The sequence below is a fragment of the Narcine bancroftii genome, chromosome 5 (assembly GCF_036971445.1).
Source record: "Narcine bancroftii isolate sNarBan1 chromosome 5, sNarBan1.hap1, whole genome shotgun sequence".
In the NCBI taxonomy this organism is placed as follows: domain Eukaryota; kingdom Metazoa; phylum Chordata; class Chondrichthyes; order Torpediniformes; family Narcinidae; genus Narcine; species Narcine bancroftii.
The window spans coordinates 29901479-30478194 of record NC_091473.1 but is presented as its reverse complement, the minus strand read 5'-3'; the positions used below and the strand labels follow the sequence as shown (position 1 = coordinate 30478194).

The following is a 576716-nucleotide window of genomic DNA, read 5'->3' as shown; positions in this document are numbered from 1 at the left end:
TTGTTATGAACAAGGACATTTGAACAGCTAAGAGATACGATTTGTCAAATAGAACTTTCTTCTGCTTTCTTCAATTAAGATCTTTTTTTTAAGAGATAGTTTAAGACCAGCCATGACCCTGCCAATGTGCAGTGACATGGAGGCTCTTCTTCGAAAGGGGATCACAAGTAAATTTGTATCTAAGATGTATTTCGTATTGCAGAGCAATAGCCCAAAACTGGGCTTGCACAAATCAAGGGAAAGGTGGGAGTCGGACTTGGAGAAAAGGATTCAAGAACGATATTGGTCAAAATTGTGCTCTGATAATATGACATCATTTATTAATCTCAGATATAGATTGATACAATACAAATTTATACAGCAATTATACTTTACACCGCAAAAATTACACATTTTTAAAAATCTGTTTTAGGTGTGGTATAGAGGTTCAACCTGGCTATGCATGAAAGTAAGATTCTTTTGGTATGACTCAGCAAAAATTTTGACAAAAATTGTAGAAGTGGATTTTCTACTGGAACCAGAACTGTATTTATTGAGCAATCTTATGGTTATTGGCAAAAAACTATCAAATACAGTTCGTGAGGATTGCACTAGGGGTAGCCAGGAAATATATTGGTGTTACATGGAAGTCCAACACCACCCCCCCACCCCCCCCCCCCCCACCGACTTAATATGGAAATGCAAAGTTGTGCCCCCATGGAAAAGAGAACTTAAACTCTTAGGAAGAAATATGATGTGTTTGTTAAAATATGGCAACCTTATTTGAATCATACTGGCTTAAGGATATAATTAACTTCCCCAAAAAGGTTTAAATAATAGGTTAATAGCGATGAATTCCTGAAGATCAAGATATGGACTAATTAATGAAGGCAGCCTCAAAACCCTCTTTTGGACAATTTTTTTTAATGTTAGCACTTGGGTTGGGGGGGTGGGGGGTGCAGTGAGATTTTGGCAATCATTGAGGCTCTGTAATTTTAAAATTCTATTTATATGATGTATGTAAAAATGTTCTGTTTGACCAGTAAACACAAAGCTGCCCTGATCACAATGTACATAAACACCTTCCACCTGGGATCATGTGACAGTCAGCAGTAATGATCCAACTAATTTCCTCTTCTCCTGAACTTGTCGGAAGTACCACATTGTCATCCCATCTGAAATCATCCATTTTAGCACAGAGTGAAAGCTGTTTCTTATATTTCTTATAATTTATTAGTATATCTAGCTCATTACCAGGACAGTATTTACCTGCACATTACATTTACTACTTAACCATGAGTGCAGCTCAGTAAAGAAAATGTTGTTCAACATCTCACATAACCAATTGAAGAATATTGGGAAAACAATAATGGAAAAGATGAATGTTTAAAATTTATCCCAATTGCAAGCATTAACCCCTCCTTTGAAAAATTTACTTCTCCCCAGGCCAATCTTGCCAAAAAACTTTCATACCTCCATACCCTGAGAGAGAGAACAATGCAGAGTTTGGAAACTTCTGAAACAGAACATGGACAAGCCACACACCTGCAATAGAAATGGGTCAATAATAAAAGTAAAGAAAAATTATCTGAACAATGTACCCCATGTTAGAGACATGACGGAAAAGTGTACCTGTACCAGCAAAGGTTCAAAATATTTGAAAAGAGAATAGAAAGAAGATTTGGTGATTGAAATACGCTTTCCTGCAAAAAGATAGCATTAGAATCTACAGTGCCCTCCATAATGTTTGGAACAGACACATTTTTTTCCCTTAATTTTCCCCGTACTCCACACTCTTAAATTTGAAATCAAACAATTCACATGATTAAAGTGCACATTCCAGATTTTATGAAAGTTTATTTGTAAACATTTTGATTTGCCCATGTAGAAATTACAGCACTTTTTAAACATAGCCCCCACCACCATTTCAGGGCACCATAATGTTTGGGAAGTTTGGCTTCACAAGTGTTTATGATTATTCAGATATGTTTAATTGTTTCATCAGTGCAGGTATAAGAGAGCGAAGTGTGCTTCAAAGCTTTTGATCAGCTTTGGACTCTGTAGTTGCAATTTTTCAACATGATGACCAGAGTTGTGCCAATGAAGACATTGAAGACAAGAGACATTGCCCAAACTTTAGGATTAGAAAAATCAATTATTTGGAACATCATTAAGAAGAAAAAGCATACTGATGAGTTCAGTAATCGCAAAGGGACTGATATTCCAAGGAAGATCTCCACTGCTGATGACAGAAGAATTCTCATCATAAAGAAGAAAAATCCCTAAACATCTGTCCGAAAGATCAGAAACACGAAATACGGAGGATACACTAGTTAGCCACAGAAGCAGGATGGCCAGATTACAGTTAGCCACAGAAGTAGGATGGCCAGATTACAGTTAGCCACAGAAACAGGATGGCCAGATTTCAGTTTGCCAAGAACTTTTTAAAAGGGCCTACAGAATTCTGGAAAAAGGTCTTATGAACAGATGAGACCAAGATGAACCTGTATCAAAGTGATGGCAAGAGCAAAGTGTGGAGGCCCAAGATCTAAAGCATACCACCTCATCTATGAAACATGTATGGCTACCAGTACCAATATGAATTCTGAGGTGTATAGAAACATCTAACTGCTCAAGTTCAAGCAAATGCCTCCAAACTCATTGGACAGTGTTTCATCGTACAGCAAGACAAAGATCCCAAACATACTGCTAAAGCAAAAAAGAAAGTTTTCAAAGATTAAAAACTGGAAAATTCTTGAATGGCCAAGTCAGTCATCTGATCTAAATCCAATTGAGCATGACTTCCATATGCTGAAGAAAAAATTTAACAGGACAAGCTCCCGAAACAAGCAGGAGCAGAAGGTGGCTGCAATAGAGGCCTGGCAGAGCATCACCAGAGAAGATACTCAGCACCTGGTGATGTCTATGAATAACAGACTTCAAGCAATCATTGAATGCAAGAGATTTGCAACAAAGTACTAAACATGACTACTTTAATATACACCTGAACGTGCCTTTGCTATGTCCCAACTATTATGGTGCTCTGAGGAGACAATGTATAAAAAAGTGCTGTCAATTCTACATGTTCAAAACCAAAATGTATACAAATAGCCTTGAATAAAATCTGGAATGTGCACTTTAATCACATGTGAATTGTTTGACTACAAATTTAAAACTGTGGAGCACAGGGGCAAATAGAGGAAAAAAGTGTCTTTGTTCCAAATATTACGGAGAGCACTGTATATCAACAATGATAATAATTTTCAGGTTCATGCTTGGAGATTTTATTGTATTTATTCAAGGTAACTAATGGAAAACATGAGCTCACCAGAAGCAGTTACACAATTAATAAAGGTAGATCAAAAACTACTAATATTGGGTGAAGATCACAAGGGAGCAAAAACAAGTCAAACTTAAAGATGAATAACAATGTTTTATGTGACACAATTGACATTTTTTAATGCAAAGGATATACTTTTACAGAACTGCTTGCTCGGCGCATTTTAGTCCCACAATGAAAGTTATCAAAGTAAAATGTGTTTCTGGTTTCTTCTGAAACTGAGAATAAGCAAGTTCTGATTTTTTTTTTTAAACCGGATTACGCACCAACATGCTCAATGTGAAATCACTTTGCAAAATAGGGATATTAAGTTTTCGCAATGATAAAGCTCCAGTGTTGCCAGGTAACACTGCAAAATATTACAATTAAAACAAAATTATTTTCCTTTTTACCAATAATGATACTATTGGTTCTTTTTGGATCCAACCCAAGAACAAACCCTACAAATCACAGATAAATAAGATGATTAATTAATTCTTTGTCTTCTTAAAAAAATCAAAACTACTTCTATTTCTTTGACATGCAGTTGCCAAGTTTTATTTTAAAATCAATTAATGACCATTCTGAAATTATTCAATTTGAATTTTAAATTTTCTACCACTATTTTAATAATAGCCAACAGCAAAAGTAAGTTGCTCACTTCCCACTTTCAACGCCCAAGTGGTATTTTTGGCACATTTCACTCCTGAATCTGATGCTGCCTTGATCCTGCCCTTCCAACCCTATAAAGGAACTTCCTATGATGTTGCACTACAAGTGTATTTCAAGCAGACATATATTACACAATACTTTCTCCTGAAAGGCTATGGCCTTAGCAATCAAGTTGCTTTTTTTTAAAAGAAAATGATCAAACCAGGGGGTGGGGACAGCATATCCTGCGTGAAACCGCATCCTGCACAGCATCACCACGATTCACTGTAAATAAATACTCTTGTAGCAGAGCTTCCGTCAACTGTCACTGCATTGACTGTAATCACCTTCAAGTCCAAACAGGAAAGTACAGAAAAGCAAGTGAGATGGGAGATACGGGGTTTAATTTGCTTTTCACTGCAGTTTTCATTTGTGGTGTGTTTCCGATTCTCTTGGCTGCCAGCTGCCTGGAATCACTCCTGGATCTGGGTCTTTCCTGTTAACCTTCATAACTTCTCTGTCATAACAGTATTATTATGGGTGAGCCCAGGAAAGTGTGCTCCTATCCAAATGTGGACTCGCCCCTTTATTGTTCTCAGCTGCCAAAAGAAAAATCTGCTGAATGCTTTATCATAAGAAAACTGCTCATGAGCAAACTTTTATAATACTGCAAACATTAACTCTCCACTGACACTCTAGACCTGTTCAATTCTGCAATTCAATCAAAACACAATCTGAAAATCCTCTTGTCATCCAGCTCTGCATTCATATGCTCAAGCCTTGTCTAAGGATAACTGCATCCAATCTTTCCCCCGAGCGGTGCTTATATTGTTTTATTACAGCTCAATGAGTGTAGTTAAAATTGCATGCAGCTGCTGACTACTGCGGTCTATCTATGTTATGCATGGACACAAGTATTGCCCACCGGGCTTAAAAAATCATTCAGTTACTGGCCTGACAAAAGATTATGTAGAGCTCTTTGGAAGGAAGAACATCTTGTATACTACAGCAGGAGCGGGTGATGTTAATGGATCAGCCCCTTTATAAAAGGATTGTGAAAGTCCTATCAAATGTCACTTGAGAATGCTAAATGTTAAACATGTGGCCATACCACATAAATGCAAAAATAAACCTCAAGACCTGTGCAGTCTAAAGCAGCTTTAGAGAAGGAGATGATGAGGTATATTAAGATTCAGAAAAGTCCTTGTCAGACTCTGCTTTCAGCTACAAATAATATGAAGTTTTAAAATGGAAAAGGAGATTCTAAATGTTTTTCTCTTTGACAAACATAGGAGATAAGTTTATTTTTGAAGTGATTATACCAAATATATATATTCAAAAGGCACTGACATTTTTATAAATACCAATGATGGATCATTCTTAGCCGACCCCTCAGCCAGCCCTAACCCTTCATCACCACCTCCTATTCCTACCAACCACTCCACCTGGCCAGAGTATTGCTTACACTCTAAATATGCACAAAAACTTATTTTGGAATATCATTTCTTGAGAGGAGATTAATGTGCAAGCAAGACATGCAGACGAGGCAGAATTTGCCTAAACAAGTACAATACAATCAATAAGTGTGCATCATTTCCCTATTCTATTTAATGAATCAGGTATGACACATTTAATTTTGTTCTCTACCAATTCTATAAACTCAACTATATGCAACATAAAGAAACCTGGTTAAATTTATCCACATTTTTTTGATAAGAGACAGGAAAAGTTATCGATGGATTTTTTTTCTTTTAAAAAAATGAGGGATTATAATACTCCTAAATGTCAGCTGTTTGCTCAACTAAATACTACTTATTTAAATACAAAATATTATCAATGCTTTCAGAATCTCTGGATTATTTGAAAGGGAATGCTGTAAACATGCCTTGACTTGGATTTCAGTTTAGAATTGCAAGAAGGTTTTACAGTTTTAACTCCACACAATATAACAGACACAATAATATTTGCCATGTGTGAAAGCTTTCATTATAGCGGGATTCCAATTATACAGTATATCGGTAATGCTCTCCATGCTGTGTCGCACCAGTATACTATGCCACCTATTCTATCAGCATTCACATTCTGCTGTTTAACTCAACCCAGTTAAAAACATGAGCTGCAAGTGGTCGTCAGCAATTGATCTTTCTGCTCATTCCACAATTCCCACCACAAATTACCTATGTATAATTATTTTGACACCATAATGAAAAGGAAATGAGATTTGGTCACTGAAGGTTTATCTAATAATACTATTCCTTGCTAGACTTCATAAGGCTGACAATCAAAAAGCCTTTGCCCGTTTCAACACAAAAACATTTGATAATTTTTTTTTTAAGAAGAAACATTATTTATTTCGACAGAGTTGCCATTATCAGGAGGCAATGATAGCTGAATAATGAAAATGAAATCAAGGAATTTTGGTATTTCAAAGCTTTAATTTTTCCTGCTCTCACTTATGACATTTTCTTCCCCTGGAGAGACAAGATAAAGTGCTGTCATAAATGGGTGAATCTCTTGTCAAATGACAGACTTGATTCACCATGGCAACCACAAATCAAGGTGCTGGTGTGAATTAAAGCTTTGCTTAAAAAGCTTTTTGTATTTAAAAATGAATTTCAATCAAACAGATATTGGGTTAAGGCTTACCTTCTTTGTAGTTATTGACTATAAAAACTGCTTTGCTCTTGGTCAGTATTTGTACATCTAGATTGTCGATAACTGTGACAAACGTACCATTAGATATACAGGTAGGTTATTTGTAATTTGGTTATACATGAGCTGTAATGAATATAGATGATCAGCACTTATAGCATAAATAAATTTTAGTTCCCCAAAAAGTATGGTTTTTTTTCCCCAGATTTACTGATATTTTATTTAAACTGACTCAATTGTGTAAAAGTTTAATTTCTTACATTTAATTCATAATGGATCCTATTTTTTGGGTTTTTTTTCCCCCAATTGAAATTAGTTGCTACGTTAAGGTGAATTAAGGTTTTATAGTACATTATTACCATTTGTTCAATTTAATTATTAATTTTGTTTACTATTATCATCTTAAGGTTTATTCTGTTTAATTTGAAAACGTATTAATGTAATATTGACCAGAATACTAAAATGTTTACATTTTCTTTTAAAACAGTTTAAAGTTTTCTCCCCATTCACAATTTTCAAAACCTGCATTGAAATGGCAATGTGAAATTATGTGAAGGGCCATGCAAACATATGAAACGCAGCGCAAAGCCAGCATTAATCTTCTGTACCAAAATTTTAAAATATACATATTCATTTTCACTTTATACAATACCATTGTGGCCTGTGAGTTAAGCTTAATAGAATAACAAGACAGAAGAACTAACATCTGTCTTGGTTTATACAATGTATCAGATATAGTGAGAGTAAGGGGCTTCTCACTGCATGCCTTCTAACAAGTATGAACCAATTAATTACCAGCATTCCATTTTATGTACATCTTTTTACTGGTACAGTTTTACAATGCTTATTCTACAGTTGTTTGTTCGTACCACCTGAGGTGGTTTTACACGCCAATTGCAACTGGCTTTTCAACTTATCCATTCAATACTTAACTGCAACCAATGCTGCTATCACGTATCCATCATATACCTCATCATTTCATTCCTTTTTCCATCAAACTATCTACCCAACTTATTTTGAAACAATGACTGACCCAATGCTTCAAACAAGTTGATAATGTATTCCTCGTGATGCTGTGTGCATAAGTTTCTGTTATCTTCTAATTATTCTGCATAATTCGACTTCTATACATACACATACAATATATGTGGATGTGCATGGATATATGTATATATTGGATTAGACTGTTTGGGATCATTATCAATGCTTTAAAATTTCTGCACACTGATGGGAAAAGATTAGCTAATAGATGGTGAATGTACTGTATACCCATACTCCTTGTTACAAGGACATCACAATGATGCTCATTTTCACTAGCCAAGGTGTCATTATTACCCATTCCACAAGTTGAAACATATTGTACATCTCCCATAATAACTAGCGAGCCTCCATATATGACAGCCCTTATCAGATCGTGACAATTTACTGCTTCTACACAATGAACCTTCCATCCTCTTCTGTTTTCCAGTTGGTTGGATCTGTTATTGTTTGGGTCAATTCATAATGATCACATTAAATGCTTCTCTTCCCACTGCCACACAATTAACTCTGAAGTCTCATCGAGATCTGTTTTCATTTTCTTCTAATTCTCATCCTTGCCACTCAGGTTTCAAGTTCAACATTTATGCTGAGGACTTCATCTGAAACTTGTCAGTATTTATCTGGCGAATAACAGCGCATGAGCATAAATTTCCTATGGGGAAGACTAAAACAGTTGTCTTTTGTCCTTCCCACAAATTCAGTTTCCTGACCACGATTCTCAAACCAGGAAATTGAGCGAGACCTTTTGCAACTATCGTATTGTGTTTGGCACATGACAAGATTGTCAATCTGTTTGAAAACAAAGAATGCCGATTTCCACCTTCACAACACTGCCCATTCCCACTCCTGCCTTGGATCATCAAAGCTATTGTTACCTTTATTTTATTTCACTACTTTTTGACCAGCTTCACACCATCTACCCAACTAAAATATTTCTCATTCAAATCTCAGTCATCTGTGTCTAAGTTGCCCAATATTGATTCGCCTATGACTATTACATCTTCTGACCTAGTATCTATCTCCTGCACTAACAACTTCTCATTTTAAAATCTTCATCCTTCTTTCAAATCTCTCCATGATCTCTACCAGCTTTACAGGCTTTCCAGATTTCAGCGTTTCTAATTCTCATTTTATGTCTTTCTGTTTAAATCTCTCCCCCAAAAAGCTATAGTTTCAGCTACCTTAGTCCCTAGGTCATGTTCCCTTTCTATTGATTTAAAACACTGTTTCTTTTCCAGGTTCTCATATTTTGAGGTATTAAAGAACAAGCTTTTGATCACTTATTCTAATATCTCATTACAAATACTCCTTTTAAACATTTGGAATGCCTCACTATGTTACATATTGTATAAGTTGTCTTCAAGTAATTGTTGTACAGCTACAAATGCCCTAAATTTGTTAGTGTTTATCGGGCAAAGGGGGGGGATAGCTGACTGTCCAAATAGGTGCCAGTGGCCAGAGATGAATCTACCAAAGTAAATTCACTATTTTTAAAATTTCAGATCTAAACTTCAATCATAAAAAATATATTCAGGAATTGCAAAAACAGTACATGGCATTCTCTATTTAGGGTCAAGTCAGTGCATTTGTAGTGTCATTAATACAAACCACATGTTGAGGAACTTGGGGGGACATCCGAGGCGCTCTAGTATTTGGCGCCTCACAGTTCAGCGGGCAGCAACCTCCTTTGAAGAAGACCGCAGAGCCCACCTTACTGACAAAAGACAAAGGAGGAAAAACCCAACACCCAGCCCCAACCAACCAATTTTCCCTTGCAACCGCTGCAACCATGCCTGCCTGTCCCGCATCGGACTTGTCTGTCACAAACGAGCCTGCAACAGACGTGGACATACCCCTCCATAAATCTTCGTCCGCGAAGCCAAGCCAAAGAAAGAATACAAACCACATAAAAAGCAGCAATACCACTCATACATGACCCCTATGAACAACACACGTGTTTTCAGTTTTTACATAGGATCCCACAGCAACAGGACTTAAATTTGCAGTCCTTCCCTACAAAGCTTTTATGTTGGCTGCATGTACACTGCAAGCTGGAATGTGCCAGATGGCTGACCAAAGCATACCTTTTATCAAACTGATGGACTTTTAGCAGGATTTGCTGTGTTTGCCTTGGTAAGTGTCCCTAGAGAACAGTGCATAGATCAGAGAGTCCTCAGTTACAGACTTTCTTCGCAAACTCTCTGTCTACAAAGAGGTGGGCAATTATTTCATCCTGATTGCCTCCCTCTCATGGGCAGGGTGCATTTGGAGTGAGATTCTAATTATGCAGGGACAATCTAAAATGGAAGAACAGTTACTTGGTGCTTTTTGGTGATGAGACATTCTGCTTATTTGTTTTGACTATCTATTCAAGAAACTATTTCACAGAATCTATTGTGTTCTCTCACGCAGGATCTGCACTGTCTGATGGACTTGTGGTCAAAGGTGTTTAAAGGAAAATTTTCACAAGGACAGGCAATGTGACAAAGCCCAACTGAAAGGGACACTGCACAACAGTAAGGTCAGTCCAGTCTCAGTTGTTGTTTGCGTACTTCAGTTCCAAGCCTGGCTGTTTCCCACTCTGGACGTAGGGCCCACATGCTATAGTACCTCCTGCCAAATGGCAGAAGGGAGAACAGTTTACATGCAGGATGCATGTAATATTTATTGCTTTCCGCCTGCATCGAGTGCAGTGATCTGCTATTTGGATAAAATTTAACGTATCATCAGTATAGTGTTGCAGCCCAATGTGAATCATATTTCATTTAACTGCACCTCCTTAATGTAAGGGTGGAATCACAAGTATTATTAAATGATGTACACTCATTCAGATCTGGTGATCTAGAATTTGAGCAACACCCGAGTGATTCAGTGGGTGTATGCAAAATGTATTGTGTATAACACATACATAATAGAATAAATTAGCTCCATTCCATATAGGTCAGTAACATCCCTGGACTAATTCTCACTGACTTAATCATTACAGTGGACAGGGCATTATATTTAACTTCAAGATCTTTAGGCTGAGGATGGGAAAAACAGTCCAGAATTCACATTCCTTTTCATTGTGCGCTGCCTTGTGACTAAAAACACCTAGGCAAGGACAAAACTTGCAAAGTCAGGAGGATACCATGCCACAATTAATCTGTTTTGACCACATCACTTTCATCATTCACATGTGAATGCTGGCTTGAAGCACCATTAAGTTACTGGTACTGTACTGCTAGAATTAATGGCACCAGAAAATTTTCAAAATTTGAAGACACAAATAATAAGAATCTACAAATCCAGCACCAAACCTGGTCTTTTAAGTAATGCGAGCAAAAGTTTGAAGGTTTTTTACCTCTATTCTCATAGAGTTTCTGTGTAATGAACTACATTTTATCAGGGTTAATACTAATGATATGAAAAATGCAATGCTAGTGAAGATCCCATTGTATGAACTTTAATCGATTGTCCACTGTCATAATTGGAGGAAGGTGTAGCAAAACAATACATCAGTGAACACAAGGGCAAGCAATTATACAGATTAGAGTGCAGGGAGGGGCAATAATTCCTGGATGCACCAAAGGTGTCCAAAATGCATTTGAATCTATCAGCAGAATGGGAGGAAAGTGTTGGGGAAAATGAAGTCATAGAAACCAATATTGTGGAGGCATGAAACCAATATTGACAGCTAGTGGCAAAGTCACAGAAGAATCTCTCCACTATTCAATGCTGCTATATGAAGTGCGTAAAAGAGAAAGGCACTTTGTGCACTTCCCAAAATATCCTCCCTGAGGACAACCCTGCAGCCTCCTGGCACGAGATGTCTCTTTGAGACAATGGTTATTGCAGTACACCAGGGTCCAGAAATGTCGATTGAGAAGGCAACATACTTCAGGAATTTGGCACAACAGGATTATCGGACAGCTACTTGGAATTTGGTTTCCCCTCCCCACTCTCCCCTCTCCAAATCACATTGAACGGTGCTGAGTGTAGTGTCAAGAACATTTGTTCATGAAGCCAACATTCATTAATTCAATACTGAACAAAGTCCACTGCTGAACAGGTCTTGCAAGTGCTAAAACATTTCCTTGTTTAACATCACAAGTAGAAGACAGAAATGAAATCAGAAATGGCATTCTAGGTTTGCAAAGAAGGAAAGGCCAAAGACATGGAGGGAGCTGTGGTCTGCCTGTCAAGTACAAATGCTCCTCTACTTATAATGGCTCGACTTATGGTTTTTTGAAGTTACGATGGTAGTGTTAGTGTGACTCTCATTTTTGGTTATTGCACAACAGATGATAGATACTTTGGCAAGTGCTAAATTTTACGATTAAAAACAATTTCTTCCTCCCCCCCCCCACTCCCCCACCCCCCGTGTGGAATAAATGGTATTCACAGTTAATTAAAATAAGCTTTGTTTTATATAAATTTGCCCAGCTGTAGGCTATAAGTGGTCTGAGCACTTTTAAGGTAGACTGGACTATGATGTTAGGTAGGTGCGGTATTCTTTTTCGACTTACGATTTTTCCACTTACGTAACCCCATTGAAAGTAGAGGAGCAGCTGTAGTGGGGCTAGAGTTAGGATCAGCTATTGGCAACAGGTAGTAACAGAGATGGGATGCTGCATTCATTCATTATTTGGCATGTGGAAAACTAATTGAAGCTGGAGAAAATCAGGGGTCAAGCATGTAGACTTCAATCGAAAAGAGATTGGGTAAGTCAGATAGTCTTCTCTACATTCAACTCTAAAGCTAAGGGAGTGGCAATTTTATTCTAGAAAAATTTACCAGTTAAAATTCGAAGTGTGACTACAGACCCAGCAGGAAGCTATGTGGTGGTAAATCGCTAGATATTTTCTGAGAACTGCACTTTATTAAATCTTCATGCACCTAATACAGCTGATCAAAAATTTATACGAGATACTTTTCTAAATTTAGTCTATGAAAATATTTTTACAGGTGATGATTTTAATTTTTGTTTGGAACCAATGCTCGATAGATCATCAGGAACTATAATTAAATCAAAGGTAGCTAAAACATTGTTATCTTTAATGAAAGATTTTAATCTAATTAATATATGGAAAAGGATCCATCCCAAGGATAGGGATTATTTGATACATACTGTAGAATTTACTTTTTTTTTGCTTTCTGGTCAGAATCAATCTAGAGTTGTGAATGTTAATTATAAAACAAGAATATTGTCTGATCATTCTCCAATGTTGACTGAATTGGAATTTGCTGAAAAACAAATAGGTAGAGATTAAATTCTTCATTATTGAAAAGACCAGGTTTTTTATATTTTTAAAAGACAACATACACAACTATTTTGTGATACTAATTTGTATTCAACAGAAGATGTTTATAATTTGGGATGCATTGAAAGCTTATTTAAGCTGACATATTATGAGTTATTCTACAAAACTTAAAAAGGAATATATAAAGGATTTAGATAAATTGGAAAAGGAAATAACATTATTGGAAAAGGAAATTTAAAAATCATCCTCTGAGGATAAATATGGTTTAGTTAATTTTTAAAAACTACAATACAATACAATGTTAACATACAGAACAGAGAAAATGATATTACAGTCTAAGCAGAAATATGAATTAGATGAATGATCACATAGTTTTAGCTTGGCAATTAAAAGCGAAACAAACTTCTAGAACAATTAATGCAATACAATAGAATAATAAGGAAGTAACATATAAACCACAAAAAAATTAATTATGTCTTTAAGGAATTTTATGAAAATTTATATACATCTGAATCATTACGTGAAGAGGAGGCTATGGATGAATATTTGTCACAATTGTTATTACCAAACTTAACTCAAGAAGGTGAGGATGATTGGGATAGTCCTTTCACTGAACAATAGGTTTATGATGCACTTAGTAGTTTACAAAACAATAAATCTCCAGGAGAGGATGGGTCCTCAGTAGAATTCATAAAGAATTTTTTAAAATATCAATTCCATTATTTATAAAAGTAGTAGAACAAGCTTTTGAACAACACAGTTTTCCAGAAACTTTTTCGATGATAATAATTACCATCATAACAAAAAAGGTAGAGTTGCATTAGAACAAGCCTCATATAGACCTATATCTTTATTGAATGTTGATTAAAAATGGTAGCAAGCGTATTAGCGAATAGAATTATTGAGGTTCTTCCTGAAAGGGTTTTGCCAAAAATAAACAAGCTTTGGAAAATATTGTATAATCCATTTAGCTCAAAAGAAAGAGGATTTGTGTTATAGTAGCTTTAGATGCAGAAAAAGCCTTTGATAGGTTTGAATGGGATTTTCTGTTTAAGGTTCTAAGTAAATTCAGTTTTTGTGTAAATTTTATAAATAGGCAGTATATGGAAATCCAAAAGCTATGGTATTAACAAATGGACAGATTTCTCAGTCTTTTATTTTAACTAGATCTAATAGACAAGGATGTCTTTTATCACCAGTTTTGTTTGCTCTAGCTATAGAACCACTTGCACAAAAAGTTTGAGATGATTGCCTGATGAAAGAATTTGAGATAAATCAGATTGAACATAAAATTGCTTTATTTGCTGATTTGTTGAGTTTATTTAACTCAACTGTAATTATCATTACCAAGAATTTATAGTCAGTTGTTGGAATATGGGAAAGTTTCAGGGTATAAAATAAATTGTGATAAAAGTGAAGTTATGATATTATGTATTTTAGTTATGGGATTAGATTAGGGTTTGGGGGAGCTGGGAGGGTTAGGAGAGGCTTTTAGTTACTAGTTTTAGTTAGTTTTTAGTTTTTTTATATTTTGTTTCTATACTTCAGCATATATTTGTTAATATTGTATTATGGTTACTTATCAACCTTATTATGATCTTATATATGTTGATTAAATAAAATATTTAAAAAAGCGTGTAGACTGCAGTTGTACTGGAGAATGTAAAAGGATCAGTTGCTCCTCTGAATTCAGGTCTGAAGCGAGCCTAGGTAAATTACTTAAAGGGGGGGCCTATCTTAGTCATGTTCTTTTGAGCATCTTCCCTCTACTTAATTGGTCTCTTTTACATTAAGAAAAAAAGATCATTCATAAGTATTAAAAGCTTGCTTCAACACAAATGGTATCTGGACAACTTTGCACATGGGCATGCCAATGAAAATTACAGATGTAGCATCCAGACATGTACATTTGGACTTCTCCATTCATTGAGTATCAGATACAAAGAGGATTCCAGAATGAAAAATCAAAGATTTAGTGCTCCAAGCTAAAAGTTCCTAGTTTTTATTTGACATTTTATTTTCCATAGAAATTGGAGTGAAAACTGCCTTAAAATATGGCACCATGCAATCCAATTTCTCAACAAATGTAATTTACCAGGTTGCTCTCTCATTTCTACAGTCATAATATGCTACCAACTGTTTTGTTCTACATTTAATATTTGCCTAAGCCAACACGCAAATTTAAAAGTTGGTTCATTATGTCATATTCAGCAGGTAGTGTATAACTGAGCATTGCCATGAACTCATCTTGCAAGAGTTTCACCCTTTAATTGCACGCCACTTTGTAGGATCCAGGTTGGCCTGCAATTCTCCTTTTACCAGATGCTACATCCGCACTCTCTCTCTCTCTCTCTCTCTCTCTCTCCCTCCCTCTCCCTCTCCCTCTGAGGGCTAATTGCTTTTTAATTCGTTAGGAGGATACTTTTCTGGTTCTGTGATCGCACACACAAGAACATTTCGGGAACAGTGAACTTCAGTCAATTGACCAAACTGTAGTTTTTTTTAAAAAAGATCAAATTATTTTTCTACTATTTAAATAAATAGATTGACAATGCCTCCTGATTTTCTGTATCGCATTAGATAAAAACCTAAAACAACTCCTTCGAGGAAAAGCTTACACCTAATTCCAGTTTTTCTACTACAACGTCAAAGTTATCACCAGATCCCACCAGAAACATCCAACATTTAAAACATGATTTGACTATAATTCTGTCACCAGAATTATGTTCCATGAACATAAATCATTGACTTTTACATTTGTCCAAATTACATCATTCTAACTTCTCAATGGGGGGGGGGGGGGGGGGTGGCATAGCACATTTAAGTGGGCCACAAACTGAGATCAATTTTAAAAAAAAATTATGTAGTTGATAGGAGAGAAGTACAGAAGATACCAAGTGAACTTGACTGCTTCACAGGGAAGGGGGCCCTTTGAAGCAGTGTCCTCAAGGGAGCCATAGCCAAAAGAAAATTTGAGAATGATTGATTTAGACTATTTACTGTTGGAGCACTCAGAAAAAAGAGACTCAATGCAGAAATCTACAAGCCAGTTAGCTTAATGTCTGTCATAAGGATATCAGAAGTTTTTTTTATTAAAGATGTTATAGCAAGGTACTTAGAAATTTTCAAGTTAATCAAGTAAAGTCAACATGGTATTGTGAGAAAGAAATCGTGTTTGACCAAATAATTGAAGTTTATTGAAGAAGCAATTTATGATGTAGATAAAGAAGAACCAATGGGTGTGCTATTCTTTGATTTGTAGAAGGTATTTGATAATGTGCTGCATTAAAGATGATAGCAGAAACAAAAGCTCCTGGTGTAGGAGGTAATATACTGGCCTGGATAGAAAGTTAGCTGGCTAACAAGAAACAGAGTGGGCATAAATGGATCTTTTACTGGTGTTGTACAGGGTTCAGTGCAATGGCCTCAACATATTACAATTTATTAATGTACAAATGAGGCAAAGATGTTCCTACTAAATTCATTGATGACATCAAGATGGGGACCAAAGCAAGTTGTGAAAGGATATGGGTTGTTGAAAAGGAATTTAAATAGGATTAAATTTTCCAAAGAACTGTCAGATTTTTAAACAAATATTTTAGTTTTGATTTTCAAAGACTCATAAATCCAAATAAATAATACATTTTTTCCAAAAATAATGTATATCATACAGTATTTTATTCCCTTACACCCTCCCCTCCCTCCCGTACCCTAATACAAAAAAATTATATAAATTAAGCAAATGCAAAGAACAAAATATCATTAAAGTAAAAAAAAAATTAATGGAATTTAAGAAGATCCTAAATAAACCTAAAATAAAAGGATAAGGAAGAAAATACCAGAGCACATGGCCTAGAATTATTATCAAGCAGCTCAAATGAGATTCCTTACTTCTCTTTTTGAAGGAGTATAAAAACCAGTGTGGGTTAAAATAGAACTGGAAAAAATAGGAGAGAGATTGGTAGAGGGTTTTTTAAATATATATAAATGGGACCCAAAAATTGGTGTTAAAGAAACACCATTGTTGAAACACTTGATTATTGTTTGGAATAAGATAAATGACAACAAAAGGAAGTGTATCAGCCAAGATGCCTTTGATTCAAAACCATTTTGTACCTTTTTCAAAGGACAATCAATTTTAAAATATCTGATTCAGTAAAGGGTATTAAAAATATTGAAGATTTTTATGAACAAGGCCAATTGATGTCATTTGAGCAACTAAGGAATAAATATGGAATATTTAGTAATTCTATTTTTTGTAATTTTCAACTGAGAGGATATTTAAGGGAAAGGTTAGGTGCAGAGATGTGGTTACCTATTTGTAGTGAGATGCAAACTCTTATTAGGAGAGGAAATACTAAGAAGTTTACTTCTGCAATATATCTTTTATTGCAAATAGGAACTATTAAACAAAGAGTGTGTAAATCTAAACAAAAATAGGAGTTAGATTTGAATATTACAATTGATGAGCAAAGATGGTCGGATCTCTATCGAGATTGTGTAAGAAATACTATTAATGTAAAACAGGGCTGCGTACTCGCTCCAGTTCTGTTTGGCATTTTCTTCTCTGCTCTTCTGTGCCGTGCCTTTCCAGAGGCTTCAGGCATAGCTCTGCACACAAGGAGCTCTGGAAAACTTTTTAATCTGTCACGGCTCCAGGTCAAAACCAAAATCAGAAGAGTTATGATTCGAGAACTGCTCTATGCAGATGATGCTGCCTTTGTAGCTCACTCCCAGCCAGAGCTGCAAGCATTGTGCGACACATTTGCATCTGCCTGCACTGAATTTGGTCTGAAAATCAGCCTGGGCTGATTTGGCCAACAAACCCAGGACATTCCATCAATTACCATCAATGGGTCAGTGCTCACCAGTGTAGAGAAATTCTGCTACTTGGGCTCCACCATGACCACAATGAGCTCACTCGATGCAGAACTGGACACACGCCTAGAAAAAGCATCCACTACCTTTGGATGCCTCCAGATGTGGGATAACTGCCACCTCTCCACCAAGTTGAAGATCCGAGTCTATGAGGCCTGCATGCTGAGAACTCTTCTCTATGTCTGTGAATCTTGGGTCACATACAGAATGCAAGAACACCGTCTTAACACATTCCATTTCCGCTGCCTCAGATCCATCTTTGACTACTCATGGCACGACAAAGTCACAAACGTCCAAGTCCTGGAGAAGGCTGGAAGTACAGTCCTCTACTCAATCATTCGCGCTCACTGCCTGCAGTGGACTGGCCAAATTGTCCATATGGAGGACGGTTGATTACCCAAAGATGCCTTCTACGATGGGCTATCAGATGTTCCCCGCCCCGTTGGCCGCCCACGTCTTCGCTACAAAGACGTAATCAAGCGCGATCTCCAGTCATTCCATGTCAACCATACTGACTGGGAGGGACTCGCAAAATATCACACTGCATGGCGTTCCACGATTTGCAGTGGCACATCACAATGTGCCAACAACTACAAAAGGTTCTGTGAGGGCAGAAGAGCTTCAAGGCACCATGTTCATCTTTGCCCGCAAAGGGATGGGCCATGATGAAGATATAGATTAGTTCGTTATAATTTTTTTTAACATCAGTTATACATGATGCCACAAAAATTGAATAGAATGAAATCATATTTACCAGATCAATGTTTTGGGTGTGGTGAAGAAATAGGTACTTTCTTGCATTCAATTTGGTTATGCCCCAAGGTAAGACCTTTTTGGGGGGATTTAGGGAACTTTTTAGAACAAGTTAAAAGCACTGTATTTCTACAAAATCCAGATTTATTCCTATTGGGGAATATAGAAGGGAGAAATTATTAATATATCAAATGAAATTTGTTAAAATAGGATTTGTAACGAAATGTATTGCAGTGATCTGGAAATCGGATTCATATTTAGGTATGGAAAGATGGAATTCAGAAATTCAAAGCTGTATCCCTTTAGAGAAAATTACATATAATTTGAGAAATAAATATGCTATATTTTTTGAAAATTTTGAGCCCATGTAACAAATTTTAGGTATATATTCATAGAAATATCCTTCCAGCCTCTTAAGTCTTGATGTTATCTTTATTTTTTTTCTTATATTATATTACTATTTTTTTTTTAAATATATTTTGCGGGGTGAGGAGTTGGGGAAGGAGAGCAGGGAGGGGTTTAATAACCATCATGTAATAAATGAAATTCTCTTAAATGTAAATATTTATTGTTCTGTATAATGGTTTATTAATTGCATGTATGGAAAATTTTTAAATAAAATATTCATAAAAAAGTATGTCACCTGCACCACGACCCACTTCACTGATCTCAAGCATTCCACTACTGGTACAGTTGTTGTGTTCAATTTGTCTAAAAGGAATGTAATTATATCTACACACCAATGTGTTGCAGATAGGGTTGCCACACCCTAATGAATGGAACATATTTCTTCCTCAAATTGTACATGATTTTTTTTCCAGGAAAATACAACTCTGCATTTCTGTATTCCATCATGTAATATTTAGCTGGGAGTCGGTCTTCCATGTGACCGACAAGGCAACTTTTACAAAGTGAATTTGGTATCTGGACAGTTTTAAACTCATATCCATAATATTTCCCAGAAGGTACAATTGCGGATCCTGTGGAAAATCCACCTTTGTAATTCTTTTTCAAAATGTCCCCCAGGTCTTCCCAGAAGGATCTAGAACTGACAGATTAATCATATGGTGGGGAAAATATGCAATTGTATATTTTGGCAGGAAATTAAAACACATTATCCAAACAGTGAATTAGTGCTAAACTCTAAGACCTATGTATCCTTGTACACGATTCATGAAAGGGCAGTATTCAGGTACAACAAGTAATTATTAAAGCTAACAGAATGCTATTATCATTAATTGCAAGGGGAATTGAATATGCAAAACCTTATAATTCAGTTAAATCGGGCAGTGGTGAGATTGCATATGGAATATTGTGTATTGAATAGGTCTCCCACCAGAAGGAATGCATTTAGAAGAATACAAGATTTTTACTGCACCAATATCTGGAAAGGGTATTGCCTTATGACAACAGGTTTGACAGGCTAGGCTTGTACCTCCTAAAGTTTTAGAAATTAAGAGGGACCTTGACTGAAACATGTCAGATCTTGCATCGTCTTGAAAGGGTGGATATGCAGAGGATGTTTTCTCTTTTAGTTAAATTTATGACAGGGTTTCAATGTTTCAATTTGAGGGAGAGGGAGAGGGATTTTTTTTCTTTCTCAGTGAGTGGTCAGTCTTTGGAACTTCCTCAAAGAGCAGTGTAAACAGTTATCTTTGAGTAGTTTTAAGGCAGAGGTATGTAGATTTTTAATAAACCATGTAATAAAAAGGTGACCACAGATTGATGGGAATGCAGATGCAAATTAATCATATCAGCAATAATCTTATTTAAAGGTGAAGCAGGCTTGAGGGATCATGGTCTTCTGTTCCTAATTAATGCCGTAGTGTGTAACATTTGCATTTGTGTGCAACATTTCTCAGGTGTTAATCTTCAGTTCCATTATCTGATAACGTACATTCTCTCTTCAGTTCTCAAACCATGCTGCATGTTCTAAGGCAAGGCAATTAACAAAAAAAAAGTAAGCTTTTCTCTTCAGGATGTAATCTCTGTCAACAATGTTAGCGTAGCGATTAGCACAGGATTCGAATCCAGCAGTGTCTATAAGGAGTTTGTTCATTCTCCCCACCAGCATGGTTTTCCTCAGTGTGCACTTGTTTCCTCCCATCATTCAAAACATACCATGGTTCTCGGTTATTTGGGTGTAATTGGGCCAGACAGGCTCGTGAGCCAAAGGGCCAGTTACCGTGCTGTATGTCTAAATTTAAATTTAACAAAAATGTGAAAAATGGAGGCTGCAAGCTATAATGGTAGAAAGCTGCACATTGAGATCATGCTAATTTATTTGGTTTAAATTTGGCAAATGTTGAACTTATAATTGACATATGGAAGTCATTTTTGATACTTCTGAATGGGATGATTCATCTACAATTACAAATATACAAATAACGATAGAGAGCTAAAAAGTTCCTAGTCTATCCAATCTGTCCTACACAACCCACACAATTATGTGGTGCCTTGTGTATCATAATAATAGTCTTAACTACACCTAAAACCATACAATTGTTATAAGTGTAAAATGACAGGTCAATTTGAAAGAAACAAAAATGTAGAAAATTGCATTTCTTCTCCTGTTGGTTCAAGAACTGTGCTCAAGATCACTCTGTGAGCAAATTTCACCAATCTCCTACATTTTGTTAGATATGCCCATCCACCTCAACCAGAAACAAGTCTGGCTTTAACCCAAAGCAATTCAGCAAACTACAGCCAGGGCTCACTACAACCAGATGAATAAAATTCACTGGGACAAGAACCTCTTCTTGACATCTAACCTGGTATTGCCCATTCACAGCTTACAATGACAACTTTGATCTCTCTACTTACCCATTGTTCCATTCAAATGGAGCATAATTCATTCCCTTTCTATTTTAAGTCTATGCCACAGCTACTTGTAGAGACACAACTCTGAGTTGATTTTTAGTAATCCAGAGCTCTTCAACCTTTCCAAAGATACAATAAGTCCCTCAATACAGTAAATCAAAACTGGGCAAAGTACTCATTGGCCCTGACTAAAGTCTGGTGCAGGTCTATATGATATGATTTATTCAATTATTTGACTTATGAACACCAGCAACATATTTGCTCGAAATGTGTTTTCAAAGTCTTGCTTCTGCAGCTTTAGGGTTGTATTGATTAGAGTATGCATGCCAGTCTTCCCCTATCTTTAATGCTTCACCTTGAAAGTTGCCACATTATATGCTAGTTGCCCTTCTGTTCCTGTTGGATTTACAAAAAGAGTAAACATTTGCTTTGAAAGAAATTAATGAACTATTAAGAAAATTGCAATGAAGTGCGATTCTGGAGAATATGATTTCAGTAAATAGTTACAAAAATAGCCACTATAATCCACCTGCATTAACGGGCCTTTTATATTTCTCAAGAGCTAATGAGCCACTTAACCAGAATTACTGCCAGAAAATTTGTTAATTGTGCCACTTGGAGTGTACAACTCTGATAAAAATTACAACAGAGAAAAAACTATTTTCCTAATCAGACCTCGTAGCTCCGAATTAGAAAATTTCAAGTGAATCTCAATTGAGGCAGCCCTCAGAATAAATGCGCAAAGGGTGGCACATAATTAATTGACCAGAAGTGAGATCCTTCTGGTGCTTACCTGTATATAAAGATCTCACAAAAAGCTAAAAAAAAAATGCTTGCTGACTCAGAGCAACATAGAAATGAGACACGAATACTGCTATTAAACAGCAGTATAAGACGTGTTTGGATAATGAACAATTCCATTCATTATAAAATGCTTCTTGAGAAGCCCATGAGCATACCACACTGTAAAGAGCATATAAATTTCAATGCATGCAATGACTGACAAAGAAATAAACTGCAAGCAAGAATCACCTATCACTGTGATTAACACCTCAGCCTCTGCCAGTATACACAACCATCTTTTTGTCCACACGCACTCTGCCTAACAGTTCATCACTAATAACATTTTGCAATGTTCACCTCTCCTCATAATATGCTAAATAAATGATATCCATAAGACACAGGTGAAGAATAGACTCTTCAGCCCACTGAGTCTACCTCACCATTCAATCATGAGCTGATCCATTTTCCTACTCAGCCCCACTGCCTGGCCTTCTCCCCATAACCTTCGATGCCCTGATTAACCAAGAACTTATCAATCACTCCCTTAAATATACCCATGACTTGGCCTCCACAACTGCCCCACCCTCTGGCGAAAGAAATTTATCCATATCTCTGTTCTGAGTGGCCACCCTTCAATCCTGAAGTTGTGACTCTACCACCATGGGGAGCAACCTTCCTACATCTACTCTGTCCATGCCTTTCCACATTCGAAATGCTTCAATGAGCTCTCCCCTCATTCTACTAAATTCCAATGAGTACAGGCCAGGAGGTGTTGTACGTTCCTCATATGATAACCCTTTCATTCACAGGATCATCCTTGTGAAGCTTCTCTGAACCCTCTCTGACATCAGCATTTCCTTTCTTAAATGAGGAACCCAAAACTGCTCACAATACTCCAAGCAAGGTCTCATCAGTGTCCTATAATACCTCAACATTACATCCCTACTCTTATATTCCATTCCTCTTGAAATGAATGTCAGCATTGCATTTGCCTTCTTCATCACCAACTCAACCTGCAAGTTTACCACAGAACATACTGCATGAGGGCTCCCAGGTCCCTTTGCATCTGGGAATGTTCTATCTTCTACCCATTTAGAAAATAGTCTGCCCATTTCTTTATTCTATATCCATCCATCTAACATATTCTCTCTTCCACCTTGGAGAAACCAACACAGAAAGCAAGGAGAAACAGGAGATGATAGCCTTTCTATTTCACAACTCATTCTGATGGAGCCTGAGGAGTTACAAACCCATGGTAACCCAATGTCTTTGGTTGTTAAAGATGGGGATCTGAGGGCCTGAAGCCATCTCACTTCTACAGAATTAAATGTCAGATAGTCATCATGCATTTAATAATCATTCACACAGACTTCATGTTGGCAGTTAATGCTTCTGTCTCACACCTCCTAAAGAACTAGGCTTGATGCTGACCTTGGGTGCTCTCTGTGCAGAGTGAGCATGTTTCAGTCCATGACCAAGTTTTCCAGTTTATCCCCAATTCCAAAGATATGCCAGGAGGTTAACAGTGATAATCCATTCCTTAATGTCATGAATGGCATATGTGGGAAAGTACTCATTGCACCATTACAGCAAGTGCAGCCGATCTCTGGGCAGGATGCTTCTGAAGCCTGAGGCACTGCATTGTTGTGAAGAAAATTACAAAAACGTAGTTACATTGAATTTCTAACATGATATCTGTTTAATATTGGTTTTATTTAGTGCTTTGTGTCAATATTACTTCTTTCCACTACATTCCCTTGCATTGTCAAGCTCAGCAGCAGATTACCATGCATGTATCTGCTACCAGTCACCTCATACAAATGACTTGACACTTTGTTGAATGAAATGATGCAGATCATCTTTGAAAGTGTCACTCGTCACTTCATAACCACCACCACTTTGTCCATCCTTACATCATTACCCAACACATCTGTTGGGAGCGAGGAATAAGTAATCTAGTCATCATTATTCATGTTGTGCCTGACCTACCACTATGGCTCCAAAGAAGTTTAGCTCTTTGCTGTTCCCTTCTGCAGATCTGCATCTCTGTGAAGACAAGGCTATTGCTGTTCCTGCCATCCATCAAACAACTTTCATGCAGCTAGTGTTCGCACTGTTGATACAGCTGGTTATCTTAGCTTTCATTTAATACACCACACAACACTAGCTGCAGATATGCAACTGACACAAATCAGAACTAAAAAGTGCAAATCTGGTTGCCATACCATCTCCATGCAGGTTAGGCTCTGAGCACAAATATTATAGTGTCCTGCAAGAAAGCAGCTGTAGTTTACTGAATATTTCCTTCATTCAATTGCCCCTTCATTTAACACTATATTCATGTCTTGCATTTTCTAGTTAGTTGCAGTAGGAGCCCAGGTAAACTGTAGACCTAGTTTTACAGTACCAAGACCATCTTATTGCTGTAATTGAACAACTGGCATACTCAAATTCACAACCTGTTTCTCCTGATGGGGTGCTCATGGTTGCCCAAAGTTAAATGTAGGTTCATGGAATGGAGCTAATCTTCTAGCCCATTCAAATTCTGTCAGATTTTTAATCACAATCCATCTCCCTGTCACAGGTCATTTTGCTTATTAAATGGCCCTCATCATCAAGCAAGAAGTTCACCTCCATCAGAATCTTAACAACAAGAACAATGATCATAAAGTTCTCCCAGTGGGAATGATCTTCAACCAAAAGGGCAACATATAAACTGGCAATAACACATTGCCAATAGTTTGTTCTCCATTGACTTTAAAGGAAAAACTCGCCAGTGTCTACAGCCACCAGCATCAACTTACTCATCCAAATTTCATTCCCATGACCACCCCCCGCGCACCCCCCCCCCCAACTTTGCAATCCTTAGTATATCATAAAATACAGGAGCACTTTTTAAATTGGGGCTAACAATGGACAAAGATGCTATTCAAGAGTCCCAGGTAATGAATAATAGAAACAAGATATTTCCAGAATTATAGCTTCACTTTGACAAACACAGAGTTAAGTTGCTTTTCATATGCAAAGTTTTGCACAAGGTACTCAAATTGGAATCATACAAACACAGTGAATCACAATTCAGCTGGAAATATTTTATGAACTTTTTTTTTCCTTCAGCCACATTTTCTTTTAAAGCATTCCATTTTGCTTATTTAATGACCTTGGTACAGGAGTCTGAATGTTTGAATGCTGGTCTACGCAATTAGAAAAAAAGCGAGCATTCAATTTAAAATGCTATCCATCAATGGATGGACAGCAAAGGGAGCCAATCAGCAAATCTTTCTCTACATTTGGCTGTTTAAAAACAGCAAAAGTATAAGATCATCCATTCTAGATTAAAACATTTTCAATATCAATAACTGATATTAATTCAATATGCAAGGCACAAATAAAAGCTTAACTGTTGTATCAGTTTGTTTTTTAGAAAAACAGGTCTATTATGCCAACTAATTGTTCAGATTTGGCATTTTCTTTCTGTCGTTTCTAGCTGCTATTTTTAAAAGTAAATCTTGTGAACTTAGGAACTAGAATGCAGTGTCTGAAAAGATAACAGAGGTAAATGCCATTGAAATTTCCAAAAAAATAAACAGAGATATCCTTGAAAAATATCAACCTCCAGAGGAGTGGAGAAATTATTAAATAGTTCTCTCAGGACCCAGCACAAAAAGGATGAATGATTTAATCTGAATGGAGTAAACCATAAACTTCAGGGAACTCTCAGTCATTCAGAACATAGTTATGCAGCTGATGCTTCCAAAAAGAAGGATGCCATGGATGACAATGTATGTACTGTGTTCCAACAAGGATTATATTTGCATCAGGACATGTGTATGACGGGAAGAAATATAAATGGCACTTTGGAATTCTACACATAGATCATGTGTGCATTTTACTAAACTTCAAATTATCCCCAAATGCTATACTGCCAAAACTAAGAAATTACATCCCACACCAAATAAGCTAATGTTGGCATATACAAGCACACATATGTACTTAGGCTGGAATAAACTCCCTGAATGAAATGGAATCAATGTACTCTGCAGATTTTCAGCTACTCTCAGAGATGATATCTACTAGTTTCCATCAATGTCAGATAAATATTATCCAAAGTTAATACAGGTAACTTCCAGATAATACATTTTCAGAAAACCACTCATATCGCACCTTTTCACAAGGGGATGCTGAATTGTCTATGCATGCACCAAGAAATGTGAAATAAAATTTACATACAAAATCTATGAGAGTTCATTTTTATTCTCTACCTTGCATGTTTTGGTAGTGGTTTTAGAAGTCCAGTACCCAAAGGATGAATTTCCATTTCCCAAACTTCTACTTATTTAGAATGTTTATGGCATAGAGGAATGCCATTCAGCTGATTCAATCCATGCCTACTCCTTGCAGGGCAATCTATCCCTCCATGTTTTCATCATAGCTTTCCAAATTATTTTCTTTCAAAGCTTATCCAATTCTCTTCCTGAATCACCCAGTTTACACCAGCCTGACAGGCAATGAGTCCAGATTGCAATGAGTCTCAACATAAACAACATTTTTTTTCATACAGCCATATGACTTTTTCCTATCACTTTGATCCAGTACCCCCATTTCCTTGACACACCTTTTGTCTCTCCTTCAACTAAACCATGAACAAAACACAGGAATGCAGAAGGCTGTAGAAGGCAGCATAAGTAGCCAAGTTCATCAAGGGACTTATCATCAAGAAGAAGGTCCATCAAGGACCTTCATTACCCTCGTCACAATCTCTTCTTGCTGTTACCTTCAGGAAGTAAGCACAGACTCCTGAAGACCAGTACCTCTAGTTTCAATTTAAAAAAACATTCCAACAGCTATCTTCCAAATTTTTTTCTTGCACTATGGAAACGGTGGATATTTATTATCTATTTTTTTTTAAATTTTTCCAATTTCATGTATATAATTGTAGCTATATTAAACAAAGTACCTGTTCAGCTGCAAGAAAGAGAAAATGTACAATGTGTATGACAATAAACTCATTATTCAAGAGCTTGTTCATCTCCACAATATCTTCTCTCAACTTCTTTGCTTCAAATAAAAAAGATAATCCCACCTTCAGTCCAATAAATCCCTCTCTGTGGAATATTTCTGCTCAATATTTTTCAGCATCCTCTCTATAGCATTCATATCCTTACTTACTTGAAACATAGAAAATAGATCCCTCAAGGCTGCTCCGCCATTTAATATTGTAGTTTCATATTCCAATTCAGAATCTTATTCTGACTTTCTCCTCCAACCCAACCCAATGAACCCTACAGCCAATCATCTAACTCTTACTTGAAAATACTTAATGATCGACTTAAGAGGTCAGGGTGTCTCTTATGTTAAATGGAAATAGTAAAAATATCTGCATCCCCTTCATCAATTTGGTGAAAATAAATTAGTGACGATTCCCAACTTAATAACTCAAACTTCCCAAAGTACCTGTATTTTTATTACCCTGATTTCCAAAAGTTTCTCCACCAACAATGTAGGGGTGTGACATGTTTCTCATTTCCAAGACTTCTGGTATTGTCTCAGTATCTGAGGGAATTTAATAACTAGTGTACTGAAAACTCTTCCTCAATCTCTATCCACACTTCAGCAACTTAGGATGCCTCAAAGATTTCTCATTTTCAAATAGCATTAATATTTCATACAGTGGACACCATCAGTAAACAGTAAAACCGAAACTAAGGTCCTGAATTTAAATAAAGGGAATTATGATGGCATGAGATGGGAGTTGAGTAAGATTGATTGGGTGGTGTTTATGGGGGAGGGAGGGGGGGGTTGACGGTGGATAGACAATGGAAAGCATTCAAAGATCTAATGGAAGAATTGCAGAAATCGTTTACACCGGTTTGGCATAAAAATAAACCAAAAAAGGTGACTCAACCATGGATAACAAGGGAAATTAGAGACAGCATTAGGTCCAAAGAGAGAGCATATCAATTGGCCCCAAAAAAGTAACAAATCCAAAGACTGGGAAAAGAGGAGAAAGGGATTAATCAAGAGGGCAAAAATAAATTACGAAAGTAAGCTTGCGGCAAACATAAAAACCAACTACAAAAGTTTTTATAGATATGTCAAGAGGAAAAGATTGGTGAAATCCAGAGTAGGTCCCTTGCAGTCAGAATCAGGGGAATATATAATGGGGAATAAGGAAATGGCAGACCAATTAAATTCTTACTTTAGTTCTGTTTTCACAATAGAGGATACAAATAACCTCCCAAGGATGTTGGGATAGAGGCTAATGCAAGGGAGAAGCTGAAAGAAATCAGTATCTCTAAGGACATGGTCTTGGCGAAATTGAAGGCCGATAAATCCAAAGGGCCTGATAATCTACATCCTAGGGTACTTAAAGAAGTGGACATTCAGATAGCAGATGCTTTAAAAATTATTTTCCAGAACTCGACAGACTCAGGATCAGTACCCATGGATTGGAGGGTAGCTAATGTTACCCCACTATTTAAAAAGGGGGGTAGAGAAAAAGCGGGGAATTATAGGCCGGTGAGCCTTACATCAGTAGTGGGCAAAATAATGGAATCCATTATTAAGGATGTAATAGCGGAGCATATGACTAGCAGAGAAGGGATCGGACAGAGTCATCATGGAGTTAAAAAAGGTAAATCGTGCTTGACAAATCTATTGGAATTCTTTGAGATGGTGACAGGTAAAATAGATGGGGGAGAGCCAGTGGATGTGGTGTACCTGGATATCCAAAAGGCCTTCGATAAGGTCCCACATAAATGACTGGCATGCAAAATCAAGGCTCATGGGATTGGGGGCAAGGTATTGATGTGGATTGAGAATTGGCTGGCAGATAGAAGACAGAGAGTTAGGATAAATGGCTTATTTTCTGAGTGGCAGGCGGTGACCAGTGGGGCGCCACAGGGATCTGTACTGGGTCGCCAGCTGTTCACAATTTACATTAATGATCTAGATGAGGGGATTGGATATAGTATCTCCAAATTTGCAGACGACACTAAGCTAGGAGGGGCTATGTGCACTGAAGAGGGGGTCAGGAAGCTCCATTGTGATTTGGATAAATTGGGAGACTGGGCAGATACATGGCAAATGTGGATAAATGTGAGGTTATCCACTTTGGTAATACAAACTGGAGGGCAGATTACTATTTGAACGGCAATAGATTTGGAGATGGGGAAGTGCAGAGAGACCTAGGGGTTCTTGTGCACGAGTCACTAAAGGCGAGCATGCAGGTACAGCAGGCAGTTAAAAAAGCAAATGGTATGTTGGTCTTCGTATCAAGAGGGTTTGAGTATAGGAATAAGGATACCTTAGTGCTGCTGTACAGAGCCTTGGTGAGACCACACCTGGAGCATTGTGCGCAGTTTTGGTCGCCTTGTCTGAGGAAGGATGCTCTTGCAATGGAGGGAGTGCAGAGGTGATTCACCAGGCTGATAACTGGAATGGCAGGAATAACTTATGAGGAAAGATTGTGCAATTTGGGATTGTACTCACTGGAGTTTAGAAGATTGAGGGGGATCTCATAGAGACATATAAAATTCTGGCAGGACTGGATAGAATGGATGCGGAAGGTATGTTTCCAATGGTGGGGGAGTCCAGAACCCGGGGCCATGGTTCGAGGATAATAGGCAAACCATTTAGAACTGAGATGAGGAGGAATTTCTTTTCCCAGAGGGTGGTGAATCTGTGGAATTCATTGCCACAGAGAGCAGTAGAGGCAGGTTCATTGAATATATTTAAGAGGGAATTAGATATATTTCTTCAGTATAAGGGAATTAGGGGTTACGGAGAGAAGGCAGGGACGGGATACTGAACTTTAAGATCAGCCATGATCTCACTGAATGGCAGAGCAGGCTCGAAGGGCCGAATGACCTACTCCTGCTCCTATCTTCTATGTTTCTATGATAATTAGAATAAAATGGTTGTGATTCATTGCAAAACAAATACAACATAATCCAGTATTAAAATTTAAATTTGTTGCCCTTATACTTGCTCTTCTGTTCAATGAAGTATTTATTTTTAAAAGTAGAACATCTTCAAATGATTCACATGGAAAGCAGGACAGAATACAAAAGATACATAATGCATTTCATCCAGATACTTCAGTGAAAATGCTTCCACTGACCAGGACTCTTGTTTTTCACCAATGAGTCTTAGCCAAATCCTCCACTAAGGTCCCAATATTATGCTGGCAGCAGCCCTGGGAGACACAAATTTCAACTGTCAGCAGATGAATAACAAGTACAGACAGCCTGCAAAATTGCCTTTACCCAAGAAGTAAAAGCCCATTCTTACTTTATATACACATTTTTAAATAGAACATTATTTGATAAGGAGTTTTGGACTGGGCTGTTAAAGTGAGTGAATATGGGGGAAATGTCTTAAAGACAAAAATTAAACAAATTGTGTCTGTCTTCATTGGAGTTTAGAAATCTAACAATTGAAACTTGAATATTGGGACCTTGTTGAAGTCTTTACTGAACTCCAAGGAAACCACATTTGCTGCACTGTCTTCAATACACTTTGTTAACTCCTCAAAAATAATCTGATTGCTCAGACAGAATTTGCCCTCAGGTAAGGCCTGAGGAAGTAATTGATGATACCCAACTAACTGTGTTAGCTGATAGCTAACAAAGGTTTCCTTACTTGGAGTTTTTTTAAAAATCTTATATATGAGGTTGTTTCTTGAAATATGCCTTTAACATGAACTGTTGCAATTTTGACAGTCAAAGCTGAGAAGCAAAACAATTTGTTGAGGAATGTATGCTCAATTTTATTAAATGCATTGGATAATAGTGGAAAAAATGTTAAGATTTTCCCACTCTTTTAATTATTTTTGTATCCAAGAAAATCCAAATTGTAAAACTATATACAAAATAATAAAGCAACAGAATTTTTTTTACATGACTATTAAATGAAATTCAAAGGAAACACTGGACAATTAAGATTTTGCTTCCTGAAGACTTTTAGGTGTAATTTATGGATTTTGGGCTGCTGATCACGAAAACCACCTTATAACATTCTTATCATATACCGTTTTTTTAGATATAACCTATCTTTTTGTGATTTCCAGTCATATTTTAAGTTTATTTCAAGCACTGAAAATTAATTTTCTTCATTTGCACTTGGACTTCCTCCTTGCTGATCTTGGCGACAAACCTGGTGAAAAGTTTCACCAGAGCATTGCAACCATGGGACGACATGGTAATGCTGTTAAAGCACCAGTGACTGGGAGTTTGTAAGGAGTTTGTACGCTGTCCCTGTGCTTTCGTGGGTGCTCCCCAGGGGTTCTGATTTCCTCACACCATTCAAAAACGTACCAGAGGTGTAGGTCAATTGGGTGTAATTAAGAAGCACAGGGTGATGGGACGGAATGGCCTGTTACTGTGCTGCATGTCTAAAAAATTAAATTTGAAATGTGCAGTATCAGGGCAACTGGAATCCATCAATGCTGACCAACTATTGTTGGACGCTAACAGAAGAGCCATCAGATGCTGACAATAAATTAAAATCAGCCACAAAACAGTTTTAGGTCAGTTCAACTAACGCAATATGTCAGCACCATTATGTGATTAAACATGCTCAATTCATAAAAGTTAATTTAATGTTTCTCCAGCGTGAAGTTATCTGTCATATTCCCCAATTTTTTTTCAGGAATGAAGCCTTTTGAAAAAAATTGTCCAGTGAAATCAATGAAAACATTATTGTCAAATCCAAAGCAAAAAAAAAAATTGCTGGAGGAATTAAGCCGGTGAGCAGAATCAGTGGGAGAGAAAGAACAGTCAATGTTTTGGGCCAGAAACCTTCATCAAGTCCCACTGATGCTGTTCAACCCAATGATTTCCACCAGCAGTTTGTTTTTTTTTACACTCCATATTCCAACACCTGTAGTCTCTCATGTGTCCGCTATTGTCAAACCCAAGGCAATTTTACCAGCCAGAGGAATAAATGAAAACCTGAAATGGAAATCATCATGTGCAAACTTCAACAATATCAGCATTGATTAGAACTAAATAGGGATACATGCCAGACTCTACTAACCCATATATGCATTTCTATAGGCCTTCCACATCACTAAGCAGAGTGACAAACACCTAGAAAAATTGAAGTAATAATCTGCGTCGTGAGATTTATGAATAGAAAGCAATAAAAACATTCTACATACTACTGAAGAGAAAGTCTAAAAGTACCTACAAATAGGTTAATTTAATATAGAGCAAAAATAACTCCTGTCACTAAAAATGTAACACTGTAACCAGAAAATTGTTCAAATTCTACAAATTAAAATTTTTGCAAAGGTCGAAAAACAAATTAAAATCTCATAAAAGAACCAAAAAATATAGGAATCAGAGTTTCATAATGAAGGATTAAAGGAACGTTGCTTACACTATTTCCACATTATTAAGGAAATTCATAAAAGTGCAATTTTACTATTTCCTTCAGGGCAATGTAATGGGCTATCTGAAAGAGCAAAACCAGAAATAATAACAGCCAATACCTTTTTACTATAATAAATGACCAATAAAATATTATACACATCAGCCAATCCCAATATTTTATCAGTGATTTTATTCAGTCAAATAAAGCACAACAAGTAAAGGAAATGCCATCTAGATGATCAAGTACTTAAAGCTCTTCTACAAAGCATGGGTGTTAGCAAGGTAAGTGAACAGTACAAATCCCATCTTCTTACCTACCTCATTGGTAACGTTTAGAAGGTAAAGGAAACAGAACATATCTCGGAAATGTAGGATGTAGCAAGCTGTTAAAAAAAAATCATCAAGAAATTTACCGATGCAAGATTTTAAATTCATGAAAATCAGGTAAGAAATTTGGACTTCTCTTCCATGAAAAAAGATAGATATAAAGTTATGCAGTTCACAAAGCTATCTGAAAACTAGTGCAATTAATTATTATGAGAAATTTGATGCATAAACTTTTGAATCTTGGCAAGCCTTGATGCAAAGTATTTTTTTCAACAAAATATTTAGTATTACATTTGGGGGGGGAGAAAATGTGTATTATATTAGAAAGGCTGTTAATTCAAAATAGTTTAAAAAATGCTAAGAATGTTCAAATTTGAATGATTGATCTTGGCACATCATTCAAACAAACTTACAACAACTTGAAAAATTATGAACATTGCATCAAATTATTCTGAAACGTTTTTTTTTTAAAGAATTTTGTGGTTTATTGCTCCTTATGTACAGATTTAAGGAGATCCACCATATTAGTTAAATCTCAGAAGTTTCTATTCCAGAAACTTTCAAACAATCCAAACCATGCACACATTATTTTATTTTAATAATGTCATATCAAATGATTATTGATGGAATCAGCCTTCTGGTTCAAAAAGGACACAATTATGTGAGAAAGGGCTTAATCAATATCATACATTTCTTGGGAAGTGTGCATGTTTCTGTGGAAACATCTCCCTGTTACATTAATGCTACTGGTAGCTGAGATTTTCTATCAGCCAAAAATTATTTCTCCCATTCTGTGGAGAGCAGCTGATAAAATAAACATGTGATTAATGGAGGCTTTAGATGGTGATAAAGGAATAATTTTCGATGATACATATTGAAAATGAAATAGATTGATCATATGGAGCAGATCATTTACAGCAAGGAACATGAAGATTTTTCAAAATAGTGTTAAGGAACAAATAAAATGGGAAAATATTTGACGGAGATGTATAAAATAATACAATGAATGTTAAATTATATTTATGCTCATTTTTTTAAAAAAGAGAAACAGAAAGATTTGGAAGAGATCTAAGACAAGAATCAAAAATTAGTTGGTGAATAACAAAAAAACAAATTTTGCAGATCAATCGATTCACAAGGAGAGAGTCACACACAGGTTGGGAAGAAGAGTTTGAAAAGGAATGTCAGCGGGCCTTAGCGCTTTCGCGAACCAATCGAATTGCGATTCATTAGCAGGAACAAATAAAGATAAAAGTAAGCACAAGCAGGGTTGCCATTATTGGAAGCAGCCTGTGAGGATCAGTGTTGAGGGGGTACCACAGGCAAGGTCAGATAGGATGTGGGAAATCTGGGATAGCACAAGTATCCCTAAATCCCTGATGACTACACCTGCAAGAAGTGCATCCAGCTGCAGTTCTTTACAGTCAGTGTTAAGGAACTGGAGCTGGATGAACTCTGGATCATTCAGGAAGCAGAGAGGGTGATAGACAGAAGCTATAAGGAGTCAGTCACATCCAAGATGGGAGACAGGAAACTAGGTGAAGGTAAGGAGAAAGAGAGGAATAGGTAGTCAGCATAGAACACCCCTGTGGCTGTTTCCATCAACAGTAAGTATACTGTTTGCATATTATCTACCAGGGACAAGTCATAATGGTCAGGTGTCTGGCACAGAGTCTGGCCCATCAACTCAGAAGGAAAGGGGAGAAGAGGAGAGCTATAGTGATTGGGGATTCTTATAGTTAGGGGAACAGATAAGAGGTTCCATACACAAGATTGAGACTTGTTGCCACCCAGGTGCTAGAGTCAGGACTCAGGGACACCTCAGATCAAGTCCATAGCATCTCAAGTGGGAGGGTGAGCAGCCAGATGTTGTGGTCCATGTTGGTACCAGAAGTTACTTTCAGGTGGCCAATTGCCCCCGCATGTAAAGCCACAAGTTTAGGCAATATGCAGCTGTTTTGAGGCCACCTGAATGCGCAGGAGGCACTCGAGGCAAGGTACGTAACCCTCCTCCGAGAGGGATAATCAGCTCAGCTCAGTGGCTCCCCCAGCCACCTGAATGCAGCTGGCTGAAAGCGGATGTTAAAGGGTCAGGCTGCTGATCACAGCTGACACTGGGCAGGAGCCGGAGTGTGCTCAGAGTCGCATCCTAAGCATCTGTGTCCTTCAGGTGGCCAGTGTTGCACTTTAAACACTGCCACCTGAACGACAATTTAAAGGGCCGTTTCTGCTTCTTCAGGCGGATTCTTAGCGAAGAATGCACCTGAAAAATCCTAATGACAGAGAGAAAAAGAGAGGAGGTCCTTAAGAAGGAATATATGGAGTTAGGAAGGAAGAGGAAAAGCAGGACCTCACGAGTGGTAATCTCCGGATCGCTGTCTGTCCTACACACCAGTGAGGGCAAGAACAGGAAGTGATGGCAGATGAATGTGCGGCTGAAGAGCTGGTGCAGCGGGCATGGGTTCAGATTCATGGATCATTGAAATCTCTTCTGGGAAAAGTATGATCTATCCAAAAAGAAGGGGTTGTACATAAACAGGAAGGGATCTAATATCCTTGTGGTCAAGTTTGCTAGAGGTGTTTGGGAGGATTTAAACTAATTTGACCAGGAAATGGGAACCAGAATCAGAGGGCAATGAATAAGGCAGAAAGTACATACGGAGATACACTGTGTAGCAAAATAGTGAGGAAAGATAGGTCGTCAAATAGGGAAAAATAGCAAGTGTAACATTCAGGATTTAACCGTGGGCATTTTGGAAACAAAATTGAAAAGGGTGATGAATACAGCACTGAAGACCTTGTATTTAAATGCCCACAGTATAAGAAATAAGGTTAATGATCAATTAACACAGCTGGAAGTTGGAAGGTATGACATTATGGCCATCACTGAGTCATGGCTGAAAGAAGACCACAGCTGGGAACTAAACAGTGAATCAGAAGGACAGAAAGGTGGGAAAAGCAAGTGAAGTAGTTCTGCAGGTAAAATATGGAATTAAATCTTTGGAGAGAAGAGACACTAGATTAGAAGACATAAAATCCCTGTGAGTAGAATTAAGAAACTGTAAGGGTAAAAACACCCTCATGGGAGTTGTATACAAGTCTCCAAACTGTAGCCAAGGATGTGGCATGCAAACTACAGAGGAAGATAGAGAATGCATTCAAAAAGGGCAATGTTGCAATAGTCATGGGGGATTTCAATATGCAGGTTGATTGGGAAAATATGTCGGTATTGGATCTCAAGAGAAAGAATTTATCAAATGCCTTTATATGGCTTCATAGAACAGCATGTGGCTGAGCCAATCAGGAAATGGCAATTCTGGATTGGGTTCTGCGTTGATAAAGGAGGTGAAGGTAAGGAAACCCTTAGGAGGCAGTGATCATAATAGGATAGAACCTGCCATACAGTTTGAGAGAAACTAAAATCAGAAGTGTCACTACATCAGTGGTGTAAAGGGGACAACAGAGGTATGAGGGAGAAAATGGCAAAATTTACTTGGAAAGGCACACCAGGAGTAAGGTCGATAGAACAGCAATGGCTAGAGTTTCTTTGAGAAAGAAAGAAGGTGCAGGACAGGTATATTTGGGAGTATAGGCCCTGCACCACCAAACAGAGGACAAATTAAGGGGCAGGGAGGGCACTTGCATGTTAAATGCAGTGCCCCGGGTTCCATAGGTCATGTGTGGTCGGCTGGCACATGCATGATGTTGGGGACATGTGACAGAGACGCTCGAAGTGCCAGTGGGCGCATGCATGATGGAGGGGGGGGAGGGCACACGAAGATTCATGACAGGTAAGCCTCCTCCATCACCATGCTGGACAGGGGAGTGGATGGTGTGGAGGCACTATTTTAAAATCGACTCTCCTCCCCCCCCCCCCCCACCGGTGTTATCAATCCCCTGGCATTTATCAATATCGGCCACTTTGGAGACCCTTAACCTATATCAATAACTTTTTTGAGAATGAAGTAGCAATTAAAGAAAAAGGAGAAAAATCAAAAAAGGCGTCGTTCAGTCACGAATAACTTTGTAATGTTTTCTTACCAAATTTTCACTTTAACCACAGAAGACTATGTAAATGTAAATACAATTAGGCTGTGTGTATAATATTGTAATTTAAAGATGTAATTTCAATTTTACTAGTTGTTTATCTCACTACTATTGCCATGACATTCAGTAATATACGGGAATTATGATTTACAAGTAACATTAGTACAAAAAACATTACTAAGGATTTTGTATGGTCTGGTATGAGAGGAGGTCCATGGTGGTGGGGGGAGGGGGGTGTGACAACCATGTGTTCCACACTGGGTGACACCAACCCTAGTGACACCTCTGCAAGAATCAATGGATTTTGGCATAATTCCAGGGTCTGGAAAATTGCAATTTTCACTCTGCTATTTAAAATAGGAAGGAGCCAGCAGGAAGAAAATTATAGAGTAGTTAGCCTAGCATCTGTGGTTGGGAAGCTGTTGGAGACAATTGCCAAGGATGCGGTTACTGAGTACCTGGAGATGCATAACAAGGTAGGCCAAAGACAGCATGGTTTCCTTATGGGAAAACATTGCCTGACAAACCTGTTGAATTTTTTTTAAGGAAATCACAAGCAGGCTAGACAAAGGAGATGTAGTAGATGTTATACATTTGGATTTTCAAAAGGTCTTTGACAAGATATTGCACACAAGATGCTGCTTAGCAAGATGAGAGTCCATGAAATTACTGGAAAGATACTAACATGTGTAGAGCATAGGCAGAAAACAAAGAATGGGAATAACGTTAACCTATTCTGATTAACTACCGGTTACCAGTGGTGTTCCCCAGGGGTCGTTGTTTGGGCAAATTAACTTTTTACATTTTGTGATAGTGATTTTAATTGTGGAATAAATGGTTTTGCAGCTAAGTTTGCAGATGAATCAAAGATAGGTGAAGGATCAGTTAGGGAGGAGGAAGCACAGAGACTTAGAAAGATTAGGAAAATGGGCAAAGAAGTGTCAAATGAAATAAAATGTTGGAAAGTGTATGGTCATGCACTTTGGTAAAAGGAATAAAAGGGCCGACTATGGAGAGAAAATTCAAAATACAAAAGTGCCAAGGGACTTGAAAGCCCACATGCAGGATATCCTAAAAGTTAACCTCCAGGTTGAGTCATAGAAACATAGAAACATAGAAGATAGGAGCAGGAGTAGGTCATTTGGCCCTTCAAGCCTGCTCCGCCATTCAACGAGATCATGGCTGATCTTAAAGTTCAGTACCCCGTCCCCGCCTTCTCTCCGTAACCTTTAATACCCTTATACTGAAGAAATAGATCTAATTCCCTCTTAAATATATTCAATGAACCTGCCTCTGCTGCCCTCTGTGGCAATGAATTCCACAATTCACCACCCTCTGGGTAAAGAAATTCCTCCTCATCTCGGTCCTAAATGGTTTGCCTATTATCCTCAAACCATGGCCCCAGGTTCTGGATTTTCCCATCATTGGAAACATCCCATCTGCATCCATTCTGTCCAGTCCTGCCAGAATTTTATATGTCTCTATGAAATTACCTCTCAATCTTCTAAACTCCAGCGAGTACAATCCCAATTTGCCCAATCTTTCCTCATAAGTCATTCCTGCCATTCCAGTTATCAGCCTGGTGAATAGCCTCTGCACTCCCTCCATTGCAAGAACATCCTTCCTTAGATAAGGTGGCCAAAACTGCACACAATACTCCAGGTGTGGTCTCACCAAGACCCTGTACAGCTGCAGTAAGGTATCCTTGTTCCTATACTCAAACCCTCTTGATATGAAGGCCAACATACCACTTGCCTTTTTAACCGCCTGCTGTACCTGCATGCTCGCCTTCAGAGACTGGAGTACAAGTACCCCTAGGTCTCTCTGCACTTCCCCATCTCTTAATCTATTGCCGTTCAAATAGTAATCTGCCCTCCAGTTTGTATTACCAAAGTGGATAACCTCACATTTATCCACATTGTAGTGCATTTGCCATGTATCTGCCCAGTCCCTCAATTTATCCAAATCACACTGGAGCTTCCTGACCCCCTCTTCCATGCACACAACCCCTCCTAGCTTAGTGTCATCTGCAAATTTGGAGATATTACATCCAATCCCCTCATCCAGATCATTAATGTAAATTGTGAACAGCTGGGGTCCCAGTACAGATCCCTGTGGTATCCCACTGGTCACCGCCTGCCACTCAGAAAACGAGCCATTTATCCCAACTCTCTGTCTTCTACCTGCCAGCCAGTTCTCAATCCACATCAATACTTTGCCCCCAATCCCATGAGCCTTGATTTTGGAAGCCAGTCATTTATGCGGGACCTTATCGAAGGCCTTTTGGAAGTCCAGGTACACCACATCCACTGGCTCTCCCCCATCTATTTTACCTGTCACCATCTCAAAGAATTCCAATAGATTTGTCAAGCACGATTTACCTTTTGTAAATCCATGTTGTCTCCGTCCAATCCCTTCTCTGATAGTCATATGCTCCGCTATTACATCCTTAATAATGGATTCCATCATTTTGCCCACTACTGATGTAAGGCTCACTGCTTTTTCTCTACCCCCCTTTTTAAATAGTGGGGTAACATTAGCTACCCTCCAATCCATGGGTACTGATTCTGAGTCTATCGAGTTCTGGAAAATAATTCTTAAAGCATTTGCTATCTGAATGGCCACTTCCTTGAGTACCCTAGGATGTAGATTATCAGGCCCTTGGGATTTATCTGCCTTCAATCCCATCAATTTCCCCAAGACCATGTCCTTAGAGATACTGATTTCTTTCAGTTCCTCCCTTGCATTAGTCTCTATGTTTCCCAACATCCTTGGGAGGTTATTTGTATCCTCTCTTGTAAAAACAGAACTAAAGTAAGAATTTAATTGGTCTGCCATTTCCTTATTCCCCAATATATATTCCCCTGATTCCGACTGCAAAGGACCTACTCTGGATTTCATCAATCTTTTCCTCTTGACATATTTATAAAAGCTTTTGCAGTCGGTTTTTATATTTGCCGCAAGCTTACTTTCGTAATTTATTTTTGTTCTCTTGATTAATCCCTTTGTCCTCCTTTGGTGCATCTTGAACTGCTCCCAGGCTTCGGTTGCGGTACTTTTTTTGGCCAATTGATATGCTCTCTCTTTGGACCCAATGCTGTCTCTAATTTCCCTTGTTATCCACGGTTGAGTCACCTTTTTTGGTTTATTTTTATGCCAAACCGGTATAAACGATTTTTGCAATTTCTCCATTAGATCTGTGAATGCTTTCCATTGTCTATCCACAGTCAACTCCCCCATAAACACCACCCAATCAATCTTACTCAACTCCCGTCTCATACCATCATAATTCCCTTTATTTAAATTCAGGACTTTAGTCTCGGTTTTAATTTCATCACTCTCCAAGTTGAGTGAGAATTCGATCATATTGTGATCGCTCCTACCCAAAGGGCCTCGCACAACAAGATTGCTGATTAGCCCCTTATCATTGCATAAGTGGTGAAGAAGGCAAATGTGATATTGACATTTATATCTCAAGGATAGGAAACAAGCAGGGATGTGATTTTGAGGCTTTCTTAGTCACTGGTGAGGCTTCACAGAGTGCAGGGTACAGTTTTGGGCTCATTTAAGAAAGGATGTGCTGGCATTGGAGAGGGTCAGAGAAAATTCACAAGAAGGATTCCTGGAATGAAGGGATTAGCATATGAGGAACATAGAACACTCTTGGACTGTACTCCTTGGAGTTAAGAAGAATGATGGGGACCTCATGGAAGCATTTCAAATGTTGAAAGGCCTGGACAGAGTAGATGAGGCAAAGTTGTTTCCCATGGACAAAGGGGCACAGAGATGCAGAGGAATTTCTTTAGCCAGAGAGTATTGCATCTCTGGAATCTGCTACCAAGGGCAGCCGTGGAGGCCAAATCATTGTGTTTATTTAAGGCAGAGATTGAGAGGTATCTGAATAGTCAAGGATATCAAAGGTTATGGGGAGGAGACAGGGGAGTGGGGCTGAATGGGAGAATGGATCAGCTCATGATGGAATGGTGAAGCAGATTCGATGAGCTGAATAGCTTTCTTCTGCTCCTATATCTTATGGTGTAAATGAGTGAATAGCACTGCACAATGGCTAATATTACTAGAAAAAGAAATAAGACATTCATTCATAATTCTCAATTATCAAACAATGCAATGCTATGGTTATTGAAGCAGGAATTGAGCATGAATTAAATATAGAATTGTTTGTAATCTTTTTAAAACTAAAGAATACAAGGATATAACTGTTTCAGTTAACAGTCACAAAGGATTAAATGGTCTTCTATTGCATCATATTTATATGATTTATCACAACAGTTATTTCCTAGTGTACAAGAATATTTCCACATTCTTGAAGTGACTGCCTATCAATAGTGCACTTGTAAATTCCAGGCACATGTGAAAAAGGTATTCAACCAAGATATCAAATTTTGTTCCAACAGAATTACTGTTGTGACACTGCAGCCATTGTCAAGAACTAAGCAAATCTGAGAAACATGGGGAAAGCATTGGGGTGAAGTTCAAATGTAACTATTTTTTAGCGAATTTCATTTTCCATTGCTGAAGATACAACAGTCTTCAATACATCCTTTGGTTTTTTTTCCTAAAACTGTAGCTGTAGGAAGAGGAAAACCAATGTCAATAATTGTTTCTCTATATTTACTAAGTCAACCAAGAAACCAAGCTGAGTCATTCAAATCCACTTAATGTTTATGAAAGTGAGAAGATTATTTCTCACAACTAGCCTTATAGTCATTCCACCTGCAGTCAAATGGATGAGAAGTACCACCAAGAAAATTTCTTTGTACCACAAGTTATATAATACATTCCACATTCTTATTTAAGTAAAACAATTTATTCAAATTTCACTTCAAAGTGCATGTACATTTGAGTGGATATTCTGATATCTTTACTCTGTATTAAATGGTCATGGATATCTTCTCAAATCTATTTGATTTATGCACTGGTTCCATATTCCGCATTATTCTTGCGGTAGGAAGAATAAATGATGATTTTTGTAAACCATATGAATTTTGTATAGTGGTTCCCCCCCCCCCCCCCCCCCCTTATCCGCGGTTTCACTTTCTGTGGTTTTAGTTGCCTGCGGTCATCCACGGACTGAAAATATTAAAATGAAAATTCGAGAAATAAACAATTCCTAAGTTTTAAATTGTGTGCTGTTCTGAGTAGCGTGATGAAATCTCACACTGTCCCATCTGGGATGTGAATCATCCATTTGCCCAGTGTATACACTACCTGCCCATTAGTCACTTAGTAGCCGTCTCGATTATCAGAGTGAGTGTTGCAGTATCACAGTGCTTGTGTTCAAGTAACTCTTTTTTTAAAAAAAATTCCACATTATTATTAGTTATTGTGGTTAATCTCTTATGGACATACTACCTATAGCTTGGAAACCAGTACAGCACACAATACTCCAAGTGCAGACTTATTAATGTCTTGTACTACTGTAACATGATGTCCCAAATCTTGTACTCATTGCCTTCTTAGCCATTCTATACCCCTTAGCTTCCAGTTGAGAAATGTTGCTCTCTTCAGACTTCAAACTGTTTTTTTAGTAAAGCTTTAAAGTCCTGAGCAATATGCTGTAACAATGTTAATTACAGAAATTTGGTGTTTTTCAATAATAAATGGCTTACCTTTCTAACTGCTGGTAAACAAATTTTGTGGTACATTTCTTGCAATTACCAATAATAGTTCATCCTTTCTCACAACAGCCAATCACAACATTTCTCCAGTGGAGAATATAAATATCCAATCATATAATTGCATTCATAATCAAAAGTAACTGGCAAATTAGATGCCTCATTCTCTACAAAGGCACATGTGGAGATTTTCATCTCCCCCATGCTTCATTATGTAACAACAGTGGATGAAGTGGCACTGAACTGTGCAGGTTAATAAACTGTTAAGCATCACCTTTAGTTTATACAACCGTAGACAAAACACCTGCCCCAACATAATTTACCAGCTTTACTAGGGAAAAGGGGTAAAACTATAAGCACTTTGAGAATGAATGCCAAGGGCCGGTCGGAAAACTGGGGAGAGAATAAACAATAAATAAAACAAAGGATTAAACAAACCAAACAAAAGCAGAAAAAAACATCTTGGCCATAAAGTCCTTGGAAGTCTCGAGCCTCGGTTAAAATGATTTGCATTATTTATTAAATATCCTTTGGAGTTTTTTTTTGGGGGGGGGAGGGAAGAGCAAGCACCCTGCCACTGAACTGTATGTAAGGACATGAAATCTTTCCATATTTTAGAATCCCTGCCTCAAACACATCTAATCATTGAATTTAAAATTGTTTGTAGAATCTATCTTCTTTCGTTCTTTTATTACTCATGAGTATGTGGTATATTGCTTGATATATCCAGAACATTCATTGAAGATGCTAAAAACAAATGGCAAATGATAATGAAGGTGGTGTTTGATCTTAGAGAAAAACTCAGGTCTGCAAAAAAATGTGAGCGTAATTGTCAATCTCTGAGCAGATGGATTAACTGTAGTTCCACTGATTATATAAACCTGCAGCTTTTAATGTCAGGTGAAATATTTTTCTCTCCGTTTAATATGGAAACAATTAATTCAGATAACAGAGAGAATCACTTGGCAGAATTTTTACAGACAAAAAAAATTCCCTTTTCAATGTGTCCCCTTCACCCAACAACCAGATATATAATCAGTAGAAATGAAACTACAATAGAAAAGAAAAAGATTTATAGCAATTGAATTGAAATTGTGTTGCAATAAAATTGAATGCTGTTGATCAAATTAGCACGGTATAAGCAATTCAAACAACTAGTGAACCAAACTGCACTGGCCTGAAATGCATTACCAAGTGCGTCTACTCACATCTTACCAGCACTGTTAAAATAAAATTGAGCCAAACAAACATGTTTTTTATTTGTATGTGGTGCAGAATCATCTGGTGCCTGTTAAATTCTTGCCAATAAAAAGCTTTGCTTTATTTCATTGCCATAAGTAGCTAAGCTGTTTTACTGCACTAAACTTGTGCAACTACTGTACCAGCACATTTCTTGGCACTTACTGTATAATGCATTTCAGGCTTTACTGGAATTCATACACAATTGGAAACATTTGGTTGGCCTTCCTGTTAGTGTGATCTCGCCTTTTACATGAAAGAACATTCAGTGGTATTCTTCTACAAATATTGGGAAGCCATCTGACATTCAGATTGTGAAAAGCTTAAGCTACTAGTGTGTGTGTGTGTGTGTGTGTGTGTGTGTGTGTGTGTGTGTGTGTGTGTGTGTGTGTGTGTGTGTGTGTGTGTTTATTATGTGCTGTCTGAGAAGAGTGTGTATGCGTGTATTATGTGCTGTCTGAGAGAGTATGTGTGTGTGTGTGTGTGTGTGTTTATTATGTGCTGTCTGAGAAGAGTGTGTATGCGTGTATTATGTGCTGTCTGAGAGAGTATGTGTGTGTGTTTATTATGTGCTGTCTGAGAAGAGTGTGTATGCGTGTATTATGTGCTGTCTGAGAGAGTGTGTGTGTGTGTGTGTGTGTGTGTTTATTATGTGCTGACTGAGTGTGTGTGTGTGAAACTTGACCTACAATCCCAATTTAATTCTGAAACTATTACCACCTGTTGTGCCACTATTAAAATTTCCCTGACTTATCCGACATCCCTCCGAAGCTGATAAAATTATCCATACATCAGAATTACTTTCTTTACACCCACTACCACTCAGCTACAAACTCACTGAGTAAAGGAAGTTTTTAAAGTTCTTTGAAATCCTAAACCTGAAGACTTGGAAATGCCATATCACAGACCAAAGATGCAAGGATCAAATCTATTGTGAAGTTTTAACCTAGTTTTGAAGATAAGATTCATAAGAATTAGGTTTGCAAATCCCAACATTTTATTAGTTCAAAGATCATATTCATTCAACATTAGCATCTCTGTCTTATGGCATCTAAAAAAAATGTCAGATTTGCTTTGATATTTTCAAACATGTCACATTTGATGACATTTCAGTGATATGGTACTCCAAATGCCAGAACTCAAGAATAACCAGGTAAACTACAAGGTTTTTCAAAAATCAATTTACATCTGCCTAGTACACTTCCACCTTGATAAGGCTTTTAGGCAGTTTATAGGTGAGGGGGGGATCAAAGAAATAATAAGAGTTTAAGTAGTGGCAACAAAAAGAGACTCCAAGCATGAGTTTTCAGAAGAAAAAAAGGTGCAGGACCAAGTATTTTAAAACATGATGGAGGGCAACAAAAAAAAAGAGGTGGTTTTGAGAGAGAACAAATGGAACAATTAATGATCAATATTCAGAGAATAAAGAAGATAAAGTTGCAGGGTGTGACTCCAGTAGGTTCAGGAAGATAAATACACATTTCAACTTAATCTTCTGGAGATCTGGGTATATCGAAGGTTGTGGAGGAAGAACGGACAGCTACTTTGGATTTTGTGTTAGAAAAAACTCAAGGCACAGGATGACTGGGTTTGAAATATGTCATGAAAAAGAGACAAAATTGGACAATGTTCAGGAGGTTTTTTTTCTTAAAATATAAAATGCTGCCAAAACATTTACTGACTTAAGCAAAGAGTGAGGGAATTTGATTGAACTGAAATTAACAGCACACAAGGCACTAGCTAGCAAGGTCTGACTGTGATGGGTTAAGTTTAAATTACAGCGAGAAGTAGAAAAAGACACCTCATCCAGGAGTTGCTAATGGGAAAATCTAATAGTATAACCACTGAAAAATTAAGTCAGTTCAGTGTGGTAAGTGTAGGCATTCACAAAAAATGTGGTGAATGGGAATAATACTGCCAAAGTACAGGGTGCCAATGGTGGTAAAAACAGCTAGGAGTTAGCTAATATAGAAGAAGGACCTTGAGAAGGTTGTCTGACCAGAAGGACCATGATAATATGTAGCGGAGGGTAATAGGTTGTTCCTGAAGCTGCTGAAGTCATGGAGACACAACAGGACTCAGTCACTGGTGTATCAAATACTAATGATGACTTGGTTAGAATTCTTCTGGTGCTTGGAGGGCATTAAAAAGCAGACTGTAGACAAATCTGAATAAGGATTAATGAGAGAAGCAAGTATCTGGATGGCAACAATGCATTTAAGGAGAAAGTACAGATTCGAAAGCAAGAGCACGACAAATAAAAGGCATTATTTTTCAGTATTAGAAGGGAGCCTTTCTTGTTTGTATATTTCTATTTGATGTTTTTTGTTTGCTTTGTATTTCTGGATCCAGAAATGTTTGGTTCTACTGTTACTTCAATTTTAATTTCCATGGAAATAAAATTTAACTAGTCTTTGTACTTGCAAAAAAAAACCACACAAGACTGAATATTTACCAAGATACTACAATATTTTTTAAATTTAAGTATGATGGTGCACTTCTCATATTTTCCAAACTCCAATCTTTATCACCAAATATATGATATCCCAGATATGGCTGTACAATAGTCTCTAAAATACAATGATAAACCATTTAGCACCAGCATAAATGTTAAGGAAAAAAAAACTGAAGGTATTTAGACAGCCAGAAACTGACTTGGGATAGTCAACATGGCTTTGTGCATGGAAGGTTGTGTTTAACCAAACTGATAGAGTTTTTCAAGGAGGTTACCAGGAAAGTTGATGAAGGGAAGGCTGTGGATGTTGGCTACATAGAATTTAGTAAGGCCGTTGAGAAGGTCCCACATTGTGAGGTAAGTGAGGACGGTTCAAACACTAGGTATTCATGGTGAAGAAGTAAACTGAATTTGGCAATGGCTGGATGGGAGAAGTCAGAGATGACTGCTTCTCAGACTGTGACCAATGGTGTGCATCAAGGATTGTTGCTGGGACCATTATTGTTTGTCATCTATATCAATGATCTGGATGATAATGTTGTCAATTGGATCAGCAGGTTTGCAAATGACACTAAGATTGGAGGTGTTGTGGACAGCGAAGAAGGTTTTCAAAGCCTGCAGAGGGATCTGGACCAGCTGAAAAATGGCAGACAGAATTTAATGCAGACAAGTTTGAGGAGTTGCATTTTGGAAGGACAAACCAAGAAAGGACATACACAATAAATGGTAGGGCAGTGAGGAGTGCAGTAAAACAGAGGGATCTGGGAATACAGATACATAATTCTCAGAAAGTAGTGTCACAGGTGCATAGGGTTGTAAAGAGAGCATATTAGTTTTCATAAATCAAAGTATTGAGTATAGAAGTTGGGATGTTATGATAAAGTAGGCAGAGAACATGAGGGTAAGGAGGCACATGGAATTAGTTAGATTGACACCATGATCAGTACAGACATGGTGGGCCAAAGGCCCTGTTCTTATGCAGACTGATCTGTATTTTATGTTTTCACGGTAGTTTTAGGAGGCTTCATTTAGTATCAACCATAGAATATTTCTGTTCTGTAAATCGTTTGTTGTTGATACTGGAAACGGTTTGATGTTGATACTGAAAATAAAATAAAATGGGACCCATATGACCACACCAACTAGTCACACTTTAATTTGTGGGAAATACAACTGAAAAATTGCAAAAAATAAAGGATATTTACTCCTTGTGCTTACATTAATTGTAGTCAATGAGAAAAATGTTGCTGCCAAGATTAGCAAGGCAAAGCACGATATATTTATCATGCCAAAAAGAGTACAGACGTACAAGCTAGCCAGTTAATGATTAATTAATTTATTCATATTATACAGAAAAGTAGTAAATTTCATGATTTGAGACTAAAATGCTTATCTGAAATTTATTAATATTAAATGGATTTACTTCTCAGAATTCATTTAAACCTGCATTATGTTACACTTGAGAGAATGCAAATGGCTTTATAGGTTAGCCGTAGTAACTGCCATCTTAAATTCAATTAGATTGAACCAGGATTTAAATGGGTTCGCCTTTTTATATGGATTTTTAAAAGAACACGTTAATTGCCATTCGAGAAAATGCATAAGTTAAAAATTAAATCAGATGACTCAGTTAAATATATATCATGCATCTTGTAATTTACGTTTATTATTGTTAAGATTACAGAATCATTCTACACTGACACTGCAAGTTTAGTCCAGAAACACTTTGAAATAGAGGTGCATGATTTAAATAATATATTGCTGAATTACCATTTCCAAATGTCATCATACTCAACTATTGCCAAAGCAGAAAGAATACAGTATAAATCTAATTTTGGGCATTAAAAAAAAATCATGATCCAGACTGGACACTATGAACTCTTTCGACATCTCTGTGTACTCTACCGTAGGCTTATTTGGACTGCAAGTTTTTGTCTTCAATCAGAGCTCTGAGTTAGTATAAAAAACTCATACCTCACTCAAGGCAAGAAATGTTTTAAATTACATTTGAGAATTAAAACTCCCAAATTCATAGTCTAAGGCTGCAGAGATCAGTGACACCTACTGTATTATATTGTTTACTTGGTCTCCCATTTTCAACAGGTTATTTTTCATTAATTAGAGATCTAGAGGATAATTTCTGGCCCATCAAAAGCATTAAACCCAAGAGATCATGTTGCATAATCCAGAAAAGCAGAAACAGACACCAAACCTCCCCCTTTGTGTTATTTCTATAAAACACAGCCAAGAGGCTCTCAATTTTCCAACATTTTTGCCCAAGTAAATTTTTTTACTTATTTAAGCACTTATTCTTTTACATTTTGTTGCTATTCCCCCCCAAATATTGTAAATTTTTTTACTTATTTAAGCACTTATTCTTTTACATTTTGTTGCTATTCCCCCCCAAATATTGTAAATTTTTTTACTTATTTAAGCACTTATTCTTTTACATTTTGTTGCTATTCCCCCCCAAATATTGTAAATTTTTTTACTTATTTAAGCACTTATTCTTTTACATTTTGTTGCTATTCCCCCCCAAATATTGTAAATTTTTTTACTTATTTAAGCACTTATTCTTTTACATTTTGTTGCTATTCCCCCCCAAATATTGTAAATTTTTTTACTTATTTAAGCACTTATTCTTTTACATTTTGTTGCTATTCCCCCCCAAATATTGTAATTTTTTAAACTTATTTAAGCACTTATTCTTTTACATTTTGTTGCTATTCCCCCCCAAATATTGTAATTTTTTTAACTTATTTAAGCACTTATTCTTTTACATTTTGTTGCTATTCCCCCCCAAATATTGTAAATTTTTTTACTTATTTAAGCACTTATTCTTTTACATTTTGTTGCTATTCCCCCCCAAATATTGTAATTTTTTTTACTTATTTAAGCACTTATTCTTTTACATTTTGTTGCTATTCCCCCCCAAATATTGTAATTTTTTTTACTTATTTAAGCACTTATTCTTTTACATTGTGTTGCTATTCCCCCCCAAATATTGTAATTTTTTTTACTTATTTAAGCACTTATTCTTTTACATTTTGTTGCTATTCCCCCCCAAATATTGTAAATGTTTTTACTTATTTAAGCACTTATTCTTTTACATTTTGTTGCTATTCCCCCCCAAATATTGTAAATTTTTTTACTTATTTAAGCAATTATTCTTTTACATTTTGTTGCTATTTCCCCCCCAAATATTGTAAATTTTTTTACTTATTTAAGCAATTATTCTTTTACATTTTGTTGCTATTCCCCCCCAAATATTGTAAATTTTTTTACTTATTTAAGCACTTATTCTTTTACATTTTGTTGCTATTCCCCCCCAAATATTGTAAATTTTTTTACTTATTTAAGCACTTATTCTTTTACATTTTGTTGCTATTCCCCCCCCAAATATTGTAAATTTTTTTACTTATTTAAGCAATTATTCTTTTACATTTTGTTGCTATTCCCCCCCAAATATTATAATTTTTTTTACTTATTTAAGCACTTATTCTTTTACATTTTGTTGCTATTCCCCCCCAAATATTGTAAATTTTTTTACTTATTTAAGCACTTATTCTTTTACATTTTGTTGCTATTCCCCCCCAAATATTGTAAATTTTTTTACTTATTTAAGCACTTATTCTTTTACATTTTGTTGCTATTCCCCCCCAAATATTGTAATTTTTTTTACTTATTTAAGCACTTATTCTTTTACATTTTGTTGCTATTCCCCCCCAAATATTGTAAATTTTTTTACTTATTTAAGCAATTATTCTTTTACATTTTGTTGCTATTCCCCCCCAAATATTGTAAATTTTTTTACTTATTTAAGCACTTATTCTTTTACATTTTGTTGCTATTCCCCCCCAAATATTGTAAATTTTTTTACTTATTTAAGCAATTATTCTTTTACATTTTGTTGCTATTCCCCCCCAAATATTGTAAATTTTTTTACTTATTTAAGCACTTATTCTTTTACATTTTGTTGCTATTCCCCCCCAAATATTGTAAATTTTTTTACTTATTTAAGCACTTATTCTTTTACATTTTGTTGCTATTCCCCCCCAAATATTGTAATTTTTTTTACTTATTTAAGCACTTATTCTTTTACATTTTGTTGCTATTCCCCCCCAAATATTGTAAATGTTTTTACTTATTTAAGCACTTATTCTTTTACATTTTGTTGCTATTCCCCCCCAAATATTGTAAATTTTTTTACTTATTTAAGCACTTATTCTTTTACATTTTGTTGCTATTCCCCCCCAAATATTGTAAATTTTTTTACTTATTTAAGCACTTATTCTTTTACATTTTGTTGCTATTTCCCCCCCCAAATATTGTAAATTTTTTTACTTATTTAAGCACTTATTCTTTTACATTTTGTTGCTATTCCCCCCCAAATATTGTAAATTTTTTTACTTATTTAAGCACTTATTCTTTTACATTTTGTTTCTATTCCCCCCCAAATATTGTAAATTTTTTTACTTATTTAAGCACTTATTCTTTTACATTTTGTTGCTATTCCCCCCCAAATATTGTAAATGTTTTTACTTATTTAAGCACTTATTCTTTTACATTTTGTTGCTATTCCCCCCCAAATATTGTAAATTTTTTTACTTATTTAAGCACTTATTTTTTTACATTTTGTTGCTATTCCCCCCCAAATATTGTAAATGTTTTTACTTATTTAAGCACTTATTCTTTTACATTTTGTTGCTATTCCCCCCCAAATATTGTTAACTGATGTATCCAGTTTTACTGCTGATTGCCATCGCATTCAAACTTATTTCAGTTACTCATCTCATCGTTCAGTTCAGGAATGTTCAAAATTATAACATAATGATGTGCGGTAACTGCTGATGAAGCAAATATTTCCTTCTTATACAAGTGGTTTTTGAGTTCTCAGCAGAGCCCCTACTAATCCAGTTTTGAATTTCAGGTAAATAATAACTAGTTTCTGGACAAGTACACTATATGTCCTATAATTTCTCCTGTCTATTTACCATATTTTGATAAACTTTGTTGGCCAATGGTTCTAATTAAACTAAAACACAAATGACAAGATGTTTATATACTCGCAGCCTTGCAGGTCCACTTCAAGTCAATAACAAGGTCTATCCACAAATGCAAATTTCAACTAACACAGTGTCATAGCAACTGCAGCGGATATATTCAAATGTTAATGCTTCACACTTGTACTCTGCACTGCCACATAAATTTAACTGAGAAATTTAGCTAACAGGTTTACAATTTTTACTAATGATGTTATTTTTGAACTGTGAAAACTTGTTCCATGTAGAAGCTTAAAAATAAGCGATAGTACCCCTTTCGCACTTGCAAGTGATCCCAGGAATTAACCGCCAATCGGCTTTTAATGCGTCTAGAGTGAAAGCAAAATCAGCGTCAGATGACATCTTTTCACGGCCATGATGGATTGATGGCCTTGACCCCTAGCGCAATCCCTGGCATCTGTAGACTCTGGCCTTGCAATCAGGCAAGTATGAAATGGGCAATTGCATTATAGGACTGAAATGACCCAAGTTTTTGCACGATTGCAGGAAAGTGAAGGAAGAAAAGATTAAAATGAAGGAAAAAAAGATTAAAATGAAGGTATAAACTTTGCCTTGGGAAGGTCACAGCGGGGAGAGAGAGAGAGAGAGAGGAAATAAATAGCAATAGCTAACAATTTTAAAACAGCGTGGGAAAGTTAGTAGCGCTATAGAGCCCAGTTTATAAAGACCATGGGAAAAAGCAATGGCGGACCTGACTTCCCAAAATGCCATGTGGCAGATAAACCCTTCCATGAATGCTCTGTGTATTTCTCTGCTGCAAGGCATTCTGGAATGGCAGATTCGTCATCGCTTTTCCCCATGGTATTTATAAATTGTATGCTGTATAAATTGTATGGGATAGTGCTACCAACTTTCCCACGCTGTATAAATGGTGCGCTATACAACCTTTCCCACGCTGTGTAAATTGTGTGATAGAGCACTACTAACTTTCCAACCCTGATTAAAAATTGTCTGCTATTGTTATTATTGCTTGCACTTTCCCACAGTCCCTTATAAAGGTTTATATAGGTTGGAGCAACAACCACAGGAGCTGATGGGCTCATACTGTGCTATACATAAAATGTTATTATGTTATAATTAGGCATGATTAATTTTGTTCAAATATAAGACCATAATACATTGATCAGGATTTAGGGGAGGCCCACCATCATGCATCATGACATCACCAGTAGAAGGTAGAATAGTCCTAACCCTAGGGTTGGCTCCTTCCTTGCAAGAGTGAAAGCATTCACTGTTCCAGTTAGGAGTGGTCAAGTGTGTAAAGCCAAACCCCCATTACTATCCCGGGACAATGAACAGCCAACTTAGTTGGGTGCAAGTGTGAAAATGACTTGAGAAAGGCCACTTCAAAAAAATGCTTTTAAGCTATAATATTAAATGGTTACAATCTGGCAGATTATTTCATTTAAACAGCAAGAAGCTGCTTGTTATTTTGGAAGTGAAAATCATGCGAGGAATTTTAATACGACTTCCAGTATTGCCCAAGATGAGAGAAAAGACCATGATGCCATCCACATGGTTGCCGTTTAAATTGGTACTTTACTGTAGCATTGTTGGGGAAAGCCCAGTGTCACTAGGCCTTTTCACTCCGCATTGTTAAATGGAGGCTCCCTGGAAATTTTCCCGGGAACCTTTGTGAAAAGGTTGGCCTGGGAATTTTAAACAAGTCCACAGTCCCACCTCGTAGGTAGGGCCGCGGCCCCAGGAAATTTTCCCGGACCACCTTCTCCCTGCAGTGTGAAGCAGGTAAGCCTTGTGGCATTAGCATTTGCGTGCTGCATCACATAGGCGATTAAAATTAAAAGCTACTTACCGCTTGATAACAGCGGGCTGCTTCAGCATGTCACAACGGCAGCATAATGTGGGATGAATGGCTGCCCTCATTAACCATAATCCCTCATGCAGCTGGATTTCCCAGAGAGGTTCCAGCTACATGAGGGATCATGGGAAACAAAGTTGGCCATTCATCCCACATTGTGCCACCGTCGTGATGTTCCGAAGCGTGGGGGGAGGGTGGGGGAGGGAATGACAGGACAGAGCAGGCAGACAATTGACGGACAGACAGACGGGGGGGGGGGGGGGAACACTTACTCTTACTCCTGTGAGTGCGTAACGAGTCATCGCCTGGTGGCGGGACTCCCCCTAAATTGCCAGGGATGTAAAATTCCCAGGAATTTGGACCACAGTGTGAAAGGCACAGAAGGTCTTGAATACCTGGGTATTTCTCCGGGACAAAGTAGGGTCACCGCTCACCTGCAGTGTGAAAACATCTACTAAGTGACTAACAGGTTGCTGAACAACTGGAGCAATAATGATTAATCTATTGAGCATGTTTATTAGTAAATATGGTACAATTTTTGCTCTTCAGTGATACCTTAGAGAGAAAAGAGGCAAAGAAGCAGCAAGCCGAACATTGAAAAGATCCAGAAAGGGGAAAAATTGGCTGTAATGCTGTACTGACAAAGCTCAAAATATGCCATCATTACCTCTAAATTAACACATTCCCATAATCCAACATAAATTTGTAAGAGGCCTCCAACAAAGGAATCACAATACATTCTTGTAGGCAATTAATCAATTCCAACAGCATGACACACTGTATTTTCAACATGATTCACTTAGAAGCTTCTCTGTCTGTGTTTGAAACACTATTTAAAGTTGAATTCTGCCTTCTTTGCAAAACTGGTGGAGTATTTGTTCAATTATTGTTCCTGCACTCCATAAGTCTGGTAGTGCTACATTATTTTTTATTTCAGTATTTGTTAATACAGTATATGCTTTTCTAACACTCAAGTAGCAATGAGTATTAAAAATAAAACAAATGTTAAATGACGAGGAGGAAACCCGCAACTATATTTGATCATCATTCATATGAAAACCTCTGGGTATGTCCTTCCTGTAGGTCAGTGCATTCAAAATTTCTGCACCTGTGCACTGCAGAGAATACTGAACATGCAGGAGGTCAGTTTCCAACTCAGGGACAGTCCTGGATCATCCTGAGCTGTGGGGCCACCTATACTTTACATCTGGCATATTTCATGCAACTCAATTTATTTGAAAAGAGTCAGCACTGTTTTGATTTGAAATAAGTGACAGAAAAAAAAATGCAGCTTTCTTTGATATGTTTTTTTTAAATTAGTTTACTAGTTTAATGTGATCTTCAGAGATATTTAGAAACAGTTGAAAAGACCTGGCAAGGCTCTCAAAGCAGCCAAGGACGGGAGCAGGACTTCACAAGGCACCACCCGAGGCCTGGTAAAACTGTTCATGCAGAAGCAACTCCTCAGGTTGGTTGGGAGTTGCATGTCCACACAAGGTATGTGCAACCATCACATTAATTTGACAGGAGGGACTTGAGGCTGTGGCTGCCTCAAATATGATTCTGGCCAATGTATCTCTTTTTCTAATCTTCATTTCAACCCTTTTCCTACTGCTTCTCTCTTCTTGCTTTTCATTACTTCTCTTTAGGTGATCATTAGTGTGTGGTGTAACATAAAAGGGGAAAAAAAAACATAGGTTGCAGAATAGATTTTCCATGGGACATTAGCAACAATATGGTACTCAGCAATTCCCTACCAGGTTTTCCATCATCACTTGTGCCTTATCCCATGTCATTGCTTCTACCTCGTGTTCTACTTCGCTTTCCCACTCATTACTTTACCAACTCACTCCAATTGTCACTTACTTCTTCCCTTTAAACCACTTGCTCAACCTTTGAATCCTCCCAACTCAACACTTCTTTCACCATTCTTCCTTCTGCTCCTTAACCAAATGTTTTCCTTCCCAATACCTTCATTTGGGCTTCCACCACTGCCCTCCCCCAAAAATGTACCACCTTTCAATTTTATTTTTTTTAAAGAAAAATTAAATCACCAAGAGGATTGTGACCAGGAGCTCTTCCTGCTTCATCCTCTAGTCCATACATGTGGTTTTCTCTTTTTCAGGAGTTAAAAATAAAAATGGTTGCATTTTGAAGTGTTTCTTAGACCTGTTGACAAATGTTGCCTGGTTATGTGCCTGTTAAATAACTTGGGATATTTTTTTCAGCTTTAAAGGCACCATTTCGACACTATTGATAGAAATTTGAGGAAAACTGGAACATGTCTACTAGATTATAGAGAAATAATTCAGGATTCTGTAACAAGGGATGGTATTTCTCATAGTTGAAAGAGAAGGTTTCGTGAGGAAAAAGTATGAAAATATTCAATATTTGGGTTAAATTTTGGGATTATTGTAAAATGTACCGCGCATTAATGATCAAAAATATATTTAGCGTAGCAGTTAGTCCAAAGCTCTTAGAGCACCAGTGACCTGGGTTTGAATCCAGCACTGTCTGCACATTCTCCCAGTGTCTGTGTGGGTTTCTTCCCACGTTTCAAAACATATAGGGTTGTAGTATAAATTGAACTTTTTGAGCAGCACCGACTCTGGAGTTGGCAGGTCCTGGTACCGTGCTGTATGTCTAAATTTTAAAAATCAAAATGAAAAACAGTATTGGATATAATTTCCACTTTTGCCATCTAGGTATTATATAGGTGAAGCAGTCTTATCAAAGTTGTTCAACTTAAATATCCATTCTACCTTTAGTGATTCCACTAGTAATATAGCAAAAGAAAAAAAACGTCAAAGATAATTTATTGCTGCACCATAGAAAGGCTCAGCACATCATCACTATTGAAGCATTAAAACATTGATTTACATTCATTTTCAGTGTTGTAATGCACCACCACATAACACTGTCTTTTGTGAAATGAGGAAAAATGAGAAAGTTCAGCAGCAGTGAGCCTGAAGCTATTCTTGATTCTTTTCCAAATAACTCTCCATTCAAAAAAACACATACAAACATCACGCATATCACTTAGAATTATTCCCTACCAGGCCATGTTAAAAAAAAACTGTATAAGGTGACATTGTACATTTAAAATAGTATCATCTATGTTGTCCCATACCAGGACTGGTCAAAATCTGCAAAACACTAACTTGATTTCCCAAGTGTGAAGCAGACAATAATGCAAATGCAATCTACCGTTGAAAGACACTGCAACACTACAATGTTCACAAAACAAACAGTAATCTGCCTGGAATCTTTGTTCCTTTAAGAAGCATTATGATGGAATATGGAGTTGCTAATGCAATAATGTAAAATACGCTCAGTGACATGGCTTTATTGCAACATACATAGTCAATGAAATAACCTTCACTGCTTCTCTAATTTCTCAAAAAAGGTAAATGCTATGCTTGAACTTATTATTAAGGTTAATGTTTTACTTTAGCTACATTACACGATAGAAAGCAGCAGACTGTTTAAAAATAGATTAAATACAGTTACAAACATACATTCACCTACACAGCCAAATCACCCATTGCCTGTTTATCCACATACGGATATTCCGACCATCCTCATTTTCAAAAATTAATTAATTCAACTTAAAGAAAATTGACATTCACCCGCGTTGTGTAAAATAACTTCACACAGTAAGTTCCCTCACAATTTCTACAAAGGTGCTTCATAGTTATTAGTTATTGTAGGAAATCATGAATTATAAGTAATGAATTCAGAATCAGGAAATCTGATTACTGCACTCAGTGAACTATTTGGGATTGTAGGGGAAACTAATTCTTACAAATCTCATCATCTCCAAACAAAATTACAGCTTGCATAACAAAAACAAATATCCTATCTATATAGGTACATGAGTAATTTATGTGCCATTCAAATAACCTATCACCATACACTTAACAGAGCAGGTGAGCCATTTCCTTGTTATAATGCTGTTTTCTCCACACTCTGACTTTCCCTCTTTCACAACATCACTGTCATGTGCAGTTTCCATGTCACCAACCTCTCTGCTTTGGCCAGTGCTGCTCAATAACTGACCGCCACAACTCTACAAGTGATTCTCAATCAAGTGCTTTCATGTCCTTTGGTGACTGTCTTCCTCATAATCTGCATAGAACTAGGAATGCAAACTATTCCTTTAAGGATATTTAATTTTGTTATCATATCCAAAGAGTCCTTAAGATTGTACTTTGGAGTTTTACAAATCATACTATCATCATGCCAGGCAGCACAAATGGGGGGGGGGGGGGGGGGGAAATCAAAGATCAGTGCTTAATTTTACATGCAATGCAAATGGTTTCTGTGATTCACAAAACATATTCTAACGAGGGGATCAAAGGAAATTCGACATCATAACAACATTTTTGTGCAATATATGCTGTAATATTCTTTAAACTCCTGTACCTTTTGTACTGTCAGCACACACTGTGCTTTTTCATTTCAATGACATCCATATAACAGCCCTACACAATTCTTTGGCTTGGCTTCGCGGACGAAGATTTATGGAGGGGGTAAAAAGTCCACGTCAGCTGCAGGCTCGTTTGTGGCTGACAAGTCCGATGCGGGACAGGCAGACACGATTGCAGCGGTTGCAGGGGAAAATTGGTTGGTTGGGGTTGGGTGTTGGGTTTTTCCTCCTTTGCCTTTTGTCAGTGAGGTGGGCTCTGCGGTCTTCTTCAAAGGAGGTTGCTGCCCGCCAAACTGTGAGGCGCCAAGATGCACGGTTTGAGGCGTTATCAGCCCACTGGCGGTGGTCAATGTGGCAGGCACCAAGAGATTTCTTTAGGCAGTCCTTGTACCTTTTCTTTGGTGCACCTCTGTCACGGTGGCCAGTGGAGAGCTCGCCATATAACACGATCTTGGGAAGGCGATGGTCCTCCATTCTGGAGACGTGACCCATCCAGCGCAAATTAATTTGTATACAACTTTCATAGAACTTTCCCAAGGCCAGTGAAGCAGACCTAAATTGAAGACTGCCACTGACCTCCAGTCATGCCTCTAAGGCAGTCATTTTACTTAAGATGAAAACTTTAAACAGTACCTATCTTCACTGATCATCTCTACATGAACATTTTCAACATGGGCCCTGCACATTTTAAAAAAGCCTTGTTTTCTTTTCTCTTAAATGTTGAACAGAGATCTTGGGATGGGGAAGTGGGGGGGGGGGGAGAACCAAAAAAATAGTTGAGAATGTTTTTTTTTTAAATATTTTATTTAAAAGTTTTTCAGGTTGAGAATGGTTCATCTACAGTACCACCTCAATGTTCAATGGCTTCTGCCTCACCTGCCAATGAATCACTTCCAATTATCTTCATGGTCAAGTCCTCCTCAGCAACCTTCTCACTGATGATATCCAGTAAAATTCACTAAACTTTCCTCCAGCCACCTTGTTCTTCTGTCTCAAGCAATTCAACCATTCCCTGCTGCACACACCAATCCTCAAAATAATTCTTCAGCAACCTCACTCTCTGCAAGGACATTACAGAATATCACAACTCAGGCAGCTGCACACAAAACTGCTGCAAGCCTTTCATGCAGCTTAATTTTAACCTATTGTTTAATGCACATTGCAAGTTAATGGTCAATCATTTTTTGATCGCTCTGAGTAATTCATCTGATGTTCACATAATTCACTTAGGAACATTTTTTTTTTCATTCATTCACTGGCATAAAGGTCAAAAATTGGCCTTACTCAGTGGCAGTACAAAAAAAGATAATAACTAAGTGCTATCTTATTTTATGCCCTATTCAAATTTCTTTAATAGACAAGAAATTCAAACAACTTTTAAAGCAGACGGCCAATTCATTATGGTGTACTTGCTGCTACTGTCAAAGGCAAATTCCAATCTCCCTGTACTGTCATCAGATGACTTTGAAATTGGTAGGTACTTGATTCATGGATATCTCATTTTGCAGTAGATTATGTCCAGTTATACCTAAAAGGAAACATTGACTATGCTTTTAGAATTAAATCATATTCAATATTTGAAGACAGTTTCAAGACATTTGACAGCACAGATGCCACTTAGACCACTACAGTGTAAATGCCACATTGGCTTTACTGAACTGTTAAGCCAACTACATTTTGTAAGGTTTCCTTCAAAGGGCAGCAAATTTTGCAGTATAATGGAATGTCAGTAATTAATTTCATGACTCTGAAGAAGGTTCGATCAACTACCACCTCTAATCGGCAGGAGGGAAGAGGAGATGATGGAATGTTTTAATGATTCCAATCTTGTTCATGTCTACCCTTCTAATTTTTATCAGTACATCTTGGGCACATTATTATATAAACACATGTTGAGTGACACCTGTTGTAATAAATTATCGATTGTTTTAGCTTGTTTGGAATATTTCAAAACCAAATATGACATAGAACGGATAACCACTGTAATGGGAAGTCTGCTGGAAGCATTCCATCATCTCCTCTTCCCTCCTGCTGATTAGAGGTGGTAGATGATAGAATCTTCCTCAGAGTCATGAAATTAATTACTAACATATTCCATTACTCCTACACAAATGTCATGCTAATTTCAATCAGCAACAAATTTGACAATAGTTTCACATTGGCGGCTGGCCAACAAAATTGAGGAGAAAAACTGAACCAATTATTGACTTGAACTGGGAAGAAGACCCAAGAGTAAAGGAAGTGAATGTTAAATGTTAAAATACATTTACAGATCATGCTACAACTGAGAAATTTTGGGAACTACAGGGGAGTTTAGGAATCTTAAGTGTCAGCTTTATGAAACACATGCCAGTTTAGTAAATAAGACAACTTTCTGGAAGGTCTCAACAGATTCTAACTTTGATGGGTTTAATTTTGTTTCGTGAAACTGCAATTGTAAACTATTTTAATAAAAATAAGTTACAAGAAAAAATGTTCAGAATATGCTCATAAAGACTGCTACAATTTATCACTTATGTCAACATCTGTAAAACTAGCCTTTAACAGTGATTGAGATTTTTTTTTTGGTTTTGTCATTTTTAGACCACTCTAGAAATAATAAGTGATTTGTGAACAAAGACCTTAGCTTAATGTGATGCAATAGTTCTATGCATCAAATGTATTATTCAAAGACTTCTCACATTTTTTTGTCGCTATGATATCCAACAAAGAAATCACCCTGCAAAAGTAAAATGATGTCCAGATCTCATGGTAAATTTTATGACCATTTTATATCTTTGTCTGGTGAAGCTACCATAAACTTGCTAGAATGCAGCCATAATTTGTATCCTATTTTGAGCTAAGTACAATGATGAAAACATTCCTCTCCCCCAATACCAATCTAAAATGTTCTCAATACGGTCATCTTAGGAGAGACACAAGTGAATGATGTTTCTGATATATAAATGCGAGTTAGCATTTAGCACCTAACTCTATTTGCATTCCTGAACATAAAGTAACTAAAATTCCCCACAAACTCCAAAAGCCAAACACACAGATTTTAAATTTTAATTGCATTCTCTGAAGAAGTAGTAAACAACCATTGAGCAGAAGCAGAGGAGACGACCTTATAGGTCGGTGACCATGGTAATGGACCAGCGAGGAGCTCAGTGGCTGTAGGACCCTACAGGATTATGACCACGGCTACAAACCAGCTAAGGACACAAGGTCTGAGGGAGCCAAACATGTTGCGGTTGATGCAGCCAGGGGACCCGCATGGCTGCGGGCTGCTGGACAGTGGCTCATGGGAATAAGGTATCAGAAGTGGGATTCGAGAGGGTGCGGAGGGCAAGAAGGAATCCCAAAGAGCCTCAAGCACTAAAGTCTTCTTTATCATATCAGAAGTTTGGACCTGAAGCTTAGGCTACCAATGAATCGAACAGGAGACTGTGTGGCTGCAGAAGAGCGAGAGGTGAATCCACGGATACTCAAAGGGACTCTCTTTGCTTCTCAATCTTCATGCCGTAAGGGGCGCTGGACAATGCTCATGGCAGCTCTTTACCTGCCTTATGCCAGGCAAAAGTTAAAGTATTTCATTTATGTTACATTTTAATGTATTATTGCGTGACAATAAAAGGAACTCTTAACCTTGTACTTGCAGGATTTATTTTTTTATTGCATGTCTTCAATATTTCTAACTTTGTTTTAATTAATGAGGTAAAGCCATTTTGGAGATCAAACATTTAAAAATTAAAGTTTTGAAATGATTTCCTGTTTAAAAATAGTTAATATTCTTGATGTCAGCATCTGCAAAAAAAGTTTCAGTGTACAGTGCAGTGAAATTCCCGGAATACTCATTTCTGTTAAAAATGTCAAACTATAAAGGGAGTGCTGTGGTGACACAAACTGCTTGGTTTGTTGCTCTACTGCACTATCTAGTGGATCATCCCACAGATCTTTCTTAGATGATTATTTACTCATTTAAGTTTACGCACGGGGATGGGGGGGGTGTAAAGTCAGATATTTCCCAACAAGAAAGTCAAATAAACCATACAGCTAGTTACTTTAGGCTCACAAGTTGTCCTTCCTTATCATGCCTTTGCCTCAGGAACAGACCATGTTGGAGTGCCATAATTCTCATAATTCTAGGCAAAATGTAATTTAAACTGGTGATATGCTGAACTGAAGGGTTAGAAAGAAAATGCCTTAACCTGTGTAGGACTTGCTCTCTTTTCTCTCTCTGACTGCATTGCTACAAAGAGAAGATGCTGCTGAGGGAGGGATGAGGAGGGTTGGAAGGAGGGAGGCACTGGAAGAAATCCATGCAGGTGGCTCCCAATGGTTGTTGGCAATTGAACTGAAGGATATTATATTTGGAGAATTCAGGATTATAGGATGGTCAATCCCAGCCTTGCTACTTACTATTTAACTTCATTCATATTGCTGCTTTTGGGTTTCAGTCGGTGGTGAAATTAACTTTGATTTCTTACAGGAATGATTTTGTACACGATTTTATTTCATTCATTTTTACCAAATGCTTTTGCCACTTCCTTGTCTGTATATTCTCCCATCCCACACTGGCTTACTTTCACCTCTGCTCTCCTTCCTCCCCATTCACGACATATATAGATTTTGGAGATAACCATTTCATTACCAATTTATTTTTTCAGTCCTTACCCCTTTATTTTCACCTCTGTCTCTTTCTGCTCAGATCAAAACAGAAGACACTGGTGTTCTGGTAAAACTATAAGTGCTTAAAGTAAGTGTTCAGGTGCATCAAATTGTAGCGGGAAGGCAAAAGAAAAGTTCCTTGTTACTACTGAATTAGCTTTCAGTAGAAGAGAAATCTTGTGGCTCCATAGGGCTGTGGTAACATCTCATTTGGAGTTTTGTGTACAGTATTAAATGGACAAACATTTGGAAATAGGAGCAGGAGTAGAACACTTGGCTCCTGAAGCCTCCCAGAAGGTTGTGAACTTGTGGAATTCTCTATGCTCGAGTGTTGTGTACGTAACAGAGAGCTAATAATTAAATAAAGTTGCGAAGGAGGTTGATATAATTCTTATTGTTATATGGATTGATAGATTTGTGGGGTGGAGCATGAACATGGTCCAAAGGAGTGAATGGCCTGCTCCTGTGATTATTTTTTCTGACTCTATGCCAGCCTAAAGTTCACAAATGAAGTCAATGAACCATCCCAAGAAGAACTGGTCCGCCTTGGGCCATATGATATGAACTGAACAATGGATGAAGAACTCCAAAATACAGTAAACGTAGTAGTATGCTCCCATCCATTGAAGACATGAATATGAGGCGCTGCCTCAAAAGGGCAGTCAACATCGTAAAGGACACCCATCATCCTGATCACAACCTCTTCTCGCTGCTACCCTCAGATAAAAGTTACAGAAGCCTGAAGACCAGCACCTCCACTTTAAAGAACAGTTTCTTTCCAAAGGCTATCAGGCTCATGAATCTCCCCTCGTTACACTAATTATGGTTTGTTCTGACACCACAAAAAAATCAACACTATTGCAACACAACTTAACTGTGAATAAGTTTATCTATCTTTTGCATTTATTGTCTTTTTTAATTGACTGTATTACCATAGTAATTGGTTTTGTTTAAATGAAGTGCCTGCTCAACAGCAGCAGTTAAGAATTTTGGTGCATATTTATATCGTGTATGTCAATAAATGTTAGCATCATTATTGGTTCTCTTGACGTTGCACCCCTCCAATATGACAGACACCCACTCCCATTGCATTACGCTTCTGCGGATGCCTGAACTGCTTCTATTTCTCACTCATGACCATTTTTTATGAATGAGTTTTTTATGACAGTGAACAGTGCTCTGTAACTTAACCGTGCAGAGTATCAACTAATCTGATCCTGTTGTTATGTGATTTACACTGCAATCTGTATCCTTACGAACTCTTCTTTCTTCATCAAACATATTTTATCTTGTTTATGTTCTATAGAGCAGCAATCAAGAGTGAAGATATGAGTAATCTAGTAATTAAGAATGAAAACATTGCATATTTTCATCCTCCTGTGCTACCTCAATCAATGGATTATATTTAACCCGAAACATCAGTCAGTTGTCTTTCTATTATAAATTCTCATCAAGGAGGAGAAAGTCTTTGAAAAGTCTTTATTTGATCCATCAAGCAAAGTTAGACCTTCCACTGAGCTGAGGTGCATCTTTGAGATTGCTGGTTTGTCCTCCTTCAGTTAAAAGTAACAATCAGTTACAAAATGTACATGTAACATTGGAAATGATGGACTAGAGCAGCCACTTATTGTGAGATCACGAGAAATATATTTTAATTGTCATTTGGAGAAGTTTTTTTCAATTCCAGAAAACCAGATCATCTTCCACCCTTCCCATATGCAGCCATTTATTATTCAGCTTACCTTTTCTCCCCTCGACAGATGACAAATTTCAATTCCATAAAAATCAAAACTTGGGTTCCGACTCTTTTGATAATGTTACCATTATAAATGACTCAAGCTGCAAGTTCTCAGTCAGGACACTGAAACAAAACAAAATCACAGGTTATTGATAAGACTCAGTGGGAAATATTTTGAAAACCACAACTTCCTTGTGATATATGTAACGAACTAAAAAAAAACGCAAGTAGTCTGAGGTGGGGGAAACACCTAAATCAGACCTAAAGAAATAAGTATTTACAATTTGGAATATGTGAAACATTTTTTTTCCCTGATGATAAAACTAAAACTTAAAATGCAAATAAACATGATGTGTGGGTGCCAAAAAAATATTACTTCTTTCATTTCCAAAATGTCATTCTACTCATCACTTATACATGAATTTAAACTTTAGGTTTGGACATCTATTCCAGACAGATGACTGACAATGAAAGAGAAAAGGTATTTTATTCAAATCTCTCATGTCGACCAAACTATAAATAACTAGAGCAACTGTCTGTAATCTGGAATTGCACATCATTCTGCAGTATGATTGTGCTCTGCGATGATGTACCTCACTGAAAATTAATCCTTTTGTGTATTCACTTGTCTGAATGCAGTAAACATGGACTATTTATCCATCTCTTCAAGCTTTCAATAAAACTTGATTCTATAGTTAATACAGTATATAAACAGGTCAGATCTACGGAGTTCATTCACAAAATTTAAATACTCTGCTAAATTAGTGTGAGCATTTCTCATACCACTTCTATTATTAAATTTAAAAATTTTAAATGTTAAATTTAAATTTAAATTTAGACATACAGCACGGTAACAGGTCCTTTCAGACCACCAACCGTGCCAGCCAATTACACCCAAATGACCTACAACTCCCAGTACGTTTCGGAGGGTGGTGGAAACCCATGCAGGCACAAGAAGGAACATACAGACTCCTTACAGACTATGTGGGATTCGAACCTCAGTCCCAGTCGCTGGTGCTGTTACAGTGTTGCACTAAATGCAATACTAACCATGCTGTATTAGCTGTAACTTCTTGATGGGCTCCACGCAGAGCTAAATTTACTCTATAATGTATCCTTACCAATAGTTATTTCTTCCTAAGCCTATTTTATCTTGTTTATTTTACTTCTCAAAATCATCCCGTTTTAAGGAATGGTAGAGGGAAGTTTCAATATCAATGCCACAGGTCCAAATAAAGGGTACATTTTAATTGTGATTTCCTATATAGTCTTACCACTGTGAAGTAGAAGTAACAGCTGCAATATGAAGTACATATTTTACCATTATTTGTTAATAAAACATGTTCAGCTGTTCATGGCTTTAACTTGACTTTGTTCCCCTGCGGTGCATGGGATCCTGCTGGTATGGCCAGACTGTGAAAACAAGCCTCAAATGACCAAGTGCAACGGCAACTTTCAAAGTAGGAACCAAACCAGACACAACAAACCACAGAACAGCCAACCCAAGTTATCATAATTTCTGTGGAATTCAACTGTGACACCACTTACTGAAAGCTAACTTTCCACGAGTGGCATGTTGCTACCAGGACATTTGGTTTAGAAAACATCAGATTAAGACATTACTGATGGTTCACCTGGATCTGCCTGAATTCAGCCAATTGCTTCACAGGGTTTACAATTCCACACAATACGTGAAAATACCTCTCAAGATCTATGAATTAATTTAGATCCCTAAGTGCCTACTTCAAGTCATTAAGAACCCAAATTAACTTTAGTTAACACACATTACAGTAACTTTAAGGATTTCTTCACTCTCAAACATCCATGCAACTGAAGCTAAATTTGACTTCTTAGTGTTAATATAAATTCTTTGTTTTTATCTAAAAAGGAGGTGGGTGGTTTTGTTATTCCACTTGCTGGTGCATTCTGGACAGCGCTGGGAAGATGGAGCAGTGAGAAAATGAATACGGGAAATATAATTAGAGTGATTAAACCAACATAATTTAAATCAATTTGTTTATGTGCTCATTTTACAAACTGATGTCTCAGCACTGCAGAGTTTACACTAATTAAAGACTATTGTTTCTTATTTTGCAAATTTTACACAAATTAATTGTAATTTCAAGATTAAATTCCTTCCAAATATGTAAACTAGCCTTCTTGGTAACCTTGATAGTGACCTAACCTGTACAAAGGTCACAGCCATAATTAGTCATAGAACCATTTTATACCACATCTGACTTTAATTCCCTGGCAACTTTAATTTCACATGTGTGCAAATCAGATCAGGGGTAAAAGAGATAATAGAGTCAAACCTACCCCATCTCTGCTAAGCAAACACAGTTCCAATTTAGCCTTTTTTAAACAAAAGGAAACATTTGCTTTTAAAGGTCCCTTTAAAATGAACAAATTCTTGCATTGGCAAAAAATTGCAAGTAAAAAGGTGAATTTCCTGATTGAACTTGTACTCCAAATTCCACTGCAACCTTCAAGGAAATCTTAGTTCTACAAAAATAACAGACATGGTTCATGACTATAATATCACAACTATAAAGCAAAGGCTGCTGCAAAAGAGAGATATTTTTGAACTTTGATTAGTTTGGCAAGTTGAAAAGAAAGGAGGAGCTAGTCTACGTAAGCATCAAATATGGATGCTCATAACAAGGGAAGTGGTTTATTACAGAAAGAAAACAATTTACTGTGCAAAGAAATGATGTAAGATTTTGGAAAAAAAACAGTGGAATCTACCTGGCAGAACTTAGTGCTAATATCTACAACATCTGACAATCTATCTAAATTTCTTTGGCATTTCATTGCCTGAGGCTTCATGCTTGCTGTTCCTCTTGGTTTGGTATCATGAATAACGTGGATAGCCAGTTGTCTGGATCGAGATAGCGATCTCCACAACAAGGTAAATGGCCAATTGAAACTCATAATGATGGAAAGCAGAAAATGCCAATCAAATTAGTAAAATTATCACATTTCCAGCAAGGTTTTATATCCCTTTTATTCCGAACGTTGCACAAAATAAAAATGGAACAAGGGCATAGATGCCAACAATTTGCCATGTCAATGACCTGTTGCTTGTGCAAAATTTTTCCTTGCATTTGAGTCTACGAACCCTACAGGCCACTCACCCTTACTTAATAAGAGACACCAGGCCAACTCTGACATAAGTTAGGAACATACTCATCTTCTATGCTGCAGTGGGAGAGTCCGGCATTTATCATCTGGCATACTTTTAGCATTTTCTCAGATATTCATTCACCCCACCCACTTCTCACCATCCCTACTACTTCAGATCCTAGGGTTCCAAGCATCTAACCTAATTGAACATGCAAAACTCACATCACCTCCTCCCCACCAACTGGATTCCCAATTTCCTAATCACCAGGGTTACCCCTCCACAACAAGCTCCTCTTTCTCATTAAGTGTTTCAATGTCATAGATGTAAATGATAGCTGCAAATGACTGATACTAATGAATATAGATAACCAGTTGGAGATGATGGAAATGAAACAACCCCACAAGAAGAAACAAATCTAGAGAATTGAAACTGAGAAGAGGCTAATGAAAGGCTGAAAACAAGAAAAGCAGACATTAGGGTTAAATTTCTTACATTTGCAGCCATATTCCTCCGAAATGTACCTTCAGCAAGGAGTCCTTCAAATGTCCTATCACAATATAACCAGCACTGACAGCTCCTGGGTTATATTGGCAAGGAACATCTGCATTCTGCTTCAATGGTGGGAGTTAGAAAGTTGAAGTGGGGGGAGAGGGGGGCGTGGGGGGGGGATGCTGCAGCAGTCCTCCTCCTGAGAAGAAGCAACTCAGAATACCTGTACTAACGACGATGTGCAGCAGCCTGAAAGGAAATAGGTTTCTAAGGGGGACTTGGACTTTCATTTTGAAAACTATGTTTCTTTACTGTTTGAGGATTCCCCAGCTCTTGCCTCGAAGATATGCCACACATGACACTTTACTGGGAAGGATTATTGTCAAGTGGGGAACAGCTGATTATTGATAAATGTAACTTTTGCATTCACATCTGGAAGTGGCATTTGACTGCAGGGCACGGACCCCAAATGTGAAATCATAGGGGCCTCTCACAAAAAGACCTCCCAGCAGAAATAAACAAGTTTATTCCATTAGAAAAAAATTACATACAATCTAAAAACAAGTATACATTATTTGAACAAATTTGGGAACCAGACATAAAATATGATAGAAAATGGCACCTCTCAAACCTCCATCTCTTAAAGTGACATGAATATAAACACAATAAGATTTAAATATGTAAAAGTGGACAATAAAACTTATTTGCTTTTTGTTGTTTTCTTTGTTTTATGTGTTTTATTATTTATTGGTTTTTGAAGAGGGGTGGGGAGGGGGAAAAAGGGGGGGAAAGGAAATGTCACTGTGTATATTTTAATGATGAACATTTGTAAATATTGTTATTGATATGATTCATGGTGGAATAAATTAAAAAAAAAATTAAAAACAAAAAGACCTGCCAGCAAGTTCTTTACCCAAGTGTAACTTCAATTCATGGATGCTTTTGCCCAAGTATTTTTAATCGTTGCTGATCTGAAAATGGAATCACTTCTCTTTTGCACAATTTCTTTTGCAATTTCCATCCTCAAATTATTATAAAACAAAATTAGAATGGAAGTTATTATGGTTATAAACTGGTGCAGATTAAGCAATGGCTAATGAACAGAAAACAGAGCGTTCAAATCAACAGGTCATTCTCAAGTTGGGAGGATATTAAAGACATAATATCTTTAAATAATACGTTTCAAACCTATCATCTGGTTTTGAATACCCCGACAACATTGATTTTAATCTAGGTACAGCAGGTGGCATTGTGTGATCTTTTTCTTTGTGAGGATGTGAGTCAGCTTGGCTTCTACCGCAAGGATTGCTTGTGATAGTTTCATCATTTTGACACAGGATCCAATGGAAAATTTCTGGAAATCTTCACAACAGGCTGTTCATCAGTGTGCTAGAGGCTTAATGCAGAGCCATACAGATTTTAAAAGTTCTACCAGATTTCAAAATCCTCTGAATCCACCTGGAAGTGTTTCTGAGTAAAACAACTTTATTGTTTCTAATTAGGGAGTGGAAAATTTTTCACATACTTCTTCCTAGTCTTCATATTTCTCCTGACAATAGCATTAGACTCAAAAATTGTGTCACTCAGTGGGTCAGGCAGCATATATAGAGGGATTTCATGAAGCGTCTTGATCGTAAACATTTAATTTAGTTCAGAGATACAGCACACTGCCACCCAAATACACCCAATCTTATACGTCTGTGGAAAGTAGGAGGAAATTGGAGAACCCAGAGGAAACGCTCGCAGATATGGGGAGAACATATCCTAAGTGATTGAAGCAGATTCGAACCCAGTGCACTGGCACTGTAATAGCGTTGTTCTAAGAACTACATTAATCATGCCACTCTAAATGGAAGTGACCCTCCACAGATACTGTCTGACCTACTACATCCTTCAAGCAACCCTTTTATTTTGCTTTAGCAGCTCAAAATATAGCAGTGAAAATGTATTTGTCCAGTTGTTTATTCATGAGTCAATCCCTTGCAGATATTATTGAAATACACTACACAGATATTCACAAAAATGCTGTCAAACTCTTTAGCCATTAATAAAACTAAGTTTTGTGCATATATGTAATTTCAACAAAACAATATACTTTAAATAATGGCAAATATATTCTTCCATTTGTCATGCTGCTTCAGTTTCTACCACAACCTGCTGTACCATAATCTGCAGCAAATGTTCCAATGCAATGCAAAATATTAAAGATTGCTTTAATCTCGATGAGAGTTCACAATCAACATGTCAATTCCATTCCTGGATGCCAAGAACTAATGCCAGACACCAACCAATGTCTTTAAAAATCTCATAACATAAAGATTGCCAAAACTATGTCAACAGCTTTCTGGGAGATCACCAGTGAGAATGGTTACTTCACAAATGACTGCAAGACCCATGCTGATGAATTTCTTTAATGATTTTAATGAAATTTTGGTTACAAATCAGCATCATGAAGTAGCAGCATAAACTTTGCTGAAGCTATTCTACTTTGATGTTTAGATGGAGGCTATATTCACCTTACTGAAAGTGAAGCTCTATGAAAGCATTGTTTATTGCCATACAATTGAACATAACTCCCCTCAAAACTACATCTTTTTCATCTGACAATTTTCACTCATGAACCTTCATGACAATGTTCAGATCAAGGTGGTGATGGAATATTCTCCATTGCCAGGATGAGTGCAGCTTCAACAACCCTCAAGAAACTCAAAACCATGCAGGACCTAGCAGCATGCTGGATAGACACTCCAACACCGAAGCACAGTAGTGACAGTTAATACCTTCTACAAGATGCACTGCAGCGACTCACCAACACTCCTTGGACTCCAAGCTCACAGAAACAACAAAAGCATGGGAAGATAGCCATCTGGAAGTGGTCCTCCCAATGACACAACATCCTGACTTGGAAATATAACAATGTTCCTTGACCATTATTAGGTCAATATCCTGGAACTAATTGGCTTGGCTTGTGGTGTCTACTGCAGAAAGGAGACCATGGTCTGTTGTTGAATGGGCAGAGGCAAACCCTTCAAGCAGAAGGCCAGTGACCACTGAGTAGCTGAGAGGGAAACCAAGGACAAGGGGAATAGGAGGAGCAGGTTAGATCGTCTAAAATCAGCAAAGGGTTGTTCAGAAACTGAAAGAGATATCACCCCGCTGTGTCTAGTTCATCCTTAAAGATAGTCAGAGAGATTGAAATGGTGAATTAATAACAACTTCTCACGCAATGTCAACAAGATCAAGGAACCGATTGTAGACTTCAGGAGAGGAAAACTAGAGATATATGATCCAGAAATCATTGGAAGAATCTGAGGTGGAGAGGGTCAACAACTTCAAATTCTTGGCTGCCACTTTCTCAGGTTTGAGTCCTGGATCCACCATATAAATAGTATTGTGAAGAAAGAACGACAACCCCTCAGGAGTCTACAGAGGTTGGTTATGTTTTCAAAACACTTGGCAAACTTCTGCAGATGTGTGGTGGAAAGTAGGCTGACTGGGTGCATCACGACATGATATGGGAGCACCAAGACTCTGAGCGGCAAAGCTCTCCCAACCATTGAGCATATCTATATGAAACATTGTCGTTGGGGAGCACCATCAATAACAAGGATCCTCATCATTCAGGCCATGATCTTTTCTTGTTGCTGCCAACAGGAAGGAGGTTCAGATGCCTCAGGACTCGTACCACCAGATTCAAGAATAATTACTACTGTGACAGATTATATTATATTTTATATTGTATATAGATATGTTTTAAAGGAGATAAATTGTGGCAGTTTTTTTTAGTTTAGGTCACATAACAAATGTGACTTCAAAACAGATCTCATTTAGAATGCTGGAGTTCTCCTCAAGCCAGACAGTTCATGCTCCGAATGCCTTTGCAAAAACTTTGAAGGATGCCTATAAGGACTTCACAAGTAGGTGTTAACTGGACATGCTATGGAGTAATGGATTATTGTTTTGGAAAACAACAGATGAACAACTCAGAAGATTAGGTCCAGAGCTGCAATCTGTCTGAGTGCACTTGGCTGTTCTAAGAGGGTCATGTGGTTTTCTCTGAGAGAGAGAGAGAGAGAGAGAGAGAGAGAGAGAGATAGAGAGAGAATTCATTTCTACAGTTCAGCAGCAGCTGGGACTGGAACAGGACAAGCTAGAAAGCTTGTGGAAAAACCCTATTTTGAAGACGGGTTGTGAGTTCTTATTTCAGCCTGGTCAAAGCCCTGGTGGTCGATACGAGGAGATGGCTGGCTGTATAACGTTTCACTTGAAATAAGGGAAACAGAAAAGGAACTCTGTGATGAGGTTCTGAAAACTCTGATGGAGCAAGTTTCTTCGGCAAGACACTAAAGTGGCTGATCAGAAGGGATCAGTTGTGGGTGTCCCACGAGCAACAAATCTCTCTCTGAAAACTGGCAAGAACCTTCCTGAGCAGTAACCATTTATCTTTCAAGCACCAAAGCCTGCTGAAATTCATAAATGTTAAACTCTGTGCATAGTATAAGAATTGCCTGATACCAGTGAACTTGGAGGAGTGAGAAGTGAGATTGGACTGTGAATCAAAGAACTTTTTTGAACATATATACAATACATACCTGTGCGCTTGGAATTAGAAGGGGGTTAAGTTAAGTTTATAGTAATAAGTTAAAGTTTGATCCTGTTTTCGGTTTAAAGATAAATTAAAAGCAACTTTTATTTAAGTAACCATTTGTCTTGGTGAATATCTATTGCTGCTGGGTTTCGGGGTCCTCTGGGCTCGTAACACTACCCTTCAGCTATCAGAGTCTTGAACAATAGGGGATAACTGTACTCATTTAGAGACTCATTTAAGAATTATGCTTGTTATTTATTACTGTATTTTATATCTGCATTTGCACAGTTTGTTTGCAGTTGATAGATCGTGATGACACAGCTTAAAATTACTGGCCTATAGATTTGCTATGCGTGGCTCACAGAAAAAGAATATCAGGGTTGTATCTCATGTCATGTATGTACTCTGATAATTAAATTTAACTTTGAACTTTGAAGATAATGCAGGTAAACAACCAAAAACTGGACAGTAGCCATAACTTCTTCCACTTATGAAGTTCTACTATGCCCATTATTTTTCGGTCAACCTATCAATCCAAACTGTAGTTACTTTGGGTAAAGAGCATTTTCACAAAATGTTAAAAATAGTCACTTTAAGCCCCCATCCCCCCCATACAGGGGTGTAGCCAGGTTGTAAAGTTAGGGGGAGCAAGCACATAAAAAAAGGTACCACAACATATACCAGATGGTGAGTCAGTGGATGAATGATGGGTCGCACTGATTTTTTTGGCAGCATCAGACTTCCTCCAGAACTGTAAGCTTTTTGAACTAAGTATGGGAATCTCTGAGTCTCACTGTGTCATGTTGTGCCAGTGGCCCTAAGCTTCTTGCTGACTTGTTATAGTTTGCTTTTTGTCTCCATTGCAGATGCTTTTGTTTCCTTCGACATCTCTGTTTTTGCTTGGGTCTGCAGAATTGGGAAGCATGGTGTGTAGTCTACGTCTCATCAGATGCTCAGCAGGTGACATGCCATGTTCAAGTGGTGAAGCTCTGTAACTAGAGTTAGATACAAATTTGAGCCACTATCTAATGCTTTCTTGAGCAATGTTTAACTATGTGAACTCCTTTCTCTGCTTTACTGTTTGACTGTGGATGCAGAGGACCTGAAGTCACATGTCGCAAAATCATACTCTTCTACAAGTTTCTGGAATTCTCTACAGCTGTAGGCATCGACCGTGGTCACTGTAGACAATTTGAGGAATTCCATGTCTTGCAAAGATTGATTTCATATATTTGATCACACATGCAGCAGATATATTAGGAAGCAACGCAAATCTGGATAGTTCGATAGATAATCAATAATGAGCAAGTAATTCTTTCCATCCATGTGGAACAGATCAGTCCCAACTTTCTGCCATGGTTTTACTGGTATGTCAGTTATTCACAGAAGTTCCTGTGACTGCTTGGATGATGTTTCAAACAGGACTCACAACTGGAACCATCCTGTCAATGTCAGAATTTATCCCAATAAACAGAAGTTCTGGCCCTCCTCTTGCATTTTTCAATTCCAAGGTCCCCTCATGCACCCTTTTCAGCATCTCTTGTTGCAGTGATTCTCCTCTGTCTGAGTAGAAGCCCATTGACAACACTCAGCTCAGCTCTGATATTGTAGTATGGCTGACATTCACCTTGAGGCATCCTTCATTCAAATTCTTGATGACCTTCTGTAGAACTGTGTCCTTTTCTGTTTCAGCTGTGATCTCCTTGGATTTCAAGTCAGATACAGGAAGAGATTCAGTGATCAAGTTCACGCGAAGATTCACATCTCTCTCTCCCTCTGTGGAACTGTCATTGTATGCTTCACAATGTGTCGTTGCCCTGGATAATGTATCAGCTAATGCAATAGGTTTCCCTGACGTGTACACCCTCTCGACTAGGCTTAAGTTTTCACCTGCTTTGTTTCCAAGCAATGATTCGTGTCTATCTGGGATTACTGCAAACCTGAGATGGCGCTCTTTATCTTTAGCTTTCACCTTGAGGTCACATGCACCTTTCGTGTCAATGTTCTGTCCATTGTGGGCTTTGAGCTGTACAGGATTTGCATGGATTTATGGCTTTATCTTCATTGCCCTGATGTCGCACTCTCAGATCAAATTGACCATTGCCCCTGTGACCAGCTTGAAAGGAATATTTGTTCCAGTTGCATGTAATAACAGTCCACTTGTCCTTCTCGACTCTGTTCATGCTTGGCTGTTCAATGTGTGTGGGTTTAAAATCTTTCTGCACTACCATGCCCACAAAGAGTGTATCACGGAGGGCACCTTCTTCTATAATGTGTACAGTGTGCATGCTTTCACTTCTGTTTTGTTTCCCTTTAGAAAATCAATACTTTGCATAGCAATTCTTCCCTCTGCACTTATTACAGACTTTTCCATAGGCGGGGGAATTGCTTTGGTGCATGTTGAGTGCCACATCATCTATACTTGAATGTCTCTCCATCTTTTTGTTGTTTCCTATGTCTCATTTTTTTTGTTTATGTCTGTGGACACACACTATGGCTATGCTTTTGTTTTCACTCATTTTTGCACTCTCACTAAACATTTTTTTCATGTGCTGCAGAGCTAATTCATTGGCGTGCCATATCATCATAACTCCAGCTAAGGTAAGCTCTGTCTCTCACAGAAACCTCTCTCTCACTTTCTTATCAATAATCCTGAACACAATTTGATCACGGATCATTGAATAAGTGCAGCCACCTGAAACTGTATGTTCTTGCTTTTAATTTCATGTCCATTAAAAGAAGTATCAAAGCTCTCTCCCTGCAGCTGCGTACATGAGCAAAACAAGTATCTCTTCAATGTTTCATTTATCTTTGGTGAAACAATGTTCATCAAACATCTCAATAACCTTATCAAACTTTTCCTGGTCTTCTGCCCCTGCAAAATAAATGTGTTGAAAACCTCTAGTGCTTGACGTCCCACCATGGTAAGTAGCAGTGCAATCTTCCATGCATCCAGTTTGCTATTTAGTCCAATGGCTTACAAGTACAGCAAGAATTGTTGTTTAAACAAACTCCACTCATGGTCAACATTTCCAGTTCAATTTACAGCATCAGGAATCGTTACACTTCCCATATCTCTGCTGTTTGTCAACTGATACACACTCCCAGTGTTTCTTCCACTCCTGGTACCATGCACACTTCTGATCCCACATGACGTTTCTTCCATTGTAATAAAGAAACTTGAGTTCTTCTAAAATAACTATATTTTATTAGCTATAGAACTCACTCAAGAACGTGTAGAGACATCCACCTTGAATCCACTGAGCTGCCACAAACTAGTCTCTGATTTCCTCTTGTGGTCAGGAGGATCAGTAACACTCTTCACTACAGATAAATGATGAACACAGAACTGCTTCCTTAAGTAATGGTCCCATTGCCAAAGTCACTTGCAAAATGTTACACAGTAGTGTAAAACAGATGTCCAACAAAACATGATACCCCACTGAATTTGCACAAGCTCACAATTATATAGACTTAGCCCTTTTCAACTACTTTTGAGGAAAAGGTGATGGAGCAGAAGTATAAAAAACAAGGCGGAGGAAGATGAAAAAATACACAAAATGCTAGAGAAACTCAGCAGGTCAAACAGTGCCTTTATGTAACAAAGATGAAGATACATCACCAACATTTTGGGCTTGAGCCCTTCATCAAGGTGTGGGGGAACCACGAAAGAAGTTTTCAATTAACTACAGTGTCAACAGAATCCTGTGTTTTACCCATAAAAAGGAGGATGTTCGACAGAAAGATCTGACTGACAGTATTATAATTTAAATAAAGAAAAGCCAGAATGGAATTCTTATTCCTCCTTCTACTATTTGATTATGGACTAGGAGAGATTGCTAAGCCTCTGAGGGTCAAGAACCTATCCTTCTTCTCCATGTTGACCAAGCCATAGAGATAGGCATCTGAAAATCAGGTGTCACCATCTGAATGTCTCTGAAGCCATGAATTGTGGTGACTTGATGCTGAACTCATTATAAATAAGATGGGAAAATAATTGTCCATGCATTATGCCTAGGATTAAACAGGCATGGGTAAAATAATTTATTCATCCTGATGCACATTGTTCAATGCTATTAATGCATCCCCTCAAAGATTAAGCTCATCCCTCAATTAGGTTCAGCACACTGTGTACCCATTTACTCTTCATGTTCTCTTCAAGGAAAATGTCACATGAACAATGTCAATAGCAGAAACTCAGCTGGGAAAATATAGGTCTCGTAACTAACCACTCTGGACATTATTTGGCTTTACCATCCCGATCTGTGTGATCTGTGTAACTACAATATATGCTTTCTCAGCACATTGGGATAATTGTCTTTTACATTTGATTTGCAATTTTTTTCTCATCCTCTTTAATGGAGAATGTCAGTGATTTTATTTGTCCTCACAAGTAACAAGTGCCTTCTAGTAGCTGATCCACAAGTCCATTCTTCATGTGTAAGACTACATAATGTCAGCAAGCTATTCATCCATGAAGCACAAAGTCTACTACATATCCAAATACATCTATCAGGAATCATCAGCCAATGGTTGGGTGTGGAAACCATGGTTGATTTATTTCTGTTCCACTCATCTAGATAATATCGTGTTGCCCTCTCATAACTTTACAGCCTTTATGTGAGATAAGCTGATAGGGAACTGAAAACTGAGTATTGTGGTTTAAAGGATTGCTTGTATCATTTAAGACATTATGCTGGAATTTTATTTGGGAGGAAGTTACTTCATAAAGTGTATTGCAAACTCAGAGCCTATTTCCTTCTGGGTTAGAAATCTCTTGGCCAGCATTTTTTTTTGTTGATGAAAAAGCACAATTCATTATTGTGCTCAGTTATGGTAAAATATTAACAAACATTTATGATTTTCAAATCTGTTTCATTATATATTTGCTGCGACTAGAAACCTACAGTCATGTCAACTATACCAATTAAAAACAAGCACAGTCCAATGTCAATGGTGCTGCTATTTATCTCTGTCCCTCCCTGATGCTATATTTTAATTTGTAATACATCTTGTCAAATGGGAAAGGGAGATGCAAAGTACAAAATAGTAAACCCAGACTTCTATACTACAAAATCCTATGTAAAACAAAAATACTGTTTGATCTCTAATTGCTACTGTGTCCCACTATATTGTACCCTGCGAAATTAAAATAAATACATTTTGCTTCATCATTAGTAAATGATGTTATCGTAAGTCTTTGCAGTTTTGTTCATAGAATACTACCATATGAAATTTTGATCTTTTATATCTCACTTCCCTACCAGTGGCATTGGTTCTTGGTGGATTATGACCCCACAGGCACTGCCAGGCCATGATTCATTGTAAATAAAAGAGAAAGACTGGAGTTGGTAGTTTATGTGCAGTTTTAATTGACTTGGTTGCAAATATTCCCAGAAAGTTGTAGCAAGAGAAGTTCAAAGGAAATGAGCAGCTTTATAAGAATAAACAGATTGTGTCAGATGGTGACTTTGAATGGATGGGCATGGTTATGTAAGAAACATTTTCTGAAGGGACAGCTGATGAGAAATCAATTCAGAGGCGAGTGGGGAAAGGAACTGAGGTAGAGATTAAACCATTGAAGATGAGACCAATGCAAAAGGGAAAAGGAGCAAGGGCAAAAAGGGAAGCAGAGGTTTTGGAGAGAATAATTATTTTTTTAAAAGGAGATGGAACACAGGGAGATAATTGAGAAAAAATTAACAATAGATGCAAAGGGAAAAGGGACACACCCATCATAATGGAAATTGGTTGGGGCACAAAATTGAAAGTCCAGTCATACACCCAAACTTTTGGCAAGTTTCAGTTAAAATTAGGATAACAATACATTAACATTGTAGATAACATGGGCATTTTTTTAAAGAGTAAATCAGATTTCATTTTTTCTTCCGTGGTGCTCCTGGATTTTAATCCGTGATTAAGTTGTCTGATTTTTCTTCATTGTTCTATGAAAGTTCCTTTAACCATTATTATATTTCCATATACCGGTAGTTTTGGAACAATATGAAGCAAGAAAACATGCAGCTGTAGTCTAACCATGCTGGCTATGAGAGCTAAACACACCAGATTCATCTTGTACCTTCGTAGTATAAAGGGACTGATAATCTTGCTGTCTGATAGAAACAGCAGGTTCCCAAGAATTTATCAACACTCCAGCAGGACTGCAGAAGTAGGTTCATGGTGGAGGACACTATGAAGTACCATTACAGTGGACCAGAATGTGGATTCCTGAGATTATTGCAATCTCCATCTTATTTCCTTTGACCACTGCTTTCTAAATTTATATCCCATCATAGAGCATAGAGCATGATAGTGTAGTACAGGTCCTTCAACCCTCCATGTTGTGCCAATATACAGTATATACTCCTATCAAAATATACTATATCTTTCCTACTTCGTAACCCTCTATTTTCCTTTCATCCATGTGCCTGTCTAAGAGTTTCTTAACTGCCCCTAATGTTTCAGCCTCCACCACCTCCCCTAACAAAGCATTCCAGGTACCAACAGCTCTCTGTGAAAAATCTTCCTTCTAATGTCTCCCCTAAACTTCCTTCCTTAGCTTTGTACATGTGTCCTCTGGTGTTTGCTATTCCTGTCCTGGGGAAAAGGCATTGGCCGGCCATCTTATGTATGCCTCTCAGAATCTTGTAGACTATTAAGTCTCCTCTCATCCTTCTGCACTCCAAAGAGAAAAGTCCTAGCTCTGTTGATCTTGCCTCATAAGACTTATTTTCCAATCCAGGCAAAATCTTGGTAAATCTCCCATGCACCCTCTTCATAGCTTCCACATCCTTCTGATATTGAGTTGATCGGAGTTGAACACATTACTCTGTGTGGTTTCACCAGAGGTTTGTAGATTTGCAACATGACCTCTCAACTCTTGAACTCAATCCCCCGATTAATGAAGCCCAGCCTCCCATAGGCCTTCTTAACTATCCTATCAACCTGCACAGCAACCTTAAGAGATGTATGAATTTGGACCCCAAAGTCTTTCTGTTCCTCCACACTGTTAAGTATCCAACCATTAACCCTATATTCAGTCATCTGGTTTGACCTTCCAAAATGCATCACCTCACACTTTTCCAGATTGAACTCCATTGGCCACTTTCCTGCCCACCTCTACATCCTGTCTATATCCTTTTGTAACATACAACAACCTTCAGCACTATACACAACTCCTCCAACCTTCATATCATCTGCAAATTTACTTAACCATCCTTCTGTTTCTTCATTTAGGTCATTTTAAAAAATTATAAAGAGCAGTGTCACTGAACAGATCCCTGCGGAAGTTCACTAGTCACTGACCTCTAGGCAGAATACTTTCCATCTATTACTAATGCAAACCAATTTTAATCCACACAGCCAAGGTTCTATGCCTCATGACTTTTTGTTGGGAGACCTTATCAAATGCCTTACTAAAATCCATATAGACCACATCTACTGCCCTACATTCATCAATTTATTTTGTTAATTCCTCAAAAAACTTAATTACATTTGTGAGGCACGACTTTCCCCTCACAAAGCCAAGCTGACCATCCCTGAGTAGACTGTACTTCTCCAAATGCTCATAGATCCCATCCTTAAAAATTCTCTCCAGCCCCTTTTTCACTGGTACCCTGTCACAGGAATTAACTGGAAATTTACCGGGACAGGGTCCAGAGGAAAAGGAACACTGTCCGAAAGTCTACCCCACTCATATTCCTGACATTTGCTGAGATTGGCGTGGTGATAATACCAATGGAAAAGGGACAGCAGAAATTCACCCTTTTCCAGTTGAAGGTAGAACACTCCAATCCCAGGGATGAGTTGTGTTCAGTGGAAAAGCAATTAGAGTCCCAGTTAAGGGTGGCCCAGTGGAAATGGCACAAAGGGCTTCCTATCTCGGGACATTGCACAGCCAATTAACTGGGATGCCAGTGGAAAGGGACTTTCAATAGTTTTCACCCCCTACCTCGAGACTCATGGTCTATAATTCCCAAGATTATCCCTATTACATTATTTTTAAAACAAGGGAACCACATTTGCCATTCTCCAATACTCCATAACCTCCCTGTGGCCAAAAACTCAAAGATCAAAGCCACTGTCCCTGCTCCCTTTTCCTTCACTTCCCACAGCAATCTGGGGTATATCGTGTCAGGCCCCAGGGACTTATTAACCTTAATGTTTTTAAGAAGATCCAAAACTTCTTCTTCCTTAATCATAACATTATCCAGTACACAAGCCTGTTCTATTCTGACCTCACCTTGATCAAGGTCCTTTTCTCTCGTAAATACTGAAACAAAGTATTCATTTAGGACCTTCCCCAACCTCCTCTGCCTCCAGGCACATGGCTCCTCCTTTATCCTTATGTGGCCCCTTCTTCATTCTCATCATCCTTCTGTTTTTCCACATATGAATAGAATGGCTTGGGGTTCTCCTTAATCCGACATGCCAAGGCCTTCTCATGCCCCCTTCCACCTCTACAAAATTCTTTCTTAATTTCAACCCTGACTACCATATAATGTTCATGAGCCTTTCCTGTTTCCTAAATCTAACGTATGATTCCTTTTTCCTATTAAAGACCCTCCTCAGCTGTTTTGTCAACCATAATTCTCTTTTCCTTCCATCTTTTCCCTATCTCAGGGGGACAAAGCTATCCTGGGCCTGGTGCAAGTGGTTCCTAAACATCCTGCACGTTATTTCTGTCCTTTCTCCCATGAACATCTGTTCTCAATTTATTCTCCCTGGTTGCTGTCTCATCCCATTCCGCCCTCCCTGAAACACTTTACCATTTTGTCTGCTTTTATCCTTGTCCATAGCTATGCTAAAGGTCAAGGAGTTGTGGTCACTCACATTGAAATGGTCTGCCACTGAGAGGCCTGCCACCTGTCCAGGTTCATTAGCCAGTATTAGATCCAGTGTTGCCTCTCCTCTAGTCAGCTGGCCCACATACTGTGTCAGGAAAACCTTGGACACATGAAAAATTCAGCCCCATCTATCCCACTTGCAGTCAGGAGGTGTCAGTCAATATTAGGGAACCTTACGTCTCCCCTAACAACAACCCTGTAATTTCTGCACCATTCTAAAATCTGCCTAGTTTACCTTCCCCCTCCAAAGAACCGGACTGTAGAATCTCAGAATGTTAATGACTACATGTGGTAGGAGGAAAGAGAAGAACACTAAAAAAAATCAAACCCAGACCCATCCAGTGATATGCCAAGACCAGCAGCAAGTTCATCAAAAAACAAGTACATTTTGTCAACAACTAAGAATGAAACATTTTATCATTAGGTCAGGTACATTTACAGTCATATCCTGGGAAAGTCTGCACTGTACTTATTCCCAAATGAAGAATGTTTCTTCAACTATCAGCCCCCATTCTAGGATGTGCCAAGCAAGCGAAGATGGGGGTGGGGTAGTGTGTTGCAAGCTTTAAGTATAAGCTAAGGGAAACTTCCTGGAATCCATTTTAAAAGAGTACAATGGTAAACAAGAATGTTATTCTGACCTTTGCTTCATTGCAATTGAGAAAAATATGATGGGCAATTAACAAAGTTTAAGTGATTCCATTGATTCATTGAACACCCTGCAAATGGATATTTACAAAGTTGCAAAATATTAAAGAAATGTTGATACAGATAATTTCAATGTTAAATGTTGACATATAAAAGTATTGCACAAAACCATCTCGTAGGAAGGAAGATTTGTGGATGGAATATTGTGGCATTATATGCAAATTACTGATGTTGAAATAGTTAAGGGAGCAATTATAACTCAGAAATATCTACAGATAACATTAGCGGACAGATGCTTAAAATATTAGAATGACATATATTTCTCCACCATTTAGAGGAAGTATTCATTTATTTACTTTAGATGGTTTAAGGTCTCTATTAAAATAGCAGACAGAAATGTCATACAGGTGCATCAAATATGTTTACAATAATATTTCCAGAGTAGCACAAGAAAACAGAGAAACACCATGAAAATACGTTAAGAAAACCTAAGAACTGAAATTTATAGGCATATATGACTGTAATGCCTTGATCCCATCACAGAAAAATCCAAGTGCCTTTCAAGTCAAACCAATAATCTCAAGATACAATTTGATGCTCCAAAAACACAACATATATAATAGAAATATGAGCAGACTTTCATGGACAGTTTCATCCATTTGAAGATTAACACCAGTTGATTCTGAAACCTGAAATTATTGTTGGAAATATTTTTAAATAAACAAAAATCGATTTGCCAATTAATTCATAATAAGAAATATTTAAAGTCGATGTCTTGTGAAAATTTCAGTATTCTAACCACAAATGGAAAATGACCCCAAATGGAAATAAACTGCTGTGCATTAAAGCCAAAATGATTGCATCACAGATGATTTTTAAAGGATTCCATAAAAACTCAACTTGATAACTGCATCATGTGTTTTCGCTCCTCTCAGACTGTGACAGTCCAAGTGATTTAAAATTGCTGTGTCCTTGACTGAGCTGGAAAAAAATGTAGAAGAAAACTGAGTTTGTCAGATTTGACTTCATCAAACCTATAGGGTTCTGACTGCTCATAGAAGATTCTACAAACCATCAATGGTTTAGTATATGCAATTAAACAATAAATTTATATGATGTGATTCTTCTACATTTAACATATATTTCATGCAGCTGAACCCCGCTGTTACTTTTATATTTTTATTTAGGGAATTATTTAATTGAGCATTCCACAGGTACCATTGTTTATTACTTAAACTATCTGCAGTAAACAGTAAGGAACCTCACATTTATCAATTAGTCAAGTTGTCCAGTTGTGACAATCTTTGTCCAAGTATGTTTTTGCAAAGTCATTGCAATGAACTACAATAGATCAATTTCAAAAGTTTTATTGGCGAGTAGTAAGAAAGGGATCGGAAATACAGTGTTCAAGTTGTAATACAGCTGTTTAAGATCACCACTGGGATATTGACATTTTTGACAATATTGACAATATATTGACATTTTTGCTGACTTGAAAGTTTATGGGTTTTTTTTAAGTTTCAAACTGACTCATATTTGAACCTTTATGATCAAGATAAGAATGTTCCTCAAAGTCCAAAGTTAAAATTTATTGTCTGAGTACATATATGACATCACACACAAGCCTTAGATCCTTTTTTCCTGCAGGAGAGGCAGAATTTCTAATTACCGGTAACTGTAAGTACTCAAGGAGAAAGAAATGTGTGCAAAATAGACAAATGTAAACAAACTGACTACAAATACATAAAATAAATATGCAGTAATAAATAATGAGCAAAGTAAGAGTAATTAAATGGATCTCTAGCCCCTTTTCCACTGGCATACCAGTTAATTAGCCATGCAATATCACAGATAGGAAGCCGGTTGTGCTGTTTCCACTGGGCTACCTTTAACTGGGACAGTGACTGCTCTTCCACTGAACACAACTCATCCCCAGGGATTGGAGAGTCTATCTTCAACTGGAAACAGGTGACTTTCTGCTGTCCTTTTTCCACCGGTTTAATCGGCACGTTGGTGTCAGTTGACGCTGGGATTATGTGTAGGGGTAGAGGTTGTCAATTCCCGGAGTGCTGACGATTTTCTTCTTTTATACTGGACCCTGTCCCAGTTAATTCCCCGTCAGTGGAAAAAATGGACTTCTGAATGAGTCAGTTGTAATGAAGATGCTGTTTAGGAAATATTGTGTGTTTTTACAGGTTTTGTAAAACTATAGTCAATATACAAAGTAACCAACCCCCAAATATTCAATGAGATATTGTTTAAATAATGCAATGAAGCCTGCAAAGAAACTGTTGTCATTCACTGTAGATTTGTTCATGCAGGGAAACTTACCAAGTGACCCCTTATTTTCAAATAGTTGTTCCATGTTCTCCCACTGAGAAGAAACATCATTTCCACATTCACCCTGCCATGATCCCTCCAAATTTTATGTTTCCATCAAGTTGCCTTTCACTCTTCTGAACTCCTGCCGGTACAAGACGAGCTTTTCCTCCTGAGACATCTCATCCACTCCTGAGGTATCAGCTTTGTAAACTTTCTCTGAACTCTTTGAATCCATTACCTTCCTTAAATAAGAAGGCAAATAATATGCATGGCCTCCTTACTTTTGCATTCAATTCCCTTTACAATAAATGATAACTTTCTGTTAGCTTTCCTAACTACCTATCTACTAGCCTTTTGCGAATAACCCAAATCCCACTGCATCTCAGTGCTCTGCCATCATTTAAATAATAAGCATCTTTTTAAAAAAAAATTATGTGCTAAATCAGTCAATCTATTACATAATGGACATATGTAAATAACCATTCTGACCATTTAACAGAGAAAATGACCAGAGTTCATTTATAATGTCTTAATAGATTTAGGATTTTTTTTATACCTTCTTAAGTACTATAATATTTCAGATCTATTATCAGAGATGATTGAACTAACTTTTAATTCAAAATTTTGATGAACAACTGGAGGCTTCCCAAAACCATTAATGAAAAAATATTATGCTGCATTTATTTGTGTGGACTACTTCACATGAGTAAAAACAAATCGTGCAAACTATTTAAAAAAAATTCTCAGCCCCACTGAAAGTATTCAGTGCTGTACATCTTACTCCAATCAAAAACATTTAATATTTTTCACAGATACTATCCGATAAGACCAGTGGAATTACTCAATAAAAACAGATGTTTTTTATGTTTCACAATCAAACTTACTTCAGAAATAACTACCAGAATTTTGGAGTTCCTTTTTAAATTCAACAGTTAATGGATCAGAAGTTTCCAATTTCCATGCTAAAAATGTCTTCAAGTTTTGTGACAAATAATACAAATGCCTTTTTAAAAAAAACAATGAAGTTTTCCTTAAAACAGTTTCACTTGAGAATTATTTTCCTGAAATGTTTTTTCAATCAAAACTTACAAAATGGTTCAAAAACAAGGCCTTTGTTGCTGCAAATTCTGCTTAAATGATTGGTAATATTGTATATATTCAAAATACTAACAGTAATGCAGGATCTTGCCATTCGCAAGCAAAGAATTCCTGGTCATTTCATTCTCCAAATGTTGGTAAATTGATCAAAGTAGCATTTATTGCCCATTCTTGGTTTGTCCTGATATTAACAGTCAACAGATGAGGGACTAGGCTTCCATTTTTATTTATTAATTTTTCAGGATTTGTGTCTCCCTCCCAATGCCAACTCCCTTTAACTGCCTCAGAGACAGTAATGGTAAGGTGTCTTCTTGAACCATTGCACTCTTCTGGAAAATGTCTCCCACAAATCTGCTTGTGAGGGAGTCCAGGACTAGGATCCAATGACCATCACAAAATTTACAAAGCAGAAGCCAATGGAACTGAGGATAGTTGGGCCTACAACAATGCTGCAGATGTTTCTCGGAACAATGTCCAGGCAATGAGATGATCAACTTTGACCAACGAAAAATATTATATCCACTGAAGCTTCTCTCCTTGATGTCCACTGACTTCAGTTTCTCTAAGGCTCCTTGATGTTACACACAGTCAACCACTGCCTTGATGTTAAGTGTTCACTCTCACATCGCCTTAGGAAATCAGTTCTATTAGCCAAGGCTACAATGAGATCTGGAGTTGACGGTTTCTGATAAAACCCAAATGGAATTTGTGAACAGATGAATGGCAAGTTTGACAGCAATAATGACATTTTACTGATAAAAGAGAATAATCTGATTGATAACTGCATTGGACTTGTCTTGTAGCTTGTAAACAGGACATACCTGAGCAATTTTTCATGTTGGTGAGCTCCCAGTATTGTAACTGTAATGGAATGGCTTAGTGTTTTATTTTGAATATTTTAGGGTTTTTTTTTCAAAAATTATACATAGTAACATTTTAAATATATAATAAACATTTTCTCACTAATACACCAAAAACAAAATAGTCCCTCCACCCCTCCTCCCCCTCCATACATACAGATCCGTTCACCGTCAGAGCTTACATACATTTTACGTATGTACAGTTGGGGAAACGTTTTTCTATACATATTTACTTTTATACCCTTTTTTGTTCCTTTTCATTACTGTATCCAGGTCCAGGAATGGCTGCCAGACCTTTAAAAAATGTGTCAATATTTATTCTTTATGTGATATTTTTCCCCATAGGTATACAATTGTTGGAGACACATATTTTTGCTACTGCCAGTGCTATTTTTATAAATGAGATTTAATATTTGGTCAATTTGTCGCTTATTTCCATGAAATTACCTAATAGGTATAGCTCCAGGTCACCCATGAAGGCCACTCCTGTTATCCTGGTTAATGTTTCTGCAATTTTTTGCCAAAATGGCCTCATTTTCGCAGATGACCATGTGGGATATAGAAAGGTTTCTGTCTCAATCCCACATTTAAAACACATCTCTGAAATTTTGGGTTTTGATCTGTGTAACTTTTGTGGGGTAAGATATAATTGGTGTAAAAATTATACTGAATCAGTCCACATCTTGCATTTATAATTGATGTCATGCTGTTCAATCTGGCCAGCTTCTTTCTGAAATCACCACACCCAAGCCTGACTCCTATCTTACCCTTGTCCTCATGGAATGGACTAGTTGAAGATGCAGCTAGCTATGGTGTACAGGTCCTTTAGAACAGAATCAACATCCAATACTCAGCCGTCCCTTGATATTACATGGATTTAATTGAATTTGGCTGAAGACTAGCTTTTGTGATGGCAAAGATCTCAATGGGAAATCCATTTGCATCATCCATTTATCATTGTTTACTTGATCATGATTGCAGTGTGGACCCTGTACCTTCCCCACCCCCTTAGCACCTGACATTTGTCTTACGTTTGGCAGAGCTTTGACAGGATTCATTGGTTCTAGGATCCAACAGCTCTGTCTACCTCACATATATTGTATGTACTACTTACAGAAGCAGGATTGATGCCCCAGCTTGATGGTAGAGTAAGAGATATTGCCAGGCTATGTGATCAAGAATTGCACTGGAGAACAAAAGTGAAAACAGAATAATATGTCCTGCTGATGGACTAGAGTTGCTCATTAATGTTGAGGTGCCAAGTTCTATGCAATCCAGAGTTTCTCCCATTTAGCGTGATAAAAGGACACTTGAGATGATGCACATTATCTCACAATGATGGTGAGATTTATCTCCCAAAAGGCAGCAGCAGGTCACTTGGTATTGTGGGCTGATGCATCCACTACATAGATTGGAGATGAAGAAATCAAATAGGTTTATCTAACCCCCCCTCCCCCCCCCCCCAACACTACCTCACCCCCTATTGATTCACTTAATTCCAGCTGCAGATGTCAGCTGGCAGGCATATTATGCAGGAGTCAGCCAACTTTCTCATTGCTGTTGATACAAGTCACTTTCAGTGATAATACCTTGCAGGCCTCCACTCAGAGTAATTCCAATGCTTTCCCCCCCCCCCCCCCCAAAATATACTCTTATTTCTCTGGCATTATCCTTGCATTTCTTCTCTGCATACTCTCCATTGTCTTTGTCCTTTTCTTAATATGGCGACTAGAGCTATAAACAGAGCTGCAAAATACAAGCTAACCAAAATTTTGATAGAGCTTCAGCAAACCTTAGTTTAATTTTAATTCTATCATTCCTGAAATAAACCCAATTGTTTTATTTATGGCCTTGTTAACCCCAGATTGTTTTTTAGTGCATTTGTATTCTGAGATCCCATTGTTTCTCTACCCCACTTGGACTTGCATCTGCATGGTAATAAGAGATTTTTTTTTCTTTCCTAAATACATCACCTTGCATGAACCAGCCCAAAATGCTTATGTCAAGAGCTTTCCCCCTATTCTTTTCTTTCCTTTCTGTTCACAGATCCATCCTTCCCACCTCGACCTCGAATACAGTTCCCTGCCCTTGGGGCTGTGCTCCTACCCCTGCATCTCTCACCCACCATTGCATTCAGGTGCCTGTCCACATTTTGTCCATACCTTCATGAAGGGCTCAACACAAAACATTCCTTATGTATCTTTATCTTTGCTAAATAAAGTATGTTGTTAGACGTACTGAGTTTCTCCAGCATTCCACCACGGACTTTTGTGATTTACTTCCATATGGTCTATTGACGAGAGCAGTGTAATGCCTATGCCATAAACACTCTGTGATTAGTAAGAGATTGCTTCAGGTGGTATGTGGGTGGAAAGAAAAAGGTTGAAAACCATTGTTTTAATCATACCTAATTGACACGTTATGTGCACTGTTTCATAACTCCAAAGGAAGTGGGCCAATGACAATGACAATTTTTCTCAAGCAAAATATTTCAGTAACAATTGTGTACAGAGCAGTGATTCTCAACCTTCCCTTCCGACCACCTTTACCAATCACAGAGCACTTAAGGCACAGGAATTGCTTTAGGTAGAATGAGAGTTTGGGGGCCAGGTTGAAAACCACTGGACAAGAGTAAAGCAAAAGAACAACTTTTGGTATGATTTCTTCTGGGGAAAGCATGACTTTTCACAAGACCAGGAATGAGGAGACACAAGAGATGGAAAAACTCATCAGGTGAATCAGCATACTGTATATTGAAGCAAGGGGAGAGTCGACATTTCAAGTCGGGTCCCTGCAACCAGGAACAATCCAGGTTTGTATGTTTTTAATCACTTTTATTGCAAAACAATTTCAGAGAGCATATACCATCAAAAGTCTCAATGGCAGTTTTGTGCTGAAGAACAGAAATATTTTTGAATTTTTCCATCTGGCTCCCTTAAAGTCTTGATGATGAATTACATCTTGTAATATATACTAAACTATTCCTGATCAACAGGATACAAGATTTAATCCATCTCTGCTGAGTTAGCTAGTCTCAGACATACAACAAAAACATTAATATTGTTTCTCACTCCCAAAGCTGTAGGAGGAAGTTGATGGACAGAGCTATGCATCTTTCAATTATCCTTTAATAGTATACTGGAGAGAGATAGCTAGTGTGAATCAGTTAGGTCCAGGGCCACTAGTTTACACTGATGAAGTCCAAGTCAGCTTTTAATCCATGAAATTCCAAAATATTGAGCAGTGTTTTGGGATCACATTCTGAAAGTACATCTGTTCATAATTAGGCATGGTGGTTTACAGTGACCAAATAAGTCAAATTCTATTTTTATTGCACGGGATTCCAAATATGAGAGTCTGGGATTTTTGCCAGTGTTCTGGGGTTTGACTTGCATAATTTTATCCATTTTCCCGTGTAAACTACAAAGCCATGGCCTTGGTTGAGATTTTTTGGTGATTGTTGCTACAGCTGAATAGTCTATTTACAACAATTATGGTCTTCTTTATAGGCATTCCCCCAGGGAAGAGGATGGCTTATTTCATGCCAATAAGAGAGGAGAAAAAGGATGAGTGTGACTTCTTTAACGTGGAATGCCAGTTGCAATCCAGCTATCCCACTTTCTGTTGAGATTTTTGTCAAAAGCATCAGAGAATGCTCTTGGAAATACATGACATGATTTACCTTACGGAGAGGTTGACGGCAGATATTATATGGGCGTCATCGGCAATGGCTCAACTATAGATCTTATCAACCAGAAAGATGGCATATCTAATTAGCAGCTCACCTCTACCAGTACTTTGAGTGCAACATCTTTATACTCTAGAGATTTGTTATCCTGGGCTTCATACTCTTAATTATTCTCACCCGTGCAGTGAAATGCCTGAACAGACAAGTGTAAGTACTCAATTTCCTTTGAGTGAGACTCAGAAGTCAACAACAAATCATGCTTTAGGCCACTTTAACTGAGGAGTTGAGAACTACAGGTGCTGATCAACAGTAATCCTGTATGTCACTATTTCTGGGAGAAGAAAGATTTCTTTTATTCTTCAGAAGGGATCCAGATATTCATGGTAACCTTCATCTCATCCATTTTTAAGATATTTAAAAGTATTTAATGTCCCAGCAGCTTGATTATTTTTATGACAAAAAAAATATTATTTCTAATTCCTTCTAACTCCAATTATCTAAAAATGTAGGAAATGAAGAAAATCCTATCAGTTTAAAATATCTATTCAATGAACAAGGACATCATTAATTTTACTAAGGATAAATATGTGTTAATAAATATTACACTCCCTGCTGATGTGTTTATCAGTTGCCCTAGCTAATTTGCTAGCTAAATGCAAAAAGAGCATTCCTAGCCTTCTACAAAAGAGCCTCGTATATTTTTGAATTGCTTTTCTCTTAGTTCTCTTTTATAGAATGCTCGTGAATGTCAGAATACGTTTCTCAAATTGAACCTTTGCTTTTCATTTTTTTCTTGCCTCATTATCAACAAGGTCCAAAAAATTCTTTCAATTATTTGGTCTAATACAAGTTCTTTAATCCCTCAAGATGTGTGTCAAATTAGAAAGACTAACAAATTATCTTGCAGATATATCTGCAAAATTTATTTGCATATTTATCTGAAGAATTTGAAAAAGAACACAAGCATTCAGGGAGAAAGAACTCAAATAGTTAACAGAAACTGATCAGGTTATAGTGGTTTCAGGTATGTCCTATTTTTGGTTTAATGGAATGTGATTATTTGCAGTTTCAAAAGCTAATGGCAAACTTCTAACTACATTTAGTATTCATAAAATGACAGCACAAAAGTGCTTTTGTACACCAAACATGGGCTCATCTTAAACAATTTATGAAAAATGTATGCCATATTCACATGCCAAATCTACAATAATATTTATGAGCTTACATACTAGACTCATAATTCTGAACATGGTTAGAATGTCAGTTTTTCTTAAAAATCATAGCAAATTTATCCAGTTTGCAAGAGGAATATGCAAATATGTAGAAAGTACCATAGACCCAAAATGAAACAAACCACAGAAAGTTCACATTATGAAGTTTATTCACAGTACGAAAGAAAAATATTCAAAGAAAATACAGGAAATTGAACTACATAACTTTTACTTCAAATAAGTAATATTCCATTCACGGTCAATGCAAATATTCTTTGCATACCAACGGTACACTGCCCCCCCCCCCCCCCCCAAAAAACCAAGTAATTTAATTTTTGTATTTTTTTAGGTTAAACCATAAAATTGTTGGGCCCTTTCTCACCTGTGTGATAATACTGAACAAAGCATACCAAGCACCATCAGCCACAGTTCTAATGTGTTCCTAAATTAAGCATCCTATCTACTCCATTGTTTTCAATCTTACACATATAGTAAAAGCAAGTCCTTCATAATTTCCCTGACATTCAAATCTTACTTAAAATCATAATGCATTTCTTATGTGGGTATAATAGCTTACACATTAAACTGCTAGAAAGAATGAGCTGAGCAGATAATGGGAAACATTTACTGAATCAGTCAATACAACAGTTATTCGTTCTTCTCATTTGATACTGAATTTTAAAACATATCTTTTATGTTTCAAAATTTCCACTTTTTGTAATTTATCAGCACAAACTATAAATAACACATTCACACACTTTTAAATGCTGAATCTTCAGAGACCCTGAATGATCTGAAGTTCACTGGTGTGCTATTACAATAGTGAATGAGAAAAGTGGTTATATGAGCAATTGGCTGAAATATATTGAAATATATAAAGCAAAAATTGTTTGAACCCAACTGCAGGTTAACTGGTTTTATATTTCAATCTGAAAATCATACGTGGAAAAAGCTGAAATATGAACAAGTCAAAAAAATTTAAAAACTCTACCAAAGAAAAATCTGTTAAGTGTTCCTCTAATCAAAGAATAGCAACATTCAGAAATGTGACATCAAAACACTCAGATAAAATGTGATACATTCAGAATTCTGCTCAAAATGGAATGCAAGTTTTAGATGCTTTATTAAAGTTTCAAAGTGAAAATTTGTATTCAGTAAAAACTGAGCATGATGCAATAGGTTCCTGTACAAATCTGTTAAATGTGGGGAATGACAAAGCATACTGGACCACTTGATCTCAGACCTCATTCTCCTTCCTTAAAAATCATTTCCACATTGCAGTTTCCATCAGACTGTTGCAGCAGATGTGGACTGTTAAACACCAAAGACGACACAGTTCACAACTTCCCTGAGACGGCTGCTAGCCGCATCTGTAGATGATGAGACGGGGAGTGCAGAAGTGTGGCAGGCACACAGGCAGCCTGAATAAAATATTGCTTTTCACTCTACCCTGCATAGAATCATTTTATGCAAACTTCTACTGCTAATCCACTGTGTCTCAGCCATTTAGAAGTAGCCTATCAAAGTAACTTCCTCAATGCAACTATGAGCTGCGTGCATGCATGGGGACAGAAAATGAGAGCATCCAGGAAGCAATGTGTTTGCACTGAGAAAGCAAGCTGTGGCAGTATTTCACAAACCACAACACCTCCACCAACTCCTCATTAACTGGGCTACATTCCAAATTCATTTGCAGCCCCTGGAGAAAGAAGCTTCTTGTATTTATTAAAATGACAAAACAGACAGTTTTATATATGCAAAAAAACCGAAACAACAGGCATCCCCCCCAATTGACCTACAACATGTAGTAGATGTTATGGCAGCACAGCGATTCCCTCACAGATTCTGTAAAAATTAGAGGCGTAAGAATACCATCTGGGTACCACTTATTTAAATTGGGCACTTTGCCTGCAGCAGGCTGGAATGGTAATGTAAAATAAACTGTGTCATTTACTCAACATTCACCTACTGCACCAAAGAAGAGGTACAAGGACTGCCTGAAGAAAGCTCTTGATGCCTGCCACATTGACCACCGCCAGTGGGCTGATACCGCCTCCAACCGCGCATCTTGGCGCCTCACAGTTCGGCGGGCAGCAACCTCCTTTGAAGAAGACCGCAGAGCCCACCTCACTGACAAAGGAGGAAAAACCCCAACCCACCAATTTTCCCCTGCAACCGTGCCTGCCTGTCCCGCATCGGTCTTGTCAGCCACCAACGAGCCTGAAGTTGACGTGGACTTTACCCCTCCATAAATCTTCGTCCATGAAGCCAAGCCAAAGAAAATAACCTTACTATTGTGCCTGTAAAGCACTAAAACACAATCAGTTTCATTATTTCTATTGTGTTATCCAAGTAACCTTTTGGAGGTTGAACATAAATAGCAATATAGCATGACAATGCAGTCATGGTAAAGTGATAGCAATGATTTCACTCTAATCACGTCACTCACTCATTTGTAAAAAGCACAGACGTCTTGCAGACCACTATGACTTAACATCCTTTTTTTTTAAAAAACCACTACCTATATTGAGGTGGGTTTCACTGGGCCTAACATTCTCTAGACTCGATAGAGCATCAAGTCAGAGGCCATCGTCGATATCTATGAAATCCTTTGTATCGAGCATTCATGCAACTGAACCACAGTGTGTAACATCCCTTATCATGACATGAATCATCAAATTCATTAAAAAATAACTGATTCTGGAGAGGTTATTTTTAGGTACAGAAAGAATACTTTTGTTCCCTTTTCCACCTCTGAATAAAATTTTATAAAAGTGCAAACAAGTCAGCAAAATATATTCATTCAACCTGATATATTTTGAGATTCACTTAGTCTGCACAACTTGAAAGAAGAGCACTGTCTTTCAGGTTGCTGCAGAGTGAATGATATACACAAGTATGACTGCCACATCTGCCAGGCACTGACACAGAGCTCTGTGTTCTAACAACACACAGTAGGTCGTGTCTGAATGATTGCAGTCTTTTGGTGACATTCTGGAGAAAGGGCACCAAAAAACCCTTCAAAGATTGTTCTTCTGACTTACATCCTATTACACTGTCAGTCCGACAGAACTAACCTCATATCCACTATAAAAATTTCTTGATATCGAGTATAAATTCTTGGTTTCAAAGTCACCACATTCAGGGCCAAGTTTCTTGCCAACAACAATTCAGAGGCAGTACTGTGTGAACTCTGAATGAATTTCACGCTGACAGTTACATCTAATGAACCTCCACCTTCAGGAATCGTCACACTGTTGGGACAGACTTGCAGAGCTATTATCTGTGCACATATGGTCACAATGTTCATACATTAATGAAGGTCAAAAGATTCTAACATTGGAGATTTCTAAAACATCTAAATGTCATCGTCATTGGAAGCACATTTCTGATACAATTGGGCAATTACAATCAGATGCGTATCATTGCATAGATGAATAAAGATTAGTAAATGTACTTTAAGAACAACCAGCCCGGGTAAAATGAGTTTTACTATGATTTGAAAATAAACATACACATAATAATTTCTTGATATGAAACTGGACAGCTATATATTGTAATAGTTAAGAAACACTTATTGGAAGCTTAAGCTCAATTTTTCCTGTTCAATAGATGTGTGGCACTGCCCAATTTAAGAAAAAAAACTAACTGAATTAACATAGAGCAGCAAAATGCAGCAAGTGATTTTATCAATAAATAAACCTCTCGACAGGTGGAGTGGCTTCAGAAACTGAGAAAGTGCTGGAGGTTGTGACCAAAGGCAGTGAAATGTAATCATGGAACAATATTTCCATTAAACAATTGAAGAATCAATCTTTTTCAGATGTTTGTGCAAACGTCATTGCAGGTGCCTCTCATCTTTTGAAATACTGCAGAGTCTCTTGAGTAGAGCCTGGAGTGGCTACCCCACCTGGCATCATCACCCAAGCCTCTAACCCTGGAACCTCTGACTCTACCTTACCTATCCAACTTCATCTGACCCTGAACACCACAGAAACTCCCCCAATCTGGTATTGACTCCCAAGTGACAGGGCCTGATTTTGGAATTCCAAAGAAAATCTCAATCTCCAACCATAATCCTTCTTCTCTCTTTGCCATTCCAATTTGTGTACAAAGTTTCTGAATAAGGGATGTTTCCAAATGAGACATAATTCAACTTATTGAGAATATTTCATTTTAACTTGCTTTTATTCCTCACACAGCAGGAATTGTATTATAAAACTTTCTGCAACTAGATTACAGGCAACAGTTCCAGAGATGTGGTAATAAATGGCTTACTATATAGTAATTCATATTTATTTCACAGGGGTTGGTAAGTGACCAAAGTAGGAACTAAAAAATTGAAGCCACATAACAAACAAAAAGCAAAATAAAACCTGTCTTTACTATTGTATATTCGATTGAACATCTGCACTTCATATTTAGTTACATATAAATTCATTTTAAGTCAGCATTGTATTGGATTAATTCATACCCACACATAGGATAAACACAGCAAACAAAAAGTCATTTGTGCCTTTAAATAAAGACAAACACCTGTAATGGCATGTCAAGTAATGGAAATTTACTCTTACAGAATTCACAAATTAGGACCCAAAAATCTGGGTAACAGAATGAAAATTTGTTCCTAATGAAATTTATGTGAAAGAAAAGATACAAAATTATTTTTTCATCGTATATTTCATGACACATGCACAAGATGACATGGACTTGAATTACAGAAAATTGTAATACAAATCATTTTCTATGAACCCAATCCCACCTCCATTGAGAAAATATTTTAATGTTTACTACATAAGTAAAAGTTGAGTCTGTTTCTGATATACCTAAAAGTTTTCTTAAGTACATCAGTAAGTCTTCAATAACAATATAGTTCAGTCTTTATCCAATACAATCATGACAAGCTAAGATTTATACTTCGTAATAATGTGAGAATTCTAACTTCAACTACCACTCCCTTCAAAAGAATCTATATAAGTTCTCCTCAGCTGGTGAAGTAAGAAAATGACTCAAAAATATTCATGCTCCAGCATCTCCCATCAATAAAAAAAGTGATATTGTATTAACTAAGGATCATGCAGGCAAAGCAACTGCTACTTGTCCATAGCAAAGAACTTAAATCTGCAATTGTTCCAGTTTGACTAAAGGTACATCTATAAATAAGCATGTCTTAACAGCAAAAGCTGTGTGTTCCATACTAGAACACCTTCATCTTCAGAATGTGACTGGTTTTGTATTAGTTACATTAAGATTATCTGCATTCTTGAGGAATAAACAAGCAAATTTGCTATGAGAGGCCCAAGCCTCCTCCACCTGAAACACCGCTTTAGGAAGACTTTAGCTTTTTTTTTATATACACAGAGGTCCCGCAATACTGCCGTAAAGAAGATCTGTCATTAAGCCAGCTTGGCTTGTTTACACTGAACCAAACAACGCCGTCATAATGTTGGGCCAGTGTATCATTTAACACAGCAAACCGGCATTCCAGGAGCAAAAGAGACAGGACTTGTGGCATCAAGTATGATATATATCAAGTTAAAGGCAAGACCGCAATGACCACCTTCTCTCTCCGTGCCCCCACCCCCCACCCCATTCCATGTTCATACCATTTACACAGAAGGTGTGGCACAATATTCCTGCATTGAAGTGTTTGTGTAAAAGGGGTTTACTTTTTGGAAACTAATCATTCATGCTATTTGTTTCAAATTGCCTTGTTTTTTTTTCCATTTAATTCCACTTTTTATCCCTTTAATATTTTATTATTATTTTACTTGAGTCTTGGAGAGATAATATTACATAAAACAACAGAATCATTAATTTTTTTCTTAATTCTTCACTGTGTGTCCACAACATTATTGTTTGGCTGTGTAGTAAAAACTTTATGGGAGTCAAGTCAGAGTAGAGATGACTGTTTGCTCATCAAGATTGGTGAAAATACAGCTGCAAATGACTGAGATTGATTTAAATGTACAATTTAGGTGCAATTATTTTATGCTGACTGCATTTGTTCTGCAGAAGGGTCCTATTTTTATTAGAAGTTCATGTAGTTTCTATTTACTGCTTTATTCACTTTAAGTAAATTGATTTTGCCAATGTCATGGATTGCTGTTAATCATATATCCCACCCCACCTCAAACTCATTAGCCCTTTTTCCACTGGAGTCCTGGTTAATTGGCTCTGCAGTGTCCCGGGATAGGAAACCATTGGTGCTGTTTCCACTAGGAAACCTTTAACCGGGACACTGACTGCTTTTACACTGAACACAACTCATCCCCGGGGATCGCAGTGTGTACCTTCGAATGGAATGGATGGAAGTTGTCCTTTTTCCACTGGTTTAATCAGCACGCACAAAAATAAAATTTAATGCAAGATAATATTCATAATAGTCCTCGTGCATCTTTACTTCAAAGGGCAGAAAGATTTCAAAAGTTGTAAAATTGATATTTAATAGCCCTTAACTAGAGCCATGAGTTTGCAATGTGGAGATTTTAGCATGCACACATCAAATGGCAACTGCATACTTTGTATCAGAAGTGACTTACAAACTCAGGTTTATTATCATGCCTTTATGAATATTTAACTTTGTAAAGATCAGCAGATCATTCTGTGAGGATGAAAACTCAGATATTACTGTAATTGTCAGGTATCACCTGAGCTCCTGAGGATACGAGGAAGAAAGATTATGCTCTTTCTCTTTCAAAGGGATGAGATATATAGCCAGAATTACTATGTATCTATGTAATTTTTACATGTGCCAATAAAATAAAAATTGAAAAAAGGGATGTAAATCTTTCAATTTTTGTATAAAATACTAGAATAAACTAAATTACATTAGTTATGTTTACTAATAATTGCAAGTAATTATTAAAACTGATAAATTGGAAAATCTCTGCAAGTACTGATCAAATAAAGAATGCAAGTAATTCTGAGCTTCCAGTAGTAGGAGCCAATTGTCTACTCAGTTCAGAGGTAGTATTTGGGCACATGGTTACGTTCAAAGATCTTTCATGGTTCCACAATACAAAATGTTAATATTGTGTGAAGAACTATAACCAACTCTTACTATAATGTCAGCATGTTTGATTAACATTTACAGCTCTGTTGATCCCATGTATGTACCAATGCAAAATACAGTAAAAAACCTTTGTATCCGGCATCTTATGTGGATTGCTAGATACTGGATAAGTGCATTTTCCAGTTGCTTGAGACTTAGTTTTACAGGACTTAACTAAAACGTGTATAGCTGCCTCATGATCCACTCATTTCTGCTCACCAGTAATTAGGGTTAGGGTCTAATACAACCTGCATCGACGTCTGTCTGGTTTACTTTCTGGAAGTGAAGACCAAATCAATTTAGGCACAAGTCGATCATTATAGGTGAAATATACTGTACAATATGATACCATGACACACATACATATTTACCTAAAACTCTATATTGTACATACAATTGTCTAAATACCATAGTTTAACAGCTTGGGTAATTTTCATTTAATTCTTCAAGATAGTAGTTACAGTTAGGTGAGACCATCCCAAATCACACGCTATATCATTTACAGTTTTACCACTTTCATTGCTTTATCACCTTTATCTTCTCTTCCAATCTGATGGCATGCTTTTCTTCTTTGATTCTGCCATAGGTTTGCTTTGGGGGCATTTTGGAGCGATGATGCACCTCAGATGCATCTGCCATTGGACGTTACTCAATTGGGCCTAAGTCAAGAAATGACTATACTTATACAGTGATGAATCTTAATTAAAAAAAAATCATTTGCTAAGCCAACCATTTGTAAAAGATTGGTGAACTAACGGCGAGGCATGGCAATTTTAAACGTCTGTATTTTTTGCCTATTATTTTATTCTTAGTTATTTTAATTTTATTTATTTTCCTTGTTTTTTTTTGCCCATTGCTTGGGGCTGCCAGTTGCTTGAATTCTGGATACCGGGGGCTTTACCATACAATTTAGAACAATAGTAGCATGTTTTAAGCATCTATGAAGTGATTTTGGTCAGTGGAGTATTTTCATGTGAACGGTGTCTTCAGAAATTCATTTTCCAATTTACATTGTAAATGGAATTTACCATTCCTTCCACTGAAGCCATCTCACCTGCAAACTGTTGCATAATGAATTTTCAAATAAGTTGCATTAACATCTGCTTAATCTCAAAAACAATTTTATGCCTTTGGCAAAGATTAGTGATTGCTCCATTAAAACTTAATTGCACAATAATTCACAATTAAAGTACACACAAAGTACCATAATCACCATGATCCCACCCCAACCCCACCATTAACAGGTGATACATTCATCACCATCTCCTCCTTTTGATACCTTCCAGTTCCAATATCCTTCCATTAATCCTAACTTTCCACCTTTCAGTAAATCCAAGTTATTTTATTGCAATTTGGTATTACAAGCCTCAGACAAGGTTATTTAAATGAATATTCCAACGCTAAGTGAATCGTAAATGGGTGAGTGACCAATAAACATAAATTAAATTGTCATTTCTACTCTCCAGAAAATTTAAAATTAAAAAAAAACAATTTACTGTGTGCATTCAAAAGTTTTGCATATCTAACTCTCACAATGTTACATCTCTGTGCAATTTACAATTATATTACTGTGATCAGTTGACAATTCCCTTCAACAGATACATCAATACTATTTTAAAGGCTTTTTTCCATTTTTTCAAATAGAACCTCAAATAATTGCATTCAGTATCCTGGTGACATATTATTAAATCTTGTGAATCTATCTATTTTTAGCAAATCCAAATGGGTGGACTCTCAGTATATATTTTGATTCAATAAAGGCATTTACAGGTAGGAAAAAAATCCCGTCAACTTGAAGTAGAAAATGTGGTGCATTCATGTTATATAATTCCATGGTTGCAACTAAGTGTGGCATTTCATTTGGTACAGAGTAATGCTATGTTTCATTATGTATATGTAATTAAATTTGTTGTTCCAGAACTCGATATACTATGTGACTGATGATCAGGGATGATACAATCTAAAATTGCCACTTGGTTTCATTATTTCTTTATCATAGTCCAAAACTCGTGTTGTCCCTTTTCTGTGGTTTAAACCTATTCTATACATTTGTTCTGGACAGATATCTATCAGATATTGTGCTGGCTGAATTAACAAACTAGGACTAGCAGTGAACCACAAGAGACATTGTGGCAAAACCCAATACATTACCCACATGCAAGCAGCATTTTTATTAAGCTGCGCTGTCCCACAAATTGACTTTTTCAAAGGAAACATCATAATAAAAGCAACCTGCCTGCAATCTGATTTCAAATACGAACTGTGCTTAAGTCATTTATGAGCTCTCTCCTGATCACTCAATGAATTCATCCAATGAGTCCTATAGACAGTAAGGACCCAAGCCCTCAGTCTGCACTATATTCATTTATCTCAACTGGATAATCATTGTGACGATTGGCCTCAGTGCCTCCAAGTTAGTGAGGAGAGAAACTGGTTACCATTAGCACCGATGAGGAATGAGTCCTGCTGAAAAGACCCACATTTACTTGAAAAGGGAGATGAAAAGTAGGTTGGGGTTAGTTTAAATATACACCCCCTGTTTCCCCCCCCCCCCCCCCACCAGTGGAAGATACTGCCAATACTCAGTCAAAGCTTCCACAATATTAATGACAAACAAGAACACAGCTGACCAGCCATTAGTGTCTTTAAAACAATACCCTAGCAAGCGAAAGAGGAGTAAACTGGAAAAGAAAATTTGCTCACTTTTTCTAAAACTGATTTAGTGTTTTAGAATGGAAAGTATATTTATTAAGTACATCACATTCTATTTTGCTGTAAGATTCAAAAGATCTAATAAAAGCAATTATTCACACATGTGGGATTCAAAATTTTGGGAAATTCCAAGTGCCGTGCAGAAGAACTTGCAAATTCTTTTAGAACCAAAGTCCCTTTCTCACTGCCACTGAATGTGGATTGAATCAGCCAATTGAGTGGGTCACCTGCCAGGGTGAATGCTCCCGACTGGGCAGGGGAGGGTGGGGTAAGGGGTGTTAAAATCAACCAGGTAGGGAGTTGTTCAGAGCCCAACCAAGTTGACTCGGAGTTGACTCAAATGCAATGCAGATGGGTAAGCTGCTCAACTAAGTATCATTAGTGACGTCAATCTGGCAGTCTTAATATCAGTGCAGTTATATTTTACAGGGCAGCCAGTGGGGCTAAGCGCGTGGCCGGTGGAGCTGTCACAGTGTGGCTGTCACAGGTTGACCAGAGTGGCTGTCAACGTGTGGCCGGTGGAGCTGTCAGCGTATACCTGTTCTTTAAATCATCTCAAGATTACTTATAATACCTAATACAATGTAAATGGTTGTTATACTCTATTGTTCAGGGAATAATGACAATTTAAAAAATCTGTACATGTTCAGTACATGGTTGCAGTAACTATAAAATTGGCTGCATTGTAGGACTAAGCTAAAATATGTGCAAATACCAAAGCTCTGTCATTCTGCTGATGGCCTGCAGACTGGCCGAGAAGGCCAATGAGACGTTATAAATTATCTGGATGGTTTCAGGCAAGGTTGTTCTTCTTTACCCATTATGATCACAGAATTAACATTAGTGCTCAGCCCGATGCCTCTCAGTTCCCAAGTTTGAACAGTCTAAAGCCCACTACAGTAGATTTTCACACGGTCTTTTATACATTGCGCACATATGTCTTATTTAACTGTGAACGTTTTTTTTCCCACGTATGCCCAGGACAAAATAGTGGGTCAGTTCAAATGTTCTAAAGTCCCAGAATAGCACAAAGTAAAAGAGCTATCAGGATTTGAAATTGAAAAGAAATTAAAACACTCTAGGACCAATATGTTTAGAAGCCATTTAGAACCCTTCGAAAGATTTATATCAAAGCTTTTCTGCCCTTCTGAAGTTCAATGTGAAAGTCTTAAACTGCAACACAAAAAAAATGTTTTAAGAATCAAGTCCCAATTTACAACTACTTAAAAAGTTTGGTTCAAAACCTTACACTAAAAAGAACTCTTTAAAATAGTTAAATGCATTGTTAGATTAACTATATCCATTTGTTCAATATTACTAACCTTTAAATTTTGCTCACAGCTGAAGAATCTTTTCAAGTAAAATGGTGTTCTTCAAATTACAAGCTTTTAGCAATTTTTCATATGGATATCTCCATTTTTATTCAGATGATAATTTATTCATTAAGTTAGTTGTGGCTTATGATATGTAAAGGTAAAATATTAAAAGCTCATGGTTCTGAACCAATGGATTTCTTCACCAGGCCAGAGCATTGTTTTACCTACTGCAATGTAAATGCGAATGTCGGACCAAGTGCGACAAAACATATACAGATTGTAAATATATTGTATGTAAGGTTTCTGCTTCAAAGCAGAGAGATAAAGATTCATTGGGGTGCAATAGTTTAACTACCTACATATCATATTTCAACTTCAAGACTAAATCTTACCTCTGTTCTTTTCTATAAGGGAGAATTTGTTTTTAAAACAAACACTTTCTCCTAATTAATAACAATTTAATGAAAAAAAGTGCTTTAAAATTCCAAAGAAGCAGGAATTTTCACAACAGGGGATTTGCAACAGTTACACTTACCAGGCTTCAATGATAATCAAGTTGATTACTACTTATTTTTAAAAGCAGATTCAAACTAAAAACAAATGTATTCCTTCAACTGACAAGGCTAGAATTAGACACTGGCAAATCTGACCCAAACCGTTGGTAGTTGAGAAGCAATATCATAGCTGTGAATAAAAGTATTGTAATGACACAAGTAATATCATCACAGAGGCTCACTACTTTGAGTTCCACCAACAAATTACTTTTTGAAAAGACTAATTTTGACTCCAAAATGCATGGATAATTTCACTTTCAAAAATCAGTGGTTTTATTTTGAATTCAGTGATGCTCTCTACTCTTCCGACTGCAAAGACTTCAGTCAATGAAGAGGCCAAGCATTGCTGGCAGATAGTCTAACTGCAAGAATTCTCATAACCATGTTTCAATTTTATTATGAATGCATCCCAGCATTCCAAAATACAATTCAAATTGTTCTAATTATACATGTTTTACTGGTGCCTTGGCAATTATTGCTGCTGTTAATTAATAACTAATTAAATTAATTTCCTTGTCATCTGTGCCCACACACAGATATCAATTTTACTTTCTTCACAGAATATAACTTGCTAGACATCAATTTCACATATTTGTGGAACTGCTAACAGATTTACCATGCTATCAATTTAAAGTGGTTATTTTTTTCTCTTCTAATTAAATATTGTACTTTATAAAGAGTAACAAATCAACCTCTGTTTTATTAAAACTCTGGATTTTAGTAAATTCAGAAGAACAAAGTGTTAACATTGTGAACCTACTTCAATAAACTATCCTTGATATGGTACAATTATGTCAAAGTTCCAGAACTCCTTAATGCTAGATCTCCGTACAGCTGTCAGTGTGCTTTATCAACGGTCTGTACAAAATTATGGAGCCTCTTTGAGAACTGAATATAAATGAAATTCATTCAGTTTTAAAATCTTTGTAGCAAAGATACTCATTGTTTACAGTGTATTTTAAGACTAATTGTCAATTACAGCTAATGACAAACCATAAAAATGTTATTGTTCTGTAGTACATTATTATAAAATTATCAAGTCTTGGAATATAAAGAGTGTATTTATAAACATTCCGTTCAAAACTTACTAAATAATAAAATAAATTTCTTTTCTTTATAAAATATTTTATTGAATTTAATATAAACATAATAATCTAGTAAATGCCATAAGCCATATCATATACATAATAAACATTGATAGCCATAATTTATTTCTAAACTTAATCTTATCCAAAACATTGTCCAGGATTGGATTGAATTAACAGTTGACACATTCTTCATAATATATCAAAGATAATATGGAAAAGAAGAAAAAGGATAATTCCCCATTAAGGGGAAAAAGTAAAAAGAAAACCCCTGAGACAAAAATATATTTTCACTTAACATCAGGCAAGTTATAAATAAAATTCCCTTATAAAAAAGAAAGGGAATTTATACTTCTCAGATATTATCTTTATCTTCTGTATTATGATCAATGTTTATAATTTTCTATTAAACTCACATTTTTTGAATATGTCTCAAAAGAAAAGGATTAAAAAAAGAAACAAAAACCCTTGCAATCAAACCTCTCCCTCTAAACAAGGTCAACTTAATAAATAAATAATATACATGCAAATCAAATGACAACCAGAAACCAGACAATGCATCTCAGGAGCATCTCAACACCTTAATTCTTTAAATTATGATACTAATCCATGAAGGGGTCCCATGTCTTATGAAAGTTAAACTTTACATTTTTAATATTATATCTGATTTCTTTTCCTAACTTAGGAAAGACATGATATCATTGGATATGAGTAGGTGGAATGTTGTCATTCCATTTCATCAAAATTGCCCATTTAGCTATCAGAGAGGTAAAAACTAAAATTCGCTTCTGAGATGAAGTCAATAATATGTCCTCTTCTTGTGAAAAACCAAATAAAGCAATTAGGGGGCATTGTTAATCTTAAAATAAATTTGAATCACAATTTTAAGTCAATAGAACATAAATAGAATTTTTCCCCTTAAGAATCTTTAACCCTTGATGTGTCTTTGATTTTGTTTGGTTTGCAATTCCTGATGATTGAAAATCCTTAATTATAAAAAATCTTTAACCCGCTTGTGCAACACCACAATCAAATATTTAATTAAGACATCTTTGATTCCTCACCCTAGAATCATCCACTTTCTGATCAAGAGCTTTGTGTATATATGAATAAATGTGAATTTACAACAGCTGTGAAAAATCACCATGCAAAATAAACTATTTTAATGAAAAGTAATAGATTAGAATAAATCAGTAGCCATATACTGCAACTACAAGTGTTTGACATATTGGGGAAATTCAAGTAAATTAATCAGTCACTTACAGGTTATGATGACCTAAAAAATAAACACCCTAATGTATGACAACTGGCGTGAAACTATTTCACAGAAGCAATGTAATCAAATGTCACTTTAATTGCAATTGCCCTTATGAAGTTATTTAAGCTTGTTAATTTTCCACAGAATGTGCTATTGTCCTTCAGAAGTCATGCATCATTAACTCTTTGTCTCAGTTCAATATGCCTTCAAAAACTGAGAATTATTTCTTTTTACAATTGCATTTAAACACCTGAATATGGTACATAAAGAGTATATTTAAGCTGCCAAGATATATCACAAATAATTCACCATCAACAAACATGATAAACTTTTGAAAAAGCTACCCAAGACTTATGAAGCAAGAAAAATATACAGACACAATGAATATTTGGGAACAGATTAACACCAATTCATAATGTAATTGCCAGTCAACAAAGGCCAATCAAGCTGTCCCTTTAAATAACGATCCTCTGGAGAATTCAGTTTGCTTTTGGGAAGTATATTGAACTGCAGATACAAAACCATATATCTACATCTTAATTTATGTGTAATTAGGTCTGTCAGCACTCTGCTAATGTACTATAGTCAAAAATCATTAATTCTCCAATACCTAATGCCAATTTTATTCATTAAGAGCCAATTACATTTTCTGCTATAGATTGCAATTTTGGGAATTTATGCACAGGTATGAATCTACTGCAATACTGATTATTTGCCATAAATGGTAAATTGCTGTTAATGTGCACCTAGTAGTGCATCTATTTTGAATATGCTGATATTCTTATAATAAATATTAAACTATGTCAAATGAAAATGTTCTGATATACAATCATTAAATGTGCATATTTTCCTAAATGTTAAACTTTACTAATTGTTCATATAGGAACCATAGCTAGAATAATGCATTTATGAGTAGCATTGTCAATACTTCATAATTTAACTATCATATTAATGCAATGTAATTTATTTCCTCCTAACAAATGGTTTAAGATTAATACAAGTTGTCAGGAGACATCAATAATGCAGCATGAATGAATAAATCTCAAGCAATGTACAATCAGCAGGATTTTTTAATCTCTTTCCCTTGATTACTAAAGTATCCAAATAGCTTTATTTAGCTCAGAACTGCCCCAGCTATTTGCAGTGTTCTACAAGGATCTTAGTTGGACCACACAGATGCCATTTCCAAATGTCAACTTGTACTACGATTGAAACCTACAGCCACAACAGTGCAAATGAAATGACTCAACTACCACAAGAAGGAAGGCTCTGTTACTGATTGACATGTTCAATATGCTCAGTCCAATCCTGCCTAACAACAGAGAATTTTTTTATCATTCAATTTTTTGAAAATGAAATAACTTTTGAAAGAACATAGTTGAATATTTTGCAGACAGTTGCATTAAAGGTAGGGGAACATCTAAATACTACATTGTTTAACAGGCACTTTTTTTAACCATTAATTTTTAGGTTGCCACACCAGTTTCCAGATTTATGCCTTAATTAAAGAGAGATCAGTGCAGAGTCTTTTGGAATAGTACGCCATGAGGAAGAGACAAAGAGAACTGGATTCAATTATTCCATACAGCAAATAATTTTATTTTTGTTGAAATATTTACACATTACATAGCAACATCATTGTAATTACTCCAATTAGAACTTGACAAGTTTCCATGGATTTAACTTAAATCTATGGCATGAGATTTATTGAGATGTTATTTCTTTGCAATAAAGGATTGTTTCATATGAATACTTAAAAAATCTACATCTGTAGCTATCAATATTGATACTTACATCTGTATATGTCTTTATTCCACTGTGCGTATTTTACCATTGTTTTAAATTCAGCTGAAGTTATTATCTCTCACAACAAAATTAGCTTTGGTTGAATGTTTTCACTTTCAAAGATTTCACAAAGTACTGCAGGTACTACAACTGTACCAAATCTCAATTTGTCCAATGTGTGGCAAGATACCATCAAATCTTTTTTTTTTGGGGGGGGGGGGGGCTCCAGCCTTGCCTAATTTATTCAATATGTTCCACTATATTCTGTTACTCTTCAAGCACTGTTTATTATTAATGCAACACCGCAAAGTTTGCAACAAATAACAAACTTTTACTTCCACGGTGGTGTCCATATACATGGAGAACCATAGCAAACTATTTTTTTTAAATAATGATACTCTTGGGTGACTTGTTAAGAATGGCTACAGGTGATCCACACAATTCAGATGTTAAATGCCTCACGGTTGGATCTTAATGCAAGGACGAAAGCGCTTGTGGACAGACGTTTCGGAATCCCAAGCGAACGTGTTTTAGGGGGATGGGGATAGCCCATTGTCTCCTTCATCGTTTTGTTTGACTATTGTGCGGTCTCCTGTGCACAGAAGCGAGAAGGCGAGCCCACCGCCTGGGCACACGGTTGAAAGGTTTCAGAGAAGCGGACCCTTGACAACGGCCCAGCGTAGGCTTTGTTTGATCTGCCAATGCTTCGTTGCTCTGGGTTGTCAAGGTTCGCTTCTTGCTGCCCTGTTTACTTTACTGCTATTTTCTCAGACGTTTGGTAATCCAAGATGAAGGAGGGTTGAAATCCACATTGTTTTTTTTTGCTAAACATTAAACAGACCCTTCCTTTGGATGTCCCCCAACCCCAAATCCCACCCCCCTCCCCAGAAATGCCCAAAGAAAATAACAACAACCGGGTTCTGCGACCATTAGTACTTTTATCACTAATACAATTATTGGAGTGAGTATTTATTCCAACGCAGTGCCTTGGCCCTTTAAACTCCGCGGGCAAACACAAACAGCCCATTGTCCGGCCGGACAGCCGCCGAGGGTCGAGCAACTTTCAATGGGAAACTCCAGCGCGCCGCCTTCCAATTAAGAAGGGAACGAGGAGAAAATATTTGAATTTGCAATCTGCTTTGATATAATGAAGAGATACGTGTTGGTGATTAGCGCTGCTTAATGCATTATTCTGCGGTGCTTCCTACAGTGAGTGGCCGAGGTGAGACGGACAGCCGCATCTGACGTGAGGCTCCCTCCTGACAGCCAAGTGTAAAGGAAGCTGGTGAGAGGGGAGAGTCAGGGAGGTGTGCAAGGTCTGTCTCACCACCGGCATGACCACAGCGGACAGCTCGGCTACCTGCATAGTTTTTCAACGACAAAATAAAACCCCCAAACAAACAGGTCTTTAAAAGAACAACGAAAAAAAGTTTACTCCTAAAGTAACAGGCACCGTTCTCGGGGCAGCCAATGCAATGCGAAGCCGTGCCGGGAATGAACACGACCCCCTACAAGCGACCCTCCACCCAGTCGGCATCGTGTCAAGACGCCAACCTAAACAGCCCAACGGGGGCACCGCTCCGGCCGGTATCCCCTTGCACCTCACCTCATCCAGGCACAGTGGGGCGTTCAGCTGGTGGCTCCCACCAGGAATGACTATTCTCCGAAGATGGAGAATGAGTGAGCGGGAGGTGGGGAGGGCGCTGGCCAGGACTTGCGTTTTAAAACAGTCTGGTATTGTTTCTGGAAGGGGGGGGCGTCCTGAGCTCACCCTCGCTGCCGAGGGGATTCCAGCCTCACACCCAGTAACATTCCCGGCCGGTCAGAACGTTACATCTCTCCAGCAGACAGCACTACTTTCTTAAAACATAGCAGCAAGTTTAAACCGCCGGCGCCTTGGCTGCGGGCTTCTTACTTTAAGTACTGGAGTTTCTAGCGGCCAAAACTTGGAGAAAGTGATGAAGAAGTCTATTCGGGACGCATTTGACTGGTCGTTGCAAAAACTTGCCCCAAACAAAATAATTTTCTGACGCACACAAACAATAAAAAAAACAATGCAACGCATTGTGGAAAGCTCAAACTACTCCTAAATAGAATGTCGAGATCCGCAAATGCCCCACAATTTAATGACTTTCATTATAATCCGATGCATTGGCCCGCATGTGATACCCATTCAAACTCGCACGGGTCTTTTGAAAAGTACACGATGAGAAAAAGTGACAACTTTCAGGAATGTGCCCCCCCCCCCCCCCATCCCTCCTCCTCTTCCCATGCGGTTCTCACTGTGTACCTATTCCCCCTACAGGAATGGTGTGATCCTGGAGCAGAGATTCCACGATCCACAAGCCTGTCAGGTCGCCGGCGAACTGCCGATTATCCTCCAGCTTCTCGGCAAACTCGCCAGAAAGAAACCTGACGCAACACAACTCCTCGAAACGGACCCACACTCGCTCATGACCCCTCGCTCAGCCAGCAAGGGAGTCCCAGATCTCAACTCCGACGCACGCCACCATCCACAATGTCCAGCGCATTTCTGCTTCGCCCTGCCAATGCAAATTGTTGATGTCCGAGTGGAAACTCACTTTGACAAACAACATTTTTTTTTGCAAACACCCCAAACTGCACGTGGGGCTTGGAGGAAATCAAAGTCAACCCAAGCAGAAAGAGTTCATTTAAAAGCGAACGGGGGAAGGGAGAGAAAATAATCAAATTCAAACTTACCAGTGGTACAGCTTTAGATTTTGGGTAACCAGAAGATAATTTGACCTGCAACACACATGCGATTGTGTACGAGAAAGCATGCAACAAGCACACAATAAATAACAATATATTACTCCGCTCTGGCACTACGTTGTGGAGCAGCCGCTTTTCAAAGACACAAACATCTCCCTGTCCAACTATGCAGCCGGATTGAACTCACACTTGACGGGTTCTTTCCCTAACCTGCCGCCACGCGTTACCCCGCTCCTCATTATTGAGTATTCTAGAGAACTTAATGAGTCGGGGGGGGGGGAGAGAGAATACAAATCGCGGAGTTGGATGTTGTTATTTTTTGCTGCGAGCTGCCCCCTGACGTCATATCCACCTGCTGTGTAAACAACATTTATCTGGGCTTGGGGGTGGGGAGGGGGGGGGCTATTCTGAGATCGGCGCTTTGAACACGTCCACTTAGGGTGCACTGGAGCAATGTTGGCGTTCCGGTTAGAATGAAAAGCGCTCCTCAACCCCGGCGATGTCATTTGGGCTGGTGGGAGCTCGACCCCAGTGAGAGTGATTGTGTTGAAAAGTGAAAGTGTGTGTGTGTGTGTTCACAGACAGCCGGGCCAAGGCAGCGACTCCGAGAGGCGGCGGGGGCTCGGCTCGCCTCGATCGGTGCTCTCTGGCCAATGAAGGCGGCTGGGTTCGGGAGGTGAAAGTTCAGCAGGAGGACAACCCTGTCAGGAAGTGGAAAGTGTCAATCTTTAGAGTGCCAACCCTACTCTTATCTACTCCACTGACTCTCTCTCTATAAACAAGGACGTTCTGGAAGTGTCCAACCACTAATGTGCCTTATTTTTATGTCTCATTTCAGTAATTGCGACTATGTTCGAGTTATTAAAGGAAGGAAATAACCAAAGTTCACTTGGAAGGGGTAAGATGTAAAGGGTAAAGTTTGTAACTTCTAATCCGTGTCACGGTTTTTAATGGATTGTTGTGAACATCTCATTCTGTCGTTTCAGCTCTTTGATGAATGGGGAAGATGTTCTTTGATATGATTGTCTGCTTGAACTCCACCACCTTCAAACCTCTAATCGCCTTTTAAGACCTTTCTTCCGATACATTCTTCCTCTGCGTATTAAAGGAATTGATCTAACTCTCTTCTAAACACTCGAGCACATGGAACTGCGACAAGTCTTTCCTTGATGGCCTTATAATAAAATACATTAATTACGAACCCGATGGGGCGATTTTTCTTTTCTTGAAAAATGCTTGCGAACCGGTTCAGTAGTCCAATTAACACTTCCAGAACGTAACATTAATCTACAATTTAACTGAAATATTCCTGAAACCTTGCGTCCTTGATCAAGGACTGAAATGCAGAGATATAAATTTATTTATAAATGACGCTTAATTTATTACAGGGGGGCATCGATGGCCGTGTTGAAGAGTGGCGGATTCCTTTGAAATCTCCGTTCGTCTGAGAGATGGATTTGAGCAAACGGAGAGCTTGGGACGCCATCCCCTGGTTGTGAACGCATCGGGAAAAGCCGGGGAGAAAATAATGCATAAAGACAGCATTATTTGTGTGGGATCCGATGCAGAATTAAATGCTACAACATTATAAATATGCATGCGTCGCGTTTGAAGTGGCCCTGATTTTATATTGAACAATAATAATGAAAATCAGAGCACGATTCCTGATGCGTGTACCTGTAATGTCATCTTTAGACTTCATTGCAAATATGTAATAAACGCGTTTATTAAAAAAAAAACAAGTTTACACACTTTACGAGAATGATTTCACAACCCATTTTGAAAAGAAAACTCGTGCTTCTATAAGGGAATTCAAATGGGATTTCCACGCAACGTTGAAAACTTAGGTGACGGAACTTCTTGCAGTTCTTTCTCGCCGTCCAAATGATGGTCTATTTGGCATCAAATTAATGGAAGCCGAACATGTTTGGGATAGATTTCAATCTCCCAACGAATAGTGGAAAGTAATAGAGTTCGTTTCGATTGCACTTTCCCCAAGTCCTTCCCGAACATACTTACAATTCCGTTTCCACTGGCTCATCTCACCGCTTACCTGAAGGAATGCGCTGGCAATTCTCTGCGAATTGTGAAGACCCGCGGAACTTTTGGAGAACTGCATGGACATTTGGCGTGATTGAGCCCAGACTATTCGGGCTTCACTGGCAGCTGTTTTTTTTTTGGAGGGGTGGGGGGGGGGGGGAGTGGAATACAAAACTGTGAGAGTAAAGAGGTCGCATAAACATCTCCAATGTAAATCTAAGATTTGAACTTGATGACAAACAATTCCATTATAATGTCTCAGGACTTCGTATGTGTTTGAAAAGGCCGTTCCCAGTTACTAATCACACCTCTAATTCATTTAATCGTTATATTTTCTTATAAACACTCAGCTAGCACCGAACTCCGTCCAAAAATGTTCAACGTGAAACAAAAATGGAAATAATGCAACTTTGTTGCATTTTACTAAGTTGAACTAAACATTAAACACCTTGTGGATGATTTCACGGCAGCTGAGAAGACGCGCTTGTTCAAAGTCTCCCTCCCCCCTCTTGTTTAAGATTCCTAATAAAAGTGACAACTTAAAATAACATCGGATAAATGTGCTTTCGTATATTCTATTCTAACCGTTCAAGGCGCAGTGCAAAGTACAGTCATTGATTTTATTTCAGCCAGGATATTATAAAGATTCTATGAAAAGGATTCTTCATTTGGCGAGCGTGCTACCCTGTCACCGTCTGCCCCATCTAGAGTATGCATCTCGGAGAGCGAGCACTTTTAGAATAGTGTGGTACTCCGGGTATTCCCGATTCCTCTATTTATTAACCCAGTTGTCATTTTTTAAAAGAATTGTTTAAAAAGTACGACCATTGCCTGAATGTAACAGAGGGAGCGTATCAACTGTTATGAAGGGTCATCGGGAATGTAACAGAGAATGGCATGAGATTTTTGGGGGGAGATTCATCAGCGTGGAGTCACTCAGCTGTACCGCCCTCACCGGCTTAAGCATATTTGAGTTATCCTCATTATATGTGATCCTTATTCTCGTGGGCTCTCAGTAGCGTGTTCACTCTTTATCGGCTATCATTAATGCAATCGTTTACCTGATTTAGCATGGGCTTCGTCGAGTGTTGTCGGTAAGCAGTGTATGCTGTCAGCTGGAGTTACCCGATGTCCGGGGTGTTAAATTTGCGAACCACATTCAAGTCTTGGTGCAACAAATATGGTACAGCTATGGGAATGGAGTATTCATTAGAAATATTCGCTGTTCAGCTGATAGACGTGATTTTGCTCTTGGCGTAAGGAAAGCATGTCGAAGCTGTGACAGTGCTAGGAATTGAGGGGGAGGCTATGATCGATCGACTGGATTAAAGTCTCCTCTTACAATTTCTTCTGACGCATTCTCCCACTTAGTCTTTCTTTTCTCTTGGTTCTTCAAACAATATACCTGGAAATATGTTTTCAGTCTTATTTCCATTGTAATTATATTCTGCACTCGCTCGATTCAAACTTTAGATTTTGAAGGGTTCTGTAATTTCATGCATTTTCCTTTCTGTATCTGGATTAGTCAGATTGCTTGTTTCTCAACAATGAATTTTCCATCAACAAACACCACTCTTGGATAAAATATTTGGGAATTAGAATTGCTAACCAGTTAAAGAATCTTTTTAAAATGAATCATGGACCATTGTTTAAGAAAATAGAAGAGGTTTTTTTTTAATGGGGTGATTTACCAATTACAATAATTGGCGAGTAAATTGTATTAAAATGAATATTTTTCCACAGGTGCAATATTTATTTCAATCTTTAACAGTTGATATTCCTAAAATGTTTTTTTAAGGATCTAAATAAAATGACAAGGAAATATGTTGAGGATTTCTTTAGAAAAATTAGTTTGGAGATTTAAATTGGGAGGTCTACAACTTCCAAATTTTGACTATTATTATAAAGCAGCCCATCTACAATTTCTTTCTCTTTTTCGAGGAAGGAGAAAAAGAGGCTTGGGTTAATATAGAAATGAATAAAATAGGTGAAAGATAATCTGAAGAATTTCTATATAAATGGAATGAGGTATTATTAACTGGAGAAACAGGCACATCAATATTAAAACATTTGGTTAGAATGTGGCAAAAAGTACATATGTTGATGGGAGTTCAGGGGTATGGATTAATGAGAATGCCACTGGTGCAAAATAAATGGATTCCATTTATATTGAATAATATATGTTATTATTTGGTCAAATAAAGGAATAAAATTTATTATGACTTATCAAGGCAGATATTTAATGACAAAATAATAAAATATTCAGATATTATCAATTAAAGGCTTATCTCTTTCTTTGGCTTGGCTTCACGGCCGAAGATTTATGGAGGGGTATGTCCACGTCTGCTGCAGGCTCGTTGGTGACTGACAAGTCCGATGCGGGACAGGCAGGCACGGCTTATCTATGAGAAGGATTAACTACATCTTATTTACTGTTGGAAGATGATGCAATTGAAACAATAATATCAAGTCCAAATACAAAAAAAACGTTCATATCAGTTATGTATTTATTACTTTGGAGGGGAGTAAAGAAGAAAGATTTTTATAAATCTAAACAAAGTTGGGAAATGGAACTGGTTATAGTTATAAATGATAGAAATTGGACATAAATATGTTATGATAGTACAAAAAATACAATAAATGTTAGATATAGAATGGTACAATACAATTTCATACATCAGTTATATATTACACCACAAAAGCCTAATAGATTGAAGTTGGCTATTTTGAATAAGTGTTTTAGATGTAAACAGGACACAAGCATCTTTTTACACTCAACATGGACATCCCCCAAATTGAATTTTTTTTGAACCAATTTAATAGATTTTCTTCAACAGGTAAACTTCCAGGAGACCCTATGTTGTTTCTTTTGGGAGTATATCAAGGATTATTCCAGATTTAAAATTAAATTGGTTTAAAAAAGATTTTTTTATAGATTACACTGGCAGTTGCTAGGAAATGTATAGCTGTTTCATGGAAATTGGATACGGATTTGGTATTAGATAGATGACATGGTGAAATTCAAAGCTGTATACCTTTGGAAAAGATTACATACAATTTAAAGAACAAATATGATATTTTTTGGAAAATTTGGTTTCCATATATGCAAAAGATTGTGTAATAAATTTAAGTAATTATAATATGTCAATTGGTAGAATTTGGTGAAAACTTTTTCACACCCCTGCCTTACCTTAATGTATCTCATTTTATTTTACTTTACTAGATGTTGTTTGTGTGTTATTTACATATACATATATATATATATTTAAAATATATATATATATGATTATGTGATACATATTGCACAGTAGTGTTTTATTTTTCTATATACTTCATATTTAATAGATATAATGATGGTTGTAAGTTTTAGAATGATTTGGTCACAATTTATTCATAAGGAAATATCCAGAATTGTTTAAAAATCAGTCTATTCTTTCTCTTTTTTCTTTGTACTTTTCCTTTTTTCCTTTTTTTTTCTTGCTTTCTTCTTGGGTTTTTTCTGTGTGGGAGGGAGTGGGGGTGGGGGAATTATTTAAAAAAAAAGCATGTATTCATTTTGATATATAGAATTTTTGTTCTGTACGCAATTTTGTTACATGTGCTAATAAAATAAAATTTGAAAAAAAAACACCATCCTTTTGACTTGGGTCAGCTCAATTTGCCCAATATATGTACATATTTAGAGATAGTGTCATTACACACACAAAAACACCCTCCTCCCCATCTTGAGGTTCATTTTGTTTTGACTCTTTAATAAAAAGAACAGCACAACAGACGACCACTGATGTTCACAGGTTTGATACCATAGTAAAAAAACACTTGTTAGAGTTTTGAACCTTATCATAAAATCTTCATTTCAAATTTTAAAATTTTTTTTGTAATTTTTAATGTTACTTTTTGACATTAACGTATCCAAGATTGCACCACATAATGTATGTTAAAGTGATTGCAGACTTTCTTGATAAACGCATAATAAGATGGTGTTTTGGGTTTATGAATAGTTAAAATGCCCTCGTTTCAATTTATATTCTTACATTAATTTTCTCCCATTTCACTTTCTTTGATTTGCCCAATCCTTAAGAAAGATAAACTTATCCCAAATAAACATCATACAATTTTTTTTCTCCAGTCTAAAACAACTGACTGAAAATAAACATGTAAATATTAAATAAAACCTTGTACTGCAAGCATAAAAGATGTATACCAATGAAATCTAGGGTTAATAATTTCAAAGAAGCTAAAATAATATTTTGTCTGAATGGCAATAGCATCAAAATGTTATTGCCACTTGCAATAAAGAGTATAAAATGTTTTAAAAATGGAAAAAAAAACTTCACAATAATATCAGTTAGACTAAAATGAATACAGAATTCTGATATAATCATATAAAATGCTGAAAAACATAACTTAGTCTGAACATTGCTCATCTATTTTCAATTCATGCATTTGCAATCTATTTCTATTTTTCCTTGCTGTTATATTGTTCATGTTTCCATGATGCACATCATGTCTTTGTTTTATTTTATGATTTTTATATTTGTTTATTATATTACATTTTCCTTTATTTTATTTGTGGTACCTTAATCAGCTTCTCAGTCACCATGTTTAGTTTGATTTCCTATTTGTTCCTTTAATCTGTTGCTTTATCATCAATCAGCCAGCTTCGCAGCTTGAAGCCTTCTCTACAGTTTTGCAGCAGTGTATGTGTTCCTATTGATCACACAGCCAACCCCAAACAAAATAGTACACACAAATCTATCTCATCATTCTACCTACAAAGAAAATAATGACACTTGAGGATACAGCAATTGTATTTTTCCATTGCCAGTATAGCACAGCAGGACAAATGAAGACCTCAGTTGGGGCCTGTAGTTAGTGGTAATAGATGCAATAAGTCATTTCTGTGATCCTGTTGGCTAACTACACAGGCAGGTTTATATATTTTTAGCTAAGATGAACTGTATCATCCCTCGGCTTACATCTGGAGGATAAGGAAAGGAGATTGATTTCTTGGGTAAAAGGATCCAAAGATGGTGAAGTTTTATTTTGTGCAGATTAGATGCATTCCTTAACATATAGAGTGCCCTCCAAAATGTTTGGGAGAGAGACCCTTTATTTGCCCCTGCGTTCCACATTTTAAATCAAACAATTCTCATGTAATTAAGATTTATTTTCGGTTATTTGTATACATTTTGGTTTGATAATGTAGATATTATTTAAAACTAGTGGTTTGCATCTATATTTTGTTTCATGAAGTCTTATGTGAACAGTTGCCATTGACATATAGAAGCAAGCCTAGCTCTCTCATACTTGAATCTTATCACTACCCCCACATCCGAAGTAAAATGAAACTTTCCATTCTGATACTCATTTGACAGACAGTTTGTCTAATAAATGGTCAGATATCAGGTAATGTGCAGTAAAACCCTAGGTATCCAGAATTTAAACAACCAGCAAAATAAAATTGAGGAAAATACATATTAAAAATTAAAATAAATAAGAATAAAATAACAGGTAAAATATGTCAGCATTAAAGTAAAAGTAAAGTTGTATGGTAAAGAGATGGGAGCAAATATTCATCCAGCAGAGTATTTTGGTTGGGTTTTGCAGCTATTACAATAAAGTTGATTGAAAGAGCAATTCAATCGCCCAGGGTGAAGAGCTGGTTGATACCGGTTTGCTATTGGGTGACTCTTTTAGTGTCTCCTCATCCTCCTTATTAAGAGTCACCCTGGTGAGAGGCTTTATCTGTAAACTTGGGTGGGGGGAGGGGTTAATTATCTACAATGTTATTGTTCGTCTTTCAAGTGGGAGGGACCTCAGATGCAGCTGCGTTTAAATGTTTTCTAAGAATGTGACTGAAAATAAAATAGTTTAAGGTTTCTATATCCATGCAAGTGAAGTTTGTTCAGTCTAATACAATATAGTATTTTAATGCAGGTGTATTAGTTAGACATTGTAAGAGCAAGTCTCAAGTAACTGGAAAATACACTTATCCGGCATCTAACAATGCTGGATACTAGGGTTTTTTTTTAAACTGTATTTGGATAGAAAGTAAGTCTGAAATTTGGACAATGTTGTTCTACTATGTGAAAAACAGTGTGATATTAAAAAAAAACTGCTGGCCTGAAAGCTCAAATTCCTCCTCTTCGTCAGATAGAAGGAAAAGATGGAATTTCCACTATTTTATGTAAACAAATAGAACTCTACAAGTAGATATGTGTTTCCTTCTTTCATGGTACAGGGTGTGATTCTAGTATTTAGTGTTATGTAGGAGCACTCAAGACATGGCTGATTCAAATGTTTTCATTGATTTTAACTCAACACAAGGGAAATAAATAACTTGAAGGATTTAGTGCTGAATCTTTCTCAGCATTTCAAATTCACTTTGTTTAAAGAGAGTTTCTTCTGGTTTTGTTGCCAGTGATTGTGGGTGATTATACCATTAATTTCCCTGATAAAACCAATGACTTATCTTCAGGCAGTACAGCAATACGATAATTGTTCCTCATGATTGGGTAGTTGGCACTGGTTGTACTGTCTCATTAACTTCCCTTATTGACACCCCTAAGGCATCAAGGTTTAATTCTATGATACAGTAGTAGCAATGGTACTTTTTTTTTTGGCATCAATGCTCAAAATACATGCAATATAACAAATATTTGGCAGTATTTTGATTGTGTTGGGGAATCTAACAATGGTGTTGAATTTAATCACAGTAGTTGGAAGAATGATCTGATGCAAGCAAAGCAGCTTCAAACAAGATGGATCAATTAAGGTTCTTGTTGTTGGTTGTATCTTGAATTGTAATCTAAAATTATGAATTTTCAATTTCATTACCCAGTTAATAAAGGTGATTGAAATAAAGGCACCAAATTTTAAAAAAAATACATTGCATGTTGTGAAGCGTTTCAGGTTCAGTGGTTTCACAGAAAGAGGACACAGTGTTACAATCAGACATAATTTTTATAAACACAAGGGAAACAAACAGGGGAGAACATTAAATGGTACTCCATCACTATTTCACTTAAGCAACAATATAGACATTCACCTCCGACTTTGGTTGGAATCCGGCAATGGTAAACCTATACTCGACCCACTCACACACTACAAACAAGGACTCTTACACACACCCAGTTCCCTGACCATCAGGGAGGGGTGTGGCTCTCTGCAAGTATTGATCTATGGCAATACTATGGCTCAGCTTCAGTGTAGCACAAACCTACCTGTGATATCCACAGTAGCGACCTGACATGTCACAATATCCAGGGATTGGACCATGAGGCAGAGAGAGAGAATTTGCTGGTTGATGGTGTTATATACAGATCTAATCTGTGCTTCTAGCCAATAATGATGCTAGGTAATTTAAATTAGCCATTGGCAAGGTGTGAACTAATGAGTGGGCAGAGTCCAATGTTGATGTGACTTCCAAATAAGTTTCAGACAGGGAGGACACGTGACCATCTGCAATACACACATTCCAGACAGGCAGGGAGGCCACACACAACATTCCACGTCACTCTGCAATCATGTCGATGTTATGAATGACTCTATGTACGTTATGACTATAACAACAGTAAAAGAAAATAAAAGAACCAAAGATGTATTAAAAAAGATACCAATCAAATTGATCAATATATACACAAGTGCCCTCTGTATGTTGGACAAGGTACATAATAAAATTCAATGACAATGCCTTACCAGCTCCTCTCGACCAAACGGGATTGCTGTATTTCCAATGGAGTAGGGTGCTGTGGGATTGGCTCCCCAATGTCAGAGTGGAGGGAAGAAAATGAAATTTGTCTGGTCACCAACTCATGTGCCTGGGTTCTCCAGCTTGTCTGGCAAATGTGAACACCTTTACCACCAATGTCTGCAAGTAGGCAGTTCAAGGTCATCCATCAGGTCCTCTCTTGGTTTGCGTATCCCGTACCTTGTCCTCACACTTAGATGCTCCCTAAACATAGCACCCAAATCGTCCTCACCATGCTATCCCATGGTGAGCCAGGGGTCAGGCCGGCAGACATGCATCCAAGGTGTACCTGGAGCCCCCGTTTTTCTGGACTGACCTTTGACACCCAGGATGCTGTTCCTGTTCTCTTTATGTGGGTGCCACAATTGCCTGTGTTAGATCCCTGTGATGAGAGCCAGGAGGAGTCAGGACTGAAAGTTAGCCAATTTGTGATTTTAAATAAAAACTCCTGAAGCCCCCACCTCATGAGGTATTTGTTTCTGTTAATGGGAGGGCTGATGGGGACACTATCATTGCAGAGGGGTAACAAAATATATACAATATTTCCTGTTAGTGTGTGATCCGGAACAATGTAACGATGATCTGTAACATTGTAATTAAAAGCTGAAAGTACAATTTCCTAAGCGTGCTGAGAGATATTATGCAGAGTAGATATCACAGATCAGGGTGCAATAAAAAGAAAAGGTCCATTACAAAGGCTGTATTTTGAAGGTGCATTACAAAGGACGAGGGCAAATGTCCAATCTTGAGGTTTAGGTTTCCATGGCAACAGCTGTTGCCTATCTTGCTAAGAATTATTTGCATAATTAGTGACAACAGCTCCTTGCTGATTAAACGAGCTGGTGTGGTGACTGAAATCAGTGATGAGACTGCAGCAATTTGTTTTGCTGAGTTTTTCATAAACCCCCACATTAAGAACAGGAACATCTTGAAGGGTAGTCTTCTCCTGTTTGGGGGGGGGGGGGATGGGATTTGGAGAGCTTAAAAGATAGATTAGTCAGGGGCCACCCTCAGAGGGGAGCCCCAAAGGGGAGGATGGTCCAGGTCAGAGTGGGCAGCACACAGGAAGCTCCACCTCCACGGGGCTTCCCCCCGCAATGTTCTCTCCAGAGAGCATACTTGTCTCTGTGAGTCACCGGCAGGGTGACATCATCAAACAGCTTCAGCCCTGTCCTGCGAACTTGAGCAGGTGCTCCCTGCTCCGTGTACTCCGATGACTCCAAGAGGGTAATGGCTTCCTGGAGCCCCATTCTGGTCACCAGTCCAATGATGTGCAAGACCACCCCTCTAAGGTCAGGGTGTGTGGTGGTGATTAAAGTACTTAGACAATCCATTTGAAAGTGAATGTTAGTATGTGAATGAAGTAAAATGCATAGCCAGCACATGTTGGAATAGAATAGCCTGTAAAACTCTCATAGGACACAGGATGATTCATTTGTATTTCTGACATCTTCTATTCTTCAAAGAATGTTTTAAGATTGATAAGCATTGAGGTAGAAAATACTAATGACAATGTGAGTCAAACTGCAAAAAATTCTCAGCTTTGCCTTATTTTACAGTATATATGATATTTTATAACATATTTCAAATAAACACATTATAGGCAGTAACAGAATTGCATGAAATAACAAATCTCCCTGATATTCTTCATGTGATATATCAACAAAGAGGTACCAGTGACCTTTGTACTCCCTGGGAAGCAGTACTTGTGGGCACCCCCATAGATACCTATGATCAGTGCCAACTCCCTAACAACCCATGTCCCAGTGCCAATGGTGTGCCACTTCGGACGACTGTGTCAGCCTCATTGTAGGAGCAGAGGGAAAATGGCATGGTCTGCAGTCACCACCCATTCCCACAGGGTGGTGCCATCATCAACCCCTTCTGGCAGCATTTGTAAGGCATTGCCTATCGTTAGTTGGTCATACAAACTGCCCAGGGTGCTCACTTCCTGATGAGAGAGAAAGAAATTGGGGGTCTTCCTCATCTCCCAACTGAAGCAGCGGCATGGCTAGATGTTTGCCTGGCCGCTTATGGTATCAGTCTTTTTGCCTGGTCAACTCCTTGATGGAGGTGTCTCAGGACTCCATTATCTCATCATGACCACATACATCCCACTTGAGGTCCCCCTCCATTTTTGGAGGGTTGGTGGGTGCCCTTGTGGCAGACCTGGGACCGTGGGGTCACTGGTCAGATTTGTAAAGGCTTAGACATGCAGGGAGGAGGAATTGTGTCATGGGACTCAGTTTCCTCAGGATTATCACCATCCATCCACACATACCTATCCCCCAAACACGTGTTGATCCCCTCCCTCCACTTGACAATGGCTCAGACTTTTCCTGAGTCAAGCTGCGACCCAGACCAACGAACTGCTTGCAGCTGCTGTGTTTCAATCAGCTTGGAAGCTGACTCCATGATTTTAATTTCCAAGTCTTGTTGCAGAGATTCTATCTCCCTAACTTACTGGACGCCCTGACGATTTAACTCGGACGTGACACCCCACTGGCTCCTAAGTAGGGATATCAGTAACCATAGGCCTCTCCCACAACTCCCCATGGCCTCAAGAGACCCCAGTAACTCCAGGTGGGAGACCATGTGGTGGCCTATCCTTTCTCCTTAGGGGTCCAACCTTTTGACACAATTGACTGGCATTGTGTGGATTGCTGGACAGGCCGAGAAATGGCTGAAATCCTGATGGTCATTGGTCCACCTGGGGATTTTATAATCTGACCCCAGAGTCCTTTCCCTCTCTGTGGGTCACCTCCTGCTGCCCCCTTTGGTGAGCAGGTACATAATCAGACATGCACTTGACAGGATGCCCACACACACACACACACACACACACACAGACAGACACGTGTTAATATGATCTCCCACTTTGTTAGTATGATTTTCCGCTCCCACATGGTTAAAATTCCACTTGTGCCCACCCAAAACTCTTTGAACCCTGCTTGCAGCACCAATTGTCACATTGGGAAGAGTATCAGGTTTGGTGGGTTCACAGAGAGATGAGTCTGGATACAATGCTACTATCACATGTAACTTTAATTAATACAGAGGAGAGCGTTAAATGGAACTCTATCACTATTTCACTTAAGCAAGAATATAGACATTCACCTTGAACTTCGGTTGGACTCTGACAATGGTAAACCTATACTTGTCCCGTTCACACACTGCAAACAGGGACTCTTACACACACCTGGTTCCCTGACCAACAGGGGTGCGGTTCCCTGAAAGTATTGATCTATCGCAATACACCTGTACTACGGCTCAGCTTTGGTGTAGTGCACACCTTGCCCACAACACTTCCTGCAATGCCAACAGTAGCAGCCTGGCGAGGATCTATATCTGGGGCTTGGACCATGAGACAGAGGGAAAGAATGTGCTGTGCATTGGTGTTATATACAGTGGTAATCTGGGCGTCTAGCCAAGTGATTTAAATTAGCCACGGCAAGGTGTGCACTAGTGGGTGGCTGAAGTTCAACATTGATTGACAGGTGATATGACATGCGAATAAGTTTAGGAGGGGAGGACACATGACTACCTGCAATACACACCAGAGAGACAGGGAGGCCTCATTTCCTCTGCACACTCTCCATTAGTGCTACTAAATATCCCACAATTTATATTAAAAAAAAACCACCATTAATTATTTTTAAAGTTTAAACTTTGGTGGAGAAAACCCAATGAAAGTTTCAATATCCATTCTCCAGGCAACAAAGATTTAATTTCAAGATTACTTTCTATAATAATTGAAAACTATATTGCTGGTTCCTCTTTGTTGATATATCACATGAAGAATATCAGGGAGATTTGTTATTTCATGCAATTTTGTTACTGCCTATAATGTGTTTATTTGAAATATGTTATAAAATATCATATATACTGTAAAATAAGGCAAAGCTGAGAATTTTTTGCAGTTTGACTCACATTGTCATTAGTATTTTCTACCTCAATGCTTATCAATCTTAAAACATTCTTTGAAGAATAGAAGATGTCAGAAATACAAATGAATCATCCTGTGTCCTATGAGAGTTTTATAGGTTATTCTATTCCAACGTGTGCTGGCTATGCATTTTACTTCATTCACATACTAACATTCACTTTCAAATGGATTGTCTAAGTACTGCCAAGTAAATTGGCTGAGTTGATGTAAAAGTCATTTTGCTCAGTAACAGAATTACAAAATACTGTAAAACTTATTTCTATTTGATTGCAACTTCAGAATATGTAATTCTTCTATGTTGGCAGCTTCATATTACTAAACCTAAATCAAACCACAGATGAAATAAAAGCACAAGGAAAAAATACAAACAATGCATACAAAGGCTGCACTCACAGTTTCATTTGTAACCAACTTGGTTGTACTCTCAACAATAGGCCAGAAAACTATGGATTCATATGTCACATCAGAGAGTTGACACTCAAATCTGGGCTGGACTCCAGTGTAACTTTGAAGGAGTTCTACACAGAATATCCCTAGCTCCCTGAAAGTGGTGCCACAGTTAAACAGGGTAGTGAAAAGAGCATTTGATATTCCTGCCTTCATAGGCTGAGGGGCATAGATGAAATAGGTTGTCAGTCTTTTTCCCAGGGCAGAGGAAAAAGGTGAGAGTGAAGAATTTTAAAGATCTGAGGGATATTTTCACACGGGGATGATGAAAAAGGAGGTAGTGGAGGCAGATACAATTATAAAGTTTAAAATGCATTTGGACAGGCAGCATGATGGGAGCGGAGTGGAAGGAAAGGGGATTACTGTAGCACATGGGATCAGAACAGGTAAGCATCACAGTCAACATGGATGAGGTTGACTAGGAGGGCCCACTTCTGTGCTGTACATGTACTTGATTCTATGCCAGAAGTGGCAATCTGTCAGAATAAGGCATGATTATTATTCCCATTGATCTGGTTAATAATTTTTTGAAAACTGGCTATTTTTTTTATTCCCACAGTGCTTTTGGGGCAGCTGGCTGTGTAGAAATTGTTCGCTGTTTTCTTAAATTGCAACATTAAATTCCATTTACATTGCCTATTTAACAAAGCAAAAATGTTCAAAGCCTATAATAAGATGCTTTTTGAATGTATTATTTCACTTATGATTTGATGCCAAGCAGATGTTTGACCAAAAGTTCAATCAAAGAGTTGGATTTTAACAAGCATATCTTAATTGGATTAATACATTTATAACATTTATAATTGTGGTTGTGTTGTGAGAATAATAGATGTTCTATCGCTAAGAATTTTATAACTAAAAACCTGATTGTTTGGGAGTTCTGTGCCATTTATTTTGACAACCTTATATTCTGTAAGATTTAATTGTATTACATATATATATTGGGACCATGCTCCATCCTGCACTGATGGAAAGAAGGAAGGAAGGACTACAGAGAGTTGTGAACTTGGCCAGCGCCATCATGGGCACCAGCCTTCACCCCATCAAAGACATCTACAAGAGGCATTGTCTTAAGAAAGGAACCTCTATTCTCAAGGACCATCACCACCTAGGCCATGCCCTCTTCTCACTGCTACCATTAGGAAGGAGATACAGGAGCCTGAGTTACCCACTAGCACCAAAACTGCTTCTTCCCCTTGGCCATCAGATTTCTGAATGGACCTTGAACCACAGACACTACCTCATTTTTGCTTCTATTTGCACTCATTTATTTACGTTTTAAATATAATTTATAGTGATATTTACATCTGTAAAGCTTCCGTGAAGCAACGCATTTCAAGACGTTAATGACAATGAATTCAGATTCTGACAGGAAGTTCCTGGGAATCCATATTTCAGAAGACTTCTCCTGGAGCCAGCACATCAAGGCAGCTGTGAAGAAGGCACATCAACTTTCTAATGAGTGTGAGGATATTTGGCATGTCATCAGACAGTCTGTCAAATTTATACAGGAGCACTGTGGAAAGTATGCTGCAGAAGATAGCAAACATAGCCAGGTCCATCATAGGCTTTGACCTGCTATCCATTGAAGACCTAAGAAGGCAACCCATGTCATTACCCTTCTCACAATCTCTTCTCACTTCCACTTATAGGCAGAAGGATTAAAAAAAAAGCCTGAGGACTGGCATGTCAAGGATTAAGAACAGTTTCTCTCCTATGGCTATCAGGTTCTTTAACCTCCCCTTATTACACTTATCAAGGACTGTTCTGACACCACGAAAGAACTGTCTGAAGTATTGCAAAGTCAAATTTTTCTTCCACTTGAATAACTGTGAATATTTACTATCTATTTTTCATTTGTATTTATTGTCTCTTTTTAATTCAATTTACGTATACTATTGATTTTTTCTAATGAAGTACCCGTTTGGCTGCAGCAAGTAAGAATTTTGGTGCATAAATATATTGTATATTGTGTATAACAATAATTCATTATTATTATATTTAGATCTGTTAATACATTCAGAAATGTGTCCTGTAAAATTTATATTTATCGATGCCAAAATATATTGACCACACTTTGGTCTTTTCATATCTGACTTACTAATCAGGGGCTCCACCATTTTTAAACTGCTTAATTTGGTCAGATACAAAATTAGAAAAAGGTTTCAGATGAATTCCACGGGGATTACTGACACAGTATGTAAATGAAGGGTGGTATGAATTTGGCCTGCTAATGTTTAAACAGTAAATACCTTTCCCCACTATGAAAAGCCAGGAAAAACAATAAAACATGGTATTGTTTGAATTGTTGCACCCACCCATAATCAGGGCACTTTAGAGTGCAGTTCTCACAGGGGGAGAAAACTCCTTAAAGTTGATTATTCCATTAAATGAAAAATTGCAGTGGATCTTTTCTCTGACTTAGAGCCCATAGTAGAATTACATGAAGAACTACAAACCTTACGAAATTGATTTTCTTCTAAATTTTAGAGATATGGTATGATAACAGGCCTTTCTGGCTCAGGTGCCTGTGCTACCCAAATACACCAATTAATCTATGTTTTTTTGGAAAGTGGGAGGAAACCGGAGCACCTGAAGGAATCCACATGGTCATTGGGAGAATGCCAGATTAGAACCCTAATCACTGGCGCTGTAATGGTGTTGCGCTAACCGTTACACTAACTGTACTGACCCCAATCCAATAAAACTTTGATCAATTTAATTACAAATTGGATTACATTTCTATCAGTTACTGTAATGTAAAATGTTAATAATCATACTTTTAAAATCATATTTGGATTAAATTTGAATTTGGATCTAACTGGATAGAGTGAAAACACAATTATTTTTAAAAAATGGTCAAATGCATTACAATTGCAGATTTTGTTTTGAATAATGCTTGCAAACTCAAATAAATGCACAGTATTTTAATGAAATTTTAACATCGTTACCTGGTTTTTGTATTTATTTACCAATATTACAGTTCACTGCCCTGCAATTATTGAAGCAATAAAATAGAATTAAATCTGTTCATTATTAATAATGGCTGCAAAAAATGGGTATAACTTACCAAGGGCACTATAGTTTAACATATAGCTTAGCACCTGGTGTTTCACCCCATTGTTTACAAGTGCCCAGGTGTCAGTAATATTTATAGCATTCAGCTGAAAACTCGACCTGTCATCTTTTGTGAATGTTCCCTTTTGGAAGAGGATTTAAATAGACCCACTGCAGTCAATGAGAGGGTAATTACTCCCCAATGTCAGTATGAAGCTACAATATGTGATTGTGTTTGCCCCTACTCAGAAGTCAAGCTCCAATCTACTGTAGATCATTCAATGAAGCATTAGAGAGGATGGGTTTACAGTCAACATTTCAAACCAAAGATCTTCCTTCCATCTGTTCCCACAGTCAATCAAAGTTTATGGCAAGATCATAAAAAAACATGGAGCATTTTACATAGGTCTAGAGTCACTTCTTGGTGAAGGAAATATCGAGAGTAGTGTTTGCTTTCACCTTCAATAAGCCAGCACAGCTTTTGTGTTTGCTAAAGGAAAAGTGTATTTGAAGATCAAAGCCTCAAAGCAAGCACCTCTCTTGGTTCCTGCCCTCCAAAATGCTGCTGAGACCTGGACTATCCAGACCAGGCATTTCAAGGCTTTGGAAAGGTGTCACTAATGCTCCCTCCACAAAATCATTCAAATTCCCTGGAAAGATAAATGACCCAATGTTAGTCTCCAATCACAGGCCAATATTGGCAGCAGTGAGACTCTGATAACATCTAGTCAGCTATATTGAGCAAGCCCAACATAGATGTGTGTCTGACATCTGATAGACACTCCTTTCTGAGCTTTGTCAAGATAAATGATTATCAGGTGAACAGAGAAAAACGTTCATTCAAGAGTATCGCAAAGCCTTCTTGAAAAATACAATTTTCCACTGATTCCTGGGAATCTCTGGCTTAAAGTGAATGAGAGGTATTCAGAATGGAATTAAGAACTGCAGATCCAGGCACTAGACATGCATAGAAGCTGAGCATAAAAAGCAAAAAATAAGTTGACCCCTGTACAAATTGCTCATCCATTTATCCAAGCAGGCATTTATATCCCAACGGAGGAAAAGAGAGCAGTGGACACATCAGCCACCTCAGAATCCAAAGAACCAAATTGGAAGCAAAAATCCTGAGCAAATCTTGAGCAGTCCCTTTGGTCGTTCAGCGTCCTCAATTCCCCTGGGAAGAAGCTGCTCCTCAGCCTAGTGGTGCTGGCTCTGATTCTCCTGTATCTCTTCCCTGACGAGAGCAGCTGAAAGATGCTGTGTGCAAGGTGGAAGGAGTCCTCAATGATTTTGCATGCCCTTTTCAGACAACGATCCTGGTAGATCACATTGATGGTGGGGAGACTCTTTATCTTTATTTCTTTATTAGTTCTATTTATTTATTTTTCTTTATTTCACTTTTTGTGTATCTTTTTTTTAAAAAGAACATGGTCTTCATGTAAATTACAACGTAATATCTCTGAAAAGTTTTATATGGAGATATTAGAAGAATTCTTGAAAGTTACAGAATGTTGAAGAATCAAAATATGAGAGGGAGTTTAGCTTGTCTCAAAGGTAAAGAATTTTAAGATGACCAAGTATATTTTATAGCAGCATCAACAGGGGAAATCAGAGAGTGAGAGAGACTAATGAGCAAGTCAGCCTGCACTCAAGTGCAACTTAGAAATAGAAATCCATCCATGTTTGAATAAAGCAGTCACTCCACAGTCTACCACATGCTTCGGAATTCCTTACTATGTTCAATGGAAGAGTAATTAAGATTCAAAGGTCAATATGCAGGCACTGTTATATAATCAATTTTACTGAAATTTTTGATTCTCTAGTCAGTGTGAACTCCAACTCCAGTGAGAGTACAAGAAAAACCTTGTTTAAAGAGGTGGAGTAAAGTGCTAGGATATTCTTTTCCAATGAACAGGAGTTGAAGCAAGAGAAGGTGAAAGAGGGCTTGTTTGAATAGGTGAGGGGCATAAGCAGAACAGCCATTGTCGGAGCAGCCCTCATGTGAGTGGACCAGTTGGATTGGAGAGTTAAGGCTTTGGTTCGAGAGACTTCGACGAAAAGAAGCTGAGGTGGTGGTGCAGGAACTGAGGTAGCGACAGCCCTATCAAAGAACAAAAATAATTCAGTAATAAGGCACAGGTGAGGGCATTTTTTTTCCTCTTATTTCTTTCTCTCTAATTCATAGACAGAAGAAATGGAAGCCAGAGCAAGGATATGTTCCTCTTGCAGAATGTGGATGGTCAGGAAAGCCAACAATATCCTTGATGATTTAATCCAGTTGCAGATCCTTACAAATCATGTTAGGAATTTGGGGCTGGAGTTGAATGAACTCTGGATCATTTGGGAGGTGGAAAGACAGGAGTGACAAGGATGTAATCACACCCAGGAAGCAGGAAGAAAGTAGCTGGGTGACAGTCAGGAGAGAGAGAGAGAGGGAATAGGCAGTGTACTCTTGTGGCCAACTGTAAACTGTCCTCAGGACTTTTTTAGAGGTAGATCATGTCTCATGTGCCTAATTGAGTTTTTTTGAGCAAGTAATTGAAGAAATTAATGAAGGTAGGCTGGTAGGTGTGGTGTATATGGATTTTAGTAAGACAACATTCTCCAGAATAGAGTCATTTATAAAGTTATGAGGCCTGGGATCCATGAAAACCTGGCTGTGTGAATTCAGAATTGGCTTGCCTCCAGAAAGCAGAGGGTAGTAGTAGTTAAGACATATTCTGCCTGGAGGTCAGTGACTAATGGATTTCTGCACTAGTGACTAGTGAATTTCCTGGGATACCTGCTCTTTGTGATTTTTATAAATGACCTGGATGAAAAGGTCAAGGGATAGTCAGTAAGTTTGCAGATGACACGAAAGTTGGAGGTGTTGTGGATAAAGGCAGAGTACATGGTTAATAGCATGATTAATATTGGAGCTCTATAGAACTCTGGTTTGACCTGTCTTGGAATATTGTGTTCATTTCTGGTCATCTCATTATAGAAAGGATGTGGAAGTTATGAAGAGGGTGCAGAGCACATTTTTTAGGGTGTTGCTTGGAATGGAGAATATGCCTTATGAGGCAAGGTTATCAGAGCTAGGGCTTTTCTCTTTGGAGCAAAGAAGGATGAGAGATGACATAATAGGGGTCTAAAAGTTTATGAGAGGCGTAGATAGCATGGATAGCAAGCACCATTTTCCTGGGGAGAGAGCAGCAAATACCAGAGGACATCTGTACAAGGTGAGGGGAGGAAAGATTAGGAGAGACGTTGGGGGTAATTTTTTTTTTTACACAGAGAGTAATGGGTACTTGGAATGCATTGATAGGGGTAGTGGTGGAGGCTGGTCCAATAGAGACATTTAAAAGACCCTCAGACAGGCACATGGATAGAAGTAAAATAGAGGGTTATGGGTATAAGGTAGGAAAGAATTTGTTTGTAGAGTAGGTTACTAATGGTTGGCATGTCATCGTTCTAGGCGTGGTTATGGGGCAACATTGTTGTAGGAGGTCTGTCCAGTGGAATAGTAATAAATGTAGTGGATGACTGAAGAGCCAATTATAGGCCGTGGGATTTGGCTCTATAATGCTTCAAATGAAAATTGGGTTTGAACTGCCAGCTGCAGATGTGTGGCATGATATGTATTGTTCTCTATTCTAGTTAAAGTGGTAGGGGACTGTAGGTCTGCAAAGGTGTACTGTTCCAATGCTGATTTGAAGGCAATGCTAGCAAATTGGACACTAATGATGCAATTAAATACCATATTTATAGATATAAATATTTATAGCATCGAGTCCATGCTGCTGAAGATCCAGCTGCGCTGGGTGGGTCACGTCTCCAGAATGGAGGACCATCGCCTTCCCAAGATCGTGCTACATGGCGAGCTCTCCACTGGCCACCGTGACAGAGATGCACCAAAGAAGAGGTACAAGGACTGCCTAAAGAAATCTCTTGGTGCCTGCCACATTGACCACCGCCAGTGGGCTGATATCGCCTCAAACCGTGCATCTTGGCGCCTCACAGTTCGGCGGGCAGCAACCTCCTTTGAAGAAGACCGCAGAACCCACCTCACTGACAAAAGACAAAGAAGGAAAAACCCAACACCCAACCCCAACCAACCAATTTTCCCCTGCAACCGCTGCAACCGTGTCTGCCTGTCCCGCATCGGACTTGTCAGCCACAATAGAGCCTGCAGCTGACGTGGACTTTTATCCCCTCCATAAATCTTCGTCCGCGAAGCCAAGCCAAAAGAAAAAAAAAAGAAAAAAAAAGATGTATATATATATACAAGGAAAACCCAATCTTTCACAGCAGGAAGGAAATGCTCTCATCTGAGATCATCAATTGCTAACAGGTTTGTTGGTGTAGAGGTTCATTATCAAGAAGAAATGGCCTGTGGTTGCAGGTCTTAGCACTGGTTCTGAAATTAGCAGGGAGCTCTCACAGAACTAAGACTTGAACTGTCTGCAGGGATGAAGAGTTTGGTAACCATTTTACTTGTCCTTATCATGACAGGAAGATTGAGGACAGGGTCTATGCAGTCATCCAACCAGTTGCAAGAGGTAAGACAAGGAGAATGGTGGAAAAAACCTTGCAGAAAGCATTTTCCAAGAAGTATTTTCCTCCTTAGACATTAGTGGGGATCAATACTTCAGGTAATTTTGTTTTACCAAAGATGCAAGAACAAATACCAAGCGTAACTTATATTTGTCTCCAAGGTGACATTACAGGAATCATGGATGTATTCTATTTCATAAGAACAGATTTCACCTCGTCACTTCATAGAGAGTGGCAGTCAACAGCTACACATGGATGCAGAGAGACTGTACCTGCAGTGTGCTTCTGACTGAGCTTACATAGAAGTTAGACATACTGCACAGTAACAGGCCTTTCTGGCCCATGAGCCCATGCGTCCAAAATGCACTAATTAACCTAACCATATATGTTTTGGAGAATGGGAGGAAACCAGAGCACCCGAGGAAACCCATGCGCCAACCATGCTGCTCACAGATTTGAGAAAACCGGATTTAAATCCCAGATGCTCTGTAAACTCCAAAGTTCCCAGTTCAGCTCATCTGTCCCTATACTAGATTATGGTACCACTATCCAATATCTAGCAGTCAGCAGGTTTTCATTTTGCAACAGAAGGGTTTGCTGTCCATACTTGGGTACTGAGAGCTTTTTTCTCACTAATGCCTTTTGATTCTAAACATAACTTCTGCACAAAGAAAACCATTTTGCCATCAACATTGAGCTACTCATTAGTGTTTTTGGATAATACCAATTTCCAGTATAGTGCGAAACTGGCCTTCAAATTTGTTGGTGCCTGTGCTATTCTCCACAACTTGGCACAAATGAAGTATTCATCTGAATCCTGTGATGCAGTTATTCTCTAGCCTTGCCCTCCAGTGAAGTGGAAACTGTGCTATTTTGGCAAGTCACTCAGCTCTGTGACACTGTCTCAGTGAAATCTCTGTAACATGCACAGTGTCTGCATTAGAAGTGGTGGCTGCAAATGCAAAAGGGAAGGTCAGTTTGCATTGCTCTTCAACTTCTTTTTGCTGTTCATCCACTGATTGAATTCATATATTTCTGTATCATCTAACATGTTCCTTATTCACATTGTCCTGCTACCTCCTTCATTGCTACTTGTACATAGCCCCTGTGCTTCATCACCTCTCCGCAGTCAAATAGCCACAAAACACATCTCTCCCATTCTATCTCAGACAGGAACATCAAAAATTCATTGTACAGGAAAACATAGAGAATTCACTAATATTATAAGACATATAAATAATGAATATGATATGTTTATTTATAATATATGAAATGAATTAGACTATGGGATAATTGATATGTAATTGCAGTTATTTGCACAATTTAATTTACTTTAATCTTCACACACATTCCCTCAACTTGAAAAAATTTAAAACCATATTTGTTTTACATAGGTTTTTCCTTATATTTCAATAAACAGACTTATTAATTTTATTTATTTTTACATATTACTTAGTTCATAGTAATAACATTATTTCATTTCCACAACTGCAAACTAAATTAGAAAAAGATTACATTTAAACTCATATACATGGTACATTTGTAAAAGCGATTTATGTGCACTGGTGGATCTCTCCCAACTCTGTTGATTGTAACAGGATATCCTGTCATTTTTTTTGAGCATAGAAACATTAAAAAACATGATTTATAATTGTAATGTTTTTTCAAACATATTTTGTGCTTAACTGGAAAACAAAGGTGACAGTAAAAGAAATCATACAAATGAATGTACTGTGGATTAAATAATATGTAGAAAATATAAAAGATGAATACTTCATTTGTGCCAAGTTGTGGAGAATAGCACAGGCACCAACAAATTTGAAGGCCGGTTTCGCACTGTACTGGAAATTGGTATTATCCAAAAACACTAATGAGTAGCTCAATGTCGATGGCAGAATGGTTTTCTTTGTGCAGAAGTTATGTTTAGAGTCAAAAGACATTAATGAGAAAAAAGCTCTCAGTACCCAAGTATGGACAGCAAACCCTTCTGTTGCAAAATGAAAACCTGCTGACTGCTAGATATTGGATAGTGGTACCATAATCTAGTGTAGACACAGATGAGCTGAACTGGGAACTTTGGAGTTTACAGAGCATCTGGGATTGGAATATTTGATAAAACTACGTGAAAAATATGGGTTTGGCATTTTAACTTGTACATGCAAAGCATTGCCTCATCTTACTGGACTACTGTAGAGTGGTCCAATTTGAAGGGGGCAATGGTCAAGGAAAGAAAGCATCAGCAGCACTGCAGGCAGGGAGGAGCAAGAGTGGCAGCAAAGCTGAAGAAGCAGATAAAAGAATAACATTCGAGTTAGTACCAGAGAAGTAGATTTCTCCCTCCCCTCTCTGGTACCTGTGTAAACATTAAAGTTTTCTACTTGATCAGTTCTTTGCGATTGAGGATCTCTTGCTTTCTTTCCAGTCTGAGGAATGGGAGATACCTGTTTGTGAATTCTTTTAACGTTGTTTTTCATTGTTGTGCCAAAGAGTCGTGGTGAAACAAGTCCTGGTCTTGAGGGAAGAGATCCAAGATTTCCTGAGGCCAGCCTCTGTTGGATAGACTTTGCACGCACCCTCCCCCCCACACACACCCACACACACACGTGTGCACACTTCCTCAGATGCACACACCTAAAACACACAGAGATGCATACACATGGACACAGTCACGTGATCTTGTTCCCACACCTTTGCTTGACATTCACAACCTCTACCTTGATCACCACCACCTTCAGTCTCTCCTCACTCAGTCTCCCTATCTTATTCCTTCTCCCTCATTCTTTCCTCTTCCATTCGTAACCATCCGTATTGCGTGTGTTCACTCATTTACCCGATTCCCTCTCAGTTCTGAATTTATTTCCTTCTCTCCAAATTCCCCAGCTCTCCAGCCTCACCCCAGCCTCCCCTCACACTCCAGCTGCTAACTGCTTGCTCCCTTCAAGTGAGGCTGCCAACCAATGCAGCCACTTGGCCTTCTTCAATTGTCAATCCATCCTGCCCTATCACCCTCCCCACATCCTTGTTTCAGCAGGCCACACTACCCGAAGCCCATAGCGTCATCCAGAGACCTTGGACCTCTCCAGTAAATCTCAGGAGCATTCTGCAGCTCAAGGTCACTCAGTGTTCCCATTAACCATCTCCTGGTGCTCTTGCTTCTGAGTTGATGGGTCTTAGCTTGACCAATGGAATTGTATTCATTTTGCAAGAACATCTTATTTAATTATTGTCATCAATCAGCACATACAAAGCAGAGGGAGCCTCTGTCCCCCACACTCCTCCTCATCCCAGATATCTATGTTTCTCACATTCCTAAGTGGACCTCCGTCTGTTTTATTCCTCATCCCTACTTTTTGGTGTACTAAGCATGTGCTGCATATAGAACCAGTAGGCTTTCTAATCATATTTGAGCAAACAGATGTGAGAAGTAGTGCTCTGGTATTTAACATTCAAATTCATGTTTTAACATGGGAGCTGTGCAGCCTGCAGACCACACATCACTTTCACACTGAACATTGAAAAGCTAAGCAGCATTAAAAAACCCTTCTGCTGTGATGCAGCAATGTGAAAGAGCACCTTGGAGAGGAGGGGGGATTAGAAGGGGAAGGCCTGGTACTCTCCATTGTCTGTCCTTTTGCTTCATTTGTTCCTCCTCTTCAGCAAAAGTAGCCTGATCAACTTAGGTGAAGCAACAGCCCTAAACACACTTTCTTTCTTTGGCTTGGCTTCGCGGACGAAGATTTATGGAGGGGGTAAAAGTCCACGTCAGCTGCAGGCTCGTTTGTGGCTGACAAGTCCGATGCGGGACAGGCAGACACGGTTGCAGCGGCTGCAGGGGAAAATTGGTTGGTTGGGGTTGGGTGTTGGGTTTTTCCTCCTTTGCCTTTTGTCAGTGAGGTGGGATCTGCGGTCTTCTTCAAAGGAGGTTGCTGCCCGCCAAACTGTGAGGCGCCAAGATGCACGGTTTGAGGCGATATCAGCCCACTGGCGGTGGTCAATGTGGCAGGCACCAAGAGATTTCTTTAGGCAGTCCTTGTACCTTTTCTTTGGTGCACCTCTGTCACGGTGGCCAGTGGAGAGCTCGCCATATAACACGATCTTGGAAAGGCGATGGTCCTCCATTCTGGAGACGTGACCCACCCAGCGCAGCTGGATCTTCAGCAGCGTGGACTCGATGCTGTCGACCTCTGCCATCGACGTTAGGGATGAAAGCGCTCCAATGGATGTTGAGGATGGAGCGGAGACAACGCTGGTGGAAGCATTCTAGGAGCCGTAGGTGATGCTGGTAGAGGACCCATGATTCGGAGCCGAACAGGAGTGTGGGTATGACAACGGCTCTGTATACGCTTATCTTTGTGAGGTTTTTCAGTTGGTTGTTTTTCCAGACTCTTTTGTGTAATCTTCCAAAGGCGCTATTTGCCTTGGCGAGTCTGTTGTCTATCTTATTGTCGATCCTTGCATCTGATGAAATGGTGCAGCCAAGATAGGTAAACTGGTTGACCGTTTTGAGTTTTGTGTGCCCGATGGAGATGTGGGGGGGCTGGTAGTCATGGTGGGGAGCTGGCTGATGGAGGACCTCAGTTTTCTTCAGACTGACTTCCAGGCCAAACATTTTGGCAGTTTCCGCAAAGCAGGACGTCAAGTGCTTAAGAGCTGGCTCTGAATAGGCAACTAAAGCGGCATCATCTGCAAAGAGTAGTTCACGGACAAGTTTCTCTTGTGTCTTGGTGTGAGCTTGCAGGCGCCTCAGATTGAAGAGACTGCCATCCGTGCGGTACCGGATGTAAACAGCGTCTTCATTGTTGGGGTCTTTCATGGCTTGGTTCAGCATCATGCTGAAGAAGATTGAAAAGAGGGTTGGTGCGAGAACACAGCCTTGCTTCACGCCATTGTTAATGGAGAAGGGTTCAGAGAGCTCATTGCTGTATCTGACCCGACCTTGTTGGTTTTCGTGCAGTTGGGTAATCATGTTGAGGAACTTTGGGGGACATCCGATGCGCTCTAGTATTTGCCAAAGCCCTTTCCTGCTCACGGTGTCGAAGGCTTTGGTGAGGTCAACAAAGGTGATGTAGAGTCCTTTGTTTTGTTCTCTGCACTTTTCTTGGAGCTGTCTGAGGGCAAAGACCATGTCAGTAGTTCCTCTGTTTGCGCGAAAGCCGCACTGTGATTCTGGGAGAACATTCTCGGCGACACTAGGTATTATTCTATTTAGTAGAATCCTAGCGAAGATTTTGCCTGCAATGGAGAGCAGCGTGATTCCCCTGTAGTTTGAGCAGTCTGATTTCTCGCCTTTGTTTTTGTACAGGGTGATGATGGTGGCATCACGAAGGTCCTAAACACACTAAGATGAGGACAAAAGACTGCAACTGGCAGCTCACAAAAGATGAAGCAGCTCCTTTGTGAGTTGCAGTCATGACCTTCTAATTTCAGTCACTTTGTTCACATCCTTTTCCGTCAAGTCAAGTTTATTATCATCTGATTGCACAAGTTCTCTGGTTCTTGGTGCAAAACACACAGATGCACAATCAGACATAGCGTCCTTACAGACAAACAATTCATGGGTATATAGAAATTAATAAATAAATGTTGTTTCAGAAATATGAAAGACTCGGATGGTTAGAGTGAACAGATCCTTTGGTCATTCAGCATTCTCACTGTGGGAAGTTGTTCCGTAGCCTGGTGGCGCTGGCCCAGATACTCCCGGAGGGAACAGCTGAAGGATACTGTGTTCCAAGTGGAAGGGATCCTCAATTATTTTGCGTACCCTATTCAGACAATGATCCTGGTAGATCACATTGAAGGGGGCGTGGGTGGGTGGGGAGGGGGCAAATGGAGATTCCATCCCTGTGATTCTTATGGTCCTGTGGATTGACCTCCGATCCATTTCTCTCCAGCATCCATACCACACTGTGATGCAGCCAGCCAGGACACTCTCAATAGAGCTCCTGTAGAAAGGTGTCATGATGGTGGCCAATGGCTTTGCCCACTTCAATCTTCTCAGGAAGTGCAGTCACTGTTGTTCTTCTGCCAATGTGTGAATTAATAATGAAAGTAAAAGGTTTTTTTCCCCCCCCAGAATCTCCATTACCTGCCAACAGCATAGGAAATATGTGTTGCATGAGCTACAACATGATCAGCTCTGCAAATGCCAGACACAGGAAGATAAATCAGGCCCAGAAGTGCTAAGGCTAATCTGCCAAATCCCATTAAATGTCTCAGAAAAGATGGCAATGGTGACCAGGTTTGCATAAGATGGATTTTTGTGTGGAGAGAACTTGTGTATAGTGTCCCAATTTCCAGATAAGAGACTCAAAACAAATGTCCCTCTTCAACTAGGATAATCCTTGAAATAGTCCTCAACATATTCCTAACTTTAATTGCTATGGCACTTGCACATGTAGAGTCATAGAGTCCTACAGCATGGAAATGACCCTTCAGCCCAATTAGTCCATATCGACAAGCTTGTCCAATTTCCCTGCATTCACCCCACATTCCTCTTAACCTTTCCTTTTCATATAACTGTCTAAATGTCTTTTGAACATTACAATTGTCCCTGTTGCTACCACTTCCTTTGGCCCCTCATTAAAGATATCCACCAGACTCTATGGGAAAAAGGTACCCCTCAGATCACTTTTAAATCTTTCCTCTCTCATCTTAAATTTATGACTTCTTGTTTCAGATTCTCCTACTTTGGGGAAAAAAGACTATGACCTTATCAACGCCCCTCATGATTTTGTAAACCTCTCTAAGTTATGTAAAGTTCTGGAGATTCCTAACCAAAACCTGAACGGTGGAAAAACATAGGGAATCCTGAGTGAAGGTGGTTTCCTTCACAGTGATGCAGGTTCAACCACTGCACATTATCTCGAAAGAAACATTGTGCTACAACCTGAGAAAAATTCCTAATCACCAAGTCCATTAGGTAAATAATCCTCCTCGAATATTGTCAATTGATTTGCATTCAGTATCGTTGATTCCAGAAAGTGGGTTGTGATTTTTTTACAATGCAACTGAGTTCCTTGTACATATATAACAGCTCAATTTCCTGTCACTAAAATTAATACTACCCATGACAGAACTGTATAATGCATACAGGCATTTTTTTAATGCTTCATCAGGCCTAGTCTTTCCTTTCACTTCCACTATCACATTAATAGCATCTTTCACATCTTTTCTATTGTGTGGTGTTCGGTGTCATCTCTCCACTGTACATGACTTTCACATCCTTCTTACTTAAGTTGCCATTAGCTATTTATTTGGGCGAAGAAGGAGGTGACCCTTTCACCCTCTAACCTGCATGCTTTGTGTTGTGTTGTGGCAAGCAATCAGACAGGATAACATTGATATAATCTAGGTGTGTATAAATCACCTCAGATTGCTGTTCACAAGCTTGTCATACAGAGAAAGTACCGAGATATCCCCATGAACTTGCAACCACTGATCCAACCACTTATGTTGCCTGTGGTTACAAAGGGCAACTGTTAACATCACAAAGTAACATTGACTATTTGGTATTATCATAGAAGACATTTAGAAAAGTGTTCCTTCAAATATTATAAAGACATTGGGCATTTTGGAATGAACAAAGGGTTCTTAAGTAAACTTGCACCTCAATAATTTGCTGAATTTGTGTAGTTTACCCTTTGATTTAGTAATTGGATTCACAAAACACAAAAATAGAGGAAAGAGGAAAGATGTACTCAATTAAATGTGGCTGTGAATTCACTGATTGAGATTTAATCATTAGCGTCTGAGTCTTGTTTGATTTTAACCTGTCAAAATATGGCAGAGAAATTTAGTTTGCTGGCACGGCAAAGTAAAAAGCTCAACATCAAAAGTGGAACAAGTTAGCAAATTTAGTTGGGAGATCAATGTTGGCCAGGTCAAAACCCCTGTCGTCCCTCTCTCAGCAGGGCAATGGGATATTTCAGGTTCATATGTCAGGTGATGAATCCTCGTCCAACAACTTATTGGACAGGTAATGCAAGACTCCTGAAAGTAGGACTCCTGAAAGGAATGGACCAAAACACCACTTCCAGTCATTTCATTAGCCGTTTCTGAATATGTTTGAGATTTTAGTGATTTATGTTCAGATAAACTTGTCAAAATTGTTCATGGCCTTTATCAATTCTCCCATTATTACGATTCATTTTGTGACATAACTCTGAACATACAATGTACTTGCTGGAAAATGCAGTTCTCCTTTTGCTGATCATCTCAGATCTTCTGATAAAAATGGGAAATATGTTAAAATAGTGTTACGGCTTCTGCACAACAACTCATTTGTTAAAACAGGACATGTACAGTTCCTGTTTAGAGCTTTATGGGGAGCTGCATCATTTTCCTGCTGACTGCTGGGAAGTGAGTCATGACAATAAGATCTCACTCATTGGCAACTGTAATACAGCCAGTGACAAAGCTGCAGTGGAAGTGAGGGAAAACATGGGGAACAAAATACAGTTCTCGCCACTGCCCTGGGTACCAGCCAATGCACTGGGTCAGTCAATTCCTGGTCTTGGATAGCACTGCCTTTTTTTGATAACTTTAAAAAATATTTGCAGGTGTTCAGACTATCTCAAGTGACGAACTGCAATACAGTTTCTTCAATTGATGTTAAAACTGACAGGTCTATAGTTAGCAGGTTTGTGTTATCTTAAATAATGCAGAGACATTTCTAAAAGTCAGACCAAAGACATAAGAAGGTAATCTGTCCAAATAAGAAAAGATGTGACAGATGCTAAAAATGTTCTTTTTTTCCCTTTGAATATTTTGTCCAAAACAAAAAAAAACAGTTTGTAAATGCATGAGGATCTCTTTTTGGGAGAATGGCCAGTTGCAATCCGAAAGCAAGCAATTAGCATTATTTCACATTTGCTTGATATTATTGGAAATTGGTTTTCCCATGTGCTCTGAAGTTAAGGGACCCACGCAATTATATTGATGTCTTGCTTACAGCAATCTACAGCCTTTCTTTTCAAAGGCTAGCGTAATATCAGATTCACTGGAGCTTCATTCACGGTGTCTTTTTCAGCAGTACTTTGGAAAATTATGATTCATCCATCTGCAATAATATCAACCAAATATTAAGACAAATACAGATGGTGCAATTCGCTTGCTCTCATGGTTCATTTGCCCTGTCTTCCAAAAACCTAAAGCATTGGCAACTTGTTATTTTATTTTAAAATATTCAGAGGAATGGAAGAGATTTTGGTGGCTGTCACATCTTTCCATTTTTGGACAGGAGATCACCTCCTTACTTCAGAGGTGACACATTGCTGATGAGAATATGTCTATTAGTTTTGACAGGTCAATCATCTCATCAAACAAAAAAAAGTAGAAAATTTAATGCTTTCTTCTTTAAGCAGCCAATTAGTTTTCATGTAGAACCAGAAAGGCAAATTCCCTTTGGGCACTCTGGAAATGCTTACCTTTTGTACTTCAATTAAAAAAAATATGATGCAACTTATTGAAAAGGCATGTACGATTACAAAAATAAAGATAATTTTCCCCAGCTCAATCCATAGCTATCCATTCCTGTAAATATTAACTCTACTTGGGAGCTCAACTTCAGCGGTGTTAGAACTCTTTCAGAGCAGGACTAAATGTGCTTAAGGACAGAGATTCAGCTTTTGAGAGACAAGCGAACTAGGCCGAATTTTGTCAGCTCCAGATATTGCCACACCCACACAGAATGGTTAACAGAAACAAAAATCATGACTGAGTAAGTTCATGTTCTTACCAATACTCAACAATAGCTAAAGCTGCTCTTTTCCTTCCCCTCCCAAACAAAACAAATATTTGTCTTCCTACTAAAACATGCTGGCTCCATGCTGAGCCGCAAGTCCCAAGGCAGCTGCCCACCAATGAACCTGAATGCTATTTTTTTTACAGACAATAACAACTCACTAATCAGGGCCATCATAATTTTCCAAACACCATTAAATAGTTAAATCCCAGTTACATTTTCTTTCCCATCTCGATGCTGGAGACAAGGTGGAGCACCACTGTTCACTGAGAGTATCTAGCTTTTCTTTCTGGTTTGAATGGCTCAGGTGCTCAACAGCGGTGAAAGGTTTTTCCTCTTTCTTTTGTTTGTGACTTTATCAAATGTGCTATTGAGGAAGTGACTAATTTAGCCGCACATGAAATCAATATTGCACCACTTCAGGCCTGAATTTACTGAAGAATGTTCCTCAGAATCCACTCAGTGAAATTAAAAGCAGCACTTTAATGAAAATTATGTTCCAAAGCTTTTTTTTAAAAGAATAAGGTGGAACAGTCCCAGAGAGAAAAAAGTGTTATGAAATAGGGTTGAGGTATAGGTTGAAAATATGGTCCTTATAAAAACTTTTAGGGAAGAAAGAAAAGTAGAAAGTAGAACGAATTAAGGACAGACTTACAAGGAGTGGGGTCAAACAACCAAAATATTTCATATTTCCATTTGATCTTGTGTTCTTCTCAACATTCAGTTGAGTTATGTTCACTAGAAATGCCTGTCTTCGGGTGTGTGGATGTTTGAAAGAATATTCAATGTTTTCCCATTGCAAAAGATTTAAGGCATATTCTGAGGGGACATAAGAGAATGAGAATTCTAACAGTAACAGAAAACTTAAGCATCTGTTCAAGTCACATCCATAGCCAACTATTTAGTATAGTCACTTAGTGCGGATTTTCATTTGTGAGTTTCAAATAAGCAAAGTAAACATTTCCAGTCAGTTGGTTACTGGTCACAGTGTAGAGCACATGTAGCTTCATAGGCTCCTGTTACTCTTAGCACCTAAAATCAAACAATCAAGCTAAATTCTTCAGAAAGTTACATTTGACAAGTTTGTGAATTGATACATATATCTTTCAATTCAAATATTTTCTCTGTAAGTTCAAGAATAATAACAAACATTTAATTTCTGATAGCAAAAATCTTTTCTTGTTAAAACTTTGTTAAAATGTCCAACCAGGCCATAAATAGTATAACTGTTTTCATGGAAATAGCTGCACTGAATGAGATTATAATATTGAAAGAAATCTGATTATGATTCAACCGATGATTCTTCATTTCTTCTTGACAGGGGGAAGAGGATGGTAAATTAGTTCTGAGTAAGAATGAATATATTAGCACATTCATATGATTTAACAAAGGCACAACTTCATTACTGCCTGAGTTAAAACAGCAGAGTGAACTTCTACATAAGCTTGCTAATATGTTCATTTCTAAATGGAATTTGAGGATTATATAGTTTGAAGAATAAGGAAACAATTACCTCCCAGGATCTAAAATGTTTAGCATAGCGGTTTAAATAGGTGAGATTTAGTTTCAGGCTCCAGTCTCCAACAGCTTCTTTTGTACCTGGTAAGGATGTGGTTCAACCAACAGAATGCTTTTCAATTGCTGACAGCCAGGAAGCTTGTTGTAATTTTGAGCAAGTTACTGATAACATTGGTTAAATGTTTTTTCTCCCCATGAATGTTCAGTTGCAGACGATGCTCTCTTCTGAAGGAGATTTGCGAGTTAAGCACCTTGGCAGTTTCTAAGCTGCCATTTGATCCTTACTGACTGAGGCTTTTTTTTCCATTTCACTTCAAGAATTTATTGAAAAATCCTAGCCCATGGCTTCACCTTTTGAAAAACTTTTCAAAAATGTTCAAGGCTCTGTAGTTATTGCACTGAGTACCTGTTATAAACCCCATGTGCAACAAAATTTTGTATCAGAGCAAAGATTACCATCAACAGTAAAACTAAATTTCTATCTTATGCTCAAATTTTTTTTATGTAGCATGGGTGAAAATTTCCCTGCATACATGTTGTTCACGAAATTGCACTAATTACAGAAATATGAGACAGCACATACTTAAGCAAATAAGTTTTGCTAAAAGGGTGAGGGACATTTGAATCACTGTGCCCTTGATAAAGCAATCAAAAGCTTATTGCATTGCTCCATTCTCTCACCATAGCTTTGTATCCTTCCCTGCTTCAAATATTTATTCTATTTTCTCTTAAAAGATCCGATGGTCTTTGCCTGTGGCAAAATATTCCAAGCTTCAACAACCTGCTGTGAAAAGAATGTTCTTCTAACCTCTCTCACTGTCTGAGTGATACTTTTAACTCTCCTTTGCTTGGGTAATCTCTGACCCCCTCATCACCAATTACCCATCCTGAGGAAGTAGTCTCACACTATTCACTCTACCAGAACACGTCATCATCTTGAAAACTCCTATCAAGCCTTCTCTATTTCAATTGGAATAGTCCCAACATATCAAAGTCTCTCATCAAAACTATAGGTTCACTCTTTGTGAATGTAAACTCACAGTGGTTTTAATATATTTTCTATTATGGGATATACAATACATTGTTTTTAAATTTTAACTATATTCACATTATGTTATTGGTTTTTGTCTTTTGCTTTGTATGACATGACATGTTTTATAAAACTGAGAATCTTTTGTCATTCTCAGGATGTAGGAATCCATAGATATTGAGCACTGATAGTCCCCCTCAAGTTGTGGTGGAATGGCCATGATCCATATAGTTTTAGCTGTGAATAACCAAAAAACTCACCACCCTGACTCACTTTTTAAGGGCAATATTTACTCATTCAAGGGCACACAGTAACAACACTCTCCAGGGACAACTTTGCAAAAATGTAGATGAAGGAGAGTTTTGCCATGGTAAAGAAAAAGATATTTCTAAAATAACAAGAGGAATGGAACAAGGACAAAATCTTGTTATTAGAGTCTGAAGCAACAGTTAATTGAAGATTTAACATTTACACCACTGATGCTGTGAGTTAAAATGATGATAAAACTGTTATTTTAATAGTGTGTCTCTTGATAATTCAGAGCAAAATGCTCCCTTGTTGATGGAGTCCTGTGTTTACTTGATCTTATTATCCCATAGATCCTTTTTTAGAAGCTATGGGTTGACATGTAGCCATTATAATAGAATTAAAATCCATTTATTTTTATTAAAGGTTTATTTGCAGTTAGATTTCAGTTCTAAAGCCAGTATAATTTCTGTGCATAGAAAATTGTATCTGAGAATGTAATTATTACTAAGCCAAGGCGTGTGCAAACAATGTATTCAGCATGAAATTATTTCAAAAATGTGGTCAGGCTGGTTGATGAAAGAAACTTCAATGAAGGCACAGGGCTGACATCTAGTGTCTCTCTGCAGAACTGCATTGTCAGCAAGAGACAGGTTAGAATAAAGGGGTGGGGGAATTTTAGCTGCCAAAAGTTTCCGGCCGCAGAACTGTAGGTTTCTTTAAGTTTCCTACATGCTGTAGAATGAGGCCATGGTGACTTTTAAGTCCCAAGCCTCTTTAATTTGAGACAAGCTGTTAACTACACAAAATCCTTAGCCTTCTGCCACTGTTCATGTAAATGCGGGGTGCAGCTTCCAAGATTGCTGTGGGTTTCAAATAGTGGGGAGGGTTTGACCAAAGCTTAACTCAAAAGGGTACTCTTGACTACAAGTGTCATGATGTGATGCAATGGTAATGAGCTCTGTGCAGTAGCAAGAAATTTGATTTGCCAGTCTTTGGGTCTGGATCTTCCAAGGACATGATGAAGATGCGCACCGATGTTATAGGCCAATCCTTGAGTGCTGAAGCAGAACTTTACTGGAGAGTAGAAGACTTTTTTCAATGTTATTTGAAGGCCCCAACCACACCTGGGATAGAAACAGTGAGAGTTCAGTGAAATTGTTTTCCTTCAGGTTTCATTGATTTTCATTATCCCTATATCCTTGTCTTGCATTACTAAACTTCTCAGCATCTCCTAGTTGTCTTCTGACCAGCCACCAAACTATCTGGCCCTGATCTTCTCCATAACCCCCATGATCATCTCACTCTGCAATTTCACTCCACCTCCATTATTTTCCTAATCCACCAAATTACAATCTCCATGACTGAACTCCCACCTTTCTCCAACACCAGCTAAACCCCTGGCCAGCTCTCAATCCCAATTACTGTACCTCTAGAGTGGGATCCTATCACTACCTCCTTTTCTCCTTGATCTTCTGTTCCATGATCATCTGACCCCCTTATGCTTTAGAAATCCCCACTCCAACCCTCTTCCATCCTTACTTCCTCTGGGTTCAGTTCACCACTATGCAAAGTAGACAAGAGCCACTTAAACCAGTTTCCTTGGATATGGCTTACTCATATAATTCTTAGATCAAGGCCTACATATGATCATATTTACTGATGGAGGAATAGGACTGCCCATGGGTCTTGCTCAAACCTGGACTAGGACAAGGATTAAAGAAGCAAAACAGATTGGGAATAAGCAGATCATTTTTGGTTTGGAACTTTATGTGAGAGGAATGGTCCTGAAGTTTTGTAATGCAACAGGCTCCATCAATGATCTGGACAAGGGTACCATGTGTAATATCACTAAGTCCGATCAAAAGAGGGGATCAACCATTCAGGCTGCAGTAACCCAGGTTGAATTTTGCCTATGTTGAGTTGCACATTCTCCCTGTAACTATGTGGATTCGTTGCAGCTGTTCCAGTTTCCTCCCACATCCCAAAGACATTTGGGTTGGTAGGTTAATTGCCCCATGTCTATCAGTGAATGGTAAATTGGGAGGGAGAGGAGTTGATAGGAATGTTTGGGAATGAAATGGCAATAGTGCAAGGGCATGCTTGATGGGCTTCAGAGGCTTTTTGGATGCTGTATTAATGCAGCCCCAGTGAGGCTGTGTATAAATCTGGCCATCTGCTAAGGATGATATATTGACATCAAGGGAGTGCAAAAAACAATTCCTGATTAATTTGTGGAAAGACAAGTCCATCCTCTGATGAGAGTTTAAGAAGATTGGGCCTTGAGTTCAGAAGAATGAGGGGTAATTTTCTTGAACCAAACAAAATACGTTATGGCCTCACAACACTGAAAAAGAGATCATCAATCAGGACTGAAATACAAAGAATTTTCTTCACCTTTAGTGGAGTGAATCTTAGGTCACTGAATATATTCAGGATAGAAATTTGGTGACTAAAGGAATTATGGCATTAGTGCAATAGTGGTGCTGAGGTAAAAGTCACCTATGATCTGAATGAAAATTGGAGGAGGTGCAATGGGGTGAATGACCTACTCCTGTTTCTATGTCTCTCATGCAATGATACTTTAATATTTAATTTTAGGTGTATTGCAATTGTTAGGCCTTCCACCATACCTGGTCTCTCAAAGGAAAGTGAAAAGAAATATCTTGAATGCGATCTCCTTCTGCATGTATCTGGAAAGAGTGTATGGCCTGTACAGGATGTGGTTCAAATTGTGCAATTACCTCTGTTATGGCAATAAACCTCCATTAGTATACTTAAAGCAAGTCTCCGGTATTGTCAACTCAGTTCTAAAGGATAGGTTAAAATGGAGGAAGTTCCAATAAGCTCTTATAAACACTGCTCCAACCACAACTGAAATAGTGCATCAATTTCAGTAACCTCTCTTAAGTAAGGATATGAAGATGTTGCAAAAAAATAAGTTTATTACATTGACCCCTGAATGAGGGAACTATACAATGGGTGAAGACCAGAGAAGGTGGAATTTTTCTCCTGAGAACAGAAAAAAAAGGTTGAAAGGAATGTAGGAGAGGTATTTGAGATAATGACAGATCTCTGCAAGAGTAGGCAGAAGGAAATATCTTTTGTTGATGGAATGCTTGAGAACTGGAGGAAACAGATATAAGGTGACAGGCAAAGGTACACAGCCACAATGAGGGTAAACTTTTCTAATGTGTTGTGGTTAACACCTGGAATTCAGTGCCTGACAGGCTGATCAGACTGAATCAAACCTGACATGTAAAAGATAACTAGATCGGCAGTTGAATGGGAAAAACCTTCAGGGCAATAGAGAAAGAGTGGGAGTGGGACTCAGACTTGGTGCATTACTCTTGCAGGCAGCCAGCATTGTTTCAAGTTTCCAGTTCAAGTTTGTTGTCACATTACACCCAATAGAGTGCAAAGGGTTCTTCAGTGAGTAGTCTAGTAAGTCGGCTCTAACACGCATACAGCCATGCAAAGTGGAGGGCAAGAGCACACTGTTGGAGTTACAATGAAGCTATCAGTTTGTGCTTAGCAAGGGCAACATGAGAAACTTTCCATAGATTCATTCAGGACCTGATGGCTAAACAGAAGAAACACTCATATCTTGAAGAAGAGCTCAGTGTAAATTAAAACCTTTTATTTTTGATTTTTGCATCTATCTGTTTAAGAAAAATTATTGTTTGTAGTGTAACCATGATGTCATATCTCATAATATCCGAACAGACAGAGAACTTGCTTTTCATTCTTTGACGAACCATGAAAGATACGTGAGCTCGAGATAATTTTCTTTGAATTTATCTGAACTTTGTCTTATTTTGTCTTAATTTTGTCTATTTCTTATATCTGTTTAAAGTTGAATATCGTTTTATGATTATACAGTGTGCTTCGTTTATTAATCATTATGAAAATCTCAATGTGAAGATATGCAAAATGTTTATTCATTTTATCAATGAATTAAAGCTACTTAAAGCTGCAACTACAAAGTTTGGTTTATTGGACTAATAAGATAATCATTCGGAATATCGTCACTCGCATTTCCTTAGAAGATGACATGTTTTGAAATCAGAACTTGTAAAGTGTCATCTACACGTTGGTTAGACATTGCCCTCCGTGATGTTTGGGTTAAAAAGTCTTTATTTCCCTTTTATTTGCTACAAGTTTAAATTTGCAATCAAACAATTCACATGTTATTAAAGTGCACATTCCAGATTTTATTCAAGGTTATTTGTATGCAAATTGGTTTGACCATGTAGACATTATAGCACTTTTTATACATAGTTCCCCATTTCAGGGCACCATAATGTTTGAGACATTTGGCTTCACAGGTGTTTGTGGTTATTCAGGTATGTTTAATTGCTTCGTTAGTGCAGGTATAAGAGAGAAAGGCTTGCTTCTAAGCGTTTGATCACCCTTGGAGTCTGGAGTTGCTATTTCTAAACATGAGAACAAGAGTTGTGCCTATGAAAGTCAAAGAAGCCATTAAGAGTCTGAAAAACAAGAATAAAACAGTAAGAGACATCACCTAAACCTTAGGATTACCAAAATCAACAGTTTGAAACATCATTAAGAAGAAAGAGCGTACTGGCGAACTCAGTAATCATAAAGGGATGGATAGGCCAAGGAAAACCTCCATTGCTGATGACAAAAGAATTCTCATCATAATGAAGAAAATTTTCCAAACACCTGTTTGACAGATCAGAAACGGGTGTGTATGTGTCAAAGACTACTGTCTGCAGAAGACTTCATGAGCAGAAATATAGAGGCTACACTGCACAATGCAAACCACAAGGTTGCCACAGAAACAGGATGGCCAGATTGCAGTTTGCCAAGAAGTACTTAAAAGAGCCTACCGAATTCTGGGAAAAGGTCTTCTGGACAGATGAGACCAAAATTAACCTGTATCAGTGTGATAGCAAGAGCAAAGTGTGGAGGAATAAAGGAACTGCCCAAGATCCAAAGCACATCACCTCATCTGTGAAATGTGGTGGGGGTGTATTAGTCTGGGCATGTATGGCTGCCACAGGTACTGGCACATTTATTTTCATTGATGATGTAACTGCTGATGGCTGTAGCAAAATTAATTCTGAGGCGTATAAAAGCATCTTATCTCCTCAGGCTCAAGAAAATGTCTCCAAACTAATTGGATGGCACTTCATCCTTCAGCAAGACAATGATCCCAAACATACTGTTGAAGCAACAACATTTATCAAAATTAAAAACTGGAAGATTTTTTGAATGGCCAAATCAGTCACCAGATCTAATTCAATTGAGCATGCCTTTTATATACTGAAGAGAAAACTTAAGGGGACAAACACCTGAAACAAGCAAGAGCTGAAGATGGCTGCAGTAGAAACCTGGCAGAGCATCACGTGCGAAGATACTCAGCACCTGGTGATGTCTATGAATCTTAGACTTCAAGCAGTCATTGCATGTAAGGGATATGCAGGAAAGTACTAAACATGACTACTTTAATACATCTACCAGTCTATGTCCCAAACATTATGGTGCCCTAAAATGAGGGGTCTATGTATTAAAAAGCGCTGTAATTTCTACATGGTCAAATGAAAATGTGCGTAAATAGCCTTTAATAAAAATCTGGAATGTGCACTTTCATGATATGTGAATTCTATGATTACAAATTTAAAACTGTGGAGCCCAGGGACAAATAAAGGAAAAAAAAAACATTTTTGTGTTTGTCACCAACTTTATGGAGGTACTGTTTACCTTTACCTCCTATGGACGCTGCAAGACCTGCTGAGTTCCTCCCACATTTCTGTGTTTTTAGAAGAAACTCCCCTTGAGCCTATCGGTGTGTGATTTCACAATCTTGAGTTTTTTCATCAATGCTTTTCTCTCCTGCCCTCTTATCCATGTCCACCTCTGGCCTTTTGGTTGTCGGCCTATGCTCTACCCCCTTCCTTTCTTCCCTCTTCACCCCACCCGACCTGCCTGCTTTTTATTCATTGCTAGATGAAGGGCTCAGGTCCAACAGATTTGTTATATATTTTTGCCACCTATGGACACTGCAGCACCTGCTGAGTTTCTCCAGCACCTTTGTGTATTTTGTGTATTAATCAAAGGGTTGATGTTATCAGGCAGTCAGATCAAATGGAATTTTGGCACCTGAAGTTTGGCACCAGATATTTTGGCACTCGCATTTTGGCGATAGACATTTCGACAAAAAAAATTACTTTTGTAGCCCTTTGGAAATTTTGGCACCCACAGTTTGACGCTGGATATTTTGGCCCATCTCCCTGCCCCACTCACCATCTTCTGGCTGAGATCCCATCACACACACACACTTATTGGCATTGCTGCACTGCCTGAACCCCCCTGTGTTTCAGAAACTCACTCCCTGGAAACTGCTCCCCTAGCAAACAAGGATTTTCATAGTTTATAGCGATATATTTAAATTATTAAAAACAGTGGGAGAACAATCAAAATCAAGGGCCTTTGGTCAGTCTGCATCTGTGGGGAGAAGAAAACAATATTTTTGGATTTATTGTTAGACCTATTATACAAATAATAACCTACAATACAAATAAAAATTCAATTAATTATATATATTCCATTTGTTATAATTTACCAACAGCTTTCGTTTTTGATTGTTCCCCTACTGTTTTTAATAATTTAAATATATTGCTATAAGTTACAAAAAGCCCTTGTTTGCCAGGGGAGCGGTTTCCTGGGGTGGGGGGGGAAGGAGTTTCTGCAACACCAGGGGTTCAAGTAATGTGGCGGGATGGAGTTGGCCAGCAGATGGTGAGTGGGGCCGGCAAACTGTGGTCGCCTAAATGTCCAGAGCCAAATTGTGGGTGCCAAACTGTGAAGGTCAAAATATCCCGTGACAAAATGTGGGTGCCAAAATATCATAGACCCCAGATCAAAGGCTCCCTACATGGATGATGTTGCCATCTCCTGCTTTGATCCAAGATCTGTCTGTCCAAGGTCTCATGCACAGCCAGACTGAGACCACCCTCAAACTGGAGGAATAACACCTCATAGCCCGTCTGGGCACCCTCCAACCAGATGGCAGTAACGTTTATTTCTCTGATTTCCTAAACCACCACCCCCACCTCTTGCCTATCATCTTTCCCCCAGCTCTGTCTCTCTCCCTCCCCCCTTCTCTCTCTCTCTCTTTTCCCTCTGCCTCCTTTCACAGAGCCAAAATTAATTCTCACCTTTCCTCTTATATCGAAATAACATATTTTGGCTTTTGGTCAGGACTCCTCCCCCTCCCATTCTTACCCCTTTCTCTCTCCAGTCTTTATCCAGTCATATTCCTGTTTTTAGCTTATACCCAGGCCCGAAATAGGAACATAGGAAGTAGGAACAGGAGTAGGCCAAAAATGGCCCATCAAGCCTGCTCCGCCATTCAATACGATCATGGCTGATCTAATTTATGACCTAACTCCACCTACCTGCCTTCTCCCCATATCCCATAATTCCTCTATCATGTAAAAATTTATCTAACCGAATTTTAATATGTTTAATGAGGCAGCCTCAACCACTTCCCTAGTTAGAGTATTCCAAACATTCACTACTCTCTGGGAAAAACTATTTTTCCTCATCTCTGTCCTAAATCTATTCCCCCGAATCTTGAGACTGTGTCCTCTCATTTTAGTTTCCCCGGCCAGCTCAAAAAACCTTCCTACATCTATCCTATCCATACCCTTCATAATCCTATATGATTCTATAAAATCTCCTCTCATTCTTCTGAACTCGAGCGAATACAATCTTAGATGATTTAATCTTTCATCATAAGTCAACCCCTTCATCCCAGGGATCAACCTAGTAAACCTCCTCTGGACCGTCTCCAAAGCCAGTATATCCTTCCTCAAATATGGAGACCAGAACTAGACACAGTACTCCAGGTGCGGTCTCACCAGTACCTTATACAGTTGCAACATTACTTCCCTACTCCTGAGTTCAATTCCTCTAGCGATGAAGGCCAACATTCCATTTGCCTTCTTAATAACCTAATTTTTTGCAATTCATGCACAAGCACTCCCAAGTCCCTCTGCACAACAGCATGCTGTAGTTTTTCACCCTTTAAATAATATTCAGCTTTTATTTTTCTTGCCAAAGTGGATAACCTCACACTTACTAACATTGTACTCCATCTGCCAGACCTTTGCCCACTCATCCAGCTTAACTATATCCCTCTGCAGACTCTCCACATTCTCATTACAATTTGCTCTTCCACTCAATTTGGTGTCATCCGCAAACTTGGCTACACCACATTTTGTCCCCTCCTCCAAGTCATCAATGTAAATGATGAACAGTTGTGGGCCTAACACTAGGTCAGCAATATATCTTTACCTCCTATGGATGCTGCAAGACCGGCTGGGTTCCTCCAGCATTTCTGTGTGATTTTACTACAATCACAGCATCTGCAGATTGATCAGCATCTGTAACCAGTTTAAGTGGATATTGGGAGTCAGAGTCAACCTCAAGAAGAGTGAAGCCATGATCCAATGACAACTGGCCTGACCAATCTACCAGTCTGATACCTGCAGGTGCTGGGAATCTGGTTCGGAGGGGCTAAGCCATGTGAGAAAAATTAGCTGGAGGGATAGCCAAGGTTAAAGGAAAACTGAGACTGTGGGAGTGATGCTCCAGTTCCAAGATTGGCACAAACCTGGTCATCAGATGTTACTATACTTGGTGCATGTGTGCTTAAATCCCACTTCTCCACCTTGGGAGTCATTTTCATTTTTATCTGGGGATCTAAGATGGAACGTGTTTGAAGGGTCACTATTCATTAATCCTCAGAATCCACGGAGAAAAGTGTACCTAACATCGCCCGCGTCCTAATGGCCACCATCTTGTGTGGCTGCATCAATCTGCATGCAGAGCCAAAGCACAGATGTTGAGAAGGATAGGCCTGGTCTTGTAGTTACCACAATATCTGACGTGGAAAAGTTCTTTCAGACAAGCAAGCACATTTGACGACAAATTCATGAGGCAAATGTCAGTGAGAAATATTCTGCTGGCCTTACAGGAGAAGGACTTGGTGGGTCACATGATGTTGATTCCTGACCAGACTGTCAAATCCCTTGGGCATTAATGGATAGTCTAGCAGTTAGCACAATGCAATTACAAAGCCAGTGACCTGGTTTGAATCTGACACTATCTATAAGGAGTTTGTCTGTTCTTCTCTTGTCTGCATGGGTTACCTCTGGTTTCCTCCCACCCTCCTAAAACATATGGGGTTTGTAGGCTAATTGGTCTAATTGGACATTATGGGCTCGTGAACTCGAAGGGCTTGATACTGTGCTGTAAACTAAACTAAAAAAAAATGTTTAATGCTCATGCCAGAACTCATCAACGAGCACCAAGGGGAGGTAAACAAAATAAAAAATCAGCAGAGGCTGGGGGTCTCATGCAAGAGCTCACTTGGCTGGCAGTGAGAGGGGCCCGCCCAATCAGATCCTTTCTGCACAAAGTTTCAGTCCCAATGCCCACTGCCCACAGGAGAGATGTGATGAGGATCACTCTGACTTTCCAGAGGACGTCAGGAAAAGAATTTTAGGGACCTTGAAGTTCATAAAGCAGCTGTGCAGCAGTGGTCTCTCTGATCTACAGGTTGATCTCAGGGTGGATAACAACACAAACATTGAGATCATCAACTCGGTAAAGGATGCACATTGATCTGCCTGTATCTTGTCAGTCTTCCATTCTTGTGACTTGTCTGTAAGGGAATACTGCTGATGGGCACATTCCAGGCTGCAAGAATACCTGCCGAAGGAGGTACTAGGAACAATCAATGCAAAGGGTCTGTAGGGAAGGACCGCTATCTCAGGGCTAAACCAAAGAGTGGCCACGGAATTTGATTTATAGAGCATGTTCACATTGCATCGCATTACAGAACGAATAACACTGTGAATGTATAGACTGGATGACCATATAACAGTTTACGGCATGGAAACAGGCCCTGTCGGCCCTTCGAGTCCACGCCGGTTCACTTGAACAACTCCACTAGCTTCCCCCTCCTGCTCTCCGCCCATAACCCTCCAACCCCTCACATCCATGTACACATCCAACCTTCTCTTAAATGACAGAAGGGACCTTGCCGCAACTATCTCTTTTGGAAGATCATTCCATTCTGCCACCACACTCTGAGTGAAAAAGCATCCTTTAATATTTCACCTAAAGTTAATATCATGAATATAAAGAAATCCATGTATTTCTTCTGGATATTTTTATAAAGTTTATTTTCTACTCACAGGTGACTGTTGAATTGCAAGAAACTCTCAGACAAATGCTGTCATTCCATCCAGGGCATAGCCTGTAATCTTTGTAGTTTGGAAGTGCCCCAGCCAAACAGGCTGCCACTTTCTCTGTTGAGGATCAATCTGGCTGAATGAGGATCTGCTTGTGGTTAGTTTGGTGCAGTCTGGGTCTAGGACAAACCATCTTATTAACCATGCATTAAAGATGATGCAAAGTAGATTTAAATTTAGACCTTGAAACACTTTTCCCTCTAAATAGTATGATGGACAGTATGCTCACTTCTTGCACACCATGTGTGTGCAGGCACTATTTGTCCGAGGAGACTTCTGTCAACAAAAAGATAAGTTTTATAATGCCCATGTGAGGGAAAAATTGAACTCATTTACTATAATGTTTAGTGGAATAGCATGATGTTGTTCCTTCTATCAATGGCTAGCGAAGAATAAGCACTGCTACACATTAATAATGTTCACTTCAGCAAGGTATTGGTAAACTATTAATGCTTACACAAAAGATAATGCAACCTTGATAAACGGAGCAAAGAATCTTGATGAGAACTGAGACAGGGAAATACAAATATTTACAAAAGCTTCCAAACTGCCAGAAGTTTTGAGGACAAAAATCATATGACTATTTCAGCAATGTTTACATTGCAAAATAGTCAACAGTTAACAGAGTAGTGGGTCAGAGGCCAAAACAGTGTGTTTGTAAGAAGGCTGCAGACAATTAATTTTCTCCACAGTTTCTGTCTTTAACCAATGAGCTCCAGGAAATGAGAAACCATATAAAGGAAGGATAGTCAGCAAGTTCCCATGGTACATTTCTCAGCAGCCAGACAGTTATTGACAGAAGCCAAATGCTCATCTTTCTCTCTCCTTGATGGATACATTGGAGGTTTGAAAAATTCAAATTGTGAAAATTAATGAGGGATTGACAATATGATTAAATCCCTTTTGCTTTTTGAAATTTTATGCTCTAACTTTTCCTGGCATTATTGATTCAACAAATCAAATTTAAATAACTTGATCTGCATTGTCTGTTACTTTGGCAGAGATTACCTAAGATGAGGCAAATGCGGAAAAAGACAAGATATGATCGCAGTTTTTCTGTTCCTTATCCACAATGCAAACTCATATTACCATGCATTGCCCTTGGTTTGGAACTCATTGCAAAATAAATGTATATTGTTTTATTTTGCTGGATGCCATCTCTCAACTGCATTTACATAGGAATTGATACTTCACCTGGAGCTGATGGCAAAGTGAAGCACAGTACAGTACCACTGAGACCCTGGATCCAAGATCTTCCTGCACACCAAGCTCTTGATCTCAGCTGGAGCAAAGGGGGAAGTAATGATCAAAGTTAAAGGGCTTCCTCAGAGGAGTAGTAAATAACATCATAAGTAGAATGGCCTTAGGCTCTTTTCATAGATCTTTTAACAGCCAGGCAGCATCAAAAATCGAGCGGGAACAGAGAGCCTCTCTGGCCTCTTGTTTAGGTAAATATGTGCTATACTGGGACAGTTAAATAAAGATAAAATAGGAGACAATGTCATAATTTCATAAAACTTGACAAATAACTTTAGTGATAAAAAGCATCTTGCTTGTTTCTGAGATACAAGATGAAGTTTAAAATCTCTGAAAATGCATTACAGTAATTGCTATTGTCAAGGTTATTATATTTGGCAAATCCCAATAATCTATCGAATGCACACTAAGGGGCCGAATCATTTCTTTAATTGAATGACTGCATTTTAAGTGAAGCTTTGTTCTCTGTTCTGATTCTGAAAGAATTTGGAAGTCACAGTGGAGGGTATGTGTAAAATTGAAGTTCAAGTTTAGATTCAAGATTATTGGTCACAAAATATCAAATACAGTGAGAAGAGTTCTTCTACGAGCAGACCACCAGGTTATCTCTGATATTACATATGATTGTGTAAAGAGCACCATTTACAGAGTACAGGATTGAAATGAAAAGAAAGATCAATCAGCACCCAACAAGGGCAGCCTGAGAGCACCTATTAATGGGGATCGTTCAGGTGCTTGATGGCTGCAGGGAAGAAATTTGGAATATGCTTTCATCCTTCTAAGCCTTCACCCTGATGGAAGGAGGGAGAAGAAGTAAATCTGGGATGTGATGGGTCTTTCAGTATAGGCTGCCTTTCTGAGGCAGTGGGAAATGTAGAGTCCATAGAGGGGAGGGAGATTTTTGTTATGATCTGTGCTGCATTCACCATTTTCTGTAGCTTCTGATCTTTAGCAGAATAGCTTCCATACTACACTTTGATGCATCCAGCAAGTATGCTTTTGAGGATGCACCCGTAAAAGTTGTTGAGGGGCAAGGAGGACACAACAAACTCCTTTAATCTTCTGAAAAAAAATACAGACATTGGTGCACTTTCTTGACCTTTGTGTCAATGTGTTTGTCCCAAGTCAGGCCATTTGGAGAATTTGGTTATTTACCATTTTGACTTCAGCATCATTAATGTGGACACGGGTGAGGACTCTGCCCCTTCTCTTGAAGTCAATGATCATCTCCTTCATACCAATGATATTGAGAAGCAAGAATGCAATGCTATTTTTTTAGGTGTTGGATCTGACAAAATGCCTGCCATTTCTTATATCCTCTCTCTATATATGCCACATCCAATTTGTGTACCAGCTCATTACAGGAATGGGGCAAGGAAGTTGTCCAGTACCTGAAATGAGCAAGGACACAAATTAGGTGTACATATATAGGCTTCTTATAATGTCAAGCACTAAACCAAGATGAAAGAAATATATGAATTCCAGGGCTCCACAAAAATATAGTGATGGTGAAGACATTAACATTTCATAACTGGTATAATAAAGCATATACCTAATTAGTAATATGAGTATTGCTTGGTTTTACTCACTAACTAATCCAAAAGAATTCTACAAATATGTTAATGGTAAGAGGAAAGCTAGAGACAAAATTGGTCACTTAGAAAATCAGAGCGGCAAACTGTGTGTGGAGCCTAGAGAAATGGGGGAGATATTGAACAGTTTCTTTTCTTCGGTATTCACTAAGGAGAAGGATATTGGGAGATGTGAGATAAAAAAAGCAAATTGGGTAAATATGGGGAATATAGAGATGACAAAAGGTGTAGTTATAAGGCTTTTGAAGAATATAAAGGTGGATAAGTCTCCGGGACCAGACGGGATCTTCCCCAGGACATTGAGAGAAGTGAAGGAGGAAATAACAGAGGCTCTGGCGGTAATTTTCCAAATGTCATTAGATATGGGGATAGTGCCGGAGGATTGGCGCATTGCGCATGTGGTTCCGTTATTTAAAAAGGGTTCAAGGAGGAAGCCTGGCAACTATCGGCCTGTAAGTTTGACGTCTGTGGTAGGTAAATTAATGGAGAAAATTCTTAGAGATAGTACTTATAAACATCTGGATAGACAGGGTCTGATCAGGAGCACTCAACATGGATTTGTGGGAGGAAGGTCATGTTTGACCAATCTGATTGAAATTTTTGAAGAGGTGACTAGGAATGTGGATGAGGGTAGCGCAGTGGATGTTGTCTATATGGACTTCAGTAAGGCCTTCGATAAGGTACCACATGGAAGGTTAGTTAGGAAGGTGCAGTCTTTAAGTATAAATTTTAAGATAGTCAAATGGATTGAACATTGGCTGAAAGGGAGAGGCCAGAGAGTGGTAGTGGATAATTGTCTGTCAGGTTGGAGGCCGGTGACCAGTGATGTGCTTCAAGGATCTGTATTGGGCCCATTGTTGTTCGTTATATACATTAATGATCTAGATGATGGGGTGGTGAATTGGATTAGTAAATAAGCAGACGATACTAAGATAGGTGGAATAGTGGATAATGAAGAAGGTTTTCAAGGATTCCAGAGGGATTTGGGCTGCTTAGAAAAGTGGGCTGAAAAATGGCAGATGGAATTTAATGCTAATAAGTGTGAGGTGCTTCATTTTGGTAAGAAGAATCAGAATAGGACATACGTGGTAAATGGGAGAGCATTGATGAATACAGAAGAGCAGAAAGATTTAGGAGTAACGGTACATTGTTTCCTGAAGGTAGAAACTCACATGAACAGGGTGGTGAAGAAGGCTTTTAGTATGCTGGCCTTTATCAATCATTGCATGGAATATAGGAGTTGGGAGGTGATGTTGAGATTGTATAAGACGTTGGTGCGGCCTAATTTGGAGTTCTGTGTGCAGTTCTGGTTGCCTAATTATAGGAAGGATATAAACAGAGTGGAGAGAGTGCAGAGAAGGTTTACCAGAATGTTACCTGGGTTTAAGCATCTAGAGTATAGGGAGAGATTGGACAGATTAGGTCTTTATTCTTTGGAGCGTAGAAGGTTGAGAGGGGATTTGATAGAAGTATTTAAGATTATGAAAGGGATAGACAGAGTGGATGTGGATAGACTATTTCCGTTAAGAGGAGGAAAGATTAAAACAAGAGGACATGAGTTAAGAATTAAGGGGCAGAGGTTTAGAGGTAACATGAGGGGGAACTTCTTTACTCAGAGAGTGATAGCCGTGTGGAATGAGCTTCCGGGAGAAATAGTGGCGGCGGAGTCAATTTTATTATTTAAGAAAAGGTTGGACAGGTATATGGATGAGAAGAAGATGGAGGGTTATGGGCATTGTGCAGGGAGGTGGGACTAGAAAGGGGTGTTTGGTTCGGTGCGGACTAGAAGGGCCTAATGGCCGGTTTCCGTGCTGTAATTGTTGTTATTATGTTATTATGTTATGCAGAGGTCTGGTAGATCAAATCCAGTGAGGAAAGGATTGTCTCATCCTCAAAATGTGTAATGTCTCTGACCCTGGCTTTCTCAGGTTTCTCCTTTGTTTCTCTCTTTAAAATGCCACCTCCCTTTCTGTACATACCTTGAGTTTGTCCTATCTGTCCACATCATGAGTTTCTCTCTCTCTCTCTCTCTCTCTCTCTCTCTCTCTCTCTCTCTCTCTCTCTCTCTGTCTGTCCTGGTCATTCTTTCTCTCTGTGCGGATTGGCTCTTGTAACTCTGTTTTATTTTGTATTTTGTTCCTACTTCTTGCTTTCTTGGTCATTCTTTCTTCCTCCACCCAAACCCTCAGGTCACAACTCTCATTGTTCCTATTCCATGCCTCTCACTTTGTTTCCTGCATCTCTTGCATCTATCTAGGCCAGGTCTCCCTCCAACCTGGATTTGTCCCTCTCTCGCACTTTGACATCCTTTTGCTTATTTTTCTCTCCCCCCCCCCCCATCCCCCCACCTCACCTGATTTTGCTTAAGGGTTAATTTTGAATGGGATACTATTATTGGTTTGATCCATTCTGTAAGTGAATGGATAGAGTGGATGAAACACGGGTGAGATGGGATATTGGAGCCTCCACTGTCTGGACCTTACTGTGTGGCCCCAGCCAGATGCTGACGTCCCTCTCTGTGTAAGTATCGCGATATTTAGCAGGACTGTGGAGTCCTTGCTCACGCATGTTGGAGTACAGGGGCAGTAGGGTGTATCCGCCAATCATTCCCTCAACTTGCAGTCTGGTCTCGCCAACGTTCCTGATTCACTAATACCTGTGTGCCAAATGGAAAGTTGGTGAAGCAACTACTATCCACAAAAGCCTCTTGGAGGCTAAGTGAGCCTCTTTATTCGTGACGCATTTCAATTATATCCAAAACAAGTTCAGATGTATTTAAATTCTTTATTTTAACACATAAAACTTGTAACCATCTTCTTTAATGTTCCATGAAATATCTATACATAACGTTCAATGATAATGATCTGTAATGACAAACATCTGTGTAAATCTTCCATATAAATGTCCATATAAATGTTCTGTACAAATGGTCAACAAAAATTATGTGAGCTTCACTCACCCTAACTCCTCTATGCCACCACCTTGTTGTATAATGCTCTAACGATCCGAATTCACAATCCACACTACCGCGCATGTGCCAATCATCCTCCATATGCCAAACTAATTGCACATGTGCCAGCTGAAATTCTGTACAGGTACACAATCTTTTATCCAGACATCTAAAATCTGGAAAGCTCCAAAATCCCGCAAGTGGGAAGAGATGCGGCAGTGCGAGTCAGGCAGGCTAGAGACCAGCAGGGAGAGACCTGCAGTGCAAGTCGGGCGGCTGGGGGGAGGGAGCGTAGACTGGCAGCGTGAGTCGGGTGAGCGAGGGGGGGGGAGACCAGCAGCATGATTCAGGAGGGCGGGGGGCGAGACCGGCAGCGTGAGACGGACAGACGAGGAGGGGAGGGGGGAGACAGCAGGGTGACTGGAAGGGGGTGGGAGTGGATACAGCAGCACAATTCAGGTGGGCTTAAATCTGGCTTTCCAAAATCCGGAAAAATCCAAAATTCGGAACACACTGTCCCCCAAGGGTTCCAGATAAAGGATCGTGTACCTGTACACCAAAACCCCGACACATACACCAGCTGGCACTTGCGCAGGCACACTGGAATAAAGATGACTGTGCCCATTCGACAGACACTGGGATGCCAATTAAACAAGGTAAGTATGCACAAATTATATATTTTGGCTCTTACAGTTGGGGAACAGACAGTATACCGACTTGTATTGTAAAACTTGTTGGAGGAGGAATATTCTCTCAAATGTACAATCACATCACCCTCATTCGTGGAGAAGTTGATTCTCTTTTTACAGAGGGGCCAGAGTGGCACTCCAGTGAGCTCTGGCAGCACCGCACCCCTGTTGAGAAGGAGGTTGTTATCTTGACATCATGCCACCAGACATTCAATCTCTTTTCTGCATTCCATCTCATTATTATTTGATACCATTTTAGTGATGTATCTTGACAAATCAGTCATGATTATGCAAATGCAACAGAAGAGATCAAAACTCTGATGTATACTCGTGTTGATGTACATATGATCACAATATCTATAGAAGTGTGGAATCACTTAATTGAGTATGTCAGAAAACATGCACAAACATTCTGACTGTGCAGAATAATCACCATGGCAGGGATTCCAACATGCAGCTCTTAAGTGCACAGTATGGAAAGCTGCAATGAGTAACAAATATCCAAAGCATTGAACTTTGAGATGAGCAGATTCTCTGCACGCAGGACATGGAAGCCTTGTAATATGACCTAAATGCCTGTCAAAGCAAGTGTGTGAGTGGGAATCAGAAAATTTCTGTAATGTACTGAACCTTAGAAATCTACTGGCATCCACTTAAAGTTCACAAACAGGAGTAGGTTTAAAAGATCTGGGCCATTCATTTTTTAAATATTACCAGCTACCCTTTTTTAAGCAATTATAGATTCTTCTTATTGCACATATGTGTGTTATATTCCATAGGATTCATGCCCAGAAATAAGATTTCAACCTTTTTTAGTGATATAAACATGCAGTGCATGTAGAAAAAACACCCAATTGGATTCCCCACCATCATGACCGAAAATAAGATATAAACAGCACTTTTCTGGTTATGCCCAGATACATTAAAATTAAACCTGCATGGTTCCCAAAGTAAGCTACATTATCAATTAGATAGGGCCATATTTTAAAAGGAATACGTTTAGTGGCAACTCAAGGAAATGCTGAATTAAAAGCAATGGATGTGAAGGGGGAATGGTGGGGTGAGGGCATGGCATTATGTGTGTTAATGGCCACACGATTGTTCACCAGAATCATGTCCCATGCCAGGAGTGGCAGTGCCACAGTCATCAATTATACAGAGTTGGCAGCATGTATTTCCAAAGAGCAATGCATAAAAAAGGCTGCATCAATTATGGAAAAACTGTTGACGAGGTTAGAAATATCCAAAATATTGAAAACTCAGGTTGGCAGATAATGTGTGCAAGATACTGAAGTCAGAGCAGAAACATCTCATATGAAATCTCAGGGCAATATGTCTTTTGTTCTGTGGTAATTGTTCAATGCAGTTCATAGGTTGTACTTCAAACTTCAATTTATATGACTTTGGGGGAAAATATTCAGTAAGTAACTCTGATATCATCAGGTGAGCAGCTGATGCCAGGAAATTCCAGCTATACTCAGATGAATTATGCACAGTACTTGGGCAAATTTGCCAATGGGTGCGATTTCACCCCAATAACTGGCATGATCAGTTGTCACTTTTACACAAAATAGATGTTAATGTTACTAGCTTCTAAGTTTGCATATTTGAAAATAAGTTTTTTCTACCATCTTCCTTCATCCTTTAAAATATGTTCAAATTTTTCCCCACTATCACTGACCCACTGATTACTGTATAACGAGCTTGTAGTGGCTACTATGGTAGGTGCTACTAAATAAAGGCAAACACACACAAAGCTAGTCAACTCAAAACTGGTTTATTGCAGACATACACAGACCTTTTATTCCCTGCCTGTTAATGAGCTTGTTAATGAACAGCTGCTGGCCCACAGGACCAGCAGGCTAAAGCTATGAGCCATTAGTGCCCTGCGCCTTTAGGCAGGGGCTTCATCTGATCCATTCACTGTTCTTTGGCACCCAGCATTGCTAGCCCACGATGTGTCAGGTAAGTCTGTGAACTGATGGTGGCGGTGTGCCCGCTACAAGCTTTTCTTTTTATCTTATTACAGCTCATCATAATCTTGAACATCTCCATGTAACTAACTGTCTATTAATAAAAGTTTTTCCTCAGAACAAGTTTCTTTAATCTTACATCAATATGGTTAATCTTTTCTCCATTTTCTATGATCTTTTCATCCTTGTGAAAAAAGGCACCCGTTTAGATGCAGTTTTCTAGCCAAAGCCTAGTCTAGACATTTATGTTCAACATCATCCATTTCCTAAGAACTCCATCCATTTTGAAAATTCTGCAATCTATTTTAACTGTTATTCTCTTCTTGCTTTAAACTGCTTGTATTTCTGAATTTCTCAATCTCTCTATTCCTCCACTCACTTTAAAGATTTATTTTTAATATATTTTCATTCCTTGTTCTTATTGTTCTACATTACATTTAACGTAATATCTATTCCTCCAATTTGCTGTTACCTTGTCCTGACTTTACCGCAACTCCTTTTCATGGTTAATTCCTGTCACTTGAGTCAGCTGATCAGTCGGTTGCCCTTTTTATCTACAGGTCATGATAATTTTGTATATTAAGAACAACAGTCTCAAAACCGACACCTGGGAAACCTCACCGTTTCCAGTCCTCCTATCCCAAACACCTCTTTACAACCTTTCATTGTTTTCTGTCCTTCAAATAATCTCCTGTAAATGATGCATTTAAAGTCATATGTGTTAATTTCATCAAAAGCTGCTTTTGCAGCATTTTAGTAAGTGCATTTTAAAAATATAGTGGTGCGGTGGCGCACATCCTCATGGCGAACTGGCCCCACTTGTATTGCAACGGGGCAGGGCAGCCATGGGGGAAATGGTGTCGTCAGAGGTTTCTCTCTAACTCTAGCATCCCTTCCAGCGCACACCCTGGGCAGCGATTATGATGTCACAATACACCAGGTGACTGAGCTCATGCTCCCCTCCCTTAAAGGGGTGCACTGAATTTGAATAAACAGTCATTAATGACCCTCAACGTGGTGGTTGTGTCTCTCTCACTGCTCACACCGCCACAGTGGTGTGATATCCATTGGATTTCTTTCATCAATACACAATTATTTCTTCAAAGAAGCAGTCTTTTATATGTCTGTGCTAAATGCCTTTAAATACCCTGTATAGTAATTTTCTTCTATTTTTGCCCTTTAAGAAGTTTGAACGGAGCTCATCAAGACCTATTTTTGCTTGGAGGTTATAATGACAACAATATACAGGATTCATGAAATATTGCAGTTTCTGTTCTGGCTACCTAGATTAGACTGGGATACCATGACTAAGATCTATATCCTTATCGTTTGAAAATCTAGTAGCCCTTTCTTGTTATTCGCTTTTCCATTTCATTCATCCACCATTTTCCAGAGTAAATTTTCACTCTCACTGACATATTTCTTTAAAACCAAAGTAAAGCACAACTTTAAATTCAAATTTGGACATAAAGCACAGTAACACAACAGGCCATTTCGTCCCATGAGCCTGTGCCGCCCAATTACACCCAAATGACCTACAACCCTGTACGTTTTGAACAGTATGCAGAAACTGGAGTCCCAGGGGAAAAAAAAACCTACGGAGACATGGGGAGAATGTACAAACTCCTTATGGACAGTGCGGGAGTCGAACCCCAGTCCCGATCACTGGCGATATAAAGGCATTGCGCTAACTGTTATGCCACACTTTTAACTGTTATATTTCTGCTATCAAGTATAAGCACTCATTTTCATCTTTTCTAGTCATAGAAATATTTGAAAATAAGTTTTTTCTACCATCTTCCTTATTCCTTTAAAATATGTTCAAATTTTTCCCCTCCATTAATGACTCACTGATTAGTGTATAATGAGCGTGTAGTGGCTACTATGGTAGATGCTATTAAATAAAGGCAAACACACACAAAGGTAGTCAACTCAAGACAGTGTCTAAATAGCCTTTGAAGGCACTTTCCTGCCATGTATATGTCTATGACTAGAAAATCCGCCCATCCGCCCATCCGCCCATCCGCCCATCCGCCCATCCGCCCATCCGCCCATCCGCCCATCCGCCCATCCGCCCATCCGCCCATCCGCCCATCCGCCCATCCGCCCATCCGCCCATCCGCCCATCCGCCCATCCGCCCATCCGATTGGGTGAAATCAAGATCAAGTATTGCATGCAATGCGTTGTTAGTTGGAAGGAGAGAATGAAGACTGGAATATGAATATCCAGGAATGAATAAGGAGAAGTGTGACAGGTGGAACGAGACAGAGCTGGGGAAAAGAATGGGGCCGTTTTCTTATTCCACTCACCCTCTCTTCTTAAAATCCACTGTAAACGCTTTCTTCGCCTACTTAATTTGTTGGTCTTTGATGCAGAATCAGAATTTGTTGTCAGGATCAAGCCATGAAATTTGGTGTTTTGTGGCAGCATCATGGTGCAAACATACATATTGTAACCATCTTACAACATTACTCTTAAAAAAAAAAATAGTGGACAGAAAGTAAGGCAGTGTCTTTGGTTCATTGATTATTCAGGAATCTGATGGCAGCGGGGAAGAAGCTGTCCTTGTGCCAATGAGTGCCTGTCTTTAGGCTCCTGTACCTTTTGATGTATAAATGTATAAATGATTAGCATATTTTTCACCAAAACAATTTGAACATGTAGGAGAAATGAATGTTCCCAGTTTATACAAATTTGTTCCAGTTAAAGACGATTGTCTGGATTTTCTAATTCATTCATTGAACTCTTTGCAGTGCATTTTATGAAACATTTCTGCTGTTATTTTTCAGAAAGAACAAGCCAGGCAGTAAGCCAGAAACGAAACCATTCTTTTCACTTGATGCTGGGTGACGCATCATTGACAGACACAACTAATGAACTGAAAACATTAACTCTGCAAAAAAATCCCCTCTGATTGCTCAGTTGTATGATTTAAGTCAGCTTGGTTCATAATAGGGAGTGGGCAGATTCACACAGTAGATCAGAGTTTCTGCAGTCCCAATTTTGCAATTATAAAGTGAGAGATATCTGAATTTTCAATACATTGGAGATTGGCATTTTTCTGGATCTCATCAGCTGTATGCAGATTTTCATTACTGTAAACCGCTTTGCTAGACATCAATCTGGTCATAAATGATAATGCACAATTCATACGTTTTCAATATGAATTAAGTGAAACATGGAAGTCTGCAGATGCTGTAATTGTAGTCAAAACACAGAAATGCTGGAGGAACTCAGCCAGTTTTGCACTGTTGATAGGAGATAAACATATATTACTAATGTTTCGGGCCTCAGCCCTTCCTCAATATGAATGAAACTAAGAGATGCACAAATCTCTGGAGAGTTCCCCTTGGGTAGGACTGTAGTGCTGTAAACTGCTGTGGTATGACCACAGAAATATTATTCAATGATTCAGCTTCAATGGGTAGTCAAATATGATACTGAAAAGCCAGGCGTTTGCACGTATCCAGCAATGGTGATTTTACTCCAAAAGGAGAAACTTTAAAGAACCTCTCAAAGAAAGACTTTATTTCAATTAAAGTTACCTCTTGAGTACTTAGATCGAGAGCAATTTGAGAACAATCTGCAGAAAAGCAAGACATTATTAAGCAGCCAGACATTAGGAAATGCTCAAGTTTATTTATCAACCAATTGTACAACTCTCTCTTCTCTCTTTGGCTTGGCTTCGCGGACGAAGATTTATGGAAGGGTAATGTCCACGTCAGCTGCAGGCTCGTTTGTGGCTGACAAGTCCGATGCGGGACAGGCAGACGCGGTTGCAGCGGTTGCAAGGGAAAATTGGTGGGTTGGGTGTTGGGTTTTTCCTCCTTTGTCTTTAGTCAGTGAGGTGGGCTCTGCGGTCTTCTTCAAAGGAGGTTGCTGCCCGCTGAACTGTGAGGCGCCAAGATGCACAGTTTGAGGAATTGTACAACTACAACCTAACAAAACAACGTTCTCTGGTCCTCGGTTCAAAAACATGCAAACACACATAGACAGAAAAAATGAAATGTATGCATTCTGCCAAATAGCCAAAGTAAACTAACGGTAGCAAAATTAGCAGGAGTCAATTATTCCCCCAAACAAAAGAAGAATTATTCTTTGGGTATTGCAGTAATGCAGCATCCAGGTTGTTCCTTTGGACAATCCCTCAACCTGGATCATGCTGGACCACTGCCTAGAATCAGTGTAAGTGAATTCCACAAGCAGATTTACAGACCAATCTTGTTGACCATCTGTATTTCAAGATCCCATGGTTAGTTTGGTCATGGTTGGTGATATAGTGCAAAAAAACTCCCAAGCTTTGAGCTCCACCTTCTGCCAAAACTGTCCTGCTGTTCTCAAGCTCCACAACTCACCCAGACTCACTTCCACAGCCATGTGTCCTGCCGGGATACTTGCCTTTGCTGCCATCTTGTGCTAATTATAGCCTTTTGGCTGTTGGCCTGTGCTCCTTCCCTAGCCCATTCTTCCCTCCTCCCCCAGTCCTTTTATTCAGGCATCTGCCTGATCTTTGCTCATACCTTGAGCAAGGGCTGAAGCCCAAACTTTGGTTATATATCTTCATCTCCAATGGATGTGGCATGACCTGCTGAGTTCCTCCAGGATTTTTGTGTTTTTACTACAATCCCATCTTCTGCAGACTTTCGTGTTTAATCGCCAGTGAAATCGACAATTTTTGACTTTGACTTTCTACACATTTGTTTAAAAAGTTGAAGTAAATGATTAAAATTTTTTTTGACCATTCACACAGTCAAATACAAAGTTAAAAATTACAAGTACCAATGTAAATCCAGTATTTACTCCATGATGGTTATGCCCCAACCCCCACCCACCCAAGAGAAAAAGCCCACAGAAAAGAAAAGGTATAAGAAAAAGCAAGAAAAGGAGAAAAAATAAAGAAGGAAAAGAAAGCAGAATGGGTTTCTGAAAAGTGCTGCATACTCCACGGATCATAAATTGATGTTTATTTAATTTTCTTTGGATAAGATCAATGCAGGTCTCAAGGGTTAGGCAGAATGTAATTAAAGATTTACATCGGAAAATTGTAAATATGGACACCAAATGCGTAAAAATGTCATTTATTTCTTAAGTTGTAGGTAATTTTCTCAAGGGGAATACAACTATGCATCTCTGTGATCCAATGTGCCATATCTAGATGTGAATCAGACTTCCATGCAACTTCTATACATTTTCTGGCCACTGCCAGCACAATTTTAACAAATTCTATGTGATATTTAGATAGTTCCAATTTAGGTCTTATCCTTGTAATATTATCCAGTAAGAAAAATTCTGGGTTTTGTGAAAATTTAATTCCTGTAATCGGCTCTAAGGAATTTTCTAGATCAACCCGAAAAGGTCACACTTAAAAAAATAATTAGATTGAAGGTAAAAAAAGTTTCTACTTAGCCAGATCTAAAACATCAGTCTGACAAATCTGAATTTAATTTATTTAATTTCTGTGGTGTGAGATACAATTGATGAAAAAAATATCATCTTGGTCTTACATTTATCGTGTTAGTCATTCTATCCTTACAAAGTTCGGACCAGGTTTGCTTGTCGATTCTTACATTCAAGTCTGATTCTCATCTCTACCTGGACTTATGGAATCCCTGTTTGGGGGTTCCCATTTGAAGTAAGAGGTACACTGCTGAAGCAAATTTCTTTGTATTTCCATTTCAAATCAGAGTCTCCACCTCCCTACAATTTGGTAAAACATTGTTGAGCCCAATTTATCCCTTAGATACATTCTTATTTGAAAATAGCAGAAGAATATGTTGTTAAGAATTCCATACTCCACTGGCCACCGTGACAGAGGTGCACCAAAGAAAAGGTACAAGGACTGCCTAAAGAAATCTCTTGGTGCCTGCCACATTGACCACTGCCAGTGGGCTGATATCGCCTCAAACCGTGCATCTTGGCGCCTCACAGTTTGGCGGGCAGCAACCTCCTTTGAAGAAGACTGCAGAGCCCACCTCACTGACAAAAGGCAAAGGAGGAAAAACCCAACACCCAACCCCAACCAACCAATTTTCCCCTGCAACTGCTGCAACCGTGTCTGCCTGTCCCGCATCGGACTTGTCAGCCACAAACGAGCCTGCAGCTGACGTGGACATTTACCCCCTCCATAAATCTTCGTCCGCAAAGCCAAGCCAAAGAAAAGAAGACTTATTTTTAATTGTTCAAATGACATCAATTGTCCCCATTGTGACAGAGTATATAGATAAGTTTTTGGGAGATAAATTGGGAAAGGTTTGTTAGTGTAGGTCACATGCAAACACTTTAAAACAGATCTTGTTTAAAATATTGGAGCTCTGCTCATGCTAGACAGGTCGTCGCCAAGTGACATTGCAAAAGAGACTTCACTAATGGATTGTTGTTTATAAAAGGCAAAAGATGAAATAACTTGTCAGAGCCGCTGGCTGTCTGGAGTGAAATTTGATGTTCGAAGAGGGTCATATAGTTTTGCAAGCAGAGAGAGTAAAACAAGCTTTTTCAGGAGAGGGAGAGGGAGATCAGTTCTGCAGTTTTACAGTCAGCAGCAGGAGCAGGGACTGGAACAGAACAAGTTTGTGGAAAACCCCATTTGGAAGACAGGTGTGAGTGCTTAGTTCAGCCAGTTCAAAGCCCTTGTGGTTCAAGCAAGAGGAGAGGACTGGCTGCCTAATGTTTCACTTGAAATAAGAGAAACATAAAAGCATTCTCTGGTGACCTGACATAAAGAGGTTATCATCTGGAGACCCCTTGGGGGCAAGTTTCTTTGGCAAGGCACTGAAGTGGCTGATTAAAAGGAATCAGTTGTGGGTGTCCAGCAAACAACAAATCTCTCTCTGAAAACGGACAAAAACCTTCCTGAGCAGTAACAATTTACCTTTCAAGCACCAAAGCCTGGTGAACTTCATAAATGTTAAATTCTGTGCACGGTATAAGAATTGCCTTCACCCAGTAAACTTGGAGGAATGAGAAGTGAGATTGGACTGTGAATCAAAGAACTTTTTCTAAACTTACACACATATTACATACACATCCGCTTAGAATTAGAAGGGGGTTGTTAGGTTAACTAAGTTAATAGTGATAAGATAAAGTTTGATCCTGTTTTCAAGTTTAAAGATAATTAAAAGCAACTCTTGTTTAAGTAACCATTTGTCTTGGTGAATATCTATTGCTGCTGGGTTTTGGGGTCCTCTGGGCTTGTAACAATATAGATAGATAGATTTTTCATAGTAGGGGAATTAAGCGTTATCAGGAAAAGGCAGGAGCTAAGGCCAGATCAACATGATCTTATTGAATAACAGAGATGGCCTGGCTGGCCAGATGGCCTACTCCTGCTCCTATTTCATATGTTCTTATGATTCCTGGTCTTCTGCGGAATCAGAGCACTTCTTCTGTAACCTCCAATACAGTGTCTGAAAACTGTGGTGACTTCTTTCTTCCATGTTGCTCTTTCCTTCAGAATGTAAATTTCGAAGGCCTGTTGCTGCACAACCCCCTTCAGGGCTGCAGGCACACTTTAAAAACAGTGTTGGCTAACTTTGAATGGCGCAAGATACTCATGATTGTGGCCTCGCTCTGAATCATCCAGCCAATGATCCAATGCTGGCTAGAACGAGGACCATTACAATTAGTAGGGTTGGCATTTTGCTTGGATGTCATTGAAAGGGAGCAGCTAATTATGTGTAACAATATCTGCACCCATTCTGAGAAACAATCAAATTCTGTTCCCATTATCTTTTCAATGACACTAATCTTTTTTTCTCTTATTACCATAACCAAGATCTGTTCTGTTTTCATGCATTAGCATGGCATATTCCAGTCTGCTTACTGTGATATTACACTGCACTGCTGTGAACTGCTTTGCAAACACTGAGGTCAGCTTCTTGGCAATGTGACCTCATGATGTTTGCTCAAAATGTGTATTGTTGAGCTGTGAACAAATTGTATCTCCAGGCTAGCAAGGATCCTTTGCACACAAAGAGCTGTAACATCGTTTGGAGACTACATTGATGGAGCAACAAGTTTTCATTTCATTGCATTTCAATCTGTCCATCCAATACAATAGAAAAAGGCTAACAAATTCAGAAATTCTAAAGTGCATTAATTTTACATGTGTAATCGACATCTGTGACTTGGATATTTATGTCAGTTCTTTGCTTTTCCTGACACTTGCCCAGAAGATGCCTTTTGTGTGATCGAACAAGTAGAATTTGGTCATTCTTATAAACTGCTTCACACCCTCATCAAGGGGAATAACCAATCACATTGCTGTTGTATCACTTGAATGCTGGAGTGTGACAAGCATTACATTATTTTCAAAATAACCTTTCAAATTGCAAAGGGCATGATGTGCTTCAAGAAGATTTAACAGTGCATCTGGCACAAAGGAACAGTGATCTGAATGTTGCTGTGGCATTAGATGTAGTAAAAGCATTTGATAGACTCGAACGGGACTTTTTATTTAAAGAGTTGGAAATGTTTGGATTAGGAATTTTTTTTTATAAATTGGATCAAGGCATTATATAAAGAACCGAAAGCAAAAGTGGCTGCTAATGCTCAAATTTCTACATCCTTTCAGTTGTCAAGGTCAAGCAGACAAGGATGTCTGTTATCTCCAGCTCTATTTATTTTAGCCATAAAACCTCTTGGAGAAGTAATTCATTGAGAATCGGACATCAAAGGTTTCAGGGTTAACCAGGAGGGATATAAAATTAATTTATTTGCTGATGATGTATTGATATATTTGACAGAGCCAGTAACTTCATTACAAAAATTGTACTCAAAATTTAAACATTATGGTTACAAAATAAATTAGGATAAGAATGAAATTATACAATGTCAAAGAAATATCTATTTAAATGGCTGGCAAATAGGATACTTAGAGATATGTACAGATAATATCTTTTAAAAATGTGTACAAGCTGAATTATTTACCTTTATTTAAAAAGATTGAAGATTTAAACAGATGGACAACCTTATCCATAATACTAGTAGGAAGAATCAATTGTATTAAAATGAACATATTTCCAAGAGTACAATATCTCTTTCAATCACTACAGTTAGATGATAAGATCATAGTGTTGCTGTGGCATTAGATGTACTAAAAAAGCATTTGATAGTCTCGAGTCTAAGATGTTGAGGGTCTCTATAGAAAAATTAACCTGGAAATATGAAAATTATTATTGAGCAACACAGATGAGATTTCTTACTTTATTTTTTGAAGAAGGAGATAAAACTGCATGGGTGAAAATAGAAATTGATAAAATAGGGGAGAGGATGGCAGAGGATTTTATATATAAATGGGATGTGAATTGAGTAACTGGAGAGAGAGGAAACCACTTTGTTAAAACATTTAATAAATATTTGGTATAAAATTAACAGTGATATTGAAACAAGGTGAGGCTCATCTCCTAAAACTCCTCTGACTCATAACAGGCTTATACCATGTATAATGGGTAATCAAATTTTTGAAATCTGGTCCTATAAAAGGATCAGGTATATTGAAGATTGTTATGAGCCGGGACAAATGATGTCATTTGAACAATTAAAAAGTAAATATGGAATTTTTAACTAACACAATCTTCTGCTATTTTACCAAATTGTAGCTATTTCGAGATACTGATTCTGAAGGGAAATACAAAGAAATTTTCTTCTGCCATGTTTCTCTTTAGATGGGAATCAGATTTAAATGTAAGAATAGATGAGGAAACCTGGTCTGAACTATGTTGGGATAGTATGACTAATACTATAAATTTAACATATAGATTAGTACAATATAATTTTTTGCATCAGTTATATTTCACACCACGGAAATGAAACAAATGAAATCCAAATCTTTCAGATCGATGTTGTAGATGTGGTGAGAAGATAGGAACTTTTTTTTTTACATTTAACCTGGTCATGTTCTAAAGTAAGAACTTTTTGGGTAGTTTTAGGAAATCTTTTAACCCAGATTACAGGAACTCACTTTCCACAAATTACAGAATTATTTTTACCAAGGAGTATTACAAGGATAAGACCCAAATTGAAACTGTCATAATATCAAATAGAATTTGTTAAAACTGCACTGGCAGTGGCCAGAAAATGTAGAGCTGGGGCATGGAGGTCTGATTCACATCTAGGTACGGCACATTGGAACACAGAGACACATAGTTGTATTCCCTGGAAAGACTAACTACAATTTAAGAAATAAGGATGACATATTTTTACTAATTTGGCAACTATATTTACAAAATTCAAGCATAAATCTTCAGATGAGTCCTTCCCAACCCTTGAGACCAGCATTGAACTTCTCTAAAGAAAATTAAATAGAATATGAATTTGTGATCAGTGGAGTGTTTCATTTTTCAGCAATCTAATCTGTTTTCTTTTTCTTCCTTTGCTATCTTCTTAACTTTTTCTTGCTTTTCTATACTTTCATTCATTCATTTCTTTGGGGTCGATGGGGGGGGGGATGTGTTGGGGAGGATTGAGTTAATACCATCATAAAGTAAATATTGAATGTACTTTTGTACTTGTAATTTGTATTTGGTAAAAAAGATTTTAAATAAAATATTTTAAAAGGAAAGATTTAACTGTTCTGATGGTCAACATTAAAAAAAATCTTATCAGACGCTCTTCCATCATCAATGCTATTCACTATTATCTATGAACCACCTGATTCTTACTTTCAATTTTTTTTTAAAGATAGTCAACAATAGCTTGTATAAATGCTAAAATGTCTGTCATTCTGCAAGAACTTTTAAAACATTTTTGAAAAATATTGATAGAGTGCTGCCTTATCCGATATTCTTTAAAAGAGTTGGGTTTCATTAACGCTTCGAATATCCTTTGAGTTAAAAACAGTGAACATGATGTGCATGCCTCTTTCAGGGTCAATCACGTCAGACAGAAAGAATACACAGGAATATCCTGCAGAAGTAGTTAGAGTAATCAGATGTCAATCAGCATGCTTTATCACTTTGATGCTGGTACGACCATTCTGAAGGTCATAACTCCAATGGAAATGGGCCAGTTGCAATTTTTCTCAAGCAAAATATTACAGTAACAATTGGGTCTAGAGCAGTGATTCTCAACTTTCACACTCACATACCACCTTAAGCAATCCCTTACTAATCACAGAGCACTGATGGCATAGGGAATACTTAAAGTAGTGTGTGAGTGGAAATAAAAAGGTTGAGAACACTGATTTAATGGTTTCAACAACTATCGGTTTGTTTCATCTCGCAGTTGCTACGGTTGCAAAAGTCATTGTTTACAATTCACTGTAATTAATTTTGTGATTAGTCTTGATCATGAACTTTCAGTATTAATGTAGTACTTCTGAATGTGAATATACTGGAGGTATTTCTCTTTCATTGGGATGAACAAAGGACATGCAGAGTAAGACGAGCTGCTGGAAATGGGAGGAAAATAAGGGAAAAGAATCTGAGGTAGTACTCATGTCTATGTTGGGATCTTGGAGAGCAGTTCTCCTACCTGCACATCAATGAGGAACAACATAAGAAACCTATGGAGTTCAGTGAGGATGTTCTCAGTGAAAAATGTAACTAGCTGCAGCTATAACTGCAACCTCAGGGAGGTCAGACTACATTTCTAGAAGCAGTCCTCCTCTCCTTGCCAATATTGTTTTATACACCTGACTACTTCCAGGATGGTGCTGTGGAGTTCAGGGAAGAATTATTTCTTCAGCACTGTGCATAGAAATAATATTAAATTTTAAATTTAAATGCTTTTTAAAAAAAATCAAATTTAGACACACAGCACTATTACCAGCTCTTCTGGTCCACAAGTCCATACCACCAAATTAATCCAATTAACCGACAACCCCCATACGTTTTGAAGGGTGGGAGGAAACTGGAGTGTTTGGAGGAAATCTATATAGACACAGGGAGAACATACAGACAGTGTCAGGTTTGAACCCAGGCCACTGGCATAGTAATAGTGTTGGCCTAACTGTGCTACCCAATTCTACCGTGCTTCTCCAACTTCCTTTTCCAGCACATATCACATACTTCTGCAGACTTCCTCTTTTAATGAAGTATGGCACAAGGTTTGTGGTCCTAGTTTCTTTATACCTAAGTGATAGACGTGGAAATAGCTTGTTATCTCACTCGCAATGTGGAAAGACGCCAACAGAGATGGAACAAAAAAAACACATTGTGCATGTGTCAGCTTTTTGCAATGTTCTAACATATAGAGCATCCATATTTGTTTCATTAATTTCTCAGAAAATGGGGAAATTACCCTTTAAGTGGTTTAAGCTTGATGGTGGGTCTTGAATCATACGCATCAAAGGATGGCAGAGTTCCTTCCCTGAAAAGCATTTGTGAACAGGATGGGTTTTCAGGACAATGCATGGTTGTTGAGAATAATGATTAGTTCATTCTTTTTAAATTCCAGGTCATTTAAATTCTATATTTCAACTCAGTCTCACTAATGTAATTGTTCACCAACACTGATTCCAATTAAGCTGCTGAATAGAGGATGGAGCCATTGGAACTCGACTCAATCTGTACTGTTTGTATTTGAAAAAGGAAGGTCTAAAAATGTTGACTGAGGGAGAGAAATGGAACATAAAGTTTATTTTGTTTTATTAAAGGAACACAAAAATAAACTGGTGGTTACATACTCAGTCATTGTATTCACTAATGAAAATTAAACAATCTCCTAGATCTCAGATGTGGCCAGATTATCCCTAATTGACGTTAAATCCTGTGTGATCCGTCCATAATTTCCCAAATAAAGGCATTAGGCAGACAAAGCTCTCCACCATCAGTACACATTTATACAATATGTGTTGCACTGGTAGGATAAATACACCATAAATAACTGAGATGTTTTCAGCATAGAAAGGGGACAACAGAAAAATGAGTGTGAGCTGAATCTATTGTGTTCCATTTAACAATTTTTCTTCTGTGCTGAATAATTCCAAGAGTCAATGAGAAGCATGGGATTTATAAACTCTATCAGTGCTATTTTCACAAGAAGGACTTGCATTACAACTCCAATTGCTCTTTGTAATTCCAAAAAAGGTATTGGTGGCTGTGTGGCGCTCTGAGGAGCTGAAATAAATCACTGCCACCACACCGATGGTCGTTAACGATTGTTTTTTTATTCAAATTCAGCGTGCCCCTTTAAGGGCAGCATGAGCTCATTCACCTGGTGCATTGTGACATCATAATCGCTGCCCAGGGCATGCGCTGGAAGGGGCGCTGGAGTCCAGAAGAAACCCCTGACGATGCCATCTCCTAATGGTTGCCCTGCCACGTGGCGATACAAGCGGGACTGGTTCGCCTTTAGGCTGTGCGCCGCCACAGCTGCAGCATTATCAGTGATTCAGAAATTCACAACATTGGGTATGAATTTGTTAGTATGGGTCTGAGCCTCACCAAAACAAGTTATTGTAGGCAATTAAGATTATTTCCCTCCTCTTGATTTCAGTCTCAAGTAATCTTGGTTAATTTTAACCAACAACTTTTAATGAGCTCTTGTAATTCCTTTATTCCCCTCTTTCTTATTGCTAAACAGTCCCTTAAGTTTCAGCATTATGTACCTTATATTGATGATTTTTATCATCAAGCCAATAGCCACCTTAGCCTCCACAACCTACAAAAGCTTCATTAAGAGATCCAGTAGGCAAATGCATCACTGAAATAAACCCCCGAGTTCTAAGGTTATCGCAAGTTACTTTTATCCATTTCAGGTGAAGTTGAAAGTTTGCCTCGATATCTTTCCATGATCATAGAAAGTGTCAGGTTTTCATATTGAGAATATTAAGCTAGGTCAATTCTCAAATTAAACTATTGAAATATATATTTTTTTCTCTTTCAAGCATCTTGTTTATCAAAGCCATATTACATCAAGTTTGGAAAATTTAACATAACATACAAAACTAAATTAAAAAATCTTCAGAGGAAGACATTACGTTCCATTGCTCATGAAGTCAATGAACAAAACACCATAATTCACAAATAAAATTGTTGCTATTACTGGATCAGAATGCTGGGAATGACTAACTAATACTGCCATGAGATGATATTTCTGGAACTGCCATCGCTGAAGAAGAAGACCTGCAATATTTTTCTCATGGCAAAATATTGTTATTAAAACATTCATTTATAAATTTTAAGACATTTGGAATTGAAGTTCCAGATCAACATTAGTCTCATTGGTACAGGGCCTGTAATAATCAGAAACTGAACTTGGGATATTCAAGTTCTGTGCTAGTCATTAGTGCTATTAACCCTTGTGATGATACACCACCGGCCTACTGCAGGGGGCAACCTCTGTACCTGCAGGAGTGTAAGGGGGCAGGACAACACCTGCCCGGCTGTCAATCAGTTGGTCTGAATGGATCAAGCCCCATCTGGTCAGGTGTCACTCACCCTCCGGGATATAAGCCTGCGCTGGCCTCCCGAGGCCTCACTCAGAGTTGCTGCAGCCACAGCCAGCCTGGCAATGTGGAAGTCTTTGTGTATTAATGCCTGTTGTACAGTTATTATCTTTGTATGTGTCTGATTCTGGCTAACAGTGCACCACAATTTAATCCACAAAATTTTCCCACGGCAGCTATGCAAAAACTCCTGTGCAGAGGGAGCCTCGAGGTCGTCCCACGCCAGCTGGAAGCCCAGACACACCGAGATCTGGCAGCACGCGGTCAAGGCAATCATCGAGGCACACGAGGGCGACATCCTGGACTCCGATCAGAAGAGGTTGGTCCTACTCTGGTCAAAGCTAGGTCCCTGCGCATTCCAGGTAACCAAAGGCTGCTCCACGTACAAGAGCGCAATGGACACTCTCGAGAACTTGTACAAGCCCCCCATGAATGTGGTCTGTGCAAGGTACCTCCTCAACACCTGAGCCCAGGAACCCAGGGAGATGGTTGAGTCTTACCTGGAACTCTTGTGAGAATTGGCCCGACTGTGTCTGGCTGAACCCGGGGTAGGTGTAAAGGTCGAGAGGCTGATCCAGGATACCTTCGTCCGAAGGCTACAATTGAGGGCCATCCGGCAGAAGCTGCTGGAAGATAACATCTATGACCTAACCAAGACTATGGAAGTGGTCCACACCCTGGAAGCAGCAGCCCTGCACGTCAAAGCCTTTGATTCCAGGTTCCCCCAGGCTCCCTCATGGCCTTCTCACACTGCAGCTGCAGCCCCAGACCGAGCTGGGGAGGAGAATGTCGCTGCAGCAGGCACCTGGTTCCCCTGCAAGTACTGTGGGTCCTGGTGTGGGTCAGATTGACGATCGCGCCAAAACTGCCCAGGTAGGAACCAGTATTGTTCCCTTTGTGGCAAGAAAGGCAGCTTTGCAAAAGTGTGCCTCTCTAAACCTGCCGGCAGCTCAGCGGCCCTCTATGACCTCCCCACCTCACCCGCAGACCCCCCCCACGTGCGCATGCCTGGCAACGACTTCCCTGACTTCGACCGCGCAACATCTGGCCCTACCAGTGACTATCTCAGCATGTGCCCCGAGCATCTGCACCAGCCGCCGCCCTTGCCGGTGCCGGTCACTGAAAACTATTGTAACGTCACTTCCGGCTGACGTAACAATGTCACTGCCACCAGCCGTGATGATATCACATCCCCGGCACAGCAGACACGGCTGGGGAAGGAGGCCAGCCATGCAGCGGCCACCCACATGCGTTCGCCAAATTGGGCCGGGCAGCGCCCGACACGGAGGGTTCCCAACGGCGTTGAGAATGACGTGGTCAACACGGGCGATGACCAGGCCGCCCTACCGATGCTCCCCATCCCTCCGGATAGCGACGACTCTGATTCTGAGATGGTCCTGACCGCCACTACGCTGACCAGGGACATCCCCCATGATCTCAGGCACTCGATGATGGATATGCGAGTTAATGGGCAAGTAACAAAGTGCCTGTTGGACAGTGGCAGCACCGAGAGCTTCATTCACCCGAGCGTGGCCCAGTCCCTAAAGTTAAAGATCTACCACCACCTGCTCGATCACCCTCACCGCCAAGGATAAGACTGTTGGTACCCTCTGGCGCCGCTCGGTCGATATAATGGTGGGAGGGGAGACTTGTACAGGATTCAGGCTCCTGGTCATGCCCAAACTCTGTGCACCACTCCTCCTGGGCCTGGATTTCCAGTGCCACCTTCAGAGTGTCACCCTTGCCTTCAGGGGGCCCCAACCTCTACTCACATTGCACAGCATGCCAACCCCAGCCAAACTGTGGCCTCTCCACTCTGCGCATCACTCTACAGGCACTCTTTCTGCATCTTGCGCTAGGGTGCAAGCCGATCGCCACCAGAAGTAGATGCTATTGCACTGCAGACAGGGACTTAATCAAGGTGGAGGTGCGGTGATTCCTGGTGGAAGTCATTATAGAGCCCAGTAACAGCCCTTGGAGAGCCCAAGTCCTGGTGGTCAAAGGTGGAAGTAAGCCGAGGATAGTCGTGGATTATAGCCAGACCATTAATTGGTACACCTAGCTGGATCCTACCCCCTGCCGAGGACCGCTGACATGGTCAATGAGTTACCGCTACCAGGTTTTCTCCACGATTGACCTGAAGTTGGCGTATCACCAAAGGACAAGCCCTACACCGCCTTTGAGGTGGACGGGCACCTGTACCAGTTCCACCAGGTTCCTTTTGGGGTCATGAATAGGGTCTCCATCTTTCAGTGGGAGATGGATCGCATGGTAGACCGGCACATGCTGAAGGTGATGTTCCCATATCTGGATAACATTACTATCTGCGGCCATGACCAGCAGGACCACGACGCTAACCTGAAAAAATTCCTCCAGACGGCCAGGGAGCTGAACCTCACTTATAACAAGGAGAAGTGTGTGTTCAGCACCACCCGCCTCGCCATCCTGGGGGTACATCGTGGCCCATGGAGTTGTTGGCCCAGATCAGGAAAGGATGCTCCCATTAATGGAGTTACCCCTACCCCCCATGCTAAAGGCCCTCCGCAGGTGCCTGGGCCTGTTCTCATTACACGCAGTGGGTCCCTCGCTTCTCAGACAAGGTCCACCCACTGGTCCAAGCCACAACTTTACTCCTCCCACCTGAGGCACAGGCAGCCTTCACCCACATCAGACAAGACATCGTGGATGCCACGATGCAAGCTGTGGATGAGGACTCCCCCTTCCAGGTGGAGAGTGATGCCTCCGAGGTGGCTCTCGCTGTTACCCTCAACCAAGCGGGGCACCCCATTGTCTTCTTCTCCAGGACCCTCCATGGCTCCGAGCTAGGGCACTCCACCATTGAAAAGGTGGCCCAGGCGATGGTGGAAGCATTCTGCCACTGGCACCACTACCTGGCCAGCAGGAGATTCACGCTCCTCACAGACCAGGGGGCCGTGGCGTTCATGCCTAACACTACCCACAAGAGCAAGATCAAGAACGACAAGATCCTGCTCTGGAGAGTCGAGCTGGCAACCTACAGCTACAACATTCAGTACTACCCCGGGAAGTTTAACGACTCCCCAGATGCCCTCTCTTGCACCTGCATGACGACAGGTTGCAGGCATTCCTTGAGTCCCTCTGCCATCCGGGTGTCACCCGGTTGTACCATTTTGTTAAGTCCCGAAATCTGCCATACATCATCAGGGACATCAGGGATATGACCGAGGCCTGTCGGGTCTGTACGGAGTGTAAACCCCGCTTTTTACGCTTTCCCCCCCGCCCCGCCAGGCCCACATTGTAAAGGCTACACGGCCTTTTGAGCATCTCGGCATGGACTTCAAAGGGCCCCTGCCTTCCACGAAATGAAACGTCTACTTCCTCACGGTAGTGGACGAGTATTCACTCTTCCCTTTTGCCATCCCTGTCCGGATACCTCCACGGCCACCATCATCAGGGCCTTGGGGCAGATTTTCACCATGTTTGGCTACCCTGCCTTCATCCACAGTAACTGGGGGTTTAGTTTCATGAGTGACAAGCTGCGCCAGTACCTGATGGTGAGGGGCATCGCAACCAGTCACACGACAAGCTATAACCTGAGAAGCAACAGGCAAGTGGAACACGAGAATGGGGTGGTCTGTCTGGAAGGCAGTCCTCCTGGCTCTCTGGTCAGAAGGGTGGGCCACTGAGTACTGGCAGGACACACTGCCTGAGGCACTCCATGCTGTTCAGTCACTGCTGTGCATGGCTACCAATGAGACCCCTCACGAATGTCTGTTCTCATTCCCCAGGAGGTCAGTAACCTTAACGTCACTTCTAGCATGGCTCACGTCCCCGGACCGGTGCTTCTGTGTAAGCATGCACGGACACACAAGGCCGAAGCCCTGGTGGAGCAGATTTTCCTCCTTCATACAAATCATAACTATGCTTATGTTATGTTCGGCAGTGGCAGGGAGGACACCATCTCAACCAGGAATCTGGCACCAGCAGGAGCATCCACCACACCACGCTACCCTCCAACCCAGGATGATGCTGACCGGGCATACATCCCCATCCTCAGGCAGCAATGGGGCACGCAGGGCCTCCATGACCACTAGTGGCCCGCATCAGCCTTAGGAAACAAACCCGCCCCCCCCCACCCATCCAATATGACCCGCATATGTCGACTCCAGCCCACCTGGCCACCCCTCCGCGTGGCACCACACCAGCCACACACTCCTGCCACCAGCCCCCCCACTTCCCCTCTGACCAGTGACCAGGAGTCAGTCCTATGACAGTCACAGAGACCCCAGTGGCCGCCAAATCACCTCAACCTTTAAATACATAGTGGGTGCGATTCCTTGTTACTGCCCCCTCCCCCCCGGGACCATTTTAAAGAAGGGGTGAATGTGGTGGTACACTACTGGCCTACTACAGGGGGCAACCTCTGTACCTGCAAGAGTGTAAGTGGACAGGACAACACCTGGCCAGCTGTCAATCAGTCGGCCTGAAGGGATCAAGCCCCACCCGGACGGGTGTCAATCATCCTCTGGGTTATAAGCTTGCGCCGGCCTCCTGAGGCCTCACTCAAGAGTTGCTGCAGCCACAGCCAGCCTGGCTCTGTGGAAGTCTATGTGGATTAAAGCCTGTTGTACAGTCTTTATCTGTTTGTGTCTGATTCTGGCTAACAGTGCACCACAACCCTGGAGAAACCATAACTTGTGGGCAATTAAATAGCAACCCTTAAGCAGTTCAGACTTTGTGTTCCATGGATTGCCTAAATGCATGGCATGGAACCTTGAGGGGTTACAAATGAAGTTTAAATTAATATTCTCATTCAATGTCACGCATCACAAAGCACATAACTAACAGATTTATTTATTTTCCATTGCGCCTATGTTCTCTTGGGACATTTGAGTTAAATGTGCTGTTCAAATGCAAGTTTAATTTGTCGCATTTTCACCAATGAGATAAGAGTGTAAAGAGCTTTTCTCAAATCTCCTGAGGGCACAATGTTCAAATGGTGATCAGAAAAAAAAATACAAGTTGCCTAAGCTATGTGAACTAGATTGAGCACAGACAAACAAGTAGTTGCAGATTTTTACTCCTGATCCTCAAACTAATAAAGTCCCCAGTCTTAAACACATGGGCTGCAGGCAAATGCTAAGGTAAATTCTGTGGAGCATCACTTTTACTCACACCACATGAGGAAACACAAATACACAGTCATGATAGCCTGATTCAAATTTGCAGAGTGGAGTATTGAGGGTCACTAGTCTGCTAAGGCCTGCCCAAGTAGAGTTCTAGAAACTGTCTGTTTTCCATTTTATGGATATTATTTCTGATCTTTTTTCTTCTGAATTATATTACATTGCCAAGCAGACATTGGATATTTCAGGATCAGGGAGTGCAAAGACGACAACCCACATCATAATGCAGTGAAGTAGAAAATAATGACATTTAATTTATTGTGGATCACATTGTGAATTCATTTTTGAAAAGGAGATAAAACTACCATGTTTATATTGGCCCTTAAAGTTAACAACTACACTTCGCCTGCGTCAGAATTCCAAAGTATACGATACAGCTAAAAAAAAAAGCAGCAATTGAACAAAAGCTCACCATATGCTTGAAAATTGCCATTTTAGGCAGTTAGTTTGAAATTATTTATGTAATGGCTATATCGTCAAACAAAAAAAGCATTCTAAAGCAAAATATTTAGCTATCTGAACATTCATGGATGAATAGTTTATACATCCAAACAAATGTAAATGCCATTTTAAAAATTCTATTTTTAAAGCTATGTTGATAGAGTTGGACAGCACAGGGCTTACTTTCAGTGCAATGAAAACTATCAGCATTCAAAATAGGAGAGCAGAGCACTGGATGCTTATCTGGATTCCCAAATGGCATGCAAATAGCAGTGAAATGCTTGGAGTATAACTTTTACTGTAACTTCTCAACTTTAAATCTCACTTTCTTTCTCTTTGGGGTCTTTTTCTTAATTACTTTCAAATTTTGGAGATTGATTATCTCTGCTTTCTTTTTAATGACCTCATTGTTATTAGTAGCAGTGGACTCCTTAACTTGGCCAGCAACTCTCATAGGGTGAAGATTGATTCTTAGTTTAGGAATATTTTTTTCTTTTATGTTTTTCCATTTAATAACATGGGTTCATATGTACCTTGTTCATTGTTATTTGATACTTGCAACTTGATATTAATTTACTTTTTTATTATTACGATATGTACTGAAATATTTTGCATATGTTAAAACCAATAAAGTAAATTAATATCAAGTTGCAAGGTAGTCTTTCTGGGCTGACTGTTCAGGAGTGTTTTTTTTAAATAAAAGATGAACTGCTTTCATTAAAATTATACTGCAGCTTGAGTAAAGGCTAAATTAAGTAAGACCAAAGGATTAAGAACTGCTCCGTTCACTCAGCAAGGTGCTCTGAATCAAGGAAATACAGACAAGCTCTAGGGCTACATTCAGTTACTTCCCCCATTTACAGAGCATGTTCCCTTCAAATTCAAAAATGGAGTACTTGATCTTTTATTCCAAAGAATGAGAGAAGCCAGAGGTCATGATAGAATGATCTCATCAACTTCAATGAAGTAACAATCAACAATGTTTGAGCAACGTAGCAGACTCATAGGTCTAAAAGATCTATCCCATTCTTATCTCCTCACAATGAGACTTCTCAAAACTATTTTATGGAGATGCTACATTTACAGCAGCATTGCCTTATAAGAAAGCTTTCTGGTATATTTCTCTGCAACTCAAGTTTTGATGGCAAATTCCTTGGTTGCTGAGATTGACAGTCTTTCAACTGATGCAGACTGAAGTTTAAAAAAGGAACATGCATAACAAATCCCAGACCTGGACTACCATAATACCAATAGAAATCAAACATCATTGCAATTGTTTCCCATCAGACATCTTTTATAGAAATGGACTCTCTTCCTCATCAAATTTTCTTGAGAAAACATATATAAGAACGTTATTCAGTGGAGGATAATAGTGATTGAAAATGAATTGGAAAGCAGTATGCCACCTTGAAGATTCCCATGGCAATATAAATTTCAAGATTGAAATTAAATTGTTTATAGTTAATGGCTGAAGCACAAGATTTGATTACTGGATTCAGTTCATTTATAGGTATTTACTATTGTTTCTAATAAATAACAGAAAGGGGATCTTGAAACACCCACTATAAGCTAAAGTGACATTCAGCGTTTACTGCAATGTAGCTTTGAAGGAGGTGCTTTAAATGACAGTTAAAATGTCTGGACGTATTAAGAATTTCAAACACAATAAAATGCATTTTCAAGTTATATTTTCTTCACCCTGCATGAAGGGAGCATTTTTCAGTCTACTATATAAATATTCACTGAATCAGAGCAAAATATTTCCACCCAGATCTTGGATTTCACCCTTATTTGGCACATTAATGGAAGTGCTAACATTCAACTGGAAAATCTGAGAGAGAAGAGAAATCACCAATTTTGCTAAAGTTTAAATCTTCACTCTGATTGCTGTGTTATAAGGTGACTGTTTACAATTAATTCCAGGGATGTGGACTTCACAGGCTGAGGCAGCCTCTAATTGGCCATCCCTAGTTGCCCTTGAGAAGACACTGGTGAGCTCCCTGCTTGAACCGCTGCAGTTCTTGAAGTAAGGATGTACCCATAATGCTATTAGGGAGGGTTCAAGGATTTTGACCCAGCAACGATGAAGGAATGGCAACATATTTCCAAGTGAGGATAGCATGAGATTTGGAGGGAAACTTCCGGATGATGATGAACCTGGAAACTTCTGGGTTCCTCTGCTTTTACTGCCATGGCTTTACTAATTGGTGATAGCTGTTGGTTTGGAAAAGTGTGATCTAAGAATTCTTGTTGAGTTATTGCAATACATCCTGTGAATGACACAAACTGTTACAATTGTGCATCAGCATTAGTAAGTGAACAGTTGTAGATGAGGTATCTGTCAAGGAGGCTGCTGTGTTCCATATGGTGTCAAGCTTCTTGGATGTTGTTGAAGCTGCACTCGTCCGCACATGGGAAGCCTTCTATCACACTTCTGACTTGAGCATTGCAGATGATGATCAGACTTTGGGGAGTAAGGAGGTGAATTCTTTGCCCCTGCTGACCTGCACAAGAAGCCATATTCCAGTTCTATTTCCTGCATGGTCCCTGCCAACAGCTTCCCACAGGGATGACGCCTGGAATAAATTTGCTGTCAGGAAACAAGAAAGGCAGGTCAAAGCCCTAGAGTACTGCTCCCAATGGCAGCCACAGCACACACTGCTGCAGAGGAGGTGAGGGAGGCAGAACATATTTTCAGTGTGCATATGGCACCTGTCCATGCCCCTGCAATTACTCCCATGGATCCACTGAGAGGCATGGGCTCATTATTACGTTGATGGATATTTGCATTGTGCATGATTTTGGAAATTTGCATAGACATCATAGATCCAGTGACAACATAACAAATAAGGGCAACATTAAAAACTCACAGAGCTATCCACAGCAATAAAATTGTATCATGGTCAGGCCTCTTTGTTTCATAGCTCTTTGTCACTTGCTAAAGGGTTTGTTCTTTGTTTTGGTGGGAGTTATGAAGAAAGGTTATAGAATGCAAATTATTGCTCCCAAATTCCATCAGGAAAGCAGAACTGAACATAGTGTATGTTGACATCATTATGAACGTGATAAAATAAACAGCACCTGGAAGTTTCTAGTCCTATTTCCAAATAGCCATGACCACCACTGGAAATGGGTGCTGACTCTTTGAAACATGTTCAACCTGGCTCTTGTATATAATTTGTGCATAATAAACAGGTTTTCTGGGCTTCATTTTTCAGACTTTCATATTTTAAATAACACATATGATGAAGAGGTGAATTGTTTTTGTGTTTTACTGCATAATTAAATATTATTGCAAATTTTAAACTTACTTTACAACAAAAAAAATTACTAAACTAAAAAAAAATTACATCATAAACTTAGCACCCAAGGGCTAAAGACGAGTCTCCTGTTATTGGTCTTCCTCTTGTGAAATTATATTAATTGAAGATTAAACCTGCTACATAAATCTCCCTACTCATGCATTTATGTATATAATACAGTAATTAGCTTCTCACTAATTAGTTAATTAAACCAATGATGGTAAGCTACTTGGTGCCACATTCCCAACAGTGAGGCATTCCAGTGAAATTTATATTCAATTCTTTCTGACACCCTTGAGCTTTGACTGAAATGTGTTCAAATAATTGAAAGAGAAATGATACTGTCCTACTACTGAAATTAAAGGCTGTGTTTTTGACATTTTATTTCTGTAAACTTTTTAACAAAAGCTGATCATATTTTTTTTGGCATCTGGAACATTTTCTTTCTCTTTTTCAATATTTTTATAGAAATTGAAATTGAAGTTCCACATTGAAAAATACAGAGTACACAAGAACACATATTAAAAATTTTAAAAAGTACATTACACTTAGATCATACCAGTTGATCCAAGCTACTCCACATTCTCAAACTTACAAATTATATTACTGTAATATTATAAAAAGATCCAAACCCACTACCAAAAAAAAGCTGTTTGGCAAGGAGTAGAAAAAAATCCTCATCAAGGTAACAAATTATCTTATTAGTCAACACTTCTGCATACATATCAAATCAGAGATTCTGAAAATAATTCATAAAAGGTCCCCATAGAGTTTGAAATTTTAAATTTAAATTGGAAATTGAGCATCTAATCTTCTCTAAATGTAAAAATGTAATGACTTCACATAGGCATTGAGCATGAGTAGGCAAAGGAATGTCCTTCCATCTGAACAAATCAGATGCCGTTAGAGTTATACCACTCGTTCCAACAATACCAAAAGAGGCAGTTAAAGGATTAGTCTTAAACTCAACTTTAAAAAGTACAGAAAAAGTTTGAAATACTTTATTCCAGTATTTCCCAAGGCTCTGCCATGCCCAAAACATATGAATTAGTGAAGCATCTCCATTGTTGCATCTATCACAAGGATATACATCCACATAAAAATGAGATAAATTTGCCTTTGGACATGCAAGTTCTATAGACCACTTTAACATGTAAGAGGGAGTTGTGGGCACATAAAGATGAGGTATGAACCAATTTGAAAATTGCATTCCAAATTTCTTCAGAGATTAAAAGATGTAGATCCTATTCCCAGGCTTTAACTAAAGGAACCTCTCTTATTCCCAACAAACATTCCATAAATATTAGATAATGAACCATCATAAAAAGATTGTAAATTAAAAATTGCTTCTATTAAATTCTTATCAGTACTCATAGGGAATGCATATAATTGAGATCATAAAAAAAATCCCTAATCTGTAAATAATGAAAAAAAATGAGTATTCGGTAACCTATATTTAAGAACATTTTAAACCATATGCTGATTTCACTGAGAAATACTTATGCATCAAAATAGTATTATTAATTTGCTTGTACTATATACTAATTTTGTTGAGGAGGATCTGCTGCACAGCAGTATTCCTTCCGGCCACTAGATGGAGTTGTTCGATTAGATAATAAATAGACAGGCTTGCAGAAATGGAGAATCCTGCACATTGTTTTACAGAAACTTAATTCAAAATCATGTCTTAAACACAATTTATCAAGCAACATTAAGATGAACTTTACATACCCATTGTCTTCCCCAGTGGGTGGTGATTTAGAAAATTCCAGATCTTGTCCTAATTCTGTGCTGAGTTAGCTGATTGCAGCCAAAGGAGCAGCTGAGTGGGTGATTGCACTGGTGAGTAACTCACACCTGTATCCAGCATGATCTATCAAGGTCAGAGGGCAACAGTGGAGAAAGTTAAGAGGAGAAATGAAAGGAACAATGGCTGAAAAAAATAAATTAGAAACCGGCTGATACTAAGCAGAGCCTGATTGTGCTGTAGAAATAAACTGATTGATATGACCATGTAAAAGCTATTGAAACTATTACTAATTTCTTAGAGATGAATAATGGTTCCAGTAGATTTGTTCCATTTTTCTTTCTAGCTCATTTGAATCATTCAACACTCTCACAGACCCATCTGATCATAGACTGTCCATTTGCCAATTCTCCCTCAATCTTCTCTGCAACTTAAAACTCACTTATATTCTCTTTCCCAGTTCTGATGTGATGCATTCAACCTGAAATATTTACTCTGATTCTCTGATAATAATTATATCGTTTACTGTCATATACATTGTACAATGTAATATACACTAAAATACTTAATTACCCCATCCAAACAGATACTTTGCAAAGCAAAACTCAAAAAGTGTACTTAATTGAATTGAAAGGAGACAACAAATACAAAAAAGATAGATTACAAATTTTCACAGTTATCCTCGTGCCAAAAAAGTGACCGAACAGGAGGTCAGAGCAGTCCCTGATTAGTGTAACAAGGGGAGGTTCAAGACCCAGATAGCTGTTGCAAAGAAACTGTTCTTGAACCCAGAGGTGCTTATATTCAGGCCTGTGGCCAAAGGTAGCAGTGAGAAGAGTTTCTCTGTGGAGGCCCTTCATGATCTTGCTTGCCTTCATAAGGAGACACCTCATATAGATTGATGAATTAAAATTAAGAGCTTGTGATGGATCTGACTATATTTGTTACCATCTACAGCTTTCTGCATTCCTGGGCATTTGAATTCCCAAACCAGGCTGTGATACATGTTGTTCACCTGTAGAAGATTAATAGAGAACTTGATGGCATGCCAAATCTCCTCAACCCCCCCCTAGAAAGTAGAGATCTCTATCCTCAAATTCAGTTTTAGATAGACCTATGCTTGAGTGCCAAGCCCATGAATGGAAATTTATTGTCTCAGGAGCAAACAGGAAAAGCATGAATCAGACTCACCGTAATTTCTTAAATCCTGAATAATCTCTTGGCTTTTAATTGTGGATTATTTTAAACCGCTTCAGTATGATTTCTATCTGTAGGCTATTGATTAATTGTATTCTGTATCTAATGCCTGCACTATTTGATTGAGCACCCCAAAGAAAGGAGGAAGTGGAATACTATTAATTTATTGTCAAAATAAAGTGATTTTGTTTTTGACTGATGTTAAACTGATACATTTGGCTTAACGTTGAGCTGGAGTTATTGGAAAAGTTGAACTGCCTTACTGTTATATCTAAACCAGTCTGATCTTGATTCATATGCACAGAGAAGAGAAATCCTCTGGCCAATCTTTGCATCTTTATAAAGAGATCCAAATCACTGCTAAGCAGGATGTTGACAAGCACAGCCATGCAGGAACCAAGCAACATAAACAGTGCTCCGTCTGCATGGCAGCTGGACTGTTGCTACTGCTTCAAAGTAAATGCACAGTAAACACAGACCTGAGTCTGAAATAGAGTATACTTCAACAATCCATTCTCAGCAGGCTATAATGTCGAACAATACAGCTAAATTGATCTGAACTGAGTATCATTGCTATGATTAGAGCTGGAAACATTCAGAAGGTTGGGAGGAGAGAATCAAAATAACGTTGAATATGTCTTCCAGCACGCACGCTGCAGATGTAGAGTGGGCATGCTGACACATCCAAATCCACTCAGAGTTATCAAACTGAAAAGGCATTCAAATATTTAACTGAATGGACAAAAGTCAAGATTTTACAATTATGTGTATTTGATTTTACTTTATGATGAACAGTTCTCAAGACACTAACTACATTAAAATACCATACAGGTACTTTCCAACTTGCAACCTATGTGACTTACATTCATCCGCACATACGACCGAAGTTTTTAAAAAAAAATATGAGATAAACATAAAATTTACATGGTTTTTGTTGTATTTGACAACCTATGACAGGGATACAGAGCATGTAAGAGCCAAAATGTGTGTATTTACCTTGTTAGTCAGCATCCCTGAGTCGGTAGACTGGGTGCGGCCATCTTGATTTCTGTGCGCATGTGTGAGTCTTTGGTTGGCACATGCATGGTGGGTTCATGTATTGGAGATTGGCTGGTGCATGCGTGAGAGTTAAGTGTCCTGACGATATTGAATTTGCACCCTTAACTCTCACACATGCGCCATCCGAACTCCAATATTGGACTTCAATACTGCTCTTCGTTCCCCAGTCTCCAGGACCCACTTACTGCCCACTGAAAGCAGTAGCAATATGTGAAGAAGTATTATCAAAAAGAGAGCATTAACTGCATCTAATTATTGTTCACTGGTGAAATGTGGTGTATCCACTGTTGAGGCTTCAGTTCCCATGGAGTACCTTGAAAGAGCTTGACCCTCACTTCACCTGGATTTCCTTTTGCTGAATGTATGAATTTAATTGTCTTGAAATGTTAACTTGTCATTTAATCACTTCATTCGATGAATACAAATCTGATTGGTGCCCGGCATTACTTTCAGCAGAATTGTGTCCAATGGGGTGATCAGCCACAACTGATGTTGATCAGGAGATAAAAAGTATTCAAGCTCTTGAGCACTGTTTACACTTGCAGAGGGAAGATCTTCTGAAATAAAGAAAATTAATTAATTGGATTATGGATACATTCAAATATATAGTGTTATAACCAGAGCAGTGAAATGCATAATGTGGGTGAATTAGGGCAGCAAAGTTAGTGTAGCAGTTTGTGCAATGCTGTTTACAGTGCCAGCAACCCGAGATCAAATTTTGTGCTATCTGTAAGGAGTTTGTGTGTTCTCCCCATGACCTGTGTGGGTTCTCTCTTGGGTGCTCCAGTTTCCTCCCACTCTCCAAAATGTATGGGGTTGGTAGGTTAAATGGGTGTAATTGGGGTAGCACAGGTTTCATGAGCCGAAAGGGCCTTCTGTATCAATAATTTTTAAAAAATCCTTTGGGCTCTCTAATGGATCCTTTATTTACTGTGTTGGATGTAATGATTGGAGTGTGTGGTTTTGCAGTGGGGGAGAATGATTTTGCAGGCTCAGGAGAATTGTTTCCTTATCAGTGAGCCCTTTAATGCTTATCTAGGGCAGAGGCTAGTGATGACTTCAGGATCTGTTTTGCATCCTTGGGCACAGAGTCTTTTGGCTGCTCTTCCTGGCATGCATGCAGCACACAAGGAGGTCTCTAGACTGCTAGACAATCTGATGTTTAAAAGCCATTTATTCAGGCACTTAAATAGGAAAGGCTCGGAGGTATGTGAGTCAAAAGTAGAAGGACCAGATTGGACAGACATCCTGGTCAAAATGGATGAGGTCAAACCATATGGCTTGCTTCCAATATACTTCAGAGTGGCTCTGGTGTGATGAAACCTATGAAATTGCACCTGGAGGAGCAATGACATTCTCTACTTACACAGTCTTACTTGTATGGCTCTTGTTGTGTCTCTCTATAGGAATATGGGAAGTCATAGAATTATCTGGTCTACATCCCATTGCAAACCGAGATAACTTGCATTGTCCACTGAGCACATATTTTCATGACATCAGCAAACATACTATAACCAACAGAAACCGAACAGCCAAGCATGAACAGAGTCGAACAGGACAAGCGGACTGTGTCATTGCAAACAAATGGAACAAGTTGTTCAAGTGAACTGGTATGGACTTGAAGGGCCGATATGGCCTGTTTCCGCGCTTTAAAATGTTATATGGTTATATGGTTATAGATAAAATAGAATAGTAGAGCACAGAAACAGGCCTTTCGGCCCATCTAGTCTGTGCCAATCTATTACCCAAAAACTGCTTACCCAAGCACCTATTCCCAGCACAAAAAATAATCGAGCAGCCTAGGCTTCTATCAAATACCACAACTTTCTAGCTTATCACTTAGAATACAATGATCTACTTAGCTGTGAGGTTGGCAGTTCTTGATGTATGGAAGCTGGTAGATCCATCATAATTAGTCCATGACCATCTCTGCATTTAAGGAGTTGAACCCCTGTTGAATGATGAAAATCTAATTATTAATGTAATCGATAGGTGTCTAGATTATTGGGAAGCCAGCAATATCATCCTTTACTCTCTAAAATCTCAAAAGGTAAACCCTTTCAGGAGTAGAGAGATTTAGTGTAGCATTGTGAAAAATGGCACAATGTGCTGGGGTCATCTGGAATGACCAGTGACCATGATATGTGAGAGTCACTGTGTTCATAATCTCCAAAGAGAGCAGAGTCCCAGTGCAAAGACCAGCTACGTCAAGCCTATGACCATGACTGATCTCTGTGATCACATTGAAATCTGAGTCTTGCTCATCAGTCATATCCAGGAATGACATGGGGTTTCCATTCTCTAGGAATAGGCTCTTCATGGATGGGCATGACTTCACCTCCTGCTTTGAAATCTCTGATTCTTTTTCAATAGCCAGCCATGTCTTCTCAGATGGAGTACTATTGGTGGTGTCAACACTGAGGCAATTAAAGTTGGAAACTTTTGCTGTTAGCCATGGCTCCTCCTGTGAACTTTATGAAAAGCAAACAAGAGTTGTAATACTACTGTGATGGTCATCGTGTAGGACTTTGATCACCAATTTTTACCTAAATGGGCAAAACATGCAAAGCCATTGATGTCATGAGGTGTGTGCTTGATTTCACAAAAAGTCAGTCACATTAACAAGGATTGTGACCTGGCATGCACAGATCAGTTTTGTATTTGGTGTGATTTCACCTGCAACAATTCACTTCAAGTAAATAATTTTACAAAGGAAATGCGATTCAGTTTCTCAATTTAACTATTCACTGCCACTGTGTAGTTCGTGGGAAGGTTTAGTGCATACATTTGTCATTTCCTACAAGAATGATTCTAATGCCCTCTAAAAGGAACCAGACATGTAGCAATGAAAACATCAGCAAATGACCAGATGCAGATGCCGATTCCAACTGCATACACTCACAGAACAACTGCTTCACTGGAACTGGTGGATGTCATGGATGACATGGTTGTGGAGTGAAATGATTTCAAACGATGACCACCAGATGGAAGCTGTGTGCATCCTTTTAAAATTTATTTTAAACAGGCAAAATGTTGAAAGTACTGGTGTTCCTGAGATCAGTAGATTGTGTCATTATTTCACATTCACAACCAAATTGATACTGATCTCAGCTATTTAATTTAGTGACTTCATTCTATGGTTCACTAAATGAAATCACCCTTTTTTTAAAAATCCTGCAGTGCTTTTATTCACATTTACTCTTTCTGTGGTGTTTGCTTCCTCTGCACTTAATGCTATCCCATCTCTTGGCCACTCACAAGTCCGAGATCAGACCTATGCTCATTGCTGACACAAAAGATGGTAGAACAATAAGAACTGCTGCTCTGAACCACAAGACTTTCAGAGACTTTAAGGTTTCTTCTCCATGGTCTGAGACCAGATAAAGTCATAGTCAGAGTTTTACGGACAAAACTGAGCCCTTTGGCCCAGCTTGTCTATGCCAACCAAATCACCTCCCCCACCAAGCCCTATTCGTCTGTATTTGACCCATATCCATCTAAACCTTTCCTACCCATGTTCATGCAGATCAATGCACTGAGGTGAGATTTCAACCCATGCCTTCTCTTCCACAAATCACCAGGCAGAGTTACCCACACACACCTTCTGTCCCAATTTCTGGATTATGATGAAATTAGCTTTTTCTTTAAATTATAATAACACTAATATATTGATCATGATGCTTTAAAGTCTATAACCATATTCTCAATTCAAAATATTATTTTAAATGCAATTAACATAATTGAAGTTTATTTTTTGGTTGGTTTCAAATTTCAGTTTTAAATGTACAAGATGATGAGAGTAGGGTAACATTTTAATCTATAAATGTACTACAAAATGATCTTGGATTTCAAATAGGCCACTTGACAACAGTCAATCATACCGGTGCCCAAGAAGAGTATATTAACCTGCCTTAATGTCTTTCAGCCAGTAGCACTTACATTAACAGTGATGAAGTGTTTTGAAAGGCTAGGGTTGAAGCATATCAGCTCCTGTCTGAGCAGTGACATGGATGCATTCCAATTTGCCTATCATAGCAAAAGGTCTTCAGTGGATGCCATCTCAGTGGCTCTACAGGAACTCCTGGAAAACCTGGACAGCAAAGATGCATTCATCAAGATGCTCCTTATTGACTGCACTTTGGCATTTAACACCATCATCCCCTCAAAATTGATCAGCAAACCCCAAGACCTGGGAGTTAACACCCCACTGCGTAATTGGATCATGGATTTCCTTACCTCCAGACTACAATCAGTGAAGATTGGTAAGAAAATCTCCTCCACAATCTCAGTACCAGAGCACCACAGGACTGTGTTCTTAGCCCCCTGCTCTAATCACTTTACACCTACGACTGTGTAGCTTGGTATGACAATAACACCATCTGCAAATTTGCCAACTATTCCATGGTCATGGGTTGTATAAAGGATGGGAATGAGTCAGCATGCAGGAAGGAGATTGAAAACTTGGCTGAATGATGCATCAATAACAAACTTGCACTCAGTCACCAAAATTTAAGAAGCTGATTGTCGACTTCAGGGAAGAAAAGCCAGAGGTATACGATCCAGAGATCATTGGGGGATCAGTGGTGAAGAGGGTGAGCAAATTTAAGTTCTTGAGAGTCACTACCTCGGAGGAACTTTCCGGGACTGAACACACCAATTGCATTGTCAAATTTCTAAATGTGTGGTGGAAAATGTGCTGACAGGTTGCATCACAGCCTGGTAAGGGGACAACAATACCCCTGAGTGTAAAGTACTGCAAAAAGTAGTGGACACAGCCCAGGACATCACAAGTAAAATCCTCTGCTCTATCAGGAACATCTACAGGGAATACTGCCGTCGGAGAGCAGAAGCAATCAGTAAGGATCCACACACTCTGTTCTCGCTGGTGTTCAGGAAAGAGGTATAGGAGCTACAAGAATCGCACCACCAGGTTCAGGAACAGCTGCTACCCCTCCACCATCAGACTCCTCAACAACAAACTCAACCATTTAAGGATTTATTTAAGGACTCTTGTGCACTTTATTGGTTTTTTTAATTCTCTCTGTATTGCACAGTTTGTTTACATTTGTTATCTCTTTACAGTTCTTTATTTATTTACATGTATCCGCTGTATACAGTTTTTTGCATTATCAATAAGCAGTACTTCTGCCTTGCCCTCGGAAAAAAGAATCTCAGAATTGTATGTGATGCCATGTATGAACTCCAGAAAAGACTTTTTTCTTCACAGGTTATTGGTGGAGAGCGGGAGGTTTGAGCTAGTGAAGTTGTTCTAGTGAACCGGTGTGGACTCGAAAGGCCGACATGGCCTGTTTCCGCTCCGTAAATGGTTATATGGTTATCTGAATCTGAACTTGTCCATGGTCACCTGTCAATCAATTTTGCATTGTAGCAAAATAGAGAGGGAGGAAACAAACTTCAACCATACTGCTGCAGTGGCAAAGAGAATTAAAAACGTATAAAAATCAACTAAAATATATAAACTTTCTAAATTTGAGAAACAGGTGGATGTATTTATTTACTGTATAACCTTCCAAATCATTCCATAAATGCATTGTCAGAAAGCCGTAGTCACTATTAATTTGCTGGTCTCCTCTACTGATGCTGCTGGTGTGCCAAGATCCCCACTCAACATACACACACACTTAGGACTTCCACCAACCAGTCATTCTGCAAATTTGAATCCTGTTGGTAACTTATTTCCTTATATTACACATTCCAGAGCTTCTGAATGTAATTTTCTCTTGTTAAATTTAATCTGATAAATTATAACTTTAACATTTTGTCCCTAAGTCCATGGCAGTTTTTGGCATCTACTGTTCCAAAAGGCTGCATTACTTTAAACATCTGAAACTATAACCCAGTTTTTTTAACAAATAATTTTCTTTACTTCATCCTGTCGATTCCACAATTACTGTAAACACATTAACCAATGTGAATTAAACCAGTACATCTGAATATGGTAGATGTACAAGTGAGGCTTGGCTGGGTTTTCATGGCAGAGGTGACTGGGACTTGTTCAAACAATGAAACTCCATAACAATAGCAAACTTGACAGTCACCTATGAACTGTCCATTGTGCCATTATTCATAAGAAGAAAACTTCTGGACAACAGGATCATTCATGAACATTTCCTGTGAATAGCATTTAAATGGCATCAAAACCTCACAGATTTCAAATGTGGTCCACTTTCTAATTATCAATGCACGTATATGTTTGATGACAATGAAGGTTACTTGATTCATCCACTGGCAAGCTGACCCTTAATGCTCAGAACCTGGGGCACAAAATGCCTCTTTGTGTCCTATATTTTCCACCATTAAAACAACTGAATAATAACCTGTACTTTTATAGCAGCCTTAATATAGAAAAACTTCTCAAGAATCATCACTATTCTTGAAATATTTCTTGAAAGTTGCACATGATAATTATTTGCCAAGGAGGAAGCTGATTGACACAAGGTCATAGTGGTCCACAGAAACAACCAGCCACCTGCAAATAAATACAGCACATCAGGAAATTTTTGGAGAGACTTGCCACTTTTTTTATACACTATTCCATCAAACTAGTAAATATAAAATACCATATGGTCCTGTACCAAAAACTATGCACTGCAAGCAAGAAGAAATGTAGTCAACAGTCTTACTCACCTGTTTTAGCAGATGTGGTATACTTGGATTTCCAGAATAAAGCATTGCATCAAAGACTTACCTGAAGAGAAGGATGTACAGAGCTGCGGGAAATGTATTGGCATGGACAGAAGACTGGTTATCCAATAGAGAGCTGGGATAAATGGGTGATCCCTGGTTGGCAGTGATGAGCAGAGTGCTGCAGGGTGCAAGGTCCACATCTGTTCGCTATACAGATACTCTTTGACTTGCAACTGTAATGCGGACCAAAGGATCTGAATGGACATATGTTGGAATTCTGTACATTTGTTTAAAAAAATATATAAAATGAATGCAGTTTATGTTGTATTTGACAAACTATAACAGGGATACAGAGCATATAAGAAAAATATGTGTACTTACTTTGTTAGTTGGACTCCCGCGGTCCATAGGCTGGGCATGGCCATCTTGATTCCTGTGCACATGCTCGCGGCTTTGGTTGGCACATGCAGTGGGTTCGCGTATTGGAGTTTGGCTGGCGCCTGAGCAAGAGTTAGGTGCCCAAATGAAATTGAATTTGTGCCCTTAACTCTTGCACATGCACCAACCGAACTTCAATATGTGAACTGCGCATGCGCCAACTGATGATTCCTACATGCGCACAGGAATCAAGATGGCCGTGCCCAACCTGCTGACCCCGGAATGCCAACTAACAAGGTAAGTGTGCCTATTTTGGCTCCTACATGCCCTGTATCCCTCTTATAGTTAATCAAATAAAACAGAAACTGCATAAATTTTATATTTTTCTGTATAGTTTTTAACAAATTTTTAGTCATATGTGCAGATGGACGTAAGTCACATAGGTTGTAGATCGGGGAGTACCTGTATAGATTAATGATTTGGAAAAGGAGAGTGAATGTAACCTATTCAAGTTTGCTGATGACACTAAATTGAGCAGAAAAGTAAATTGTGCAGAGTATGTGGAGAATCTGCAGAGATAGATTGGTTGAGTGAGTGGGCAAGGATTTGAAAGCTGGAGTTTGATTCTGGTAAATGTGAGGTCATCCACTTTGGAAGAAAAAAATAGATCAGGTTATTATTTGAATGGCAAAAGACTGCAGCATTCTGTTGCGCAGAGGCACTTGGGAGCACTTGTGGATGAACTGCAAATAGCTGGTTTGCAGGTGAAACAGGTAATTAAGATAAATTAAATATTTGCCTTTAATGCTAAAGGAATTGAATTTAAGAGCAGGGTTATTCTGCTGCAACTGTACAGGGTACTGATGAACTCACACTTGGATTACTGTGTGCAATTCTGGTCTCCTTACTAGAGGAAGGACATAATGGCATTGGAGGCAGTGTAGAGGAAGTTCACTAAGTTGATTCTGGAAATGAGGGGTTCAGTCAATGAGAAGAGATTGAACTGTGGGAGCAGTGTTAAAACAAGAGTCCATGAGCAATTGGAACCTCTGGCATTTTTTTCTGCCAAGCTGTCATTGGCTCAGGCAAAATATGGGATGTTTAATCGAGAACTCTTGGCCTTCTATCTTACAGTGAAACATTTCCGCTTTTTATTGGAAGGTTGTCCTTTTGCCATTTATACAGACCACCAGCCTCTTACACTTACTGCAAGAACAAGCACACATCCCTACTCGCCCAGAGAGATTTGGCGCTTGGACTTCATCTTACAATTTTTGTCAGATATAAGGCACATCTGAGGAAAAGTGAATGTTGTGGCCGACACCCTGTCCAGGCACATCATTGATGCCTTATATACAACTACTGGCATCGATTTCACTGCCATGGCTCGTGCACAGCACACCAATCCTGATCTCATCCAGTATGGCCGGATCAGCTCTGGTCTCCATCTTCAAGATGTGCCCCTGATGAAAAGTTAGTCTGTGATTTTCCACCGGAAGGCCGAGGCCTTTTGAGCCAGTGGCTATGAGGCGGGAGATTTTTAAAGTCGCTTCACAATCTATCACATCCTGGTTTGAAGAGCATCAATCAAACTAGTTATGGAATTTTACCTGGCTTCATATTAAACAGGATTTTAGATTAAGGGCAAGGACTTGCCATGTTAATGCTCTAAAGTCTCCAGACACACAAAATCAAAGCTGGGGATTTTGTTGTTCTGGATTGCCATTTCCAGCATGTGCACCTTGATAGGTCCGCTTCCACCATCTCGGGGATATACTTATCAACTCGTGTGTGAAGATTGGACTATCAGGTGGCAGGAGGCTATGATTATCACTGACATCTCTGCGGAGATGGTCGCCACGATTTTCATAGATTGTTGGATTCCATCTTTTGGTGTCCTGGTCACTATGTCACTATTACAACAGATTGAGGATCTCAATTCGAGTCAGTGTTGTTCTGAGCTCTCACCATCTGCAGGCTAACGGACACATTGAGCATTTCCATCGACAATTGAAGGCAGCATTAATAGCAGGTGGTGTTGGATCTACGTGGAGCAAATGTTTGCCCATGATTCTCTTTGGAGTGCACACTGCTGTTAAGGCAGATCTTGGATGTTCAGCGGCAGAGCACTACATTAACCTTGCCAGGTGAGTTTGTGAATCCAAGTCCAAGCACAAGGCTCTATGATCTGGTGAGTTATGTTGATCGTCATCGGTAAAACATGACATTATTCCAACCTACTCCTACATGGCAGGCGTCACCTGCAGTGTATGAGTTGAATGATTTACAATGCTTTACTTGTGTATGCCTTTGACATGATGGTGTTTGTAAGCCACTTCAGCCTGTTTATGATCTTTTCAGGTCTTACGACACCATCCAAAGATTTTTGTGATCAACAGGAATGGAAAAGCTGACACAGTTTCCATCAACAGGTTGATGTCAGCTTATATTGATGGTCCATGCTCTGAGTACAGCCAGAGTCAGAGGACCAGTTGCACCCTTGCCAATCAGACCGTGCATCACCTGCCTTGCACTACTGTATGAGATTGGACTGAACTGTTAGACCTCCAGACTGTTGCATAGTGGGACAGTTCCAATCAGTTTCCTCATTGTATGACTCAGAGGCTGAGGTAGTGGGGGGTGGTGGTGTTTCAGTCGCTTACCTTTGTCGGGACCGGCGCCAGCCACCGCTGATGTTGTAAGCGATGTGATGCATGGGATTAATAGTGCACATGCACAGGTGTTTTAAGCATAAGTATATGAGTGATGGATCTCAGACTCAGGAGGAGGAGAGTGAGGGTGTCAGGGTGGTGAATGTCTGCCAAGCTGCCTGTCTCCCCCCTCTGGTGAGCCTTGCTGTACTAACATTGGCTGTGCATTATCTCTACTGTTAAGGATACTCCCCTTGGATATAACTGTATGTGCATCTATTGTTTTTCATTTTTGTACCATGAACTTCTGCTAATAAAAGCCATGATTATTGTTTGACCACATCGTCTTTGTCTACTTCATCAACTGGCATTTCAGTCAGGCAACAAGCCAATGAGAAGATCAGAGGAGTTTGGCTGGGTGGTGTTTGGTAGCTAAAGAATTCAATGTTGTGTCTAGTGGATCATAAAGAAAGTCAACGTAATGGTGTACGGCAAGGAATGAGTGAGGTGTTCTTTATTTGTTTGTAAGTTGTGGTAAATCAGTGCTGCTACAGGACTACTCTGCTAATGGCGGTATCCAAAAGAGCATTGTGGAATAGAGGGGCCTAGGGGTGTAGTTAGCTAGCTCCTTAAAGGTGGCAGCACAGGTAGACAGAGTAGCAAAGTGAGTATTTGGGATGTTTGCCTTCATCTGTCAGGTCACAGAATACCAGTTGGGACATCATGTTGAGGTTATGCAAGATATTAGTGAGGCCACGCATGGAATATCGTGTGGAGTTTTGAGTGCTTAACCATGGAGAGAAGATAGGGCACAAGGTGGTCTCTGTTCTGGAGGAATCTGGGTTTCCTAAGGCTAGGGGGCAGTGCTAGTGGAGCTCTATGCTTACAAATATCCCTAGTTAGGCACCAGTGATCAGGGTGTCCAGAAAGAGGGAGATAGAATCCCTGCTGTGCACTATGGAAGGCAGTGCAGTTTGCCCAAGTGCAAGTGACCAACCTAGAAATAAAAGTCATGGAGGCAGTTTCCAAGTTGACTGAAACACAACAGCTACAAGCAGCTCACTAGTGACTGGGCAACAATTTGGGAAGGCATTACCCTCCTGGAGGGATCAGAGTACATGGAATGGGGAGAACCCACTCAACTTCACAGGGCTGAGGCAAAGTTTGGCAACGTCACCCTGCCAGTGACTTACAAGGATATGTATGCTCTCAGGAGAAAGCATTGTAGGAGAAGCTCCAAGGGGTTGGAGCTTCCCATGTACCACCCACTCTGACCTGGACCAGCCTCCCCTCTGGTGCTCCCCCACTAGAGGTGGCCCCTGACTAATCTATCTTTCGAACTCTCCCAACCACCCCCCCCCCACACACACACATACACACACACACACAGGACAGGACTTCCCTTCAAGTTGTTCCTCTTTCCAAAGTGAGGGGCTACAAAACAGTCATCAAAACAGACTGCTGCAATTCCCCACACTGGTTTTCACAACCTTCCTGCAATCACACCATTCTGTTTAAGTAGCAAGGAGCTGTTGTCACTTATTGCTCAAAACTTTCAAGCAGACATACAACAGTTGTTACCATGGAAATGTTTTCACATGATATTCCAGCTTAACAGCAGTCACATGCTTTGTTATGCACCTTCCAAGTACAGCATTTGTAATAGTCCTTTTTTATTGCACCCTCAGCTGTGGTATCTACTCTGCATTATGACTCTCAGGAAATTGTACTTTCAGCTTTTAATTACAATGTTACAGATCATAGTTATAATGTTACAGATCACACACTAACATTGTATATAGTTTGTTATCACTCAGCAATGACAGTTTTCCACCAGCCCTTCCATTAACAAATAGCTCATGGGGTGAACATTTCAGGAGCTTTTTTTTAAAACCAACAATTTGGCCAACTTTCAGTCCTGACTCTTCCTGGCTATCATCATTGCAGGGAACCAAAACAGGTACTTGTTACACCTGTTTAAAGGGAATGCGAGCAGGAACATATCCTGGTGTCAGACAACAACCCAGAAAAATGGGGTACTCCCAGGAGATACAGGAACACCCTGAATGTATGCCTGCTGGCCTGTCCCTTGGCTCATCACGAGTATAACACAGCAACAGGCATCTAGGCTCTGTGCTTAGGGAGTGCCCAAGTGTGAAGCCAAGTTGCAGGATGTGCAAGCCAAGGGAGGGCTCTGGCACCTGATGGATGACCTTGGACTTCCAGCTAAGGCAGAGAAACCAGACATGTGAATCTCTTTCTCTTCCCTCCACTCTGACACTGGAGAGCAGCTCCCTCAGCATCCTGCTCCATTGGGAACACAATGACCCTCTTTGGTCAGGGGGAGCTGGTGAGACATTGTCATGGAGTTTGATTACGTGCCTTGTCCAGCATACTGAAGGCACTTGTCTATATATTGATCTGCTTGGTTTGCATAATTCTATTTTCTTTTTAAAATATATTTATTGATTTTAATAAAGAACATACAAACAAAAAAGTTACAATTCAATAAAATAGTATGGACAGTTGCACAAACTAATTAAGACACTTTAGATATACCACTAACATGCATGAATTGCAAATCATATCCATAATCCATATTCTAAATTGTATTGTGACAGAGTATTTAGAGGTGGTTTGGGAGGAATTGTAAGAGCAGCTTGCACACACACATTTTAAAGCACAGAATATTTGCAGGACTTTTGCAGAATGCTTTTTGCAGGAAGCAACAAAGTATTGACAGCAGCTTGCCTGGGAGAGCATGCGATCTTTGCAGGCAGGGGAGAAGAGTTTTGCTCTCAGAGAGGGAGGGTGTGAAACAGAGAGAGGAGAGACACAGAAATCATTTCCAGAAGGACAAAGTTGGGAAACTTTGGAAGGCTGCCTCATCAAAGGAGAAGACTGGCGATCTGAAAGGTGACCTTGAAAAAAAGAGGATCATCTAGAGAACCCTGAAGGGGGCAAGTTTCGTCAGCAAGACTGATTGAGAAGGAATCAGTTGCGGATGTCCTGGAAAAGGAATCTCTCTCTGAGTGAGAGCAAGAATCCTCCTGAGTGGTAACCATTTGCCTGTTAAGCATCAAAGACTGGTGAACTTTGTTAATGCTAACTTCTGTGCACAGTACAAGAATTGCCTGCAACCAGTGAGATTGGACTGTGATCCAAAGAACTTTTCTAATCTTAAATATATTTTACACACACCTGCGCTTAGTATGGGGGGGGGGGGGGTGGATTAAGTAGTTAGGTAGGTTAAGTAATAAGTTTAAGTTTAATTCTGTTTTCTTGTTCAAATATAATTAAAAGCAACTTTTGTTTAAGTAACTCTGTGTTGTGGTGGATATCTATTGCTGCTGGGTTTTGGGGTCTTCTGGACTCCGTAACAGTATAGATCTTTTTTTAAGAAAAAAATTGTAACAATGCAAAAAAAAAGAGGAAATAGAAAAGGAGAAAAACTCAACCCTCTTACCTAACCAAATTACCAGGTGCTATATATGACTGTCCCGCATCGGACTTGTCAGCCACAAACGAGCCTGCAGCTGACGTGGACTTTTTACCCCCTCCATAAATCTTCGTCCGCGAAGCCAACCCAAAGAAAAGAAAAGATATATGACTGGTATTAAAAGAAAACTAAGGTTAAAAAAATATATATATTTAAAGAATGTGGAAAAGATAAAAATCAGACAATTTAATTATATTGGAGTAAAATTATAAAGTAAGGTCATGAGTCAAAAATTATCCCAATAACTTCTGGAATCTTATAGCTGAATTATTAATTGAATAACAAATCTTTTCCATATTCAACAAGAACTTGATGTCATGCAACCTCTGATCACTTAATTCATCTCTGGTTCAGAGTCGCACATTTCTTTTGCCTCTCTTTTGACGAGATGTGTGATTTTACCTAAATGGAAGAATGGTGCCCAGCCTACTCATAATTTTTAAAGTAATTATTTTTCCTCTCTTTTCTTTTCTTTTATACATATAGTCATAGCATGTACATAGACTTTACTGTTCAGAAACCAGTTATTGATTATCTTTGTAGTGATTGCAGAGTGAAATGACTTCCAAGGTGTGGAATGTTATATGTGAAATTGTGGATTATGGGTGGTCACATGTCCTTTCTGTTTGAAACTTATGCAGAAGTCGCATCACCTGCCAATCAAGGTTGGACTTCGGCCACTGTTAGTGCACACCGCCATTGGGAAACTTAACTCGCATAGGGCCTTTATTGGCTAGACACTCAGATAAGAACTGTATAAAACATCGACACACAGCACATTCTTTCTCTCTGCTTCATGGTCCAAGCACTGGACATTGTTCCACACCATGTCGCAACTCTGGACATCACTAGAAGTGTTGCGGGTAAGGTGTGCACAATACTGAAGCTGAGCCATAGTTCTAACATAGATCGATACTCGCAGAGAGAGCCATACCCTCATTGGTACAGGGAAACAAGAGTGTGTGTGAAAGTTCCTGTCTGTAAAATGTGTACTCGAGTGTGTGACCGTGTAGTGTATAGGTGGCCACTGGATTGGTGTCCAATCTAGGTCCAATGTGAATGTCTATATCATGGTTTAATAATATAGTAATTAAGTGCCATTTGACATTCTCCTGTTTGACTCCTGTGTGTTAATTAAAGTTATGTGCGATTGTAACACATGTGTCCAGACTCGTCTCTCTGTGTACCCACCGAACCTGATACTCTTCCCAACGCGACATTTTGGCTTGAATTTTATATACATGTGGACTCTATCCAAACTCGCTATGTACACATAAGGCCTGGACCACCTGCCGCATATAATGTGGTGGGTGGAAATGAACAAGAAGAATAGCATTCGTGCTTTAATGAGGCAGAAGATATTCCAGTTTTCTCTTTGCCTGGGACTTCAATAAATCTTAATCAGACTCTAGGTGTGAGGTAGTTGGAGGGTGAGAATTGAATAGAGAAAAAGAGGGAAGATCTGTGTTAGGGTGGAAAGCAACAGAACCAGCACATTGTAGCAACCACAAAGAGGCACACCAATGACACTACTTTCCAAGAATTCTGAGGAGATTCAGCATGCCATTGAATATGCTATCAAACTTCTACAGGTGTACTCTGGATAGTATACTGACTGGTTGCATCACAGTCTGGTTAGTGAATTTGAGTGCCCAGGAACCCAGATGGCTGCAGAAGGTAGCAGCCATCTATCTATCAAATTAATCAGTCAAATCCATCACAAACTCTAAACTCCCAACCATTTAAGACATCTATGTGAGTCGCTGGCTTAAGAAGGCAACCAACATCATAAAGGACCTCCATGAATCTGATCACAACCTTCAGGCAGAAGGTCCAGAAGCCTTGAGTCCAGCACCTCAAGGTTCAATCACAGTTTCCCCCCCCCCCCCCCCCCCCAACAGCTAACAGGGTTTTGAATCTCCCATTACTACCCAAATCACAGATGTCTCTACCACCACAAAAATACATGTCAACACTATTGCAATATTATGTTTCTTTCTTGCACTACTTGTTAATTGTGAATAATTATTATATCTTTTATATTTATGATTGCTTTCCATACAGTAATTTAGTGCATACTGTTGGAGTTGGGATTTTTTTCCCCCACAATGTATTTGCTTGGCTGCAGCATGTTAGAATTTTAGGCATATGTGCATTGTATGGTGTGTATGACAATAAACTCACTATTTTCAGATAGCAGTGATTGTGGTGGAAAGCAAACCACTAAAGCTTGGAAAAGCTGTAAATGATACTCTCAGGCCCAGAATGGACAGATTTGCTACTGTTGCCAATCACTTTGTGTGGAATTCCACTAAACCAAGGCAGAGTAATGGTGCAGTGAGTTGGGCCACTGCCCCACAGCTAGAGAGACTTCTTCTTGGCAATATGGATTTCTTCTGGGTGCCAGAGTTTTTTCCCACATCTGAAAAACTCCATGGTCAACTGGCCTCTGTAATTTGCCTTGAGTGTGTAGGTGAGTGGCATAATCACCAGGGACTTGATGATGAAGGTAGCATGAGAAATGTGATTGATGTAGATGATGGCTGATGGTCAGTGAGGACACATTGGGCCAAAAAGCCACTTTTCAGGCTATTTATCCATGATTCCAAGACTCCTGATGCAACGTCACTGAGTTCTGAAGAATTAGCCTGGAACATGGAATTGCTGCCAGGCTAACCAAGTCTTCCCCTGACCTGTGTTCTATTTTATCATGATGATCCTTCTCCTAGCATGGGTCGACTAAAATGTGCCATAATATTATACAGACACACATACTGTACACACAGCATGGTAATAGGCTATTTCAGTCCATGAGCTCTTGCCACCCAATTGACCTTAAACCCCCAGTATAGTTTGAATGGTGGGGGAAAACTCACTCAGACACAGGAAGAACATTCAAACTCCTTACAGATAGCGTTGGATTCAAATGCCAGACCTGATCAGACTGAAACAGCATTACGCTAACTGCTGTGCCAACCATGCCGAGTGAAACTTGAAAGTCTGCAGATGCCGCAATTGTCCTAAAAACACACCGGAGCTCATCCGGTCTCACACCACCGATAGGAGACAGATATATTGCCGATATTTTGAGCTGAGCTCTTCTTCAAGGAATAAGCAGAATAAACCAAAAGCAGGATCTCTCAGAAAGTCTCAGAATTCCACAAAAGGCATTAATTGCGAATGATAAGGGTCGAGCTAATAATTTATCATGTTTGTGCAATAGGAGGCGGAATGGAGAGACAGAGATAGGGAAAGGTGATGAGGGAAGTGGGGAGTTAACTGAAGCCAGAGTAATGCCAGCTGGTTGGAGGGTGGCCAGTAGGAAGATGAGGTGCTGTTGCTCCAATTTCTAGCTGGTCTCACTCTGGCGGTGCATGATATCATGGACAGTCATGTCAACACGGGGGATGGGATGGAGATTTGAAATGGGTGGCCACTAGGCGACCCCAATAGCGCGGACCTCCTTATTCTTCCTTGAATAAGGGATCAGGCCCGAAACGACACCTCGTCTCCCATCGACGCCGAAAAGACCAGCGGAGGTCCTCCAGCCTTCCAGTGTGTTTTGACGCGAACCGTGCCACCCATTATGGGGAAGAAGAGGTAACCCAACGTATCTCGCTCAATGTTAAACCCCACCATTGAAAACATATCCCAGTGCGTGATTATCATCACCTTCCAGTCTGGGATTGCACTGCAACACCTCCACGACGTTCCACTCATTGGATCCTTCCCAGAACTCCAGATAGAGTGTCAGATCAACGCAACTTCCCCGTTAGGTGTTGGTAAAAAAATGTGAAATATTACTTATTCTTTCACTATTTGATTTCTCCTTCAAAATAGTTCATTGTCGAGCTGAAGGGAATGGCAGCAGTTACACGAGGTTAATGCCTTTCCCGGTGAATTAGGACTCGGGAGTCGTTTGTCTCCCCACAATTTCGTTCTGCAGGCACCATCCCCACTTTTCCCAGCATATTGACACTAGTGGTTTGCGTTTGTCTGTTGTGAGTACTCTCTCGGCACAACTCGCTATATGTTAACAAAAAAGCAAAACTACCCTGGAACGTGCTCTGAAAACGACTTATAAAAGTTGGGAAACTTCCAGCTCGTCTTTATTGCCCGTGACCTATTGCTCAATTCTGCACTCGAAAATTATAGAAAGCAGGCTGTTGGTTTGGCGTGGTTAGTGATGCGTTCATGTGGCTGTTGTTCCAGGACCATTGACAGTAACGCCACGACTGATAACAAGCCTGGCCAAGGACCTTCGCCTTGTTAGCTGCAACTCCGTTTCCTGCCGCTACCGTTTTATCACAGAGCTTTCATCATTAGGCGCTGGATGTCGCTTTATTTGATGACAGTTAATGCTTTGTTTTTCCTCTTTTGCTGAAGATTACACAAATCGTTGGCTTCAACCAGGAAACAATAAAGTGAATGATTGACCGAGACGAGAGACCCTATCTGAAGGAGCTGCGGCTCACGCCGCTTTGTTGTGCTTGGAGAAGTCGAGGCAGACCGCGACCTCGCGGATGTCGTTTGGACACAACAATATTTACTGAAGACCGCACATGTTGTTTGTCATAAAGATAGGTTTCCCATTAAACTACATTAAGTTTTCAGGCTTTTGTTCTGAGTATCTGTAAATAATTTTTTTTTGGGGGGGGTAAGGCTGCATTATTGCAACTAAGTAATTGATTTTGACTGTGCTTAATGGGCGAGTTTTGAAGGAATTACTTCCTAAATGTAATTTGATCATTTGTTGCTTCAATTTACAGCCGCCCTCGATTTTGCATTGAAATCTTCAGTCAATTGAGATAACTCTGCAGTTTTAAAACTATGTAATTTAAACTGGGAATTTGCAATGGCTCACCTTGTGAGGTTTGGAACACCTTGCGTCGAGGTCACTACACCCCATTGTTGACCGATTTCTTTAATTTACGTTGTTCGCGGCAATAAAGTGAGTCAGATCGCTCCCTCCAAATAATATTAAAACTCTGTCGGACAAGACTTATCTGAGGAAGACCTCGTAAAGAAATAAAAGGGTTATAAATTTGCAACAGTTTATCGTCAAACTGTTAACAATCCTTGGCTTTTATTTTGAACGCGAAATGTTCACATCCTGGCAACTCGAAATTGTATCCTTACAATAATTACTTTGAAGGAGCAGGTGTGCAAAATTTAAACTGTTACGATTTCCAAGGATGACCCTCAAGAATATTGTTAAATATGTGGCTGGACTGAAGGGACTAAAATGTTGGAGGGACGCAGTAATCTTGCACGCAGTGGAAACGACCTCATTTATCATGTAAAATACAGCGAAACCTTGTCAATTCCTCGCTCGGCTAAAGTACGCTAGACCAGGTGGTTTTGGCCGCCAATATTATATACTGGGAACCCGACCATTGCAATTTCCTCAATTCACCAATTAAAAAAAAATACTGGATAATGAACAGAGAGAAATAAAAAAAAAACTTGTGTTCGCACCAAACTGTTGCAGTCCTCGGGAAGAGTTCAGGAATGCAAGCAATTTTGAACGGAGGTTTTTTTCGAAGAGTTAATGACATTAGTTACCATTCTCCCGTGGTCGTTTGCTATAGGTTCACTAAAGCACGTTTTATATGTATTTTGAATATGCAGGGTCGTGATAATGTGTTTCCTTTATCTGTAGTAACGGGTAGCCTCGGACAAGTCGAGTGTGTTCCCAATTTAACGTCATTTATTATCATATGACTCGAATATAACAGCCAAGGAGAATATAAATTCCATTTAATAACAAAAACCTACGAAATGATCGGATGCTTTTATCTCTAGATAGTCATAAGCTGGTATGAAATAAAGAATCAATACCACGAGGCTGCGCACAATCCAAAACATTTTATTCCATTGCAATCAAACCTTTAACACGCAAGAGCTTTTCATAAAATAGAAGTCATTAATTAACCAGTAAACGATCAGTACCATGAAACAACAAAAAACAATCAATGCAGCAATAAACAATGAATCTAATTGCCGAGCGAAGGCGAAACGACTTTATCAATTTGCGGAAACATCCAGCACTTACTGAGCAATTCCAACAACACTCGGGGAAGGGGAGGTCTGGGCCAGATCTGGCCCTTGGGAATTACATGGCGAGCATTTTCCTCCGAGTCCAAGATAAAAAAAAATCTGTTCATTCAAAAATGATAAGTGAATATTACGATGCCAGTCTCTGCACTTGTAGTGAGGGCCTTATATCATGTTATCTTAAAAATAGGTTCTACCTCATTATGCTTGCAAAGTTTGAACGAAACGATGCTGAATTTACTTTCAACAAGTGGAGCAGAAGCATCAGTTAACAAACGTGGCTTTTCTGTAAGCATTTATTGCCTCAATACAACGAATTCCTAAACTTACACCAATTTATTCGCATCCCAGTAAGATAAAGAGAAACGCAAGACGACTTAATTGTAGTGATTGTCTGAAACGCCAAAAAGAAGTCTACTGGTTTTTTTTCTCCTGGTCAATTATTGGGCGATTTGAAGAAATTTGGAGCGGGACCGTTCTCTCCCAAACTCTGCCACTGTGGCCCTGCGCTCGGGGCAGGGGACAGCCCCAACCCAGCGTCACCAGCAGCCGCTGGGTTCCTGCAACTATGGTACCACCGCCAGAAGGGGTTGGTGATGTACTGTCTATAGAGCACCTCGTCCAGCCGGTACGCCCTGCGCTCCTGTTCGGTGTACGGAGAATACAGCGAGTTCAGGGCGAGAGGTTCCACCGGGAAGGGACAGCTCGGATAAGTGCCAGCTAATTTAGTTTCTAGCTCCTTACTCCGCCCCCTTCTCCGGCACCTCCGCCGCTGTCTGAAGTCTCCTTTGGAAAAATCATCTAGGTTGGAGGGATGGATGCTCCAGTAATTACCTTTACCATCCTCGCACCTCCCTGCTTTAATAAAGCATTCATTGAGGGAAAGATTGTGGCGCACACTATTCCTCCACCCCTGACCCCGACCTTTGTAAAAGGGGAACGTGTCTTCTATGTATTTGTAAATGGAACCAAGGTTCATCCTCTTGCTGGGTGAAGTTAGAATTGCTTTGGCGATCAGAGCGATATATGACATGGCTGGTTTCTCTTCCTGGCCCAGCTTCTCTTTCAGGACTTCCCCTGTACCTTGGCCGATGAAGTCACTTTGAAGAGGATTCTCGGGAGGATCCAGGTAGCTTGTGTCCTTTGATTCATTGTTCCAGCAGGGATTTCCTTTGCCTTTTGGCATTTCTGCGCCAGCAACGCACTGCAGCGAGGAGCAGGTGGGGACAACCTCTTCCCCCTCAGCGCCTTTCTCCCGCTCCGCCGTCTCCGCGTCCGCAAACGGTCTGAAGAACGCGGCCTTGGTGTTCCCATTCCCCGAAGTCATCGCGCCCTCTCCCTTCTGTCTTCAGAGCTGTCCCTGTCTCCGGGAGCGTCGAGTGGCTGCGTGTGCGAGTTGGCAGCTTGAAGGCAAGTGAGATAAGAGTGTGGAGGTTGGGGGGGGGGGGGGGGGGGGGGGCTGGCCCGGAACCGCCCAGGCACCTCTCCACAGGTAAAAGGGAGGGGGAGCCCAATCAGCGGCCAAACCTCAAGCTCTCCTGGTCGCGTAACTCTGCCTCTTTCGCACCTAATGTCTTGCTCACGTCTTTCAATGGCGCACCATTTAAATCATTCTCCACCGGCCCTGGGCACCAAGGTGCGAAGTTAACGCCCACTTTTGACTGGCAGATACATGCAACCTCCTTGTACTTCGCGATAAAACCAATTGCAGCCGGTGGCCGAGTGCCTTGGAGGTTTTGTACCTGTTACCATTGCCATCCGCACAACAAAGTGCTTGTGGCAAGAGGGGAGGGGGGGGAGGGGGGGAGGGGGGGGGGGGCTCTATTTCAAATTACTTCCAAGTTTCTTGTTGAAATGTGGGCCGCGCTGCGGCTCTTCCAGGGACAAGGGAAACCACCGACAGTCAGCGCCCGTGTTTCTTTAGGGAGCCCTCGTCCTTTTATCCTTCCACAGAATGTGGGGGTTGCGGGCACTGCCACATTTACTGCTCGACCCTCATTGCCCGAAGGAAACAATTCATTCCGTTGGATCCGTGACCACTGCTTGTAGAGCTATCCCGCTGGCCGCTTCCCCTTGCTGGTCTCCCGTTACGCTGCAAATGATTTCCCTTTGGCAACTAACGCCTAGAATGATTGCACTTCCACTGCGCTTGAGATTGCTCCGCTTCCCCCCACCTGGTCCCGCACCGTGTCTTTCTAGGACTTTTTTTTTTTAACTTGGATGTGGTCCTTTGGGCAGTCTCAACATTGAAGTCCACCCAGCTTCATCAGACCAACCTTGTAGCTGAAATCCTCTTTCCCGAGAATTCACTAGACACTCCGCAAGCATTCCCGTAGCCCCTTTCAAACTGTTTCTAAAAGGCACTTTCAGATGGCCAATTGCCCCGCTTGTAAAGCCGCATATTTTGGCAATATGCGGCTGTTGGGAGGCCACGTGAATGCGCAGGAGGCGCCTGCAAGGCGAACTTTGTAACCCTCCTTCCAGAGAGATAATCGCCGCAGCACAGTGGCCTCCCCAGCCATCTGAATGCAGCCGCCTAAAAGCAGCTGCATTCCGGATGACAGTCAGCTGGCGAGTGTCTGACAGCTCCTCTCCCAGCTGCCCCTTCTCCCGACGCAGGACGTTGGGGCAGCTGGCTGGGCTGTCAGCGCCGGGACTGCAGAGCTAGAGCGGCCGGCGGGGGAGAAGGGGTCTTGGCTGTCAGGATGGGGACTGCAAGGCTAGAGCGGCCGGCGGGGGAGAAGGGGACTGGGCTGTCAGGATGGGGATTACAGGGCTAGAGCGGCCGGCGGGGTAGAAGGAGGCTGGAGCAGCCGTCGGGGGAATGCGGGTACCCGACTCGAGCGCCGTATCCACCCGCCGGCCGCTCCAGCCAGCCTCCTCCCCTGCCGGGGGGGGGGGGGGGGGGGGAAACAGAGCTATCAGTGTGGGGACATTCCACAGGGGATGTCTCCGCGCTGATAGCCCACGCTGGCTGTCTCAGCTGACAGCCAGCCATCCTAACTTGATAGCCCAAGGGACAGGAACCGGAGTGTGCTCAGATGGGTATCCCAGTGCAGCTGACCCTTCAGGTGGCCAGTGCTGCGCTTTTAGCGCTGCCACCTGAATGGCAAATCAAAGGGCCGCTTTCTCTTCTTCAGGGACATTCGTAGCGGAGAATCCACCTGAAGAAGCCTAAAGACACACACGTGTGACCCTTCTTCATCCCTGAGAACGGCGCCAGTTACTTGAAGAAGTCTCTCTTCCTGACAAAATGCCTTGCTCCTTCCGCTCTTACCTTGAGTCTGTCAATTGTTTGTATGTTGCCAGCCGGTCAGCTCCCTTCTCTCTGGTTACTTCACAACCAAGTCTGAGTTGGTGAAAGGTTGTCCTGCACACCTACATCCAGGTGGTTGATTTAGCACGAAAAGAGTGATCGTCGTACTTACCAAGGGCGATAGCGATGTTTACCATCCTTCACTGAACAATATTTGATTATGGATAAAGCAAAACCTCACTATACCACGATTCCATGGGCCTCACTTTTGATTCCTTAAGTGGGAGTTCATGAAATTCCTTCTGGATGCCCTCTCCTGTATTCCTTTCATCAACATTTGCTGTAACCTCGTCAAAATTCAACTAAACTTGTCACATGGTTTATTTTCAACCTGTTGCCTCTCCTTTATTAACACAAATTCCTCCAATTACTCACTAACATTTTGTTGGTCAGTTTTCAGAATCGTCTCCACCACCAAAAGCAAAACTGACCAACCTACCGCCTTTCTGACCAACATCTTCCAGAAATTTCATGTAGCCCAAAGAATCAAAATTTTGGAGCAAACAATCCACCTTTCCCTGCCAGGACTGACTTATTTTATGAATGGTTACCCTGCCCCCTGCCTCCTCAACAGCTTTTGTCCCATTCATTATCTTTGCTACCTCAGACTTCAATGAATTTCTGTGAATATTTTCTCCTTGGGCAAGTTCTGAAGTAAGGTGCCCATGAAAAATTGCAGCCTGACCCATCATCTCTAAGCATTCTTGGTGCTCAATAAGATTAGCCTTCCTCTTTCAAGTCATTTTGTAATTGGTTGGACTTTTATGCCAATTGCTATTTCAACATTATTTTATTGTCATGTAATAAAACAGGAAATGTGATACCAGTATTAGATGAAATTTCCAGAGTCGACTACAAGGCAGACAAAATTTAACAATCAGCAGAAATCACCCAGCACACCCACAAGCTTCTGAGTAATACACTCTGAACGATCAGCAACTGAAGCTCCAGATGTACACCTTGGACAAGCCTCAAGCACCCTTGGCACCCTCTTGCATCTCAGTTTCAATACCTGGTACTCCTTCATCAGTCCTGAGGCAGTCTCCAGCAGTCCACAGCCTGGCATGAATCCCTTGACTGCATTCGTAGGTTCCTTCTTCTATGTTCTCTTTGGCCATCTTATTTTCCTTTTAAGCTGCTTTTCTTCAGCTTATTATCACAAATTACTTAACTGGAAACTCACAATGTCCTAATTTTTCCTCTCCTTTGTTAACGAGAGAATTCCAGATTTGGTTCCTCTTGAAGGAATGTATCCAATCTGAAATGCTTCTGCTTTAAAGGTCACTCATTTTTCTGTTATAGTTAACAGCCAATCTTTGGCTCCACTTTACCCATTAAGGTTCATGTTACTCAGAGCTTTAGGTTAAGATTTCTTCTTCCCTTACTTTACTTCTGAATTCATGGTATTATTGATACCCAAGTGCTCCTTCACTTAGCCCACTCCTCATTCCACAGAACCAAGACCAGAAGTTCCTGCATATTAAAAAAATGTAGAGTGAGCAGGTAAATACCAATACAAATCCCTTCACAGAGGTATTTAAGGCCATAAAAGAGACAAAAAGCCATCAGGATGAATTGCCAATAGCAGCTCCCGGAACAGCTCAAGAGATGATTGCTTTGCATCTTTAGACTATTGATAAAGATTCACACTTCAGATGATTGTGTCTTTAGAGGAAATACACATTTATTTTAAGATCTTACATAAAGTCAGAAATTCCATTCTGGTAGTATGGAAAGAGCCACAATTCCCATGAAGTTCGAAATAACAAAAGCTTTTCAGAAATATTTTAACAACAAATTTAAAGCTATTTAAAATATGGCAATGGAACTCGAACTCTCTTTACATAATTTCTTAAACAGGCCACCTTCATGAGTACAGATATTTAGAACAAGACTCTGAAAGCAGCAGTTTCACTACTGCCATGAAAAACAAATAAATTGCATGAAAGTGCGATCACCAACAATGCAATTCTAGATGACAAGTGTTCAGATCTCTCAAAATGAGAACATACTGCTTAATGTTTCATACACAGTGGTCTCCATAATGTTTGGAACAAAGATACATTTTTTTTGCTTTATTTGCCCCTGTGCTCCAGTTTTAAACGTCATCAAACAATTCACATGTCACTAAAGTGCACATTCCCGATTTTATTCAAGGTTGTTTGTATATATTTTGGTTTGACCATGTAGAAATTACAGCACCTTTTATACATTGTCCCCTCATTTCAAGGCTCCATAATGTTTGGGATATTTGGCTTCACAGGTGTTTACGTTTACTTAGGTATGTTTAATTGCTTCTTTGGTATAAGAGAGTAAGGCTACCTTCAAGCTTTTGATCACTTTGGAGCCTGTAGTTGGCATTTTTTAAACACGAGGCCCAGAGTTCAGCCAATGAAAGTTAAAGAAACCATTATGAGGCTGAAAAACAAGAATAAAACAGCAAGAGACCTTCAGATTACCAAAATTAACTGCTTGAAATATCTTTAAGAAGAAAGAATGCACTGGTGAGCTCAGTAATCGTAAAGGGACTGGTATTTCAAGGAAGACCTCCACTGCCAATTACAGAAGAATTCACATCAAAATGAAGATCTTCAAACATGAATGACAGATCAGAAACACTCTTCAGGAGGCAGGTGTGGATGTGTCAATAACTACTGTCTGCAGTAGACTCCATGTACAGAAATACAGAGGCTACTTTGCAAACATGGGCAAAGGTGATATGCTTTGGATCTTTGGCAGTTCCTTTACATCTCAACACTTTGCTCTTGCTATCACTGATACAGATTAATCTTTGTCTCATCTGTCCACAAGATCTTTTTTCCAGAATTCTGCAGTCTCTTTTAAATACTTCTTGGCAAACTGTAAGCTGGCCATCCCTTCTGTGACTCTGTAGTGGTTTGTATCTTGCAGTGTAGCTTCTGTATTTCTGTTTATGAAGTCTTCTGTGGACAGTAGTCTTTGACATATCCACACCTGCTCCTTTTTTTTAAATTTTTCTTTTTTTTTTCTTTTTTATAAATCCCCCCCCATCTCCTCCACACCTGCTCCTGAAGTGTTTCTGATCTATTGGACAGGTGTTTGGGGATTTTTGTTCATAACAATGAGAATTCTTCCGTCATCAGCAGTGGAGGTCTTCCTTGGAGTACAAGTTCCTTTGCATTTACTGAACTCACCAGTACGCTCTTTCTTCTTATGTTCCAAACTGTTGATTTTGGTCATCTTAAGGTTTGGGTGATGTCTCATACTGTTTAATTGTGGGTTTTCAACCTCATAATGGCTTCTTTGACTTTCATTGGCACAAATCTGGGCCTCGTGTTGAAAAATGGCAACTACAGACTCCAAGGTGATCAAAAGCTTAGAAGCAAGCAGAGCTCTCTTATACCAGCACCATAAAGCAATTAAATATACCTGAGTAATCACAAACACCTGCGAAGCCAAATGTCCCAAACATTATGGAGCCTTGATTTTTGTTTTGGGGGAGGGGGGAAAAGAGATGGACTATGTATAAAAAGTGCCTCAATTTCTACATGGCCAAACCATAATGTATACAAATAATCTTGAATAAAATCTGGAATTTGATTACAAATTTAAACTGTGGAACCCAGGGGCAAATAAAGTAAAAAATAACATCTGTCTCAAACACAATGGAGGGCACTGTATATGCACAAGGGGGTAATAACAGAGGGAGCAGTTGGATTTGTGATACGACTACTAATGCTATTTCTGCAAAGTACAGGAAGCACTTCAACGCAGATAGTATGAGAGTTGAAAATTTGATACAAGGATCAATGAAGCCCAGAACAAAAAAAACATTGTATCAAAAAACTGAATTTTCACTCATACTGAATGTGTATTGTGACACCACCACCCACCCCCCTCCAATTGCCTCAATCTGCTTCTCAACAGAAGTAAAAATTATGAACACTTTACATAATTTTATGACAGGGAACTAAAGCTATTGGAGGTTAACAAGAGAGACAGGTGGAGGGGGGGGGGGGCGTGGCAAGATGGCGTAGAGTCTAGACGTGGAATCTCGACCTCTCTGGCCGGACTTTTAAGTACCCATTTTTAACCCTTTGTTTTCAAGTTTAAACTTTTAAAATTTTAGTTTAAAGTATTAAGGAACGGTTATGGCCATTAATGGTAAGAAGATTAAACCTCAAGTGCAGAAGAAGTTACATTTTCAAAGTGCTGAAGATTTGGGGCCTAAACAACTTGCTACAGCTTCAGGTTTAACTTCCTTAGTGCCTAAACCACAAAGACTGCCTGTGGGAGCTGAAAAGAAATGTCTACTACTCACCAAGTGAAGGATAGTGCTGGAATTACCCGTTCTCTGGAGGAAGGTGCGTGTTCCCAAGATGAGTGGATCCCGATTCTGGCAGCCTGCCGATTTTAACGGAGGGAGCACGCAGGAAGATGACTCCATTGTCTGAAATGCTTCAGGCACCACTCCAACCTGAAGATTCAATCTTATCTGTGATTTTACAACGAGCTGCGGGGGGAGCCCGGCGTCGACCCCCTGAAGAAGTCGGGTTGCCGTCGCTGGGAGTCCAGACCCGCAGTAAAACTGTTAAAGTGCCTTTTGTTGTGTTGCAACAGGAGCTGCAGTTACCTGGTTCTGCCACTACGTTAGAGAAAGCAGGGCTGAGCTTCTCTGAGCTACAATATAAGCAGTTAAATGCAAGAGCTGGCTCAAATGAATGTTAGTATAAGTTCAGAATTCAATACAGTTAAAGCATGTGTGGAAGCATCCTGTGAAGATTTTAAAAAAATTCAGTCTGCTTTTTTGGAATGTAAACAGCAAGTGGCTTCTAATACAGAAAAAGTGTTGAAGTTTGAAAAATCCGTTAAAGAATTGCGAGAACGTAAGAAGGAGTTAGAGGAAAATAGACTATTTGGAGAATCAAAGTAGAAGGAATAATGTGAAAATTGTTGGTTTGCCAGAAGGTATGGAAGGACAAGATCCTCTGTTTTTTTTTTAAAGACTGGATCCCACAAGTACTAGGGCAAGAATTTTTTTCTGAAGGCTTGGTACTGGAGAACTTCTTTACCTGGTCAGCCACCGAGACCTGTGATAATTCGATGTTTGAATTATTTGGATAGAGAAGCAATACTTCGACTAGCAGTGCAAAATGCGAGAAAACGACAAACTCAGTTATTGATTCAGAATAGCAGAGTTTTTAAAAGATCCTGATTTGAGTCAAGAGGTCATTCAACGTCAACATCGATTTAATCCAGTTAAAGAAGTTTTGTGGCATAAAGGTTATAAGTCTACTTTTCGCTATCCGGCAGTGCTGAAGGTGTTTCATGGAGACTATCAATTTTGTTTTTTTGAGAATGAGCATGAAGCAATGATTTTTGCTGATTCATTGCCAGATATAAGAGGACAAAGACGCAGTCCACCATTGTCTCCTAAAGAAAAATCTGGTTGTTCTGGAAACAGAAGAAATGGCAGAAATGGGAAAAATTGGAATGGAAAGAGTCCAACTTCTTTTGAAATGGGATCTCCAAGTTTGGAATCTCTTGGATGAATAGAAGAATCTTCTTATTCTTATTTTACTTTTTATGTTATTATGATATTTTGAGATTATTTTTTGTTTGGCTGGGGAGGGAGAGATTTGTTCTAGGTTCTAGTAGTCATCAGCCACTGGTGGGTGATCCACACCCAAATTTTGTTTAGGGATTACTACTTTTTGGTAGATTTTTTTTTGGGGGGGGAGAGTTTTGTTAATTATTTTTTTTTCCTTTTTTTTAAAATTATTTTTATTTTATCTAGCTTTTAATTTGTGATTTTTTTTCTCCTATTGGAGGGCCTATGTATGTTTCATATATATTATTGGTCTTTAGTAATATTAGTAGATATGTCAAGTTGAGGTTTGCTACTTTTAACGTTCGAGGTTTAAACAGTCCGATTAAGCGTAAAGATGAGGGACAGCTATGGTATTGATAAGAACTCTGTTTCTTTATTATTAAATGATTTTTTGGTAAAAAATGTGTTTGGTAGAGATATGATTTTACCTGAAATGACTAAATTTGAGACTTTTCTTATGAAAGTATCAGAGAAGGGTTATATTTCATTTATGTATTAAATATTACAAGATGGTATGGATAAAAAGGGTTGGGATAAATCCAAAGGTAAATGGGAAGTTAATATTGGTTTTATTTTTTCCGAAGATGATTGGTTAGATATTTGTTATGATAGTGTAATTGAACTGATAAATGCATGCTATGTAATGATTAATTATAATTTTTTATATTAATTATACTTAACACCTGAAAAACTAAAAAAAAGTATGGTTTTCGTGAATCAGATTTGTGTTTTAGATGTGGTAATTCTGTTAGAACTTTTTTTTCATGCTGTCTGGTCACGTATATATATATATAAAATAATTATATATATATATACATATATATATATAAAATAATTATATATATATATATACATATATATATATAAAATAATTATATATATATATACATATATATATATATATACACACACACACACACACACACATATATAAATAATTATATATATATATAAATAATCATATTTATATATAAGTATATATATATATATATAAATAATTATATATATAATTATATATAATTTTTTTGGAAGAAAATTTAATTGTTTTTAGAATACCTGTATAAGATTAAAATACCTTTAGATCCGATAGTATCTTAGATCCGATAGCATCTTTATTGGGCAGTTTGTAACCTCTGAAAGGTTTAGGATTAGATAAATTTCAACTTGCTTTTGTATATTTAGCATTATTTGTAGCTAGTTTTTTTTTATTAGTAAGTGGTTGTTATATTCAGAATATTTACATTTTGATTTACATTGATTAGATCTTAATATGTATGTTTAATATTTCCTTAATATTTTTTCTTCCTTTCTTTATGGCTCTCCTTAGGAGAGCTGGCTGAAGTGGGGGGGGGGGGGGGGTTCTTTTCTTTTTTTCTATAAAATATAATGTTCTGGTTCATTGTTGTATATGTTATTTACTATCTGTATTTTGAATGAATAAATAAAGTTTAAAAAAAACAAGAGAGACAGATGATGCTGAAAAACTGAAACAATACAAAATGCTTTTTTAGTTATTGCAACAATTCTTGACTTTTGGCAATCCAGTTTTATTCTGCTCAACAATGACAAACTTCAACATCAACTGACTTAAGTGGGTCTCAGAATATAGATCTGAGAAAAATTCTAAAACTTTTTCTTGAAATGGTTTTGAAGTTTAAAAAAAAAATCAGCAAACTCGAGTACGTGCGAAGTCTACAATTTCTGCCGTTTGCAGATACAATGGATAATTAATTGAAATAAGGCACCTTTCTGCAAAAAAAATTGCAGTTCTTAGCTTGATTCTATTCATGTGTCAATGTTTTATTTTGGCACAATTAAAGGGCAATGTGATGAATAACTTTGAGGAGATTCTCAAGTTAACTGAAGATCTCATGAAAGAGCATGAAATTGAAAAATGCAATATACCATCCTCTCAAAAGAGCAAGATGTATATTACGAAAGCTAAAGCACAAAGTCCATAAAGTACTCACCTCCTTGCAAAATGTTAGACAATTATAACATGGATATTTTTCTTAATGTCAGGATGTTTAGTGGCATCGGATACTCTTCCAGTAGCAAGTTGGATCTGTGAAAGACTTAATTGGATTAAATTAGAAATAAGATCATTAATGTTAATAATCTCTTACTGTTGTCATTTGAAAGAGATCCAAAGTTTTCTGGAACAATAAAATACTACACATTAATAAACCAAATAGTTTGTGTGGGTGACACACTCCAACATTTTAATCACTTTTGAGGTGATGGACAAAATTAATCATAATATTTTCGCCTGATATTATAAATGCACTGACATTTGCTTTGTTTTCTTCTGATGTGTGCCTTGTCACTTCTAACATAAAGGCTTGATATTTTGTGACTTTACAGGTTGTTTTAGGATATAATTGGTAGGATAAGGAAAATCTCATGGATTTTCAGGCCCTTGATAAAGTCTCACATAATAAGAGAGTGTGCAGAATTAAATCACAGGTTTGAAGGCAATGAATATGAATTTGAGACTGATTGAGAGTAAAGGGGTGGGGGGGTCCTTGTCTAAAGGTGATGAATGAAATAATGCAGGGATTGGTGCTTGGGCCCAACTATTCATAAAATACAACAAAGATATGGGTGAGGAAACTGAATTATTTATAAGTTTGCAAAGCGATGTGAACTTGAGTTGGGTTGTAAGGAGAGTGCAGTTTCTTGAAAATAATTGAGAAGTTGAATGTGCAAAAGGAATACAGAAAAAAGATAAATGTTATTTCTCAGAAAAATAGAATATTAAAGTATTATTAAAATAGACCAGGAAATGTTGATGTATAAATGGATCTGTGTGCCCTTGTTCACTATTTACTGAATGCAGACAGACAGGTGGAGCAAACCGTTAACAAGGTAAATGATATGTTTGCTTTAACTGCAAGTGGATGTAAAGGAGTTAGAGAGCACATTACCAGGCTCTTTGCCCCAACTCATCTATGCCGATCAAGTTGACATCCAAGCTAATCCTATTTTACTTTGCATGGGCCACATCTTCGAATTTGGTAGTTTGGTCTCATTATCCAAGAAAAAAAAGCTTGCCATAGAGGAAATACAACCAGGTGAACTCATGGACTATCAATTGAGGAGGGATTGATTAAATAGTGGATCACACAGAGGTTTGAGAGGCTGGATTCAAAAGATTATTCTCCAGTATCAAGTCACAATCTTAAATAAGCCACTAGGGATTGAGATGAGAAACTTCTCTATTCACAGGATGGAGGCCCATCACCAAATAGTAATACTTATTTACTGATATGAAAGGCACCAAGGGGCATGGAGTAAGAGTGATAATCTGGTTTTAATACAGAGGATCTGCTACAATTTTATTGAATGTGTGGGGGGGGGGGGATTGCCTCTTGTTTTTCAATGTTCCTTTGTACATATTTAATATGCCAGTTTGCAGCTTTATTTTATTAAGGTTTACTTAGAAAAATTAACTATGGTAACAAATTTGGATTGAGTAGTTTAGAATTATTAATTAGCAAAATTTACATTGTCTGGTGTGATGAGACATGTTGGTAACATGGCACATGACTGAATACATTATATAGGCTACATTAATCTAAGGTCCAGCCAGAAAAATTCCACCTGAACTATTACCATCAACCATGTTCTAAAATGGTCCAATGAATTTGCATGTATATCATACCAAACATATTTTTTTAAAAATCCCCTGGATAGAGAGACCATCACTGACAAGGATCGCATTTATTCTCAAAATTATCATGCAAAGGAGACCATGATGACCTGCCTCCTTAAATCATTAACAGAGTGGATTGTTAAACCTTACAGGGTAATTGAGGGCATCGTGCTAGTGTTATGATCATACTTTGGTGAGACCAGGCTATAAGTATCCTAAATCTTGAGACCCTTCAATTAAAACAGATCCATGTTGCAATTCCAAAACGTGTTCCTACTGAAAGGAGAATGAACGAAGAAAAAAAATAGTTGAACTCCAGACACTGGAGGCAAATTTCAGTAGTATTTTTTTTAAACAGGAAATATTCCAGGATTCCCACATAATGTTGAGATCCCAAACTTGCTGGCCACAATTTGCAGGCAATTTCCCAAATTAACTCTCTTATTGAATTGGAACACGTCATGGATGTTTCCCAGCAACTGAACTTGGGGAAGCAGCAAATTGGATGGAGAATAGAGTAATAATCTAGCTAAGTGATATACACCATTTATATATTTTAAAACAAAATAGGTATTTAATAATTTTTAATTGTTTAAAATAGTTTTAATTTAAACTTAATTTGTAACATTGATGCATTTTAAGAGAGGGGACATATTTGCATCTATTTTAGCCTTTGACCACTCCCTCCGAGTTATTTATTCAAAAAAACATTAAGACCAGCTATGGAATTACACCTAGATTTTCATCACTGCTTAATATAACGTTGTACTGCCAAATGGAACAGAATGATCTCAGTTAATTAAGGTATAATTCTTGATAAATAAGTAACAGAAAATTATAACATCAAAATAATGTGCATCTTTTTATTCAATTGTTGCCAAATGAAGCAAAATTCATAAATGGCATACAAGTACAGTAGTACTAATAATATTACAAAATATAAATAACAAATCTATCATCTTCAATAACCTTAAGTACACAAGGTACTGGCTTTTAGAATCAAAAAAACTGCAAGTCTGATATAAAAGTAGAAAATGCAGGAAATACTCAATAGGTCAGGCAGATCGATGGAAAGAGAAACTAGGCTTCTGGTCAAAGACTGTTTAGAACATTTTCTGTTTTTAAATCAGCTTTCATCTTTCAGACAGTTAAGCCACAACTTCTGATCCCCATGTTAATGTAATTAAAATATCAATTTATATTTTATTCTAAACAGACTAAATTTCTAGAAAAAGTATAAAATATTTTTTTCTAGATACCCACAGACGCTAGATAAGACAATATATCCAGTAGTGGCTTCTGTATTTAAACGGATGTAGGATTTCCGAAGTATTCTTCAGATCTTTGACCTTATTTCTTTCACACATGGTGCTTTTATAGTGCAATAGCAAGCTATGATTAATAAATAATTAAAAAATAACTATTTTCAAATTAGAAGATAATACAATTTGAAATTGACCATTTGCTGATCAGATAATAGATCTGAACAGAAATACTCGGAGATATACAATTTTCATTTTTCTGGCCATCACAAAAACTTCCTTTGCTGAAGGAAAAATGGGTTAGAAAAAATACAATACGCTTATGTACTGAAGTGTACATTATTCATAGTTGTGAATTAACTGTATACCCTGAATACTATAAAAATAGTTGCTTTTATCCATGTTACATACACAGGCCTGGGTATTTAAAAAAAAACCTCAGTGCTCCAAAAAGAAAACAGCAAAAAAGGCTGCAGTAAATTTGAAGAATATTGTTCTGTCTTGTCACAAAATATGATCTCCAAATCGCAATGTAATATAGCATTTCTATGTCTGTTATCCATGATTAAATGTTAAATTTTGATGTAGGGCTCACATTTATACAAATTTTGTTTTTCTACTTACAGGGATGCATTTTACAACTTTAATTGAAACTGCTATAAAGGGAAAAGCACATGTCTGACAAATTGACACAGGATTTCAACGGAGATGTACCAATTCGTAGCATGGTGAAAAGCTCAATTTTCCATGCAATTTATTATTATTATCCACCTGATTATCATAACTGCACGTGTCTCAACAATCTAATGCTAATCAATGCATTCAGAAAATCAGAGTTATTCACTTTCTGGCACAAGTTGTCGTAGTCTAGGAAATTATGATGCTCTTTATGAAACCCTTATATTTTGAATATTTTAATAACAATGTATAACAATTATCATGATCGAATATCAAACCATAACAAATCTCTTTTCTGTATTACTGAATTCATACAACATGGATTTCTTGCAGTAAGCATTCAAATTTACAACTTGTATTTTTGTGTATTTTCTTCTTTAATCTTGTTTGCTGTGGGTGGCATTTGCAGATTTCCAGTTTTGATTCTTGACCACCCCTCTCCAAATATTTCTCAAAAGAATTTTGGAATTCTTTGGTCTGAAGCCATGAAATATAATCCCACCAAATTACACCACTGCATATATTGCAAAAGTACAAATTATTCTGCAAAACTAATCATCACATGCTCTCTGTGGACAAAAAAAAGTTTAATGTGCTGTCATGAGTTTGAAAGCATTTTTTGATCCAATCAAATTCAAGCTGAGATTTTAGTAAATTAAATATGTAATGAGCAAAATGCAACTACTTTAGATTCTAAACTCATGGAAGGCCAGCACTTCCAAACTTTATAATGTGTCCAAAATTATAGTTAATGAACAAAGTTTTGCAATGTAAAATATTGAAGTAGAACAAATCATTCACAATTTGTTGTATTTTCTGATGGAAACATTTGTCTTTCAGTGCAAGGCATCCACATAACCAAAGTTATAGACTTACATGATTATGCAGGGCAATCAATTTTCCAAAAGAAATAAATGATTCACTAGGAACATGCTAATTAACCAGATTTAACTTCAACTTGTGTGAACTAACAGTTCCTATTTTAACTCTTTTGGATAAAGCAGCAGGTTTAGTGTGTACATTAGTCATCATTTGTTAAATACAGTACAAAGAGTTAAATCAGAGCAGAAACCTTGTTCTTAAAATAGGAATGCAGTCAAAAGCAAAAATAACTTAACATTAAAATAATGAAAATAGATCAAGCGGAGAAACATTAAAAAAAACTTAGTACAGAAATTAATGTAAGCCACACATTAGCTGAAACAAAATGCCAACATTTCACTTCCTATTCTTTGAGAATTACCAGATTTTACTATTTTGCCAACAAGGTTCTACTGGAATTGTGGTGATGAGAGTCCAACTCAATATAACATACAAATAAAATCTCAGATCTCAATATAAAGTGTTTGCTGTGAATTGCTATGGCTTTGCACGGCCACGTTCAAAAGCATGATGTTCCTCATGAGCTGTTTTAAAATAAAAAAGATAATAGCATTATTTAATACATTATAAAACTATTAGAATTCAAAATATTAGATTACAAAATGGACATGCCATTCAGTTCTTATTTAAAAATTCTCCAAACACAAGTCACTAGTTGATGTCACTACAGAAAAAAACCCACCTCGTTAAATATGTGCACACAAGTCAAATAACATTCATTTACTGTTTTACATTATAATCAAGCTAAGCTGGGGAAAATGAGTAGTTTTTCCACATTTGCTTGATATGTAAACAATGGGATCACAAATAAGAACACTTAATTGAGAGAGTAAAAGGTGTTTCAACCCACGGCAGATTAAAAGAAATGCAATAGGAGTATGAACCATATGTGAGAATGAACTTCAATGTACAAATTAGAATCAGTTACTATCTACAACTGAAGATACATTATTCATTTTGCACTTCCAATCATTTATGCACATATTAAAGTATTCCTCTGAAGAGGACTTGATCTGGACTGATGAGAGAATTTTGCTCATCTGGCTCTCATATGACAAGACAAATTCTCCGAAAAGAACAGGAGCCTCAGAATTTGTTCATTTTCCATTGGATCAACTGGATTGCTTTATATCTTGGAATGTTTGAAAACATACAACTCCCAATATTTGTAGAACATCTCGAGGCAAAAGGGAGGTGGAACTTTAAACAAGATTGGTTTACATTAATTTCACTTCACCTCCTGACCAAAAGGATCACAAGGTTACCTTTTGCATTATACAATGGGACATTAAAAAAGTAATTAATTAATTATTAACTTAAGAGCAGGATTTAAGTGAATCTTCATCTGCAAAACTTATTTTTGCCTGAATGCTTCCATTTCTTATAAATCACCCAAAGAATTCCAGATTTTTGTTTCCAAAACAAATTAATTCTAGAATTTGCTCTTAGGATGGGGGTGGTACTCACAATGCACTCTCATTCTGTTTGTCGCGATAGTGTATTTAAAGACAAATTTAATTCATGTTAAACGAGCAATTAGATTTTTAAAAAAATCAGACTTAAACACAGTATTATTTCATGAAAAGTATTTGGACATAATACTCACGTTTATAAAACACTGCCTTAAAAGTAACTTTTGGGAGGAGCTCATGTATCTTCTGTATAATAGTCACTTCATTTGCTCGAGCAGCATTTACATTCCAAATTTGAACAATATCTTCGCGATCTCTAACACTGACACTGACGCCAACAACTTCATCATCTGTGTAAAGAAATTAATATCTATAAAAGCATAGTTACAGATATATTCTTATATTTATCTTAAAAAAGCACAAACTATGATACAAGAAATGTGTTTATATGGAGGTATTCAAAATACAAAATATTTCTCACAGACATGAATATACTCCAACCAAATTTGTAAACTTGTCGGCAATAATTTTCAAATCATCTTTTTAAGCCATCTTGCTTGACAAATTATGATGAATTTATGAATTTGTAAAACCATTTCAGAACCATTACCAATGGTAGCAGAGTAGGCAGCTTTCTGTTAGAAGGTTGCTTTGAGGTTCAAAATTATTACTTTAAAATCATCTGATAATTGAAGTTTTTTTTTCTCTCCAGATTGCTCTTCATTACTTATAAGAGAAAGCACAAGAATGAAGTCAATTTATGACAGTCAGCAAGAGAAAGCTAGGGACAGGGAGCAGGAAACATACAGGGGATAAAATTGCTGCCAAAAAATGAAGGCATATCAGAACATAAAAGAAGCTGGAGGGTAGCAGTGGGATACCCAAGTATGGAACAACAGATGGCAATGGGTTCGACAGCATGTCGGAAAGCATTATAAAAGCTAAGTTATGACTAACCTGTTTGCTTTCGTACTTTTGCTGGGTGTTAAACAGGAGTACTCATGAAGGTTAAAAGGGAGGTAACATTTTTTTTGTACTATGTAATTTTCGCTGCTTTGAAACACTTTCTGCTTTAAAAACTGTCCAAAAAGGGACGTTCATTGTTAGCTCTAATTTAATTTCTGCTGTCCAAGAACAACCATGATGCAAAAGGGAAGATGAGGGGGGGAAATGTTGCTTTCATCATTAACACACCGATCAGAAAATAGTTACAGGTACACAATCCTTTATCCGGAACCCTTGGGGGACAAGTGTGTTCTGAATTTTGGATTTTTCCGAATTTCGGAAAGCCAAATTTAAGCCCACCCAAATTATGCTGCCGTATCCACCCCCACCCACTTCCAAACGCGCTGCCGTCTCCCCATCCCCCCCCGCCCGACTCGTGCTGCCAGTCTCTCCCCCTCGCCCACCCAACTCGCGCTGCCGCCTCTCTCCCCACTTGCCGGATTTTGGAGCTTTCCGGATTTTAGATGTCCGGATAAAGGATTGTGTACCTGTATTATCGCAATTGTAAATCTCAGAAATTAATCTAGCCATTCTGATGCAGAAGTGTATAGAGCGACCCCAAGATAAGTTTTTTTCTCCTTCCCTGACACACAACTTATTTTATAGCAGTGACACCAGAAACAGGAGCTGTAGCCAATTTTCTTTCACTGAGAACGTCTTGGGCACTGTTCCCTCTAAGCGCATGCACACATACATTTTGCAACCAGCTCACAAAGGAAATTAATGTACACACAAAAGGTTAGTTACCACCTAAAATAATGTAGTAAGTAATAATTAAACTTATTGAAAATGATCTCTTAGCTAACTGCTTTTGTTAACTAGTTCTAGTTGGTTTTTCAAATACTACATTTGCACATCACTAATTGGGGGAACCTTTCTTGTGTCTTGTGTGGACTGTGAGTGAGGTTTTAGCCTCATGAATCAACTCAAAAACAAGGTGAGAAACTGTTTAGGTGAATGTCATTTGGACATACTAATGATAATCAAAAGCTATCAATTGGACGGAAGTTCTATTAATCAAGATAGAGTTTACAAACAATGGGCAAGTACCAAAGCAAAGACAGGAGAGAGAAAAAAAATGTTATTCTGTGCAGTTTTGTGTCAAATATTTTGTAAACCTACATAAATTGTGCTATGTGTGAAGGTTTTAACATTAAGCATTGTCAAACATTAAGTTTGTCAACTAGCTGTGTAATTGAATGAGCTTTGATTTAACCATTTCCAGCAACTTTAATAATAATTATCTGTGAATTGATGGATATTATTGTTATTCATTTATTTAGACATTGCATCACATAAAAATAAGAAATACTAATGCTCAATTTAATGGAACAACAAACTGAACAAAGTAATTCAAAGTATATAATAAAATCTTAACTAAATACATTACTTCAAAGAAGTACATGCCAATATAGTTTTATTAGTCATGAGAGATAGGTTGTGCCAAAATTATCTTGAAACAATTTCAAGTTTACATTTGTACAAGCATTCAGTGTGCACATACATTTGTCACAGGAAAAAAAAACAGTTGCCCAGCATAAGATTTTTGTGCGCACTGACTACTAAAACTTAGAGGGAACATTGGTCTTGGTTGGATATGGTACTGGAGGAACATGGGAGAGCTTTATATGTAATTGTGCCCTCCCAAAGCATTTTTCCACCTCAAATTTTGTAAAGACTATTTTGTTTTTTTTTAAAAAGAATGGCATTCGTTTCTGATGGCACCCAAACCATCAATGTAAGACTAGGGAAATCACATACTTCAACTAAACAGTTCAAGCTTAAAAAGTTGTTGAGAGTAGCAAAGGCAATATTGTGACCTACACGCCTGATCTTACCTTCTGAGCAGCAATCTACAAACTGTTCACCAATCGTTGCCAGTAATAATTCTTTCCAGACAGCAGGCTGTCACAAGAAACAGATAAAGAAAACCCCTTAGGATTGTCTTTTTAAATAGTATTTTTAATATTAAGTGACTTGAAAATATATGCACTCCAATATGATTTAACCATCTAAGCAAAGTTATACTGCAGAGAATGCCAATTAAGAATAATTATGGGTTGCATAAATTCTGAAAAAAATTAAGTGATAATAATGCACATTAAATTATACCAAAAAGGAGTGCATGACCAGTAAACAGATTTATAATTTAGAATAATTTTAAGATTCAGCAAAGTTACAGGTCCTTCCAGCCCATGAGGACGTACCACCCAATTACACGCACGTGTCTGATTAATGTGTTAACCCCCGACATCTTTGGAATGTGGGATGAAACCGGAGCATCCAGAGGAACGCCATAGGTTCATGGGGAGAACCTACAAACTCTCAATGGACAGTGGTGGATTTGAACCCAGGTTGTTGGCACTGTAATGATATTGTGCTAAATGCTATCCTAATCATGCCACCCTATTCTTGCTTTAGTCACCAGATGATCTCTATCAAAATGGTGGGGCTACTGAGTGGATTAACTTTAAGGGCATGCACATTAATCCATGCACGTTATATGGTATTCATTTTGGATTTCCTGCCCCATCTTTTCATTCTAGACTCACTATGTAGAGGAAATACAAGTTTAGTACCAAGTTTGCATTGTTAAATCTTCTAGCTTTAATTCCTGATGATGTATTTGTTGTGTGTGGAGGAAATGTGGCCTCCTGGCTGGCTGGAATATGCGTCATGTGCCCTCCCTGTCTGAAACTTATTTGGAATTCACGTCACCAGGTTGGACAAAACCGCTCGCAACGCCAATTGTTGTGTTGGGAAGAGTATCAGGTTCAGTGGGTTCACTGAGTCTGGACACAAGTCTTATAATCATACGTAACTTTAATTAATGCATGTGAGACAAACAGCGAAGAATGCTGAACTGTACTCGATTACGATTTCACTTAAGCAATGATACATTCACTTCAAACCTAGGTTGGACTCAGACAATAGTGAACCTATACTTGACATGTTCACATACTTGAGTATTCATACTATAAACAGAGACTCTTTCATACACTTGGTTCCTTGAACCAATGGTGGTGTGGCTCTCTGCAAGTATTGATCTATTGCAATACTATAGCTCAGCTTCAGTGTTGTGCACACCTTAGCTGCAACACTTTCAATGATGTCCACAGTAGCGACCTGGCTTGTAGCGATGTTCGGGGCTTGGACCACGAGGCAGAGCGGAAGAAGTATGCTATGCATCAATAATTTATACAGTGCTAATATGTGCCTCTAGCCAATAATGACCCTAGATGATTTAAATTAGTCAAAAAGCAAAGTGGGCATTAATGGATGGCTGGAGTCCAATCTTGATTGACAAAGTGATGTGACTTCTAAATAAGTTTCAGACAAGGAGGACACTTGACTACCAGCAATAAACACATTCCAGACAGGCAGGGAGGCCATTGTTTCCTCCACACACAACAGTATTAAAACCTAACATCACTGAATCAATTAATACACAAAATAGTTTTAGAACTAATGCTGAATTTCAATAACTAAGTAAAAACATGAAAAATGTCTCCCCTTCCAATTCATATCTAAGATCCCCTGAGAAACATCAAATTATACGTAAATGCATAGTATGAATGAATTTATTTCATCCTCCTTTGCATTCTAACTTGAAATGGGCCCAAAGTAATATTATTATCTATATATTAATGATGGAAAGGGCAAGTCACTGACTACCTCAAATTTACAAAGAAAATCCGATATCAGCTTTCCAAAAAAGAAAATTGTGTGCATGTGCTTCTCGTGCCCTTATTTATGTTTTTACATGTGTCAATTTAGGCATAAATATTGCAAGGGCATGAGCAATATCTCCTCTATTATTTTAAAGAGGGGCATGAAATTTTCAGATCTACCTTGGAACATGTTCTCAGTACGATGGTATCAGATTATTGACCTTTGAAAAATTGAAATGAAGAAATGCTTACAGTGTGTTCTTTTGAAATTTTCATTTTCCACAATCCTCCTTTAGCATTACTCTCATCTTCCCTACAAAAAGGACAAACAAGTTCAAAATGATGTGAGTTAAGGCAGAATGCTAAGTTTAATAAGACGGCACCTTACCGTGGTCACTCTAACAGGAATGATCAAATATTCCCGCACAGAACTAATAAAATAAAACCACGGAACCAGAAACATAAAATCAAACTAACCCGTTAATAAGGATATGCTAAAATTGCTGGCAACTCGGAATGAGAAGAATCAGTAGTCTCTGTCTGAACGCGGGGCGCTCGAGGCAAGTTCAGCACCATGGGAGTTTTAAACTGCCAACGATTGGGCCATTTAAACTTCGCATGAGTTGCAAACATCAGATGCTCAGTACATTTAAACATGGCGGAAGATTTAAAGGGACATTGCATGGACCATTTTAGCACTGTGGGAACTACCAGCAGCAGACCCATGGGGTATGTCAAGAAGACCTGACCACGTGGACGCAGAGCGGGCGCTACAGGTTAAGCGGAGATGCCGGACCCCGGGCTTCTGCTCCCTACCATCCTCCTGGCCAACATAAAACTTTGGAGAACAAACTCGATGAACTCCAAGCCAGATATCAACATCAGAGAGACATCAGGAAGTGCTGTGTGATGCGCTGTACAGAAACATGGCTAAACATTGACATTCCAGTCATGGCACCACAGCCCAAGGGCTATGTCCTCCATCATGCTGACTGAACACCGGCATCAAGAAAAACTAAGGGAGGCAGCTTTTGCGTTATCATTATGGTGCACAGATGTGACAGTCATGTCCCAGTCCTGTTCCCCGGACCTGGAACATCTGGCAATCAAGTGCTGCCCATTCAACCTGCCGAGAGAGTTCATTGCCATCATCCTGGTCAGTGTACATTCTGGTTCAGGGTAACGACTGGCTGGCACTGGAGGGACTGAGCACTATGATTAACAGCCATGAGACCGCACATCCTGATGCCTTCCCAATGATTGTAGGGGTCCAATCAGGCCAACCTGAAGAAATTTCTGACAAACTACCATCAACATATCACACACAAGACCGGGGAGCCAACACACTTGTCCACTGCTACACCACCATGAAGAACGCCTACTGAGCCAAACCACAACCGCACTTTGGTAAGTCTGATCACCTGGCTGTACTTCTACACCTGGCGTACCAGCTGAGACTGAAGACCACAGCATCAGTAGTGAAGACGGCAAAAGTATGGTCGAGGGAGGAGGAGGAGCATCTGCAAGACTGCCTTGATTCGCTAGATTGGAACATATTCAAGAACTCATCCATAGACTTGAATGAATGTGCAACAGGCGTCATCAACTTCATCAAAACCTTCATGGACGAGTATGTGCCCACACGCACATACCGGGTGTTCCCAACCAGAAGCCTGGATGAATCAGAGGATTTACAACCTGCTGAGGGAGAGAACAAGGGTATTTAAGGCCAGCAATCAAGATCTCTACAAGATGACGAAGTCCATCTCTGAAGCAAAGTGGCAATTCTGGAGGAAGTTGAAGATGCATACATGTCAGCTATGCAGGGAGTGCAGGACTTTACAGCCTACAAAGCTAGGGTGAACACCATAGATGGTTGTGATGCTTCATTACCTGATGAGCTGAACACCTATGCTTGCTTTGAGAAGAACCACCAAACAGTGCCTACCAGAATCCCTGCAAAGGCCGAGGACCCTGTGACACTTGTCTCTGAGGATAATGTTAGAACATCATTCAAGAGGGTGAACCCTTGTAAGGAGTCAGGCCTTGATGGTGTACCTGGCACGGTACTGAAAATCTGCACCAACCAATTAGCTGAAGTGTTCATGGACATTTTCAATCTCTTATTGCTGCAGTCAGAGATTCCTTCCTCTTTTTTGATCAATCATCAATTAAGAAGAAGTGTGAGCTCCACTAACTTCTACTGTGATGAACTGCTTTGAGAGGCTGGTCATGGCCAGAATTAACACGTACCTAAACCAAGATCTGGACCCACTGCAATTCGCCTATCATCACAATTGTTCCACAGCAGATGCTCTCCACTCACCTCTGGATCACCTCGAAAACACCAAATGATACATACAGCTGCTCTTCATGGACTACAGTTCAGCTCTCAATACCATTATTTCCTCAGTCCTGGTCAAGAAGCTACAAACTCTGGGCCTCTGTACCCCACTCTGCAACTGGATCCTTGACTTTCTTATCAGAAGACCACAGTCAGACAGTATGAATTTAAAGCAACAGCTCCTCCTCACTAACTATCAACACAGGTGCACCCCAAGGATGTGTGTTTAGCCCACTGCTCTACTCATACATCCATGACTGCATGGCCAGGCACAATTCCAATGTGAGTGGTGTCACATCAACCACCTTGCGCTCAACGTTAGCAAAACCAAGGAGATGATTTGTGAACTTCAGGAGGGAGTCAGGGGAAGACAGCCCAGTCCTCATCGCGGGCTCCGTGTCAAGAGCTTCAAATTCCTAACTGACAACATCTCCAAGGATCTGTCCTGGAGCCCCCATGTTGATGCAATAGTGAAGGCGGCCCGTCAGCAGGTATACTTGGTGAGGTGCTTGAGGAGATTTGGTATGTCGTTGAGGAAAACTTCTTCAATTGTACTGTGGAGAGCATTCCAGCTGGTTGCAATATTGAAGGCGCCAAATATCAGGACAAGAATAAACTCCAGAGGGTTTGTTAACTCTGCCTGCGACATCACGGGCACCAGACTTCACTCCATCGAGGACACCTTCATGAAGAGGAGTCTTAAAAAAAGCAGCCTCTATCCTCTTAAGACCTCCACCACCCAGGCCATACCCTCTTCACTCTGCTACCATCAGGAAGGAGGTACAAGAGCCTAAGACGAGCACTGAGTGGCACAGGGACAGCTTCTTGCCCACTTCCATCAGATTCCTGAATGATCAATGAAACAAAGACATTGCTTACTTATATTTATTATTGTTGCAAGATGGTTCATAATATGAATGTTTGCACTGTGATGCTGCCACAAAACTCTGAATTTTGTGACGTTCATGACAATAAATTCTGATTCTGCTCTGAATTATTTTAAATGTTCAATTACTTCCACCAATTACTTACCACAAAGGTCGTCTCTCTCCTCTCATTAAATGGTAACTACAACGCAAGGGCAACCTAGTCACTGTAGGAATATTATTGTAGACACTCCAGAAACTCTGAGGAGAGAAAAGAAAACACAATTTATGCAAAAGAAACTGTTCAAACAAGTGAAATACAATGTTCAAATGATAAATATACCAAATTAAATTAAATTAAAATTAGACTGTATAGGCCTTTCCAGCCTACAAACACATGCTGCCCAATTGCACCCATTTAACTTCTGTACATTTTGAAGGGTGGAAGGAAACTGGAGAAAACCCACGCAGACACGGGGAAAACATACAAACTCTTTTCAGACAGCACTGGATTTGAACCCGGGTCGTTGGGTCTGTAATAGAGTTGCATTAACTGCTATGCTAACGGAGTCATCCTAAACGTTTAATTTATTCAAAATCATTTCTCTAAATCTGATTTATATTTTAAAACAAATTACAGATGAATGAAATATTGTTAAATAGAGACACAATAAACTTAGTGATTCTTCATGCTTTGGAACAAGATTAAAATGCAGATGAAGTTCCAAAAAAAAATGCAGAATTGGAAAGAGAAAGGTGCATTTTTAACAGCTTTAAGTAAAAATTGTGTAGAATAGGAGCAAGACATACAACTCCTAAAGCTATTTTTAGAAAAATAGTTTCCATTTTTCCCATCCATATCCCAATACCCACAGTGTTTAATAATCTATTAATTTTAACAATAGCTCAATGACTGAGCACTCACAGTCTTCATGGTACAAAATTTAGCATGAAGAGAGAATTTCAATGTTAAATGACCAACTCCTTAACCCACTGTACTCTCTTGTTGTAGAAAGCATATGGTAGGTAGAAACAAATGGAATCCAGGAAGTTGCTTGATGAATCTTAAGTGTGTCAGGAAAAATGTTAATAAATAAATTTGCAGACCAAGAAAGTGAAATTTCCTTCGCAAAGAAGCTTAAGGAGAATACCAAGACAATTTACAAGTCTCTCAAGAGCAAGAGGGCAGCTAGAAAAAAAGAGCAAGCTCCCTTTGGGATCAATCTGTGTGTGAAGTCAGGCAATGTAGAGAAGGTCCTGAATTAAGGCATATCATTTGTATTCACAAGGAGAAGGACATGCAAGATAGTGAGTTAAGGAAGGAGTACGTGGATAATGTCTCCAATCTGAAAACTCATCTTCCACTTCCACCCCTCAACTTCCACCACCAAGGCAATTTTGTATTCAGTTGCAGGTCACCTGGATCCCACGTAATACAATTTTACTGACCAAATTTACCAGTGGGACCTTGTCAAAGGCCTTGTATGCTAACAATATCGACTGTGTTGACCTTGTAAATCCTTTTGGTTGACTTAAAAAATACAATTAACATTTGGTAGATGCCAGTTCCCATGCATGAAGCCTTGCTGATTATCCATAACGTTCTTGCCTTTCCAAATGCAGATAGATCCCGTCTCGCAACAATCTCTCAAATAACTTTTACACAACTTACAATTGGCTCGCTGGCCTGTAGTTCCTAGGCTTGTCCTTGCAACCCTTTCTCCCCCCTTTCATGGCCAACAAAAATGCAAATATATCTGACAGGGCCCCAGCTCTTTCTTCGCTAGCACCTCTCACATCAGGCCATAGGGATTTATCAATTTTAATGAACTTTAATAGTACCTCCTCTTTCATAACATTGATACTTTTCAAGGCCATTATTAATTTCTTCCCTGAATTCTCTAGGGAAGCATCTCCATGGTAAATACAATGAGAAATGTTTCCTCTCCCATCTCCTCTGGCTCCATGAACAGAGGATCACCTTGTTCTTTAAGGGCGTCCATTATCTCTCAATCTGTACTTTTAATATGCCCCGGTACTTTTAGAAGCACTCAGGATTTTCCTTTATCTGCCAAAACTATCTTCTATTCCCTTTTTGCCTTCCTGACTTCTCTCCTGTGCACTCCAACTTTCCCACACTCACAGGATTTGCTTGATCCCAGCTGCCGATACCTGACATATTCCTCAAATCTGAGCCTCAATATCCCTCATCAACCTGGGAACATGAACCCTGCATGTTTTCCCTCAATTCCAACAAGAACACTGGAGATTGTCCGCCTGACCCCCAACCCAGCTCCCAAGATCAGTCAGTCTGATACCTTGTGCATGTTTTGTCCATAACTCTTTGTGCCATGAAGATAAACATGCCAATCAAGTTAAAGTTCTAAATTGTGACAAGGCTAATTTTGAAGGCATTAGACAGGAAAGGTTGATTGGGTGAGATGATTTTCAGGTAAAGTGACATCTGGGCTTGTTTTCCCAAGAATGAAGATAGCCGTGGGATGACTTGAGAGATATATAAAACACAAAGCATGGATAGGGTAGATAGACAAAATCCTTTTCTTATCCTGAACAAAATCAATAGGGCAAAAGTTTAAGAATTAGTTTTATAAGGAGATTGAAGGGGCAAGTTTTCTTTTCTGCAGAGTAAGTGGTTGCTTTCTGGAACTTACTGCCCTAAGAAGTGGAAGAATCAAATACAATCATTACATTTGAAACACACTTAGAAAGGGACTTGAATAGGCTAGGGATACATGTATACAGATCTAATGCAGACAAACAGGATAAGTGTAAATGGTCAGCACAGATGTGGTGGGCTGAAGGGCCTGTTTCTGTGCTGCAAAACTTGATGAATTTCCAGGAATACTTTTCCCAAATATATGCTTTCAGTGTTCAAGCTAAAAGGTCATTATACAAATCGTCATATACAATTAATACAACTTTAACTCCATCTTGACCCCTTCTAAATATTAAACATTATAATTCATTAAATACAATGCAATGTCATTATATTGCCTAATGATCAAATTGTAAATGGTCCAATTAAAAATGTGTAACTAAGATAATAGAATGTACACAATTCAAGTCTCCAATTTAGTATCAGATACAGTCGTTCGAATACCCATGTAACCTTTAGCAACAAACTGGGAACTTTCTAGCATTTTAAAACTGTATGGGTTATACCAGCATTCTGTCTCTCATACTTTCTGTAACTTGGACTTTTTCTGTTCACAAAGAAACGCCAAACAATTTGGTTGCGTTCAAGGCCCGTAATGTTGAAGTTTTTAAACATTTTGTCAACAAGTAGAAATGCTGTTGGCACACTTCAACATATAGTACATGTATCATTATGCCAGTTCATTATTGCTAACCTGATTTAGATTTCACTGAGTTCTGAAACACTTTCTGCTTCAACAACCTTTAAACCCTGTATTGAACCATGGTTTGTCAGATCATGCACTGATTGTTCCTCATGGAACTTTCTCATTGTACCACTGTTAACACCAAAATGATAAATCAAGAGAATTCTAGTCACTCTTCATTTTAAGATCTCAAATCTGAATGATGTTACATTCATATACTATTGCTTTGCCTTTCAGAAACTCAGACAAAAGTATTCATGCATCTCCCAAATGAAAGAAAGCTGTATACAAGCTAGAATTTAATGTTCACTGGTTCATTTGACCTTCATTCCAAACCATTAATGTATTTTTCTTGGACTTGGAGATTAAACATGTATGGGAATTCAAAATAGAGGTAACACACAGTGGAAATAGATTTAGTATTGTATTGTTAAAGATTTAAATTTAGACATACAGAACAGAAACAGACCATTTCAGCCCACGAGTCCATGCCGTCCAATTTACACCCTATTAATCTAAACCCCTGGTACATTTTGAACAGTGGAAGGAAACCGGAGCCCCTGGTCAAAACCCTTGCAGACATGGGAAGAACGTACAAACTCCTTATAGACAGCGTGAATTTGAACCCTAGTCTGGTCCTGATTGCTGGTGCTGTAAAGATGTTGCACTATCTGCTACACCAACCATGCTGCCCAAAAAGGTTCTTTGGAGAAAATGCAAAAGGCAGACACATGCCTTAATTAAAAGGCTGGGGAGAAGGGAAGAATGGGCAAGGGGAGGAGTTCAGACCATTGGGAGAGGGGAGAGGTCAGTTGTTTTTGGGTCTGTGGTGGGTGGGAGGGAGGGAGGGAGGGAAGGAGGGACAGCTAATGGAAACCAGAGAAGTCACTAAATGCCATCCAGTTGGAGGGTGTCCAGACAGAATAAGAGTTGTTGTTTCTCCAAATGCTCTTCCACCATGGACAGACACGTCAGCAAAGGAATAGGAGGGAAATTGAAATGGGTGGCCACTGGGAGATCCCTGCTATTGCAGTGGACAGAGCCGAGGTGCTCAACTAAGTGATCCTCCAGAGGTGACCACGATGGGACCACTGGATGCAGTAGATGACACCTGCAGATTCACAAGTGAATTTTTTTTTTCATTTGGAAGGACTGTTTGGGGCCACGAGTCGTGGTGAGGGAGGAGGTGTGGGTGCAAGTGGAGCGGGTGAGGGAAGAAAATTGGAGGGAAGAGGGGAGTGGATGAGAGATCAGAGGGGGAGCAATCCCTGCACAAGGCGAAGAAGGGAGAAGATGTGTCTGGCAATGGGATCATAGAGCAGGTGGCAGAAATGGTAGAGGGTCAGGTGTGGAAGCTGGCGGAGTGGTAGGTGAGGACAAGGGGAGTCCTATCCGTGTTGTCGCTAGATACCCAAACATTTTAAAAGCTTAAGTATGAAGTACTTCATAGTTCTGTATCAATTGATAACTTATTTTAAACAAAGAGAACTGGATCTGAAAACCAACTAAAACTTTAATTAGAGTACCCTCAAGCTATTGCTACATTACAACCAACAGGTTAAAAATTGGATACCAGAAGTAAAAGTGCAATGCAGAACCTCTTAACAAAAAGTGTAAATGAAACCAAAGTAATTTGGTGCTCTTACACACACAATTTTGCCAGCATCAAATAAATAATGAAGAATTAATGCAAATATGCACTATTTTAGTTGAAAGAAAACCTTCCAATGAGGCTTTTGGTGTCCTAAGTGCAAATAGACACATCACTGCATCAACACTCAAAAGCAGCTCAAAGCAGAATGAACCACAAAATGCATACAACAAACCAAATACAGATTTGGGGGTGGGCAGGAGGTTGTTAATATGGGATAGAAAGACAATCTGCAGTGCCCCCAAAAAAAAAGGATCCAAGGATAAGGATGTGGAATTAACCAGTGGCAGTTGCTTTGCATTCTCTTCACAGCTACAGGACTACTGCTGATGGATTACACGGGATGACAAAACTGCAAGTGACCAGGATCCAAAAAATTCAAGCTGAACTGAAAAACCAACGGACAACATTTTAAGGAAATGTGCATTGTGGTTGGAGTAGTCTGTAAAAGTGACAGCGGAAGTCAAGTCAACTGGGAAAATATAATTAGATGACAAAGTAGAGTGAAGACTGAAAATATCAGTTGAAGCCTCACTGTAGAATTTGATAAGAAGGAGGGGTGGGAAGAGAGCAGTCTCCTATAGTTTCTGTAATTGTCCTTGTGGAGTAGAGGGTTACAACTCCACTTCTTGAGGGACAGAATTAAAAACAGATGTTATCCTTAAGGATAATACTGAAATCTATAACAAAGAATGTAATAACAGAAAACATGAAAAAATAAAAATGCATAGGGACAACATGGATTTATGAAAAGTAAATCTTGCTTGATTAACCTGCTGAAGCTCTTTAAGATATGAAAGTACATCAGATGAAGGGAGAATGAGGTGTATTTGCATTTTTTGAAAGGTGTTGATCGGGTCCACAAGAGGATAATCAACAAAATTACAGCACGGAATTGGGGTAATATACTGATGTGGTTGTTGGATAGAAAGGAAAGCAAAATTAACAATTTGTTCGCAGGTTAACAAAATGTGACTGGCAGTATATACATTTTTGGGTGTGTGGGTCCTGTTCTTAACAACAAACATCAATGATTTGACTGAGGGTACTAAGGACCACATTTCCAAGTATCCTCACAATGCAAAGCTTGTGGCATTGCAAGTATAGAATATGAGAGTAATCAGAGCCCTGGCAAAACCACACTTTGAATATTGTGTACAGTTTTAAATATCCTATTGTAAGAAATGTGACATTTCACCAGATTGATTCTAGAGGATCGAGGGTTTATTTTATGAGAAAATATTTAGTAGACTAAGACTGTATTCTCTAGAGTTTGGAAAATGAAAGGAGATCATGCTGAATGAGTAGACTAGGACAATATTCTCTAAAGTTTGGAAGAGTGAAAAGAGATTGCACTGAAACTTTCAAAACCCTTCTACAGCTTATCAGACCTGATGCAGGGAAGGTACCAACACTGGCTGAAGGCATCAGGATGGCTTATTTCAAAGTAATCTGTAGACTGTTTAGTGCAGGCAAGAGGGTGGGGAACATTAAGAATTCCCTTTTCCAGAGGACTGCAAGACTCATTGTGTTTATTCTAAGTGCAGAAAATCAAGATTTATGGGGATAATGCTTAAAAAGGGTTATGATGCCTGATGTTTAGCCAGGATCTTAATAAATGGTACTTTTCTGGGTTTTGTTAACCCCCCCCCCCTCCCCGCCCCGCCCCTTCTTTCCTTGTCATCTCTCCATTCCCGGTCTCCTTTCACACAGACATGATAAATTCTCACATAGTCCCTTATCATATTCTGGATTCCTCCCCCATGGTTTGAATTCTGAGACTTTCTGACATATCCTGTGTCTGCCTTTTCTGATTTTTCCTGGAAGAAGGGCTCAGGCCCAAGACATTGGCAAAATATATCTTTATCTACTTTATTTGCTGCAAAGACTGGCCGAGTTCTTCCAGCATTTCAGTGTGTTTACTCATAATTAATATGCCCACAAAACCAGGAGAACACAAACCAGTCTTCTTTCAGGACTCAATAATGGAAAGGATTTTTAAGAAAACCTCAAATTCCTGGGTGTCCACATCTATGAAGATCTATCCTGGGGCCTTCATGTCAATCATAAAGAAGGCTATACTTAGTTAGAAGTTTGAGAAGATGAGGTATGTCACTAAAGGCTCTCAAAGGTGCACTGTGGAGAGCATGCTGACTGGTTGCATCATTGTCTGCTATGGATATGTCAATGCACAGGACTGAAAAAAGCTACAGAGAGTTGTGAATGGCCAGAGCTATCATGGACATGTCCATCGAGGACATCTACAAGAGGTGGTGTCTTAAGAAAGCAGCTCCTATCTTCAAGAACCCTCAGCTCCCAGGTCATCTCTCTTCACCCTGTTACCACTGGGAAGGAGATACAGAAGCCTGAAGAGGAACACCCAGCGGTACAAACACCGCTTCTTCCCCTCTGCCATCAGATTTCTGAATGGACGATGAACCCCAGACATGACCTCCTTTTTTGTTCTCTTCTTTTGCACTAATTGATTTTTTTTTAATGGTGTATTTACAGAAATGTAATTTATAGCAATTTATGTATGTATAATACACAATATTATACCCCACCATGACTACCAGCCCCCCCACATCTCCATCGGGCACACAAAACTCAAAACGGTCAACCAGTTTACCTATCTCGGCTGCACCATTTCATCAGATGCAAGGATCGACAATGAGATAGACAACAGACTCGCCAAGGCAAATAGCGCCTTTGGAAGACTACACAAAAGAGTCTGGAAAAACAACCAACTGAAAAACCTCACAAAGATAAGCGTATACAGAGCCGTTGTCATACCCACACTCCTTTTCGGCTCCGAATCATGGGTCCTCTACCGGCACCACCTACGGCTCCTAGAACGCTTCCACCAGCGTTGTCTCCGCTCCATCCTCAACATCCATTGGAGCGCTTACATCCCTAACGTCGAAGTACTCGAGATGGCAGAGGTCGACAGCATCGAGTCCACGCTGCTGAAGATCCAGCTGCGCTGGATGGGTCACGTCTCCAGAATGGAGGACCATCGCCTTCCCAAGATCGTGTTATATGGCGAGCTCTCCACTGGCCACCGTGACAGAGGTGCACCAAAGAAAAGGTACAAGGACTGCCTAAAGAAATCTCTTGGTGCCTGCCACATTGACCACCGCCAGTGGGCTGATAACGCCTCAAACCGTGCATCTTGGCGCCTCACAGTTTGGCGGGCAGCAACCTCCTTTGAAGAAGACCGCAGAGCCCACCTCACTGACAAAAGGCAAAGGAGGAAAAACCCAACACCCAACCCCAACCAACCAATTTTCCCCTGCAACCGCTGCAACCGTTTCTGCCTGTCCCGCATCGGACTTGTCAGCCACAAACGAGCCTGCAGCTGACGTGGACTTTTTACCCCCTCCATAAATCTTCGTCCGCGAAGCCAAGCCAAAGAAAGAAAGAGAATATGCCCACCAAGTATTAATGCTCATCCAATTTGCCAGTTCAAAGCCTACTTTGCCATTGTGATTCAAATGTTCAATTAGGTACTTAAATTGTTTGCTTCATGCTTGAAGGAAAAACCTAAAGACGGAAGGAGTGCTGGAAAATTTTGATAACTGTATGGTCAGTGAATGTGCTTTATGTCTTATCAAACCAAATGCATTAATAGCTTCAGCAACTCTCAAGACATCACAAATCAATGACCAATAATATTTATCAGAACAATTACTGGTGCATAAATATTTGGACCCAAATGCAAGCTTCAGCTTGCATGTCCTGCCAAAAGCTCAACTGGACCAGCACATCACTCAAGAACACATCAGCCTCTCTGCTGGAAACCAGGTGGGCTAATTGTTAGCAGCAGGCCACAGTTAACTGGGGAGATATCTGTGAAAGCATCTCTTAACCCAATCATGAGCTTACAGTTCCTGAAGTGGTCATTGATGAGGCTCTGGTCACCAGTAGAGTTTAACTGGTAGATGACAGAATCTTTACACTTTTATCTTCCTCCTCACAATGCATTTCGCTTTCACTTAATTTTTTTTTAATCAACATGCAGCTGATTGTTTTAGCCTACATAGCTTACTTTCTCTCTCCTAACTACCCTAATCTTCTGGCTTTTCTTTCATCTTTCTGATATCCATGCAAACTATACAGACAACAGAAGGCAGCACTGATGAAAAATAATCATTTCAGGCTTGCAAATGTCAATCATGATGTTAAAATAAATTTTAAATGTTAATTCTGCAAATGAAGTGAAATGGGGCACAAGGATAACGAGTAATGTAGCATAACCTACCCTGGGCAAATTCACAAACAGGTTTTGCTACAGTGAACTTGTAAGAATGTCTTAGGGATAAATCCCAGAAAGCAGCCGATAGGATTGCATTGGGACATTCTTAGTATGTTGCAAAGTCTGCAGATACTTGTGTGCAACATTAAGGTCCGTTGATTTAAGGCTTCAAAGCCAATGCATTTTAACAAGAAAGGAGGCAACCAACAATAAACTGGGACCAGAGAGAACCTGATTTCTGGAAGAAAAGTTCAAGATGTTGAAAACTACTGGCTGTGATTGTCAATATTACCAGACACAACCTCCCCAAAGTCAGTAAATATATACATTGGCATAATGGAGCTGCATACTATAAAATATACATGATGACAATATACAGAAGAAAATTAATAGATAACAAAGCCTTTGAAGTCAAGAGTCATGAAGAGAAAAATCATGGAATCAAGTACTTTGGCTTACTGAATCACACTGACCACCAACCACCCATTAACACAAATCCTACATTTACCTGCTTTGTTCTACTAATATTCTTCTCAAATCTCCCCAAATTCTATTACTCAACAACACGGGACAATTTACAGTGACCATTAACTCAACAATCTGTACGACTTTGGGATGTGGGAGAAACTAGAGCACTGAGATGAAACCTATAGAGTGACCAGGAAAATGTGTACATCTCATCCAAAGTCAAGGTTGAACAAGGGTCTCTGGCACTGTGAAGCAGTGGCTCTATTAGCTTCACCACTCCAATAGATGAATATTGCAAAAACTAACCAAAATCATTATTAAAATTAATATAATTGTCTTCTGGATAGGAAATCTACTCACTGATCCTATTCTTAGGGATTTGGCCACAAAACTTTGACACCAGTCAGGAATTTAATCATAGTTACTTCATGGCTTGATATCTGTTTGTTGGGTAGAGTACCTTTAACTGTCAAAAGCTAGTATTTTAAAATCACACAGCACAAAAACAAAGCTCAATGGCAATGTATTCTTTGCTGTATTAGTAACCTGAAAATCTATTAATCATCTTGTCTGTTTATCATCCAGGAATTTGGAGCTGGAGATAACATACTCTGTCACTTGACTTCCCCACAAGTTGCGTGCACATGTGGCTCACAGCAAAAAAGCAAAGAATGTAGTTTGTCGTGGATACAGAGAGTATGGCCATGGTTGCTTTGGTTAAGCATAACTTCTCACAATGATGCAAAGCCCCAAGATAAACAGAAACACATTATGTTTTTATGCATTTTATCCATTAAACAATAAAACACAACACTTCACTGACTGAATTACCCAGGGACATCAATGCACATTATTGCTTCCAAATACACCTATCTCAAAATTCTTTCCAAATTAGAAGAGCTGCTTTCAAGTTTACTGTAACTCATAGGAATTAGAACAAAATACTATCTCTGTATTCACATAAAGGGGTCAAATTACAGGTCACAGAACGATTAAATGGATAGGTCTGGAATTAAAACACCCACTTATGGAATTTATTGGTTTAAAGGAATACCAGAGTAAAAACAAATGAACCATGCAATTTAAAAGTACTGTGTTCTTTACCTTTGATAAATTTCATTTAATTACAACTGCCTTACAAGTCCATCTGTCTCATGCAACACTTGCACATCCTATAAAGTAATGAGATAGGAAGTGCCAACATATTGTAGAAAAAGAAACATCTGATTTTACTCCACTTTATTATTCATTGAGGCATGAAAATCTGAAATTCCATGGGAATAATAAGTGCGACTTGAAAAGACATTAAGAGGGAAGTTGAACAGATGGCCAAACACAAGATGTGCTAAACCAGGGTCTCCATGCAAATATGTTCTAGTATTGCATCCATTCAACCTGTAATTACTCATGTTTGTGGGGTGTGGCTCAATTCACATGCAAAATTGACAAAAAAAAACAACTCAGCTGGCCAAACTGTATTCACTGGTAGAGTAACAGCCATCGTTTCTGGTCACAGACCTTGTTTGATTGTCCAGTTTTAAGGCACGTGTAAAATAATGTTCTTAGAGTTTAAATAATTAGAAATAGTTTGCTGGATGTGGAAATTGAAGACTCAAAGTGTAACACAACCTTTACAAACACTTGTACAAGAGATTATTGAAAGTATAGGCCTTATGTAGCACAAAAAGAACGTTAGGTGTCCATATAAAAATCCTGGCCTTGTAACCTCAGCACAGCAGGATTCAGTCCATCAGCTTCAGATCACTTATGGTGCATCATGAACTGTATGAACACAAATGAAACATTTGTGTTTAGGTTGGTCTGTGCTGTATGAGTTGTAGTACGTGATCCAGGTGTTAGCTAATTAGTTAATATTATTGCACATATTCTTGATCAACAGCAATGTTTGTTCATTATGGGAAGTCTTTCATCATGTATAACAATCATGCAATAAATTACAAGCATTTCAGTTGGGTTTTAGAATAGCTAATTTGAATTCAGGTTTAGTTTTGACTTTGGAGATGATTAAGGAATTGCAGGTAAAGGCAATGAAAAGATTTCAGTATTCATATAGCAAGCAGTATGGAAAGAAAACAATAAGAGCAGAACTGAACTGTAACCTAGTTTTAAGTATTCAGCTTATTTCTTAAAATTACATCTTGATACAAATACATTCCATTCAACATCCTGTTTCTAAGAGTTCTGGAATGAATACCTCTTCCTCCCTTCCATCTTAAAAAGTTCAACTCATGTCAAATGTGTGCATTTCCAATGGGTGACTATTGGGAACATTGTAGCCAAAAACAAATTTGTTCTCATGCAAGCACTCACTCATCAAGGATCAATGTAAATCCACCACGAGATGCTAATGGGAACTCTGGGCCATATTTCCACATTCCTGGCTTGTGGTACAATTTACCTTTGCAATGTGGCTCAGCCAGAAATTGGGAAAATCCACACAAAAGCTTTGTGAAACCATTTTATTTTGTGAATCCTTTATCAAATGCTTATGTTTAGGTTGAACTGTTTTATGGAAACCTAGATATGCAGCAGATGGCTTGAAGCTACAAACGGCATCATATTCCATCAAAGTGGATGATGCCAATTAGACTGATCAATTAACAGTTCATGTTCACAAAGATTCACAAATATTTTGCTATAATTGCAGTTTCTTCCATTAGCCACACAATAAGCAGATGTTCATTTTTTGATGCTTGTCAGTTATCAACACTCAAATTTTATCAAAAATCAAATAACAAAGCACGAGCAGTTTACTAACACTACATTACTCAGATGCCAGATCATTCATCACTGACATTTTTAAGCAGCCAATGGTTGTTAGGAAGCACAACAATTGATTAAAAAAAAATCTTCATATGTACTTAATTTGACCATACAAATGAACCTACAGAAACGCAAAAAAACTTTTAGGCCTTGATGTGCAGATGGAATCATAAATAACTGTCCTAATAATCAAAATTCTGGATTGGGAATTTCATCTGTGAAACATTCACATATTTAATATTCTAATGTGTTCCCTTAAACAAAAATAACAAGTGTTGTAAAATAACTTGTTAGTTATACTTGCACTTAAAGTTCCACGTTTCATGGCACATTTCCATTTCTCAGGCACAGAGATTAATTCTGTTCTCTACCCAATTCCATCAAAAATAATACCAATCGGCTGGTTATGCAAGATACAAAATAATGGAGAGAATTGGAATTTGGTTCATACAGCAGTTCTTGGACTGCCAAGGCCCCAACAAGTTAGGCAGAATACTTGCATACATTCCAGTTGCTGTCACTTTGGTAGGAGCAAGAACTATGTATCCCATCAAATATCCAAAACATGGGTTAATTTTTGAACATGCAAATAAAGCCCGACACCCATTCGAATGCTACTGCACCCTTCACTCAACACCAAGAATGATTGGCATTATTGTATTTTTAGAAAGTCTATGAGATGCTAGGTCTCAAAAAAACTAAGCAAGTTAACTAAAGTGTGATGTGGTTCCCACTTTTCCTGTCATCTCCAACCTCTCAAGCCACTTTTCCTGACAAGAATCAACTGTGAGGAAACAGTTATGTATCCAATGATATTATTTCAGTGGAAGCCATTTATCACCTGTTTCAAAGTAATGAACCTAATAGAAGCAGATTGTTGGAAAGCCTTTTTTGCCCCACATTATTGGTTCAATTTTCAGAGACAAAGAATGTAAGCAAATACCATGTTACAATGGAAATGACCTCCAAAACAGGGGTCTTTTCTGGCTGTCTGCCAGTGATGTGGCATTTTTTACATCCTGGCAGGTAGGTTCACTAGTGCTACAAGGATGGGTTTAAACTAGATTGGCAGGGGTGGGGCGGGGGGGGGGGGGGGGGGAAAGAAAGGTGGATCCTATGCAGGACAGAGGCAGCTGAGAAGTTAGAAGCTGAATTGGAGGTTAATGAGAACAAGTTTAGTTGGCAGGAAAAAGGCCAATTTTAATGCTTGAGGCTTGTCAGGTAAAGCAGATGAAGAAAAAGGGCAAGGATAAAAACATGACTGAGACATGGTAACCATTACAGAAACCTGGTTAAGAGAGGGGCAGGACCGGTCACTCAACATTCCAGGGTACAGGTGTTCAAGAGAGTCAGAGGTTGGGGTAAAAGAGGAGGGGGTGCTGAGTTACTGATTAAGGAGGGTGTCATGGCAATGGTCAGAGGTGACAATACAGACAGGTCAGCTAGTGAGGCTCTATGGGTGGAGGTCAAATAAGGTTATTTTAGTAAGGGATTGTAACTTTAAGTATTCACAAGGAAAGTCATAGTGCAAAAGGTTTAGTTAGGGTTAAATTTGTTCAGGAAAGTTTCCTCTGGCAATATGTAGAGGATCTCACATGGGATAGAGCACTCCCTTTCTCCCTCTGTTGTTCACAAGGATTTGGTTCTACATGTACACCTTTCCCATCTTCTCTCTTGAACTCGTCTTGGGCAATTGGGAAAGTCAAGTGGTTGAAGTGTTCGTGGATAAGCCTTCAGGGGTTCAGTGACTATTATTTGATTAGGTACAAGATAATAATGGAAAGAGACAGTGCAGGACCATGTTACATTGGGGCAAGGCCAGTTTTTTAAGGTACAGTACAAGAACTTGCTTGTTAATTGGAACAGGTTGTTTGAATTAAGAGGAACATGAGGAAAATGGGATGGTTTTAAAAGTATGTTGACAAGCCCAGGACATGCACATCCCTGTTAGAATGAAGGGACTCACATGCAAATATAGGGAAGCATGGCTAACAAGGGAAATTTTCGGTTTAGTCAAGAGCAAGGAGGTGGCATGGGGCAGGTATAAGCAGCTAGGATCAAGCATATACCTGAAGGCATTTCTGGATCTGAAGAGCAAGCTAAAAAGAAAATCACAAGGGCAAACAGGGGACAGGAGATAGCTCTGACAGCTAACATTAAGGATAGTCTCAAGAGATTTTATGTACACAAAGGGAAAAAGGGTAACCAGCTAAATAAATGGGCCATGGTTAGCATAGCGGTTAGTGCAACACTATTAGAGTGTTAATGACCTGGGTTCAAAGCTGGTATCATCGGTAAGGAGTTTGCATGTTCTCCCCATGCCTACACTACAGGTGCTCCTCAACTTACGATGGGGTTATTTTCTAGGAACCCATTGTAAGTCAATAAAGCCACAAGTTGAAAAAGAATACCAATAGCTCTGTATCAGTCCTCACACTGATCCCACTGCCCCACTCTTCCCCGACAGCACTGTATCAGTCCCCATACTAATCCCACTGCCCCGCTTTCTCCCCACACCCTTTTATCATTCCCAACATGATCACAATGCCCCGCTCTCCCGACAGTGCTGTATCAGTCCCTACACTGATTCCGCTGCCCTGGTCTCTCCCTATAGCACTGTATCAGTCCCTGAACTAAAAGATGTGATTGACCAAGGAGGCTACAAAGAATTCTCCTTATAGGAATTATCAACGTTTATTTGAAAAACCAATGCTTGTATTAACGTATTACATGAGAGTCGACAAGTCATGCTATTTGAAAAATCTTAAGCCAGACCATCATAGGGGATCACCTCCAGGTGATCCAGTGTCCTCTCATTGTTCTAAAGATGTATGGGACTAGTAGTTTAATTGGTCACATGGCTGAAAAGGGCTATTACTGGGCTGTGTTTCAAAATTAAATTAAATTTCTGAACATTTCTGGCACGTGCAGAGGTAATTCTGCCCTGTACGAATTATCTCAAGAACTGATACTACTTGATACTCTTTTTGTCCATGAGGATTTAGCTCCACAAGTTCACCTCTCCTATCTTTTCTTTCTGTAATGGCAAGGTTTGCTATGGTGAAATTAAGTGGAGAGCTTGTTTGTAAAAAGATCACTTCATTTTATTGACTGAATGAGCAAATTAAAAAGCTACACTCCCCAAACACAACAAATTTGCATTCTCATTGAGGGATACAAGGAACAGCAGGGTCTCTCATCTCTCTTTTGTATTTTCTCTAGTTCTCCTCATTTTCCAGTTTTGCTTTGCTTCATGGTAATTGAAAAATGCATGTAGTTTAACCTATATTTTTGAGTACATCAGAGATTTTGCTATGAACTCGAAGTACTACTTTTAGGAATTTTAATATCTAGATCTAGGAAGATCTCTCACTGGAATGCAATGAGTAGGAATTATATTTTGATAGAATAAGAACATAAATTATAGAAACGGAATGCAGCATTTAGCCCATCAAACCATTCAATGAGAGGCAGATTCGATTTTGGCCTCAATTGAACTTTCCTGACTGTTCCCCTAAACAGCCCCCTCACACCCCCCACTTCTCCAAAAATAGTGTCCATTTGAGTCCAAAATACATTCAATAATACAGCCTCTGTATCTCTCTGGGTTAGACAACTCCGAATATATACAAAATTAAAAAAAAAGCCTCCTCTTCTCCATTTCAAATAAATAACTCTTTATTCTGAAGTCATAGCCCTCAGTTCTAGATAAAAGTAAAAAAAGCCTTTCAACATCTGCCCTGTTGAATTCTTGCAGAAATGTGGATGGTTCTGTTATATTATCTCTTACTCTTCTAAATTCCAATGGATCCAAAATTTCACTTTGTATTCTATCTGGAAGATTCTTATTTATCAAAATAGCCACTCCTCTTGCTTTTGTATTAAAATGCGAAGCTATCGTTGATCCCACCCAATGCCTCTAATTTCTGGTGCGCCTTCTCAATTAAATTAGTCTCTTGAAGAAACACAACATTCATTTTCATTTTTTAACAAAAAAAAAATTGGTTAAAACTCTCTCTCTTTATTGGATTCTGAAGATCATTAACCTTAAAACAAAATGTACCCCTTAACTCATTTTGTTGTTCCAAAATCATCCTCTCCTCCCCCCCCACCCCCATCTTTTTCCTTTACCATTCCCTGGCATCTCCATAACAAAAACATTCTAAATTGGATTAACCTATAAAATCCAGTTGTAAGAACAATGGCAAAGTTAGAAATAAAAGAATTTCCCAGACAATGCTACCGTCCATTTTAAGGGTTGTGTTGAAGGCCACTAAAAGAAAAAAAACACGCTCATGGTTTGGCAGAAACCAATCGGCTTAACTCTGGATCCCCTGAAAAGTTCAAACTCATTTTAACATCTTTATTGAAAATATTTTCAAACATCCTAAGAAAATAATCAACTAATGTCCTTGAGTGTCCACCCACTGAATTAAATCCTGACGCGTATCCGTTAACTGGTCAGTATATTCTTGAGCACTTTCTGTATCTGTCAACAATCTATTTGGACCACCTTGAATAAGTTGCAGGGTAACGTAGAATAAAATTATATCCTTTCTCCCACAGTGGGCTTTTAATCAAATTAAACCCCTTTCTTCTTTTCATTAGTTCAAGGGTAGAAAAAAAATCTTATTTCCACCAAACTCCAATGGAGCTTTTCTTTCCTTAGCTCACTTTGCTGCCAGTTCTAAAAAAACTTTCTTGCTTGATGTCGGAGAAGTTTCACCAAAATAGGTCTTGGTTTCTAAGGTTTAGGCCTTAGAGCTCTCGGAGTCCTTTCTAATTGTTTAATATCTTCACCTCCATCCCCTTCTTTCAGTCCTATAATCTTAACATCATTTCTTTGGATGAAATTCTCTAATGAATCTACTTTCTCAGATAATTGTTTATTCATCATTACCATGGCTTCCAACCCATCTTCCACTTTGTCCACCCTTTCTTGAACAATTTGAGACTCCATATTAATACTTTGAATACTTTGAACTTTTTCTTCCATCTCTTGATGTTTTTTCTGTATTTCTTTAACTATTTCAGAGTGTTAACCTTTAACTCTGACCTCTTAATATCTTGTCTTATTAACTTTAACTCTTCCATAATCATTTTAAAAGGACTTTTAAATTTACTAGTCTTTTTAGTTTTCTTTCCTACCCATCTTCTATTGATTCTTCTAAGCTTGGGTCAACTTCTTCATCTTCCCCTTCAGTTTCTTCTTGTTCTTCTTCCTCCTCTGAAGTTATTCCCGATGTCTTCATAGCGGATTTGGAAGAGTCTCTGCGACTCCTAGCACATCCGCAGTCGGGACCTTCCACTTCCGAGTTCATCCCAGCATCTCCCATTCGGAGGCCAACCTGGAGTCTCTCTTCGATTTCACTGAAGTCTTCACTTCAGGTCCTGGCTTCTTCATCATTGTAGACCCTTTATTTTTCCTCTGCTTTTCTTGCGCGGTTTCCTTATTTCTTCCGCATCTTTATCTTTTTTTGGAGGTATCGTAATTCTTTTCTTTAGAATATTAAGTCTTTTCAATGAGTTTTAGTCAAACCCTTTGCTTTTTATTTTTCGCCACTTTTTAAAGTTTTTTTTTAAGAGAGCCAGATTTTATGTCCTGGCTCTACGTCATCGCGTGACGTCCCCGATTGTGGCATAGTTGCAACTGCTATAACGACTACACTGCCATTAGTGGGGTCCCAAGAAGAGCAGGGAAGAGGACATGAGATCTTTCAGTGCTCAATACAATATCCTACTGTCTGTCTATCCCACCAAATGGTCCCAAGCATGTTTAAACGGCCTGTAGAGCAGGGCTAACTGTTTTTAATTATCAAAGACCCATGTTGAGTGACTTGTTCATAATCAGCAGCCCAGATCTTGACGGCACAGGCTCAGAGGAAGCAGTGGGGCAGTGAAGCACGTTAGAGTGGAAGAACATTGCCACTACCCCCACGCATCACAGCCAAGGAGAAACCTGGAAGTGGACGTTAGAGTGGGAAACCACTACAGCAGACGAGGGTGGGACTGGGCAGTCAGGTGCCTCACACTAGGCTGCTGACAACCTGCTTCAGTGAACCTGATACAGTACAACTCCAATTATCTGAAATTGGATTCATTGAAATCCTCATTTATCAGATTAAAAAAATCATATCTGAAACAAATCATAAATCCTCATTATCCAAATTTTTTTTGAGAGCCAAACTGATGTCACAGGTTGAAAAAAAATTCACTCAACATAAAATTAGAACAACAATTGTCCTCATTTCAGGAAACTCCCTCCCCCCTCTCTTTCAATTTCTTCTTTACCTTCCCCTATTGACTTTTCTCTCCAACTCTCCCTCTCAAACTCTCTTCTAGCTGCAAGCAGTCAGAAGAATCCCTTGTCCCCGGTGTCATCAAGGAGAGCAGCCTCCCAGACAAGAGCAGAACCTCAGGCTAAGTGGCGTTCCCTCACCTCCCTCCCTGGCACCCTGGAGCTGCCGACACCAAACCCTCCCCTCGGCCTACTATCGCACAAGCCCACCTGTAATGGAAGATTCTAACTGTTTTTTTTTTACTTTGCAGCTTTTGCTTCTGCAAGGCTGAGCACCTGCTTGTTTTTAGAATCAGCAGACATAAGCTAAATTCCACCGAGGGGCCAGAGATGCTGTTATCTGAAGAAAGGACATCTGTGTACCAAAAACATTTAATCTTCCTGCTTGTTTTGGTCACAGACTGTCAGAGACCTAGCCTTGATGCAAAATAAACCATTATATTCAAAGTGATAAGCTGAAAATTATGTTATTCGATAGAAGCCTAGCATGCTAGCTTGCTCGCTTATCTTTCTTGCTGTGCTGGGAACAGGTGCTTGGGTAAGCAGATTTTGGGTAATATAAGCCATGGTCCCGCTGATGAAGTTTGAGGCTCTCCGAGAGGTGGCAACATCTCTCAGCAAGAAGAAGAACTTCTAGAGTCCAGTCAACGTCTCAGTCAGGGGAGGTGGAGAAGCTGCTACCGGCGCCCTGACAACCTACCACAAGTGTGCAGTCGTTGCCTCACTTCGGCAGTTGGGACCAGTCCAAGCATTGATAAGTATAGTTGGGAAGGGCTTGCATATTGTAGTGTGAAATCAGCTTTTGAATTTGTAATAAACATTTTGAATAATCTGAACTGCTCTCGGGTGTGTGTGTGTCTATTTTCTTTAGGTAGCTCAAACACTGTGACCAATCTAAAACGAACAAAGTGAGAGGTACAAGTTTACCCAAGACACCATCGGATTCCATGTGTATGCGGTAGGCTGAGGGTAGGATTTGGAGTCAGTTCTCTGATGTCAGAAGCTCTAGTGACTGGGGAGATGGGAGCCAGTTGACTCACCAGTGAGCGTTCCACTGGCCTGGGAAGCCTCCCTGGGGATCAACAGCAGTGTTGGGGATTGGTGGCGGTGGCAGTTGAGGACAAGGTCGGGATCAGCAGTGGCCAGCATTTCAATGCTTAAAAAACCTTCCCATATTGTTGCTTAAATAACAAGTGACTTGTTATTGCTACTGGGCTGGTTTTTTTTTTAAAGAAAAGACCAGTTATCTTAAAAAAATGTTTATCCAAAATAGGCCTGTCCTATTTCAGATAATTGGAGTTGTACTGTATTGGGTCCAAGATTCATGAGGGTACAGATGGTGAGCAGGGTTCCTGAAGGGTCTCAGCATTGACAGCTTCCCAATTGCTTGGTCGTTTGGAACCAGAGGCTGAGGAAGGTGAATTGGATGGTATCAAACTCGGGTTCACATTTGTGCCACACAGGAGGCTGGATGCAGGAGGGAGCAACATTGGAAGCAAAGCAGAATCCACAGACACGATATGGCTCTGAAGGGACTTTAGTTTGCTTTTGTTTCTTGCTTGAAAGTGGCACTGGTCCAGTAGTATCTCTTTGTGTGCCTTCAGTGGACAAAGGAATACAATTTTTGTGCAGTATGACAATAAATGGAATCTTGATCCTTTCATCAGCTCAGATCACTGACTGCTCAATAAATCTAGTTGTTTATGATATCCATTGTTTAAACACCAGACTTTCACGAGTGAGACACGAGTGGTTAATGTCGCTATTTCTTATATTAAAAAATATTGGAACTTTACCTAACCTATATAATGTTATTGGATGAAATATTAGGTAAAACACCAATTTAAAGAAATCCTTGGGTTTCTTCCTTGGGCCTGAAAATTAATAATTTCTTTAACATTTTTGATATTTTATGAATTTGTGCCAATATAACTATAGATAACTGCATTGATTAATAATTATATTTAATGGAGTAAAGGCTCCAAAAAAAAATTGGATAACAGCAAGTTAATTGTGCAAATTTAAGAAGTTCAGGTGTTAGCCCTTTTAAGAAACTGCAATATTGTGGCATCTGGTGGAGAAACTTATAAACTGCAAGACTAGCATTCAATTGTTGAAAGTTGTGGGCCTTTTGAAAATGTTAAAATGTGGAAGGCAGGGGACTTACCGATAGATTTAATGTTCTTTGTTTAGCTTTGAAAATATTAAATTTTAATAATTTTGCAATATTCAAGGCCAACTATTTAGAAACCACTTAAAATAGAATGACAACTTTCACAGCTGATAAAGCTCTCATCACAACTGTGTCTGCTGCCAAAGGGTATCATGGATATTTCAGTAGCAGGGAATCTTTACTACAATGCCAAAGGCCTGGTTCAATTTCAGACTCCACGTGATAAAAGTCAGTGGGACAAACCCACCTTAACTAGAAAATGCATGTTTGGTCTTGAATTGGAATGAGGGGGAAAAATTCTGTGCAGTTTAACTCTGCCAAGTTCATTGAGCCTTATCTTGATGGCCATCAAATTTTCATCAAATGTTAATAAAAAAAATCCATATCTGACCAGATCTCATGTTGGACTGATTTTCAAGACATCTTCAATTCATCTAATGATTTCCAATTACTGTAAGGTACTCGATTCAAATATGCAATAATTTAACAGTCAAAATTAATTTTTATTTTCCTGGTTGAATATACTTCATTTGCATGCTTCATTTGGTTAAATTTCCTTTCTTCCACCCCAATTTCTATGTTCAGCCACTTGAACTGTAATTTAGCTTTATTTTTCTTGAGGGTTTAATCGGTCTTGCACAATTGATATTTAAACACAATTGGTTTTAAAAGGTTTTGTCAATTTTACTTTGTGTATTCCATTTTTTTTGCAACATCCTCAATGTCATTGACTCAGTTTTCAAAAGCAACTGCTACTGGTCCAGCAACTTCAATATGGCTTTTAAATGTGTAAAGAAATTTTTATAATACAAACCTGCCTAAGTGTTCAACAGGCAGCGACGCGGATAATTACCAATTAACTACAAATGCAGTTGGCAAGTGAAGACTAAACACTTTTCTACTGTGGACTGGAGAGGAGGGAAAAAGAGCAGATGTAGTACCAGTAAGTGCATTAAATCCACAACATTAAAACAATAGGAAAATAACAAGCCACTAACTAACTCTCGTGACTCATTTCCTATATGTATAGTAAACCCAGTATTTCAATCAGTTATAGTTTTATTTCTCAAATTTTTAAGACAAAAAAAGTTGTTTCTTCAGAGTTGGATAAAGGTTCTCAGCTGAAGGGAGCATTTTGTTTCAAATTCACTGTGCAAAAAAATGGTCAATTTGTGAGCGAGGTGCTATCAATATAGCTGAGAGCAGAATCACAGATCGATGACAAAAAAAGACAGTAGAAACCATACAAATGGTGGGAATCTCGCAAAATAACTCCTCAGGAGTTTTAAAGATGATTTAGCACTTTATTCCAGTTTCTTTCTGCACAAGTCTCCTTAATAGCCCATGGAAAAAAGGAATTTTTAATTTGGCAATGACAAAATCAAGGTTGTCAAACAAAATTTTATGCTGCTCTGATTGGACAGCATGGTTAGCATAGCAGTTAGTGCAACACTATTGAAGTGCCAGAGACCCAGGTTCAAATCCAGAGCTCTCTTTAAGGAGTTTGTATGTTCTCCCTGTGTCTGTGTGGGTTTCCAGTGGTCGTCTGGTTTTCTCCAAAAATGTATGGCGATTGTGGGTTAATTGGTGTATGGGGGGGGGGGGGGGGGGGGGCAGGCATGGACTTGTGGGCCAGAAGAGCCTGTTACCATTCTGTATGTCTTAATTCCTCCTGCTTTTAACTTCCTGGTTGTCATAGAATGCTTTCTCACTGAATCTCTGCAGCTTTTTTGGTGATGGTGATCCATCAGATGCAGTTCCATGATACTGACTAAGTAACAATGAATAATATCTGTCCAAAATAAGATGAGAGGTTGCTAAGAGCCAAAAGCTGGACCATGTCTTTGGCAATCTTATTCTGATCAGATTCATCTATTACTTTCGTACTTTGAAATTAACCTGGTAATTAATTGTTGATCAAATACACTGAAGCCAAAGTATTAGCAGTGAACTAATCAAGTAGCAGAGCAAGAAAGCTACACAGGAGCAGGAAGGAGCAAGTAAAAGTAAAGCTATTGGTGGGAGCAGCCAGTGAGTGAGCAGCTCAATGTAGGAGTAGAATTTGAGGCTTTGGTTTATAAGGCTTGCTGAGGAGAATGTGCAAGGAATAGAGGCAAGATAGACATGTTTTAATGGTAAGGGACATGCTCTTCTCCCTGAAGACTTCATCTGTTTTTTTTTATTTATTACACTATGAACTGTATCAACAACAATATGTACAGATGTTCTTCATTAAATATACAGTGATATTTTCCCTCGTTTCTCCCCCCTCCTCCCCCCCTTAAAACCAATAAATATTAAACATACAAAATTCAAGAAAACACCATCCTCACAGAAAAAAAAACAAAAGAAAGTCGTGTCGTCTACTTTTGCACACTGAATCTAATCATGTTTATCTTCTTATCACTTAAGGAGATGGAGGTCCGAAGCCGGCCTTTTCTGTCATATTTCATATATGGTTCCCAAATTTGTTTGAACAATGTATATTTATTTTTCTAATTGAATACACTTATTCATTTCCATATACCATTGTTTTATTTTTAGGTTCTCTTCCATTTTCCAGGTTGTCATTATGCATTTTTTTGCTACTGCGAGGGCTATCATAATAAATCTTTTTTGGGCTCTATTGGATTTGAGACCTAGTTCTTTAGAAGCGAGAGGGAGGCAGTGGCCCCGGCCTCGGCAGAGTGAAGCAGGCGGAGGCCCCGGTCTGGGCAGAAAGAAGGAGGCAGCGGCCCCGGTCCGGGCAGAAAGAAGGAGGCAGCGGCAGCCCCGGTCCGGACAGAAAGAAGGAGGCAGCGGCGGCCCCGGTCCCGGTCCGAGCAGACGGTAGGCAGCGGCAGCGGCCCCGATCTGGGCAAAAGCGAGGGGGAGGCGGCGGCCCCGGCCTTGGTAGAGTGAGGCAGGCGGAGGCCCCAGTCCGGGCAGAAGCGAGTGGGAAGCGGTGGCCCCGGCCTCGGCAGAGTGAAGCAGGTGGAGGCCCCGAGAAGCAGGCGGAGGCCAACAGGTTGGATTGCGACCAGGTATGGTCCGACCTAGGAGGGGAGGAAGGCCCCTCCAGCCCGGGTAAGAAACCTGCATAGGAGAAGGCCACTCTGATATAAAACCTACGACCCAAGGACCTCGCTGCCACGTCCCAGCTTGCTTGGCCACGGCACATGAACCATGGGTGTAAAGGGTGGGGCCAGTACTGCGCACACTGCACTCCACCTAAAAGCTCCTTTGCGCAGGCCCGAGGACATGTCCATGTCCTCCCCCTCCACGTATTTAAAAGAAAAATCTGGTTTTATTTGGTATGTAATTCTTTGTGAATTTGCTTAATATCTGACTTAGTTCTTCCTAGAAAGTATTCACTTTTGTACATGCCTAAATTGCGTGCATTGGTGTTCCAATTTCTTGTTTGCAGTGAAAGCATCTATCCGACATTGTTGGGCCCCACTCTTTTAATTTCCGAGGGGTGATATATAGTCTGTGTAACCAATTATACTGTATCATACATAGTCTTGTATTTATTGTGTTCTTCATAGTTCCTGCACATAACTCTTCCCATGATTCGTTCTTTATCTTTATGTTTAAATCTTTTTCCCAGCTTTGCTTAAGTTTATACCTTGTTTCATTATTTTCTTTACAATGCAGTTTAATGTACATATTTGTTAAAAATCTTTTAATTATCATTGTATCTATAATTATATATTCAAAGCTGCTTCCTTCTGGTAGTCTCAATCTGCTTCCCAGTTTGTCTTTTAAATAAGCTTTCAACTACAGATGGTATGCAAACATTGTACCGTGTATTATTCCGTATTTGTCCTTCAATTGTTCAAATGTTAATAAATTATTTCCCAAAAATGTTTTCTATTCTCGATTCCTTCGGGATCCATCTTTATATAAATTCCTTCATGCCTGTCCCTTCTTCGCCCTCTTTCAGGCCCACTATTTTTATATTATTGCGTCTACTGTACTTTTCCAATATGTCAATTTTCTGGGATAACAAATCTTGTGTCCCCTTGATTTCTCTGTCTTTCTTCCAATTTTCCTCTCAGTTCATTTATTTCCATTTCTACAACTGTTTCTCATTCTTCCACATTTTCTACTCTTTTTCCTATTTCTGCAATGGCAGACTCTACATTTTGCATTTTATTTTCCTTTTAATTGTATTAAATTTAAGAGTTAATGACCCAATATGGTCTTCAAAAAAGTCTATTTATTGTCTATCTCCTTTACCTTCTTCTTTCCTATGTAGATATTGGTGGTCTTCCTTTTTTTGTGTCTGTGTCTTCTCCCTCTCTTCTCTGTGTCTCTTCTTTCCTCACTGTTGTTTCCTCTTCAGCTCTTCCAGGTGAGCCACTCCTGTCCCGTTTTTGAGCCTCCTGCTGCAGGGCTTCTCGTTGTTGGGCCTCCTGCCGTTGGTCACCCCTTTCCTGCTCTTCCTGTCGTTGGTCGCCCTTTTCCTGTTCCTCCTGCCTCTGGGCATCCTTCAGCTGGGCGCCCCGTTGCTGGCTGTCCCTCAGCTAGGCCGCCCTCCTGTCGGCATTTTCTTTTGTATGCACACTCGCAGTTGCGCAACTCCTCGCGCACATGCAGTCTGGCTCCAAGAGCTATTTTTGAAGTCTGCCACTCGGGAGGTCGCCGCTCATCTGGGCACCTACCAGCTTTGGGAGTCGGATGATCCTCTTCACGGGGGCTCCCTGCTCCCGTGTGCAGGTAAGGCCATCTTCTTTCTTTTCTGGCGATTTTTTTTCTTCTTCTTTCTCTGGTGTTCTGGCTTTCTTTTTGGCGCCATTTCCTAGTTCTTCCTTGATACTTTATCCTCTTTTTCTTGTGCTATGTGTTTGTTGAATTTTGCTTTTTTTTCTCTTTTCTGGAGAGGGCTGGTTCTACCCGACCAGCCACTACTTCATCACGCGACTTCTCTTGAAGACTTCATCTGTGAGGTGCATCCAACCACAGCTCATTAAGAACTGAGTTAGGGAACTGAAGCTGGAGTCTGGTTTTGTGACTAAGGGAAGGAAGTAGAAAAGTTGAAGTGTATTGATAGGGGATTCTGTAGTTAGGGTGTCAGGTAAGAGGTTCTGTAGAAGAGATTGAGAATCCTCGAGGGTATGTTGCTTCCCTGGTGCCAGGGTCAGATATTTTAGATTGGGTTCATGTGATTCTCAGGAGAGAAGGTAAGGCGCCAGATGTCGTGGTCCACGTAGGGACCAATGACATGAGTACGAAGGGTGATGAGGTCCTGCAAAGAAAGTTTGGGGAGTTGGAAGCTTGGATGAAGGACAGGACCTCCAGGGTTGTGATGTCAGGATTGCTACACATCCCACTTAGTAGTGAGGTTAAAAATAGGAGGATAATGCAGCCTAACACGAAGCTAAAGACATGGTGCAGGAGGGAGGAATTCAGGTTTCTGGATCACTGGGGTCTTTTCCAGGGTAGGTGAGACTTATTCTGAATCCGGATGGTGGGGGATTAATATCCTTCTGGGAAGGTTTGGTAGTGCTGCTCCTGGGGTGTTTAAACTAGATTTGGAGGTTGGAAACCAGAGTGCCAGAGGAAATAGTGTAGTGGAGGAGGAAAAAGATGATATGAAGACTACTTATAAAGTCAGAAATCAAAGGATTGTACATGGTGGAAATATTCTCTGGTGCAGCTATTTCATTTCAAAGACTAATGTAGGAAAGGCAGATGAGCTTAGAGTGTGGATTGGCATGTGAAAATTTGACATTGTAGCCTTTAGTGAAACTTGGTTGCAGGAGGGGCAGGACTGGCAACTCAATATTCTGGGGTTCTGTTGTTTCAACATGATAGAACGGAGTGGGGGGGGGGGAGGGAGGTGATAAAAGGGGAGGAGCGGAATTGCTTCTCAGGGAAAATATCACAGCTGTGTTCAGACAAGGCAGACTAGAAGGCTCATATACTGAGGCTATATGGGTGGGAAAGGTATGACCACACTCATGGGGTTGTATTGTAGACCACCCAATAGCCAGCGAGAATTGAGGATAAAATTTGTAGAGAGATAGTAGACAGCCGCAGGAGACAAAGTTGTGATAGTAGGAGATTTTAACTTTCCACATGTTGACTGGTACTCCCACGCTATAAATGGGCTGAATGGTTTGAAGTTCATCAAATGTGTTCAGAAAAGTTTTCTTAATCAATAGAGAGAGGTACCAACTAGAGAGAGGGAAATACTTGATCGCCGATTAGGGAATGAGATATAACAAGTGGATGTAGGGAACATTTTGGGGCCAGTGATCATAATGCCATTAGTTTCAAGTTAATTATGGACAAACATAGCTCTGGTCCTCAGGTTGAGATTACAAACTGGAGAAAGGATCTAGAAAGCGTGGATTAGGATACATTGTTTTCTGGAAAGGATGTGCTTTGTAAGTGGAAGGCCTTCAAAGGTGGAATTCTGAGAGTAGTTTGTATGTTCCTTTCAGGATTAAGGGAAAATTAATAAGCATTGGAAAATTTGGATTTCAAGGGATATTAGGAAGAAGAGAGTTATACAGTAGGGAGAGGCACAAGGAGCAAATGAAGTACTTGTGGAGGAGAAAAAATGCAAAAAAACAAGAAAGAAATTAGGAAGGCTAAAAGGCACAAGGTTGCTTTGGCAGACATCATGAAGGAAAATATTAAGTGTTTTTACAGGTAAAGATCAGAGTGGTCAGCTATGTATGGAGCCAGAAGAGATGGGAGCAATCTTTTTTTTTTGCATCAGTTTTTACTCAGTAAACTGGCACAATGTCTATGGAAATAAGGAAAACACGCAGTGGGATCACGGAACCCATAAATATTAAAGAGGAGGTACCTGCTGTCTTAAAGCAAAATAACTGTGGATAAATCCCCAGGGCCTGACAAGATATTCTCTCAGTCATTGAGGGAAGCTAGTGTAGAAATTGCTGGGGCCCGGGCAGAAATATTTAAAATGTTCTTAGCCACAGATTAGTTGCTGGAGGATAGTTTATGTTGTTCTGTTGTTTAAAAAAGGCTCCAAAAGTAACCCAGGAAATTATAGGTTGGTGAGCTTAACGTCAAGTCGGTAAATTATTGTAAAGTGTTCTAAGAGATTAGATATAAAAGAATTTGATAGCTAGGGACTGATTAGGGATAGTTAGCATGGCTTTGTGCATGGCAGATCATGTTTAACCATCTTATAGACTTTTTCCAAGGAGGTTACCAGGAAGGTTGACAAAAGAAAGGCTGTGGATGTTATCCAAATGGACTACATCCTACATGGGAGGTTAGTCAGGAAGGTTCATATGCTCAGTCTTCATGGGGATGTAGTAAACTGGATTCAACATTGGCTATGAAAGAAGTCAGAGAGTGGTAGTGGATGATTACTTCTCAGACTGGAGGCCTGTGACTAGTAGTGTTACTTAGAAATCTCTGTTGTTTGTCATCTATAACAATGACTTGAATGATAATATGGTAAATTGGATCAGCAAGTTTGAAGGTGACACCAAGCTTGGAGATGTTGTGGACAGCGAAGGTGGTTTTCAAAGCTTGCAGATGGATCTGGACCAGCTGGAATAATGGGCTGAAAAATAGATGGAATTTAATGCAGACAAGTGTAGGAAATACATGGTAGGGCACTAAGGAGTGTGGTAAATCAGAGGAATCCAGGAATACAGATACACAATTCCCTGAAAGTGGCACAGCAGGTAGGAAGGGTTGTAAAGAGTGCTTTTGGCATGTTGGCCTTCATAAATCAAAGTATTGAGTATAGGAGGTGGGATGTTATGGTAAAGTTATATAATAAATTGATGAGATCAAATTTGGAGTATTGTGTGCAGTTTTGGTCACCCAAGTACAGGAAAGATAACACTGAGACTGAAAGAATGCAGGGAAGATTTACTAGGATATTGCCCAGACTTGAGGAACTGAGTTACAGGAAAGTTTAAACAAGTTTGGGCTTTATTCCCTGGACCATAGAAGAATGAGGGAAGATTTGATGGAGGTATACAAAATTATGAGGGGTATAGATAGAGTAAATGCAAGTAGGCTTTTTCCACAGATTTGGTGAGATACAAACCAGAGGACATGAGTTAAGGGTGAAAGGAGAAAAGTTTAGGGGGAATATCTTCACATAGAGAAGTGTGGAATGAGCTGCCAACTGAAGTGGTGAACACAGGCTCAATTTTAACATTTAAAAATTTGGACAGGAACATGAATGGGAAGGGTATGGAGGGCTATAGTCTGGGTGCAGGTCAGTGGGACTAGGCAAAAAATTATGTTCAGTACAGAGTAGAAGGGCCAAAGGGGCCATTTTCTGTGCTGTAATATTCTATGATTCTATGTTAATAATAAAGTTGGTAGATAAAAAAATTTGGTGTCATATCAGCAAGACACATTAGCTTAATCAGATAAAATGAAAACAGATTAGAGACGAAAGAAACCTATAGACAGCTCAGCAAATTGATGATTACCTACACAGAGGTAGTTATGTTTCTATTTGGTATTAATGAAAATGAATCAGTATGTAAACAACTACAGCATGTTGTGTTTCTGCAAAATTGACAATCTGTAGATAGTACTGGTTTACAATGAAATTAAGACATACAATTGAAAACAGTTCCAGTGATTGAGGGGACATGGATACAAGATTAAATGCAAGATATTTATGTTGAAGAATTTTAAAGAGATGCACACAGGGGAAATAACAGGAATCTGTGAAATACAGTGAGATCTTTTGCTTTCATTTTCCATTAAAAAAAAACAAAGAGCATGGTGAACCAACATTCTTTGCTCAAATGTATCAAAAGCAGCCAATAAAATCCAAAACACCCACAGACATCAATACTCCCCTCAGATGAATTACACTGTCAAGCCACTGATACTTTAATGATAGGTTCTACATAGGAATACAAGGTTTTACATAGGAATGCAAAGTTTACAGATCTCCAGAATTATACTTGGGAGCCTGCATTCAAACCGCCAGCTTTAGATATGAACATAAACATTTTCAAGCTTTAGTGTGTGAATGCTTCACTCTGTGAGAATGTAATCAGCAATGCCAATCAAGTTGGAGATGATTTCTTTTTCAAGGGTTTGTCAAGAAAGTGAATGGATGACTGATGAAGGCAAGCAGTTTTCCAGGAACTTGGGGCCATTATGCAAAATATACAAGAGAAGTCAAGATTATAAAACTGAGTGAAAAGGAAGATTAATCAAATGACACAGCAGGGAACTCTCCTTTTTTGCAGCACAAAAGAAACAAGCTCTGTTCAAGATGCTCCTCGATGCCAATTAATTCTTCAGATGATTCACTATTTGCTCAACTTTTAAAAGCTGTATTCTGAGTAATTCAAGGTTTTATTTGAAGGCTACCTTTTAATTCATACAAAATATTAGCAGTTTATACACATTTTCCAAATTTTCTCCTTACCTGAATAGTTTGCACAGTATAAATTTTCTTTAGGTTGGATTCACATTCTGCTGCAGTAGTTCCAGGGACCGACCTGAAACAAAAGTAAAATTAATTTCAGAGTCCAATTATATGCAGGATATCCATTTGTAATGTGGTTAGCAAGACATTAATAATTCTGAAAAAAAATCCTACAGGCTGAATTTACAGACCAGCAATATTTAAAACAAACAGGGTAACCTCCTTTACATTGCACACACAATTCCAACCATCCTCAAATGTTAATACAATCTTAAAATACTGTAGCAGATAACACATCGGAGTTTAGTTTCACTTTCAATTCTATTCCATGTGAAGACAAATTTTATATGTATGTCTTCGTACTTTCTCTATTTTCTTTTTGTTCACTATATTTGCCCTTTCAAACTTCAAGGTCTCTGAATTTCAACCCTGCTGGTTTCTCACCAAAAATAGATGACAAAACTAGCATAATCTTTTCATTACAAAGTTTTAAGCCACTTATCCATATTGCTCAAGATAGATTTATTTTTAAATTACTAAATTAAACAATTTACAGCAATCCAAAGGGGGGGGGGGTCACGGTTGGTGTAGTGATTAGCTCAACGCCTTTACAGCGCCAGTGATCGGGACCAGAGTTTGAATCCCGTGCTGTCTGTATGAGTTTTCTATGGGGGTTCCAGTTCAAAATGTACCGGTGTAGGTTAACAGTGTAAATTAGACAGCACAGGCTTGTGGTCGTTGGCCGAAATGGCCTGTTTACTGTGCTGTAGGTCTAAATTTAAATTTAAAGGTTTCAATTACACTATAGCTACTGGCCTAAAAGCTCCAATAAAGGCCCATAGTTTTTAATCTATTTTTTTTTTCAGAATGATTTTAATCTATTAATTTTGTTTCAGTATTGAAAGTTTGAGCTTCGGACTAAAATGCAGGTCAAAAACTTTATATGAGTTAACACTAGATGGCACCCAACGTCTATTGCTGAGTAGAATTAGACTCTCTTATCACCGTATGCCAGTTTCATTGAGCAAGTAGATTGCTGTATTCAATCCCGACTGCAAAGAATTTCAGAAATGCAAACATCACAGAAGAATTTTTAAAAAGTCAAATTTCTTCCAGTTCCTCTCATGTTTACACTCAAGCATTTTCTCCTTCCCCTTGCAAAAATTCAAGTTATTATTAAGGGAGGAATAATCTAACAACTGGTCAAACTCTCAATTATTCAGCTCAGTAAACTCTGCAAGCAGGGGGAGCAGAACAAAAGAACTTTGAGCTTCTGCTTATCTTGAATAGGTGCCATGCCACAACATTTGATCAGCAATAATCTTCACTGGATTGTTGGAAGATGGATGTTCTGGTGGTTCAGGAGATGCAAAGAATCACGTGGCAATTTTTTTGCTCAAGTTTTGGTTTTAATGTGATTCGAGACTTTAGCACTAGCAATGTTAAAAAAAAACTTTACATTAAAACAAATGTTTCCCTAGCATCTTAATTCGACCATACCTCATAGAATTTATTTATTCCCAAAAGAAAGATCAATCCAACCATTATTTTTATTGCTCTAACTACATGTGGCTTAAAACATTATAGTAATCAGAGAACAGTATACCCCAGGTTATAATGATTGAACTGGCATGCAAGAACAAAATGTGACAATAAACAATTCAATCAATACCAAAATGCACAAAGATGCATAGGGATAGTTCAGATTATGATACTTTCATGCAATCTATTAAACATACGTACAGGAACGACGAGGCTTAACAAAAAATTCAAAATGTTTGGTTCTCAATAATTGCAGCTGCAAATGCAAATGGAGGGGCAAGGAAAATCAAGACCACCATGAAGTCAGGTTTGGAGAAGCACAGACAAGGCTCAATGAGCCTTCAAGATTATCAGAATGCACCATGACAACTTGGAAGAAAAATCAGATTGGGTGATTATTAACAGGGTGTATTTTCTTGAAGATGAAAGAGTATTTGGTTTGGGGCACAGGGTAGGGTTGGAGACTGAAAGAATGACAATGAGCAATCATCACTATTTTACTTTCGACTGATTTCACTTACACAAGATGACTGAGCACTTCAATGGTAACATGACAGCTCTATGATCAGCATTTAATCTATGTAAAATTTTTATAATCTTTAGCAATTTTTGCAAATCAGATAATTTGTGAACAGTCTAAACTGTAAAAATTATCAATGCAGTTCAGAATGTCATACAAACCAACTCCAACTTCATTGATTTCATCTATACAGGAAAGCTGAGAATATATTAAATGACTCATCCTGCCCCAATCATATTTTCTTCTTCCCCTTTGCAATGAACAGAAGGTTAACTTGCCCAGATAGCATGCAAAGCAAAGCTTTTGCTGTATCTTGATGGACATGGCAATAATGAATTCAATGCAATGAAGTACACTGACCTTGAAGAAACCTTCACACAAATTAAGCAAATTCTGCAGCATGGATCATTAATTCATATCATGGTTGGCAATTAAACATCAGTGAAAAGGAATCTGTTGCATTCTGCGATGTTATGATGTTAGCAGAGCAGCTATCCAAACTGAATATTTCAGACAGAAAACTGGAAAATTAAAGCACTAAATCCATTTAATCTTTTAAGTATTTTACAAAGCACATAAACCAGGATACATAGAATATGAAAGATGAAAACCTAAGAACTTCTGAAAATCTTTTTGTTGAGCAGTAACAACTGTAAAAACCTTAGACACAAGAGCAAAAGTATCATCCTGAACTGCAAGAACAGTATATAATTTAAATACTCAACAGCTGACAAGCTGTCCTATTAAACACTGTGCCAAATTGGATTAGTTGATACAAGATTGGCTGGGAAATTGCACTAGCCTGAATAAATGAAAAGAACATCCCATCTGAACTGGCCAAAACAATAAATATACTAATCATGTTGGATTTCATTTTCTTTTAAAATGACAGAAACTGCGATTTAAATTGAACAATAGGATTGCCGCTATTTTTTGATGGTGCAGAAGATATTCTAGCAGAATAGGTTAAGGTTTTTAAGTAAAAGGTTCCATTATTATCATGTAATACTACATTTAGAATGCAACATAAATTAAATCCTTTGTCTACCTAAAGAAGACAGAGAGTCCCCACTTTTTGGAGTGCCCCTCACAGAAATGAGAACCCAGCAAGGAACGAACTCATGACTGCTGGTTTATAAGACCAGTGCTCTAACCACTGAGCCATCAGAGTACATTATTGCTCCAAAATTTGAGAAAACTAAGCTTTCTTAATTCCATAGTTAAAAGTATTAACAAATAGGAAATGTAAATGTTACCATCACATTAGAAATGACAGGAGAACACAATAAGAGTCAATGAACTGATCGACCGCCAAGTGCCAGTTGTGGAAATCAATAAAATCAGGGCAGATTTGTAACTGCCTGCCAGAATGTACCTCACTTCCCTTAATTAAAATCTATTGAACTCAGTCCTGAATATATTCAGTAGCCAAGACTCCACCACCCTAGGCACAGAATTCCAAAAATATATTGCCTTGAAGTAAAGACATTTCTTCACAGTTGCTCCTCAATCTTAAAACTAGTTCTGGACCCACCAGTCTGATGAAACATCTCTGCAACCATCCAAACAAGAACTTGGGCTTTTCAAGCTTTGACAGAGTATTTAGAGGTGGTTTGCAAGGAATTGTTAGAGCAGCTTGCACACACACATTTTAAAACTATCTTTGCAGAATGCTTTTTGCAGGAGGCAACAAAGTATCCACAGCAGCTTGCCTGGGAGAGCATGTGATCTTTGCAGGCAGGGGAGAAGAGTTTTGCTCTCAGAGAGGAAGGGTGTGAAAAAGAAGGCTTCTTCAGGTGCATTCTTAGTGAAGAAGAAGCAGCCCTTTAAAATGCCATTCAGGTGGCAGCGTTTAAAGCGCAACGCCGGCCACCTGAAGGATACAGCTGCACAGGATGCGGCTCTGAGCACACTCTGGCTCCTGCCCAGTGTCAGCTGTGATCAGCAGCCTGACCCTTTAACATCCCCTTTCAGCCAGCTGCATTCAGGTGGCTGGGGGAGCCGCTGAGCTGATTATCCCTCTCGGAGGAGGGTTACGTAGCTGGTCTCAAGAGCACCTCCTGCACATTCAGGTGGCCTCAAAACAGCCGCATATTGCCTAAACATGCGGGGCAATTGGCCACCTGAAATTGCCTAGAGAGAGGAGACACAGAAATCAGTTCCAGAGGGACAAGCTGGCAAACCTTGGAAGGCTGTCTGGTCAAAGGAGAAGACTGGCAGTGTAAAAGGTGACCTGAAAGGAAGAGGATCATCTGGAGAACCCTGAAGGGGGCAAGTTTCGTCAGCAAGACTGAGAGAAGGAATCAATTGCAGATGCCCTGGAAAAGGAATCTCTCTCTGAACCCTCCTGAGTGGTAACCATTTGCCTGTTAAGCATTAAAGACTAGTGAACTTTGTTAATGCTAACTTCTGTGCACAGTTCAAGAATTTCCCGCAACCTGTGAGATTGGACTGTGATCCAAAGAACTTTTCTAATCTTAAATATACATTACACACATCTGCACTTAGTATTAGGGGATGGGATTAAGTAGTTAGGTTGGTTAAGTAAGTAGATTAAGTAATAAGTTAAAGTTCAATTCTGTTTTCTTGTTCATATATAATTAAAAACTACTTTTGTTTAAGTCACCCTGTGTTGTGGTGTATATCTAATGCTGCTGGTTTTGGGGGTCCTCTGGACTCCGTAACAAAGCAGATTGCCTCTAATTCTTCTATACTCAAGAATACAGGCCTATACTGCTTAATTGCGATTCATGTAACAAATCTATATTTCTGGGAATCATTTTTATATGAATCAGTACACTATCCTAAATATATTGTTTCCATGCATATTCTTTAGAATATGGTCTTACCAGAACCCAATATAATTGGAATAAGATATCGGTATTCCTGTATTCAAATATTTTTGCAAGAGGTCAACTGCTTAGTCTACTTTTACAATTGAAGTTGTACTTGCAATTTTCAGTTATATGTGTCCATACACCCATATCCCTTTGACTACTGACAATTTTCAAAGACACTATTTAAAGGCGCTACCTTTCTATTTTTACATCAAAGTTGATTCCCTCCACATTCTCTTCCACCTATATTTTCCTTGCACATTCACTTTGTTCGTCCGTATCTTTCTGAAGCCTTTTTGCAACCTCCTCAAAGTAAAAAAAAACTTACAGGAACTCAGCAGGTAAGGCAGCATCTATTGAGGCAAAGGGATAGTTAATGATTCAGGTTGACTATCCCTTTGCCTGACCCATCAGATTCTACCCAGCAGGTTTTCTTCTCTTCAAGATTACAGCTTCTGCAGTCTCTTCACAAAGTAAGCCAAGTTTGTATCAATAGCAAATTGAGATGCGAAGTTCAGAAATATTGTCAGAATAGAAACATGACAACCTACAATCTGGAGATTCTTTTTCCTTCAGGCCAGGCAAAATTTTGACTCATTGGTAGCGCAAACTGTACTCAAGAAAAAGATATGTATACAAAAGGGAAACAAACAAAATGTCTGCAATACAGAAAAAAACTCTGTAAGAAATAATGTGCAAAGAGTCCTTAAATGCCTAAAACAACTGATTCCATTGTTGGTTTTCAACATACTCAGCTGGAAAATCATCCCTTGTACATTCCATGAATTCACCATTAAAAGTAATTTACTAGTATGATTCTTCAGTGCACCTGAAGTCATGCTTTTCAATGCACCAAAGATGGGAGGCTTCCAGCTGAGAAAGAAATGTCTAACTCAGTCAAGAACTCAGGGGAGGAGCAATATTATTAGACATTGTATAAATATCTTAATTTGACAGTTAAAGTACTGACTTGAAGTCAGAACCAACAGTTAACATCGCTGCACTACAGAATTTGATAAACAAAAATCAAAATAAAGTGAAATGCAATTGGGAAGGACTTGTCAGAACTTTCCTGGACCCTTTTGCCTTGCTTATCTCGAAAGAATAGGGGATGGGGAGGAGATAGTTGTGAGGTACTTGTCTATTTTTAGAATATTATGTTCAAGTCAGAACACATTGAACTGTAAACATCAGTTGAAGTTATATTTTCTGTAATATGAAACTCAACCCTGTAATCTAGACACAAGCTGGCTCAATTTTCTATTACGTTCTTTTTAAATTTAGATGTTCTGCACAGTAACAGGTCAATTTGGCCTACGAGCCCATGCCACTCAATTTATTCCCAATTGACCCCTGGAATGTTTTCAACGGTTGGAGGAAACTAGAGCCCCTGGCGAAAAGCCATGCAGACATGGGGAGAATGTACAAACTCCTTACAGGCAGCGCAGGATTCAAACCCTGTTCCCGATCGTTGGCACTGTAAAAGCGTTATACCAATCGCTACGCCAACAGGTTTACAACTTCAAATTTGGTTAATTTGCACCATATGCTGCAAATTTAAAGAGCCAATCCAAAACCATGCAGTATCCAACCTGTAAGCAGATAAGCAATTTAATAAAACAACAAGAAATCATGTTCTAGAAGTAACAAAAATGACCTGAATCAATTATTCATTTTGATTTTTCTCTTCTATGCCACCACCTACTCCTCCACCCAAACCATTGATTGCATCTCACCATTTTGATTTTAATTTCATCATAATCGATTGGAGATCAATAACTGTTAAAATGGTTAGTTGGATTACCTCATTTGGTGTAAAAACACAAGAAGAATTTTTAATTTAATATACTGCCTCATGTTTAAGAGCCAATGCTAAGAGGTCATGCTCAGCAGAGTACCAACACTGTGCAGGTATTTTAACTTTAATTTGCATCAATTCCCAGTGGAGACAAAACCCATCTGAATATTGCACAAAAATTACATGGCATGGAAGAACCGAAAAACAGACAAAACAGCTGATAACAGTTTGTTTTACTCTTTGCTATCAACTCTGAGGATGCCAGTGTCTGTCATTCCATTTGGGTAATTTCATGTTTTAGTCTAATTTCCAAGACTACCATTATTTAAAATTAACATTCATTTTACAATATGTAAAAAACACAATAGTGGATGAACTCAGTAGGTCAGTGTATTTTATATAACAAAGGATACATAACCAACATTTCAGGCTTGAGCCCTTCATCCAAGTATGAGCAAGCAGTGGGCTGATCAAAATGGTGGGTGGAGGGGTGGGGGAGGGGCAGGAGCACAGTTCTACAAGCAGGAGGAGATAGGTGGATAAGGGAGAGAGGTCACACCAGGGGGGAAGGGGGAAGACTCTGTGAATGGAGAGGGGAAAGGAACAAGAGCTAGAGGAAAAACAGAGGGATGGGGAAGACGAGTACAGGGAGTAGGTTATCAGAAACTGAAGAAGTCAATGTTAATGTCAACTGGTTGGAGAGAGCCCAGATGGCAAATTAGATGCTGCTCCTCCAATTTATGGGTGTTCTTAGATTGACAGTACATGATGACATTTTCAGACATCATCAAGGGAGTGGGACACAGAATTCAAATGGTTGGCCACTGAGAGATTCCTGTCATTGATGTGTGTAAAGCTATGTTCTAATATATGGTCATGTGAAGCCAAATAATTTCTTATGAATCCAATGACACCAGCTCTCATTGCAAACCTTCACATGTTGCTGATCCTTGGTGTTCTGAACCCCAATCTTATCTCTGACCCCACAGCCCAATTTCATTCTGGACTATTGACTCACATTTTGGACAAACAAGAGAGCCAGACACTGGACTACCTGGATTACTAAACATAAGGATGATAAATTATTGTATTTTAGGTGTAAAAGATCAAATAGAGTCTGTTAAATGGAATGTCTGCATCTCTACACTTTTTAGCCCATGTGTCTTTGACTTGCCTTATAATGGTTTCGCCCTCTCACTCAAAAGCATTATAGAATCGCAGAAATTTTGCAGAGGATGCCATTTTGCACACTGTATCTTTGCCAGCCAAAACCAAGCTACCTAAACTAGATCTGCAGCTCAGAGTGATAGCTCTTTAAATATCCAGTTGAGGGTTTCTACTTCTACTGTCCTTTCAGACTGAACTTCAGATGCTTACCTCTCTCTGGGCGAAATAATGACTTCAACTTCCCTCCAATTCTTCTCCCAATTATTTTAAAATAGACATACACCTGCAAATTTTCTGTATTTGTGCTCGTTCAATAAGTAATGTATTAGGTCCAAAATTCTGGGTGCAGCAACAAATAAAGCAAAAAGGGATTGTTGTCTGGAGAGGGCTCGCAAAATCGTGAAGGACCATTATCACCTGCATGTAACACCATCCAGCGCTCTTGTGTCAGGAAAGGGATACAGAAGTATCAGAGCCAGAATCACCAGGCTGAAAAATAGCTTCTTCCCACAGGCAGGGAAACTGGCAGACTGAAACTGCTGATACAAACCCTCCAAGACTCTACCATTTATTTAATAATTTATTTTTATTTTTATATGTATATACATCCTGCACATGAATTGTTTGCATGTGTGCTATGTCTCATACACATTTTTGCACCGAGGACCAAAGGACACTGTTTTGCCCAGTTGCACTTCTACAATCTGATGATAATAAACGTGACTTGAAATAATTTTATTTTTTGAACTACAATTATCAGCAAATAATTGCCAGAGTAAATAATTATTCATCCACATGTTGTTGTATTGTGATAGTGTCTTGAATTTTTAAAAAATATTTATCAAAGGGACTTATGATGAACATTTGGAGCTTCCTTGGAGTTCAGATCATTCATGCAGATTTCTACCAATTCTCAGATTTACTGTCAGAGTGCATGCATGACATTACATACAACCCTGACTTTTTTCTTCAGTTGAGGTCGAATTACCACTTACTGGTGTGCAAACAAAAAATTCACAATGTACACATGTAAACAAAAAAAAATGTAAACACTGTGCAGTACAGGGAGGGGAAAAAAACAACAAAGTGCAAAAGTAAGAGTCCTTACATGATTGAGTTTATTGTTGAGGAGTCTGATAGTAGAGGGGTAGCAGCTGTCCCTAAACCTGGTGGGGAGAGACTTGTGGCACCTCTACCTCTTCCCTGACGGCGGCAGCAGCAAGAACAGAACGTGTGCTGGGTGGTGTGGATCCTTGATTACTGCTGCTCTCCGACAGCAGCGTTCCCCATAGATATTCTCGATGGTGGGGAGGGCTTTGTCTGTGATGTCCTGGGCTGCGTCCACTACCTTTTACAGGGCTTTACACTCATGAGTATTGGCGTCCCCAGACTAGACCATGATGCAGCCAGTCAGCACACTTTCTGAAATTTGCCAGGGTTCCTGATGTAATACAAATTTGTTGACGATACCACAGTGATGGGTTATACAAAAATCATCTGTTTTTTCTTTCCAGAAGTCAACAACCAGCTCCTTGGTTTTGGTGACATCGAGTGCAGGGTTGTTGTTAGTGCACCATTCAGCCAAGTTTTCAATCTCCCTACTGAATGCTAACTCATCATCCCTTTTTATAGAACCCACTACCATGGCATCATCAGCAAATTTGTAGATGGCGCTATTGTCATACTGAACCACACAGTCATAAGTGGAAAGTGAGTTGAGCAGGAGACTCTGTGGTGCACTGGTATTGACAGAGATTGAGGAGGCAATGGTCTTAACAATCCTCAACGATTGTGGTCTGGTGGTGAGGAAATCAAGTGGGGTGTTCAGTCCCAGGTCTTGGAGTTTGCTGATCAATTTTGAGGGGATGATGGTATTAAATGCTGAACTGTGGTCGGTAGAGTTCCAGGGCTTTGTGAAGAGCCAGTGAGATGGCATTCACTGAAGACCTGTTGCTACAATAGGCAAATTGGAATGGATCCATGTCACCACTCAGACTGGAGCTGATATGCTTCAACATGAGCCTTTCAAAACACCATCACGTTTGATGTGGTTGCTACTGTTTGATAATCATTTAGGCAGATTACCTCACTCTTCCAGGGCACCAGTCAATTGACCCCTGTTTTAAACAGGTACCAGACCCTGCCAAAGTGAGGTGCTGAAGGCATCTGTGAATAAGTTGGTCATGTGACAGAGTATATAGATATGTTTTTGGGAGATAAATTGGGAAAGGTATGTTAATGCCCCATGCTAGACATGTCAGGGCCAACAGTCTTTGCAGAAGCTTTGGAGAGTCCCAAGAGACCTCACTAATCGACTGTTGTTTACAAAAATGCAACAGATAAAAGAGCTTGTCAGAGCCACATTCTGTCTGCAGTGGAAATTGCTGTTCTAAGAGCGTCACTTGGTTTTGCAAGCAGAGAGTCAAAGAAGCTTTTCTTTCAGAGAGAGAGAGAGAGAAAGAAAACAGTTCTGCAGTGATACAGTATTGCAGCTGGGACTGGAATAGGACAAGCTTGTGGAAAACCCCATTTGGAAGAGTTCTTAGTTCAGCCTGGTCAGTTGTTCATGTAAGAGAATAGGACTGGCTGTCTAATGTTTCACTTGAAATAAGAGAAACAAGAAGGAAATCTGTGGTGACCTGAAAGAAAGAGGTCATCATCTAGAGAACCCTGAGGGGGCAAGTTTCTTTGGTAAGACACTGAAGAGGCTGATTAAAAAGGAATCAGTTGTGGGTGTACATCGTATGACAAATCTCTCTCTGAAAACCAACAAGAACCTTCCTGAGCCATAACCATTTACCTTTCAAGCACCAAAGCCTGGCGAACTTTATAAATGTTAAATTCAGTGCACAGTATAAGAATTGCATACAACCAGTGAACTTGGAGGAAAGAGAAGTGAGATTGGACTGTAAATCAAAGAACTTTTCTGAACTTACACACACATTACATACACGTGCACTTAAAATTAGAAGGGGGTTAAGTTAGGTTAATTAAGTCAATAGTGATAAGTTAAAGAGTGATTCTGTATGCATGTTTAAAGATAATTAAAAACAACTTTTGTTTAAGTAACCATTTGTCTTGGTAAATATCTATTGCTGCTGGGTTTTGGGGTCGTAACAGTTAGCAGATTTTTAATACTCAGCTGGGTACTCTGTTTGGACCGGATGCTTTCCTCGGATTCACTCTCTTAAAGGCAGCCCACACGTCATCCTCAGATACAGACAGGAGAGGATCATCAGGGGATGGGGTGGGTGCACACACAATGGTGGTTCTTTCTTTTTGTCAAATCGGGCATAAAAAGCATTGAGCTCATCTGGGAATGAAGCTTTGCCGTGTCCTACTACATCAATTTTGTTTTGTAGCAGGTCATTTAGGCCCTGCCACAGCTGTGGGGATCCCTCATAGTTCCCATTTTCATCCAGAAACTCCACTTCGCCTGGGAGATGGCTGCTTGCAGTTTATGCAAATAAAATAGCCAGGAAATTTAAATGTAGTTGGCAAATGATCATGATTTTGCAGGCAATTATCTGCCCATTGAATATCACCCAAGTCAAAGGAGAAAACTTAATGATGGGATGAATAAACAAACTTTTAACCAGATCAATAGCATGAAGAAAGCCAAGAATTCTGTTACAAATTATGAAATTCCAAACTTAGATGTATCAAAAGAAATTTCAAGGACATCACATATTTTATCTGATCATTGATTCGATCTGAATAAACTGCATGGAGTAAGGGGCACATTATAATAGCAAATATTGCATCTACAAAGTCAACATTGTTTTTATTTACATAATATTCATTCAGTAAACTTGTTATTCATCTTTCTTAATGGTTGGGATTTTGGTCATCATGAATGTCTGCCACAGAATATTCACATTCTGTGCTAGAACTCTGTCTCAATAATAGAACCAAGATTAACACCTTTTTAACAAAAATAACACTAGGATACCGAGGGAACGTTCAATCATCAGTTTGCCTCAAAAGAACCTGCTTTTGCAGTATGAAGCAAGCTTTAATATTACACATTTCCAATAGCAAATCAAAACCAGCATACATTTGATTTTAATGTGAAAGTACATATTTCTCCACTGTTCAAAGTGTTGAAATGTATATGTTAGGTTAAAAAAACAACACAGCCATTGCCAAGCATCAGGGAGAGGAATTTGATAACATTTTGAAGTTTACAAGCTTTAGTATGGAACTTCCAACAATTCACAGGCAATTTAAAAAAAAATCCATTTTAAAAGATAAAAGATAATTCAACTTGCATGAAATCAATCTAATGAGATGAATGACAAGTGCTAAAAAGTATAACAGAATTTTGGCTCTATAAAGAGGTCCTGCTTAACCTTTATGCAAGTCTCATTCATTCAAATAATTTGCAGCAAATAATTTGAAGGCAAGTGTGTCTGTCTAGTTACCAATAGTTCCTTCTAAAATCATCCAATTCTAATGCCAAATAGGTTTAATTTCAATCACCATTGATGAAGCACTTAATTTAAAAATAAAATTTGGTAGCAGCTCATGGCAACATTGCAGTTTGGTATGGAACTCCTAAGGGGGAACGCTTCAGTAATTCTTATGGGTAATCCATCAGTTCAGGTAAAAACACATCAAACTACATCACAGGAATCCACATTGCTGGGTTTTAAATTATTTTCCAAAAACAAATCAAAGCAAATAATGGCACAAATGTGTTAATGCATAAAAATCAAAGACCTGATAACAGGACAAAGATGCAATATGCTATCTTTGCTTCATTAAAAAAAAATTAACACGATGAACCATATTGACCAAAATACACAAACATTTCCCTCTTGAATATACACAGTGTCATTTTCTCCCCTTCCCCCCCCCCCTCCCCATCCACTAAACGCTCAATATATATGATACATTAAACCCATTAAACAATGTCATCACACAATGAAAATAAACAAGAAATTTGTGTCTTCTACTTTTACATACTGGGTCAGTTCATTTCGTCTTCTTCTCATGCTGTCATTTTAGGCAGTGGAGGTCCACGGTAGGACTTATCTGTTGTGTTCCATGTACGGTTCCCAAATTTGTTCGAATACTGTGATGTAATTTCTTAAATTATATGTTATTTTTTCCAATGGAATACATTTATTCATTTCTATATACCATTGCTGTATTCTCAGGCTTTCTTCTGATTTCCAGGTTGACATTATACAGTTTTTGCTACAGCTAAGGCTATCATAATAAACGAACAACGGACAATATCTGTAAGTTCATTAACTTAATCCATGCAAGGAAACAAGACGCCAACAGTGGCGGTTGCCTTAGACGCAGAGAAAGCCTTTGACAGAGTAGAATGGAATTAGTTATTCAAAGTACTACAGAGGTTCAACCTACCAGAGAAATATATTAATTGGATTAAAGCTTTATATAAGGGACCATTGGCGAAGGTGACAGTAAATGGATATATATCAAACCAATTTAAATTAAGCAGGTCAACTAGGTAGGGATGCCCACTATTTCCCTCACTGTTTGCATTAGCTATAGAACCCTTGGCAGAACTGATAAGAACAGAAAATAAAATAAGAGGGATAAAAATAAGAGAAGGAATATAAAATCAGTCTATTTGCAGATGACGTCATAGAATACTTAACAGAACCAGAATTATCAATAAAAGAATTACATAAGAAATTGAAGGACTATGGAGAAGTATCGGGGTACAAGATCAACGCAAATAAAAGTGAAGCAATGCCAATGAATAATGCGGATTTCACAAAGTTTAAGAAAGAATCACCATTTAAATGGCAAACACAAGCAATCCGATACCTAGGTATTCAACTAGATAATAATCTAGCCCAACTAAACAAATTAAATTATCAGCCATTAATGAAGAAATTACAAGATGACTTAGAACATTGGAAAGATTTACCACTAACACTGATAGGAAGGGTAAATTTCATTAAAATGAATATCTTCCTAAGGATACAATACCTATTTCAATCATTACCAATTCATCTAACAGAGAAATCCTTCAAGGTGCTCAAGAAAATAATAAAGAAATTCTTATGGAAAGGGGGGAAACCGAGGATAGCGCTAGATAAATGAACAGAATGGTACAAACAAGGAGGCTTACAACTACCAAACTTTAAGAATTATTATAGAGCAGCACAATTAAGATACCTAATCAGATTTTTATCAAACAAGGGAAAAACCAGATTGGACCAGATTAGAGCTAGATAAAATAGGGGAGAAGGTACCTGAACATATACTATATAAGTGGGATGAAAAACTGGTGCAACATAGGAATTCACCAGCACTGCACCATCTGCTCAACATTTGGAAGAAAATTCACGTAGAAAGGAAAAAAATAAATTATCAACTATCAAAATTAATATTGACACAAAATCAACTAATCCCTTTCACAATAAATAACCTTTCCTTTAGAGAATGGGAGAGAAAAGGGATCAAAAGAATAGAAAATTGTTTTTCGGGAAATAAATTATTATCTTTTGAACAAATGAAGTACAAATATGGTATAACTCATGTTTGCATACCACCAACTGAAAACCTACTTGAAGGACAAATTGGGAAGCAGGCTGAGGTTACCAGAAGGAAGCAGTTTTGAATGTGATTACAGACACAATGATAATTAAAAGATTTATAACAAACATGTACATCAAACTGCGAGAAAGAGAACGATAAAGTAAGCTGTAAACCCAAACAAAAGTGGGAACAAGGTCTAAACATAAAGATAAAGAATGAAACATGGGAAAAGCTATACTCCGGAACTATGAGAAATACAATAAACATGAGGTTACGCATGATACAATATAATTGGTTACACAGGCTATACACCACGCCCCAAAAGTTAAATAAATGGGACTGAACAGTATCAGATAGATGTTTTTGCTGTAAAGAAGAAACAAAAACAACAGTACATGCTATTTAGGCATGTGAGAAAGTGGAAAAGTTTTGAGAAGATCTCAATCAGGTATTAAATAAAATCACAAAAAACAACATACGAAAAAATCCAGAGATCTTTCTTCTAAGTAATACAAGAAGTAAAGAAATTGGCCTCGATTTGGATGAAGCACAAAAAAGATCTTTGCTTCATTTGGAGAAAGGAAATGCTTTCAAATTAGGGGAGATGGTCTAAAAGCAAGCATCAAGAATTGTACAATACATGAACAAATCTATGTGCATATATGACAATCTCAAGTCCTCTTGAGTGAAATAATTTCACTTTCAGAATATGCTGCAGCTAATCTGCAAGCAAACTCCCATTAGTAACTCTGAAAAGAAGGCCCGTTTAATTGATTTAAATGACATGCTTCCATAGAACATGATGATAAGCCATTATAGAATGAACACTATTTGATGCATGCTTGCTCTCTACAAAATGAATTTAGTCTATCTGTTCCCAACTCTCCACATCCTGCAATTTTCTCCCTCATGTACATATCCAATATTCATTCAAAAGTGATAACAGAATCTACTTTGGGGTACTTAGTTCCAGATATGAAAAAAGATTTTAGTCTTTAGCCAAACATTTAATCAAAATAAACAGTTTTTCTTTAGTCACAACCTAGCTTCTTGACAACCTTAAACAAGTCTATTGCTTAGCATTTCAAACTTTTTCAAGATGATTACTCCAGGATTTTTAAACTTCTCTTATTATTGTTGTCACCTCCTTATACATATTTCCCATAATGCAGCAATCAGAATTGGATGCAGTAATTTTGTTAAACTTCATCTGCCGTATGTGTCCATTCAATCAACCTGTCTACATTCCCTGAAGTCTATTACCATCCTTCTTACCAGACTTCCAAGCTTTGATAGAATTCCCTGTACATTTAAATCATTAAGATAGAGCCACCCAAGGATCAAAATTTAGGGAATGGACACAGAGCACTTTCTACCAACCTGAAAAACCATTTACTAGAATTTGTCTTGAACCTATTTTGTAAAATCTTCCTATTCCACAGACTTCAATGTTATGCAAACAAATGTACCATGGCACTTCAAAATTGCAGGCAAAAAGTTTGTATATTAAAAAAACTCAAGATAGCTTCAAATCGAAATAAAAATGCCATTGAAACCTTAGTTAAATGCTTCTTCCAAAAGGAACTGCTTGACAGTGCATCCTCAGTTGTGTTCTGCGTGGATCATGTATGCCTTGAGTAGGACTTAGAGCACCAAAATACAATGCTTGATCACTCTTGGGTGAGAGTCTGTAAACCGCATTCACATAAACATGAATTAATGAAATCAAAACATGCACACAAAAAAGCTTAAGTAGGAGTAGATTATATAGCCTTAAACTTGCTCTGCAATGGCTGATCAGATCTCAGCTTCAGCTCAACTATCTCAGCCTTGCATGATTTATATTATTCACACTTCTTCACAGGAGAGGATTTCTAACATAAAAGAGAAATTCCTCCTCACCTGAACCACAAGAACACCCACATCAGGCTGTTGTTCAGAGTGGAAGGGAATTAACATCTGAGCAAACCAATTAGCTGGAGTGTTTGCAGACATATTCAATTGCTCATTGCTGCAGTTGGAGGTACCCACCTGCTTCAAAAGGGCATCATTCATTCCTATGTCCAAGAAGAGCAGAGGGAGCTGCCTCAAGGACAATTGCAGAGTAACACTCACATCTACTGTAATAAAATGCTTCGAGAAGCTGGTCATAGCCAGAATGAACATTACCAAGTAAAGATATTGACAATTAGCCTACCACTACAATTGCTCCATAACCGATGTATTCTCACTGGCTCTTCACTCAGGCATAGATCACCTAGACAACAGCAACATGTACATCAGGCTGCTTTTCATAGATTACAGATCAGCTTTCAACATCATCATCCCTTCAGTACTTGTCAGCAAGTTTCAAAACCTGGACCTTTGCACCTCCTTCTTTAACTGGATCCCTGACTTCCTCATTGGAAGGCCACCGTCAGTGCAGATCAGTAACAATACCTCCTCTTTACTGACAATCAACACAGGCTCACCTCAAGGATGTCTACTTAGCTCACTATTCTACTTACTCTACACACCCGTGACTGTGTGGCTAGGCACAGTTCAAGTGCCATCTACAAATTTGGTGATGACACCTCAGTTGTTGGCAGAATCACAGACAGCAATGAGGAAGCATACAGGAGTGAGATAGATCAACCAGTTGAGTGGTGTCACAGCAATAATCTTGCACTCAATGTTATCAAAACTAAGGAACTGATTGTGGACTCCAGGAAGGGGAAACCAGGAGGACACAAACCAACCTTCATCGTGGGGTCTGCATGGAAAGGGTTAAGGAACTTCAAATACCTTGGTGTCAACATCTCTGAAGATCTATCCTGGGGCTTCGTGTCAATGCAATCATAAAGAAGGCTCGCCCATGGTTATACTTCACCTCGAGTTTGAGAAGATTTGGCATGTCTCTAAAAACTTGCAAGTTTCTACAAGTGAGCATTCTGACTGGCTGCATCACTGTCTGGTATGGAGGCGCCTATGCACAAGAGAGGAAAAGGCAACAGAAAGTTCTGAACTCAGACAATGCTATCACGGGCATTAGTCTTCACTTTATCTTCACCCCATTAAGGGCAATGACACAAGGAGAAAACTCAAGAAAGCAGCCTCTATCATCAAGGACCTTCACTACCCAGGCCATGCCCTCGTCTCACTGTTACCATCAGGAAGGAGATACAGGACCCTGAAGACAAATACCAACTGCACAAAAACAGCCTCTTCCACTCCACCATCAGAATTCTGAATGGAAAATGAACTGCAGATACTAGCTCACTTTCTCACTTCGTAATTTTTAAAAAAAAATAGCATATCTTTGTAAATGTAATTTACAGCAACTTTGCACCTGTAGTGTACAATAATGCTGCTGCAAACAATAAACTTTGTGACACATGTTTATGACAATAAATTCTGATTCTGGCTACAGTTTGGCAATTAGCACTATCATACCAGCAAAAGTAATAATCGAACTCAGGGGTAGGAGACTCTATTTTTTTCCCTTTGCAATTAGATACTCGGCTTCCTCATTAGCAGACCCCAGTCATTGCAAATTCGCAACAGCATACCCTCCACACTGACCATTAACAAATGGCACCTCAAGGCTGTGTGGTCAGTCCCCTGCTGTATCGGCTATTCATAACTGAATAGCCAAGTTTGGTTTCAAAGCATCTGTACATTCACTTATGATAATAGGTAATAATATCAGAATATAGGAAGCAGGTCAAGAATCCAGTTGGGTGTTGCCAATACTAAAGCAATGTCAGCAAGACCAAGGAACTTGAGGAGAGGGAGGCCAAGAAACAAAACACATATCTTCATTGGCAGATCAGCAGTGGAGACAGTTAGTACCTTCCAATTCCTGGGAGTCCATATACGAGAGGACCTCTTCTGGAGTCAGCACATTGACACAACCACAAAGAAGGCACAGAAATACTTCCACTTTCTAAAAAGTTTGATCTGTCTCAGAATATAGTGGTAATTTACACCATTATTATTGTCTATTACCTATCTGGCTACAGTAAGTAAGAACTTAAGTGCATTTGTGCTTATGTATAGGGCAACAAGTTGTCAGACTTAAAACTGACAACTAATTCTGGTACAATTCTCCCCACCTTAGATCCTCCCCAAACAAAAGCAACCTCTCAACATTTGTCTCATTAAGCTTCAACAAAATCCCAGTTAAAACAAAACTAAGAGGTGTAGGACTCAGTCTTTCCTGATTGGACAATTTTTTAATTGTTTTGAACTGACATCAATAACAAAGGTATATAAATTAAAAAAAAAACAACCGTAAGGCTTTGCTACATTGCTTTTGACATTTGAGGTCACATGAAATAACATATCCATGTGTGGAATGAAAACACTATTTGTTTTGGCAGATTAGTTAATCACTAACTGCGTACCCTCGATAACAAATCTACCCCTTGGCCCAGTCCTTTGCTTCCCTCTTCCTCTCAGCCCGCAATACCTGCCCTATACCCTTCAATTTGAGACACCCTATTTGACGTCCTCTTCTCTATCGACCACTTCCCACCCCTCCCTCCCTCAACCAAAGGTTGAGCGGAGAGCCGGTGTTCGTCTTGGGCTCCTTCGCAGCCACTGCTCACAGCCCAGGCCCTCCTCCGTCACCCGCGGTCCGCTCATCCACCCACCTATCGAGCCAAAAGGTCCAGGGCGAGTTGAGGGGGACGCCAGACTTGTCGTGACTGTTGATCTCCTCGATGTTCCCCTGGTCGAGGTGAATGGAATCCCGCTCTGCAGTCTCCGAAGCGGCCGTCCTCTCCCCCAACTGCGGTCGCAAGTCCGGACTCGCGGGGATCGCCATTTTCAGCAACAAAGTGGTGCTTCCGACACCGGGAAACGTGAACGAGCGGAGAAGAGCGCATGCGCGCCGCCCCCTGCCTTGCTCGTTGACGTCACCGACGCTGACGTCACACCGCGTGAGCAAATCATTGGCGGCGGGAGCTGGGGAAGACAACGCCTCGGGCTTGGTCTTGCCGAGTGGAGAAGCTCCCTCATACTTGGCTGTTCTCGCAGATTCTGTTAGTCTCCTCCGATTTCCATCCGAATGCTAGTGGGCTCAAGTAAGGCTTTGACTTGCGATAACAACTGCTGGAGAGATTGAATTTAGGAGCAGGGAGGTTATGCTGCAACTGTACGAGGTCCTGGTGGGAGGCACATGTGGAGGACTGCCTACAGTTCTGGGCTCCTGACACTGGCTGTGGAGGTCATGCAGAGGAGGTTCACCAGGTTGATTCCAGAGTTGAGAAGGTTAGCCTTTGAGGAGAGATTGTGTCATCTGGGACTGTATTCACTGGAATAAAGAAGAAGAAGAGGGGATCTTATAGAAATATATAAAATTATGAAAGGCATAAATAAGATATCCCTATGAGTTTGTGCTTTCCACTTTATGCCCCATTAACCTACACCCCAGTTTTTGTGAAGAGTGGGAAGAAACTGGAGAAAACCCACGCAGACACAGGGAGAACATACAAGCTCCTCACAGGCAGCACTAACCACTAACCCAACTGTACTGCACTTTCCATTAGTGGAGGAGACCAGAAGGAAGGGACATAACCTCAATTGAAGGTAGTAGATAAATGACAGAGATGAGGAGGACCTTCTTTTCCCAGATGATGGTCAATCTGTGGAATTTGCTGCCCATTGAAGTAGTGGAGGCTACCTCAGTGAATATACTTAAGACAAGGTTGGATTGATTTTTAATACAAGATATAGATTAGTTCAATATATTTTTTTACATCAATTATATTTAACTGCCCAAAATTTAAAAAAAAACCTTGAATTTAGTAGCATCAGGTTTATGTTTTAGATGTGATCAGGAAATTGGTTCATTTTTTTCATTCTATTTGGTAGTGTCCTAGAGTAAAACCTTTTTTTGGCTTGAGGTAAAAAAATTGGAGAAAATATTAAAAGTAAAACTCTCACGAGATCTGATGTCATTTTTGTTGGGTGGTATTAAAGTGATTAATTTTAGATTAAAATTAACGATGTATCAAATTGATTTTTTACCATCAGCTTTAGCAGTTTCTAGAAAGTGCATTGCCATTACTTGGAAATCAAATGCAGATTTAGGAATGGAGAGATGGCATGCTGAATTGCATTCTCATATTCCACTTGAGAAAATAACATAATTTATGTAATAAATATCATTTCTTTTTGAAACTATGGGGACCATACTTACAATGTGTTGGTTTGAAAATTTGAAGGCCTCTGAAAACTCGCCACACTGGTATCCTTTGCTCCAGTATTATGTGTAATGAGATGTGTTTTTTTTTCCCCTCCTTGTTTTAGCATTCTTCTTACTTTCTTTTTTTTCTTATGTAAGGGTGGTGGGGGATGGGGATTAGGGTACATTTATATATAAGCCACATATGTATTTTTTTTCAATTTATTCATTTAATAATTGTAGATGTGATTTTAAAGTTCTTAAATAAAATATAAAAACAAAGGTTGGATAGATTTTTACAAAGTAGGGAAATTATGGGATACAGGGAAAAGACAGATAAGTGGAGACGATCCTATCATCGGATTAGCCATGATCTGATTCAATAGCAGAGCAAGCTTAACAGGCTGGCTGGCCTATTTCTGTTCCTATTTCTTATGTTCGTGTGTTCTAACAACTGTGACCCTCTGCATCTTCAGAGTAATGTTCTCTTTCAGTACACAGATAATGTCTGCATCCACACACTTGGAGTCTGCAGACTTCTGAGTTTCACTCCAGTTTATTGTTCATTGAAGATGTATGAGAGAATAGGCCTTACTCTGAACATCCATGAGACAAAATTTCTTGAACAATCTGTGCTTCCCACACAACAACTATCTCTGAGAATAAAGGTCCACAATGAGATCCAGGGAACAGTGATCATATTTTGAGAGCAACCTCTCAGTGAGGCCAGGTGTTCATGAAATTCACCATCACCATCTTTGTGCAAATTGCGGAAAAGTATATAAATACCTCATAACTGGCAGAAAGTTTGTTGTCTGTTGCATAGTATGTTTAAGTTTAGACAGACACTTAAAGCATGGAAGGATAAGGTCCTGGAAGGCAAAAGCAATTAGTGAAGATAGACAAAAGGGTCAATATAGAAATGGTTGACTGGAGGGCCTGTTTTTGTTATGTACAATGATCTCTACCCTGTTGCATACTTTGGAGAGACCTCTAAGCACTGGAGAAATACTAGCAATACTGTCTCCTGAAAATCCCTTGGCATGATGTGAACCAACATCACCTGCCAAAATACTCAGCATCAAAAGACCACTAATGCTGACCCAGATCCAATGGTTGCAATCCATCCAATTGGTTGACACCAAATTTCCAAAACAGCAATCTGAACTCTACATTGGCAACACATTTTAGGAGGATAAAAACTGCTTCAAGAATCTTCTAAAATTCTCTGATAAAAATTTGATTTCCTTGTCAACTCATGTATGACTTAACTTATTCCAATGATCACCTATTACCTAGAGTGTCTTCTCTGTGGATTGTCACCTTGTCATGGTTGGGAAGCTTGTGAGGTCCTGTGATCCCGTGAGTAATGCTGTCTGGACCTATGCTCCTGGTAGGGTCACCCATGGTGGTAAGCTTGAGGGTGAGGTCCCTGACAAAGAATAATCCAACCAAGTCCTCAATAGGCTGATGAAGTTACTCTGAACTCAATGGCTGTGAAGGTGGACAAAGGCTGCAATAAATCCATCAGCTCCAATCACCGTGGTTTTCATGACGTTGGATTGATTTATGAAGTATTGTGTGCTTCTTGGAGTACAACATTAAGTACACGCTAAACAAACACATGCACAGACATCTTCACTCTGGGTCAGTGGAACAAAGACCATTATGCTCGACTACATGGGATAACTACAACAATGTCCTAGAGGGTTAAGCAGAAGAGATAATGAACATTATGATTGTCAACTTATAATCATGTGAAACAGACATATGATCTGTCATAAGTGGTGATTATATTGCACCAAATTGTTGTCAAGTATTGAACAATAAGATGTCTCAGCATTTTTGACTTCATGAACGGGTCAAAGTACTGTGACAAAGCAAGTGAAAATTTCAGTTTGAGGAGCTCCCAGATAGCCGTGTACATTTTATCCATTTGGCTTAAACAACTTTTGAGGTTTCCTAGATGCTCTCTGTACATCATTATTCTAATTAATTAAAAATGGATGACTAACCTGTATAATCCCACTCTGATTAAGCAATGTGTCACATCTCATCCTCATTTCTGGTCTAACTTATTCACTGTTCTGTTTAAATAACTCCATTTCCTACACCATTCTATTGCTGTGATTTAATCCACTCAACTGACCTACATGTCAAAATTCATAAACAGAAGGAAGATATGCAGTTCACTGCGTCTTTGTTCGCTCCAAGAATAGTCCCATCACTTTCCATTCACTCACTTACTTCCCTGTAACTTATTATCTCATGCATAAGCGCATCACTTATAAGAAGAGTTTGCCTTTAATTTATCAGCATCCCACCTTCCAGGAGGATATAAGGCTTGTTCTTGATTGGATACGAAGGGGATAAAAATTGTTCATTTCAGAGTTCTAAAAAACCATCTGTTGTTTATCGATTTCAACTTCCTTCTTTCTTTTCTCCTTGTCAATACCCTTTGCTGCTTATCATAGAATTGGCAGTTAATATTTCTAAGGAAAACTTTCTAAGTATATTCTTCCTAACTATCAGTATATTCATGATATTTCTGTTTTATATGTGCAAAGTAACTTGCAGTTTAGAGATGCCTTTTCACTGTTCTTTTGAGATTGGGAGACAAATCAAACTGTGGAAAGTAAGAATCAGTTTGCTTAGACAATCCAATGTCACCATTCCCCATCTGGACAATTCAGAAGTAAGTAATGCGAATGTTCTGATGATAAAAATGGGAGACAATCAGAAGCATTTGGGAAAGTGCAACCATAGGAAGAGAATATACAATAAACTGAAGTGTACAGAGAATTGAGGTCCTCCATCAGCCAGCTCCCCACCATGACTACCAGCCCCCCCACATCTCCATCGGGCACACAAAACTCAAAACGGTCAACCAGTTTACCTATCTCGGCTGCACCATTTCATCAGATGCAAGGATCGACAATGAGATAGACAACAGACTCGCCAAGGCAAATAGCGCCTTTGGAAGACTACACAAAAGAGTCTGGAAAAACAACCAACTGAAAAACCTCACAAAGATAAGCGTATACAGAGCCGTTGTCATACCCACACTCCTGTTCGGCTCCGAATCATGGGTCCTCTACCGGCACCACCTACGGCTCCTAGAACGCTTCCACCAGCGTTGTCTCCGCTCCATCCTCAACATCCATTGGAGCGCTCACACCCCTAACGTCGAGGTACTCGAGATGGCAGAGGTCGACAGCATCGAGTCCACGCTGCTGAAGATCCAGCTGCGCTGGATGGGTCACGTCTCCAGAATGGAGGACCATCGCCTTCCCAAGATCGTATTATATGGCGAGCTCTCCACTGGCCACCGTGACAGAGGTGCACCAAAGAAAAGGTACAAGGACTGCCTAAAGAAATCTCTTGGTGCCTGCCACATTGACCACCGCCAGTGGGCTGATAACGCCTCAAACCGTGCATCTTGGCGCCTCACAGTTTGGCGGGCAGCAGCCTCCTTTGAAGAAGACCGCAGAGCCCACCTCACTGACAAAAGGCAAAGGAGGAAAAACCCAACACCCAACCCCAACCAACCAATTTTCCCTTGCAACCGCTGCAATCGTGTCTGCCTGTCCCGCATCGGACTGGTCAGCCACAAACGAGCCTGCAGCTGACGTGGACTTTTTACCCCCTCCATAAATCTTCGTCCGCGAAGCCAAGCCAAAGAAAACAGAGAATTGATTATCTAGACCTTTTAATTTTTAATTTAGACCCACAGCATGGTAACAGGCCATTTTGGCCCACGAGTACAAAACGGGGGTCTAGGTTAATTAGGCAGTATGGAATTGTCAGCCAAAATGGCCTGTTACTGTGCTATAATTTATTGGCCAAGGCATAGAAAATATGGGCAGAGGTGTAGATTATGACTTGAGGCACAACTTAATTAGCACATTCTGTTCTAGATATTTTGCCAAGATAGTGCAGAGGAGAGAGATGAGGATTGACATGACTTGAAAATTACTGAGAGAAGATCAGATAGGATATGATTTTTATTTTTGGAAGACAGGAGGCTGAGGAGAAATTGAATTGAGATGTATGATATTGTGAGAAGCGTTGGTAGAATAAATAGCAGTGGAACAATAAAAAAGCAGGAGGTGGAGAGAGGATTAAAGGAGGACATTCTTTTTCACCCAAAGAATGATTGGGGTCCAAAACTCACTGTTCGAAAGTTGAAGAGCATTGTCCAGCAATTGCATGCCAAGAGATACTGTACATTAGGCCAGTTATCGGAGACATAACCACATTATATAGAAGACATATGGGGATAGCTGGCCTTGTTGATGTTGCCCAAATCTTTAAAAATGAATATAAAAATAAATGCATGCAGTCAATGGAGCTGCTACCTCACAGCACAAGAGATTTTGGTTAAATTCTTACACTGGGGGCTGTCCATGTGGTCCCAGTGTCAGCATGGGTTTTCTTTAGATACTTGAGTTTCTTTCCATATTCCCAAAGATGTGTACTGGAAGTTTCATCATCCACTGTAAATTGTCTCTAGTGTGTAGGTGAGTGATAGACATGAAAGATTCAAGATTTGTTGTCATGTAATAGTACAGAACATGTAATATGACACTTCACTGTCAAAAGGCAAAGGAGGAAAAACCCAACACCCAACCCCAACCAACCAATTTTCCCTTGCAACCGCTGCAACCGTGTCTGCCTGTCCCACAAACGAGCCTGCAGCTGACGTGGACATTACCCCTCCATAAATCTTCGTCCGCGAAGCCAAGCCAAAGAGAAAGAAGAGAATATGACATAAAATTGCCTTCTGCCTGCCTTAAGGCAGACAGAGTCACCCTCAGTGTTGGCCAGTGACCCTTACAGTACGAGAGAAAGCAAAGCAAAAGTAAGTCCCTTCAGAGTCACTGAGTGTCCATGAATTCACCTCTAATGCTCCCAGAGCCTCTGCAGCTACAGACACCAGTTCGATTAATCAGCAACCTGAGCTCCAGATCCAAACCTCCAACACTATCAGGAAGACTCCAGCACCAAAACCTCTGCAGCCATAAAGACACCGGTTCGATTAATCGGTAACCTGAGCTCCAGATCCAAACCTCCAACACAATCAGGAAGACTACAGCACCAGAGGTCCTTTGGGTGCCCTTTGCATTGTCTCAAGTCCCGGGTCTGATATCCTAGTTCCCATGAGCCAGACTCCAGCAGCCCACAGCCCATAAGGCTCCCCCAACTGCAAGTCACCTGCAGCTTCTGAGCCCCTTGCTGGTCTACTGCCATGGTCCGTCCTGTAGGGTCATCTCTTCTGCTTCTCCTTCTCAATGGCATGGGGGGGGGGGGGTGGTGTGTGGTTGATCCCTCTGTTTCTGGTACCCTTGCGGTGGTCTGCTCCCTCAGAGTCTGAAACTCCTCTTGCCACTGTTGAGAGCAGGTGCCTCTGTCTGGGGTACAGACCTCTGTAGTTGCAGGATTTCACTTACAAACACCATCGGTTCCTTTAACCAGCTGTTTAAAGCTTGTATGGAGCTGCCGGATTAGGACCATCAGCTGAATCATTCAGAGCTTTGCTCTCCTGGGACTGGTGGAGATGAAAGGTGGCGATGAGGAAAGATGAGGAGAGGAAGGGGGTGGGGGGGGAGAATAAAAACAGCAGGACTAATGTAGGATTAGTGCAAATGAGCAGTTGATGGCAGAATGGACTTGTTGGTTTCCATGCCGTATGTCTCTACATGTCTCAATTTTGATCAACGCAGACTAAATGGCAAGTGACTTGTCATTGTGATAAATCTTCATGATTTTTATGAATAGATATAAATTAAAATCCTTAGTGACAAAGATGTAATGTCCATGTTAGAAGTATGCTGGGCTTGCACGAGAACATGATAAAGTAGGAGTGAGAGGAGACCATCTGGCTCCTCAAGCCTGCTCCACCATTCAATATAATTTTGGCTGATCTGTCTGGCCTCAACTTATCTTCTGTGTTATTTCTCCATTATTTCAATAATATATCATTTCCTCTTTGGAAAAACTTCCTATGATCTAGCCTCCTCAACTCTTTGGGTTTGAAAATTCCAGAGATTCACCACAGTACTGATGTTTTAAATAAATGGCTACTGGTTTTAATTTTTAAGGTTACTTAGTTTGCTGAGTTCAAGCTCACAGATGGATCATTTTACTTTAAATTCTTGAAATATGAGTCAACATTATGACTCTTGTACTACAAACGTTGCAGTGAACTCTTTTTGAAATTAAGGAATGTAATGCAACTAAGTGAAGAAACTATAGTACAATTCTACAGCCTAGAGGCCAGTGGAGAAGAATCATTCACATTGGTGTAGAATAGGTATCAGGTGAAAGGCCAATAAGATAATGATAATGTTCCATATTTGAAAATGTTCTCAGTGAACTGTATGGTTTTTTGCAGTCTAATGATCAATGTTACTGAGACCTGTGTTTTAATTTCCAGATTTTGTAAAATTAATTTAAAATTCCTAATTTTCTGAGTCAATAATACCATAAACTCTATGCTACCATATCTAGGATTTTTTTTTTCTATATATAGGCAGTCATGTGAAAGATTAGGCATTCTGCTGAACTTGAGTAAATCTCTACGTTATACTGGTGGATGGCAAATAGACTGTTTCAGATTTGTATGTCAGGGCAGAATATATCAGGAACATTAACAATGTAATGTTTTACCTCATCTGCTCAGAAAGTAGCACAGCATTTATAATTATTTATAATCTCGATTGAAAAGTAATTCAGGGATCTCTGATATGTAGAGGCCTATTGGTTTGTATTCAGTAATATTATGGACCCTTTCACTTCGCCTGTATATTTAAACCACCTTGATCCTGTATGAAAGCAAGTGTGATGCCTTTCAATCCCTTATGAACCATGGATATTTTTGCCAACACTGGATGGCAATTGCTTTTGCCACGTATCTTCAGGGAATCATATGTTGTGAAGAGGGTCTACTTGTTTAAAGAATTTGAGAGAATCAATGGGGGAGTAAAGAGTCACTTAAATACTAAACACAGGAGCAGGTTACAAATTTGCCATAATTACCTATATTTATAACATGGGCTCTGCAATTTTGTTGGCTTAAATTCAGTCCAGTGGTGACCTTGGCAGCAACCCTTGTACCATAAGTCACTGAAGCAAGGGAGCTTTTTTACCCACTCCTGTCATTGTCACTGGACTTAGTTCAGTACAATCTCCATTGACACCATTTCCTGATGCATTGAACCAGGTTTGACATTTATGCTCTGAATAACATGGAATACATTTTCCTTCAATGGAACTGCATTTAATCAACTTGAATCTGTTCTTGTTTTCCCATGTCCATGGGATGCCCTATATCTAATTAGCCAGAAAATTCAAAGTAAGTTAGAAAGATTAAAAACAGGAAAGAGAACAGAAAATAAACAACAAAAGTAAAAGTAAAAGATCAACTTAAGAGTTAAAACAAATGATTAAAAGAGCAAAAGGTGACATAAATGAAAAATGAATCAAAGAAAGTATCTGGATCGTCAAAGGTCAATATGGTCCATAAAGCTATTTATATAATGAATATCACAATTGGCACATTTTATTGCAAGATTTCACACAGATGACAGTTTAAGCAGCAGTATTTATAATTAGGCATCTTGAATGTTCATTAACATGCACACTAACTTCAACTGTGGTTCATTCACAATCTTTATTAGCATTCAGCGCAGCTAAATTATGTTTAAGGTGGTATTCACAATTAGTGATTAAAACCAATCAATCAGGCATCATTTTAGGAGTGGAGATTTGAGATCCCAGCACCACATTTAATACCACCCTGTGGTACTGACCTCCACCATTATGAATTCCTTCAAGTGTCTGTTAAGGGATGCCTCCCAGAGATGCTGGTCCCATTTAAATTTACAAGAGCTAATGGCGCGAATTCAATATCATTAGGGTGCTTAACTCTCACTCATGCACCAACTGAACTCTAATACATGAACCCACTGTGCATGCGCCAACCGAAGACTCGCGCATGCGCACTGGACTATGCCCAGCCTATAGCCCCTGGGACACCAACTAACAAGGAAAGTATGCACATTTTGGCTCTTACATGCCCTGTATCTCTGTTAATCTCTGTTATAGTTTGTCAAATACAACATAAACTGCATAAATTTTATTTTTTTTCTTATATATTTTTAAAAAAATGTACACAATTCTGACATATGTCCATTCTGAGATACGATCGATCATTCAGTCTGCTTTACAGTCGTAAGTTGGGGAGTACCTGGTACTTGTCCTACATATGTACTGTTTGCCTGTATCTGTGTTATGTCTTGTTGTATGTCTGGATTTTTTGCACCGAGGACTGGACTTTTGTTTGATTGGCTTGTAATTGTACAATCAGATGTCAATAAACTTGACTTAATCTAATATTCCAGGGTAAAATCGCTTTGTAATGGGATGCCTAAATGTGGTATTGGATCACAGCTGAGCCAATCAAGGATAAAATTCTCTATCCCACCATTCCCCAATCCATTGGTGGATTATCAATCCATATCATAGTAATTTAATTTTCCAGTTTACTTTTTCTTTCAATTGACTTCTAATTCTGTACACAAAAAAAGTCACAGGAACAGGCTCTTCACCCTACTATTTCTGCATTGATCATAATGTCCATCCCCCTCATCCCATTTACTTCCCCTTACTTCCTTCCCTATTTACGTGCCTTTCTGAATGCCGCTGAAACATTACCTCTGAAATATCTGCTCCTACTAGCTCTCCTGACTGCACATTCCCGAAATAGTGTAAAAAAAAAAACTTGCCTTGTGCATCTCCTTTCAACTTTCCTCTGACACCTTAAATGAAAGTAAAGGAAATAATTTACTAGTAAAATGTCAAACGGAGGGGAGGGGGAGTGGTGGAGATAAAATATAACATTTGTTCTGCTATTTTCCACTTATTAAAATATGAAAATATTTATAAAGATATGTTCTGTTACAATCTAAAGTGAAAACCAAAGTTGCTAAAACTTTTGTTTTCAACAAACAAAATGTTGTGCTGTTAAGTACTGGGAGAAACATATCTACTATCACGAACCTTATGCCACTGGTCCTCTCCCTTTTCCTGATTATTGCCTTAGGCAGAACATTTTACTTGTACTATTGAAATTAGTTATTAAACATTTCTCTCCAAGAGACTGACTGCTTCCAGCTCATTACCTTCAGACTCAACTGCAATATTTCCTTTTCAGCCTACATTATACCACTGTCCACAATCTTTTGTTCACCATCACCTCTGTTTATCGCATGGCTATATGCATTCATTTAGGGTCCCCCTAACACTTTTGATTTTATTTTTCTTTGTGCTTTATAGTTTCTTTCTATCTAATATGTCCTAAAGCTCCTAAAACACTTATCTCAATTCTTCTTACTTTATCTTCTCTTGATATCATTGATGGTGGTATTTTCCATCTTTCCAAGCTTCTTTAAAATCTACCCTTTGAATGTACTGAACATTTCTTGCAAAACCACAGTTGACCTGATCATTTTTTTAATGTGTACACTTGTGAATCATTATTCCAATGTAAATACAATGTGTAGTAATAATTCAAACATTTGGATGTGAGAGGAATTGTCATGGAAATTGGAAACAGAACAGAGATGTCGTTTTAGAAGTATAATTTTTATTTTACCTGTGTAGGATGGGTTTAAATTGAATGTGTACTATACAGTCCATATTTTTTTGGATTTTTGAATGAAACAGAAGAAATTTACCCTGTTTGATTAAAGGATTTAATAAATTTACCCATAGATTAGTTTACTCTTTTCTGTAAGATGACATCAGTTTGGGCCATTTGCTCACAATCAATATTACAAACATTCTCTTCAGGTTATCTGAGATTGTTAGATATCACAAAAAAACAAGCAAACATTTATTGCATTTGTTTCTGGAATGAATTCAATTCCGCCAATAGTAGTGAATTTGTTCAATTTCTTTCTGTAAACTTTAGCTGGTCTATGCAAGAAACAATTCTGTATATCCTTGGATATATGTATATCCAGAAATTAGAAATGCCAATGCTTAGAAAATTGGGATGGGTATATTCTTACTCTCCAGGCAGGGCCGGCTTTAAGCCAATTAGACCAATTGGGCCCCACACCAAAGGGGGCCTCATGCTAGGGTAATATCTACTCTAGTCTTGTCAAATACACACAACACATTGCAACATACAATAATATCGCATTGCAGGTTTTATAGAGAACAACAATTAAAATATTCTTCTGAATTCTTAAAAAGTCACTAGTGTAAGTTTATACTGTTTGTATTTTGAATTATTTTTACAGTAAAAGTCCAAAATAACCTTCAAAATAACAAACTTTTAAAAACTTAGTTGAAATTTAGATTTAGTACCACTGATGCTCAAGTTTTGAACATTATGTGCACTAATGACGCTGAATTAATGTCAATTGCAGCGCCATTTTTAAGATGTGATTCCACGTTGTGAACAAGCTACGCACATACCTTTAATACTTTGCTGGCTTTTTTGTTGGGATTCTGTGGTTCCTGTAGATATGAGTAAAAGACCAAGGAGCAAAAGAAGAATTTAAGTGGTTGTAAGAAGAGGGCTCTAGCCGAGGCAAATAAAGCCGAAACAGAAAAGGAGAAAGGTGCATTAGATAAGTATTTCAACAAACTTATCTCAGAAAACAAGTGGTTTTGTAACTATTTACTTTTCAAAGATAATCTACACATTTTGTTTGTTTACTTGTAGGCCTACATGTATGCAATTTTATATTAAAATTGGTCATTTGGTCCATTATCTCACATGCACTTTTTTAAGTGCACATTTTGATTGCTTTCTATTCTATCATAGAGATATAAAGTCTATAATAAACTTTATTTATATCTCTAAGATTCTACAGACCTAGGCTGTGAACCCGAGGCCCCACAAAAATGTCTCCAATTGGGTCCCACAGCTCTTAAGGCCAGCTCTGTCTCTAGGCATTTTAATCAACGTTAACGGACTCCTGCACACTTTGTAGACGTCGTGACCCCCAAATGAGATCTGTTTGATGTTTGTTGCATGTTTGATGATTCCTGCCTCTGGGGTTCTTTGTCAAATTTCACCACATTCAGATTGAACCAAGTATCCAGATTTATATTTTGAGATGTATATCATGGCAAACCTGATTTATTTAGCGTTAATGTTCAATTTGCAGGGTCAAACTGTCTTATTATTCATAGCCACTGGCTATTGTTTAGGCCAGGATTTATTTTCTATCCTAAAATGTTTCTGAAATAAATGGGCCCTTAAAAGTCCATTTCAAATGGCTGCTATGACCCATTAACTTTTATCAAAAGGTGCACAGAGAATACAATAATTGCACAACATCCTCTGCATAATGTTGCATCAACATATAAAGTAAGTAGTCATATGTTATAATTCTTAGTGGTACCAACCACTGTTATGTATAAGACATATGTTGCAAAACTCTCATTTTCCTTGCCACTAGCCAATTGTTTCCAGTTTCGTCTTTCAATTTTTTTCTTGTGTTACCTGCTTCAATTTTTTTGGATTCAGACTGAAATGCAAGACATTTTGGAACATCAAGACAAATGCATTCACTATTTCTTCAGGCAATTCTCAGGACACAATCCATTAGGTCCCCAGGATTTATCAGTTTCAAAACTATATTATTGCCAGAACTAGCTTCCGTATGTTCCTCATTCTCACCAAAACCGGGGTTCATTATGTACAAAATGTATTTTATATCCATAAAAGTGGGGTTAGAATGGTTCCTTATCCCCATAATAATTTTTTTATTGCCTGAGATAAAGCCATGTTTATTCACTGTAATCGTTTCTAACAGCTATCAAATTTTCTACAATGTTTTCATACTTATGTTTTAATACTTGTATTCTATTTTACACTTTATAAAATTTTGGGCATCCTTTTCAGAATTATAAAATGCTCCATCTGATCTGCTCATTTTAACAACATAAAAAAACTTAATAAAATATCTGATTCTTCTTTAACATCCTTATCAGCAAGTTTCTGGTTAAAGCAGTTTTTCTTTGGGGCCGTTTATTCCTTAAGATAGTTAATATTGTAAATTATGAATTACTTCCTTTTACACAAGTTCCTCAACTGTCCAATCCTCAACAAAGTATTTTTAAATAAAGATAGTGTGTATTGATCTCCTCAGATTATAAACATGCATGTGCAGAACGAATCCTATTACATGGCCTCTGTGTGCCTTCAACATGAATCAGAATCTATATTCATAATAAATGTGCACTGTGGGTCCTTAGCAGCTAATGAAAAGGATGAGTAAATTATACTCCAGAGAATATTTAACATCAGTGCATAATGAAACATTACATCTGGATAAAGTTAACTCTTTCCTAGCTTTGCAAAACTCCACATGCTGGCAAGTCAGGCAATATTGCTGATGAGGAACAAACAGAAATTGCAATGGATATTTATTTTGTATTTCTCAATAAAGGCTTGACAGTATCTCACTAAAGAAATATAACCATCTGGAATTGTCCTCTCATAATCATGGTTGTTTTAATTATCCCAAAATTTGAAATTGTCAAGATGTACAGCAAATGTTCTTTTCCATTGACATGTGGGAAAACCATGTTCAAAAATATTCAACTTTTTGCTTTAGATTCCAATGGAAGTTATAATTGTCAGCAGTATCTAGTATTATATTTAGTTTGCATGAATGAAAAACAACTTTATTATAAACAAACCTTTCATTTACAGTGTATCCAAGGATTTAAGAAAATGATAATGTTTAGCTATGAGTAAGATTTATATAACTGCATAAAATTATGCTTGAAAGTATAGGGAACCAAATTAAACTATATGGCTGAAGAAGTGTTTTTTTTTTCTCTGGAGCAAATGTTTCTATTAATTTCTTCTGATCCTTTGAGTTTTGGTTCTATTTTGCCCTCAAATTACTACACAATGCAAAAGCTTAGCATCATTTTTGCATGAGGTTATCCCCTCAGGATTGGAATTTCAGTGAATTGAAGTCAAATCATATGAGATCCCATTCAGCTGACTATCTTGCATCATGTGTGAAGCTACTTTGAATTCTATCTGCCTTTTGACCCAGGGAAATGTATATTGTGGATACAAACACATTGGTTTAAGGATGGTGAACACTAAGCATGATTTAATTTCAAGAGTAACTAAATTGATTCTCATAGGTGAAATCAGCAGAATGTGACCTGAATGCACAAGGCACCATAGACATGAGGTCTTCCATGGATTTGCAATGCAGGTGAGATTTTCAAGGACTGATTGTATTGATACTCTTGGTCTCTCTTTTCACTTTGCTTCAGATGACTTTGATCTGGTTCCTATATTAAATCTGTGTTAACCCATGGTGGTCAGTTCACTAATTTGGTGAATTTGTCCTAATTTTAACTGAATTTCAAGAAACTGCAATACCAGCAGCAAATGGAGTGGTGACCTAGATCAAGCTGCTGATATAATAATTCCGTCAAGATGATTCATCGATGCCTGTGAATCAGAATAACAATATTTTGTAAACCTCAGATGGGGACAATGAGCAATAAATGCCTTACAGTAGGCAGAAGGAAATTTTGTGTAATATTATATTTCTGTATTATTACACGTCAATAAAGGAATATTGAATCTCTTTCTAAAGGGAAGATAATTATTATATACTTTGGACCAGCACAAACCAATTATGAACATCTTAAAATATCAACATATTTGTTCAATTACAATTAAAACAAGTTACTGTAATTTCTGGTGGCACAATGCATAAATGCACCACATGGCTTTAGGGAAATTAGGCTGCCTTCAGTTCCATTTTAAAAATATATATTTTTTCTATTTGGTTAGTGTAATGCAGTGCCAGCGACCCGGGTTCGAATGCGGAACTGTCTGTAAGGAGTTTGTATGTTCTCCCCTTGTCTGGGTGGGCTGGGCTCCCCCCCCCCCCACCCCACCCTTCAAAGTATGTGGGAGTGTAGGTGGATTGAGCGGCACAGGATCGTAGGCTGGAAGGGCTTGTTACCATGCTGTCTATCTAAATTTAAAATCGCCAGTGAACCTATCGGATTCCTCTTTGGAGACACTGAATCATTCCATTCTCACCTTTCACACATCTAGGGAACCTCTGGGTTGAAAGTCTTCATGACTCGCTTTGTATCTTTAACCCAAGATTTAAAATGAAGTGGAACGCTCACCTATCATTTACATTTTAACATATATTATTATTCCCAATCACCACCCCCCCCCCCACCATTATCAATGCGAATGAGAGAATAACAATTTCTTCAGATTCTAATTTAATTGTCATGGATCAATTCTTATTGTGTTTGACCTTTCGTCGAGTTCCATTGATTGAAACACCAATTGTTTCTCGCTCTGCCGATGCTGCCTGTCACGGCATTTCCCAGTTCTATTTTGGTGTGTTACATTCAGTACCAATTATTATAGTTGGAGTGGACCCTGATTGGTAAATATTTCACATCTATGAAACATGGGCTGGAAATCTTTCGGAATTTCCTGTGAAGCCCGCCTCCCGACAGGATCAGAGCGATAGCGAACGTGTCCAGCCCGCCTCCCGACAGGATCAGAGCGATAGCGAACGTGTCCATAGGGGGTGCATGTGTATTAACTACATGACGGGAGACCACACGCAGAACCGTGTCACAGCTGCTTGCAAGTTGGCATTGAAAAGAAAGGTTTTGTATTTATTTTCCATCGTCCTATTCATTTGTTTCTGCTGCAAAACCTAAAAAGCACGTGTTTGTTGCCACAGTGTAAAATGGGTCCTTTGTTGCATAATTCGTTTGTACTCCGACACAGTGCCAATTGCGCAAAAGATTGAACACAAAACATAAAAAAAATTGACAATGATCCTATTTTGTTTTGGAAGCATTCTCTCACCCCACCTTTTACAATTGAATACAAGCAGAGGAGTAACGACATTCTAACTGCAATTAACTATCTTTGTCACCCGTACAGTGAACATTTGTTGCTGTGTACATGCGTATTCGAGATTATTATGGTTTACTATAGAAAATGGGCAGCAGAGAAAATGCGAGGAAAAACTCATCTGTGCAATTCAGGCACGACTGATTGTGATTTACAGTAGACTGAATACAAAGGATCAAATCTGTCGGCTTTTTAATGATCTCATCCTAAATCCATTGGAACTAAGATCGAATGAAATGTGCTGTCAACCAGGGATAGTTTTACATTGAGTCAAAAATATGGAGACAATAAGACAGTCGTCCCCGTGCTTATAAAGACGAACTAGTGCCCCTCACTCCGGGGTACGTACGGCAATAGAGAGCAGCACGGAAGACCGAGCCTGTTTTGCCGGGGGGAGTAGGGGAGGGGAAGGTGGGGGATGAGATTCTTGGACAGTGCAGCAGGGAACTTGCGCAGTTGGAGAGGAAGGACTGGATTTTTCTTCATGCAAGAGAAAGCTCGGAGCCCGAGCTGGCCTGATGGCGGGTAAAAGGATTTAACCTGCTCAAAACAAAAGGATTGCGATTGTACACATGCATCTATATTTTAAAAGGCAGGGGGGGGGGGGGAAAAGCTGTCACCTTCTGCGCAGGCTCACTTTACCCCAAAAGACATTCTGTTGGCACTCACCGGAAGTTCAGCTCACTGCTACGGCTGGAGAAGAAGAGGTATTATATTTATTAGTCTTTTTTACCTAGCCTGGGGATTGTGTTGCGGGTGTTATGTCGCTCATTTGACAACGTCCTTTGAGGTGGCGGCGGCTGCTGGTGGACTGGGGGGGGGGGGGGGGTACAAGAGACCCGAGGTTGCTTTCCCCATCGAGTCAGACAGTTAAACAAATGTCTCCTGTTCCTATTTCAGAATTGATTGGTCTTCAGGGTGGATGACAAACCAAAAAACACACACCCCAAAAACCCATTCGGTTAAGGACGCCAGTCTCTTCCCCCTCCCCCATTCCCGTTTCCACCCCTTCCCCGTCGCAATGGTGGTTGCACAATGAGGATTAAAAGGAACTTTGGGGTTTGCGGGGTCTGCCCTTTCCGATGGAAATGGAGACATTGAGCTGCCGACGGTGAAGATCTCATGCTCGTCTCGATGGCGAACGCCAGCGAGCTCGAAGAGACCAACAGCTCTCTTCAGAATTACGCCATCACCGCCTCGGCCGTCAAGCTGGCTTCCCTGGGCTTGATCATCTGCATCAGCCTGACCGGCAACCTGCTGCTCTCCTTCCTGCTCTTCAAAGAGCCGAGCTTGCACCGGGCGCCCTACTACTTTCTGCTGGACCTCTGCCTGGCCGACATCGTGCGCTCGCTGCTCTGCTTCCCGTTCGTCATGATCTCCATCAGCAGCGGCTCGGCGTGGACCTACAGCTTGCTCAGCTGCAAGATCATCGCCTTCGCGGCCGTCCTCTTCTGCTTCCACGCCGCCTTCATGATGTTCTGCATCAGCATCACCCGCTACATGGCCATCGCCCACCACCGCTTCTATTCCAAGCGAATGACGGTGTGGACTTGCGTGGCCGTCATCTGCATGGTCTGGACCCTGTCGGTCGCCATGGCCTTCCCGCCAGTTTTCGACGTGGGCACCTACAAGTTCATCCGTGAGGAGGAGCAGTGCATCTTCGAGCACCGCTACGTGAAGGCCAACGACACCCTGGGCTTCATGCTGATGCTGGCGGTGATCATCGCCGCCACGCACATGGTCTACGTCAAGCTGATCTTTTTCGTGTACGACCACCGCAAGATGAAGCCCGCGCAGTTGATCCCGGCCATCAGTCAGAACTGGACGTTTCACGGGCCTGGCGCCACGGGCCAGGCAGCCGCCAACTGGATCGCGGGGTTCGGCCGAGGACCCACGCCCCCTACCCTGGTGGGCATCAGGCAGACCACTCACAACCAGAACAAGAGACTGCTCGTCTTGGATGAGTTCAAAATGGAAAAGAGAATAGGCAGGATGTTCTATATCATAACCGTGCTCTTCCTGCTCTTGTGGTCCCCTTATATTGTCGCATGTTACCTGCGGGTCTTTGTCAAAGCAAGTACCATCCCCCAGGTGTACCTGACCGCTGCAGTGTGGATGACATTTGCCCAGGCAGGGGTCAACCCGATATTGTGCTTTATCTTCAACAAGGAGCTGAGGATTTGCTTCAGAACCCACTTCCCTTGTTTTCAAAGCACACAGACGCCCAGGGAAGCTTACTGTGTGATTTAAAAGAGACTTGGAGAATAGAGACACCGCCTGCTCTGAACTTGAGGGAAAAAAGCGCAAGGGAACGGAATAATGATATGTGCAGGCGTTGGGTGGATTAATCTTTGTCACAGTCAAATGCACTGGCCCATGTTTACATTGAATAAGTGCCAGACGCTTAGTCAAGTGGTTTGAGGACAAGCCATTTACTCTGAAATACGGATTCATGGAGGCCACTTCATATTGGGATCGTTGACGTCGTCTCCACCTTGGATCAATTTGATACAAGTTTTACTGGTTGCTTAAAAACGTATTGATCAGGGAATTCAAACACAAAAGCACTTTTCCCAATCTCAGAGTGTTTTACAATACATTTAATATTTGTTCGCTTCTTGTGCTGCTCTTTACACAGGGCAGTGAATTCTTAATAATATCCAGAAGAAAAAGCAAACTGGAGTGTAAAAATTGTACAAATCATACTTTCAGTAACAGTTCTCACCCCTCCCACTCCAATTTATGAACTTTGTATGATTGTACTTTCCTTTTGATATTTTCTTAGCTTGTTTCTCTGCATTGTAATATACTGGAAAAATGTTTTGACCTTTAAACATTACTTTTTTGCAATTTCATATCTTTATGTGCATTTTACAAATTGTCTTTGAAAAACAAAAGTCATTTTTAAATTTCTTTCTCAAGCTGAATGTAAATAAGTCTAATGGTGTTAGCTGTAGTTATTGTCATACAAAAATTAACAAATTAGTAAGTTATACTGTACTCATCATTTGATTAATTCAAGATGGTAGCTCTTTTTCTCTTGTACATTTCCACTGTTTTTACTTGAAAATAAATTTATTAACCAGAAGGGTAGTTTTTCTCTTCACAATGAAAAATTAAAAGAATTTGATTTAATGTGCTTTGGGCATTTTGGAAAGAGTTGTTATCAATTGCTTGATAAGATATTTAAGTGGAATAGAAGAAACTGAAGAGCGCAGTCCCCTTGTTGATATGTAAAGATTAATCATTATGGATAAACATGCAAGCCATATCCAAGAAACCGTTGAATATCACAAGATGGAAAAAAAAAATTCATTTTTAAAGATGCATATTTCTATTGATTAACAGTGATTTCATTGAATGGCGGAATGGGCTCGGGGCTGAATAGCCTAATCCTGTTCCTATGTTCCTTTCAAATAGCGTAGAAACTGGCAAAGTTGGTGAAAAGCAACTACATCAGCTGCCAAACAATTATGCAACAAATGACATCATAAAATTACCTACACGAATCAGGTAAATGCTACCAAAATATCATTAATTTGTTAAGCTTTTCTCTGGCATTGGAATGCAGATATTTAACTAGGCAAATGATTTGGATCAGCATTCTACAAATGTTCCCAACACATTGGAACAACAGTCTATGATTGAATAGTGTTTTATTTAATTGGGTTGTGCAGCCTGTTAACATACACATGTAACACATTGGAATGATACAACTCTGTCCCATAAGCTAATGCAATTAAATTAATTATTTTCCTTCTGTTAATGTGAAAATGAAAGGTAATTTTTAAAATTGAAAATTATAATTCTTTATTTGGCATGTTGGAATCCTGTCACAAAGTTGAACAAATAAAGGTTATGAAAATTAATGTTAAATACACTGGAGACCTTTTATTATCCATCCAACCTAGAAATTAAGTTTTGAATTTAAAAGTGGGGCTTGGGATTGTGATGGTTTAAAAAAAGTCAGATAAATAATGGTGGGAAATAAACCCAAAAGATCAAAAAAAGAACATGTGAGTAAACAAATATCAAAAATTGGACTTCTACTTTGAAGCGTAGAGTTTGATTAAATGTGAAAATCTTCAGTTGTGCCTGAATATCATGTGAAGGTTTATTGTGACAATTTGAAGTGTTTCAATCAAATACTTATCTTGATTTTATTGTGATATAAAATTTGATACAATAAAACCTATTCATAGGAGTAATTAATAGTTCAATAGTCCTGGAATTCTATCATTTGATCATATTCTAATATGCACAGGAACTTTGTGGTACAATACAATTAGCCAACCTTAATTTTATTTCTGAATACTCTAGATTCAATTGAAATTAAAGTAAAATAATTCTAATTAATGATGCAGGTGGTTTTGCCCTTAATGAGGAAATTTGCTGAACCCATGAATGACTTATAAATGCCTGTTTCACAATTAGAATCAATTATCTTCCTTATTGAGAGAAGGTGTGGTCTTTTGAATAAAAATTTAATAGGTATGTGGGCAAGAACAATTAGAACCATCGGGCGAGATGTCCTTGATTACATTAAAGAGTTTCCACATACCTCATTATTTGATGCCTCAACTGAGAATGCACTGAAACCAATTAAAGAGTGGTCGATTGGTAACCTGAAGATTCAACAATCTCATTCGGATTATCTGAAATGCTTGGCTCCGGATGTTTTTTGGTTAACCAGATTTTCTGGATAACAGAGAAATTGCTTTAAGCAGCTCAGTAGCATCAACAGAATACTGTATCAGTTAATAAACAACAAGAAGATTTTTCAAGCATGAAATACTGTTTAATTCTTATATTAAAAAAAGCATGATCTCTGCTTACAAAATAAGATAAATGCATAAATAATACAAAAGATCACTTTTTTCAACTTTCGTAATTTCAGATTACTGAGAATTTCGGTTGTGGTTTTCAGATAATTGGAAATGTACAGAATGTTGGTGTTTTAAATGTTAACAGGGACACAAAGTGTCATTTTGATGAGTGAGGGACAGGACTTCTAGCGTTGGTGTAAGATTCTGCACAGTAATGAAGTATTTTTCTAAAAGTGCATTGCTAGATAGTTTGTGTCTTTTTTTTTTACAGCTCTCTGAAATCCTCATGGTAAATGTGTAATAATTTACAAATTATAACCAAGTAAACTTTAGTTTGCAATGAACTTAAAGGAGAGATAAAGTATTATCCACTCATTAGAATGACCAGAATCTGAATCTGTCTCTCTTTGCAGACAGCAGTGGTTCTTTGTAAAAAGAATGTATTTGGTTTCTGATAGGTGGGTGTGATATACTGTTTTCAGTATACAACTGTCAGCATTATTCAGAATTAGTTGATAATATTCAGCTAGACCACATGATTGGCATGCAAAATGGTAAAATATGATAGGAATGTGATGGTTGATAAATGTACAATCCTTCTAATGTATCTTTAAAAGAAAAAGACCCAGGAGAATTAAAAACCCGTTCATCATAACTTCCTGTCTGGGGGCTCAGTGTTTTACAAAAAAATGATTTATTAAATATCTCAACTTAGATGGCTCACACCATTTTCACAGTAACCTGATGAAGTTATATTACTGGTTGATAATGTGAATTAACTTCTTGTCAAATGATTAAAGAAATTACCCAACATAACGATGAACCACCATTTCTATCTCTTTATGCGATGTTCCAAATTGCTAATATTTTAAATAGTGCACGTTGGTTTAAAGCTTAAAACAAGTATAATGACCTGAGCTTGGAAAGGCAGGACAAATATTCTGAAATAACAGCATCATCTTGATTTTACTTAACTGCCATTCATTTTTAAGCACACAAACTTAACCTTTATAGAGCTCAAAGGAGAAATGACAAGCATTGAATAATTTTGAGGATGAAATGTATCCATTAGAAATCTAGATATTTGATTTAATAATTCAGTTTTAGCAATGATTCTCAAATGTTTTACACCCTCTACCTGTTGGGTTGACTTGGTACAGTTGATTGCTTTGCTTCTTGAATGCCGAGGACAATGGAGTCATGGATGTTGTTTTCGTCCCCTCTGGGTCTTATGTCTCTTTAGGAGATCCACCTTACATGGCAGTTGCTACTTTTAGTGTAGATCTGCTTAAATTCTTTTTTTTGTCTAAATCTGAGTAAATGTAATTATTACTTCACTGAGCTCCAAACCACTGTGATCTCCTTAAACAAATGATGTCTGTGAGACGGAAAACAACTGATAACATAACTTTTTGGCTAATGACTGAAGATGCTTTCTAAAGTACCAGATATCAAGGGTGCCATATAAATGCTACATTAATAAACTGGATCTGGTGCTTTGTGTTTATTATATATTTATTATTCTTCCCTCATCAGTCTATGATGACTTTCTTCCACTCTTGCACTTCCGTTCATTGTACCTAAGATTCAAAGTTTAAAAGTTAAGCTTGTATCTGGCACAACTCCTTGAAAACTTATATTGCTAATCCAGGACCTCATGATGGAAATGCTTTTCCTAGTATTGGGTTAGTATGTACTGTAGAAATTAATTTATACTTGGGACATCCCTGCATATTTCTGGTAAAAAAATGAAGAATTTTAAGAGAGTTAACAAGCTTAATCTTCCTTGCAAAAATGCCAAGTGCTTGTACTATGGACCGAGATCCACTGGGAAAAGACTGAATTTACAACAACTCATTTATCTTGTGTCATGTAACAGCCCTTTGCTGATTTGTGACCATCATCCCGAGCTTCCGTCAAATTAGATCTTCAGGGATCAAGTCTTGTCACATTCACTCTAATTTATTATGGGTAACATAGCATGTTTAATATAATTGTAATTGGGCTATTATTATTGAAGACATTCTTTTTGTGAACACTATCATGTTAAATGCTCTTTATCAAATTCTCTATAGTGAACTCAAGCCACATTAAAAGATCTTTAAAATTCTTATGTTCTTCAACCTCAAATTATGAAATCAGCAATGTCCTCTTCAACCATGGTGTATGTGTTAATGCTTCATTGAAATTTAGTATTTTATTGTTCTTAGATTATATAAAATATTTTTAAAATAGTAAAGATTTTTAAAAGAATCATGATAAACTCTCTGATTGGGGCCAGAGAAAATCTTTCAGCTTTTTGGGCTAATTAGCTATTTATCATTGTTAAGTCTGGAGGAAACATGGCCTCCCTGCCTATCTGAAATGTGTGTATTGTGGGTGGTCATGTGTCCTCCCTTGTCTGAAACTTATTTGGAAGTCACCTCCCCTTTCAATCAAAGTTGGACTCTGGCTACTAATTAGTGCACACCCTTGCATTGGCTAATTTAAGTACTTTTGTACTTGGCTTTTGTAATTGACAGTCTTGCTGGCACTGAGCCATTGTGACCCTATAAATGTCCTGGGTTGGACCCCCAGCCCTCCAGCACTGTAAAGGGTGCCAGGTGTGCTTGGCTCTCCCATTTTGCCATTTCAAGGGACCATCTTGCTTCACTCCAGGCCAAGTCTTGTGGAACAGTGCTGGAGAAATCATTGGTGAGATGTGCACTGTTAGAGGGTTGGCAGTGTTTTAGTTAGTGTCCCTAGTAGCATAGAGCTCTGTCTACACTGAGTCAAGGGGTGGTGGGCATCGTATTGTTTTTTTCCTTGATTGTATGTACCCAGTTTGTTGTATGTATTTTATCCCCATTGCGATTTTCTCACACTTGTCTTCTATAAATTTTGCACATATGTGTTTTATTCCCAGATCAATTGTTTTCCCCATGCTCATCTATAAATTGTGCACATATGTGTTATTGCTGTCACCATTTTCCCCACGTTCATCTTTTGTTAATAAAATCATTTACTACTTGACTGTGATCAGAGTCTTGGCCTTTGAGACCCATTGAATCTGTTTTCTCACTCACAACAATCATGAATCTTGTAGGAGCTACTCTTAAAGAGCTAATTTTTACTGATGTTTCTTTTTCCTGTCTTTTAATTTTCTCATTACCCATTCATTATGCAGAGACTTGTGTCGCCTCACTCCATCTGTATTTTTAGAGATTTTAAAAAATGCGAGATTTTCTAATTGTTCCTTCTTCGTAGAACCATTCAACTAGAAAATAAGATGGTGTCCAACTAATAATTAAATAATAAATTAATTAATTGAACTTTTTTAATAAATGATAATTTTTCTTTGGAACATCAGAGGCTGAGGAGCAATTCGATAGAAGAATATAAAATAATGAAAAGCATAGGTGGAGGAGATAGTCACTCCATTTCCTAGGGTGGAATGTTAAATATTAGAGAGCATAGCTTTAAGTTAAGAGGCAGAATGTTTACAGGCAAGTTTTTTTTTTACTCAGGGTGATAGTACCTGGAAGTAGAAGTGAAAGCAATGTTTAAGAATAATTTAGATAGGCATATCAACAGGAAGAGAATGAATCAATATGGACCAAGTGCAGTCAGAACAGATGAGTGCAATTTAAATTATGGTCCACACAGGCGTCGAGGGCCGAAAGGCCTGTTTATGTTGGCACTATTCTGTAATACCTGCTGATTCTACTTTTATCTCATGCTGGTGAATCCTACTTCAACAACACTGTGCAAATGCCAAATGGAGTACCATTGTGCAAAAGTGTGGTTAAATTCCTACATGGTGTTTAACATATTATGCAATGGTGTAACACAATGGTTCTCAACCTTTCACTCAAAGTCACCTGAAGAATTTATTTACTATGGACAAATAAGAGATCATGAATGGGTGCAGGAGTGGGGTGGAGCAGGGAGGGTGGAGAGTTGATTGGTGAGCTCGACCCCCTTCCCAGACCACTGATGGGATTTCTTAATTGAGAATTTTAATTTCTCTGGTCATCAGATTTACAATCTTGGTTTAATATAATGCTGATGTTTATTATCCCAGTAATACTTGTCTCATCACCATGGACTACTTCGAACTAACACATGAATGACCGGTTGTCCACAGACCACAGGCTGAGAAATACGGGCCTAACATTGCTGAAAACTTGTTGATGTAGATCCAGCATGATTCATAATTTGCAAGAAAGAATGGAAAACTGGAGGAAGACAAAAGTTTGGGTACATTCTAAATTTTGCGACCAAAGTAATTAAAAGAAAATAATCTCACAGAAACAAGTTAAGTTAAATCATTTTAAAAAAAAAAAACCCTCTGCTGAAGAAAGGTTAGCATCTTGGGTGTGTCCTTTTTGAAAATACTTCCGGAAGGCTGCCACACTAGCAACAAAGTCAAGCTTGATCTGTAGTATATGCTACATATTTTCAATAGAATTTTTCAATTTTCAATCCACGTAAACTTGTATATTTGGCTGAACACCCATCAAGAGAAAAGCCCAATGGTAGGCAATCAAACACTTCCTCACAGTGTAATCTTAAATCTGATATTGAACAGATTAAATTCAGTGTTTAGTCCTGCTCACTTTTGCCTTATTGATTCAGAGTAATCTACTTTAATATTTCCTGCAGAAGTCAAATAAAGAGTAAAACGTAAGAACTTGGCAGTTATGCTGCAACATTCAATATCTTAGAATGTCTCACAATACTTTACATTTACATTTGAAATATTCTCATTGTTGCAATAGAAAATAAGGAAAATCCAGTTGTGCAGAGCAAAGCCCTGCATGCAGCAACATAATTATCACCAGATAATCTGTTTGTTCCTGATTGAGGGCTAACTATTGGCAAGACACCAAATGGAGCAGCCTTATTCTTCTTATTCAAGCTAATGCTGCTATTTTGAGCTGAAAGCATCCCGTGCTGGCCCAGTATATTACAGACCTTCATTACACTGTTTTGACAATTTCCAGATAACTTTACAGGACTGATAGCCCTCTTTTATATCCAAACAAGATGACATCATTTTTTAATGAGTTATTTCTCACTTTCAACTCCCTGTTTCTTAAGATGGTGACAAATTTGCTCATTTTTTGGACAATTGTATTGGTTACATGGATCTTCAAAGCACTCTGCCCAAAGGGAGTTTGTGAATGTAAACAGGCTTTACAATGTAATTACAAGAAACGCACCATGTAAAGGTGCAATGTCAGCAAGAACGTGAACAAGGAAGCCTTTCTTTTGTTCATTCACTCTTTCTCTTTATGGAGGGTCACCAAAGCAATCATTATACCCCTGCCTTCACCATATACATTTTCTTTATAATGGGTCTGTTGTGAAAACTAATAATTATCTTTAGTTTGTGTATTCCATGCTTAAGCTCATTGAACTAAATGGGAACACAACATTTCACTTGTGTGGTTATAATGAGTATCGAACATAGAAATACAGAATATAGGGCAGGAGAGCCTTACAAGCCTTCTCCACTATTCAATATCATCAGTGCTGATCATACTATTTCAGTACCCTTTGCTTTATATCCATATTCCTTGATAGGGCCACATCAACTCTCTTTTGAATATATATAACTAATTAGCCTCAACAACTTCCTGTGCTTGGGATTTTTAAAAGTTCACAACTCTCTGAAAAAAGATTATCTTCATCTCAGTCTTAAATGGGTTACGTCTCAACTGTAGACTATGATGACATGTCCTGGACTTTCTCAACATCAGCAACATTTTTCCTGTATCTAACCTATCTAGTCCTATTAGAATTTTCTGCATCTCAGTGAGATTCCCATTCTTCTAAATTGCAATGAACATAACCTATCCAGTCTTTCTTCATAGATCAGTCCTGCCATCCCAGAATCAGTATGGTGAACATTCATGGCACTCCCTCAATCACAAGAATGTCTTCCCCTGGAGAAAATTACTTACAACTTAAGAAAAAGTTGAACACTTTTTTGAAAATTTGACAACCATACTTAAATTCCATAGGAGCACAAAATAGTGTAGGTCATCATGCCTCGACACCTTACCTTCCCAGTCTATCCCTCAATTGGTTGGGTGGGGGGGGGGGTGGGGTGGGTGTTCTGTCCCATCCCAACCAGGAAACGTCAAGAGAGGAAAACAGCCTGAGCACTGGCCGCTGCGTTGTGACAAACCCATAAAACTCTGATATATGTCTTATACCTTTGTTGTGAATGTCTTGAATATTGTGTGTAATTGTGGTTAGTTAAGCGTTGAGGATAAGGGGGTGGAGCGGAAGGGGAATGAGAAGAGCTTGAACTCTGCAGAAAACTTTGCCTATACTTTACAATTATCACTTTTATACAATGTTGATATTGTTAAACATTGACACTAATAATGTTGATAACTTTAAGTTTGGAAAATCATAAATAAAATATTTTTTTAAAAAGAATGTCTTTCCTCAGATTGGGAGACCAAAACTATACAATGTTCAAGGCATGGCCTCACCAAAGCCCTATACAATGGCACCAAGATCTCTCTGCTGCTATATTCAAATCCTACTGAAATAATGGCCAACATGCTATTTGCTTTCTTTACTGCCTACTGTACCTGCATTCCTACCTTCAATGACTGATGCACAGTAATCCCAAAGTCTCATTGCAGCTCATTTCCTAATCTTTCACCATTCAAATAATAATCTTCCTTGCTATTATTACCACCAAGATAGATAACTTCACATTTATCTACATTGTGTGGTTTGACCATTCTGATCTGTCCAAGTCACCCTGTAGAGTCTTTGAATCTTCCACTCAGCTCTAACTGCTACTCGGGGTTGTGTCATCAATTCTTTCATTTAGATTATCAATATATATTTTGTAAATGACTGCGGTATCCCACTAGTAACTACTTGCCAATCTGAAAAGGACCCACTTATCAACACTTTCCACTTCCTCCCTGTCAATTAGTTTTCTGCTCACATCAGTACTTTATCTGCCATATAATGTTTTACTTTTGCACACCAATCTCATCAAAAGCCCATTGGAAACCCAAATGCACTGCATTAACTATCTCATCATCCTCAAAATACTCTAAAAGTTTTCTCGTGTGATTTCCTTTTCACAAATCTGTGCTGACTTGGACAAATCTTGTTGCTCATCTCCAAATGTGCAGCAATGACATCTTTAATAATTGACTCCAGCATTTTACCCACGACTGAAGTCAGGCTAACTTGGCTATATTTCTCTGATTTCTCTTTCCATGCATATTTAAAAATGCAGTGTCACATTATAAACCATCCAATCCAAAGGAACTGAACTAGAGTGTAGAGAAGGTTGGAAAATAATCACTAATGCATCCACTATCTCCAGGGTACCTATTTTAAACACTCTGGATGCAGACTCTCAGGCCCTGGGGATTTACTGACGTTCAAAGCTATCAATTTACCAAACAATTTCTCAACTGATTTCAATGTCTGTCAATTCCTCTGCCATTCTAGTCCCTCAGATCCTAAGTATTCCTGAAATGTTTTGTGTTCTTCCTTAGTGAAGACCAAAGTAAAGAATCTATTTAATTGGTCAGCTAGTTCCTAATTTCTCATTTTCATTATGACTGCAAGGGAACTACATTTGCTTTAACCATTCTCTTTATATAACTACAGAAGCTTTTGGATACAGTTTTTATATTCATTGCAAGATTCGTCTTGTATGCTATTTTCTCCCTTCTAATTAGACCTTTTGTAACATTGGAGCAATGAATTAGCTTTGGTTAAATATACTCTCTTATCTTGGATCATGGTGTCGTAATCTTAATGGACGGCACTTGATATCTACATTCTATTGAATCCTTAAAATGTATTACACATGGGCATGCATCTTTTCCAATATCAGCATTTATGGCCCATTGCTTCAGAAGGTGATGGTGAGTTGCTTTCTTGATTCTACCCTTGTTAACATAACATAACAATTACAGCATGGAAACAGGCCATTAGGCCCTTTCTAGTCCCACCTCCCTGCACAATGCCCATAACCCTCCATCTTCTTCTCATCCATATACCTGTCCAACCTTTTCTTAAATAATACAATTGACTCCGCCGCCACTATTTCTCCCGGAAGATCATTCCACACGGCTACCACTCTCTGAGTAAAGAAGTTCCCCCTCATGTTACCTCTAAACCTCTGCCCCTTAATTCTTAACTCATGTCCTCTTGTTTTAATCTTTCCTCCTCTTAACGGAAATAGTCTATCCACATCCACTCTGTCTATCCCTTTCATAATCTTAAATACTTCTATCAAATCCCCTCTCAACCTTCTACGCTCCAAAGAATAAAGACCTAATCTGTCCAATCTCTCCCTATATTCTGGTAACATTCTGGTAAACCTTCTCTGCACTCTCTCCACTCTGTTTATATCCTTCCTATAATTAGGCGACCAGAACTGCACACAGAACTCCAAATTAGGCTGCACCAACGTCTTATACAATCTCAACATCACCTCCCAACTCCTATATTCCATACAATGATTGATAAAGGCCAGCATACTAAAAGCCTTCTTCACCACCCTATTCACGTGAGTTTCTACCTTCAGGGAACGATGTAACGTTACTCCTAAATCTTTCTGCTCTTCTGTATTCATCAATGCTCTCCCATTTACCACGTATGTCCTATTCTGATTCTTCTTACCAAAATGAAGCACCTCACACTTATCAGCATTAAATTCCATCTGCCATTTTTCAGCCCACTTTTCTAAGCAGCCCAAATCCCTCTGCAATCCTTGAAAACCTTCTTCATTATCCACTATTCCACCTATCTTAGTATCGTCTGCATATTTACTAATCCAATTCACCACCCCATCATCTAGATCATTAATGTATATAACGAACAACAATGGGCCCAATACAGATCCTTGAGGCACATCACTGGTCACCGGCCTCCAACCTGACAGACAATTATCCACTACCACTCTCTGGCCTCTCCCTTTCAGCCAATGTTCAATCCATTTGACTATCTCAAAATTTATACCTAAAGACTGCACCTTCCTAACTAACCTTCCATGTGGTACCTTATCGAAGGCCTTACTGAAGTCCATATAGACAACATCCACTGCGCTACCCTCATCCACATTCCTAGTCACCTCTTCAAAAAATTCAAGCAGATTGGTCAAACATGACCTTCCTCCCACAAATCCATGTTGAGTGCTCCTGATCAGACCCTGTCTATCCAGATGTTTATAAGTACTATCTCTAAGAATTTTCTCCATTAATTTACCTACCACAGACGTCAAACTTACAGGTCGATAGTTGCCAGGCTTCCTCCTTGAACCCTTTTTAAATAACGGAATCACATGCGCAATGCGCCAATCCTCCGGCACTGTCCCCATATCTAATGACATTTGGAAAATTACCACCAGATCCTCTGCTATTTCCTCCTTCACTTCTCTCAATGTCCTGGGGAAGATCCCGTCTGGTCCCGGAGACTTATCCACCTTTATATTCTTCAAAAGCCTTAAAACTACACCTTTTGTAATCTCTATATTCCCCATATTTACCCAATTTGCTTTTTTATCTCACATCTCCCAATATCCTTCTCCTTAGTGAATACCGAAGAAAAGAAACTGTTCAATATCTCCCCCATTTCTCTAGGCTCCACATACAGTTTTCCGCTCTGATTCTCTAGCTTTCCTCTTACCATTAACATATTTGTAGAACTCTTTTGGATTAGTTTTCACCCTGCTTGCCATAGTTTCCTCGTACCTTTTAGCTTTCCTAATTCCTCTCTTAAGATTCCTCTTACATTCAATGTATCTTTCAAACATCTCCTTAACTCCATGCTTCTTATATCTAATGTACGCCTCCCTTTTTCTTCAAACCAAGTTTCCAATATTCCTTGAAAACCACGGCTCTCTCAAACCTTTTGCCCCTCCTTTTAACCTAACAGGAACATAAAACTTTTGCTTTTGAAGGAACATTGATATATTTCCAAGGCAAGAATGCATGTGAATTTGGAGGGTGTTGTATGCAAAGGGAAAAGTTTGAAGGGTTCAAAGGGCAACGAGTCTGGACACATAGAAGAACTCTAAATCATAAAACACAGTATAATTAGTCACATCATATTTAACACTACCGATACTAGCAACTACTTGCACTCATACAAGCACCGTACAACCTGGTCACATTGGATTTAACACTACTGATACTAGCAACTGTGTACAGATTTATAACAATCAAGGATGACAATACATTACCCACTGTTTCTTGTCTAATGTGGGTTCAGCTCCAATGCTATCTAACAGTCCCAATCTCTATGTAATACACATCTTAGCAATGACTCCTCCAGTGTTGTCCAAGATACGCGACCTGTAGTGGAGCAGGGTTCATCTCAGTACTGAAAAGAAAAGAGGAAGAGCTACTGCATGTGGTGGACTTTGTAGAACAGTAAGCTGAAGGGTCCAGCCCAGGTAATCACTAGGTGATTAAAGGGCCAGTGGTCAGGTGTGCATCCATTGATGCAGAGTCCAACCTTGATCGGCAGGTGATGCAACTTCTGACTAGATTCCAGATGGAGAGGTCATGTGACCCTCCACAATCCACATTCCCACAGATTCCAAACAGAGAGGCCACATTACCCTTCACAATTCACACTCCCACCAGGTTTTAGATGGAGAGGTCTCATGACCCTCCACAATCCACACTGCAAAGGGAATGTCACCAGTGGTTCTGTGACTCTAATCTGTTAATGAATGGTTACAACTGGACAATAACTGAAAAATAATAGTGGATTATGGTAGACAATTTCAGTGTGAATACAAAGATAATTTCAGAATTGCAGTGTCACATAGGAAGTTGGAGAAACGTTAATGAACTTTTACTCAATTTAGCATGTTTAATCACATAATGATGCTGACACGTTGCTTTCGTTCAACTGACTGAAAAATGTTTGGCCACTGATTTGAATTTGTACTCAGCATCTGATGCTTCTCATGTCAGTGTCTTACAATTGTCAGCCAGCATTGATGGATTCCATTTACCCTGATACCACTTTTCCATGATTGCAATGTCCTAGTGAAACCTTTCACCATGTTCGTCATTAACTGCACCGAGATCAGCAGGGAAGAAGTCCAAATATGAATGCAGAAAATTAATTTTTGATGACATGTTGCAATTCATGGTTTTGTATGTTTGAAATAGATTTAAAATATGACAGGAAAAGTGCTCAGAAAGCAAAATCTTCATTGTTCAGTATTAGCCTTGACCTTCCAGGTGTCACATTATCAGAGAAACATTGGTAAATTGTGGCAGTGCATCACTGATGAAGCTGGAGGCAGAAAGACCATATTGGAGATGATGGGAATAAATATATAGTGTTAAGCTTTCTTGAATAGGATTGGAGTTGTATTTAGCTACAGAAATGGGAAGGATTTCTCAACTGCTGACTTGTAACTGTAAGTTGTGAAAAGATTTTGAGTTTTAAAAGAAGTGATTCACTCACCAAAAAAAATCCTCAGCATCCGATTGGCTCTTTCGAGCCACAGCATTCATTTGTTTGGGCCATTGGAGTTGTTATTACAACATCATTAGTGAATAGCTGAACTTCCAACACATTCAGTTTGAGGTCACCATGGTCATCTAGTTGCCTCCCATTTCAATTCACTAACCCACTCCCACTCTGGTCCCCACTGCCTGTGGCCTCCTGCACTGTTTCAATGAAACCTCATGTAAGCTTGAGGAATAATACTCGATTTTTCATCTGGGCTCACTGCAGCCTGCAGGTTGCAATGGCAAATTCTCCCATTTCAGATTATTATTTCTTCCTGCTTGTATCCAAACTGGCCATTTGTGTTTGTCATTCCTCTCTCCTTTTGGTCTTTACGTCCTAGCCTGCTCAGCATATCCCAATAGGCTAGATCATGGTCACCGTGACAGAGGTGCACCAAAGAAAAGGTACAAGGACTGCCTAAAGGAATCTCTTGGTGCCTGCCACATTGACCACCGCCAGTGGGCTGATATCGCCTCAAACCGTGCATCTTGGCGCCTCACAGTTTGGCGGGCAGCAACCTCCTTTGAAGAAGACCGCAGAGCCCACCTCACTGACAAAAGGCAAAGGAGGAAAAACCCAACACCCAACCCCAACCAACCAATTTTCCCCTGCAGCCGCTGCAACCGTGTCTGCCTGTCCCGCATCGGACTTGTCAGCCACAAACGAGCCTGTAGCTGACGTGGACTTTTACCCCCTCCATAAATCTTCGTCCGCGAAGCCAAGCCAAAGAAAAAAATAGATCATGTAGACTCTGCCACATCAACACCACTTTACCTATACAAAGGAGCTTATTGAGTGAAACACAATAGTTTGCAGATGCTGTGATTGTAATAAAAACAGAGGCTTATTGTCCATTCAGTGGCTCATTGTTTTACCTGATGAGAGACATTCCCTTTGATGTACCATTGCCTTCCCCCACCTTCTCGATCACTGAAGCCAAACTTGTTTTCTCTCTGTCCTAGTTCTGGTGAAGGATCTTCAACCTGAAATGCTACTTGTTTTTCTTCCTACTGATGTTATGCGACTGGCTGAGCATTTGTTTTTTTTTCAGAATCCACCAATTACAGATACAGATATATTTGTTTTCCAGCTACGCTGCACTCATGCTATTTCAGGTGCATCTTCCCTTAGGTGGAGATACCAGAGCTGGACATACATTCTAGACTCTACAAGCTAGAGCAGGGGTGTCAAACTCAAATTTACAGAGGGCCAAAATTAAAAACTTGGACTAAGTCGTGGGCCAAACTAAATATTTATTGAAAATTTTCAACAACATCTGCATTTTTTGTCTTCTTTCAACATATGTAATGTCAAACTTTTTCTTATTAAAATAAATGTTTAATAATAGTTTTGGTTAAACTCTTTCCAGAAGAAGCATTAACAAATGAGAAATAAAATATTCAATAAATAATATTTCTCTATAGCCTTTAAGCTCCTTTTAAATGTATTTTTTTCCACAAGCCAACAAGTCAAAAAAAAAACAACTTGCTTCAATGACAAACAGGTTTGTCTTTTAAAATGATGAACATAAAGTCTGCCTCCCACCTGTGTTGAAAGGCCCTGTTTTCTGTCTTTCATTTGGCCATTTTCCGTTAGGGGTTTATTACATGTGAGTTGGGCGACAGGTCACAGATGCTAATGAAAGTGGGGGCGATTAGCGGGCTGACGGGCCGGCGCCAACGCATTTGCAAAGCATTCTGGGATTTGTAGTATTAGCTGTGCATGCGCTATACTGGCGCGGCGGCCAGTGGGCCAGCTCTAATACATATTTGATATGATCTTGTGGGCCAAATATAACTATATCACCGGCCAAATTTGGCCCGCGGGCCTGAGTTTGACATGTGTGAGCTAGAGCAAACAAAGAAAAGCAGGAAGGATTCAGTGACTTAGGCAGCTTCCACAACAGGAAATATCCAGTCAATATTTTGGGTTGCAATCCTTTCTCTAAACTAGGGTCCTTCATCTTGTCTCAAAAGGGGATCCCAACCCAAGTCATTGACTGTCCATTTATCTCCATGGATGCTGCCTGACCCGCTGAATCCCTCCAGCTTTTCTTTCTTACCTCAAGATACCAGCACCTGCAGTTCTTGTGTTTCTCCACAATATTCCAGATACTGCCTCAGCAGATCTTTATGCACCAGGGACATCTCTTGTGCTCAAACCCTCTTGGAATAAAGGTCATTATATTGTTTGCCTTCCTAATTGTTGCTGACTTGCATGTCAACTTCCAGTAATGCATGAAGATGCTTATGTTGTGCAGATCTGGGCAAATAGTACATGAATAAGAAACTTCGCAATATGTCAAATATCCCTCAGCTTCTTTTCACTGATTCTGTCTCTTGTAGTATTCAGAGAAAGTGAAAAGTTTAAATTACTTTCCTGGTTGGTTAGTGGCCAGAGTTAGTCTCGGGTTAGGCAAAGCAAGTGATTGTAATGGCTTAAAATGGTCCCAGAGGCCCTCAATTAAACATGTAAGGCCAAAGTGTACATGTCTGAGCATTCTTCTGAGCTCTGCTGAAACATTTTTGCCTGGGAAGACAACTGTGTGTAATTACATAGAGTGGTGTTGGGAAACCTTCGAACCCTTCATTAGTACAATTGAAGTGCAGCGTAAAGGTAGAATCAAGAATGGATAAACAATGAAAAGAAGATATTTATAGGGAGCAAAGGGTACACGTGATTCTTTAAATAGGAGTTTGGCAAAAGGGGAAGGCTAATTCAGGTTCTACAATCTGGTGAGGTTTGGATTTATATTGAACTCTTTGCACTTTGGCAAACACTCTTAAAACTCAGCGGGATTTGGAGATGCAAATCTGCAGAGAGATAGCTGTAGGAAACAAAGCTGTGATTTTAATTTTCCACATATTGAATGGGACACCCATTCTGTTAAAGGGCTGGATGATTTAGAGTTTGTCAAATATATTCAGGAAATAAATATATCGAATTACCAACTGGACAGCATGCAATGCTGGATCTTCTATCAGGGAATGAGAGAGGACAGGTGACAGAAGCATATGTGGACTAACACTTTGGATCTAGTGATCATAATGCCATTATTTTCCAGATAATTATGGATAAGGATAGGTCTGGTCCTCAAGTTGAGATTCTAAATTGGAGAAAGGCCAATTTTGAGGAAATGAGCAAGGATCTAAAAAACATGAATTGTTCTAAGTTGTTTTCTAGCAAGGATGATAGGTGAAATTTTGAGAGTATAGATTTTATATATTCCTGTCAGAATGAAAGGCAAAGTCAACAGGCTTAAGGATCCTTGGTCTTTGAGGATATTGTGGATCTCGTTAAGAAGGTGTATAGCAAGTAAAGTAAATAAGGAGCAAATGAGGAATTTAAGGAGTATAAAAAAAGCTAAAAAGGGAACCATAAGGGCTAAAAGAAAGCATGAAGTTGCCTTGGCAGACAAGGTGAAAGAAAATCCTCAGGGCTTCAACAGGTATATTAAGAGCAAAAGGATAATAAGGGACAAAATTGGTTCTCTTGAAGATCAGAGTGGTCTGCTATGTATGAAGCCAGTAGAGATGGGGGATATCTTAGATATTTTTATTTGCATCTGTATTTACCCAGAGTCTAGGGAAGTGAGGGAAACAAGCAGTGAGTTCATGGAACCTATACAGATTAAAGATTAGGAGGTGCTTGAAAATAAAGGTGGATAAATCCCCAGGCCCTGACAAGGAATTCCCTCTGACCTTGAGGGAGGCTAGTGTAGAAATTGCAGGGGCCCAGTCAGATATATTTAAAATATCCTTAGCCACGGTTGAGGTGCCAGGGGATTGGAGAGTCACTCAGGTTGTTCCATTGTTTTAAAAAGGCTCCAAAAGTAACCCAGGAAATTCTAGGCTATACATCAGTAGTAGGTAAGCTATTCGAATGTGTTCTAAGAGATTGGATAGTCAGGGATTGATTAGAGATCAAGATGGCTTTGTACATGGTAGGTGGTGTTTTCTTAGATTTTCATTATTCTAGATCTTTTTTCAGATGAAATATTTTCAAACCACACTGATGTGTTGCTTTGTATGACCCAAAAATGTGCCACTTTATGAAACCCTGAAAGCCACACATTAGTTAATATTAATATGGTTTTAGTCCATATTTTCTCACATTAACACACTGTAATTAGAAACACTTTCAAACATTTATATTACTCCAAGTGCTAGACAACAGCATAAACTGTTGTGTATGTGAATGGGTGTCAAAAGATTTAGGTACATTTTTGTAGCACTTACATCCATTAATTGCACATATATTTTTCAATAAACGATGCGCTTCTTGATGTAACTGAAAAATATTACAATCCAAAAATAAACTAATATTATGAGCTCCCGTTTCATTTAGCGTGACTGTCATTTTAAGAGTTAATTCAGGCTGCAGCCATTCACAGTTGTGGTGAGATTGGATGGCACCATCAAGTACAAACTATAAACAAGGTTACTGCTCTGGATAAAGAGAAAGAAGTGGTGGGTTATCCAGGAAAACAGGTGGCGGAGAGTGGGACACTTAAACAGACATTTTCATTAGTGACTCTCCATTTGTGTGAAATGGACAATTCAGCTGATTCTCCCTGTCAGGGGAATTATTGAACCACCGTGACCAAAGGAAAGGTCACTTTGCTTGACCCGTATCTGGGTTTTTGAAAGCAGAAGAATTGCTGTATCAGATCGTGACCAAAGTAATGGTCATTTCAACTGACCCTTGCCTGGGTTTTGGAAGCATTGTGGAAGTCACTCATTTCATTTCCCCTACGTGAGGAAAAGGGAAGTTGTGACAACCGTTCATCCAAAAGGATATCTCATGGATTGGTGAGTTTTCAGAAGTCCAGTCACTCAGCTTCTCCCACCTCCTTTGTGATTAATTTTGGGCATCTGTTTAAAAGTCTGTGTTTCAACACAGGATTTGTAAAACTGAACTTTGGAATGACTTTCCAGAATCATGCTTAAGCTGTAATGCATAGTTGGGGTTAAGTTTAGCTGTTGTTATAATATTAATAATTATTAATAAATATATTGTTTTCAAAGAAAAACAATAACAGTCTCTTGGTGAATTTCTAATTTTGCTGGTTTGCGATGTAACACGAAGGATCAGTTCAAAAGTAAGTATAAATCCCTGGAACTAATGGATGGAATGTCACATTTTTCAAGAAGTGTTAAGACATCCTTTCTGTTTGTGTAAACAAATATCTCAAAATGCTTCAGAGAAAAGGCATTGAATATGGATGGGGAAAAGACGAGAGTAGGTAATTTTAAAAAAAAAAGATGCCCTGACTCCTTTGGATTGATTGGAACTAGATCATTTTGATTGAAGATCTCTGCCCACCAAATGGGGGAAAGGGAAAACACACAATATTTCTGAGAGGGTGTTAACTGGAATATATAATTCACATCTAGTTTAATGCGTTTGAGATATACTCACAAGATCACAATTCAATTCAAACAATTCAAAAGTAATCACTTATATCAAAGCTGTGGTTTGTATTACCGAAGTAGCATCTCTCAGGATGCAGGCCTGATAGACTTTCTCAAAGGACAGTGGTAACCATGTAATCACTTGTCTTATCTTCCATTGCTCAATATAGATCACAACATTTTTACATGTTGTTTAAAAACCACACAGATGAAATACAGTTGAGTAGTCAAGCTGTGCACTCATGTCAGTCTGAAGATGATGTAGTGCCCATCCTAGCATTTGTATAGACTAGTAAACAAAACATGCTTTATTGAAAACTGTTATCGCACGAGATAAAGCTATAAATGAATTGAGAGCTGGAAGAAATCCCATTACGTGAATCAAGAGAAGCAATTTATATTAATAGCCTTGGCTTGAAATTACCTGTTTAACTTCTATAATTTTCTCATCCTCGTCCTCACCTACCACCCCACCAGCCTCCACATCCAACACATTATCTGCCGGAATTTCCAGCACTTACTACAGAATCCCACCACCAGACACATTTTTCCTTCTCCTCCCATCTTATCCTACCGCAGGGACCTGCTCCCTCTGCGATCCCCTTGCGAACTCATCCCTCCACACCCGTTGCACATCCGGCACCTTCCCCGTGCCCATGGGAAGTGCAACATTTGCACCCACACCTCCTCCCTCACCACAGTTCAGGGCCTCAATCAGGCCTTTCATGTGAAGCAACACTTCACTTGTACATCCAGAGAATTTATTTACTATATTCTGTGCTCCCTTTGTGGCCTTCTCTACATAGGAGAGACTGGTCGCAGATTAGGAGATCACTTCACTCAGCACCTCTGCTCAGTTAGCAACAACAGCAACTTCCCAGTAGCCAACCATTTCAATTCTGAGTCACAGTCCCACACTCACATGTCTGTCCATGGCCTTGTGTACCAACTCCTCCAGGCTACTGCAAATGGGAGGAACAATACCTTTTTTTCTATCTGGGCACTTTCCAGCCAGATGGTATTAACATTGACTTTACTGCTTTCCACTAAACCTGCTTGCCCTTTCTTTCCCCTCCCCTTTTCAGTTCTTCCACCCCCTCTTTGCTGCTGTCTCCTCCCTCCTTTTTCCACCTATCATCTCTTGCCTTTGTCACTTCCCTCCCCCCCACCCCACCAATCTTTTGTTTGGATGGCTGCTAGCATTTTCTCATACATTGATGAAGGGCTCAAACCCAAAATGTCAGTTATATATCTTTACCTTTGCTATATAAAGGACACTGACCTGCTGAGCTTCTCCAGTATTTTGTGTTTTTGCTACACCCTCCACAAGGCAGTGGACACTGCCCAGGACACTACAGGCAAAACCTTCCCCACTATTGAGAACATCTACAGGGAATGTTGCCGTCCGAGAGCAGCAGCAATCATCAAAGACCCACACCTGCTGTGTTCTCGCTGCTGCCATCGAGAAAGAGGTATAGCTGCCACAAGACTCGCACCACCAGATTTGGAACAGCTGCTATCCCTCCACCATCAGACTCCTCAACAAATTCAATCAGGGATTCATTCTTTGTGCACTTTATTGATTTTTTTTAGTGCTCTCTGGGTTACAAAGTCAGTTTGGTTACATTCATTATCTGTTTACAGTTCTTTATTTGCTATATGTGTACATTGTGTGCACTTTTGTTGCAGTACCAATAAGTGGAAATTCTACCTCACCCACAGGAAAAAAAGAATTTCAGGGTTCTATGTGAAGTTACGCATATACTCTGACAGTAAATCTGAAATCTGATCATCCACTCACTAACTCATGCACTGACTCAGCAGAACACTTTCCTCACTCGGTTATTTTCTGTATGTTCATATTCCCACTTTTACTCCATGACTATGCCATCCAATAATTGAAGAGGCTACAATATCTGAGAAACCATGTTTCTCAGTTGTTCTCCATTATGGCTGAAGATAGACAAGGGTAGATAGAACACAATGCTGGAAAAACTCAGCAGGTCAAACAGAATCCTTTATATAGCAAAGATAAAGATACATATCCAATATTTCAGGCGAACCCTTCATCAAGGTGTGAAAAAATGTAGGCAGGCGCCCTAACATAATGGTGGTGGGGGGAGGATCACAGTCCTAAAGGCAGGAGTAATAGGTGGTGGATAAGGGAGGGAGGGCACCAGCAAACAGGGGGAGGAGGGATGTCTCTGTGAATGGAAAGGAAAGGGGGTGGAGAGCTGGAGGAAAGAAGACAAAGGGAAATGGAAGGGAGGGGGAATGGTGAGTAGGCTAGCAGAAACCTGAAAAGTCATTGTTAATGTCAGCTCAGAAGCCAATCCATTTACAGGCTCATACCACCCAGATGTATTTACATTACATACAGCCCATACCCACAGATGGCCTGCCAACTTCCCCCAGTCCCATAGATCCACCAGCTTCTCCATGGGGTGTTATGTTTAAGGAAATGATCCCTGGCTCATTTAATTGGTTCACCAACTCTCATGAGTGAGTTGTATTCCCCGACTGGCCCAGAATGTAAATGCTGTGCTTCTTACCGACAACAGCACTGGTACCACTTTCATCTGTGAGCAGGAAGTACAAGGCCATCCTTGGGTGGCACGGTTAGTGTAGTGGTTAGCGGGACGCTGTTACAGTTCCAGTGATTAGGACTGGGGTTTGAAACCCAGGCTGCCTGTAAAGAGTTTGTTCATTTTCACCAGGTCTACATGAGTTTTCCCTGGGGGCTGAAGGTCAATTGGGTGTAGTTGGGCAGCACAGGCTTGTGGGCTGAAAGGGCCTGTTACCATGCTGTGTCTAAATTTGATAAATAAATCAATCCTGACTCCTCCTTATGCTGAAGTGCCACAGCCATCTCATTGGTCATCGTCTCCACCACGGTGGCCATTCATCCGAGTACTCCTTCAGACTTACGAGGCATTGAGGACTGGGAAACAAGTCTTGTGAGACAAGGTTACAGTGCTGGGACTTTTCTCTTTGGAGTGTAGTGGACAGCCAGCACCTGTTTTTCAGGGCAGGATCAGCAAACACCAGAGGACATACGTACAAAGTTAAGGGAGGGAAATTTAGGGGAGACATCAGGGATAAGTATTTTACACAGAGACTTGTGAGTGTCTGGAATCCCTTGCTGGGGATGATGGTGGAGGATGAAACATTGGGGGCATTTAAGAATCTCTTAGACAGACACATGGATAAAATAAAAATAGAGGCTTATGGGATAGGGAGGGTTTAGTACTTTTTTTAGGAAGGAATATTGGAAGGTTAGGAAGGTTGGCACAACATTGAGGGCTGAAGGCCTTGTACTGTGCTCTATGTTCTATATGGTGGCGTGCATCCTAGATAGCAGCCACTGTACCATCCCATGGGTAGCAAGGGGTTAGCTTGGCAGCGACATATCCAGGATGTACCATTTAGCACCTCCAGGGAGCACCCACCTTCACTGGGATATTGGCTGCGGAATCTCTCATGCCAGGATACTCCTGCTCACACTCCCACTGATTTCTTGGTACAATGCTGGCTGTATTGTCTGGACAACATTCCCAAGATCTTCTCACCATTTGGGACTGTGTCAGAATTGTTATTATTATTCTTTAGTTATATATATTTCTTAGTAAAGGCTTTATGGGTGGACAGGGTCACATTTATAGACATACACAATTAAACTCAGAGAGAAGCCATTTTCGGAGTTGCAAAGTCTGGTAAATAACCCAATACAACTAGAAGTGTTTGATCATTGTGTTACAGAGTTCTGTGTTGTGTATTGGCCTATGTGTTCTGTGGTTTTATGGAAAAAGTGACAGTTTACCTTAGAGAGCCAAGGTGAAGGTGGACTGCTGAGAGAGTGGGAGACAGACTGAGCAGGTGGAGAAAATGATCTAAAAATTTCTGGACTTGGACGATAAACCACCACTGGTGATGCTGTGGAGTGGAAGAAGGCCCAGAACATGAGTCATGGTCTGGAGGATAGTTTCGAATGTTGGGATTTCAAAAAGGATGAATATTCCGAAGGCAGCCGGAAGGATCCGGACCAAGCCAGTTGTTCCTCTCTCTCTGCAAGCAACACAAGAAGACAACTTTGAATTTTGTGTTCTCTCTTTTTCTCAGAGATCTTTTGGCTTCAGTTTACCAAACAAACTGAATTTTGTTTATGATCTTTGCTTCGGTTGAGATTGAAGTTTTGTGAGTCTTGTGTGTTTTGTGTTTGTTTTGTGTCTAAGTTTTTTTGTGGGCTGGATGGAAATATAACTTAGTCTTTAATTACATATGTTATATTTAGGCTGTGGAATTTATTAGTTTTACACTGTTATAGAAATTTGCATAGTAACCAGTGGGCATTGTTGTAAAAGCGGGGTGGGGGGGGAAAGTTTGAATTAAAGTTTGAAAGTGAACATTTTGTTAATAAAATAATTGTTCTTCTTTAACCCTGTGTGATATGCCTTCTTTGTGGTTGCTGGTTTGATCTTGTAACAATTGAAATATCTCGGACAATGGGGTTGCTCAAAGAAGAGAACTAATTAAACAAAAGACTGTTGTTAGAATGGAAACTCATATGGCATCATATGACATCTGTTTAAACAAAGCAGGTTTTTGCTTGTGGTCAGCAAACAATTTGAAACCACATTAACTCTTAAACTTTTGGAAGAAATATGCTTCAAACAGAAGCCAGCGGTGAGGTCATGTCAGGTGATTACGCCATTTCAAGAGGCATCTTTAATATTACTGAAGCAAAAACATCTGAGGTCACAAATACAGTAGCCTCCGGTCAGCGATGTACTGTTCATATTGTATACTCTGTCAAGGGAATAGCACAGAATTGCAGTGGCTTTAGAAAGGATGGCCACTTTGCTGTTTCTCTTGGTGCTGCGATGGCATTTTAAATGGCCACTTGTGACTGACCCAATTCTGGGTAAAAGAAAGAAAGATCATTCTTGTTTCTGGATCATTATCATTGTAATGGTTACTTCATCAGACTCATACCTGAGTTTGTGAAATCATCGTGGAAGAAAACACAAGTTCTGAAACCTCCATGCAAGAGAGGTAAATCAATCATATGAAGAAACAATTCTCTGAAAACAACTCTACAAGAATTTTGTGAATTTTAAGAAGGCTGTTGCTTCACACCTACTCCATAATTACTTTTCAGCAACAATTTAAAAGAATCTGACTTTCAAAACAAAACTGACTGAACTTTAAAATCATCTCTTCAGAACTATGCCTGAACTGTAATGGTTTTGGGTTTTTCCCCACACACACATACACACACACACACACACACACACACACACACACACTCGACACTCGTTTGTGCATAGTGGGGTTAATTGGAGTTAAATAAGAAATGTTATGTTAGTAATAATTAATAAAATAATTGTTTTGAAAATACCATTGTCTTGGTGAATTTCTATTGCTGCTGGTCTAGGTACGTAACAGGGGCTTTGAGATTCAGGACATTGTATTGGTCAGATTGTGCACAGTTGATTCTTGAGCCACCCACCCCTCCGAGGGTTGCTGGAAGAATGGCTGTAACTGCTGTGGTGTGAAGTTGGCTGGCGATCATTACCTCCCCAAAACAGGAATATCAAAACACATGGAGCTGGACAGTTTCCCCCTAGAATCTGTTTTCAGTGTTGGCAGGGATCAGTGTTTGCTGCAGCCCTTTTGGTAGCATTCAGGTTATTGGCTCTGTCAGCATATTCATCAGCCACATGTCCAATCACCGCTCCCAGTGCCCCTTTCCTAGCCAGGAGATTTGGCAGCTCCACCTGCCCACAGGCTGCTCCACCTGCCCACCTCTCAATAGGGCATGTCGATTTATTTATATTGGAAAATATCGAAGGAAAAAGACCTAAGTTGAAACTATCAATGTACCAATAGAAATTTGTTAAAATAGCATCATTGGTGGCAAGGAAATGTATTGCAGTGACCTGGAAATCAGATCCACACTTGGGTATGGGAAGGTGGAATGCAGAAATTCAAAGCTGTTTCCCCTTGGAGAAAACTACATACAATTTGAGAAATATAGATGGAATATTTCTGCAAATTTGTAGCCCATATATGCAAATTTTATGTATAAATATATAGTGGTGATCTTCCAGCCTCTTGAGATCTGTGTTATACTTCTTCCCTAAATTGATCATATAAACCTTGTTGGAGTCCTGTGTGTTGAGAAGCGATCCTCTGAGAAATCCATGATACTATCTTTTTCTACTTCTTTATATTACAATATATTCTTTTTTTACATATCATTTTTTTGGGGAGGGAGGGTATAGGATGGGAGGGAAGTGTCTATAACCATCATGTAAAGATTGAAATTTTCTTAAATTTAAACATTTGCTGTTTTCTGTAATTATTTATTAATTACATGTAGGGATTTGGACTTTGTCTTTATCTATCTGGATGGCATTCTGGTCGCCAGCCGCAGCTGCGAAGAACACAAGGCCCATTTCCGTACCCTGTTCACTCGTCTGGCAGATTTTGGCCTCACGGTCAACAAGGCTAAATGCCAGTTTGGGAAACAAACATTGCAGTTCCTGGGGCACACCATCTCAGCATCTGGGGCAGCTCTGGCACCGGAGAAAGTGGCAGCCGTCCGGTGTTTCCCCAAACCCTCCACCCTTAAAGGCCAACAAGAATTTGTGGGGATGGTAAATTTCTACTATAGATTCATCCCCAGCGCTGCCTGCATCATGTGCCCTCAATTCACGCTGATCACGGCAAAGGAGAAGACCCTAGCCTGGTCGGAGGAGGCGGACGAGGCCTTCACAGTGACAAAACAGGCCCTTGCTGGGGAAACGTTACTGGTACACCCGCGCCCGGAAACACACACAGCGGTTTCAGTCGACGTTTTGGCTGCGGCAGTCTGGGAAGTATTGGAACAGTGGATGGATGGACAATGGCGCCTGCTGGCCTTTTTCAGTAAGCAGTTGCAGTCGCCAGAGCTTAAATACAGCACGTTCGACTGGGAGCTCCTGGCGCTGTGCCTGGCCATCCACTACTTTCATTATTTCTTGGAGGGCATAACTTTCAAAAACTTCACTGATCATAAGCCCATCACACAAGCACTGGCTATGGCCAAGGACCCGTGGTCTGCCAGGCAGCAGTGGCACCTTTCCTACGATTTCGAATCTCCCGCCCGGCCTCGACTACATGGAACTGGTGCAGGACAAACTGCACAATGCCAAAACACGAGTCCTCCAGACCGCCATCTTGGGTCTGCATCTCGAGGATATCCGGCTACCCGACTCCCCTCAGGTGCTGCTCTGCGACACCTCCACTGGCCCACTGCACCCAGTAGTTCCACAGGAGTGGAGGGTGATGGTCATCAGCTCGATCCACAATCTCACTCATCCCTCAATAAAGGCAAACATGAGGATGGTGGCACAACAATTCATCTGGCATGGGCTCAAAAAAGAGGTGGCGGAGTTGGCCAGGAACTGCACCAGGTGCCAGGCTTCTAAAATTCACAGGCACACACCCTATCCAACATTTCGACTCGGCCATGCGGAGGTTCCAACACATCCACGTGGATGTTGTGGGCCCATTGCCGGTGTCCAATGAGTTGTGCTACCTTTTTACGATAGTGGACAGAGCAGTAAGATGGCCGGAAGCCATCTGGTCCGTGAGGCATCGGCGGAGACTTGTGCCAGAGCCCTGGTCAGCCAATGGATCACTTGTTTCAGCGTGCCGGCGCACATCACAAGTGACAGAGACACCAAGTTAACCTCTGCACTATGGGCTCAGCTGGTGAAGCTTTTGGGGGTAACATTCCACCACACCACAGCCTACCACCCACAGTCAACGGGTTGGTGGAGAGGTTCCACCGACACTTAAAGTCCGCTCTGATGGCAAGACTTTCCGGACTGGACTGGGCAAATGAGTTACCCAGGGTCCCCCTCGGGATCATAATGGCGCCCAAGGAAGATCTGTAAGCCTCGTTGGTGGAGATGGTATACGGTGCCCAACTCTCCCTACCAAACGAATTTTTTGCCCCGAGGCTGATGCAACACCCAAAGAAGGTGAGCTGCTAGCGGACCTCCGCAAAAGACTGGCCAACCTAACCCTGCCACCCCCATCACACCACGGCACCCAACCATCTCATAGACTCAAGGAACTGGATGCGGCGCAGTTTGTATTTGTCCGGAGAGGACCACAGGGGGCCCCATTTCAGCGCCCATACGAAGGGCCTCATAAGGTCCTCCGATGGTCGGGTGGGACTTTTACCCTGGATGTGGGGGGATGGAGGAACTGTGGACCGCTTAAAAGCAGCTCATTTGGACATCCCAGTTGGTGCAGACGGCCATGCCCAAGCACCGGGGATGCCTGCCAAAGCGGTGGGATATGTAGCTGGTTCTGGGGGTGGGGAGGGGGGGGTTGTGTGGCGGCACACATTCTCATGGCAAACCAGCCCTGTGTGTATCGCCATGTGGCAGGACAGCCATTGGAATATGGTGTCATCAGGGTTTCTCGCTGACTCCAGCCTCCCTTCCAGTGTGCGCCCTGGGCAGCGATTATGATGTCACCATGCATGTGGTGGCTGAGCCTGTACTGCCCTTAAAGGGGCGCGCACTGAATTTGAATGAACAGTCATTAACGACCATTGGTGTGGTGACTGTGCTTTCTCCAGTTGCACAGAGCACCACAAATTAACATTAAGAACAGATATTGGTCCTTCCATTTTATCCTTGCCTTCTTCGGTATAGATGTGATTATTGTCTCCTTCCAACTGGGTGGTATTTGCATCTTTTTTAAAGCCCAGTTCAATGTGGTGAGTAAAACTGGAATTAAATCATTTTTATAATTTTTATACCACTCTGCCAAAAATCCATCTGATCCTGGTGACTTGCTTAATTTAAATCTACTAATTGCAATTTTTACTTCAACTTCAGCAGTGAATGTTCTCTTTTGGTTAAAATGGGTAACTCATTCAAGAAGGTGTCAATCTGAGTTTTGCTTCCCCCTGGAACTTTGGAGTGCAGAGTTTTATAAAACACTTCAAAAGCTTCTTGAATTTCACTTAGCTTATTTTTTTAAATCTCTTTTGTTCTTGGATCTCTAATTCTATGAATTGTATTTTCTGCTATCTTTTTTCTCAATTTCCATGCCAATATTTTCATAGAATTATATCCACTTTATAGTGCCTCTATTTCAAAAACATTAATTTTTTTTTCCTGATTTTTTTTGTGTAGCCAGAGTATTAATTCATGTCAAGTCGCATTTATCTGTCGTTCATAGCATAACCATTGTTGTGTACAGTGAAAATGAGTTAGCATTTCTAATTTCATTTCTAATTTTTAAAAACATTAACTCAATTATTTTTTCAAGTTCCTTCAGTTTATTTTGTAATTCCTCTCATGTTATTCCTTTTTTTTTCTTATATGAAGATATTGCTATAATTTTCCCTCTCAAGACAGCGTTCAGAGAGTACATGAAATAGGAGGTAAAACCATTATCATTAAATTCTAAGTAAAGATCAATTTCTTTTTTTAATTTGTTCCTTAAAATGAGATAATTGAGTAGATTTGAATTTAGTTTCCAAATAATGTTCTTTGGATGCAGGTCAAAATCAAAGATAAATATATAGGTGCAAGGTCACTTTTATCTATTATCCCAATTCCACAGATACTTATTTTGTCTTTATCTTTTCCAAATGTTATAAAATAGTCTATTCTTGTATATGAAGAGTGGAGGCAGAGTAATGAGTGTAATTTTTTTCTGTCAGGGAAAAAGGTTTTTTTATTGGAAAAGTCTAACTTTGGTTATAATTGTAAATTTAAGTCTTGCCAACATATCAAGAGATCGTCTGTTTCTGATACCATAATATTAGTAATTTACTGGAAAAAAATAATATCACTTCTTGGAGGTGTGTATATATTCATTTATTCAATAGAATAATTGGATTCCCATCTATATTCCCTCTTACTTGAATATATCTGCCCTCCTTATCTTTCATTTCAAATACGTTTTCAAAATTTTGCTTGTTTGCAATGAGAATAGCAACTCCCTCACCTATGTCATGTCATAGGTGAGGAGAAAAACAAATTAGTGAAGCCCATTCTCTTTAGTTTTTCATGTTCATTATCATTTAAATGAGCTTCAATATACTACATGGATTTGTTCTTTCTTCATTTTAGATAGAATTTTAGGCATCACCTACGGCTCCTAGAACGCTTCCACCAGCGTTGTCTCCGCTCCATCCTCAACATTCACTGGAGCGCCTTCATCCCTAACGTCGAAGTACTCGAGATGGCAGAGGCCGACAGCATCGAGTCCATGCTGCTGAAGATCCAGCTGCGCTGGGTGGGTCACGTCTCCAGAATGGAGGACCATCGCCTTCCCAAGATCATGTTATATGGCGAGCTCTCCACTGGCCACCGTGACAGAGGTGCACCAAAGAAGAGGTACAAGGACTGCCTAAAGAAATCTCTTGGTGCCTGCCACATTGACCACCGCCAGTGGGCTGATATCGCCTCAAACCGTGCATCTTGGCGCCTCACAGTTCGGCGGGCAGCAACCTCCTTTGAAGAAGACCGCAGAGCCCACCTCACTGACAAAAGACAAAGGAGGAAAAACCCAACACCCAACCCCAACCAACCAATTTTCCCCTGCAACCGCTGCAACCGTGTCTGCCTGTCCCGCATCGGACTTGGCAGCCACAAACGAGCCTGCAGCTGACGTGGACATTTACCCCCTCCATAAATCTTCGTCAGTGAAGCCAAGCCAAAGAAAAAAAGAAACATTAAACGTAATGAATTTTTACCTTATCCTTATCCATGTGTATTTATCTGTCAATATATCATTGAAATTAGCAGAATATTGCTTAATCAATTTACCAGTACTCCCTGAAGAAATACAAACCAAGAAACGTGAGTGAAAAAAAAGACAACAAAAATGTGATCCAAGCCTGGGGTCTCTAATAAATGACACTGAATTAGGCTAGAGAATGTGTCTAGCTGTGGAGGATAGCCTCTCTTATCTTGAGTTGAGGGCATTAGCAGAAGTTTGTTTATCTCTGAGTGAATGTCATTGAAAATCCCTTGGATGGTGAATGTTTGCACAGCTGTGGACATCATTTTATTATATTGGGCAAAAGAAAATCAGTACTAGCAAGCACATATCACCTGTTACGGGTGGTACAATTGGCATAGTCATTAGCGTAACACCTTTACAACACCAGCAATTGGTTCCGTGGTTGAAACCCTGAGCTGTTTGTAAGGTGTTTGTATGATTTCCCTGTGTCTGCGTGGGTTTTTCTTGGGACCTCCAGTTTGCTCCCACTGTTCGAATCATACTGGGGTATATGTTAATTGGTGTAAATTCGGCAGCATGGACTGGTGGGCCCAATTTATACTCAATAAACCTACACCCTGAAGGTTTACTACATTGTTACTGTGCTGCATGTCTAAGTTTAAAAAAAAATTAAAAAACAAATCTCCCCAAAATTGAGCTGATATTGTTAGTTATTGTGCCAATACCACTTGTAACGTGACCCATCCACATCTCCAGAATGGAGGACCATCGCCTTCCCAAGATCGTGTTATATGGCGAGCTCTCCACTGGCCACCGTGACAGTGGTGCACCAAAGAAAAAGTACAAGGACTGCCTAAAGAAATCTCTTGGTGCCTGCCACATTGACCACTGCCAGTGGGCTGATAACGCCTCAAACCGTGCATCTTGGCGCCTCACAGTTTGGCGGGCAGCAACCTCCTTTGAATAAGACCGCAGAGCCCACCTCACTGACAAAAGGCAAAGGAGGAAAAACCCAACACCCAACCCCAACCAACCAATTTTCCCCTGCAACCGCTGCAATCGTGTCTGCCTGTCCCGCATCGGACTTGTCAGCCACAAACGAGCCTGCAGCTGACGTGGACTTTTTACCCCCTCCATAAATCTTCGTCCGCGAAGCCAAGCCAAAAGAGACCACTTGTAACAGGTGCAAAATATCTTTATTCCACATTAATACTATTTTATCTAAGGCACAGTGTTATGTGGGCATTGTAGAAATTAATTTCAATCTCATAGTTATTCCCAAACCATTTAATAGATAGGTATTGCCCAGATGTAACATGAAAACAATATTGGTCGCATTCATAGAAAACAGGTTGTGAAGATGGTACATGGCTATTCTTTTGAGAACATGGATCAAACAGTGGTGAATGGAAAACTGGCAAGTGTATTAGCAAGATTATGTCCATGCAAAAGATACCTAAGATCGGACAGTCCAAGGACAACAACAACCAAGTGTAATGACATTTTTAATAAAAAGGAGAATGCCTATTTTTCTCTGTAAATAACAAGATCATACTTAAACGATCATATATATTTTCAGAGATACACCTGTATCTCAATGTCAATTTTTGTTTGAATTATATCTAAAATTATGGTAATTAGGTACTTACACATGCAGTATTAAATTAGGTGTATCTCTGAAATATTGCATATTCTGAGTAAAGTGAGCAGTGGACAAAGAGAGCAGCAGGTCAAATTTGTGATAATCGGTATGAGAGAGGAAAAAGACATCTATTCAAAGTCTTTTCAGTCCAGTTTGTGGATAAGACTGCATTAGAATTAGCAGCTAGCAAAGAACTCTTGGCATAACATATTTGCTTTGTTAAGATTGATTGTGCCGTAGGATTTTGGTAAGGGAATCACGTTCATTTATTTCAGTTTTAATAAAAAATATCCACCATAAGTGGATTTGAAAAGAATTTTAAAAATAAATGAGGAGGTATAAAATGATGTATATCTGATGATAAACTCTTTAATACTTAATGTCTTGGTAAATTAATTATGTTTGTTGTCATGGAAACTAAAAGCTTACCTAACTCAAGATGTAATTGTTCACTGTTTCATTTTTAGCAAGAATGCATATTATGCTGTTATATATTTATTGACCCTCAATGGAAAGCATCAAATCAGAAGTGAAGCAAATCAATATAGTCATGAGTGCAGGATATATTTGTGGAAATGTGAGAAAATTATCAACTAGTAATCACCCAGGCTGAAATAAAGTCCTGTTGTAGAAGTACTGAGATCAGACCTTGGGGGTGTTATGTGCAATGCAGTGGTGCATCATACAACAGAGAAACAAGCAATGTCTTTTCCTTACTAATTTGTGATTTTACCACATCTCACTTTAGTTTTCAATTTTGGAACATTGGAATATGGTGCAGAGACTGGTTGTTAAGTTTAAAGGTAAGAGTCAGAATGATAGAGTTGCACAGCACAGATAGGTATACAGTAGGCTCAGACCCTTTTCCCCTCCTTTACTCCAACTCCCTTCCCTCTCCATTTATGGAGCTACCCCCCCATCACCTCAGCTTTTTCCCTTCTATCCTTCCACTACATCTACCTCTTCACCTGTGCTCCTTCCCTGCCCTTTCCTCCCTCCTCCCCTCACCTTTTTTATTCAGACACCTGCCTGCTCTTTGCTCATCCCTTGATGAAGGGTTCAGGCCTGGAACATTGGTTACCATTTACTTCCTGTGTGATCTTCTCCAGCATTTTTGTGCATTGCACAGACTTGAGTCTTTCAGCTTACCAGGTCCACACCAAATATTGCACCCATCGACACAATATAATTAGGTTCATAGTCTTAATTAAATGCCTGGTGAATTAGGTACTCGTGTACCCCAAGAATGGCTACCCAATGTTTTAGGAAGTTATAACGTGATGTCCCAGTTCTTAATTTTTATGCCACAGCTGATGAAGGCACACATCCCATTTGTTTTCTTCACTGACTTCTCCAACTCTGCTTCTTACTTGTTGTGGAATGCTCTTCCTGAGAAAGTATTGCCTTCAATAGGATCTCAGGCAGAGCATTGCACATTTCAGTCATTATCTGCGGTGACATATTCCCTTCAGATCTCTTCCCCCCACCCCTCCCTGCTCCCTCCAAATCTATTTCTCACCCAAAATTTCTTCACCACACAGGGAAAAAAAAGATTCCTACGTCTATCTATGCCCCTCATAATTTTGTATATCTTTATTAGATCAGCCCTCCTCCTCCTCAGATCCAGGTAACACAAGCACAGCCTTTCCAATCTCTCCTTATAGCAGTTAAGGCAACATCCTGGTGAATTCTCTCAAACCTCTTTCTCCAGCATGATCACACTGTCCCTAAAGTATGTGGACCAAAACGACACACAATATCTCAAGAGTGGCCTAACCAACGTTTGATAAGGTTGTAACATCACAGCTCTTCTATGAAATAGCTGATAAAGCCAAGCATCCAATTTGTCCTATTTAGTGTCCTGTACTGCTACTTTTACAAATTTTTAGATGTACTCCAAAGTCTCCTTGTTCATCTACATTATGTCCTATGTCTTACCCTTGTTTGTTCTTCCAAAATGTATCATCTCACATTAGTGTTCCACCCATCTTTCCATCGGATGTGTTACACTTCAGGCATCTATCTCTGTTTTCACAACTATTGTGCCACAACAAACTTATAAATTGTACCTCTTACATTTACATCTGAGTTGTTATTGTTTATCAAAAAACAACAAGCTTTTTGTCACCAATCTCTGGAACACATCACAACTCACAATCTTCCAATCAGCAAACAACATTCTACCAATATCCTCTGCCTCTTATTACAGATCCAATTTTAATTTAATTTAGAGATACAGCATGGGAATTGGCCTTTCTGGCCCACAAGCCCATGCTACCCAAATACACCCATGTGGCCAATTAACCTATGAACCCCACACATCTTTGGAACATGTGAGGAAATTGGTTCTACTTTGTCAGTTTTACCTGGATCCCCTGGGCTCCAACCTACCATACAGGATCTTGTCATGTACCTTACTCAAGTCTATATAGACCATATAATCAATAAATATGCTTAGTAAACTCTTAAGAAAAAAAAAATCAGTTAGTGAGACATGATTTCCTATGAAAAAAGCCATGTTGACTGTCCCCAATCATTCCCTGGCTTAGAATGTTTTTCCAGTAGCTTTCCTACCTCTGATGTAAGACTCACAGCTCCTATTTCACCTTTTTAAGACAATGGAACAACATTTGCTATCCTTCAAATAATTTGATACCCCAACTGTGACAAATGAAGTTACAAAAAAAAGTCACTTTCTAGGCCCAGGAATCCCTTCCCTTGTCTCCCTTTGCAACCAGGATATATTTCATTCAGACCTGGAATTTTCTCAGCTTTATGTGGTTCAAGATATCCAATAACTCTCCTTCTGAATGATGACATGCTCCAGAATAATACAATCTCTTTCCCTGAACTGTATCTCTCATATCTTTCTCCCATGTGAATACAGATAAGAAGCATTCGTTTAGGACGAGTAAGAGCTCCCTATACGCATTACCCCTTCCCCCAGGTTTCAAGTAGTCCTAATTTTCCCCAGCTAAAAACAATCTGCTGGAGAACTCAATGCGTCAAGCAACATCAGTGAGACAAAAAGAACGGGGATGTTTCAAGCCAAAATCCTTTATCGATATTTCAGCATGTCTTTGTTTCGGATTTCAGCATCTGCATTCTCCTATGTGTACCCTATACTTTCCTGGTTCTTTTGCTTCTAATATAACAGAGGTGATTAATTATTTTACTCCTAATATAATAGAGGAATTGAAAGAAACACAAAAATTGCAGATGCTGGAATCTTAACCAAGCAATGAACTGCTGGAGGAACTCAATAGGTCAAGCTGTTCTGCTACAAGTAAAACTGTTTAGCTCAAATAATATGTGGCATGCATAGAACCCTCTGGACTCCTTACATCTTGAGATGTGGTTGCTTTGCTACACATTCATTTAATCCCCAGAGATGGCATGGATGTCATGAAATATGTAATGTCATGTCCAATGTGTAAATTTGTATTTTAGTCCATAAATAAAAAATGATTGATTTAAATCTCTTTATATGTTTTGATATGTTAATATATTTGATTCACAACAATAATCAACAGTATCTTGTTATTTCCTGTTGACATTGATGCCTTAAAGATAACAAACAATTGACCTGAAGAATTACTGATTGACATAACACATAGGATTAAGCTTTTTATCCTCAAGGAACATCACCATGATCTACAGAACAAATGTTATTTCACATAATGCAAATGGAGTACTAGGTAATCTCTCCACTTACAACACATCAGAATTTTTTCACACACACCTACAGAGAAGGCAAGGAAATTAAAAACTTCCAATTTAAAATTGGAACTCAATCAGGTATAACACTAATCAATTAATATTACTGATATAATCGATAGCTTTTGAAATGTTTTGTCCAAAACTTGTAATGAAATGAAGGTTACTAGATTTAATATATATTCCAATGATCTCCAACTCTTCCTAAGCAAAATAATGTGGTACAAAGTCACAACAATTTGTTGACATTCCAATATTTATAAAGTGCCACTAACTCCTAAACCACATTATAAAGCAAACTATTGAAGGAAGTTCGATAAATAGTTGCAGTGCCAAAGGCAAAGAGCAAGTGTGTTTGGTTAAATGACCCTATGAGAGAACTGGGACTTGCAAGAAGGGCAAGTTAGGTTCCTTCTGTGCAGCATCATTTTACCTGTCTAACCTCACCACATAAAGAAATATACTTTAATTAGGAATGCTACCCAAGGCAATTATTGGATATTTCACAAACCAGTTCCATACAAGATGGCTAAATAGCAAATTCCCCCAATGGTGCACTGAATCAATACCCCCAACTCTGGTGCCATTCAGGAGACATTTAAAAGAATCAAAATATCTTAAAAATATCAGTGGCCATGTCTCAATATACATGGCACACAGACAAATTGTTTGGAAAATCACATTGTGCCTGTGCAAACTTTGTGAAAGTAATAAGACAATAATTTTGAATCAAGTGAGTGTATATGAAGTATTTTTAGAGAAGGAATAAGGTGCCATATAAAAAAAAAGATCTTTCTTTGCTGCTTAGGACAGTTCCATAAAGTGCAGACAATGGCATGCTCAAAACAGAGAATTTTAAAGTAAAATAAATTAAAAAAAGAAAGTAGAATACTTGGCAAAAACTTCCATCGACATATATAAAACACCTTTCCTTGTACTGGAAAGCCATGCTATAGGAGACTGATGGTAAAGGGAGTACATACTGCTGGAAATAGAAAATAAATGATGGTTGATATATGTTGTCTCAGCTAAGTTGGCAGAATTTCACCACTGTCAATTTGGTGTAAAATACAAACTCATCAATATGGCGAGTTCTCCACTGGCCACCGAGACAGAGGTGCACCAAAGAAGAAGTACAAGGACTGCCTAAAGAAATCTCTTGGTGCCTGCCACATTGACCACCGCCAGTGGGCTGATATCGCCTCAAACCGTGCATCTTGACGCCTCACAGTTCAGCGGGCAGCAACCTCCTTTGAAGAAGACCGCAGAGTCCACCTCACTGACAAAAGACAAAGGAGGAAAAACCCAACACCCAACCCCAACCAACCAATTTTCCCTTGCAACCGCTGCAACCGTGTCTGCCTGTCCCACATCGGACTTGTCAGCCACAATCGAGCCTGCAGCTGACGTGGACATTACCCCTCCATAAATCTTTATCTGCGAAGCCAAGCCAAAGAAGAAGAAGAATGGAAGCAACATCATTTTTTCCTCATCAAAAAATGTCATTTCTATAACCTAAATTCATGGATATATTCATAGAGGTGGAAAAGCATGAGAATGGGGAATCCCATGTTTTGCTTTGTTTTTGCTGATTGCACTATGTTGTGGAGCCATATATATAAAAATAAAGTAATGTTTCATATTAATTTATTGAAGCCTTAAATTCTTCCAAAGAAAAGGTACAAGGACTGCCTAAAGAAATCTCTTGGTGCCTGCCACATTGACCACCGCCAGTGGGCTGATAACGCCTCAAACCGTGCATCTTGGCGCCTCACAGTTTGGCGGGCAGCAGCCTCCTTTGAAGAAGACCGCAGAGCCCACCTCACTGACAAAAGGCAAAGGAGGAAAAACCCAACACCCAACCCCAACCAACCAATTTTCCCTTGCAACCGCTGCAATCGTGTCTGCCTGTCCCGCATCGGACTTGTCAGCCACAAACGAGCCTGCAGCTGACGTGGACTTTTTTACCCCCTCCATAAATCTTCGTCCGCGAAGCCAAGCCAAAGAAGAAGAAATACTGTATGTTGCTTCTGATGGAGAATTTATTCACCAATAATCCAGATGCCTTAACTAATTCTTTCCAAACTTTCCAAACTTTCCAGAAAGTTCAAATGAGATAAACTAGGTTGGAAGACAAAAAACAATGATATTCATAATTTGTAATATTTATTTGGATTAAGAACAAACAACACAACATCAAATTTTATTGCTTGTATCAAAGTGGTTTGAGGAATTAGTGTCTAGCTTATGAAGAAGTAGAATGTAACATAGAACGGTATTGGAAGATTATAGGTAGTTTAGTGACAAATCATAGAAAAACATGAATAATGATGAAAGGATCCATTTTAGTCACAAAAATAAATCAATTATCCTTGATTCAAGGGAACCAAGGATAGAACATTGAATAGTCCAGGACAGGAGCAGGCCCTTTGACCCACTATCTCTGTGCTGACCATGATGCCAACCTAGGCTAACATCATCTGTCTGCACATGGTCCATATCCATCTGTTCCATGCCTGTTCATGTGTTTGTTCTTTTTATAGTGTTCTAGTCAGAAATGGACACAATTCTCCCAATGTGGAACACAAATGTGTAAAATACAAGAGTTTTACACAGCTGCAACATGACTTGACAACTTTCATTGCTCTGAATGATGAAGGCCCGCATGCTTTATACCTCTTATCCACCCTGTCCACTCATGTTGCCACTTTCAGGGAGCTCTGTGTATCAACACTCCTTTGGATCCTGCCAGTTACTATACTCTTTCCTCTTGCTTTTGATATCACTTTACAGTTGCCCAGATGAAACTCTGTCTGACATTTCTCCAAACAAATTTCCAACTGATCTGTATCCTGCTCTAATCTTAGACAACCGTCTTCACAATTCACATCTTCACCAAGATTTATGTCATCTAATACAAGTAAACAAAACTTTGCAGTCCCTGAAAATCAATGTCACGGGTTAGCGAATCTAACAAAACACTTGGATTTGTTTAACTATGGATACAATTTAAAAAATAATGAGGTTACTTTAACCTTAAAATAGATCAATACCAGTGTTATGCACAAATCTGATTTACTACCAAAAAAAAGTGACATGGATGAACCAGAGAGAGCATATTGAAAGTATAGAACTAAAACTAAGAGAATGCATCTGGAGGGAAAAATTGAACAGTTAGAGGTGATCTGAAACTGCTGATTAAATTACAAATTGATTTAACAAAGTCGAATAAGGAGAACATATTAACATCTTTGTGAGAATTCAGTTCTACACTCCACAAACACAAAATAGTTACCAATAAACCTAACAGGGAACTAAGAAGTTTGTCTGTTCAGAGAGTAGCATGAATTACTGAAAGTCCTCAATGTTATACATTAAGCTGACTGATTTCATCCATTAGAGGCTGATTCAGGTTGATTTGTCTCCTATCACTGAAGAAATATAATCCCATTTTATATTTTGTTATAAATTAAGGGAATGAAATCATAGTGTGAACATTTGAGAGTGTGCATATTCAGCAATTTTGGGGTAAAGGAAATGAGAAAAATGAATGCACAGCAATGCCATTGTCAGAATATAATTAGATTTATATATTTTTTTATTGTCATGTAATAATACAAAAATGTAATATACACAAAATTGACTTTTATCTGCATTTAGGCGAACAACGAGTTGTTAGCGTTGCCCGGCGCCCCTAACAATAAGAGAAAGAAAGGTAGAGACCCTTCAGTGACACTGAGTATTTGTTGATTTGCCTCCAGTGTTACTGCAGCCTTTGCAGCCTCACAGACTCCTGTTCAATCCATTGGCAACCCGAGCTCCAGATCTAAACCTCCGATATGATCAGGAAGCTTTCAGTGACCAAGGCCCTTCGAGACCACTTCTTGCCTTCATCACTCTCTCAAATCCCAGTTCCAATACCTGGTTCCCATGAGCCAGTCTCCACCAGCCTGTGTGGGTTCTTTGACCATGTTGCCAGCAGCCCACAGCCAGTGCAAGTCCTGTGAGCGGAAGATGCCAACAAACCACAGCCTCTGTGGGACCATCAGCCGCTGAGCCCCTCGCTGGTCCACTGCTGTGGTCACCTTCCCTGTTGGGCCATCTCTCAGCCTTGTCCTTCCAAAAGGGTGATGTTCTCCCATTTCTGGTGTCCTGCACCAGTCCACTGCTCCCCTGGAGTTTGCAACCCCTTGTGATTCACTGCCCAGCAGAGGTGGTGGCTTCTTGGCCACAGACCTCTATCGTTACAGGATATTAAAAAAAAATTAAAGGAAATGGGAAATGAATAATGACAGCAGGGACATTTCTCAAATTTTAAATAATTCCAGTTTATATTTTCAATGAACATCTTAATTAATTAGAATCAGTGATGGAAGCAGAACCAATACACCATTGACAGCAGACCCACTGTGTCCTTCTGCTTCGACCTTCCATTTGAGTCGCAACTCTCATTAGCTCTTTCTAAAAACAAACTGTTGGTAGCATGGTGCATAAATTCATGGGAATCAGTATTGATTTGTTGCATATGTATTTTGTTCTTAATGTAGTAATTTTGAGGAACAGTTCTAAAAGTCATAATTCATTTGCAATTAGCATATGTAAGTTCTCAAAAAAAAGCTAATATATATATGCAGTTGAACTGCACTAACCCCAGTTCATTTTCTGGTAGACAGATGATGTGAGAGATAACTGTCTACTTTCTCGACAATCAGTACATTACACTGATAGCAATGTGTCATGGGGCAATTGCATAGGTTTTTAACAATTAAGCAAATGTTTGTTATAAAATTCATTCCATTTCAAGTGGATTTGGGACAGGCCAAACTGACTCAGTGATTGTGGCCTGAAGCTGTAACTGGTGATGATTGCTTTTCTTGAACCTAACTGGTTAGAAACACTGAGATCAAATCAATTATTCATCTTTGCATGCAATTTAAATTACTTGGAATGCTAAAAGTGCATTTTAGATATGTAGCACACTCACAGAGTATGTCATAATTTTGCCTTCAAAACATGGACAGGTTTCTTTGCAGAATTAGTAGCCCTGCATTTCATCGTGGGTCTGTGCAAATGTGAGAGAAACTGCCAAGGACAAAATAACTGTTTATCACCAGTTAGCAGGCTGAGACACCTGTCAATGTTTGAGCTGGTAATGTAAATGCTGAGCCTGACCAGTTGCTTGTTTGACTGGTTTCCCAGTTTGAACTTAACAACATCCTTGCAAACATCAAAAAGGAGATATGTACCTTTCATTTTCATAAGTTATTTGCATGAAAAATGTATTGGGCGGTTCCCGTGACATCATTCTTCAGAATGGTTGCCTAAATAAAAGCTCCTCTGGAAAAACAATTATTAAGCCTTGTTAATCTGCCAAATACAAGATTTATCCAAAATATATGAACTGATAAAGGAGGCAAGAGTGAGGAAAATTAATGAAGGGAAAAAAAACATCACTGCTGAGCCTGTGGAAGAGGGGGATGCAACAAAACTAACATTGGGCCTTGTGTAGGCAAAGGAGCAAATCTAATAAAAATTCTGGAAGAGATAAGGGAATATCAAAAAGACCTAAAACAGCAATTAAATGATATCAAGTCAGAGCTCACCAATGCTAATAAAAAAATAGAGGTGGCAGAGACACAAATTGAAAAGGTGGAAGGTTGAGTTCAAAATGTGGAACGGATACTGATAACTACATTGAATTAATAAGAAAATAAACTACTCAATCAAGAAGGAAGCTCATGAAGTAATAATATTAGGATATATTATGTTCCCGAAGGTGCAGAGGACCAATGTATGGTGGAGTTTGTAGAAAAGTTACTGCAGGACACACTGAACATTCCCCCGAATATGAAACTTAAGATTGAGAGTGTACATCACGTGCTCGTCCCAAGGCCTTCTGGAGACGGAAGATAAACCATGGTCAATAGTAATCAGGTTCTTTCAGTAAAAACCAAAGCAGAGATTGTGCGCAGGACCCGGGGAAAGAAAAATATATTTTTGAATGGGAAATTAATATATTTTTTATCACGATTACCCCACAGTGGTCCTGGAGAAATGTAATGAATATACTAAAGCAAAGCTAGTATTAAAGCAAAGAAAGATTAGCTTCCAGACTCAATACCCTGCCAAACTGCAAGTGTTTTATGAAGACGAGGCGCAGCTGTATCAGACAGTGCAAGAAGCGACTGCAGATGTGAAGGACAGAGGGTTGTCTGTCAGCATGGTCAAACTGAAGGAAAGCTTGTCTGAGCAACCATCCTGCTCTATTTTGGAAATTGTGACAGAATCGAGAAAGCAGTGGTTGGGAGGAGGGCAAGAGAAGAATGTCAGGAAGAGATTATGAGTTTTTAGAAGACAGACCTCACCCCCTCCAGAAGACTCATAAGATCTGACTAAATTAAAAGTATTGATAAGTTAAACAGAAGCAAAAACAGATGGTGCTATACTTATCTCAAAAAGTACATATTATAAGGTGTCTTTATATTACTTAATTATTGTATTTTTTATTCTATCATTCACTCCTCTTTCCCCATATAAATGAGAATATAAACATCGGAGGAATACAAAGGGAAGTCTTTTCTGTATAATGAACATAGTTTTTTTACAGGTACTACAATGGGGGCCCTCAAATCACAGAAAAGGGAGGCTATCCCCCACAGCTAGATGCTTTCTCTAGCCCAATTCAGGGACATTTATTAGAGGCCCAATCACACTTTTGTTGTCTTTTTTTTCACTCATGTTTCTTGGTTCGTATCTGTTCAGGGATTACCGGTAGATCAATTAAGCTATATTCTGCTAATTTCAATGACAGATAAATACACATGGTAAGGATAAGATACAATTCATTTTTTTTTAAATGTTAGTGGGCTGTTAAATCCTATCAAACATAGTAAAATTCTTTCTAAAATAAAGAAAGAACAAGCCCATGTAGTATATTTACAAGAAACTTACAATGAACATGGAAAACTAAAGAGAATGGGCTTCATTAATTTGTTTTTCTCCTCATATAAATCAGGACATAGGAGAAGAGCTGTTATTCTAATCTAAAACAAGCTAAGTTTTAAAAAAGTATTCAAAATGAAAGATAAGGAGAGCAGATATATTTTAGTAAAGGCGGACATAAATGGAAATCCAATTATTCTATTGAATATATATACACTCCTCCAAAAAATTATATTAGTTTCTTCCTGAAAATTACTAATATTATGGTGGCAGAAACAGAAGATCTCTTGATATGTTGGCGAGACTTAAATTTACAATTATAACCAAAGTTAGACCCATCCAATTAAAAAAAAAATGAAATAACTTCTTTACAAAAGAAAGTTAATATACTTTTTGAGGATATTAGGCTAATTGATATGTAGAGGTGTAGCAGGCCGAATGGCCGTGTAGTGTGGTGGGCTGAATCATCGACTGTGCAGCTGGCCGAGCGGCTATGCATTGCCACAGTCCTGGTCACCACTCACCTAGTTTGCGGGCCAGATTGCAGCGCACTGGGGAGTTGGGTACTCACCTACAAGATGGCGTGGGGCTCTTGACATCTTTACTTGCAGACCCATGCCCTTCAGGTGAAGTGCAGACATGTGGTGATGTAACTTCTGGTCCTGGATGTCTGGACCGGAAGGGATTTAATAGAGGAGGCAAATTTGAATCAAGAGTCTTTGCTGACTAACCACTGTGTATGGTGAATTAATTTAATAGCTCTACTGGAGTAGTCGCAACAGTGGGACATTTTCCCACTCTGCTGCCCTCGCCCCACAATTCTTTATATACAAGAATAGACTATTTCATAACATTTGGAAAAGATAAAGATAAAATAAGCATCTATGGAATTGGGATAATAAATGAAAGTGACCATGGACCTATATATTTATCTGTTGATTTTGACTGAAAGAATACTATTTAAAAACTAAATTCAAATCTACTCAATTATCCCTATTTTAAGGAACAAATTAAAAAAAAAGAAATTTAGCTTTACTTAGAATTCAGTGATAATGGAGAGATTTTACCTTTTATTTCATGGAATTCTCTGAACAACGTCTTGAGAAGAAAAATTATAGCAATATCTTCATATAAGAAAAAAAGAAAGGAATAAAACATTAGAGCAATTACAAAATAAACTGAAGGAATTGGAAAAAAAAAACAAATTGAGTTTAGCTCAGGATACATTAGAGAATTTTTTTTTAAATTAGGAATGAAATTAATAGTCTGGCTACACAAGAAATCAGGAAAAAAAATGTTTCTGTAACAGAAGCACTATAAAGTGGATCTAATTCTATAAAAATATTGGCATGGAAACTGAGAAAAAAGTTAGCAGAAAATACAATTCATAGAGTTAGGGATCCAAGAACAAAAGAGATAAAAAATAATCTAAGTGAAATTCAAGAAGATTTTGAAGCATTTTATAAAACTCTACGCTCCAAAGTTCCAGGGGAAATCAAAACCCAGATTGACCCTTTCTTGAAGTTTTTAGAGTTACCCATTTTAAGCAAAGAACAAAAGAGAACGTTCACTGCTGAAGTTGAACTAAAAATTGCAATTAGTAGGCTTAAATTAAGCAAGCCACCAGAATCAGATGGATAAACTTAAGAGTGGTATAAAGAATATAAAAATGATTTTTTCTATTTTGACCATCCACATTGATCTCGGCTTTAGAAAAGGTGCAAATACCATCCAGTTGGAAGGAGACAATAATCGCAGCTATGCCGAAGAAGGCAAGGATAAAATTAATGTATTTATCTCCATTATGGCCAAACAATTAGAAGAGATTTTACCTACATTGATATATGATGATCAGACAGGTTTTATACAACAACGCCAAACACAGGACAATATACAAAGGACCCTTCACATTATGGATCATATAAAAAAAAAATTAAATCAATACTTATTAGCGTGGATGTTGAAAAAGCACTTGATTTGGTTCATTGGAATTTTCTTTCCAGAGTTTTACATAAATTTGGTTTACATGATACAATTATTAAAACTCTTTCTCTCTTTGGCTTGGCTTCACGGACGAAAATTTATGGAGGGGTAAATGTCCACGTCAGCTGCAGGCTCGTTTGTGGCTGACAAGTCTGATGCGGGACAGGCAGACACGGTTGCAGCGGTTGCAGGGGAAAATTGGTTGGTTGGGGTTGGGTGTTGGGTTTTTCCTCCTTTGTCTTTTGTCAGTGAGGTGGGCTCTGCGGTCTTCTTCAAAGGAGGTTGCTGCCCGCCAAACTGTGAGGCGCCAAGATGCACGGTTTGAGGCGATATCAGCCCCACTGGCGGTGGTCAATGTGGCAGGCACCAAGAGATTTCTTTAGGCAGTCCTTGTACCTCTTCTTTGGTGCACCTCTGTCATGGTGGCCAGTGGAGAGCTCGCTATATAACACGATCTTGGGAAGGCGATGGTCCTCCATTCTGGAGACATGACCTACCCAGCACAGTTGGATCTTCAGCAGCATGGATTCAATGCTGTCGGCCTCTGCCATCTCGAGTACTTTGATGTTTGGGATGAAGTCTCTCCAATGAATGTTGAGGATGGAGCGGAGACAATGCTGGTGGAAGCGTTCTAGGAGCCGTAGGTGATGCCGGTAGAGGACCCATGATTCGGAGCCGAACAGGAGTGTGGGTATGACAACGGCTCTGTATACGCTAATCTTTGTGAGGTTTTTCAGTTGGTTGTTTTTCCAGACTCTTTTGTGTAGTCTTCCAAAGGCGCTATTTGCCTTGGCGAGTCTGTTGTCTATCTCGTTGTCGATCCTTGCATCCGATGAAATGGTGCAGCTCAGATAGGTAAACTGGTTGACCGTTTTGAGTTTTGTGTGCCCGATGGAGATGTGGGGGGGGCTGGTAGTCATGGTGGGGAGCTGGCTGATTGAGGACCTCAGTTTTCTTTTGACTGACTTCCAGGCCAAACATTTTGGCAGTTTCCGCAAAACAGGACGTCAAGCGTTGAAGAGCTGGCTCTGAATGGGCAACTAAAGCGGCATCGTCTGCAAAGAGTAGTTCACGGACAAGTTGCTCTTGTGTCTTGGTGTGAGCTTGCAGGCGCCTCAGATTGAAGAGACTGCCATCCGTGCGGTACCGGATGTAAACAGCGTCTTCAATGTTGAGGTCTTTCATTAAAACTATACAAGCACTATATGACAATCCTACTGCTAGGATTAAAATCAAAGTATATTTATCAAATAGTTTTATACTAGAAAGGGGTATGAGACAGGGTTGTACATGGTCACCGCTACTCTTTGCATTTTATTTTGGGCCATTAGCTCAATACATCAGGCAGAATGAGGATATCAAGGTAATTACTATTTTTACTAAATCCTTCAAGAATTTAAGAATTTAATTCATTAAAATGAATATATTACCCAGATTATTTTTTTTCAGACCCTACCAATGGAGATTAACCTAAATCAATTCAATAAATGGGATAAAACGTTATCAAGATTGTTAGGTCTGCTTTGTTCATGAATGAGTGAGACAAACACCAGGCTGAGTCGAAATCAGGGTTCTTTGTTCTTTATTACCGGATTGTAACACTTGCGACCAACCATGTTAGTCGGAGAATGCATTCTGCCGTTATCAGCAAAATGGTGATTTTTTATACCCTTGGATATGTGCTTAGAACATCATCATATCATTACTTGTCCAATGACTAAAACTGTTGCTATCCTTTCCCTGCTAGCTTCCTGCCTCTCAATCCATCAATGTCTCTCTTATCTTGTAAGTACAAGGATGCATTCACATCTTGTTACAGCCCTGTACATTCCCATCTCATGATGTTTTACCTAACAGGAGTACAAGGACACCTCCCCTTCTTGTTACTGCCCTGTACAGGGTAACTCCCTACACATTCCCATCTCATGATGTTTTACCTTACAATCCCTCCTTTGTCCTCTTTAGAGGACAATCTCGCCCTGACTATGCTACCACCGCGTTACATTAGTTCGCCTATTATTGCCAAGCTCTATACGGGTTCTGTTCACAGGGCAGTTCGGCTGGTGGGCGAGGGCTCCCCCAACCCTCCTTTGCGTACACCCCCCATCCGTCACCCCGATCCCATTGCCCGTTTACAAGTTTCATCCCATTTGCCCCCAAGCAAAAAACTAGCTAACCCCCCGTACATTAGTAAATTCCCAAGTTAACATATGGTCTACAATCTAATTCATAATACTTGTTCTACAATCTGATTAATAATGTTTGTGTTACAATCAATGTTATAATATTTGTTCTACAATCAAGGTTATAATATTTAGGTTACAGGCAAGGTTAAAATTATATGTGTAACAATCTAATTCACAATCCCTCCTTCCCATCACATTCCCCTTCAGACTCCAGATCGATCTCAGCAACTTTCTCCGCCTCCTGTAATGTGAGATAGTCTTGCTCCACAGCCTGCACAGCTTGATATTTCGGAGGCAGTTCATCACGGTCAGCAAAGGCTCTCTCTATGGTCCTCGTGACCAGCGTTCGAATGCATGGAATACAACAACAGCCACAAGTGATAAAAATTGATACAGAAATGAACAAACCCAGCAAAAGTTGTCCTAACAATGTGCTCCATCTCCCAAACACTCCCTGTAACCAGGATAAAACAGGATTGGAGACTCCAGACTGGGCTTTTAATTCTTTCGCCAATGCCCTAAGTTTCGTTAACCCCTTAGTGAGTGATCCATCTGGCCCTGTGTTATTAGAGACAGAAGTGCAGCATAGATCTCCAAACATAGCACACACTCCACCTTTCTCTGCCAGGACCATATCAATCGCTATCCTATTCTGAAGTGTCATAAGGGAAGTTTCTGACAGTTGTTGATGTATTGCCTCAACAACGTCCCTGGTCAAATTTGCAAGGCGCTGGACATTATAGTGAATAAGGTTGATCCTATTAACATTCTTATTTACAGTGATGGGAAAAATTGCACTAAAAACAGGAAAGCTTTCAAACCCAGCTGCAATCTCATCGGCTAATTTAAATTCGTCCGGAATGTTCCGGGCTTGGCCAATGGCATCAATCCATACCCCATCAGGGTTCCTTCCTCCCGGCCCCAAGAGTCCAACACTCCTCCTTTTTCTCCACAGCCAACTCTCTGTGTGGCGCAATTCTAGGGAATCCTCGTCTCCCTCCTGCCTTTTGACAATCAGCACTGGCGCATTAAGGGTTACTAGAGCACACCGACCATCCCAGTTAGCGGGGAGCCAGTTGTACAGCACTCTTCCTCCACAAAACCACCAAATATCCGCCCTAGCCTGGGTCAAGCGGGTTGCACTACTGCTATGTGAGAGATCAACATGAGTCCTGCACGAGTCGCTGGGCAGCCAACCCACATGGAAAACGTGCGCTGCTGTGTTGTTGTTGGCAAAACAAGTAACATTAGTTATGCCTGTGGATCTAAAGACAGGGGGAGCTACATTAGCCGGAGCTATGGGAAACGTCTGTTCCCATATCAGACACCTATTCAGTGGGTTGGATTCTGACATTAGGTTCAAGGCGCAGTCCATAGCATCTGTCTCCTCAAAAATTGATCTGCTCATCCGTAATAATGGCCTTCCTCGGGCACAGACCCAGCAGTTCCCATACCCTGCTTGGTCCGCATATTTACCCATCTGATCTATCCAGGAGTTTGACTCATCAATACCTGTCTCAATTGCTATCTTCTCTCCCCTGGACATCTTCGTACTGTCGAATTTTCTCACTTCCCCCTCTTTCGAAGTGGGTTTAATTATGTCCTTTGTGTATGTTTGTAAGTCGAACCTCACCACTCCCCAAGGATCTTTTCCACTAATAGATACTCCAATCATTAGATAGAAGAGGTCTCCGACACCATGTTCTCTCCCTGTGCCCCCCTCGCATGTCTTAGAGCTCCATCCCTTCATATTCCACGGGTTGCGCAGCCCCGCCTTTACTGTCAAAATCAGGGGATTCTCTCCTTTCATTGAATAGGTCACAGCACCACGTATCAGGGAGATTTTAGTGAAAAAAAATATAATAAGGTTTGCTGGACCCTTTGTTAAGGGGTTTTCTTATCCATCTAGTGTCGGGTCCTGTCCACCACCAAACCTCACCCCAAGACGGACAGACATGTAGACCCCATTTAGGATATCCTATTTTAAAGGCACACATGTAAATATCATATCCTCTCCAGGACGCCTCATTCTTACCACACGCTATTATACTGCATAGATCGAACTGGAAGGTGTTATCCCTGTCTTTGTCTACCTTTAGAATAACTTTGGCCCCGCAAGAATCCAAGCTATTCTGCTGACTTATCCGGCATCCCATTAGTAGTACTGCCCATAGGGCCCCCGGTATCGTCTGCATGAGTCTCATCAATTCTATCAAGGCTGGCTACGTACTGTTTTGCCTTGGAACAGTAGGCAAAATGATGCCAATTATGATCCCCTGGTTTGTCAATTCTTACCGACCTATCTGTTACGGCGGTAACAGTGTATGGTCCAGACCACCTAAATTCAGTCCAATGTACTTTACCTGGTTTACGGATATACACCAGGTCTCCCTCTTTTACTGGAACTCCTTCGGTGTCCGGGTTCTCCTTACTAGCATTCGCCACCTGTTGTGAAACTAAAGCAACCATATTACCCAGCATCTGCATATAATGATCCAGTTCCACTTCCCTTTCTTCCCACAACTTAACCCATGCTGGATCAGTCTTTGGACCGGGCATGGGTCGACCCGTTAGAATCTCATGCGGTGACAGGAAGGTATCTTTGGCCTTCTCTTGTCGCATAGACATCAGTACTAATGGCAATGCCTCAACCCAATTCAACCTGGTCCCCCCTAAAACTTTCCCTAATTTAGATTTTATCGTTCTGTTTGCCCTTTCTACTAACCCCTGGCTCTCAGGCCTATAGACACTACCAAAACGATGTTTGATCCCTAGGTATTCTTCAACCTGTCGGATCAGCTCATTCTTAAAGTGAGACCCATTATCAGAGCATATCCTGCTGGGGACTCCATAGCGGGGTATTAACTCTCGCGTTAGCCAGCCTATTACACTATCCGCATCTTCTTTCTTTGTTGGAATAGCCTCCACCCATCGTGAGAACCTATCTACTGCCACTAAAAGATATCGGTAACCCTCCTTTGTCCTAAGGTCAGTACCCATATCTGTATAGTCAATATAGATCTCTTTCCACGGGGCTGTCGGTACTGGAAATCGTAAAAGCGGGTGGGGTAAGGTGATCCTTTGGTTATGCCCGTTGCAGATAGTACATTCAGCTCTAAAGTTGTCAATGTGCTCGCGTAAGTGGGGATTCCACCAATGTTGTTTAAGCGTATTATAAGTTTTGGTGGCGCTAATGTGAGTCGGCCCATGTGCTTCTTCAAATAATAGCGGGAGTAATTGACGAGGGGCAACTATCGTACCTATAGGGGAGCGCCAAACATGTACTGTCTGATTTTCATAGCTGATCTCCTGTCGAGTGGCACCGCGTTTCATCCATTCCTCTTTCTCACTTGGGCTAGCTTTTTCCTGTATTTCTATTAGGTGCTCAATATTCGGTGGGGGTCCCTCTCCCTTCTCATCTGTGTAGTCATTCAATCTGCTACAAGTCTCCTTAGTTTCAGATTCATTTTTTTTGTTATGGGACCTCAAAATCATCCCCTGTATATGTTCATGATAACCAGTAACCTGTTTGGCTGCCCTGTCAGCCGCCGCGTTTCCCTTCCCTTCCTTTGTGTTATCTGGGGAATGGCCCGCCACCTTAATTAGGCTCAGAGCCCGGGGAAGCATGACCGCCCTGACCAGTCTCCGTAAAACCAGATCATGACGGACGTTTTGTCCGGCAGCAGTCCGAAAATCCCTTCTTAGCCAGCCTGGTGCTTCAATATGTACTGCACTCCAAGCATATGCAGAGTCAGTATAAATATTAACTGTTTTACCTTCGCTAAGCTCCAATCCTCGTATGAGCCCTATCACTTCTGCTAACTGAGCTGATGCCGGTTGGGGAATGATAGAGGACTCTACTAGATAGGGTGCCTCATCCTCCCATCCTACCACTGCATAACCCGCCACATTACCCTCAGAATTTTTATGGCAACTTCCATCTGTAAATAACTCCCAGTCCACCTCCTCCATGGGTTCCTCAAATAGCTTTTCCCTCAGCTTGGAATCTACCTTGACTCTTGCTACACAGTCATGCGTCTCCATAAACCCCGAGTTCAATCCTCTAGCCATGTTGGAATAGTTGTCCCTGGGTGACCTGAAGGTGATGTGAGGACCCTTAAGGGCGTCCTCCATCTTAATGGATCTGTTGGCCGAAAAGCTGAAAGCATTAGACATTAAAAGGGCTGAGACACTGTGGTCTGTATTAACAACTAGGGGATGACAGAGAACAATATGCGCGGTTTTTTGTATCGTTCTAGCTACTGCTGCGAGGTAACGGAGACATGGGGCTTTTCCTCTCTCTACATTATCCAGTCTGCAACTATAGTAATTTAGTACTTTCCTTCTTCCTCTATCTCTCTGATACAGTACTGAGCTAACAATGCTCTCAGTTTCAGCCACGTCCAAGTAGAATTCTTTACTGTAATCTGGATTAGCCAGGCTGATCGTTCTTCCCAGTTCTTGTTTGACACGCAGAAAAACCGCTTCACGTTCTACATTCCACCTGACTGGTTCTTTAAGCCTCCGGTGACCTATCTCTGTGACCATTTCCCTCAGACCTTGGGTCAGACTCACATATCCTGGAACATATGTTCGACTATACCCGCAAAGCCCCAAGAATGCCAGCATGTCTTGTACTGTAGTAGGTTTTCGATACCCTAGTATCATTTCTCTATGTGCCTCAGACATGGCCGTACCGTTTTTACCCACGAGTCTTCCTAGGAAAGTTACCACCCTCCTTCCGATCTGACATTTCGACCTTTTTACTTTAAATCCAGCCTCGCCTAACCCCTTGAGTAAAACTGCTGTCCCTGTCAGGCACTCATGTGGCGTTTTCCCTGCTAATAGTAGGTCGTCTACATACTGAATCAGTGTAACATCTTCCGGGAGCTTTAATTTCATTAGGATTTCGCTAAGGGCCTGATTGAACAGTCCTGGACTGTCCTTATAACCCTGAGGTAATCTAGTGTATGTGTACCGATGTGCTTGGTAAGTGAAAGTGAACCAGTCTTGGCATTCCTCAGCTAATTTCAAGCAGAAGAATGCGTTTGCCAGATCAATGACAGTATAGTATTCGTGCTCCGGACTCAGAGCCCTAAGTGCTACATATGGGTCTGGGACTGGTCTCCCGATGGTCTTGGTAGCCAAGTTAATCTCCCGGAGGTCGTGTACCATCCTCCAGTGTTTTCTACCCTGTTTGGGAACAGGCATGATGGGCGTGTTCCACATACTGTCAGGTGCCGCCCTTAAAACCCCTGACTCCATTAACCCTTCTATCGTTCCTTTAATACCCTCCTCCTGACTGGGCGACAAGCGGTATTGTTTTCTCCATATTGGTTTCTGCCCGGGGTTGGCCAATTCTAGAAATACCTCTCCTTTTATTACTCCCACATCATAGGGCCCCGTTGTCCATATATGTGGACTCAGATTAGAAAGATATTTGTCTGAGTCTCTGTGATCAATATTTTCTCCTTCTATGGCTCGGTCTCTTTCTACTTTCTCATTCACAACCTGGTCCCATGCTTCAATATTCAGTCTGACAAATTTTCCTCCCTCCGAGGTGGAATATCCCGGGATTTCTGTCTGCCTGTATTCACACCCTATCGCTTCCTTTACCATCGGACCCAGCTGTCGAGCGTGATGATCTTTGGCAATACCCAAGGTCACATGAGGCACACTTTCTACTCCTAAGCAGAACCACTCCATTTGTTCTTCTGTCATGACAACCATAGCAGCTATTCCCTCCTTACCTACAAAGATAAATGGACAATGTATCGTTTCTGTCTTCCCTTCTTTTAGAGAGTCCCACCTCTCCTCATATTCCTGGTCCGGGTGGATGGTGTAGTTTAATGTAACATGCATAGGATCTAGTGGATAATGGTAATCCCCATACCGAGGAATACTGGCCCTCCACTCAAAAAACTGTTTAATCAGCCCTGGGCCTGGTTCATCATACAGTAGCCGACTCCAGAAAATACTAACCTCCACAGAGTCTTCTGAAGCGTTAGATGGGGTCATTACTATAAACTGTCCTCCCCTTCTTATTGTATCCCCTGGGTATGTTAACCGAAGGCCCTTCTCAGAACATTGTATGGTTATTCCTAGTTTGGTAAGAATGTCCCTTGCTAATAAATTAATGGGGCAACTTGGCACAACCAGGACAGGCGTTTTAACCCTTTGTCGTCCAAATGTCATGTCGATGTTATCTGTATAGGGCTGTGTTTCCCTTATCCCGGAGAATCCTATTGTAGATAATGTTTTGCCCGAAAATGTGCTCCCTGGGGGTTTTTTAATCACTGTCGTAACTGCTGCCCCTGTGTCAACCATAAATTCAATTTTTTCTCCATTTACCGTCCCCCAAATTTTTGGTGGCTCCCAGGGAGGCGTGATTTTTGATTCTCCTGGGCACCGTCAATAATCAAATTCAGCACCTTCCTCAATATAGTCATTACACTGAGGTGCCTGGACTTGTTGATCACTCTGCCACCCCCCGATTCTCTGGGGCCCATCAATGTGTCCACCCCTACCCCTTGCTTGTCCTCTTAAGTTTCCTCCTCTTCCCCGATAGCCTCTAATAGAGGGTAATCTTTTTCCCCTTGCTCTCCCAGCCTCCGGACAGTTCCGCTGGTAGTGTCCAGGATTTTGGCAGTACCAGCATACTACATGTTCCCCTCTATACATTGTACCTAGCTGTCTTTCCCAACCATTTCTTACTTGGGGTCCCGGATTTATCACTGGCCCCATGACCTGTGGGACGCTAATTTAACCCCTATATGTTCTATGGCTCTCACCAATTTATCGGTTGTTTTGTCCACCTCCTTCTGGGACGCACTTTCTGACTTAGCATGCTCTGATTGACGATGTCGTTTGATTGCATGTGTCAGGTGTCTTTTCCACAAATCCTCTGACATTGTCTCTAATCCCACAATGTCCCTTAATTTTGCTTGAACCGTAGCAGGTAGTCCGTTTATTATCCCATTACGAAAGTGAGCCCTTCCTAAGGGGCTGTGGTCGGGTCTTTCTCCAGTCCCTGTTTCCCATAAGTCCCATGCTCGAGTGAAATACTCGTGTGCAGTCTCTCCTTCCTTTAGTTGAAGGGTTACCAAGGCATCCAAACTATAGGGTGTAGGAAATGTTTCTCTAAGTGCTTCCCAAAATTTATTCCGAAGTGGGTTAAATTCTATTTCATCCCCCAATTTACTGCTTCTTACAATTTTCTCTATTTGCTTCAGGGCCCCTTCTGCCTTTAATTTTATCATGATAGTTCTGACATCTGCGAGTGCTAATTGTTCTTGGCAGGTTTCTCGCTCAAAACAAGAAATCCATGGACTAGCCCCATTACTCAACGGAGGTAGTTTTTTCATTAAACTCTCTAAGTCCATTCGTGACCAGGGTACATATTTTTGAGTTCCCCGTCCCGTGATCAGTAATGGGCATTGATATCTCAATTTTGGGGATTTCTGCTCCTTCTTTACTCTTGGCATGCATTTATTTATCCCACCTTGTTCTGACTCTTCTTCGTCACTGTCACTGTCCCTATCAGCTTCCAATGTCTCAGGGTCAAAGGTATATTGGTCACGTTCATCTCTAAGATAATCTTTTCGGCCATAGTTTAGTTCTTTCACATCTTTCTCTTTTGTCCTAACTATGTCCAGGTAGGCATGTCTATTTTTCTCCCTCCCGAGTCTTTTCCTTCTACTTTCCTCCCATGGTGGATCGTATCTCGTTTCCTCATCTGTACTACACTTTTCGTCCTTTACTCCTATTACCATTCCTTCAGCTTTAATTTCTCCTGACAGTGTTGTAGTTATCTTTTCCACTTCCTTAAATACACCTACCATTAATTCTTTTTGATCCTCACTGATCTGCCCCAGCACATTAATATCTCTGTTTAAGTTTTTAATGTTATCCTGAACCTTTTTCATGTTCCATTTCTGTATCTCTAACTCCTTTTCTATTTTCTTGGACTCCAGAGGGGTCTCTACATCTATTACTCCCCCTTCTATTTTTATTAAAGGGGCCTGTACCTCGTCTGATGTATCCCTATTCCCGAGGTTCTTGTCACACCCCAGTGTCTCAATATCTGGATATAAGGGACGTGACTCCAGGATCCCATCTGGGGTGCCAGGGGCACCTTTTGACGCCACATATGTATAGGGCGGGGGTCTACAAGCTATTTCTACAGGGGCAGTAACAGGTGGGTTACCAGGGAGACCAAATTCTTCAAATAGAGCTAGGACATCGCGGTACTGAATCTCCTTGTCTCTCACCCTCTTTTTTGCTGACTCGCGATTAAAGATTTTGTTTTCTGTGTCCCGTTTTGTTTCTTCCAGCTTGTCTAAGACTCTACGTTTTAAAATTTTGTTTCCCTCACCTGTCAGGAACATCTCAGTGCCCCCGGGTAACCAACCCCTCTTCCTCCAGCGGTCTACACATTTTCGGAGCATTTTTTGTTTTTCCAATGCCGCATTACTGGTATTTCGCTCCTCTAATTCCTGATTAATTTCCTTAATAACTTGGTCAAAAGTCTTAGCAGGCAACGGTACAGCCATAGCTGCGGGACCGCTTTCTAATGCCTGTTTTAATTTAGGTTCTTGTCCGTTTAGGGGATCTATGTCAACGAAAATTGCTTTTAAAAATGTCTCCTTGCAAGCTGGATGACTAATATCTTTTAAAGGAACAGTCTCTAAGTCTTGTCCTCCAATTGACTTCAGGCTGTCCTGTATACTCTGATTGCTCGTTTTCCACTCTCTGTTTTCCCAAAGGGGTCTGAAAGTTAAATTACAACTAGAAAACCAAATATTTGGGCTATACTTTTGTCCTGTTTCCCTGTACCAATCTATGAATTTACGTAACTTTATCTCCTTGGTGATGTTGGGAATACCCTCATTTAACTTATCAAAAGTATTTCGAATAAACCGGGTGTCTCTTAGGAGTTTATCAACTTTTTCATTAATATCTCCTACCTGATCTGGACACAGCTGTCGCAGCCTTCTGTCGTCGTTCTTGTTCACCAGGCAGGCGTCCCTGAGAACTTTTTTTGTTGTCTCAAGGTCTCTAGTGTCTGCTGTGGTATTCCACCACGGCGAATTGGGGAAATAAATTCTTAACTTCTCAAGTGTACAGACATTATCATACCTACCGGACATTTATAAGTCAGTCTCTCAGATACAATTGAGGCCAATAAGCCTGAACCTTTGTTTTCTTTCAAAGCCCAACCTTCACGTGGGAGATTTCTCCTCTTAATAACCAGTTTAGGGCAGAAAACTCAGGTCCTCAATTGTTTATAGACCACCTTCTCACTCTATTGGACTTTGCAACGACACAATAAAGACTTTTAAACTCTAGTAGTTTCTTGCGAAGCACTTAATAAATGTCATTCAAACACCTTAAGGACTTTTATCTTGTCTGTAATCACTTACGTGTTACAATCCTGGCATGCGACCTTCAATTGTGGTCGTCTAATTTGTCCGATCTCCAGTTCTTACTGACAATCATAAAGATTTAAAAAAAAAAAAGAGAATTTTGTTAAAACAGGCTTCTCTGGACCTTTTTATCAGCCGGCTGAGATGATTGTCAGAAAAAACAGAAACCGTCGTCCAGTGTTCACTCACCCATCACGTCGGGGTCACCAAATTGTTAGGTCTGCTTTGTTCATGAATGAGTGAGACAAACACCAGGCTGAGTCGAAATCAGGGTTCTTTGTTCTTTATTACCGGATTGTAACACTTGCGACCAACCATGTTAGTCGGAGAATGCATTCTGCCGTTATCAGCAAAATGGTGATTTTTTATACCCTTGGATATGTGCTTAGAACATCATCATATCATTACTTGTCCAATGACTAAAACTGTTGCTATCCTTTCCCTGCTAGCTTCCTGCCTCTCAATCCATCAATGTCTCTCTTATCTTGTAAGTACAAGGATGCATTCACATCTTGTTACAGCCCTGTACATTCCCATCTCATGATGTTTTACCTTACAAGATATATATGGGAAGGTAAAAGGCTGAGTTTGTTTCCAAATCTTGCAATTAGCCAAGGAAAAGGGAGGATGGGGTCTACCTTCTCTTAAAGATTATTATTTTGCAGCACAATTGAGAGCTGGGATATGCTAGTGTAACCTATCATATGATGCTCAATGGAAAAATATTGAGGAGAAGATACTTCTCATCTCCATGCAGGCAATTTTGACTGAACAACCTACAAAGATACATAAATAGTATTGATAACCCATTGGTGAAATGAACTCTTAAAATATGGAAAACTGCTGTAAAAGTATATAAATTAGTGGGAGATATTGCAATTTTTAAATGGTGTGCGTATGACTTGGATTTCACACTGAATAAATTGGATGCTCGATTTAAGGACAAGATAGCTAAAGGAATAATAGTTCTTTGTAATATAATGAAAGAAGGAAGACCAGTTTTGAAATGCTTAAGGAGAAACACATTAGAAAAACAAAACTTTTATCAGTATTTGCAGATGCGGCATTATGTTAATAGGAGAATTAAAAATGTAACCAAGGGAAGTACGTTTGACAGAAACTGTTTAGAAAAGCATATAGTTCAGCTAATGGTAGTATAATCATTTCTAGTGTATATAGATGTCTGTCAAATCTTAAAACACATTCAACTTCATACATTCAAACAAAATGGGAAAAGGAAGGAGGGATAATAATATGGAGGTATCAGTGGAAGTGACCAGCTCACAGCAATGGAGGGAGTTGGGTGGAAAAACCTGATAAGATACTTTATTATACTCTCTCAAAAATCCCATTATAATAGTAACCTCCCTCTTTGCTGGAGAAATTGTAGAAATCAAAATGCAAAGCCTTATCATATATTTTTGGGACACCCTTGTTATGAAAGATTATTGGAGTGGGACACACAATGCCCTACAAGACATTTTTAAATGTGAAATATCCTTAGGAGGTAAGACCATCTATTTTGTGTATATACCTCCAGAATGGTTAAAAGAGATAAGTATTTAATGAACATACTGCTGGCGGCTGGTAAAACGACTCTTACCAGGAAATTGTTATCACAGGAGGGCCCAACTTTAAATGAATGGAAGGAAATTTTAATGGATATTTATAAAATTGAGAAGATAACAGTATTTGTTAATTATAAATAGGACCAATTTGGTTCATATTGGTAAAAATGGTTTAACTACAAAATATTTCATAGGTCTGACCTTATTCTTACAAATCAATGATTATGTTGTAAAAAAAAATCACTCCCTACATGTATACAGTTTTCTTTTTTTTCTTGTTCTATTCTTCTTCTCTTTATAAGTGTATACCAGATAAATATTATGTGGAAAATCATGGCAAATATGAATAAACGATGTATATGAATAATATCTGAGATACATCTTATGGAACATTCAATAAAAAAATAAATTAAAAAAAGAAACATTTATTGGCTGGAACTTGCTGGGAAAACTGCCAGTGCCATGCTGAGCTATAGCCATCTTTCACCATAAGTGTAACTGAATTGGGGATTTACACATGAGGAATCAAGTTCAATGATCACGCTGGCAAGTCTTTCCCAGGGTGTGCTGTCTGCTATCTGACATTGGATGCATGAAATATCATGATCGTTGACTTCAATGGAAAGGAATTACTACCAAGGAAAATCGGAGGAATTCGTTAACTTATAGTTTTCAAAATTCATTCAGATGCAAATCTTAAAATATTTTTAACAGTTTTGATTTTTTTAAATTTTAAAGATAACTCACTTTTCAAGTTGAGGCTTGCAGACTGAAAAAAAAACAACATTTTAGCTTTATCAAGTATGGGGCGTGACCTGGCACCTCTATTTGATAAAATTGCATTTCAGTTCAGTTTTTTTTTAATCAGAGATTTCTCACTCTGAGGTGTTTTGTTGAAGGGTTCAGAGCTGAAGCATTGAGCATTTATTATCCAACTGGTGCTGCTCAAACTACTGAGTTCCTCTAGCAGATTTCTTTTTCCTTACAGTCTCGTGTGATACCGATAATCTGAGATTTAAACTTACACTTTTAAACGAGTAGGGTTACTTTCAATTATTATTCCTGTTTAAAGAATATATGTTTATGAGAATTTTAAAAATCAAATAAATCTATAATCCTTCATAATAATCATTCCAATGCATTTTATGCTGGTTTTGGGATCTCAGGCTAAGTATGCCAATTTTAACTACTATTGTGCCTTTTATTTTATTAGATTAGATTCAATTTTATTGTCATTGTTCCAGTGAAATACCAAGCCAATTAAATACAATTAGAATCCAACCTGAAGTTAAGAAAATATTGCTATATACAGTATAAATAACTACTTGCAAATGAAAACAAGTGCATTCAGCAAGCAAACAATTATAAAAGTACTGACAGTACAATGTGAGTACAATACCATTCAGCACTGTGATTTAAGGTTCAGCAGGATCATAGCCTCAGGAAAAACACTCTTCTTGTGCCTGCTGGTTGGAGATGGAAGGGTCCTTTAGCACCTACTGGATGGAAAGAGTGTAAAATGTCCATAGTTAGGATGAGATGCATCCTTGATGATCCTGATAGATATTCTCATTGGGTAATTGAATGCTGATAATCTGCTGGGCAGTTTTCACCACTCGCTGAAGTGCTTTATGGTCCAATATGAGACAATTGCCATACCACACTGAAATGTCTTAGGTGAGTATGCTCTCAATGGTACAGCATTAAAAAAAAAATCATCAATATCCTGGGACAGATAATTATCGCTTGCTCATACATAGTGGGAGGGATGTAGTGAGTGGGGTGGGAGGAGGGCAGGGAGAAGGGTATAGTTTTTTTTAGTAAGTTGTTTTGTATGTTTTTTTAAAAATTTATAAATAAAGTTTTAAAAAAATATCCTGGGACAGGTGTACTTTCTTCATGCATCACAGAAAATAAAGGTTGAGATTACCAAGAAATTTGAAGCTTGATACACATTGCACCACAACTCCACCTGAAGTCTACTATGACCTCCTTAGTCTTCTGAGTGTTAAGTGCTAAGTTGTTGTCGGTACACCACATGGCCAGGTGCTGGACCTCATCCTATAGGCCATCTCATCATCCCCTCTGATTAGGCCAACTGCCATGGTATAATCTGCAAACTTGATGATGAGATAACATCCTAGTTATTGCTGTAATTCACTTCTCTGTGACATCCTTCCATTCCTTAAAAATTTCAAAATAAATCATGTGGCACATGAAACATACATGACATGTTAATTTAACTTTAACTTTTATGAAAAAATAAATAAGAATATTGCTGATATGATGTTCTGATCTTTGAAAAATGTTATAAAGTATAGCCAGATATATCAGTAGAGAGTTATAACATTTGTGTTTTCTTTGATGAATTGCAACACTTTTCCAAGGGCATTATCATGATCCAATTCCAAGCGGACTCAGCAGTTATCTTAAGCCCAGAAGTGTAGAACAACAAGATCTGGATAATTTAATATTGAAATATATGAAATCACTTTCTCCTCTTATTACATTCCAGCAATGGCAGCATTTGTCTCTACTTATCACCCCCCTCCACCCTGTATGTCTCATCCTCCTCCTTTTTTTTTCTCTTGTCTATCACTTGGAGGGCCAACCTTTTGACGGGTGCCTCTGAATGTGCCCGCTTCCATGTTCTTTCTAGCTGGCAGACATCTTGGCTTTTGATGTGGGAGTGGACATGCTGTTAGAGATAGTTCTTGTGGATCTAGCAATGCAGCTGTAATGCACTTATAGGTGAGAGAGTAAATGTTTAGGGTAGTGATTTTGTTACATCCAATGTATTTATGTAAGGTGAATTGAATGGGTTGTGACTGGCCTCTGTTATGGTAGGAACAACAGGAGGAAGCTGATGTATTTTCTAGTTGGCATTTCCCCTATGAAGGTGATTACAAGAGTTATTGTCTTATCCTTAATCCTGTTGTCATTGAGAATGGGGATTTTCTTGGTATCTCTTCATTCTGTTCATGGTTTAATTGCTCATGACCTCTCACATGGGTGTATTTGTGCATGGGCCAGAAGAAGCTATTACCATGCTGTATCTCTAAATTGAAAGAAAAAGATTTTAAATATCAGATTTATTATAAGAGTACATATATGACATCACATACAACTTCGAGATTATTTTTCTGCAAGCGAGGCAGAATTGCCACTTATTGGTTGTGCAAAAAAAATTGTACGCAGCATATACAAATAAACAAATGTAAACAACCGTCTACAAATATAGAGAGAATAAAAAAATCAATAAAGAGCACAAATAAGAGTACTTAAATGAGTCTTTAACTGAGTTTGTCATTGAGGAATCTGATGGTGGAGTGGTAGCCGTTCTTCCCGAACCTGCTTGTGCACGTCTTGTAGTACCTATACCTCTTTCTTGATTGCAGTAGTGAGATCAGAGTGTGTGCTCGGTGTTGTGTCTTTGATGATTGCTGCTGCTCTCCGACAGCAGCATTCCCTGTAGTGGGGAGGTTTTACCTGTAATGTTCTGGGCTGTGTCCACTACCTTTTACAGGGCTTTACACTCAGGGGTATTAGTGTTCCCATACCAGACCGTGATGCAGCCAGTCAGTACACTTTCCACCACACATCTGTAGAAATTTACCAGTGTTTCTGGTGCCATACCAAACCTCTGAAAATGCCTGAGGAAGTAGAGGTGTTGATGTACTTTCTTCACAATGCCTTCAGTGAGTTCAGTCCAGGAAAGATCCTCTAAAATAATGACTTCCAAGAACTTAAATGTGCTCACCCTCTCCACCGCTGATCTCCCAATGATCATTGGATTGTATACCTCTGACTTTCCCTTCCTGAAATCAACAATCAGCTCTTTAGTTTTGGTGACATTGAGCGCAAGGTTGTTGTTGGTGCACCATTCAGCCAAATATTCAATCTCCATCCTGTGTGCTAACTCATCCCCTTCCTTTATACAACCTAGTACAGTGGTATCGTTGGAAAATTGGTGGATGGTGTTATTGTTGGACTGAGCCACACAGTCGAAGGTGTAAAGTGAGTAGAGTACAAGGATAAGGATGCAACCCATGGGCATTCCTGTACTGATGGAAATTCTGGAGGAGAAGTTCCTACCAATTCTCAGTGATTGTAATCTGGAGGTGAGGAAATCCATGATCCAATTACGCAGTGGGGTGTTGACCCAGAACTTGGAGTTTGCTGGTCAGTTTTGAGTGGATGATGGTGTTAAATGCTAAACTGTCTTCTTCTTCTGGCTATCCATCAAATAGGATGATGATGGTTCCTTTCAGTCAGTTTATGGGGTTTGATATGAGGATATCCCACTCCTCAGAAAGGAACAGCATGTGCGTGAATGGATTTAGACCATGTGACAGGTAGTACTGGGTGACATGGTACCAGTAGCACTCAGATGAGTGACCTGACCCTGAACAGTAGTCGATAAAGAGCATCCTGATTAATGCATCTTTACTGTTCAGGTATTCCAGGGCTTTGTGAACAGCCAGTGAGATGACATCCACCTGTTGCTATGATAGACAAATTGGAAAGCTCAGTCTGCTATGCTTCAACACCAGCCTTTCAAAATACTTCATCACCATTGCTGTAAGTCCTACTGGCCGATAGCATTAAGTCAAGTCACTACACTTCTTGGGCACCAGTGTGATTGACCCCTGTTTGAAACAGGTGTGTACCTTGCCCTGCTGGAGTGAGATTGTCATGATTGCATAATTACCTTTGTCAGGAGGAGGAGAGAGTGTCAGGATCACCTGTGTGGTAGAGAGCCAATGAGAAGGTCAGAGGACTTTGGCCAATGAGAAGTTCAGAGGACTTTGGTTGGGTGGTGTTTGGGAGTTGAAGAATGCAATGTTGTGTTGTGTGAATAATAAAAAGAAAGTTGGCTTCATGGTGTGCTGAAAGAAACGAGTGAGTGTATTTTTATTTGTTTGTAAGCTATGGTAAATCAGTGCTGTTACAAGATATTGAAGATATTCCTGAATACATTGGTAAGTTGGTCAGCACAGATTTTTAATACTCAGCCAGGTACTTGTCTGGGCCAGATGCTTTCCTTGGATTCACTCTTCTGAAGACAGCACACATGTCATTCTCATCAGGATGGGATCATCAGGGGATGTGGAGGTGCGGAAAAGTGATTCTTCATTGTTATTGTCATCACTCTAGTGTTACAAGCCCAGAGGCCCATAAACCCAGCAGCAATAGATAGTCACCAAGACAAATGGTGACTTTAACAAAGGTTATTTGGAATTATCTTTAAACATGAAAACAGAATCACACTTAAAATTAACTTAACTAACCTAACTTAATCCCCTTCTAATTTTAAGTGCCTGTGTATGTAATGTGTGTGTTCAGAAAAGTTCTTTGGTTCACAGTCCAATCTCACTTCTCATTCGTCCAAGTTCAGCCAATTGCAGGTAATTCTTATACTGTGCAAGTAATTTAACATTTATAAAGTTCACCAGGCTTTGATGCTTGAAAGGTATATGGTTATTGCTCAGGATGGTTCTTGTCTGCTTACAGAGAGAGATTTGTTGTTCCATGACATCCACAACTAATGTACTTCCATCAGCCACTTAAGTGTCTTGCTGATGAAACTTGCACCTTCATGGCTCTCCAGATGATAACCTATTAATTTCAGGTCACCACAGAGTTTTTTTTTTGTTTATCTTATTCCCAGTGAAACATTAGACAGCCAGTCGTCTCTTCTTGCATGAACCACAAGGGCTTTGACCAGGCTGTCTTCCAAATGGAGCTTCCACAAGCTTGCCAACTTGTCCTGTTCCAGTCTCATCCACTGTTACTGGCTGTAACACTGTAGAAGTTATCTCTTTCTCTCTCTGTCTCCGTCTCTCTCTCTCTCTGAGAAAAAGCCTGTTTGACTCTCTCTGCTTGCAAAACCACATGAACCTCCTAGAACAGCAAGAACCCTTCCAGACAGAAGGTGGCTCCAACAAGCTCTATCATCTGTTGCATTTTGTAAACAACAATCCATTAGTGAAGTCTCTCAGGCACTCTCCAAAGCTCTTGAAAATGCTGTGGAGCCGATATGTCTAGCATTAGCAGAGCTCCAGTATTTCAAATAAGATCTGTTTTAAAGTGTTTGTATGTAAATTACACTAAAACCTTTCTCAATTGATATCCCAAAAGCATTTCTATATACGCTGTCACACTTTTCCCTTTAAAAGAATTTTAACTCTAGAGTTAAAATACAGTTATAACTAAACTGTTTTAAAAATCACTAGTATAACATGTTATAACGAAGTAACCCAATGTTGAGAGTATTGCTCTACATCACACATGTCAAACTCAGGCCCACGGGCCAAATTTGGCCCGTGATATAATTATATTTGGCCCGCAAGATCATATCAAATATGTATTAGAACTGGCCCACTGGCTGCCGCGCCAGTATAGTGCATGCACAGCTAATACTACAAATCCCAGAATGCTTTGCAAATGTGTTGGCGCCGGCCCGTCAGCCCGCTAATCGCCCCCACCTCCTCTCTTTACTTTTGTTAGCATCTGCGACCTGTCGCCTAACTCACATGTAATAAACCCCTTTCGAAAAATGGCCAAACCAGACAGAAAACAGGACCTTTCAAGACAGGTGGGAGGCAGACTATATATTCATCATTTTAAAAGACAAACCTGTTTGTCATTGAAGCAAGTTGTTATTTTTTTGACTTGTTGGCTTGTGAAAAAAAAACATTTAAAAGGAGCTTAAAGGCTATAGAGAAATATTATTTATTGAATATTTTATTTCTCATTTGTTAATGCTTCTTCTGGAAAGAGTTTAACCAAAACTATTATTAAACATTACATATGCTGAAAGAAGAGAAAACATGCAGATGTGTTGAAAATTTTCAATAAATATTTAGTTTGGCCCACAACTTAGTCCAAGTTTTTAATTTTGGCCCTCTGTGAATTTGAGTTTGACACCCCTGCTCTACATGATCAATTTTAACATCTTGACAAACAATCTGCTATCACATTATTTGTACCTCTGACATGATTAATTTGCAGATTATAATCTTGTAATATTAAACTCCAGTTTAACAATCTTCTGTTTTTATTCTTAATTTTATTCAAAAACACCAGAGGATTGTGGTCAGTAAATATCACAATTGGTTCATGAGAGATACTGAGATATACATCAAAATTCTGCAGAGCAAATATTATAGATAACAGTTCTTTCTTAATAGAGGAATGATTTCTTTGAAGAACATTGAATTTTTTTTTGAAAAGTAGGCAACTGGATGGTCAATTTCATTATGTTTTTGTAATAAAACTGCACCTGCTGCTTCCTCACTGGCATCCACTGCTAAAGAAAATGGTCACAGGGCAATGGCATAGCATCTCCTTTAAATTTTCTAAAACTGTCTGACAAACCTTAGTCCACACAAATTTCTCCCTTTTCTTCAAAAGATTGGTTAAAGGAAGAGCAACCACAGCAAAATTTCCTATAATATCCTGCCATTCCTAAAAACCTTCTCACTGCTTTCTTGCCATTGGGAATAGGAAACTCAGAAACTGCATTCACCTTAGCTTGAATAGGTACAACTTTGCCATGACCAACTCCATGACCCAAGTATGTTACAGGAGCATTTGCAAATTGACTTTTTGCTAAATTGACAGTTAAATTTGCTTTGGATAATCTTGATAACAATTTGTCCAATTCCCTTAGATGTTCTTCCCATGTGTCACTTTTTGTGACCAAGTCATCAATATAACCATCTGTATGTGTTAACCCTCGGATTACTGAATTAATCATCCTTTGGAATGTTGCAGGGGGATTTTTTCATGCCAAAAGGTAACACATTACATTCATATAAACCAGATGGAATTACAAAAGCCAAAATATTCCTTCCTCTCTCAGTTAAAGACACACACCAGTAACCTTTCAACAAATCCAAATTATTAAGAAATTTAGCTTTGCCAATTTTATCAATACAGTCATCTATTCTCAGAATAGGATAAGCATCTGTTTTAGTTACTGAATTAACCTTACTGTAATCTGTACAAAAGCTAACAGTTCCATCTGGTTTTGGTACCAGAATACAAGGAGAATTCCATTCTGAGTTTGAAGGTCTAATAATATCATTTCTCAACATATATTCCACCTCCTGATCCATGATTTAACTCTTCTGAATGTTTATTCTATATGGGTGTTGTTTTATAGGACTTGCTTCACCCACATCCACATCATAATAAATCACTGATGTCCTTTTTGGTACAACAGGGAACAAATTTGTATATTTCATAATTAAATGTTTCAACTGCTTATTTTCTTGTGACTTAAAATGGCCTAACATTTCCTACAAATTTTCCAAAATTACTGATTTAGACAGGTGCACAGGAATCATGGTTTCTTTAAGGTTACCCTCACAAGATTCTGTTTATATAATCTTATGATTCATAACTTCCTCAACCCTGTCAACAGCTAACACCTCAGATACAGATTGTTCTCCACTATCTTTATCCTCTAAATAAGGTTTCATTAACACTGTAGAAATGATCTGTCTGTCTGTTTGTCTCTCTCTGAGAAAAAGCTGGTTTGACAAGCTCTGCTTGCAAAACCACATCACCCTCTTAGAACAACAAGTACCTTTCCAGACAGAAGGTGGCTCCGACAAGCTCTTTCATCTGTTGCATTTTGTAAACAACAATCCATTAGTGAAGTCTCTCGGGTATTCTCCAAAGCTCTTGCAAAAGCTTTGGAGCTGATATGTGTAGCATTAGAGAGCTGCAGTATTTCAAATAAGATCTGTTTTAAAGTATTTGCAAGTGACCTACACTAAAACCTTTCCTCATTTATCTCCCAAAAACCTATCTATATACTCTGTCACACTAGGCATTGAGTTCCTCTAGGAGTGAAGTTTTGCCATCTGCTAACTTCATTGGATTTGGTTTTGTTGCAAATTATGGCATTTGATGAGACTGAAGGAACATGATGGGACATGATGGGACTGCAGAGCTTTGATCAAATTAATTGGCTGTGGAATCACTTGGACCTGTCAATTGCATTAATGGTTTTGGTATCTAGCATATATATGCTAGATTGTAAATAATCCTGTATTTCTGCATTGATTAGCACCTCATTTTTAGGGATACTTCTACCATGACCAAAGACACTGCTTCCACTGACCAATTGAGACCCTCATTTCCACAAAACAATATCTATCTGTTTATATATCTGTTTATTTCTTTACTTATTTTTATAGATGAAATACTTGTCCTGCACATGTATTATTTGTCTGTATGTGTGTAATGTCTGGTTGTTTGTCTGCATGTTTTGCACCAAAGACCGGAGAAGACTGTTTCTTCAGGTTGTACTTGTACAATCAGATGACAATAAACTTGACTTGATCACCCCTTAATCAACCAAGGTTGGTCTCTGGCTTGATGATAGTGGTTAAGCGATGATAAACTGAGCCCCATGGAAAACAATTCTGCTCCTCCAGCATATCGTCACACAGATGCTCGCTTCTTCCAAGTTGTGCAAATATTAAATGTTCGTAGTTTGATGAAAATAAGGTAAGAAGGGGACACAAACATTTCAAATGGATAACTATTTTATATAAAAGCACATTACCAGTGGAAGTAGAAAAAATGTATTTCTGAACTTATATTACCTACTAGCATATTGAAATTATCTTTAAATAGTGACTCTGTTCAAATTTCCAAAGTTTAAAAATTATTACAAAGCAGCCCAATTAAGATTCTTGTCCTCCTGTTATCAAATTGGAGAAAAAGTAGTGTAGATTCAGCTCCTTTGCAATAAACATATCAATTGCTTATTGTAATTGGATATATTACTTTCTGTGCATCAAAAATCAAGGACACAGGATTCCTATGAGAACCAAATAGCTGCTTGGCATTTTACGGTTTTCGAATGCCTTCTACTAAAATGAAAACGTCCATTCTACGACTGATTCCACCTGTATTGAATTCGTCCATCGTTATTGAATGAAGATCTACCGGGACCAATGCCTGAAGAGGGCGCACAAAATCAATGAACCTGTGCGGACTCGAAAGGCCAACATGGCCTGTTTCCCCTCCGTAAATGGTTATATAGTTATATGGGTTCATATTGAAACAAATAAAATAGAACAAATCAACCCAGAGTATTTTTTGTATAAATGAAATAATGAGTTATTTGTAAAAGAAAACAGAAGTACCAATATTAAAGCAGTTGCTTAAGGTATGGAATGGAATTCATATGGAAAGAGAAATTAAAAATGATCAAATACCAAAGATGTTGTTAAACAAAATCAGCTTCTTCCTTTTACTTTGAGGAGTCCTTCTTTTGATATTTGGAATAATAAAGGTTTATAGAGAATGAAAGATTGTTTTTTAGGGTTCCTTTTTTATGACTTTTGAACAAATGAAAGAGAAATATGAAATAACAAATAATATTTTTTCCATACTATCAACTTAAAATATATTTAAAAGGGAAATTGTGAGTTTAAGACTGCCCGAATAGAGTCAATTTTATTATTTTATTGAGAAATTTATTACAAATATGTATATACAATTACAAACTACTATGGGATAAAAATAACTATACAAATCAAAACAACGATGGGAAAAATATCTAAATATAAAATTTCAAGTTTTGCCAAGATTGTGCCAAGAGAGTGTAACAAATACAATTAATGTTAGATATCAAATGGTACAGTATAATTTTATATCTCAATTGTATTATTACTCCATATAAATTAAAAGGATTAAACTCAAATTATTCTGATAAATGTTTTAGATGTAACAAGGAAGTAGGGACCTTCGTACACTCAGTTTGGTCCTGTGTTCAAGTGGAAAAAAAATTTTGGAAAGATTTGTGTATATTATTAGGACAAATTATGAAGATAAAAATACAAGATCTGAGAATATTTTTTCTTGGTAATATATATGAAGAAGATGTGAAATTGAAGATGGATAAATATCAAGAATTTTTTTTTAATATAGCAATAGTGGTAGCAAAAAAAAATGTGTAGCAGTGATGTGGAAAACAGAAAATTTTATAACAATGTACAGATGGAACACTGAAATATAAAATTGTATTCCATTAGAAAAAAATTACATAATTTAAGAAATATGTTTGGGGATTTTTATAAGATTTGTGAACCATATATGGAATTTGTTAATAAAACCCCATCCATATCATCCATATCACCCACTCCTCTCAATCAATAGTTATATCAAGAGAATATGATTAATGATTTATAGTCTAGATCTTTTCTTTTCTTTTCCTCCTTGGGGTGGAAGAGGGAGGGGGGTTTGGGGAGAAAAATATAATTTTTTTGGATAATCTTGTATTGAATAATATTGTATTATCTATATATAATTGAATAATTGTTTGGTATTGATACAAATGATAAATAAAATTTTCAAAATTAAAGTGACTCTAAACTCTTATTTCTAATTTGGAACTCAGCCTTCTACTTTTTCTACCTTGGATTTAATTATTTTTTTATTAACCTATAGGCAAGATGCTTTCAGAATCCTTCCTAGGAACATTTAGGGACCAGCTGGGTGAAGGTACTTGTATAACGTATGTCACTTCCTTTCTTGAAGGAATAGAATAATGGCAGAGGTAGAATTTAATATTTGGTGATTGCATTCAAAATATGTTTGAAATTTGACAGCTTAGAGTTTCCAATAAAAATCAGTAACACGATCACAATTATAAATCTTACATGAATACAATGGAACAGTGCAATTGAATGAATTTTTTTTTTTGCCTATGAAAGCTATACAATACATTGATGTATTTAAGTGTTGTAATTTTGTCCAGTTTTTATTCATAGAACTGAACAGGGTTTATTACAAATATAAGCTTTTTAATAAACAATTGTGAGTAATCTGACAAATCATTAAAATGACTTTAAAAAATCACTGAAATATTTACTACTTTGACAAGCTATAAATGTGAACATATCTGTGGGCTTTGTCTGCAAGATTATGTCTGATATTATTGATAGAAAAAAATAGATAATCCAGGCCACAATATTTTACAGCCACTGAGTTCCAATGATTTTTTAAATCATCTCTTTGATCGCATACCAAATGTGAAATTATACATTCCTTTGACTTGCTATAATTAATTCAACCTCAATTGCAATTGAGTGGTAGTTGTTAAATATGAAAATTATATCTCTCCAACGGTTAGTTTCATAATGTTACATTATCAGTCCTCCACAATAAAACCAAAGAATTGCCCATGCATTGTACTTGATTCTTTATTTGATAAGCAAGGGAAAAATTCCATTGGCACTGATATAGAAGTACAGAAATTCACAACAGCAAATTCCATTACAGAAACTCATAAATGATAAAAAATATACACAATATATTGTGATTTAAATACAAACAATGGAGTGAAATAGCCTGAGTGGTGACGATGGAAGTATCTAAGATTATGAGAGGCGTATATAGGGTAGGTCATTGCCAAAATCTTTTTTTTTTGCTTTCATTGAAGGGATATCAAAACAAAAAGGCATAGATTTTTGATGAGAAGAGGGAGTTTTAATGGAGTCCTGATGATTCCTGATGGCTATTGCTGATGTTTGCAACATACTGCCAGAATAGGCAGTTGTTCAGATGCAGTTGCTATGTTCATAAGATATTGTCAAACACTTGCATAGGCAAGGCTTTACCCCCTTTCACATTGGCAAACCACTAAATTGCCAGGTGAACGTACCATTTATAAAAACCAGTAGTGCAGTTCATACTGAACCAAGGAAAAATGGTTCTATGTGCCTTTTCACACTGCCTACCCGGTAGCACAGAGCAAAGTGGCACCTATCCTCCAGCAGTGACATCCTGAGCGATGCATTGAGCAATGGTGGACCTGCCCTCCCAGAATTCCATGCGGCACTCCATAAGTGCTCCATGCATACAGCCCTTTCATTAAGCCAAGGCACACTGGGACATGGAGGCTTTAAAGGAAAGTTTTAAAATTTAAAGTGTAGTTTCTTTCAATGTAACATGACCATTGCACACCGTCTTCCACAAAAAACTTGACAGAGCAAGGTTTTCATCCAATAGGAAAAGGTCCCAGATTCTGCAGCATGGTTGCTAAAGTTCATAGGGTGGTGGACATGTGTAATGAAGCAACTGCCTCTCTCTTTTTCTTTCTCTCTCTCCCCCTCCCCACCCTTTCTCTCTCCGCATCTTTTTCTCCCTTCCCTCTTTCTCTCATAGACATATTTGTCCATCTATCTATCCTTGATTGTTGTATGCACCTACTTCGTTGTGTGTGTGTGTATTTCATCCCTGCTGCAATTTTTCCAAGCTCACTATAAATTGTGTGCGAACGTGTTTTATTGCTACTAACAGTTTCCCACGGTCCATCATAAATCGTGTGCCTATATGTCTTATTGCTACTACCACTTTCCCACAATCCTTTATAAATCGTGTGCGTATTTTTCCCAAGCTCTTATTAGTTTGTGCTTTATTCCCGCTACTGTGTCAGGTTACATTGTGTTTAAATTCTATATAGATATGATTTTGGGAGATAAAGTGCAGCAGGTTTTTTTTTAGTGCAACTCACATACAAACACTTCAGAACAGACCTCATTTAAAATACTGGAGCTCTGCTCAAGCCAGACAGGGACGCTCCTGGGGGCCTTTGCAAAACCTTTGGGGAGTGCCCAAGGGACTTCACTAATGGATTGTTGTTTTGAAAAGCAACAGATGAAAGAGATCAGAGGAGTAGTTTGGAGCTTCAGGCTGTCTGGAGTGCAGCTTGCTGTTCTAAGAGAGTCATGTGGTTTTGCAAGCAGAGAGAGTCAAACAGGTTTTTTCTCTTGAGTGGCGGGAGAGATGGAGAGAGTTCAGTTCTGCAGTTCAGCAGCAGCAATTGGTACTAGAACAGGACAAGCTGGCAAGTTTGTGGAAAAACCCCATTTTGAAGACGGGGTTGTGAGTGCTTAGTTCAGCCTGGTCAAAGCTCTTGTGGACCATACAAGAGGAAAGGACTGGGTGTATAATGTTTCACTTGAAATAAGAGAAACAAAAAGGAAATCTGTGGTGACCTGAAAGAAAGAGGTTATCATCTGGAAAACCCTGATGGGGCAAGTTTCTTTGGCAAGACACTGACGTGGCTGATTAAAAGGGATCAGTTTGTGTCCAGGAACAATAAATCTCTCTCTGAAAACCAACAAGAACCTTCTTGAGCGGTAACCATTTACTTTTCAAACACAAAATCCTGATGAAATTCATAAATGTTAAATTCTGTACACAGTATAAGAATTGCCTGCAACCAGTAAACTTGGAGGAATGAAAAGTGAGATTGGATTGTGAATCAAAGAACTTTTCTAAACTTATGCACAAATTACATATAGGTGCGCTTAGAATTAGAAGGGGGTTAGGTTAGTTAATAGTAATAAGTTAAAGTTTGATCCTGGTTTCATGTTTAAAGGTAATTAAAAGCAACTTTTGTTGAAGTAACCATTTGTCTTGGTGAATATCTATTGCTGCTGGGGTTTGGGGTCCTCTGGGCTTTTAACACTACAATTTTCTGATATTGGAGTAGGTTTATATAGGTCGGCAAAACATAAAGGCTCATACTGTGCTGTTCATAATGCTTAATTATGTTTTAATTAAGAATGAATAATTTTTTTAAATGCAAGATCATGATATGTTGATCAGGATTGTGAATTTAGAAACTGAATACAAAGTTTATGCTTTTTTTTGAAATCAGATTTGTTACTTAGAAAATCTTTTTTGTCTCCTTCACATTCCTGCACGTACGCACGAACATCATCAACGCGTCACTAATTGGACCAAGCATACACATTGAGTGACATTGTATGATTCGAAACGCGTGGGCAATGATACACCCTTCCTAGGTGATTCATCCCTGGAGCAATGAAGTCCCTCCCCGCCCCCACCCCCACACCAGTTTGGGAGCATTCACACTGGCAGGTGAACTGGTAGATTGGCGGTTAATTACTGGTTTAAAGTTCCAGTGTAAAAGGGGCTATAGAAGATTATAGTCCTAATGGCATTAGTGCAATTAGACCAAAAAGGTTGGTGAGGATGTGGTTGTGCAATGGGCCCATTTCTCTGTTGTGTGACTCAATGACTGTACATCCTGTTAATAAATGAATTAACAATATGTATTCCTTGTATGTTGCTGATTTATGTAACTGTGGTTGACAAAGATTATTTTCCTAAGAGAATACTTCAATTTTGAACTGTGGTAAACATTTGTAATGTCTTTCTGCAACCCTCACGCAGATTAGATCTGGCAGACAAGGGCAGGTATGGTGCATTCGTCTCCCAAAGTATGGTACCTAGGTGAGAAAATAAAGAATAAATAATTACAGTTGTCATAGGCAATTAATAATTTTTCAGTCAGTAATTAACCTTAAATTAAATGTTATGGAATCTCATTTAGAAAATCTCCAGCCATGATTTCCTTCAACTAAGAATTGATGTTGATTTTGATGTTGGAAAATAAGGCAATGTATTAGTTCAAACTCATAGCCTTCATATATGATTTTATTCACTATGCTCTGCAAGCAAAATGCCTTACTTTCTGAAAGCAAGAAGTGCGCACACCCACACCCACACCCACACTGCTAAGATTTTGCTAATTAACTGATTCACTGCAAGATCAGATAAAGCACACATGTCAAACTCTGGCCCGCGGGCCAAATTTGGCCCGTGATATAATTATATTTGGCCCGCAAGTTCATTTCAAAAATGTATTAGAGGTGGCCCGCCCTGCAGCGAGAGCCGATGCTGTTTTTTGGTAATGTCACCCCCACCATCCTCCCCCTTCATTGCACATCCTTCCCCATTGTAACACGAGAAATTGTAATGAGAAGTCTGTCGATGTCATCAGCCGGCAAGCAAGTTGGAAGGCTCCCCACACAACCTGTCGAGCGGTGTGGCGGATGGGCGAGCGCCTGTGATTTCCTGTCGGCGCGACGGGCATGGCAGGCTGCGCATGGCCCCGGGGCTGCGCGAGCCCCACGTGACTGGCACCAGACGGCCCTTCCACAGCGCGAGCACACTTCTCCCGGTCACCACGGCCTTCAGCGCTTGCACCTGCGCGGACCCCAGGGACGGCTGGTTCGGCCCTGCACGTGAAGAGAGAGATGGTGGCTGTCCACAAAGGCTGATCGGCAGCGCGCTGGGCCTGAGTGGGCGGGTAAGCAGGGATGGGCAGAGGGTGCAGGTGAGGAGTAATGGGCAGGGGAAGTTATGGTGGTGCGAGGGGCAGTTAGAGGGAGGGATGAGTAGAAGGAGGGGTGGATAGGGAAGAGGTAAAAGGGGAGGGGCAGGGCGAGTAGGGGAGGGGTGATTAGAGGGTGAGAGACGGGTAGAGGGAGGAACAGGTTGAGGGGAGAGGCAGTAGAGGGGCGTGTATAGGATGGGGTGGGTAGAGGCAGAGCGAGTGGAGTGAGGGGTGAGTAGAGGTTGGGTAAAGGACTGGTCAGATAGAGGGATGGTGGGTCGAGGGTGAATAGAGGCCTAGAGTCTGAGGAGTGAGCAGGAAATGCTGAGTCCTGATGCAGGCCAAAATGGACACAGCTGATCAATGCTGACTACATCTCCACAGGACCCAAATATGTTTCTCTCAGGTCAAGCAAAGGGTGAACTTGAGCTACCTACTCCTGACCTGTAACATTATCCTCCTAAAGTTATATCCTAAAGTTTAACATTACATATGTTGAAAGAAGAGAAAACATGCAGATGTTGTTGAAAATTTTCAATAAATATTTAGTTCGGCCCTCGACTTAGTCCAAGTTTTTAATTTTGGCCCTCCGTGAATTTGAGTTTGAGATAAAGTATGGTCTCCATTTGATAAAGTGAAACTGTTTTTGATATTTTGGTATCTTGAGTGACCTTTGACTTTGTCTCTCAATCTTTTAAGATTCCACAGTCACTTTGCAATGAGGATGAATAATCAACTAAAAATATCCTGTTTCTGTGTGTTGTACGAGCACACTCTTCAAACTATTCTCAAAGAACTCCTGTGAAGTTTCACTGACATGTGCACATTGCTGATCCTTGCATTCCCTTTATTTATGCTGACTTTTATCACTCATTCACAAGATCTGTTGGTCATGTTGATGGATGAATTAATATTTCCTGATTAGGGATATCAGTTGACACCTTGGATCTGGTGCTCAGAATATTTGCATTCAAAAGGTAAAAGGAACAGCGGAGAGTGGAAAATCAGGGAGAGATTTGAGGATAGTTGCCAGTTGTCCACAAATGGAAGAATTAGTATTAAATCTCATGAGTAGAAGAGTGGAGCATCATCAGAAAACACATTTCAATATTTCCCTGATTACAGGAGAGTAAAAGAACCGGCATTATATCAACAGTATCGACTTCACTACTCCCCTCACTCATTCCAATCTCACTCTCTCAAAACACCTGGGCCTCCACTCTCTCCACACCATCGGAACCTCACCATCAAACCTAAAGACACAAATGTTGTGGTCTGGTGCACGGACCTCTTATCAGCTGAAGCCAGACAACAAATGTCAGACACCTCCTCTTACTTACTCCTCCAGCAGGACCCCACCAAAACTCATCAAACCACTGTATTATGTACCATCTTTGAATTCTTCACTCCCAGTCACCTCCCTGTATCACCCGCTTCTACCTCCTACCAAAGATCTACAAACCCAATTGTCCTAGCAGACTCATCACGTCCATGGCTTCTGCCCCACCGAATTGGTCTCCGCTTACCTTGGCTCTGTTTTGTATCCCCTGATCCTGTTCCTTCCTACCTACATCTGGGATACTTCAAAAGCCTTCCATCACTTTAACAATTTTCAGTACCCTGAACTTGATTGCCTCATGTTTACCATGGATATCCAATCCCTATACACCTCCATCCCCCAGACTGAAGGCCTCAAAGCCCTTCATTTCTTTCTGGACAATAGAACTAATCAGTTCCCCTGCACCACCACCCTCCTCCAGCTGGCTGAACTTATCCTCACTCTCAGTAATTTCTCTTTTGACTCATCCCACTTTCTCCAGGTTAAAGGGGTGGCCATGGCTACCCACATGGGCCCCAACTATGCCTGCCTTTTTGTTGGCTATGTGGAGCAATCCATGCTACAAGCCAACTCAGGCAAGGCCCCTCAACTCTTCCTCCATTAGATCAATGACTACTTTGGTGCTGCCTCATGTACCCATGATGACTTTCAGGTTCCAGCAGATGATGGTTTGCACCACTCTGGTTAGCTTTAACCTCTGGGTTGGAATAGATAACCCACATTCATTCGGTTTCACATTTTATCTTCAGGCGTAAGTACATAGCCATGATGCAACCATATGTATATTCTTACAATTAATTGAGATCAAGAAGACTACTCTTAAATTAATTGAAATGTTGTTTTAGTCTTACCAATTACCTGGAGGAAAAAGAATCTCAGATTTATATATGATGTCATTTAAGTACTCTGACAATAAAACTGAAATCTAAATTATCAACAAATTTGATGCAATCACACTTAATCATGTGGAAGCAACATCTTCATCATCAGAAGTCATCAATTATCTTCATAGGTGTGAACTGGAAGCACATGTCAATCTTTGGATATGATATGGCTTTTCTCTTCAATATACTACTCAAATTATTTCTGCAAGAACTGTACCAGTTCAGGAATAATTAAAGTTGTTTTATTCTGTATAGTCTGAAGACTCAATCTCAGATATATATAAAGTTGTTTTACACAGTAAGTGCCGAGCAGGAACCAATGACAATTGCTGGACAGCATAAATGTAGGTACAGAACAACCCTCAGTATCCGACATCTATGGATGTTGGTAGATACCAGATAAGTGAATTTTTCAATTGCATGAGATTGCGTGTTGCATGATTGCCAAACTAATCACCAGGGGGAATCAATTTTTGAATTTTTTTACCAACCAGTAAAATTTTTACATGATTTTTTTTTTGCTGGTTGCTTGAGGCTGCCGATTGCCTGAATATCAGATAACAAGGATTTTACTGTATCTCACATCGGCAGATCATATACATTCTTCTGATTGAATCATTGCAACTCAAGATGTGACTTTCTACTCTCACATCCTGAGTTGCATTCTTAGAGAAACAATAGACCCACATTGTCAGTATCCATGAAGATAACCATAGCAATGAAATTTCAGGTGTGCTGCAGCTGGGTACACTTACATTATCACTTACTTCCCAATGCTGCGAAAAAGAAGGTGGAATATATTTCAGACTCCCATATAGAATATGAGAGGATTTCAGGCTCTTCATGGTGCCCACTGCCACTGACTGTGTTACACACCACCTTGCAGGTGCTGCTTGTTAACTTTCTATGCAGCTGCAACCATAAGTGATTTTAGTCCAGTGATACAGGCAGGTCATTGCCAATTAACCTGAGTATTCATCAGAATTAACTTGCTGTAGAGTGGTTTGCCATCTGCATTTGAACCACCCTTGTTCAGCCTGTACAAAATCAATATTGTCAGAATTTGAAAGGAGTCTGATGGTGAGTTGCTGCTCTTGTTTTCACTGACTGGTCTGGTCAAGGAGACTAGCAGTACTTGGCTGAGCAGGTGTCATGAGGGTCAGTGGAGTGGCACTACTATCCCAATCCTACTCCTTCGCCTGGCTTCTGCCAATTCATGCCTAACAACTCATGGTGTGCTTATTTATTTTCTTATCTCTTGAACTACTTGCAGCTTCAGTATCTGAGCCTTTGGCTTCAAGTACGACATCAAGAACCGTGCATCCTCACAAGTATGCTGTTTTTGTGGATCAGAAAGGAGAAAAGGACAAATAGAATTTGTGGAGAAGAGGGGAAAGTAAGAAGTACCTGTTTTCATCAGCTGTAGTTTTTGGGCTCAAGATAGCATGTTATGAGAAAGTGGATTCCAAGATGAACAGATAGGTATATGGATATAGTCATTTTTGATAGTTTGAGATCTTTTCTGCCCTAATCTCTGGAATTTCACTTCCAACAATGTTGGCAGCACCTCTTCCATGGGACTTGAACGTGGAGGCATGCCTGCTCCCTACAGAGATTTTGTGCTGACTCATGTTGTGCACCACCTGTTAAGCAAGCACGTTTCCGTTTGTTTGATGCATTATATAAATGGAGGATGTTGTTCATGAATGTCAAAAAATCTGCTTAGGTATTTTGACTCTCATGGTTAAAGTATCTAAATGTCCTCAAGCCAAGAGATGTGTTGCAAGAGGGTGTGATGGAGGATGTGAATGTTAGGCATGAGTCATGGTTAATAAAGATGATTGTGAAAGTGATGTGGGTGTGGTTGATTGAATAGTGGAGGTGGGAGATAAGGCTTGTGAAGAGACACTAATAGCACTGACCAGTGTAGCTGATAAACACACTGTTAAGTCTGCTCCCTCAAATACTGTCTTAGTGTTCACATATCACTTCCTACATATTGCTAGTAGTTGTACCAGCCAAAAACAGCTTCAATGGATACAGTATAGCTTTAAGCATTGTAGGCCAGCTTTAACTGCTGGGGGGGAAAAAGTAGTAATATCTGAACTCTGCTCCTGCATTCAACTATTCAACAGCACATGTATGAATGATTATAATAAATGGGTCGCATGAAATTATGGTGTTGTCTGAATTATAATTAACGCACTTAGGTTAATTGAGGATTTTGATCCCAAAGTTGCAATTTGGAGAGGGAGCAGAGGGGCACTACCTTATAGGGCAATTTGTGTCACCTCACAAATTATTAGCAGAAGGTTTGATTTGATGAATTTCGTATTTCTTTTCCTCCTGCTGTTGAATAAAACAAAAGATTTAAGGCTTGGACCCAGAGCTATAAGAAGCTGATATTTAATCAATGCAAATGTTGCAGTTGAGGAACTTCATTGGAAAGTTGTTTCTGCTGCAAGGTAATGTGTTTAATTATTGACCAAGAGCTTTCATCCCCATTTCTAAGAAAAATCTTTTAAATCATGCATCGAGGGATGCTGAAGGTATCACCACATGCTGAAACTAATTGATAACAGCTCAGTTTAGTTGAGATACTTAATATTCTGCAGCTTGCTTTATTCCCTGTATAGTGCACATTATTAAAGATATTCCTGTAGATATAAAATCTAGGTCACTCAATCTGAAAAACAAAGGAATATGGTGAAACCAAATTCTTTATTGCCTTGAGCGACACTGTAGTCGAAATTGGTTAACACAATTAAAAGCATAAGAAGATTTGGTTTGGTATCCCACATGAAACAACCAGCGGACTGCTGATAAAGCCTATTTACTCAAAGCTCTGTTCCCTTTGTTTAGATCACACATGTCAAACTCTGGCCCGCGGGCCAAATTTGGCCCGCAATATAATTATATTTGGCCCGCAAGATCATTTCAAAAATGTATTAGAGGTGGCCCGCTGGCCACCGCGCCAGTATAGCGCATGCACAGTAATACAACAAATCCCAGAATGCATTGGCGTCAGCCTGCTAATCGCCCCCACCTCCTCTGTTTACGTTGCAGAGTCTCACCGTGGACTCTGGTTTTGGGGCCTGGCTGGTGTCAGGGGAAGCCAAGGCCGCTTCCCAGCGCCCGGAACCGTAGGCCTCGGGCCTGACCTCACCAGGACCGTTGCCCACTACCCCTCCCTGCCGCAGGCCGATCCGCGACTCACGGTGACGGGGCCGCTGATCCGCCGAGATGCCGCCCTGCAGCGAGAGCCGATGCCCCCGCACTGTCGTTGTCCAACCCGATCGCCCGCAAACCCCGCCCTCCCTACTGAGTAAGTATTATGAACTTTAATCTCAGGATAAAACGATCTTCCAATAGTTTCATGTCACAGTGATAAATATATTCCTGGTTAAAAATGGTCCTGCACCTGGATACAAGCTCATTAGGCATAAAACTTGAAAAGTGTGTAAATCAAAGGATATCTGTACCAATGGAAAAAGGGCATGGCAAATAACCCTGCTAGAGTTCATGCCCACAATCAGTCAGCCATTTGATTGTTTCAGGAATCATGTTATTCTCCCACATTCTCAATAGCCCTCAGATTTTACTATTCGACAGCACACTAGCAACATTTGACAAATCCTCTATAGAGAAATATTATTTATTGAATATTTTCTTTCTCATTTGTTAATGCTTCTGGAAAGAGTTTATCCAAAACTATTATTAAACATTTATTTTAATAAGAAAAAAGTTTAACGTTACATATGTTGAAAGAAGAGAAAACATGCAGATGTTGTTGAAAATTTTCAATAAATATTTAGTTCGGCCCTCGACTTAGTCCAAGTTTTTAATTTTGGCCCTCCGTGAATTTGAGTTTGACACCCCTGGTTTAGATGGTCATCCTCAAAGGTTGTAAAGTCATGATAATCATTGTTAGAACCATTGTCATTATCCTACAGACGTCTTTCCACATCAAAATGTGTCATGTTTTATTTTAACTATCATCCATATAGGGCGGCAAAGTTAGCATAGTGGTTAGTGCAATGTTATTACAGTGCCAGTGACCCAGGTTCGAATCTGGAGCTGTCTGCAAGGAGTTTGTGTCTGCGATGGTTTCTTCTAGGTGTTTCAGTTTACTCCCACTCTCCATAAATGTACAGGGATTGTAGGTCAATTGGTGTATTTGGGTGGCATGGGGTTGTGGGCCGGAAGGACCTGTTACCATGTTGAATGTCTAAATTTCATATAAAATTTCCCTTGCAACTGCTGCAACCGTGCCTGTCTGTCCTGCATCGGACTTGTCAGTCACCAACGAGCCTGCAGCAGACGTGGACATACCCCTCCATAAATCTTTGTCCGCGAAGCCAAGCCAAAGAAGAAGAAGAAAAAAAAGAATATAAAGAGATCTAAAAAGACATATTATAGTGAGCATTATTACAAGGGTAGGGAGATCAAAATTTACTATTTCATTTGGTCTAACTGTTGACAAAGTTTAACTTCCAAAACAAAGAACTGCATTACAGGCATCTGTGAGATACATACTTCCAGCTATTTAATGATAAGTCCCCGAACAGACTGAATTACTGACCAGGCTACTGCCAGGATAAAACAGGTCTTCCATTCTTTGACAAAATGTGGCCACAAGCAGCTGACCACTCCAAATAAATTTAAATGTTAATCCCACCAAAATGACCCTAATGTTCTTTTGATGTGCCATCTCTTACCTATAAAAACTTTAAATCCTAAAGAAGTGCTCCACTCGCGTGGAAAGGATAATGTTTTCAAAGGGTTACTATCCCGAGCAGCAGTTGCATGGAAAATAGATGAGTAACATTTTGGGAAAAATGGCCTCAGGAGCTCTTAATTGGATTGTAATTGTCACCATTATGTTTACTAGCTCTGCCTCACATGATGGTGCATCAAGTCTTTGCAGAAGCTTGTTAAATCCAGTCAATCAAATTTAGCCAGTGATCTCTCCACTTTTCCCACCTATCATCTTTTAGCCCCACACCCCCAAGATTCTTCTTTCTTTTTTCTCCCCTTAACATTCACCCCTTTTTACCGAAGTCTTGATAAAGGGTCCCAACCCGAAACATTAACTGGCCAATTCTACCCATGAATGCTGCCATGAGGCCTCCCAACTTCTCATTGTTTGCTCAGGATTCCAGCATCTGCAGTTTCCGTGTTTCTCAATTAAACCTAGTCTTGCAAATCCTGGGAGTTACATGTGTCATTTGATAGACAATGGTCCAAAATGTTACACAAGCTTGCGAAAACACTAAGTCTCAGGTTCTCCTATTCATATTATAAATGGAACTTTTAAAGATTCAGGTGCCTTAAGTAAGATGAATGAATAAAACTCTTATTCAAGCAGCTACATCTGAGTGAAATAGAACCTTAATTAAACTTATTGAACAGACAACGGATGAATTGGGAAAACATCCATCAATGTGAATTGTAGGTATAATGGAATTTCATAAACATTTATTTGGAATGATGAAAATAATCCTATATTTATTCTGGAGCTGTTACAATTATTTGAACTTGCCACCCACACAATGACTGCATGATTCATTTAACCTGGTGTGAATTACAAAACAGCTCCCAGCAATTTTCCACACACGTCACTCTAATCTCTGCCCTCAAATTAATGATTTCACTCCACAATGATTAGCAATTTTATATTTTTTCTTTTCAAATTATTTTCTCTCCTTTCTGACTTCTTTCTACTCCTCTGAGCTTCCACTGCTGTTTAAGTGGAACTAAATATGCCATGATAGAAAGTTGTTTTACTTGCACAGAGAAAGTAGCGGCACTGCTGCTGGTACAGATCTGTGTAATTGGATCATGGATTTCCTCACCTCCAGACCATAATCAGTGAGGATTGGTAAAAACATCTCCTTCATAATCCTCATCTGTACCGAACTTCTGCAAGGCTGCATTCTTAGCCCGCTGCTCTACTCACTTTACACCTACGACTGTGGCTCAGTACGACAATAACACCTTCTACAAATTTACTGATGATACCACTATATTGGGTGGTATAAAAAAATCTGATGAGTCAGCATGCAGAAGGGAGATTGAAAACTTGGCTGAATGGTGCACCAACAACAACCTTGCACTCAGTGTCACCAAAACTAAGGAGCTGATTGCGGACTTCAGGAAGGGAAAGCCAGAGGTATATATCCCAGTGATCATTGGGAGATCAGAGGTGGAGAGGGTGAGCAAATTTAAGTTCTTGGGAGTCACCATCTTGGAGGATCTTTCCTGGACCCAGCATACTCAGGAGTTTGCAGAGGCTTGGTATGACACCAAAAAACCCTGGAAAATTTCAACAGATATGTGGTGGAAAATGTGCGGACTGACTGCATTACAGTCTGGTATGGGGACACCAATACTCCTGAGCATGTAGCCCTCCAAAAGATAGTGGACGCAGCCCAGGACATTACTGGCAAAGCCTTCCCCACTATCGAAAACATCTACAGCAGTGGTTCTCAACCTTTTTCTTTCCATTCACATACCACTTTAAGTATTCCCTTTGCCATAGGTGCTCAGTGAATAGTAAGGGATTGCTTAAGGTTGTATGTGGTGGAAATTAAAAAAAAATTGAAAACCACTGTTTTAATCTTACCTAATTGACTCAGTTCCATAACTCCAAAGGAAATGGGCCAATGACAATTTTTGTCAAAGCAAAATATTTCAGTAACAATTAGGTCTACAGCAGTGATTCTCAACCTTCCCTTCCTACTCATATACCACCTTAAACCAATTCCTTACTAATCACAGAGCACTTGTGACAGAGTATATAGATATATATATATATATATATATATAGATATGTTTTTGGGAGATAAATTGGGAAAGGCTTGTTAGAGTAGGTCACATACAAACAGTTTAAAACAGATCTTATTTGAGCTCTGCCCCATGCTAGACATATCAGCTCCAGAGCTTTTGCAGGAGCTTTGAAGAGTGCTCAAGAGATTTCACTAATGGATTGTTGTTTACAAAAGGCCACAGATGAAAGAGCATGTTGGAGCTGTTATGTCTGGAAGAGAACTTGCTATTCTGAGAGGGTCAAATGGTTTTGCAAGCAGAGAGAGTCAAACAGGCTTTCTCTCAGAGAGTCAGAGAGAGAGAGAGAGAGAGAGAGAAACACATACACAGAGATCACTTGTACAGTGTTGCAGCCAGCAGAAGTAGCTAGGATTGGAACAGAACAAACTGGCAAGCTGTTTGGAAGACAGCCTGGTCAGAGCCCTTGTGGTTCATGCAAGAGGAGAGGACTGGCTGTCTAATATTTCACTTGGAATAAGTGAAACAAAAAGGAACTCTGTGGTGACCTGAAAGTAAGAAGTTATCATCTGGAGAACCCTGAATGGGCATGTTTCATCAGCAAGACACTGGAGTGGATGTCCTGGAACATCAAATCTCTCTCTGAAAATCGAAAAGAACCTTTCTGAGTGGTAACCATTACCTTTCAAGCACCAAAGCCTGCTGAAAACTTTATAAATGTTAAATTCTGTGCACAGTATAAGAATTGCCTGGAACCAGTGAACTTGGAGGAATGAGAAATGAGATTGGACTGTGAACCAAATAAATTTTCTGAACTTACACACATGTGCGTTTAGAATTAGAAGGGGGTTAAGTTAGGTTAAGTCAATAGAGATAAGTTAAAGTTGGATTCTATTTTCATGTTTAAAGATAAGTTAAAGTAGCCCTTGTTTGAGTAACCATTTGTCTTGGTGAATATCTATTGCTGCTGGATTTTGGGGTCCTCTGGGCTCGTAACACATTTATGGCATACGGATTGTTTAAAGTGGAATGTGAGTGGAAAGAAAATTTTTGAGAAAAACTGACATACAGGGAATGCTGCCGTCAAAGAGCAGCAGGGATCCACACAATCCAGCACAAGCTTTGTTCTCGCTGCTGCCATCAAGAAAGAGATGTAGATGCCTCTTTCACCAAGACTCTGCACCATCAGGTCAGGAGCAGCGGTTACCTCTCCACCTTCAGTCTCCTCAACAACAAACTCAATCAGGGACTCATTTAAGGTCTCTTACTTGTGCACTTTATTGATTTTTAAACTTCTCTTTGGATTGCACAATCAGTTTGTGCAATCATTCATTAGCTGTTCACAATTCTTTATTTGTTTACATGTATACACTGTGTACAGTTTGTTTTTTGCACAACCAATAAGTGGTAATTTTGCCACTCCTGAAGATAAAAGAATCTCAGGGTTTCATGCGATGTCGTGTATGTACTCTGACAATTAGTAAATATGAAATCTTTTCAGAGGTTGGACCTGGTGCTCGGGTTGCCAATAGTTTGAACAGGAGTCTGTGGCTGCAGTGGCTGCGGGAATGCTGGAAGTGAATCCACAAACATCCAGTGTCTTTGAAGGGACTCTCTTTTGCTTCTCTTTCTCTTATTTTGTTAGGTACACCAGGAAATATTCATATAGTCACCAGCTTGGCACAAGGAGGCCTCTTTGCACACTTGAGGTAAAATACCTCCCTCCATCTTTCAACCTCTTCCACAAGATAGTCAGGTTAATATCTCTGAATCTGAAGGCCAGTAAGTTCTCAGTGCAGATCCTTTGTTTAGGCCAGGACTCATGAAGTGCCTGACAATAGGCCCATTTAGAGTTAAAAAAAAAGTGATTGTAATGACACATATTCCCTGAAGTCACTCTATCTCCTCTATAAAAGGAATTCTGCTGAGTGCGACCCCAAAGGGGAGGGTGGATGATGTCGCGATGATGCTGTCAACCCATGACCCAGAAGTGTGAATTTAAAAAAAAACATATGGTTAATAGGTGCTATTATGTTGTGCAGGAAATCTGCCTGAGTCCTAAGACTGCTTACACAGATCTCTACCAGCTCTCTTACCTGCTCTTCAATCACCATTTTCGAGTATAGGCCACTTTCTCTTCTTGGTGCGCATGTTTGAGGTCACGGTGGCAGGTGGCACTACTGCACCACTTGTCCCACCTCCTTCAGCTCTGGAAGCTGGCTCCTGACTCAGCTCTGCATAAAGCAGTGGTTCTCAACCTTTTTCTTGACACTCACATACCACTTTAAGTATTCCCTATGCTGAGAGGTGGCACGAGATATGGAATGTATTTCATGTTTTATTTGTCATGGATCTTTGTTGCCAAGAACAGATTTATTGGCAATCATTCTCATGCATATTTAACGAAGACATTCTTTCTTGTATCTCAACAAATAACCCCTTTGCAGTGCATCTTAATGATAGGGTTGAAATGAAATTGGTAACAGAGTAGAAGTGACTAACGCCCTGTGGATTCCTTCCACTTCAGTGGGGCCGTATTGGCAGTGTGGGTCGAGCAAGATTCATAAGCAATTACCCAGCCTTGCTTGATGCAGAAATGCACTAAGATTGGTCCTCGTTTGGATCATGGCTTGCAGGACGTTGTGTTGCAGACATAGAATTAGGTAACTTTCTGAGAAAGGGTTTTCATGATTCCTCTTAATTGACAAAGTTAAAGACTTTTGTGAAGTCAACACTGAAGTGTCCCTTTGCTGATGCTGTCCCCTGAATTTTTCGTGGATTGTGCGATGAAGATGACGTCCATTGAACAAAATCTACAAGCAACTGTTGGGAGTATTCAAAGGCCAATGGAGAATGGTCCTTGTGATGAGTTACCTTGGGGAAGATTACAGGGAAACCTACTGCACTTTTGCACTTATAATTCTCGAAGATGGTCATGATTATGGCAACTGAGGTCCTCTGACACATTCTCCACTTCCTATTCAACATTGTGAATTTATGACAAATATTTCTGTTTGTGAGATTTTACAACAATATGCAGGAATTCCATCTGCTTGGTTTTTTTTTCAAGCAGCATGTGGCCTTTTTGATCTCATTGGATGGGGGAAGAGGTAAAACTAGACCTGCTGGTGCATTTTGGGTCAGAGACAATGGCATTCATGTCGAAGACTGAGCCTCAGTGAGGGGTTCTTTGAAGTGCATGTCCCAATTGTGTTTCACATGTTAAATCACGTTATTTTTTAAAATATAAATATACAAGACTAATGCAAGAGATACACCATTCCTGGAAATACATGTATGAAACGTGTTCAAAAATGTCCTTATTGCAAGTACAGTATAAGCATTTGATCTCAAGGTTTTTTTTTTAAGCGGGGGGAGTCAATTTCTAATTTTACAGATATTCAAAATCAGTTCAGGAAATGTGCACTAATTGCTGTTCAAGTAGAGACAAAATACAAATAATTTAATGAAAATTCTCAACATCACTGGTACCCAATCATTTTCATGCATCATTGCTCAAATATGTTTCTATCCAATTTGGTATAATATGCATAAATATACTAACTTTGTGACTCAGAGGATGGCATTCATCTCCTTCATTTCCCATTGGCGTGCATATTCGTAGACTCCTTAGCCACAAACTAACAGCACAACACATGGCTCCTCTGCATTGTTGATCTCCATCACAAGCCTGAAAACAAATATATAAATTAATTAAATAAAGAGATTAAAATATTTTCTGTTTTCAAACATATACATTTGCTAGAATAGGCAATGACTAAAACAACCACACTGAATAAAATGTGCTCTAATGCATCATGGTTGACAACTGACAGCCAACTCTATTTATGTATTTCTAAAATAACATGAAGATTGAAACTTTAGTCCTGACTGATGTACATATTTTTAATGAAAGAAATGATGTACCCAAATTTGTCTGAAGTTTTTGCATGTTTTTGGACCAGACCTCAGTTCTGACGTGTCCCTGTGCAAGCAGGTTTGTCAAGATGACATTAGAGATTTATTTAATGATTGAAAACTTGAAGCTCTTTGAATCCTGTATTCAGGAAGCACAAATCACCACAAGTCAAAGCACCAACTTTATCCCCAATTTGTAAACAATTCCTTCCTTCTCCAAATGGATGACCTTTGAGCTCTAGTCAAGTCAAGACACTTTTATTTATCATTTATACCATGCTCTCAGTAAAACCTCTATAGAATGTCATGAGGATAGAGGGTGGGAGATGAACTTTTGTGTGACCATTCATTTCACATGCCCTCCTTTAGTTCCACCTTAGTTCTCTAAGAATCTGCTAGCAATAATTAATTCATATTTAAGTTAACACTATTAATATTTGGGGAGAATTTATAAGAATTAGAATAGGTCAACATACATACACAGATCTTATTTGAAAGACGGAAGAATTCACATTGCAGGATCTGTTGGAGAATGGAAGCACCTTTCACAAGTAGGTGTTAATTGAACTGACCTCATAAAATGCTTGACCATCCTCTTGCTGGAGTCATGCTGTCTATCAGTACCCTTTCTGCAAAGTGCTCACAGAAAGATCAATTCTGGATTGTTTACTAACAACAGATGGGAGCAGAAGAAGGAACTCCTGTTTGCTGGAGAAGATGGGGGGTTTTTGCAAGACATGAGTCACATTTGGAGTTTCAGTTGGAAAAGAGAGTTGAGTTAACAGCTCGGCTCAGTCAGTGTGTGGGACACTGACAAGTAACTGAAAAGTGCAATCCAGGGAAAACTCTTTGAAACTGATGAAAGCAAGTTCCAGAGCAGTAGATGGCTGGATGTGCTATCTGTCTGATGTTTCTCTTGAAATAGAGGAAGGAATGGAACTCTGTGGTAGCTTGAAGAAAGAGGTTACCATCTAGAAGACCCTGATGGGGCAAGTTTTATCAGTGAGTCCCTGTGGTGACTAGTGGTGGTACCTCAGTTGTGGAAATCCTGGAGCAACAAATATCTCTCTGCAAACCCTACAAGAACCTTCCTGAGTGGTAAACATTTACCTTTCAAGCACCAAGCCTGGTGAACTTTATACATGTTAAATTCTGTGCACAGTATGGTGATTCCCTGCAACCAGAGAACTTGGAAGACGGAGAAGTGAGATTGAACTGTGAACCAAATAACTTTTCTTGAATTTACACACACACATTGCATACACGTGCGCTTAGAATTAGAAGAGGGTTAATTTGGGTTAGTTAAGTATAGAGTTAAGTGAATGTTTGATTCTATTTTCATGTTTGAGGTTGATTAAAAATAACTTTTGTTTTGAAAGCCACTTGTCTTTGTGAATGTCTATTGCTGCTGGGTTTTGGGGTCCTTTGGGCTCGTAACTTAAGTAACCATTTCAGCTGACAATCCAAGTAACTTTTGAATTGGAGGAAGCATTCCCACCATGGATTAACTAAGTAAACTGATCCATAAATCATTTCTAATTTCTAACTACAAAATGGAACAAAAATCTAGAATAAGATTAATCCATCACCTATTCTCACACATTTCCCCTCTGTCAAAGCTCTAATTACAGTTAAATATATACCATCTATATTTGTCAGACTAATTTTAAAGGAAAAATCTAAATAATTTAAAGGCAGCTGTAATGTATGTATCCTTAAAATCTATGGAAGAGATATGTTCAAAGGCAAGATATTACACATGCTGGAAATCTAAAATAAAAGCAGAAAATGCTGAAAAAAAACTCAGTGGTCAGACAGCCTCTTTGGAGAGTGAAAAGAAAGATGACTTATTAATGAGATTATTTATTTGTGTGGAGCTCTAAATACTTATTCTTGCAATAACCACACATTGATATATTAAAACAGTCACACAGTAGAAGACTTCAACAGTGAAATCTGGCAAATTACATTATTTTGCAGAAGAGGAATAAATCTGAAGAGTCTTATGTTGTGATAGAACATTGCATTAGGATCCTGAAACAGTTTAATCAAGAATATTTCTGAGGTCACCATTTAGAGCAGTGACTTTCAACTTTTCTTTCTCTACAATAATTCCTTTACTTACGGCAGACTACTGATAACAAAACCCCAGACCACTGCTGGGGGAGAGGGGTTTGCTGATTGTATCAAACCTCTTCCCACACCAAAACCTAGTTTTCCACAATACTTGTTTATTATATGTAATATTTGTCTTTGTCACGGTGTCTTGGGTAAACTTGTACCTTTCACTTTGTTCGTTTTAGATTGGTCACAGTGTTTGAGCTACTGAAAAAAAATAGACACACACACTGAGAGCAGTTCAGATTATACAAATGTTTATTACAAATTCAAAAGCTGATTTCACACTACAATATTCCCAACTATACTTATCAACGCTTGGACTGGTCTCAACTGCCGAAGTGAGGCAATGACTGCACACTTGTAGTAGGTTGTCAGGGTGCCGGTAGCAGCTTCTCCATCTCCCCTGACCAGGACGTTGGCTGGACTCCAGAAGTTCTTCTTCTTGCTGAGTGATGTTGCCACCGCTCGGAGAGTCTCAAACTTCAGCAGTGGGACCATGGTTTATATTACCCAAAAACTGCTTACCCAAGCACCTATTCCGAGCACAGCAAGAAAGATAAGCAAGCAAGCTAGCATGCTAGGCTTCTAACAAATAACATAATTTTCAGCTTATCACTTTGAATACAATGGTTTATTTTGCATCAAGGCTAGGCCTCTGACAGTCTGTGACCAAAACAAGCAGGAAGATTAAATGTTCTTGGTACACAGATGTCCTTTCTTCAGATAACAGCATCTCTGGCCCCTCGGTGGAATTTAGCTTATGTCTGCTGATTCTAAAAACAAGCAGGTTCTCAGCCTTGCAGAACCCAGAGCTGCAAAAATAAAAACAGGTTCTCAGCCCTGTGAAAGCAAGAGCTGCAAATTAAAAAAAAACAGGTTAGAATCTTCCATTACACACAGCACCATAGATTTCATATAACAAAGACACAGACCATGGTTGAGAAAGAGCATTTAGAACAGTGGTTTTCAAATTTCCCCCCTAACTCACATTCCATCTTAAGCAATTCCTATGGCAGAAGTGTTCTATGATCAGTAAGGGATTGCTTAAGGTGGTATGTGATTGGGAAGGGAAGGTTGAGAATAACTGGTTGAGACCCAATCGTAACTGAAATATTTTCCTTGAGAAAAATTGTCATTGACCTATTTCCTTTGGAATTATGAAACCCTGCACATAATGAGTAAATTAAATACAATTAAAACAGCGGTTTTCAAACCTTTTTTTTTCCACTCACATACCACCTTAAGCAATTCTTTACTAATCACAGAGCACTTAAGGCATAAGGATTACTTAAGGTGGAATGTGAGTTTAGGGGGGGCAGTTTGAAAACCACTGATTTAGAGGAACATGCTGTCCCCATGCTGTCAACATTCCTCTCTTTTCCAACTGCCATGAATATCGTCCTTCAGTCCATGGTTTCCTCTGTGATTTCTCCACCTCGCTGTTTCTCAACTTTATGTGCTGTTTTCCAAGATAATTCTGCAGATGTTTTCAGTAGGTTGGCTGCTCTATCAAGTGCTTAGTTTTATTTTTGGGATACATATAGTGATATACACTTTGAAGGTTAGGTCAATAATTCTGAATCTGAGATGTTCTAGGTATGATTCCATTGTGATGGGGATCACATTAATGTCATGCTCTTTGCTGGTGGCCATTGTGTCAGTCATCACGGATGTAAACAGAAATAAACTTTTAGATAGCAGCAAGGTTTTTCCATAACACAGTCTTAAATTTTAATAGGATTGGACATTCTAAAAAAAATTAGATAATTCCCATTTAACATTGCTTTAGTTTATGTGCCATTGAGCTTGAATTATTGAAATGAATACAAAATACTGGCCTAGGGCAGTGACATTTTGGATAAATTTGAATAAATTAAAAATTCATTGACAAAATGTAATGCAGGACAGCAAAGATGCCTTAACTGATGAAAATTAACTAATACATTTCAATTCCAAAACACAAAACAGTACAAAATGTAGGTCTAACAAGGAAAAGAGGTATGTGCAGAAAACCAGATTGGAATTTAATTAAAATATTCAGATCACATCAAGCACTTTGAAAATGGGACCAACCCATTTTCCTAAAAACATCTTCTATCCCAACATCACCTTAAAATTTAAAGATTTTTTTTCCCACAACAATTCACCTCCTGAAATCCACTTCTTTTCCTTAAACAAATGCAATGAGTAGAGTTTCAAAAACAAAACATTTGATCTATGAGCAGGTTAATTGAACCATGTCTCCAGAGTTTCTTCTATTTTTCCCATTGATCCTCTGAAGTTATTTAATTGATGAGACACATAACAATCTCTCATGCTTCCATTCCCACCCAACTTTCTTTACAAGTCATCAGGACAGAAGACATAGGAACTTCTTTTCAGAAAACTCATCTTTTAACTAGCGCCCATTTATTTAAATCCTTCAATATTTTCCAAATTTATGTTCATTATTCCCATAGTTCTTTCTTATGCCCACCCATAGTAGCAAAATTACATTTATCAAGGGGTCAAATTTTATCTTTCATGACTGTGGTATTATCCTCTTGATGCTCCTTAACCTCTTTATGGTTTTTAGTTATCATTTCGTTCTGCTTCAATATCTCTTATTGTTTTGTGATAGGAATGTCCTTATTTAACTGCTCTGAATTTAGGAAGAACAGTTTGTCACTAACAGGCAGTCATTCTCTCCTTCATCATCTTGCTTCCAACATCTTTGTAATTCTCCACCTATTCCTTTCAAAATCTTTGGCTCTACAGACCGCACACCCTGATGGTTGGACTATTATCGCTTGGGATTTCAACCAGGTGAACCTCAAGTCAGGGCTATCTAAATTCCATCGGAATTTGGACTATGCTACGAGAGGGGAAAACATGCTGGACCTTGTATAGGCAAACATTTCCAGTGTGTATCGGGCGGAGCCCTGCCCCCACCTTGGATACTCAGACCACATCTCTGATACCAATCCCAACATACAGATTGCTTATCAGATGCTCCAGACCAGTTCTGAAGCAGGTTAAAACCTGGCCAGTGAGGGCAATTCATGTAGTTCATGACCACTTTGAGTGCACTGACTGGCACATGTTCAAAGAAGCAGCAACCAATAGCAACTCATTAATCTGGAGGAGTATAAGGCATCAGTGACCAGCTACATTAGTAAGTGTTCTGACGAGGTCACTGTGCCCAAGACCATCATTACTCGATCTAATCAGAAGCCATGGATGACTGCGGAGGTGCATGTGCTGCTCAGGAACTGAGATGCTGTCTTCAGAGCAGATGACAAAGTAGCCCTAGCTATTGCAAGAGCCAAGCTCTCTAAGGCCATCAGGGAACCAAAGCTTGCACATGCCCAGCACATTCACAGTCACTTCCTGAACATCAAGGCCAGGCGATGTATGTGGAAGGGCATGCAAGATATCACCAACCACAAGACTACACCATCTACCTCCCTCCCAATGGACTGAACATCATCTACACATGTTTTGATGTGAAGAACAATGTGGCAGTGAAAAAGACCACCTTTCCTCTAATTGATCAAGTGCTGTGCCTTGCAATGGCCAATGCGAAGAGAGAGTTAGGCTGCTGGACCATTCCCCACAGTATGTTCAGGGGATGTGCAGCTCAGCCAGCAGATATTGTCGTCGATATCTTTAATATCTCCCTGAGAAGCACCCAATGTGTTTCAAAGCCACCACCATTTTCACTCTGCCAAAGGAGTCATCTCTGTCCTACCTCAATGACTACCTCCCTGTTGCACTCATGTCCACCATCATGAAGTGCTTTGAAAGGCTTGTCATGGGGCACATCAAGCTCCTGCTGCACCCATTACTGGACACCCTGAAGTTTTCATATAGATGCAACTGCTCTACAGATGATGCCATCGCTATCGCCCTCCATCTAACTCTCACCCACCTGGAAAATAAGGACTCGTATGTTTGGATGCTGTTTATTGACTTCAGTTCGGCATTCAACACAATCATACCACAGTACCTGATAAAGAGTGTGAGCCTGCTGGGTCTAAACACCTCCCTTTGCCATTAGATACTTGACTTCCTATTTGGGAGACCTCAAGCAGTCCGCTTGAGGCCATCACTATAAGCATGGGTATCCAGAGGGCTGAGCTGAGTCCACAGCTGTTCATTCTGATGACTCATGACTGTACAACTAAACACAGCTTAAACCACATCATCAAGTTCACTGTCAACAAGACCATGGTGGGCCTTATTAGTAAGAATGGGGAGGCAGCATATAGAGATGAGGTGCAGTCACTAACAGACTGGTGGAGAGCCAACAACCTGTATCTGAATGTTAATAAAACAAGAGATGGTTGTCGACTTCAGGAGGGCCCGGTTTTGGGGGGGGGGGGGTGGTGGTGGAACCATTGCTTGCTTGACCGTTGAGGTCATCAAGACTATTAAATTCCTTGGAGTGCACCTGGTGGAGAATCTCACCTGATCCTTCAACACCAGCTCCATAGCCAAGAAAGCCCACCAGCGCCTCTACTTCCTGTGAAGGCCGGGGTAAGTTCATCTCCCACCCTCATGACATTCTATAGAGGATTTATTGAGAGCATCCTGTGCAATTGCATCACCACCTGGTTTGGAAGTCGTACCACCTCAGACTGCAAGAGCCTGCAGAGGATAGTGAAGTCAGTGGAAAAGATCATTGGGGGCTCTCTTCCTATCATGAAGAACATCTACAACACTCAATGCAGGCAGAAAGCAATAAACATTGTGAATGACTTCACCCCTCATGTAAACTGTTCTCCCTTCTGCCATCTGGTAGGAGGTACCATAGCACTCAGGCCCTTAAGTCCAGATTGGGCACTTTTTTTTCCCCAAGCCATCAGTCCTGAATTCCCAGAACATATGTGAATAGTGTACTGTGGACTTTACTGTATATGTCTTAATATTTTAATATTTTATTGCATTTAACCTATTCAAATTTATATTTATGTAAATATACTCCGTGGTCCTGGAGAAAAGCTACCTCGTTTTTACTGTGCGAGCATGGTATGAACGATAAATAAAGTTGACTTGACTTCACTTGGCATTTGAAACAGTCTTTATCACGATTATCAGCCTTTCTAGATCTCTTATCAGTCATATTAGTTTAATTAAAATTAATATCTAACCTAAATTTTTATATATTTTTCAGTCTATCCCAATGTTCATTTCCAAATCGATTTTTTGATTCACTTGATTCAATTATATTGTCTTATATATAGAATGGTAAGCGCCCTCGTCTAAACAATGTACATCTTCAAAAATCTAAAAGGAACGGAGGAATAGAGCTACCTAATTTCAGATTTTATTATTGGGCAGTCAATCTACACAACCTTATGTTTTGGTTACATTTTCATACCCGAGTGGACCATCCAGTAAGGGTAGCAATGGAGCTGAACTCTTCTAAAAAAAAATTCCATTCCAGCACTTCGTGGATCCTCATTTCCCTTCTCTTTAAATAAATCAATTCATAATCCTGTTGTCAGGCATCCTGTGAGAATGTGGGTGGAGTTCAGGAAACACTTTGGACTTCATGGTTTTCTCTTTCAAGCCTTATTTTATCCAATCGTCTTTTTCAATCTTCTTTGCATGATCTTGTTTTTCATGAATTGCACAGATTGGGTATTTCAAATATCCTTTTATTCAGAACTGCTTTATATCATTTGAACAGATTTCTGTAAAGTTCAATTGACCAAATATTCATTTTTTTTTTAAAAAGATACCTGCAAATCAGGCACTTTCTTCAATCTCAGATATCTAATTTTCCTTGGGCACTAGATGTGAGCATTGTTCTTTAAAAAATATTTTTATTAATATTTTACAGTATAATCAATTAAACTATACAATTATACCATGTGCTACAAGATTTGAAAAAAAAACAAAATTCTTATAATAAGGAAATCCAGAGCACAATCTTACCTATCTTACCACAATGAAGTAAAATTTAACAAGAAAAACTCAAAAGAAATAAAAGGAGAGAAAAAATTTTTTCCAACCCCTTCCTCTAAGCAAGGTTGAAAGTTGACATGTATGAATTAAGTGATAACAACTTGTAGAGGGACAACACAGCACCAAAATTCCAGAACATTACTAATTCTTGAGATTATGTAATAGTCCACAAATGGGCCCCATGTCTTTTGGAACTTAATATTTGAATCCACGATAGCATATCTATTTTTTTCCAAGAGTTAAACAAGGCATAGTATCCCTTAGGCATTGTGCATGTGTCGATGGAGTGTTACCTTTTCATTTAATCAAAATTGCACATCTGATTATCAATGAAGTAAAAGATAAAAATAGGCTTTGAATTGAAGTCAGTAAAACATCATCAACATCTTGAGGTGATTCACAAAGAGCAATTAATGGGCAAGGTTTCAATTTTAACTTAAGAATTACCGATCATGTTTGAAGAACATCTTTCCAAAATTATTTTAAGCCAGGGCAGGTCCACAGGGATCACCTATTTTACATTTGTGACATAAAGGATTTATGTCAGAATAAAAACAGGACATTTTAACTATAGACAAATGTGCTTTATGGACCACTTCAAATTGCAGAAACAATGCCTTGTACAGAAGGAAGTAGTGTTAATCAAATTAAAAATGGAGTCCCAAACCTCATTAGACAATGAAAGATTCAAATCCTGCTCCCAGGCGTTATTAATTTAAGTAGTGAGGTTAGTCTTAGATCAGCCAAAATATCATAAATAAGAGATATTAAGCCTTTATAGGAAGGTGGTATATAAAAAGCGTGTCAAGAACAGTCGCCTCGGGATTCCAGGATAATCACATATTTGAGATTGAACAAAGTGTCTAATTTGTAAATATCTAAAAAAAGTGAGTTTTAGGTAAATTAAAGTTTGAAAACCACTGTTTTAATCGTACTTAATTGACTTGTTATGTGCACAGTTTCATAACTAAAGGAAATGACAATTTTTCTCAAGCAAAATATTTCAGTAACAATTGGGTCTAGAGCACACATGTCAAACACTGCCTCACGGATATAATTATATTTGGCCTGCAAGATATATTAGAGTTTGCCCGCTGGCCGCCGCGCCAGTATAGCGCTGCACACTGAAGGTGAAAATGAAGATGCCGGAGGTGTGGAGGGATCTCAGAGTCCCAAATCCCGGGGATCGGAGTGCCACACTCAGCCCGCCCAGCTCCCGGACACACAGACGCGGCTGGAGTTGGGGACCATCCTCGCTGGGTCTGCGCTTCAGCGGCAACGCCAAACCGAACGTCTCGTTGGCAATGCCTTCCCCCTCGCTCCGTGCGCAGCGGACCCTGCCTCCCGCTCCTTTTGTTGGAGACGAGCCCGGCGCCGTGAGATCGCAGTTTAATCCCTCTCCAACCATGGGAGGGGGGTGGGAGCAACGCGCTCTTCTCAGCCAATTCCTCCACCGCCCCGGATGCCGGCGTTTCAACGGGGGGGTTCGGGTGCCATCGTCAGGCGACCGACCTGTTGGTCCAAGACAAGGGGAGAGCGTACAAACTCCACACAGACAGCACCTGAACTCGGGTGAACGTGGAGCTGCGACCCCACATTCCACATCAGGACTGTGTGTAAGATTGGGAGCAGTGAGACGGAAGCTTATTTTATTCCTGTGATTTAAGCCTTTCTTGGGGTGGGGGAGGGGGGTCCTTCTCTGACCACTTGCCTAACAATTAACCTAATCAGATATGGAGTTACCACAATACAACAGTTCTCAACCTTTTTCTTTCCACTCGCGTCCCTGTGCCAGTGGTGCTCTGTGATTAGTAAGGGATTGCTTAAGGTGGTCTGTGGGTGGGAAGAAAAAGTTTGAAGACCACTGCTTTAATCATCCCTCATTGACTTGTCATGTGCACGGTTTCAGAACGCTAAAGGAAATGGGCCAATGACAATTTTTCTCAAGCAAAATATTTCAGTAACAATTGGGTCTAGAGCAGTGATTCTCACCCTTTCCTTCCCACTCACATCCCACCTTAAGCAATCCCTTACTAATTACAGAGTTCCAATTGCATAGGACACACATGTCAAACACTGGCCCGCGGGCCAAATTTGGCCCGTGATATAATTATATTTGGCCCGCAAGATCATTTCAAAAATGTATTAGAGGTGGCCTGCTGGCCGCCGCGCCAGTATAGCGCATGCACAGTAATACAACAAATCCCAGAATGCATTGGCGTCAGCCTGCTAATCGCCCCCACCTCCTCTGTTTACGTTGCAGGATCTCACTATGGACTCTGGTTTTGGGGCCTGGCCGGTGTCAGGGGAAGCCAAGGCCGCTTCCCAGCGCCCGGAACCGGAGGCCTCGGGCCTGACCTCGCCAGGACCATTGTCCACTACCCCTCCCTGCCGCAGGCCGATCCGCGACTCACGGTGACGGGGCCACTGATCCGCCGAGATGCCGCCCTGCAGCGAGAGCCGATGCCCCTGCACTGTCGTTGTCCAACCCGATCGCCCGCAAGCCCCGCCCTCCCGCACACAGGCCTGAGTAAGGATTATGAACTTTAATCTCAGGATAAAACGATCTTCCAATAGTTTCATGTCACAGTGATAAATGTATTCCTGGTTAAAAATGGTCCTGCACCTGGATACAAGCTCATTAGGCATAAAACTTGAAAAGTGTGAAAATCAAAGGATATCTGTACCAATGGAAAAAGGGCATGGCAAATAACCCTGCTAGAGTTCATGCCCACAATCAGTCACCCATTTGATTGTTTCAGGAATCATGTTATTCTCCCACATTCTCAATAGCCCTCAGATTTTACTATTCGACAGCACACTAGCAACATTTGACAAATCCTCTATAGAGAAATATTATTTATTGAATATTTTATTTCTCATTTGTTAATGCTTCTGGAAAGAGTTTATCCAAAACTATTATTAAACATTTATTTTAATAAGAAAAAGTTTAACATTACATATGTTGAAAGAAGAGAAAACATGCAGATGTTGTTGAAAATTTTCAATAAATATTTAGTTTGGCCCTCGACTTAGTCCAAGTTTTTAATTTTGGCCCTCCATGAATTTGAGTTTGACACCCCTGGTCTAGAGCAATGATCTTCACATACCACCTTAAGCAATCCGATGGCATAGGGATTACTTAAAGTGAGTGGAAAGAAAAAAGGTTGAGAACTACTGATTTATACCTTTCATTATAGAACAAAGTTTAGGATTTAATTTTTAAGATGTTTTTAATCATCATTATTGGTTACATTTTAAAGTTGTACATATGTCTAAAGTCAAATGATCTCATATCTATTCAGATATAAATTTTTGTTGCAGTAATGTAAGAGAGGAGAGAGTTCTCTAATTCATATGTTCTCAACGTGTCCTAGCTTTAAAAAATATTGGAGGGATGTGGTTCAAACTTTATCTTTAATTCTTAATGTAAAATTAGCACCTAATCTTTTGTTTGCTCTTTTTGGTATAACTGGAGAGGATTATATTCTTTTAATTCCAATTAAATGTTGTACACTTGCCTTTTGCCTCTTTTTTTTAGCTAGATGTGCAATACTGCTTAGATGGAAGGATGCTGCCCCACTTAACCATGCTCAATGGCTCAGAGACATTATGTCCTGCTTAAATTTAAAAAAGATCTGTCACTCAATTAATAACTCAAATATGAGGTTTTAAATGTTGCGAGGATCATTCCTGAATAATTTTCATAATCTCTAGGCACAATATTAATTCTGAATGGTAATACTTGCCATTTTATTTCAGGAACAAAATGCTTTTCTTTCTTTAGTCATACAATGTTGATTTGATGATGGGGTTTAGAACAACACTATATGTGATAAAATTTTATTTTTGATGTAATTTGTTGAGTTTGTTGAGTTATATAATCTGTCATTATTATTATACATTTCATAAATTAAGTGATAACAACTTGTAGAGGGACAACACAGAAAAATAAATAAAAATATTAAAAGAGATAAAGAGAAATGTAACTCCATTGATGCTGAGGACCTATTATATTTCAAACATGGATGTATTAAGATCCAAACTATTCAGAATCAATTTTGTTTAGCATAATGGCACTGCTATTATTTTTGGGAGTCACTATCTTGGAATATCTTTCCTGGACCCAACACACAAATGATATCATGAAGAAAGCACATCAGCACCTCTATTTCTTCAGGAGTTTGCAGAGGTTTGGTTTGACATTGGAAACCCTGGCAAATTTCTTCCGATGTGTGGTGGAAAGTTTACTGACTGGCTGCATCATGTTCTGGAATGGGGACACCAATACTCTTGAGCATAATGTTGTGCAAAAGGTAGTGAACACAGCCTAGAGCATCACAGCCAAACCCCCTCCCACCATCAAGAACATCTCTGGGGAACACTACTGTCGGAGAGCACCAGCAATCATCAAGGATCCACACTACCCAGCACAGGTTCTATTCTCCCTGCTGCCATCAGGAAAGCGGTATAGGTGCCACAAGACTTGCACTGCCAGGTTCAGGAACAGCTGCTTCTCCTACACCATCAGACTCCTCAACAATAAACTCAATCAGAGACTCTTTTAAGGACTCTTGCACTTTATGGTTTGTTTGTTTTTTCTCTTCTCTGTACTGCATAGTCTGTTGTTTACATTTGTTTATATGTGTACACTGTGTTGTACATTGTGTACAGTTTTTTTTCCCCCACTACCAATAAGTGGTAATTCTCCCTGGCCCACAGGAAAAAAAATCTCAGCATTGTATGTGATGTCATGTATTTACTCTGACAATAAATCTGAAAATAAATCTAAGGACAATATGAAAACTTGAGATTCAGCTAGTGAAATATATCCCTGTAGTCTTGATAGATTCATCCAATCCTTTGAGACCTTGGAGTAACTTCATCAAGAAGTCCACTATTGGACAAAAAAGTGAATGAACTTGAATGGAATCTTTGAAGTACTGTGATATATTTTTTTTTCCAATCTAATTCTGATAGAATCACAGTTTAGAATTTGTCAAGGAGTGATTCAGTTTTAATGATTATGTGTCTTTCTTTTCCTTTCAAGTGGCTTTAAATCTAATTCCTCATTGGATGTTAATAACTCAATGTCAACTTTTAACCCAAAGTTGCAACCAAACACTTTGGAAAAAGGTTTAAACCATCTTAAATAATTTCATGGATTATTAAATAATACTTCTGAAAAATCAGGAAGTAAGATATAAAATGTATTAGACTCTAAAAATGAAATCATTTGTGAAGAATCATTTCCTAACTTCATCACTATTGAATTATGTAACTTGCATTTTAGCTTGCAGTATGAAAAAGATATTGCAAAAGTAATTTGTTGAATGAAAGAATAGAGATCTGAAACATATTTTGTGAGACTTCAGAAATTGTTCATGCCTTTGGCTGCTGAAAACTCATTTGGTCCTTTTGTAACTCTAGACAACCATTCCAAAGCACTCCAGATGCCCCTTACTTTCAATCTTCCTTAGATCCAATACCATTATGAACAGTGTTAACCACATCTCAACTCATTAATCCATCAGTTCTGGAAGTGTTAATCCACAGCATCTTACAGAAAAGTGATGTCTATGTAAAAAAAAACCCTCCATTTCTCATTTTTCACAACGTTACCCCACTCGATTTGTATACTTCCTAGACCACTGAAACTTTCTGAAGCACCTCAAATGTTGATGTCTTTTAGATCCATGAGCACAATGGTTGCTGAGCCTTTAATTTTTCTACAAATTAGGTCAGGACGTCCCACTGTAAACCTTAACCTAGGTTCTTCAAGCTTAAAGTGACCTGTTTGGTCATCATTCCACCTGTAGCTCCATATTCAATTTTATGAAGTTGCTCGTAAGATTTTATGAGATTAAAAGTGTTATGAATTTGAGATGTTATTTATATTTTCATTATGTCATTGATCAACTTTAAGATTCTCCTTTTCTGTGTGGTGAGACTTGCATCAACAGTAAAGGATCACTCATGATGTCATTATTTTTATGTGCATCCTAATGAGCAGCAATAACAGCTAAATTATTAAGAATGTATAAATTGCATCACAAATATCACCATTTATAGATTATGCATTTTTAAGGAGACAGGAAAAAAGACTCAGCAAAGCAGATATGCCAAAAATATTTCCAAAAATAAAAATTTAAGAATAAATTTGTAGGAGGTACTTCAGGTGGTGAAATGATGCAAAAGCAATTGACATGTTCTGAGACAATAAGTACATTTTATATTTTTTTGTGTCACACTGATTTTTAAAAAAGTGAACCCAAGAAACTATGAGCCTGCATTTTATTGCAGTTATAAATTACCCCAAATCATTGTTCACCTGCCTGTTAAATCTACATTTATTTTGTTTGGATTGCCTGGCAATATTTTCTGTGCTGAACCTCAGTAACTTAGTCATTTCCATTCATAATTCTTATCAAGTGATAGTGGCAGATAAATTGAACAAAAACCTTGATGATTAGCTGAGCCCTGTTTCCTGAAGAGCCCAGCTTTTTAAGCTGTCAAGAAGCTTTGAACATTTCAGGATATTTAAAGTAATTAAAAGTTAAACTATTAAAAATAATAACATTGTTTTTAATTTAACATAATTGAAAGCAATAAAAATTGTAAGTAAACTTATTTGAGAAGTAAACTCTGATTTGAGAATAAAATTACCTTGGTTCCACATGTCATTCTTGCCCATTGAAATCAAATCTGATGAACTGCAATTCATTCGTCAAGTATCCTGTAAGAGCTGGTGAATTGTCAGACATTCACATTCTGTGCTGGACCAGCAAGATTTCAAATTTCCTGATACTCACATTGGTAAATGCCAGCAGTTCTGTCCTAAATTGCTGGCATTTTTCTATAAACTAGATTAAATATATCACCCACCATTTTATATTGACCTTGCCAGACCCAATGAAAGAAGAATAATTATAAACCTTGATAAATATGTTTGGAGGATTTCAACATGTTTTTATGGCCTATTGCTGCCTAAAAAACATTTACCAGAGGAATATTACAAAATTATAGATTTTGTTGACAATGGAAAACAAGGAAGAAAGATAATTGTTATGAGCTCAGAGGACCCCAAAGCCCAGCAGCAATAGAAGTTTACCAAGACAAATGGTTATTGAGCAAAAGTTGCTTTTAATTATCTTTAAACATGAAAACAGGATCAAACATTAACTTATTACTGTTAACTTAACCCCCTTCTAATTCTAAGCACACGTGTATGTAATGTGTGTTTAAGTTCAGAAAAGTTCTTTGATTCACAGTCCAATCTCACTTCTCACTCCTCCAAGTTCACTGGTATCAGGCAGTTCCTATACTGTGCACAGAAATTAACATTTATGAATTTCACTAGGCTTTGGTTCTTGAAAGGTAAATGGTTACCACTCAGGAAGGTTCTTGTCAGTTCTCAGAGAGATTTGTTGTTCACTGGACACAAACTGATTTCTTGTAACCAGCCATTTCAGTGTCTTGCTGAAGAAACGTGCCCCATCAGGGTTCTCCAGATGATAACCTCTTTTTTTTTCAAGTCACTACAGAGTTCCTTTCTGTTTCTCTTATTTCAAGTGAAACATTAAGCAGCCAGTGTTCAAGTCTTGCATGAACCACAAGGACTTTGACCAGGCTGAACTAAGAATTCACAACCGTCTTCAAAATTTTTTTTTTTACAAGCTTGCCAACTTGTCATGTTCCCATCCCAGCTGCTGCTGCTGCTAAACTGTGGAACGGAATTCTCTCTCGCACACACAGAAAACCACATGACCCTTTTAGAACAGCCAATTGCACTCAGACAGACCATGGCACCAGACTTAATCTTCTGAGTTTGTTCATCGGTTGCTTTCCAAAACAGTAATCCATTACTCCACAGCATGTCCAATTAGGCATTCTTCAAAGTTTTTGCAAAGGCACCTGAAGCCAGTGCTATCTGGCTTGAGCAGAGCTTCAGCATTTTAAATTAGATCTGTTTTGAAGGGTTTGTATGTGACCTACATAAAAAAACCTGCCACAATTTATCTCCTTTAAAACATAGCTATATACAATATAAAATATAACATAATGAAATTGGAAACACCACTGAGGGACTGAAAATTCACTAAATCAGACAAAGCAAAGGTTGTAAAAAGGGGTGCAGTCCACATGCAGAACTTATAAGAATCCCTGCTGAAACCCCAACCATTCGCTATAGTTGGGACTGGAAGCAAAAACAAAACTAAAACAAAAAGGAGATGATATAGGAGGGTGAAGTGAAGAGTGGGATATAATAATTAATGCATATCCAATGAATATAATGAAACATGGTAAAGGAAACACAGAACAAATGATCCTCAGCAGAAGACTATGCTACATATTGTAAAAGAGATATAGTGAGTATTGACTGAAACTAGCAGCATTGACAATGATCAGAGCTGGAGGACTGGAGCATAAATCTCAAGAGATAGAATTGAGTCTGTACAACTTGCTTCTTGAAAGCATTTTTAACCTAATATGGTGTCTTAATGTGCTTAACAAGGGGTTTAATCAAACAACAAAACAACCATCACATCGTGGAATAAGGCATCAGAAGAGCAGGTGATCAAAAGCTTAGTTAATAGGGTAGGATTGGCCACAGCTTGAGTGCCGATCAAAACAGGCCATAAGATAAAGCAACAAATAAAAAATTGCAGGTATTAGCAACAGTTGAGAATAGAGAAATCAAAATGATGGCTTGGATTTTGTGGCTGCTTGTCCCTGACAAAATATATATTTTGTGATTCTCCCTAGGAAAACTTAAGGAGAGCTTAGAGGCTTCTTGCTAGTGAGATTACTGAGTAGCAAAGGGCTTCTTTATAGTCAAGCAAGCCATTGCCAAATAAATTGAGAGCAGGCAATGATTCTAATTTAATCAATCGGTCAAATTCTTGTATAGAAGCATTAAACAATTAAAAACTTGGGTATCCCTTAAAATTAAAGAACAAATAATTTTGAAGCGTAAAAACAAAACTTCTTTATGTTTTTTTTTAAATCCAAAAGTATTGAAACAGGGAAAATCAACGAATAATACTTTACAGTGTTACAAAAATTAAAGTGCTTTTAAAGGATAAAAACCCATCTAGAAGACACTTACCTCAAGATCTGAAATTGAGTGGTTTCCATTGACTGACAGGAAAAAAGACCAGTTGCACGGACTGTCAACCTCTTCCTTTTGTCAGGCTGGTCCAGTTGTTCTGATCTCTCCCCAAAAGTATGCTTTATTCATAAAACACAGAGCAATACTTTTTGGGAACGTAAATGTGCAGTACTGACAAGACGAGCGCAAATAATCCCACGCAGCACTCCGCAAGGACTCACCCCTGAGTGCTCCCCAGCACTCGAATGGAAACCTCCGCGTTCTTAAAGCACCTACTCGGCGAGTTGCGCTCTGTCATATCGGCAGCTGCACAAACAATTCCCCGAAAAGTCTGGACCACAATGTCACTTGAGCTATTGATACCAAGGCGACAGGTTGGAGAGCCCCGGGCACAAGGGGCTAGGAGGAACTATTGAGGAGCGAATCTGTGTTTGAGCAACCCACAGACCAGGGAACAGATGCTGAAGCTTCGCAAAGGGTGTTGAATATACTCCCCGGAGCCCACGCGAGGACTATGGTCTGGAGAGTCGCAATTTCGTATATGTACGATGAGATGATAATAAGCCTGGAACGAGGAAGGCTTTACCGGATAGAATGAGGGAAACAGTCAGGATAATCCCATGGATATTTGAAACCAGAGTTTGAGTCTTTGGTAACATCGTGCGGACTGCCAATCTTTTCTGGATGACTTCCTCACGTTTCTATCAGTGAATAATCAAATCCCGCTGTGAGGCGGGATACCAAACTATTATTATTCTCAGTAACTTACATTTCACTGTTAGTGACTGATTGACTTCGTAGAGTGGTACTGGCTGGATTCTGGCTTGAGGTGAACCAGGGTCAGGCGAGCTGCACACTGTCAGTGACTGGCTATGGTTGCCCACTGTGGTTTTGCTGGTGTTGGGGATTGTGCTCTGCCAGATGGCCCGGATATTGACAAGTCTGGGACCAAAAAAATGAGCGAGGCACCTCATTCACGTTATTCAAGGTGTTTAGAATTACACCTTCGGTTCTTCTACACCAGGGGTTCCTAACCTGGGGTACATGTACCCCCAGTGGTACTTTTGCACTTTTCAGGGGGTACATTGGGTCTGAGAGAATTACCACTACTGTACAATACATGGTGGTGTCCTCTGCAGTCAGATTGCACAATGTCGTGTTTCTTTTATCCTTAATTTTTAGGGGTACACGGGAACCTATAAAAACGCCCAAGGGGTACAGAGGAACAAAAAGGTTGGGAACCCCTGTTCTACACCTTCCAGAAATAGCATTTCACTTACATTTTTTGATGCTTCTTTCTTCCGACTGCCAGTGTTAACAATCACCCAGTGCTATCTCAGCGCAACCTCCACTGTTCTCTGTTCAGGAAGATTGAACCCGATTCCTGTCTATTCTGGTCATTGTGCCAATGGTTTCAGCTCATTCGTCCCTGCTCACAATCTTCGGCTCCTTCACTGACATGACAGTTCTTCCGCTGCCCTATCCTTTCAGCTCCGTGGGTTCAATCCTTCGGTATTTTTCTCTCCGAAGTGCACAGTGACAATCAAGGAGCAGTGGTACTTTGGGGTCAGGAGTGTCTGGCGACCTAGCCTCAGAATCTGGATTAAAAAATCATTGCAGATTAATTCTGCACTGATTTGTTATCTTCGACTGAGACGTTGAACCAAGGGCATTTATGCCCTCTCAGGTAACCATTCTCAAAAGGGACCAAAAGGCTCCGCTGAGGGCACAACACATTTAAGGGGTATGAAGTTCGAAGGAGAGAAGTACTGAACGATATGACTGCTTCACAGGAAAAGGGGCCCATAAACTTTGAGCAGAGTCAGAAAGGATCATAGCCAAAAAAAGTTTAAGGTACTATTTTGACGAAGACCTTCACTAACTACCATTTAAAAACGTCCCTGATCAAATGCCCCCCTGCACATGCAATGTTCACAATTTCCTTCCACAGATGCTGCCTGTCCTGCAGAGTGTTTCCAGCATTGTCTGTTTTTATTTAAGGTTTCCAACATCTGCAGTTCCTTAGATTTTCAGCATTACCACATGGAGCTTTGCCTTTATTCCACTGCAGTTGAAAGGAACCCATTGGCTTCTATGGAGCCGACATCATTCCAGTGAATACATTGCACTGTAACTTACTTCAGGACAACCTGAGGGCTACAGAATGGAAGTGTTTCTATTAACACATCCTGTGATTATTATTATCATACCAAATATTTCCATTGTGAATGACTACTGCCAGTAAAATATGTAAGTCCTGTAGTATAGAGAAAGTAATAAACAGGAGGACACATATTTGTATCATTTGGGAGCTAACACCCTTGTGATTAACAGCTGTACATCAAAGACTGTCTGAAAATGCGAAATAGGCGTCATGGAGACTCTGCTTGGAGTTTTTGATGGAAAGACTAAGACATTGAGGGGGGGGGGGGGTTGTTTTAGTGGGTAAAACAGTTGATTGAAGTATCCGGTGTTCCACGTGAAAGTGGATTCTGTGACTTCGAAACCGAAATAATGTAATTTTCTTTCCTTTTTAAATATTTTATTGATTTTAATAAAGAACTTATATAAATAATACAATTGGATGAAATAATGATAGTTTCACAGAATGAATAACTCTGAATATCAGAAAAATACATAAGTTGTAAATCATATCCATAATTCATATTCCAAGTTCTATATATTTTATATAAAAAGAGCTAATAACAAAATGTAATTTTTTCTGATGCGTGTTTTATTATCCAGTCGGAATAAAACGGCACAGGAATCAAACCAACTTGCAGAACTAACAATGCACCAGCAGTTAAAATGACCATTCCGAGACAATGTGCTCCTTCTCCTTTGAACGGATATGAGTTCAGTTTAACTATTTTTGGTGGTCACTGCAGTATTCGCTTCCGGAAGAATTTATTAGAAAATCCACATCGAACCTAAACTGCAATGACATTACACCTGAGGGCGTTTGGTTCAATGTCGAAGCGTCGATCACGGGAGTTTAAAAAAAAATCCCTTATCCTCCAAATTAGAAGAAAATAACACACAAGTTTCAAATAACTTCTATTGTATGTTCAGAAACTGCTGTAAAATCAAATTGGGAAGATTGAGCAGCCGATGCTCAGAAAACAATTCTCAATGTAACGGGTAGAATGCAGGGTAGTGAATGGATGGGGCACTTTCTAACTCCACTTTTAAATTCGAAGCACAGGATGTATGAGTTTTAATGTATTCCTCTGAATAGCTCAAACTTTTGCCACAGTTGGAGATGGTTAACCTCCAATAGAAATACATGAACTTACCCCAGTAATCACTGCAGAATAAACGTAGCTGATGGCAGCAAAGCTGATAAGGGCGAAGAAGAAACTCTTCATCATGGCCTTTCTCTTGAGTTATGGGGATTTTGCGCTGGTTGGGGCTGTAAGGTTGACTGATCTGCTTCGTTGAACCTGTGCGGCTGCAATATAACGGAGCCTGAACAGAGGGGCGATCTGTCAATCTCAATATGACTCATCAGAGGCTGAGTCCACATTGTTGATAATACTCGGCAAAATACAGCACTGTAAACTTAGAACAAGGGACGGCATCTATGACCCCTTCACTTCCAAAGTACATGCACATCAAAACTCCCTCCCTGTACCAACTCCTGCAAGTTAAGAATTTACAGAACTTTAGACGCTCAGGGCATCCTAAGTCAACCTCAGCGATCTGCTTGGAAAGGTCATGTTCGTAATGGAAGTTCAGGAGAGAATGTTGGATTTTATTGCTTGGACTTGGATTGGTATTGCTAGGACAGTATGTGCTGTGATTTTCATCTCCTGCTAACACTTGCCAAAATCTAGTGACATGCTGATTAATTATTTGACACAAATAGCTGCATTCGACATTTACAAAGTGTTAACCCCCAATTTGTATATTTGCAGTCAGCTAATATTTCAAATGTGGCTTTTGTGATCAGTTCATAACTATTTTTATTTGTTTTTAATTTGCGAGAGAATCACTTGTATTCAGATTTTCCAACAACATTGCACACAGAAAGAATACTTCAAATGTTATTTGGTTAGGAGGAAATTCAATGTAAACCATATTTTTAATTTATTTGACAAGTATTGATATGGCTTTGGTGGATATCAATTAGTTTTTGAGTTGGAGCCAAAAATTACCAAGCACTTTTCATTTTCCAACATTCCTCACCAAGATTACACAATGGCTCGAGAAAATGGTTACTTACCATAATTGCAAGCAAGCTTTGTAAAAGACATTGACCGGAAGTTTTACATGATTGAATCACTTTCAAAATTGAATCATAGTCAATAACATGTGGCACCAATTTTCACCCAGGAAACTAGAAACTGCTCAAGTGTTTAAAGAACTGTTTAAAGTGTTGGGTCGAATGATAAATATTAAAATGTTTAATTTAAATTTAGCCATACAGCATGGTAACAGGCCATTTTGGCCCACAAGTCTGTGCTACCCAATTAACATACACCTCTGGCATGTTTGAATGCTGGGAGGAAACCCCATGTGGACATGGGGAGAATGTACAAATGCTCTATAGTCAGTGCGGGATTCAAAATCTGGTCCCAATCGCTGGCACTGTAAAGGCTTTGAGCTTTGTTATCCTGATGCCCACTGTTATGGGAGTTGAATAAACAATCATCTGGTTTAGTGGTGCGAGTTCAACAAATTTGATATACAGCAGCTTAGCTCCTTACATTGTGCATTGCATGGTATAACAAATAATTAAACAGCGTACAATTCCATTCCAAAAACAGGAAATGCTGGAAGTAATCAGCAGGCCAGGCAATGTCAATGGAGAGAAAACAGAATCAACGTTTCTCTGAAGTTGTTTTGTTCCAAATTGCCATTGGGAGTGCCACAGAATATATGTAGTTTTGATGTACATTCATATCACTTTGAATATTAAGCAACACTGCTGCACTGAATGAAATAATTTTGAAAACAGAGATATCTGAAATCGAAATCAGCTCTCCCACTCATGGAAAGTGCTTTCTAACTTGCTTTATGAATTACTCTTCAAAAGTGTTCAAAATTCAAATTGACCTAATTAATGTGGACAATTTATTTGAGAACAATAGCCCTTTAATTAGCAGTTATAATAACATTAACTGGAAAGGACACACAAGGTGGCATACAACTGTTCTTCATTGGGGAAATATTATGTTGGCAATTCTTTCATTTAATGGACTCAACCGGTAAAAATAGTTTGTCATTCAACTTCCCAGCTACTTGGGTGCTGCTGACGGACTTTTGCGTTCAGTATGCGGTATCATTTTTTAAAACCAGATTGGAATATCAGATGCAATGCAATCATAAACAAATAAAGAATAACATCATCCAATTATTAGTGGGTTCTTCAGATACCTTCCAATTTGCAAACACCAGTTACAACTTCAGAGGTCAGTTTAAACACAATTTTAGATAAATTATAGAGTTCAGATTTCCCAGTTGCAAAGACAGTGAACATCAGTATTTACTCTAATTCCATGGTCAAAACTGGCAGGAACTTCTGGAATATGCAGTTAAACACAGAGATCTAGAAGTTGTTGACGATGATAACTCTATTCCTCTCCACAGTGTATCATTGTCATCCTCAGAGACAGAAATGTTTGCAACATTACAGAACTTCAACTTGTCACAATGTTGCCTCTAAAACAATAGTTCTCAACCTTTTCCTTTCCACTCCCATCCCACTTTTAAGTAATCCCTACATCATCGGTGCTCTGTGATTACTAAGGGATTGCTTAAGGTGGTATGGGAGTGGGAAGGGAAGGTTGAGAATCACTGCTCTAGACCCAATTGTTACTGAAATATTTTGCTTGAGTAAAATTGTCATTGGCCCATTTCCTTTGGCGCTTTGAAACCATGCACATAATGAGTCAATTAGGTCCAATTAAAACAGTGGTTTTCAAACTTATTCTTTTCACCCACATACCACCTTAAGCAAACCATTAGTAATTCAGAGCACCTATGGCGTAGGGAATACTGAAAGTGGAATGTGAGTGGAAAGAAAAAGGTTAAGAATGACTGCTCTAAAACATTTCAAAGGGTTAAACTGTGGTGAATGAATGCAGTGGAGGGTTTAACTTCGTCCAAACAACAATCACTGCTGCACAACTCTTCAGCCTTGAGAAAAAAAAGCATATTTTCTTCAGAATAATTATACCAAATAATGTCTTTAAAATGCATTATTAATATATTTTTTTAAAATTTATGCTAGTTCCTCTTTTACCCTCATCCCATGCTGCACTTGTGGTAAGCAAAAATAGATTTAAAATTTCATGTTTCTGACAGTGTCACTTCTTCCACAGATGTTGTCAGCCCTACAGTTTCCAACTTTTTTTTTTGTTTTTTTTATTTTAAATTTCCAGTATTTGAAGTTTTTTTAAAAAAAATCCTTCTTGGTTAATATCATGCATATACCTCAACTTTATTTTGACTTCTGTAAAGTATTTAAATACTAGCTGAAATTCAGAGCATTCAATTTCCTACCTTGCATTGTTTAATATGATATAGTGCTCAGACTATGTCATCAAATACTTAATCTAAACTATTTGCTCAATTCTTCAATTCATGCAATATATTTGACCAGATTTATTTTAACCAATTTTAGGTAATTTATGATTGAGATTCAGATATTAAATATGCAGATAATCACATGACATGCAACAAAATTGACAATCAATGTTAAAAATTACATTCAAAAAATTCAGGAGGAGCATTTATTTGGGATATGGAGGATTTAAAAAGATTCAAGCGTATTGCAAGTGAGAGAGAGAAGGACATGTGGCTGGCAGCTGGAATCTCAGAGATGAAGAGAGAGACTGAACAGTGTCAGCCAGGAGAAGATTGTTGGAACTGAAACAGAAGCTCCGGAGTGGCGGATGGCTGGAAGTGCTATCTGTCTGATGCTTCTCTTGGATTAAGAGGAACAGAAAGGAACTCTGCGGTAGCCTGAAAGAAAAAGGTTATCATCTGGAGAACCTTGATGGGGCAAGTTTCATCAACAAGACATTGAGGTGACTAATGGTGATTCCTCAGTTGCGGAAATGCTGGAACAGCATATCTCTCTCTGCAAACCTACAAGAACCTTCCTGAGTGATAAACATTTACCTTTCAAGGACCAAAGCCTGGTGAATTTCATACATATTTCTGTTCTGTGCACAGTATAAGAAATGCCTGCAACCAGTGAATTTGGAAGAATGAGAAGTGAGATTGATTTGTGAACCAAAGAACTTTTCTTAAATTTATTCTCACATTACATACACACGCGCTTAGAATTAGAAGGGGGTTAAGTTGGGAAGTTAAGTTAATAGTGATAAGTTAAAGTTTGATTCTGTTTTCATCTTTAGTGATCATTAAAAACAACTTTTGTTTAAGTAACGATTTGTTGTGGTGAATATCTATTGCTGCTGCGTTTTGGGGTCCTTTGGGCTCATAACAGGATCTTAAACACTAGAGGTTTTCAATACACATATTACCTCAACTTATGACCTACTCGACTTGTGTCCATCTGCACATATGACCAATAATTTTTAATGAGAAAAATATAAAATTTACATGATTTATGTTGAATTTGACAAACTATAACAAGGATAGAAGGCATGTAAGAGCCAAAATGTGCATAGAAACCTTGTTATTCGATGTTCTGTGGTCCATAGGCTGGGCGCAGCCATCTTGATTCCTGTGCACATGCATGAGTCTTCGGTGGGTGCACAGATTGGAGTACAGTTGGCACAAACGTGAGAGTTAAGGCATGAATTCAATATCGTCAGGGTGATTAACTCTCCTGTATGCACCTATCAAATTCCAATACATTAACCCACTGTGCATGTGCCATCCAAGCTCCAATACATGAAAGTTGTTCAAGTGAACCGACGTGGACTTGAAGGGCCGACATGGCCTGTCTCCATGCCATAAACAGTTATATAGTTATAGTTATATGGTTAACTGCCACACATGTGCAAACCAAACTCCAATACGCAAACCCACCACACACTGCTGCTTGTGTGATGAAATATATTAAATCAATCTTTGCAAGACATAGAATTCTTCAAATTGACAATAGACAATTGACAATTGACAATAGAATTCTCTACAGGTGTAGAGAATTCTAGAACTTTGCAAAAGAGTATGATTTTCAATGTGACTTCAAGTCCTCTGAATCCACAGTCAAATGGAAAAGCAGAGAATGGAGTGCACATTGGTAAACAGTTGCTCAAGAAAGCACAAGACAGTAGCTCAGATCCATAACTAGTTCTGTTGAGTTACAGAGCTTCATCACTTTAACGTGCCATATCGTCGGCTGAGCTTCTGATGGGACACACTTCCCTTCTCTGCTGTTCCAACCAAGAACAGAGATGCTGAAGATGTCAAATAGAAACAAAAGTGTCTGCAATGGAGACAAAAAGCAAACTATGACAAGTCAGCAAGAAACCTAGGGCCATTGGCATAACATGACACAGTGAAATTCAGAGATTCCAACACTGGGACAAAATGGCTTCTGTTCTGGAGGAAATAAATCCAAGATCCTACACTGTCAAAACTGGAGAGGTTCAAATACTGAGGAGGAATGAAGAGAGCCTGCTGAAAATGAAAGATACACTGCAGAAGTAGACAAATGCAGAAGATCCAGTCTGCACAGCAACAGAGCAAATACCAACAGCATTAGACAGTATTGGACTAGCAGAGCCTATGCAAGTACCTGTGTTAAGAAGATGCACACATGTTATTAAATCACCTGAATCACCAAAAGGAAAATAACTGAACCCTTAAAAAGTTTGTGCTGTTGACATTGTGTTTATTTTCGTGTTGAACTTTAAATTGAAATGAATATTGTATTAATGTGCCATGTTGTTAGATTAAACATCTCAAAGAAAGGGGATGTAGTGATAGAGTGCTAGCATTTATTCTGACCATCAGAGGGTGTTAGAAACTAGTTTTGGCAGCTTGGATTGTATTCAAGATGGATGGCTCCACACGGTTGTGAATGAGATTTATAGCGAATAAAGTATAGTTGTTTTATTACAATAAAAGAAACATTACAGGAGTGAATCATGAACACATTAACTAGTGTAAACAACTGAAGAATATTAGTAAAAGTAAACAGCCAAATATTGTTTAGTCATATCATCCAATGGTAAATGGATGGCCCTTGCCATCAGACTTGAAGAAAGCTACCTGCAAAGGTTTAGTGGGTTCTTGAACCCTGCCATTTTTATAATTAGATATGACTGAATTTGAAGACCATTTGAATGTCTGTTGACAATGCAGACTGTAGACAGGACAAACAGTCAATCAGATTGCAGAACTCACACAATTAAGTGCCCATAAACATTATTGAGTCAAGGGCTGGATATTCTGGAGGGACTCAGTAAGTCAATGCCTTTTAAAATATGGAATGTCTGCATAGAGAGCACAAATAATTAAAAAAAAAAACAGTTGTTAAAAAAAATATTTGTTCTGGCAAAGCTCTTTTCACACTAATTTGCCTTTCAACATACAATATATTTATTTGGAGCATTTCCTGCATTATTTTTAAATGTGTTGGAGTTTAATCTGATTTTTTTCTCCTTTGCTTTATTTTATTTTGCCAACTGAGTCCCGATATTGAATTACTATTTGATGCAATTTATTTAATCCTTCAGTATGAGGCTCTATTCCCAGCATATGAAGGTAAAGAATGGATCTGGAAAATCAAACAAGATTTTTTTCCCTGCTGATTATGCACCTTTTTCTATGATAACTTTTACTTAAATAATAGTTTTATTTTGTGCCGAATATTGCTGAATAGTATTTTGAAATGCTGTTGATATACCTACAGGCAATTATTACAAGAGAATCTCAATTTGATAATAATGTGTAAAGAAAATTAGTTCAATGATAGTAAACACTTTTAATGCAGCTGAATATTTCAAGATTAAGCAAACCAAGATGATGAACTCTTGGTTCAAAAGCATTTTGCAAAATGGAGTTATCATAAAATGAAAGGATTATAAAGAGCAAAAATATAATCAATCCACTACATAGAGATGCACAATTAATTTATACCATGGAACCTTGATATTATGTGGAAGAGGTTTGAAACAGATTTTTAGAAATATTTTATTTTTGTTATTTTTCCATAAATATATATCAAAATTTTCCATTTAAAAAATATATATTTTCTTACAAAACAAAACAAAACACAACAACCCCTTCCCCTACCCCCTCCACACTATAAATCCTTCCATATAAATCATCAACATATCTTATTCCTTTGTCAGATAATGAATTTAATATTTTGTTACTCAAATTCATAGGTACATTTTTACACAATGGTGTCCTTGGTGATATACCTGCTTTTTTTCACGATACATTCATTTATTTCTTGCTATATTCTAATCATGTATATTAATATAGAATTGTTTTTTTTTTGTTATTGACTTAACATTCTACTTTTAAATAAAGTCCTTAATTGTCTTCTCTTTTATTGAATCCAGTCCAATTTGAATCCATGAGAGGGGCCTGTTTTCTTCAAAGAAAGATGATAAAAATCTTGGTTGTGCTGATAGATAATACTTAATATCTAGAAGTCTAAGTCCTCCCAATTTATAGCCCCATGTTAACTTTTCCACTGCAATTCTTGGTACTTTGTTATTCCATAGGAATTTTCTTATACAATTATGTAATAATTTAAATATTTTTTAGTTAGTATAATTGGCAACAATTTGAAAGAGATGTTGCAGTCTTGGCATTACCTTCAATTTTATACAATTTACCCTTACTATCTTTCCATTTCTGTGAATTCTTTTCTATTTTTTTCCAATAGAGGGGTATAAATAAGCTTATATAAATTCTGTAAATTATTATCTGTCATTATTCCTAAGTATTTAGTTCCATCTTTCTTCCATTTAACTCTACTACCTTTTTGATATCTTTCATAATCCAAGTTCTGCAATCGCATTACCTCACTTTTATCCATATTTATTTATATCCTAATATTCTTCCATATTTTTCTATTATTGTTTTAAATCTTATCAGTGATTCAGCTGGATCAGACATATATAATAGCACATCATCAGCAAATAAACTAATTTTATGTTCTTCTTGTCCAACTTTGAAGCCCTTAAAATCTGGATCTCTTCTTATAATCTCCACCAGAGGTTCAATAGCTAGGATGAATAGTGCAGGTGATAGGAGATACCACTGTCTACTCGATCAAATCAAGGGAAAAATAGAATTTACTTGGTTATTGGCTATAATTTTAGCTTGTGGTTTATGATAGAGAGTTTTTATCCAATTTTTCCAATGTTTTCATTAAGAACGACCATTGTAATCGATCAAATTCCTTTTCTGCATCTAAAGAAATGGTTATGTTTGGATTCAACCTTGATTTTGTCATATGTATTATTTTGAATCATCTACCTAGGCTATTTGAAAAATATCTTCCTTTAACAAATCCCATCTGGTCTGGATGTATTTATTTTGGTAAATACTTCACCCAATCTGTTGGTTAGTGCTTTTGCTATAATTTTATAGTCTGCATTCAGAAGTGATATTTGTCTGCACGATGAGGTTTTAATGGATCTCTACCTTTCTTCATTCAGTAGCACTGCAATTATAGCAGTTGAAAAAGTTTCCAGGAGGGTTTGGGTCTTCACCACCTAGTCTAACACATCCATTAAAATAAGCATCAACAAATCTTTAAATTGTCTATAGAATTCAGGAGGGACTCATCTTCCCCGGGAACTTATTAGCTTGTAAAGTACCCAAAGCTTTCTCTATTTCTTTAATTCTGATTTATATAGTTTTATATAGTATTGTCTAAATGCACTATTTATCTCTTTTTCATTATATGTTATTCGAGCGTTGAAGTCGCAAAGGATGACAACCTTGTCGGCTGTAGGGGTGCGTTGGATGAGGTTGCGCAGGTCAGTGTAGAACTTGTCCTTTTCTGCTGGTTCTGCCTGGAGGGTTGGAGCATAGACACTGATGAGGGTGATGCAATGCTTGTTTTGAAGGGGGAGTCGCATGGACATGATTCGGTCCGAGTGGCCTGTCGGAAGGTTTTCGAGTTTGGAGGCAATGAAGTTCTTGACCATGAAGCCTACACCAGATAGGCGTCGTTCATCCGAAGGCTTGCCAGACCAGTAGAGTGTGCAGCCCGTGCCGCGTTCTTGGAGGCTGCCTACATCTGCCAGGTGGACTTCACTGAGAGCAGCTATGTCGATGTCAAGTCTGAGGAGTTCATGTGCAATGAGGGCAGACCGACGTTCAGGTCGGTGGCTGTCAGCCTTGTCTAGCATGGTTCTGATGTTCCAGCATGCTAGCTTGAGTTTGTGAGCATCTTTTGAGGGGGAGGACGTGGAGGGGGAGGACGTGGAGGGGGAGGACGTGGACCTGTCCTCGGGCCTGCGCAAAGGAGCTTTTAGGTGGAGTGCAGTGCGCGCAGTACTGGCCCCACCCTTTACACCCATGGTTCGTGTGCCGTGGCCGAGCAAGCTGGGACGTGGCAGCGAGGTCCTTGGGTCGTAGGTTTTATATCGGAGTGGCCTTCTCCGCTCGCGTCGGCAAAGACTCAGAAACCTGGCCAGGAATCCTGGGCAAGCATGGCATCGGCAAGTGCAACGACAATGGGCGCCTCCTGTTGGAGCTCTGCGCAGAACAGCGGCTTGTCATTACAAACACCCTTTTTCAGCAGAGGGACAGCCTTAAGACTACCTGGATGCATCCCCGATCCAAACACTGGCACCTCCTGGACTACATCCTGGTGCGAGAAAGTGACAAATGAGATGTGCTCCACACCAGGGTCATGCCCAGCGCGGAATGCCACACTGACCACCGGCTGGTTCGCTGCAAGCTCAACCTTCACTTCAAGCCAAAGCCCAGGAACAGTAAAGCCCCCAGAAAGAGGTTCAATGTTGGAAACCTGCAGTCAGACGAAGCGAGAGGAAACTTCCAGGCAAACCTCAAAGCAAAGCTCGACGATGCAACCCACCTCACGGACCCGTCCCCTGAAACCCTCTGGGATCAGTTGAAGACTACCATACTGCAATCCACTGAAGAGGTACTGGGCTTCTCCTCCAGGAAAAACAAGGACTGGTTTGACGAAAACAGCCAGGAAATCCAGGAGCTGCTGGCAAAGAAGCGAGCTGCCCACCAGGCTCACCTTACAAAGCCGTCCTGTCCAGAGAAGAAACAAGCCTTCCGTCGCGCATGCAGCCATCTTCAGCGCAAACTCCGGGAGATCCAAAATGAGTGGTGGACTCGCCTCGCCAAACGAACCCAGCTCAGCGCGGACATTGGCGACTTCAGGGGTTTCTACGCTGCTCTAAAGGCTGTGTACGGCCCCTCACCCCAAGTCCAAAGCCCGCTACGCAGCTCAGACGGCAAAGTCCTCCTCAGCGACAAGATCACCATCCTCAACCGATGGTCAGAACACCTCCAATCTCTTTTCAGTGCCAACCGCTCAGTCCAAGATTCCGCCCTGCTCCAGCTCCCTCAACATCCCCTAAGGCTAGAGCTGGATGAGGTCCTCACCCAGGATGAGACATATAAGGCAATCGAACAACTGAAAAGTGGCAAAGCAGCAGGTATGGATGGAATCCCCCCAGAGGTCTGGAAGGCTGGCGGCAAAACTCTGCATGCCAAACTGCATGAGTTTTTCAAGCTTTGTTGGGACCAAGGAAAACTGCCTCAGGACCTTCGTGATGCCACCATCATCACCCTGTACAAAAACAAAGGCGAGAAATCAGACTGCTCAAACTACAGGGGAATCACGCTGCTCTCCATAGCAGGCAAAATCTTCGCTAGGATTCTACTAAATAAAATAATACCTAGTGTCGCCGAGAATATTCTCCCAGAATCACAGTGCGGCTTTCGCGCAAACAGAGGAACTACTGACATGGTCTTTGCCCTCAGACAGCTCCAAGAAAAGTGCAGAGAACAAAACAAAGGACTCTACATCACCTTTGTTGACCTCACCAAAGCCTTCGACACTGTGAGCAGGAAAGGGCTTTGGCAAATACTAGAGCGCATTGGATGTCCCCCAAAGTTCCTCAACATGATTATCCAACTGCACGAAAACCAACAAGGTCGGGTCAGATACAGCAACGAGCTCTCTGAACCCTTCTCCATTAACAATGGCATGAAGCAAGGCTGTGTTCTCGCACCAACCCTCTTTTCAATCTTCTTCAGCATGATGCTGAACCAAGCCATGAAAGACCCCAACAATGAAGACGCTGTTTACATCGGGTACCGCACGGATGGCAGTCTCTTCAATCTGAGGCGCCTGCAAGCTCACACCAAGACACAAGAGAAACTTGTCCGTGAACTACTCTTTGCAGACGATGCCGCTTTAGTTGCCCATTCAGAGCCAGCTCTTCAGCGCTTGACGTCCTGCTTTGCGGAAACTGCCAAAATGTTTGGCCTGGAAGTCAGCCTGAAGAAAACTGAGGTCCTCCATCAGCCAGCTCCCCACCATGACTACCAGCCCCCCCACATCTCCATTGGGCACACAAAACTCAAAACGGTCAACCAGTTTACCTATCTCGGCTGCACCATTTCATCAGATGCAAGGATCGACAATGAGATAGACAACAGACTCGCCAAGGCAAATAGCACCTTTGGAAGACTACACAAAAGAGTCTGGAAAAACAACCAACTGAAAAACCTCACAAAGATAAGCGTATACAGAGCCATTGTCATACCCACACTCCTGTTCGGCTCCGAATCATGGGTCCTCTACTGGCATCACCTACGGCTCCTAGAACGCTTCCACCAGCGTTGTCTCCGCTCCATCCTCAACATCCATTGGAGCGCTTTCATCCCTAATGTCGAAGTACTCGAGATGGCAGAGGTCGACAGCATCGAGTCCACGCTGCTGAAGATCCAGCTGCACTGGGTGGGTCACGTCTCCAGAATGGAGGACCATCGCCTTCCCAAGATCGTGTTCTATGGCGAGCTCTCCACTGGCCACCGTGACAGAGGTGCACCAAAGAAAAGGTACATGGACTGCCTAAAGAAATCTCTTGGTGCCTGCCACATTGACCACCGCCAGTGGGCTGATATCGCCTCAAACCGTGCATCTTGGCGCCTCACAGTTTGGCGGGCAGCAACCTCCTTTGAAGAAGACCGCAGAGCCCACCTCACTGACAAAAGGCAAAGGAGGAAAAACCCAACATCCAACCCCAACCAACCAATTTTCCCCTGCAGCCGCTGCAACCGTGTCTGCTTGTCCCGCATCGGACTTGTCAGCCACAAACGAGCCTGCAGCTGACGTGGACTTTTACCCCCTCCATAAATCTTCGTCCGCGAAGCCAAGCCAAAGAAGAAGATTATATGTTATTGTATCAGTTTCTGTTTCTATTGCATTTATCATTCTGGATTACTCCTCTGCTTTAACCTGTCAAGATAACACTAGTAATCTTAACTAGGAACTCTCCTAGTTCATAATATTTTTGTTTAGTTTTAAATATCACTTTTTTATTTCTATATATTTGTAGTGTATTATTTTGTAAATTTTTGTTTTCAATATTCTATATATTTCTTGTTTTCCTGATATCTGATATATTTTTTTTCCAATTTTGTTATATCCTTCTCTAAGGATTCTAAGTCTATTGCATATTATCCCTTAAGATTTTTAGTGTAAGTAATAATTTGTCCCTTCAAATGAGCTTTAAGTGTTGTCAGTGGAAGAAAAACTGTTTTCACAAAATATTTCTATCTGTCTCTTAATAAATTCACAAAAGTCCATCTTTTTAATAATGTAGTATTAAGGCACCATCCGTACATACTTTCTGCTTTTCCATTATCGTGATAGTTAATGTTAATGGTGAGTGATCTGATAAAAGTCTTGCCAAGTATTCCCTTTTTACCACTCTATTTTGTAACTGGGGGGACATTAAAAATAAATCATCCATGTATGTGAGCCATGTACCCTTGCATAGAATGAATAGTCTATTTCTAAAGGGTTGAGTACCTCCATATATCTATTAGATATAAATCTTTCATATATGATGGTGTCGCTTTTGCAGCTTTTGTGTTTGTTTGTTATTGCTGATTTGTCCAATATTGGATCTAAACAAAAATTTAAATCTCCTCCAATCAATATATTTTGCCTTCCCCTTGCAGTTTTTAAAAAGATATCCTTCATAAAGACATAATCGTCATAATGTGGGACATAAATATATCATAAATATCCATGAGTCTGCATAAATTTTCAGTGTGCCATTACATATGCCATTGGTCAGTTAATGTCTCTTCTATTATTATTGGTATATTTTTATTAATTAAAATTGTTTCATCTCTTGGTTTTGATCCAAATGAAGATAACATTACTTGCCCAACACATCCTCTTTTTAATTTTGCATTTTCGAATTTGGTCAGATGTGTTTCTTGTAAAAAGACTATATCTGCCTTTAATTTTTTTTAGCTATGCTAAGATCCGTTTCTCTTCACCAGCCCATTAATTCCAAAATTAAAACTAATAAATTTTTAATGTTCTATCCATATTCTTCTTTAACACAATATTTTTTAACAGTAAAATCTGTTTGACTCTTTAAGTAATAGTGATCCTTCCCCTTTAAAAAAAACACACAATGTCCCTGCCCTGACGATGACATATATATATAGAGCACCAAAAGCCCATGAAAAAGCCCATGGAAGCTCTTGAGGAAGAAGTATGTCACCCTTTAGCACCATTTTTTATTACTCCTTTCCAGGTTCCATTCTCCCCCGCTTTGACCCGAATCTCTACCCTGCTACCACTTTTTCCAGATTTTTTTTTCTTTATTATACTCTCTATGATAATTTCTACACACTACTTTTAAACAATAAATACAAGACGGTTTAACAAAATGGATTAAAAAAAAAACAATTTTTAATTAGTTCCATTATAAATATTTTCACAATTTTCTCCTTTGACAACCTTAATTTTTTTAAAGAAACTTCACAGAAAGTCTTCCTGCTCAATCTTCGTCCTGAAAATTTGCTGGTTCCCTTCTGCTGCTTTGACCCTCAAAGCCATGGGATATATCATTGAGTATTTCAAGGTTTTAGCGATAGTTATCTTTTCACATCATCAAATTCTTTTCTTTTTTTAATCAAGGTCGGGCTAAAGCCTTTTCATTATCATCCTCAGGTGGGCCATTATTCTGCATAGAATAATCATATGCTGCACCCAGAATGAACTTGTCTTGGTCTCTGATTGCCAGCTCTTCTGGGTCCAAGAGTTTGGTGAGCTCTCTCGGTATGCAGATTTTCTCCAAAGTTGTCTTCTCCCAACACTCATGGGATTCATTTTTGAAAAAAAAGTTCACCAGACCTCTTCCCTCAATTCCTTCCTTCAGTCTAATGATTTGGACTTTGTTCCATCGACTGAAGTTCTCCATATGGTCAATTTTGTCCAGCAGTCCTTGTTTATTTGACTCCCATTCTTTGGCTTTTTTTCTCAAAGCCTCAAGTTTTTCATGCATTTTCATCTATTCAATCTCTGCTCGACTGATTCTCTCCATCAGGTCTTCAACTATCTCTTTTATTTCGGCCAATTTCTCCATCATATCTCTCATCACCATTTCAACACTTATGAATCAGTTACTTTTTTCCAGGATGATGCTTAATTCTTGACCCAACTCCCCAGTTTTACCTGGTTCTGCTGGTCCCATCACCATTTTTGTACCGCTCCCTTTTGGACTTTCACCCGATATTCCCGGTTGAATAGGAGCTTCTTCAGTCTTTATTCTCAGCTGCCTTGGCTTCTTTGACCCAGCTTTATCCATTTTTGATGAAAAAAATCTTAATTTTCAAGTTTTGACCATCTATTTAGTACTCTTCATGGAGAGCTCAACCAAAACACATCTGTTTAAGTCCTTCTCATGGCCACGCCCTCCCATGTTTGAAATGGATTGAGACCAAGCAAAAAAGGTTCATGACTGATTTGCTGGAGCAAATCAAATACATTCCCACTGAAGAAAAAAAACATATCAGATAAAAATTGAGTTAGATTTTATTTTATGTAACGGACTCGAAAGGCCAACATGGCCTGTTTCCGGTCCGTAAATGGTTATATGGTTATGGTTATATGGTATAGAGGTGAAGGTAAATTGTCACATGGTTAGTTTTAAATAAAGCCACCACACAGGCCATTATTGAAAAGGCAATTCATTGAAAAGTTGAATGGATGCTTGATTTAACAGGCTCTTTTACTGGACAAATCCTGAATTCTAGCCCATTAAAGATACGTTGGGCTAAAAATTTACTCCTTCCTAAAATATTATTATGCTTGGGTGCCAACTATTAAGGTACAACTAATTGCTAATCTTGCCTTCTATATCAAAAATATTTATTCCCAATATGTTTAGTCAAAGCAGAAAGTGGCCCACCATCCATCCAGTTTCACATTAGTTGATTTTTGAAGCTTTTTCCTTTTCATTTCTATCCACCAACATGTCATCATTATGTAATGAACCAGTCCTTTTCTTTTTAATCTCAAAGGTTTAACCAGAATTATACCTTGATGAGGGGCTTAGGCCTGAAATGTTGGTTATATATTTTTACCATCTATGGACATTATGAGACTTGCTATATTCCTCCAAAATGTTTTTGGTTTTAATACATCATGCATCAATTTTACAGGCCCATTCTCAGGCTGACTCTCTAGAATAATTTTCATCATTTGGACCCTCGTAGTTTATTTTTATCTTTGTCTCCGTTGTGAATCAGATTTTGCATGCTGATTTTTACTTTGTGATTTTAAATTACTTGACTCATTACATGTAGAAAACAACAGTATAGCACAGGACAGGCTCTTCAGCTCATGATGTTACACAAAACATTCTGCCCAAACTTAAACTAAAATTCTGCTGAACTCCTATTCCTTGTATATTTGTGTAACTGTACACTGACCACCGCCAGTGGGCTGATATCGCCTCAACCCGTGCATCTTGGCGCCTCACAGTTCGGCGGGCAGCAACCTCCTTTGAAGAAGACCACAGAGCCCACCTCACTGAGAAAAGACAAAGGAGGAAAAACCCAACACCCAACCCCAACCCACTAATTTTCCCTTGCAACCGCTGCAACCGTGTCTGCCTGTCCCGCATCGGACTTGTCAGCCACAAACGAGCCTGCAGCTGACGTGGACATTTACCACTCCATAAACCTTCGTCCGCGAAGCCAAGCCAAAGAAGAAGAAGAAGTGCACTACCAGTAACCACAAAGACTAGGCAGAGGGAATGATAGGTATAAGAATGGTGGAAAGGGAGAGGTGGCTCGACCTTTGTGGCCCAGGACCATGGGGGAGGAGTCATTAGTGGACAGGTCAACTCCATATATACAGTAGTCAATAATAACTACATACAACAGAGGAAACATATCACCACAGTAACCATCTACATATCTGTAAAACACTACTCGTGTTTGCTTCCATCACTAAACCTAGCAGCCCATTCTGGGCACCTATCAATTTCTTCGTAAACAAAAACTTGCCCTGCACATCTCCTTTAAACTTTCCGCTGCTTATCATAAACATATGTCCTTTAGTATATGACATTTTTACCCTTGGGAAAAAGATTCTAATTGTCTACCTTATCAATGGTTCTCATAAATTTGAGCTTTTATCAGGACTCCCCTCAGCCTCCTTCACTGCAGAAAAACAACCCAAGATGAGCAACCTCTCCAATAGCTTAAACCTTTTAATCTAGGCACCATCCTAGTAAATCTCTTCAGTACCCATTCCAAAACCTCCACATCTTTCTTGTAATGCGTCAACCTAAATTATATACGATTCTCCAAGCAAAGCCGAGCCAGAGTTTTGCATTGCTGCACAGACAAGTTAAGAATATTACAAAATAAAGCATGGTTCAGATGAGACACTTCTAACGAATATATCAAGTATTATAGTGGTATTATAACCTACACACCATTCTGAACCACCTGGACAACGATGTCTCATAAGCCAGGTTGCTGTTCGTCAACTGAAGCTCGGTGTTTAATACAATCATTCCCCAGAGACTGGTGGAGAAGCTGTCAACACTGGGATTCAATACCCTCTCTATAATTGGATTCTGGATTTCCTAACAGAAAGACCCCCACTGTCTTTCCAGGCTGGCAGCAGAATGCCAAGCACCATAACGCTGAGCACTGGCATTTCTCAAGGCTGTGTGTTTACCTGCCCCTGTTCATGCTACTGACCCACGACTGCAACACCAGATCCAATTCCAACAGAATCATCAAGTTTGCAGATGATTTTGGATTTATTGTCAGAGTGGATACATGACACCACATACAACCCTTAGATTCTTTTACCTGCAGGCCAGGAAGAATTACCACTTATTGGTAGTGCAAAGAAAAACTGTCCACAATGTACACATGTTAACAAATAAAAAATATAAACAACTGGCTGTGCAACACAGAAAGGAGAAAACCCTCCGAGATTCTACTATAAATTAAACATATTTATTTTATGTATGTATCTACATATTGCATATGTATCATTTTTCTGTACATGCTTTATGTCTGGCTGAGTATTTGCATGATTTTGCACCAAGGACTGGTGAACACTGTTTCATTGCATTCTACTTGTACAATCAGATGATAAATAAACTTGAATTTGATCATAGTCTTGTGAAGTGTATTACGTTGACCGTTATGTGCAGAATGTCGGCATCTCCTCTTATATCTTTAGAATTTCTAGATTACGAAAATCCTTGCAATCCAAAATTGTGGCAGCTATTCTCTATATTTTATCCAACAGCTCTGACAGGCAGTGAGAAATTATGGTGATTCTTCTCCATTGACTGTGGGGAATCTTCTCAAACATCCTCCTCAAGGATGAACCGTTTGAATAAGCAGCTTCTCTATGGATTTAAATGGAGAAGAACGGTTGATAATGACTACGTAGTAGTCATTTTAGTCATCTTAATTGAGTTTATTGACTGGTAAATGTTTTTTTTTTATGTACAGTCAATTGTTTCTTAAATCAGTTTTAATACATTTTATTTTTTAATTGTTTGGGTCCATTTTAATAGTTTTAAGTAGCTTTTGAATGGTTATTTGTCAAAAAAACATTTCAAAATAATATTTTTGACAGCTTTGATTATTCAGTTTAGCTCATTTAGAGCTGGGTTGTTTTGCACCTTGAACTTGCCACCCACATGACATAATTTACATCATGAAACATTTTGTTGACTCATAGGCCTGTTGCTTGGTTGATGGAGTTGCCTTATCTCCATTAGTTTCAACAAAGTCAGTTGGAATTTTTCTGTCGGCTGGTGGTGAGTTTGGTTAGCTCACTTCTGACCACAATGTATGCTCTTTAAAATAAATTAGTTCATCATTCTACTTGACTTTTGGAAACGAGAAACAACAACAGTTCAGAAATATATAAGTTAAATCAATTTGAACAGGTGCACCAAAGAAGAGGTACAAGGACTGCCTAAAGAAATCTCTTGGTGCCTGCCACATTGACAACCGCCAGTGGGCTGATCTCGCCTCCAACCGTGCATCTTGGCGCCTCACAGTTCGGCGGGCAGCAACCTCCTTTGAAGAAGACCGCAGAGCCCACCTCACTGACAAAAGACAAAGGAGGAAAAACCCAACACCCAACCCCAACCCACCAATTTTCCCCTGCAACCGCTGCAACCGTGTCTGCCTGTCCCGCATCGGACTTGTCAGCCACAAACGAGCCTGCAGCTGACGTGGACATTTACCCCTCCATAAATCTTCGTCCGCGAAGCCAAGCCAAAGAAGAAGAAGAAAGAAGAAAGAAGAAGCTCTTAACAACACATTTTTCATTCCCAGTAGGAAGGGCTCATTCTAAAGTTAGGATAAGTCATAGACTCACAGTCATACACCTCAGGTCATTTGTGCCATAACATCCATACAGATTATCATGGATTCTTATGAATTTTGATATATGATGAACTGCTTTCAGAGACCTGATAGGATTGCTATAAAGTGAAAAAAAAATTAAGAATATCACAAAGCAGGCAATAATGTTCTGATGACCTGAAACATTAACTCAGTTGTTCTTTCCACAAATACTGCCTGATCTGCTGATAATTTATTTTTCTTTTTATTTCAGATTTCTAGTATCTGCAGTGTTTTGATTTTCCTTTAAGGTAATAATATTTTCTTTTTCTTTTTATCACAAAAAGCAGTGTAAGTGTACGGAAGTGCAATAATTGCCTCACAGGCCACACTTACATCTAAAACTGTTTTTATACTGGATCTCTGGGAGCTTATTCACACTAGGGGTCATGGTTTATGGACTCTTTCAATCCATATATTGAAAATATGACATATGCATTCAAATGTCCCATTGGTTGTTCTGACTCATGCCTCTGGTGGGATTTGCACACTGCACCTTTTGATTCTGAGCAGTTATACCATCATTTAGTCAAAGTCTTCTTCACACAGATAAAGACGGATGATAATTTGGTCTACTTAGCTCCTTCTTTCCATAAATGATGTATCATTTACCTTGCCACAGAACTGCTGTATTATTGCATTTACTTGTTTTGTCATGTTCTAAAGGATGACAACCAAAATCAGAAGAAAATATCGAGAAGATAAGGAATTAACTAACCCTCCATTAAACTGAAGCATTATTAATCATTTCCACAGACCAAAGATCCATAGAAAATTATTATCCTTTATTTTTGGGAGAGAGCAAACACAGATCAGATAAATAATTTTGCTGATCCATTACTAAACTATATTTTTTTCTGCCTCAGTGTGAACCAGAATTCTGGGCACTTGAAGTTTTAGTTTGATCTAATTCCTAATCTCTATAAGGGAACCTGAACAGAGCTGCAGTCTCATTATCAATAAATTCAGCTTTCAACAGTGATCCTCTTTCCTATCTGACAGAAGATGCTAATAACGAAGGAGGAATGTTTCGAAGAAATGGAGTAAACTTGTCAGTTGATGACATATTGGTTCATGGCTGATGTGGTCATCTGTACTGTTGGTAACTTTGTGCTCTTTAATTACAACAGTCCCTATGACACTGAAACTTTTCACACTTTGGTGGTTTACATCAGCACCTTTTATTTTATAAATAATTTACCTGAAGCAAATTCTCATCAGATCTCCATTTGGCCTGGCTTATAAACAACATTAGCGTAGATGATGAGACCATTATCACATATGGTTTGTAGAAACCTGTTTTGCAAAAAAATAATTGTGATTATTCCTACATCACAGTGATAGTACCAGATTCTATCACCAATGTGTATATGTACAGATTGTAGTGTAGGCTGACTGTGATTGGCTGAGAGCATAACCACACCTATTGGCAGGCCTTAAAGTGTTGCTCCTAGCCAGACCAGGTCATTCTGGACTGGTCAACCTACATGTGATAAGCTTCAGTCTTCGAGTTAATAAAACTGTAGAGCGCGTTGAAAGAATCAAAGGCTTGTTGATCCAAACCAAGGATTTTATTGACTAGAAGAGCATATCACAAGTAGGTCGACCAGTCCAGAATGACCTGGTCTGGCTAGGAGCAATCCTTTAAGACCTGCCAATAAGTGTGGCTACACTCTCAGCCAATCACAGTCATCCTACACTACCATCTGTACATATGTATATAGACACATTGGTGATAGAATCTGTACTATCACAATCACTTCATAAGTCCTAGGTTGTCATTAAGGTGCTATGGTTCATGCTGAGGTTACAGAAAGTGTAGATAAGTATAAAGCCTTTTTGTTACAAGCAGTTATTTTTTTTTCTTCGTTTTATTATCTTTGGCCTTTACTTAATCAATTTACAGATGATTTTTAATTTTTAAGAAATTTCCCTCTGTATCTGGTTCTGGATTATGGTGGCACAGCAGTGGTTGTAGTGGCTTCTCCAGACCTGATGCTTCCGCAATGGTGACATAAGTTGCCGTGCAACACTTCTTAATTGATGAGCATTGGCTGGGAGAGTACTGTGGAGCCATGGAAATGTGAGAACTGTGAAGTAAGGTACAGACCTTCTGAAGATAGCTGCGGGGCTGCAATACCTCTGTTGTGGGGATGAGGCCTCCAGACTTCATTTGCTGCCAGTGGCCAAGGAGTTTTGCGGAGGTGTGCCGGAGCGGTCTGCATCGTGTGTCTGGCTGGGAGGATCTGGAGGTCTGTGTGTTCTGCAGTGGAAGTGTCGGGGAGCCTGGAGCGGCAGTGTCGAGTGCCTGGCCTGGAACCTGTGCCGTCTTGGAGAGTGGAACCCTGCAGTGGATGGTGGGGTTGGCGAGGAGGTCATTGGATCTCTCTATTGCTTTTGTGCCGAAGCTTGTGGGCCTATATGGGCATGTGAACTGTGTGGCAGTTCTTCACTTCAAGCTACTAGACTTTTTTAAACCTTAGTCTACGAAAATGTAACTTGCCTCCGGTGTGACTACTGTCTAGTTTTTCCATCTCTTACTGATTTGTTTGCACTGGTTTGTTTAGTCAGAAGTAGCTCTGTGTAGGGGTGTTTCAGTCTTGTGTAGTTTGTTTTCTTTTGTTTTGTCTTGTCTAATGTAGGAATGGCATAGTCTTGTGTTGTCTATGTTGTTTTTTGTATAATCTCATGATGTGTAGGTAGCATTATGATTTTGGGGAATGTTATCTTTTTTTTCTGTGCACTGTTTTATAGTCTAGTCTTAAATGACAATAAAGGTACCATACTGTATCGTATATGATAGTTTTCTCAATCTGTTTTCCACTAGTCAACTCATTTTTTAAAAATTATTCAGCTACAAAAACTTCCACTTTTTAAAAAAAAAACCTCAAAACGTTACACATTTCCTTTCTTCAGAAAGGTTACCTCCATATCTGTTGAATCCTTCTGGCACTTTATCTGCTTTAAAGGTTACTAGCATTTGCAGTTCCTTTTAGAGCTTATGATCTTCAAATGGCAGAGGAGCATCATTATTATAATTTTGTAATGTATTAATGATAATAAAAAAATTCCCTGTCTGGATACTTGTCCTGGACTACTCACACTGGTCAGTTTTCCTCATTTTTACAGTATAATTGGAAAATGATTTTTTCATTCCCTTGGCTGTGTTCAATTAAAGTTTTAAATTGCCATTTAATAATGTCTTAACATAATACTATACTGCTTTGTGTACCTGCTGCTGCCAAATTTTACCCTGAGCATTATGTTTCTGCAGACCATTAGTGTAATTAATATGTCTCGAATCTCCTTCCCATTTTAATATAATTTGCAAATTTTACTGTATTTCATGGCCACAAATAATTTAAATTGATTTAAAATTATATCATACAGAACATGCTTTATTTGTTTTGTCTCTGAAATAATTTATTTACATTTTTGATATTCTGAAGTAATATTTGAGGAGCAAAATATGTTTACATTCCTTGTTATGACTGTGGGTCTCTATGATAAAGCAACGTGAAGATGTTGAGAATCTTCTTTAGCAGTTAGATTTCATTCCACTCATATTCTAGACATGATTAGATTAACATAGTTTAACAAACCTTGAGGATCATGGATAATCCACTTCCACCACCCCATCATAGAATTCTTCTCATTCAAATGTAAGCAGCAAATATTTTATTCAGAAACAAGAAATGGCCAAAGAATTAAAGAACAATACCTCAAGGACGGAGAACATTAATGTTTTTGATGAATGAGAAATTGTGAATGGGAATCTCCTGCACATTTGACCAGCTGCAATCAGCTGAGCAGTTATTGATTTGTCTTCCAAGCAAATGATGACAATTCAAGTTCATGGATCAAAAATGATAACTTGTGTGGAGTCTTAATGGTGGCTACTGATATTTCTAGAGATTGTGTCCTGATTAGTGAACTACTGAACTCGATATAGAATTTGCTTAGAAGATAATAAATATTTTTCATTTTTAAATTTAGAAGAGTAGCAGGACCTTCCAGTCCATGTGCCTGTGTTCCCCAAATACACCAGTTAACCGATAATCCCCTCCAGCTTCTGAAAGGTGGAAAGAAACTGGAGCACATGAAGGATACCCTTGCAGACAAGGGGAGAACATACAAACTCCTTTCAGACAGCGCTGGATTCAAAGGCAGGTCACTGGTGCTGTAATAGCATTACATTAATTAATTGTACTGCCCCTACACTAACTGTGCTGGAACAATATCATGTTGTCATCATGGACATTCATCTTTCAATACAAATTCCAAAGAATTCATATGTTTCAATATCCTGATGCAGTCTCTTGACCTGAAATGTTGACTTTCATCTTTTGTCTCCGTATGCTTGGCCCCCACTGGGTTCTTCCAGCATTCTGTATTTTGTTCTGAACTCCAGCATCTGCAGTCTCTTTTGTCTTCATGTTCCAGTGCTTTTGCAATGAATTATAGAACACTTTAATTCCTTTCAGTGTTATTAACAACACTTCAAAGCAGCATCATTAGATACCGCAATGTTGATGTAATTTAATAATTCTTAGTTCCAATGATGGTATTGTGAAAAATAAAAACTCGTCAATCATAAACCAAGTGCTGGAAGGTATCATCTGTGGAGTTATTCATTAACACCTATTCACATATAACTTGGGTACTGCCAGCACTACTTGGCCCAGGAATACATCACAGGATTGATCCAAATATGGAGCAAAGACCTAAGGTGAGGTTTTGGCAAAGGGAGGTCAATTGCACAAGGTATGTATGGAGTGAACAGAAGGGCCCTGAGGAGCATTAATGTACAGGTGAAAGTAGCAACATAAAGTGCACAGATGCTTGCCTTCATTGGTTAAGATATTGAGTAAAAAAAGTTGGCAAATTATAATAAAGCTTGATAAAATATGGGTTATTGGCATTGAGTTTAACAGCATGGAAACAGGCTCTTTGGACCAAACTATAAGTTTGCCCCATTTACCTGCATTTGGCCTCTAAAACTTTCCTATCCATGAACCTGTCTAAATGCCTTTCAAACATGGCAACTATATCTGCCTTTACCACTTCTTCTAGCAACTCGTTCTGCATACCTAGCACCCGCTTTGTGACCCTCAGGTCTCCCTTAAATATTTCCTGGAACTGGAGAAAATACTCCAAATATGGCCTCACCAATATCTTGTCCAGTTGTAAAATGATGTTTCAGCTTTTGTACTCAATTATGAAAGAATGAAAGTCTCAAAGATTATTTATTTGTCACTGTGCCTGTCATGGTTATGCCATATTTGAAGTACTGTCTGCATTTCTGCTCATCACAATATAAGATGCATGTGGTGACTTTGGACAAGGCACAAAATAAGTTTGCCAAGATGCTGCCAGAGTTATAAGGAACAATTGGAGAAACATAGATGTTTTCTCTGGAGTACTGGAGGCTGAGGCAACGATGGGGTAGGTAGTCTTTTTTTCAGGGTAGAGCTGTCAAATTCTAGAAGGCATAGATTTCAGGTGAGGGGGGGCAGAGGTTTGGAGTTCAAAGAAGATTTATGGGGTAAGATTTATTATTTATTCAGAGAGTTGGAGGTTTCTGGATTGCACTGCCAGGGGAGGTGGTAGAAGAAGCATATCTGACATCAATGTTTAAAAGGCATTCGGAATGATCAGGAAACAGAGGAATGTGGACCACATGCAGGGAGATGGAATTAATGTAGAATAGCATCATGGTTGATCAAGGCATGGTGAGTCAAAGGGCCTGTTCCTGTGCTACACAGGTGACCCACATGATGGAGGGTGTGCGTTCATAGAAAACCACCTCTATCATGCTTTTCTGTAGCCTGTAGTGCTGTTTCCTAGTGGATCCCTTGTATTAAATTTAGTTGATAATTATCATGTAAAGTACATTAAGCTCTGAAAATAACATTGTAATTGTTCCAGAACTCACACTAATGGGAATAAGGACAAACTTTAGCCAGCAACTCTCCACAAACATCTCATTTCAATTTGTTACATTTTCCTTTACTGTCTCCAACTGGCAGATTTTAAGGTAATTGCTCCTTTGATGATTTTGGTCTCCACTGCTCTCCCTCTCTGCTTGTTTTTCACATTCCTGGTTCTGATGTAAGGTCCTTGACACAAAGTCCTTGTTTCTCTTCCCACTGACACTGCCTTACCTGCTGAGTGCTTCCTGCAATTTATCTGTTAGTTTTAGATTTCCAGATCTGCAGCTTATTGCTCCAAATTGTCAAATCTCTCACATTCAATTGCATATATTTTATGCCATAGGTTAGAATGCATTTGTGAATTCTAAAAACTAACTGCAAGTACTGCTTTTTAAAGTTGTCTGAACCTCTTGGACATTTTCTTTATCTCACTCTAATTACCTTATGTAGCATTTGGCAAAGAAAAGAATAAATTTAAAGCTTAATTTTTGAATTAATTTGTTAAAATTAAAATGAACACAATGTATTTTCAGCTCTTCCCCTTTGGAGCATGTAATTGGTGTCCAAGTTGTTATTTAAATCATGGATGATGCCAGTAACATAATGAACCACTTCAAAACATGCACATTTTATTTTATTCTGCTCTCTGACCCATGTGCGTGTAGCCACTCATTTACGCCCACTACAGTCATAGAATCATACAGCATGGAACAGGCTGTTCGGCCTTACTTATCCAAGTTGGCATTGTGGGATTGTCCCACATGCCTGCATTTGGTCCATATCTCCTAAACCTTTTCTGCCAATATCTACCCACATACATAATCACCTGCTGGTGACTTGCAGTCAAAGGACTCAAACCAGGCTGCAGACTGGCTGGACACTGGATGAAGGGGTACCCAGTAACAAAACAGGGATGTGAGAGGACACTGTGGGTGAGAAGGGCTCCTGAGGGGCCTTGGACGCTGAAGGCTTCCAAATTGTGTCAAATGTTTGGATCCGAACCTTGGGTTGCTGATGATTTGGACTGTGTGACTACAGAGGCGATGGGAATACTGGAGGTGAATCCAAAATCCAAAATCCACATCTGAAGGGCCTGTCTTTTGATTCCTTTTCTCTGTCTGTAAGGGGAGCTGACCAATTTCTGTTGATGGTGAATCTTTGCCTGCCTTATGGCAGACTAAATGCAATTTTGTTTAATATTATATGTTTTATTACATGATAATAAAATAATCCTGAGTCTTGAATCTTATATACATTCCTCTGGCAGCTTGCATCAAACACAACTCTCCACCAGTGTAAAGGTTGTTCCTCAGTTATCTCCTAATCTCTTCCCTCTCACCTTAAACCTATGTGTTCCAGTTCTAGAATCATTTACCCTGGGAAAAAGACTGTGAACATTCAGCTCCTCAAGATTTTATATACCTCTATAATGTCATCCCCAGCCTCCTACACTCCATGGAATAAAGACTTGACCTAATCTGCCTTTCTGGACCATAAGATACTTTGCTTTCTTCTTTGAAAAGAGTGATTTATATGGACTTTTCCAAATTTAATCTCTTTACAGATTTTTGGTGTCTAATTGGTATTCTCCAAATAGCCCTGTGTCATTGATTTAAGGATGGTTTCACTTCGTGACAGTAAAGTACCATGTCTCATTTCCTCTAGTGTTTCAGTAGATCAATTTCTGGAATACAGTCATAACTCCAATATTCCTTTGTATATCTCTTGCAGAAATGTTTTACATCTCTAGTTTTACCACATACATCTCCTCTCACTGCAGCACATCACTTCCAAATGTCAGATTTGCTGTTAACATGAACACACAAACTTGAGCTGTGAAAATGTTTCACTCCAAACCCAAAGTTATAATTTAATTGCAGTTTCAATTTCTTCTCTTTCATCCTCCCCTCAAGATTTGACTTAATTAGACCTATTCATGATGTGATTCTTGTGTTAATAAATAACTTATTGTGCGGTTTGGTAAAACAACAACACCATCTATGAATTTGCTGACAATGCAACAGCAGTGGATTGTATTGAAAAGCGCAATGAGTTAGGATACAGGAGGGAGATCGAAAACATGGTTGAATGATGCACTAACAACAACTTCACACCTAATGTCACTAAAACCAAGGAGCTGATGTGGGCTTCAGGAAAGGAAAACCAGAGGTGCATGATCCAGTGATGATTGGGGGAATCAGAGATGGAGAGGTGAGCAAATTTACATTCTTGAGAGTGACTATCTCGGAGGATATTTCCTAGACCCAACATGCGAATAGCATCGTGAAGAAAGCACGTCAGCACCTCTATTTTCTCTGGAGGGTTGGTATATTGTCGGAAACCCTTGCAAATTTCTATAGATGTATGGTGGAAAATGTGCTGACCAGCTGTATCGTGGTTTGGTATAGGAACACCTGTACCCCTGAGCATAAAGCCCTGTAAAATGTAGTGGACACAGCCCAAGAAATTACAGGCAAAACTCTCCCCATCATCGAGAACATCTACAGAGAATGCTGCCATTGGAGAGCAGCAGTAATTATCAAGGATCCACACCACCCAGCACATGCTCTGTTATCACTGCTACCATCAGGAAAGACTCATACCACCAGATTCAGGAACAGCTGCTACCCCTCCACCATCAGATTCTTCAACAACAAACTTGATCAAGGACTCATTTAAGGACTCTTACTTTTGCACTTCATTGACTTTTTTTCTCTCAGTATTACACATTTCAATTTGTTTACATTTTAAAATTTTTTTAGGTGTACTTAGAGTACTGTTATTTTTTTTCCACTACCAATAAAGTGGTAATTCTGCTTCGCCCGAATCTCAGGGTTGTATGTGTTGTTATGTATGTACTCTGACAATATATATGAACTCAGCAGGAGTGATGCTATTCTGTCATTTAGCTTATCCTTTCCTAAATAATGTCTTTTTATTGAACAAGACCATCTTCTTGCAGACCTCTCCACCATTTAATTTGGCTTTTTTTTCGAACTGCACACATAAAAATTAACAAAACTAAGCTTATTTTCTGTGACTAATTTGTAAGTGATGGGCTGCAGAGTTAAATTTGTAAGTGATGGGCTGCAGAGTATTTTCAGCTTTTATATTTTTATATCAAATTACAAACATCAGCATTGCTTTATTTTTGGAAGAGAAGGTATGAGTCTGGTCTCTGTTTCATAGAATGATTCTGAGCAAATAGAAGGGGAAGAGGCAGGAAATCATTTTAAAGGTAGAAGTTAGTCAGATGCATCACAATTTTAGAAAAGGACAAAGTAAATCAGGCGTAAAAAATCTAATTTGGATTTTGACCCATCTTATTGGGCTAAGTTATATTTTGGAAATAGTTAATTTAAGGTTTGTGATTAGAGGGAAGCATTAAAAAAATAGATGGTGAGTGTTCAACCAAACATGCAGCCAATTGAACAAAAGGCACTTATTTCCTTTACGTCATAGACCAACAGCAATAGATATTCACCAAGACAATGTCATTTTTAAAACAGTATTTCTTATTAACTACTAATAATGTAACACATTAATTAGCAACCCCAACTATGTGTGAATGCGTGAGTGTGTGTGTGTGTGTGTGTGTGTGTGTGTGTGTGTGTGTGTGTGTGATACCAAAACCATTTAAGCTTAGGCACAATTCTGGAAAGTTAATTCAAAGTTCAGTCTTATAAATCCTGTGTTGAAACTCAGACTTTTAAACTGATGTACAGAATAATCACGAAGGAGGTGAGAAAGAAACTGTGATCAGACTGCTGAAAAATCCTTTTCTCATGAATGATTGTCACAACTCCCCTTTTCCTTGCGTAGGGGAAACAAAATGTCCGACTTCCATGATGTTCCCAAAACACAGGCATAAGCCATATGAAATGACCATCAAAGTGGTCACGATCCAAATGCAGGAATTCGTCTGCTTCCTTTACCAAGATATGGGTCAATCAAATTGACCATTACAATGGTCACGGGGATTTCAATAACTCCCTGACAAGGAGAATTAGCAGAATTATCCATTTCATACAAGTTCACTCCACATTTTTGTTTTCAGATGACTGCCTGATCAATAAAGAACCTGTTTCTTTAAGTGTCCCAAACACATGACTTATGATCACACCTTCTCTCTCACCATCTGCTTTTTTCCTAGATAAACTAATCATTATTCTTTTGTTCTTAATTGAAAGCATTAACTTTGTTTATGGTTTGTACTTAACAGTGCTACTTCGTCTGTGTATGTTGTGGAAATTGAATGTTTGCAGCTTGCACCCTCCCTCAAAGTGAATTCACTAAATAAAACAAGAGCTTGTAGTGGCCCATGAACCAAGTCCCGACCTGGCTCACAAAATGGCCAGTGAACACGGCGATCGTGAGGGCCCTGCAGGGACCAATGGTCATCTTTCCAAGTGACCTCCTGCATGGTGGGAAATAGCAGATGATGACAAGAATGCCGGCCAGTCGGAGACTGGCGCTGTGGTGATGTCTCCTATCGTCTGTTGCAGGGAGTCAATATAAACAGCTGGCAGGGCAATAAATCAGTTTTTGACCACACTCCAACTCGAGTGTGTGTGTGTGTGTGTGTGTGTGTGTGTGTGTGTGTGTGTGTGTGTGTGTGTGTGTGTGTGTGTGTGTGTGTGTGTGTGTGTGTGATTCTCACTCCACACTTTGCATAGTGTGCACACTACAAGCTTGTAATAATGTTACCAATATCTTAACAACAGATTATGGCATCATTTTGTCTTCATCTATAGCAGGGGTAGGCAACCTTTTTTAAAAAAAAACTCACATTCCATCTTAAGTATAAGTGCTTTGTGAGGGATTACTTAAGGTGGTATGTAAATGGGAAGGGAAGGTTGAAAACCATTGCTCTAGACTTAAAAGTTACTGAAATATTGGCCCATTTCCTTTGGAGTTATGAAACCATCCACATAACAAATCAGTTAGGTATGATTAAAACAGTGGTTTTCAAAGTTTTTCTTCCCACTTAAATATCACCTTAAGTAATTCCGTACTAAAAACAGAACATTTATGACATAGGGAATACTTAAGGTGAAATGTGAGTTTTAAGTAAAGGTTGATCACCCCTGATTTACAGCATGTGATTTCTTAGAAATTGTTCTCAAGCCATTTTCCATTGTCCAGACTTTAATGTGAAATGTGGGAGTAGATTCTATTGTTGTACTCATGTCTAGTCTAGACTCTTCAATAAACTTGTAGCTATCTCAAATCTGGAGGGTGTTGCTCTTTAGAATGAAATTTAATGAAGAAAATGTGATATTCGATGGTTAGTTGATAGAGTTGAAATCTGCAATTTTAAATCATTTTCCGTTTTGGTGCATTTCCCTTTACATAAGGTAGATTTTGCTTTGTTAAATTCAAAACATTGATTAATGCTGTAAAAGAAATATACACAATCATATAGTGAAACTATTTTCTAAGCAAAACTGTATAATGGGAATTTTAAGAGTATTAAAATGGATGAGTAACTAAATCTCTATATCTATGAAACTTGCTGTTTGAATGATCTTGCAACTATTAAGCTTAATCTTTTTTTGAATATTTTATTTAAATCAACACATAAATGATAATTATGTCAATTAGTATCAAATCACAATGTTAGAGTGTTTACAAATATATGTTGATAATATATAAAAAAGAAAAATAAAGAAAAAAAATGTATACTAAAAATAAACCATTAAAACTAAAAAAGAACCCCTAAAAACCAACTAAAGCCCTCCCCCTAACCTAAACTAATCCCAATAACTAAATTCTAAATATAAAATACATAATAACACAACTATGTATTAATTTGGATTGCTTCAGATGAGGTTCAAGGATCCAATAACTTTTTTTTCCAAAAAATGTTACTCATTTAGGGAAAACTTCACTGGTTTGGAGAATTCAAACCAAAGAAAAAAGTATAATTTTCGTATCATTATTCTAGCATACAGCTCCAAACTTGTAAAAAATACAGGTTATTTACCCCTTAAATTATATGTATTTTTTTTCTAAATGAATACAACTTTGAGTCTTTCTAATGTCAATGGAACATCTAATTTCCATGTAACAGCAATACACTTCCTTGTTATTACCAAAACTAACAACAAATTTCAATTGAAAATCTGACAAAGATAATCTAGGAGTTATATTCTCAAAATTTCCCATCAATAATAATTCAAGTTTTAACAGAAAGACAACACCAGTAATTCATTGTAAAACTTACTAACAGAAATCTAAAAAGGTTTAACCTTTGAACAAGACCAAGTAGAATTAAATTCCAATATTTAAGAAGATAGATGTAAAAAATGGTTGAATTTACCTATTACTTTAATTGGAAGAGTTAATTGTATCAAAATGAATTTCTTTTTGAGAATTCAATATCTATTTCAGACTTTACCTATCTCTATACCTCAATTTTTTTTCAGGATTTAAATAAACAAGTTAGGAAATTTCTTTGGAAAGGGAAAATGGCAAGAAAATCATTAGAAAAATTAACTTAGAAATATGAATTAGAAGGATTACAACTTCCTAATTTCAAGAATTATTGTAAGGCAGCATAATTAAGGTTTCTTTGTTCGTAAAAGCTAAAACATCTTGGGTGGAAATTGAATTAAATAAAATTGTAGAAACTATATCTCAAGAGTTTATTTATAAATGGGAACCAAAATTAATAACAATGGATAAATATGCTCCAACATTGAAGCATTTACTTAATATTTGGAATAAAGTTAAATTAGAAATTGATGGAAATCTTCTATCATTAAAACACCATTAATTAATCTTCTCAATTTTTTCAAAAGGTAATCCTTTTTTGAATATTTGAAATAATATGTTTCATATGATAACTATAGTTTTTTATTGATAAGTGGTTGTTATATTCAGAATATTTACATTTTGATTTACATTGATTAGATCTTAATATGTATGCTTATTTTTTTTTCTTTTTATGGCTCTCCTTAGGAGAGTTGGCTGAAGGGGGGGGGGGTTCATTTTTTTCTCTTTTTCTTTTTTTCTTTTTTTTTCTTTCTTTTTTTCTTTTAGAGATATAAAATATATAGTTCATGCTTAGTTTATTGTTATATATGTTACTTATTATCTGTATTTTGAATGAATAAATAAAGTTTAAAAAAAAGAATATTTGAAATAATAAAAGAATTTCTAAATTGGGAGATTGTTTATGCTAATGACAAATTGATGTCATTTGATCAATTAATAATTAAATATGATACTCCTCATAATACATTATTTTGTTATTTTCAATTAAGATCTTATTTAAGTGAAAAATTAGGATCTGAAATTATTTAAAAAAATCTTACAGATTTAGAACATATTATTGTTGATGGAATGACTAAAAAATTCATTTCAATAGCATATTTTTTGATGGAAGAGGTTTGTTTAATTCAAAGGAAAGATGAGAACAAGATTTAAATATTACAATAGATCAGCAGGTTTGGCAATATTTATGCAAAGAAGTTACATCTAATAATATTAATGTAAAGTATAGATTACTCCATTATAAATTTTTAATATCAATTTTATATTACACCTCAGACATTGAATAGATGGAGATCGAATAAATCAGACCAATGTTTTAGATGTGGAAAATTAAGCTTAATCTTAAATCAAGTGGGGCAGAAGTACATTCGATGAACAACCTAATGTGCTGCAGCATGGAATAATTGGGCATCTGCGTTTATCTTTGAATTCCTCACAGAAGAGCATATCACCCTTGTGGTGTAAACTATTATGAAAAATGTGAGGCAAGTTGATAATTTTTGCACATTTTCAACAAACTCCATTATTTGCAACTGAAGAGGATGGTTCCCATTCATGGAGTGCTAAGGTGTAAATAATAATACTAGAGTTGATAAATAGCTTGATTTTATGCGCACTGATGGTACTGGGATTGAAGCAATCCTTTTACCTCTCTTTTGAATTAAGTTGGAGTAATCTTAGAGCAAAATTAAAGTTGCTATTGAAATACATTATCTCAGTCAATTTGGATTATATTGATTTTTAAAAAAATATTTGTTCATTGGAAATGGGCATTACCAGCAGACACTACCTATAGCCCATTTTTAGTTTCCCCTAAAATGATTGGCCTTTTGGAGTATTTCAGAAGACTGTTCTGAGTTAACTCATTGGTGTCAGTCTGTGGTCACAATCATGTAATGCCTGTTCCTAGCAGAGATTAGTGAACATGAAGACATCTGATAGTTTGTGGTCACTATAATCAACTCTAAGTTTTTATACCTCATGTGTCTTGTTACTTGAACTTCCATATGGGATTGAAACTAATGTATCCTGACCAGCAGTCCAGGGTTCTGGAAACAAGCCCACTGACTTAACTGCATGGGTGATTATCTTGTTGTCATTGGTTACACAATCTCCATTTAGCCTTGAGTCCTCAGTTTCACCATCTCCTCTGCTTGCAAAGTTGAAATCTACTTCCTTCATCCACTCTGAACAAATGTAATGGAGCTAAATCTTAACATTCAGCAATGTTTGAGATGAAGGCAGCCAGCATAATAAAGGACCCTCATAGTTTTGATTACAACGTCTTCTCATTGCAACCTTCGGGCAGAAAGTACAAATGACTGAAGACCAGCACCTCTTGATTCAAGAACAGTTTCCTTCCATCAGCTATCAGGATCTTGGACCTCTCCTCGTTCCACCAATCACGAACTTGTTCTGACAGCATAAATTACTGTCTGCACCATTGCAAACTCACTCCTTTTGCACTAGGATATTTGAATATATTTATCTTTTGTATTTATTGTCTCTTTTTTAAATTTAATTAAGTATTCTGTTGTCATTTTTGTTTACATAGTACCTATTTGGCTTCAGCAAATAAGAATTTTGTGCATACGTACATTGTAGAATATATAACAATAAACTCATTATTGTGCCAGCCTTTTGTAACGTGTCTTCTTATCTCAGCATCTATGTATGTAGCTGGTATCTGCTAATGCTTTGTAAACCATTTGTGTAGGCTGTCAGGTAATTATAGCCTGCTCAAATGGTTTATTGTTCAACATTATTAATTGCATCTTATATTTTTGATATACATTTCTAATCTCCATTATATATGTATATCTGATGAGTCACAGCCTTCATTAAAAATTTGGTCTGGAATATGCCAAATAGTGTTAATAGTAGCAGAAATTGTTATTTTGTGAATAAACACAGGCATTAAAATTAATGGATGTCACCTGTTGAGAAAAAGATGAATCGCTTAATCCATCTTTGAAACAAGAAGGGAAGTAGCGGGCAAGGCCACAGAGTAAAGCCACCTAAGCTATTGGGGATGGGGGGGGGGGGGGGGTGGGAGGATGTGGGTGGGGAGGCACTTGCTATAAACATGGAGTTTAGACTGACATTTTTGGCTTCTTTGGTCTGTATATAATGTGTTAGTGTACTCTAAATGACTCCTTGTCGTCCAGTCACTGATCTTTTGGAGGACCACAGCCATAGTGTCAGAATTGTATTATATGGCTGCCATGTTTAATGGTAAGAATGCAACAATATTTCAAAGTCTTAAGAATATGCTACATAATTGCTAGAATCCAGATGGAAATCTTGAGCAGATGGAGTAGCACAGCAATTCTTCACATCTCTTCCACACCTTTGCTGTTGATTCCTCACCTTCATTCCTTTTCTGTGCAAATTGTTAAGTTCTTGTTTTTTTCTAGCTTGCCATGAAAGTAACGGCATAAGGGCAATCTGGAATACAAATGTATCTTTTTCAATAATCATCGCTCAGTGAGATGAGAATTTACGTTGAAGTGTATTATATGGCTGCCATGTTTAATGGTAAGAATGCAACAATATTTCAAAGTCTTAAGAATATGCTACATAATTGCTAGAATCCAGATGGGAATCTTGAGCAGATGGAGTAGCACAGCAATTCTTCACATCTCTTCCACACCTTTGCTGTTGATTCCTCACCTTCATTCCTTTTCTGTGCAAATTGTTAAGTTCTTGTTTTTTTCTAGCTTGCCATGAAAGTAACGGCATAAGGGCAATCTGGAATACAAACGTATCTTTTTCAATAATCATCGCTCAGTGAGATGAGAATTTACGTTTGTGATAGTACAGATCTATCACCAATGTATATAGTGTATATAGTTACTGTATCTAGACTGTGCTTACAGCGATTGGCTGAGAGCTAAGCCACACCTATTGTTTGGGCCTTAAAGGGTTGTGTCCCTAGCCAGGTCGGATCATTCCGGACTGGTCGGCCACCTGTGAAGAGCTCCGGTCTTTTGCTAATAAAAGCCTTGGTTTGGATCAACAAGTCTTTGGTTCTTTCGACGAGCTCTACAATTTTATTAGCAAAAAGAATTTTTTTTGAAAGGGATGGAGCGTTTAACTCGGCCAGAAAAACTTGATATCGACCCACAGTCAGCTACAGCCTTCAAAGCCTTTAAGTTCTGGCTGCTGAACTTTGAAAACTTCCTGAGATTCATTCAGGTAGAGGAGGATAACCAGCGTCTAACAGCATTGCTGTCTATGGTGTCCTTGAGAGTCTACGAGAACATCCAGGATGAGACCACTTACACCGCAGCCATAAAGGTACTGAAGGAACTGTATGATCAACCGGTGAACAGAGTTCATGCCCGGCTCATGCTTGCGTCGAGGAAGCAACAGCCCGGCGAGTCCAGCAGGGCATATTTACAAGTATTAAAGGCATTGGGCAAGGACTGTAACTGTGTGGACAAAACTGCTGCCGAGATCACTAGCGACCTCGTCCGGGATGCCTATGTGGCCGGGCTCCGATCGAACGAAGTGAGGCTGCGTTTGCTCGAACAAGGGGTAGAAAAACTAGAGGACGTGGCCCGGATTGCAATCACAATGGAGGATGCAGCCTTAAAGTCCACCGAGCTCTCTAGGGACTGGACCCCTCGTTCTGATGTGAGTAGAGTGCCCTTCTACCCTACCCCTGACGGCCTGTCGGCTGCTGCTACCCTGCCCCGTGCGAACCCGAAATGTTATTTCTGCGGGAGGGACAAGCACAGCAGATCCCAGTGCCCAGCAAGAAAAGCCAGGTGCCAGAAGTGCCTTAAAAAGGGCCACTTTGCTGCAGTCTGTAGGTCTAAAATGGCCGCCAGCAAACACAGTGCCTCGTGTGAAGCTCAACCGCCACTATCCCATTCAAACTCTTCTTCCCCAGAGCTCTCGTCCAATGAGAGCGAGGGCTCCCCTGCACGGCAACGCCTGACGTCACGGAGACGCCGAACCCGGAAGGGGCAACCCACCGTCGCAACCATGGTGATGGCCTGCCTCTCGCCCCCGTGCGGAACACTTGACACTACCGCCGCTGCTGCCGCCGCCACAGCCACCCTCACCTTCATTCCTTTTCTGTGCAAATTGTTAAGTTCTTGTTTTTTTCTAGCTTGCCATGAAAGTAACGGCATAAGGGCAATCTGGAATACAAACGTATCTTTTTCAATAATCATCGCTCAGTGAGATGAGAATTTACGTTGAAGTGTATTATATGGCTGCCATGTTTAATGGTAAGAATGCAACAATATTTCAAAGTCTTAAGAATATGCTACATAATTGCTAGAATCCAGATGGGAATCTTGAGCAGATGGAGTAGCACAGCAATTCTTCACATCTCTTCCACACCTTTGCTGTTGATTCCTCACCTTCATTCCTTTTCTGTGCAAATTGTTAAGTTCTTGTTTTTTTCTAGCTTGCCATGAAAGTAACGGCATAAGGGCAATCTGGAATACAAACGTATCTTTTTCAATAATCATCGCTCAGTGAGATGAGAATTTACGTTGAAGTGTGTTAATGCACCTCTTCAAATTGCAGTTTCCTTTGAAATTTTCTAGAAACCAAACGTATCCTCTGTGTAAGAATAGAAAAATGCCAACTCTAAATATCAGGGGAGATCGTCATAAGTTACAATTGTGCCTCTTCAGAAGGAATATCCTTGACCATTTAAACCCCTTTAGTATCACTGTGGAGAATGTTTTTCTGTTACAAATTCCCTGGCCATACACTTTACCTACTTCCCCAGCAGAAAGAATCACACGGCTCACAACCTTGACGTGATACATTTTAAAAAAAAAATTTCATTTAAAGTTAAAAATCACATATCATTAGTTACTACAATTTAATGCAGACATAATGCGATTAGTATATATTTAAAAAAAAAACAACCTCCCCGCTAATACCCTCCTGTCATATTTGTGGCCCGAAATATGAAGTTAATAAAACATTAAACACAAGTTTATCAGGTAAACTTCTTAGTGGCTTTTATTCTCCCGTTTCCTTTGTTCTCTTGCTTGTGTTCTTATCTCTCTCTCATACCACGTGACTTCCGGTACATCTCATACATATTCATTATCATGACATCCCTCCTTTAATCAGAAATAAACTTTACCTTCAATTACCAATATCTCTCGGAAACTTACAAACATCGTAACTAATGGTAATACTATAACTCAACTACATAAAATTTACTTCCTACAGCATTCATACATGCACTTTATGATATAAGATTAAAATACTGTCCCAAAGTTCTTATTAAAACTATGGCACAAAGTCTTCGTATTGTTTGGGCACTTTCCGGTTTCGTTTCGGCCAGCCTGCAATATTGTCGTCGCTTCTCGGTTGTTCACTCTCGGCGTCGGACATACTGCTCGCCACGGCTTCGGGTGTTTCTGGCGCTCTAGTCACTTCATCAGGAGTGCTGGTAACTGCCTCTGGAACATCATCAGGTCTCTCAGTTTCAGCATCTCGTATTGGCCTTTCAACCTCTTCGCTCGATGTATCTCTGGACTGGTACCTTTTTACACTTGATACATTTCTCTTATACAGGACTCCAGTCGGAGACTTGACTGTCATCATACTGCCACTTCTGGATACGACAGTATAGGGTTGATGGTAATAAGGTGTGTCTAGCTTACCACCAGTTTCATGCCTCACTAGAACATTATCTTCTGGCATGATGTCTGAGTACTTGGCTCCACGTTTCGAATCTGTGTACAGCTTTGCTGCACCTTTCTTTTCAGCATCGTGGTCCCTCATCTCCTGTTCGTCTCGGATTTCCTTTATTTCTGGCATTTTTGTGCAGATTTTTCTCCCAAAAAATGCTTCTGCAGGACTTTTTCCAGTGGTTGCACGAGGCGTTGCTCAATAGACAGCCACATAAGATAGCAATGCTTCTCGCCAATTTTGTCCTTCTGCGTGTGCAATCCTCAATCGTTTTTCAATGGACTGATTTTGTCTCTCTACTTCTCCGTTGGCTTGCGGCCATTTCGGAGTTACTTTATGATGGTGGATACCTGTGGTCCTCATGTATTCCGCAAATGTCTCTGAAATGAATTGTGGACCATTGTCAGAGTATAATGTAACAGGTAATCCATATCTTGCGAACTGGCACTTGTTTCCATTCACGGTAAGGCCTGCCTCCTGTAGTTTAGATAGTACACGCCTCAACCGTTTGTCATGCTCTTCCTTCGTTGATGCATGGACTATGATGTCGTCAGAAATGTTGGCAACTCCAGGAATGCCTTGAATCACTCGATGGATTTCATACTGGTAGATCTCCGAAGCTGCATTAATTCCAAATTATAGTCTCTTGTAACGATACAATCCACAGTGAGTCACAAATGTAGTTACATCTCGGGAACCTGGATCCAGCTCTAATTGATGATAGCCCCATTTCAGATCAATTTTTGAGAATACCTTGCTGGTAGTTAGTTCTTGAAGTATTTCTTCCACTGTTGGTATAGGGTGTCGTTCTCTAATTATAGCTTCATTGGCCATTCTCATGTCAACACATAGTCTTATGTCACCCTTTGGTTTGGGCACAATCACTACGGGACTGACCCATTGTGTCGAATGTTCCACCGGTTCAATAATGTCTTGTTCGATCAATTCTTTAATTTTGGCTTCGACTTTCCCACGAAGTCCAAACAGAGTTCGGCACATTGGTTGTGCCTTGGGTTTGACCGTTTCATCTACCGCTAGCTTCAATTGTCGACCTTTCAGCTTTCCTACTCCTTGGAAGACTGCGGGGAATTCTTGCTTCATATCCTCGTATGACTGAATTGAATTGACACAAGCTCCAATATGAAGTATTGCCAGGTCTTGCGCTGTGCTACTCAGCAATGGTTCTCCCCTCTCTTCTATGACCATAAACTCTGCTTCGGTGTACTTATCTTCAGCTTCAACAGTTGCAGTAAAACATCCAATGGTCTGCAATGGCTTGGTTGCTGTGTATGGATACAGTTTCTTGGAACACTTCTTTGAGGTACAGATGATCTTTTTCCTTTTCAACTTCTCCCATAAATGTCGATCAATCATATTACTGTCACTTCCTGAGTCTCCAATGACCTGCACTGTCACTCCACCAATGATCACTGGGACCTTCTCATGATGAACTTCATTCAACGTAAATTGGTAACAACTCTGTTCCTCCTGGGTATCATCATCGTCACCGTCTATCTGGCGAATGGTATCTTTCTTTCCAGGATACTTTCCTTTCCCCCAGGCTTTGCCTTTGGAAGTTGTACTCTTCCTCTTCGGGTCTGCATTGGACTTGCTTTTGCACTTCTTTGCAAAGTGGTCCTTACCTCCACACTTTCTGCAAACTTTGCCTTTGGCCGGGCGATATGGGTCTTTTCCAAAGTGACCTCGGTTTCCACATCTATAACACTCCATGTCCTGTGTCGACGTATATCTTGGCTGATTATGGCGATGTGAGAGCCTCTTAATTTGCTGGCTTGAGTTGTCTTTCAGGGTAATGGTATGAAATTGCCCTTCAACAGCCTCTAATGCAGCAGCAATGGTTAAAGCATCGGTGAGTTCCAACTCACTCCCTCTTTCCAGTAGACGTCTTCTGAGTTTATCTGATCTACAGTGCTCTATGACTTGATCCAATAATTGGTTGTCCAAATCAGCTGGCATGTAATTGCATCCAACAGCTAGCTGGCGTAGTCTCGTCACGTACTGAGCAATTGTCTGGCCATCTTCTTGTCTCGTTCTCCGAAACAAATGGCGTTAAAATGTAGCATTCGGTGTCACTACATAGTGTGCATTTAATGCATCTACCGCTTTCCAGTACTCATTCTTTCTTCCAGTATTCAAAAGTGTCTTAAATGTTTCCCGAACTGAGGGTCCTGCAGAGAAAAGAAGTAACGCCCTCCTTTGCACTTTTTGTTCAACTGTACCAGTATCTAGAAATAGGCCACGACTGTCGGCATAGGATTCAAATTCTTCCAGCCATGCTTTCCACTTCACACTTACAGTTCTTGCATCACCCGTTGGGTCAAAATGAGCAATTCCACTATGTGTTAGAAAGTCACTGTCTGCACCAGCCATGAGGAAATATTCCAGGCCCAAAAGTACTGAGTCACAGAGAAAATTCTTATCACCTTGAAGTTGTCTGTAATCCTCTGTAATCTTGTTTAGTCTTTAATTTTCTTCAAGCTTCTTTCATCCTCCTCGCCAATGTCACATTTGTGGCCCGAAATGTGAAGTTAATAAAACATTAAACACAGGTTTATCAGGTAAACTTCTTAGTGGCTTTTATTCTCCCGTTTCCTTTGCTCTCTTGCTTGTGTTCTTATCTCTCTCTCATACCAAGTGACTTATGGTACATCTCATACATATTCATTATCATGACACCTCCCTCCTCCTTTACCCACCTACAAAGAAAGAAAAAGGAGATCATCATCTACTACAATCACATTTAAACTTTTTGGCTGCAGGAGTGGTGGCACCTATCAGAGTGGACCGAGAGATCAAATTCTAACACCAATAGTTTTCTTGTGTGAAGAAAAATTACGTGTCTCTTAAATTATATGTAATCTTTTCCAAAGGAATACGGGCTTTCATTTCATTATGTCATCTTTTCATACCTAAAACCGAGTCAGATTTCTATGTAATAGTTAAACACTTTTTAGAAACAGCCAAAGACAAATGCAAAAATTCAATTTGGTACATTGTCAATCTCAATCTTAAAGCAATTGACTTAATATCTCCTAATAAAAACAACACTGGACCAAAAGGTAAATTTACTTTTAATATCTGTTCCAAAACAATTTAATTTGCAACCAAAAACTTTTAATCTTAGGACAGATCCATGTCGAATGAAAAAAAAAGTACCTACTTCTAAATCATAAATCTGAAGAACGAAGTTGAAAATTTTTCAATTTATCTGGAGTCAAATGCAATTGATGTAAAAAATTACATTGCACTCATCTATAATGTATATTTTTTACCTTAGTCATACTATCTTTACACAACTTTCTCCAAACATTTTCATCAATTGCATTATAAAATTAATTGGGACAAAAGCAAAGTTATGCCATTGGTAGAAGGGAATTATGATCAATGTAAAGAGGTTGCTCAATTTAGGTGGACTAATAATCTGAGTAAATATCTAAGTATTAGAATTGATAAAAATTTAGAAAATTTATACAAGTTAAACTATGTTCCATTTCTTGAGAAAATTAAAAAAGATTTTAAAAGATGGAATGACTTACTATTACTTTTGATGGGAAGAGTGAATTGTATCAAAATGAATATTTTTCAGTCTATTCCTTGTTTCCTCCCACAATTTTTTTAAGGATTTAAATTTAGTTATACGAAAATTTTTCTGGAAAGATGAATAGGGTATCTTTGACATGGAAATTTGAATTGGGAGGTTTCCAACTTCCCCACTTTCAGAATTACTATAAAGTGGCACAACTGAAATTTAATGCAATGTTTGATGCAACAAAATCTCCTGTTTTGGCTAAAATAGACTTAATGTGATACTTAATCCAGAGATGAACTTTAGACTTCATATCCATACTGTGCTAATTATACCTAATTTGACATCATCATACCTCAACACATTGCTGCTTAGCTTTGATAATTTGACATCACTCACTCGATTTGGCAATTATGATGGAAACAAAGAAACTGAGTGTGATAGTACAGATTCTATCACCAATGTCTATATGTACATATGTACAGATGGTAGTGTAGATTAGCATATACAGAGCCGTTGTCATACCCACACTCCTGTTCGGCTCTGAATCATGGGTCCTCTACTGGCATCACCTGCAGCTCATAGAACGCTTCCACCAGCGTTGTCTCCGCTCCATCCTCAACATTCATTGGAGCGACTTCATCACCAACATCGAAGTACTCGAGATGGCAGAGGCCGACAACATCGAATCCACGCTGCTGAAGATCCAAATGCGCTGGGTAGGTCACGTCTCCAGAATGGAGGACCATCGCATTCCCAAGATCATGTTATATGGCGAGCTCTCCACTGGCCACCGAGACCGAGGTGCACCAAAGAAGAGGTACAAGGACTGCCTAAAGAAATCTCTTGCTGCCTACCACATTGATCACCGCCAGTGGGCTGATATCGCCTCAAACCGTGCATCTTGGCGCCTCACAGTTCGGCGGGCAGCAACCTCCTTTGAAAAAGACCTCAGAGCCCACCTCACTGACAAAGACAAAGGAGAAAAAACCAAACACCCAACCCCAACCAACCAATTTTCCCTTGCAACCGCTGCAACCGTGTCTGCCTGTCCCGCATCGGACTTGTCAGCCACAAACAAGCCTGCAGCTGACGTGGACATTACCCCTCCATAAATCTTTGTCTGCGAAGCCAATCCAAAGTCAATGTAGGATGACTGTGATTGGCTGAGAATGTAGCCACACCTACTGGCAGGTCTTAAAGGGTTTCTCCTAGCCAGACCAGGTCATTCTGGACTGGTCAACCTACTTGTGATATACTCCAGTCTTTTAGTTAATAAAAGCCTTGGTTTGGATCAACAAGTCTTTGATTCTTTCGACGCGCATTACATTGAGATACTAACCAATCATCTTGTGACTGAATGACAGAAATATGGGATTATTTTCATTAGAAGGACCATATCAGTTCAAATAGATAGCTCATCACTAGCTCTGAAGGTCAGTGGGGATGATTCATAAGTACTAACCTTGACAGAAACCTTAACCTTAACCTTATCTGAAGACTGAAGAAATAATATGAGAAAAAGAGGATACATAGGTCTTTGTGACTCTTTCCAAGTCCAATTAAATTATTGAATATTTGCCTGCCCACAACTTCAATCACATTTTCATAAATTTCTGTCTGGCTCATCAGCTATGAATTAACCTCCAACAGCTCATGTTGTCTCTCTGTGAAGCCAAACCAACTCCAGGCTCTCGGTTACTTTTTCCTTAATTATCACCTCTTAATCATTTTCCAATAATAACTAGGCCATAATCCTTGATAAAGGGCTCAGACCCAAAACATTGGTTATATATTTTACCTCCTGCGAGACCTGCTGAGATCCTACAGCGTTTTTGTGTTTTTACTACAATCACAGTGTTTGCAGACTTTTCTGTTTTACATACTTCTCCAGGGTTGTGCTTATATTTAAAAGTGCTGATTTTCTTCTTTTAAATATCATTCAAACCTGGGAGCTTATTGATATTTCAATGTCGTTATTTTCTTTATCATTATTATATTGCTTGTGTTGATTTTTCCCAAATTTCTGAACCTGAATCACTAAGATTCTGAGATGCTCTTCAACTTGTCCAGTCAAAAACAACTGAAAATATTGCTCCTTCTGAAGAGCTGTAAGGTGTTACAAGGTCAAGACTACAGCAAAATTCCTAAAATCCAGATGGCTCAGGGATTGAGTCTGTCCAGATTTTCAGATCTTCCAGATTCTCGGACAATACATCTATGCAATGCACACACACAAACGTCAAGAGTTGTCGAGAAGCCCGGATTCTTTGATGGTCAGGATTTCTGGTGAGAGTTTCTGAGAGGTCCAGATTTTCGGGTGGTCTGGATTTCTAGCATCTAGATTTTTGGGCTTTTACTGTACAATATGAATCAGTGTGAGTCAGACTGAAATAGTTTGCAGCCTCCACTTATGCTATCACAGCAGTTATCACCTGAATCTACTGGTGGTGAATGAAATGATTGTTACTGAGTGCTTGTAACCATATATATATTACGTCCAAGCTGGGAATCTTAGGGCCCAGCTTCACATAATCTCCTGCTCAGAGGTGGATGTCTTCCAGCTTTTCTTTTATCTCCTGATTTTGGTCTTGGAGTCCTGACCAGATGCTCAACTGTTACACCAATAGTGGTTCCCAAATGAGTTGATCAAACCCACTGTTGAGCATTGGTTTCCTTTACTTTGTGCCAGGCTGTACGTTGCAAGTGCCTAATGTCTCCTCACTCATCCCTTACACAATCAGGCTTGGAGATGATGTCATTTGGTCATTATCAGCCCCCACCTGCTCCTCCCCCTTCCATTCTTCCATCATGTGCCTTGATGTGATACTTCAGGGAATCAGGGCACCTCAAGCCTTAGACCAAATAAACCACTCCTCCAGGCTCATTTTATGTGTGCTATGAATGACAGAGCAGTTAGAGTGCAAGCAGATCATTATGTCACCATATACCTAGTCCCTGAGAGATTAAAAGAGAGTAGGTTTGGGACATTGATGTTCTACCTCCAGAGGGACATGAATTATTTCCCACCATGATCCCTCAAGCAGCCAATGATCCACAGTGAAGACCGCTCTGTCCATTGGCCAAGGGCAGCAGCCCAAAACCTTGGGTCTGAATATCTCACAGGTCATTAAGGACATCTGAGTTGTCACAGAGAAAGTGAACTGCTTTACAGCAGCCAGAGTGCAGCCACAAAGGGACATTGTAATTTTGTATGAGGACATCAAAATCCTACCTTTGATGTTACTAACTGGAATGTATGTGTAGCTTTCAAAACAAATGATATATGGTTCCACTAAAAAGTTATTGATTTGATTTCACAATGTTATAAATAATTCTCAAGATAAATGCATTGTCAAATGCATTCTTGGTTAGGGCACATAACGTACTTCAGTGACCAGGAGTAAGCCAAACTGGCAGCTGGCATTCCTTTGTACCTTGTGATTTATTCATGGAAAACTTATCATGTCACCGAGCTTGAGCAAAACCTTGGTTGTTGTTAGAGAGTGAGTGATGGTTTGTCATTAAAATTCATCATGTAACTGCATAAAAGCATGTGGTTGTGAAATTATTTGACTCATGTCATATATGCTTTACAATTTTGGCAATAATTATGCTTCACCTCCAATGTAGTGAACAACTTCTTTCCTCTTAGGTCTGCTCCTTCAAAAGGGAATCTGATGAGAAGGTAAGGAAAATGAGCAAGGTCACTTGGAAAAGTAAAACATCTGCTCTCTTCCATGGTCCATAAGTTCCTCCTTGTGTGAAATGAAGCAGCAGGAATAGTTGAGAGACTCAAAAATGATGGGTTTTTTTATGAAAAAGTGTGATGCTGTAATGATCAGATCAACTATTCTGTGCTGAATGAACCATCATGCTTCTACCACAATGAGTCTGTCAGGTCTTCCCTTCTGCAACCTTGATATAGTCATTGGTCCAGTGGCTTAAAATGAACTTCACTTGTGGTTTTATTGTGATTTCTTATTGCTGAGTGAATGTAAATAACATTAGCTTGAGATGCTAGCCCCTGAAAGCACTTCACATCTGTTGCATTGCCCTCTGCTTCATTGAATACACCAATGGCTTGCCACCTTTCATATTATACAGTTGTCCAAATCATTCAGCGTCTTGACCGATGCAGCGAATGTGGTGGTACACCACCGGTCTACTGCAGGGGGCAACTTCTGTACCTGCAGGAGTGAAAGGGGCCAGGACAACACCTGGCTGGCTGTCAATCAGTCGGCCTGAATGGACCAAGCCCCACCCGGTCGGGTGTCAATCACCCTCCGGGATATAAGCCTGTGCCGGCCTCCCAAGGGCTCTGGCTCTGTGGAAGTCTTTGTGGATTAAAGCCTGTTGTACAGTCTTTATCTTTGTATGTGCCTGATTCTGGCTAACAGTGCACCACAGCGAGAGCTGCTGTATAGGAAGTGTATTTTTTCCCAAGTTCTTTAAGACAATTGCCAATAATTGGGGAGTAAAGGTGTTGCGGAGAAAAGTGTTTTATAATGAAGTAACCCAGCTGAGGCACCAGGGAGTCGCTTCAGAAGGAGTTTTTATTTACAAGACATCTTGGAGAACAGTCCCACCAAAATACTGGGGCTGCTCTGCCTGAGCACAGACCAGCGGTTTAATTTATACGAAGGTACAAACAATAGACACATAACACACTGAAGCTCTGACAGCATCCACCATATAAGGGAGAAAGCAATTGCCATTGGTTGATTTAAAAAGAAACAATTCAAAGTCTGTGGTGGAATGCAGAGGGTCTACTGTCTTATTCAGCAGCACACAGCTTAACGTACTGAGGGTCCTTGCAATGATTAATAGACTTAAAAGTGGCAGCGCACAGCTTACTTTTAATTCTTTGTCACCCACTAAAATTTTCTTTACTAATTTTTTCTTCCACAAAAGGAATGTTGTAACAACATTGGTTCTTGATCTGTTATAATCAATGCAGGTGGTCCTCCAGAGCAGGATGTGGTGGGATTTCATGACTCAATATGGCTCTCCCAGATACTTACACTGGACAATATTATTTTTCAAAATGTTTACTTCCTGAAAAAATTGGGGATTATGATAGACAACTTCATGCTGAACTCAATAAGATAATTTTATATTTGCTGTTTCCTGTAATAAGTTGGAGAAATATTAAATTAACTTTAATTGAATTTAGTATGTTTAATCCCATAATGATACTGGCACATTGCATTAATTCAACTGACCCAAAAGTGTTTTGCTGGTGATTTTCAGTTGTACTTAGTGTCTGATGCCTCTCATGCCAGTGTTCAACAATAGTAGGTCCAGTTGCCCTGATACCACTTTTCCATGGTCACAATGTCCTGGTGAAATCTTTCACCATGTTTGTCTTTAATTGCACCAAGATCAGAAGGTAAAAATTCCAAGTGCAAATGCAGAAAACAAATTTTCGATGACATATTGCACTTCATGGTTTTGTATGTTTGAAGTAGACTTGAAATATGACAGGAAATCACAAAATAGGTTATATCTAAAAATCGGTATGTGATAGGAAAATTTCAAGGTGATTTTTGTAATCAGCTGCCCGAAATCCACAAAATACTCCAAAAGGTGTTCAAAAAGCAAAATCATTGTTGTCCAGTGTTATTAATATGTTGTTTGGGTGAAATCTGTGTTGAGAGCATCACAAGATTTGCACTGAAGAGTATTAATTAGCAGACCTTTCCCAAAATATGGGGGATGAGGCTACTTCTATGGTGCTTGGACTTTCCCTTGGTAATTTTCACAAGCTCCAGGTGTTTCTACTGCTCTTCCTCCAACATTGGTTCCCCTTTGGTTGGAAAGTTTGTGTGCACCCAATAATGAAGTATACTATGGGGCTCCCCTACACTGATTAAATCAACAAATTCACATTTTGAGGAGACCAGTGCAATTTTAAATAGTGAGCAAAGCAAAAACATACTGTGATGTGTTCATGAACACTTCACAATGTGTTTTTTATGACAATCAGGTGGTTCCATGAGCGCTATTACTTTTAATGCTAGATAATTATATAATTACTTGAATTTCAATTTTAATTTTAATTCTACATGAAATAGATAGTCAATTGTCTGGATTAATGGCTGAGGTATCTGGGTATTATTTCAGGAACTTAACCACTTGCTATGTTATCCCAAAATCTATTCAATTGTTTTTAAATGTCAAAAGGCCACTCGGGCTCTCGGGGAGGTGGGCACAAGATAGCAATTGGCATGTGACCACCTTTCCTGGAAGTGCTCAAGACTTTAAACTTGATTGGACCTGAAGTGTCTAAAAAAAAAATGACATGCATCTGGGAGAGAAGTGCAGGCTCTTCGCAAGGCTGATAGGTTACATTTTAAAAAAAACCTTGCAATATCAGCACTTTAAATAATCATAAAAGATTAGATCAAACTGAATTAATTAAAATTATAAACTATCTTGTTACTTATGTGACAATCACACTTCTGTCCTACTTGTCTTTGGTTAGTGGGCAAATTTCCCATTGTAACAATTGGGAAATGTTAGCAAGTTCATGTCCTCCTTTGAGTTTTAGTGCGGAGTCCAACATTGGAGTATAGCTGATCATTTGCACAAAGAGCTCATCCAATGCTTTGAATCTCTGTGTTAATGCTGTAATTGTAAAAGTCCTGATACTAACAGATCTGAAATATCATTGCCAATGGATTCACCCCTGTATTTAAAAGTTACGATCTGACAATTTCTGCCACAGAGTCTGTAAATAATCAAGGATAGGTTAATGAAAGTTAACACGGGGCCTGATTTTGCAGCCACACACAAAAACATCATGACGATGAAACTATTTCAATGAAACAGTAAAACAAAAATAACACATCCACTTTTCAAATTACGATGATTGAAAGGACAAGCATTCTAAATGGATGGAGTCAAAATTTAATTTTCAATCAAGTGCCAAAAATAACAAAATTAATCCAATTTGGTAACATAATACTTTCTTGACAAAGAGACTTCATGACATTACAGAGGTTTGATTGTTTTAAAAACATAGAGTCAGAGAGTTGTTCAACATAGAAACAGACCTTTTGGCCTACTGACATTTTAATGCTGACTTTTTAAGCTCCCATTTACATCATTTCCCATATTCCATTCTCCCCATGTTTCCAACCAACTTCCCATGGATTACTCCACTCATCCTTGTGCTTGGGACAATTTTCAGTCATGTACTTGATGGCATACAAGGACCATGGACAGATAAGACCACCCCCATTTTGAGCAGGGAAGATTTTTTTTGGTGTTCTTATGGGTAAGTGTTTGATGTTATTGAAATATGTAGCTACAGTATAGCAGAAATAAAACATGGACAAAACATGCAACTAGGACAACAGGAAAAATCCTTTTAATAATAATACTGCTCTCGTTTACAAGAGAAAACAAAAGCAGCTTAGCTATAGCAGAAAACAGTTTATTAAAACAAACTTCCACTGTCGGTCCCTGCGCTGGTCCCGCTGCCTCACTCTCTCCTGGGGATCGGGGCGGTTGGATCAGTGTGGGGACTGGTGACGGGCTGTCGTGAGGGGGGAGCAAGGTAGTGGGATTAGTGTGGGGGCTGGTGGTGGACTGACAGGAGGGTATGGGGAAGTGTGGGAGCTAGTAGTGAGCTGTTGGGAGGGAGTGGGGTGGAGGGATCGGTGTGGAGGCGGGCTGTCGGTGGGGAGCAGGGTGGTGGGATCAGTGTGGGGACTGACATAGGGCAGCTGGGAGAATCTGCCAACATCCCCCACACTGATCCCCCCACCCCGCTTCTCCCTGACAGCCTGCCACCAGCTCCCAATGATAGATGGCAGTGAAGCTAGTGACCCATACAGCAACGATGGTCATGGTCACCATTACTCACCATTATCACCCTAATTTCAACTTCACTTATCAGATCTGGGAGATATTTTTGAGCTATTCTTTTGGGAAACAAATTGGATCTTATATGCCATCAAGTACGGTAATTAACCTACCAACCTACTCTGTTTTGGGACAAACTGGCATATCAGAGGAAAACATAGATGGTTGCAACCTGAGCATGCAAGCTATACAGACATCATCCAAGATCAGGATTAAATCTAATGGCTGGAGTTGCGAACCAGCAGCTCTTTTAACTGTCCCCTGTAACATGATATAGTAAACCTCTAGGCTGCTCTAGTACAATGTAATTTGAAGGTACAATATTAATAATAAATGGAACATTAATCCAAAAACATTTAACATATCTATGAGTCAACAGATGGTTTCCACAGCTGTGTGAGAATATCTTCAATATCTTACTGTGAAACCATTATATTATCATTATTAGTCATTAATCAACCAGTCAGGTTTTGTGATAAAGAGGTTTGTTTAGCAAAAGCAAAACTTACATCCTCTTTGCAGGCATTTTCAAATTGATAAATAAAAAGTGACAGTATAAATTGGGGTTTTGACTCATTTGCTCCATCGCGCAAGTGAGAAATGAGCATGGATAAAATTGAAGTTTTGGATATTTTTAACTGATGATTACTGCATTTATCAGAAAACAACAGGTATGGAAGTTCCTTGTGTATCTCAAAAATATGGTTTCAACGTAAAAAGCAAATGAAAGTAGTAACAGCAGACCAGAAAACATGCATTAGAATGTTAAAAAATTGCATGATTGGAGTGTACGTTTTTAGTGAGTAAAATGGAATCCGAAATGAAATGGTGTAAGAATTAATTATCGGGCGATGTACCAAAGACAAGTTCATTGTCAAAAACTAGAAAGCATTAATCTGAGCTCCAAATAAATAAATAGATAATATTGGTGAATTAACTTTGCATTCAGATGGCCTGTACAAGGTTTTAGGCATAAAACTTTAAGATAAATTTCCAATACAATATGTCTATTAGGAAATACCCAGAATTGTTACCTACTTTAGATAAATAAAAGATAAGTAGCTAGAGTGAAACTCTGAAACAGGCAGTAATCATTTTGCACATGAAAATAATACCTGCTGTGTAAAATATTAATAATATACTCACTATGTACAACGGGGTTGCTGCAATGGAATTTGAACCTTGCATGGACCATTATGAAAGAAATGGCATCTTTCAGCAGAACCAACATCAAGAATAAAATCTGTAATAGTATTAAAAATAATTGTTATTGATTAATCTTGAGAACTTCATGAATTAGCTGTCAGACATCTGATTGTGACTGCAGGAAAAGCAAGGGCACACTATAATCCATGCGATGTTTCTACCTGTTGAGAAGACAGCTTAATTCTCAACGATAACAGTTCAAGAGGTAAGTTTTAAATGGTGTTAATGATTTTTAAAATATTTTCCAGATCAATATGTATTGTTATCCCAGTTGACCACACCAATAAACTGTACTTACTACACAACTCCATCCTTGTATCACTCAGCCAAATGTTGTCATCCAGAAAACACAGCATAGTGCTAGGATTTGGATGTGCTGCGAGAGGTCTAGCACCAAAATCTCTTCCTATTAAATGAAGTTAAGAATTTCATGGATTGTCTAGATCACTGATGGGTGTCATAAATTAAGTTCTCTCATTAATATTCTATTGATGCTTAAATTTCTTGGGGTGCTTTTATAAGTACTTTTTTTTTAGTGAATGAGGGGAAGTTTGTCAGTCCTCAAAGTTGGAAAGTCACCTGGTCTCCATTAAATAAGACCATCAGAGATAGGAGCAGAATTAGGCCATACAGCCCATCAAGTCTGCTCCTCCATTTGAATCATGGTTGATGTATTCTTCCTTTCAACCCCATTTTCCTGTCTTCTCCCTGTAACCTTTGATGCTGTCACTAATCATGAACCAATCAACCTTTATATTTACCCAACAATATACCCCCCACACCCCACTAGCCTTCTGTAGCACCGAATTCCACAGATTCATTATTCTCTGGCTGAAGAAAATCACAAAAATCATAGCAGCCTTCTGTCGGAGCTGCTGTAATGGGAGTGCTGTTGCAGATCTGGGAGAGCCGTAGGATCCTACCGGTCCTAATACCAACATACCAGCAGCATGTTAAAGGAGCGGATTTTTAAAAAAAATCCTTCTATCAGGAGTCTGTGCCCAAGATGACAGTGCCTGTGCTGGGCAGCATACTACAAGGGGTTGCAGACTCCAAGGGAGCAGCAGACTGATGCAGGACACCAGAAATGCAGAGGCCCCCACCCACCCCCATTGAGAAATAGTATAGGAGACAACCCTCCAAGATGGCAACAATGGAAGTGGACCAGGGAGGGGCTCAACACCTGATTGTCCCACGTACAGGCTGCAGGCTGTTGGCAACTTGTGGTCGAAGGACTCACACAGGCTGCTGAGACTGGCTCATGGGAACCAGGTATTGGAACTGGGATTCTAGATGGTGCTAAGGGCAAGAAGGGCTCTCGAACGGGTTTGGGTACTGAAGGCTTCCTCAGGCTTGCGTCTGGAGCTCAGTTTGCTGATGGTTTGAATTAGAGTATGTGCATTTGCAGAGTCTGTGGAAATGCTGGAGATGAATCCATGGACACTCAGTGTTTCTGAAGGGACTCATTTTGCTTCTCCTTCTATTATTAGAGGAGCCAGGCAATGCTCATGGTGGCTCTTTGCCTTTTGGCAGACAAAAGTTGAAGCATATAATATATATTGCATTTCTAATGTGTTATTACACAACAATATTGGATCCCTTGAACCTTTGAAGAAATTTCTCCTCATCCATGTTCTACAGGGACATCCTTTTTATTCTGAGGCTGTGCCCCCTTGGTTCTAGATTCTTCCCCCACATCCACTGTCTCAGCCTTTCAATATTTGGTATGGTTCAATGAGATGCTCCCTCATCCTTCCAAACTCTAGCAATTACAAGCCCAGAGCCTTCAAACACTCTCCATTCATTAACCATCCTGTCCCCAGGATCATTCTCATTAACCTTAATGACTAGTTATGCCCAGTTTCTTCATTTGGCCATTGCATTTGAGCAGATTTCTGTCAATATTAAAATTGACTTATTTGATGGAGCATTATGTCAGTGATGTCTGACAATAATAACTGGGGGCTGCACAGTTCACGTGGTTACTGCAATGTTATTACAGGCCAGTAGCCCAGGTTGGAATCTGTTGCTGTCTGTAAGGAGTTTCTACATTCTCCTTGTGTTTGGAAGGGTTTCCTCCAGGGGCTCCAATTTCTTTCCACCCTTCCAAATGTACAGGGGTTCCAGGTTAATTGGGGTATTTGGGTGGAATGGACTCTTGGATTGGAAGGGTCTGTATATAAATTCAAAATTTAGTGTAGCATTTATTAATATACTTCATATATTTCAAATATTTATTTTGAAATGGAATCCTTTAAATGTTAACACACAATTGAGAAAGTTTCTTCCAGTAAACATTATTAACATATACCATCCCATTGGTCTTGTACCCGTCATCATGTTCATGCAAAAAATGCATCAAAAATATATCTTTAGAAAAAGTTATGACAAGTTTCTGAACATCTTGAGACAGTATTTGGTTTGATTCAATCTTTCTTGTTTTTGTGATGTGCCTGTAAAGAGTAAACAGAACATAAAAAAAAGTGTAAATTTAGACCCTGTGTCAGATCTTGGAGAGGAGCAACAGCCGATATCTAAAACTGAGAGGGAGGGGAGAGACAGACATCGGTAGGTGATAGGTAGGGATGATGAGAAGGTTACTTACATCATTACTTTTGATGGAAATATATTTCTTAAGTTATCCTCAAGGATAACATCACTGATGATAGGAAGTGTTTCTATCACATGCCCATTCAACAGAGAAGACCATAATTGATAGGCCCATTTTGCTTATGCTCATTTCTCAGGCTTTATGGAGTTAATTTTCAACCAATGCTCTTACTGGAGGAATACATTGATTCAGCCAAGAGTAATAGTGCACAGCTTGTTTATACCATCAATGAGACATTGGAACATAGGAAGTAGGAACAGGAGTAGGCCAAAAATGGCCCATCGAGCCTGCTCCGCCATTCAATATGATGATGGCTGATCTAATTTATGACCTAACTCCACCTACCTGCCTTCTCCCCATATCCCCTAATTCCTCTATCATGTAAAAATTTATCTAACCAAATTTTAAATATGTTTGATGAGGTAGCCTCAACCATTTCTCTGGTTAGAGAATTCCAAACATTCACTACTCTCTGGGAAAAACTATTTTTCCTCATCTCTGTCCTAAATCTACTCCACCGAATCTTGAGACTGTGTCCTCTCATTTTAGTTTCCCCGGCCAGCTCAAAAAAACCTTCCTACATCTATCCTATCCATACCCTTCATAATCCTATATGTTTCTATAAGATCTCCTCTCATTCTTCTGAACTCGAGCGAATACAATCCTAGACGATTAAATCTTTCATCATAAGTCAACCCCTTCATCCCAGGGATCAACCTAGACATGTGGTTTGGAAGGAAAAAAAAATACACCTGGAATTAATTACTAAGGGGTAGAACATAAATTCAAGGAAATTTACAGAGACCAATGGGATTAAATCAAAAAGAGTACAAAGCCTCATTAAATTATTCTGGATCTGCTGAGGATTCAATTAATTTCATACGGAAATTAGAACAGTGAACAAGACTAGAGTGGGAATATCAATTTTTTTTACACTTTAGGAATTCAGATTTTAGTCTTTCTCCTGGCAGAAACATAATAGGGTTGAATTTACTACTCATTTTAATCTATGTCTCCAGGCAGCGTGGAAGATTGGTGTCGATCCTCAATCCAGGTTTTGAGGTGAGATCTCGATCCATAGTCTACTCTCAAGTTAATTCAAGTCACCTTTATTTATTGTTCATACCATGCTTGGATGGTAAAGACGAGATAGAGTTTTTCCAGGACCATGGAGCATATTTACATAAATATAAGTTAGAAGTAAAACACATTCAAATATTAAAATATCAAGATGTATACTGTAAAAGTTCATGGTACATTATCCACACGTTCTGGGAATTCAGAAGCCTGATGGCTTGGGGGACAAAACCATTGCCCAACTTGGATGTAGGGGCCTGAGTGCTACAGTATCTCGTATCAGATGGCAGAAGGGAGAATAGTTTACATAAGGGGTGTGTGAAGTAATTTACAATTTTTATTGCCTTTTGCCTGCATCAAATGTTGTAGATGTCCTTCATGGTAGGAAGAAAGCCACCAATGATCTGTGCCTCCAACTTCACTATCCTCTGCAGGGACTTGCAGTCTGAGGTGGTACAGCTTCCAAACTAGGCAGTGATGCAATACCACAGGATGCTCTCAATACATCCTCTGTAGAAGGTGGTGAGGATGAAGGGTGAGAGATGAACTTTCCTCAGCCTTCACAGGAAGTAGAAGCACAGTTGGGCTTTCTTGGCTATGGAGCTGGTGTTAAGGGACCAGGTGAGATTCTCTGCCAAGTGCACTCCAAGGAACTTGATACTCTTGACGACCTCAATGGTTGAGCCACCAATGGTCAGCAGAAAATGGACCCCCGGGCACTTCTGAAGTCAACAACCATCTCTTTTGTTTTATTAATGTTCAGATAAAGGTTGTTGGCTCTGCACCAGTCTGTTAGCGACTGCACCTAATCTCTGTATGTTGACTCCTCATTCTTAATAATAAGGCCCTCCACGATCATGTCGTTAGTGAACTTGATGATATGGTTCAAGCTGTGTTTAGTTGCATATTCATGGGTCAGCAGAGTGAACAGCTGTGGACTAAGCACAGAGCTCTGGGGTTCCCAGTGCTCTGCATGATGGTCTTGGAAGTGCTGTGACTGGTCAGACTCTTCTACCCAATCCTTCATATTGTACATAGGCTGCAGGAGGTCCATCATCCCCACAGAGGATCAAGGAGCACTTCAAATATACAAGTGAGTTTTTATACTCACTGTGATCTAATTTAAATCACAAAACAGTCTTCTTTCATGTGACAGGCATTATCCTATCAGAATCAGAATTTATTGTCATGAACAAGTCAAGAAATTTGTTGTTTTCCAGCAGCATCAAACTGTAAACATTCACTTAAACCTCCTTACAAATAATAAATAAACAAACAGTGCACAAAAAAGTCAAAGTAGGGTCTTTGATTCATTAATCATTCAGGAATCTGATGGCAGCAGGGAAGAAGCTGTCTTTGTGTTGCTGAGTGTTTGTCTTCAGGCCCCTGTACCTATTTCCTGATGGTGGCAGAGGGAAAAGGGCATGGCCTGGCCTTCAGGATAGAGGCTGCTTTCTTAAGACACTGCCTCTTATATATGTCCTCAGTAGAATGAAGTCTGGTGCCTGTAATGTTGCAGGCTGAGTTAACAGCCCTCTGAAGTTCTCATTGGCCCTGATTGTTGGCACTTCTATACCAGTGATGTAACCAGCCAGAATGCTCTTCACACTACACCTGTAGAAGTTTTTGAGAGTCTTCAGTGACATACTTGATCTCCTCAAGCACGTCATAACATATAGCTGCTGATGTGCTTTCTTTGTGATTGCATCAACATGAAGGCTCCAGGAGATGTTGACACCCAGGAATTTGAAATTCTTGACCCTCCATTTCTGAGCTCTTGATGAGGACTGGATTGTGTTCTGACTTCCTTCTGAAGTCAACATTTATCATCTTGTTTTTAATAATGTTGAGCACAAGGTTGTAGGTGTGACAGTACTCAAATAATTGATCTATCACCCTGCTGTACAATTCCTCATTGCCATTTGTGATTCTGCCAACAACTGTGGTGACATCAGCAAATTTGTAGATAGTATTGGAATTGTGTCTGGCCACAGAGCCATGGGCATATAATGAGTAGAGCAGTGGGTCAAGCATGAATCCTTGAGATGCACCTGTGTTGATGGTCAGGAGGAGTAGATGTTGTTTCCAATTATTTCTGACTGTGGTCTTCCAATGAGGAAGTCAAGGATCCAGTTGCAGAGTGAGGTGCAGAAGCCCATGGTTTGGAGCTTGTTGACCACCCCTGAGGGAATAATGGTATTGAAGGTTGAGCTGTAGTCGATGAATAGCAGCTGTATGTATGAATTGCTGTTTTCAAGGTGATTCAGAGATGAGTGGAGAGCCAGTGATATTGCGATTGTGAAAATAGGCAAATTGCAGTGGGTTCAGACCTCTGCTTAGGTCCATGTTAATTCTAGCCATGACCAACCTCTCAAAGCATTTCATCGCAGTAGAAGTTAGTGGTTAAAGAGAAATTAAAAACCCTAGTTTTTAAGACTAGTGCTCTAACCACTGAGCTATTGGAACCTCTGGATCCCTGGCCTTAAACACTCTTGATCTCACCTCAGCAGGATGTGAATCCTTTGATTCACCAAGGCTTCTAGTTGGGCACAAACTCGTCCACACAGGTCTTGATGAAGTCGGTGACACCTGATACATGGTCTTTCAAGTCTAAGGAATTGTTTTTAAATATGTTCCTGTCCACCAATTCAAAGGAGTCCTGCAGATGGTTCTCCATCTCCCTCTACCATACTTTTGCCATCTTCATTATTGGTGCTATGGTTCTCAGTCTCTGCTTGTATGCTGGGAGTCATCCACCAGGCAGGTGAACAGACTTGCCAAAGTGCAATCGTGGTATAGCTCGGTAGGTTTTATTCATGGTGGTGTAGCAGTGGTCGAGTGTGTTGGCTCCTCTGCTCTCACATATAATGTATTGGTAATAGTTTGTTAAGAGCTTTCTTCAGTTTGGCCTGATTGAAGTCCCCTGCAATGATTGGGAAGGCATCAGGATGTGCTGTCTCATGGCTGAAAATTACAGTGCTCAGTCTCTCCAGTACCAGCCTGATGTTAGCCTGGGGCAGAAGGTACACTGCGACCAGGATGATGGTGGTGAACTACTTCAGTAGGAAGAATGGTGGCACTTGATTGCCAGATGTTTCAGGTCATTGGAGCAGGGCAGGACATAACCATCATGTTTGTGCACCACATTGAATTCATGATGACACCACCTCCCTTGATATATCCTGATGCCGGTGTCTAGTCAGCATGGTGGAGAGCTGTAGTGCCATGTCCAGATTATCCTTGATTAACCATGTTTCCATGAAACATCACACAGCACTCCTTGATGTCTCTCTGATATTGTAATCTGGCTCAAAGTTCATCGCGTTTGTTTTCCAAAGATTGTATGTTTGGCCAGGGGAATAGTGGAGAGTGGAAGCTTCAGGCCCCAGTGTCTTAGCTTAACCTGTAGGCCCCCTCTGCATCTATGTGGTCATGTCTTTTTTAAATGGCAAACCCCCACAATGTTTAAATTGTCCATGTGATGTCCCTTTAAATTTTCCACAATGTTTGAATGGACTGAGCCTCTACTTGTCTGTGACTCCCGCGAAGTTTAAATGGCCCGCTCACTGACTGTTTGAAACTCCCACAGTGTTTAACTTGCCTGACCATTGGCTGGTCAAAGGTCCCATGGTCCGAGGGAAACTGTAGTTTCTGCCAGTTCCAAGGTCTGCTTCCATTCTTAGGCAAATTTCACAGGTAAGTTTGATTCTGTGGTTCTGGGGTTGTGTTTAAATAGTTCTGAATGGGAGTATTTGATCATTCTCATCAGAGCTGCATGCAAGGGGTCACCACAGTAAGGTGGCATCTAACTAACTTTAACCATCTTATTATCAGCATTGAGCTGCACACTATTCACACACAGATTGCATCATTTCACGGATCAATTGCATAAATAGGTTCCCCCTTTTCTCCAGCAATATTCTCATTGTTCACATGTTCTGGGAAACCCTAGCCTGGTGGAAATTTACTAACTCTGTTGCATTGCCCAGCAACTCATGTCATGATCACGTTGCTCAATTTACATGCATCTTCAGACCCTTACTTCCACATTCCCCACTTCGAGACGTCTACAGTCTCACACAATACAGATATGTTAGGCATTTAAAGATTATATCCTCTGGGTCAGAGAGCACTCACCACTACAGTTTTATAGGTGAGCAAATGAATTAGTTACATCTAAACTAAAAAAAAATGCTAAAAGTCTGGGGATCCAGTGGAATCGCGTCGGTTACGTTCCCAAAAATGTGCGTTGTCGTCTTCTTCTTCTGCGTATGATCACAGAGGCAGACATGCTCTCCTATTTCTTTGTCTTGTTGTATCATCATACATCCTCCTCCTCCTAACATTGTCCCTAGCCAGCGGAACAAAAAGCAGCCATGCCCAAAAAGCTATGGTGACCAGGATTTCCACTAGCATTAGTGCAAATCCAGGGTCCTAAATTATCAGTGAGCCAACCTGAGGATTATGTTCCTGTGCTTTTAGAAGTGCCAAACGCATCTCTAATTTTCTCCAGGGCTCTAATGACATTTGTCATGTTATCCTCTGAATCCAGAAAGAGGGTAACACGTGCATCACCTGTCAGATTTAGTGCAACCAAAGTCCACTCTGCTATTGCCTTCTCATACTTTAAAAAGGTCAGTCTGTGACTTTTCTGAGTAGCTGTTAAAATCTGGAATCCTTTTTTGGTCTGGTTTGCAAATGCTGACATGGTGTAGGTAAGGTTATCTATGTGATCAGCAAAGAAAGTTACCCCATACTAGGGGAACCACCTGATTCCCTATTTTTCTCTCAGTGAAGTTTTCCAATGAAACTTTTAGACTTTTTAAAATTTAATTTTTAAATTTAGACATGCAGCATAGTAACAGGCCATTTTGGTCCACAAGTCCATGCCACCCAATTTACACCCAATTAATCTACACCCTGGTACATTTTATTTTTAAACTGTGGGAGGAAACTGGACCCCCTGGAGAAAACACATGCAGACATGGTGAGAATGTACAAAGTCCTTACAGACAGCGTGGGACTGATTGCTGTGCTGTACTAGGTGTTAACAGCTACACCAGCCATGCCACCCTTCTATGCTTCTTTTTCTGTGACAACTTGAGTGCCAAGTTTTCCTCCATCTGTGAAATGGGAGTGCACCTTACGTTCTCCACCATAAAATCCACTAACGCGCAGTGTCCTGACCAATTTCTTGGCAGGAACCAATAGAATCACTTGCTACAGAGTCAGACTCCTCATCCATTGACTGGCATTCCCCATCTAAGAAGTAAACCAGCTGGATATGTCTGGTTAACTGATACCTTCTCTCCCATCAAACTTTTCTAACTTTCCCTCGCCTTTGTGTTGCTTCCTATTTAAAGGAATTGTGCTGGCAAGTCGACATATCATATGTTGCCCGCAGCCAAAATTACATATACAATAGGGAAGTATGTTGGGTGCTTGCTCTAAGAGTTCAATGGGTACGTTTCATTGGGTTCCATCATGGGCAAGGCTTTGGAATGGGCTGCATTCTCAGTCACATTCTCCATACTATAATATATTGTCCTACTCAGGATGTTCTTACATTGTTCAATAGCATTTACACCCTGCTGCTAAAGTTGAGGGGTGAAGTTTTAAATTTAGATATACAGCACGGTAACAGGCCATATCAACCCACAAGTCCAAGCTACCCAATTTTACACCCAATTAACCTATACACCTAGTACATTTTGGAGGAAAATGGGACTCCTGTGGAAAACCCAAACAGAGGCAGGGAGAATGTACAAGCTCCTTACAGACAGCATGGGATTCGAACCCCAGTCTCAATCGCTGGTGCTGTAAAGGCGCTGTTTCAATTTAAATATGGATTTCCACTGTTTCAGATTCTAGTACATCATAAATGACATTTCATACCTTATGGTTCCATTTAAAAAAAAACCACTCCATAAATCTTCACCAGCTATTCTCTCCCACTTGCTTTAAGTAAAGACTTCATCTTCAGCATTAAAGCCCCAGGGATACCACATTGTCCTTATTGTCCCTTTTCCTGCTGGGGTTCCACAAACCCCTTCTATATCCAATAGGAACAATAAACTATTGAACAAAAAAAAAAAACAGATATTTAACCTTTTATATCCTCAGTTGTGATGCTGTCTTCTCCTTCATTTTGCTCCTCGGCTGGTGGGACTCTCCGGCAGTGAATGAGATGAATCCATGATCCTATCTCTTCTATCTTGACTGCAGTGGGTGTCAATGGGATCACCTGGAATGGTTTGATTTGCCTGGGATGTTTCCACTTATTCTTAAATTTCCACTTGCACATTCAGTCTCTGGGGTTCACCAACAGCTTGATATCTTCTACTGGGGGTCTTTGTGCTTCCTATACCTGGGAGTAGACAGATCTGATAGTCCCTTTAAGTACTTTCCTAGCTCTTCTTCTAACATTTCTAAACTTATTTCACTGCTGCTGGGCTTAGTTGTTGGAATTGCCATCAGTGGCAGATTAACTACCACCTGGGCCCTAGGCTGAGCTTTAGTAAGCCTCCCTGCGCTTGCCCCTCTGCCCCTTAGAATAAAGTGTGGAGGAAGAGAATTTTGATACCCTGGTTGAAGGTCTCGACCCAAAATGTCATCTTTCCCTCTGAGAACTGAGCTAGCTTTGTTCTCTGCTCTGGAAGTAGTTGGCAGGGCAGGGCAGGCCAGCTCCCCGCACCCTCTCCCGCATTGTTATACACCTCCTTGCTCTCTGATCCGCAGCCTCCGGGCACAAGCAACAACCGGTAATACAGGGAGCTCGCGGCTGCGAGTCAGGCCTCCAACTGGGCCCCTTACCTTCTGGGCCCCTAGGCTTCAGCCTACTCAGCCTTATGGGTAATCTGCTACTGAATGCTATCATCTTTCCAGTAACCATCTCATGAGGTGTTAGGCAGTTACATCTATTTCTACTGTTTCTCATGGTCATAAGTGATAGTATTAAATAATGTATCCAGTTTAATCTTGTCTATCTGCAGATTTTTGCCAGTTAAGCTTTAAAGCTACCATTACATCTTTTTACCCTGCCAGCTGATTGTGGATGACACACACAAGAGAATTTCTGTCTAATTCCCATCACCTTGCACAACGTGTCTGTCAGTTTATTTGCAAAATGAGACCCATTATCACTACGCAAAGTCTGACACACTCCAAACCTTGGGAAGACATTTTTTTCTCCCATAGGGCTTTTCTAATGTTTTGTCGTTTGCATGTGAGGTGGGAAATGCTTCAACCCAGCTTCTGCGCGGTCAACCAGATCTATGCAGTCCATTACTCGGTGAGTAAATGGACTCACTGGTGGTAGAATAGAGCCTGTTGTGGTAGGAATTGCTTTCTTTATATTTGTTTCTTGGCAAATTTGGGATCTCGAGATTGTATTGTTCACATATTCAGTCAATTTTGGTATAAACCAATGGTTCTGAATTTTATTCATCATCTTCTCCCTTGTAGAGTGGCTCCCTCCATGAGCTACTCTTCAAATTTCCTTTATTAATGATCTCACTTGGGACCTCAATTTTCCCCATCATAATTTGTCTCCACAGGCTTACTGATTTGTCTAGGGTACATCCTTTGCTTTTCCAGTTTCATTTCTCACTAATTGTTGTGGCCTGTCGTGCTTCAATCAAATCCTGCAGAGGTACCTCTTTTACTTCTACCAGCACTGCTTGATTTGCCCGAGGCCAATACTCCTGCCAGTTTTCTAACTCTTGCCTGCTGTTTTCATGGCCTTGTCAGCATGGTCATTACCATTAGACACTGGATCAGTGCCTTGTGTGTGTGTTGCACTCTTTATCACTGCCAATTTGGATTGCAGTTTCATGGCCTCAAGCAATTCTCTAATTTCATGCATGCTCCTAACAGGGTTTCCTCCTTCAGTGAGGAACTCTCTCCTGGTCCAAGCCATACCCCAGTTCTGAACTACCCCCAAAGTGTTCACAGAATCATTATAGATTCTAGCTGCTTGGCCTTTGCACAGTCTACATGCCTTCATCGATGCTAAGAATTCAGCTTGCTGTACGCAAATGTGACTGCTGCTAACCTTCTCTCACATGTGCTGTCACAGGTTTGATCCTTCTGGTTTCTTTCTGAGTGATGGATGCTGCAAATCCTTCCTTCTCCCTGCTAAACAGATAGAATGGCTTCACGTAGACTGAGAATCCCAGCACCAGTTGTACAGTTTTCTCAGGTCTTCAAATGCTCTATTTTCCATATGGGGTCAGTTTGGTCTCTGGGAGTTGATCTTGCCAAAGCACACGTCTGAATGGTCTTGTCATTTCTGCTAAGGCACAAATCCACTGTCTGCAATAACCAGTCATTCCCAGAAAACTTTGCATTTCCTTAACTGTTCTTGTACAGTTAGAGATGGGCTGCACTCCAGTAAATCATCTACATACTGAACAAGTGTATTGGCATTTGGTGGTCTGCCCTTACAATTCAATAGGCTTGGTGACTCAACATATCCTTGGAACAGTCAGCTGCAAGTGTAGTGTTGGCCTCTATAGGTAAACATGAATAGATGTTGTGACTCTGGATGCAGTGGAATGGAGAAAAAGGCTGAACTGTGTCGCATGTCAGAGCCAGGGCTTCTCAAAATTGCGGATGGGTCCAGGACCGTAGGATAGTCTGTGATTATCTGTTCATTCCTAGGTCTCATGTATTGTGCATTCTCTATCACTCTTCTTCACAGCTAGGATTGGGGTTTGACAGGGAGTTGCTGGGTTGACTGTAAACTATTTTTAGAGGTACTGGAGTGGTCTTCCTGATACTTTCTTCTGCTTCTTTATTGTGGCACTTATTTATCCTTGGACCTTGCATTCCTGGTTTCAGATGAATTTTTACCAGATCTGCAGATTTTATCCTGTTGATGTGGTGGCCCCCTTCTGCCTATAGGCATGCTGCTTATTCAGAGGTCACTACCATTATGGCCTCTATTTTTATTTCTTTTCTCTCCATAATGGCAGGGGGTAACCAGGTTGCCTGAGATAAGCCACTTACCTTCTTTGATCCTTTTAGTAAACCTGGATCATTCAAAGTTAAATACTTTTGCACTAGCATTTTCTTTATAATGGGGTCTACGTCCTTCACTTTGAAGGATGGGCTAAAAGCTAGAGTGATGTGTGGGACTGCTATAATTGGCCATTTCATGCCATATCCCTGAGGGAATCACTCCATCCCTGAGCATCACTGCCAGCCCCACATCTTTTTTTCTAATGTAAATACCTATGGCAGTAATTATGCCCTTTTTGCTGTTCAGCATTCATCCAAGTCTCTCCTGTTTTCTTCAATCCTGCTCCACTGGTCAAAGGACAAGGTCATGTGCATTTTGGTCTTTTCCACTGTTTCTTGGCTGGCCTTTTGTACTGCTGCACTGGAACAATAGCAGCCACTATTCTTTAAAGTAATTTTCTAAAATCTATGATTGGGCTGTAGTCAGAGCTATCAGTCAGCAGACTTGGTGCATACTGTCATGACACTCCAGAGATGTAAATATGATTCCATCTGGAGTGTACTCAATAGATGTGTTAAGCTTACACAGCAAGTTTCATGCCAACAAATTCACCTGGGTGTTGGACGTGAATAACAGATTTTATAGGACCAAGTTTTATACTGTATCAGACTCGTTCCAGTGGATAGGCAGGGGCTGATTATGGATAGCCCACATGACTTTGTGCATGGTAGGTAATGTTTAACAAATCTGATAGAGTCTTTCGAGGAGGTTACCAGGAAAGATGATGAAGGAAAGGCTGTAGATGTTGTCTACATGGACTTTAGTAAGGTCTTTGTCAAGCTCCTTCATGGGAGTCAGGAAGGTTCAGGATTGGTACTTATGGTGAGGTAGCAAAATGTATTTGACATTGGCTATACGGGAGAAGCCAGCGAGTGGTGGTGGATGATTGCTTCTCAGACTGGAGACCTGTGACTAGTGGTGTGCCTCAGGGAATCGATGCTGGGGCCATTGTTGTTGGTCATCGATGTCAATGATCTGGATAATAATGTGGTAAATTGGATCAGCAAGTTTGAAGTTGACACAAAGATTAGAGGTGTTGTGGATGGCAAGGAAGATTTTCAAAGCTTGCAGAGAGATCTGGACCAGCTGGAAAAATGGACCGAAAATGGCAGATGGAATTTAATCAGACAAGTGTGAGATGTTGCATTTTGGAAGGACAAACAAATGTAGGACATGCATGCTAAATGGTAGGGCACTGAGAAGTGTAGTAAATTTAAATTTAGAGTTACACCACGGTAACAGGCCATTTCAGCCTACAAGTCAGTTCTACTCAATTTACACCCAATTAACCTACATCCTGGTACATTTTGAATGGTGGGAGGAAATCAGAGCCCACAGGGAAAACCCACACAGACAGAACATGCAAACTCCTTATAGACATCGGTCCTGATCGCTGGAGCTATAAAGGCATTGTGCTAACTGCTATGCCAACCGGTAGAACAGAGGGATCTGGGAATACAGATACACAATTCCTTGAAAGTGGTGTCACAGGTAATATAGGGTTGTTAATATAGGCTTATTAGCCTTCATAAATCAAGTTATTTAGAAGTTGAGATGTTATGATAAAGTTGTATAAGCGATTGGTGAGGCCAAAGCAAATGTAGTGATATTTTACAGAAAGATGTAAAAAAACATCTCATTTTCATTTGTTTTGGCTCCAATCTCTTCCAAAAGTATTGTTATGAAATTGGAATCAAAGGGGCTTTTGTCTTGTCCCTTCTCCATATTCAATAAAATGGACATTAAACTATTTACTTTCCTGTACTAACTCCCTAACTCTGAATTTCTAATACTGTATTCTGTTAATTTCTGCCCTGAATACAGTCAACATTGGAAACATCAAGCTGCCTTGGGTAACGAATTCTCACAATATATTGGCCCCTCGGAGATGAAATTTCTTCTCATCCCAGGACTGAATGCTTGACCTCCTATTCTGAGATTATGAATCCTTCCAACACCCTGCCAGAGGAACAATTTCCTGTTAGTCTCATAAGAATTTGTATTCTTTAATGAGAACATTGCTTACCTTGGTAAATTCTAGAAAAAAATAAGCCAATTTCACTTATTACCTCCTCAATGGATCACAACTCCCATCTGTTTCACTCTTCCTTTTGCAGGTATATTTTTCTTGAGGCCAGCAGATCCAATCAGGGTGCAATTTTACTAAAACAGTCTCACCAGAGCCTAATATATTTGTAGCAAGACATCTTCACTCATGCACAGAAATGCTATTGCATTAAAGACCAATAATTTAACATGTTGTTTGTTTTCATAATTGCTTTGCCGCATCTGGAAATTGATTTTCAAGAATCTGTATACCATGAATACCAGAAGCTCTCAATTTCCCACTATTTCAAAAATAATTTGCTTTTCAATTGTTCTAACTTTTGCAGATGACCGGACACATTCCACAGAATGCTTCATCTGCCTTGAGCACATCCAACCTTTTTCCCACTGAAGTTTCTCTCCAGCCTCTTCATAGCCAATTTGTATCATTACCAAAGTGAGATAATATTTTGCTTGGTTCCTTCTTCCAAATCATCAGTATGGATTGTGAACTGCTGGATAGATCTTTGCAGTAGAGCATTTGTAATAGACTCCCAGCTAAAAGATGTCTATTTATTCCCCCCCCTCCCCCCTCGCTATCTCCTTCCCATTAACTAATCCTTAATCTCCAACAGTACATTATCCTCAATCTCTTATGTTCTAATTTGGTTTGATTTGTGTTGCATGTTTTCAAGGACTTTCTATGGATCCAAATGCGCCATCCCTACTGATTATTCTTTGTCGATAACTGTAAGCTGCTACCTCAAAATATTTTAACAAATTTGTCAGATATGATTTCTTTATCATAAATGATGTTCATTTTGTCAGATCCTAATGTGACTTTCTACTGGGAGTTCAGTCACCAGTTTCTTAACACAAGATTCTAGTAAATTAATTTCTACTGGTCTGTAATTTTCCATAGTTTCTTCCTGAGATTTCTTAAATCACTGAGATTTATTCCTGTCTATGGGAACTATGAACCTTTGTGCCAACTATGTGTCAATGCATCTTTGAAAGCTGGCAATTTAACATCAGCAGTTTACTTGTGAATGGAAGACATGAGTTAGCTTCAATTGTGCTGTCATTTGCTTTCTTTGTAAATGCAGCTTCCAATTGAGAACCACTAACTCAGCACAAAGCTATAACTCATCACTCTAGATAATACAAGTTTCAAGATTCAATTTATTGTCATAGTAATAAAACAGTGACGTATTACATGAAATTTCCTTTTGGCTGCTGCAAGGCAGACAGATTTGCCACCTTCAGGAATTCCCTAAACATCTTTTACAGTCTTACACTCAAACTTACAGTCAGAGAGAGAGAGAACCATGGATTCGCTTCCAGCACTTCTGCAAGCACACAGATTTCAGTCCAACCCATTGGCAACCTGAACTCCAGATCTGAAACTCCAATATGGTCAGGAACCCTTCAGCACCTCCTTGCATCCTGATACATGGTACCCTCCAGCCAATTTGAACCAATCTCCAATCTGACAAGAGTCTCCTGACTGTAGACTCCAGCAACCATGGGTTCCTTGCCTAAAATCACCAGCAGCCCACTGGATGCACTGGTCCTTCAACAGAAGAGCCCCCTCAATCATCTGCTGCCATGGTCACCATCCCCATGGCCAATCTCCTCCACTTTTTTACAGATAGGGGTGATCTTCCTGGCCTCTGGTGTCCTGCTCCAGTCCTCCCCTTCCCTGGAGTCTGCACCCCCTCAAGGCTGTTGTGAATTAAAAGGCGCTGCCATCTTGGGCGCAGACCCATAGTTGCGGGGTTTGAAATAAAACCACCATCTGCTCCCTCAATGGCCGTTCAAAGCCTACGAGGAGCCGACGACAGTGCACTGGGCAGCTGGACCCCGCTGAGTGCTGCATCTCCACTCTCTCACTCCCCATGGGTTTGCAGCAACGCTGCTGTTACAGCGGCCCGCCTACCGGGATGAGCATGGTCTAAATGCTAAAGTATCCAGATTGAACATTGGGGTCTATGTCTCTGAATCATCAATATTTCAATCAATATTCCAGCAAATATAAACCATTGATGTTTTCCAAGTTAGATTCGAGAATTTATCTTGCGGTTAATCAGATAAAGTACTAGATGTCGATGGCACTGATAACTGCAGTAAAATGTGTTCATCTCTGATATTTATACTGTTGTATGATGTATTGAGTTGCCAATGCCATGCTGAAAATGGAAGCAAGTGTGACAACCTACAATTCGTGAGTTCCTGATAATACTGTGTTGTGTGGAAAGATCGTGATTGGAGGCAGCTGCCTGTTGGGTGGAAGGGGCAGGGAATCTCTGTCAGGTTATAATCAAGCACATTGTGATCTGTCAGCTGTTGGATAAGATCTCTTCCCTCTGAGTCAAAAGGTTGTTGGTTCAAGTCCCACTCATATGAACTTACAAAAAGCTAGGCTGATTCATTGATGGAGGACTGAATGAATCTTTGGATGAGATGCCAAACCAAACTGCTGTCTTTAAGGTGATGAGTGTCATGGAGCAAAAGTTCAATTACTTGAAATAAAAAGCAGGTTTCCAGAATAAGGGTGCAAATAAGGGAGTAAAAAGACACCCTTGACCAAGGTTCTTCCATTTTTTTTTTGATCAATACTTATCCCTTTTTCAATTTTAATAAAACAAATGATCTTATCTTTACAACTTTACTGATGGTGAAAGTTTGACATTTTTAATTTGTCCATTGCCTTTTTATATGGCAACACATCAAATGTATTTCTTTGATCCTAAAGTACTTTGCTACGTTCTGAAATAGATGAGAAAGGTTGTAGGACAGGTGAAATCAACTGAGAAGTGAAAGATGGAACAGAATGTGCTTGTCCTCATAATATTAACAACTTCACTCAAATCCATATTTAAGAACTGGGTGATTCTTTGCATTTATTACAAACATAACTTGCAGTGGAAAGTATCAGTTTTAAACATAAATCATACTCAACATCTTTTAAACAGTTGCATAATAATGTTTGCTACCAGTTTCATGCTGCTCATCAATTGCTAATTAGTCACACAACATTGAAATAATAAATTAAGTGTGTAGTGCACCAAGAAAGACCCCGTAATCTCCTGAACTAACAGATTGTTTTTTCAACCAGAAAAGAATGAACACAACTTTCAACAATTAGTTTTCCTCGGCATCTACTGAAGAATAGTGATGGTACAAAAAAAAAAACAGATAATATAGAATTATAATTCTGTTTAAGGATGTGAGGAAAAGAATACAGTAACCTGTTGCAGGAACATCCTGATTTCTGAGAAGGTCTGAATGCATCTAACTATAATCAAGAAACCTATTTGATGACATGCAAGACCTATGGGCAGACAAGACACCCTAACCCTCCCTTTGGGCAGAAAAGACACCCTAACCCCCCCCCTCTATGGGCAGACAAGACACCCTAACCCCCCCCTATGGGCAGACAAGACACCCTAACCCCCCCCCTATGGGCAGACAAGACACCCTAACCCCCCCCCTATGGGCAGACAAGACACCCTAAACCCCCCCTATGGGCAGACAAGACACCCTAACCCCCCCCTATGGGCAGACAAGACACCCTAACCCCCACCCCTATGGGCAGACAAGACACCCTAACCCCCACCCCTATGGGCAGACAAGACACCCCTATGGGCAGACAAGACACCCTAACCCCCACCCCTATGGGCAGACAAGACACCCTAACCCCCACCCCTATGGGCAGACAAGACACCCTAACCCCCACCCCTATGGGCAGACAAGACACCCTAACCCCCATCCCTATGGACAGACAAGACACCCTAACCCCCACCCCTATGGACAAACAAGACACCCTAACCCCCACCCCTATGGACAGACAAGACACCCTAACCCCCACCCCTATGGACAGCCAAGACACCCTAACCCCCCCCATGGGCAGACAAGACACCCTAAACCCCCCCATGGGCAGACAAGACACCCTAACCCCACCCCTATGGACAGACAAGACACCCTAACCCCCACCCCTATGAGCAGACAAGACACCCTAACCCCCACCCCTATGGGCAGACAAGACACCCTAACCCCCACCCCTATGGACAGACAAGACACCCTAACCCCCCCTATGGGCAGACAAGACACCCTAACCCCCCCCTATGGGCAGACAAGACACCCTAACCCCCCCCTTTGGGCAGACAAGACACCCTAAACCCCCCCTATGGGCAGACAAGACACCCTAAACCCCCTCCTATGGGCAGACAAGACACCCTAACCCCCACCCCTATGGGCAGACAAGACACCCTAACCCCCACCCCTATGGGCAGACAAGACACCCTAACCCCCACCCCTATGGGCAGACAAGACACCCTAACCCCACCCCTATGGGCAGACAAGACACCCTAACCCCCACCTATGGGCAGACAAGACACCCTAACCCCCACCCCTATGGGCAGACAAGACACCCTAACCCCCCCCTATGGGCAGACAAGACACCCTAACCCCCACCCCTATGGACAGACAAGACACCCTAACCCCCACCCCTATGGGCAGACAAGACACCCTAACCCCCACCCCTATGGGCAGACAAGACACCCTAACCCCCCCCTATGGGCAGACAAGACACCCTAACCCCCACCCCTATGGGTAGACAAGACACCCTAACCCCCACCCCTATGGGCAGACAAGACACCCTAACCTCCCCCCTATGGGCAGACAAGACACCCTAACCCCCACCCCTATGGACAGACAAGACACCCTAACCCCCACCCCTATGGGCAGACAAGACACCCTAACCCCCCCCTATGGGCAGACAAGACACCCTAACCCCCACCCCTATGGACAGACAAGACACCCTAACCCCCACCCCTATGGGCAGACAAGACACCCTAACCCCCACCCCTATGGGCAGACAAGACACCCTAACCCCCCCCATGGGCAGACAAGACACCCTAACCCCCACCCCTATGGGTAGACAAGACACCCTAACCCCCACCCCTATGGGCAGACAAGACACCCTAACCTCCCCCCTATGGGCAGACAAGACACCCTAACCCCCACCCCTATGGACAGACAAGACACCCTAACCCCCACCCCTATGGGCAGACAAGACACCCTAACCTCCCCCCTATGGGCAGACAAGACACCCTAACCCCCACCCCTATGGACAGACAAGACACCCTAACCCCCACCCCTATGGGCAGACAAGACACCCTAACCCCCCCCCCTATGGGCAGACAAGACACCCTAACCCCCACCCCTATGGGCAGACAAGACACCCTAACCCCCCCCCCTATGGGCAGACAAGACACCCTAACCCCCCCCCCTATGGGCAGACAAGACACCCTAACCCCCACCCCTATGGGCAGACAAGACACCCTAACCCCCCCCCCTATGGGCAGACAAGACACCCTAACCCCCCCCCCTATGGGCAGACAAGACACCCTAACCCCCCCCCCTATGGGCAGACAAGACACCCTAACCCCCCCCCCTATGGGCAGACAAGACACCCTAACCCCCACCCCTATGGGCAGACAAGACACCCTAACCCCATCCCCTATGGGCAGACAAGACACCCTAACCCCCCCCCCTATGGGCAGACAAGACACCCTAACCACCCTCATTTCAGCAGTGAATATTGATATTCTTTTTGTGTATTTATGGGTAAACAGAATACTTTTAATTCAGTTCTCACTCACTTTTCTGTGCAGCTTCTCCTAGGCAGGCCACCCAGCCCCAGTTTCCTGGGGTCCCCACTAGCAACCCATGGGTGTTGGCTGCTGTGGTCGGCCTTCTCTCCAGGGAAGTGAGTGGCGGCTCCAGAAAGCATGTGCCACCCAAGAGAATGTGGCCCACAAAGCTGTGGCCCCGCTTCCTGGTCAGCTGAGGCACCTCTGCGGGCTTTTTGAAGCTGGGCAAGTAGCTGACAACCTGCTCAGTAGCCATTGCGACAATGCCGAGTGGACAGTGGGGAATCCCTCCCTCGCTGATACCAGGGCCAGGCGTCTAAACCAGGCAGATGATAGGGATCCCTCCCTCCCTGACACAGAGCTACATGGTGATGATGATCACTGTCAGCATTACTCATCATTATCACACTAATTACAACTTTGCATACAAGACCTGGGGGATATTTTTGAACCAATTCTTGGGGGAAAAGAGTGAGTTTTATATGGCGTCAAATATGGCAATTACAATCATGAAATAATGTACTGTGATCAATTAAAAAAATCCAGATTCTAGAAACTTATTTTTCATTCCAAGTAACTGAACTGTTGCTTCATGACACTGATCACATGCTCATCCATATTCTGCGTGAATCCATGGCATGGGTGCACAAGTCCATCATTTGATCGGAGAGTGTGTGCAGATGGGGAAATTGCTTCACTGAGCACCTTCACTCTGTCCGCATCAGTGACAGGGCCCTCCCAGTAACCAACCACTTCAATTCCAAGCCCATTCCTATGCTCACATTTCTGTCCATGGCCTCATGTACTATTCTACCAAGATCACCCATCAATTGGAGGAACAACACTTGATTTTCCATCTAGGCATGAAGAGCAACTTCTCCGGTTTCTGCTAGCCTACTCTCTGTTCTCCCTTGGTCTTCTTTCCTCCAGCTCTCCACCCCCTTCCCTCTCCATTCACAGAACCATTCACAGAACCATTCACAGAACCATTCACAGAACCATTCACAGAACCATTCACAGAACCATTCACAGAACCATTCACAGAACCATCCATCATTCCCCCCCACTTGCTGGCGTGCCCTCCCTCCCTTATCCACCTATTACCTCCTGTGCCCCTCACCATCCTGTTTGGGTGCCTGCCAACTCTTTTTCATACCTTGATGAAGGGCTTAAATCTAAAAATTGGTTATGTATCTTTATCATTGGTACATAAAGTACTCAATTTGTCCAGCTGAGTTTCTCCAGTGTTGTGTTCTTAATTTGATTGGCAAGCCTTGTTAGTATGACAATATGGGTGTAAACAATAGGTACAATATACTAGCACAACAGTCAAAGAGAGATAAAGTTATATAGCACCAAAATAAGGCCTTCAGCCCATCATGCACTTACTAATCCTTTCCCTAGTTTACACTAATCTTCCTTGCCCACATTAAATACATATCCATTTATGCTTGTTTATTTGTGCCAGTTTAAATGTGTCTTCAAAGTAGTGCTTGTATTATATCCATAATTTCCTCTAGAAGAAAGTTCCAGGTTCCAATCATTTTCTGTGTCAATAAAACCTTAAACTCAAATCACCTCTCATCTGCAACCTACAACTCCTTTTTTTGTACCCTCATCATGGGAGAAAAATCCTGATTACTTTATCCATGTCTCTTATAATTTTATGTATCTTGATTAGGTCATCCCTCAGACTCCATCTCTCCATAGAGCACAAACTGAGCCTATCCATCACTCTCCATAACTGATGTCTTCCAATCTAGGCAACACACTGGTGAATCTTTACATGCACTCTCCAGCATACTTCTGACATATGCTAAGTGTGTTCCAACCACTGATTGGTAAAGTTACACTATAACACACTATTCTGTTCCATGACCTATGAAAGCAAGCATGTTATACGCTTTCTTCACCCTCTTGTCTTCCTGTATTACGACTTTCAGGGAACAGTGGACTGAACCTCAACCTCCCTCTATTCATCAACATTCTTGACCACTCCATCATGTATGGTATACTGTATGTGATAACCATCAAATTCAGTATTACTGTTTCTTTCAATGTTACTTCAAGACAGATCTGACCCCACTGAGCATCTACTGAACTGGATACTCAATAAGACACATCTCCACAAGGCTATTTTTGGAAAAAAATTAGTCCACTCAAAGAATACTATGCAACGAATGCTCATGCATTCCATCTCCTCCTGCCATGCAATCCAAAATTCCAGCTGCTCGTGTCCCTTTCAACTGCAGTAAAATCTCGTAAACTCTTATCCACTGGCTTTGCTTAAGTGACCCCATGGAATGAGCCTTCCAACTTTGCCAAATGAAAACACACGATTTCTCCACAATCAAATCAGCTCCAATACAACAAAATAGAACAGATTTGGTGGTGTTGGAGGAATTATTCTTGCTGTAATGATCTGTTCCTATACATTGTTTACTCATTCCTTTGCTTGGATGAATCTTGGTGGATTATTCCCCAATCAGTTTTGCATGAAGATTTACATCAGGGACCAATTTCACTGCATATATCCAGCATGAATGTCCAACACGTGCTATTATTATTAAATTTAATGAGCAGTGCAGCTTGTATAATAACATGATTCATGAACTAACTCACGAACCAATCAGTCCTCATGATGCCGAGTAAACGAACATTACAATGAAAATGTTGCAGCCTATTTTTGGAAATTTAATGCTTCATTAGAAAAATAGTGGTTTCTTAATTTAGTCTAGAAATTCCTAGTCCTTCTGATACACAAAGCAGAAGAATTATTCATGTAAACAATGGTATTATTCATTGGATGATTCACTTAGAATCCATAGAAAATTTAAATCGTGATATGCATTTTGGGATAGTATTTAATGCAGAAAGGATCAGTGTATCACCCCCAAGAGGTAAAATCTGATCTTTGCTTCTCTTGCTGTGGATTACATGTCACTTAATTAAAAACCTTCAATATCACTGAAAAGGTTAAGGTAAAAAGACAGGGTCACTTCACTTAAAAAGCAGACAAAAAGGGAGGTCATGCCTCAGCTTCCGTGGGGAGTTAAATAAAATGGAACATGCACGGATTAAATTTTCATACATCGTGTTCTCAGAATGAACCAAGGAAGCATATTTGGGTTTATTTTATTTTAGGTTGAACCTCAAATGCTACAATAAATGTATATCCTTTCTAAAGTCCTGTGGAATTGCAGTAATAACTGGCAGCCCTAATCTTGCAAGCAAAGCGCAGCTTGAAAATGGTCTACTGTCATCCAAATAATGTTGATTTTCTAGACCTAGATCGTAAAAAGGTATAACAAAATCTGATTGATCATAGTTCCTGTTATTTTCCATGAAACAAGCACAGTTTGAACTATTATAACTTCACTGCGCAAGTTGTAGAAATAAGGGAATTATTAAACCTTAAGATTTGGAAGTAAATTTTATCATTATGAAAGAAATCAATTTTCTATTGTTTCTTTAACCGATGGGCAGAGGAGTGGGGGAATTGAGCCCCTAAACACCTTCAATACATGTGCAACAGGCAACTTTCCACCCATGTTCAATAACAATATTTTGCTGTGGTTACATATTCCCATAGGTACTGTTGCATCACAGGTCGATAGGATAGGCTATGGCAGATATGGAGCAGGAGGATTAAGACAATGGGGGGGGGGGGGGTCATTTTACAGAAAGACAGAGTGAGAGAGGATGATCACAATGGAGGAAGTGTTTCACTGTTCCCCATAGTGCAACCTCATTGGCAACATGGTTAGCAGATTAGAGACATGTTACATCAAGATACAGGACACTAATAGGCTGCAACCTGGCCCAGGCATCAGGAATCTGATGTGATGGCTCACTGGAAAGTTATCCCATGCACACTGCCCTGGAGGAATCAGATGTGGGCTATGATTGGGATGCTCCCCTGATAAGTCTTGACTGATCCAATGGGCACACACTGAACTGGTGAGCACATTGTCAGATCTGACACACCAAATGGCAAAGTGAATGGAGTCCATATCTGTGTATTTCACAGAAAGCCCTGTGAAAACGATCATCTCCACCGTGGAAGCCATGCTCACTATTTTGCTGGAACTCATGGACAATCCAATCACACAGGGTCTGTTGATGTTAGGAAAACACTGAGCTGGATACTGCCATTAATATTTTGTTTAATTCTATGCCATCTTAAATTGATCCAGCCATAGGTCTGCCACTTAGAGGCTACTTTTAGATTATAAATAAACAATGATGTGTCACTGGGGAGCAGCTTAATGTCCTCATTGAGCAGATTCCACGAGAGCAGATTGCTGTTCTTAATCGAGTTACAAGCAGCTCTTGGTTATCCAGCACCCAGGAATGACACATCAGTCACTAGCTGGTCTTCAGTCCAGGGATAGATGCTGCACACAAACAGGTTGCTCTCACACAGCACCATCACTTCTGCAGCAGAATCAACATGCCCTTCAAGGTCCAATCATTTTAAATGGATAGATGTAGGATTTCTGCTTCATAGAAAGGCCAAGTTTGTGGCGTTCTCTTCCTCAGAAGGTTGTGGAGAATGGATCATTAGTAATCAAGGTTGAGGTACACCTACTCAAGTTGAAAGATCATGGAACTTACACAGAATAGGAGTCCAGCATAGTCCAGCATGAGAATATCAGTTTGAACGATGGTGCAAGCTTGAAGAGCGTGCTTCCTTTGGTTCTCTCACGAGCACTGCCCTTCATTATTAGCAGAACCCTGCTCAGACCGTGCTGAAAGCACAATAAGGAGAGTAGACACAATAAAGACTAGACACTTGTGGTATGAGTCTGTCAGCCAATTATGGTGGAGCAGGACCCGAGTGTAAGCCTCATTGTCTATGCAACCCCGAGAAGTGTATATTCACGACATTGATATGGTCTCCACAAGAACCACAATGGGCCTTAGATAGCATATTCACCTGTGCCTCACAGGCAGAGTGCTCCTGTTGGCCCTGCTCAGAAGTCTGAAGTGAACTAATGCAATCACCTAAAACTCGGTGAAATCAGAGTGTAACCATTAGGATACAGTGACACATTCTAACCTATGTCCATTAAAAGTCCAAAAATCTGGATGTCAGAAACCCAGACCAAGAATCTGGACCTTCAAACTTTTAAAAATGTTAGTGGGCTTTTGTGTGCGTGCATGCTCGAGTAAGCACCACAGATGCCAATAGCAACAAGTGACCACATTTAATCCAGATAATCTTATCACAAATTAATTCATTTGTATACTATTTTTCTTTTACAATGCTCATTTTTAAGCACAATTTCAAACATTTCACTCTGATTTTTATCGTATTGACTTTAAACTGCTCGTTTTGATCATTGAAGCACATTTTATTTGCTAATGAATAAATTATCAAAATTTAACCTGTTCATCTCTTCTTTATTCCTCCTTAAAGTTGAATTTAAAAGTACTGCCCATGAATCTGGAAAATCCAGACCAACCCAATCCCCAGGCAGTCCGTATTTTAAGACCTTTATTGTACACTATTGTTAGACAGAAAAATCATTAAGTATGAAGGCATTATTTTTATTTTATAAAATATTCTTAAGGCAATAGCACTGTTGTAAATAACTAAATTACTGCCAATAACTTGTTTAAAGTGCAAATATACAAAGCATTGTTATGGTAACTGCTGGCATTGTGATGTACCCACTCTCTCCTACAAAGTGAATAGAGTACTCACCTCAAGTAATGAAATGCACTCAAGTTGCAGTTTGGCAACATTCAGAATCACTCCTGACCAATGTTGCAAGGCCACAGGTCTTGATGGGGGTAAAAACTATCTGACAAAAACCTTCAGAAGTTTATCAGCTGATTTGCAATGTTCTTGCTGTGAGAGGATGGTATCTGTTGTATTTATCTATCACAGACATCTTAGTTTAGCTGCTTCATGGCAGTTTAAGTTACAAGATGATAGGTAGAGATCCATTCCCAAGAGCAGATTTGTAACTACTCACACCATGAAGATAATTACAGTAGCATGGATAACTTTTCAGCCAACCCACAAGCTGTTGGATTCCAAATACTAGAGTAACTTTATTTGGCCAAGAGGTACTATGTTGATTATGAGGATGTTACAATAATCTACCCCGGACAGCTGTGGTGATATGACCACCAGCTTACTGCAGGGGGTGATCTCTGTACCAGCAGGAAGACCATCTAAGCAGCTGACTCCACCTGGCTGGCTGTCAATCAGCCGACCAGAATATAAACCCGAGCCGGCCCCTCCTGAGCCAGTCACTCGGGGAGCCACCAAGGTTTGAATTGATGTTCAGACTTTTACTGGAATAAAGCCTGTTGTACAGCCTTTTCTAAGTTTGTGTGGTTTTCTGCTACCTCAGCACCCTACAATTTATTCCAGTAAAAATTTTTAAAGAGAGACCATGGAGAAGTCTCTGATAATCAAGAGCCTGGAGATCGACCCCAAAACCCGGATGTCCAGACACACTTCAAGATCTGGAGGCATGCAATTGAGGAGATTATCCCAACACAGGCTGAGGTGATCAACACCAACCAGAAACAGCAAGTTGGGCCCACAAGCTTTCCAGGCCATCAAGGACTGCACAGACTACAAACCTTCGATGGCCATCCTGGAGAGCATGTATAAGCCCCTGACAAATGTGGTCTACTCCCAGTACCTGCTCATCATCAAGTTCTAGCAGCCAGGTGACATAGCAGATGCCTATTTGGGGGTCCTGCATGAGCTAGCCTACCCATATCTGGCCGAGACTGGGTGACCAAAAGGGAAGTGGAGCGACTGATCCGGGACACCCGCGTGCGAGGGCTGAGCTCGAGGAGCACTCGACAGAAGCTGCTGGAGGAAAACATTGCCTCACTTACCAGGACAATGGAGGTATTCCACTCCCTGGAGGCTGCAGCTCATCATGCAGAGGCCTTTGATGCCCGACTCTCCAAGCCCCCAGAATGGCAGATGCAAACAACCGCTGTCACCGAAGGGCCCTATGTGGACGAGACGATTGCAGTTGCTGGTGCAGCTCACCCCTGTAAGTACTGCGGGTCCCGGTGTGGGCCAGTCAGGATATCCCACAAAGGCTGCCCAGCAAGGAACATGTATTGCTCCTGATGCGGGAAGAACGGCCACTTTGCCAAGGTGTGTATTTCCAGGCCTGTTGGGAGCACTGAGGCCCTCCGCGACCAACTGGGAGCCCTCCTGAATGCAGCCATGTGTGAGTACCAGGCAATGCCATTACTCGCTCCACCACTTCTGCCCTCATCGCTGACGTCACTTCTGGCCCAGCCACTGACCTGCACTGTGGCAGTGTGCTCACCATGGGCACCGCCACATGCAAGATGTCACTTCCAGCTTCACTGCCGGTTGGGTTGCGTGACCACAACAATGCCATGTTTATCCTCCGGGCTCCGCCATCTTGGGCCAGCCAGGTCCCAATTGCCTCAACATGTGCACCACATCGACAGGATGATGTGGTCAACATGGGTGCATACCCAATAACCCATCCGACGCACCCCATGCCCCAGAAGGAACCCACTGGCTGTTACTTGCCTCATCCTTCAGGGAGCAGCAACTTGGATCCCAAGATGGTTCTGGTGTCCACCACTTTAAAAAGGGACATTCCCCATGGACTCAGGCACTCAATGATGGACATTGTTGTCAATGGGGAAGGTAACAAAATGCCTGTTCAACAGTGTTGTATGGAGAGCTTCATGCATTCAAATGTGGCTCAGGCACTAAACTTCAAAATCTATCCCACAAACGTTTCCATCGCTTTCACTGCCCAGGACCACTCCATCGTGGCCCTCAGGTGCTGCTCAGTGAAATTGACAGTGGTGAAGGAACATACTAAGGGTTCAGGCTCCTGGTCATGCCCCAGCTCTGTGCCCCAGTCTTCTTAGGGTTGAACTTCTAGTGCCACCTCTAAACCTCACCTTTGACAGGCCCCTCCCCCCACAGCACAAAAACCAGTGACTGCCCCCAGTGCACCTGTGGCCTCTCCATACTACGGGTCATGCCTCCAGCCTTCAACAACCTTACGTCAGACTGCAAGCCCATAGCTGCTTTCATTAAGGCAGAAGTAAGGTGGCTTCTGGCGGAAGGGATCATAGAGCCCAACACCAGTCCCTGGAGAGCCCAAGTCCTAGTGGTAAAAGGGGATAGCAAACAGAGGATAGCAATAGATTATAGCCATACCATAAACAGGTATACCCCCTACCCTGAATAGCTGACATGGTCAATGAGATAGCCCGCTATAAGATCTTCGACAATTGACCTAAAGTCAATTACCATCAGCTCCCTTTTCAGTCTGGGTTAAGCATATACTGCCTTCAAGGCAGACAGACACCTCTACCAGTTCCGCATTGTCCCGTTTGGGGTCACTAATGGGGTCTCTGTTTTTCCAGTAGGAGATGGACCACATGGTAGACCAGCACAACCTAAGAGCAACCTTCCAGTACTTGGACAATGTCACCATCTGCGGCCATGATCAGCTAGATCACAATGACAATGTGGAGAGATTTCTCCGGACGGCTGAAGAGCTGAAACTTATTTGCAACAAAGAGAAGTGCGTGTTCAGCACCACCTGCCTTGCCATCCTAGGGTACATTGTGGAACATGGTGTCATTGGTCCTGACCTAGAACGCATGCACCCCCTAATGGATCTTCCCCTGCCCCTCACACTCAAGACCCTCCACAGGTGCCTTGGGCTTTTCTCCTACAACTCCTAGTGTGTCCCCCACTTTTTCTGGGACAAAGTCCACCCACTGCCCCTCCCCACTGATGCACAAACAGCTTTCACTAACATCAGGCAGGACATCACTGATGCCATGGATGAGGACGTCCCATTCCAGGTGGAGTGCAATGCCTCCAATGTTGCTCTCACGGCCACCCTCAACCAAGGGGGCCAATCCAGGGCCTTCTCCAGGACCCTCCATGGTTCTGAGCTCGGGCACTCCACCATTGAAAAGGAGGCCCAGGCGATCATGGAAGCGGTCTACCACTGGGATCATTACCTGGCAGGCAGGAGGTTCACCCTTCTCACCACCAACGTGCAGTGGCTTTCACGTTCAGCACCACCCATAAGGTCATAATCAAGAATGATAATATCTTGCACTGGAGAGATGAGCTGGCCATGTTCAACTACGACATCCAGTACAGACCAGGGAAGTTCAATGACTCGCTCAGTGCCCTGTCCCAGACCTGCGTCACTGTGCAATCTGATGAACTACAAATGCTGCACGACACTCTGTCACCTGGGCGTCATGTGTCTGAACCATTTCATCAAGTCCCAGAACCTCCCCATCACCAACTAAGAAGTCCAGACTGTGCCCGAGTCATGCAGGGTCCATGCAGAGTACAAACCGCACTTCTTCCACCCGCCACAGGCCCACGTTGTTGAGGCCACTCAGCCCTTAGAATAGCTTAGCATTGCCTTCAAGGGTCCTCTGCCTTCCACAAACAAGAAAGTCTACTTCCTCGCAGTCGTAGACGAATACTCCCGTTTCCCCTTCGCCATTCCCTTGCCCTGACACTGCCACCATTATCATGGCACTGACGCAGATCTTCACCATGTTCGGATACCCAGCATTCATTCAGTGATTGGGGGTCCAGCTTCATGAGTGAAGAGCTGCACCAATACCTGGTAGCATGAGGCATTGCGGCTAGTTGCACAAATAGCTACAACCCAAGGGGCAACATGCAGGTGGAGCGGGAAAACGGGGTGATCTGGAAGGCAGTCCTCCTGGCCCTGAGGTCCAAGGCTGGTCCACTGACTACTGGCAAGAGGCCCTCCCCAAGCCATTCCATGCCATTAAGTTGCTCTTGTGCACGGCTACTAATCCGACTTCTCACAAGCACCTTTTCTCATTTCCCAGGAAATCAGCGACTAGGGTCTCCCTCCCAGCTTGGCTCAAATCTGCAGGACCAGTGCTCCTCCACAAACACATGGGGGCCCAGAAGTCCGACCTGCTGGTCGAGCAGGTGCTCCTCCTCCACGCCATCCAGGACTATGCCTACGTCAGGTATCCCAGCGGCTGTGAGGACACCATCTTGACCAGGGATCTACCACCAGCAGGGGCCCCACACCACCAGCATCATGACTACCTGGCCCAACATCCCCACCAGGGGTCCCCTTGGCCCACCCAGGATTTGCAGGCCAACCTCCTCGCTCCGCCTGTCCAGAGAGACCTACTCCTAGCAGACCAGACCCACCTGGCCACCTCCCCCCGCCCCCCATCCCCACGGACAGACATACAAATAAACACAATGGTGTCCACACTGACACCCGCCATTGCTACGCCAGACTCAGCCAACCCAGAGACTCCAATGGCTGCCGGACCGCCTGAATCTGTAATAACCACCCCCCAGACTTTTACTCACCCCCAGACTTAATGTTAAGAAGGGGGTGAAACAACCACCAGCCTATTGTGGGGGTGGTCTCTGTATCTGCAGGAAGACCATTCAAGGGGCTGACTCCACCTGGCCGGCTGTCAATCAACTGACCTGTATAGATCACCCAAGGGGCTGACTCCACCTGGCCAGCTGTCAATCAGCTGACTTGAATATAAACCAGAGTCAGCCTTTCCTGAACCAGCCATATGGGGATCCACCAAAGCAATGACTTTTACTGGAATAAAGCCTGTTGTACAGTCTTTGAGTTTGTGCTGGTTTGCTGGTACCTCAGTGCACAACAGCAGACCATATCATCCTTTAGATATTCAAAAATATGCTTACATTGACCCACAGAACCACAAGACATAGGAGATTATTCTACCCATTGAGTTTGCCTTGCCATTCAATCATGAGCTGATTCATTTCCCACTCAGCCCCACTGCCTGGCCTCCTCCCCATCCCCTTTGATGCCCTAGCTCATCAAGAGCCTATCAATATCCCCCTTAAATACATCCAACAACTTGGCCTCCTCAATTGCCTATGGCTACAAATTCCACAGATCTGCTAACCTTTGGCTAAAGAAATTCTTCCGCATTTCTATATTAAGTGAATGCCCTTCAATCCTGAAGTTGTGTCCTCTCACCCTACTCTTTCTGAGCCTTTCAACATCTGTACATTTCAATGAGATCTCCACCCCCTCTTCTCCCCCCCCCCCCCCCCCCCATTCTCCTAAATTCCAATGAATACAGTCCAAGAACTATCAAACATTCCTTATGTGATCACTCTTTCCTTCCTGGAGTTATCCGTGTGATCCTTCTCTGAACACTCTCTAGTGCCATAACACAACAACATAAGAAATAGGAGCAGGAGTTGGCCATTTGACCAGTCAAGCCTGTTCTGCCATTCAATAAGATCATGGCTGATCGGATCATTGACTCAACTCCACTGACCTGCCTTTTCCCCATATCCCTTAATTCCTTTATTTAATGTAAAAATCTATAACTGAACTTTAAATATGTTTACTGAAGTCGCTTCAACTGCTTCCCTGGGCAGAGAATTCCACAGATTCACTACTTTCTGGGAAAAACAGTTTATCCCCCATCTCAGTCTTAAAGTTAGTTACCAGTTTTCATCCTAATTCCCTTTTCAAAAAGTGGTGTGACATTTGCTATCTTCCAATCTGCTGGGACCTGCCCAGAATCCAAAGAATTTTGGTAAATGACCACCAAGGCATCGTCTATAACTCCCACCATTTCCCTCAGTACCCTGGTTGCATCCCATCAGGATCAAGGGATTTGTCCACTTTCAATCCCATTAGTTTGCTCATCACTAGCTCTTTTGTGACAATTATTTTTAATCGAGGCCTTTACCTCCCTTTGTATCCCTATCACCACTCCTTGGCATGCTGGACACTTCTTCCAGTGTGAAGACTGACACAAAATATCTATTCAATCCCTCGACCATTTCCTCATTGCTTAATATCAATTTCCCTTTCTCATCATCCATGGGTCCTGTGTTGAACCTAGCCACCCTCTTCCATTTTATATATTTAAATTTTTTTGCTATCTGTTTTTATATTTTGTACTAATTTACCTTATAATCCTTCTTCCCTTTCCTTATTTCTTATTTAGTACATCTTTCATTAAGTGAGGTGCCCAAAACTGCTCACGATACTCCATGAGGTCTCACCAGTGCCTTATAGTCTTAACATCACATCTCTGCTCTTATATTCTATTCCTCTTGAAATGAATACCAGCATTGCATTTGCCTTCTTCAACTCCACCTGAAAGTTTACCTTCAAGCTATCCTTTACCAGGTCCCTTTCCATCCAGGAATTTTCAATTTTTTCTCCATTTAAAAAAAAATAGTCAGCCTGTTTTTTCCTTCTCCCAAAGTGCATCATTATATATATTCCAACATTGTATTTCTATTGCCACTTCTCTGTCCATTCTCCTTACCTGACTAAATCCTTCTGCAACCGTTTCCTCAACAGTACCTGCTCCTGCATCTAACTTTGTATCATCTGCAGACTTAGCCACAAAGCCATACATACCATTGTCTCTAAATCATTGATCACAAGGTAAAAAGAACCCTGTAGAACACTACTCGCAACTGGCAGCCACCCAGAATACAATCCCAGTATTTTGACTCAGTTTCCTGCCAATCCGCTAATGATCTACCCACGCTAGTATGTTTCCTGTTATACCATGGATTTTAATCTTGTTAAGTCCTTATGTCTTCCAAAGTACAAATGTGATGACAATCATTTCATTTAGATCATGGTCAACCTATAACATTTTATTTTGAAATTATTTTCTCTTCTTGGTCCTAGTTTAATTAGGTATTTCTTTTCTTTATGCCCTTCTAACTCCTCTTACTCTGGGTGCTCAGTGTCCTCCACTCCACCTACTTCCTTAAACTCTGCACATTGCCCTTTGGCCAGCTCTCTTCGTCTCTTCTTTCTCTGTTTGCTCAATCCATTTCTCTCCACAGATGCTGCTTGATCTAATGATTACCTCCACCATTTCTTTGTTTGGTCAAGCTTCTTCAAAGTTTCCCCCCCCTTTTTCTTGCATCTTATCTTTGTTTTTCTATTAGACATTCAGAATTTGGTCATCCTCCAAGTGAAGCATCTGAAAAATGTTCCCTGCAGAGGATCAATACTGGAAAAATGAAGGGTGGGTGGAAGGAGGAGCAGCCCAGGTTAACATGTAAGAGGCCATGAGTGAATACTGATGGGAGGATAGAACCCCCTCCTCCAGCTTTTTATTCAGCTTCTGCCTGATTTTCGATATTCCCGATGAAGGGCTCAGGCTTGAAACATCAACTGCCTTTGACTTCTTATGGATCTTTTTTTCTGCTGAATTTTTCCAGCACTTTTGTGCATTGCACAATTCATTCAAGTTCATTATATCTCATAAGAAATAGGAGCAGGAGTATGTCACCTGGCCCATTGAGCCAGCACCACCATTCAATAAGATCAGATGTGCACAATATATAGCTTTTTGCAAAGGATATACAGTAGCTAGAAATTAAAAAGTCTCAGAGTACATATCACTGTATTGTATCCAAATAATACTATTGATGTAACTGAATGAATTTGAACTACTGTAACAAACTAATAAGTAAGTTGGTACTGGTGGAGAAAAAAACATGCTGATGTCTGACTATTTTATACCAGAATCTAAATCAATTGTGATAGAGGACCAAGGAACAACAGAAGGAATTTAGTTTGGATTAGGATGAGATGTTGCATTTTGATAAGTCAAACTTGCACAGAAAATGGCAGAATGCTGGAGAATCTTATAGAACAGAGAGACTGAGGTGTAGACAATCTCTAAAAGCAGTGACAGAGGTGTAGATGTTTGACACATTTATTTTCAAGAGTTCAGGCATGATTTTACAACTGTACAGGCCATTGGGACCATACCAGAAGTATTTTGTGAAGTTCAGGTCACCATGCTATAGGAATGATGTCACTAAGCTGGAAAGGGTGCAGGAAAAATTTACAAGGTTGTGCTGGGACTGGAGGACTTAATTTTTTTTAATATATAGGTAGGCTGAGTCTCTTCCCTGGAGTGTTGGAAGCAGAAGGATGAGCTTTGAAGGGAATATAAAATCATGAGGTGTATAGAGAAGGTGAATGGTCACAATCTTTTTTCAGGGTAGGAGAGCCTAACACTAGATTGAAGTTGAGAGGGGAAAGATCTCTGGCTTAGCTGATGAGAATGATGCAAAATTTTCCCACAAGTTGAGTCAGATCGATGCAGAAGTTATATTGTGACATTCTGTTAGTTCATGACCAAGATCAAGAAATCAAGAGACTAAAGTTCATGATCAGCTTTGTCATCCATCTATTGCTCTTCCACCATTGCCTCACAATGATCTGAACCCACTGCCAACCAAACACATGTACAGAAACCACGCTCATCATCTATGAATACAACAAAACTCTCCTCCGCAAAGGACTCCAAAATAAAGTGACATGCCCTTGACTGTATTGTTCCAGCTGAGTTTGCAACGGCCTTTCTAACCAATTGCTGTCCCATTGCCCCTCCCTTTAAGTAGCAAACACTAGTGTTAAATAGTGCAGACTTGTTTTACATGAAAGTGACCCCTGCTGATGTGTGCAGTCAACCAACAGTGTGCTCATACATACTCACTATACACAGCAATCACATTAATTAGCAAGCAGTTCACAGTGGGCACCAGTGCTGGTAATAGAGCAAACAATTTTGTTTTATGATCCCTACTCCTTTTCATGCACTACTTACTTTATGCTCTTCAGTTTTAATGTTACTGTGCTCATCAACATCATAATATAAAGAACCAGAAACCTGGACACTTTCACATTTCAAGCACCCAGTAACAGCTCCAGTAGTGCCAGATCTGGCACAACACAGCACACCGTGGACTGGAGTTCTAGTGAGAAGTAATTTTATACAATAGATTCACAACTTGTTAGAACAACAAAAAATTACTAGGGAGATTATTGCCTTGCATATTTTGTAACTGATGAATCATTGAAATTGGGAACCCAAAAATGGCAGCAATAACTCGTAGTCCTTCTTGATGAGGACTTGCTCGTACAACCCATTCTGCAAGAAGCATCTTTTCATATTTATTAAGTGCATGCAATTTTTATTTTGCTTCACAAAAATGCTGCTACAATAGTATAGGTTTTCTATTACCGAACTGTAGAGCTGCCTTTCACTTACTGTCAACTTTGGGTTAATATAATCAAGGCCCTGCATTAGTCACGTGGCCTGAAATTTAGATTGATCAGGAAAGACAACAGCACAAGTCAACAAAAATGACACTGCATAACACTTATTTACCTCGACATATGCAACATGTGTGTAAGAGCATGAGGCTTTTGCAAGAGCAGATCACATCTTGAGACCATTACTGAAAGAGGAAGAGCGTGGGACTCGAGAGAGCTAGGAGTGTCAGGAGCCAGCTTGAGATGAATGCCTTTAAAAAGCAAGTGGAGGGCAAGTTAAGGGTTAAACAGAATGGTGATTTGGTGAGAGGAGTAATTAAAATAAGGAGCAATGACAAATAAAAAGAGTAGCTCAAGAGGAGTGGCCAGTGTGAGTGGTTCAGGGAAAGGGTGGTACTTGAGGCTTTGACGAGCAGAGGTGGAGGATGAGCTCAAATCCAATAAGATAAGATCTTTGAATTTAAAATCGGAAGATTTAATAGAGACAGCAACTAGGGCAGTGGAATGAATGCTCCAATTGTAGGATGTGGGAAATCTGGGACAGCACAAAGGTCCCTGATGACTACACCTGCAAGAGGTGATTCAATTGCAGCTCCTGGGAGAATGAGTTAGGCAACTGGAGCTATATGAATGCTGGATTATTTGGGAGGCAGATAGAGAGGAGCTTCAGGGAGACAGTCACCCCTAAAAGTCAGAAGACAGGTAACTAGGTGAATGTTAGAAGAGGAAAGGGAAGTAGGCAAACAGTGCAGAGCAACCTTGTGGACATACCCATCAACAACAAATGTACTGTTTTTGATACTGTTGGCAGGTACAATCTACCAGGGGCAAGCCATGGTGGTCATGTCTTGGGTGCAGAGGCGGACCCTTTGGTTCAGAAGGGGTGGGGGGGGGCGTTGAAGAGGAAAGCTATGGTAATTGGGGACTCATTGGTTAGGAGAGTGGATAGGAGGTTTTGTGAATGAAATTGAAGCTCCCAGATGGTATGTTGCCTCCCAGATGCCAGGGTCGGGGATATCTCTGATCGAGTTCACAGCATTCCAGAGGGGGAGGGTGAGCAGCCAGATGTTGTGGTCCACATGGGACCCAATGACAATAGATAGGGGTAGAGATGAGGTCCTGAAGAGGAACTATAGAGAGTTAGGAAAGAAGTTAAAAAGCAGGTACTCGAGGGTGGTAATCTTGGGATTGCTGCCTGTGCCATGTGCCAGAGAGGGTAGGGACAGGAAGTTGTTTCAGATGAAACAACTGAGTTGGGGCAGGGGTTCGGATTTATGGATCATTGGGATCTTTCTGGGGAATGTCTGACCAGTTCAAAAAGGACTTGCTGCACCTGAACATATCCTGGTGGCTATGTATGCTAGAGCTTTTAAACTAGTTTGACAGAGGGGTGGAAATTAGAATGTGAGTATAGAAGGAGAAAAGCAAGATGCTATGGGTTCTGAGTTGGTGAGGAAGGACAAAACATAAATGCGCCAATTAGAGAATTTGAAATGTGCCTATTTCAACACTAGGAGTATGAGGAATAAAGGGGTGAACTTAGGACCAGGATCAGTACATGGAACTATGATGTTCTGGTCATTACAGAGACTTGGCTGGAGGAAGGGCAGGATTAGCTGACGCAGGTACTGAGGTCTAGGCATTTTAAAAAGGAATAGGTAGGAGGTAGCAGAGTGGGGGAAAAATAGCATTATTGGTCAGGGTTAGTTTTACGGCTATGGAAAGGGAGGACACTGCAGAGGGAGTATCCACTGAGTCATTGTGGGTGGAAGTCAGAAATAGGAAGGGAGCTATCACTGTGCTGGGAATAGTCTATAGGTCCCCAAATAGCCCTCTGGACACAGAGGAGCAGATATGCAGGCAGATTTTGGAATGGTGCAGGAAATGCAGAGTTTTAGTTATGGGTGATTTCAACTTCCCAAATATTGACTAGAACCCACTGACTGCATGAGGGATGGACGAGGCTGAATTTGTTAGGTGTGTTCAAGAAGGATTCCTGTCACAGTATGTGGACTGGCTAATAAGAGGAGAGGCCATACTAGATCTAGTACAGGGTAATGTACCTGGTCAGGTGGAAGACCTCTCTGTGGGGGAGCATCTTGGTGAGAGTGATCAAAATTCCCTTAGCTTCATCATAGTTATGGAAAAGGATAAAAATAGACCAAATGGGAAGGTTGTAGTGGGCTGAGCAACTGCCCGGTTAAACTGGCCGAATCACCGCCTCAGTCAGTTGATACAAGATGGTGCAGCCTCCTTTCCCTTTTCAGGAGAAGCCCACAATTGGCAACACGCATTGCCCGGGCAATGTTGCTGGGCAGGCAGTGATTCCGCAACGCACTGACATCCCTCCCATAGATTAGCGCGCCCCAGACAGGAAGTGGGTCATCCCCTAAAAGCTGAACAAGAGATTCAAATAAAGTCAGTTACTGGTTCACCCTCGTGCTGTGTGGGCGTAATTCATTTCAATAGCACTGCCGTTGGCAGCTGCTACAAGGTGCTTAATTGGGGAAGGACTAATTACAAAGGAATGTGGCAGGAACTAGCGAGAGTAAATTGGAAACAGATGTTCAAGGGTGAAAGCATAAAAGCAAGGTTAGGAAGTTTAGGGACAACTTATGCTGGGTCGAGGATAGGTTTGTCCCACTGGGTCCAGGAAAAGATGGGAGAAAAGGGATCCATGGCTGACAAAACAGGTGAGGCAACTAGTCAAAACAAAAGGAAGCATATATTAGATATACGAAGCAAGAAACAGGAAGGGCTCATGAGAAGTATATGGTAGCCAGGAAGGAGCTTAAGAAAGGATAGGAGAGAGGTTGAAGGGGCTCAAGGCCTTGGCAAAGGACAACCCCAAGGCATTCTATGCATATGTGAGGAGGAAATATATGTCTGGAGGCAGAGGAAGTTAGGGAGATCTGAAATGGATACTTTGCTTCAGTATTCACAAAAGAAAAGGACCTTGATCACTGAGAGGTCAGAACAGGCTTGTGTGCTGGACAATGTGGAGATTAAAGAGAAGGTGTTGGATCTTCTTAAAAGCATCCAAATTGATAAGTTCTTGGTGCCAGATGCAATATACTCTGGGTTGTTGTGGAAAGTGAGAGAAGAGATGGCTAGGGCAGGAGCTATGACATTTGAGTCCTCTTTGGCTGCAGGGGAGGTGCCAGAGGATTGGAGAATGGCAAATGTAGCCTCCTTGTTTTATAGAAAAAGGTAATAAGGAGAATCCTGGGAATTATAGTCTTGCGTCAATGGTGTGCAAACTATTGGAGAGGATTCTTAAGGATAGGATCTATGAGCATTTGGAGAAGTACAATCTACTCAAGATAGGCAACATGGCTTTGTGAAGGGAAGGTTACTTACAAGCATAATTGATTTTTTTTTGAGGAGGTAACAAAAAGAAATTGATGGGGTTAGGACAGTAAATGTGGATATCTGTACGGGTATTAGTAAGGCATTTGACAAGATCCTCCATGAAAGTCATCCAGAAAGTTAAAAAACCATACCTCCCATGTTTTGAGGCATGGGATTAGTGGAACCTTGGATGTGTGGGTAAAAAAATTGTATTGCATGTCGAAAGCAGAGAGTAGGAGTGGATGGAAAATATTCTGCCTGGAGTTCGGTGACTAGTTCGGGATCTATTCTGAACTCCTGCATTGTGATTTTTATAAATCACCTGAATGAAGAAGCAGTAAGTTTATGGATGACACAAATATTGGAAGAGTTGTGGATGGTGCTGAAGGTTGCCAAAGATTACAAGAGGATTATAGATAGGATGCAGAGATGGAAGGAAAAGTGGCAGATGGAATTAAATCCAATTAAGTGTGAGGTGATGCATTTTAGAAGGACAAATCAGAAGGCTGAGTACAGGATTAATAGTTGGTTACTTAAAAGTGTGGATGAACAGAGGGACCTTGAGGTTCAAATCCATAGATCCCTCAAGGTCACCACACAGGTTGATAGGATTGTTAAGAAGGCCTATAGGATGCTGGGCTTCATTAAACAGGGGATTGAGTTCAGGTGTGGAGAGGACATGTTACAACTCTACACATCTCTGGTAACACCACACTTGAGAATTGTGTCCAGTTCTGGTCACCTCATTATAGAAAGGATGTGGAAGCTATGGAAAGGGTACAGAGGAGATTTACCAGGATGTTACCTGGATTGGAAAACAAGTCATATGAGGCAAGGTTAACAGAGCTGGGAGTTTTCTCTTTGGAGCATAGAGGGATGAGAGTAGACTTAATATAAGATTATGAGAGGTATAAATAGGGTGGACAGCCAGCACCTTTTCCCCCAGGGCAGGAATGGCAAACACCAGAGGACATCTGTACAGAGTGAACGGAGGAAAGTTTAAGGGAGACATCAGGGGTAAGTTTAAAAAAAAACCCACAGAATTGTGGGTGTCTAGAATGCTTTGTAGGGATCATGGTGGAGGCTGAAACATTAGGGGCATTTAAGAGACTCTTAGACAGACATGGATGGAGGAAAAGTGGAGAGATATGGGGTAGGGAATGTTTTGGGTTTTTTTTAAATAGAAAGGAATGTATGGGTTGACACATTGAGGTCTGAAGTGCTATAGTATTCTACATCCCATCACATTCATTTATTGTTAAGAATGTGTAATTTCTCAAGAAAGTTGCAGCTGATGGAATCTATCAGTGCTGACTGATGTCAAGGCTCCATCTCTTAAAGGAGAGGCACTAACTGAACCCAACCAGTGCTGATATGCACTTTGTAGAACACTGGTATAGGGACTAGGATGAGCACTCCATTTCATAGATGTCAACATGAAATTTTTTCTGGGTAGTGTTCAATAATGGTGTTAAATGAAGTACTCTTCCCCGTCCCAGTTACTCGTGCCAGAGGTAACAATGTGGGAGGTAGCCATAGAAATCAATGATGAGAAAGATGATCTGTATTAGCGCTGCTGTAATGAGCACGTACACCACAATCTAGCACCATTTCAAAAATGCTGAACAGAATATGGACCCTAACTTGTTTCCTTTGTTCTTGCAGGGTTCTTTGCATCTGATGACTGCATCAATAATCAAGGATTGGGGAAGGGATCGACTGAGCAATTCAGTTGATTGGGCTGCAAGTGCCCCATGTATGTGACTAATGGATTGAAGCTCACTATTATTGCCATCAGCTCCTATTTGCCATTGACTTGCACCATAGATCAATTACAATGCATTTCAAAACATGCACTACCTTGTATAATTCCCAAGGCACCCACTATAAACACGAATATTACAAAACTGATTTAGATAAATAAAACTTTCTTGTTTGAATTCTGCACTCAATCCTGCCATTCTGATGACTATTTTAAATTTGCTCACATTTCATCACTCTGGCATTTCTGTTGAAATCATTTTTTTTTTTTTTTACATTTTTTCCTGTCTAGAATATCACAAAGCTGTAGACTGTCAATTTTTAATAAATTGATTTTAAAGAACTGTAGTCAAATTGCTTCTAGCTTTCTTCTCAAGGGTTGGGTCATATGGATAATCATCTTCCACTATGATTATTGCATTTTAGAATACTCTTGGAAGATTATTTTTCAGGTGAAATTGAGGGACTAACACATTTTGATAAATTCAAATAATTAATTAATGGACATTAAGGTGAGACTTGGTCTTAATATTCAAATCTTTCAATATTTTTTAATGCTTGCCTGGCACAATTGGGGAGTGATTGTCATGGATGCAGATGGGATGTTTCCAATGATGGGAAAATCCAGAACCCGGGGCCATGGTTTGAGGATAATAGGCAAACCATTTAGGACCGAGATGAGGAGGAATTTCTTGACCCAGAGGGTGGTGAATCTGTGGAATTCATTGCCACAGAGGGCAGTAGAGGCAGGTTCATTAAATATATTTAAGAGGGAATTAGATCTATTTCTTCAGTATAAAGGTATTAAAGGTTACGGAGAGAAGGTGGGGACGGGGTACTGAACTTTAAGATCAGCCATGATCTCGTTGAATGGCGGAGCAGGCTCGAAGGGTCGAATGACCTACTCCTGCTCCTATCTTCTATGTTTCTATGGTTTCTCCATTGGAAATAGGAGGAAAGCTTGGTACTGAATTGTAAGTAAGGTACAAGCATTGTAACAAGACTTAACCATGTGCTATAGTAGCTTAGAGCAATAAGCCAACCTATGTTAAGACAGCACTTTCTTTTTCTATCTTTTAAAATCAACATTTCATAATATACGCAGCATAAAGAGGATAGAAATAACAATTAAAAATTAATATCCAAGTCTACATAGTATAAATATCATAGATAAATTCTAAAGTGGTTGAAAACCACTGTTTGAATCGTAACTAATTGACTCATTATGTGCATGGTTTCATAATTCCAAAGGAAATGGGCCAATGACAATTTTTCTCATGAAAAATATTTCAGTAACAATTGGGTCTAGAGCAGTGATTCTCAATCTTCCCACTCACATACCACCTTAAGCAATCCCTTACAAATCACAGAGCATTGATGGCATACAGATTAATTAAAGTGGTATGCGAGTGGAAAGAGAAAGGTTGAGAACCATTGGCTTGGAGTTTGTCAAATGTGTTCAGGAAAGTTTTCCAAATCAATATATAAAGGTACCAACTAGAGAGCGAGCAATACTGGATCTCTTATTAGGGAATGAGACAGGACAGGTGACAGAAGTATGTGTAGGGAAACATTATGTCCACTGATTATAATGCCATTAGCTTCACATTATGGAGGATAGGCCTGGGCCTCAGGTTGAGATTCCAAATTGGAGAAAGGCCAATTTTGAAGAAATGGGAAAGTATCTAGAATGTGTAGATTCGGATAAATTGTTTTCAGGAAAGGATGTGTGAGGTAAGTGGAGGACCTTCAAAGGTGAAATTTTGAGAGTACAGAGTTGTATGTTCCTGTCAGAATCAAAGGCAAGGTTAAAAGGCTTAGAGAACCTTGGTTGTTGAGGGATATTGGGGATCTGGTTTAGAAGCTGAGAGAGGTGTATAACAGTTGTAGACAATGTGGAGAAATTGAGGTACTAGAGGAGCATAAAAATGAAATAAAACCAAGAAAGACACAAGGTTGCTTTGGCAGACAATGAGAAGAAAAATCCTAAGGGGTTCTCAAGGTATATCATGAGCAAAAGGATAATAAGGGACAAAATTAATCCCCTTAAAGATGAGTGTTTGGCTTTGAATTGAGCGAAAAGGGATGGGAGACGTCTTAAGTGTTTTTATTTTCATCATTATTCACTCAGGAAAAGGGCACAGTTGTGGGAAATAAGGAAAACAAGCAGTAAGGTCATGGAGTCTATACAGATTAAAGAGGGGATGCTTGCTGTCTTAAAGCAAATAAGGGTGGACAAATCCCCAAGGCCCGACAAGATATTCTCTCAGACATAGAAGGAAGCTAATGTAGAAATTTCAGGGGCTCTGCAGAAATATTTAAAATGTCCTTAGCCACTGGTGTGGTGCCAGAGGTTCACAAAATTATAGGCTGGTGAGCCTGACACCAGTAGAAGGTACATTATTGGAAGGTGTTCTATCAGATATAGAATTATTTGGATAGCCATGGACTGATTAGGAATAGTCAAAATAGCTTTGTGATAAGTAATGTTTAACCAATTTTTTTTTGAAGAGTTACCAGGAAAGTTGACAAAGGAAATCCTGTGGATGTCATCTACATGGACTTTAGTAAGGCCTTTGACAAGGTCCTGCATGGGAGGTTAATCAGGAAGGTTCAGACACTAGGTATTCATGGCGAAGTAGTGAACTGGATCCAACAATGGATGGATGGGAGAAGCCAGAGAGTAGTGGTGGATGTTTACTTCTCAGACTGGAGGCCTGTGACAAATGGAATGTGTCAGGGATCAGTGCAGTGATCATCATTGTTTGTCATGTATATCAATGATCTGGACAATAATGTGGTAAATTGGATCAACAAGTTTGCAGATGACACTAAGTATGGAGATGTTGTGGCCAGCAAATAAAGCTTTCAAAGTTATCTGGACCAGCTGGGAAAAAAGGGCTGAAAAATGGCAGATGGAATTTAATTAGACGTAAATGGAAGCCCAAACCAAGAAAGGACATATATGGTAAATGGCAGGGCACTAAGGAATGTGGCAGATCAGAGGGATCTGGGAATACAGAAACACAATTCCTTCAAAAGATGGAAAGAGTTGTAAAGAGCTTTTGGCATATTGGCCTTCATTAATCAAAGTATTGAGAATAGGAGTTGGGATGTTATGTTAAAGTTTATAATACATTGGTGAGGCCAAATTTGGAGTATTGTGAGCAGTTTTAATCACCTAATTACGGGAAAGATGTTAATAAGATAGAATGAGTGCAGAGAAGATTTAGTAGGATGTTACCTGGACTTCAGAAACTGAGTTACAGGGTAAGTTTAAACAGATTGGGACTTGATTCCCAAGAGTGTAGAAGAATGAGGGGAGATTTGATAGATTTAAAGTTATGGATGGGAATAGACAATTAATGTAGATAGGCTTTTTTCCATTGAGGTTGCACGAGATACAAACCAGAAAATATGGGTAAAGAGTGAAAGAGGAAATATAATTTAAAAAAAGAGGGAACATGGTGGGGGGGGGGGGGGGGTGAAGTCACTGATGTAGTGAAGGTCCAGGGGGTGTACAACTGGCTTTCAGGTGAAGTGGTGAATGGGACTCAATTTTAACATTCAAGAGGAATTTGTAAATTGATGGAAGAGGTCTGAAGGGCTATGGACTTTGTGCAGGTCAGTGGGACTAGGTTTAAAAAAAATGGTTCAGCACAGACTAGGAGAGCCAAAGAAGTCTGTTTCTGTGCTATATGATTCTATAACATGTAGATAAGGGAGGGAAGGTACAATAGCAAACGAGGGGGGGGGGGGGAAAGGGAGAGATGGGTCTTGAATGGAGAGAAGGAGGTAGAAAGCTGGAGAAAAGGAGGCCATGGTACAAGGGAGAAAGGGGAGAAGCCTAGTTTTATCTAGGTGTAATATTTTTGTCCAAGTAGAAACAGGGGGTTATTTGGATATTAGTGGGCACTTTTGGATGTTAGGTATGCTCTCCACAATTATGTACCATCATTCCGGTCCAGTGGAAAAGACCCTGAAGCTGGAACTTAATAATTAGACAAAGTAGGTAGATTTGTTTTAATGCTTGAGAAAGGTGCGGTCAATCTGTCAGCTTTGTATGTGCTTTGTACAGTTCTCATATGGGTAACGCTGGTGGAAGCGTTGTCTCCGCTCCATCCTCAACATCCATTGGAGTGCTTACATCCCTAATGTCGAAGTACTCGAGATGGCAGAGATCGACAGCATCGAGTCCACGCTGCTGAAGATCCAGCTGCGCTGGATGGGTCACGTCTCCAAAATGGAGGACCATCACCTTCCCAAGATCGTGTTATATGGCGAGCTCTCCACTGGCCACCGTGAGAGAGGTGCACCAAAGAAAAGGTACAAGGACTGCCTAAAGAAATCTCTTGGTGCCTGCCACATTGACCACCGCCAGTGGGCTGATAACGCCTCAAACCGTGCATCTTGGCACCTCACAGTTTGGCGGGCAGCAACCTCCTTTGAAGAAGACCGCAGAGCCCACCTCACTGACAGAAGGCAAAGGAGGAAAAACCCAACACCCAACCCCAACCAACCAATTTTCCCCTGCAACCGCTGCAATCGTGTCTGCCTGTCCTGCATCAGACTTGTCAGCCACAAACGAGCCTGCAGCTGACGTGGACTTTTTACCCCCTCCATAAATCTTCGTCCGCGAAGCCAAGCCAAAGAAAGAAGATATGGGTAAGAAAGTACAAACCTGCTTTCCTGCCTGACCATTTCCAAGCTCAGACTTGACCTCATCACCACTTCAAAAGGCTTTGTTTAGCTATCTCAAATGTTTGCACGAGTTGTGGAAGAGGATTTCAGAATACCAAGCAAGTGCAACTGCTAAAAATGTATGCAGAGTTTTAGACAGTGATCCTAGTGGTGTGCTGAACTTGCACACCAATTCATTCCAAGAATATTGCTGGGCTATTTTATAAGGGATATTACCTTCAAGAAGATCACTTGGATGACTGCACAGAAACTGTAATACATATTTGAGAGCTCTTTAAATGAAAATATAATTAAAGAAAAAGTAAGGACTTGAAGAAGACACGAAATGTCTGTTGTTTCATGCATGGAACTTTTCTCTCTCTTTGGCTTGGCTTCGCGGACGAAGATTTATGGAGGGGGTAAATGTCCACGTCAGCTGCAGGCTCGTTTGTGGCTGACAAGTCCAATGCGGGACAGGCAGACACGGTTGCAGCGGTTGCAGGGGAAAATTGGTTGGTTGGGGTTGGGTTTTTCCTCCTTTGCCTTTTGTCAGTGAGGTGGGCTCTGCGGTCTTCTTCAAAGGAGGTTGCTGCCCGCCAAACTGTGAGGCGCCAAGATGCACGGTTTGAGGCGATATCAGCCCACTGGCGGTGGTCAATGTGGCAGGCACCAAGAGATTTCTTTAGGCAGTCCTTGTACCTTTTCTTTGGTGCACCTCTGTCACGGTGGCCTGTGGAGAGCTCGCCATATAACACGATCTTGGGAAAGCGATGGTCCTCCATTCTGGAGACGTGACCCACCCAGTGCAGCTGGATCTTCAGCAGCGTGGACTCGATGCTGTCGACCTCTGCCATCTCAAGTACTTCGACGTTAGGGATGAAAGTGCTCCAATGAATGTTGAGGATGGAGCGGAGACAATGCTGGTGGAAGTGTTCTAGGAGCTGTAGGTGATGCCGGTAGAGGACCCATGATTTGGAGTCCTGTTTTGCGGAAACTGCCAAAATGTTTGGCCTGGAAGTCAGCCTGAAGAAAACTGAGGTCCTCCATCAGCCAGCTCCCCACCATGACTACCAGCCCCCCCACATCTCCATCGGGCACGCAAAACTCAAAACGGTGAACCTGTTTACCTATCTCGGCTGCACCATTTCATCAGATGCAAGGATCGACAACGAGATAGACAACAGACTCGCCAAGGCAAATAGCGCCTTTGGAAGACTACACAAAAGAGTCTGGAAAAACAACCAGCATGGAACTTTTACTGCTAAGAGAACACCACAATGAACAACTATTAAACAATTTTAAAGGACCACTTATTTATCCATTTTCTCAAAACTTTGGCCTGTATTTTGTCCAACAAAGCAAACAAGACCATTACTTCAGTCAATCTGTCCTGTACAGGAATGCTTAAGAAAACATTATGAAACAGAATCAATTTGCCCAGCTCCAATAGCACAACATATTGAAAATTGCAGTAATCAGTCTGAAAAATAACCATTACTGACCAGCAGTAGAGGTACCAGTTTTTACTCTTTGAAGGCTGGACCTTCACTACATCAGGGGCAATGTGATTATGAACCTCTACTTCCCTGATCTTCAATAACTTTGATTTCTTTAAGTCACAATCTGTTTACTTTATCCCTGAATATACATGATGCAGCATTCACAACTTGCTAGTGCAGAGTATTCAAGATTCAGAGCTTCCAATTGAAGAACTCCATTCTTTTCTCTCAATTTTAAGAGTCTGCCTCTTTATCATGAGAAGACAGCTCTTGGTCCGAGATTCTCTCAGCAGGGCAAACATTCTCATACCATCCACCCTGTTGAACCTCCTCAAAAGACTTACCCAGTTACAATAAAATCATCCATCACAGTGATTGTGAGGCCTATTGCCAGACAGTCCCAATATTTACAATAGAATTCCAGTCTGAGTCAAGAACACCTGCAGCACATAATAAATGAAGGTGCCGAAAATTTGTCTGTGCACGTGTTGATCCCCATAAAATGGAAAACATTCTGATGTCCCACTTAGTCCTATGCTTATGTAACCTGGTCCCTTATTTTATTCAATTGATCTAATTTTAATTGCCATCCATATGAATGTAATCAATTCTCTTCATTATTTTTAATGATCACAAACAAATCTCAACAATACACATCATTCTTGACCAAAACTCCCCCTCACGACAGTAGTCTCATCATAAAAAGATTTAGTCATCAGTATAGTGATGCTTTTCTGAACATTTTGTGCAGGGCCATTGTATTGTCCAGGAGACCAAAACTGCATTTAGGGCTCTAAATTTAGAGCAACTAAGCTCTTGTACACATGGTTGTTTTTTTCTAAACTCAGAAAATTACAACAGAAAAAAAGCCCTTCTTGATGCTTAAGAGATTATAATGGGATACAATGAGATGGCAGAGGAACTGAAAGAATATTATGGATTAGTCTTATCGTAAAAGACTTTAGTCGTTCATCAGACTCTCAAGGAAGTGAAGCGAGTGCTGTCAAGATCATGAGAAGGAAGGTACTTGGGAAGCTAAATGGTCTAAGGCAGAGGTTCCCAACCTTTTTTTGCCCTAGGCCCCACTTTAATTTTTCAAAAAAAAAAAAAAAAATGCCCACCATTAGTGGAAAAAAGTTATATTCAAAAGAAGTTTTAATTAAATCATTTACTGCAAGTGTATTTCAATGTAATTAAGGTCAGGAGCACATTTCATATTCAACTACTACAATATGACAATCATCTCAAACACACATTTAACAATTGTTGTCACTTCAGTGGGATCCTTTCCCCCACCGCTGACTGCAGATTTTTTATTTTTTATTTTTAAATTCAAGGGACTAATTTGTTAGTTTCAACCTTAAATTTCCACGATTTGTAATTTCCAGTCAGTTTCTCTTAGCTTGTAGCAAATCAACAGCATTGAAGCCACATTGTATTAAATAAGATAATGGAAAATATATCAATAGTTCTCTTGCTAAAGTAGTTGAGTTTGGGTATTTTTTGATCTTGTTAGACAACCACATCATGGTTCCTTTCACTTTAAACAGAGTTTTTACAGATTAATCATGTTGCAACTCAGATAACTCCTCTTAGTTTTACATTGGATCTTCAGACAAGTCCACCAGCAATGATGGAGTTAACCAAGAGGGAAAATCCATTGCCTTTTCATTAAAATAAAATCACAAAATCTATCATTGAAGTCAGTAACCAACATTTTCAAATGGTCAACCATGACGTTTGTAGCAGCATTAGTTACCTCACACGTATCAAATTGACTGAAACTTCTTGCAGAAATATTCCTTTGGCATAATTCTAGAAATGTCATGAATCCAATTATCTTTGTTTTTGCATCAACAAGTGTCATATTTACTATTCGGAATTGTTGTTCAATGTACTTAGTTTCTTAAAAATGTCTGTCAAGTAACTCACACAAGCTTTGCCATCTGTTGTTAAGTTTCAGATTTATCCTTCAAAAACTCGCTAAGGAAATCAAATAATTCCATAAACCTTTTGGAGCAGTTTCCCTTTGACAACCACCTTACTTCAGTGTGAAGCAATAATCTTACATGCTCTACATTTTTAATTGACACAAAACTGCTTAGACAGATGTTCATATTTGGGATTAACTGTGATGGGAATGATACACTTGATAACAGAATGCAGTATCTCATGTAGAACAGGGGAAACTTTCTTGGCAAAGAAGTTTTCTTGGTGGAGAACAATGCATAACCAACATGTTTGTATTTTCATTGTTCATTAATTTTAAACGTCCTTTTTTTTTATCCATTATAGCAGGTGGACCATCTGCAGCACAAGATACAAAGTTTCCTTTTGGTATTTCATTTTCATCCAAATAATTTGAGCTTGCTTTAGATATCAACTGCAGTACTGGTTGTTTTTAATGATTCAAAAAAAATCTCTTCTTGAAACTCTTCCTGATCAATATATCTCACGTATGCCAGTAACAGCCTCACTGTCCCATATGGTAGATTCATCCAGTTGTATTGAGAAGTTGAAATCACAGAAGTTCTCAATAAGCTGTTTTTCAACATCTTGACCCATGTCATCTATTCAGTTGCAGACAGTACTATTACTCAATGGCATTGCTCAGACATCTTTGTCATCCTTTTGCAGCATTGTTTTGAGGATTGTTCTGACATCAGTGGTTAGGAAAATGCTACACCACAGAAAATAGGCCATTTGGCCCTTTAATCAGTTCCTCCCCAGTTGTTCAATTCTTCCCATGTTTTGCTATCAACAGAGAAATTTTCTAGCGAGCTTCAAGAGTGCGATTCAGGGCTGTAGTTTGTGCAGTGAATAATGAAGTGATTTTTGATCAATTTTCAAACTTCTCTTTCAAAGATTTAAAATATTCCAATGTAGAATAGACATGGTTAGGATGTTTTACCCTCAAATGAGCTTCAAGACAGCCTGCTTTTGTCTAAGTCTATTGGCATAATAGGCAAAAAAGTGCACATTCATCATGTACAGCAGGTATAAACCCAAACTTCAAGATCTCCACTGAATATTGACAAACCTTGCTTGGTCTGCTCAATTTGAATATACAACAGTGCGAGCTCCCTGAAATAGGTTAATCAATATTTTATTGTCTTAGAATTGAAAAATGTAATAAAAATAATGATAAATCAAAGAATACTGACCCTAAAAAACTTGAAAAAAAAACACTAGTGTGGTTTCTGACCTTCTCCCCCCCCCCCACCCACAGAGTGTGCATCAAAACTTCACTACCCTCGTGCTTTACTTTCTGGGGTCCTGATTTTTGCTCCTGATTTTGGTGTCCCCCTCAGGCTGCCACCTGTGGTTGGGACCCCACCTCCTCCCTCCCTTACGCTAGTGCACAAAGCTAAATATACAGGTCTTACTCACTACGGAACTGAAAAAGGGGTATGGATGGAGACAGGATTGTTGACATAATTTGGAATCCTCGTCATCTGAGATAATTTGGAATGGAAGATAATAAGACTGGTCAGAAAACAATGTTAACCAAGGATAACAACAGTTTAAAAATAAGGGAAACAGAAGAGAAAGAACACATGTTATGAAAATAAAAAGAACAAAATGATTTTACTTCGAAGTTACCACAATTGGATTGTACTGACAATGTTGCCAAGTCACATCTTTCATACCAACATAAGGAGCTTATTTTTCCAAACCAACTTTTTAAATTATTTCCCAATCTAGTCCTGCACCTCACTAAAATATTCCCACAGCCCACCGTGAGAATCTATGGCCTAAGAGTAGATAAGTCTCCTGGACTGGATGGAACGCCCCATAGAATTCTGAAGGAAGTTGCTGCAGAGATTATGGAGGTAATGATCTTCAAGGAAGAAATGGATTCTGGCATGGTTCCAGAGGACTGGAGAATTGCAAATGTCATTCCACTGTTTAAGATGGGAAGGAGGCAGCAGAAAAGAAACTATAGACCTATTAGTCTGTCATCAGTGGTTGGGAAGATAAAACACTACAGCACAGAAAATAGGCCATTTGGCCCTTTAGTCTGTGCTGACTATTATTCAACTAGTTCCAATAACCTGCTCCAATTCCATAACCCTCTAGATCTCTCCCATCTATGTATCTATCCAATATATTCTTAAAACTCTAGATCAAGTCCACACCCAGCACATCAGATAGCAGCTCATTCTACACCCGCACCACTGAGTGAAGAAGTTCCTCTAAACCTTTTCCCTTTCATCCTAAAGCCATGTCCTCTCTTATTTATTCCTCCTAATCTCAGTGGAAAGAGCCTACTCACATTTATTCTATCTATACCCCTCAATTTTGTAAACCTCTATTCTTCTTTGATCCAGGGAATAAAGTCCTAACTTGTTTAATCTTTCCCTGTAACTCAACTCCTGAAGACCTGGTAACATCCTAGCAAATCTTTTCTGCACTCTTTCAATCTTATTGATATCCTTCCTGTAGCGAGGTGACCATAAATGCACATGATATTCTAAATTTGGCCTCACTAATGTCTTATCTAATTTTAATTTAACATCCCAACTTCAATACTCAATATTTTGATTTATAAAGTCCAAAATGCCAAAAGCTTTCTTTACAACCCTGTGACGCCACCTTCAGGGAACAATGTACCTGTATCCCCAGGTCTCTTTGCTCTTCCGCACTCCTCAGTGCCCTATCATTTACAAGGTACGCCCGTCCTTGATTTACTCTTCCAAAATCCAATACCTCACACTTGTCTGCATTAAACTGCATCATCCATTTACTGTTCCATTTTCCTAGTTGGTCCAGATCCCTCTGCAAGGTTTGAAAATTTTTCTCATTGTCCACACCTATCTTTGTGTCATCAGCCAACTTGCTGATCCAATTTACCACATTATCATCCAGATAATTGATATAGATAACAACAATGGTCCCACTCATCACAGGCCTCAAGTCTGAGAAGCAACTATCCACTACCACTTCTCCCACACTGCCAATTTCAAATCGCTTTTACATCCCCTCTATGCATACCTAGTGTCTTAACCTTCTGAACGAACCTCCCATGTGGGATCTTGTCAAAGGCCTCACTAAATTCCATATAGACAACATCCACAACCTTTCTTTCATCTACCTTCTTGGAAACTTTCTTAAAAAAACTGTACAAGATTTGTTAAACATGACCTACCACCCATAAGGCCATGCCAACTGTTCTTAATCAGCCCACGGCTGTCCAAATACCTATATATTCTATCTCTCCAAACTCCTTCCAATAATTTACCTACGACTGATGTCAGGCTCTCTGGCCTGCAGTAGCCTGGTTTACTTTTGGAGCCTTTCTTAAGCAGCAGGACAAGATGAGCTACTCTCTAATCCTCCAAATTCTCTCTCATGGCCAAGGAGATTTTGAATATATCCATCATGGCCCCTGCAATTTGAACACTTGTCTCCCTCAATGTCTATCATATCTAGCCCAGGGGATTCATATGCCTTTATTCGCTGTAAGGCAGCAACCACCTCCTCCTCAATCTCCACATGTTTCATGCCATTTCTATTTGTTTCCCTTCCATCTGTATGCATTATGCCAGTTTCCTGAGTAAACAATGATGCAAAAAACTGTTCAAGATCTCCCCCATTTTGCGAGGGTCCACACATAGTTGAACACTCTGATTCTCAAGGGGATCAATTTTATCCCTTGTTATACTCATTCTTAATATACTTGTAAAAATTTTCAGATTTACCTTCACATTATCTACTAAAGCACTATCATGCCTTCTTTTTGCCTTCCTGATTTCCTCCTTTATTATTCTTACATTTTCCATACTCTACATGTACCTTATTTGATCCTCGTTACCTATACCGGTTATACACCTCTCTCTTAATCACATCACCAATATCCCTTGAAAACCAAGGTTTCCTATATGTGATAGTACAGATTCTATCACCAATGTGTAGATGTACAGATTGTAGCATAGGATGACTGTGATTGGCTGCCACATCTACTGGCAGGTCTTAAAGGATTGCTCCTAGCCAGACCAGGTAATTCTGGACTAGTCGACCTACTTCTGATATGCTCCAGTCTTTTAGTTAATAAAAGCCTTGGTTTGATTCAACAAGTCTTTGGTTCTTTCGACATGCTCTACACTATACTTGTTAATTTTGCCTTTAATCCTGGTAGGAACATGCAAACTCTCCACCCTCAATATTTCACCTTTGAAGGCCTTCCACTTGCCAGACAACAGCTTATTTCAATCAACTCTTCAGAGATCCTTTCTCATTTCCACAAAATTTGCCTTTCTCCAATTTACAGCCTCACCTTGAGGACCAGACCTATCCTTATCCATAAGCAACTTGAAACTAATGATATTATGGTCATTGGACCAAAATGCTCACCTACACAGACTTCTGCCACCTGACTTGCCTGGTTCCCTAATAGGAGATCTAGTATTGCATCCTCTCTCATTGGTGCCTCTACATATTAATTTAGAAAACTTTCCTGTACACATTTGACAAACTCCAAGCCATCTAGTCCATTTACAATATGAGAGTCCCAGTCAATATGTGGAAACTTAAAATCTACTACCACAACTTTCTGTTTCTTACAATGGTCTGCCACCTCCTGACAGATTTGCACCTCCAATTCTCTTAGATTATTTGGTGGTCTATAATACAAGACCATTAGTGTGTTCTTTCCTGTTCCTTAGCTCCACCCATATGAGCTCTGTAGGCGAGTCCATAGTGCTGTTCTGCCTATGCACAGCTGTGATATTTTCCCTGAATAGCAATGCTACTCCTCCCCATTCATCCTTTGCCCTCTATCATGTCTGAAACATCAGAACCCCAGAACACTGAGCTGCAAGTCTTGCCCCCATGCAACAAAATCTCACTAATAGCAATATCATAATAATTTCACATGCAAATCAACGTACTAAACTCATCTCCTTACCGACAATACTCCTCACATTGAAATAGAGACATTTGAGACCATTTATATCATGTACAAACCTCTGCTTCCTGTCTTTATATGCAGTCCTCTCATGATCCTTACTGTCCACTGCCTCACTATCTGCTCCATCATTCTGGTTCCCCTCCCCCTGCAAATCTAGTTAAAATCTCCTACGCACAAGGATGCAAATCCCCCTCCAGTTCAGGTGCACACCATCCCATTGAAAGAGGTCCAACCTTCCCTGGAACAAAACCCAAGCATATCTAGAAACCCAAGATAACCCAAGCATATCTAGAAACCCAAGATAACCCAAGCATATCTAGAAACCCAAGATAACCCAAGCATATCTAGAAACCCAAGATAACCCAAGCATATCTAGAAACCCAAGATAACCCAAGCATATCTAGAAACCCAAGATAACCCAAGCATATCTAGAAACCCAAGATAACCCAAGCATATCTAGAAACCCAAGATAACCCAAGCATATCTAGAAACCCAAGATAACCCAAGCATATCTAGAAACCCAAGATAACCCAAGCATATCTAGAAACCCAAGATAACCCAAGCATATCTAGAAACCCAAGATAACCCAAGCATATCTAGAAACCCAAGATAACCCAAGCATATCTAGAAACCCAAGATAACCCAAGCATATCTAGAAACCCAAGATAACCCAAGCATATCTAGAAACCCAAGATAACCCAAGCATATCTAGAAACCCTCCTGTATCAACACTTTAGTCACATGTTTAGTTGCATTATCTTCCTGTTTCTTGCACGTGGCACAGGTAGGAATCCTGAGATTACCATCCTGGAGGTCCTGCACTTCAACTTTGCACCTAACTCCCTAAATTCTACTAGCAGGACTTCCTCACCCTTCCTACCCATATCATTGGTCCCTACATGGACCATGGCATCTGGATGCTCACCCTCCCTCCTTGGAATCAAGAGAACTCAAGCTGAGATACCTTGCACCCTAGCACCAGGGAGGCAATGGATCATCCGAGAGATACTCAATATCTCCTACAAAACCTTTTATCTGTCCCCAACTATCAATCCCCCCCCCCCCCCCCCCCCCAATCACTACTTCCCTCCTCCCCTTCCAACCTGAGAGCCTAGTCTCAGAGCCAGAGATGTGATCACTACAACTGGTCCCTGGTAGGTCATCCCCAACAAAAGTATCCAAAACATTATTCTGATTGTTGATGGGGACAGCCATAGGGGTGCTCTACTCCTTCTGCCTCTTCCCCTTGCCTCCCCTGACAGTCACCCAGCTGTCTGCCTCTTCAAGGGTGACTGCCTCCCTAAAACTCCTCTCCACCTCTGTGGATCCAGCTGCAGCTCTAGTTCCCAAACTCAGAGTATCAGTAGCTGCAATTGGGGAGGTGGGGGGGGGGGGGGGGGGTCCTCTTGCAGGCATACTCATCAGCAACAAATATGTTGTCCCTGATTTCCCACATTCCTACAATCAGAACACTGGACTGCCCAAACTACTGCTTTCATTACCCAATTCCTCATTTAATTAAATAAACTTGCCACTCTTACCTTACTGGGAGCAAACTCCTCTTCAGCTTCTACCAATAAAGCCACAAATCCGTCTCTGAGCCATTCCATCACTGGCTGGTTTTACAGCTGTCCCTCTTTTTATTAGTCTTTAGCTACTATCTTAATTGCTCCCTAGCCCTAATCAATTAACTCAATTGCAGCTTCCTGACTCCAGCTCAAAAAGAAGCAAGGTAAGAGTTCCTTACCTTTTCAAATCTCCCTCTTAGTTGTGCTAATGTCGTGCTCCTGCACAGTCTGTCCTCTCCTTTCCTGACTTAAAAAAAAGAATTTAATGAAATAAAAATTACTACTTAAAACACCCACTCACAGACCCTCCTTGCACCCTTCTGAATCAATTGTCAAAGATGAGGTTATAGAGTCCATAGAGGAGCAGCACAAGATAGGTTCAAGTCACCGTGGTTTCCTTAAAAGCAAAATCATGCCTGACAAACCAACTACAATTTTTTGAGGAGATAACCAACAGGATAGACAGGGGAGAAGCAGTGGATGTAATGTACTTGGACTTTTAAAAGGGCTTTGACAAGATGCCCTACAGGAGATGAGAGCTAATGAAATTACAGGAAGGATAGCTAGAGCATTGGCTAATAAGCAGGAAACAGAGAATGGGAATAAGGGATCCTATTCAGGCTGTTTGCCTGTTATTAGTGGTGTTCCAAAGGGTCACTTCTTTTAACATTGTATATAAATGATTTGGATAAAGGAATAGATAGCTTTGTGGCTAAATTTGAGTATGATACCAAAATAGTTGGTAGAGCTGTTGGTGCTGAGGACATGGAAAGGCTGCAGACAGACTTGGATAGATTAGTAAAATGAGCAAAGAGCTGGCAAATGAAATACAATGTTGAGAACTGTACAGTCATAGACTTTGGTACAAGAAATAAATGGGCAAACTATTATTTAGATGGGGAGAAAATTCAAAATTTGGAGGTGCAAAATGACTTGGGAGTCCTCATGCTGGATACCCTAAAGGTTAACCTCCAGATTGAGTCAGCAGTGGAGACAGTGTTGACATTCATTTCTAGAGGAATGGCATACAAGGGCAGGGATGTAATGATAAGACTCAAGAGGGCACTGATGAGACCTCACTTGGAGTACTGTGTATAGTTTTGGGTGCCTTATTTCAGAAAGGTTGTGCTAACGTTGGAGAAGGTTCAGGAATGAAAGGGTTAACATATGAGGAACATTTGTTGGCTCTTAGACTGTACTGTTGGAGTACAGAAGGATGAGGGGGGAATCTCATAGAGACATTTCAAATGCTGAAAGGCCTGGACTGAGTAGATATGAAGAAGTTGTTTCCCATGACAGAGGTCTAAGACAAGAGGCCACAATTTCAAGATGAAAGGGGATCAATTTAAAACAGAAATGTGGAGAAATTTCTTTAGCCGGAGAATCGCAAGTCTGTGGAACTTGTTGCCACAGGCAGCAGAGGAAGTGAGGTTGTTGAGAGTATTTAAGACAGAAATTAACAGGTATTTGATTAGTTACGGTATCAAGGATTACAGAGAAGTCCGGGGAGTGGAGCTGAGTGATAAGGATCAGCCCATGATTAAATGGCAGAGCAGACCAGACAGGCTGATTGGCCTACTTCTGCTCTCATATCTTGTGTTCTTGTCTATGCCAAACTATTATTCTGCCTTGCCCCATTGACCTGCACTCATTCAAATTTGAATCATTATAAGAATACACTTTCATGCTCTGTTTGCTTTTGTGCTGCCTTTTGACACTGTTCATGAAACTTTAGAATTTCATATTCAGCATGAATGAGGGTTCCTTTCTGTTCTTGACATCACGTTGTAGAAACTTAGTCATTTGCACGTGCATAACAAAGTATTTTTCTGCATTATCTATCAGCCCTCTATGATGGATATATTCACCCATAGCATCTTGGTATGACTATAATCATCCAAAGATTTAACTCGAGCAGGATAGTGGCAGAACATTTCCCTCAGGGCTTTGTTGTTAACTGGTACCCCAAGCATATCTCATTAGTTTGCAAGAATTTCCAGCTCAAAGGGATATTCTTGAGACACAATGTAGAATTTGCAAGTTTGTGAAGTGTGGGGATTAGAAATTTAACCCAAAGAACATGGGTTAAAATGGCCCTGAAGGAGTGTTGGTGCTAGGGCTTGGGGGAGTTTGGCACTGATGGGATAAAAGGGATACAGCTGTGACTTTTTTTTGTTCCATTATGGTCTCATAGAATTATTAAAAAATATAGACTGCAAATGGAGAGTTCGTTTTTCTCAACATCCATCTATCTCACTCTTGCACCAATTAATATAAATCTGTCTCTGGTTACTAGATGCTGCTGAGGGAAATATGCCCTTTCTGTTTATGGTCTCATCCCTTCATAATCTTGAACATCATAACTAAATCTGCCATCTAGCCTACAGTATTCTGAAAAAAAAAACACCTCCAGGCTACACAGCTTCTGATCATAACTTCCATGTCCCAGCCCTATCGTTATTCTCAGGAGCTCTGCTTCCTTCCTGCTGCCAATAACATCCTTCCTGTAGTATGACCAGAATGATACCAGTTGTTTTGTATTATTCTAACATGACCTTCCTGCTCTTGAATTTGATGCCTTTGTCAATAAAAGCTAATATTCATTATGCCTTCTTAGCTGCTAACCTACTTGTACAGTCACTTATCTTCTCTATTTTACTACCTTTTGGGCTTTTTGTATTTGCAGTCTACAATCCATTATTTCTTCTATGTTTCCTGGTATCCTGGCATTTACTGTGTATTCCCTTTTCTTCAGTGGCCTCAATAAGTGCCTTACCTAACACTTCTCCAGATTGAATTCCATTTGGCACCTTTGTGTTCACCATCCAGTTTACTGATAATTTCCAGTTGCTTCAAACTTTCTTCATTATCTTAAACCTAAGTACCAATGTTAATTGTGGCTTCCAGTATTTATGTCTAGATCATTGATATGCATGAGAAAAAACTAAAGGCCTTAGTTGAGCTATGACATACAGACCTCCAGTCACTAAAATTCTCAACTTAGTTGCAGAAGATGTTATTGAGGTTTTGCTACATGGAATAGGAAAATGGAAGGTCTCATTTCAGTCCCAGTGGCTATCTTGTCTGGAAAACTCCATCTGATGAACAGGCCCCTTGCATAGTCATGGCCGAGGTGAGGAGAACTGGAACTAAAGAGAACCCAGACAAGGCAGTGGGAGCAGACAACATACCCAACTGGAAGGATTGTGCAGACCAACTGACAGAGGTCCTTTTGGACATCTTCAACATGTCACTGCAGCAGTCCAGCATCCCCGTGGGTTTCAAGACAGCCATAATGGTCCCAGATCCAAAGAAGGAGACAGTAACAAGCCTCAATGACTACTGCCCAGTGCATTAAACTCCATTATCATGAAATGCTTGAGTGTCTGGTGATGGAACACATCAAAGCGCATCTCTCAGAGACACTGGACCCATTTAAATTCACCTACAGATGGAACCATTTGACTAATGATTGTCCCTCCACTCCATCCTGCACCACATGAAGAACAATGCCTTGTATACCAGGCTGCTGTTCATTGACTTCAACTCTGCATTTAATACATTAATTCTGAAGAGGCTTGTGGAGAAGGTGTTCTCATTGGGACTCAACACCCTTCTGAAATTGGATTTTGGATTCCCATTGGAAAGGCCACAGTCTATCCGGATTGGCAGCAGAATGTCGAGCACTGGTCCACCTCAGGGCTATGTGCTCTGCCCATTCATGTTCATGCTATGACCCAAACTGCAATAACAGATCCAGCTCAAACAGAGTCATCAAGTTGCCAATGACATGATGGTATTTGGCCTCATCAGCTACAATGATGAGTTGCACTACAGAGAGGTTGTGGAAAAACTTGTGAAATGGTGTGAGAATAACAACCTGAGTCTCATCATGGACAAGACAAGGAGATGTTTGTGGACTTCAGGAGGACTAGGAACAACCACCCTCCACTACACATTAATAGCTCAGCAGGGGAGAGAGTAGAAGGCACCAAGTTCCTTGCAGTCCACTTCAGTAGTGACCTATCCTGGACACATGTCATTACTTGTCAGGAAGGTACAATAGCGACTGCATTTCCTGTGAAGACTGAAGTGGGAAAAGGTATCAGCCAACATCCTGCAAGCTTTCTACAGGTCCTCTGTTGATAGCATTCTGGTGGGCTGCATCACAATGTGGTATGGTTGCTGTAGCAGGGGTGGTTAACCTTTTAATTTTTAATTTTAATTTGGCTACGATTCTGTGTCACCCAATTAACCCACACCCCTGGTATGTACTCATGGACTAAAATGGCCTGTATGTCTTTTTCAATATTTGTATTGACATTAAAATTGAAATTCCACTTTGAAAAATGTAAAGTACATAACGATACATGCTAAAAGTTAAAAAAAGAACACACATATTCAGCTTTAATCACAGCATTACATTTAAGGTACCCCACATTCTCAATTGACAGATTACATCATACTAATATTTTATTATATTAAAAAAATCTAAATCCACCACCAAGAAAGAAGTTGCTTGGCAAAAAGAGGAAAAAATAATTTCTTTATCAAAGTAATAAAATACTTTGATATTAGTCAACACTTCTAAATTCGTATCAAATCAAAGATTATGTAAATAATTCAAAAAGGAATCCCACAGTGTTTAAAATTTTAAATTCAAATTTCAAATTGAGCATCTAATCTTCTCTAAATTTAAACATGACATCATGTAGCCACTGAGTTATAAGTGGGCGAAGCAATGTCTTTTCATGTGAGCAACATTGCCCACCTCGCCAAAAGAAAAGTAAAAGCTAATACATGCAGATCAGATGCCATTAGATTATGCCGTTCTCTCCAACAATACCAAACAAAGCAGTTAAAAGATTAGGCTTAAAATTAACTTTAAAAAGTACAGAAAAGATTTTGAATATTTATTTCCAGCATTTCTCAAGACTCTGCCATGTTCAAAACATAAATTAGTGAAGGATCTCCATTGTTGCACCTATCATAATGAGGAGGCACATCCACATAAAAAAACAAGATAATTTGACTTTGGACATGAGAGCCCTATCCATGTACCACTTTAATTTGTATGAGGAAGTGGCTAGCACAGAAGGATGAATTATTTACCAGATTGAAAACTACATTCCACATTTTTTTTCAGAAATTAAAAGCTGCAAGTCCTGTTCCCAGGCTTTTTAAATTTTATCTAAGGGAATGTTTCTCATTCCCAACAACATGCTAACTATGTGTCTAAATTAAAAATTAAAAGGTAGAGCATCAGATTGGAGGTCAATCCACAGGACCATAAGAGTGGCAGAAGGGATCAGTGGCATCTACCAAACTCCCCCTCCCCACAACATTGATGTGATTTACTAGGATTGTTGTTTAAAGAGTGCTTGCAAAATCAATGAGAACCCTTACCATCCTGCATGCAGCAACTTCCAGTTATTTCCGTTGGGAAAGAGATACAGGAGTATCAGAGCCAGAACCATTAGACTGAGAAACAGCTTCCACCCATAGGCAGTGAGATTGTTGAGCGACTGATGAAGTGATCATACAAACCATCTTTGACTCCACTATTTATTTAACAAATTATATTTATTTATTTTAATATGTGTATACGTACTGTGCATATGTATCATTTGTCTACATGTGTGTAATGTCTTAATATGTTGGTGTTTCATTGGGCTGTACTTTTACAATTAGATGATAAATAAATTAACTTGAACTTGAATGATACGTGAGGCCCCTTCATCTAAATTACAGTGAGATTGATTAATTTGACACTGTGTGCTACAGCTTAAGAATCTGACTTAGTGTTTTTTTGTTATTGGCCCACCCATTTCCATGATAATATAGTATCCCTACTTTTAACCTTGTCTCTCCATGACAGACATTGAAAACAGTTTCTATATGTATGGTTGAGGACATGATCTGGCCTCCATTTCCTTCTACTCTCCACAAAAAGGGGATGATAATGATCTCTTGTTCATCCTGCTGCCATTGAAACAGAGAGTCAAGGTGGCCTATCATGAACAATGTTTCTAGGTGCCCAACAGACTAATTATGCCTCCTAATGCCACCCTTGTGGCAGAATAGTGCCAACTTTCTCTCTTTTCAACCTTCTTTTATCTTCACTGTGTGAGATTGTTCTGTGCAGTTCAATGTTTTTTTTTCTGTGTAACACTATGACTGATCCAGATTGTTAGTTTCTTGTAGAGTGTTAATGGCATTTCTGACCATGAGAGGGAGTCAGAGATGAGTTGGTTGAAGCTTGGGTTGGATTCAAGATGGATGCCTTCACACAGTGTGTGTTCTTTAGCTAATAAAGTATAGTTGTTTTAAAATAATCCAAGTTTATTTATTGCTTAAAAGAAACAGCACATGATACTAGGAGTGGAAGAAACACCAGGAGTGTGCATACAGCAGGGATGTGGAGAGTGTAAAGAATCCCAATGCTGAAAATTGGACTGGAAATGTCAACCACGAATGGAGGTTGTTCAAATAAAGATTCATGCTGTACCTGCAAGCCACTGGACTTGATAGTCAACCTGATGTATGGATGATTGCACTTCTACTTACTGTGGTGGGATCTCAAGCATTAGAGGTTTTCAATACATTTGTTTTTGTGGAGGCAGCAGACCAGGGAAAGTTTGACAAGGTTATCGAGATGATTGATGAACACTGTTTACGAAAGAAAAATGAAATGTTTGATAGGTGTGTGTTTTACTTGCACATGCAGTTGGAGGGAGAGAGCCTTGATACTTTTTTTAAAAATATAAATGGGCTTGAACTTAAAAGCAAGAACATGCAATTTTGGATCACATTAAGATTCAATGATCCATGATCAAATTGTGTTCAGGATTATTGATAAGAAAGTGAGAGAGAGATTGTTGCAAAAGACAGAGCTTACATTAGCTGGAGTTATGATGATATGCCACGCCAGTGAATTAACTCTGCAGGACACAAAAAAGTTCAGTGAGAGTGCAAAAGCCAATGAAAACAAAGATGCAGTCATAGCTACAGTGTGTGTCCACACACAAACAAAAAAACAAGATATAGGAAACAACAAAAAGATGGAGAGACATTCAAGTGCAAATGATGTGGCACTCAACATGCACCAAAACAATGCCCCTGCCAATGGAAAAGTCTGTAATAAATGCAAGGGCAGAATCACTATGCAAAGCAATGTTTTTCCAAAGGGAAACAAACAGAAATGAAAGTGTGCATACTACAGAAGAAACTGCCCTCAGTGATACACTTTCCGTTGGCATGGTAGTTCAGTAAGATTTTAAACCAACGGGCACTGAACAGCCAAGCATGAACAGAGATGATTAGGGCTGTGTCATTGCATACAAATAGAACAAATATTCCTTTCATGCTGGACACAGGCAAAAGTCAATTAGAACTGTGAGTGTAACATCAGGATAACAAAGTTAAAGCCATATATCCATGCAAATCCTGTACCGTTCAAAGCCTGCAATGGACAGAGCATTAACATGAAAGGTACATGTAAACTCAAAATGAAAGTTAAAGATAAAGAGCACCACCTCAAGTTTGCAGTAGTCCCAGATGGACAAGAATCATTGTTTGGTGACAAAGTATGTGAAAACTTAAGCCTAGTCAAGAGGGTGAACACATCAAGGAAACTTATTGTGTCAGCTGATATGTTATCCAGGGCAACAATGCAGAGTGAAGCACACAATGAGAGTTCTGCAGATTCAGATTTGAATCTCCTCATGAACCTGATCACTGAATCTCTTCCTGTACCCGATATGAAATCCAAGCAGATCACAGCTGAAATAGCTGAAAAGGACACAGTTCTACAGGAGGTCATCAAGAATCTGAATGAAGGATAGCCTAGGGGAGAATGTCAGTCATGCTACAACATTAGAGCTAAGCTGAGTATTGTCAATGAGCTTCTACTCAGAGCAGAATTTTCATTCCTCAATCACTGTGGCAAGAGATCCTGTAAAGGGTGCACAAGAGGCACCTTGAAATGGAAAAGTGCAAGAGGAGGACCAGAACTGCTGTTTATTGGCCAGGGATAAATGCTGACATTGACAGGATTGTTTCAAGCTGTGAGACCTGTTTGAAACGTCACGCAAAGCAGACAAAGGAACCCATGATAATAAATGACTTACTAACAGAACCATAGCAGAAAGTTGGGAGTGATCTGTTCAACATGGATGGAAGTAATTACTTGCTAGTTATTGATTATCTATCAAACTATCCAGAGATTGTGCTGCTTCCTAACATGTCTGCTGCTTGTCCAATATATGAAATTAATTTTTGCAAGATATGGAATCCCTCAAATTGTCTACAATGACCATGGGCAATGCTACAGTTGTAGAGAATTCCAGAACTTCGCAGAAGAGTATGATTTTTGATATGTGACTCGAGTCCTCTGCATCCACAGTCAAACAGTAAAGCAGGGAAAGGAGTTTACATAGTTAAACAGTTGCTCAAGAAATCAGTAGACAGTGGCTCAAATTCTTATCTAGCACTATTGAGCTACAGAACTTCACCACATGAACATGGCATGTCATCTGCTGATGGGACGTAGATGACACACCACACTTCCCTACTCTGTAGATCCAAGCAAGAACAGAGATGTTGAAGATGTTGAACAAAAGCAAAAGTTTCTGCAATTGAGACAAAGTCAGCAAGAAACTTAGTGCCACTGGCACAACATGACACAGTGAAACTCAGAGATTCCAACACTTGTGTCAAGAAGGCGACTGTTCTGGAGGAAGGAAATCCAAGATCCTACACTGTCAGGACAGAAGAGGATCAAATACTATGGAGGAATCAAAAGAGCCTGCTGAAAATGCAAGAGACACTGCAGCAACAGAGAAATGCAGAAGGTCCAGTCTGCACAGCAAAAGAGAAAACACCACCAGTGCTAGACAATAGTGGACCAGCAGAACCGACACAAGCACCTGTGTTAAGAAGATTCACACATGTTATCAAAGCACCTGACAGACAGAATCTCTAAAAACATTTGTGCTGCTGATGTGTTTACGTTTGTGCTGAACTGTAAATGGAAATAAATACTTGTATTAGTGTGTCATGTTGTTAGATTTAACATCTCAAGGAGAAGGGATGTAGTGATAGAGTGTTAATGACACTCCTGAGCACTAGAGGGAGTCAGAGATGAATTGGTTGCAGTTTGAGTTGGATTCAAAATGGATGCCTCCACATGGTCTGAGTACTTTAGGAAATAAAGTATAGATGTTTTAAAAGAACAAGTTTCTTAATTGCTTCGAAGAAATATCAGTTTCCATCCTGGCATGGCTGTAAGCCTAAGTACTTTGTGCTGATGATTTTGTCAGGCCAATTCACTTCCATTGCATTGATAAGTGCATTTATGGTACATGGGGCTCTCATTATTTTCACCATCTAACTTATTTTCCTTCCTCCTCAGAATCAATCTCCTCTCTTGCTGCAACTCTTCACTAGGCACCAGATGAAATTTAGACCAGAATTGGCAAAAATGTTTGTGTACATTGTTTTGTGATCCAATGTTTTTGGTAATGCTTGAGAGGGAGAAAGGCCACATCAACTAATGACAAAACTCATTATTTCAACAGAGGTCAAATATTGTTTTCGTTATTCTTCCCTTCAAACCGGTTAGACTATACAGTATTTAGCCAATTTTGTAAATTAATAAAGAAGTGTATTCTGTATTGCAGAAAAATACAGTACGATAAAAATTGAACCTCTACTAATGACTTGGTTTATTGTTAACTTTGGATGAGTTAGGTTTTGTTCACAAAACATGCAACTGGCCAACTGCCAATATTAAGGAACAAAGTGCACTGTCCCCACTTTGACCCTCTTTAAATATTCATGTTGGCTCAGCAGCAAAGGATATTTCTGTACCAATTAAATATGAAATGCAATGAATGATTTTAATAGGTTGGCAACATCAAATGTTTCTCTCCTCACTCTCAGATTGCTGGTCCACTTCCAAGTGGAGATTAAGTGACACGTCAACCTTCTTGTTCAATGTCTGATTAATTCAGCAGTTTGTGACAGAGCAGCTGATCTGGCTCAAGTTTACCCACCTCCACCTTTATGTAAATAGCACCTCCTGCCAAGTGAATCAAAGTTTGCACTGTGAAGGAGTCTCATCATCCACTTTGCAGCTTTTTATTCAGAGAGTGTATGGCAGCAGCAATTAAGAACAGATGAAGTCTTGCAAAGTTAAATATTCTGCCAAACTTGAAACTCTATGATAATCGACAAAGTAGTTTGGAAAATAGACAGAATGATTAAAATTTGCTTATTCACTTTATTCTGCTGCATTGCAAATCACTACTGATATTTTGAAAAAAATTGAATAATATTTTGGTTGTGACTTGATTAATGGAATATAGATTGTATTGTTAAATTATTGGATTAATAATTCATAGTGGCACAGTTAGTATAGTGGTTAAGACAACGCTATTACAATGCCAGTGGCAAGGGTTTGAATCCTGCAATGTCTGTAAGGAGTTTATACATTCTCTCAGTGTCTTCATGGGTATTTTTCTGTGCACCTGGTTTCCTTCCACATTCTAAAAAGACGTACGGGTTCATAGATGAATTGGTCACAATGGTGTATTTGGGTGATGGAGGCTCGTGGGCTGGAGAGGCCTGTGATTAAAATTAAAAAAAAAAATAAAAGGCCAGGTTCATTGAACTGGAGGCAGGAATTCAAATCCCACAGTTGTAGCTGGGCATTTTAAATTTAATGGATGAAATAAATCTTGAATAAAAAGACTAATATCAAGTAATAATAACTATAAAACTATTAGATTCTTCTGAATACTTATCAGGCTCACTCAAGACCTCAATTCAGACTTACTGTGTCTCTGGTCCCGACCACATGGTGGATGTTTAACTGGTCTCTGATTTTCCATGATAGATTTCGAGGAGAAATTAGAATGGTTTGACCTTAATATTGTGATTTTACTGAGAGCAGATTGACTCAAGATTGATTACCTTATGCTTTTTTTTATTTTTTAAAAGGTATGTTATCATAAATTTAGAAAAATTTAATTGAGTAAACAGATTTAACTGACATATTTTACTGAGTGATTTTTGGAGCTAAGCCAAAGTTGGGAAAATTGTTGACCTCCTCAAGGTGATCGAATAAATGCCACTGCATGCATTTCAGAGTCAATTGTCACATATCTTGAGGAATGATGTCCTGGGCAAACATTGTGTCAATTTCCTTTTTAATTAATCACTTTTCACAAACATTAATTAGAACATTATGAGTCCATGACTGTTGATGATACTATTGTACTAATATTTCAGGCTGCAGGACTTTTCATGTTTTGATACAGCAAATTATGTATTGTAGGAGATAATGGCTTGCTTTTAAAACACTAATAAATTACACTTGATTTATTTGCTGCAAGCCAGTAAGGAATTTCAGGAGTCTAGCCTCCATCTTATAGATTAGTTAGGTGGGAGATTCACTCATGAGTCTTTCTGTCAGCTACTCCTATCATAAAAGGAATTTCTCAAGGATTATTGCAGACCCAGTCAATTTCCAGCAATAGCTTCCCTTGAATATCTGCAGCTGTCAATCTGAAAGTAAATCTATGGTGACTGACATGCTGCAGAAAAGGTTCAAGTTGATCGACATCAGTGAATTTTCTGAAACAACCATTTCCTCTGTAAATTCCATGGGGAACATTACAGTGTTCTACAATAATTATAAATTCAGGGATTAGAATGGCTATTAACACATTTCAGTTCACAGAACCTTTATTTAGTCAGTTCCCTTCACAAATGAATGGTTCAATAATCTTTAGGTCGATATTATAATAATTGTACTTAAAGACAAGGTATTAATATTTGTTTTTATAACTGCATTCACAATACCACATCATGTATTACAAATGGCTCTTTTTTCTCTGTTAACAAAAATGGCCAGGAATTGTTATTTAATTTTAATATTGTACTGGATTAAGACATATCTGCATGCAACAACATAAAAAGACGGTATAATTAGGCTCAAGGATTTCCAGTACTTTGGCAGTCTGGTGCCAAATATAACTTGTGTCAAACATTTTTATTCAAAGATTGTAGATTGGTCATGCTCTTCCTTTTAGTAAAAAAAACATTCAACATTGTGATCCAAATGATTTTGATTTAATTTAATGTTTAACCATGCCTTTATTTTTCGATTGACATCAGATAAAAAAAATCCAAATAATCATTGTTACATTTTGGGTCTAACCGAAAGAACACAGATCTGGTCCAAGAAAAAAAAACCCAAATCCAATGCAACAGGTGAAACGCAAAAGTACTAAACACAAAATTACTGTAAATGTGTAACAAATCAAACCTTCAATAAGGATCTAAACAATCTGCTACACAACATTCACACTGATTTAAGAACATTAAGGTAAAGCTCCATCCAATGTGAATTTCTCAAAAACATCTGAAATAGATACATTTTGCAATGTCCTGCAATAGTATTTGAAGAACCACAGGACTGATCACTCAAAATCTGGACAAAGTGGAATTAGAAGGTATTTGCACTCAACATTAATCTATCACATGGCACAGATCACAGACACTAGAATCTGGAGCAAAAAAAGTCAATGCAGGATCTTGACCCAAAACATTGACTCTGCATTTCTCTCCACAGATGCTGTCTGACCTAGCTAATCTTTTAAACTACCATGATATTGACTGCATATTGTCTGGGATGCAGCTACCAGTCGATAAGATGCTTTGTAGAAATGATATGTGCAGATTGCACAATTTTTCCACACTTTAACTATCCCTTCAGTCTACCAATCCCTTAATTTTGTCTAAAAAATAGTTTGAACTATTTTCCCTCCTTTTTGTGACAGCAATTTAAAACAAAATTTAGACATACATCTTTGTAACAGGCCAATTCAGCCCTATGAGTTTGTGCCACCCAATTTACATTCAATTAATCTACACCCCTGGTACATTTTGAAGGATGGTAGGAAATTAGAATCCCTAGAGAAAACCCACATAGACACAGGGAGAACATACAAAGTCCTTATGGACAGAATGGGATTTGAATCAAGGTCTGGTCCCGATTGCTGGGGCTGTCAAGGCGTTGTGCTAACCACTATGCCAACAGAGTTGCCCTGATGGGAATGCAATCAAAGAACCTTTCGGCATTGTAACTGAACATATAATAGAAGCTATGTATGAGACTCAATTTAATCATGAGAATATTTACAAAGAGACAGTGCTTAATTTCAAGCACTTATTTTTAGTAAAGGAAATAGTTATCGCTGGTAGGGAAATGGAAGATAAGGTATTGATTGATTACACCACAACCTTAAGCTCTTTATTTTCTGAATTAATTTCTTGGATGTTAGTAGAGGTTTCTGTTGCAAGCATTTGAAGGATGCAGCAAGGAACTTGGAAGAAACTAATCCCCAATGTTGCGTATTTCACTCAGAAGAAAATCCACCAGTTGTCTTCTTCACAAATTCATCAGACATGAAGACTGGATGAATGATCTGATTGCAGCAGAATAATTCAAATTCAGAGTCTCAGAATCTGAAAGTAGAGGATTTCTTGATGGCAGCCTCAATGCGCTGGTTCCAGGGGAGGTCTTGAACTGAGAATATTCTTGAACTGATGAAATATAGTCCAATTTTGTTGACACACATCTTTGTGAAAGGGACTTCAGGCAAATTTTAAATCAAAACTTTGTGAAAATTTAGCAAGCTTCATACACAGGGACAAAAAAAAATCTATTTACTACTTTGAAAGAACCCATTATATGTAGATGTACTATAGAGTATTACATTTGTATAATATTCATGATTTCAAGATTCATGAAAAGAAACAATAAATGAGATTGAAGCTTTTGGGGATAACAGTTAGGAAAATTTTTCTGTGGTGGCTATCAGCTGCCATGTTATATTTTTTCATGATGAAAAACAAATAGACCAATTTAATTACTTTATTATAATTTAAGAAAAATAGAGATAAATACCATATGCCAGTTGCTTAACAATGCAAGTTTCTGTATCTTTTCATTCCCAACTGGATTAAGATGTTTTAAATTATTGTTTGCAATAATAAAACACTCTATGCAAACATAAATTTCCAATCAATAATATTCTTTTCAAATAATCTTACTTTGCTTGAGACTCCAGTGAGATGTGGTGAGGTCTTTTTTTGCCTGCTCATATTTCTCATGTCATATGAGAGTCCATATTTCAGAAGACCGCTCTTAGAGCCAACATGTTGAGATAACCATCAAGAAGGCACACCAAGTCCTCTACTTACTAATATGTCTGAGGAAATTTAAAATGTTGTGAATTCTCTATCAAACTTTTGCAGATGTTCTCTGGAAAGTTTATTGACTGGTTGCAGCAGAGCCGGATTTGAAAATCCATCTGCCTAGAAACGCAGAAGGCTCCAAAAGGTTACAAACATAGCCAGGTCCACCACTGGCTTCGACCTCCCTCATGAAGACAGATTGCATCATAAAGGACCCCCATCACCCTGGTCACAACCACTTTTCACCACTACCTTCAAGCAGAAGGTCCAGAAGCCCAAGGACCAGTAGCTCTTGGTTGAACAACTTCTTTCCAATAGTTATCAGGATCTTCAACGTCCCCTTGTTACACTAATTATGGACTACTCTGACAACACAAAAAGACTGTATGCACGATTGCAAAATCATTTGTTTCATACTTGGATAAGAGTGAATATTAATTCAATTAAGTATTTTATTGCAGTTCTTAAAATTGTTTTTAGATTTTTTTGCTAAGTGCCTATTCATCAGCAACAAAATAAGAAATTTGCTACATATGTATGTCATATAATGTAAATGTGAATAAATTAATTGTCATTTTCATGTTGAGTCAAATAAGATTTTGCTTAGATTTCTTGTATTTAGACAATGAAAAAATACTTTTGAGGAGAGCTTATAGAATTCTCCTAAGTGCAAAAATTAAAAACACTAAGCAAAGACACAGAAATAAATCACCCAGCAACAAGACAAATCATGTGTGGCAGTACATATTGAATACTAATTGATAATTATTTTCTTTTAAATTCATTATAAATGAATAACTTACTATTTATAGGAATTCAGAGAGAATTATGGAGAAGTCCTGTCAACTTCTACAGCTGGATGTTTTCCTCCATCCTTCTTATCTCCCAAGCTGTTGAATAGACAGTGAGAAAGGCTATATATCAGGAAACCGTGTGGGCATGGTGTTCTGTGATGGGCACCAGAGTTCAGAACTGCTGAGTCTGCAGGAAAGAGGGCAACAAAAGAGAGGAAGCCAGATATCAAGTCTGGATAATTGAAGCCCATTGCTTGTCATGAAGGAAGAACACCCACTGGTTTTAACAAGAGGCTCATTAAGAGAGAGCAACAGAGTTCAGTGCAATTAGACTAGTAAGCTGAAAATGTGTCCAAATTGCCTGCACCTGCTACTCTCTGATAGCACCTGCTGGAAGGTAAAGAGAATTTGAGTCTTAACCTTGGAGGTCCTGCTCCTTTACAATTGAGGAGCTTTTCGCAAAATGAAATCTGCTTACATTTGAAAAATGGCTACTCAGATATCAGCTAAGCATGGACAGACATGCATGAACAGGACAAAGAAGGAACAAATTGGAGGAGGTAAACATTAGGTTCTATCTTTGATGAATTGAGAAAGTAGCAACCTATACAACTGAAATTATGTAATGTTGTATTCAGACAATTTAAAAGAAAGCATTATCTTGCATAATTCTCCCAAAAATAGCAACATATTCAAATCAATTTGTTGATGAGAAAGGATGTAATAATCAAACCTGTAGGAAGTGTTGGGTACAAATGGAACTGAGAGTGAAAATGGCAAAAGAAACACTCTAGTGTGTGTTTATACATTTTATAAATGAACAAAGATATCAGCATAATGCTTTCATGTATTTTGCATCTCAATGAGCAATGCTTTCAGCATTTGGTCAATTGCAATTTATTTCTTGATTATTATTGGAGTCATTTTTAAAAAAAAAAAAAAGTCCCATCCTCTGGAATAAAGAAACAGTTTCAAAGATGTGATTTTGGCAGTCAAGATAAATACCACATGCACCCAACTTCAGAGCTGAAAAGCCACTGGCAATTCATCTCACCACCTATGGTGGACATTGCCTTGGGATTGAAATTCATTTCAACAATTCTCATGTTATTATCTGTCACTAGGTTAACTAACTTTTCATAAGGTTGCAGTAAAATATTGGGTTGAGTAATCCAGAAACTTTGGTCTATATGAAGTTAGATTATTTAGTTTAATTTAATAAGTAAGTGAATTTGAATGGAAATGAACAAGTTGTAAATAATCTTCCCATTCATTTGTCTCATTTAAATAACCTTTCCATCTTGACGAGATCACATTTATCTAGTTATACTCTTCTATCAACTTGTAGCCAAGTAAGATAGGAACATATAGGATTATGAAGGGTATGGATAGGATAGATGTAGGAAAGTTTTTTTGAGCTGGCCGGGGAAACTAAAACGAGAGGACACAGTCTCAAGATTCGGGGGAGTAGATTTAGGACAGAGATGAGGAAAAATTATTTTTCCCAGAGAGTAGTGAATGTTTGGAATTCTCTAACCAGGGATGTGTTTGAGGCTGCCTCATTAAACATATTTAAAATTCAGTTAGATAAAGAAATTTGGGAGAAGGCAGGTAGGTGGAGTTAAGTCATAAATTAGTTCCGCCATGATCGTATTGAATGGCGGAGCAGGCTTGATGGGCCATTTTTGGCCTACTCCTGTTCCTACTTCCTATGTTCCTAAGTATCTGAAATGGCTTTTCTTCCCTACTCCACACCTATCACTTCACCAGCAATACTCTTCATCTGTTTATCTCCTATTGCATACTTGACAAAAAAAAATGCTTCATTTAATAGGAAAACCTGACTATTGCCTAATTCCTAACATAAAATCTATTTCCCAGTCACCGATTCTATTCCCCTCCCCATCAAATGTCACATTTTACTCCAAGATGATTTCTGGTCATAAATCTGTGCTCTCACTCAAACTATCCACCCCTACCTTTGTGACAGTTATCATCTCTGGCATGCTTCACCAGTTTTAATGTTGATATTCTCAACCAGGTTTAATACCTCTAGACCTGGCTACACTCAATCATCTTTTGGTCAATTGTCTTCATTCTTCCCTCTGAACTACCAATAATGCCAATCTCTGTTGCTCACATCCAAATTTGCACCAACTCTCTTCAGGGCCTGCTGATCTATATTTGTTACTGTAAAGCAAAAATAAAGCTTTAAAATTATCATGGTTTTCAAATCTCTTCATATGAACCCTCCTCATAATATCTATAATCTCCATCTTTCAACAGCTTTGAGGCACTTGTGCCCTGGCATTTCTGGTTTACTAATCATTCCTTAAGGTAACCTGTTTTTCTATTTGATCAGGAGTCATGTGCCTGCTTCTCTAGCAGTGTTATAGTTTCACAGATACTCCAATTAGAGATGCAACAACAGTGAATCGATCTCTCTTTAGATTATGCCAATATTGTAGCCCCTTTGCCACCGGCACCCTGTCCCGGGAATTAACTGGGAATTTTACTGAGACAGGGTCCAGTTGAAAAAGAACACTGTCCGAATGCCAGAATCAAATGACATCATTTCATGCCAGAGATAAACCACCTTGACCTCTACTCATATCCCTGGCATTTGCTGATGCCAGTGTGTTGATAAAACCAGTGGGAAAAGGACAGCAGAAAGTCACCTGTTTCAAGTTGAAGGTAGAACCTCCAATCCCCAGAGATGAGTGTGTTCAGTGGAAAAGCAGTCCCTGTCCCAGTGAAGGGTGGCCCAGTGGAAATGGCACAAAGGGTTAATCGGCGTGGCCAATTAACCGGGATGCCAGTGGAAAAGGGGCATAATTCTCAATGTATGCTGAAGACCGCTTTATGTATATTTCCACTATCTTAAGATGTTTTTGAACAAGCCCTTTATTCAGCAGGTTTTTGGTGAGAATTATATCAATGTCCTACAAAGGAAAAAGTAAATGTCATTACCAAGGTGCCAAAGTATACCAGAGTTAAAGTTGTTAAAATCAGGTGGTGAAATGTTGGCATACTCGACCCAAGAGCACTGTGGATGCTCAGTCATTTTATTCATTCAAAACAGAGATGAGTATTAAATGAATTGAAGGATGAGGACATGTTGCTGGAACAAACAGTGGTCAGGTAGATTAGCCATGATCATGGCTAATGGCAAACCAGCTCGAAAAGGCAAGAGACCTACTCCAGCTCCTGCTGCCTTGTTCCAAAGATGATCTTCGATGTATCATGCAGAGTTATTATCTACATTTTGTGACTGCTCAGATTATCACATTGCTTGTTCAAAAAGGATGTGAAATGGATGTGGAGAATAGAGTAACAGGGTATATGATAAATGCAAGGAACGGTTAGAGGTGGACACTTGTTCATATTGTACAAAAGCTGAAGTTTGCATGCGATGCATCAAGATATCAACTTACAATCGAAGCATGATGGTAAGAAAAGAATTACTTAGTGCACAATCAGAAGGAGTGAGCATAATTCTGCACAGATTGAGAAGTACTTGGAACAAGATTTACGAAAAAAATAAATCCTGTCAGTTTTTATTATGGATTTATGGATAGCTGTAAGAATAATGGGGTAATATCATTTGGAGACTTACTTTCCGAATACTGTCCAAGGCCCCCATCGTACAAAGGGATTGGATGGAGCATAATTTAAGTGTATTCAAGAGAGCTTTCTCCATCAACACCAGAGAGACTTCCTCTTGGGGAATAAAATGGGGCAAGTGACTGAAGTGACCATTAGTTTAAAAATAGTTATGAAAAAGGATGGAACAGATTTGCAAGTCCTAAATTAGTGCAAAACTTTAAAAAAAAATTTACACATGCAGCACAGTAACAGGCCATTTAAGCCCATGAACTTGTGCTGTCCATTTACACTTAATTAACCTGCAACCCTGGTATGTTTTGAACAATGGGAGGAAACCGGAGTCCCTGGGGAAAACCCATGCAGACATGGGGAGAATGCACAAACTACTCGCAGTGTGGGATCCGATCCCCAGTCTTGCTTGTTGGTGCTGATATGGCGTGGCACTAACTGCTACACCAACTGTGTTACTCTCCAAGTCAAATGTGCCAGCCTTTTTGAAGCAATTAGGCAGGAACTTAGTGCTTTAATTGGGAGTGTTTGGGTGGTTTTGAAGGTAAGATGGCAAGAGTTCAGGCACTGGGTGTTCCTGTCAAGGTGAAGGGCCAGACTGGTAAGATTTAGGGAACTCTGGTTGACAAGAGATATGGAGGATCTGGTCAGGAAAAATGAAGATTACACTAGATTTAAGCAGTCTTGATTAAATGAATTCCTTGATGAGTACAAAAAGTGTAAAGAATACATGAGGGAAACCAGGATGGCAAAAAAGGGTTATGAGATGAATCTAGCAGGCAGGATGCAGAGAATACCAAGGGATCCTACAGGTATATTAAGTAAGTAGGCCTGTGGTGTAAATTGAGTAGAGAAGGGGCAACATCACTATTTAGTTGATGATACTGTGGTAATGGGCTACATAAAAAGGGGTGATTAGTCTGGATAGAGGAGGAAGATTTAAAAACTTGGCTGAATGGTGTATTAGCAACAATATCTCAATCAATGTCATCAAAACCAAAGAGCTCATTGTAGACATTAGGAAGGGAAAACTGAAGGTGTACTATCTAGTGATTATTGGGGGAATCAGAGCTAGAGAGTGTGAACAAAGGTAAAATCTTGTGAGTTACTATCTCAGATGACCTTTCCTAGACCCAACATACTACAGGTTGTACCTCTTTTATCTGGCACTCTGTGGTTCAGCAACTCGCATGGTCTGGCACATTTGAATCTGCCACCATTAGTACAAACTCATTACAGACAGCGCAAGACTTGAACCCCAGTCTCGATCGCTGGTGCTGTAAAGGTGCTGCATTAACTGCTACGCTAATCATGCCACCCCACAGTATTATTTCCTGTTTTAAGCTTTGTTCTCCCTTTGATATGTTTACATAGTGGGTTCCCTCAGGGGTCAATTTCTTTTTTCCAGCATTTTCTGTGATTTGGCAATGGTGAGGTCCCAACATCACTGGATTAAAGAGGTACAAGCTGTAATGTCATTAGGAAGAAAGCACATCAGCACTTCTTTCCTCAAGAGTTTGCGGAGGTTTGGTATGACATAGGAAACTGTGGCAAATACAGATGTGCAATGAGAAATAAGCTGTCCTGGTGAATTATGGATTGGTATGGGGGCACCAATACCTTTGATCAGAAAAACTGCCAAAGTTACTGGACACATCCCAGTGTATCACAAGCATAACTCTCCATAGAATGCTGCCATCAGAGAGTAGGAGCAATCATCAAGAAGCCATACCACCCAGGACATCTTCTGTTCTCACTACTGTGAAGTATTTTTGCCACAAGACTCATGCCACCAGGTTCAGGAAGAATTGCCAGTAAAAACACAGTAATACTGGGGAACTCAACAAGTCTTGCAGTGTCATTAGGAGGTAAACATATATAACTGACGTTTTGGGACTGAGCCCTTCTTCATGTTATAAGTAAAAGGCACCTTTTTAATTTTTATTTACATTTTATAACAATCTTCCACCTCCACCCACAGAAAATTGAATAAAGTGGACATGGATATGTTTTTGGTTGGTGGGGAAGTAGAGGACCAGAAGGCATAACCTCAGATTAAAAGAATGTTCCTTTAGGACTGAGATGAGGAGAAATTTCTTCAGCCAGAACATAGAACATTACAGAAAACACTAAAGCACAATACAGGTCCTTCGGTCCATGATGTTGTGTTGACCTTACATAAACCTACTCAACAAATAGAATTTCCCTACCTCATACCCAACACGATTTTTCTTGCATCCATGTGCCTTTTTTAAATGTCCCTATTGTACCAGCCTCTACCACCAGCCCTGGCAATACATTCCAGGCACCCACTGAGTTTATATTAAAAAAAAACTTGCTCCTGACATCTCCCCTAAACCTTCCTCTCTTCACTTGTACAGATGACCTTTGGTGTTTGCTGTTCTTTCCCCAGGATAAAGGAGCTGGCTGTCCACTCTCTCTGTCTCTCATAATCTTGTAGACCTCCATTAAGTCACTTCTCAACCTTCTTCACTCCAAAGGGAAAAGCTCTAATTCTATTAAACTTGCCTCATAATCCAGACAAAATCCTGGTAGATCTCCTCTGTACCCTCTCCATAGCTTCCATATTCTTCCATGAGGTGATCAGAATGGAACACAATATTTCCAAGGGTGGTTGAACCAGAGTTTTACAGAGCAACAACACTTGAACTCTATCCTCCAACCAATTAAGGTCAGCATACCATAAGCCTTCTTAACTATCCTATTAACCTCAGCCGCTATGAATTTAGACACTAAGGTCCCTCTTCTTCCATGCTGTTAAGAATCCTACCATTAACCATTTACCCTGCCTTCAAGTTTGACCTTCCAAAATGCATTATTTTACACGACCAAATTGAACTCCATCTGCAACTTTTCTGCCCAACTCTGCATCCTGACTTTATCCTGTTGTAACCAATGACAACCTTCAACACTACCTCTTGTCATCTGCAAACTTACTGACCCATCCCTCTACTTTGTCATCCAGGTCATTTATAAAAATCACAGAGCAGGGGGTCCCCAAACTAGTCACTGACTTCCAGGCAGAATACATTTTATTTACAACTGCCCTCTGCTTTCTGCAGGTGTCAATTCTCTGAATCCATGCAGCCAAGGTTCCATGGATCCCATGCCTCATGACTTTTTGAATAGGGGATCTTGTCAAATGCCTTAGTAAAATCTATGCACATCACATCTACAACCTTACCGCTATCAATTTCTTTAAGTACTTAAAAAAAAAAATTAGGCTCACAAGACATGCCTACCCCTTGCAAAGCTATTATTATCTCTGAGAAGACTATACTTCTCTAAATCCTATCCCTATGAATCCACTCCAGTAGTTTGCCCACCACTGACATAAGAGTCACTGGTCTATAATTTCCAGGATTCTCAACAGGATTGTCCAGGGAGGACACAAAAATCATTGCCAATGCACCTGCAGTTTCTACCCTTACTTTCTGTAGTCACCTGGGGTATAGCACATTTGGTTCTGGAGACTTATCAATCCTAATGCTTTTAAAAAGATTTTAAATAAAATAACAGAAAACAATATACCAAAGAATCCAGAGATCTTTTTCCTAAGTAACATAACAAACAAAGAATTTGGAATTGATTTGGAGGATGCACAAAAAAGATTTGTTAAGATAGCCCTAGCCGTAGCAAAAAAATTTATTATGTCAACCTGGAAATTGGAAGATAATTTGAAAATACAACTATGGTATATAGAAATGAATAAATGTATTCCATTAGAAAAAAATAACATATAGTTTAAGAAATAATATTGAAATATTCGAACAAGTATGGGAGCCTTACATTAAATACAATAGCGAAAACCTACCGGGGACAAACATTACCTAAGTTGATGGAAGGAGAAGGAAAGAAAAGAATGGACTCAGTAGAATTTCTGGTGTATTTTTGTTGAATGACAACATTGTCTGACTGGCTTAATGCAACCTAGATTGTATACCTAAAATGGATGAGAGGGGGGGTGGGGGGGTGGCTTGGGAGGAGGGAGGGGGGGGGGGGAGAAAAAGTCACTGTATCTGTGTGAAAAAGAAAAAGTGTATATCATGGCTAATGTGATTTATGGTGTGAAAAATAAAAAAATTAAAAAAAAAGAAGATCCAGCACTTCCTCTTTCTTAACCTCAACATAAGCTTGTTCTATACTGACCTCACATTGACCAAGGTCCTTCTCTTATGAATAGTGAAGCAAAGTATTCACTTATGACCTGTTCTACCTCCAGGCACATTGTTACTTCCTTTATCCTTCAATCTCATCATCCTTCTGTTCTTCACATGCAAAGAACGCCTGAGGGATTTTCTTAATTCTACTCGCCAAGGTCTTCTCTTGCCCCCTTCGAGCTCTCCTAAGTCATCTCTCAATCTCTTTGTAGCTACCATATAATTTTTGTGAGCCCCTCCTGTCTTTTGCTTGCCAAACCTGTATGCTTCCTTCTTCCTCTTGACGAACTGCCTCACATCATTTAACAACCATGATTCCCTTTGCCTACTACCTTTCCCTGCCTCAGTGGGACAGACCTATCCAAAACCCTGTGCAAGTGGTCTGTAAACATCATCTACATCCATGCTTTTCCTTGAGAACATCTGTTCCCAATTTACACTCCCCAGTTCCTAGCCCTTCCCTAATTAAGCATTTATGTTTCCCATAACAACAAACCTGTTATTTCTGCACCATTCCAAAATCTGCCTACTTATCTGCCCCTCAGGTCCCGAGGGCTATAGACCACTCTCAGTACAGTGATTGCTCCCTTCCTGTTTCTGACTTCCACCCACACTGACTCAGTAGACAATCTCTCCGCAATGCCCTCCTTTGCTGCAGCTGTGAAATGGGTGGTGAATCTATGGAATTCATTGCCACAGATGACTGTGGAGGCCAAGTTGTTGGGTAGATTTAAAATGGAGGTTTATAAAAGGTTCTTTATTCGTAAGGGCATTGAAGGTTATGGACAGTAGGCAAGAAAATGGGGTTGAAAGGAAGAATACATCAATCATGATTCAAATAGTAGAGCAGACTTAATTGGCTGAATGGTCTAAATATGCTCATGCCTCTGATGAATATTACACTGCACTCCTTCAATCATCGTACATGAAAATCCATGTGATCTCTGATACATCAAAATCAAAGAAGAGATTTGGGCAGAAATATTCTGAAATTTGGCCAAATAAACAAACTGGCCCTGTCTACAATATGCCCCATTGTCAGGCAAGAGTTTTATTAGACAGTTGCTTATTTTGGGATTGACATGTTGCAGTGAAAGAAAATCCAATATTGGGTTCAGGAACTTATTTCAGCCACATTTCACTCACATTTAGATAAAAATTGCAGGAAAGTGCAGGGAGTCAGCACCAGACCCATTTTTCCTTTAATGCAACTCGGAACAGATCATAAAATGGTGGTCAATGGAAATGCAGTCAAGCCACATGGCTCTTAATGAGGTAGGTATTCTTTCTCTCTTGTAACAGATGTTTCACAATTGTCACTAGGCTTAACACCTGTACCACTGTGAAAAAGACTTCTGTGAGAATGGTGATCCATTGGTAACCAGAGAAGCTGAAGATGGAATCAAATTTAAAGAAGGGCCTTAAAATGTTGTGCAGATTACTGGTGAGCCAAAAGATTGAGAATATTTGGAAAGCAGCAGAAGGTGACCAAGGGTATAGCAAACATGGAGAAAATAGTGTATGGAAATAATTTAGCAAGAAATGAAAAATGGACAAAAGAACGTTGATAACTTTAAAAAGGGACTGGGAATTTAATAAAGGAAATAAGGAAATGACAGAGTTCTGATAAAGACTATTTGTCCACGATAAAGAAAATGAACTCAAAATATACAGGACCAAGAAGGATGGAACAACTTCAAACATTGACTGACACAAGTTTAGGAGAAACTAAAGAATTTATTCATTGACAATTGCACTGAACTTAATGGCCTACATTTAAGAATCTGAAAGGAAGTGACAACACTGATCCAGATACAATTTCTAAAGTTCTTTAGGTTCAGAAAAGTTCTGTCAGATAACAATATTTGCCTGTTCAAGGAAACAGAAAGCAGGAATCTATGGGCCATTGAATTGAACATTCATCACAGGGAAACACAGGAATCCATTAATAATGTAGCAACAACAGAATTATTCAAAAAATCCTACGTTAAATTAAGCAGGCAATGTGATTATAACAAACAGAATTGTTTTAAATTTCTTTGAGCCAGTGGCTGAAGCCTAGGGGCACAGAGGGTAAAAAGGGCCTGAGCCACCCGAAATATTTCAGTACTTTTGTATATATTATTTTCATTACAAATACTATTTTGTTATCTAAATTTAGCTTCAAATATATAAACATCTTTAAATAAACAAGTAATGAATATAGAGACTTTGTACTGGTAACTGCTCATACAAATGATATGGAAGTGATCTCCTGTTTGTAAATCCTCATAAAAGTGGTTTCTCGTTCTCTCACTCTCTCTCCCTGAGTATCTAGTCCCAGAGGCGACAATCCAAATGTTGTCAATGATGCTCCACTGCCTGTACTTTGCTTCTGCAGCCACTATTGCTGCCTCCAGGAAAGATGTGTAGTCAGTCACTCGGCTCCGGAGCATTACTCCTTAGGTGGCCTCCCTAACCCTCACCCTTACCCAGATTCAGCCCTTTTCAAATACAACCCAAATTCTTGGCTTGGCTTCGCGGACGAAGATTTATGGAGGGGGTAAAAAGTCCACGTCAGCTGCAGGCTCGTTTGTGGCTGACCAGTCCGATGCGGGACAGGCAGACACGATTGCAGCGGTTGCAAGGGAAAATTGGTTGGTTGGGTGTTGGGTTTTTCCTCCTTTGCCTTTTGTCAGTGAGGTGGGCTCTGCGGTCTTCTTCAAAGGAGGCTGCTGCCCGCCAAACTGTGAGGCGCCAAGATGCACGGTTTGAGGCGTTATCAGCCCACTGGCGGTGGTCAATGTGGCAGGCACCAAGAGATTTCTTTAGGCAGTCCTTGTACCTTTTCTTTGGTGCACCTCTGTCACGGTGGCCAGTGGAGAGCTCGCCATATAATACGATCTTGGGAAGGCGATGGTCCTCCATTCTGGAGACGTGACCCATCCAGCGCAGCTGGATCTTCAGCAGCGTGGACTCGATGCTGTCGACCTCTGCCATCTCGAGTACCTCGACGTTAGGGGTGTGAGCGCTCCAATGGATGTTGAGGATGGAGCGGAGACAACGCTGGTGGAAGCGTTCTAGGAGCCGTAGGTGGTGCCGGTAGAGGACCCATGATTCGGAGCCGAACAGGAGTGTGGGTATGACAACGGCTCTGTATACGCTTATCTTTGTGAGGTTTTTCAGTTGGTTGTTTTTCCAGACTCTTTTGTGTAGTCTTCCAAAGGCGCTATTTGCCTTGGCGAGTCTGTTGTCTATCTCATTGTCGATCCTTGCATCTGATGAAATGGTGCAGCCGAGATAGGTAAACTGGTTGACCGTTTTGAGTTTTGTGTGCCCGATGGAGATGTGGGGGGGCTGGTAGTCATGGTGGGGAGCTGGCTGATGGAGGACCTCAGTTTTCTTCAGGCTGACTTCCAGGCCAAACATTTTGGCAGTTTCCGCAAAGCAGGACGTCAAGCGCTGAAGAGCTGGCTCTGAATGGGCAACTAAAGCGGCATCATCTGCAAAGAGTAGTTCACGGACAAGTTTCTCTTGTGTCTTGGTGTGAGCTTGCAGGCGCCTCAGATTGAAGAGACTGCCATCCGTGCGGTACCGGATGTAAACAGCGTCTTCATTGTTGGGATCTTTCATGGCTTGGTTCAGCATCATGCTGAAGAAGATTGAAAAGAGGGTTGGTGCGAGAACACAGCCTTGCTTCACGCCATTGCTAATGGAGAAGGGTTCAGAGAGCTCATTGCTGTATCTGACCCGACCTTGTTGGTTTTCGTGCAGTTGGATAATCATGTTGAGGAACTTTGGGGGACATCCGATGCGCTCTAGTATTTGCCAAAGCCCTTTCCTGCTCACGGTGTCGAAGGCTTTGGTGAGGTCAACAAAGGTGATGTAGAGTCCTTTGTTTTGTTCTCTGCACTTTTCTTGGAGCTGTCTGAGGGCAAAGACCATGTCAGTGGTTCCTCTGTTTGCGCGAAAGCCGCACTGTGATTCTGGGAGAATATTCTCGGCGACACTAGGTATTATTCTATTTAGTAGAAAAAACAAAAAAAAAAACAAAAAAACAACCCAAATAGAAGCCCCACAATAACAGCAATCTCCACAACAGACTCCAGGGGCCAACACACTTATGACAAATTACAGGGACACCCTAACACAGACCCGAACTTACCAAGAAACTCCACCAATAACCCCAACACTAACTCTAACCCTAACACCATACAAATTGTAAAAACTTTTGAATGAATGATACAGAGACCTACCAGAGAAGATACGAGACCAACAGAGACTAGAAACAGACACAGTGTAATGAAAACATGGGCCAGCAGGGGAAACATGTGAACACAAGGGGGATGATTATCCCGCTGCCTGCATATTGCCAACCCAACATCCACCAGTGTCACTAACTGTCTCCAGCTCTGTGTGAGCTGCTTTATTTTAATCCCAATCCTCCACCAGTAATATTTTCCCCCCTTTGCTATTCTTAATATTTACCCAGATGGACTCAACATTCTGTTCCTTAGATCTTGTATCATCTCTCACTATTGCCCTGATCTCATCCTTGATTAAGAGCACCGCTCCACCATCTTTTCCATCCTGTCTATCTTTTTGTACTACCTGATGCCCTCAAATTTAAATCTCAATCATGCCCACCTTGCAACCATGTTTCAGTGATAGCCACTAAATCACATGCCTGGGCACTGATTTTCACCTCGAGTTCACTAACTTGGTTTCTAATACTATGGGCATACAGATAGAGCCCTTGTGCTCATTGTCCTTTTAAAATCTAGTGATTTCTGAGGCTTTTGCTTTTGACTTTTCTGCCCTTTATTTTTCTTTCCTAACTCTAGCTTTGGTCTCTGTACCACCTTCCTCATTCTTTTCTTGTAGGTTCCCATCACCCTGCCCCATTAGCACCTTTCCCAACAGCACTAGCAAACGATCTCCCTAGGACATTGATCCTGGCCCTGCCCAGATGTAGACCATCTGGTTTGTATTGGCCCCATCTGCCCCAGAACCGGTTCCAATGCCTCAAGAAACTGAATCCCTCCCTCCTGCACCACTGTTTATTCTAACTATTTTGCTATTTCTACTCTGATTAGCTCGTGGCACCTGTAATAATCCTGAAATTATTACTTTTGAGGTCCTACTCCTTAATTTAGCTCCTAGCTCCCTAATTTCAGCTTGTAGAACCTCATCTCGCATTCTACCTATGTCGTTGGTACCAATATGGACCACGACAGCTGGCTGTTCACCCTCCCTTTTGAGAATGTTCTGAAGCTGCTCTGAGACATCCCTGACCCTTGCACCTGGGAGGCAACACACCATCTGAGAGTCCCTTTTCCGGCCACAGAAGTTCCTGTATGTTCCCCTTACTATAGAATCACCTATAACTATTGCTCTACCATTTTTTTTTCCCCTCCCTCTTTCACAGCAGAGCCAGTCACAATGCCCTGAACTTGGCTACTCCTCCCTTCCCCTGATGGGCCATCTCCCCCCAACAATATCCAAAGTGGTATATCTGTTTTGGAGGGTGACGACCACAGGAGACTCCTGCATTACCTTCCCATTACTGCTCTTGCTTTTGGTCACCCAGTCCCTAGCTTCCCCTCACCACCTGGTAGAAGAGGTTTCAAAGCATCTAACACTAAAGTCAGGAACTAATTCAATTAACCATGGATTCTGCCACAGGAGTGGAGTAAGTGATCACTTTAATTATTCATGCTGCTTAAATTATGAACAACAGAACAGTTTCTGAGAATTGTACCCAGAGTTCACAATGGTTGCTGTAAATGTTTGAAAGGTGGGGTGGGAGGTGTTGCACAGCCGAGAGCTGAACGGGGACAAACTGCGAGCTGCCCCAATGCAGCCCTGTGTCAGAGCTTGGCGATGAGGTCCCCATCGGGTGGGGTCGGGGCCTCACTAAAGCTCTGCCTAGGGTATCAGTGGTAGTTAATCTGCCACTGCTTTGAGCATGTAATGAGCAAGATGGAGAAGGGGGTGGCAGATTTAGTGTATTCAGCAAGGTGTCACTTAAAAATACAAGGTAAGACCCCATGACTCAGAGCAAAATAATAGTTTAGATTACCTAACTAGGAGAGAGAGGGAAAAAAAAGTCAGGCTAAATCATTACTTTCAGTTTGGCAAACTGTAACTCGTAGGGTGTTGCAAGGATCAGAGTGGAGGCCTCAACTATTTGCAATCGTTATTAATGAATTGCGTGAAAGGACAGAGTACATTTTAGTCAGAATTGTCAATTATCCAAATGGCCAAAAAACGTAAGAGGGTGGTCCGAGTATATGCTGGATGGAAAAGTGTGAGGTAATCTGGAAAAGGAATAGAATATGAATGAAGGCAAGTCTTGTTTACATATATTGTTGACTATCGGTGTCATATGTAATATAGAGAATAATTTCTATGCATTCTTGATTGAAGTTCAACTTGTTAGTGAAAGATTTCAATTTCACTTTGGATATAAGAGGGCCTCATTGAGTCTGAGAATCCCACCCAATATCAGTGGAACCAATGTTTTTTTTTTGCAGAATATAACCACATCAATTTCCCAATCATAAATTATTTAAATCTTTTATAACATTTCTCAATGTTGGGTAACAATGATTCCAAGATATGGTGATGTGACTGAGCTGCCTTGTTTGTACTGTCTATTACTTGCGTAAAACTTGGGTAAAATGTCTTATTACAAACAAGCTTTGTACTATTTTGTAAAACTATGTCCTACAGGTAGAAGTGGATGAGTTATTTTCTCTATCTGTCATTGTTTTCTGGAACATAAATATAATCCAGAAATTTGATGTTGGAATCAAATTTAATCTTGCATTTGGCAGCATTTCATTCATTTTACATTATTAACGAAATAGATTTCAGCTGACAACAATTTACAACAAATTGACTCGTGATTTCCAAATTAATGTGTCCAAGGCTAAAACACTTTGAAGCATTAATGCTTGACCTTCTGCTGTTTTGCTTGATGACATTTCAAATGGCAATGTTTGTGTTGTATTGCTGCAGGCACTGTGGGACAGCCAACTCCATATTACTGAACATGGCCACAGGAATGGAAGGCAGAATAAATAGCAATGCATGGTGCTGGCAACAAATCAAACAAACCTAAAGCAGCATGAAATTTCATCCATAAGCAGCATGTAACATCTTGCTTCAGTCATGGTTTGTCAAATCAGCTGTTGTCTCTTAATTGGATTAATTCTCCAAGCAAACTCCCAGGGAGTTATCATTTTGGTTTATCCAGAATATGGAAGGTGATTTGCTTAACCTGTCTTGTTTCTCAAAGCAATAAAACCTTGCAAATTACAATAGAAAGTTGGAGCAAATTGGAGAGAAGGACTTTAAATAGCCATTCTCAACAGCAAGTAAGAATGAGGCAAACTAACATGACTAAAAGTCAATTCCTCTGGATGTGTGCCCTGCAGAAAGGATGTGGTCCCAGAGAGTTGAAGTGGTCTTCCAAAATTATCTGTGTAGTCAAAGGAGTTTGGCAACCACAAAGGTGATGTTCATGGTCAAGGAAGGATCCTGACAGTACACAGTCGGCCAAGGGCCAGATAATCTAAGAATGTATACAGAAAAAAAATAGTGGATTTTTGGTAATGGAAATAGTAGTGGGAACATAACACAAATTATGCAGAGTTTAATAAAAATGAAATATCATATTGAACAAACCTACTGCAATTTTTTTGATGAAACCTCAAGCTGACGAGACCAGGGAGATACAGTGGATATTATATATTTGGATTTTTAAAAGGCATTTGACAAGATACTGCACATGAAGCTGCTTAACAAGATGAGAGCCCATGGAGTTTCAGTAAAGACACAAGCATGGTTAGAGTGTTGGCTGATTGACAAGAAACAGAGAATAGGAATAAAGGGATCTGATTCCTGTTGGTGTTCTGCAGGGATCAGTGTTGGGGCTGCTTCTTATGTTGTATGTTACTGTTCAGACTGTGGAATAAATAGCTTTGTGGCTAAGTTTTCAGATAATACAAAGATAGATGGATGGACAGGAAGTGATGAGGAAATGGAAATGCTACAGAGAGACTAAGATAGGTTAAGAGAATGGGCAAAGAAGTGGAAAATAAAATACAATGTTGGAAAATGTATGGTAATGTACTTCAGTAGAAGGAATAAAAGGGCAAACTATTATTTTGATGGGGAGAAAACTCAAAATTTGGAAGTGCAAAGGGACTTGGGAGTCCTTGTACAGAATAACCTAAAGGCTAATCTCCAGGTTAAGTAGCTGGTGAAGAAGGCAAATGCAATGCTGTCATTTATAGGATATAAAAATAGGGAACTGATGTTGAGGCTTTATAATGTATAGGAAAACCTCTCTTGGAGTACATGATATAGTTTTTGGCTCCTTGTTTAAGAAAGGATGTGCTGGTATTGGAGAGTGTTCAGAGAAGATTCACAAGAATGATTTCTGGAATGAAGGGATTTGTATATGAAGAATATTTGCTAGTTCTTGGACTGTACTCCTTGCAGTTCAGAAGAATTTGGGGGTGTTGGGGAAGACCTTATAGAACCATTTCAAATGTTGAAAGGCCTAAATAGAGTAGATGTGGCAATGTTGGACAAAAAGGCACAACTTCAGGATTGAAGGTGTTCATTTAAAACTGAAGTGCAGAGGAATGCTTTAGCCAGAGTGGTGAATCTTGGAATTTGTTATCTTGTGTGGCTCTGGAGGTCAAGTTGTTGGATGTATTTAAGGCAGAGATTGATAGGTATTTGTATAATCAGGGTATCAAAGGTTTTGGGGAGAAGACAGAGGAGCAGGGCTGAGTGGGAGAATGGATTAGCTCATGATGGAATGGAAGAGTGACTCGATAGGTTGAATGCCCTACTTCTGCTCCTCTATCTTATGGTCTTAATTTCCCCAGGAGTTCTGGGGAATGTACTGAACAGGATAAGAAAAGGGGAACAGTTGATGCCGTGTATTTGGATTTCCAAAATGCATTCAAAAAGGTTGCCCATAAACAGTGACTGTACAGAATTAAACTGTGGATGCTAGTGTGACCTGCTGTGTTTCTCCAGTATGCTTGCCTATTGCACTACACTCAGAGTATCTGCAGACTTTTCAGCTTAACTACATTTAAATGATGACTTTACCCCGACTTTGAAAGCTTCGAGTGCATTAGTGACCTGCTATTTCAGGCTGAGTGGCAAATCCTGCAATTACAAATTTCATGATCCTCAACACCAATTAAAATTAATCTGAGCAGAGATGCTTTGGTACTGGCAGGCCAGTGGAAGCAGTAAGCTGCTGTGAGATGCAGTCTGTTCATCTAACTGTGCCAGGCCAACCTGCATGCTGTGATGCAAAGATGTAATGTCAACGTATAACAGACTGCACAGCATCAAAGACCCTGTCAGTGTCCTGAACCTTTAAGGCAATTCATCTATCATGCTGTCTCAAGAGAGGCACTAGCATTCCATTTCATTTCCACTCCCTTCTTAATGAATAGTTTGAGATAGACCATTAGACATAATACATAACTTGTAACTAATAATTCACAAAACATTAGTTTGGAGCTGAAAATAATTTTCAAAAAGCAGATGCCAGAAATTGGAAATAAAAACAGAAAATGCTGACTACACTCAGCAAGTCAGGAAGCATTTCTGAAAAGAGAAGGATTTTAGATCATAAGTATTTCATCAGAATAATTTGTAACTGTACATTTCATAATCATACCTCTGTGGATTACCGTTATCCTTATTCTTGGAAATTGACATACAGGACTTTTTTTAAAATCCTGTTAAACGTGGAGTGAAACTCTTGTTGGAATGAGAGTGAAATGCCTCGAATGAGCTGAGCAGTCACCTCACTGTTGCAATACCAGTGAGAGTGGAGTGCAGCAGGCAAACTCTTGTCTGGAGACTCTCTGAATTTCCTGAAATCAGCTGAATTTGACTAGGCTTCTACATTTGAATCTGCTGCACTTTTGGTGCCCCATCAAACTGTTAATTAGATCTATTTCTAATAATGGAATGAGTAAAGTTAAAATGTTACCTTGCTTCAACTAAATTTGCCCACATGTATCCAGGTGATTTCTTCCATCTACTGATTCATCTGCTGAGGGTGATGAATATTTGGAACAAGTAGCCAGAGAAGGTACTGGGGGCAGATACTATTACAACATTTAAGAGTCATTTGGACAGGTACTTGATACAGAAAATAAGTGGAAGTACATGGCCCTAATGTGAGCAAATGAGGTTGGGGTGGATAAGCATGGATGAGCTGGGTTGAAGGGCCTGTTTCTGTGCTTTACCTTCTTATGGCTCTTACGAAAGGTCATGCTCGGATTTTCAACAGCCACCTATTGAGCACTACTGCTAAATGGGTGAAAGTGCTGCGAAAACTCCTGCAGAGTGCAAGCTTTATTAATCAGTGCCTTTTGCTCTCTTTTTGCAAAGCAGCAAGAGGAGGTTTGCAGCATTAATCTGCCCTAACTTTGATTGGATGGTGGTAAATCTTAGGCCAACATCAATGGAAGTACATTAAAACTCCAGTGATCGGCAATCCCGTCATTTGTAAATCCTTACAGATCAGCATCTGGCTCACATGGTTCTGGTTTTTTTTTTTTTGGTGCTCTGCTTACACTCATTGGGACCTTGTCCCATACACCTTTTAATTCCACTGGAGTCCTCTCCTGCACCACCTTTAAACTCACTGACACTCGATTTCCCACACTCCATTTAAATTCACTAAACTCCTTTTCCTGTGCTTCACTTTGATTCATCTGGTTCACTGGTCAGGAGGAAAAAGTGAATAAAAAATGTGCTGCTGTATTAAGATACCTAAGGGTGGAAAACATGCCAGGTCAGCATCCTTGGCATCCAGAAAGTACTGGATTATTGAAGCTATACTTCAACTTGTTTGCATTTAATTATCTGAGGTTAATATTTGCCAAGCTTCATGTATAACTTTGAGAAGTCCAGGAAGCTTGATTAAAATGAAAATGACCAGGGAGAATTAATGGGGTATGTCAGACCAGGACAATTTTTTTTCTGAAACTGAACTGTATTCTAAGGATCTATCTACTCAAGTCTCATAGATGCTTCATGCTTCCTTTCAGCATGGAGTAAATGATCGGAGTCTGGGCTTCCACTGAAGCATGGATTTATAGGGGGTATTGATGGTGAGAAAGGGGAATGGACATGGTGATCAGGCAGTTACTGAACAATAGACAGGAAAAGAAAATGATTGAAATATTGATAGGTCATGTATTTTTAAACCATTAACTGATTGGTTGATCTTCTAGCATTGATGAATAGTCATTTTGCTTGGCCATCCTTTAGAAATTTATATATTTATGCCATAGTGTCATGAAGTAGTGGAAGCAACATTCCTTCCTCAAAAGAGTACTCGAATAAATCCAATAGTCCCCAAAGCAATTGGCTAAAATGCTGTTTGACCTATTCCATTAAAGTTACGTTCCAAAGACACAATGAGCAGTGCTTGGGGTAATTAAACCATTGCATTTGCCACTATCAGTGGCTGATATTTTATGTTGCCAAGGGTTGAAGGAGAGAAAATTTGCTGCTGTTTAATCTTGATGTTTATCAAGTAATGATCAATAAATATCAAGCAAAGAAAATATTGGAAAAGGGTATGGGCAGCAGGGTTATTGCATTTTGCTCTCTGACCTTGGTAACAGCTGTAAACTTCAAAAAATGGAAGGAATAAAAACAGAAGAGTGGAAAAAGAATTAGGCTGAGCCATCAACCAAAATTAATTTAGTGGTCTTGCCTAAAGCATTAAGCATAGCAAATTTCATTTCAAGTAATTGTATGAAACAGCAATGAGCTCTCTGAACCCTTCTCCATTAACAATGGCGTGAAGCAAGGCTGTGTTCTCGCACCAACCCTCTTTTCAATCTTCTTCAGCATGATGCTGAACCAAGCCATGAAAGACCCCAACAATGAAGATGCTGTTTACATCCGGTACCGCACGGATGGCAGTCTCTTCAATCTGAGGCGCCTGCAAGCTCACACCAAGACACAAGAGAAACTTGTCCGTGAACTACTCTTTGCAGACGATACCGCTTTAGTTGCCCATTCAGAGCCAGCTCTTCAGTGCTTGACGTCCTGCTTTGCGGAAACTGCCAAAGTGTTTGGCCTGGAAGTCAGCCTGAAGAAAACTGAGGTCCTCCATCAGCCAGCTCCCCACCATGACTACCAGCCCCCCCACATCTCCATCCGGCACACAAAACTCAAAACGGTCAACCAGTTTACCTATCTCGGCTGCACCATATCATCAGATGCAAGGATCGACAATGAGATAGACAACAGACTCGCCAAGGCAAATAGCGCCTTTGGAAGACTACACAAAAGAGTCTGGAAAAACAATCAACTGAAAAACCTCACAAAGATAAGCGTATACAGAGCCGTTGTCATACCCACACTCCTGTTCGGCTCCGAATCATGAGTCCTCTACCGGCATCACCTACAGCTCCTAGAACGCTTCCACCAGCGTTGTCTCCGCTCCATCCTCAACATCCATTGGAGAGCTTTCATCCCTAACGTTGAAGTACTCGAGATGGCAGAGGTCGACAGCATCGAGTCCACGCTGCTGAAGATCCAGCTGCGCTGGGTAGGTCACGTCTCCAGAATGGAGGACCATTGCCTTCCCAAGATCGTGTTATATGGCGAGCTCTCCACTGGCCACCGTGACAGAGGTGCACCAAAGAAAAGGTACAAGGACTGCCTAAAGAAATCTCTTGGTGCCTGCCACATTGACCACCGCCAGTGGGCTGATATCGCCTCAAACCGTGCATCTTGGCGCCTCACAGTTTGGCGGGCAGCAACCTCCTTTGAAGAAGACCGCAGAGCCCACCTCACTGACAAAAGGCAAAGGAGGAAAAACCCAACACCCAACCCCAACCAACCATTTTTCCCCTGCAGCCGCTGCAACCGTGTCTGCCTGTCCCGCATCGGACTTGTCAGCCACAAACGAGCCTGCAGCTGACGTGGACTTTTACCCCCTCCATAAATCTTCGTCCGCGAAGCCAAGGCAAAGAAAGAAGATGAAACTATATCATTTACACCCAGAATTTTTAAATATTTTGTCTCCACTTATAAAGCTTTCAAAAACTTTAGTTACATATTTAGAATCTATCTCTTCTTTCTTTACTGAAAATAAGCCTGATTTAACTAATAAAATCCAAAGTAAAGATGCGTCAAAAGTAAAGGGTCATTCGGCTCAGAAGATTTATTTCATAATTTATCAACATTTTCATAGCTAAGTTTATATCAGAAGAGCTATTTTTTAAAAAATAACGATGTAAGGTTAGATGAATGCGAATTAAGGGAAGATGATCAGAACCATCCCTTGCTGCAATGTCACATTGAATGTTCCATTGGTTGAGGTCCAACATAGGACTCTTTCAATATTATGGCTAATTCCCTTTGCAGTTTGCATGTTTGCAGTTTGATCACAGAGTGAATATTAATTTAATTGACTTTTTTTATTGTCACATGCACTGAGATATAGTGAAAAGGTTTATTTTGCATGCGATCCCATTCTTGTGCAATAAAACAAAAAATGCAGAATATAGCATTAGAAGTAGTTCAGTAAAATGGTGCAAGGTCAGCATAACTTTACTAAGAAGAGGTTTGTGCAATGGTCTGATAATGATGGGGAAGAAACTAATCTTCCACAGAAGGTGTTGAAGATGAAAAATGCATTAAAGTAAGAGATTTCCCAACCATTTGACAATCAAACAAAATCACAGACATAATGTGGATCATACAAGAGTTGTTTTCCAAATATAATGCAGTCCCAACAATGCAGTAAGGAAAATAGATTTTTCTTGCTTAATAATTTACTTCCAAGAGTTGGGTGACCAGAACTACGCATGATACTCCAAGTGCAGTCTCACTAATGCTTTGTAAATTTAGAACATGATGTCCTTTCTCTTTTTTCCATAGTCATTTTTCTATCCATTCGGCCATCTCTCCTTGGATCCCATTCAATCTGACCTTCCAGAGCAGCCTACCATTAAAAGCCCTACTGAAATCCATTTGTACTTCATCTGCAGCTTGTCCTTATCAACAGTTTTACTCAAAAAAACAATCAGATTTGTTAGATGTGACTTCCATTTGCAATATCTTCTGAATTATTGACATTATTTTAATTATAATAGCTTTAAGTATCTTTAAATGTCACAATTAAAATACATTGAAAGTCTCATGGATTTTTAGCTGGGGTTGGAGTTTTTCTGCCTGTCACAGCACCCAGGAGTATTCTGGAGCAGGGCTTTAGCATTGTGAGCTCTCCTGCAAGTTGGAGTCTGCAGCATTATCCACATTTAGACCAGGTCAATATATGGACATGGAGTGACCACTTCTGGCCAGCAGGCCAAATTTGTTGGGAGGATGGTTCTAATCTTGGGACAGCTGCATTAGGTTAGATATTAAGGGGAGGAAGATGTCATCTGGAGTGTGACCAGTTTCAATATGCACCACTTTGCACACATTGCCAGGAAGCAAATGAAAATTAGTCAGAAGACAGCTATGACCATCTCATCCTCAAAGTGGAAATGTAGGAAGTTGCTCAAAATGCCATACTTAAGGGATGTAGTTAAACCAAATGATAACTCATAATTGTTGCAATATTACAAAGTTATTTTTAATTGTTAAGGAGCTTGCATTTCCTATTGAGTTGATTCTGTCTGCTGATGCTCCTCAGATCACCTGACCTCTCTCCAATCAGTTGCTTCCTTTAATTAGCTTTTAGCGACTGCCTTGTGCCTTTTTAAATTCTAACTGCTGCCCTACTATTAGCTTTATTTTCATGCTATTTCGATTGTATATGGTATAAAAGAATTAGTTTAAATTCACTTATGTGAAATGTTTTGTATGAGCTAAGCAGTTTTTTTTAAATTTCTCCTTTTTAAACTGTAACTAAACAATTAAGTTGAGTCAAGCTTGGAAATCAGCCACAAAGTTTTTCATTCTCAGAGCACTTGTTAACTTCTTCAACTTGATGTGTAATTGCATGAAGTGTAACATGTGGTTTATATCAGCAGTGACCTGCTCTTTCTTTTCCACATGGGAAGGAGGTAATCATATGCAACTTGTCTGCAATCTTCAAACAAGCTGGAAGAAAATCTTTTTAATGAACTCGGGGAGGAAATGCACAGTTGGTCATCATTTTGAAATTAATCATTGTTAAATCAAAGAAAAAGTTATTCCTCCCAGCCTTCAGCCAAATTTAATTATCATTGAGAAGTCCCACTTCTGTTTGTTCCTATAGAAATGTATCAAAAATATTCATTTTAAAATGTTGTGATGAATGAGTTTTTCTAAGTACTCAGATGAAAGGACAAAACATCTTGATCAATAGCACCTTTTACATTGATATTCACATTCGAATCACTGGATCTTTGAACAGACCTTTTTCTTCTTTGGCTTGGCTTCACGGACGAAGATTTATGGAGGGGACCTTTTTATCATTAGGAAAATGACAGGGTCGTGAGTTACAGCTAAATCTACAAGTTGAAATGTGAGTGATGTCAGAGTTGTGTTTTTGCAAGTTGGCATTGACTTGGCTATACTATCATTGTCTGCTGAATCTGAGGGGCACCAAGCAGTCCCTGTAAGGAAGGGTCCAGTGCAAAACAAGGCTTGGCATCTTCAGCTGCAAATGAGCTTGCCGAGAAGTAGAGCTAATGTCTCAAGTTGAAGACTCTTTGTCCAAACTGAAACATTAATGGTGTTTCTTTTACCACAGATATAGCTTGATATGTTGCGTGTTTTCTATTTTTACTTCAGACTGGAAGTATTTGCAGTTGTCTTTGATTCTTAATTTCCTGTTGGCAAGATAACTGGTTCTCCATGGATTTACTTATCAGTTGCAACAACAGTTTTAATCTCTTGCTTGGGCTAAGATGAATTCCAATGGAACTGATAGCGGAGGTTAGAAATTAGGAACTTCTCTCATTATTCCTGTCACCTCTTGGTTGGAAATTTTGTTGTAATAGTGGGAGGGAGTTTTGTTCCATTTTCTGACTGACTTTGATTCGACCTTGATCTCATTGTGGGAACATTGTAAAATGGTTTCATTGTAAAATAGAATCTGCCTGAATGATCTCATTGGATGAATTAATTATATTTGAATTGTTCTGAGAACAGAATGAGCAGTAAAGTATTGCGATGATCAGTCAGATAAATTAATTACCATTTGCTGTAGAGTGTGAAATTTTGGTCATTAATTGAGATAGGTTCTACATACGATGAAAAGCTACAATTCCAGTCCTCTGGATGTTGTATGACCTGCTGAGCTTCCCCACATCTGAAATCTTTCTTGTTTTACTCCAGATAAGATCCTTTCAAAATCCCTTCTTGCCAATTTGGTTACACACTCATTATCCCCACTCGTAGGTTTCCTATCTCATAACCAAACCATGTAAGTAAATTGTCTTGAAAATCATATGCCATCTCATTTGTGAATAGTCTCTTGTGTTAACATGCAGTAAAATTCCCGACATCCAGAATTCAAGCAACTGGCAAAAAAACAGTTGAGGAAATAAATAAATAAATGGAATAAGAATAAATAAAAATTTAAAACTGTAAAATTAAATGTTCTCCAAAGCAACACAACTTGTTGGTGAAGATGGGAGCAAACATGCAGCCAGTTGAGTGTCCCCAGCTATGCCCCAACCACCGTAGCAGTTTGAATAAAATGGCAACACTGTTTAAATTTAAATTTTGCAAGTTACGGGAATTACCTGATTAAAATGAACTTTACATAATTAAGGACCACAAAATACTGATTTTTTTTTTTTCCAAATTGGCATTGGCACTTTTTTGTCCTTTAAACTTTATTATTAAAGTAGCTATATTAGTTAGGCATTGCAAGTGTGTCTCGGTTAATTGTAAAATTTGCATATCCAGCATCTGCGATCCTATAGGTACCGTATACTAGGGATTTTTACTGTGTTTAGGTTGCTTCTTGCTGCAGCCACCAGGCCAATGTCACTGCATCACCTTGCTCTGAGTACTCATTCCCATCAGTGGTCTTCCCAAAGAGATCCAACTGCACTGAACTTAGAAAAATATGTTGATTCAATCGTGTTCATTTAGTGGCAGGCAAAGTATGATAAAACCTCAATAGCTTGCTTCTGTTCCTATAGTATATGGTCTTATGTTATCATACTGCAGATGTCATAATGCCCGCCAATTGAATTGCTAAAGATGCAAAGCATTGTTTCAAATTATATGCATTTAAGCTGGAAACAAAAGTTGACAAATAGCTTTCCATTTGGAAAGTTGCTAGATCAAAGGAAGATCAAAATTGAACATTTCATGTGACAGGGAGTGAAAGATTATGTAAGATTAAAAAGTTAATGATATGTAAACTCTGGGCATATATTTCGAGTGGGCATATTTTTAAATCTCCGTCCTATCTCTCTTCATTAAGCATTAAATAGATCTTCCTCAATAACTCCCATGAACTGTGGAAAAGTATTAAATCAGAGAGCTGTCTCACAACAAATACTTGGAGGACATAATAATGTGGTTCTTCCACCAAAATGGTTACCGGTGAGATACACAAAACAAATCTTTTCACCATAATCTCAGTTTACATGCCAATAAAGTAAATTAACTCTTTAGTCAAAAATGGATTGTCTTTTTAAGGTCAGCTGTTACAAGCCCACAGGACCCCAAAACCCAGCAACAATGACCAAGCCCAATGGTTACTTAAACAAAAGTTGCTTTTAATTATCTTTAAACATGAAAACAGGATCATACTTTATCTTATCACTATTGACTTAACTAACCTATCTTCATCCCCTTCTAATTCTAAGCACACGTGTGTGTAAGTTCAGAAAAGTTCTTTGATTCACAGTCCAATCTCACTTCTCATTCCTCCACATTCACTGGTTGCAGGCAATTCTTATACTGTGCACAGAATTTAACATATAAAGTTCACCAGGCTTTGGTTCTTGAAAGGTAAATAGTTACCGCTCAAAGGTTCTTGTCAGTTTTAAGAGAGAGATTTGTTGTTCCAGGACACCAACAACTGATTCCTTTTTAATCAGCCACTTCAGTGTCTTACTGACGAAACTTTCCCCCCCTCAGAGTTCTCTAGATGATGACCTCTTTCTTTCAGGTCACCACAGAGTCCTTTTTCTGTTTCACTTATTTCAAGTGAAACATTAGACAGCCAGTCCTCTCCACGTGCATGATCCACAAGGGCTTTGACCAGGCTGAACCAAGCACTCACAATCCATCTTCCAAATGGAGTTTTCCCTAAGCTTGCCAGCTTGTCCTGTTCCAATCTTAGCTGCTGCAGCTGACTGTAACACTCTAGAACTTGTCTCTCTCTCCAAAACCACATGACCCTCCTAGAACAGCAAGTTCCACTCCAGACAGAATGTGGCTCAAATAAGCTCTTTCATCTGTTGCCTTTTTGTAAACAACAATCCATTAGTGAAATCTCTTGGGCACTTTCCAAAACTTCTTCAAAGACTGTTGGTTCTGACATATCTAGCATGGGGCAGAGCTCCAGTATTTTAAATAAGATCTGTTTTAAAGTTTTTGTATGTGACCTACACTAAAACCTGCCCAATTCTCCCAAAAACAATTCTATATTCTGTCACACATCCTTTGAAATCCTTAATTTCACCAATATCCGACACACTAATCAATCACTGTTTCTTCTCAACATATGCATAAGATCTATTCCGAATGGATTAGATCAGTGGTTTTCAAATTGCCCTCCCATCTCGCATTCCACCTCAAGCAATCCCTATGCCATAGGTGCTCTGAATAATAAGGGTTTGCTTAAAATGGCATGTATATGGGGGGGGGAAAAAGGTTTGCAAAAGATGGTTTTAATCATACCTTATTGACGCTTTATGTGCATGGTTTCATAACACCAAAGGAAATGGGCCAATGACCATTTTTCTCAAGCAAAATATTTCAGTAACAATTGAGTCTATAGCAGTGGTTCTCAAACTTCCCTTCCCAACCCACATACCACCTTAAGCAATCTCTTTAAAGCCCATCTTATGGTAATCACAAAGCTCTTATGGCTTAGGGTTTGCTTCAAGTAGTATGTTAGTTTAGGGGGGCAGTTTGAAAACTACTGGATTAGATGAACCTCACAAGTAGGCTTATCTACTTCTTGTGTCCCTCTTTTATCTCAAGTGGGCCTCTGGAATTTGGATAAACTTCACAAAACTGGCTCTACAAAGGCTCGTGCTTGGTGTACTTATACAGGTACGAATTCTTTTATCTGAAATCTCATAAACCGAAAAAAAAAAACAAAATCTGAACATTTTTGCAACCACCCCCCACCATCCAGCGCCACCACAAATACCCACACTGACGTCCAGCTTTGCCGCAACTGCACCGAGTCCAGCAGCAAAATTACTTAAAAGTACTGCTGAAGATTTGGATTACTTCAGATTATTCTATCATCTGAAAAATTCTGAATTCTGAAAAGTGTCTGGTCCCAAGGATTTTGGATAAAAGATTAAGCACCTGCATTACATGTCATCACACTGAAGGCTGAACTTTGAACAACACGAGGAAATGGAAAATAAATCATTAATCTATCTGTTGCACTCCTGTGGTAGTTTCTGATTGTGTAAATTTAATACTTGCTGTGATATTCAACCGTAGCATCAACAAAAACCAATGGTGCCAGAGCTCCTGAAACAGCAACTCCACAGGGGAGAGAGGGGAGTGGACACACTGCACTACCCCAACAGGTCCTACCACCCAGCCCTACCTGCTAATGGCTCTGTAAAGGCTTTAAATGGCTTTTAAAGGAGCTGATTGTGTTTTGTATAAAATCCTGTGTTCACAATGATGGTGCCTGTGTTTGGTAATGCCCACAAAGGGTTGCAGACTCCAGGGAAGCAGTGGACTGGTGCAGTCAGGGCACCAGTAACTCCCCATTAAGAAGGAGAAGCAGAGGAGATGACCTTAAGGATGGTGATCATGGTGGCAGACCACCAAGGGGATATACGGTTGAAGGACACACATAGGTGACGAGCTATCGGTGAATTGTGGGCAATGAACCCACTCTGGCGACGAGGTCTAAGGACTCGCACCAGAATGTGGGCTGCTGGAGACTGGCTCATCAGAACCAGGACTCGAGAGTAGTGAGGGGGTAAAAAAGGGCCACAGGTACTGAGGGCTTCCTCAGCATGTTGGAAGTTTGGATCTGGGTTTGGGTTGCCAATGGTTTAAAATGAACTGGTATCTTGTGCGCAGAGGCTGCTGGAGCACTGGAGGCAAGTTCCCAGACACTCAGTGACTCTGAAGGGAATCTCTTTTGCTTCTCTTTCTCTGACTGTTAGGGGCGCCAGAAGCTACAAAAGATGAGTCTTTGTCCATCTTACGACAAATCAAAGGCGATTTTGTGTAATATTACATTTCTGTTTTTATTCCATGATATAAAATTGACTGTTGAAGTTCACAAACAAAACAGCATGACAAAGCAGTTGTATGTCTGGAAATTATGTACAAGCTTCGACTATCACTTTTTGGACACTATTCAACAGGAGTATTCTTAATGATTATCTACAGTTATTATTTCTGGTAATCAGGAATGACAGTATTGCCTAATTGGTGTTTACTTCTTTGTTTTGGCCATCTTATGGTAATTATATGTCTTTGGTGAGTGGGAGTGAAAGGAGGTCACAGCTTCAGTTGCACTGTGGTGCACAGATTGGTTCAATGGAGGAGCTCATCATTTGACGTGTCATTTTTGTATGATTGCATGATTTTTTTTCCTTTGGGAGCATTGAGGTCAATAGCAGTATCTTGCTCTTTCCCAAGCTGAAATTAATTAATGAATGACTGACAGGAAAGAAACTACAACTATAAAATCAGTTTCCCTGCAGAACTGCAAACCATAAATGTACAATCAGATAGAATACAGATGCATCTTGTATCTGAAATCACTTCTTCTCAATTGGAATCAATTCCTACAACATAGATAAATTATTTTGTGCTGTTGGCTGATTTGAAAGATTAGTTTTGTGGTTAAGGGGACAAGCTAGCTCCTGCAAAATAAAAGAAAAAAATTAGATTCTCCCAATGCTTCATTAAGTTATCAGAACTTTAGATCCTCTTTGTTAAATATTAAAGTGATTTCCTCTTAGCCTTGGTCTAATCTTAAGCAATGCACTTGTTTTATGACATAATTGTTGTCATAATAAATTGCACTGCATAAAGTAATAATGTGTGCAACACTTAGATTATGTAGAAAAGTACTTATGGTGGCCCCTTAGTATTTTCAGAGTTTATTGGCTGCCGTTGGTCTCCTGACAGGCAGAGAACAAACTTAAAATCTCACTCCTCTAATAAAACTTTACTATCTTTGTTATATAAATTCTCTTTGGAAAGAGCATAGAATATTACAGCACAGTACAGGCCCTTCAGCCCATGATGTTTTGCCGACTTGCACATCCCTACCCTCCAAAAAAAAACTCTTCCCACCTCATCACCCTCTATTTTTCTTTCATCCATGTGCCTGTCTCTTAAATGCCTCTATTGTTCCATTACTGCAGGCAATGTATTCCAGGCACCCATGTGAAATGGTTGATCATCTTTTAATTGTAATTAAATAATGATGTGACTTTGAATTATTTGTGAGAGAATAATTGATTTTGAACCCATTTTCTATGGCTGAAGTAAAATGTTTTTTTAAAAATCATTCATGGCATGATGCTATGCAAAATATAGTTCACTGTGAGTTCAACAGTCTACAGTGATTTTAGCTGTAATTACACCATCTTGTTTCACTTGAAAGTTCCAGCAGGGATGAATGACTGCTACACCGGAATTCGGGTTCGGTTCCAATGTGGCTGTTCATAGATCACAGCAACTTCAGGTTCAAATGAATAAATAGCTTTGTGCAAAATGCAAAATTTCCATCAAGATGATGAAAGCTGAAGAACTGATTTCAAATGAAATCTTAACAGTTTCATTTTGCCAGGGCAATTTGCAATCTATCAATGGGGGATTGCTGAATAACACCAACATTTAATAGTGCAACACCTATTTACTGTTCTTCTATCACAAACAATTGCTGGTATTCACCTTCATTTTGAAAAATTCTTCAAATCTTCCCAATATGATTTTTGCCAGCATCTGCTGAATTTTGCTTTTAAATGAAGATAAATGTTGAATTATTATTAATTGCTTTTAAATAGTTCAATTACTGTCATTCAAAAATTCATACAAATATGAGAAGCCATATTTGGAAGTTTCTTGTTTTGATGCAGATTTAATGAAAGAAATCTTAAGATTTAAATATCATTTTGGAGAACTATTTTAGAATGCTGCATTTGAGTGTTGTCATAGAAACAGATGTATTCTATGTGACAGTGCAAGATGTTCCAAGCATCTCTCGGTTTGGAATGTCTTTTGTTAACAAACGATTGTTCTCTGGAATTATTGTGAGAGCTGTGATGTTAAAGGTGGGAGACATTTTCCACAGTAAATGGTGGATTTTTGTGGGTCACTTACTTCAGTTCTGCCCAGTTATCAGTTAATTCTATTTATCCAAGTCGTGTTCCAACTGCAGTTGGGGATGATTGAACAGTTCCAGTGTTTCACCATTTTGCAAAAAAAAAAGTGAAACAAATGGAACCAATGTGGCTTGTGTCAGATGGCATCAGCCACTTTTGTAAAATTCAGAGAGCTTAGTGTTTCACCTGTGCACATTTCCACGTGGAAAAACATTGGAACTGATTTGAATAGCATGTGGGTGCTACCCGGTGGAGCCACTATGAAAGACTGGTGATAAGCTAGTTAACTGGAAACTTCAACTGAATGTCAGAGAGTGGTGATGGATTAGAAGATGATGAATGGGAAAAGTTCAGGGTTTCAAAGAGTTTGGTAGTTAGTTGTGAAGAAAAGATTAACACACTCCCAAATAAACATGAGAAAGGTGTTCGGATGCTGATGCATGAAAGAAAAGTAAAGAAAAACAACAGTTTACATTCAATTGAATTGTTAACATTGTAAAAATGAACAGGGATTTTAACAGACAAAAATGCTTCAAAACCTCACAGGGGTTTATCAAGTAATAAATGACCTGGGAAGCTTCATAAGAAGACATTAAAAGGGAAGACCAAATGATTGGCCATTGAGGTTGGGAGAGTGTTTTATAAGAGGTTTTGGAAACACAGGCTAATGACCTCAGTGGCTGAATGCATACCTGGTGATGGTGGGAAATTATAAGGGGGAAGTGTCATATGCTAGAAATGGAGGAGCAAAGTCATGCAGAGAAATTAAGGAATTTGTAAATCAAGCCTTTGCTCAACCAGGAAGCAAGACAATGTAAAGAGAGAATCAAGATGATGCAGCTACTTATTCAGTTGACACAACTTTCTGGAAATGCAATGAATGAGCCCATCGAAGTCTGAGTAAACCACAGTGCTAGCTTGTGTCAGATAAGATGCAACTTTTTTTCACCTCATATTTGTCACTTTACAATTTTAAAGCTCATTAGATTTAACAAGTTTGTGTGTATGATGAACCTTTGTCAAGGTTGAAAGTCAACATCTGTTTGTAGATTATAGCATTGCTTTTCCAAGTGTTAGAGAATCTTTACTGTTTTGTAAACAAGTACTGGACATTGCTTTTAGTTTAAATTAAATGACTTTCAATAAAGAAAATTAATAAACTGAGGATGATTTAAAAAAAAAATGCAATAAATATAGAAAATGTCAATAAATTAACTCAGGCTGCATTAAGTGTAAAGTGAAACAATTAACATTTTAAATTTGATGAAAGATCTCCAAAATGAAACACTGCCCTTTTGTCCACCGATGCTACCCCTATTTTGCTTATTTTTTTTTATATAGGCAATTTTGCATTTATTTGTTTTCAATAAAGGTTTTTTTTTAAAGTGCCAATACCTCTGCTATTTGCTTCTGCAGGCAGCAATACAAAATAACCCACTGGATGTCAGACCAAAGCACTGGCCCAGCCTCAAATTTTCTTGCAGCTTTTTGGAAATTTTAAGGTCTGCAGGGAGCAGCATATGGGTCTTAGTCCTGAGTAGCACCTGGAGCAGGCTTATATATCACTAAAGGAATATTCCTGGTGTATGGTGATGTTCAAATTGTTTTCTGGGTAATGTTGGAGGAGATGCTTATAGAATCTAAAATGTACTGTATATGCTGGTGTCTAAGATGGAACTGAATTTTAAAAATCCCATCCCAAAACCAGATGTTGTCTTATACGCCAAGTGTAAAATTCAAACCTTAACAGCAGTCTCAGTGCTTCCCCCGTGGGGTTCATTTTTCCAGTCCAACTGCTGTTGGATCTGTACAGGGTTTAAATTGCCTACTAAAGAAGCCGACGGTGATTTATTCTAAAATATGCTAATAAAATTTAAACCTTTTCTGGGTAATTTGCTTTTAAAGTATTCTGAATTACTATATTAAATGTGTCTAACTGCATCACTGCACTGGTCAGCGGTAAGTACCAGACATGTGGTCATCTCGTACAGTGAGTATAGCTCAAAATCTACATTTTAGGTAGATAGTCAGGGGATTGTCTTATATGAGTCATCTTGTATGTCAGCATATATGGTCATCACTGGAGCAATGGACAGAAAGTCTGGATTCAAACAGACCAAGGGTTACAAATTTATATTTACCTCACACAGGGCTCTTGGAATTTTGCCTCTCTGAATTCATGGAGAACCTGTCAGGTCTTCACCAGCCCATTATTAAATCTTTAACCACATCATGCAGGAACTGGCAAATAGACATTAATGAACATGTCTGCACAATTATATCAAGGCCTTGCACATAGTATTTTTCAGCTTCATCTTTTAAAGTCTGCGATCATGGAAACTGAATTGCTGCTTTTTTATATAATTCACATCTGAGCTGCACAGAGCAATTGTTCCCTTTTTGTTAATCCTGAATTTTGCCGTAACGTTGAGACATGAAATTCAATCAAGGCAAACCATCCCATGCCAGGATGGGGAAGGGACTATATGGAAAGGAGATTATTCTTGTATATCAGTTTCTTAATATTTTCTATCAAAAATCTATCTATTTAAGGCCCACAATCTTGTCACTCAAACTTTAATACAAGAGAATTGAAAAGTTAAGTGTGACTATACAATTATGGGAATGCAATATTTTGTTTTTGATTGGAGAGATATTCGCAGATTTAAAAAAAAAAGCAAATTACTATAAAAATATTGTAAATTAATGGCCGGAACTTTGTGATCAGATTAATTTTAATTATTTAAATTTGGAGAGAATACAGTAATAGGCCCATTTAGCTCATGAGCCTGCACCCAAATGCATGCATGTGACCAATTAATCTACTATCCTGTATGTTTTTGGAATGTGAGAGGAAACTGGAGCACCTGGAGGAAACCCACAAAGAAATGGTCAGAATCTACAAACCCCCTTACATGCAGACAGGGCCAGATTTGTACCTAGGTTGCAGGCACAGTAATAACGTTGCGATAACCACTACAATAACTGTTTCACTTTATTATACTCACATAAACTGATATACCATATATTTTGGCATTAAAGTCAACCTTCAGATAAGTTGGATCCCTATTTTCAGCCTCAATTTTATGGTTTAATCATATATTGGGTGTATAAGTTCACCCCCCCCCCCCCCAATTTTCTGCAAGGATCATGCTAGAGACTGGTGTCCGGGCCTCCCAGCAACAGCCATACTTTGTTACAACACCCCAATCACCAAGTAACAAATCTCTAAATTAAGCAAGTGAAAAAAACAACCAGTTCATTTGCTTCTGGCCAGGAAGATGCCCATATGGTCCTGGGTCCAAGCCTTCAGCTTTGGCTGCAGCTGGAGTTGGCAATGGCGACTCCATTCACAATATTGGGTGCAGTGCCACCTGCATCGCCTTGCTGCCCAAGTGTGCTTGGTGCATGAACCATGGCTACGTGCTGGCTCCCGGACAGGAGCGGGGACCTTGGGCTCGACAATTGTAAAATGTCTGGGTGCATCATGAAGGTGCCAGCGGTGGGGAGGTGACAGGGAGCAGCAACGCTGATGGTGGGGAGGTGCCTCCAGGTTGTCTTGAATGCAAAATCCACATCGAGCAATTATTTTGAATTGAATTTAAGGTCTTTTATTTTTAAAATCTGGCATACAAGTCGACCCTTGATTTTGAGTCCTTTTTGAGGGTTGACTTGCATGCTAAAATATATGGTAATTGCAATATTACAAGTATTCTGTGTCACTGTATAATGACATTTTTACATGAAGACAATTGAATGCTACCTGCAGGAGGAATTAATGCTGCACACACTTAAATTGAAGTAAAAAAATGGAGCACAGAAACCAGATTTCCAGATAATACAGATGCACCTGCAAAATTCACAATTTTCAGTAACCTCTGCATACATGGAATCAACCAGTGACCTAGAATTTTAACTAAAATGTCTTACTATGAATAATAGTTAAAGCATAACTTTCCGTCCTGGCCAGAGAAGAAACGAGCATCCGTCGCGCATGCAGCCATCTTCAGCGCAAACTCCGGGAGATCCAAAATGAGTGGTGGACTAGCCTCGCCAAAGGAACCCAGCTCAGCACGGACATTGGTGACTTCAGGGGTTTTTACGAGGCTCTAAAGGCTGTGTACGGCCCCTCACCCCAAGTCCAAAGCCCGCTGCACAGCTCAGACGGCAAAGTCCTCCTCAGCGACAAGATCTCCATCCTCAACCGATGGTCAGAACACTTCCAATCTCTTTTCAATGCCAACCGCTCAGTCCAAGAATCCGCCTTGCTCCAGCTCCCTCAACACCCCTTAAGGCTAGAGCTGGATGAGGTCTTCACCCGGAAAGAGACATATAAGGCAATTGAACAACTGAAAAGTGGCAAAGCAGCAGGTATGGATGGAACCCCCCAGAGATTGGAAGGCTGGCAGCAAAACTCTGCATGCCAAACTGCATGAGTTTTTCAAGCTCTGCTGGGACCAAGGAAAGCTGCCTCAGGACCTTAGTGATGCCATCATCATCACCCTGTACAAAAACAAAGGCGAGAAATCAGACTGCTCAAACTACAGGGGAATCACACTGCTCTCCATTGCAGGCAAAATCTTCGCTAGGATTCTCCTAAATAGAATAATACCTAGTGTCGCCGAAAATGTTCTCCCAGAATCACAGTGCGGCTTTTGCGCAATCAGAGGAACCACTGACATGGTCTTTGCCCTCAGACAGCTCCAAGAAAAGTGCAGAGAACAAAACAAAGGACTCTACATCACCTTTGTTGACCTCACCAAAGCCTTCGACACCGTGAGCAGGAAAGGGCTTTGGCAAATACTAGAGCACCTCAGATGCCCCCCAAAGTTCCTCAACATGGTTATCCAACTGCACGAAAACCAACAAGGTTGGGTCAGATACAGCAATGAGCTCTCTGAACCCTTCTCCATTAACAATGGCGTGAAGCAAGGCTGCGTTCTCGCACCAACCCTCTTTTCAATCTTCTTCAGCATGATGCTGAAACAAGCCATGAAAGACCTCAACAATGAAGACGCTGTTTACATCCAGTACCGCATGAATGGCAGTCTCTTCAATCTGAGGCGCATGCAAGCTCACACCAAGACACAAGAGCAACTTGTCCGTGAACTACTCTTTGCAGACGATGCCGCTTTAGTTGCCTATTCAGAGCCAGCTCTTCAGCGCTTGATGTCCTGTTTTGCAGAAACTGCCAAAATGTTTGGCCTGGAAGTCAGCCTGAAGAAAACTGAGGTCCTCCATCAGCCAGCTCCCCACCATGACTACCAGCCCCCCTTCACATCTCCATCGGGCACACAAAACTCAAAACGGTCAACCAGTTTACCTATCTCGGCTGCACCATTTCATCGGATGCAAGGATCGACAACGAGATGGACAACAGACTCGCCAAGGAAAATAGCGCCTTTGAAGACTACACAAAAGAGCCTGGAAAAACAACCAACTGAAAAACCTCACAAAGATTAGTGTATACAGAGCCGTTGTCATACCCACACTCCTGTTCGGCTCCGAATCATGGGTCCTCTACCGGCATTACCTACAGCTCCTAGATCGCTTCCACCAGCGTTGTCTCCACTCCATCCTCAACATTCATTGGAACGACTTCAACACCAACATCGAAGTACTCGAGATGGCAGAGGCCGACAGCATCGAATCCATGCTGCTGAAGATCCAACTGCGCTGGGTAGGTCACGTCTCCAGAATGGAGGACCATCGCCTTCCCAAAATCGTGTTATATGGCGAGTTCTCCACTGGCCACCGACACAGAGATGCACCAAAGAAGAGGTACAAGGACTGCCTAAAGAAATCTCTTGGTGCCTGCCACATTGACCACCGCCAGTGGGCTGATATCACCTCAAACCGTGCATCTTGGTGCCTCACAGTTCGGCGGGCAGCAACCTCCTTTGAAGAAGACCGCAGAGCCCACCTCACTGACAAAAGACAAAGGAGGAAAAACCCAACCCCAATCAACCAATTTTCCCTTGCAACCGCTGCAACCATGTCTGCCTGTCCCGCATCAGACTTGTCAGCCACAAACGAACCTGCAGCTGACGTGGACATTACCCCTCCATTAATATTCATCCGCGAAGCCAAGCCAAAGAAGAAGAATGATGTATTCCTATCCTTCCTGTTCCATAATGAAGATATAAAATTGCCTGGTTACAAGTGCAATTATTCACAAAAGAAGTCAAGTAAACATTCTAATATCCTTAGTACATTCACTTATTCATAATGAAATGCAAGATCATCAATTAAAACAAATTATGAAATGTTTAATGAATCTGAGACCTCATAATGTTCTACAAATGACTGCTATTCTATCTGTGGAATTAAAATCACAATGAGGTGTTGCATCCGCGTATTTGTGAATTCTGCCTGATTTCTTCCAGTATTATAAGGATGGCTGGATGCTCTACCTTTACATTTCAGGCCACTATACTTCAGGTTCTTCTGTGCACAATGCTTCCAAAAAAATACATGTATCAAAAAGGATGCCTTTTTAATAAATGCCCCCCTCGTCATGTATTTTCCTAAACCCACTTAATTGCTTCAATTGAGATGTGCAATAAAGTAAATTGTGTGCCTAAAGAACTTAAATAGAACTATTTTTATAAGTAGATGTGTGTTTAACATTGTTGCTTTTGATGCATCTAGGAAATGAATGCCACTCGACTGCCAATTTGCACTGTTGCTTTTTGCAGCTAGCAGCAATGGTGATGTATATAAATGCATACCTTGGGATTGGGCTAACAACAAAAGTGTCCAAAACTAACTAAAGCAAACCCATGTCAGACACAAGTTGGTCGATCATGACCATGAGAGTGATGGAAGTCACCTCAGGAATTTGAAAAACGTGGAAAATAATAGAATTATGTGGGGGGGGGATGTAGACTTTAATGTTTTCAGCACTGTATTTAATAGTTTAAAAAGCAGAAATGAAGAGAGATGTGATTTTTCCCAACCTGATGTCCAGCAAATTCATTAACATATATTACTCCAATCACAATGCAGTGCCTATCATTACACATCCCACCTTCTATTGCAGCATTTCCAGTGGCTGCTTAATGTTTCTGTTAAGATGGAAGTTCCAATTGCCGACATCATTTTTCTGCTCGATGCCATGCTTGAAATAGATTTACAGTGTATCACAACCATCCAGTAATCGGTCCTTTAATTTTTAATTTAGACATACAGCACGGTAGCAGGCCATTTTGGACCATGAGTCGGTGTCACGCAATTTACGCCCCATTAACCTACACCCTCAGTACATTTTTGGAGGGTGGGAGGAAAATGGAGTCCCTGGAGAAAAATCCACGCAGGGACATGCGGAGAAGGTACAAACTCCTTACAGCGCAGGACTCAATCCCGGTCTGGTCCTGATCATTGGCCCTGTAAAGGGGTTCTGCTCTGGAGAAATTCTGAGGCACTGACTTCAGCCATGCCTGTAGCCTTGTGGAGCATGCTCTTGCTGATCTCTCTCATGATGGTACAATTTGTTATCTCATCAGGGCTCTTATTGTTGCCAGAACAGATGGATGCTATGGAAAATGTGAGGTCTTATATTGGGCTCTCTGTCCAAGTCATCATTAAACATCACCTGTACCTATTGTATTGAAAGTCAATAGTCTTCCACCTGTCCATCTAGAGCACACAAGTCAAATTCAGGCCCGCGGGCCAAATTTGGCCCGTGATATAATTATATTTGGCCTGCAAGATCATATCAAATATGTATTAGAGCTGGTCCGCTGGCCGCCGCTCCAGTATAGCGCATGCACAGCTAATACTACAAATCCCAGAATGCTTTGCAAATGAATTGGCACCGGCCCGTCAGCCCGCTAATCGCCCCCACCTCCTCTCTTTACTTTCATTAGTATCTGCGACCTGTCGCCCAACTCACATGTAATAAACCCCTTATGAAAAATGGCCAAACAAAAGACAGAAAACAGGACCTTTCAAGACAGGTGGGAGGCAAACTCTGACTCCAGAGTTTGATGAACTTGCATCTAAGAAGAGATGCCAAGTATCTGGTTTAGACCCAGGTGCATCAGAGTAAATCACAGTGTAGCAAGCTAAGCTTGGATTAATATTTTCTTTGGTTAACTTTGGACTGTTCATAGTTGAAAGATTGGATTTTCATTGAAGCAAGTTGTTATTTTTTTGACTTGTTGGCTTGTGAAAAAAAATACATTTAAAAGGAGCTTAAAGGCTATAGAGAAATATTGAATATTTTATTTCTCATTTGTTAATGCTTCTTCTGGAAAGAGTTTAACCAAAACTATTATTAAACATTTATTTTAATAAGAAAAAGTTTAACATTACATATGTTGAAAGAAGAGAAAACATGCAGATGTTGTTGAAAATTTTCAATAAATATTTAGTTTGGCCCACGACTTAGTCCAAGTTTTTAATTTTGGCCTTCTGTGAACTTGAGTTTGACACCACTGATCTAGAGCCATTGATGGTACGGCATAAGGATAGCATACGTTGGGAGTGGGCTGACACATTGACATTTCTACTTGTATAATGTCCCCACCTTTCATACACAAATTTAGTTTGTAAAATTTGTTTTGTTTGATATTTATTTAACATTATACCCAGAAAAATGTAATGATGGTCAGTAATTGCATCAGAATTTACTCACTAAACTGGCATATGGAAAAAAGGGAAACAAACAAGTTTCATGGAACATTTGGAGATTGAGGAGGAGTGATTGCTGCCTTACAGCAAATAAAGGTAGATAAATCCCCCGGGCCACTATGATATTCCCTTGGACCTTGAGGGAGACTAGTGTAGAAACTGCAGGGCCCTTGCCAGATATATTCAAAATGTCCTTGGTCATGGGTCAGGTGCCAGATAATTGGAGAGTAGCTCGCATTGTTCAGTTGTTTAAAAAGGGTCCAAAAATTAACAGGTAATTATAGGCCAGTGAGCCTGATGAGAGTGATGGGTAAGTTCTGAGAGATGGGATGTATAGGTATTTGGACATCCATGGTCTGATTAAGGAAGGTAAGCATGGCTTTGTGGGGGGTAGGTCTTGTTTAATGAAATTTGTAGAGATTTTTGACGATACCAAGAAGGTAGATGAAGGAAAAACTGTGAATTTTGTCTGCATGGACTTTAGTAAAGCCTTTGATAAGATCCCGTATGGGAGGTTAATTCAGAAGGTTAAGGCACTAGGTATCCATGGGGAGGTTGTAAACTGGCTTTGAAATTGGCTGTGTGGGAGAAAACAGAAATTGGTAGTGGATGGTTGCTTCTCAGACAGGAGGTCTGTGACTAGTGGTGTGCCTCAGGGATCTGTGTTGCGGACCACAATTGTTTGTTGTCTATTTCAATGATCTGGATGATAATGTGGTAAATTGGTTCAGCAATTTTGCTGATGACAAAAAGATAAAAAGATAGGAGATGTTGTGGACAACAAAGAAGATTTTCAAAGCTTGCAGAGCGATCTGGACCAACTCAGATAATGGGCCAGTAACTGGATGGAGTTTAATGCAGACAAGTGTGAGGTGCTGCATTTTGGAAGGGCAAACCAAAGTAGGACATAGTAAATTATAGGGCACTAAGCCATGCGGAGGAACAAGGATATCTGGGAATACAGATACATAATTTTCTGAAGATGGTGATGCAGGTGGACAGAGTGATAAAGAAAGCTTTTGGCATCCTTGCCTTTATAAATCAAAGTATTGAGTATAGGATTTGGGATGTTATGTTGAAGTTGTTTAAGACATTGTTGAGGCAAAATTTGGAATATTGTGTGTAGTTATGGTCACCTAACTATAGGAAGTATATCAATAAGATTGAAAGAATGCAGAGAAGATTTTCTTGGATGTTGCTGGGTCTTCAGGAGCTGAGTTACAGGGGAAGATTAAACAGGTTAAGACTTTATTCCTTGGAGTGAAGAAGAATGAGGAGAGATTTGATAGAGGTTTGCAAGATTATGCATAGCCAGAGTGGATGTGAGAAGGTTTTTTCCACTTAGATTGGGGGAGATAAATATGAGAGGCCATAGTTTTAAGCTGAAAGGGAAAAGGTTTAGGGGGAGCATTAAGGGAAAGTTCCTCACTCAGTGGTGGGAGTGTGGAATGAGCTGCCATCTGATGTGGTGAATGCGGGTTCAATTATAAGTTTTAAGAATAAATTGAATAGATACATAGATGTGAGAGGTCTGGTGGGTTATGGAATGGGAGCAGGTCAATGGGACTAGCAGAATGATGGTTCGCACAGACTAGAATGGCCAAATAGCCTGTTTTCTGTGCTGTAATATTCTATGATTCTCCAGTCTATGTAGAGCTATGAGTAGATGGCAGCATATTGGATTAGTCATAGAATAGTGTCACAGACTCATTGGTTGTAATGTAGAGCATGGAAACAGAGGCTTTCTGCCTACACTACTTGTGCTGCCTGTTTCATATACCTACACTAATCTCAATTACCTACAATAGCTCTGTATCTTTTTGTCTCTTTGTTGTGGTCTGATGAGTTGTTTATGGGTAGTTGGCCAGAAAGTGACTCTCCAGGTCATCTCCTCCACTCTGTTTCTCAGCTAGTGGCAAGAGATGTGCTGTGCTCTGATTTAGGATAATGAGTTTGTGCCATCCCTCTTGCCTCCCATACATGTTCCCATCTTCTCAAGATACCTTCCTTATTTGTTTCCACTCATCACTTTCCATAGTCTGCAGCTCTTTGTTTTCTCCACATATCATCTTCGAACCACCTGGCTCCATCTGCCCATCAACCTATTACTTTCCAGCTCCTGCCTCTTTCCCCCCACCTCTTCATACTGGCTATCTCTCCTTTCCACTCTCAGATCTGGTGCAGGGTCTCAATGTGAAATATGACCATCCTTTTGGCTCCATTGATAATGCTTGACCATTTTGAAACTCCAGCAATTCATTATTTGCTCCAGATTTGATCATCAATGAGTCTTCCAATCTCACTAATAATCTGTAGATTGTCTTTCTACTGTCTGCTAAGAGACAATGACATTGTAACAGATTTGTGTATACCTTTAATATTAAACTATATTTCTCATATATAAAAAATGTCTTTGTAAAATAAATTATAGAGTTAAAGTATTGTATCTGTATTCTTAGCAAGTTATTTGTGGGCTAGTACTGGGTCTCACACAGGTGACAGCACATTTAAAGAGAAGAGAGTTCATTTAAGGAGCCAACATGCCTTGGAAAGACAGAGCTAATGGATTTGCAGCGGATTTTAATTATTCGAGGACAATGGAGTGTTTGCTTTATTACATTCTGAAGTCTAAGTACTCAATAAGAACTCCTGAAGGATGCCATCTATTTTTAAACTAAACCATTTAAGGCCTCTTGAACAATAGAAATGAAACTCAGAGCCATATGAGTGATATTCTTAAGCCTTTGAAACAGAAGTGAAGTAATCTTTCAGAGCCGTGTCATCTACAAGACAGAAGTATGAAGATCACGTGATTTACAAGAAACTGGAGTTAGTAACTGTTTAAAATTCCAATAACTGATCACATGTTTCTAGGAATTAAGAATGACCTCATTGATGTAACTGTCACATGATTTGGAGAAATATTATCAAATTCAGACATTTTTAGTTCAGTTCAGTTTGGAGTTTACAGAAGTCAAAACCCTGTTACGTGCAGGAGTTGAAACTTTGTGAAAGACAGGGTTGAATTTCAGTAACTAGAATAGTTGCTTTTGTGTGTGCTACTCCTGGGAAAAAGGAACACAGAATCAGTAGCTTTTGAAATAAGAAAGATCACTTTGCTGTCTCTTTGGAAAAGAAGACAGAATTCTACTGGGTCTATTTTTATATGGCTACTTCATTGAACCCTTGTCTAGATTTGTGAATTCATCATGGAAGAAAATAGCCACATTCCCTGTTTCTTTGAAAAGAGGGCAGAATTGTAAGTAATGAGACTAGAAGATACAATGTTTAAAAGTGCTTTGTAATTATTTCTGAACTGGGAATTTAAGATCTTTTAAGCAAGTCTAAAATGATGCTGAAGTTTTAAAAAAATATTTTTTCAGAGTGGGAGTTTATTACACACACATTTACATTTGTGTTAAGTTTAGAGATAAGGAAGTAATAGCTTAATTTTTAAAAAATATTATTTTGAATTTACTTTTTTCTGGTGATTTTTTTCCATTGCTGTTCCTGTGCTAGTGCTAACTAAGTCCCTTTAGTTCAGTGGTTCTCGACCTTTTCCTTTCCACTCACATACCACTTTAAGTAATCCCTATGCCATCAGTGCTCTGTGATTAGAAAGGAATTGCTTAAGGTGGTATGTGGGTGGAAAGGTGAAAATCATGGCTCTAGACCCAATGGCTACTGAAATATTTTGCTTGAGAAAAATTGTCATTGGTCCATTTCCTTTGGAGTTATGAAACCCGTGCACATAACGAGACAATTAGGTACGATTAAAACAGTGGTTTTCAAACTTTTTCTTCCACCCACATACCACCTTCAGCAAACCCTTACCAATCACAGAGCACCAATGGCATAGGGATTACTTATGTGGGTGGAAAGAAAAAGGTTGAGAATGACTGCTTTAGTCCCAAAAATAATTAAAAGGGTTGTTAGTTTGTAACACCATTTACTCATTTGGGTGGTAAGCTGCTAGTGTTTTCCTCAGATTAGCTGCTTTAAACAACTAGTCTACCTTCTCCCAGATGACACAAATTTGTAGTAAGACTGCTAGAAAACTCATTGGGTTGAGCAGCATTATCAGGAGAAAAAGAATGGGCAGCATTTTGGACCAGAACACAACACTGGACAATGGATATTTTGCTTCCTGAACACTTTTGGTGTATTCTATCCATTTTGGGTTGCTGATCACATAAATCACCTTAAAATTTTCCCTACCATGTATCATTTTTTAAAAATAAACATTTTTTTGTGATTTACTGCCATATTTTAAACATGCTTCATGCATACTAAACCATGAAGGGCAACATGTCATTGGAAATTCATTTTCTGCATTTGCACTTGGACTTCTTCCCTGCTGATCTGATGCAGTCAATGACAAACATGGTGAAATGTTTAATCAGGACGTTGAGATCATGAAAAATTGGTATCAGGGCAACTGGAATCCATCAATGCTGGTCACTATTGGATACTGACACAAGGGGTATCAGATGCTGAGTACAAACATAAATCAGTGGCAAAATATTTTTAGGTCAGTTGAACTAACGCAATGTGTCATTATGTTATTAAACATACTAAAGTCAACAAAAATTAATTTAATGTTTCTCCAATTTCTCATGTAATACAGCAAACCTGGAATTTGTGTTCATCTTGACATTGTCTATCATAATACACATTATTGTTTTCAGGAAGCAAAGCTTTTGGGAACAAAAAATGTTGTCCAGTCTACCATTCATGATGAAGGGTTCAGGCCTGAAACGTTGACAATTATTTTTCTCTCACTAATGCTGTTCAATCCACTGACTTCCTTCAGCATATTGTGCATTGCTATAGGTTTCAGGAGCTGCAGTCTCTGTGTGTGTCTCCAGTAAAACCAATCTGTGCCACCCATTTTCTCTTTTTACCTGATTATAAACATTCCTTTTGTTCTTTTTTTAAGCTGTCTACTTTATAAACTTTTCTCAGTTTTCTTTTTGGTAGCCTCAGAGTCTTTTCGACTGCTGAAGCTGTGTTCAGCTGTTCAAGATTAAAGAAATATCATTGAGGTACTGGTGTCATCAACTTTACACAATGATTGACCACCAGTCTGGTTACTCTTCATACTTTCAACTTTTTTTTCTTTTCTTTGCCTTGGCTTCGCGGACGAAGATTTACGGAGGGGTATGTTCACGCCTGCTGCAGGCTCGTTGGTGACTGACAAGTCCGATGCGGGACAGGCAGGCACAGTTGCAGCAGTTGCAAGGGAAAATTGGTTGGTTGGGGTTGGGTGTTGGGTTTTTCCTCCTTTGTCTTTTGTCAGTGAGGTGGGCTCTGCGGTCTTCTTCAAAGGAGGTTGCTGCCCGCCGAACTGTGAGGCGCCAAGATGCACGGTTGGAGGCGATATCAGCCCACTGGCGGTGGTCAATGTGGCAGGCACCAACTGGTAATCACTATATACACGCTGATCCCCTCATCAACATGCTTGCATGGTCAATCTTTGCATGTATGTTGGACATCACTTTGGAATTCAAATAATTTCAGTTCCAGAAGGAAAAAAATAGTCTATTTTGTGTACATGGTAATAAATGCAATCTTAAGTTGAATTTTGTGCTCATTGATTTGTAAGTAATTGCAAATGAATGGTGTGGCATTGTTGGCTTCTTTCACACATGCAATTTCTAATTCATATGTAGACAAGGTTCCAAGGGAGCAACAATTATGTCGTCCAAAAAATCCTGGCCTGCATATTTAACCAACTTGATCTGAACCCGACAAAAAAAAAACTTTAATTCTTGCCCTATCAATCTCCCTTCTGCAAAAAAGGCCACTCTGATATTGGCTATCATCCCATGAAAATCACACTCCTAGCACAGCTTAGCAAAATCACTTCAACATAAATCTATTTAGCTTCAGTAACAACACTAACTACCTCTGACTGGAAAGTCAGAGAGTGATGGAATGCCAGTCAGTTACATGCTATAAATTATCCTGCATCATTCCATATCTCACTTACTGAACAAATGAAGTAGCAGCCATCATTTCCTCACAAAGTGGAGTTTTGAAAGCAGAGATTCTTATATCAATAGTAACAGCAGATACATAAAGGATCAAACCTATCTTGACATTGACAGTGAGATGATTATATCAAATCCATTGATTGTCACTCCCTGAACATTTCTTCATAAAATGAGCCTTTTCAGTTGCCTTAACAGGGAGTTTGATGTTTTTTTTTTCTTTGTTTGTAACATTACCTTAGATAAAAAGCTTGCAGTTGAAAAATATTGTCTGTCTCTGTTTTAGATTTGTGAATCAGGAACTTTTCTGCTTTTATTACATCCTGAGATTGCACAAAAAGAATGGTCTTAAAGTTGTAGTGCCCACGATTTTGAAAAGCAAATAATTGTAAATGCTGGGTATAAGAACTGAAAACCGATGTAGTCAGTAGGTCAGTCCTGATCTCTGGTGAGATAAATGGAATGAATGTTACAGATTGATTATTTTCATATGCATGTTAGATTAAGGGGGAATAATACTCTACATTATTTCTTTTTTGAATCTTACTCAAGGCAACATATTCAAGTTGTGCCAATGGGGCTCAATTTCTGACCACCTTAACCTGCTCAGAACAACTAAGCTACTCTGCTGAACTCCTGTGCTTAACATTAATAAATGGGAAGGGAGGGAGAGGGAGGGAGGGAAGGGAGGGGGGAAAAAGGGGAGAAAATGACACTATATATTCAAGAGAAAAATGTCTGTATGTATTTTGGTCAGTATGGTTTATAGTGTGAAAAATTAAAAAAAAAATCAAAAAAAAAAATCCGAAGTTCAGATTTATTGACAGAATATATACATGCAACTCTTTCCTGTGGGCCAGGCAGAATTTATACTTATCTGTAGTGCAACAAAACTGAACTAAAAAAAAAGATACCTTTATAAAAGAGAGAAATGTAAATAAAGATGACGTGGAAACCAACTGTGCAATACAGAAATAAACATTTCAATAATAAATAATGTGCAAAACAAGAGTCCTTAAATGGTCTCTAGGTTGAGTTTGTTGTTTAGGAGTCTGATGGTGGAGAGATGGCTGTTCCTGAACCTGGAAGTACAAGTCTTGTGGCACCTAGTCCTCTTTCCTGATGGCATCAGTGAGAATGGAGTATGTCCTGGGGGGGGGGGGGGGTGGATCCTTGATTATTGTTGATGCTCTCTGACAGCAGCATTCCATGTTCTTGATGTTGGAGAGAGTTTTGCATATGATGTGCTAGGCTGTGATGACTATCATTTGCAGGGCTTTCTGTTTCAGAGATGCTGATATCCTCATACCAGAAAAAGTTAGTTGCCTCAAACTGGAATGCTGGTATTAAGTCGAACATACACTGCAACCAATTGTGCATGCTTGTTAAGTTTAAATGGTTCATTATTTCAATAGGGAATAGAATTCCAGAAAAATTCCATGGAATATCTATGCATTGGTTTTTCTACTTCCACCTCTGGATTTTATTTAATAATTTTTTTATCTTGAGATTGGCATTGTGGACAAGCCCAGAATTTGTTACTCAAAAAGTAAGGATACTTTTACTTGGTTCAAATGGATCTATACTACTTTAGTGAACAAGGAAAATTTGGGCAATTTTGCACATTTAGATAAGAACCAGTATTGTAATTGTACTGGAACTGCTTGGCTTGGTTATAGATAGTTCTGGAGTGCAGGCCTTCAGTCCAACAGCTGGGCTATTGTCTGGTCACATACTGTTAGGGTTGGTGCTCTCAACTACATCTCTATAATCATGTGGCATGATTATATTATTAATTTTTACCAACATAACATCAACCCACTCCATTGCTGGTACTCATCCAAAGTTCTACTGCTCATATATTAATACATTCCAAGTTCATCTATCCTTGCTCCCTGTGGTGATATGTTTCCTTCATTGTATATAGTTATGATTGACCACTGTATATATGGAGCTGGCCTGCCCACTAATGACTCATGCCCTATGACTCCTCCCCCATGGTCCTAGGCCATAAAGGTTGAGCCACCTCTCCCTTCCCGCCATTCCTATACCTGGATCTGGGCCAGCAAGGTTCTTCTGTACATTAAAGCCCATCGTTCCCTCTGCCTAGTCTTTGTGGTTACTGGTAGTGCACTACACTCCCGTACACACTTTGTTTGATTTTAAAACTCTTATTCTCCTTTAGTGATCCCTCCAATGCCTCATCTCTCCTGAGTGTTGTAATCTTCCCATTCTGCAGGCCTTTGAACCATTTTGTTGTTTCCTTTTCTGGAAACTTGTCTCAGCCGTGATTTCACGTGCTACCTCGACGCAAACGTTGTAATTCCTCCTCTCATCATACCACCATCATCCCCACCAAACCCATTATTCCAAGTTGTA

General features: G+C 39.5%; 4 protein-coding genes and 3 long non-coding RNA genes across 35 annotated transcripts in view; 3 read left to right on the top strand and 4 right to left on the bottom strand.

Annotated features, from left to right (window-relative positions):
* foxp1b (forkhead box P1b) overlaps positions 1-109494 on the bottom strand; it is a 577308-nt gene extending 467814 nt beyond the window's left edge. For 3 of the 10 annotated variants that reach the window (XM_069937046.1, XM_069937049.1, XM_069937060.1), the window contains exons 1-2: positions 109261-109492; positions 63903-64021 (exon numbers count right to left, since the gene is read on the bottom strand). The gene's annotated coding sequence lies outside the window, so the exon portion shown is untranslated. Of the gene's footprint in view, positions 1-30241; positions 30317-63902; positions 64022-108829; positions 109057-109260 lie in introns of those variants that run through there. The other 7 variants (XM_069937059.1, XM_069937058.1, XM_069937039.1 and 4 more) reach the window with 5 other exon arrangements.
* LOC138763234 (uncharacterized) lies at positions 6498-92191 on the top strand. Of its 3 annotated transcripts, XR_011357429.1 has the most exons (5): positions 6498-6696; positions 10055-10163; positions 13369-13468; positions 89386-89771; positions 92057-92191. It is a non-coding gene; the product is annotated as an uncharacterized lncRNA (long non-coding RNA). The 3 variants fall into 3 exon arrangements; XR_011357431.1 differs by lacking the exon at positions 13369-13468; XR_011357430.1 differs by lacking the exons at positions 89386-89771; positions 92057-92191 and adding an exon at positions 72969-73152.
* A 498-nt stretch (positions 109495-109992) lies between the features above and the next one.
* On the top strand, positions 109993-111019 carry LOC138763233 (uncharacterized). The gene is made up of 2 exons (XR_011357428.1): positions 109993-110170; positions 110661-111019. It is a non-coding gene; the product is annotated as an uncharacterized lncRNA (long non-coding RNA).
* A 111245-nt stretch (positions 111020-222264) lies between these two features.
* On the bottom strand, positions 222265-283338 carry eif4e3 (eukaryotic translation initiation factor 4E family member 3). Of its 4 annotated transcripts, none has more exons than XM_069937037.1 (7): positions 282940-283338; positions 263920-263992; positions 233716-233810; positions 230592-230652; positions 228507-228573; positions 225858-226013; positions 222265-224775 (listed from the first exon to the last, which is right to left on the bottom strand). In XM_069937037.1, exons 1-7 carry the CDS (start codon positions 283110-283112, stop codon positions 224729-224731), a joined length of 672 nt encoding a protein of 223 aa, XP_069793138.1. In that variant the 5' UTR covers positions 283113-283338; the 3' UTR covers positions 222265-224728. The 4 variants fall into 4 exon arrangements, with proteins under 4 accessions (XP_069793138.1, XP_069793134.1, XP_069793135.1 ...); XM_069937033.1 differs by lacking the exon at positions 282940-283338 and adding an exon at positions 282137-282358; XM_069937034.1 differs by lacking the exon at positions 282940-283338 and adding an exon at positions 279862-279962.
* Positions 283339-297597: 14259 nt separating this feature from the next.
* LOC138763231 (uncharacterized) lies at positions 297598-298703 on the bottom strand. Its single transcript, XR_011357427.1, has 2 exons — positions 298579-298703; positions 297598-297975 (listed from the first exon to the last, which is right to left on the bottom strand). It is a non-coding gene; the product is annotated as an uncharacterized lncRNA (long non-coding RNA).
* Positions 298704-299833: 1130 nt separating this feature from the next.
* gpr27 (G protein-coupled receptor 27) lies at positions 299834-500010 on the top strand. Of its 15 annotated transcripts, XR_011357415.1 has the most exons (7): positions 299834-300131; positions 300325-302937; positions 427767-427803; positions 453639-453671; positions 459183-459266; positions 487878-488038; positions 499604-500010. XR_011357415.1 is itself a non-coding variant. In XM_069937032.1 (2 exons), the coding sequence occupies exon 2, from the start codon at positions 300547-300549 to the stop codon at positions 301672-301674; it is 1128 nt and encodes a 375-aa protein (XP_069793133.1). In that variant the 5' UTR covers positions 299834-300131; positions 300325-300546; the 3' UTR covers positions 301675-303293. The 15 variants fall into 15 exon arrangements, 1 of the variants encoding a protein (XP_069793133.1); XR_011357420.1 differs by lacking the exon at positions 427767-427803; XR_011357417.1 differs by lacking the exons at positions 453639-453671; positions 459183-459266 and adding an exon at positions 489348-489494.
* On the bottom strand, positions 374567-391125 carry LOC138765286 (toxin MIT1-like). The gene is made up of 3 exons (XM_069942332.1): positions 391036-391125; positions 388154-388279; positions 374567-374689 (listed from the first exon to the last, which is right to left on the bottom strand). Exons 1-3 carry the CDS (start codon positions 391123-391125, stop codon positions 374567-374569), a joined length of 339 nt encoding a protein of 112 aa, XP_069798433.1.
* Positions 500011-576716: the final 76706 nt, after the last annotated feature.

What these genes read in the sequence shown, in the direction of transcription:
- eif4e3 (XM_069937037.1), bottom strand. Translation starts at nt 283,112, where the DNA reads ATGGCGATCCCCGCGAGTCCGGACTTGCGACCGCAGTTGGGGGAGAGG. An exon ending in GGAGAGAGACGACCTTTGTG is followed by an intron (nt 230,653 to 233,715) that starts GTAAGTAATTGG and finishes TCCTTTTTGTAG; the next exon opens with GGAAGATGAGAGTAATGCTA. An exon ending in TAAGGCAGTGTTTTATAAAC is followed by an intron (nt 224,776 to 225,857) that starts GTGAGTATTATG and finishes ATTTTAAAACAG; the next exon opens with CTCATGAGGAACATCATGCT.
- gpr27 (XM_069937032.1), top strand. Translation starts at nt 300,547, where the DNA reads ATGCTCGTCTCGATGGCGAACGCCAGCGAGCTCGAAGAGACCAACAGC.
- LOC138765286 (XM_069942332.1), bottom strand. Translation starts at nt 391,125, where the DNA reads ATGGTCCCACTGCTGAAGTTTGAGACTCTCCGAGCGGTGGCAACATCA. An exon ending in GGAGTCCAGCCAACGTCCTG is followed by an intron (nt 388,280 to 391,035) that starts GTCAGGGGAGAT and finishes ATTTGTTTTCAG; the next exon opens with GCTTGTGATGGAGATCAACA. An exon ending in GCCATCCTCTGAGTCACAAA is followed by an intron (nt 374,690 to 388,153) that starts GTTAGTATATTT and finishes TTTCTCACCTAG; the next exon opens with GTACCATACTTTGGGAGACG.